Below are 546,577 nucleotides of genomic sequence, written 5' to 3'. Positions count from 1 at the left end.
CCTCTAGTCATGGTCTCACTTAACCTCAGTGGAAAGGTTCTTCTTGCACTTACTCCATCTATTCATTGGGTCATTTTTTTTATCTGCCGCATCATATGATGAGGACAATCATGGTCTTTTCTTGACCATGATTGTTCTTAGCAAATTTTTTCTACTGAAGTGGTTTGCCATTGCCTTCTTCTGGGCAGTGTTTTTACAAGACAGGTGACTCCAGCCATTATCAATACTCTTCAGAGATTGTTTGCCTGACGTCAGGGTCGCATAGCCAGGACTTGTGATATGCACCGGCTGCTCATACGACCATCCACCACCTGTTCCCGTGGTCTCACGTGACCCTGATCGGGGGATAAGCAGATGCTACACCTTCCCCAAGGGTGACCTGCAGGCTAGCGGAGGGGAGGAGCACCTTACACCTCCTTTGGTAGAGACGTATTGCCACCCTGCCACCCAGCCCTATCTATACTCCTCATAATTGCGTATACTTCTGTCAAATCTCTCATCAATCTTCTACATTCTAAGGAATAAAATCCTAACCTATTCAACCTTTCCCTACAATTCAGATCTTCGATTCTCAGCAACGTCCTCATAAATTTTGTCTCCACTCTTACAATCTTCCTTATATCTTTCCTGTGGGTAGCTGGCCAAAACTGCACACAATACTCTAAATGAGGCCTCACTAATGCCTTATGTAATTTCAACATAACATCCCAACTCCTGTACTCAACACATCAATTTATGCATCCCAATGTGCCAAAAGCTTTTTTTATGACCATCTCTTCCTGTGCGCCACTTTCAACAAATTATGGATTTGTCTTCCCAGATCCCTCTTTTCTACCACACTCCTCAGTGCCCGACTGCTCACCATGTAAGACCTACCCTGGTTGATCCTCTCAAAGTGCAACACCTCACACTTGTCTGCATTAAATTCCATCTGCCATTTTTCCAGCTGCTCCAGTTCCTGCTGCAAGCCATGATAGTCTTCCTCCTTTTAGGTTCTGCCAAAGGGTCTCAGCCCGAAACATCGACTGTACTTTTTTTCCATAAATGCTGCCTGGCTTGCTGAGTTTCTCCAGTATTTTGTGTGTGTTGTCTTAAATATCTCTGCTCGGGTCCCTGCAGTTTCTGCACTTGCCTCCCACAGAGTCCAAGGGAACAAATTGTCAGCCCCTGGGGACTTACCTACTCTAATTTGCCTCAATAACAAACACCCCCTTCTCTGTAATCTGTATAGAGTCCATGACATTATAGATATGAGGCAAAATAGCAGTAGACTCTGTATTCATCTCCCAAGTAAATACAGGTGCAAAAAATATCCAGTTAAGATCTGCCCCCATCTCTTTTGTCTCCACACATAGATTTTGTCCCTTGCTATCCTTTTGCTCTTAATACTGTATATCTGCAAAATCCCTTTGAATTCTCCTTCACTTTGTTTGTGAGAGCAACCTCATGCGTTCTTGTGTTCTCTTGAATTTCTTATACTCCATAATTACCCTATTTGTTCCTACCTGCCTATACATGCTATGCATCTCCTTTTTTTTCTTAACCAGGGCAATATCTTTCGAAAACCAAGGTTACCTAAACCTGTTATCCTTGCCTTTTATTCTGACAGGCACATACAAACTCTGTACTCTCAAATTTTCACTCTGGAAGGCTTCCCACTTACCAAGTACACCTTTGCCAGAAAGCAGCCTGTCCCAATCCACACTTGCCAGATTCTTTCTGACACCATCAAAATTGGCCTTCCAGTTTAGAATCTCAACCTGAGGACCAGACCTATCCTTTTTCAGAATTACCTTGAAACTAATATCATTATGATCACGAGATGTGAAGAGTTTCCCTACACAAGCTTCTGCCACCTGCCCTGTCTCATGCTCTAATAGGAGATCTGGTATCACATTCTGTCTAGTTTCAACTTCTATGTACTGATTAAGGAAACTTTGCTGAACACATTTGACAAACTCTATCCCATCCAGCACTTTTACAGTATGGGAGTCCCAGTCAATACGTGGAAAGTTAAAGTCACCTACTATCACAACCTTGTTTCTTGCAGCAGTCTGTGAACTCCCTACAAATTTGTTCCTCTAAATCCCATGGACTGTTGGGTGGTTTATAACATAATCCCATTAACATGGTCATACTTTTCTTATTCCTCTCTTCTACCCATAAAGCCTCACTGGATGAGTTATACAGTCTGTCCTGAGTGAGCACTGCCATGACATTTTCCCTGACCAGTAATTTCTCTGTCACGTCTAAAGCAACAGAACCCCGGAATATTGAGCTGCCAGTCCTACCCTTCCTGCAACCAAGTCTCACCAATGGCTCCCATGTCATAATTCCATGCACTGATCCATGCCCTGAGCTCATCCACCTTTCCTACAATACACCGTGCATTGAAATATACGCAGAACATTAGTCCCATTGTGCTTGACCTTTCGATTCCTGACTTTGTACGTAGGCTTACGTACCTTTGTACTTTTCCTCACAAGCACTCCACTATCTATTCTGGCTCTCTGGTTCCCATCCCCCTGCAACTCTCATTTGAACACCACCACCCCCCTCCCCCTCCCCTCCCCCTCCCCCCCACCCCACCCCGTGCAGCTCCACCCAGTATACCTTCCCGCGAGGATATCAGACCCCTCCAGTTCAGATGCAAACTGTCTCTTCTGTACAGGTCCCAGCTTCCCTGGAAGAGAGCCCAATAATCCAGAAATCTTATGCCCTCCCTCCTACACCAACTCCTTAGCCATGTGTTAAAGTGTATGATCTTCCTATTTCTGGCCTCACTAGCAAGTGGAGCAGATAGCAATCCTGAGATCACAAAATCCTGGAGGTCCTGTCCTTTAACTTAGCACCTACCTCCTTGTCATTGGTACCAACAAGGACCATGACCTCTGGCTGCTCACCCTCCCACTTAAGTCAAAACGATTTCTCTCATCCAATGTCACCCAGTTGTTGTATCCATGTTTGGATGATAACAGAGAATAGAATTAAGTTCAGACATGGCTTCACAAACCATATGACTATAAGATATAGGAGAAGAATTAGGCCATTTGGCCCATCAAGTTGGCTCTACCATTTCATCATGGCTGATCTAATTTTCCTCTCAGCCCCAATCTCCTGCCTTCTCCCCGTATCCCTTCATGCTCTGACCATACAAGAAACTATCAACTCTGCCTTAAGTATACATAAAGACTTGGCCTCCACAACTGTCCATGGTAATGAATTCCACAGATTCACCACCCTCTGGCTAAAGAAATTCTTCCTCATCTCTGTTCTAAAAGGACACCCCTCTATTCTGAGGCTGCATCCTCTGGTCTTAGACACTCCCATCATAGGAAACATCCTCTCCACATCCACTCTATCAAGGCCTTTCACTAGTTCATAGGTTTCAATGAGGTCACCCCTCATTCTTCTGAATTCCAGCAAATAAAGACCCAGAGCCATCAAACACTCTTCATATAACAAGCCGTTCTATTCTGGAATCATTTTTGTGAACCTCCTTTGAACCCTCTCCAGTTTCAGCACATCCTTTCTAAGATAAGGGGCCCAAAACTGCTCACAATACTCCAAGTGAGTCCTCACCAGTGCCTTATAAAGTCTTAACATTACATCCTTATTTTTATATTCTAGTCCTCTTGAAATGAATGCTAACATCGCATTTGCCTTCCTCAAAAAAACTCAAACTGAATACCTCTGGATGAATTCAGCAATGCAGTCAAGATCAGTGCTATTGTCATTTCAGCAAGGTAATAATGAAAAAGACTATGCAAAGGGATCCTGTGCCCAGTAACAAGATGTTCGGCCTGTTGTTACATCGATATGGCGATTATTACATACATGTCATTACCTGGGACACTGAACTAGTTCAAGCCTATTGTAATTGTCAATTGTCATAGGGTTATTGGATCTGTTCAGGGGTCTCTATGTAAGGTGTCCCAGTTACCACACAAAGCACTCAGTAGCACAAGCAGCATCTGCAGGAAAAGAAAAGAAGTTCCATTTTGAGATCAAAGATCTGTTGTCTGATGAAGGACATTTTACCTGAGAAACAAACACTGTTTCAACTTCTACTGATGCTGCCTGGCCCACTGAGTGCTTCTAGCATTTTCTGTTTCCATATCAGTTTTCTAGCAGCTGCAGTTTTTGGATTCCCAATTTTTACTCCATTGTTTCCATAGATCAGTAAGATGACCATGAAACAGAAGGCTTCTAGTAATGTAAATGGAGCTAGAGGTCAGACATGGGCTTTTCTCCAGACCAGTCATTATAGAACTTCTGCCCACAACCATTGCTTAAGCCACATGTATACATAAAAAAAAATGGGTTGAAATTAGTTATTTGCCATTTGAAGGGGCCTGTTAAAGCTCCAAAGAGTACACAGAAAGGTCTGGATCAGGCTGGATTTGATTTCAAATGGAATGTTTTTTATCGGATGGGTATTAAAACAGTACAGGTGGAGAGAAGAGGACCTTTGCAATTATTGAAACTCAAAGTATATTTGGTGTGGGTGGGAGACATGAACTTTGGATGGACTTTGAAAAGTTAGGAGAAGATTGGACAGCAAGGCTTCTGCAAGAAAGGAACAGTCCCTCGGCTGCTTTGTTTTTGTTCCCTCAACATGCAAATTTTTAATTGTAACTGTGATTAGTTTTAAATTATGTCTGATAATCAGCTCATTTAGATGCTCCTTTGCATGCTCTTGGTTAAATCTTCTTATTACGTCTTGTCTCCCAACGCAGACACCCTCCAGATGTTTTTGTTGCATGCACACTTCATTAGTTTGTAGAGAGTTTCTGGATCCCAGGGAGCTGGGATTTTTTTAAACTGCTGCTGGAATCCTGAGATTAGTAGAACAATGAACATTTACATTTGTCCTAACATCCCCTGTGGGGAACGTTCCCTCTACTTTGTTTTTACAACTGCGTGACCAACCATTGGTCTGAACAGGAAACTTTTACATGGCCTGAAAACTGCATGGCACTTCAAATTTTCAAACGTTAAGAAAATTCCAGCTGCACAGCAACAAAGCCTACGTGTACAGGAACATTTCAGTTACTGTGCGGCTGCACAGCCACACAGGTTAGAGGAATCAGTGCCTGTGGGCATCAAAAATGCTGATGGGTGGTGATTTGCTGGGATTCTCTGGCACAGGGAGTGGTGGAGGTGATATTACAAGTCTTGCAGTGGAGGGGTTGTCTGTTTTGAAAGATTGCGGGGCTGAGGACTCTGGGGGTCTGGCACAGGGGAGGAGTCCCATCAGTCACATTGAATGATGGGGTAAGCTTGAAGGATCAGGCATTGACTCTTGCACCTACGCTATTTGCTTGTGTTATGTCTTATTGATGGAGTTGCTGTTGTAACGTAAGGAATGTGGGGCCAATCTGTGCACAGCAACCTCCAATTTCCAGACTGACAGTGACAGTCCTTGAGTCACATAATATGGAATTAGACCCGTCAGTCTATCAGATCCATGCTGATCATCAAATGCTCTCTATGCTAATCCCACTTCCCAGAACTTGGACCGTAGACTTCTCTGTCTTTGTGATTTAATTCTGATACATCTAATGCTGTAAGAGTCTCTGTCCCCACCACCCACTCAGGAACTGGGTTCCAGATTCCAACCACCATCCATGTGAAAAAGGTATTTTTCGGAGCTACACATGCAAAACACGGGAGGAACTCAGCATGTCAGGCAGTATCTACAGAGTGAAATACGCAGTTGACATTTCGGGCCGAGAACCTTCACCAGGATGGGGCAGAAGCCAGAATAAGAGGGTGGGGGAGGGGAAGGAGTACAAGTTGGCAGGTGATAGGTGAAACCAGGTGAAGGGAAAGTTGGGTAGGTGGGGGTGGAGGGGGGATGAAGTAAGAAGCTGGGTGGTGATAGGTGGAAGATGTAAAGAGCTAAAGGAGGAATCTGATAGGAGAGGACAGTGGGCCATGGAAGAAAGGGAAGGAGGGAGGGCATCAGAGGGAGGTGATGGGCAGGTGAGGAGAAGAGTAGGGGTAAGAGGATAAACAGCATGATGAATGAAAAAGGAGATGAGGAGGAGGGAAGATAAATCACCATAAGTTAGAGAAATCTAGGTTTCTGCTATCAGGTTGGAAGCTTCCCAGGTGGAATATGAGGTGTTGCTCCTCAAACCGGTCCTTTTTGTGGTAGTAGGGGAGGCCATGAACTGACGTGTCAGGATAGGTACAGGAAGTTGAATTGAAATGGGTGGCCACTGGTCAATCGCGCCTTTTGTGGTGGATAGATCAAACGTGCTCAACAAAGTGGACCCTCAGTTTATGTCGGGTCACATCGATGTAGAGGAGGCAGAACCGGGACCTCCAGATACAGCAGATGACCCCGGACAGACTTGCAGGTGAAGTGTCGCCTCACCTGGAAGGACTGTTTGGGATCCTGAAATGTGGTGAGGGAGGAGGTGTCAGGGCAGGTGCTTGCAGGGTAAGTGTTAGGAGAGAAATCATTGGGGAGGGATGAGTGAACAAAGGAATCACATAGAGAGCAATCCCTATGGAAAGCAAAGAGTGTGCTTAGTAGTCAGATCTCATTGTAGATGACAGAAGTTACGGAGAATGATGTACTGGATATCGAGGCTCATGGGGTTGTAGACAAGGACAAGGGGAACCATACCTCTGTTATGGTGGTGGGAGGATCTGGTAAGGGTCGATGTGTGGAAAATGAAGGAGATGCGGTTTGGACAGCATCAATGGTGGTGGATGGGAAGCCCTTTTCTTTGAAAAAGGAGGACCTCTCAAATGTTCTGGAATAGAAAGCCTAATCCAAACCCTAAGCTTCTTCAGAGCGATATCTACACCATCTAGTTTTAGATGTTTCTTCCATGAGGAAGATTCCTACCATCCAACCTAAATAGTCCTTACGTAATTTTGTACAGCTCTATCAGGCCCTCCACCCATACCCTCTGCTCCAAAGAAAACAGGCCCTGTTGTACAATCTCTTCTCACAAATGAAACACTCCATCCAAGGCAACATTCCAGTGAATTTCCTCTGTACTTACTCTGTTAATCTCAGTAGCAGGAACCAAGGATAAATATTAACCATGAATAGGTCTTCAAAGCAATTGCATGACATCTACAACACTGACCTGACAAAGCAGGCCAGACCTCTGAAGGATACCGCCTCTGACAATGCACCACTTGCTCAATCTCAATACTGCACTGGACATTATTGGTGGGTTATTCTCTCCCTGGCTTCTGGTGGCAGCCATTTTGCAGCAGACCAGGCTCTTCTAGAATTACAGTACCTCCCTGCCCACCCTCTCTGTCGCCCTTCCTGCAGTCCCAACTGTTGGGTCAAACTTACTATTCCCCCTCTTGTGCTGTTCTTATCCAATCTGATGTATTTCCCTCACACCCTTGGGAAGTCCATTGAATTCTTTGTATATGAAAGGCACCGCATAAATACATGTTGTTGTTGCAGTAAGTTTCAGGATTTAGGTAGCTGCATGAAGTGATGTAACAAAGTCCATATAAAGATTTTGATGACTGCTTGCTCTCTAATTTCTTTACAATTGTTTGATATTCATTCCTCCTTCCCTCAACTTCTGCTGGCCCTCCCCCCCCCTTCTCTTTCCTTCACCCATTGCTTCCTCCTTCCATCTTCTTTTTTCCTTCCTTTCTCCTGTCCATCCCACTCCCCTTCTCCTTCCTGACCTCTGTTCAAACCCACCTCCTCCCCTTCCCCTTCCTCCTTTTCCATCCTGACCCCTGTTCAAACCCACTTCTTCCCTCCTGATTCTTCCACTCCCCATGCCCTTCCCTTTCCTCTCTGACTACCCTACTTCCTACATTCCCTTCCCCTCTGATCCCACCTTCCCTGACTCTCCTATCTCGCTGCTCCTCCACCCCATTCCCCCTTCCACTCCTACACTACAGCTCCCACTTCTCCCTGACCACCTTCCACTTCTGTCTACCATGTTTCCCCTTCCCCTGATCTCCCTTGGATCCCCCTTTCCCCCTCTCCACTTCTGATCTCACTTACTGCTCCCCTTCACCTTCTGTCCCCCACTTCTCCCCATGTTCCCCTTTCCCGACCCTTCTATCTCCCCATCCCTCCCCTCCTGCCCTCTCCCCATTCCCACTCCCCTTCTCTTCTTTTTTCTCACTCCCCTTCCCTAACGATCTTTGCTGCTATTTCAAAAAACCTTTCTTTAGACTTCTTTTTCCTAGCCCTGATGAAGTATGCTGTATCTGAAACATTACTGCTTCTCCCTCAATTTTTTTGCTTGTAGTTCTTTACATTTTCGTTTATTATTTTAAAGCTTCAGTTAGTACTTTAGTGCTTTCAGCTTTCCCAGTAACATAAAGGCTACTTTGCATTAACTCTGTTGCATTAACAGACCATCTGAAATAATTGATGAGCTGATAGGTGGCTATATGGTAGCTGTGGTGGGAAGGCTACTTCCTTTTGTTGGAGCATATACTGCTGGGTCTAGGAATAACTTTCAAAGAGAAATGTTTCCCAATGATGAATGTAGAGCTAGCCTGACTTTGGGAAGATGCTCAATTCTGATTTGGTTTCAAAAAACATCTTTTTTAGCTGCTTTGATCTATTAAATAAGTTTCACTCTTAGGTCCTTGTCAATTGAATGAGTGGAGTGCACATCTTGGGAGACAGGGAAAGCCGTTATGTTTGTGCAACACCCTGGGAAAGGTTTCACTGCTAACGTAATGGTCTTTCTGTAGAAGCACTGTTAATGTAATGTTTTTTTCTGTAGCAGCAGTGTTTGGTTTATGGCTAGAGATAGTGGGGGCTTTGGAATGTGTGCTGTCCAATGAAGGGAGTGTTTTTTCTTGTTGTGTGCCTGAGACCGAGGAGATCTGGGTCTTTTGTTCGGTGGAAGATGAAAAGAGAAGATGCCAGAAAGGAGAGGTCGTAGACACTAGAAAGGGGAGGAATTGGACTGGGACCGGGAGTCGACAAAGCCCGGGGAAATCGATGGAGGACCTGACATCCCCTCTGTACCTACTTCCAAGCACCTTAAAACTGCGCCCTCTCGTGCTAGCCATTTCGGCCCTGGGGAAAAGCCTCTGACTATCCACACGATCAGTGCTTCTCATCATCTTATACACCTCTATCAGGTCACCTCTCATCCTCCAACACTCCAAGGAGAAAAGGCCAAGTTCACTCAACCTATTCTCATAAGGCACACTCTCCAATCCAGGCAACATCCTTGTAAATTTTCTCTGCACTCTCTCTATAGTATCCACATCCTTCCTGTAGTGAGGTAACCAGAACTGAACACAGTACTCCAAGTGGGGTCTAACTAAGGTCTTGTATAGCTGTAACATTACCTCACGGCTCTTGAACTCAATCCCATGGTTGATGAAGGCCAACACACCATACGCCTTCTTAACAACACTGTCAACCCGCACAGCAGCTTGAGTGTCCTCTCTGATCCTCCACACTGCCAAAGTCTTATCATTAATACTATATTCTGCCATCATATTTGACCTACCAAAATGAACCACCTCACACTTATCTGGGTTGAACTCCATCTGCCACTTCTCAGCCCAGTTTTGCATCCTATCAATGTCCCGCTGTAACCTCTGACAGCCCTCCACACTATCCACAACACCTCCAACCTTTGTGTCATCAACAAACTCACTAACACACCCCTTTAATTCTTCATCCAGGTCATTTATAAATATCATGAAGAGAAGGTGTCCCAGAACAGATTCCTGTGGAACACCACTGGTCACCGACCTCCATGCAGAATATGACCTGTCTACAACCTCCCTGTCTTCTGTGGGCAAGCCAACTCTGATTCTACAAAGCAAGGTCTCCTTGGATCCCATGCCACATTACTTTCTGAATGAGCCTTGTATGGAAACCATATCAACTACCTTCCTGAAATCCATACACACTACATCCACTGCTCTACCTTTATCAATCTGTTTAGTCAAGTCCTCAAAGAATTCAATCAGGTGCATATGGCATGATCTTCCCTTGACAAAGCTATAGTGACTATCCCTAATCACATTATGTCTCTCCCAAAGCTCATAAATCCTGCCTCTCAGGATCTTCTCCAACAACTTGTCCACCACTGAAGTAAGACTCACTGGTCTATAAGTTCCTGGGCTATCTCTACTCCTTTTCTTAAACAAGGAAACAACGTTTGCAACCTTCCAATCCTCTGGTACTTCTCCCATCCCTATTGATGATGCAAAGCTCATCGTCAGAGGCTCAGTGATCTCCTCCCTCGCCTCCCACAATAGCCTGGGGTATATCCCGTCGAATCCCGGTGACTTATCTAACTTAATACCTTTCAAAAGCTCCAGTGCATCTTCTTTCTTAATGTCTATACACACATACATTTCAGTCCGCTGCAAGTCAACCCCACAATTGCCAAGGTCCTTTTCACTGGTGAATACTGAAGCAAAGTATTCATTAAGTACATCCACTACCTCCTCCAACTCCATGCACACATTTCCAGTATTGCTCCTGATTGGTCTTATTCTCAAACAGCTCATTCCCCTGTTCTTCACATACTTGTAGAATGCCCTGGGGTTTTCTTTAATCCTGCTTGCCAAGGCCATCTCATGACCCCTTCTAGCTCTCCTAATTTCATTCTTAAGCTCCTTCCTGCCATCCTTGTAATTTTCTAGGGCTCTAACAGTACCTAGTTTCTTGACCCTTTCATAAGCTTTTCTTTTCTTAACTAGATTTTCCGCATCCTTTGTACACCATAGTTCTTTTACCCTACCATCGTTTCTCTGCCTCAATGGAATGTACCTATGCAGAACACCATGCAAATGTTCCCGAAACATTTGCCACATTCCTGCCGTGCATTTCCCTGAGAACATCTGCTCCCAATTTATGTTCCCAAGTTCCTGCCAAATAGCATCATATTTCCCCCACCTCAATTAAAAGTTTTCCCAAATTGTCTGCTCCCATCTCTCTCCAGCACTGTCATTAAGAAGATCTAGAGTTGTGATCACTACCTCCAAAATGCTCCTCCAGAGAGATCTGACACCTGACCAGGTTCATTTCCCAATACCAGATCAAGTACAGCCTCTCCTCTAGTTGGCTTAACTATCTATTGCTTCAGGAAACCTTCCTGAACACATCTAACAAACTCCACCTCATCTAAACCCCTTGCTCTAAGGAGATGCCAATCAATATTAGGAAAGTTATAATCACACATCAAAACAACCCAATTATTATTGTACCATTCCAGAATCTGCTCCTCAATGTCTCTGTTACTACTGGGGTGGGGTGGGGGGTGTCTATAAAAACACAGTACAGCTATTGTTGCCTTCCTGTTTCTTACTTCCACTCACAATGACTCAGTAGACAATCTCTCCATGACTTCCTCCTCTTCTGCAGCCATGACACTATCCCTGATTAGCAATGCCACACCCCACCTTGTTTGCCTCCCTCCCTGTCCTTTTTGAAACAGCTAAAGCCTGGCACACTCAGCAGCTATTCCTGCCACTGAGATATCTAAGTCTCTGTAACAGTCACAACATTATAGTTCCAAGTATTGATCCATGCTCTAAGTTCATCCACCTTGTTTATGATACTCCTTGCATTAAAATAGACACATCTCAAACCATCAGGCTGAATGCATCTTTGCTCTAACATCTGCCTATTCTTCCTCACAAACTCCCTACAAGCTGTCTCTACTTGTGTGCCAATCGTCCCATCCTCTGCCTCTTCACTTCGGTTCCCACCCCCCTGAAAATCTAGTTTAAACCCTCTCCAATATAATTGGCAAACCTCCCTCCCAGGATGTTGGTTCCCCTCCAGTTCAATCCCACTTGTACATGTCACCCCTTCCCCAGAAAAGGTTCCAATGATCCAAGAACTTGGATCCATGAATGCCTACATTCTAGAGGAGGAGCATTCCACTGCCATATCTGCCATCCTGCCTACACTGTACTATGGACGACCATGACCAAATCTTCTAACCTGTGTCTTTGGTCTCAGCCTCTTCTCATCAAAGCCTGACGCTCCTACTCTCAACACTGGCCTACTCCCAACAATGGGGCGTTATATAAGATGCCAATTAAAAAATCTGCCATGTATTTCAAATTGCAACCTGGTATAATCCTATACACAGACAAATTCCTGAAGTGTTTCCTAATTGAATCCATTCCATGGGTAATAATTTGTTCTTAGGCTTTTATCTGTCACTGGGATTGTTTCAAAATTGTCTCTAAATTGCTGTTTCATTAATACTGACAGCTGCAATCAAGTTAAATAGCTGTTGCTTTTCTTCTGAGCCACATTAACCTTTTCACTGCTGTTTCCATCAGCCCTGTTCTAGATTAGCTTTATTTGTCATACGCGCATTGAAACTTAGTGAATTGTGTTGTTTGCGTCAGCGAGTGTTGCTGTGCCTCTGGCGCCAACATAGCATTCCCACTACTAACCCTAACCTATAGGTCTTTGGAATACATGAAGATATCAGAACACCGGAGGAAACCCACACAGTCACGGGGAGAACATTTAAGCTGCTTACAGTCAGCAGTGGGACTTGAACCCCGTTTGTTGGCACTAAATACACTAGCCACTAGGCTACTGTGTGCTGCTCACTCATTTTTTTCTTCACCAAATTGAATGACGTGGCCAGTTGTGCACACCTGCACTCTGGTGTCAGGTCAGAAGTGTCATCTTAAGCATTCAGTTTTTAGGTAGTATTGACCTGGGAGAACTTTACTATCCAATGCAAAGACATGGCCTATTAAAACAATGAGCAGAGGTTTGCTTTAATCAGCTTCAAATTTGAACTGTGATTGCTCTGTAAATTACTTTATGAAATGCATACCAAATTCTATAACAAATTTCAGCAGGTGACCGTTCCCCCAATTAAATACTTTTCCATAGGGTCTACTCCTATCCCTGTTCAAGTCTATGGTAAATGTAAGGGAGTTGCGGTCAGTGTCTCTAAAGTGTTCAGCCACTGAGAGCTGTCACCTGACCAGATTCATTGCCTAGTACTAGATCCAGAATAGCCTCTCTCCTAGACAGCCTGCCCACATTATGTCAGGAATCCTTTCCTGGACATGCGTAACAAATTCTGCCCCATCTAAACCTTTTGCATTAAGGAGGTGCCAATCAATATTTAAGGAAGTTGAAGTCACCCACTGCACCAACCCTATTACTTTTGCACCTTAGCAAAATCTGCCTCCCAATCTGTTCCTTGGCAGCTGTTGCTATTGGGAGCTTACAGAACTCTCCCAATACAGTGATTGCTTTCTCACTGTTTCTGACTTCTGCATCACTGACTCAACAGACAATCTCTCCATGACAGTCTTCCTTTCTGCAGCTGTGATACTATCCATGATTAGCAATGCTACTCCCCCACCTCTTACCTCCCTCCCTGTCCCTTTTGAAACATATAAAACTTCTGAACATCCACAACCATTCCTGCCTTTGTGACATTTAAGTCTCTGTAATGCCCACATTATTGTAGTTCCATGTACTGACCTGTGCTCCTCAGCACATCACCCTTTTTCCTGATACTTGCATTAAAATAGACACATTTCAACCAATCCAACTGACTGTAATTATACCCCATCACCTGCCTATCCATTCTCACACTTTCTCTACACATTGCATCCACTTGTATACCAACTGCCCTATCACTTTGGTTCCCATATTCCTTCCAAGATAGTTTAAACAGCTCTAGCAAACCTGTTTGCATGGATATCGGTCCTCCTTGGGTTCAGGTGTAATTCATCCCTTTTGTGCAGGTCACAACTTTCCCAAAAGAGATCCCAATGATCCAGAAAGCTGAAACCCTGCACCTTTTCTTAGCCACACATTCATCTGCCAATCATCCTATTCATACCTCCATTGGCATGTGGCACAGGCAGCAATCCAGAGATTATGACCCTTGAGATCCTGGATTTCATCTTTCTACCTAACTCCCTATATTCTCTCTTCAGGACTTCATCCCTTTCCCACCTATGTTGTTGGCTCCAATTTGTACTGTGCCATGACTTCTGGCTGCTCAACCACCCCCTTAAGAATGTTTTGGACTTAATCAGAGTCTGTTTATTCATTTCCATAGATGCTGCCTGACCTGCTGAGTTCCTCCAGCATTTTGTGCGCATTGCTCTAGATTTCCAGCATCTGAAGTATCTCTTGTATTTACGAGACAACACTGACCCTGGCACCTGGGAGGCATCATACCATCAGGAAGTCTCTCTCCTCTACCGAATCCCCTTTCTGTTCCAATAACTGTTAAATCGTCTATCACCTCCACTCTCCTCTTCTTCCCCCTTCCCTTCCAAGACAGAGCCAGACTCAGTGCTAGAGACCAGTTTGCTGAGGCTTTCCACTGACAGCCATCCAGCTACCTGGCTCCTGCAACTTAGATAGAAGCTACAGGGAGGTAGTCACGCCTATCAGCTCCTCATTCACCTGAGTGAGTTGTCGGTCATCCAGCAGCTCCAGTTCCCTGACTCTGTCTGTAAGGAGCTGCACCCAGATGCACTTCTCGCAGATATGGCAGCTTGGGAGATGGGAAGCCTGCCAGATCTCCCATATATTGCAAGAGGAGCACTGCACAGGCCTGGGGTCCATTCCTTCTATAACTAGGTACTAATAAAGAGAAACTTACAGAATCCTCAACCTAACCTCTGCCTCTGCTCACCAAACCCTCCTAATTCAAAGCCTCTGTCCCCCACTCAAACTCTGTTCTGCTACAATAACAACCACTCTGCTTAAACATTTTTATTGGCCCTTGTCAAGTGCCTAATAACCCAATCTCCCCCTTAAGAATAGTCTAATATTATGGTCAATTGATATCAAGATTTGAAAGAGGTCCACCAGGATCTGCTTAAAAGTATGTCCTCTCGTATTAGCCATTGCTGCCCCAGTAAAAAACTGCTGGCTGTCTACCCTTCATCTCTTGTACACCTCTATCAAATCACTTCTCATCCTCCTTCACTGCTAAGAGAAAAGCCCCAGCTTGTTCAACCTATCCTCATAGGACAAGTTCCCTAATCCAGGAAACGTCCTGGTAAATCTCCTCTGTGCCCTCTTTAAAGCGTCCACGTCTTTCCTATGATGAGGTGACCAGAACTGAACACACTACTCCAAGTGTGGTCATATTTCCACACAGTATATTATATAATGCAACTGCTATATACAAACATCCACAGCAGAGTAATTTTTTTAATTGTCCCATTGAGGCCTACAGATTTAATCGCTGCAGAGAATTTCTTACTCTTGTGGGACAACATTCCTGACCGGTGGGGGTGGGGTGGGGTGGTCACTCTGCTTGACAGGTGAGACTTGTGGTTGTGAAACAATCTCAGCTTCTGGGGCCTCCTCTATGGTGATTGTAGGAGTTTATTCTGGGACCACAGTAAGTGGTTCTGACAGCTCTGGGCACCTTTTCCCTTTCTTGAAGATTTTCTTTGCATGTCGAACAGTGCATGGCAAGCTGCTTGATCTGCTGATCTGTCTCAGGCCACCCAAGCATCTAGCCAATGCTTTCATTTTGACCACACCTAAATGGCTGGTGTGTAGCTCCTCTAACACTTTAGCTCTCAGCTTGGATGGTACAAAAATTTACAATTCCAACCTAAGGCGACTGCCGTCAAGGGCAGGTTCATCGCAGTGCTGGTAAAAATTGGGGAACTGGGACTTCTGCAGCATATTCCAACCATTTTGGGCAGTAATGTGGACCTGAGACAGTGCAGGATCTTTTCTGGTTTCTTTTTGTATCATCACTGCTGTAACAGAGAAACTTGCGTTAGGGAGAAAATGTCAAGAGGAATCAGAATCAGATTTACTATCACTGGTATGTGACGTGAAATTTGTTAACTAAACATTAAGTGTCCTATTTTGTAAATTTTTCAGGTATTTCCTTTTCTAAGGGTAAATGGGACAACCCATCAGCATTTCCATGATTAGTTGTTCTCTTGAATTTGATCTTGTATTTGTGTCCTTCAAGAAACAGAGCCCATCTCTGCATTTGTGCTGCTGTTCATGGAACACCGTCTGTGGATTGAAAATGGAGACTAGTGGCTGATGATCAGTAATGGGGGTAACTCTCTCCCATACAAGTACCAGTTGAAATGGTTTACACCTCAAACCAGACTCAAGGCCTCTCTGTCAATCTGTGTGAAACTTTGCTGGAGTCCACTTTGCTGAAGTGTTTCCCTCCAGAAAGGTTTGCAAAGATATCTTCTATCCTGGGCAGAGGGTATTGATCTACTTTCAGTACTGGGTTGTTGGTGACATTAAAATCACCACAGATCCTTATAGCCTAATTTTTCTTGGCTATTGGGACCAGTGGCATTGCCCATGGGCTCCACTTGACCTTGGAAAGAATTCCTTCAGCCTCCATGTGATCTAGCTTACTGGCTACTTTATCACAGATATCACTATTTTACGCTTGATATATTTGAGTTTTCCAATACTATCACTGAAGGTTGCTGTGGCATCATCCAGTACCCTTTTTAATTCACTTTCAATTGACTATTGCAGTGCTACACCTACCCATATACTTCCTCCCTCATTCAGAGCCCCAAATAGTCCTTCCAGGTGAGGCAACACCTCATCTGTGAATTTGCTAGGGTTGTCTATAGAGTATGATACCCCACCGCAACCTACTCTACATGAGTGAGACCAGTCGTAAATTGGGAGGCCGCTTTGCCAAGCACCTCCACACCATCTGCCACAAGTGGGACTTTCTGGTGGCCAAACATTTTAATTCCAATTCCCATTCCTGTTCTGACATATCAGTCCATGGCCTCCTCTTGTGCCATGATGAGGCCACCCTGATGGTGGAGGAGCAACACCTCATATTCTGTCCGGGTAGCCTCCAACCTGACGGCATGAATATCAATTTGTCCTTCCAGTAAAAAAAATTCCATCCCCCACCCATTCCTCACTCTAACCTTTTACTTCTCACCTGCCTATTACTTTCCCTGAGACCTCTCCTCCTTCCCTTTCTCCTATGGTCCACTCTCCTCTCCTATAAGATTCCTTCTTTTCCAGCCCTCCACCTTTCCTACTCACCTAGCTTTACCTATCAACTTCCAGATAACCTCTTTCCCCTCCCCTCACCCCCCCACCTTTTATTCTGACATCTTCCCCCTTCCTTCTCAGTCCTGAAGAAGGGTCTCAGCCCAAAACATTGACTATCTATTCACTTCCATAGATATTACCTGACCTGTTGAGTTCCTCCAGCATTTTGTGTGTTGCTTTGGATTTCCAGCATCTGCAGACTTTCTCATGCTTCTGACTATTGCAAGAGATGTGGCATGCAAATTGTGGAAGGATCGCCAATCAAGTTGTAGCTGTCTCAACCAATCACAGCCCACAACACTAGCCCTCTTGTGTTTACCACATACAAGCCCAATGTGCCTTGTCGGTTGTTGTATTCCACTGTTACAAATGTCATTCTCACAGGAGTTATCGTTTCTCCAGTATAAGTTCTTAGTTGATTATCTGCAGCTTTAGTTCAGAATCTTCGAAACACCATTCGAACTCATTTTGTGGAATAATTGAAACAGCCAAGCCAGTGTCCAATTCCATTTTAAATAATTTGCCATTCACTTCTGGTGAAAGCTATATTGCTTGTCTCTTAATAGTTTTCACAATGTAAATCTCAAGGCTACTCTGTCCTGTGTCACCCTGATCACTATCAGATTTTTCGGCAGCAGCATGTTGACTAGTGCTCTTTTTGAAACTTCACCTTGACTTTTTAATCTTGCGTACAGTCCATATATTTTTGTCTGCCTGCCTTGGTTTTTTGTATGTGTCCAACTTTGTTGCTTTTTCTGGAAGCTAGTCTTCAAACCTACATTGATCTGGTGTATGTGAACCCCTGCCACAATGGTAACACTATTTGTTCAGCCAGGTTGGTTTTTGTTTGAGCATGAACAAAATTGCAACATCTAGTTTCATTCCTGACTGCAACTCAATTTGTCTCTCTGCTGTTTCCATTGATACAGTGATCTCAATCGCTCTTTTAAAGGAGTTGTGCTTCATTTAGGAGCCATTTTGAATGCTTTCTTGTAAGATTCCACAAACTAAATAATCTCTCAGTGCATCATTAAGCGCATCACTGAACTGATAATGCTCAGACAATCTCTTCAATTCAGCCACATACGCTGAAATTGACTTTTCCACTTTTTGATTCCACTTACAAAGCCTAAAGTGTTCTGCAATCAACAATGATTTCAGTTCCAAATATTTCTGCATTACTTTTGCAATATCAGCAAAACTCATTTTGGTTGGAGCAGTTAAAAGTCTCAGCAAAGTGTATGCTTTCCCATCTATTACACACAGCAACACTGCACTCAGTTTTCACTGGCTTCAAAATACAGCTCATTTTGCTCACCATACAATATCCAGTGGTCTCTTGTGCAAGTCAATGTGCATCTTTTCACTGTAGCCAGCCATTTCATTTATGATTATCACTTGGTACTCACTGTTTATGAATGAACCTGTGAATTCATCCATTTTCTCTCTTTAAAAAAAACTTAATTGTGTCTGTCCCTTCTGAAGAACACATGCTGCAATTATTATTTTTTTAACATAAACTCTAACATCTCACTGCACTTCCATAGGTAGGTAGTCATCTCAGGCGCATTTCAAATCTTATTTGTTACCACTGTTGTCTTATAGCTCCAAAGCATAAAACTAATTGAAAGAAACAAGTGTGTACTCTTCATTTTTACTGTTAGTAAGGTGCACACATATAATGTGATGCTGTAATGACTTTTGCTATTTTTGTACTTTGTACATATAACCCATAATGAATTATATAAACAAAGGATGTTTTATCAAATAACATATTTACAATATTACTGGAATATTCAATACACAACTATACACCTTAGCCACCCTATCAACTTGCATGTCAACTTTGAAGGAACTATAGACATGGACCCCAAGATCCCCCGTTCCTCCACACTGCTAAGAATCCTGCCATTAACCTTGTTTTCTGTCTTCAAGTTCGATCTTCCAAAGAGTATCACTTCACACTTTTCCAGATTGAACTCCACCTACCACTTCCCAGCCCAGCTTCCTATCGATATCCTGTTATAACTCATGACAACATTCTTCATTGTCCAAAACACCACAGATCTTCCATCTGCAAACTTAATAACCCACCTTCCGTTTGCTCATCCAAGTCATTTATAAAAATCACAAAGAGCAGGGGTCCCAGAATAGATCCTACAGAACAGCACTAGTCACTGATCTTTAGGCAGAAAATGGTCCATTTATTACCACCCTCTGCCTTCTGTAGGCAAGCCAGTTCTGAATCCACACAGCCAAGTTTCCTAGATCCCATGTGTCCTGACTTTCTGAATGAGCCTCCCATGGGAACAATGTCAAATGCCTTACCAAAGTCCCACATGCACCACATCCACTGCTCTACCTTCATCAATTTGTTTTGTCACTTCCTCAAAAGTCAATCAAACTTGAGGTATGATATACACCATTCACTTGAGGTGAATGGTGAGATAGCAACACCTACTATCCTGACACTCAATTGACCCATTTAGCCTGACTCTGCTCCCATGTTTTAAGATTTCATCTCATTTGCTTTCTGAGAGTCTACTCAAACCAATGTGTTTGAAAACCTCGCTAAATTCACCTGGGTTAAATTGACAACATTGTGCTAGATCAGAATTGTTAACGAAATTGTTAAAGAAATTTGGCCTGTCCCCTAAAACCCTCACTAATTTTTATAGATGCACCGTAGAAAGCATTCTTCTAGGGTGCATCACAACCTGGTATGGAAGTTGTCCTGTCCAAGACTGAAAGAAGCTGCAGAAGATCATGAACACGGCGCAGCACATCACACAAACCAATCTCCCGTCCTTGGACTCACTTTACACTGCACGCTGTCAGAGTAGTGCTGCCAGGATAATCAAGGACACGACCCACCCAGCCAACACACTTTTTGTTCCTCTTCCCTCCGGGAGAAGGCTCAGGAGCTTGAAGACTCGTACGGCCAGATTTGGGAACAGCTTCTTTCCAACTGTGATAAGACTGCTGAATGGACTCTGACCCAGATCTGAGCCGTACCCTCCAAATATCCGGACCTGCCTCTCGGTTTTTTTGCACTACCTTACTTCCCATCTTCCTATTTTCTATTTATGATTTATAATTTAAATTTTTAATATTTACTATCGATTTGTAATTCAGGGAGCGGGAAGCACAGAATCAAATATCGCTGTGATGATTGTACGTTCTAGTATCAATTATTTGGCGACAATAAAGTATAAAGTATAACTGTGCACTTAAAATGGTTGTAATAAAAATAGTTTCAATACAGCAGTTGCTGCTACGCATGTTGAGTTTGAAACTTGTTTACATAGGCTAACTGCCAGAGACAACGAGTAAAGGCAAAAAAAGAAAGCAGAGCAGCAGAAAAGTCAGGGCTCTCATTATTCAGTTAAGTGTTTCAAACATTGAGGTTCATTGCTAATGTTAATCCTTTTAAGAGGACAGTTTTTTTAAAAACAAATCTGCAAAAAAAAAGCCAAAAAGCCTAAAAGCCTATGACAAACTTAAGGTTAATGGTGCCAAATCAAGTGACTGATTTGTGACAAAGGTTCAAAATTTAATTCCCAAGCAGATACAGCATTTTTGGGGAACCATTTATCCTGGTAAGGACACTATCCTGCAGCTTTCCCCCCTCTTTCCTTGGATCACAAGGATCGATTCTGGTACTCTGGTGGAATGACCTACCTTCCCTTAAAATGAATATTCCATATTTAATATCTACATTCTAAGCCCCATTACTTGTATCTTCAGGGGTCCTTTTATATTATTCAGTTTTTGGGATGCAAGCAACATTGGCAAGGCTGGCATTGCCCATCTCTAAGTTATCAGGGAAAGGGCTGCTAAGTACCTCAGATAGTTACACAGAACAAAAGAAACTGTGAATTATTATACATCAGTACATTCCTGCTTGGCTACAGTGCAATACTAATCCGTATATCCATCTGCATATTTTACAAGATAAGGATTATATTACTTAACCATCTTATCTTGAGATCATCCCAAGATACCTTGTTCTTGGTGCCAAATGCCAGTGTTCAGTAAAGTCACAATCCCAGTTTGTGCTGTCTCAGCTTTGAGGATGGGCCCCACTTTGACAATCTGTGAAGCTGGAGTAATGAAACAAGGTCTCATAATATCTCCACTTGCACATTGCTGCCTCTGCCCAGCCACCTCTAACTAAAGTCATACCTGTTTTGTATCTCAGTTGTGTGTGATCAGTGTTCTTTTTTACTTGGTGGAGGAATGCGAGGGAGTTAGATATGGCCCTTGTGGCTACAGGGGTCAGGGGGTATGAGGGAAGACTGGGGCGGGGTTCTGAGTTGGATGATCAGCCATGATCATAATAAATGGCGGTGCAGGCTCAAAGGGCCGAATGGCCTACTCCTGCACCTATTTTCTATGTTTCTATGTTTCTATTAATTAACCAGTCTCCACTACCTCTGCAATCTTGGTGGACAGGCCTGTGCTCCTGGCAGCCTTGTTCAAATTCAAGTTTAATTATCATTATACATGAATAGAACCAAACAAAACAGACTGTTTCATCTGTAAATGCTTTACATCTCCTCAACAGTAACTTAACCTTCTATTCCCTTTACACTGACTACTGCTGTGACCTCGCAGAGCTTGAGGAGGTCATTGTGGACTTGAGGAAGGCGCAGACGAACATCCTCCTCTGTGAGTACATGGCTCTTCCATAGAGAGAGTTAAGTGCACCAAGTTCCTGGGAGTTCTCATCACAGATGACTTCACCTGGTCCCTTAATTTCTCCTTCCAGAACAAGGTGGCACAGCAGCACTTCCACTTCCTAAGAAGATTGCAGCAAGCAAAGCTTCTCCCCATCTTAGAAAGCTAATGGCATGCTGGCCTTCATAACAAGGGGAATTGAGTATAAGAGCAAAGAGGTCCTTCTGCAGCTGTACAGGGCCCTGGTGAGACCACACCTGGAGTACTGTGTGCAGTTTTGGTCTCCAAACTTGAGGAAGGACATTCTTGCTATTGAGGGAGTGCAGCATAGGTTCACAAGGTTAATTCCCGGGATGGCGGGACTGTCATATGTCGAAAGATTGGAGCGACTGGGCTTGTATACTCTGGAATTTAGAAGGCTGAGAGGGGATCTTATTGAAACATATAAGATTATTAAGGGATTGGACACGCTGCAGGCAGGAAGCATGTTCCCGCTGATGGGTGAGTCCAGAACCAGAGGCCACAGTTTAAGAATTAGGGGTAGGCCATTTAGAACGAAGTTGAGGAAAAACTTTTTCACCTAGAGAGTGGTGGATATATGGAATGCTCTGCCCCAGAAGGCTGTGGAGGCCAGGTCTCTGGATGCTTTCAAAAAAGAGATAGATAGAGCTCTTAAAGATAGCGGGATCAAAGGTTATGGGGATAGGGCAGGAACTGGATACTGATAGTGGATGATCTGCCATGATTACAGTGAATAGTGGTGCCTGCTCGAAGGGCCGAATGGCCTACTCCTGCACCTATTGTCTATTGCCTACTGTCTTAACTCCGTTTTTACAGGAGCAGCATTGAGAGTGTCCTGACAAGTTGCATCTCCATCTGGTATGGGAGCAGTCGAGCATCGGACCGTAAATCTCAACAAAGGACCATGAGAACAGCTGAGGGGGTCATAAGGGTCTCCACACCATCCACTGGTGACATTTATCAGGAGCGTTGCCAACACAGGGCCCTTAGTATTATCAAGGATCCCACCCATCCATCCAGCATCCTCTTTAACTTTCCACCATCAGGCAGGAGACTACAACCCACAAAAACAAGAATGGTCAGGATGAGAAGCAGGCTCTTTGCCCAGGCCTTTTGGCTTCTGAACTTCCTGTCGCATCATATTTGAAGTGTCACTGGTTAACCTGTTCCATATCTTACAATATTTAATACTAACGCACTTCAGTTTGTTATCTGTAGATTTTATCCTTACCTTCGTAAGTTAACATGTGCTATGTGTACTACCCAGGTTCAGAGGAACATTGCCTCGTTTCTATATACATTATGCGGTTATATAGATGTATGTAGTTAGGTGACAATAAACTTGACTTGAGGTGGGATTTACTTGTGTTTTTCTGGTGTGACGAGAATACACATAATTAAGATGTAGCTGTCCTGTGCTGGCACCAGTGGGATCAGCAGTTGGTCTGCCACCTGTCTTCAGGAGAGAGAGAGAGATAAGGAAAACAATGGAGCAGCATTTGGAGATGTGTAATGAAGGGACGGGAGAGAGAGTAACAGAAAGAGAGCTGTCAAGATCGGCTCCCCCTTTGAACCCTGAACTGTTTGAAGTGATGGACAGGCGATACCCCAGCAGGGGGATAAAAAGGGACAGGTTCGCTAAGGCAGGACACACACGACACCCGAGGTAACGAGACCCTGGAAGCGGTGCGTCTCTCACAAGTCGGTGGGAAGTTTTGGACGGCTGGTCGCGGGATCAAGCCATAGACGTACAGGGTGGAAAGGTACGAGCGGCGGGAACCTGGTGTGTGTCCACCCTTGCCTGGGTGCCGGGTTCACCGCAGAGAAACGATCGTATCTGGAAACGGAGGGGTCACGGTCGGTGACCTCAGATGACAGCACAAAGGACTCGCCCGAAAGCTGACTGCAAAGGTCTGTGTGTGGAAGCTGTTTGAATATTCATTCGTTTTGCTCTCTCTCTCCTTCCCCCCCCCCCCCCCCACACTGTCCATCTCCCACGGCAGCGATTACTGCAAACTGAACTGAACTAAATTGAACTGAACCTTGCGTCACTTTGAAACTGGTCATTTATCCCTAGACAACGATAGAGCTTGATTGATCCTGTTATCTTAATTCTGTGTACATGTATGTTTATCATTGCTGAACTGTTGCATTTATTATCCTTTTGATTAGAGTACTGTGTTGCTTGTTTCTTTAATAAAACTTTCTTAGTTCTAGTAATCCAGACTCCAACTGAGTGATCCATTTCTGCTGGTTTGGCAACCCAGTTACGGGGTACGTAACACTGGTCTCTTGAAACTTGGACCATTGAGCATCATTACTGGGTCCAGTGTTTGTGATCGGTGGCACGAAAGCTCACACCGTCCTCACTCAATTACCATGATCTTCCTGACAGGGGATGGAGGAGCATTAACACCATGGAAAAGCTGGGTCATTGGTACTAGAGAACAGGAAGTTGTTGAAATGGCAGTGGGTACTGATTTTGAATGAGCTGTAGAAATGAAAGGTCATCCTATACAAGTAGGAAGTCTGGACTTTCTCTCTCTCTGAGATGATTTGAAGTGCAGTGAGGCTTTATAATTTGTTTAAAACAAAACAAGTAATTTAATAGTTAAAAAGTGGTTACAATTACCCACTTCAAAAGTGAAATGAAGACAAGTAATTTTGTAGATTACAGCTACACCTCATCTGAAAATAGTTCTGAATATTCAAATATTAGTAGATGGTTCACAGTGCTCCGAGATAAAACCCACAATATAATTCCATTAGGGGGAGACAGCTATGGATATACAAACATGAATATAGATTAAACAAGTGTCATAACTGTGTGAAGTGGCTGCAATGTCTCTAGCTACATGATATGATACAGGAAATTGCCACTTAACATATCTTCCCTGATCTCATCCTGCAAGTTTCAATGAGAGCCAATTACCAATCTATTTTGTTATTGTCTTCCCCTATGTAGTTACAATGGTGCAGAAACTGAGTATTGAATTTACAAATATTTAATCAAGTATAAATGTGCAAGTGTTTATTAGAGTTTTCAGTTTCCAAAGCATCTCTTAAGTGGCTTTCTGCTGTGAACCACAAGCATATGATTTTTAATAGCATCTGTTTGATTACATCTGGGTAGTTACATGTAAATAGGTTTTTTTTGAAAACCTGGTTCTTGTATTAACTGCCGTTAAACCCTCTTACTCTCAGGTGCTCCAAGGCTAACAATCCCTAACACATTCCCTTGTTGACTATCTAGACAGAAATCTGTTCTAAGGAGGCTGAGGTCTAAAGAGGTTCTAATTACAGTTTTTTTCCCCCTCAGTCAATTAATCACACTAGTCAAAACAGTAACCACATTCTCAAAAGTCAACACAACCCACAAATTACTAACATGTTTTGCAAAGCTCATTCTCACTGCAAAATGCAGCAAGCCAATCAAAATCAATAAATACTTACAATAAAAGTGAATATTTCAATTAAAACAGTAGCACACAGCATTACATCAGTAACACCTTCGCAATCACTGGCCAATCACTGACCATCCTTCTCACCGAGGGACAACATGAACAGTCAAGTTTATTGTCATTTAACTATATACATGTGCTTGTAACATATACGAGGGGTGATTGATAAATTTATGGCCTAAGGTCGAAGGAGTCAATTTTAGAAAGCCGAGCACATTTATTTTTCAACGTAGTCCCCTCCTACATTTACACACTTAGTCCAGCGGTCGTGGAGCATACGGATCTTGGACCTCCAGAGAGTGTCCACAGCAGGGGTGATTGATAAATTTGTGGCCTAAGATAGAAGGAGATGAGTTATACAGCTCTCGTTACATGCACGTGTGGTTCAACTCCTTGAGTGATTATGCAGAAAGTTTGAAGTTAATAACTCATCTCTCTCTACCTTCGGCCACGAACTTATCTTTCGCCCCTGCTGTGGGCACTTTCTGGAGGTCCAGGATCCGTATGCTCCACGACCGCTGGACTAAGTGTGTAAATGTAGGAGGGGACTATGTTGAAAAATAAATGTGTTAGGTTTTCTGAAATTGACTCCTTCTACATTAGGCCACAAACCTATCAATCACCCCTCATATATCCATAAAATGTACATAGAAACAAGACAATGATTCTTCGAACCAGGGTGTAAAGCACATAACACACAAGAATTTATGAAGGTAAGGATAAAACTTGCAGCTGAATCACACATAAATAACAAACTAAAGTGCATTAATATTAAATATTGTAAGGTATGGAACAGATTAACCAGTGACACTTCGAATACGATGCGACAGGGAGTTCAGAGGCCAAATGACCTGGGGGAAGAAACTGTTTCTCATCCTGACCATTCTTGTTTTCATGCATTGTAGTCTCCTACCAGATGGTAGAAAGTTAGAGAAGATACTGGATGGATGGGTGGGAGTCTTGATAATACCAAGGGCCCTGTGTATGCAGCACTCCTGATAACTGTCCCCGATGGACGGTAGGGAGACCTCTATGATCCTCTCAGCTGTTCTCACAGTCCTTTGTAGGACTTTTGGTCTGATGCTCGGCTGCTCCCATACCAGACGGAGATGCAGTTTGTCTGGACGCTCTCAATGGTGCTCCTGTAAAACACATTTAAGATGGGGGGGAGGGTGGGGGAAGCCTTGCTTGCCTCAATCTTTTTAGGAAGTGGAGGCACTACTGTGCCTTCTTGTGCAGGGAGGTGATATTCAGGGAGCAGGTGAGGTCATCCGTGATGTGAACTCCCAGGAACTTGGCGCACTTATCTCTCTCTACGGAGGAGCCATGTATCCGCAGAGGGGGATGGTTCGTCTGAGCTGCCCTGAAGTCCACCATGATTTCCTTTGTCTTCTCCACATTCAGGGTTAGCTTGTTCTTCTCAGACCAATCCACCAGTTGCTCTATTTCCTCTCTGTATTCCGTCTTATCAGCATTGTTGATGAGACTAACCACTGTTGTGTCCTCTGCAAACTTGATGACACGGTTTGAGCTGGATCCTGTGACTCAGTCATGGGTCAGCAGCATGAACAGCAGCGGGATGAACACACAGCCCTGGGGAGCGACAGTGCTCAGTGTAATGGGACCAGAGACATCGCTGCCCACATCAGCCTTCCTGGTCAGTCAGTCCATGTGGGCAGCACTGACTAGTGTAGTCAGTCATACACCATGATTCTTGTTACTCACTGCATATAATAACGTTCAGTCTATTATTGTAAACATAATGATTACAACTCTGATCATAACTAAGAACATTGAAGGACCAACAGAATACAATACAAGAATGAAAACACACTCACAGTTTTCACTGAACTCTCAGCAGTTTACTATCTGTTGGCAAAGGCAAAATTGCTCACACTTTTAGGGAAAAACACACACATCTGATAACAGATACAGTATAATGTTGGCCACCTATGATCTATTCTGTCCTCACATTGGGCCAAATGCTTTCATCAACATCACATTGCCATACATCAGGGGAAATACTTAATCCAGCCCTGGCAGTCTGACACGGTGATTAACCGACAACCCTCAGTCATGGTGTTTGATCAGAAGGATGCTTGTCATAGACCTTTCCTCTCCAGGAGGGTAAGGTCTCAATAGGTTTGAGGATCATGGAGTATGGTGGAAGGAGTACTGTGGATGAGTCCAACACCAGTCTGTCACTGCAGATGAGTGGTGAAGGACACATATGATTATATAGTGCGGGCCATTGATCCTGGCATCCTGTTCCTCCTTGGACACCAGGTTGTCTATAAAGCCAAATTAAGGAATGTGACAAGGTGTGGGTTGTTATATGGCCCAGCCATTGGGATGTCTGCCAGATCTCCACTGGCTGCACATGGGAATGTTTGAACCTCCCTGAAATGGCACCGGGATCGTCGCCCTTGACCTACAATATTCCTCCCTTGCCTCTTTGTCTTAGACATATTGAAGCCACTTTCATCAACATACAGTAGATGAATTTATGTAGGATTGCATTGGACAGCCATTCCATTACCCTCGGTAATCAATTTTCACAAAGTGAATCATGCAGGACTGTATGAAAAGAATAAAATATTTCTTTATAAAACCTACATGTACAATGTTGACAACTTACCCGTACATGCAGGTACCTCGGTTCTTAACGCTGTCACTGTTTCTATTAAAAGGCACTCTGTAGATCTGTTTCATTTCAATGTGGTGACATTTTAACACCATATCAATTTTTCAATACACTGATTGAATATTTGAGAAGATGGTACAGTTTACAATTACAGCTGTCTGGATTTCACACAAGCATACCGCATTGTTCGCTAGCAGCATCTGAACAATTGCTGCCTCTTGTCCAGCAGTGAACACCTTGGCTTGTCCATCAGCTGAAGGTCTTCTTGCCATTCTATGAAAAGACAAGTACTGCACCTCTAATTCCACTGAGTACATTTACTGTAGCACACTATTTGCAAAGTGAAAACTGTACTGTTTTATACATGGTGTCAAACTCAGTTAAATAACATACAGGTGTAAATTTGTTATGTGATGTCTTACCGATTCTTATTCCTGAATATCTGAATCATTGATGCTGCATGTGAACATGGCACACGAGGCTGGCCTAAGGGTGTAGCCTACTGCATGGCCAGGCCATGATTTAGGATATAGTCAACAATAGTTGCTCGTATGTCTAGAGACCTCTGTTCTTCACAGTTCTCTCCCATCAGTTCTTTCAGTGTGCATCTAAACTCTTTCCCCACCCCTGTCCTTGTCGGGTTTGTGGATATCCTCTCCTTTCATTTTCCATGTTCAAATAAAGCTGCTACTTCTAGTGATGTTTAATGGCAGTTGGCAGACCAACACAAGGTGCATTACCACCACCTACTGAGCACCTTTGAAGCACAAATACTTCTCTTCCAGAAATCCTCCACCACCGTCCCTTTCACATTTCTGAAACTACAACCTCGCATAACACTACGAGCATTAAAATTCCCTGACCATTAACTAACAAGCTTCTAGCATTCCATCGTAGGATTTAAAAGAAAAACAAAGGAGGAAAAAAAGGGAAATATTTACAACACACATCAAAGTTGCTGGTGAACGCAGCAGGCCAGGCAGCATCTCTAGGAAGAGGTACAGTCGACGTTTCAGGCCGAGACCCTTCGTCAGGTCTAACTGAAGGAGGAGTTAGTAAGAAATTTGAAAGTGGGAGGGAGAGGGGGAGATCCAAAATGATAGGAGAAGGCAGGAGGGGGAGGGATGGAGCCAAGAGCTGGACAGGTGATTGGCAAAGGGGATATGAGAGGATCATGGGACAGGAGGTCTGGGAAGAAAGGCAAGGGGGAGGGGAACCCAGAGGATGGGCAAGGGGTATAGTCAGAGGGACAGAGGGAGAGAGAGGAAGAATGTGCGTATATAAATAAATAACAGATGGGGTACAAGGGGGAGGTGGAGCATTAGCAGAAGTTTGAGAAGTCGGTGTTCATGCCATCAGGTTGGAGGCTACCCAGACGGAATATAAGGTGTTGTTCCTCCAACCTGAGTGTGGCTTCATCTTTACAGTAGAGGAGGCCGTGGATAGACATGTCAGAATGGGAATGGGACGTGGAATTAAAATGTGTGGCCACTGGGAGATCCTGCTTTCTCTGGCGGACAGAGGGTAGGTGTTCAGCGAAATGATCTCCCAGTCTGCGTCGGGTCTCGCCAATATATAGAAGGCCACATCGGGAGCACCGGACGCAGTATATCACCCCAGCCGACTCACACCATCGTACCCCATCCGTTATTGATTTATATACACACATTCTTTTTCTCTCTCCCTCTGTCCGTCTGACTACACCCCTTGCCCATCCTCTGGGTTTCTTCCCCCCCCTCCCCCTTTTCTTTCTCCCCGGACGTCCTGTCCCATGATCCTCTCATATCCCCTTTGCCAATCACCTGTCCAGCTCTTTGCTCCATCCCTCCCCCTCCTGTCTTCTCCTATCATTTCGGATCTCCCCCTCCCCCTCACACTTTCAAATCTCTTACTAACTCTTCCTTCAGTTAGTCCTGACGAAGGGTCTCGGCCTGAAACGTCAACTGCACCTCTTCCTAGAGATGCTGCTTGGCCTGCTGCGTTCACCAGCAACTTTGATGTGTGTTGCTTGAATTTCCACCCTCTGCAGAATTCCTTGTACTTGCATTTTTAAATATTTACAGCTCTTCTTTAATTATTAGCTAACAAACATCTAGCCATTCCACTATAAGAAAATGAAAAACATAGAAAACCTACAGCACAATACAGGCCCTTCGGCCCACAATGCTGTGCCGAACATGTACTTACCTTAGAAATTACCCAGGGTTACCCATAGCCCTCTATTTTTCTAAGCTCCATGTACCTATCCAGGAGTCTCTTAAGAGACCCTATCGTATCCACCTCCACCACCGTCACTGCCAGCCCATTCCACGCACTCACCACACTCTGCGTAAAAACTTACCCCTGACATCTCCTCTGTACTTACTTCCAAGCACCTTAAAACTGTGCCCTCTCATGTAGGCCATTATCAAAAAGGAAAAAGAAATAACATTAACAACCTTTCTTTGATGCCTGAATATGAATTACCCCTCCTTGTAAAGAAAGCATCATTTATAACTCCTAGAGTTAAGTCTTTTATCTCTACATGTTTTTCTGCAGCTTTTAATTTTTTCTGTCCTATTTTAGTTTGTGCTGTGCAATTTACCTTATCTGCCATGAAAGTGACAAATTTATCAACGATCAACAAATACTTTGTTTATAAAATCATGCACTTTAAATACTGATTAATCTGTATTCTGAATATCAATAGGCCCCATTGACACAGTCTTCTACACCATCTTTTACCCCGGGGAAACAATTTGCTAGATGGTTTAATTTAGGTTATACAAATTATATGGTTCAAGATGTTTTTTATATGGTTCAAGATGTTTCCAGTGCCAGAAGTTTGGTCATCTAGGGACACTCCTGTGATTACTCCCAAAAGCCACCGTTCAATATAATTCCTTGGTATTAATTTCCTACTTCCCACAGCTTGTAACTCCAAATCTTTCTCACATTGCTTAATTATCTTTACAAAACACTAAGAGCACCCCATCTCTTAAAGGTTTTGTACCCAGAATCTCCCAATATTTTTTTAAATCCCTAGTTAATCTAATTAGATTGATATCAGAAACAAGTCCACATTCAAAACTCAGCAATACCTCAAACTCTTCATCCCTTCTTTTATTTAAATCCTGTCTACTGCCTTCAACCAACACCACATTCCTGCCTGAGGCTATGTCCACACTAGACCGGATAAATCCGTAACCGAAGCTGTTTCTCTTCGTTTTGACCCTCCATCCACACTGAAACAGCATTTTCCTCCCCCGAAAACAGAACTTTTCTAAAACACTCTCCAGAGTGTTCAAATCTGAAAAACGCCGGTTGGGTGTTGTAGTGTGTACGGGGTAACCTGAGGTTTTAAAAAACCTGTCATCCTTTTCATTGGTGAAGAGACTGTGGCTGTAGGAAATGCTTCCAGGGTGACCCCTCTGTGGGAGTGGGGAAGATGTTGGTGGGGCCACCCGGGGGTCTGTGTGTCCGTATGTGTAGCTATTGTAGTGGCTGTGAGGCTGGTATTGTGGCAGTGAAAAGTACTTGGAGGGGGGGGCCATCATATTCCTCATCATTGCAAATCCCTGTGCAACAGAGTTAGTTAGTTTTTCAATGTTTGTTGTCAGCCGGGTCATACAGTCTGTGAACTCCCTGTCAGTCGCCTCCATATGATCCAGTATTTGTTTTTTCAGTTTTAAGTCCTCCTGCATGAGAGTCAACAGCTGTCCGTCATTTGGCAATTTCCTTTTTAAGTTTTTCTAGTCTGTAACTGAACAAACACGCACCAAGTATACCATTTCCTCTTCGCTTGTTTTCTGTAGATGTGTCCTGTGCATGCCCAGTAGGAGGAGATTCGCCCAAATACCCGTTTTAATGTGGATGGAGGTATTTTCAAAAGTGCCTGGTGTGGACGCCTATCGTTTTTACGCGAAACCGGCGTTTTCAAAATTATCCGATCTAGTGTCGACATAGCCTGAGAGTAACTCACAACAGCAAGCTCAGTCCTTTGCTCTACTGACTCTTACAATAAATAAAGCTACAACTACTTTTACTGTATGTGTGTGAGTATGTGCTGATTGTTGTATCAACAGATTTTCATTGACTGCTTAATTTCTTGCAAAATGGAGCCACTTTGAGTCAATGATTTGGGATTGATTGCTGTCAGCTGGGGCCATTTGATTGTGCTTTGTTTGACCTGACATTTCCAATTGATTTTGTGTCTTCTGATGACTGTTGTGTCTAGGGTTTATTAGCAATTGAGACTAGTATACACGCAGTGAGAATTGGTTGACTGTTGTGCTGAGGTGATTGCTGTTTTGCTCATATGGAGTTTGGAATTGACCACAGGCACTGCTGGCTTGGCAGTTGATCGAAGTGTCTAGGAAACTGAAGAAAACATAAGCACAGCAGCAAAAGGTCCCAAACTAAGGATCCTCTTCCTAGCTCTTAAGGCTACTAAAGCAATGAATGGCATGGTGCTTTTTTTTTCCTTTCAACTTCACACTACTGCATGTATCAACAATGACTGTTAACATTTTTGTATGATTTCTTCCTTTCTATTATGTTCAGGAAAGTTTTCTAAATCAATATATAGAGGGACCAACTAGAGGGGATGCAATATTGGATATCCTGTTAGGAAACGAGTTAGGACAAGTGACAGAAGTCTGTGTAGGGGAGCACTTTGGTTCCAGTCATCATAACACCATTAGTTTCAACTTGATCATGGACAAGGATAGATCTGGTCCTAGGGTTGAGGTTCTGAACTGGAAGAAGGCCAAATTTGAAGAAATGAGAAAGGATCTAAAAAGCGTGGATTGGGACAGGTTGTTCTCTGGCAAGGATGTGATCGGTAGGTCGGAAGCCTTCAAAGGAGAAATTCTGAGAGTGCAGACTTTGTATGTTCCTGTCAGGATTAAAGGTAAAGTGAATAGGAATAAGGAACCTTGGTTCTCAAGGGATATTGCAATTCTGATAAAGAAGAAGAGGGAGTTGTATGACATGTATAGGAAGCAGGGAGTAAATAAGGTGCTTGAGGAGTATAAGAAGTGCAAGAAAATACTTAAGAAAGAAATCAGGAGGGCTAAAGGAAGACATGAGGTTGCCTTGGCAGTCAAAGTGAAGGATAATCCAAAGAGCTTTTACAGGTATATTAAGAGCAAAAGGATTGTAAGGGATAAAATTGGTCCTCTTGAAGATCAGAGTGGTTGGCTATGTGCGGAACCAAAGGAAATGGGGGAAATCTTAAATAGGTTTTTTGCATCTGTATTTACTAAGGAAACTGGCATGAAGTCTATGGAATTAAGGGAAACAAGTAGTGAGATCATGGAAACTTCAGATCGAAAAGGAGGAGGTCCTTGCCGTCTTGAGGAAAATTAAAGTGGATAAATCCCCACGACCTGACAGGTTGTTCCCTCGGACCTTGAAGGAGACTAGTGTTGAAATTGCAGGGGCCCTGACAGAAATATTTAAAATGTCGCTGTCTACGGGTGAGGTGCCGGAGGATTGGAGAGCGGCTCATGTTGTTCCGTTGTTTAAAAAAGGATCGAAAAGTAATCCGGGAAATTATAGGCCAGTAAGTTTAACGTCGGTAGTAGGTAAGTTATTGGAGGGAGTACTAAGAGACAGAATCTACAAGCATTTGGATAGACAGGGACTTACTAGGGAGAGGCAACATGGTTTTGTGCGTGGTAGGTCATGTTTGACCAATCTATTGGAGTTTTTCGAGGAGGTTACCAGGAAAGTGGATGAAGGGAAGGCAGTGGATATTGTCTACATGGACTTCAGTAAGGCCTTTGACAAAGTCCCGCATGGGAGGTTAGTTAGGAAAATTCAGTCGCTAGGTATACATGGAGAGCTGGTAAATTGGATTAGACATTGGCTCAATGGAAGAAGCCAAAGAGTGGTAGTAGAGAATTGCTTCTCCGAGTGGAGGCCTGTGACTAGTGGTGTGCCACAGGGATCAGTGCTGGGTCCATTGTTATTTGTCATCTATATCAATGATCTGGATGATAATGTGGTAAATTGGATCAGCAAATTTGCTGATGATACAAAGATTGAAGGTGTAGTAGACAGTGAGGAAGGTTTTTAGAGCCTGCAGAGGGACTTGGACCAGCTGGAAAAATGGGCTGAAAAATAGCAGATGGGGTTTAATACAGACAAGTGTGAGGTATTGCATGTTGGAAGGACCAACCAAGGTAGAACATACAGGGTTAATGGTAAGGCACTGAGGAGTGCAGTGGAACAGAGGGATCTGGGAATACAGATACAAAATTCCCTAAGAGTGGCGTCACAGGTAGATAGGGTCGTAAAGAGAGCTTTTGGTACATTGGCCTTTATTAATCAAAGTATTGAGTATAAGAGCTGGAATGTTATGATGAGGTTGTATAAGGCATTGGTGAGGCCGAATCTGGAGTATTGTGTTCAGTTTTGGTCACCAAATTACAGGAAGGATATAAATAAGGTTGAAAGAGTGCAGAGAAGGTTTACAAGGATGTTGCCAGGACTTGAGAAACTCAGTTACAGAGAAAGGTTGAATAGGTTAGGACTTTATTCCCTGGAGTGTAGAAGAATGAGGGGAGATTTGATAGAGGTATATAAAATTATGATGGGTATAGATAGAGTGAATGCAAGCAGGCTTTTTCCACTGAGGCAAGGGGAGAAAAAAACCAGAGGACATGGGTTAAGGGTGAGGGGGGGAAAGTTTAAAGGGAACATTGGGGGGGGGCTTCACACAGAGAATGGTGGGAGTATGGAATGAGTTGCCAGAGGAGGTGGTAAATGCAGGTTCTTTTTTAACATTTAAGAATAAATTGGACAGATACATGGATGGGAGGTTTATGGAGGGACATGGTCCATGTGCAGGTCAGTGGGACTAGGCAGAAAATGGTTCGGCACAGCCAAGAAGGGCCAAAAGGCCTGTTTCTGTGCTGTAGTTTCTATGGTTCTATGGTTCTAACAGTCTGTTTTTGAAATAAAAAATGCCCCTGTGTGAACCTATGTCCACATTGTCCCTTGTTCCTAACATTCTACCTACAAGAGTATAACAGTGATATCAATGCAATATTGTTCTAGGTGTTAGGCAACATCCTGTTCACGAACATCTTACCCAAAACATTTCACCCTCAGATTCCAGCCACCCTATTGTGGTTATACTTCAAGACATGGTCCAACCCTGCTGGGTCCATGTTGTTTATAGTGTCAGTGTTGAAGGTGGTGGTTATATTACTTATGGTATTTTGTCACCTGCCCTGCTGGCTCACTGCAGCATACCCTTCCGTCCAGTTGCAGTCTCACTTCACTTTTTAATGTTTCAATAAGTCTTCTCGTCGCTGAAACTCCCACCAGTTATCCAGGTAGCATTCTGCTGGATGTAGGGTATCATTGTCCCGCATTTCTTGAGCATTTGGCTTTAACTAAGATGTGCACACCTCTAGGGTGCTTCTAGTGAATTCCAATCATTTCTCCTAACATGCCAAAGTTCTGCAGTCACAACTCTGAGGGCAGCTCAGTCAGAAACTAGCCTTCCCTTCAGGGTATGCTTCATGTTCCTTGTCGGATAGCTGCGCATATCCATAGTGAGTTTGGAGAGTTCTTCATTCCCTCTGCAGCCTCCAACTTGGTCTAGGCATCCATTCCCAGTAAGTTGGTCCCTTCTATCTATCACACCTATCATCAATTGCTGGGGGTAATACCCTGTGGAAGCTAGAAACCATGGTTCTTATTGTTAATGTGTAAGCAGTACTTGTGGAATTGTTTTGTACTGTTTTGCTGATGCTGCCCTTCACAGAACGGTTCGTCCTTTCAGCAATCCCAGGTGATTACAGACAACATGCAGTATGAAATCTCTGCCAAGCATACGTTTTCCTTCCCAGGGTGAGCCCTGGTCTGATTCTATACTCCTTGGGAGCCCCCATCTGGTAGAACTGGGTTTTTTCTGTAAGATGTTTGGGGACAGGAAATTTCCACACCCTTGCAAAATGCTGGATTATTACAATGACTCCAATCCAACTAATGATTGAAAAAATTATTTTGGCAAAAAATGGTTTGCACTACTAAAATAAAATTCCTAGTTCTATTTCTAGGAGACCATTGGTGACACTAAATTGCCGTTAATATTACAAAAGGGAAGTCAGCTCAACATCAAGTTTATTGCTGTCATAGGCATATTCATAGGGTATAAATACCATAATTTATTTTTTGCTGCAGCATCATAGTACTTTTAAAAATTGACATGTTAATAAACCTATGTGTGCAAAACAACAAAATAAACACACTAGTATAAAAATAAGGGGAGGAAAATATAGACTGAAATAGTGTTAAGGTTTTAAGGCAGGTTCAAAAAATAATTGCAGTGGGGAGAAGCTGTTAAACCTTCAGGTACAGACACAAAATGCTGGAGGAACTCAGCAGGTCAGGCAGAATAAACAGTCAATGTTTTGGGCTGAGATCCTTCATCAGGACTGGAAAGGAAGGGGGAAGATGCCACAATGAAGTAGGGGGAGGGAAGGAGTACAAGTGGGGAGGTGAGGCTGTGAGAGGGAGGGTGAGTGGGAGGGTGGGGTGTGGAGTAAGAAATTGGGAGGTAATAGGTGGAAAAGGTAAAGGGCTGAAGAGGGAATTTAATAGGATGGTGGACCATGGACCAGCATGGAGTGTTGGGCAGGTGAAGAGAAGGGGCGAGAGGAAACTAGATTGGGTTATGAAAAAAAAGGGGGAGAGGGGAGAAATCACCACATTAGAGAAATGAGAGGCTACCCAGATGGAATTAGGTATTGCTCCAACATGAGTGTGGCCTCCTTGTGGCAATAGAGAACATGGACAGACATGTCGGAATGGGAATGGGAAGACAAATTGAAATGAGTGGCCACAGGGAAATCCTGCCTTTTGTAGCGGATGGAGCAAAGTTGCTCGATATAGCAGTCCCCCAATCCACGTCGAGTCTTACAGAGACAACACTGGGAGCACTGGATACAGTAGGTGACCCCAACAGACTCATAGGTTAAGTGTCACCTCAACTGGAAGAACCGGTTGGGACCCTGAATAGTGGTGATGGAGGAGGTGTAGGGGCAGATGTAGCACTTGTCCCACTTAAAGGGATAAGTATCAGGAGCAAGATCAGTGCTGAGGGACGAGTGAATCAGGGAGTCATTCAGAGAGCTATCCCTACAGAAAGCAGAGTGGGAGGGGGGATGAAAATATGTGCTTAGTGGTAGGATCCCTTTACTGATGCCCAAGTTACAGAGAATGATGTGCTGGGTACGGAGGCTCATGGGGTGGTGGGTAAGGACAAGAAAACTTTATCACTGTCATGGTGGTGGGACGATGTGGTGAAGGCAGATGTACAGGAAATGAAAGAGATGCAGGTGAGAACAGCATCACTGGTAGTGGAAGGGAAACCCTGTTCTTTGAAAAAGGAGGACATCTCAAATGTTCTAGAATAGAAAGCCTCTTCCTGAGAACAGATGAGGTGTGAAAGCTTTGTGAGTTGTAGATTTTCAGGCTCCTGTATCTCCTGCCTGATGACAGCAACAGGAAGAAAGCATGACCCAGATGATGGGGATCCTGGTCAATTTCATGGTTGTGTGAAGGGAGGGGAGAATTGTTGCACCAGAGAATATCTCCTTCTTTCATAGTAGGTCTTTGTGCACTTTCCTCACCAGTCCAGACAGTAATCTTTACCTGAAGGAAGGTCCATGTTGTTGACAAGATTAATTCCAGGACTCTCATTTCACCTAAGAGAAAACAAGAGTATCTATTATTATCAGTCTTACAAAGACTTAAAATCATCCATGCTTGATCAATTTCTCCCTGCTTAATCATACCAGATGGTGAAATGATACACAGCAAGTGTTACCATCTCCATTTGCCACAATCTCCCCCTTGCAAACCAGAGAATTTCTTTCCCTCCTACAGTAGGAGCATTTTCTTCAGTGCCTGTTTCCTCCTCTGGGTTCTGGGATACATTTGATAATCCTGGTCATCGGGATCCTTGGGGTGACAGTCTGTTCAGATTGTACAAGGCTTAGGATAGCACAGTCAACCACCCACGTAAGGTGTGAATTGGTGTCAATAAACAAATCTGTTGTTTCAAAAGTGCATTCATTTTCTCGATCAGCCCCGGTGCTTGAGTTAATAGGGTATCTGATACGCCTTTTCTGGCAGCTCAGTCCTGAGAAATGAGACCCATTATCTGACTAGATTGTTTGTTGGTCCCCATAATGACAGATTAACCTCTGCAGCCCCTTCAGTGTATGGCCATGATCAGTTTTCATACAGGGAATTGCAACTAAAACACCTGAATAGGTGTCAACCATAGTGAGCAAGTATTTAAATCATTGCTGCTGTGGCAGGGGCCCAGTGTAATCAATCTGCTATAGCTGAGTGGGACCAGCCCCCCTTTAATGTGGGCAGTCGGCTTGTCGAGGAGTGCTCTCCTTTTAACCTGCTGACAAATATCACACACAGTAACAAACCCTTTAGTCATGTGTACAGGTGATCGTATAACTTCCTGTTTATCCCATTCAGTAGTATCATGCATGCCCTGTCTATAATCTCCTCCCACCACCGAAGGCTCTGGTCGCTTCCACCCTGCAAACCTTATACAGGTTTGTGGGCAACCCACCTCCCCAGCCATCGGTCCTTGATCTTGACTGACCCACCTAAACCTTCAGACCCCCTTCCACCCCACCTTTCCCAAATCCCTGCCCCTAAACCTGATCATCAACTTTTCAAATGTATGGGGTCATTGTAGTTTGAAATGAATGTACATCACAGACACATACTTGATGTTTACAAGAAAGAGCACCATTAGAATTTTTAGAAGTCCAAATTTTAGTGCAAGGTGGTCATGGTGCGGCTGAACAGTGGTGAGCAGATTGGTGCCAAATAGCTGTAGCTGTTCATGTACCTGGTGGTGTGGGACTTCAGACTTCTGTACCTTCTGTCTAATGGCAGCTGTGAGAAAATGACACGGACAAGATGGTGGGGATCTTTGCTGATGGGTGCTGCCACCTTGAAGCAACACTTCCAGTAGATGCTACTGATGGTGGAGAGAAATGAGAACGTGATGTATTAGGCAGGGTCCAGTACTCTGTGCTGCTGAGATCGCCAGTGGTTTCCGGTTTTGTTTCATCAGGAGCGGTATCAGCTTGACTGGGGTGAGAAATGGATGTACTTAATGTTGCCTAGTAATCTGAGCTCAGCTGGGCTGGCAGGTTTGCTCGGTCTGGGTAGAGGGAGCTTCACCCTCTCCTCACTCCATTCTCTACCTCCCCAGCAGATTGTGTATCATCGTCATCATATGTGCCATGTCATATGACATGGGTGATCATGGTCTATCCGTGACCATGATTGTTCTTGGCAAATTTTTCTACAGAAGTGATTTGCCACTGCCTTCTTCTGGGCAGTGTCTTTACAGACGGGTGACCCCAGCCGTTACCAATGCTCTTCAGAGATTGTCTGCCTGGTGTCAGTGGCCGCATAACCAGGACTTGTGATACTCACTGACTGCTTATACGACCGTCCACCACCTGCTCCCATGGCTACACCAAGGGTGACCTGCAGGCTGGTAGAGGGAAGGAGCACCTTTCACCTCCTTTGGTATCTCCACCCCAGCACCCAGATCAAATCATCACACAGTGCAGTGAGGTAGAACAAGGTGGAACAATAACAATGCAGAATAAAGTGTAATGGCTACAGAGAAAGTGCAGGTAAACAATAAAGTGCAAGATCATAATGAGGGAGGTTATGAGGTCAAGAGTCCGTCTTATCATATTTGGGAACCATTTATTAGTCCTATAACAGCAGGGGTAGAAAGTGCTCTTCGGTCTAATTGATCCATGCTGACCATGATGTCTCTCCAAGGTAGTCCTAATTGTCCATTTCCTTATAAACCTTTGCTAACCATGTACATGTTCACATGTCTGTCAAAAGTTGTTATTGTGGCTGCCTCAACCACTTTGACAGCTCGTTCTCTGTCAAGTATCAGCCTCTCAGTGAAAAGTGTTGCCCTCAACTAATTCCAATGAGGTGCATGCTGGCAGAGTAGAAAGCGAGTGCTACTTGTCAACCAGCCCATGCTAACTCAGCCTTGGGATGTCTTGATGCAACAGAACAACAGCAGTATTCCATTCCGTCCTGTACTGGGAGTGCTTGGGAGACGGCAGGGTCAGAAACACTACCCCATCCCATTTCCCTCACCAGTCTCAGGCCTCAGAGTTTAACTCATTGTGAGGCAAGGTTTTACCTTAATTAACTGATTCCATAAATTGTAATCATCTTTATGTGCCTCACAGCCACCACCTGGTCAAGAGCTTATCCTGAAATAAGCACGATGTGAACGTGTGTGTAGACCTAATTACCTGATTAGGTTTAAACAGATCAATACTGAGCCAGAGTTTGCACGGAGCCCGAAGGTCACTGGTATTCATAAAGGTAACTGATTTTGTAGTTGGAGAAGTCAGAGAAAAGTCACTTCCCGTAACCTTTAATGCCCTGACTAACCAAGAAGCTATCAACCTCCACTTTAAATTTACTCATTTGGCCTCTACAGTCGTGCATGACAATGAATTCCAGATTCACCAACCTCTGGCTAAAGAAATTCCTCCTCATCTCTGTTCTAAATGGCCATCCATCTATACAAATAGAGGGTGCAATAGTTCAATCTAAAACTAGTGTATTACAACTAAACAATGGAGACTAGAATGGAATGAGGGAGGATTTGGCAAGTGTAGACTGGAAACACTGGTGGGACGGTTGAGGAACAGGGGAAGACTTTCAAAGAGATTTTTCTCAGTGCTCAACAAAAGTATATTCCAGTTAAAAGCAAGGACAGTAAGGGTGGGGAGAGCCAGCCATGGATAACTGAGGAGATAAAGGAAGGCATCAAACTAAAAGCTCATGCATACAAAGTCACTAAGACAAGTGGGAAATTGGAAGATTGGGAAAACTTTAAAAAGCAACAAAGAACCACTCAGCAAGCAATAAAGAAAGGGAAAATAGATTATAAAGATAAACTAGCACAACGTATAGAAATGGATGGTAAAATTTTTTATAATTATATAAAACAGAAAAGGGTGGCTAAAGGGAACGTAGGTTCCTTGGAGGATAAGAAGGGGAATTGATATTAAGTAATGAGGAAATGGCAGAGGCTTTGAATGACTATTTTGTGTCAGTTTTCACAGTGGAGAACACGCCTAACATGCCAAAGAGAGATGTTATGGATGCAATGGGAGGTGAGGACCTCAATACAATAGCTATCACTAAAGACGTAGTGCTGAGCAAACTTGTGGGCCTTAAGATAGACAAGTCTCCTGGTCCTGATGGAATGCATCCCAGGGTACTGAAAGAAATGCCAGAAGTTAGAGTAGAGGCTTTGCTGATAATTTACCAAACTTCTCTGGACTCTGGGCAGGTCCCGGCAGATTGGAAGACAGTGAATGTCACGCCACTGTTCAAAAGAGGATGTAGGCAAAAAGCAGGTAACTATGGGCCAATTAGATTAACATCTGTTGTTAGGAAAATGCTTGAGGCTATCATTAAAGAAGAAATAGGCATCTGGAAAGAAATGGATCCATCAGCCAGACACAGCATGGATTCAGCAAAGGCAGGTCCTGTTTAACAAACTTACTGAGAGTTCTTTGAGGATATAATGAGCACAGTGGATAGAGGGGAACAGATGGACATCATTTACTTGGATTTCCAGAAGGCGTTCGATAAAGTGCCAAATAAAAGACTTATCCATAAGACAAGGATGCATAGGGTTGGTGGTGATGTATTAGCATGGATAGAGGACTGGTTAACTAATAGAAAGCAGGGAGTTGGGATACACGGGTGTTACTCTGGTTGGCAATCAGTGGTGAGCCGTGTGCCACAGGGGTCATTGCTGGGCCTGCAACTGTTCACGATATACATTAACAATCTAGAAGAGAGGACCGTGTATAGTGTATCTAAGTTTACTGATGACACTAAATTGAGTGGAAAAGCAAATTGTGCAGAGGATACAGAGAGTAATGGAATATCTGATTATTATTTAAGTGGTAAAAAATTGCAGCATACTGCTGTGATGAAGGACTTGGGAGTGCTTGTGCATGAATCACAAAAGGTTGGTTTGCAGGTGCAGCAGGCGATCAAGGCGGCAAATGGAATGTTGGCCTTCATTGCTGGAAGGTTTGAATTTAAGATCAGGGAGGTTATGCTGCAACTGTGCAGGGTACTGGTGAGGCCACATCTGGAGTACTGCGTGCAGTTCTGGTCTCCTTACTTGAGGAAGAATATTCTGGCTTCGGGGGTGGTGCAGGAGAGGTTCACCAGATTGATTTCAGAGATGAGAGGGGTTTGATTATGAGAAGAGACCGAGTCACCTGTGACTATCCTCACTGGAATTCAGAAGGATGAGAGGAGATCTTATAGAAACATAAAATTATGAAAGGGAGGGATAGGATAGAGGCTGGAAAATTGTTTCCACTGGTACGGGAGACTAGAACTAGGGGACATAGCCTCAAGATTCAGAGGAGTAAATTTAGGACAGATGAGGAGGAACTGCCTGTCCCAAAGAGTGGTGAATCTGTGGAATTCTCTGCCCAATGAAACAGTGGAGGCTACCTCAGTAAATATATTTAAGACAAGTTTGGATAGATTTTTGCATAATGGGGGAATTAAGGGTCTTGGGGAAAAGGCAGGTAGGTGGAGATGAGTCTATGGTCAGATCAGCCAAGATCTTATTGAATGGTGGAGCAGGCTTGACAGGCCAGATGGCCGACTACTGCTCCTACTTCTTATGTTCTTTTTCTGAGGCTGTGGCTTTCTCACTATAGGAACCATTCTCTCTACATACCCTCTAACTAAACCTTCCAATATTCAACAGGTTTCAATGAGATCCACCTTTATTCTAAGCTCCAGTGAGTCCAGGCCCAGAGCCATCAAACACTCCTCATTTATACTTTTCATTCTATATTCCACTGTATTGCTGCCACAATACAATAAGTTTCATGACTTATGCCAGTGATACTAAACCTGATTCTGATTCAGATCCAGGTCATCAGAGGGCAAATCCAACATCTTTTCCATCATACAGAAACACCACTGCAGCTCTTTGACATTTTCCTACTGAATCCCAACCTCAGGATGGGAGACTAACTCCTGGGAATCCTGGATGATTGTTTCCCTCTGTTCCTTTCAAGCTGGTATGTCAAAATTGGAGTAAGATTAATGATAACCTGAGCAAATCCTTACAGTGGTGATGGAATACAAATTCAAGGATGTTTCTTGATGTTCATTCCAAACTTCCATCATAAAGAATTAACACTAATATTCTCAACATCAGTTGTTTCAAGTTATTGCTTCAAATTATAATCAGAGTCATTCAATTCCTTCATTAAAGACTTAAGTTTCTCTTGCAAATTCAGCCACTTAATCATGTAAATGCATTCTCAAATTATCCCTTTCAATGATGTTTACTTGTTGGTGAATATGTATAATCAAATTCCTGTACCAATCTGCACTCTGCTGATGGAAGTGAGACAACAGTCTATTCCTGATGAAGCAAGTCAACTGTCACATAGGGATTCTAGTAATATTATTTTCCCCCACTTAGAGCACTGCTCTTCTAGGAAACTTGACTTGCTTTCACATAGTGATTCAATTACATTATAAATAGCAGCAGGAACACTGAGTATGCACTTCCATTCAATAAGATCATAGCTGAACTTTTATCTTGGTGTAACTTCTCTTTTCTAACTTCATATCCCTTAATATTTAAAAAAGTCTGAAAATTACTCAGCATGGAAACAGACTCTTTGACCTAATTTATCTATGCCAACTGTGTTGTCCAACAAGCTAGTCCAATTGCTCCCTAAGCCTCCCCTATCTATGTCATAAACACAAAATAATCTACAGATACAGGGGTCAAAGCACTACTCACAACAAGCTGGAGGAACTCAGCAGGTCAGGCAGCATCCATGGTATTGCACAGATGCTGCCCAACCTGCTGCGTTCCTCCAGCATGTTGTGAGTGTCTCTATTGATGTACCTACCTGGATATCTTTTAAATTGTGCTAACATGCCCACCTAAACTGTCACAGTGTGCACTAGCAGAACTGGACCCCAGTGCAGAGGAATGACAGACTCTCTCTGTCATAGTGGTCCTGGCACCAGCTCAGCCCAGGAGCAGCATTTGGCAAGCTCACAACTCAACCCAAGAGCAACATTTGGCAAACTCACAACTCAACCCAAGAGCAGAGGAAAACCAGAATCCCAACAGAGCTTCAAAGGAACAACTGAATAACACCACAAAACAAATCATTCTCTACAACACAGTAACTTGAGACCCCTTTAAGTTATCATAGGATGTGTCAATCACATTAAATTGACAAGATTAATCAAAAGCACAAGGGTTTAATGGCTCTAGTTAAGATAATGGTTAGTAAATACAGGTGCTCGAGAAACTTAGATCAATGTTCTGTGGCAAGTCGCAGGGCCTGCGACAAAACTACTATTTCTGACAGCTCATTCCAAATATGTATCACCCTTTACATGAAGCAGCTGCCCCTGATGTCCACTTTAAATCTCTGACCCCTGACTTTAAACCTATGCCCTTTCATTTTAGCACCCCCCTGAATGGGGAGAAAGATTGTGCTTTCACCCTATCTACGCCCAATTTCTGATGAATAAACTGAGCTTCCATACACTTGAGCTGAATTTGAAATGCTGACTGCCCTCTGGGTGAAAATATCTCTTCACCCCAGTTCTGTGTAAGCATACACACACATCTACCGCCTCAGTTCACACCATCTCTAACACATTCCTACCTTCTTATATCTTGCTTTCAGTGTGGTCACAGTATTTAAACACATTGAGCTTGACATGTCTTTCTATCCTTTCCCTGTGGGTTTTGGCTTTGTGCTTGCTGCCCCCATGTTTTATTTGTCTTTGAGGTGGCCAAGTGCAAGGCCAGTGTATGTGAGGAGCTCTGGTCTGGTGGAGTGAGGGATGTGTAGTATTTGATAAAAAAGTTGATTGATTTCTTGTGAAGAAGCTGCTCTTTTTATTGGTTTTTCCTAAAATCTGGACTGCTCCCTCTGCAACAGCACTTGAAGTACATTGAGATGGGGGGGGGGGGTGCGGTATCATAGGAAAAGAGGACCAGGGAGTATTTGACACTGCCTTAGAAAATGAGTGAATATACACAAAGTGAAGCAAGAACCAATACAGGAGACTAGGGCTACGTCCACACTACGCCGGATAATTTTGAAAACGCCGGTTTTGAGTAAAAACAACAGGCGTACACACTAAGTATTTTCCAAAATATCTCTGTCCACACTAACACGGATATTTGGACGAATCTCCTCTACTGGGCACGCACAGGACACACAGAAAACAAGCGAAGAGAAAACGGCAACACACATCAAAGTTGCTGGTGAACGCAGCAGGCCAAGCAGCATCTGTAGGAAGAGGTGAGTCGACGTTTCAGGCCGAGACCCTTCGTCAGGACTAACTGAAGGAAGAGTTAGTAAGAGATTTGGAAGTGGGAGTGGGAGGGGGAGATCCAAAATGATAGGAGAAGACAGGAGGGGGAGGGATGGAGATAAGAGCTGGACAGGTGATTGGCAAAGGGGATATGAGAGGATCATGGGACAGGAGGTCCGGGAAGAAAGAAAAGGGGGGGGGACCCAGAGGCTGGGCAAGGGGTATAGTCAGAGGGACAGAGGGAGAAAAAGGAGAGAGAGAGAAAGAATGTGTGTATATAAATAAATAACAGATGGGGTACGAGGGGGAGGTGGGGCATTAGCGGAAGTTAGAGAAGTCAATGCTCATGCCACCAGGTTGGAGGTTACCCAGACGGAATATAAGGTGTTGTTCCTCCAACCTGAGTGTGGCTTCATATTTACAGTAGAGGAGGCCGTGGATAGACATGTCAGAATGGGAATGGGATGTGGAATTAAAATGTGTGGCCGCTGGGACATCCTGCTTTCACTGTCGGACAGAGCGTAGATGTTCAGCAAAGCGGTCTCCCAGTCTGCGTCGGGTCTCGCCAATATATAAAAGGCCACATCGGGAGCACTGGACGCAGTATATCACCCCAGCCGACTCACAGGTGAAGTGTTGCCTCACCTGGAAGGACTGTTTGGGGCCCTGAATGGTGGTAAGGGAGGAAGTGTAAGGGCATGTGTAGCACTTGTTCCGCTTACACAGATAAGTGCCAGGAGGGAGATCAGTGGGGAGGGGTGGGGGGGATGAATGGACAAGGGAGTTGCGTAGGGAGCGATCCCTGCGGAATGCAGGGGGGGGGGAGGGAAAGATGTGCTTAGTGGTGGGATCCCGTTGGAGGTGGCGGAAGTTATGGAGAATAATATGTTGGACCCGGAGGCTAGTGGGGTGGCAGGAGGATGGAGTGAGAGCAGATGTACGTGAAATGGGGGAGATGCGTTTAAGAGCAGAGTTGATAGTGGAGTAAGGGAAGCCCCTTTCTTTAAAAAAGGAAGACATCTCCCTCATCCTAGAATGAAAAGCCTCATCCTGAGAGCAGACGCGGCGGAGACGGAGGAATCGCGAGAAGGGGATGGCGTTTTTGCAAGAGACAGGGTGAGAAGAGGAATAGTCCAGATAGCTGTGAGAGTCAGTAGGCTTATAGTAGACATCAGTGGATAAGCTATCTCCAGAGACAGAGACAGAAAGATCTAGAAAGGGGAGGGAGGTGTCGGAAATGGACCAGGTAAACTTGAGGGCAGGGTGAAAGTTGGAGGCAAAGTTAATAAAGTCAATGAGCTCTGCATGCGTGCAGGAAGCAGCGCCAATGCAGTCGTCGATGTAGCGAAGGAAAAGTGGGGGACAGATACCAGAATAGGCACGGAACATAGATTGTTCCACAAAGCCAACAAAAAGGCAGGCATAGCTAGGACCCATACGGGTGAAAACGATATACTTAGTGCGTGTTTGTCCAGTTACAGAGTAGAAAAACTTAAAAAGAATTGCTCTTGGCTCTCATGCAGGAGGACTTAAAACTAAAAAAAAAACAAATACTGGAGTGTATGGAGGCAGCCGACAGGGAGTTCACGGACAGTATGACCCGGCTGACGACGAACATTGAAAAACTGACTAACTCTGTTGCATTAATAAAGCACCTTGTTAAATGTATAAAACATGTCTGCATCAGTGTTGTCTTGTATTTCCATACAATGTTACATTTGGCTGTTACACATCTATTGTCAGAGAGGTACTTGCATAAATAGGTAACCACCTTCATACAAGCAAGGACAGAAAACAGGGCAAAGTGAGTATACTTATTTATTCAGTAAACTATGGGTCAAAGTATTTGGTGAGTACATTTCTAACCCTTCTGGCTTCAGTCTCGTTGCCGTCTGTTCTGAAATTGTTAGGTTATGGGGGGGGGGGTTGCGTTCAAGAAAACAACGAAATGCTGCGCTGCGACCATCTGTTCTGGCACGTCATGACAGCGTTTTTAAATAGTCAAAAAAGCTCACTTTACAATTTAACTCTCACGCCGTTCACACCGACTGCGCGTTATAACAGCCGTCCGACAGTGCTTGCGTGGTACCAAGCAGAAGCAGAAAAAGCATTGTTGTTGTGGTGTTGTCATGACAGCGTCTGTAAATGTCTCCAGTTACCTGGTACACACTACAACGGATATTAGGCATTTTCAGATTTATTCACTCTGGAGACCGTTTCTGAAAATCTCCATTTTCGGGGGATGAAAACGCCGCTTTAGTGTGGACGGAAGGTCAAAACAAAGAGAAAAAGCTTCGTTTTCAAAATTATCCGGCATAGTGTGGACGTAGCCTCAGTCACCAGGAATGCAGTGTTGCAGACATCATCCTGATTGGGCATAGAGTCATTTGGAAGAATCTATTTATTTCCATTCAGTTCACTTAGAATGGGCATCTTTTAGCATAAACTCATTAACTCATAACTCATGAACTCATTTTAGCAAAAATCTCATGTTCACTAATGGACAAGGAGCCCACTTCCAAGAACTATAAGGAGTTGTGGATATTGAAGCTCTGCAGTGTTGAAATACTGTACTTGGTACAAGACTTTCTAAATCTGATATTCAGCCATTTAAACTTTCTAGATTGACTGTCTCATTGTTAATTGCTTTACACTTTGTGCATAACTCCAGTATTATGCGGTGCCTTTGGACAATGGGGTTGATAACTCTGCACACATTTTAGATAGCCTCGATCAGCCAACAGCTCCATGTCAGGTATGGAAATGTGGCAGGGAAGACAATTTTTCCTGCACAGTCAAGCATGAAGGATTTACGACTGCACCAATCAAAAGGCTGTCTCTTTGGGTGGTAATCAAAGGGACATCAACTTCCAGGGCTAGGATAGGATTCTTCATTCTAACATCAGATTCTTCATGGGGCAAGCATAAGTAAAACTTAAATCATATCATCATCGTACTCATCTTATCACCACACCTGCGAAGCTGCTGTGTTCGGGGAAAGATAACTTGAGGTCTTGGAAGTGAGAAGGGTGTTGTGATCACTTGAGGGTCAAGTATCCCAAAAGGGTATTGGAATTGTTTGGCCCTACATGACTGAAAAGCCCTCTTTCAATTTGAGGATTGTTGTTCGCTTGTTTAAGATGCATGAAAGGGGTTTTATTTGTGGGATGTGGATGTCACTGGCAAAGCCAGTATTTACTTGTTGGTCCTTAATTGTACTTTTAACTGAAGATGAGACCAACTATATTGGTGAGTCTAGGGTTATGTAGATCAGAATGGGTAAGAATAACAGATTTCCTTCCCTGCAAAGCAATAATGAACCATTGAAGGAAATAAAAGCACATTGTTGGAAACGCTCAGCAGACCAGGCATCATCTATGGGAGGAGAGGAAAAAAATAATGTTTCAGGTAGGGGGAGACTAAGGGTTGTCTTGGTGTTTCTAACACATACAGACCAGGCTCATTTAATCTCAGGTGTACATACACTGAGAAGCGAGAACATGAAATAGCATTTTGTCTCACCTGAAGGCTAAAGTGGAAATGAGGACCAGGAGCTTGAAGATGTTCCCCCTTTCCACCACTAACCCCTACATGAAAATTGTGATGGGTGGAAGTTGAGTAGAACATGGAACGAGTTGGAGCTGGGGACATTCTCTAGGAAAAGACGTGACTGTGGATGTGTCGTAGTCAACACCTCGTCAAAGATTAGAAGGGAAATGGAATCCACTGAGGGGGAACAACGTATTTGGTGAAAAAAATACTTTATTCAGACTCCTGTCAAAGTCCAAGCACTTACAATTTGCACAGTATACTTTTGTTCTGCGTCCTGGACCCAGGTCCCCTGGAGCGTTACTTGGTGGTTCTCCAGTTTTTCCAGGCTTTGGTAAGGACATAAATTCTGTTTATGAACTTGTACTCCTAGGTCCCTCTGTTCTACTCCTAAAGAGAAAATGGCAGCATCTGTGGAAAGAGTACAACGAATGTTTCAGGTCAAAAACCTTGCATGAGACCAGAAAACAAATTATACTAAGAGTAGAAGGTTGGGGAAAATCACAAACAAGGGAAAACCTGCAGATGCTGGAAGTCCAAGCAATGCACATCAAATGCTGGAGGAAGTCTGCAGGCGAAACGTTGACGGTACTCTTTTCCATAAATGCTGCCTGGCCTGCTGAGTTCCTCCAGCATTTTGTGTGTGAAGGATGGGGAAAACATTGGATGTCTGTGAAAGAGTGAAATAATGGTGAGTCATTGACTAGACACTGCAGCTCCTCGGTCTATGTAATGTGTTGCTAAAGGTGTGAAATCAAGGATAATTGGATAGTGTTGCTGGGATGTGCTGAGAATACCAGAATATACAAATGATAGAAAAGTGGGCGAGGACTGGCAGCACAATTGGCCAATCCTAGAGCCAACAAATGATACAGCACAGGTCCAGACTCTACAAACCAATGACCCCTACAAACCATGGCCCCTACTCTGTGTGGAAACATTTCCCCTAGGGTCCATTTTACATCTTTCCCCTCTCACCCCAAATCTATATTCCCTATTTTTGAACATCCTCACTCTGGGGAAAAGATGGTTACCATCCACCTTATCGATGACTCTCATAATTTTAAATAATTCTATAATGTTGCACCTTGTTCTCTTCCATTCTAAGGAATAAATATCTAGTCTGCCAACCTCTCCCCATAACTCAGTCTCTCTGGTCATGGCAACATCTTGAATCTTTTTTGCACTCTTTCCAGTTTGCTGTACCTTTCCTATAACAGGGTGACAGAAACTGTACTCCAAGTGTAGCCTCACCAATGAATCATACAGCTGTAACATGGTTCCATTTCCTATTCTCAATGCCTGCAATGAAAGCAAGTGTCCTAGGTACTTTATTCTCCACTCGGCAACCTGTGACGCTGATTTCAATGAAATATGCACTTGTACTCCTAGGTCCCTCTGTCCCATCACACTCTAGTTCCTTGTAATTCATACTAGAGTATAAGTCCTGTGCTGGTTTGACTTTCAAAACTGTATAATCTCACATTTATCTGTATTGAAATCCATTGGCCACTCCTCGGCCCACTTCTATAAATGCTCGAGATCCACTTATAATCTATGATAACCTTTTTTGCTATCAACAATATATCTTAATTTTGTGTGATCTGTAAACTTACTGATCATGCTTTTTCTAAAATACAAAATATATTCAAATTATTACGTCTCAGCAATACACTATTATACAATGTACATTACAATATAAACTACATTACAAAATATACAATACATTCCTAAAACACACAACAGTTTCAAATTAAAAATACATGTCCAAAATACACTCAAGCCCCTGAGGTGCCCACTGGTTCTGGAAAACCACCATTGTACCTGAGGCCATCGTGTATTCATTTTCCAGCGACAGCCAGGCATGGATGTAACCCCAAAAGAGGGGCAGATGGTCCAGGCAGTGAGCAGAACCCCTGACTCGTGAATGTCAAGCTTGGAGCAAATGGACCAGGAGATCTCAGGAATGGCCTATTTCCCTCCATGCCAGGTGACTGAAGATCAGGAGTGCTGGGACTAAAGTGGGGCCAGAACTTGAGAAGCCCTTCAGATATTCAAATAGGGGCTGCAACCTCTCGCACTCCATGTACACGTGGTACACTGTCTCCTTGCGGCAACAGGAATGACAGGTGGCTGGGAGTCAGTGAATCCGTTGCGCAGTACTGTTCTATACAACCCTTTTCCCAATGTAAAGAGAGAGAACATCTGCGCAGAGAGACTTTTAGCAGCAACCTCCCTCACTGCCAGATGGTAAACAGACCACCACGATGTGTCCGGACTGCAAAAGGGTAAGGAAGTGAAGCATGTACAGGTGCAGCCCGTTCAAGAGCAATTTCGGCACATCCACAAAATGACGTGGTAGGTATCTCTATGACGTTGTGTGGCTGTAGAAGCCGATTCGGAATCCATATATCTGGAGTTAGGGTGGATCTCCCTTAATGGAGACCGCATGTGCGTGACTTTGTTTAATGTGAGGAGCCTGACGCACACCTTGATAGATCGGGGTCAGGGTCCAGTGGCATGAAGGGCAAGACAACTGGGGACCTTCACTGCCACGTGATGTGTCACCATCTTCTGCCAGCTCCACCGCTGAGGTGTTGGTTGGATCGCTTTTTGTTTGAATCCACACCCCGCCCCCCCTAACCTTACCACCTACCGTCATGCGTGACCCTAGCAGGAGCGAAACTCCAGACAGCATAGCTCTTGGGATCTCAGGAACACACAGGCCCCTCCACCACGGCATGGTGACAATCCTCGGAGAAAGTAAAGGTTTTTGCAGCCGAGATAATTCCACACTCCAAGGTCCCCTCAAGCCCACTGCCGACTGCAATGGGATGGGTACCAGCCTCGCAACCAGAGCACTGCTCTCTGCTGTCGCAGGAGCACTCTGACTGGAGGAACCCATACCCCAGACTCGGCATAGCTCCTGATAAAAACTGGGCAGCTCCCGCAGAGTGGCACGGCTGACGTTCACTATTGGGATCCCCGTACTCCCCTGAAGGCAAGGCCCCCGGTGGAAAAAGCTGGGTTGCCAGCGCATGCCACCTCAGAGGGTGCACAGTGTACAGGTAAGAGAAAATCTGCAGATGCTGGAAATCCAAGCAACACACACAAAGTACTGGAGCAGCTCAGCAGGCCAGGCAGCATCTACGGAAAAAAGTACAGTTGACACTTCTGGCCGAAACCCTTCATTTTCACCCAAGGGTTTCAGCCCGAAACATAGACTGTACTTTTTTCCATTGATGCTGCCTGGCCTGCTGAGTTCCTCCAGCATCTTGTGTGTGTTGCTCAGTGTACAGGTGTGTCCCTGGGGCAGAGAGCCAAGTACACAATCACACCAACAACAGACCACCCTCCACGATAGTGATGCTCGGACCACAGCAGAGACCCAGTGTCTTCTGTCGTCCCAGAATAAGTCCACAAACTTCTTATGGGTCATAGAGACAAAGGCAGTGAGACCACAGTGATCGGCCGGTACTATGGCATAGAGGCCACCAGCTGGCTTATGACCAGCGCTTTTCCCCGCTTTGAAATTGCTCAAGGTAATCCTAGCCGGGCAAACACCTTGTCCAGTCCTTTGTTTAGTCCTGACCAGCGCTCTAGCTGGGCAGAGATTGATTCCCATCAGTTTGCCAGCCAGGTTTCCTCAGTGGAATTCGGGTAGACCTCCAGCTGGAGGAGGTGTGTGTAGGTACTCCACGGAATGGTCTTAGCTCTTTTGGCAGGGAGTCTGGTCAAGCCTTATTAGATTAGATTATGAGGACACTCAGTCCTCGTTTATTGTCATTTAGTAATGCATGCATTAAGAAATGATACAATATTCCTCCGGTGTGATATCACAGAAACACAGGACAGACCAAGACTGAAAAACTAACAAAAACCACATAATTATAACATATGGTTACAACAGTGCAAAGTAATATCATAATTTGATAAAGAGCAGACCATGTGCATGGTAAAAAATAGTCTCAAAGTCCCGATAGTCCCATCATCTCACGCAGACGGTAGAAGGAAGAAAAACTCTCCCTGCCATGAACCTCCAGCGTTGTAAACTTGCCAATGCAGCACCCAGGAAGCACCCGACCACAGCCGAATCTGAGTCCGTCCGAAAACTTCGAGCCTCCGACCAGCCCTCCGACACCGAGCACCACCTCTGCCGAGCGCTTCGACCCCAACCCCGGCCGCCAAGCACAGGCAAAGCCGAGGACTCGGGACCTTCCCCTCCGGAGATTCTCGATCGCACAGTAGCAGCAGCAACGAACCGGGCATTTCAGAAGTTTCTCCAGATGTTCCTCCGTGCTTCTCACGTCCGTCTCCATCAAATCAGGATTGTGCACGGCATCCTACTTAACAAATAACAGATATTCATTCCAGAGTGGCCGCTGCGAGCTGCGTTCACATCGCAATTATTTCTATAATTAAAGAACAACTGTGGCACACAGGCCTCCATCTTGAGAAATAACCTTCAACCTTCACCATCTAAGCTAATATTAAATGCACCTAATTAGTTCTCTCTGGATTCCATTGTCCAGAAACTTCCAGACCAGTCTATCACGCAGGACCTTATTAAAGATTTTGCTGAAATCGGAATGGCCGTCATCCATTGTCTCTTCCTTAAATACTTATCTGGTTACTAATTCAAAATTCTGGAAGGTTCATCAAGCAGTACTTTCCATGCACAAAGCCATATTGACTCCTAATCAGACTGTCTATGTAAATACCTGCGGATCTATCCTTCAGAATTCCCTCCAGTATCTTCCCCACCACTGATATCAGGCAGACTGTTCTGTGGTTCCCTGGTTGTAATGAAAACTTTTTTATAATTCATTCCGTGTTCTTTTCAATTATTCTAAGGATACTTGCATATGTATTTGCAAACCAAGGGACGCACTGCACACATGTTGAAGGCCACAAATAAACTCTTTATTAGAACGATAACAAATATAACACAGAAGTAAAAACAAGTGATTAACGAGGTAGTCGTACAGAAAGCAACATAATCCATTTAATAATCTGATCTCTGCATGTCAGAGGGAACCACAAATCCGACAACCTTTCACGCCAAGTCCCCTCTCTCTCTCTTGTTCCCTTGACGTACTCGTCCCTATCTCCAACACCGAACACTAGTCGTGACCCAGCCTGAGAGGATCTCTCCCCCAACTTGTACAAAGAACATGGCCTTTAAACTCATCAAGCTACCGTGTAACACAATTCTCACCCCAGTATTTTTCATCAGCTGCATCCTCGTATTCCTTATGACCTTTGGCCATATTTAGTTAAACAGAGAAAATAGGTCTGTAAGGAGAAAAACATTCTTCACCAGTATCTCATCTCAATGATCTGTATTCATGCACATCTCCAGGCCATCACGATACTCCAAACTGACACCTGGTAGTTTTAAGGAAGTAGAGAAGCTACAGAAGGACTTCGATAAATCAAGAGAATGGGCAAGGAAGTGGTAGATGGAATACTGTGTCGGGAAGTGTATGGTCATCCACTTTGGTAGATGAAATGAAAGGGTTGACTATTTTCTAAATGGAAAAAAAATACAAAAAAAATCTGAGGTGCAAAGGGACTTGGGAGTCCTTCTGAAGGATTCCCCTAAGGTTAATTTGCAGGCTGAGTCTGTGATACGGAAGGCATATGTAATGTTAACATTCATTTCAAGAGGACTAGAATATAAAAGCAATAGATCAGCCATGATGAAATGGCGGAGCAGACTCAATGGGCCAAATGGCTGAATTCCACTCCTACTCGTATGTCTTATGGTCAGTAATCTCAGGATTGCTTCCTGTGTCACGTGCTAACAAGCTCAAGAATAGCATGATCAGGCATATTAATGCGTGGCTGAGAGACTGGTGGAGGGGGCAGGGCTTCAGGTTCCTGGATCATTGGGGCCTCTTCTGGGGGAGGTACGACCTGTACAAAAAGGACAGGTTGCACCTGAACCCAAACGGGTCCAATATCCTAGCAGGCAGATTTAATAAAGCTGTTAGGGAGGGTTTAAGCTAATCTGGGAGCAAGGATGGGAACTGGAGCAATAGGGCTGAGGAAGGGGAAAACAGAAATACATCAAAGATAGCGTGCAACAGAGATGATAAAACGACAGGCAGGAGATCAGGTATAATCACAGCCAGTGGGATGAGTTACAGGGCAATAGAGGTGTGGTGCAGTTAAAACAGAAAGCAACCAATACTGGACTGAAAGTGTTGTAATTGAATGCATGCAGCATAAGAAGTAAAATGGACGATCTTGAAATTCAGCTGCAGATTGGCAAGTATATCATTGTGGCCATCTCTGAAACTTGGCTAAAGGATGGCTGCCATTGGGAGCCAAACGTCCAAGGATATACGGTGTATCAGAAAGATAGGTTAGTATGCAGAGGGATTGGTGTGGTCCTGTGTATAAGAAATAATAATAAATCATTAGAAAGGGATGACATAGGATTGGAAAGTGTAGAGTCTCTATGGGTTGAGTTAAGAAATGGCAAGGGTAAAAGGACCCTAATGGCAGTTGTATACAGACCTCCAAAAAGCAGCCGAGATGTGGATTAAAATTACAGCAGGAGATAGAAAAGGTGTGTCAGAAGGGCAATGTCATGATAATCGTTGGGGATTTTAACATGAAAGTGGATTGGGAAAACCAGGCCAGTACTGGACCTCAAGAGAGAGAATTTGTAGAATGTCTAAGGGATGGCTTTTTAAAACAGCTTGTTGTGGAGTCCACTAGGGGATTGGCTGTACTGGATTGGGTATTGTGTAATGATCCGGAGGTGATAAGAGAGCTTAAGGTTAAGGAACCTTTAGGGAACAGTGATCACAATATGATCGAGATCACTTTGAAGTTTGAGAAGGAGAAACTAAATTCCAATGTGTCAGTATTTCAGTGGAATAAAGGAAATTACAATGGCATGAGAGGGGAACTGGCCAAAGTTGACTGGAAAGGGACACCAACAGGAAGGACAGCAGAGCAGCAATGGCTGGAGTTTCTGTGAAAAATGAGGGAAGTGCAAGACAGATATATTCCAAATAAGAAGAAAGTTTTGAATGGAAGAAGGACACTACGGTGGCTGACAAATGAAGTCAGAGCCAAAGTAAAAGCAAAAGAGAGGGCATACAAGGAAGCCAAAGCTAGTGGGAAAATAGAGGGATTGGGGAGCAAAAGAGAGGGCATACAAGGAAGCCAAAGCTAGTGGGAAAATAGAGGGATTGGGGAGCTTTTAAAAATTTGCAGAAGGAAACCATGAAGGTCATTAGGAATGAAAAGATGAATTATGAAAGGAAGCTGGCAACTAATATCAAAGAAGATACTAAAAGTTTTTTTTAAGTATATAAAGGGTAAAAGAGAGTCGAGGGTAGATATAGGACCAATACAAAATGACGCTGAGATATTGTAATAAGAGATGCAGAGATGGCAGAGGAACTGAATGCGGAGTTTGCATCAGTCTTCACAGTGGAAGACATCTGCGGTATACCGGACATTCAAGAGTGTCAGGGAAGTGAAGTATGTGCAGTGAAAATTGCGACTGAAAGGTGCTCAGGAAACTTAATGCTCTGAGGGTGGATAAATCTCCTGGACCTGATGGAATGCACCCTCGGGTTCTGAAGGAAGCAGCTGGAGAGATGGTGGAGGTATTAACAATGATCTTTCAAGAATCGATAGATTCTGGTATTGTACCGGATGACTGGAAAATTGCAAGTGTTATTCCACTATTTCAGAAGGGTGGGAGGCAGCAGAAAGAAAACTATAGATCTGTTAGCCTGACATCAGTGGCTGGGAAGTTGTTGGAATTGATTGTTAGGGATGAGATTACGGAGTACCTGGAGGCACATGACAAGATAGGCCAAAGCCAGCATGGTTTCCTGAAAGGAAGATCCTGCCTGACTAACCTACTGCAATTTTTTGAGGAAATTACAAGCAGGGTAGACAAAGGTATTGTAGTAGCTGTGGTGTACTTGGATTTTCAGAAGGCCTTTGACAAAGTGCCACACATGAGGCTGCTTAGCAAGATAAGAGCCCATGGAATTACAGGGAAGTTACGAGCGTGGGTGGAGCATTGACTGGTCAGCAGAAAACAGAGAGTGGGAATAAAGGGATCTATTCTGGCTGGCTGCTGGTTACCAGTGGAGTTCCACAGGGGTCGGTGTTGGGACCGCTGCTTTTTACGATGTATGTCAATGATTTGGACTATTGGATTAATGGATTTGTGGCTAAATTTGCTGTTGAAACAAAGATAGGTGGAGGAGTGGGTAGTGTTGAGGAAACAGAGAGCCTGCAGAGAGACTTAGATAGTTTAGAGAAATGGGCAAAGAAGTGGCAAATGAAATAAAATGTTGGAAAGTGTATGGTGGAAGAAGTAAACAAGCAGACTATTACAAGTATTTAAATGGGGAGAGAATTCAAAATGCAGAGATGCAAAGGGACTTGGGAGTCCTTGTGCAAGGTACCCTAAATGTTAACCTCCAGGTTGAGTTGGTGGTCAGAAGGCAAATGCAATGTTGGCATTCATTTCTAGAGGTATAGAATATAGGAGCAGGGATGTGATGTTGAGGCTCTATAAGGCACTTGTGAGACCACACTTGGAGTATTGTGTGCAGTTTTGGGCTCCTTATTTTAGAAAGGATATACTGACATTGGAGAGGGTTCATAGAAGATTCACAAGAATGATTCCAGGAATGAAAGGGTTGCCCTATGAGAAATGTCTGGCAGCTCTTGGGCCTGGAGTTCAGGAGAATGAGGGGGGGGATCTCATAGAAACATTCCGAAGGTTAAAAGGCCTGAACAGATTAGATATGCAAAGTTATTTCCCATGATAGGGAAGTCTTGGACAAGAGGGCAGACTTCAGGATTGAAAGATGTCCATTTAGAACAGAGATACGGAAAAATTACTTTAGTCAGAAGTTAGTAAATCTGTGGAATTTTTTGCCGCAAGCAGCTGTGATGACTGGAAGAATTGGATCAGCTCATGATTGAATGGCGGAGCAGACTTGATGGGCCAAATGGCCTATTTCTGCTCGTATATCTTATGGTCTTATGGTCTTAAAACTTCCATTTTATTTTGGTATATACCAAGAAGGAATCACATTTAACTCTTTCCTTACACTGGCTTGTCTTTGCCACCCTTAAACAATGGAAAAACATTAGCCAACTACCAGTCTTTGTGAATCTCACCAATTTGTTGACTCTACAATTTGTTCTCTAGTCTCTCCCAAAGTCTGAGGATGCAATCAGTCAGGCCCTGGAGATTTATCTACCTTAATGCTTTTTGTGGCTGCAAATCCCTCCTCCCTAGTTACATTTATTTTCCTTCAAAACATCCCCACTAGTTCCCGTTATCTCTTGAGCAGCCATGATTTTCTCTTCAGAAAACACAGGAGAAATCACACCCATCAGCAGTTCAAGACACAGGCAGGTCTCTAAGGAGACCAACTCTCTTGCTAACCACCCTTTTACAACAGAAAGAAAAACAAATCATTTGTGAGGTATCAGTACAGAAAACAACATAATACTTATCATCCACTTAAGCTGATCTCTGCAATATCGGAGGGAACCATCGACCCAACAACCTTTCATGTTCAGGTTCAATGTCATTCAACCATACGCATGTATACAACTAAATGAAACATTGTTCTTCTGGAGCCAAGGTGCAAAACACAGCACATACAGTCACACACTGCACATACAGTCACAAAATAATATGAACCCAAGTCCCTGAGAGCAATGGCATGGCAAGTTCCCTGAAGGTTGCAAATCCCTCCTCCCTGTATTTTGTATTTTTCCAGTTAACTGTTTGATAAAGTTTAAAAATTGGTAAAAATACTTCCTTTATAATTTTTATGCAGGTGTATGATCTGTCATTTCTTGGTGACTGATAATTGTGTATGAGCAGTATTTACACAGCATTTGCTGCAATCAATGTTCCTCAGTTGGAACATCCTAACTTTCTTTTTTGGTGGAGCCTCAAATCATACTGACGCCAGACGTACATAATACTGATGCCAGACGTACATAATACTGACGCCAGACGTACATAGCTTATGAAAGGTGGCCTTCTCACCACTGAATCATGTGGCTGTTGGCAGGGTCAGCTGACGAGCCAAGTATATGAGCCCCAGTGAGAGGGTTACATATTTTTATTGTAACTTATTGTAATTTTGCTTTCAACTATACTGCTGCCACAAAATAAATGTCACAACATATCAGTGATAAACCTGGTCCTGATCCGTCCAGGGTCACTGGTGCATTCAGTCTACCCAGTGTTTCTCAAAACGGTGTTGCCATCATATCCCAAGATCCAGCCTTTAGTCCATGCATTGGTACCTATATGCTCTTGTCGTTTTTGCAATGCCACCAGCTCATTCCATCTCAGATTTTCATTGAGGAGTTAGCAATGGAAAGGGTGAACACCTTCAAGCTCCTGGTCCTCATTTCCATTTGATTCTCTGCAACTTACCTAAATGAGGGAGACAATAGCCTGCAAGTGAGACAAAATGCTAGTTCCTGTAACCCCTCCTCAGCATATACCCCTGACAAGCATCTCCAAGCTATTGAAGACAAGCTGGATGAACTTAAAGCTAGTCTCACCCACCAAGAGAGTTGAGGGACTTCTGGTAACTTGACCTCAAGACATGACTTACACTTGCTTCACCTGACCATGTCATACAACCTGATGGCCTCACAAATCACACTGTAGACTATAATGACATCCTCCAGCAAAGTAAGAGGTGCAGGGGTTTGCTTCCTGATCAACACGCCGTGGTGCCCAAATGTGACAGTCGTGATGAGTTCCTGCTCACCAGAACTGGAATATTTAATGATGAAGTACTGACCATTCTACTTGAGGTGGAAGTTCATTTCAGCTATCCTGACAGCAGTTTACACCCTACCTCAGGTTGTGGAATGTAGTCTACTCTATCTTGCAGGGGCAAGTCTCAAACATCCTCTTACCTCGTGCAGTGGTGACCCCACCACTGAAAATAAAGGTATTGTCTTGTGCACAGTCACAGACCTCATTTCCTTGGATCATCTTGCAGGAGGAGTATCCGCATTTACATGTGCAAACCCTTTCAAAATAATCGTGTGGGGAAGGAGGGGATAATTAAGGGGAGGTGGGCTATGGGGATAGAAAAGTTTTCAGTATGTCAAGAAAGAGGGGAAGCTTTAGTATCGGGGAACTCGTGAACCCATTCTACCCCTTTCAACTTTTCTGGAAGTGTGGGACACACACACCCCTTGTATCCGAGAGTAAAGGTGGTTGCACCCTACAGCAACTCAAACGTCTCAGTACGTTGTTGTCCACTTCAGATGATGGAGGTGGACAGCTCCACCCCAGATGTAGCAGACCTGGGAGGAATAGTGGAACCCGTCACAGACCTCCCCCACCCCTGGACGTGTCTGGATGTTTTCCTGACAACTCAGGACAGGCAGAACGAAAGTGGCCTGGCTGACCATAGTAGAGGCAGCACTTTCCCTGCATTTTCCAGTCCTGCTCAACTGGAGTAAGTCGAGTTCTGCCCCGTTGCTTTGGCTCCTCTGGAGGAGGTTAAGAGGAACTGGGGTGTGCACGACCTCACTGAGGACAATGAGGCTGGAGGGGCTCGAAGACTGACAACCCTAGAGGAGTCACAGCAGCGCTCTCTTCTCCTCTCCTGGAGACGATTGCCAACCTGGATAGAGCTATCGATGACAGTCTTGACTCTCCTCAAATGGGTCTCTGCCTGCCAAGTCATCTTCAATTTCACCTGATAGCACATGGCAGATCATAGCTATAATGACTTCAGCGGTCCAACAACTCTCTACTACTGGTACGGAACTCGATTCCATAGTCAGCCAAGCTGTGGGTACCCTGACGAAGTTGGAGGAGTCGGTTGGCTGCCTCTCATCCGCTGACTGGGTGGTCAAACAACCTCCTCATCATCCTGGTGAATAAGCATTTGTCAGCACAACTTGGGGAGCTCCTTTTCCAGAGTGCCATAGCCCAGACAAGAGCTTTGCTGACACGTGCTGTCTTCCACATATCCATTCTGTTTCACACATAGGTCTGCTTCCATCAGGAACAGTCATTTGAGAGCTAGGAGGCAGCTATGCATTATTTAAAAGTTCACTGTAATGGCATAGTCAGTGGGTGGACTTGTCTCTTTGTTTGCCTGTGTGGGTGCGAAGGTGAATCATTGTGTTTGGCCTGTTTACTAGTTGCCTCAGCAGATCTGCACAAACACTGGTGTCACTTGTTAGTAGCACAAGCTGTGACCCTATCCACCTGGGAACGAACCCTAACTTTTTGGGCATCTCTCTCACTGTGTCTTGGTCAGCCAGCTGTGGGAGGATTACCTTCACTCTCTCTGGCTCCTTCTGATCAGTAATGTGTTGCCGCTGTTTCATTCATTTCCTCAACATTTTAGGCTGGTTACAAAGATCCTTCATGCACTGGATCATTTTAACTCTACACGTTCCTGATTCACTGCAGTCTGTAATCACTCCACAAGGGAGTAATGTAGATCTCCCTGTCAGCAGGTTACTACACACTGGAGTTACAGATTATACTCCCTTTCCACGTGTCCATCTACCATCTGGTCCCTCATTTGCTCTCTTTTGTCCACTTCTCAGCCTCCATGTCTCCAGATAATATCAATAAGTTTGACTTGGCAATTTCTTTCTCCACATCATTTTCTGCAACTTATTTTGCCCTTGGATCTGCCTACTCATTCATTCCCATTCTGTCCATACTCTCACCTTTCTGATGTGCCTTTACTTTGATCAGGCAGCCACGTTGCTTGTTTCTGGGCCTCAAGTTCTGGGAACTCCTGACATAATCCTTGCACACTTCTGTCTCCATTACCTGACCAGGCCGGTATGGCCCTGTGGGTCTTGTTATAGAGTCATAGAGTCATAGAAAAGTATAGAAACAGGCCGTTTGGCCCATCTAGTCTGTGCCAAATGATTTAAACTGCCCACTCCCATCGACCTGCACCGAGACCATAGCCCCCTATACCCCTTCCATCCATGTACCTATCCAAACGTCCCTTAAACATTGAACTTGAGCTCATATGCACCACTTATGCTGGCAGCTCATTCCACACTCTCATGACCCTCTGAGTACAAAAGTTTCCCTTCATGCTCCTCTTAAGCTTTTCACCTTTCACCATTAACCTGTGACCTTTGGTTGTAGTCCCATCCAAATTCAGGTGAAAAATCCTACTTGCATTTACCCTATCTATAGTCCTTATAATTTCGATACTTCTATCAAATCTCCCTTCAATCTTCTACATTCCAAGGAATACAGTCCTAACCTATTCAATCTTTCCTTATAACTCAGGTCCTCCAGACCTGGCAATGTCTTTTTAAATTTTCTCTGTACTCTTTCAACCTTATTTACATCTTTCCCGTAGGTAGGTGACCAAAACTGCATACAATACTCCAAATTAGGCCTCACCAACGCCTCATACAACTTCAACATAACATCCCATCTCCTGTACTCAGTACATTGACTTATGAAGGTCAATGTGCCAAAAGCCTTCTTTACAACCCTATCTACCTGTGATGTTATTTTCAATGAATTATGGACCTGTATTCTCAGATCCCTTTGTTCTACCACACTCCTCAGTGCCCTACCGTTCACTGTGTAAGACCTACCCTGGTTGGTCCTACCAAAGTGCAACACCTCACACTTGTCCACATTAAATTCCATCTGCCATTTTTCCAGCTGGCCCAGATCCCGCTGCAAGGCTTGATAGTCTTCCCCGCTGTCCACTACACTACCAATCTTGATATCATCTGCAAATTTGCTGATCCAGTTAACCACATTATCATCCAGATTGTTGATATAGATAACAAACAGTAACGGACCCAGCATCGATCCCTGCGGCACTCCACTAGCAACAGACCTTCAGTCAGAGAGGCACCATCTACTATCACTCTCTGGTTTCTCCTGCAAAGCTAATGTCTAATCCAGTATACTACCTCATCTTGAATGTCAAGCAACTGAACCTTATTGACCAACCTCCCATGAGGGACCTTGTCAAATGCCTTGCTAAAGTCCATGTAGACAATATTCATTGCTTTGGATTCATCAACTTTCCTGGTAATTTCCTTGAAAAACTCTATAAGATTGGTTAGATATGACCTACCACACACAAAGCCATACTGACTATCCTTAATCAGTTATGTCTATTCAAATACTTATATATCCGGTCCCTTAGAATACCTCCTAATAACCTGGTCCTAACATATCGATGCAGTTATAAGGAAGGCAAGACAGTGGCCATCTTTCATTAGGAGTTTGAGGAGATTCAGTATTTCACCTAAAACACTTGACAACTTCTACAGATGTACCGTGGAGAACATTCTAACTGGCTGCATCACTGTCTGGTATGGGGGCAGGGGGTGGCTACTGCACAAGATCAAAGTAAACTGCAGAGAGTTATAAAATCAGTCAGCTCCATCTTGGGCACTAGCCTCCATAGTATCCAAGACATCTTCAAGGAGTGGTGCCTCAGAAGGGCAGCGTCCATTATTAAGGACCCCACCACCCAGGACATGCCCTTTTCTCATTGTTACCATCAGGTAGGAGATACAGAAGCCTGAAGACACACACTCAGCGATTCAGGAACAGCTTCTTCCCCTCTGCCATCCGATTCCTAAATGGACATTGAACCCATGAACAGTACCTCACTGCTTATTTTTTATTTCTGTTTTTACACTACGCATTTAATTTAACTATTTAATATATGTACTTACTGTAATTCACAGTTTTTTCCCTATATTATCAGGTATTGCATTGTAATGCTGCTGCTAAGTTAACAAATTTCGAGACATATGCTGGTGATATTAAACCTGATTCTGATACATCCGAACTGTTAAAATACCTTCCCACTGCTGATGTCAGGCTCACTGACATATAATTTCCTGGTTTGTTTTTAGAGTCTTTCTTAAACAGCATAATAGCATCTTCCAATTCCTCTGGCACCTCACCTGTCTCTGAGGATGACTTAAATATCTCTGCTAGGGTTCCTGCAATTTCTGCACTAGCCTCACACAGGATCCGAGAGAACACCTAGTCGAGCCTTGGAGATTTATCCACCCTGATTTGCTTCAAGACAGCAAGCACCTCTTCCTCTGTAACCTGGATAGGGTCCGTGACCTCACTGCTGCTTTGCCTCATTTCTATAGACTCTGTGTCCATCTACCGAGTAAATATGGATGCAAAAAGCCATTTAAAATCTTCCCCATCTCTTTTAACTCCATGCATAGATTATCATTCTGATCTTCTGGAGGACCAATTTTGTCTCTTGTAATCCTTTTGCTTTTAACATATCTGTAGGATTCTTTAGGGTGTGACTGTGAGTGAGGCAGGTAATGGGACCCAAGAGACAGTGCTGGAGAAGCCTCAGCCCTTGAGCTTGTCTAACAGGTCTGAGATTCTTGCTCCCTACGTGGATGAGAGTGGGGGTTGTAGGAAAGATGAGCAACCTAACTGTGGCACCATAGTTCAGGGAGCCATTCAAGAGTGGGGAGAGAAGAGAAATATAGTAGTAATTGGGGATAGTATAGTCAGGGGAATAGACAGAATTCTTTGTCATGAGGATAGAGTATCCTGAAGGCTGTGTTGCCTGCCTGGTGCCCAGGTTCAGGACAATAGGGTCTTTCAAGAGACTCCTGGATAGGTACATGGAGCTTAGAAAAATAGAGGGCTATGGGTAACCCTAGGTAATTTCTAGAGTAAGTACATGTTCGGCACAACATTGTGGGTCGAAGGGCCTGTATTGTGCTGTAGGTTTTCTATGTTCTATGTTTATATCTTATCTGACTTGCAGAGGAATTTGGAGTGGGAGGGGAAAGATCCAGTTGTCGTGGTCCATGTCGATACCAATGACATGGGTAGAACAAGGAAAGAGGTTCTGCAGAGGGAATTTGAGCAGCTAGGGACTAAATTAAAAAGCAGAACAAAAAGGTGGTAATCTCTGGATCACTACCTGAGCCATGTGTAAACTGGCATAGGGTCAAGAAGATTAGAGAGTTAAGTGTGTGGCTCAAGGATTGGTGTGGGAGAAGTGGGTTTGAATTCATGGGAAACTGACACCAGTATTGGGGAAGGAGGGAATTGTTCTGACAGGAGGAATTAGACCCCAATGGGGCTGTTATGGGCTAGCTACCCATAACAGCAGGCTCCGTCACCTTGTCAGGGCACAAGAGCCACCCTCACTTGGCTACGGAAAATTTAAAAAGAAGTATACCCCCAGAGTCTGCGAGAGCGGGGGTGCAAGAAGGCTCTCTGACTGACCTCCCGGTAACGAACCTAGGCATGGACACAACAACGAATCAAGAAAGTGGCAATACTCTTGAGAAACCAGCAGCTGAACATGTCCTTCAGACCTGTAGGTGTAGCTGAACTAAAGTAACATCAACTCGTGGTCTAAAAATTCATCAAGGACGGGAGAAATGCTTGAAGATCTCCAACCCAGGGCTCCGCATTGACCAGGTTCTGTTAAGAGGAAGGTCAAATCAGTATCGGTGGTAACCGTTGACCAAATTGTAGCCCTTTTCCTCCTGCAACCCATTTTGAGGCTCTGATGATGAGCTCCATTGCCATAGTGAAGGCCAATGGGGAGATGGTGCACCCCGTCATGATGCCTACTTCCAGTGGTTGCCACCCTGTGGTGAAGTCTGATGTTGTGAGACAGACTTGCAGATCCTGGAAGTAGTGTTTTACCAGATTTGTTGTTGTTGCAGGCACCTGAAAGAATTCAAAAGCAGTCCACAGTAGAGAATGAGGAACTGATCCATAGGCGTTGGCCAGGTCGGGAAACAAGACATGCAGATCCTTTCTTTTTTAATTAGCCATCTGGATTTGATGCTATATGACGCTGGTATGTTCAAGGCATCAGGAGAAGCCTGCTATGCCAGCCTTTTGGATTGACGTATCAATGAAATGATTTTGTTTCAGATACTTTGTAAGTCTTTGCGCCAACACGCTGAAAAAGATCTTGCCCTCTATGTTCAGAAGGTTTATTTGGCGAAATTGCTCGATAGTGGACGAATTCTTTTCTTTTGGGATCAGAACTCCCCCCGCTCTTCCCAGGCTTTGGGGATAATTTGCTTTTCCCATGCAACCCTCATGTTTTTCCAAAGGAATTTCAGAACATCCGGGGCGTTCTTGTGGACACAATACGGAACACCGATGGGGCCTGGCGCTGATGCCGACCTCGCCTTCTCCACTGCCTCTTTCACCTCACTCAGCTTGGGAGGCTGATGTTAAATTGATGTTGTGGGGGTGAGATTGGTGGGATGTCAGCTGGGACAAATATCGGTTCATCTTTTCGCTTATCAGTGTGGATGATTCTGAGATGTCTTTCAACCCCCTCTTTTGATACTTTCAAGTATCCTCTTTTCTCTTTTGTGAAAATGCCTTTCACATATTTAAAGGGACCTTTGTAGAAGTCTGTTCTTGCTTTTTCCTTCTTTTTGCGTTGTTTCCTTAAATTCTCTGCTCTGCGCAACTTCGAGAGCCTCTGTTTTAGGTCCTCTTGAAGGAGGTTGATGCCCTCCCTTTCTTCTGCTTTTGCTTTTTTCCACAACTTCCTCAGGCCTCTTCTTTCTTTAACAAGTCATTGGATTTCCTGGAGACGACGGGATTTGGGGGGAGGAGGCATATCTTTCCTGCTGACTTGTTCCTTCACTCCAAATTTCTCCTTTCTGTAGTTGTCCCCTGCACCAAGAGACTTCTGGAAAAGCTTCATCAAAACATCACATGGGCGAGGATGAATATCAAGCCCAGCAAGTGCAGAAGCATCTCCATTGTCAAAGGTCAAGTCAGGGATAAAAGATTTCATATTGACGGAACACCTGTCCCAACTGTTCCAGAAATGCCAGTGAAGAGCTTGGGCCGATGGTATGATGCTAATCTCAAGGACACTGAGCAGTTCAAACAACTCAAAAAGGATACCATCATGTACATAGCTCGCATCAACAGGACCTTGCTGCCAGGGAAACTCAAGCTGTGGTGCTTCCAGTTCAGCATACCCCCAAGACTCAAGTGGCCTTTAACAGTGTATGAAATCCCCATCAGCAAGGTTGAAAAGCTCGAAAGAATGATCAGCACACGTGTGAAACAGTGGCTTGGACTTCCACGATGCTTAAGTCCTGTTGGATTGTACAGGAACGGCAAATTGGAATTACCAGTTGCAAGTCTTGTGGGAGAATTCAAATGCGCCAAAGCGAGATTGGTCATGACCCTCACTGAATCTGAAGATACTGTTATTCGAACAGTGGCCCCCCGTGTGCTAAGTTTTGTCACCAGAACCACTTATGACCTCCTACCCACACCCCAGAACCTGAACCAGTGGTGGGGAGAAGACCCTGCTTGCTCTCTTTGTCAAGCACCTGGATCACTAAGGCACATTTTAACAGGATGCACCACGAGCTTCACCCAGGGGCGGTATACTTGGTGGCATAACCAAGTTCTCAGACAGCTGGCATCAACCTTGGAACAGAGGCGAATCACCACAAATGCTCTCCCACAAACATCGGCAGGAAATGTCCACATCACACGATTTGTACCAGCAGGCCAACCTCCAGAGCACCATATAACATCAAAAGATGTAAGCATTCTGCAGGTTGCTCGGGATTGGAAAATGGACGTGAACTTGGTGAAAGAGCTTGTGTTTCCCCTAGACATTGCGGCTACAACACTCTGGCCAGACATGGTCCTATGGTCCACAACAGCCAAGCAGGCATATGTTGTGGAATTGACAGTACCATGGGAAGACGGTGTCGAAGAAGCTTATGAGAGGAAAAAGACTAAGTACTCTGAACTGGCAACTGAAGCTGCCCAGAATGGCTGGAAGACCAAGATTTTCCCTGTAGAAGTGGGATGCAGGGGATTCGTTGCTACATCTACGACCAGTCTATTGAAGAAGATGGGGGTGAGGGGTCACTCCCTCCAACAAGCAGTCAAGTCCTTGTCAAATGCAGCAGAAGAAAGCAGCAATTGGATTTGGATTAAAAGGAAAGACAACAACTGGGCTGCAAGATGAAGACAGGAGGGTATGGAACTGAGGGGGGTGTATCTGGAACACCAGGTAGCACCGTTGACCCCTCTGGAGACATCGTGGGCTTATCAACGAAACGTCAAAGGAGGAGGATGCCCACCTGAAGAGCACTTCTATGTACTAATGAAGGAAACTTTCCTGAGCACATTTGACAAACTCTATCCCATCTAGTCATTTTACAGTATGGGAGTCCCAGTCAATATACTTTATACTTTATAATTTACTTTATTGTCGCCAACCATTTGATACTAGAGCATACAATCATCACAGTGATATTTGACTCTGCTCTTTGTGTTCCCTGGAGTACAAATCGATAGTAAATATTAAAAATTTAAATTATAAATCATAAATAGAAAATAGAAGCTGTTCCCAAATCTGGCCATATGAGTCTTTAAGCTCCTGAGCCTTCTCCCAGAGGGAAGAGGGACGAAAAGTGTGTTGGCTGGGTGGGTCGTGTCCTTGATTATCCTGGCAGCACTGCTCTGACAGCATGCGGTGTAAAGTGAGTCCAAGGACGGAAGATTGGTTTGTGTGATGTGCTGGGCTGTAAAGTTAAAAATTAAACACAAAATAATCTGCAGATGCTGGGGTCAAAGCAACACTCACAACACGCTGGAGGAACTCAGCAGGTCGGGCAGCATCCGTGGAAAAGATCAGTTGATGTTTCGGGCCGGAACCCTTCGTCAGGACTGAAGAGGGAAGGGGCAGAGGCCCTATAAAGAAGGTGGGGGGAGGGTGGGAAGGAGAAGGCTGGTAGGTTCCAGGTGAAAAACCAGTAAGGGGAAAGATAAAGGGGTGGGGGAGGGGAAGCAGGGAGGGGATAGGCAGGAAAGGTGAAGAAGGAATAGGGGAAAACACAATGGGTAGTAGAAGGAGGTGGGACCATGAGGGAGGTGATAGGCAGCTGGGGGAGGGGGCAGAGTGACATAGGGATAGGGGAAGGAATAGGGAGGGAATTACTGGAAATTGGAGAATTCTATATTCATACCAAGGGGCTGGAGACTACCTAGACGGTATATGAGGTGTTGCTCCTCCAACCTGAGTTCAGCCTCATTATGGCAGTAGAGGAGGCCATGTATGGACATATCTGAATGGGAGTGGGAAGCAGAGTTGAAGTGGGTGGCTACTGGGAGATCCTGTCTGTTGTGGCGGATGGAGCGGAGGTGCTCGACGAAGCGGTCCCCCAACCTGAAAGTTAAAAATTACCTACTCTAACATCATTATGTTTCCTGCAGCAGTCTGTGACCTCTCTACAACTTTGTTCCTCTAAATTCCATGAACTGTAGGGTGGTCTGTAACATAGCCACATTAATGTGGTCATACTTTTCTTATTCCTCATTTCCACCCATAAAGTCTCACTACACGAGCTCTCCAGTCTGTCCTGATGGAACACTGCTGTGACATTTTCCCTGACGAGTTAAGCCACCCCTGCTCCTTTAATCCCTCCCGCTCTGTCAAGTCTAGAACAATGGAATCTGGGAATATTGAACTGTCATTCCTGCCTCTCCTGCAACCAAGTCTCACTAATGGTTACAATGTCATAATTCCAGGTGTTAATCCATGCCCTGAGCTCATCCACCTTTCCAACGACATTTCTTGCATTGAAATACTTGCAGCTCAGGACACTAGTCACAACATGCTCAACTTTTTGGTTCCTGACTTTGTCTGAGGTCTTACCAACATCTGTCTCCACAACCTCTCCACTAACTGTTCTGACACTCTGGTTCCCGCCCCCCTGTAACTCTAGTTTAACCCCACCCCCCGTGCAGAACAGGTGCAAACCTTCTCTTCTGTACAGGTCCCACATTCACTGGGAGAGAGCCCAATGATCCAAAAATATGACGCCTTCCCTTCTACACCAACTCTTTGATCACGTTAGATTGTATGATCTTCCTATTTCTGGCCTCACTAGCACGAGTACAATCCTGAGACCACAGCCCTGGAGGTCTTGTTCTTTAACTGAGCACCTACCTCCCTGAACCCTGAATTTACTTTGCAGAACCTTGTCACCCGTCCTACCCACGTCATTGGTACCTACATGGACCATGACATTTGGCTGTTCACCCTCCCACTTAAGAATGTAATGATGCTGAGGACTTGATCCAAGATGTCCCGGACCCTAACACCTGGGAGGCAACATACCATCTGGGAATCTTGTTCTCACCCACAGAACCTCCTGTCCATTCCCCTATCACCACAGCTCGCCTCTTCTGCCCCCTTCCCTTCTGATTCACAGAGGCAGCCTCAGTGCCAGAGACCCGACCACTGTGACTTTCCTCTGTTATGTCATCTCCCCCAACAGTATCCAAAGTGATCTACCTGTTGTTGAGGGGGATGGTCACAGGGGTACTCTGCACTGGCTCCTTAACCCCTCTCCCCTTCCTGACTGTCACCCAGTCTCCCGTGTCCTGCATCTTGGGTGTAACTACCTCCCTATATTGTTGTCAGGTCTGTGTATTATAGGTATTACTATTGTTGTCAGGTCTGTGTATTTCATGGTCTGTCCATGTAATCTCTCCCTTCTCTGAGTCTGTTCCAGTGTCGGCCTTTGCTCAGTGTACCTGTCCCCAGTATAGTGCCCTCAATGATGGATGCAGCTTTCCTGTGACAAAGATTTATGTAGATGTGCTCAATAGTGGAGACTTCTACCCATATCCACTACTTCTTGTAGGATTTCTGATCAATAGCATTGAAGTTTCTATATCAGGCTGTGATGCAGCCAGTCAATATACTCTCCACCACATATCTATAGAGTTTGTCAAAGTTTTAAATGTCATGCCAAATCTTTGCAAACTCCTCAGGAAGTAGAGGCGCTGCTGAGCTTTCTTTGTAATTGCATTTGTGTGCTGGGCCCAGGACAGATCCTCTGAAATGATAACACTGAGGAATTTAAAATTGTTGGCCCTCTCCACCTCTGATCCTCTGATGTGTTCTGGCTCATGGACCACTGGTTTCCTCCTCCTGAAGTCAATAATCAGCCTCTTGGTCTTGTTGACATTGAGTGAGAGGTTGTTGTTCTGACACCACTCAGCCAGATTTTCAGTCTCCCTCCCATACAATGATTCATCACCACCTTTGATTCAGCCAATGACAGTGGTGTCATCAACAAACTTAGATACGGCATTGGAGCTGTGCTTAGCCTCACAGATGCAAGTGTAACCCTTAGGTTTGGCCAGCAGTGTAAGTCTGGGGAAGACAGTCTCTGGCCCTGCCAAACGCGTGAAGTCTGAGGTGCAAAACCTCCTGTTTATGTGGATGTTGTGTGATGTGTCACCCTGTTACAAATCAGTACCACGAAATCACAGCCAGTACACCATACGCAATTAAACGATTTAGCTTTATAATTCTCAATTTGACTAAAGGGTTGGTAAAGTAAAACAAAACGAAAAGGGCCCATTTTAATGAAACAGTCTAATGTGCACAAGTTGAAGCTCACGGTTTCCCTTCCACTGGTCCTCCATCGATTTCCCCGGGCTTCGTCGACTCCTGGCCCCACTCCAAGTCCACTCCTTCCTGCTGTCTACGACCTCTCCTATCTGGCATCTTCTCTCTCCATCTCCCGCCGAACAAAAGACCCAGATTGCCTCGGTGTCAGGCACAAAGCACGAAAACACCTTCCCCTTATTGGACGGCTCACATTCCAAAGCCCCCGTTATCTCCAGCCATAACCCAAACACTGCTGCTACAGAAAGACCATTACATTAGCAGTGAAACATTTCCCAGGGTGTTACACAAGTGTAAAGTGAGTAGAGAAGGGGGGCTAAGCACACAGCCTCGTGGTGCACCTGTACTGTTAGTGATTGTAGAGGAGATGTTGTTGCCTACCTGCACAGACTGTTGTCTCCCAAAGGGGAAATCAAGGATCCAGTTGCCGACGGAGGTACAGAGGCCCAGGCTTTGGAGCTTGTTGATTGGAACTGAAGATATGATTGTGTTGAACGCTGAACTGCAATCAATAAAAAGTAGCCTGATGTACTGTAGGTATTGCTGTTGGCCTGGTGATCCAAGGCAGAGTGGAGAACCGGTGACATTGCATCCACTATAGACCTATTGTGGTGATAGGCAAATTGCAATGGCTCCAGGTCCTTGCTAAGGCAGGAGTTAATTCTGGCCATGACCAACCTCTCAAAGCACTTCATCACAGTAGATGTGAGTGCAACTGGGTGATAGTCATTGAGGCAGCTCAACCTGCTCTTCTTGGACGCTGGTATGATTGTCACCCTCTGGGCCAAGGTGCAAAACACAGTACGAACAGTCTTACATAGCACAAAACACATACAGCATGTATAAGATAGCAGTAAACATACAATCATAAAAAAATATAACATTGCCCAAGTACCAGAGTCCATAGCTATTATTGGCAAGAACAAGCCTGGAAAAATCTGCAGACAAATGTAATCCAGCTTGTCTGTCACCGGCAAACACAGGAAGGCAGTACCAACGCCAGCATGGATGCTGTGCCACACCGCCTCTGGCATCACCTCTACTAAGCGGCTGCAACAGCTGATCCCGCGGCAAGAGGCTTAGTCCGCACTACAACTGAAGCCACATTGCTGGCCCGTCATTGGTCCCATCAACAAAGCAGTGAACCAGACTTGCAGCATTCCACATTACCAATGTCCAACAGGATCTTGCAATCAGAAGAAAAATGTTCAAGACAATCACTTACTGTTAGACTGCACTTCTCCTTCATGTACCAATTCCAACACTTCTCTATAGCAGGCAGCTACATGGTCCACACCAAGTCCAGCTCGTCCACTAATGAGCTGCCCACTGGTGGGGTATACCTTGAAGTTCTTGATACCCAGGAGTATCTTGTGATCATAAAAATATTTTTTTAAAAAACAGTAACATTTTTGGTTGGCCCCATAGAGGCTGCCTCTTTCACCTCAGATGGTTGAGGAAGTTTGGTATGGGCTCCCAAATCCTAAGGACTTTCTACAGGAGCACAACTGAGAGCATCCTGACTGGCTGCATCACTGCCTGGTATGGGAACTGTACCTCCCTTAATCGCAGGACTCTGCAGAGAGTGGTGTGGACAGCCCAGTGCATCTGTAGTTGTGAACTTCCCATGATTCAGGACATTTACAAGAACAGGTGTGTAAAAAGGTCCCATAGGATCATTGAGGACCCGAATCACCTCAACCACAATCTATTCCAGCTGCTAACATCTGGGAAACAGTACCACAGCATAAAAGCCAGGACCAACAGGCTCCGGGACAGCTTCTTCCACCAGGCCATCAGACTGATTAACTCACGCTGACTTGAGTGAACTCTATATTACATTGACTGTTCTATTTATTATAAATTATTATTAATTACTATGACTGCACATTGCACATTTAGAGCGAGATGTAATATAAAGATTTTTACTCCTCATGTATGTGAGGAAAGTAAGAAATAAAGCCAATTCAATTCATTTCAATTCTTACCAGAAGACCTTTCCAAACTAAAAAAAGTCATTTGCAGAAAAGTGGCTTTACACTTTGACTGAATATTAGTATTTGGGAGTTCAGATTTCCTTCTCCAGCTTGTACTTGGCCTTTTTGAACTCCCCTTTATCTCCACTCCAGAAGGTCTCTTCCTTCTCCAGACACAGCTGTCTAAGCTCTGCGCTGAACAAGGGTCCAGCATTTTGTTTTACCTATAATTTGTGTACCTGGTCAGAATCAATAATTGGGGTATATACCAATGAGTAAAAATTTGGCTGACCAACATCTATGCTCTAACTATATCTGTGTTAGTTTTATAGGAAAAATCTCCAGCCATTTAGTAAAAATATCCACAACAAAAATGTTGAACATCTTGGAAAATGTACTTCAACAAAAGTCTTGGGATGGTGTTTGCCATTAGCAGGGATAAAACCCCTGGCCTCACATGTCTGGAGAGAATCAGTAGACTATTACACCTGTACATGTCAGCAGGTGAAGGGAAAGCATCAGGCTGAGTGACAACATATATTGGATTGTTCGTGTGATCTGGCACTTAGCCGTCTCTGAGAGCGTACCACGAGGCTGTGAGCAAAGCCTGCAGCAAGGAGGCCGAGAAGCCTGGAGACGGGGCAGGAGCCCATGATCAAACTCCATCTCTTGCTGATCTCACTGATTAAAGTGCCGAGGAAGACTGAAATCATCGAGGTGAGTGTTCAGTGCCATCTACTAACTTCTCACTCACTGCTGCCGGAGGAAGGTGTCTGCATCTGCCAGCCTTTCTCTCCTTCTTGCTGTAAATATGGATACACTTTTCACACACACTTTCATACATTGCCCAGTAAAGCATTAAGGTCCTGCAAACTTACTTCACCTCAAGAAGTAGAAACTTTCAGTCAACTACATCCTAGTCCCTCTGCAGCAACAAATTAATTCAAGCATCTTCCAGCACAGGTTGACAAAGACCCTACAGCTCTTCATTCTCTCAGTCATCTCGTGCAATCAGTCCCAAATCAAGGAACCCAAGTTGCCACATGTCATACAGCATTTTAAATCTCTCAAATCATTCACACTTCAAACAAACAGTTCAGTAGATGGCTTGTTCTTCATGGATTAAGCTGTTTACAAAACAGAATACAATCACACAAGGTTTATGACTTTAAAACAAAGAGCTGCTGGAAGTTATTAATCATTCACAAGGAAATATTCAACATATTCCAGCATATTCACAACAACAAACTCTCCCAGCAATTTCCAGGATTTCTCACATTTCAGACTAACATATGATAGGACACGGATTAGAAGTCCTGTTTGTCGTACAGTTCTGCACACAGTGACCCATGTTACTACAACTGAAACAGATCTGGGAACTGTTCTGAGGTGTTTTCCCCTCACTTGACTACCTCTTAGATATGATGCAGGCATACTCCTGTGTTCTGATATCTCCCATCTCGCAATCTCTCGGTTGCTCTCAACCCGGACCTACATTTCTCTACGCCATGCCCTGTAGATTTCTTGGATGCGAAACATACTAGTTGCTTCTGAACTCTTACCTGATTTAAAATCTGACTCCTCCCTTTCCTTCTCTCATAATCTAACCATTCATCTTAACACCCACACTCCTGTATGTGTAATATTAGATGGATCTAAAGGTATACATGCTTTCCTGATATATGTTCAGTGCCGCCAGGCTGTGCCATTTCAACCCAGGTCCATTAACCTCCTTAAATGCTACCCACAATGGTCAGCATAAGTGGTGGGTTCTTTCCTTTCACTTGTTGCCATCTATTCAATCCCTCTATCACACTTGTGTAGTTTTTACTTTTATTGAGATACAGCATGGAACAGGCCTTTCTGGCCCTTTGAGCCATGCTGCCCAGCAACCCCCAAGTTAACCCTAGCCTAATCACGGGACAGTTTACAATGACCAATTAACCTACCAACCGGTACATCTTCGGACCATGGGAGGAAACTGGAGCACCTGGCAGAAACCCACTTGGTCACAGGGAGAACATACAAACTCCTTGCAGGCAGTGATGGGAATTGAACCCGGGTCATCTGCACTGTAAAGAGTTGTGCTCTTGTGTATGTACATAAATGAGGTAAGATTTTGATGGTGGAATGGGAGACAAGAGCCTGCAGATGCTGGAACCTGCAGCAACACTATCTGCTGGAGAAACTCAGCTGGTTGAGCAGCATCTGTGGCAGGAAATGAACTGATGTTTTGAATTAAAACCCTACATCAGGATCAACTGGTAATTCCTTTTCTCCAACAGATGCTGATTTCCTCCAGCAAGATTGTGTGTTGCTGGTGGAATGCAGTGGGTCAAACAGCACCTGAGGAGGGGAAAGGAAATGTTGACATTTCAGGTTCTGATGCAGGGTCTCGATTCAAATCATTGACAATTCCTGCCCCGCGTGTTGCTTGACCTGGAGTTCCTCCAGCAGATTTTCTGTTGCTCCATGTTGCTCTTGTATTTCCAAAACACTGCTGGATATTTTCATTTTGTCCATTGCGAGACCAGAACAAATGTATGCCTTGTGTAGATTCACAATGATATCCTGTGGGTCCTAAAAATCTCAATCTCTCTCTCTCTCTCATAATTATGTGGTTTTTGTCAGTTTTTCAGTCTTGGTCTGTCCTGCGTTTCTGTGATATCACACCAGAGGAATATTGTATCATTTCTTAATGCATGCATTACTAAATGAGAATAAAAGAGGACTGTGTGTCCTCATAATCTAAAAAAAGGGAAAAAAACCCTCTAAATCTTTCCTATTCATCTACCTGTTCAAATATATTCAATGTTGTTATTAAATCCTCCTCTACCACTTCCACTCACAACTCAATCTATATACCCAGTACCCTCTGAAAAAGTTGCCCCTCAGATCCCCTTTAAATCTTTCCTCTTATGTCCCTTAATTCTATTTTACCATCTGAGCCAATGTAATGTCACAATTTTGCTTGTCTTGTTCTCCCTGATTGATGTGGATTGTATTCTTGGTGTTTCTTGCCATAGCTCAAAGTTCAAAGTTCAAAGATTCAAAGTAAAATTTACTATCAGAGTACATACATGTCACCACATAGAACCCTGAGACCCATTTTCCTGCGGGCATACTCAGCAAATCTATAGAACAGCAACTGTAAACAGGATCAATGGAAGAGCAAGAGCATAGAAGACAACAAACTGTGCAAATGCAAATATAAATAAATAGCAATAAATAACGAGAGCATGAAGTAACAAGATAAAGAGTCCTTAAAGTGAGATTATTGGTTAAGTCAAAGTACATTTATTATTAAATAATGTATAAATTATACAACCTTGAGATTTGCCTGCTAACAGACAGCAGCAGAGCAAGAAACTTGAAAGGACACAATTAAAAAAAATAAAGACCAACCCCCAAAGTGCAGAGAAAGAGAAAAAAAAACAAATCATGCAAACAATAGAAGCAATCAACAACACCAGCATTCCAAACCAAATTGAGTCCTTAGATCCAAATCCTTGAAGTAGCTTGGAGCAGGCCCAAAGCCTTGGTATTTAGTTCATCATGTTAGCGGGGCAAATCACTGCAAAGTTCACAGACACGAAGCACAGCAGCTGGGGGCAGTTTCACAGCCTCAGTGTCGTGAAGAGAGGCGGTCCCAGACTATCTGGGCCAGTGTTTAAATTCCCCAAACAGCTGATCGTACTTTGCACTAGTACTCGGGCTCTGCCACGACAAATTGCTCCGGGCCTAGAACATGTTGCCCAGCGATTCACTTTGGGCCTAGATTTCACTGCCGAAGAAGCCGTTCTCGAACTCTCCAAATCGGTTCGGCTAACCTCACACCCGGGTTAATTGGATGGACATCAGAACTCCTCTGCCTCGGTTCCTCCTCTCTGAATTGTTCACTCCAACCAGCTCCAAGTGCATTGATCTTGCAGCGTTCTTGACACCTCAGCACAGCACATCTTTCTAATTCGCTTTGCCTTAGATCGCCTCTTCATTGTTTGTGATGATAGTTTACCACAATTTACTTCAAAAAAGTGTTATTTGTAATGTTTTTAATTGAATGTCTTTGCTTTCAAACTACCAGTAAGCTGAAAAAGGATCTAGTAAGCTGTCACATGCCTTTGGTAGTAAGTGTTCTTGAACCTGGTGGTGCGAGTCCTGAGGCACTTGTACTTTCTATCTGACGGCAGCAGCGAGGAAAGAGCATGGCCTGGGTGGTGAGGATCTTTGATGATTGATACTGCTTTTCTACAGCAACGTTTCATGTAGATGTGCTCAATGGTTGTAGGATTTTCCGTTCAAAGGCATTGGTGTTCCCATACCTGGCCAATCAATACACTTTCCACTACATATCTATAGAAGTTTGTCAAGGTTTTGGATGTCATGCCAAATATCCACAAACTTCTGAGGAAGTAGAGGCACTGCCGTTGCTTCTTTGCAAATTTATACGATGGGTCCAGGACAGGTCCTCTGAGATAGTGACATCCAGGAATTTAAAGTTACTGACCCTCTCCTCCTCTGATCCTCAGATGAGTACTGGCTCATGGGCCTCTGATTTCCTTTTCCTGAAGTCTACAATCAGTTCTTTGATCTTATTGACATTGAGTGAGAGTTTGTTGCTATTACATCACTCAGCCATGTTTTCAATCTCCCTCCCATATGCTGATTCATCACCATCTTTGATACGGCCCACAACAGTGGTGTTTTCAGCAAACTTGTACATAGTGTCGGAGCTGTACTTAGCCACACAGTCAAAGGTGTAAAGCGAGTAGAGCAGGGGGCTAAGCACACATCCCTGTGGTGCTCCCGTGCTGATGGAGATTGTGGGGGAGATGATTTTGCCAATCCGAACTGACTGGGGTCTGCTAGTGAGGAAATCTAGGATCTAATGGCACAAGGGTGTGTTGGGGCCCAGGTCTTGGAGTTTACTGATTAGTTTTGAGGGGACGATGGTACTAAATGTTGAGCTGTCATTGATAAAGAGCATTCTGATGTATGCAGCTTTACAGCTCAGACCCTTTTCTATGTCTGTTCCCCAATATCTTTCTCTGCTAAGCATACAACCCCCAGAATTAGTCTTCATTACAAACTGCAATTATCAAAAATGTTCTTACAGAGAGTAATGGATACAACCCAGTCCATTACAGGCAAAGCCCTCCCCACCACTGAGCGCGTTTACAAGGAGTAGCATCCATCATCAAAGACCCCCACCATCTAGACCATGCTCGCTTCTTGCTGCTGCCATGAGGAAGGAGGTACAGGAGCCTCAGGAATCACACCACCAGGTTCAGGAACAGTTATTACCCTTCAACCATCAGGCTCCTGAACCAGTGTGGATAACTTCAATCACCTCAACTCTGAACTGATTCCACAACCTACAGACTCACTTTCAAGGACTATACAACTCGTTTTCAGTATTATTTATTTATTTATTTAATCTGTTTGTTTGTTTGTTTGTTTGTTTTGTTTGCACAATTTGTCTTCTTTTGCACATTGGCTGTTGGTCAAGTTTTGTTTATGTGTAGTTTATCATCAATTCTATTGTATTTAATTTTCCTGTGAATGCCTGCAAGAAAATGAATCTCAGGGCAGTATATGGTGACATATACACACTTTGATAGTAAATTTACTTTGACTTTGACCCCTGCCACAGCAGCAATGATTTAAATACTTGCTCACTATGGTTGACACCTATTCAGGCATTTTAATTGCAATTCCCCATATGAAAACTGATCATGACCATACACTGAAGCGATTGCAAAGGTTAATCTGTCATTATGGGGAACCACAAACAATCCAGTCAGATAGTGGGCTTCATTTCTCAGGACTGAGCTGCCAGCAAAGGCATTCATTGGGTGTATCAGATACCCTATTAACCCAAGCATCAGGGCTAACTGAGAGAATAAATGGATTTTTAAAGCAACAAATTTGTCTGTTAACACCAACCCACACCCAACAGGGTGGCTGACTGTACTAAATCAAGGCTTGTACAACCTGAATAACAGACCTTTACCCCAAGGATCACTTATGGCCGGAACAAACAAGTGTACTACAGAACCCGAGGAAGAGGCAGACAGTGCTTCCCCCGTGGGTGGGAAAGGATAGGTGCACATTTCAAATTCTCCAGTTTGCAGGGGTGATATTTTAGCAAACAGAGAAGGCAACACAGAAACATAGAAAACCTACAGCACAATACAGGCCCTTTGGCCCACAAAGCTGTGCCGAACATGTCCTTACCTTAGAAATTATCTAGAATTACCTATTTTTACCTCTTTTTTTTACCTCTATTTTTCTAAGCTCCATGTACCTATCCAGGAGTCTCTTAAAAGACCTTATTGTATCTGCCTCCACCACCATTGCTGGCAGCCCATTCCACACACTCACCACTCTGCATAAAAAACTTACCCGACATCTCCTCTGTACCTACTTCCAAGCGCCTTAAAACTGTGCCCTCTTGTGTTAACCATTTCAGTCCTGGGGAAAAATCTTTGACTATCCACACGATCAATGCCCCTCATCATCTTATACACCTCTATCAGGTCACCTCTCATCCTCTGTCGCTCCAAGGAGAAAAGGCCGAGTTCACTCAACCTATTCTCATAAGGCATGCTCCCCAATTCAGGCAACATCCTTGTAAATCTCCTTTGCACCCTTTCTATGGTTTCCACATCTTTTCTGTAGTGAGGTGACCAGAACTGAGCACAGTACACCAAGTGGGGTCTGACCAGGGTCCTATATAGCTGAAACATTACTTCTCTGCTCCTAAACTCAATCCTGCTGGATATCAATCCAGCGGAAAGACCATCTGGTGTGTTTAAACAGGGAGAAATTAACAAAATGGGAGTGATTTTAAAATGCTGAAGAACTAATAATCACAGATGTTTTGCTTTCTTTTAGGTGATATGAGAGTGCTGGAACTATTCAGTGATAATAGGCCTTTCTTCAAACAGAGAGTACCATCTGGAGGTGTAGGAAGGACACACCTGCTACGGAAGAAGATGTTTTTCAATGCTTAATGTTTATGTTCAATTTGTATTTAATGTAGTTTTTTTTTTGATGCAGTGTTTGACCTGTCTTTTGGGTATGATGTTCTAATGAGGAATCAAGGGATGGAGTGTAAGGAAAGAGTTAAAGTTGATTCTTCCTTAGTACCTGCTAAATGGTCCGTGAGCCAGTAGGGTTGGTCGATACCATCTGAGGGGAATAATGCTCATTGTGATTTTTGGTAAGGTATACAGCTCTAGTGTTAGACAATATGTGATAGCATTGCACCAGTGGTAGCTTTATGTGTGCTATCATGCATTTTATAACACTACTCTAAAATAAGCATTTCTGAAAAGTAGCCAATATAAAGTACAACATACATATTCAACCTAGTAGTATTTTGTCATCAATGATCCCTCAACATTGAAATTTGTCACAATGATAGCTGAGTTCAAGCACTTTTCATCAAATGTTGCTATAAAATTCTACTTTGAAAACTATGTCATTGGTGGCACTCGCAGTACAGTGCCCAATTTCAGTAGAGTGAATCATTTCATTTTTAAAATATATTTGTCTATTGTTTATTTTGGAAAAGTCAATAAAAAACCCTTGGACACATATAATCACATGGATTTGTAGAGAATTTATTCAGGAATTCAAATAAGTAATTACTTTTTGTATATATTCCATATTAACATCAGTACAGCAGAAAATGTTACCCCAGCCCCCAAAAGCTTTTTACATGGCATGGAGCCTTTCAGAAATTTCACCTTATTACAAAAAATGCAGATTTGATCATACCCCCTGCTTCGGATGAAGATCTCCTACTTGGCCTTTCTGATGTACAGGTATTCTCACCAGCTTCATCAGTAATGCTTTCCTTGACTTTCCTTTTCAGAGTATCTCAGTCTCTCTTCATGGTGAAGAGGCTTCAGCATCTTTGGTGACAGTAGATTCTTGGGACTTCTCTTTCTCCAAGTTTTTTAGCAACATCTAAAATAGGGGCATAGTTTCTCACTTTGGCTGCTTCAAGTAATGTTTTCCAGGATTCATAGTCTCAAGGACTAACTAAATGGTCATCATCTTCTTTTGATGTTTTCCGGTGTATGATACACTGCTTCTTAATAGATTCTTTGTGCTTATGTCTCTCCATTCTGAAGCAAAGTGATTCAGCTACTCCAGATCTAAATCTACTCCACTCTTCTCTCTCCTCTCTTGTGCAGGACTATCCCACCACCACAGTACCTGAAACAGAAAAAAACCACATTAACATTGCTGGTGAAAAAAGCACCTGCTGCAAAGGTGATATAAATGTACGTATAAATGGTGATATACAAGATATAAATGTGAAACAGAACATGAAAACAGAAGTACATCTTATGTAATGTCACTGTGTTGTCACTGCCAGTAATAGATAACATTTGTAGAGATGCTAATTTTAACAACTTTTCTGAAAAACATATAGTCTGAGCTATATTCCCACCAATTTTCAAAGACAGGGCATCAATAATAAGGGAGGACCATCAGTTTGAAGTAGAACGCTTTATTCTGTGCTATGTACAGTTTTGAAAAGTGTGTTTTGTCATGGGGTTATAAATCGAGTGATAACACACAGAAAGCTACCACCGCTGCAATGCTATCACATATTTTCTAGCACGAGGGGTGTATACCTTACCAAAAATCACTACAAAAATTATTCCCCCCAGATGGTACCGGTGGCCCAAATTTGGGTGTCCTGGCTCACAGACTAAAACTGTGTAACACAAAATGGAAGTTTGTAACATAAAATGGTGTCAGTTTGGAATATGGTAATGGCCTGTTTTCTCTCTTACTGACCAATGTTGTCTCTATTTTGAACACACATTACTAAGATTAGATACTGAAGAATGTTTTCCAGTGATGGTATTGGGTTTGCTGATCGCAATGCTTTAAATTCAAATGACGCTCTTAAGTCCTATCTGATATAGATAACCACGGGTACTCTCACTAAAGGGAGGTTATATTGTTACTACCTGATTTTCAAAAATTAGTTCACTTCCCTGTTTACCCTCTACAGCAAGTTTCACTGCCAATAGCCACTAATTGAGCGGTGGGAATCTCCTCCCTACTAAGGAGGAGATACATCCAGCTAACAGAGTAGTTTAAATGCAGTTCTTTTATTTTTAGTGATACAGGTTTAAATTTAGATAAGATTATTAAAATACATTTACAACTCATAGATGATACTTTGAAGTTAGTAAAGTAATTATCCCCTCGTTGGTGTGTGTTTTGCATCCTTCGATGATATTGTTGTCTCTGTATGCCAAATGGCTCCGATCCAATGCTGTGCAAAGGAAAGCTATGTTTTACAAATATCTCTCTTCAAAGGCCTCTCTTTCCTGGGCTGACAGCTCACTATCCACAAACTATCCTTATCTGGATATTATCTTAACCCTTGCCTTGCTGCAACTTCCACAATAACGCCAAAGAATTTAAAGTTATTCACCCTTTCCACCTCCAGTCCCCTCATGAGAACTGGCTCATGGACCTCTAGCTTTTTCCTCTTGTATTCAATAATTAGCTCTTTGCGTTTGCTGATATCAAGAGATGTTGTTGTTGTGATACCACTCAGCCAAGTTTCCAATCTCCCTCCTATATGCTGATTCGCCACCACCTCTGATTTGGCCAAAGCAGCAGTAAACTTGAATTTGGCATTAGAGCTGTACTTAGCCACACAGTCATAGGTATAAAGCGAGTAGAGCAGGGGGCTAAGCACACAGACTTGTGGTGCTCATGGTGACTGTGGAGGAGGCGTTGTCAATCTGTACTGACTGGGGTTCCCAAGTGAGGAAACAAAGGATCTGGTGCACAGGGAGGTATCGAGGCCCAGGTCTTGGAGCTTAGTGATGAGTTTCAAGAGGATGATAGTATCGAGTGCTGAGCTGCAGTCCATAATCAGCTTCCTGATGCATGCATCTTCATTGTCCAGTTGTTCTAGAGCCGAGTGAAGAACCAATGAAATGGCACTTGCTGTTGACCTGCTGTGATGGTAGGCAAAATGGTGTGGATCCAGGTCACTCCTCCGGAAGGAATTGATACGCTTCATGACCAACCTCTCAAAGCACTTCATCACAGCGGATATAAGTACTACTGGATGATAGTCATTGGGGCAGGTTACTACCTTTTTCTTGGACACCGGTATAATTGATGACTGCTTGAAGCAGTTGGGTACCTCACACTGCCAAACTGAAGATGTCCAAAAACACTCCAGCCAGTTGATTAGCACTCGGCCAGGTACACCGTCTGGGCCGGATGCTTTCCATGGGTTCACTCTTCTGAAGAATGCTCTCAGACCCTGAAATCACCGAGTTATCGGGAACTGCGGGAGTTCGTGAGGTGCCTCCATATTCTCTAGGTCAAAGCAACCATTGAAGGCATCCTCATCTGGGAGTGAAACCTTCATGTCATTTATGCTCCTTAGTTTTGATGATGGCATTCAAGCCCTGCCGAGCACCGTCAAGCATCCTTCTGTGATTCACGTTTGGTCTGGAATTACCACTTTGCATACGAGATAGCTTTTCAGACGTCATACCTGGACCTCTTATAATTTCCTGGATCGCCAGTCCTGAATGCCACCAATCTAGCCCTCAGCAGATTGTGGATCTCTTGGTTCATCCTGGGCTTTGAAATGGGGAAGTCTCTGATGTAATCAATCTGCCATACCTGGGCTGGAACAGACCCCTTTTAATGTGGTAAGCCAGTCTTTTAGAGTCACTCCTTATCCATCACTCCACCAACATATACGTGTACTTATCTGGAGGGTGGAGCTTAGTCAAGATGGCGCTAAACAGCGACTCCTTTGCTTGCATCTTCGGAAACAGCTCTATTTCCATCTTTAATATCTCTATTTTTCCCTTTCAGGGTTCTTTTGAAGAGCCTGACCTGGAGTTACACACTGACTTTGGTTCTTTACGGGAATGGGACTTGCTCTCGGGGTGTCACGACTGGCCGTTATCCGACGTGCCAAGGGTGCGGCCTAAGAGTTCGGCTCCCCTTTGGAGGCCTAGGATCTCGGGCCTCTAGAGACCAGCAGATCGAAGGTCGGTGTCCCGAAAGCCCAGTATGTTGTGGGAGCTGGAAGATCTTAGGCTGTGTGCCCAGAGACCTGAGATCTTTGGGCACAGAGCTCGGAAAAAGCAACGCAATGGATTTTTAACATCGTAAACCAGTGAGTTGTTTGTTATGTGTCCCGTCTCGCTGTGAAACGGAGACACCTCTTTCTCCCTTATTAGGGAGAGAGAGAGCCTGTGGTATGTCGAATACTGGGTGAACACGCAGACTTTGGGGTACTGCAAGTCTTTGTCTTTGCTGTTGCTTTTGCTCACGCTTGAGTGCTCGGTGGCCGGTGCTGATGCTTTTTTTGTTGGTTGGGGGAGGGGGGATTGTTGCTCACTGCCACTTACGCATGGGAGGGAGGGGAGTTGGGGGGACTTTGGGGTTCTAACATTTAACTGTCATTCATTATTTGGAGGCACTCCCCTGTTTTCATGGATGGTTGTGAAGAAAAAGCATTTCAGGATGTATATTGTATACATTTCTCTGACATTAAATTGGACCTTTGAACCCTTTGAAACAATAAGCGGAATCCAAAACAAGAATCCATGAAGCCAATTTGACAGACACTAAGAAAGAATCCACTAACAACAAAGATTAGAAATTAAGAGACCCACAGTGTTTACTTTGTACAGACACTCTACAAGCTGCAAGCTCACAAAGAGTTAATGTCATTTTGAACTGTTCAGTCATTCACTGTTTTACAAAAGTTAACACAATACAGTAGTTAATATTGTATCCTGTTGCTCTGTTTTATGTTCCATTAGCTCTATTGCACCTTTCTTTATGTTTAATGTTCTGCACATACCTAGTTCAAAGTTCATGTTTATATATTTAGAAAATAGTTCTACTATTTGAATCAATTACTTAAGCTTTACTGATGGAGCATATAATTGCACATCGTCCATGTATAGAAGGTGTGTAATTCGTTTGCTTGTTTCTGATTTGATACCCTATTTTTGTCCAATTCAGTAAATTAGAGAGCGGTTTTAAAGCTAGACAAAAGCATTGTGGGATTAGAGAATCGCCCTGGAAAATGATCGGTTTATTTTGATAATGGTGGTGGTTGCTTTTGGGTTGTTAATAGACAGGGTGATTACAGTACGCCAGATGTTGTAGGAATTTCACAAGTATTGGGTGGAGTTTATAGATATTAAGAGCTTCTATTAACCATGAATACCGGACAAAATCAAATATTTTTTGGTAGTCAGTATAACATGAAAGATTTCTGCTTTTCCGCTGGGTTTGCTTTAGAACTATGGAATCTATTTTCAGTTGTTCTTTGCATCCTTTCATACCCTCACAGCATCCTTTCTACTCTTCTGAAAGTATATTGTGGTTATCTTAGTGAGTGATGATTCAGTGTGAGATAGAAACATAGAAACATAGAAAATAGGTGCAGGAGTAGGCCATTCGGCCCTTCGAGCCTGCACCGCCATTTATTATGATCATGGCTGATCATCCAACTCAGAACCCCGCCCCAGCCTTCCCTCCATACCCCCTGACCCCCGTAGCCACAAGGGCCATATCTAACTCCCTCTTAAATATAGCCAATGAACTGGCCTCAACTGTTTCCTGTGGCAGAGAATTCCACAGATTCACCACTCTCTGTGTGAAGAAGTTTTTCCTCATCTCGGTCCTAAAAGGCTTCCCCTCTATCCTCAAACTGTGACCCCTCGTTCTGGACTTCCCCAACATCGGGAACAATCTTCTTGCATCTAGCCTGTCCAATCCCTTTAGGATCTTATACGTTTCAATCAGATCCCCCCTCAATCTTCTAAATTCCAACGAGTACAAGCCTAGTTCATCCAGTCTTTCATCATATGAAAGTCCTGCCATCCCAGGAATCAATCTGGTGAACCTTCTTTGTACTCCCTCTATGGCAAGGATGTCTTTCCTCAGATTAGGGGACCAAAACTGCACACAATACTCCAGGTGTGGTCTCACCAAGGCCTTGTACAACTGCAGTAGTACCTCCCTGCTCCTGTACTCGAATCCTCTCGCTATAAATGCGTGATGTTACAATAGTTTATAACTTATTGTTTATTTACTTATTTATTTTCTCCTTTGCATTTGCACAGGCTGGTGTTTTTTCCACATTGTTTGTCCGTCCCGTTGGATATGGCCTTTCATTGATTCTGTTGTGTCTCTTGTATTTACTGACTACGCCCACAAGAAAATGAATCTTAGGGTTGTATATGGTGACATATATATACTTTGATAATAAATTTACTTTGCACTTTGTACTCTGTATCTGCCAATGATTCTTCTGCCACCCACATGGTCATCCCATTATCCAGAAGTCTGTGTATACTGTCTATGCAGCTGATCTGTTTTGTACTGCACTGGTACGGTGACTGCCGACAGTTCAGCTCGCTAGCTGGAACTACCCTCTCCCTGCAGCTGCAGAACTGTATCTGGGACTGGGTTCAGTGTGGGTTCAGCTTTCCACCCCTGGACACTGGCTTTCCAGTGACTGGAGCCATCCGTAATCCTAGTGTGGCATTTGTCTGCTTCAGGCAGCTGTTCGTATGGCATGTCCCACGTAAGAGGAGAGGGAACCACTGGGATAGGAAGTCCAGTGGTCTCTGTGCTTATCCACAGGTGGACTGGCCACGTGTTCATGATGGTGGAGCTCTCTGAGAATACCCACATCAAAATGGGGAGATAGAGTCTCATGGTAACCTGGTTTCCCTCTGTGCAGGTGTCTGTCCCATTAATGCCCATTAAGAGCTTGGCAATTGTTTTTCAAAAGGTGTGTAGCGTTCAGCCACAGCAGGCAGGGTGCAGGACCAGAATGCCAGGGGAGTGTTCACTCCATTTTGTTTCTGCCATGAGCTCCATACAGTGGTGTTCTGATGTACAGATACCTGTAGCTCAAAAGGCAGCCCGGATAAACGATGAGCCAGAGACAGGACCTGAACCACTGCTTCCTTAGCAGCATCGAATGCCTACTTTTGCTCTGGACCCCCTTCAAAAGTTGCCCTTTTCCGAATTACTTTGTATGGGGGTCATAGCAAGACAGTTAAGTGTGGTATCTACTGCCCTCTACTGGCTTTAGCTCTTCAAGTCTTCAGCAAAGCGAGGCTTCACTCAGAGAAAGCAAAGGAAAGAAAAGCTCACGTTTTTCCCTATTCTTCTTTATATCTGCTCAGCTAGGGGCAGTAGGGATGACAGGCGGGATAGCGAAATGCTCTTCTTGTGGGACGTGGGAAGGCAAGGAGACCTCCAGTGACCCTGACCACTACAGCTGAAAGAAGTGCATCCAGCTGCAGCTTCTAACAATCTGCATTAAGGAGTTGAGCTGGAACTGGATGAACTCCAGATCAGTCTGGAGGCTGAAAGGGTGATAGATCAGACATATAGAGAGGTAGTTACACCCAGGGTGCAGGGCACAGGAGACTGGGTGACAGTCAGGAAGGGGAAAGGGGTTAAGGAACCAGTGCAGAGTACCCCTGTGACCATCCCCCTCAACAACAGGTAGACCACTTCAACTCCCTATGCAGAACCTCGTCACTCGTCCAACCCATGCTATGGGTACTTACATGGACCACAACTTGTAATACAGTGTCACAGAGGTTATGAGTTATGGGTGAAAGGTGAAAAATTTAAGGGGAACATGAAGGGAAATTTCTTTACTCAGAGGGTCGTTACAATGTGGAATGAGCTGCCAACGCAAGTGATGCACACGAGCTGAATTTCAATGTTTAAGTGGAGTTTGGGTAGGTACATGGATAGCAGGGATACGGAGGGCTATGGTCCTGGTGCAGGTCGATGGGAGTAGGCAGTTTAATTGGTTCAGCATGGACTCGATGGGCCGAAGGTCCATTTCTGTGCTGTACTTGTTTATGACTCTATACTTTAATCTTCTGTTCTGTTTCCAAATTTTGCCAACTATGGCAATTGTTGCACTGAAGCAGATTTGTGGATTCACTAAATGGGACAGAAGACACCAACTAAAGGTAAGTGTTTTAACTATTTATTAATAAAACCAAGACAAACACTAAAACATTCACTAAAACATTCAAATTACACAGATACTTATCTAAGTGTGCACACAGGCCCTCTATCTGCAGCGCAGTTCCAATCTTTCCGTGGCACTGGTCACATGACGCACAGTCCATCGGTGATCCCTAGAGAGATCCCATATGTGTTACATTTATACTGCAGTACTTTGATGCTCGACAACAGTACTGAGGCACCAGAGGCAGTGAATGGAAGGGGTGCAGTGTTCTTCAAATGGGCCAGTCGACAACTAACGCAGTGGCGGTGGCTTTTGGCTGGCAGATAGTATTAACCCTTTACGTTGCAACCACTGACCCTGAACTCATTCTCACTACACTAGCGAAAGAGAAACATACCAGAAACTTACCTCAGTTTCCACCTCTTCTCACCAAAGCCTCAAGCTTTCCAGTCTACCTGTGCCCTCTCACGCAATGGCCATTCTGCTTGACTTTTCATTTCCTCACTTTTCATTTCCAAACATGTGACCTCCAGGGACTGAAGCTGGTGAATTGCTAACAGGAAACAAAGAAATGGTAGATATGTTAAATCCACTTTTTTGCATCAATCTTCACTATAAAAGACACTGCAGATATTCCTAAATCAATGTGTTAATTTCAATGAATATAGATTAACCTATAAAATTCCCAACCACTGAATATTAGTATTAGAGAAACAAACAGGGCTAAAGGCAGGTAAATACAGGAACCAATGACCTGCACCCCAGGATTTTAAGGGAAGTGTCTACAGAAATAGTAGATGCCTTTGCTAAAATTTAGCAAACCTCACTAAATTCAGGGAGGCTCTAGAAGACTGGAAAACTGTCATTGTGATTCCCTTGTTCAAAAAGGGAGGAAGATAGAAGGGGAATTATTGGCTAGCTAGTTTAACTTTCATTATTGGTTGGATGCTAGAGTCAATAATCAGAGGAACTAGCTGATCAGTTAGGAAAGGTGAATATAACCACACCTAGTCAATGAAAGGCAAGTCAAATTTGCTCAAATGTTTTGAGAGCCTGACAAAAATTTGAGAACAGGGTTTGCAGTTTAAGAATAGGGAGGTTTTATTTCAGTTGAACAAGATGTTGTTGAGGCCTCGTAAAAATATAGTAACTTTGCAGTCTATACAAAGGAGATTCATTAGGCTAATTTCTGGGATGAGAGACTTGGCCTACCAAAAGATGGAATACAGAACTAAACTGTCTACCTTGGAGTTCAGAAGAATGAGGGGTAGCCTCATTCAAACATAAGATTTTAAAGGGTTTTGACAGGGTGGGTTTTGACAGGGTATGTTTTGAGAGGTTTCCACTAGTGGGAGAATAATAAACAAAGGGATATAGTCATAGTCATAGTCATAGTCATACTTTATTGATCCCAGGGGAAATTAGTTTTCGTTACAGTTGCACCATAAATAATAAATAGTAACAAAACCATAAATAGTTAAATAGTAATATGTAAATTATGCCAGGAAATAAGTCCATGACCAGCCTATTGGCTCAGGGTGTCTGACCCTCCAAGGGAGGAGTTGTAAAGTTTGATGGCCACAGGCAGGAATGACTTCCTATGACGCTCTGTGTTGCATCTCGGTGGAATGAGTCTCTGGCTGAATGTACTCCTGTGCCCACCCAGTACATTATGTAGTGGATGGGAGACATTGTCCAAGATGGCATGCAACTTAGACAGCATGCTCTTTTCAGACACCACCATCAGAGAGACCAGTTCCATCCCCACAACATCACTGGCCTTACGAATGAGTTTGTTGATTCTGTTGGTGTCTGCTACCCTCAGCCTGCTGCCCCAGCACACAATAGCAAACATGATAGCACTGGCCACCACAGACTCGTAGAACATCCTCAGCATCGTCCGGCAGATGTTAAAGGACCTCAGTCTCCTCAGGAAATAGAGGAGTAATATAATTTCTGAATAAAGGAGATATTTCTTTTGAGGTGATGAATCTCTGGAATTCTCTGCGCCCAAGGGTGGTGGAGGCTGAATATACTTAAAATGACGATGGATGAATATTTGAAAGATTCAGAAATTGAGGGCTATGGGAAACAGGAGAGTTGAGGTCAGTGTAGGTCAGCTATGATCCTATGGAATGGTGGGGTAGGTTTAAGGGGATGAATGGCCTATTCCTGCTCATACTTTGTGATCTTCTTTTCATTTTGGTAGTAATTTTTGGGATTTCAGACATGAAAGGTGATGGGGAAATACCTGGAGTTGGGAAGAGCGTTGTATAAGACCAAGTGGCCAGATATGAGCAACACACATCAAAGTTGCTGGTGAACGCAGCAGGCCAGGCAGCATCTCTAGGAAGAGGTACAGTCGACGTTTCAGGCTGAGACCCTTTGTCAGGACTAACTGAAGGAAGACCTGGACTCCAGCGACAGCTGTGTTGCTTGAATTTCCAGCATCTGCAGAATTCCTGTTGTTGTCCAGATATGAGCTTGGATTGTATTTATTCAAGTACAGGGGTAATGTTATTTGCTGAGACATTTGTTTGGCCATTCTAATTGCCCCAGAGAAGGTGGCGCTGAGCTGCTTTCTTGAACCATTGCAGTTTTTGAGATGCTGTTAGGGGTTCCAGGACTGTGACCCAGAAACAGTGCATTCACATATTTATTATAGAGTCCACATGAGATTTTGCTATTGTTTTCTGTGTGCCTAGGTCAAGTTTTGTTTCTTTGGTTTATTGCGACCAAATAGTTTCTTAGACCATTTCAGAGAGCAGCAACCACTGTGCTGTGGGTCGGGGTCACATGTAGGACAGACCAGGTGAAGATGGCAGGTTTCCTTCCCTACTGGACATTACTGAACCAGGTGAGTCTTGACAATAATTGACAATGGTTTTTATGACCATCATTGGACAATTTATTTCCAGTATTCAAATTCATTATCATCTGCTCTGGTGGGGTTCAAACCCAAGTCAGCAGGTCATTGCCCTGGATATCCAGATGATTAATCTACTGTTAATACTACTGGGCCATTAACTCCCTGTCTCAATGGCCTTCCTCTGCTGTAGGAGTCTCATTCTGAGGCCAACATGAGCTCGATATACTTTGGCAGAATTCACTCAATGCCATCTTGCTGGATCCCGAAGCATTTTTACTAAATCTGCACAGGTTCCATCAAATGCTCCTTTCTAGACCTTTCATGATTTGAAATAGTTCTTCATCTTCTTTTGTTAAAGGCAACAGCTACAGTTTCTGTAGTCTTGCTACAGAACTGCTGAAGTCTCTTCTTTCTACCATTATTCTGCTGACTCTCTACGGCCTTCACATCTTTTGAAAAATCTAGGGCTAGGTGCCAGACATTATACTCCCAAACATACTGCGGTGGTGGTGGTTGTCCATCGTGTCTGATGATGACAGGAGACCTGTGCGGGAGAGTTTTTAAAGTCGAAAAGCTGTTGCTCTGGGGTAATTCCACTCTCTTGATCGCAAAAGTCCAGGTCCAGTCGTACGAACAAGCATCAAAAACTGGGGTCTTCCTTAGTTGCAGTGGATGATCATGACGTCTTCTGTGCCTTGTCATGTCCTTCACCCTCTATGGAGAGTTGCAGTACCACCGGCCTGGTCATTGGATCTCCCTGTAGATCTGATCCGCCCAGCCCGCTAGGGCCGACTTTGCATGATAAGACAGGCATGTCTCTATCTCACCAGGGTATGAGGCCCGCCAGCTACCCTCACCTGGTTTAGCCCGCCTGGCGAATCGGCGTACCAGCGTGTGGCTGCTGTCACGTGCAGACAGCTACTCGGAGCCACAGGTGAGAGATAAGTGTCCAGTGGGGACCAAAGGTGAGTGAGCTGCCCGGGAATGGACATAACAAGCCCCTTCACCAGAGGTGCTACCCCTCCGTGGAAATCCCATACATCTCAACTAAACCATTGTTCCATAAAAAGGTTTATCATGCTTTCAATCTCCCTCTGTTCTCCTCTGTAAAGTTCAAGTCCAAGATCCTGTATGCTTTCTTGCTCTGTCACAGTCAAATGGATCAACTGACATGGCTCAGGAAGTCATCTTTTGAAATGTGTTCTCCTCTGTTTTATGTCCACCCATTAACAGTGTCATTACAGAGAATTTAAGTGATGAACACCAGTCTGCTGCTTCAGATATTCTTCCTTACCTTTAGCCCCATCACCCCTACTGGGGCTTAGGCCATTGATAGCAACTCCCCAGAGTCCTCTGTCCTGGGCCAGTCTTTCATGTTATCCCAGCTGCAGCTCATCTTCGAAGATCCTTCCTCTCCAGGGATGAATGAGGTCATTAGAGCTTCTGTTGGCCTTTCAGTAGCACTGGGTTTTTACACGATGGGGTTGCTAGCCTTACGTCCAAACCCTCCTCCTTTCACAGCAGGGCTTGGGACCGTCTACGGCAGAGTTGTTGCTTCAGATATGCATGCTCCTAATGGAAACAGACCAGTGAGTGAAAAAGAATGGAAGCACAAATGCAGGAGACACAAAGAGTGCATGTCAGCAAGCTGTGAATAAAGTGGTTCAAGAATAACGGTAACTGTGCTTTGTAATGAAGGCTGGTTCTGGGAGGTAAATGATTAGTTATATAGATAAGAATAGAAGGATATGAGGAAAATAAGATTGGAAGGGATCCGACTTATGGCAGAGACAACAAGTTCCACAACCTGGATAGCAAGGCACACTGAGAGAAAACAAATTGCAGAGAGTGTGAAGGCAGCCTCCCCAGCCTAGGATGGGAGTGGACACAAATGGCTGGACTAGCGATCAAAAGCACAGTCTGGGAGGGGGTGGCAAAGGCATAAGGTCCTTGTAGCCATTCAAGTACAGACCACCTCAAACTCTCCCGTAGATTGGCATGGTAGCATAGTGGTCAGCAAAACTAGTTACAGTACCAGTGACCCGGGGTCAATTCCGCCGGTGCCTTTAAGGAGTTCGTACGTTCTCCCCGCATGGGTTTCCTCCAGGTGCTCTGATTTCCTCCCACAATCCAAAGACGTACCGGTTGGTAGGTTAATTGGGCATTGTAAATTGTCCTGTGATTAGGCTAGGATTAAATCAGGGGGATTGCTGGGAAGCACGGCTCAAAGGGCCGGAACGGCCAACACCACACTCTGCATCTCAATAAATAAATAAGTCACATAGATCAAAGGGAATGAGAGATTTATTGTCAGATTATTCTGACAGTTTTCTGCCATTGTATGCAATGTGAATTGCTGCCTGTAAACATGAAACAAAGTTACCTTGTTGGTGCTCCTTTCCCATAGAGTAACTACTGACAGCCATGTCTGATAGTTTCGGTTTTCAGAAATAGCAGGGGCAAAGATAAGGATGTGACTAAAGAGCTATGGACTAGCAGAGAAGGAAGCAACAAGCCCGTGAGCAACAAAGCTGCAGTTTAAAGACTATTTAACATTGAGAAGACAAATGTGTCCATGAAGAGTATGTGATCAAATTTCTGGAACGTTTTATTGCCATCTCTGCTTAGCCTTGTAGATAGCCAGTTAGGGATGCAGATACACATAGGGACATGAGAGGTAAGTAATAGGGGAAAGGATTTAAAGTGAAGGGCATTTTGGCTGCCCTACTTAATTAGATCCTCCTTAAAGTTTGGTACTCCCGCGACAGGTTTCTGTCCAGGGGCCAAGAGTAAGGTATGTTAGGGAGCATTCCAGAGTTAAGTGAATATAGAAGATGTTAATTCGGAGAAGAACCAGTCTTCAGTTCTTAATGTAAATTGCAAGCTGTAAATTAAAGTTAAAAGCACACCTTTGAAAATAAACAATACCGTCTGTGGAGCATAGGCTGGCCCACAGCACGGGCTGGCTGCTCCAGAGGTGCAATCTATAGCAATAGGGTTATATTAATTGGGCCTGTATCAAACCAGGAAACATGGCCAAGTTACTTTGCACCATTGTGACTTGAGTAAAGGAAACTTGCAGACCAGACTGATGTTATCACTCAGCACATCAAATAGCTGATCTATCAATAGTTTTGCGTGTCTGGGATCCCTCTCCCCAGAAGCTTTTAGAAAGATGTAAGACGATTCAGAGCATCTGTCACTGTAGATCTGTAATATTTTTGGATTTGTGAGGCTCTACCAAGAGGACCTCCAGAAGAATGCCTGCTTGATGTGCTGAATAAAGATTTCCACTGTATATCACCTGCTTCAGTGTCTCTCCAGTGACTTTGATCACAGTCACAATGGCTCAGAAGCCTAATGTTTGTCGGATAATAACTATTTCTGAACCTAGTGGTGTGGCACCTAAGGTTTCTGGTGGTAGTGAGAAGAGGACATGGCATGGATGGTGGGCATCTGCCACATTGCCCATTCTTCTAATCTGTTCAAGTCTTTCTGCAGACTCCCTGTTTCCTCAACACTACCTGCCTCTCTTCCCCATCTTTGTATCATCTGAAAACCTGTCCACAAAGCCATCAATTCTGTCATCTCGATTATTAACAAATAATGGGAAAAGCTGTGCATCCAACATTATTCCAAAACCACACCCTCCCCCCCGCCTCCCCGCCGTGGAACACCTCTAGTCACAGGCAGACAACCAGAAAAGGCCTCCTTTATTCCCACTCTTTGCCTTCTGCCAGTCAGCCAACCTTTAGTCAGATCAAGTGGCTAATATGATGCTCTTAATGGTTATGAATAAGCTGTTGGAGATTTGATACTGGTACAACCTCCTTGCCCGTGTTTCATTTAAACTGATCAAAGTCCACTGGCAAATGTCCTGACAGTTCCTCTGTCTCCTGCACAGTCTGTACCCAGATTTTAAGCTGATCACTTCTCCCACATCCACAACATGTCTAACCTTGTGCAGGCACCCATGCCTTGGGGAAGTGGAACCAGTGCTGCCCTGTTTAAACCAAACAGCAGACACCACTTCTGAGCCTTATCAAAGCCAATCATGAAGGCTCTTGTTCTTAAACACAAAAGGTAAACTTCTGCACTTGCCCGCCTGATGATCCCTTGGCCAATATTTTGCCCTTAACTGGGAGGAGTGGAAACTCCATCAGTCTCCACTGCTAGATTACCCCAGCCACAGGAGTTGTTTCTGTGTGCTTTAGGCTTGGTACTCTTTGCTCTGCACTAACACTGTTCCTCTTCCCTCACTCAGAGTTCAAAACATTATCTCTATCTGCAGCCCCTGCCATTGCATAGTCGCACCTCTTTGCCTCTGCAACTCGCATTGAAGAGTCAGAACGTACTCTAGATTCTGTTTGCTGCTCTTCATGTATCTAGAACACTGGTTTTAAATCCCCACACTGCTGAAACTCTTAACTTCTTCCTATTTACTGTTTCATATACAGTAAAATGACTAATATACAAGAACATAAGTAAGTGGGAGCAGGATGAGGCCATTCAACCCCTCAATTCCTTTCAAACTGACAATGGTTAACCTACCCCAGGCCACATCTCCTCCAAGCCTGCTTCCCATGGTGCTGAATTCCTCAATCTTTCATGTTTCTCCACCTCCCCTAAATACCCCCCAATGACCTATGTTCCACTACTCTGTGGAGTAGAGAATTCCAGACATTCACTACTCTCCACTCCTAAGCATCTCAGTTTTAAATGACCAACCCCTAATCTTTACAGCCATGAACCCCCCCCCCCATTGGAGACTCTGACTTGTGGAAACATCTCAATGTCCACCCTGACCTCCCCCAGGGTCCTTCCACAAATGGGGAAGTATTCAGCATTTTCCTTCTTTATTCCTGGTGTCCATCACGGGTGGGATTGATAGGTGGGGAGAAGGCATGATTTTAACTTGTTGTCTGAACTAGCACTGCACCAGGATCTTGCAATGAGGCACACTCATGACTTCATTTGGTCAAGTTTTGTGCTCTTACTACAGCAGTGTTGTCCATAATGTTAAGTCAGTCATGATATTAAATAATTAGTAATCCAGTTACGACTAATGGGATTTTGTCAGCAAGTTAGATTTAATTAAATGTTGACTAAATTGTGCAATCTGACAAGCATGTGATGTGCGCTGTAAATGTTAATCTTTCAGAGCTTGTTAGTAAAATAATAAGAAACACACACAAAATGCTGGTGGAACTCAGGACAGGCAGAAACTATGCAAATGAATAAACAGTCAACGTTTTGGGCCGAGACTCTTCTTCGGGACTGGAAAAGAAGGGGAAAGATGCCAGAATAAAAAAGGTGTGGGGGGTGGGGGGAAGCAGGATAGCTCGAAGGTGATAGGTGGGAAAGGAGAGGTGGCTGGAGAGGGAGAAATCTGATAGCAGAGGAGAGTGGACCATGGGAGAAAGGGAAGGAGGGGTATGGGGGGAGGTGATAAGCAGGTGAGGAGAAGAGTTAAGAGGCCAGAGCAGGGAATGGAAGAACAGGGAAGAATTCCACTTTCGGCAGATGGAGCAGAAGGTGCTCAACAAAGTGGTCCCCCAATTTTTGTTGGGTCTCACCAATGTAGAGGGGGCCGCATTGGGAGCACTAAATACAATAGATGAACCCAACAGGTTCACAGGTGAAGTATTGCCTCACCTGGAAGGACTGTTTAGGACCCTGAATGGAGATGAAGGAGGAGGTGAATGGCCAGGTGTAGCATTTCTGTCACTTGTAGGGATACGTGCCAGGAGGAAGCTTAGTAGGGAAGGATAAATGGACAAGGGAGTGATTCCTGCAGAAAGCAGGAAGTGGAGGGGAGGTATAAAGATGTGTTTGGAGGTAAGGTCCTGTTGAAGATGGCAGAAGTTGCAGAGAATAATGTGTTGGACGCAGAGTCTCACGGGCAGACATCCTACCCTGCAAAAACTCATTTCAGGGAGGCAGCACCATCAATTTGCAGGAGACTCCTGGAACTTCCGGCAGAGATGGAATGTCTGCAATAGAGTAGCTCCTTAGCAGCTAGCCAGCTAGTTTAAATAACGTTAGCTATGCTAATGAATGAATGACACCTGTTAAACTCACCTCAACATGTCTTTTACAGTCTTAACCCACCATGGGCAAAAGAAAAGTCACTGTTGCAAACAGTGCAGCGAGCAACACTGTCATTATTTTGACCCCTATTAGGCAGGGGTACACTTTAGGGTAGTCTGGGGTGACGTACGTTTTATATTTTCTTTTTTTGGAACACTCTGCCATGGTGCGCTCTCGCTCGCTCTCTCGCGCTCTCTCTCAAAAAAATCGATTTCCAGGATATTGTATATAATTTGCGGGCATCAGGGAGCCACTATCAATATGCGGGAGACTCCTGGAACTTCTGGGAGAGGTGGGATGTCTGCATGGGGTGATAGGTGAGAACAAAAGCAACTCTATGGTGAGATACAGGTGAGGACAGCATCAATAGTGGAGGAAGGGAAACCCCATTCTTTAAAGGAGGAGGACACCTCTGATGTCCTGGAAAGGAAAGGCACGCTGTGGGAACAGATGTGGTGGAGACAAAGCAACTGAGAAAAGGGAATAGCATTTTTACAGGAGACAGGGTGGGAAGAGGTATAGTTGAGATAACTGTGGGATTCAGTAGCTTTATAAGTGTTGTTGGTAGGCAGTTTGTCTCTAAATATGGAGACAGAGAGATCGAGAAAGGGGAGAGAGAGGTGTCATAAATGGACCAAGTGAATTTAAGGGCAGGGTGGAAGTTGGAGGCAAAGTTGATGAAATTGATAAGCTCAGCATGAGTGCAATGAACAGCACCAACGCAGTGGTCAATCTAGTGCAGGAAGAGCTTGGAAGTATTACCATGGAAGGCTTGGAACATGGACTGTTCTCTGCGGCACACTAATAGTCAGAGGTCTCCAGTCAGGGAGACAACCATCTCTATCACTCTCTTCTCCTGCTATGCCAATGCTGGATGTTGAATTAATACATTCTGAATGCCAAGAGACATCAGTCTCACCTGTTTTGGATGTCATCCATTGCCCCCTAGAGAACACAGACAGGATAGCCACCTGCCTGGTTTCATTCCCTAAGATTAAGTCCAGTACTTCCCCTTTTCCAGTGTACTGGTCCAAAAACCACTGCTGGTCGCACTTTGGAAATTCCACCCGCTCCCCACCCTGAGCCTTTTACCCTTGCATCCCTTTGTGATTTTTCTACTTATCTGCCCTTCTATCTCCTGTTGTATATTAACAGACCTGTAGTATACTCTTTTTCTTCCCTAAGCTCTACCCATTTGGCCTCATTTGAAGAACCTTCTAGGACAGGGGTTCCCAACCTTTTCTATGCCATGAACCAATACCATTAAGCAAGGGGTCTATGGATCCCAGGTTGGGAATCTGGAGTCTAGGATACTTCTCTCATTCCCACAGTAATTGATGTCGCAATGCTCTGTCCTCTTTCGCACCCCTCTGCACCCATTATGCCTGAGGATTCTATACCCTGAAATACTGAATTGCCAGTACTACCCTTTTAATCTTGTTTCTGTAATAGCAACAATATCATAATCCTATGTGCTGATCAGTACTCAAGTTCATCTCCTTTACCAGTCAAGCTCCTTGCATTAAAACAAAATACATTTTAGCCTTCCAAGTCTCACATATTTGCCCTGCCTGCTGGGCTAACTTAGTTTTCCTTCTATACTTGGCTACACTCCTTACCCTAGCATACATATATTCGGTGTTATTTCCCTGCTAAATTAGTTTAAAATCATTCCCAAAAGCACCAGCAAACCTCTCTGCGAAGAGGTTGAACCCAACAAGTCCACCTGTCCCTTAAAGGATCCTGTAACCTTATTTCCCAGCAAACAAAACAGAATAGTTTCTTTAGTTGCCTCCTGTTCCCTGAGGCACAAATATCAAAATGTCCTTTCATTTCCTCATTCCATCACTCACACATTCTCTCTCCTCCTTTTCATCTCTCCCTCTCCCATTTTTTTTTCTCTCTTGTGTGAAAAGGAATTCCCAAATTGCCACACCTGGTGCAATACCTTAAAACTCCTGTAACATTCACACACTTTAAATCAGTTTATAAAATGAGCTCTAAAGAATTAAGCAGACAAAATTGCTGTGGGTATATACAATCACATGCACTTGAAGGAGACTTTTAAAAATAAACTGTAAAAGAAGTGTTGGAAGTCAATGATTATTTTCTCCATTTTCAGCTTTTTCATCTCACAGCCTGTTGGAAAGGACCCATTCCACCAATGGTGGTGTAGTTTCTGGTACAGTACTCTGACTTCAGCCTGAATCTGTCTGGGGAGCAAACCAGCTCAGACTCCCAGAGCAAAGTCACTCAACTGTATTAAAAACTTTACTAAAACCTAAACAAACACCAAGAAGAATCGAAATACAGCATGGCACATAATGAAATTATTAAAGGACAGTCATATTGTAATATAGCCTCTGTATTCTGTACAGACATCACACTTATAACAATCTGACTGACAGAGCCTCTTGTTTCTACCATTTCCATCTGCCTGATGCAAGGAAGTTTGATGTCCAACTACTGGCAGAACAGAGATGCTGCCGCAGAGAAAGGTAAACGTTTGAGTTTATCAGCAGTCTAACATGTCAACAAGTGCTTCTCCTGGGACTATTGAATGCTGCTGAGGACAAAGCCATACTCAGTAAGTTTAAAGTTCAAAGTAAACATATTATCAAAATACATACGTCACCATAAATGGCCCTGAGATTCATTTTCTTGCAGGCATTGACAGGAAATACAAGAAACACAATAGAACTAATGAAAGACTGCACCCAACAGGGTGGGCAACACCGAGATGCAACACAGAGCGTCATAGGAAGTCATTCCTGCCTGTGGCCATCAAACTTTACAACTCTTCCCTTGGAGGGTCAGACACCCTGAGCCAATAGGCTGGTCCTGGACTTATTTCCTGGCATAATTTACATATTACTATTTAACTATTTATGGTGCAACTGCAACGAAAACCAATTTTCCCCCGGGATCAATAAAGTATGACTATGACTATGACTAACAATCAATATGCAAGAGGCAACCAACAGTGCAAATACAAAAAGAAAGACAAAAATAAGAAGTAATAATCATAAATAAATAAACAATAAATATTGAGACCATGAAATAAAGAGTCCTAGGTTGTGGGAACAGTTCAGTGATGGGGCGAGTGAAGTTGAGTTACGTTATCCCCACTGATGGTTGACGGGTAATAACTGCTCCTGAACCTGGTGGTGTGAGTCTTGAGGCTCCTGTACCTTCATCCCAATGGCAGCAGCAAGGAGAGAGCATGTCCTGGGTGGTGGGAGTCCCTGATGATGGATGCTGCTTTCTTGCAACAACGCTCCATGTAGATGTGCTCAATGGTGGGGATGGCTTTACCCGTAACGGACTGGGCCGTATCCACTACTTTTTGTCAGAGTCACGTTTAGTGGAGCCACCTTGTTGTTTAACATGATCACCTGTTACTTTTACAAAGCAGGAATGCAGAAAAACCTGTTTATGCAAAAACAAGTACTTCTGAATTTCGTTCTCAGCTTGTAGTCTGTTTGAAACGTTCAGCACTGACAGTGGATTGGTTCCCATGGTACATTGGGATGGGAAACCACTGTGGATTTTTTTGTTTGCATGAGTTGTGTTCCCACTAAATGAACCTGACCTACAGTCCATGGGTTGTGCTGCATCCTGAGGGGCCTGTATATTGGGTCAGCAGAAAATCAGCCTAAGCCACAAAGCCCGAGTTAAAGGGAGAGGCTGACCAGACTAGGTCTTTATTCCTTGGAATCTTTAGTTTTATTTATTGAGGTATAGCCTTTCCTGCACTTTGACCCACACTGCCAGCAACCTCCGATTTAACCCCAGGCTAATCGCGGGACAGTTTACAATGACCAGTTAACCTGTGAACCGGTAAGTGTTTGGACTGTGGGAGGAAATCGGAGCACCCGGAGGAAACTCACGCATTCCACGGGGAGGACATACAAACTCCCTGAAGAGGATGCTGGGATTGAACTTTGAACTCCGACGCCCTGAGCTGTAATAGCGTCGCACTAACTGCTACACTACCTGTACCGTGGCAAATGTAGGGGTGACACTATAGAAGAACTTAAAATTATCAGAGGCATAGATAAGGTGGATGGTAACAGTCTTTTCCCCGGGGTAGGTTCCAAAATCTGGGGGAATAGATTTAGGGTAAGAGGAGAAAGATTTAAAAGGGACCTGAGGGGCAACTTTTTCATGCAGTGTGGTGAATATATAGAATCAGCTCTCAGAAGAAGTGGTTGAGGTAGGTACAATAGCATCATTTAAGAAGCACTGAGATAGGTACATGGAGGGACAGGCCTTAGAGGACTACGGACTGAACACAAGAAGTTGGGACTAGCTGTGAGTCACCATGATTGAAATGAAGGGCCTGTATCCATGCTCTATTGCTCTATGTCTCACTCTTGCTCAAATCACTCACTGTTATAGTTGAAGGGAGGAGAAGGAAAGGTCTGGGGTTGGGGGAGGTTCAGAAATTTCAGGCCTCAGTGTGGGCAGAGGGCTAGGTATTAGTGTGCACTCCCAACCACTGTGGCTCCTGCACCAGAGGCGCCATGGTTACCCTCCCAGTGCCCAAGACAATGGATAAAAAAGGATTCAGCCAAGGTGCCCAAATGGAGCAAGCTAGTCATGTGACCCCTGCCTCTGACCTGTCTTGGGCCTCTGAGAGGTCACCCTTTAGTTGAAAGGCTTTCCTGAATGAGAGACACAATCCAGCTCCTGCCTGATATACAAAGATGAAGCAGTACGGTGTTTGAACCACCATCTCTCCATCCTGTCGTGCCAAACTTGGACACTGGGCCTCCACCAAGGCTGCTAGCACATGGACACATGCGACCTGTAGCAAGGGGTTCACCCCTTGACTCTGCCCTGCCATTTCATAAGATCTTAGTTAACCTCAGCTCCACATTCCCTCCTCCCTCTGCTAACTTCTCACCAAGAATCTAACTATAAAGAGATTCTGCAGATGCTGGAAATCTTGAGCAACACACACAAAATGCTGGAGGAACTCAGCATCAATGGAGGGGAATAAACAGTCAACCTTTTCGGCTGAGACCCGTCACTAGGACAGGAAAGGAAGAGGGCAGAAGCCAGAAGAAGGTGGGAGAGAGAGAGGCGAACGAGCTAGGAGGTGATCGGTGAGACAAGGTGAGGTCATATTTAACTACTCTGCTTTAATATTGACTGTAAGTGTGTAACGGAACAGAGGCCCGTAGGAATACAAGTACACAGTTCATTGAAAGCAGCATTACAGGAAGGTGTTTAACACATTGGCCTGTATCAGTCAGGGCATTGGGTATAGGAGTTGCAATTGTATAAGCTGCTGGTGAGGCCACACAGTTTTGGTCATCTGTTATAGGAAAGATGTGTTTAAAATGGAAAGCGTGCAGAAAAGATTTACAAGGACATTGTCAGTACTAGAAGGCCTGAGTTAAAGGGGGAAGTTCCTTAAAGTACAAGAATAAGGGACAACCTTATGTAAATGTTCAAAATTCAGAAGTATAAATAAGGAAAGGCTACCGAAAAGGTTTACCAGGATGTAGTAGTAGATTAAAGGATATGAGCTGTGAGGAAAGGTTGGACAAGCTTGTTCTGTTAACTCTGGAGTGTTCAAAGCTGAAGGAAGACCTGATAGAAGCTCATAAAATTGAGAGGCATAGATAGGGTAAGTAATCAGACTCTTTTTCCCAGGGTAGAAATGTCAAATACTACAGACGTGCATTTAAGGTGAGAAGGGAAAGTTTTAAGGAAATGTGGGGGGTGTGTTTTTCCTTACACAGAAAGTGGTAGGTGCCTGGTATGTCCTACCAGGAGTAGTAGAGGAATCAGATAGAAAAATGATATTTAAAAGACTGCTAGATAGACACATGAATACCCAGGGAATGAACAGCTATGGACCACGTACAAGCAGAAGAGATATAGTAAATTGGTAACTTGGTTTTTATTGTCACCTGGATCGATGTACAGTGAAAAACTTGTCTTGCATACTGTTCATACAGATTAGTTCATTACAACGTTACATTAAGGTAGTACAGTACAAGCAAAACAATAACAGAACGCAGAATAAAGTGTTACAGTACAGAGAAACTGTAGCACAGGCAGACAGGAGACGTAGGAGTCAAGAGAAGATCTGCAGATGCTGGAAACTCAAGCAACACACACAAAATGTTGGAGGAACTCAGCAGGCCAGGCAGCATCTAGGGAAAAGAGTAAACACTTGATGTTTCAGGCCAAGACCCTTCGGTAGGACTGGAGAAAAAAAGCTGAGGAGTAGATTTAAAAGGTAGAGGGAGGAGAGAGAGAAACACAAGGTGATCGGTGAAACCAGGAGGGGAAGGGATGAAGTAAAGAGCTGGTAAGTTGATTGGTGAAAGAGATAAAGGGCTGGAGAAGGGGGAGTCTGATAGGAGAGGACAGAAGGCCATGGAAGAAAGAAAAGGGGGGGAGGGGCACCAGAAGGAGGCAATGGGGAGGCAAGGAGATAAAGTGAGAGAGGGAAAAGGGAATGGGGAATGGTGAAGGTGGGGGGCATTACCGGAAGTTCAAGAAATCAATGTTCGTGCCATCAGGTTGGAGGCTACCCAGACGAGTTGAGGAGGCCACAGATTGACATATCAGAATGGGAATAGAAAGTGGAATTAAAATGGGTGGCCACTGGGAGATCCTGCTTGTTCTGGTGGACGGAGCATTGGTGCACGGTGAAGCAGTCTCCCGATCTATGCCGCATCTCACCGATATACAGGAGGCCACTCCGGGAGCACTGGACACAGTATAAAATCCCAACAGACTCACAGGTGAAGTGTCACCTCACCTGGAAGGACTGTTTGGGGCCCTGAGTGGCAGTGGGGGAGAGGGTGTAGGGGCAGGTGTAGCACTTGATCTACTTGCAAAGATAAGTGCCAGGCGGGAGATCACTGGGGACGGACGAATGGGAGTCGCATAGGGAGCGATCCCTGTGGAAAGCAGAAAGTGAGGAGGAGTCCTTCTTATTGTATTGAGGAGGCTGATTTTCCATGATTTGCTGAGCTGTATTCGCAACTCTCTGCAGTTTCTTACAGTCACTGGCAGAGCAGCTGCCATACCAAACCATGATGCATCTGGATTAGATGCTTTCTCTGGTGCATCAATAGAAGTTGTTGAGGGCCAAAGGAGACATGCCAAATTTCTTTATCCTCCTAAGGAGGAAGAAGCGTTGGTGAGCTTTCTTTGCTGTGGCGTCAACATGGTTGGAGTATAAGTGTTTAGAATAATCATGACAGCGGTATTGCTGCCTATCCATACTGATTGTGGTCTGTTGGACAGGAAGTCAAGGATCCAAAGGCAAAGGGCAGGGCTGAGTTTCAGGTTTAGGAGTATGGAGATGAGCTTGCTTGGAATTATACCATTGCAGGTGGAGCTGCTGTCAATAAACAATAATCTAACATGGGTGTTTTTATTATCCAAGTGCTTCAGAGATGAGTTTAGGGTCTTGGAGGTAACATCAACCATAGACCTATTTCAGCATTAGGCAAATTACAGTGGGTTGAGATTGTCTGGGAGCCTGGAGTTAATGTGTGCCACGATTAGCCTCTTGAAGCACTTCATGTTGGTAGATATCAAAGATTCTGTGTAGTAGCCATTAAGGCATAATGCCTCGTTTTTCTTAGGTACCGAGATAATAGTGGCCGTCTTAAAGCAAGTTAAAACATCTGTCACAGCCAAGGACTCTGCTGTGAGGTCTGTGCACCCGCGTAAGCGCTCTGCGGAACAGGTTGCGCAATCGCACGCATCAGTATGCAGATTCCAACGAATTAGTGTTTCATTCTGGTATCATTTAACTCCCTTCTTTCCATTCTAGCAAAGGCTTTAAATAAAGTGGACAAATCCTTAATTTACTTGGATTTCTTGCAGATTTGCAAACTGCTGCTGAGTGTACTATATCCACACACAGGTAACTCTCACTTTACGGCCGTTCGGGTTACAGAAATCTGCCCTCGCAGAATCTGAAAATCACTTCACTAAACTTTAATATACAGAATAAAAATCACTCTTACAAAATGTTAGGGAGAAAGAAAAGTAAATGAGAAAACGCGATTTGTTTTTCAACCTGCTTTCCTCAGTGTTGCAGACAATATGGCTTCATGTTCTGGGAAGTCGTAACACAGCCTGGATTCCTCGGAACATAACTGCCCCCGCCCTGGCCACAAGTTGGGAGCCACCTGTTCTGCGGGACAACCCACACTGGTCTCTGTTCAACCCCATTAAGCCCTACAGAGAGGCAGCACAGGGAATACGGTAACTGTCACAGAGCAAATTGCACACTCACGGGTCAATCAGGTTCCTTGTCATGTGCCCAGTACAATGAGCTACAATGAAAAACTTGCTTGTAGCAACATCACAGGCAAATAGCCCAACACAGCAAGAAACTGTAGATACAGCTCAGTCCATGACAAAGACCTACCTTCCGTGGACTCTGTCTATGTTTCTCGCTGCCTCTAGAAAGTAGCCAGCATAATAAAACGCCACTCTTACCACAGTCATTCTCTCTTCCCCATGTTGGGTATTTAAAATTTCAGTAATACTTGAGTAATATTGTAGGGTTCCTTAAGGTTGTTATACCCAGTGGTGGTAATGGGGACAAGCTCCCACTACCCATTAAATGCTCCCAATGGCGTGCACCTCAGATGGCCTCTGACGACCAAGTCCAGCTCCTGACCTTCATATGTGGCTTAGCTACTAAGTCCGGTGGAACCGCTTCTTATGACAGAAGGGGCAAGGCACGTTACTGGCATTTTAAAGCCAGTCGCTTCAGGCAGATGGGGTTTGTCAGCTGTGGTTGGCAGCTCATCTAGGAGAAGGAAAACTCTGATCTCAAACCTCTGCAGCCTTGCAGCTATACCCACTCATGGGGAAGGCTTTTTTTTTAGATTTTTTTAGACTATGAGGACACGCAGTCCTCTTTTATTGTTATTTAGTAACGTATGCATTAAGAAATGATACAATGTTTTTCCAGAATGATATCACAGAGACACATGACAAACCAAGACTGAAAAAACTGACAAAAACCACATAATTATCATATAAAGTTACAACAGTGCAAAGCAATACCGAGGTTGATAGCAAACCTCAAGAGAAAAATCTGAAGCTGGAGTCCCTCGGCAGTCTTACGTTGAGATCAATGCTGAATGGCAACTCCTGCAATGCTGCTGGTGTCAAACTGTATCGGTCTCTGCCGTTCATTTGAGCTCATCAGATGCGTTGGGGGGGGGGGAGGGGAGCTTGCTACATGGGCAACAGCTTGCTCCCCATATCATTCTGCCCAAGCTTGTGTATCTAGACAGCTAGCATGGTTGACTCTGACCGACAGAGGCCTTCACCCTCACCCATCGTAAATATATTGTTTGATTAAGCATTCTTGTTCATTTAAATAGTTCCAGGTAATATGTAAACATACGTCAATGCCATATATCCTCATACGACCATATTATATGTGCATGCCTCGCTTAAAATTAAAAATGAAACTTCGGTGCGCATTCCTGGCTCTGTGTTTCCTTTCAATTAGTTTTATGTTTTGGAGTTAGAACACATAACACTCTAGAGCATAGAAAGCATTGAAAACACACCCACCAGGCTCAAAGACAGCTTCTATAGTGTTGTTCTAAAATCACTGAACAGACCTCCTGTACAATAAAGATGAACCCTTGATCTCTCAATTTACTATATTCGGCATTCTGTTATATAGTTTTTCCTTTTTTCTATCTCATTTTGAAATGCTCTTTGGGTGACATGCAAAACAGTTTTCCACTGTAGGTGGGTACATGTGATGATAATAATAATAAATCAGTTAGGTCCAGACAACACCCAAAATTAAGTATTCAAGACAGTGAAGAGAAAAAAGTGCAATTTTTGCAAGTGAATTTCAACTTTGTAAAGGTATGACTCAGAATTCCTCAGTGCAGACACTAGATGCTAAAACTGAGTCTGCCTTCAGCATCACCATGACAACCTCGGGGTCCAGATTCTGTGACCAGCCAGCCGCTACACGTACACCGTACGATACAATTAGGTTAGACAGATAACACTGACATGCATAAAGAGGTTTGGCAGACTCAGTGTCTTGCTTTTTCATAAGTGAGCACGCACTGTACAGCCAGATCTGCGGACGACCTCAAGCAAAGCTCTCACCCTAAGTGACTCACGTAAGGCCAGCACCTCCTCCCCTGGGCAGCAACAGCAGTCCCGTAGCTCTTGTGCTATCGTTTAGGTGTGTCACTCTGTGCGGGCTGGCAGCAGGAACAAGTCAGTCTGGAAGCTTGCTCGCAGGAACAGGTTAGTACTGCATTCACATGGGAGGCGTCACGACCTGAGTCAGTGCGAGTCTCCGGGAGTTTGCAACCGGATCTACTTGAGAAAAAGTGTATGCTTTCTTAAAGATATCTTGCACAGATTGTGCTGTTCATATGGGAATGGCACATTCAGATTAACTTTTTGAACACGCCCGGGTGCGGGACAAACGTCACACAGTGTTGATTTCACACGCCTGTTTACTTTTTTTGTGAGGCTTTGCTGTGGCATATCTGAACCGGAGAGGCTGTCTCCACCTTGCTTCTAGTTCAAACGTTCTCAGGCGTCCTGTTAACCTCAAGAGCTGTGCGTCAAAACTGCAAGGTCAAGGTAGGTTCAAAGAATGTAAAGCCTTTTCCAAAAAAACCATCTGACCCCTGCAGAAGGAGGCCGATCGGCCTATTGTGCCCGAGTCAGCCCTTGGGTAGTTATACAAATGTTCTTGAGCAGTGGACGATCTACCGGGGGAACTCGGCGGGTCGAGCTACGTCTGTGGGGGTGCAAGGAGTTGTCGATAATTCGTGTGGAAGCCTGGCGTCAGGACAGTCTCTTGTGAATCCGGATACAGTAATGTTTCTTCAGCTAATGGGGCAAAGAACTGAAGTGACGTGACTGAACAGAGGTGCTCTGCAAAGTGCTCACTCAGCCTGCAGTTGGTTTCTCCACAGCAGAGGAGACCATATTGTGCGGACCGACTGCGGTCCACCAGTTTGGAAGAAGTGGGTGAAGTGTTTCGGCCCTGGGTGATGGGGAGAGAGGGGGTTGTTGTGGCTTGGCACAATATTTTGAGAGGGTGCTGGGATGTAGATGAGGATTGAAAAATGAACCAGTGAGTGGTGGAGGGAACAGTCCTTTTCAAGATTATGAAGGGGGTAGATTGGGAGATGTGTGCGGTGGTGATAATCAAATTGGAATTGATGGGAGATGATCTACTGAATGGAAAGGATAAGGGGAAACGTGCTCTGGATGGGGCGACAGGTGTGGGGAATGGGACTCTGAGCACTTTCAGCTATGGTGGGAAGGAAACCATGGCAGAGGGAAAAGGGTGATAATCAGAAGGTGGTGTCTTGATGCAACAGTGGAGGACAATGGATTGCAGCCCTTTTGCAGTAAGAAGGGTGGGAGGACATGTAGAGACAGCCGTAGGAGTTTGAGAGTTAACAATGGACATTGGCTGCTGAGATAGAGATGGAAAAGGAGAAATCAAGTAAGGGATGGGATCAGAGGTGGACCTGAGCAAAGTGAGAGCAGATGGAATTTGTGAGCATTCTCAGTCTGGAGTTGATGCCATCACTCCTCCAAGTCAGAGTTGTGGTTTCATGGCTCAACGAGCAGCTTTTTTTTTTGCATCAGATCTTGCTTTCTATTTGTATAATCAAAGCAATGTACCTTCTTCACTGTGCATTAGCCCTATCAGACCTGAGGCGTTTCTGGCAGGTTGGTCATATGAATGCTTACAAACCGTGATGACTGGCCATGTTGCCTTTTCCTGATGTTGTTCAGGGCTCCCTGGTGTTCAGTACTTCTGTGGGGACAGTAGAGCCACCATTGATGGGTGAGCAATTCCAAGAAATAGGAAAGCAACCAAGAGAGGTCAAAGCTGAAGGTAGGAAGCCAAGAAATTTAAAGGCAAATATTCCCAGAGCAGGAGAAAGATAAGAAAAACTGAACACTTGGGATTCTGAGAGCAAGGAAATTTGAACATAGGGATTCTGGGAAAGAGGAACCCAAGGCTGGTCACTCTAAGGCTTGGGACTCGGGTGGAGGAACTGTACATTTGAGGGATGGTTCATGTGGGGGAGGGATTGGAGGGAAGGATCTGAACTCCAAGTTTGAGGACACTGCATGGATGGGGGACTGAAATGGGGGCACTGAGGGTGACTGTCAGCAGTGTTCTGCCTGGCATTTCAAGCTTCTCTATCCAGGAAGGTATATGGGGTGTCAGGGAGGGGTAGCACCTCTGGTAGGGGAACATGTCGCATCCTTTTCAGGGCGGAAAGTCCACCTTTGGTCCCCACCTGGCACTCAGCTCTCACCTGTGGCTCCCCGTAGCTGTTTGCATGCGACAGCGGCCACACCCGGGCAACGGCTTCGACAAGCCGGCTAAACCAGGTGAGGGTAGCCGACGGGTCTCAAACCCTCGGTGAGATAGAGAGTTGTCTATCCCAGCATGTGAAGACAGACTCCGGCGAATTGAGCGGACGAGACCAATGGAAGGTCCAACGGTCAAGAAGGCGGTCTCTGCAAGCGTTGTGCAACGTGTAGAACACAACTGAATACAGAAGGCGTCCTGGTCATCCACTGCACCTAGTCCCATCTCCAGCCGTCTAGACGCTGTCTTGCCACTGGACCCAGATGGGAATTGGGAAGAGAGAGTGAGGCTGACGCTGCACAACCCTCCCTCGCTTAAATCCAAATCATGCGCTAGTCTCGACACCATCATTATGGTGTCGAGGTCCTCATCGACGTCAGCGATGGACGAACAACAACAATCCAGGAAGGACACCATATGAACTTAACCTCCTTCCCTCCCTTTTCCTTGAGAATACATTAGGGTTAGGATTAGCTCTGTAAGCTGCTCCCTGCTCTTCATCTTAGCTGTGAGTACAGATTAATTTCTGCAGCAATGGAGTGCCAGAAACTTGACTTCAATAATTAACAGTGGACTCCACTGCTCCTGTTTAACAACAGGACACCAATTCTCTGACTACCGGATTGTTTCACACTAATATCCCCTTCACTGTCAGTTTTATCGAAGGATTAAGTGTAACTGTGTCCAATCAAATCTCCAAACTATTTTCTTCAAGAACTATGCTGTTGATGTTTCCTTCCAAATCCTTTCCCAGACGGTAACTAAATTACAGCCATTTCAGCTGCTGCTGATTAGTTGAATGATAATTAACTAGGGGAGCCGCCAGAAATGTCAAGAAACAGCCCAGTGATATTGCTTGACAAATAAATACTCCCATGGTGGACGGTGGACTGTGGAATCTCAGGTTGGTAAAGATTAGTGGTAAGCCAGGAAAAATTTTAGCAACTAATAAAGAATGACTAAGAAAACAGAGGATGAAAATCAGTTTTGAGAATGACAAAGAATAACCAGACAATAGGATCTCTTACATGTATTTAAAAATGAAAAACATTGCTAGAGCAAAGGTCACTTCTGTAGAGAAGATTACTGAGAATTAATAGTAGGAAACGGAATTGGCAGAGATTGTGGACAAACATCTTGTAACGGTCTTCATGTTAGAAAACCCTAAAAATATCCCAGTAACACTGGGGGATGAAAATATAGAGAAGAACTCAACATAACCACAACATAAAAAAAGTTTGCAAAGGGACATACTCTATATGTATAGGTTTGCATACAAGGGAGATATTGGCAGAAAGAGCCTCATGTGAGGAGATGAGAGGTTATCCACTTTAGTTGAATAGAAGAGTAGAATATTGTTCAAGTGGGGAAACTACAGAACAGTTTGCAGGGCTCTGAGAGTAGAACATAGAAGAGTACAGCATATGACGGGCCATTCCGCCTACAATGTTGTGCTGAACCGGCTAAAAAGCAAATCATAAACACCCAAACGCTAATCCCTCCTACCTACACCATGTCCATATCGCTCCATCTTCTTCACATAAATGTGCCTATCCAAACGTCTCTTAAAAGCGTCTCATGTATTTGCCTCTACCACCATACCAGGCAGTGTTTTCCAGTCCTCCACCACTCTCTGAGTAAAAAGCTTAACCCCCACACCCCCCTTGAACCTACCCTTCCTCACCTTCAAAACATGCCCTCTGGTATTAGACATGTCAACCCTGGGAAACAGATACTCTCTGTCCACTCTATCTATTCCTCTCATAATCTTATAAACTTCTATCAGATCTCCCCTCAGCCTCCGTCGTTCTAGAGAAAACAACCCAAGTTTATCCAGCCTCTCTTGTTACGGCATGCCCTCTAAACCAGGCAGCATCCTTGTAAACCTCTTCTGCACCCTCTCCAAAGCCTCAACATCCTTCCAATGGTGGGGCGACCAGAACTGTGTGCAATACTCCAGATGTGGCCTAACTGGAGTTTTATAAAGTTGCAACATAACCTCCTGACTTTTGAACTGAAACATACAGTTGAAGTCAGAAGTTTACATACACCTTAGCCAAATACATTTAAACTCAGTTTTTCACGATTCCTGACATTTAATCCTAGAAAACATTCCCTGTCTTAGGTCAGTTGGGACCACTACTTTATTTTAAGAATGTGAAATGTCAGAATAATAGTAGAGAGAATGATTTATTTCAACTTTTATTTCTTTCATCACTTTCCCAGTGGGTCAGAAGTTTACATACACTTTGTTAGTATTTGGTAGCATTGTCTTTAAATTGTTTAACTTGGGTCAGATATTTTGGATAACCTTCCACAAGCTTCTCACAGTAAGTTGCTGGAATTTTGTTCCATTCCTCCAGACAGAACTGGTGTAACTGAGTCAGGTTTGTAGGCCTCCTTCTCGCACACACTTTTTCAGTTCTGCCCACAAATCTTCTATCGGATTGAGATCAGGGCTTTGTGATGGCCACTCCAATACCTTGACTTTGTTGTCCTTAAGCAATTTTGCCACAACTTTGGAGGTATGCTTGGGGTCATTGTCCATTTGGAAGACCCATTTGCGACCGAGCTTTAATTTCCTGGCTGCTGACTTGAGATGTTGCTTCAATATATCCACATAATTTTCCTTCCTCATGATGCCACCTATTTTGTGAAGTGCAGCAGTCCCTCCTGCAGCAAAGCACTCCCATGCTTCACGGTTGGGATGGTGTTCTTCAGCTTACAAGCCTCACCCTTTTTCCTCCAAACATAACGATGGTCATTATGGCCAAACAGTTCAATTTTTGTTTCATCAGACCAGAGGACATTTCTCCAGAAAGTAAGACCTTTGTCCCCATGTGCACTTGCAAACTGTAGTCTGTCTTTTTTCAAAATGGTGCTTTTGGAGCAGTGGCTTCTTCCTTGCTGAGCAGCCTTTCAGGTTATGTCGATATAGGACTCATTTTACTGTGGATATAGATACTTGTCTACCTGTTTCCTCCAGCATCTTCACAAGGTCCTTTGCTGTTGTTCTGGGATTGATTTGCACTTTTTACGCCAAAGTACGTTCATCTCCAGGAGACAGAATGCGTCTACTTCCTGAGCGGTATGACGGCTTCGTGGTCCCATGGTGTTTATACTTGTGTACTGTTGTTTGTACAGATGAACGTGGTACCTTCAGGCATTTGGAAATTGCTCCCAAGAATGAACCAGACTTGACATCATTTTCTGACCTCAATCCGATAGAAAATTTGTGGGCAGAACTGAAAAAGCATGTGCGAGAAGGAGGCCTACAAACCTGACTCAGTTACACCAGTTCTGTCTGGAGGAATGGAAAATTCCAGCAGCTTACTGTGAGAAGCTTGTGGAAGGCTACCCAAAACGTTTGACCCAAGTTAAACAATTTAAAGGCAATGCTACCAAATACTAACAAAGTGTATGTAAACTTCTGAACCACTGAGAAAGTGATGAAAGAAATAAAAACTGAAATAAATCATTCTTTCTACTATTATTCTGACATATGACATTCTTAAAATATGATCCTAACTGACCTAAGACAGGGAATGTTTTCTAGGATTAAATGTCAGGAATCGTGAAAAACTGAGTTTAAATGTATTTGGCTAAGGTGTATGTAAACTTCTGACTTCAACTGTGCATGGAAATGAAGCATATGCAGGTAGCAGTTTGGAAGGCAAATGGAAAGTTATCCTTTAATGCAAAGAGATAGGAGCATAAATTCATGGAGTCTTGGCATAACCGGGCAGTTCAGGTAGCTCCCACATTAAAAAGTTGGGGCAGTTACATTCCTATCTGTTTTCAATATTCTGTAAGGCAAAAACATGTTATCTGTACATGGGTCGAGAATTGCAATTTGAGAAAAAACTGTAAAGATTTACTTTTTCTCTCACAGGTTCAGTGACAGTGAATTCATTCTGTATCTCAGTTTTGGGTGGTGATTTGTGAATTCTGCAAGGGCAAATAATCTGATCCCGAATAGCCGTAGCAGAGATGTCACATACTACGTGCAGTTTCAGTCAAGAAAGGAAAATATTTGTATTGAGGATGATGCAGAGCAGTTTGATTCAGTTGAGGTCTAGGATGAAGGGGCTAACATAAGTTAAACAAGCTGGGCCTATTCTAGGTGGATTTCAGTGGGATGACAGGTGATGGTATTTAAACATGTCCAAACCTCTGGGGACTTGACAAGGAAGATACCAAGAGGAGACCCCAAATATGCAGCAGCATCTGTGGAAACAAAAACAATTAAAATTTCAGAATTGGGCAAATAGGAAAACAACTTTGTTTTAAGTTTGCAAATTGGGCGAGAGAGAGAGAGAGAGTGATGGATGGGACAGAGGGAATATTTGAGACAGAGTAGCAGGGGCTGCAAGGGGGTGGAGGAGGGAGGGAGAGGGAGAGGGAAAAAGGCTCCAATGAAGTCACATGGCCAGAGCTATGGTTACAGTTCCAGTCTAAATGCAATGTTTTCATACCCTGGGCCTTACCTATTAAGGAAAGTGCCACACGTGCTTTTTGTTCCAAAACAGCCATATTACCCTATTCTGCTACCTTTATGGGTTTGTGGATGTACACTACAATGTCCCCCCATTTCTCCACACTCCATTTCTGCGTATTTATTGCGGATTCCCTTGCTTTCTTAATCCTCCCCAAATATATCAACTCAATATTCTCTGGATTAAATTCCATTTCCCGTCTTTCTGCCCTACTGACCAGACCATCTATATCCGTAGCTTTCCTCCTCATTGCCAAATACATAGACAATTTTTGTATCATCAGCAAACTTCTTTATCCTTCTCCCTATATGTAAAGTTTACATCGTTAATGTATATTACAAACAGCAAGGGACCCGCTACTGAGCATTGTAGGACCTTGCTGGTAGCTCCATTCCAGTCACAAAATAACTCCTTGCTTCCTGTGACTGTGCTGATTTTGGATCTGATTTTCCTCTCTCCCTTGGATCCCAGAGGATTTATTTATTTGTCCAGCTTGCCCTGTGGGACCTGGTCAAAAGCCTCATTGACTCCATCAAAAACGCTGCCTCATTAACCCTTCCTGTTACAATTTCAAGCATTCAATCGGCTTGGTCAGTAATGATTTCTTCCACAGGCCTGTGGACTCGAGAAACCTGGGATGGAAGCCAACTCGGTGGAGGGATGTTGCAGAGGCCGACTGCACTGGTTGGTAGCTGGGACCCAGATCCTTGGGCTGGCTTCAGTGATCATGACTGGTGTATGGCTAGGTCACTATCAAGGAGGCTTTGCATGGGATGGAACTGCTAACCAATTCAATGTCCACCCTCTGTGCATGGTGATTGGAATGGTCTTCCTCTATGGAGATGGTGAGTACCAGACTCTCTTTTTCTGCATGTTATGCATCAACTAGCCTTTGTTCAAAGCAGGGTTGTGCAGTTGATGAAATGTGCCCATCAGTCTGACAAGGATGACAGCGGCAATCACCTCTCTGCATCACAACACAACCTGGCTAATTTATCATTGAATGAAACAGTGAGATGTGATCTATAGTCTTGAACATTTATTAAAATTACTAAACTGCACAGACTTGCTGTGTGACCTAGGGCAGTAGTCTCCCCATCCAGAGCTCAGGATATATGGTTTGGTTTATTACTGTCACATGTACCATGATAACAGTATCATGCATACTGTTCACACAAACCAAATCAAACAGAGCATTGAGGTAGAACAAGGTAAAATGATAACAGAATGCAGAATAAAGTGTAACAGTTACAGAGAAGCTGCAGTGCAGGTAAACAGTAAGGTGCAAGGTCATTACAGGGTAGTCTGTGAGGTCGAGATACCAGAAGTTTTTTCAGAAAGAATAAAAAAGAGGTGAGAGTAGATATTGCACTGCTGGAAAATGACACTGGAGGGGTAGTAATGGGGACAAAGAAATGGTGGATGAACTAAATAAGTATTTTGTATCTGACTTCACTGTGGAAGACACTAGCAGTATGCTCGAAATTCAAGAGTGTTGGGGCAGAAGTGAGGATAGTTGCTATTACTGAGGAAAAGGTGCTTAGGAAACAGAAAGGTCTGAAGGTAGATAAGTCACCTTGTATAGATGGTGTACACCCCAGTGTTCTGAAAGAGGTGGCTGAAGGGATTGTGGAGGCATTAAAAATGATCTTTCAAGAGTCACTGGATCCTGGCATTGTTCCAGGAGACTGGAAAATTGCAAATGTCACTCTGCTCTTCAAGAAGTGGGGAAAGGCAGAAGAAAAGAAATTATGGCCAGTTAGTCTGATCTCAGTGGTTGGGAATACATTGGAGTCGATTGTTAAAGATGAGGTCTTTAAGGGAAATTCTTTCCTGACGAATCTGTAACAAGCAGAATAGACAAAGGAGAATCAATGAATGTTATGTACTTGGATTTTCAGAAAGCCTTTAACAAGCTGCCACAGACAAGGCTGCTTAACAAAATAAGAACCCATGGTATTACAGGAAAGGTACTAGCATGGATAAAGCAGTGGCTGATTGACAGGAGGCAGAGTGGGAGTTAAGGATGGCCTTTTCCGCTTGGCTGCCAGTGACTAGTGGTGTTCCACAGGGGTCTGCGATGGAACAGCTTCTTTTTACGTAAAATGTCAGTGATTTGGATGATGGAATTGATGGCTTTGTGACCAAGTTTGCAGACGATATGAAGATAGGTGGAGAGACAGTGGTGTTGGGGAAGCAGAGAGGCCACCTAGACAGGTTAAGACAGACTTAGACAGATTAGGAGAATGTGCAAAGAAGTGGCAGATGGAATACAGTGTGAGGAAGTGTATAGTCTGACATTTTGGTAGAAGGAACCAAGCTTAGACTGTTCTAAATGGGCAGAAAATTCAAAACCCAAGGTGCAAAGTGTCTTGGGAGTCCCTGTGCAGGATTCTCTAAAGGTTAACTTGCAGGTTGAGTCAGTGGTGAGGAAGGCAAATACAATATGCCATTTCGAGAGGACTAGAATATAAGAGCAAAGATGTAATGCTGAGGCTTTATAAGAGCACTGGTGAGGCCTCACTTGCAGCATTATGAGCAGTTTTGTGCCCCTTATCTAAGAAAAATTATGCTGATGTTGGAGAGGGTTCTGCCAAGGTTTATAAGAATTATTCTGTGATTGAAAGGGTTAGGATATCTGAGGAGCGGTTGATGGCTCTGGGTCTGTAGTCGTTGGAATTTAGAAGAATGTAGGGGGATCTCATTGAAACTGATTTAATGTAGAAAGGCCTAGATAAAGTAGATGGGGAGTGGGAGAGTTTCCTGTAGTGGGAGAGTCTAGGACCAGAGGGAGCAGCCTGAGATTCTACTTAGATTAGAGATGAGGAGGAATTTCTTTAACCAGAGGGTGGTGAATCTGTGGAATTCGCTGCCACAGGTGGCTGTGCAGGCCCAGTCATTAATGTATTTAGGGCGGAGGTTGATAGATTCTTGATAATTCAGGGCTTGAAAGGTTACGGGGAGATAGGAGGAAAATGGGATTGAGATGGAAAATGGATTAACCATGATGGAATGGCAGAGCAGACTCGATGGGCCAAATGGTCTAATTCTGTTCCTACATCTTGTACTCAGGGGCAATTCCGTAGTCTTTTATAGTCGGGTAGAAGCTGACCTTGAGCCTGGTGGCACATGCTTTCGGCCTTTTGTATCTTCTGTCCAGCGGAAGAGGGGAGAGGAAAGAATGTTCAATAGAGCAACACAGCAAGGAAACAAGCCCTTTGGTCTATTGAGTCTGCACTGACCATCAATCATGCAATTACACTAATCCTGCTTTGTACCCCCTGCATCCTCATCAACCCCCTCCAGAATCTACCTCTCACCTCGGGGCAAATTGAGAGGAGCCAATTAACCCACCAACCCGCACCTCTTTGGGATGTGCGAGGAAACTGGACCAGTCAGGGAGGACTCACCTGGTTACAGATGTAATGTGCAAACCCAAAACAGGCAGCACCCGAGGTCAGGATTGAACCTGGCTCACAGTAGCTGTGAGGCAGCATCACTCCCAGATGCACCACAGTGTCACCCTGGATACCTGCTGGGTTACTCTCCTTACATGTGTTCACTTTAACATCTGCTGAATATTTGTTAGATTTTACTTATTAAGTAATATTTGATTTTTTTTGATGTTCTCAAGAATCTCTGAAGAAGTCAAACATATTTTGGGAGAATAAGATGTGTGACATTCACTGTTACGAATATGAAGGTTGGGAGTCAAGGGTGCAGTGTCTAAGTAGATTTGGATTTGTTAGGGGTGGTGGACTGGGTGACTTGCACAGATGGAGATTAGAGAAGAAGGATGTAGACCAGGACTTGACACTGGACAACAATTTTTTTCAGAATTTTTTTTTGGTTATGATAGACCGCTTGAAGCTGAACATAAATATAACTTCAGGCTACTTTTATCACATAAGAATTTGGAGAAACAAGAAATTAACTTTGATTGAATATATTGAGTTTAATTGCTTAATGGTGCTGACGCTTTGCAGTAGTTTAACTAAGATAAAAATGTTTTGTTGATTTTCATTTGTACTCTGTGTCTGAGGCTTCTTGCTTAAGTGTCCAACAATAATCAGCCAGCATTGATGGATTCCAGTTGCCCTGATACTGTTTCTTCATGACCACAATGTCCTGGTGAAACCTTTTACCATGCTCGTCACTGACAGTGCTAAGATTTACAGGGAAAAAGTCTAAATGGGAATGCAGAAAATGAATCTCATGTTGCTCTTCATGGTTTTGTATGCTTGAAACATATTGTCAACCAGTTGCATGTAGTTTGGTGCTCTGTAGTTGCCAAAAAAATTTTCAACAATGTCCTTGAATGCCTTCCATGCAATTTTCTTTGGTCCCACTAGAAGTTCTTCGAATTGCCTGTCATTGGTCTGATTTGTGGACCAACAAAAATGCCTTCCTTAATCTTGGCATCAGTTATTCTGACTTGAATTATGAATTAAAATAACAATTAGAGGCAATTTAAAAAAAAGGTGCGTGATAGGAGAATTTCATGGTGATTTTCATGAACAGCAGCCAAGAATCCATAAGATACACAAAAGTATTCAGGAAGCAAAATCATTTTTCCCCAGTGTTATCACTGCTCTCAGTGATTCTGAATGGAGCAGGTTAACATCAGGAATCTTACCTGTTGCGTCCATACTTCCCTTTGAAATATTCCATTGTCCTATTGATTACCAGAAAATGAATGTAGACTAACCAGGCTGTTCGAAAGTGAACTTTACTGGAGGCCATATGTGTTGTTGGCTTGCTACTTGACCCTGGCGGATATTCTTATGGTGGTGGAGAATGGGCTGATCTGATTCAGATCCCAGGTAAGGTCATCAGATATCAATACTATATACACTCAGCAATCAAATCAAGAGCAAACAGGCAAGGTCAGTGGATAAGGTAGAGTCTGCAGAAAAAAATAGGAGATGGGAGTTAGGAGTTGATAGGGGACGGGGAATGGGGGTTATAGGGTAGGATCATTTGTCCTCTGGAGTTTTCTCAACAAAAGTTGCATTCTTTGAAAATTATGAAATATTTCTTTAAGAATTGTCACCACCATTGGGATGTTATGTTGAAGTTGTACAAGGCATTGGTGAGGCCTAATTTGGAGTATTGTGTGCGGTTATAAATGTGAGAAATGCAAGCAGGCTTTTCCCACTGAAGTTGGGTGAGGCTAGCACTAGAGGTCATGGGTTAAGAGTAAAAGGTGAAATGTTTAAGGGGAACATGAAGGGGAAACTTCTTCACTCAAAGGGTGGTGAGAGTGTGGAATGAGCTGCCAGAAAAGGCTTCAGCGCTTAAGAGACCTTTGGATAGGTACATGGATGGATTGGGTATGGAGGCCGCAGGTCAATGGAACTAGCCTGATTAATGGTTTCACATGATTAAATGGGCCAAATGGCCTGTTTTTGTGCTATAGTGTCCTATGACTCTATACCGTTTGATCCAATGGCCTTGGTTAGCTTGCTCCTCGAGCCGATGCAGTTGATCTTACTTGCTGAATACTAAAATTTATACCATATTCTGATCACATCTCCCTGAGTCATTTTCATAATATCACCTATTAACTCTGTTCTACCAAATGAGACAGAATCTCAAGTAGTCTTGTGTCTTGTGGATTGACAAAATGTATGCAGTCTATGAACAACACACATCAAAGTTGCTGGTGAACGCAGCAGGCCAGGCAGCATCTCTAGGAAGAGGTACAGTCAACATTTCAGACCGAGACCTCATCCTGACGAAGAGGATGAGGTCTCGGCCTGAAACGTCGACTGTACCTCTTCCTAGAGATGCTGCCTGGCCTGCTGCGTTCACCAGCAACTTTGATGTGTGTTGCTTGAATTTCCAGCATCTGCAGAATTCCTGTTGTTTGCAGTCTATGAACCCTTGTTCAAGATCAGTTTGCCATTTTGATTTGCCTAGTCTAACAGATTGCAATGCATAATGCTGCCTACATTATATTCAATTGGGCTAGTCTTCTTTATAAATTGATACTTTATTCAGCTGTCTTTAGTTTCTGTCTGTTTTTATGTTATTTCCATCCATATTAAACAATTTCCTTTCATTAATTTGACTGCCTATTCTTCCATGGGCCCTTGTTCAATGGCCAATGAGAACACCTTGTGTGAGCACTGATAACATTGGGGCTAGTGCCTCTTGTCATCAACATTTCTGGCTGTCACCATTGGTTTATGATTTCAGCATTTTGTAGGGTTGCAGCTTTCTAGCAGTTCCCAAGTGCTAGATTTAAAGATGCACCCCTTCTGTCTTAAGAATTACTAATGCCCACTAGCTCTATGCTCCAAAATTCCCTTGCCAAACTCCTTTGCTTCCTCATCTCTCCACACTCACTGAGATGCTCTGTCTTTGAACACGCTTTAGATAACCTGACCTCCAATTTCCCTTGTGCCTTTTTCCCCTGATAATATTTCTGTGAAGCATTTCAGTATTTTAAGAATGCAATTATTATAAATGGATGCAACTGTTACTGTGTGCCTACAAGCTCAGTGAGACCAAAGTCAGGCAATGAATCTGAGCCCATCAGTAGACTTTGTGAGTGCTTCACAGCAGGCTGAGACCTGAGACTAACTATCAGGTTAAATCTCTGCCACCATCACTGTCTACATTACAGTAGGAAGAGACACACATACTGTCTGCACCCTGGAGCTCAGCAATAAACCCAGGCAGGCCTTGTCTGTTGATGAGAAGTGTCTGCTAACCCAGCACAGGTCTGGTATTGCCTTGGGGCTGTTGCCTTTAATGAGGTTTCCATTCAATCTGGGAATGCTAAATGAGCTATTAGATGGCTTGGTCTGCTGACTGTGACGATATCCAGACGTGAGGAATAGGAAACCAGGTCAGTTTGTAGCCTTAAGCTAACTGAATTCAATTTTATTTGCTTGTAAAAAGGAAGACGGTTTGACGTACAATCAGTATAATTGTGCTTTTTCATTTATGTCTCAAGGATAAACATTAATCAATGGTACTCACTCAGTTTATGGCCTGTTGGGGTGGGGGGGGGAGCACGGGTGCACTTGATGGAACTATAGACTGAGAGCTTTCCCTTCTTTGATTGAAGCTGGGGCTGTCCTCTGAAACCATGTCTCAAAACAAACTACTGCCCTCCTTCACCAACTCCCGTCTCTAGTCGCAGACCATAGTGCAAAGTCCCAGAGTGAAAGCATCCCTGGGATCTCAGTCCCTGGTTGTTGGGATCAGGTGGGAGATTTTCTCTCCTCTGTGTAGCTGGCATAATTAATAAAAGCTACTTCTATATGTCATTACGTTAGAGAGAGAGAGAGAGAGAGAGAGAGAGAGAGACCCTGACCATGCCAGCTTTTAGAGATTCTAATTCCTCACCAAATTTCCCTGTAACCACAATTTTCCATCAATTCCCCACAGATTCTACCACTCACCTCTTCTCTTCTATTCCCCACTCTGGCCTCTTACCTCTTCTCCTCACCCGCCTATCACCTCCCCCTGATGACCCTCCTCCTTTCCTCTCCGACCAGATTCTTCCTTCTCCAGCCATTCCCACCGACCTGGCTTCATCTATCACCTTCTAGCTAGCTAGTTCTCCTTCCCTTCCCCTCCCAACCTTTTTTATTACGGCAACTTCCCCCTTCCTTTCCAGTCCTGAAAAAAAGGGTCTCAGCCTGAAACATTGACTGTTTATTTATAGAAACATAGAAAACCTACAGCACAATACAGGCCCTTCGGCCCACAATGCTGTGCCAAACATGTCCCTACCTTAGAAATTACTAGGGTTACCCATAGCCCTCTATTTTTCTAAGCTCCATGTACCGATCCAGGCGTATCTTAAAAGACCCTATCATATCCGCCTCCACCACTGTTGCCGGCAGCCCATTCCACGCACTCACCACTCTCTGCGTAAAAAAACTTACCCCTGACATCTCCTCTGTACTTACTTCCAAGCAACTTAAAACTGTGCCCTCTTGTGACAGCCATTTCAGCCCTGGGGAAAAGCCTCTGACTATCCACATGATCAATGCCTCTCATCATCTTATACACCTCTGTCAGGTCATCTCTCATCCTCCGTCACTCTAAGGAAAAAAGGCCAAGTTCACTCAACCTATTCTCATAAGGCATACTCCCCAATCCAGGCAACATCCTTCTAGATCTCCTCTGCATCCTTTCTATGGTTTCCACATCCTTCCTGTAGTGAGGTGACCAGAACTGAGCACAGTACTCAAGTGGGGTCTGACCAGGGTCCTATATAGTTGCAACATTACCTCTCAGCTCATTTCCATAGATGCTACCTAACCTGCTGGGTGCCCCCAGCATTTTGTGTGTGTTTTGCTCTGGATTTCCTGCATCTGCAGAATCCCTTGTGTTCACCCCAGATGTTGCTACTTTACCAAGAGTCTTGTGCCATACAGTTTAACTTGGACACAGTGGTGGAGAGAAGAGCCAGTGAGAAGAGAGTGTATCCACGTCCCCTTTGTTGGTGTTTGGCTATTGGTCATATTTGGGTCTCCCTTTGAGTTTCTCCTCGAACAAAAAACCATGAAAGTCACCATAGGTGCAAGCTTTACTCTGCAACACATCACACCCTCTGAACATCGCCACTAACCGAGTGTCTCTCTTGCAGCAATCCTGGTGTACAGAACACTCAGAAACGAGGGTAAAACCACACTGAAGCTGCTTCATGCATTCATCCATCTGATTGCACTAGTGGCCACCATTGTAGGTGAGTCTGTGGCGGCAGAGATCTGCAGTGGCATGCAATGGGAATGGGAGCGTGCCCCAAGAGTAGGGGCATGTGCCAATGAAAGGGTGAGGGAGGCAGGAATGAGTGAGGGTGACACAGGGGAAATGGAGAAAACCCACTGGGAAGGTAGAATGGTTTCTAAATTGCGTGACTTTTTTATAGATGCTGTAAAATGTTTTTGCTTTTAATTTTGTAGTCCCTCTGCCGGAATCATTAATGGGCCTGAATCAGACACTTCATATTAAAAGATACAAAGTACATTTATTATCAAAGTATGTATGCAGTATACAACTGTGAAATTCATCTTCCCACAGACAGCCACGAAACAAAGAGCCATGGAACCCATTCAAGAAAAGAGATCAACTCCCCCCACGCGCAAAAAAATATCGCGCAAGCTGCAACAAAAAAAGAGCCAAAAACACAGGCTATTAAACACAACATTTAAAGGCATAATTCAGTTCAGTGTTCGTTATCTGCAGGCTGCCCCGATTTAAAATCACCTAAACTAGCAGCAAAAAGAAGGAATGACCAGAAACTGGAGCACATCATAAATGTGAATTTGAGTCCACAATCCACAAACCACATCAATTAAGCTTTGCTCCGGCACCACCCTCCAACAGCAACAAGGAAGAGAGAGAGAGAGATCATTCGAATGCAAAGACCTCTCCTGGGAGCAGTGAGCGAGAAGGAAAGAGAGGCCATCACATGTAGACCTCCTCCGGCAACAGCAAGCGAAAGGCTTGTAGATGTCTTTGAAGGCTCGCTCGTCTCTGCACTGGCCTTGATGATTTTGGTTTTCCTCGGCACTTTAATCGGTGAGATCAGCGAGAAGTGGAGTTCGATCATGGGCTCCTGCCCGGTCTCCAGGCTTCTCGGCCTCCATGCTGCACGCTTTGCTCACAGCCTCGTGGAACCCTCTTGGAGACAACTAAGTGCCAGATCACCCGGTTGACCCAAAAACATACTGCCAGAATGTAGATAACAGGCTCCAACAGTAGCAGAATCACATCTGAAATAAAAAGAGGAGTTAAAAGAAGTGAAAGAAGTTGCTCTGTGATCCACCTTGAGGATGACGCCTTTGGTAGCCTTGTTTGCTGGCGCTATCTTCTTCCGGTGCCAAGTTATTGTGGGTCAGTGAAGGGATATGGTAGATATAGACAGTGTCAGGCAGCAGTTGGGCTCTGCTCAAGCACTCAGGGATGTCCGAGTTTTGGATTGGTGACCTGGCCTGGAGCTTTATTGGGAGAGGGTCAGTGGTTTGAAGGAGCTTGCCCTTGGTAGGGGTAACTGGGGTTGGTGACCAGGGCATCGGTTGTGGTTGTTCACTGCTGTAACACTGCAAGTGTTCTTTGTGTTTTCCCACTCCTAGGTGCAGTCGCTGTGTTTGATTTCCATGCAGCGAATAATATCCCCGACCTGTACAGCCTTCACAGCTGGTGTGGCCTCTCCATCATCATTCTCTTCTGCTTACAGGTAGGTCCATCATTGGACCACCCTGTCCTTTGGGGTGGTCACCCTTAGGTGCTCCAATGTGAGGAGGATCACCTTGACATCAAGAACCCCTCTTCCAGAAATGTTTGAGATTGAGGCTGAGAGGGAACTGTCTTAACTTGCATTGGTCGATTTGTTAGGGAATATGGCATTAAGGGATACGGACCCGGATGATCTTTGATGTCTTAAGCGGCATGTTAAATTGGTAGTGTGGCAAAAGTTTGATTTTAAAATGGATACATTGCTAGAAATGTCCATCTCGCACAAGACCTGTTCTTGCAAACTAAGCGCTGAAAATCCTGACTATGCATTTATGTGTGTAACTATGATAGCTTATAAGGATTTGTTTCTCTCATAAGAGGGAAGAAGCGCAGTGTCTATCATGTAGGGGCAATGCTTAAACATTGCACTAGGCAGAGCTTTAATACAGCTCAGAAGTCGGCATGTGAGCTTGTCAGTCACATGAGGTGGATGACTATCAGGAAGAGACTGATTATGGATATTGGCGATCCAATGGGTAAGCTTGATCATTTAGATTGCACCTCAATATTCTTACATGCTGAACTTGAAAGCAATTGTCATAGTTGGACATGGTGAGCTTTCAGGCACACACATGATTTAAGCCCAGATCTAAACATGAATACAGCTTGGTGCTGTACTCGGTGAAAAGCCAGGAAGAATAGTTTGAGATAAAGTCGTCTTCTTTTTCTTCTGAGGTTTTATGGCGGTTGGCAAACAGCTTTAAGGTGCATTACTGCCACCTTCTGAGCTGGAGTGTGGGTCAGGATATCTAAGTCCTATATATTTGCAGCAAATTCTATAAAAAAGACAAGTATTCTTGAGGAAAATCAACCATCCCCTCTCTTGATTATATCTTGGACACCTCACCAGTACATGCTCAACTGTTTCTTGTTGACTACAATCCTCACACCTTCCATTATTGTGTTTTTTTTTTCCATTTAAAACAATATACTATTTAACTCTGTGTGTCCAAACCTCAATCTCAATATTATCATCCCCTCCTTGATTGAGATAAGGTCATTGAGCAAATAGTGATGGAATTACTCCAGCATGTGGAAATTTTGACATGCTGTGGCACTGCAGTTCTGGATGTCGGTCAGGATGTGTGTTAACTGTAGGGTAAACATGGAGCATGGAACATAGAACAGTACAGCACAATGTTGTGCTGAACTAATTAATCAAATGACACATAATCTGCACGTGGTCCATATCCCTCCATTCTCTGCATATTTATGTATTTTATTTGCCTCTGTAATATCTGCCTCCACCAACATCCCTGGCTGCCTATTTTAAGCAGCCACCACTCTGTGTTTAAAAACTTGCCCCACACTTGTCCTTTGAGTGTTTACCCTCTCACCATCTTACCTCAAATGCATGCTCTCCAGTATTAGACATTTCGACTCTGGGGAAAATTATACAAGCTGTCTTCTCAACCTATGCCATATATCATTTTATAAACTTTATATCAGGTCTCCTTGCCTCTCTTCTGCCTGAGAGAAAATGGCTCTAGTTTGTCCAACCTCTCCTTACAACTCATGCCCTCTAATCTTGGCTGCATCCTGGTAACCCTCTCCAAAGCCTCCACATCCTTCCTGTATTGGGACAACAAGAATTGAATCCAATACTCTGGATGCAACCTAACCAGAATTTTATAAAGCTGCAACGTAACGTCCTGACTCATGAATTCAGTGCATCAACCGCCAATGGCATGTTTTAAACTCTATCAGCTTGTGTGGATACTTTCAGGGCGCTGGAGATTTGAACCTCAATATTCCTTTGTTCAGGTTGAATTGGATTGTGGAGGTTGAGCAGGGTGTGTATGGAACTAGTAGGGCAACATCCCTCCTCAGGCTATTGCATGCTAGTGCACAGTTTACCAGTGTTCTCATGGCTAGCAGCCACAGAGGGCTGTGAAGAGGTACCAGGCCACCACAGTTATTTATTTATCAATTTATTGAGATACAGCACATAATGGGCCCTGGCACTGCTCAGCAATCCCAAATTTAAACTTTGCCTAATCACGGGACAATTTACAATGACCAATTAATCTTCCTAGTACGTCTTTGGACTGTGGGAGGAAACCAGAGCTCCTGGAGAAAACCCACACATTCCATGGGAAGGATGTACAGACTCCGAACAGATGACATGGGAATTGGACTCCAAACTCTGCCCCATGTTATCCACTGCACTAGCAATTCACCCCATGGAGTGAAGTCAGTGCAGAAGGACTTACAAATGTGGATACAATCATATAGGGATTGAAGATTATTTATTTCATTTGTAGGATGTTGGTGTAACTGGAAGGCTGTGCTGCATCTATTACAATAATTTCCATGGGGTGGGCAATCCAGGTGATGTTGTGCACACAGGAGAGGTTAGGCTATTACGCACCAGGGAGATTTGCCACTGGGTTTTCCAGGGAAACTGTGTCTTTAAAGCTGGTACCAAACAAGCAGGCTTGGAAAGCCATTCAACTAACTGGCACCTCCCCAGGCCCTTGTCCTTGCACAGCAACAATCTCTCTATAGCCACCCTTCGTGATTCCCCAAGTCCACCTTTGCTGCTGGTTGCAATATTGCTCAATAATTAGTCTATATCTGTGGTATGTGGCAGGTAATATTCAAATGTGCCAGATAGTGACTTGTTCCAATAAATGACAAACTAACCACCTACCCTGACATTCAGTGTGAGTACTTTCAGCAAGGCTTCACACCATCAGTGTCTTGGGGGACTTCACTGAATAGAAACTGAGTCGGACCAGTGACATATACTTACCCACCTCTGCAAGAGTGGGTCAGAGGTAGGGTATTGTCCAGTGAGTGATTCGCTCTAGAATACCCAACCTCTGACCCACCACTTGCCTGGATGAGTGCAGCTCCAACAGCTGTCAAGAAATTCTATTATCCAGAACAAGGGAACATGCTTGATCAACACCCCGTCAACCTCCCTAACCTTTCATTCCCTTCACCGCTGCTGCAGTGTGGCTGTATTGTGTACCATGTACAAAATGCATTGCAGTTCCTTGTACAGCCTGTTCCAATAACACCTTCCAAACCCATCACCAGGTAAGGCAAGGGCAGCAAGTGCATGTACAGGCTCCTGTTGTTGTCATATACTATCCTGATCCAGATCAGATCATTGTTCCTGTATCATCTCTGTGTCTAAATCCCGGAACTCCCAGCACCTTCACCAGGCTCAAGTGGTTTCAGGAGGCATCTCACCTCCAATTTCTCAAGGGCAATAAGGCCTGACGTTGTTATCATTAAATAATTTTAAAAAACAGAAAATTCAGCAAATGCAAGAAAGTATGGAGATTCATGTACAAATAATATGTTCTGGAAGACAAGCAGATAGTTGTGAGAATACAGAGAATTTTAAAGCAATCAGATTAAGACAACAGAAATCACTTCTATTTCTTCAGTGACTGACTCTGATAGAGTTCTGACGAGTTATTATGACAAGTCAGTGTTAGGTTAAAATATAAAATATCTTTCACTGACTCTTCTTTTGCAGTGGGTTATGGGACTGGCCTTCTTCCTGTTTCCTGGCGTGACCTACTCACTGCGGACTATCTACTACCCCTTCCACGTGTACTTTGGCCTGGCACTTTTTATTCTGTCTATTGGCACTTGCCTGATCGGGATCACAGAGAAGCTGTTCTTTTCTGTCAGGTAAGAGTCAGTGGGACTCGTGTTAGTTAAATAAGGTAGGAGTCACAGGTTCAGCTTAGCTCAATGTTGCAATCACCTCAGGGCCAACAGTTCCAGAGAAGAGATATTTAACTGAGTTCCACAGTACTGGTGAATGCAAGGTTTTCCACAGCATCACCCCAGGGGAGTTGCTTCTCTGAACCAGCTACAAGCAATCAGAACCCAACTACAAGGGGGAGGGTCTCCCATTCCCCCATCTTGTCCTTGTGACCACTGGCCAGGGTGGGGCTACCCCTACTCCCCAACCCAAGGAGGAGCAAACCCTTCAGTAAGGCAGATTAAATGAAGAAAATGTAAAGTTCCTCACTTGTACAGAATATACATTTTGATTTAATTTAAAATATGACCTGGATCTCATATGATTGGCTCCATCTACCTGTATTGTGGCTTCAGCTGACTGTGAATGGAGCTCCAGCGACTGGACAATTACCCACTTATACACTCAGGTTTAACGATTCTCAGAGTCACGCAGTGTGTTTGATCAATGCATTTGTTGCAGCTGTACTTTCAGAGAAATACACCCCTTGTTTTCTTATGGTGAACCTGGAGCTCCAACTTGTGTTGGTGAGGAGGGGAGTGAGTGGTGAGGGGAAAGTGATTGTCCTCACTGCCGATATTGTATCAGACAATGCCACGGTGAGCTCTGTATGCACGTGCCCAATTTTCCACTGGGTGTGACCTCACCTAGAAATGGACTGCCAGCATGATCTAACCCAGATTAACCCATTCATACATGAAATTTGTGTGACTCTCTCTTCACTCATTGTTTCACTGGGATATCCATAGGATAGTTCTGGCCAACAGTACACCAATACACCAACCATCCCTACCCTAAGAATTTCCATTGTTGTGAAGGTTTCTTCATTTTCTCTGCCAGTTTCTCATTTGTGGAGTTGTTGGTGCTGAGATGGAGAGTTTAGACACTGGGTAATTATAACTCTGCTTGCCTTCCAATTATCCATGAGAAAGAGAACAATGTATGATGCAGGGACATTGGAGTGGGGTGATCTGGGGGAAGAAGCCTTGGGTTGAAGCAACCAGAGTAAAAAGCTCTCTACCAGACAGTATCATAGAAACATACAGGCCCACTAGCTGCTGAACCAGTGGCAAAATGTAAGCACCCAATCTATACTGATCCTGGTTTTGTTCCTACGAACCAGTTTTTCATGATTAAGGATCAAAATTTAATTGTTTCCCTTGCAGAGACACATACTCTAAGTTTGACCCCCAAGGAATCCTGGCGAACACCCTGGGGCTGGTGCTGGTTTGCTTCGGGTTTCTGGTCACTTACATACTGACCCGCAACGAGTGGAAACGTTCAGCGAGCCCCGAGGAAGAGGCCCTGTCCCTGCACTTCAAAACCCTGACTGAGGAAGGAAGTCCCGACCCAGTGCCGAGCCAGTGAAGGTCAATGATCAAATTGAGAGCGTGGAGTTAAAAAGTCATAACAATGTGGTGTTGCTGTGTGAATGAGTGTGTGCACATGTATGAAAGCAACAGAAAAATGCAGCAAGTCCGTTAACATCTGTGTTGTTTGTTGGTTCATGATGTCCACACTTGACTTTCTTCCTAAATGCCAAGTTGTCCATTTTCTGTACAGCCAGGTTGCAGTTTGGGTCACTGAATGGGGCAGTGATACTCTGCATCTCCTTTCTGGCCACATGCACAACTTCCTGCTTGAGTCATTTGTCCACCCTGCTGCCAGTCTTCAATTAGCTCTCTGTGGGCACGTGTTGTGCCACCTTCAATGCCACCGAGTTGGAAGTGGCGGACAAGCCTGGGTTGCAGCAACACTGGCACACCAGTGTTGTAAGGGAGGGGCTGGAGGAGGTGTCCTTGATTTCAGGCTTGTGGAACGGTGTGAAGCTGAAGTGAAGGAGCCCTGTCATCCTAGCACCAGCCACAGCGACATATTCACCCTGGTGCCCAGGGAGATGGTTGACTTCGACCGTGGTTCCAAAGAAACTATCCAGCATTCTGCTTGGGGTCTCCTGAGACAATAGACAATAGGTGCAGGAGTAGGCCATTCGGCCCTTCGAGCCAGCACCACCATTTACTGTGATCATGGCTGATCATCCACAATCAGTATCCAGTTCCTGCCTTATCCTCATAACCTTTGATTCCACTATCTTTAAGAGCTCTATCCATCTCTTTTTTGAAAGATCCAGAGACTTGGCCTCCACAGCCTTCTGGGGCAGAGCATTCCATATATCCACCACTCTCTGGGTGAAAAAGTTTTTCCTCAACTCCGTTCTAAATGGCCTACCCCTTATTCTTAAACTGTGGCCTCTGGTTCTGGACTCACCCATCAGCGGGAACGTGCTTCCTGCCTCCAGCGTGTCCAATCCCTTAATAATCTTATATGTTTCAATAAGATCCCCTCTCAGCCTTCTAAATTGCAGAGTATACAAGCCCAGTCGCTCCAATCTTTCGACATATGACAGTCCCGCCATCCCGGGAATTAACCTTGTGAACCTAAGCTGCACTCCCTCAATAGCAAGAATGTCCTTCCTCAAATTTGGAGACTAAAACTGCACACAGTACTCCAGGTGTGGTCTCACCAGGGCCCTGTACAGCTGCAGAAGGACCTCTTTGCTCTTATACTCAATTCCCCTTGTTATGAAGGCCAGCATGCCATTAGCTTTCTTCACTGCCTGCTGTACTTGCATGCTTGCTTTCAGTGACAGACGTACAAGAACACCTAGATGTCGTTGTACTTCCCCTTTTCCTAACTTGACTCCATTTAGATAATAATCTGCCTTCCTGTTCTTACCACCAAAGTGGATAACCTCACATTTATCCACATTAAACTGCATCTGCCCACTCACCCAGCCTGAGGTGGTGAAGGTTACCACATTGATTTAAGACTGCTGCAAGTGACACACTCTTGTCGAGAGACATTATCACTTGTCAATTTTTTTTCTGCACAGTTTGCTGAGGGATTGGTGAGGAATCATGCTCTGTTCCTGGGCAGCCCCTGGCTTGCAGCTCAATGAAACACACACACAGCCTGACATATAAACAGAGACCTCATTGATCCCAGGAGACTCTCCCTCCAATTAATCCTAGGTCATTAACTTAGAAAATGATGTGGGACCAGTTCTCATGCAGATGATGCCAACCTCAAGCCAGTTCTCTAATAACGCCCCCTCTCTACACTACTATCCTTTCTCTTCCCCCTCCATTTTTCTTGCACCCCTTCCCTCTCTTCCCCACCTCTTTTCCCCACCTCTTTTCCCCTACCTCTCTTTTTACCACTTCATCTATTTTTCCCCTTCCTCAACCCCTCCGTCTATCGCCTCCTCCACCTCCTTCCCAGACTACCTGTGCCTGCCCTCTGCTGCCCTGCAAGACGGATGCCTATTATGAGGCCAGTCACATTGTTCAGTGAGCCAGCCCTGAGGCAGGCAGGAGAGTTAAATGGCACCGGATGCAGGAAGATCTGTTGGTGTCTTCTCGCCTGTGGACTCAACTTTATTCAAAGAAAATCAGCACAAAGACAAATAATATGGAGCAATACGTAATGTGTGCTTGGAATATGTGTACCAAATCAATGGTTCAATTTAATAGCAGAAAATGTATATAGTATACAACCTGGAATCCTTGCTCTTCGCAGACATCGACAAAACAGAGAGAAAGAAATAAAAACAAAGACTGTATGACAGAAACATAAGATCCTCAAAGCCCCCTCCCCCTCCCAAGCACAAGCAGCAGCAAAAGCATTAACTCTCCCCCCACTTGCTCCGGCAAAAGCATCACCCCTCACAACCCCACCAAGCAGTAAAGCCCCCAGTAGCCATGAGTCCATCAAAAACCACTGTCCATCCCAGCACTTCGACGTCTCAACAGGCCCGCTCCCTCACGAGAGTGGGAGAGAGAGGTATCACTCCTGCAATAGACGAGAGGGGAGACCAACAGCTTGCTGTCTCCATGTTACAGTCTGCAATTTCAAAGCTACAATCTAACTTTTTTTTAAAAAAGGAAAGCATTTTATTTTTCCATGGAAAAAGACTAACAGGACAGGAACCCACAATTGTTGGAAGTTCAAAAATTTGTTTTATTTAACAAGGAGCCAAACCAATGACTAGAGATCAATATGCTTCACATAGGTACATGTTCTTCAACTATGATTTCCTCTGTTTATGCCTCTTCTTCCTCCCATTGAAAGGTTCATACCTCTTCGGCTAATGAATTGTCACCCTCGAGCTGCAATTCTCCCCATCTGTGGATAAAGTTGTACTCTTCCCAAAGGTTTAGGTTGTGTGATGGCAGCATCAGCTGAACTAGGAGGAGGATCCTGGCTAGTGGATGGAATATCAGCTTCGTCTGAAGGCTGGGCAGATTCTTCCTCCTGATGTCCTTCAATTTCTAACAAAACATCTGAACTAAGCCCTTCTTGGTCTGCTCCTTCAATAAACACTTCATCACCATCATCACCACCTCCAGATTCAACTGTGCTGGACAGACTGCTCGTGGATGTTGCACCAATCTACGTTTATAACTTATTTTGATTTCCATATTACACTGGACAACAAAGATTTTGCTTCCTGAATACCTTTAGGTGTATCTTATGAACTTTGGGCTACTGATCATGAAAATCACCATGAGATTTCCCTATCATGCACCATTTTTTTTAAAAAGCTTATGTTTATTATTTCAATTCATAATTCAAGTCAATCAAAATGTTGCCTGCAATGTAAGCTGGAAAATTTCCTATCTTGTTCAGGCGTGGGCATGCTTAGGCAGCGCAACTGCTGCATGGCAGGACAGGTTTTAGTAATAATTATTGGGTTCATAGAAAATAGGTGCCGGAGTAGGCCATTCAGCCCTTCGAGCCTGCACCACCATTCAGTATGATCATGGCTGATCATCCAACTCAGAACCCTATACCAGCCTTCCCTCCATACCCCCTGATCCCTGTAGCCACAAGGGCCATATCTAACTCCCTCTTAAATATAGCCAATGAACTGGCCTCAACTGTTTCCTGTGGCAGAGAATTCCAAAGATTCACCACTCTCTGTGTGGAGAAGTTTTTCCTCATCTTGGTCCTAAAAGGCTTCCCCTTTATCCTCAAACTGTGACCCCTCGTTGTGGACTTCCCCAACATCGGGCACAATCATCCTGCATCTAGTCTGTCCAATCCCTTTAGGATTTTATACGTTTCAATAAGGTCCCCCCTCAATCTTCTAAATTCCGACGAGTATAAGCCTAGTTCATCCAGTCTTTCATCATATGAAAGTCCTGCCATCCCAGGAATCAATCTGGTGAACCTTCTTTGTACCCCCCTCTATGGTAAGGATGTCTTTCCTCAGATTAGGGGACCAAAACTGCACACAATACTCCAGGTGTGGTCTCACCAAGGCCTTGTACTACTGCAGTAGTACCTCCCTGCTCCTGTACTCGAATCCTCTTGCTCAGGACTGTAAAGATGGAATTTGCTGTCACCAGGCACAAAAATTTCTGTGAAGGATTTTGATATTTGAGACAGATGCTTCCCAGAATAACTGATGCCAAGATTAAGCAAAGCATTTTTGTTGGTCCACAAATCAAACAGGCAATTTGAAGAATTTCTAGTGGGACTGGAGAAAATCACATGGAAGGCATTCAAGGAAGCTGTTGAAATTTTTCTCGGCATCTACAGAGCACCAAACTACATGCAGCTGGTTGAAAGCATGCTTCAAGCATATAAAACCATGAAATGCAACATGTCACTAAAGATTCATTTTCTGCATTCCCACTTAGACTTCTTTCCTGCAAGTCTTGGTGCTGTTAGTGACGAGCATGGTGAAAGGTTTCACCAGGATATTGCGGTCATGGAGAAAAGATACCAGGGCAACAAAATATTTTTAACTTAGTTGAACTATTGCAAAGCATCAGCACCTTTATGCAATTAAACACATTATATTCAATAAAAGTTAATTTGTTGTTTCTCCAAATTCCTACATGATACAAGTAGTCTGAAATTATATTTGTGTTCATTGTCAAGCAGTCTATCATAAACAAAAAACAATTCTGAGGAAGCAACACTTTTGAAAAAAAATTGTTGTCCAGTGTTATTTGGTACACATATTCCAAACACTTATGTGTTGCTTTATATCATTTTTGTTGGTGCTAATTTTCTTTAGAGGGCCAAATTTGCCCAACTCTGTGCCCCTGTAAATGGGAATCCACATTCTAGCTGCCCCTTTGCTATCACAACATCTGGGTAAAGTGGTCAGTGGTGTGAATCTGGTTCTGATCCCACATGTACGTCCATGAATTTTGGATCCTTTGGGCTTGTGTGAGAGATATTATTGAACACCTTCTTTTGCTGATCTTTGAAAATACTGAAGACATTCCCATGATCCTGATCTTGTGTTACATATTCCTAGTGATTTTTTTTTAACAATGATTCCTGCCATTGAGTATTCCGTTTGCACTACTGACCATCAGATAAATCCATTCCATTTCAGTCTTACCAAGGTAAATGACTTGAAATGAATAATTGTGAAATTATATAGCACAGAAACAGGCTCGATATCCGTGCCGACCAAGGTGTCTGTTTGAGCTGTTGAATATTCTCCAGCTCCAATGTTTTTTAATTTTTAAATGCCCTTTTATTTTTCTCCTGGGAAATTTAAGGACTTCAGGCAGTCCTGGAGAAGTGAAGGCCTAGGTCCATAAGACCATAAGACAAAGGAGCAAGTTGACTATTCGGCTCATCGAGTCTGCTCCGCCATTTTATCATGAGCTGATCCATTCTCCCATTTAGTCCCACTCCCCCGCCATCTCACCATAACCTTTGATGCCCTGGCTACTCAGATACCTATCAATCTCTGCCTTAAATACACCCAATGACTTGGAATTGAGGAAACCATCTGCTTGAAAAACAGGAATTATTTTCCGTATTTTCTGTTGCTCCCTTTTGCACATCTCCAAGAGCGGGGCAAGTGGTTCAAAAGTGAAAGCAGGGCTCATGGAATTGCTCATCAGGGCAGGCAGCGACTGTGGAGAGAGGAACGGTTTTAGGTTCAGGAAGACAAGGCCGGAGTCTGCTTTCTCCACAGGGAGACCAAAGAGCTCAACAGGAGATCCATAAATCCCATCCACTGGGAGTGTGGAGGACCGTCCTCAGGGCACCCTAACCGCACTTCACCGACAAGCTGATGCAAATCATGTTCCAAAAAGAGACGGTCCATGTAGCGACGTCAATAACCCACCTGAAACACATACCAAGGAGTCTTAACACATGCGCAAGTCGAGGGGCGCGATGAAATCCCACAGTGTAATGAAGGTGAAGTGTGACTCTAGCGCTGTACAGCCCTGTTTTTGACATCCCAACAAAATTGCATCCGCTCCTCTGCAATTATCCCCACATCGCCATGTTAATTTAAAATGGGATTATTTTAATTTAATAGGATTTAATTTAGTTTATTTAATTTAAAGGGATTTGGTGGGCAGTGTGGAGGGAGCTTTACACTGCTGCTGGTCTTGCTCTGAACGTGGTTAATGGGTTGGTATTTAACCCAACCTGGATTAACACCACCCAGACAATGCTGGAGGAAGTCAGAGTGCCATGTGGCATCTATGGAGGGAAATAAACAGTCAAGACTTCAGACTCCTAATGAAGAGGCTTGGCCTAAAATATCACCTGTTTATTCCCCTCCATAGATGCTACCTGACCTGCTGAGTTAGCATTTTGTGTGTATTGCTCAAGATTTCCAGCATCTGCTGAATCTCTTGTGTCTCTGGATTTGCTCCTGTAGCATTTGCAGGTACTGCGTGAAGGGAGATTTACTGTACAGCAGCTGTGGAGAAAACAAGACTGCTTCAAGCACAGATCCACTAATAAAGGGCCTGGGATTGAAAGGCCAAATCCCTCACCATCTTCACAGACATTGCTTGACCAGTTGACTGACTACTGTATTTTCTAGGCTAAGTTACATGCCATTTCTGACTGTCCTGTTTGTGCAGTTTTTAAAAAAGTGTTGATACTTTTGTGAGGTTCCAGGTTTTAGAAGCAGAGGATACACATCAGCAATGAGAGGGTTTCAACAGTTTGCCTGTAATTCATAGAACTCGCTCACTGGGTTCAGCTCTGGTAATATAGCCAAGTGATTTTGCAGGCAGTATGTCTACTTTTGTCTTAAATGTCTAATACCAGGAAGGAGCAGTGCAGGTTTCAGCAGGCTGCAAAAAAATTGGATTCTTAGTATTTGTTTATCTTTCCATGTACAGTTTTAGCTGCAGATGTATGTCTATTGGTTTAGAACTTGTGTACTTTGTTCCATGTAATATTATTATCGTCTTAAGTAAATGTTGCAACACAAAAGAATCTGTGTGCTGCGTGTTTCCTCCTGAGATCTGGTTAAAGCCTTTTGTTTGGACTTCTTACAGCCCAGGGGAGCTGCCTCCTGTTGTGCCATCACTGTCAGTAGCCATTAAAACATGGGACCTGGTGCAACCAGGCCTCTGCACGGAAGTTTCTGATTGAGTACCATTAGTATTCTTGGACACCCTGTTTACAGTTCCACCTGAGACCTCGCTTGAAACTCTGCCAAAGTCACGTTGGACGAGTGGGAGAGATTTTATTATCACCGACATATGTTGTGAAAATTGATGTTTTGTGGCAGCAGTACAGTGCAGGACATAAATATTACTATCAGCTACAAAATCAATAAATAATGCAAAAGATGAATAATGAGATCATCTTCATGGCTTTATGGACTATTCAGAAACCTGTTGGTGGAGTGGAAGAGGTTGTTCCTAAGACATTGACTGTGGGTCTTCAGGCTCCTGTACCTACTCCCTCATGGTAGATATACACTCATTGGCCACTTCATTGCGTACATCTGTACACCTGCACATTGATGCAAATATCTAATCAGCCAATCATGTGGCAGCAACTCAATGCATAAAAGCATGCCGACATGGTCAAGAGTTTCAGTTGTTGTTCAGACCAAGCATCAGAATGGGGAAGCAATGTGGAATGATTGTTGGTGCCAGGCAGGGTGGTTTGAGTATCTCAGAAACTGCTGTCCTCCTGGGATTTTCACATAGAGTTTACAGAGATTGGTGTGATAAGAAAAAAAATAACATCCAGTGAGCGTCAGTTCTGTGTGCAAAAATGCCTTGTTAATCAGAGAGATCAGAGGAGAATGACCAGACTGGTTCAAGCTGATAGGAAGGTGACTAACTCAAATAACCGCACGTTACCGTAGTGGTGAGCAGAAGAGTATCTCTGACCACACAACACATCAAACCTTGAAGTGGATGAGTTACCACAGCCCAAGACCACAGGCATACACTCACTGGCCACTTTACAGGAGGTACCTAATAAAATGGCCACTGAGTGTAAATTACATAAATAAATAGTACCATAAAAGGAAGAATAGGGTAGTGTTCATAGGCTCATGGGATATTCCAAAACCTCATGACAAACAGCATTAAACTGTTTGAGATTTACTATGTGTGGGTCTTCGGGCTCCTGCACCTCCTCCCCAGACATAGCAATGAGAAGAGGATATGTTCCAGATGATCTCAGAATGGGTAACACACACCAGTACTCATCAAGGGATCATAAGTGGAAAGGATGAACAGTTTTATGGCCTTGGGTGTCGACACCGAGATGCAACAGGACTTGGGAGTCCTCGTACAGGATACCCTTAAGGTTAACCTCCAGGTTGAGTCGGTGGTGAAGAAGGCGAATACAATGTTGGCATTCATTTCTAGAGGTATAGAGTATAGGAGCAGGGATGTGATGTTGTGGCTCTATAAGGCGCTGGTGAGACCTCACTTGGAGTATTGTGTGCAGTTTTAGTCTCCTTATTTAAGAAAGGATGTGCTGACGTTGGAGAGGGTACAGAGAAGATTCACTAGAATGATTCCGGGAATGAGAGGGTTAACATATGAGGAACGTTTGTCCACTCTTGGACTGTATTCCTTGGAGTTTAGGAGAATGAGGGGGGATCTCATAGAAACATTTCGAATGTTGAAAGGCATGGACAGAGTGGATGTGGCAAAGTTGTTTCCCATGATGGGGGAGTCTAGTACGAGAGGGCATGACTTGACAGGCGCCCATTCAGAACAGAAATGCAAAGCAATTTTTTTAGTCAGAGGGTGTTGAATCTATGGAATGTGTTGCCACGTGCAGCAGTGGAGGCCAAGTCATTGGGTGTATTTAAGGCAGAGATTGATAGTTATCTGAGTAGCCAGGGCATCAAAGGTTATGGTGAGAAGGCGGGGGAGTGGGACTAAATGGGAGAATGGATCAGCTCATGATAAAATGGTGGAGCAGACTTGATGGACCGAATGGCCGACTTCTGCTCCTTTGTCTTATGGTCTTAACATCTCGGAGGATCTATCCTGGACACAACATATTGATGCAATTACAAAGAAGGAGCAACAGCGGCTATATTTCATTAGAAGTTTGAGGACATTTGGTATGTCTCCAAAGACACTGGCAAATTTCAACAGATGTACCGTGGAGAGCATTCTAACTGGCTGCATCACCGTCTGGTATGGAGGGGGGGGGTCACTACACAGGATCAAAATAAGCTGTGGAGAGTTATAAACTGAGCCAGTTCCATCATTGGCACTAGCCTCCAGGGCATCATCAAGGAGCGATGCATCAAAAAGCCGGCATCCATCATTAAGGATTCCCATCACCCAGGACATGCTCTGTTCTCATCAGGTAGGAGGTACAGAAGCCTGAAGACACACACTCAGTGATTCAGGAACAGCTTCTTCCCCTCTGCCACCTGATTTCTGAATGGATATTGAACCCATGAACACTTCTTCACTACATTCCTTCTCTCCTTTTGAACTACATATTTAATTTAACTTTATACAGTGGCATGCAAAAGTTTGGACACCCCTGGTCAAAATTTCTGCTACTGTGAATAGCTAAGCGAGTAGAAGATGAACTGATTTCCAAAAGGCATAAAGTTAAAGGTGACACATTTCTTTAATATTTTAAGCAAGAAAACTTTTTTATTTCCATCTTTTACATTTTCAAAATAACAAAAAAGGGAGAGGGCCCGAAGCAAAAGTTTGTGCACCCTGCATGGTCAGTACTTAGTAACTCCCCCTTTGACAAGTATCACAGCTTGTAAACACTTTTGTAGCCAGCTAAGAGTCTTTCAATTCTTGTTTGGGGGATTTTCGCCCATTCTTCCCTGTGTTGGGCACGTGGCCAAGTGGTTAAGGCATTCGTCTAGTGATCTCAAGGTTGCTGGTTTGAGCCTTAGCTGTGGCAGCATGTTTGTGTCCTTGAGCAAGGCACTTAATCACACATTGCTCTAATGTCTGTGCGAGGAGTGGCGCCCCACACAGACTTCCAATCTGTGCCTTGTACGGCATGAAAATGCCTGACGCAGGCCTCTCATGGCCTGAGTCGACATTCTCCCGCTTCCTTGCAAAAGGCTTCTGGGAGATTCTTGGGATGTCTTGCATGCACTGCTCTTTTGAGGTCTATCCACAGATTCTCAATGACTATGAGGACCATGGCAAACCCTTCAGCTTGCACCTCCTGAGGCAACCCATTGTGGATTTTGAGATGTGTTTAGGTTCATTATCCTGTTGTAGAAGCCACCCTCTTTTCATCTTTCAACACACATCAAAGTTGCTGGTGAACGCAGCAGGCCAGGCAGCATCTCTAGGAAGAGGTACAGTCGACGTTTCAGGCCGAGACCCTTCGTCAGGACGAACTGAAGGAAGAGCTAGTAAGAGATTTGAAAGTTGGAGGGGGAGGGGGAGATCCAAAATGATAGGAGAAGACCCCCACCGCTTTATCCTCACCATGGATGTCCAGTCCCCACACACCTCCATCCCCCATCAGGAAAGTCTCAAAGCTCAACGCCTCTCCCTGGACTCCAGACCCAATCAGCTCCCCTCTACCACCACTCTGCTCCGTCTAGCGGAATTGTTCTCTTTTCATCTTTGACTTTTTTACAGATGGTGTGATGTTTGCTTCCAGAATTTGCTGGTATTTAATTGAATTCATTCTTCCTGCTACCAGTAAATGTTCCCCATGCCACTGGCTGCAACACAAGCCCAAAGCATGATCGATCCACCCCTGTGCTTAACAGTTGGAGAGGTGTTCTTTTCATGAAATTCTGCACCCTTTTTTCTCCAAACATACCTTTGCTCATTGCGGTCAAAAAGTTCTACTTTAACTTCATCAGTCCACAGGACTTGTTTCCAAAATGCATCAGGCTTGTTTAGATGTGCCTTTGCAAACCTCTGACACTGAATTTTGTGGTGAGGATGCAGGAAAGGTTTTCTTCTGATGACTCTTCCATGAATGTCATATTTGTGCAGGTGTTGCTGCACAGTAGAACAGTGCACCACCACTCCAGAGTCTGCTAAATCAGGTCAGTTCAAGAGCATAATAGCAGTGGGAAAGAAGCTGTTGTTGGAGGCTTGAGGTTGGGTCTTCAGGCTCCTCTACTTCCTGTCTGATGGCAGAGATGAGAAGAGGGCATTGTGGGCCTGGTTGTAAGCCTGCATTACAGGGAATCCAGTGGTTAAAGGGGAGTGTTCAAATTGCCAACCACTCCGAGACCTATCCTGGTTTTTGCCAAGCTGCTGTTGGAATGGCTGTATCAACATGCTAATCAATGCTTCTGATTTAGGGGATCCCAGACCTTCACATCACACAAGTGTAGTCCACCTGCCCATTAAAAACTGCTCACCACGTCATTTTTGTTTCAGTCTGAGCTCTCTCTGGATGAGCTATTTCTAATTTCCCAGATGCATTCGTTAATCACCTTATCTTGTCCCCTTGTTACAGATTCCACTGCAAGCAGAAACACCCTGGTTTACATTTTTCAATGTGGAGCTTTTATCTATGAAAGGAATTTAATCAGAAAACCCATATGCTAGAAGCAAGTGTGAGGTGTTGTGGAATATAGAACAGTACCACAGAGTATGGGCCCAGCCTACTCCATAATAAATCTAAGCTATCCCTCTTACACAGCCTATGATCCTCCATTTTCTTACATCCATGTACCTCAGAGTCTCCTAAATGTCCCTAGAGTGTATCGGCCTCTACTAGCATTCCCAGCAGTGCTTTCCAGGCACTTACACAGAGAGTGGTAAGAAAAAACTTACCTTTGACATATCCCCTAAACTTTCCCACACTCATCTTAAATAAATATTCTCTGGTACTGACCAATGCCACCCCTGGGAAAAAGGTGATAGCTGTTCGCTCTATTTATGCCTCTCATGAGCTTACACGAGAGGACTCTCTGATCTACAGGCTGTTCCCAGGGACACACAAGGAGAGGAGCATCAAGTGCTGCTGGCAGATCATAAACTTGGAGAAAGACACACCTTGGTCTGACCGAAACCTGTTCATCTGAGAGCACATCGAAATGTCCGTGGAGGAATGCCACTGACTAGCACATTCTGGGCTGCAGGAGGGACACAGCCACCCCAAGAATTTGGTGGGGAAGGACCACAGCGTAGAGTTCTTCTGCTACTAGAGAGACAGGAGCTGGGATGGAGGAGGAAGCTCCTCAATTACTGTAGTAATATTCTACTCCAGGGAGTTAGTCATAGTCACAGTCATACTTTATTGATCCCGGGGGAAATTGGTTTTCATTACAGTTGCACCATAAATAATTAAATAGTAATAAACCATAAATAGTTAAATAGTAATATGTAAATTATGCCAGTAAATTATGAAATAAGTCCAGGACCAGCCTATCGGCTCAGGGTGTCTGACCCTCCAAGGGAGGAGTTGTAAAGTTTGATGGCCACAGGCAGGAATGACTTCCTATGACGCTCTGTGCTGCATCTCGGTGGAATGAGTCTCTGGCTGAATGTACTCCTGTGCCCACCCAGTACATTATGTAGTGGATGGGAGACATTGTCCAAGATGGCATGCAACTTGGACAGCATCCTCTTTTCAGACACCACCATCAGAGAGTCCAGTTCCATCCCCACAACATCACTGGCCTTACAAATGAGTTTATTGATTCTGTTGGTGTCTGCTACCCTCAGCCTGCTGCCCCAGCACACAACAGCAAACATGATCGCACCGGCCACCACAGACTCGTAGAACATCCTCAGCATTGTCCGACAGATGTTAAAGGACGTCAGTCTCCTCAGGAAATAGAGACGGCTCTGACCCTTCTTGTAGACAGCCTCAGTGTTCTTTGACCAGTCCAGTTTATTGTCAATTCGTATCCCCAGGTATCTGTAATCCTCCACCATGTCCACACTGACCCCCTGGATGGAAACAGGGGTCACCGGTACCTTAGCTCTCCTCAGGTCTACCACCAGCCCCTTAGTCTTTTTCACATTAAGCTACATGAGCAGATGCAGGGATATTGATGATGGATAGGAAGGTAATAGAACAGCACTGAAAGCATTGCCTTTAGATACAATGAATGAAAAGGTATTGCACAGTTTATTCTTGTCAATATTTTTTACACACTTTTATCAAGTCACCTCTCCTTTAAAAAGGAAAAGGCTTAGTTTGCTTGACCTTCTCTCATAAGGCATGATCTCTAATCCAGGCAGCATCCTGGTAAATCTCCTTTGCTTCCATATCCTTCCTCTAATGAGGTGGACAGAACTGAACACAATGCTCTTAAGTGCAGTCTAACCAGAGGTTAATATAGCTGCACATTAGCTCAAATCTCTTGAATTAAAACTCTTGACAAGCGAAGGCAAGCACACCACACAGTTTCTTCAGCATCCCATCCATCAACTTGCACAGCAACTTTGTGGGATCTATCAACTTGGACCCAAGATCCCTCTGTACCTCCACACAGCTAATAACCCTGCCATTCACCCTGTATTCTGTCTTCAAGTTAAACCTTCCAAAGTGAATCTCTTCACACTTTTCCAGATTGAACTCCATCTGCCACTTCTCAGCCCAGCTCTGCATCCTGTCAATGTCCCCTTGTAACCTATAACAACCTTCCACACTATCCACAACACCACCAATCTTAGTGTCATCTGCAGACTTACTAACCCACACTTCCATTTCCTCATCCAAGTCATTAATAAACAGCACACCCTCAGGTGTGTTGATTTTAGCACAAACAATGCATTTCACTGTATGCTGTATGTGACAAATAAAGGTGTCCAGATCAGATCCCTGTGGAACATCACTAGTCACTGTCCTCCAGGCAAAATATGCCCCATCTGCTACTGTGGGCAAACCAATTCCAAATTCTCACAGCCAAGTTTCCTTGGATCCCATACCTCATAACTTTCTTGATGATCCTAATATGGGGAACTTTGTCAATCACCTTTTTAAAAATACATATAAACTACATGCACTGCTCTACCTTCATCAATTTGTTTCATCACATCTTCAAATAACTCAATCAGTATTGTGAGGCATGATCTACCCCTCACAAAGCCATGCTGATTATTCCTTATCAGACTATGCTTCTCCAAATGCTTATAAATCCTGTTTCTAAGAGTCCTCTCCAGTAGTTCACCCACCACTGATTTAAGACTCACTGGTCTATAATTCCCAGGATTATCCCTATTACCTATCATGAACAAAGGAACAACATTAGCACCCTCCAGTCCTCTGTTAGTATTCCTGTGGCCAGGGAATATCATCAATATCATCAATGGCCCAACAACCTCTTCCCTTGATTCCCTTAGTAACCTGGGGACTTATCTATCCTAATGTTTTTCAAAAGCTCCAAGACTGTCTCTTTCTCAACCTTGACATGCTCCAGCATATTAGCCTGTTCTACGCTGACCTCACATTTGTCAAACTTCCCATTCCAGGTGAACACTAAAGAAAAGTATTCATTAGGGACCTCCGCTACTTCTTCCACCTCCAAACACATTTTTCCCTTTATCCCTGAGATATCCTACCTGAATGTTCATCCTCCTGTTCTTCACGTATGTGTAGAATCCCTTAGGGTTTTACTTAATCCTACTCATTAAGCCTTCTTAAGTACCCTTCTAGCTCTCCTAAGTCCCTTCTCAAGCTCCCTTCTGGCTACCTTATAACTCTCTATGGCCCTATCTGATCCACACTTCCTAATGCTTCTTTCTTCACCTTGACTAGATGTTCCACTTTGCTTGTGAACTATGACGGTCCCTTCACTGTCTCAGTGAGACAAGCCTATCTGGAATCTCATGCGAGTGCTCTCTAAACAACCTCCACATTTCTGCTGTGGATCTCTCTGAGACCATTCTTCCCAAGATTCTGCCTAATATCATTGTAATTAGCACTCACTCAATCAAATACATCCCCATTTCATCTGTTCCTATCTTTGCCCATGGCTATGCTTAATATCAGGGAGTTGTGGTCACCATCTCCAAAGTGCTCCGAGAGGTCTGTCACCTGACTAGGTTTGTTACCTAGTACTAGATTTAGTATGGCCTCTCTTCTAGTTGGCCTGTCAACATATTCTGACGGGAATCCTTCCTGGACACACCTAATGAATTCTGCTCCATCTAAATCTCTTGCACTGAAGATGCCAATCAATATTAGTGAAGTTGAAGTCACCCATAACAACTCTGTTATATTTGCAACTTTCCAAAATCTATTCTTCCAGAAACTAAAAAAACCTCACCACTGACTACACAACCTCAGAGAATCTGAAGACATCCCAGAAATAACCTTGCATTTATATTGTACCTTTTCCTGCCATGACCAATGGGCAGCTTGTGAAGTGTGAAAGAAAACCGGAAAATGCTTCACATAGCAGTTCAGGAAGCATCTGCAGAGAGTTAAAAGGGTTTCATTAAAAGGGTTGTGATGGAAGGTAGCAGCTCCCATATGGCAGTGCCCTCTCAGATATTCACAGGAAGGAAACAAGCGTCACCTGAGGTCAGCATATCGGCATTGATGGGAACAGATCATTTCACCTCCATTGCTTCATTACATGTCCAGATGGGTTATTCTTTCTTTAATATTGGCAATTGCATGACAGATCTGGGGCTCGCTTCATTGAAGTAAACAAAAGCTCTGGTTAAATCATCTCAGGCACGTCAGTGTTTAGACCTGGGTTCCATGGTGACCAATTGGTTTCTCATGCTGTTTACTTGAACATACACAGTAGAATTTCCCGGTTCAGACTGTGCAGTCTGTGTGTGAAGGGAATGTATTTTTCAGAGAATGATGTCTATTTCTCTCCAGATTGGGAGCAGAAGCCTCAGACAGTGCAGATAATTCAACAACAGGTAAGGGAGAGAGTGGGCCTGAGCTGTAACCAGAATATTTGTATCCTAGCAATATAGAGTAATGCTCAAGAGAAAGTGTCACTTAAATGGGATTGTTTAATATAGCTGATAGGGAGGGTTTAAACTAAGTTGGCAAGGGGAAGGAAACCAAGGTGTTAGGGTCGAGGAAGAGGAAAATAGAAATAAGTCAAAAATACTGTGCAGCAAAGATCGCAAGAAGGACAGGCCGGTGAATATACAGGATGATTTGCTGCAAAATAGAAATATAGCAAAATCGGCAACAGATACTGATCTAAATGTACTGTACTTAAATGCACGCAGCATTAGAAATAAAGTGGATGACCTTGCTGCACAGCTACAGGTTAAAAGATATGACATTGTGGCCATCACCGAGTCATGGCTAAATGATGGATGTGATTGGGAGCTGAATGTCCAAGGATACACAGTGTATAGGGAAGATAGGAAGATAGGTAAAGGGGGTGGCGTGGCCCTGATAGTAAGTAATGATATCAAATCAGTAGAAAGAAGGGACATAGGATCAGAAGAGGTAGAATCCTTATGGGTAGAATTAAGAAATGGCAAGAGTAAAAAGACACTCATAGCAGTTATATACAGGCCTCCAGACAGCAGCCGGGATGTGGACTACAAGTTGCAGCTGGAAATAGAAAAAGCGTGTCAGAAGGACAATGTCAAGATAATTATGGGAGATTTTAATATGAAAGTGGATTGGGAAAGTCAGGAAGGTAATGGATCTCAGGAGAGGGAGTTTGTAGAATGCCTACAGGATGGCTTTTTGGAGCAGCTTGTCCAGAAGCCCACCAGGGGACCGGCTGTTTTGGATTGGGTGCTGTGTAACGAACCTGAGGCGATTAGGGAGCTGGAGGTAATGGAACCCCTTGGAAGTAGTGATCATAATATGATTGAGTTCAGTTTCAAATTTGAAAAGGAGAAGCTGGTATCAGGTGTATCGATATTTCAGTGGAACAGGGGAAATTACAGTGGTATGAGAGAGGAACTGGTCCAAGTCGATTGGAAAAGTGAGCTAAATGGAGGGACAGCAGAGCAGAATTGGATGAAATTCCTACAAGAAATAAGGAAAATGCAGGAAAAATATATTCCAAGAAAAAAGAAAATCATGAATGGAAAAATGGCACAAATGTGGCTAACGAGAGAGGTTAAGGCAAAAATAAAAGCAAAAGAAACGGCGTACAAGGAAGCAAAAATTAGTGGGAAAAATGAGGACTGGAAGACCTTTAAAAACTTACAGAAGGAAACTAAGAAAGTCATTAGGAAAGAAAAGATGAATTATGAAAGGAAGTTGGCAATTAACATAAAAAAGGATACTAAGAGTTTTTTTAAATATATGAAGAGTAAAAGAGTGACAAGGGTAGATATGGGACCAATTGAAAATGATGCTGGAGTAATTATAATGGATAACAAAGAGATGGCGGAGGAACTGAATGAGTATTTTGCATCAGTCTTCACAGTGGAAGGTGTGAGCAATATACCTGATAGCCAGAGGTATCAGGGAATAGAATTAGGTACAGTCAAGATAACTAGAGAGAAAATGCTTGGGAAGCTAAGTGGACTAAGAACAGATAAGTCTCCCGGTCCGGATGAGGTGCACCCAAGGGTTCTGAAGGAGGTGGCTTTGGAGATTGTGGAAGCATTGGAAATGATCTTCCAGGAATCAATAGACTCTGGCATGGTTCCGGAAGACTGGAAGGTCGCAAATGTAGTTCCGCTATTTAAGAAAGGAAGGAGGCAGCAAAAAGAAAATTACAGACCTATTAGTCTGACATCGGTAGTTGGAAAAATATTGGAGTCAATCCTCAAGGACGAGGTTATGAAATACCTCGAGGTGCATGACAAGATAGGCCGAAGCCAGCATGGTTTCATGAAGGGAAGATCCTGCCTCACCAACCTATTGGAATTTTTTGAGGTAATCTCGAATAAGATTGACAAGGGAGAGGCTGTGAATGTTGTGTATTTAGATTTTCAAACGGCCTTCGATAAGGTGCTGCTTAATAAGATGAGAGCCCATGGAATTATAGGAAAGATATTGAAATGGGTGGAGCATTGGCTGATAGGCAGAAAGCAAAGGGTGGGAATAAAGGGATCCTATTCTGATTGGTTGCCGGTTACTAGTGGTGTTCCGCAGGGCTCGGTGTTGGGGCGGCTTCTTTTTACAATGTACATCGATGATTTGGATTATGGATTAAATGGTTTTGTGGCTAAGTTTGCAGACGACACCAAGATAGGTGGAGAAGCAGGAAATGTTGAAGAAACGGAAAGGTTGCAGAGAGACTTGGTCAGTTTAGGAGAGTGGGCAAAGAAATGGCAGATGAGATACAACGTTGACAAATGTACAGTTGTACATTTTGGAAGAAGAAATAATCGGGCACATTATTACTTAGATGGGGAGAAAATTCAAAAATCGGAAGTGCAAAGGGACTTGGGGGTCCTCGAGCAGGATACCCTAAAGGTTAACCACCAAGTTGGATTGGCGGTAAGGAAAGCGAATGCTATGTTGGCATTCATTTCAAGAGGAATAGTGTATAAGAGTAAGGAGGTGTTGATGAGGCTTTATGGGGCATTAGTGAGACCTCATCTGGAATACCGTGTGCAGTTTTGGGCCCCCTATCTTAGAAAGGATGTACTGATGTTGGAGAGAGTTCAGAGAAAATTTACGAGGATAATTCCTGGAATACAGGGGCTAACATATTAGGAGCGTTTGTCGGCTCTTGGACTGTATTCATTAGAGTATAGAAGAATGAGAGGGGATCTCATAGAAACATTTCGAATGTTGAAAGGGTTGGACAGAGTAGATGTGGGAAGGTTGTTTCCCTTGGTGGGTGAGTCCAGGACAAGAGGCCATAGTCTTAGAATTAGAGGGTACCCAGTTAAAACAGAGATAAGGAGAAATTTTTTTAGCCAGAGGGTCGTGGATTTGTGGAATTCGTTGCCACATACAGTTGTGGAGGCCTGATCATTGAGGGTGTTTAAGGAGGAGATTGACAGGTATCTAATTAGTCAGGGTATCAAGGGATATGGGGAAAAAGCCGGAAATTGGAACTAGATGGGTGAATAGTTTAGCTCATGGGGGAGCTGCGGAGCAGATTCAATGGGCCGAATGGCCTACTTCTGCTCCTTTGTCTTGTGATCTTGTGATCTTGCGATCTTGTGAAATGTGAATAATTCTACTTTAGAGCACTTGGAAATTTTACACAAATTTCAGAATTCACTAAGTGTTAGTTGGTAATATCTTGCAGGAGTAAATAGTATCACCAGAACCTCATGACAGCATGATCACAGCTGGTTCACAAGGCTGTGAGTTCAATTCCCACTTTTGGAACATGATCAAAATCTGGACTGTCCCAGCAGTGCAGTGTTGATGGAGTATGGGAGCGTGGGAAGGAGGAAGAGAGAGGGAGATGGGGGGGGGGTGGTGGTTGTGGTGGAGCAAGAGAGAAAGAGAGAGAGAGATAGATAGCTAGATAGAGAGAGAGACTGCAAGTGCAGAACAGACAGAGCAGACGATAGAGAGAGGGGCAGAGTGAAAGTGAGAAGAACATGAGCTGGGACAAAAAGAGAGGTGTGACAGTGAGCAGTTGACAAAGAGAGAGGGGGAAACTGAAACTAATTGTCCTGGATAGTCGGATGATGGGAAAGCTCCTCAATAAATATTTATTCTCTGTGGAGAAAGATGTGAAGGATTCACAACTTGAGATAGTTAATGGGGAGCTCTTCTCTTGCAGCTCCATTTTGTTCTTTAAGTTTTTTGAAGAAGTAACCAAGAAACTCAATGAAGGCAGAGTAGTAGATGTGGTCTATCTATCTGGACTTCAGTAAGGCCTTTGATAAGGTTCTGTAAGGAATCTTATCAACACACAAAATGCTGAAGGATCTCAACAGGCTAGGTAGCATCTATGGAAAAGAGTACAGTCAATGTTTCGGCCTGAAACGTCGACTGTACTTTTTTCCATAGATGCTGCCTGGCCTGCCGGGTTCCTCCAGCATTTTGTGTGTGTTGCTTGGATTTCCAGCACCTGCAAATTTTCTCTTGTTTGTAATCTTATCAAAGTTAGATTGCCTGGGGGTCACAGGTTCAGCTTAGCTCAATATTCCAATCACCCGAGGGCCAACACTTTCAGAGGGGAGAAATTTAACCTGAGTTCCACAGTACTAATAAGTTGCAATCAGTCATAGGGATAAAAATTGCTAGATTCTGCAGGAAGTGGTATCAGGATAAGTAGAAAAATAATAGGATTGTCAGAGTCATTACAGATTTATGAAAGGAAATTATATTTAACAATTCTGCCTGATGTTCTAGGTTTGTGCTTGCTAAATAGATCAAGCAGAACCAGTGTATATGGGATATTATGTTTTGAAGGCCTTTGATAAGATTCCATAAAAGGTTTTTAAATCAATCAGAGCTTCTGTTATTTTGTGTAGTATACGAGTGTGGGTTGAAAATTAGTTAATGGCTGGAATTACCAATTAGTTTCGGAGATGTGAGGTTAGGAGTAGGGTACAGATTCTCTGAGGTCCTAGATGATTACAATCTATTTCAATGATTAGAAGAGAGGGTAAGTAAAAAAGATCCCGATTTGCTGGTGATACAAAGTCGGGTGCCGTTGCCAGTTCTGAGGAAGATGCGGAGAGATTCTAGAGGATATGGACTGATTGAGAATGGCTGCAAACATGCAGATGGAATGTAATGTGAAAAAAAATAGCGTTATCTACTTTGACAGGAAACAAAAAAAAAACGGGGGTATTTTTAAGTGTAAGAGATTGTTGGTGTTGGTGTTCAGAGGGACCTGGGTGTCTTGCACATAAATAACTGAAATTTGTCACAATATAGGCAACTCCTACCTTATGGCCAATTGGGTGACTGAGATCTGCCCTTACAGAATTCACGAATTCGGTGCAGTTTTGGTCACCAAATTACAGGAAGGATATAAATAAGGTTGAAAGAATGCAGAGAAGGTTTACAAGGATGTTGCCGGGACTTGAGAAACTGAGTTACAGAGAAAGGTTGAATAGGTTAGAACTTTATTCCCTGGAGCGTAGAAGAATGAGGGGAGATTTGATAGAGGTATATAAAATTATGATGGGTATAGATAGAGTGAATGCAAGCAGGCTTTTTCCACTGAGGCAAGGGGAGAAAAAAAACCAGAGGACATGGGTTTAGGGTGAGGGGGGAGAAGTTTAAAGGGAACATTAGGGGGGGCTTCTTCACACAGAGAGTGGTGGGAGTGTGGAGTGAGCTGCCAGATGAAGTGGTAAATGCGGGCTCACTTTTAACATTTAAGAAAAACCTGGACAGATACATGGATGGGAGGTGTATAGAGGGATATGGTCCACGTGCAGGTCAGTGGGACTAGGCAGAAAAATGGTTCGGCACAGCCAAGAAGGGCCAAAAGGCCTGTTTCTGTGCTGTAATGTTCTACGGTTCTATGGTTCTAAATCACAATCCAAAAGTTTGAGGGATGCAATAACATTTGTTCTTACAGAATTTATGTGGGGGGAAAAAAGTAAATAAGTAGACACATAGTTTTTTCAACTTGTGTTTCTTCACACATGTTCAGATGGCGTGGCTTTATATAATGGAAAACACAATATCATCCAGTTTCTAGGAGCACAGCCCTCCTGTAATGTAAGGTTGCCTGTGTGCAGTAACAGTAAACAATTAGAAAAGACAATTGCACATTGGCTTTTATTGCAAGAGGATTTGAGTAAAGAGCAGGGGTCTTAACAGGAGTGTTTATTTTGAGAACCAGTCAACGACTGTGTACAGATTGAGACTCCATACCACTGTTCCCTCGAAGCTGCGCAGTAGCTGAAATACTCCCATGCAATAGCCTTTATTATTGCACAGCTAGAATAGTTTTAAATGTAATGTTCATATTAAAATACAGTACAGTTTTCAGGCTGTGTAAAAATTTCTGCTTAGAGCAATGGTTGGTCTGTGCAGTCATAAAAAAACTAGAGGGAACGTTGCTCCTTACCAGGGAAAGGACGTGGTTGTACCAGTGCAAACACAGCAAAGGGTTATAAGCTTAATTCTTCGGATGGCAAAAATTCTCTTTCTTATTATCTTTTTTTATGTTTTACTGTTTGCCATATGAGGAGAGATTATATAGGCTAGGCCTGTACACTTGAATGCAAGACAGAGAGGTAATGTTGCAGCTATATAGGACCCTGGTCAGACCACACTGGAGTACTGTGCTCATTTCTGGTCACCTCACTACAGGAAGGATGTGGAAACCATAGAAAGGGTGCAAAGGAGATTTACAAGGATGTTGCCTGGATTGGGGAGCATGCCTTATGAGAATAGGTTGAGTGAACTCGGCCTTTTCTCCTTGGAGCGACGGAGGATGAGAGGTGACCTGATAGAGGTGTATAAGATGATGAGAGGCATTAATCGTGTGGATAGTCAGAGGCTTTTTCCTAGGACTGGAAATGGCTAGAGCGAGAGGGCACAGTTTTAAGGGAGTAGGTACAGAGGAGATGTCAGGGGTAAGTTTTTTACGTAGAGAGTGGTGAGAGTGTGGAATGGGCTGCCGGTGGCGGTGGTGGAGGTGGATACGATAGGGTCTTTTAAGAGACTCCTGGATGTCTACATGGAGCTTAGAAATATAGAGGGCTATGGGTAAAGTCTAGATAGTTCTAAGGTAGGGACATGTTCGGCACAGCTTTGTGGGCGGAAGGGTCTGTATTGTGCTGTAGGTTTTCTATGTTTCTATATTTCTATAATAGATTTTTGGATATTAAAATAATTGAGGGGTTTTAGTGCAGGAAAATGGGTTGTGGAAGAGATCATCTGTGATCCCAGTGAATAACAGCATGAACGGAGGGGCTGAATGGCATTCTTCTTTGGTTCTGTCTTCACTAAGGAGGACATAAATAATCTTCCGGAAATAGTAGGGGACAGAGGGTCCAGTGAGATGGAGGAACTGAGGGAAATACATGTTAGTAGGGAAGTGGTGTTAGGTAAATTGAAGGGATTAAAGGCAGATAAATCCCCGGGGCCAAATGGTCTGCATCCCAGAGTGCTTAACGAAGTAGCCCAAGAAATAGTGGATGCATTAGTGATAATTTTTCAAAACTCGTTAGATTCTGGACTAGTTCCTGAGGATTGGAGGGTGGCTGATATAACCCCACTTTTTAAAAAAGGAGGGAGAGAGAAACCGGGGAATTATAGACCGGTTAGCCTAACGTCGGTGGTGGGGAAAATGCTAGAGTCAGTTTTCAAAGATGTGATAACAGTACATTTGGAAAGCGGTGAAATCATCGGACAAAGTCAGCATGGATTTGTGAAAGGAAAATCATGTCTGACGAATCTCATAGAATTTTTTGAGGATGTAACTAGTAGAGTGGATAGGGGAGAACCAGTGGATCTGGCATATTTGGATTTTCAAAAGGCTTTTGACAAGGTCCCACACAGGAGATTAGTGTGCAAACTTAAAGCACACGGTATTGGGGGTAAGATATTGATGTGGATAGAGAATTGGTTGGCAGACAGGAAGCAAAGAGTGGGAATAAACGGGACCTTTTCAGAATGGCAGGCGGTGACTAGTGGGGTACCGCAAGGCTCAGTGCTGGGACCCCAGTTGTTTACAATATATATTAATGACTTGGATGAGGGAATTAAATGCAGCATCTCCAAGTTTGCGGATGACACGAAGCTGGGTGGCAGTGTTAGCTGTGAAGAGGATGCTAAGAGGATGCAGGGTGACTTGGATAGGTTAGGTGAGTGGGCAAATTCATGGCAGGTGCAACTTAATGTGGATAAATGTGAGGTTATCCACTTTGGTGGCAAAAACAGGAAAACGGATTATTATCTGAATAGTGGCCAATTAGGAAAAGGGGAGGTGCAACGAGACCTGGGTGTCATTATACACCAGTCATTGAAAGTGGGCATGCAGGTACAGCAGGCGGTGAAAAAGGCGAATGGTATGCTGGCATTCATAGCAAGAGGATTCGAGTACAGGAGCAGGGAGGTACTACTGCAGTTGTACAAGGCCTTGGTGAGACCACACCTGGAGTATTGTGTACAGTTTTGGTCCTCTAATGTGAGGAAAGACATCCTTGCCATAGAGGGAGTACAAAGAAGGTTCACCAGATTGATTCCTGGGATGGCAGGACTTTCATATGATGAAAGACTGGATGAACTAGGCTTATACTCGTTGGAATTTAGAAGATTGAGGGGGGATCTTATCGAAATGTATAAAATCCTAAAGGGATTGGACAGGCTAGATGCAGGAAGATTGTTCCCGATGTTGGGGAAGTCCAGAACGAGGGGTCACAGTTTGAGGATAAAGGGGAAGCCTTTTAGGACCGAGATGAGGAAAAACTTCTTCACACAGAGAGTGGTGAATCTGTGGAATTCTCTGCCACAGGAAACAGTTGAGGCCAGTTCATTGGCTATATTTAAGAGGGAGTTAGATATGGCCCTTGTGGCTAAAGGGATCAGGGGGTACGGAGGGAAGGCTGGTACAGGGTTCTGAGTTGGATGATCAGCCATGATCATACTGAATGGTGGTGCAGGCTCGAAGGGCCGAATGGCCTGCTCCTGCACCTATTTTCTATGTTTCTATGTTTCTGCTTCTATTTCTTACATGATCAAAAGTTCATAAATGTTATTCCTAGTGCTGTTAACCTTCAAATTCAAATTTATTGTCATTTTACAGGGTATGAATGCCATGGAAGTTAGCTTTTTTATTGCAGCAGCACAGTACAAGTTAACATCAACTTAAATTACCGTAATTTACACAAAAATATATAACAACATGAGTGCTAATTCAGAAAAAGGAAAATAAATTGTGATGAGAGACCTAGGGGAGGATGGTTTGGCCCCAAGTGCCGGAGTATCCGAGGTTAGAATTGAGACAAGAACCGAAACTAAATGAAGACAGGGTTCAAATCTAGAGGCTAGATGAGAATCCAAAGTGGAGCTGATGCTTGACCACTGACCCTCCATTCAGGTGCTCTTTAAATATTAAAATTCTGGCACTAAAACATGGCTGCCAATTAGTGGGGCGGACCTGAATCTTTAAAGGGGTCTCACCAGCTATCCACATTCTGGAGAGTCAGAGCGTCTAAACCCCGGAAACTGGCGCAGTTGGGTGCATGTCGTAACTGGACCCCTCCCCTACAGCCAACTCATGACAGCCCTGGCTGCTCGGAGAGATTATGATGGTTGACACAAATTAACCATATAACCATTTAACAATTACAGCACGGAAACAGGCCATCTCGGCCCTTCTAGTCCTTGCCGAACCCTTACTCTCACCTAGTCCCACCAACCTGCACTCAGCCCATAACCCTCCATTCCCTTCCTGTCCATATATCTATCCAATTTAACTTTAAACGACTACATCAAACCTGCCTCAACCACTTCTGCTGGAAGCTCGTTCCACACAGCCACCACTCTCTGAGTAAAGAAGTTCCCCCTCATGTTACCCCTAAACTTTTGTCTTTTAACTCTCGACTCATGTCCTCTTGTTTGAATCTTCCCCATTCTCAATGGAAAAAGCCTATCCATGTCAACTCTATCAATCCCCCTCATAATTGTAAATACCTCCATCAAGTCCCCTCTCAACCTTCTACACTCCAAAGAATAAAGACCTAACTTGTTCAACCTTTCTCTGTAACTTAGGAGATGAAACCCAGGCAACATTTTAGTAAACCTCCTTTGTACTCTCTCAATTTTATTGACATCTTTCCTATAATTCGGTGACCAGAACTATACACAATTGCGTCCCACGATCTGACACAATGTCCACTGGAAAACCATGGATCCTGAAGAAATGGCGCAGGACAATTTCTGCCATCTCCACCACAGAAGGTAGTCTGTCCAAGGTGATGAATTTGCAGGCCTTCAAAAAACGATCCACAATGACCAAGATGACGGTCTTCCCCTTGGAAAGCGGAAGTCCCATGACAAAGTCCATGGAGATGTGCGCCCCATGTCTGTCTGGAACAGGCAGAGGGTGGCGGAGCCCTTGAAGTTGGGCGTGCGGCTCCTTGTTCCGGATGCACCTGGCATGCCAGCATGTATTGACAGACCTCCCTTGCTATTCCAGGGCTACCAATATCTTCTCTTAATAAACTTGAGGGTCCTGGCAATCCCTGGGTGAGTGATCATTCTTGATGCATGTCCGCTCTAGAGTACCTGGGACCTGATGCAGCTTGGGACAAACAGCTGACCTGGAGGGCCATTCTGAGGAATCTCCCCTTGTGCCTGGGCCTTGTGAACAAATGTGTCAATTTCCCAATGAATGGCGCTATCACCTTGGCTTGGGGCAAATGATGGCAGGCTGCTCCTCTCATTCGGGTTCATCGAACTGATGAGACTGGTTTCTGGTTTCTGGTTTTTTGACCCTGGTCGATAGGTCAAGATGTAATTGAAATGGTTAAAGAAAAGAGACCACCTAGCCTCCTGAATATAAGCCAGGTTCTTGTGGTCTGTCCATATGATAGAAGGGTTCTTGGCCCCCTTGAGCCAGTAACGCCATTCCTCCAGAGCCAATTTGACCACGAGCAGTTCTCTATTCCCAAAGTTGCAGGCATGGGCTGGCTCAACTCCTGCAGCGATACGTTGAGCTGACAGGACGTCCCCACATACAGGAGATTTCCAGCTGCCCCAAACTCCACAAAAGCGTTCACCTCTCATCTGTTCATACCCCAGGAGATCTCCGTCTTCAGCGTGACACCAAAATTGTTGAGGTTGGGAGTAGTGGCTGCTCCCATCACAGGCCTCCCGCCACCAGATGGTCTTAACAGTTCTCTGGCCGGCTGCAGCTTTGGACATTCTGTCTGCAGGTGACCTGCTTCCCTGCAGTAACAGCAGAAACCTTGACTCCAATGCCAGAACCTCTCAGTGGCGGAGAGTCTTGTGCAATCGGTTTGCATGAGCTTGACAGGACCCTGTGCAGGAGATGGCCTGGTCATTGTTCAAGATCGGGGAGTAGAACTGCGATGCATTGAAGCTGGGCTCGGGCTAGCCCTCTTCGACCTCTTGAGGTTGTCCCACTTTTGCTCCACTAAACAATTATTGAAGTAGTCAATCAGAGCCTCTAAGTCTCTAACCTGCTCTTCCAAGGCAAGGGCATTCTTTAGTTCATCTCGCAGTCCATGAGGTACAGAGTGGCCAAGGCCTCCGTGTTCCAGCTGCTCTCTTGGGCCAAAGTCCAAACTCAATAGTGTAGTTGGCTGCAGATGGATCACCCTGACACACCTCCATCAGGTGGTTCGAGCGTCAGCGTGCTCCAACAGGATGATGGAACACCCTCCTCGTGGCGGCCATGAACTCCTCCAAATTCCTCCCAATGCGCAGTGGCCCAGGCAGGGCTCTCTCAGTCAGGAGAGAGATCATGAAGGCCACCTTTCCGCACTCCAGAGGAACCAGGTTGGCTGGAGTTTGAACATTGAGCGAGGAAGCTCGGGGCACCACCAAATCTCTCTGGGCTCTGCAGACTGACTGACAGCCTCATGCAAGCGACTTTGGCTTCCTCCCTGCGATAGTTGGCACATGGTGACCATGGGGTCGTGTATCTCCAAGCTCGGTCTTGAAATTTTCTTGCAGTAGCTGATGAAGGGCTCCGATACCTCGCTGGATTCATGTTAGGCTCAATCGTACTGTGAAGACAGACCTAGACCAGGATGCTCTAGGACCTAAATGCTGGAGTATCTGAGACAAGAACTGAGTCACGAATCAAGGCTGAATGAAAACAGGGTTCAAAACTAGATGCAAGATGGGAATCCAAAAGTAGAGCTGATGATTGAGCACCGAAACTCTGTTCAGGTGCTCTTTAAATATTAAAGTTCTGGCACCAAGTCATGGCTGCCAATTAGTGGGGTGGACCTGAATCTTTAAAGGGGCTGTGTCAGCTATCCATATTCCGGAGAGTCTGAGCATCTAAACCCCAGAAGCTGGTGCAGTTGAGTGTGTATCATAACAGTGGTGGGGAAGGAGATGAGTGCAGCTCCAACAGATCTCTGGAAGGTCTCTTGTTAGACCCGGATAGACTGGACACAGAGTGAATGTTTCCAATAGTGGGAAAATCTAGGACCAGAGACTGCAGACTCAAAATAAAAGGACATCTCTTTAGAACAACCATTAAGAGGAAATTCTTTCGCCAAACGGATATAAATCTATGGAATTCATTGCCACAGACAGCTGTAGAGACCAAGTCAGTGGGTATATTGAAAGCAAACGATGACAGGTTCTTCATTAGTAAAGGTGTTGAATGTTATGGGAAGAAGGCAGGAAAGTGGGAGCGAGAGGGAAAAATAAATCAGCCACAATTAAATGGCAGAGCAGTCTTGATGGGCTGAATGGCCTAATTCTGCTGCTAAGTCTTATGGTCTTACCACCCTTGACAAGGCAGCTTACTTGATTGTTGCCTTATCAACCAATGCAGGCATTCCATTCCCTCCTCCAGCACCATCTACAAAATGCACTGTTGTTACCCAGACAGTAGCTCCCAAACCCGGCACCTCTCTCACTGAGAAGGACAGGAACACCAACTGCTGTAGGTTCTCTCCCAGCTCTGCCTTGGAAACATGTTACCAGTTATTAACACATTTATTTAATTAGAGATATAGTGCAGACCAGGCCCTTCCTGCCTTTCGAGCCACAACTCCCAGCAACTTCCTGTTGAACTCCAAACTCCCTGGCCTAGTAATGGGATGATTTACAATTTACAATTTACAGTTACGTGATAACTGGAATATCTTTGGACTGTGGGAGGAAACTGGAGTACCCAGAGAAATTCCATGCATTTCATGGGGAGGAGATACTGTGCAGACTACTTACAGACAGAACTGGAATTGAACTGCAAACTCTGACACCTCGAGCTATAACGGCATCATGCTAACCACATAGCTACCGTGGTGCCCATGTTGAGTCCAAATCCTGGAACTCACAATGGATGGACAATAAATGGTGGGGTGGGCAAATCTTTTGCACATTCATGGTGAGGTACAAGTACAGTATCACAGGAACGTACATTACAACACACAGAATATAAATTATACATACTTATACTATACTGTGAAAAAAGATGGTGCAAAAACAAGGAAAATAATGAATTCTAAATAATTTAAATGGCTTCCATCATTTGTACTCCATTTCATTGTTTGTATTAGTCACTCAGAGAAATGTAATAATTAATAATTACTGCCGTTGGAGATTATATGAATCAAATGACATTCACCACATTCTTCTCCTAACACTGACTCGTTATCCCCCTCAAGTGGAGGAATGAAAGTTGCAGCAGAATTATCAAATAATTCATAACAAAAGCTCGAATCCTCCATGGTCTGTGAAAAACATAACATTCAGCTTGATTTAAACTCCTTCAACAAATGAGCTCTATAGAAAATAAAATCATTTACCAAACAGCAATCAATTCACCGTCAGAGGGTGAAGAAATACTGGGGGGGGGGGGGGGGGGGTAACAAGGTGATGAATTGCCAGTCCAGGTGGTGTGTGAGTGCTCAGAGAGTGTTCTAGCACACTCCACTCCAACTGGACCTCTCGGATGACCAACATGGCACAAGCGGAGGCTTTCCAAGCTGTTAGAATGGTGATATGTGTCCTGCTGAGGGATGATCTTCTGCCACAGTCTTGGGCCTGGACTGCTCACTTCGTTGAGATCAAGGTCACCTTGCCTGTGAGTTTCTTCATCACTGGGTCATTCTAAGCAACTGCAGCAGATCCCTGCTTCTCTGTTACTGCAGTGAACAGCACATGGGGGATGGGGAAGTTGGAAGTTCTCTCCACCCCAAAGATGACTTTATCTGCTCAGTTCTACTGAAGAACGCAGGCCACCTGTGCTAATGGGATCTGCCATTGGCATTGACTTTGCCATGGACTACAGGCACATGACCACAAAGCTCTGCTCAATGACCCCAAGTGTAATTTGCTGCTGAAGCTCTGTCTCCTAGTGACTGGCACCTATCAGAAGGGGCCCTGGGAGCTTTCCTTGCTTCTGCCCCTCTCATAGCCTTGTGAACTGATGTTCAATGTTTAAGTTCAAGTTCAAGTTTATTGTCATTCAACCGTATTCATGTATACCACCAAACGAAACAATGTTCCTCCAGGCCAAGGTAATATTACCAAAAATAAACAAACAAATAATATATATTTCTGAAGATTGACATTTAACAAGGTGCATTTATGACACCAGTTAAAAAGCAAATAGTAGCAACATTGAAAGTTCTAAGTTCAAAGTAAATTTATTATCAAAGTACATATATGACACCATATACAACCCTGAAATTTATTTCCTTGTGGGGATACACAATAAATCTATAGAATAATAACTATAACATAATCAATGAAAGACCACCCAATTTGGGCATTCGGAGTACAGAGGACAACAGAGTATGCAAATACAAAATGAAAGAAAGCATAATAATAAATAGATAAGCAATAAATATTGACAACATAAGATGAAGAGTCCTTGAAAGTGAGTTCATAGTTTGTGGGATTTTCCATTCAAGGGTATTGGTGTTTCCACACCAGGCTATGATGCAGCCAGTCAATATACTCTCCAATACACATCTATAGAAGTTTGTCAGAGTTTTAGATGCCATGCCAAATCTTTGCAAGCTCCTAAGGAAGTAGAGCCACTAATGTGCTTTCTTTGTAATTGCTCTTACATGCTGGGCCCAGGAAAGATCCTCCAAAATAATAACACTGAGGAATTTAAAGAGGCTGACCCTCTCCACCTCTGATCCTCTGATGAGGACTGGCTCATGGACCTCCAGTTTCCTCTTCCTGAAGTCAATAAGCAGCTCCTTGGTCTTGTTGACATTGAGTGAGAGGTTGTTGTTGTAGCATCACTCAGCCAGATTTTCAATCTCCCTCCGGTATGCTGATTCATCACCACCTTTGATTCAGCCAACAGCAGTGGTGTCGTCAGCAAACTTAAACATGGCATTACAGCTGGGCTTAGCCTCACATTCATAAGTATAAAGTGAGTAGAGCAGGGGGATAAGCACACAGCCTTATGGTGCATCTGTACTGATGGAAATTGTGGAGGAGATATTGTTGCCAATCTGAACTGACTGGGGTCTACAAGCGAGGATCTGATTGCACAAGGAGGTATTGAAGTCGAGGTCTTGGTGCTTATTGATTAATTTTGAGACGATGATAGCATTGAACGCTGAGCTGTTCTCAATAAAGTGCACCCTGGTAAAATGCATCTTTGCTGTCCAGATATTCCAGGGTTGAGTAAAGAGACAATCAGATGGCATCTGCTGTGGACCTGTTGCTCCAGTTGTATAATACTACTGGTGCTTTATATGTGATTTCTGTTGCAAAGAATTTTGTGGAATTCATTGCTACAGGCAACCGTGGAGACCAAGTCTTTATGTATATTTAAGCCAGAGTTTGATAGGTTTTTGATTGGTCAGGGCATGAAGGGATACGAGAAGAAGGCAGGAGATGGGAGCTGAGAGGAAAATTGGATCAGCCATGATGAAATGGCGGAGCAGACTCGATGGGCCGAATGGCCTAATTCTGCTCCTATATCTTATGGTGATGATACCTGGGTGTTGGCAGGAAGTTCAGGAGTCTCACGGCCTGGGGGAAGAAACTATTTTCCATCCTAACAGTTCTTGTCCTAATGTGGCGGTACCTTCTACCTGATTCTACCTAGGGGGCAAAAAGATTGTTGAGCGGATAGGAAGGATCATTGACAATGCTGAGCACCCTGCATATGCAACGCTCCTGATAAGCCTCTCATATGAGGCTTATCGGAAGAGAGACCACAATGATTCCCTCAGCAGTCCTTTGAAAGGTCTTGTGGTCAGATACCTTGCAATTTCCATACCAGTCTGTTCGGACTTTGGGGTCGATCCCACAGCTGGCCACTAGAAGCCCTCAGTGAGCTTTTGGTTTCTAAACATTCTTACCTTGCTGTGTTACTTGTGTGGTAATTCACTGCACCCGTACCTAGTTAAGCCGTGTGAATTGTGCAGTTCTTTGCTCATTCTTTGAGCTAACGCTTGATATGTATGTCTGTTTTGTAATACAGTGCTGTATTCCTTTTGAGAGTATTTTTTTTTGCCCTTGCCTTGCTATTTTGCATTTTGGACCTGTTTTACTTTAGAACTTTGAATTTGATCTGTTGTGTTTTTTGGAATTGCTTGCTTGTTCCTTTTTGACTCCTGTTTTTACTATATTGAACCACTGCCTGGACTTTGGATTTGGATTATTGCCTTTGTTTTGGAATTGTACTGGAAAGGCAAAATATCATATAACCATATAACAATTACAGTACAGAAACAGGCCATCTCGGCCCTTCTAGTCTGTGCTGAACGCTTACTCTCACCTAGTCCCACCGACCTGCACTCAGCCCATAACCCTCCATTCCTTTCCTGTCCATATATCCAGTAAAGTACTTGTCTGAATATCCATTCTGGCTTCCTGTGCGATCTCTGCACCTGGATTTATTTCTCACTCAGCCCCTTGGGTACATTGCTGGAGTTCTGGACTGCCACACTGCAGACCCAGATTCAAGCCCAGGTGGGCCTAATAGTAAGACTAAGCCAAAATGATGAACCCAGCAGAGACAAGCCCACCCAACTCACTGCCTGATGCTGACTGCCCCTTGGCTGTGATGACTAGTCTTGGGGCTACCATGGATCAACATGACCAGGTCTTAGCAAAACATGAGTAGACACTGGGGCAATTTTCAGTTCCCTGAAGGTTCTCTCAGCACACCAGCAACCTCTGCTGCCAGAACACAAGTCCTCCCTCAACCACCTGAGCCTGAGCCTTATCATCCTCCATCTGATTCTGAGGCGCCAGTGAAGCTAGGGGCACACTCTTCTCTCAGGCAGAGTGAGACCACAGGATGAGAGAGCACTGCAGCAGGCCAGGTGACTTCAGGTCTACATTGTTGTGAAAACGTCCATGCCCATCCGGCATGGGGAGAACTGTGACAGTGGTCTCTTCTACCACTGAGTCTTCAGTCATTGGAGTCCTTTCCGCATCCATTTCCTGGGGAGAACGATGGCACTCTCTCAGGCACTAGTGGACTCTAGGGCTGTTGGCAACTTCATGGATATCTCTCTCCAAGTTCCCCTGTCCTTACTAGATTCTCCACTCATGGTGACTGCTTTGGATGGTCAACCATTGGGCAATGGCAGTGTCAGCCATGTTACTGATCCTTTGTGCCTTCACATCAAGAAGCACCAGGAGAGGATGCAGTTTTATTTAATTCACTCTCCCAAGCTTTCTGTAGTCTCAGGATTCCACTGTCTAGTCCATCATAACTCTCACATTGATTGGGCTACTGGTTCCATGCTTGAGTAGTCCCACATGCCATGCGACCTGCATCTTCTTAGGTTCATTCCCAAGTCCCTTCTGAGTCTCATAACCCTCTGGAGCTATCACAAGTCCCTTGCAGGTATCTTGACCTGAAGGAAGTATCCAGCAAGAAGTGAGTCATGTCACTGCCCCCTCAATGCCCTTGCGACTGTGTTATAGATCTACTCCCTGGTACGTGTTCTCCTTGGGGAGGGTGAGCATTCTCCCTCTCCAGTCCTGAGTATGCTGCCATATATGCTTATATTAAGGGCACCCTGACTTCAGGTTTCATCCACCTGTCCGTGTCCCCTGCTGGTGCAGGATTCTTTTTGGGGGAGAAGAAAGGATGGTGGCTCGCATTCTTGTATTGATTACTAGGGCCTCAACAAGGTGATAGTCAAGAATTGTTATACTCTACCTCTGATGTCCATGGCTTTTGACCATCTTCACAAAGCTGGACTTCAGGAATGCTTCCCACCTGGTCCATACCTGGAAGGGTGATGAGTGGAAAACCACATTCAACACCACCACAGGCCACTACCAATACCAGGTCATGTCTTTTGGCCTTATCAATGCTCCAGCTGTGTTTCAAGAGCTCATCAATGATGTCCTCCATGACGTGCTCAACCAGTTCATCTTTATCTACATTCTGGTATTTTCTAAGTCTCCCTATGAGCACATCCATCCTGTTCACCAGGTACCTCAGCATCTCCTGAAAAACTGCCTTTATGTTAAACTAGAGAAGTGAGTTTCATGTCCAAGAGGTCTCCTTTCTGAGATTTATAATCAACAGAAGCAAGATTTCAGATGGGCTGTAAGTAAACCCGAGCTATCTGAGACTGGCCCCAACCCAACTCTGTCAAACAGGTCTAACACTTCTTCGGTTTCGCCAACTTCTACAGGAGGTTTGTCTACAACTTCAGCACCTTCTCTCTGCTCCAGACAAGGGGGAAGGTCACCTGCTTTTTTTTTTGACTCCTGAGGCTGTAAAAAGCTTTTCAGAAACTCGAGCAACAGTTTACTTCAGCCCCTGTCCAGGTACTGTCTGATCAGTCTCTTCCGTCCATTGTGGAAGTTGATGCCTCAGACGTAGGGACATAGACACTATGCTGTCTCAGAGCTGTTGACACCATGCTTCACCCATCCAGTTTCCTCTTGCACCTTCTAACTCCCATGGAAAGGAATTATGATGCTGGTTGTTGTTCTCGTACCATTCTACCTCCTCTATATGCTGTCACATCTTTGTTGTTGATGGAGCCAACCACTTATGTCGTGCGCCAGCAACGTGAACAGTAGCGGGCTGAGCACGCAGTCCTGGGGAGTGGCGGTGCTCAGCATGATGGAGTGTGAATACTCTTGAGCTTATTCCAGAGCAAACTGTCCAATCTTCCTGCCACCTCAAACCATAAGGAGATTGGGAAGCCATATGTCAACTGATAAACAACAGGGTCCCAGACAACTGAAGTTCTGCATCTTGATGCAACATCAGTCACAAGCTCACAGCCTAATCATCTAAGAAGAGGAGAGCATTACAGAGCACCTCTGAAGTAGCATGATTTTTATCACCTTCAAGAAAGCTGACAGGTATGACTCCAGTAATTATGGAGGGATCTGGCTGCTCAGGAAATAGCTGAAGATCTGTTCTCTGAATGACAGCGTGGCTTCTGTCCATCTGGAACTAGATCTAGCAGTGCACTGGTAGGTCAGCAGTGGGCTGAGTATGCTGTCCTGTGGGGTGCCAGTGCTCAGCATGATAGAGCTAGAGATGTTTCTGCCAACACGGACTGACTGTGGTCTTTCTGTGAAGAAGTCCCAAGATCCAATTACAGAGAGTGATGTTGAGACCCAATGAGGACAGCTTACCCACCAGCTTCTGAGGGATGATTGTATTACACAGCGAGCTGAAGGCAATATGCAGCATCGTGATGTATGAGGCACCATTTTCCAAGTGGAACAGGATGGAAGCAGCGTGCAGTGTGGTCACAAGAGCCTACTGGGGAATAAATTTATAAATTTGAAACGGACATCAGGACTTGTGCAAGAACATAGTGTCATATTTAAAATTATTGTTGTGTAAGTGCTGCACTATGAACATCTAGTTGTCCAAGGACACCAGTGTGTTGTCATTTTTTGTATTTCTATTTTAGATGAAGTGATTAAAGTGAGAAGGGAGGGATTTAATAGAAATCTGAGGGGTAACATTTTCACCCAGAGTGCTGTCAGAGGAAATGTTTGAGGGAGGTACATTAACAACATTAAAAAAATGCACTTGGAAAGGTGCATGGACAGGAAAGGTTGGGAGGGATAGGGGCCAAATGTAGGCAAATAGGACTAGGTTAGATGAGCACTGTGGTCAGTATGGTCCAGGGAGGGTCTGAAGGACCTATTTCAATGCTGTGTGACTCCAGGACTCCAATGAGAATGGTGTTATGCTGGGCAGGAATAATATATTCCTGCACTGGGAATGGTATCGCTCTGGCAGGGAATGTTGTAATCCTAGTCTGGGGATTGATAGAGATGTTGCATCACTGGGTTTGGGGTCCCATCACTGACTAACCACCGTGGTACACAACTGGTCGGGCATCCAGTCAAAAAACAACCCTCCACTATCACTCTATATCTCCTGCTATGATGACAATTTTGGCTCTAATTTGTCAACTTTCCTTGGATTCCATGGGCTTAAACGTTTCACACCAGTTTCCACGTGGAATGCTGACAAGGGCCTTAATAGTAGACAACTGCAAACAGACTGCTCATCAATATATTTGTTACCTGTTTGAAATATTCAATCAAATTAGTCAGACAAGATCCCCCTTAACAAAAAGGACACAAAAGAGACTGCAGAGGGAGGGGAGGGATACATGGTGAGGGGTGCGAGTTTGAGGAGAGTTATAAATGTGAGGGGTAAGTGATGGAAGTGATGTGTCATGTAGAGTGCGAGGTGAGGAGTCTGAGGGGATGGGTGATGTAGGCTTGCATGTTTAGGCGTGTGGGGATTGATGACTGTGTGAAGTAAGGGTGTTTGAGGAGTGAGGTGAGTGTGGGGGTGGGGGGGGAATTTGAGGTGAGGCGAGATGAGGGAGTGGAATTTGAGATGGATTTGAGTGAGGAGAGGAGTTTGATGTGAGGAGTTTGAAGAGGAGACTTTGAAGTGAAGCTTTTGAGGAGAGGAGTTTAAGGTGAGGGGTGTATCCTGCCCTCAGTGTACTTTGGGACATGTGTTGTACAGGTGAATGCACAGCAAATTTTCTCCAGGGTAGAAAGATTTCCCAAGGTCCTGTTTTAATAGATGATTCCAGAGGTGAGCAGGTCAGTGAATTTTCTCACCTGATCTGGGCCATTTTTGCAGCTTTTGGTGGAGGAAGCTGTCATGTGGGTGTTGTCTTCTGCAGCAGGAACAGCTCGGGTCTGCTCTGGAGACTTGTGTCCACATCCTGCTCCGGTCCAACCTGGATGTAGAGGGCTTGTCTTCCTCGACCTTGGCCTTTTGTGACTACTTCCTTCGTGTGATTCCAGTCTCTCTGCTGTCCTGCAGGTACCCCAACATCCAGCGACTATAATCCAGCAGCTCCCTGCACCCCAGCAGCCTCAGATCCCACTAGACAGGAATGGACACATGAAGGAAGGTAAGGTGGTCTCCAGCACTTGTGGCTCCAACATCAGTAGGTGGGAGCTGGCTCCATGAAGCTGTAGGTCTGAGTCTAACTCTAGGGATCATGAGGAATTGCTGAGTGATGAATCTTAGTGGGAACGACAATGTTGGCCAGCTGCCAGGTTGCACATTAATCTCTGACGCTGCTTGATGGATGCACTAGGAGAAGTTACTTCTGGCTCACAATCACAGCTGGATGCAATGCTTTTTTCATTTTGTTTGCTGATGTGGCTCTTTAGACCCAGCCCGTAGATTTCCCTGACGCAAATGGGCTTGGATCAGCAGGACTGAGCTGTCATGGGTTCATTTGTCGCCCGTCACGTTGCCCTTGGGATTAAAAGTGGCGGGCTGGAAACACTCAGTGGGTCAGACAGCGTGTGTGGAGGTTCAACATTCCAAAACCCTGAGTCAGAACTGGTTCTTGTGGAAGATCATCGAGTGGAAATGTGAAATCTGCTCCCCTCTCTACAGATGCTGCCTGACACATTTTCCAAGTCCCCTCTTCATCACTCACTCTGTTGCCTCTCTGATGTTCCTACACAATACTTCCACTCCAGTGTTTCTCTGCCTGAGATAAGAGGACCTTTACCCGGTATCATTCCTATGTAGCCCCTGCCCTGGGAGTATGTGATGGGACAGTGTAGAGAGAACTTAACTCTGTCTAACCTTACTGCCTTTGCTCAGGAATATGTGACAGGAGAGTATAGGGGGAACAGTTTACCCGTGCTGGCTCTAACCTGCATTCCTTAAGGTTGTTATAGCCAGGGGAGGTAGTGGGGAATAAGCTCACACCACCTATTAAACGCTCCCAGTGACATGCATCTCAAATTGCCTCTGACAACCAAGGCCAGTGCCTTGCCTTCACGTGTGGTTTAGATACTAAGCCCGATGGAACTGTTTCTACTGACAGGAGAAAGGGCAAAGACGGGTTACTGGCGCCTTAAGATCAGTCGCTTCAGGCAGATGGGGCTTGTCAGCCGTGGTTGGCTGCTTATGTAGGAGAAGGAAAACTCTGCTCTCAAACCTCCGCTGCCTTGTGACTGTATCCACTCATAGGGAGGGCTTCAGGAGTAAACGCCAAGGGAAAATCTGAATTGGAGTCCCTTCGGCAGTCCGACGTTGAGTTCCACGCTGGTGCCAAATTGTATCGGTCTCTGTCGTTTCACTTGGATTCGTCAGCTGTGTGGAGGGGATGAGCCCGCTGCAGGGGCAGCTTCTTGCTCTCCATATCGTACTGCCCAGGCTTCCGTATCACATAGACAGCCACAATGCAATATCCACACTTGACCCCAACCAATGGAAGGCCTCACCCCTAACTGTGTAGAGTGAGCCTTATTCTCTACCTAATCCGTGATGTCTCAGGCCTCGAGAGGCATCAGTGAGGAGGCTGCACAGTGGTTAGGTAGGTATGGTAAAAATCCTTCACTTTTCTCCGTTTTATTTGGTGGCTTAGAGATCAGGCTGGATCATAAGCCCCTCCTGCAGACTGGGGAGATAAGAGAAACTTCCTGTCTCCCTGGTGATGGCGCCTGTGCGACGTGTGTCCAACTGCAGCTCCTGACCGACTGCATCCAACGGCTGGAGCTGCAGCTGGACTCACTCAGGGCCACCGGTGATACTGAGAGTATCAGAGACAGGAGCTTTAGTGAGGCGGTCACACAGAAGGTGCAGGCCGCTGACAGCTGGATGACCACTAACAGAACCAGTGAGAGTGGACAGGGTGTGCAAAGGTAGTACTGCTGCTGCAAAACAACACATCAAAATTTCACATCAACGACAGTGTGTCAATGATAAGAAATAAATCTGGTTCTGATTCCCCCGTGGCCGTTCCCCTCAGTAATAAGTACCTTGTTTCGGGTACATTCGGACAGGGAGGTTTATCATCGGAGAGCAGCAGCCAGCACTGTGGCAGCACAACCGTCTCTGAGGGCAGAAAGGAGAGATGCAGAGTGACAGGAGACCCAACAGTTCGGGGGACAGACAATAGTTCCTGTGGTTGTGACTGAGACCGTGATGGTATGTTGCCTCCCTACTGTCAGGGTCAAGGAGATCTGCAGAATGTTCTCAAGGGGGAGGGGGAGCAGTCAGAGGTGATTGCACACATTGTCATTGATGACAAAGGTAGAAAAAGGGATGTGGTCCTGCTGAGTGAATATAGCAAGACGTCAAGGGCTGGCATCTACTGTGTGGATTAGTCACGGTGCCACATGCTAGTGAGGGCAGGAATGGGATAGTGCAATTGGATGTGTGACTGAGGAGCTGATGCAGAATGCAGAGATTCAGGCTCTTGGACCACTGGGAGCATCAATGACATGTACAAGTGGGACAGGTTGCACCTGAACTGGAGGGGGACCAGTGTCCTGGCCTGAAGCTACTCAGGAGGATTTAAACTATCCTAACAGGAGGGAACACTCAAAAGTAGTTGTGTAGCAGATGAGAAAGGTGAGGCAAATATAGAAATCAAATTAAGTAAGTCAAGTAGCTAGGACAGGCAGCAGTGAGCGTGGAAAGTGTGGCAGACTAAACTGCATTTATTTTAATGTGAGAACTATGACAGATAAAGCAGAGGAGCTCAGTGTATGGATTGCTACATGGGGCTGGGTTATTATAGCTAGAACAGAAACATGACTGAGGGATGGGCAGGTCTGGCATCTCAGTGGTCCAGGATACAGATGCTACAGGAGTAACAAAGGAGAAGGCAGGGATGCAGAGGAGGTTGCATTTTTAATCAGAGAGATCATTACAGCAGTACTCCCATAGGATATCCCAGGAGCTACATCCACATATGGGCTGAACCTAGAAAGAAGACGTGATCACTTTGATAGGATTGTCCTGTAGGCCCACAAGTAGTCAGCAGGAATTAGAGCAGCAAATATGTAGGAATACTAGGGTTATAATTGTCGTTGATATATACTTCCTTAAAATTGTCTGGGGCTGACACAGTGCTAAAAGATGGGATAGAATTTGTTAAGTGTCTCCAAGATATTTTTCTCAAGTAATAGGTAACACTTGACCTTAGAGTCATGGGTAGAGTCCCAAAGAATGGAAACAGGTCCTTTAGTCTAAATGGTCCAGGACAACCAAGATGCTCCAACCAGGCTAGTCCCATTTACCAACAGTTGACCCATAGCCGTCTATTGCGTAATGAGGCCAGGCAAAGTGAACGTGGTGACACATGTAGACAAAGTGGTGAAGAAAGCATGTGGTATACTTACCTTCATTGGATGGAGCATTAAATGCACGAGTTGGGATGTCCTTCTGTACTTGCTGTTGGTTTAACAGCTCCTGGAATATTCTAGCACCATGCAGTAGGAGGGATGTGAATAAGCAGAAATCTTGCTGGGAATGGAGGGCTTGAATTATAAGAAGAGACTGGAAAGGCTGAGGATGTTTTCCCCAGACTGAAGGAGGCTGATAAGATGGATGGTCACAGTCTTCTTTCCAGGGTAGAGAAGTCTAAACCTAGAGGAGATAGATTTAATATGAGATGGGAAAAGAGTTAAAGTGGATCTAAGGGGTACATTTTTCACACTGAGGGTGGTGGGTATATGGAATGAGCAGCCAGAGGTGGTACCTTTACGTTTGACAGGTTCTTGAATTGGAAAATGAAAATTTCAGAGTGATATGGGTCAAGTACAGGCAAATGGGATTAGTTCAGGAAAGGATGAACAGCCTGATTATGTGCTGCATGTATTCATGGCAGTACAGTGGGAGTTTTACTCTGCATTTAACCAATGATCTCCCAGTTTGGATATGCGTGGTAGGGCACCAACCAATAAGGTGGTCAAATAACTTTGACATATACATGCGTACAAATTACTAAAATCAGCAGGATCTGGTACACGGAATAATTTTGGGAAAATAATGAAATGAATATGATGCGGTTAAGGGAGTTTTTAAAGACTAAATACAAGATACTCATGAGAAGTGATCCTTGAGGTGAGACCCAGTCGGTTCTTTCAGCTTGGATCTGCTCATATCCCTGATGTCTGGTTCACTCGGTGGGAGTGCCTGTAATCCTGATGGTCACTGCATTTCCTTCCTCAGAGCTGGTGGAGTTGATGATGATACAGAACGCACAGATGCACCAGGTGATCATGAACAACATCACCATGGCAGCACTCTCCAGCTTCGGGTACAACACGCAGTCGCAGTCTGCCAAGCAGGTCAGAGGTCACTCACTTTCAAACCCCGCCCCCCACCACCACCACTAACTTGCCTGTAACCTACCTGTGAGCCATGGCTTAGCGTTGGCACTGCAGTCAGGGTCTGAAGATGATGGTTTGGAATTCCATCCCTGAGGCATCGGGCATCTGCGAAGTACTGTGCTGTTGGAGGTGTCACCATCAGAGCGAGTTGCTAATGTTGAAGTTTCGTTCACATTTTCAGTGGGGGACCAGAGATCTCATGTCATGGCCTGATCAATATGCATTTCTCAAAACGCATCACGTAAAGCAGATGTCAGTCGCTGCTCAGTTATCCCACTGTATTGGGCTTGGCAGGTGACAGTTAATCAAATGTGGCATTAACCAAAAGTCAGCCAGGGTGTCCCCTCAGTGTTTCCCTGGAGTCAGTCTGTGTGCTCCCTCAGAAGTATTCATTAATGGAGCTTTCACTCTGTCCAATCTGATGCTTTCATTTGAAAGATCAGACTTACAGCCTAAAGCACTTCCTTTCACAGCTGTACACTGCCAAATGCTCATGTTGCTAAGGTACAAGAGACTGCAGATGCTGGAAGCTGGAGCAATACTCAATCTTCTGAAGGAACTCGGCTGGTTGAATGCAAGATTTTGACCTGAAGTATTAACAATTTCTTTCTTCTCTCAGCTGCCGCTCAACCCACTGAGTTCCTGCAGCAGATTGTAGAAAAAGGGTCAATTTTTCAGGTATGAGACCCCTCATTGGGACAATGGAAGAAAGAAAATAAGTTAGTTTTCAGTTGCAGAGGAAATGTGGAGAGATGAGTAGTAGGGAATATGTCTGATGGCTGTGACCAGCTGAGTTACAGTGACAGAGTAGCAGTGAGAAGCACACAATGTTTCTTTATCTGTGTCGGGTGTTGTTAGCAACTGGGTGGTGGGATGTGTCCAGCAGGCCTGACCCTTCTTGCAGAACAGGAAAAACTGAGTCAAGATAACAACAGGCAGAACTGGCCACTTCTAATGCAGACAGAGAGAAGAGTGAGGTACCTAAAGTTGGAGAATTTAATATTGCGTCCAGAATGGTACAACGTGCCCAGATGGAAGAAAATGTGATGTTTTTCAGGCTTGCATTGGGTCTCATTGTAACAGTGTCGGCCGCAGACTGAATGGTCACACTGGGAGTGGAATAGGGAATTAAAGCAGCAGGTAACGGGAAGCTCAGGTCCTGCAGGTTGAGGGTAGGTGTTCAGCAAAGTGCTCGCTCTATCTGCATTTGGCACTCAAAAGAGTCTGATTGAATCTTCCCTCAAAGTTCAAAGTAAATTTATTAACAAGGTATAACAAGTATATGTCACCATATACTACGCTGAGATTCATTTTCTTGCAGGCATTCATGGTGGAACAAAGAAATACAATAGCATTATTGAAAACCTACACACAAAGACAGACAGACAATTCGTCACCAACGACTTTGATTCAGCCAACAACAATGGTGTCGTCAGCAAGCTTGTATATGATGTTGGAGCTTGTCTTAGCCACACAGTCACAGGTGTAAAGCGAGTAGAGCAGGGGGCTAAGCACATGGCCCTGTGGTGCTCCTGTGCTGATGGTGATTGCGTGGGAGATGTTGCTGCCAATCCGAACTGACTGGGGTCTGCAAGTGAGAAAATCGAGGATATCGAGGCCAAGGTCTTGGATCTTATTGATAAGTTCTGAGAGGGTGACAGTGTTGAATGCCAAGTTGTAGTCAGTGAACTCACGGGAGACTGGGAGGGAGGCGAGAGGCAAGATTAGGGGTGTACATGCTGTATGCTTAACAGAAAGATATCAGATCTCAGAAAACTATTTGTGCACTGTCTTTTATGTGTTGCATTTAGAATCCTGTATCAATCAGAATGGAACAGAGTGAGCCGGACACAGTTTACCACCATCACTATGAGCTCTGGCAGTGCCCTTCGTATCCCTCTTGGCCAACGCTGCCGCCTCAGATGTACCACACGAGGAGACTACAGCAGGAGAACTGGGAGCCAGCAGTACGGCACATCAGCAGGGACGGACCTTTGAATCCCCAGAGAGAGTTGTAAGTATTCACAGACTTCTCACTCACTGATGTCATCACCGAACATGCTGTAATCTCCTATTCCTGCCAGCGATGACATCAGTATCCTAGACCCAGTAATTCTTATTTCTTCCTCTAGCCTTTCTCCCCATAGAGGCTTGTTAGAGGTTCTATTATCTGTGGAATGCTGATAATCTTCCAAGGGCCTCTGACCAAGTGCAAGTTAATGTATGGTGCTTTGCAGGGCATTGGAATTCTTTAGCCCTTAATCGTGGATTTGTTAACTAATTCGCACTGTAACCTCTCATCCCAAATCCTAGATCTATCTTTGTGGAAACCTCAAGCCTCCCAATCTGGGGAGGAGAGGTTCCACTAGGGTTCCTCTGTCACAAAGTCAGAAGTGGGTACGTTCACCATGATCGCCAATGTTCAGTTCTATTTTCCACTCCTCCACTAACGAGGCAGCCCATGCCTACAGGCACTAAGGTCTTTGAGCAAAGGAAATATTACTAAGTGTGCACAAGATTCTGACAAGGTTTAAGTCAGGGAGACAAAGAAAGCCTGACTGCACAAAGATAAGGGGATACAGATGTAACTATTTTAGCAAAACTTGGAGGAAGATAAGGAAGAACCTCTCAAAGGCAGTGAGTGTTTAGAATCCAGTGTTTGATGTCCAAAAGTTTGGTGCCATTAGAAACTTTCAATGTTAGCAGAAGAATTTGGATCGGGACTTAAGGGTGAGAAACTTAGGGCTGGAGTAATAAATTAGTTTAACTCTGCCATGAACAGTTCCAAGCCCGGCTGCAAAAGGATGAGGGTTGGGTATGGGACTGACAATGCCATTCCATTTAAAAAAAAACAGTGCTGCATTAACACCAACAGAAGCACTAAAGTCCTCATCCCAGGGAGAGGAAGGATGCACCAAGAAGATGGGCTATACCTGGGATAATTTGAATGACTGGCCCAGAACAGATGACTCTGTTGAGCTACTGTTGGCAGCCTATGCCCCAGTAAGGGTGGTGGGGGCTAGGTTAGTAGGTAATAGACTAGATTAGGGTCAGGGTTAAGGTTAGGTCTAATGAGATTTCTCTTTAGAGAGATGTAAGGGACGATGGGTGGAATGCCCTCTTTCTATGCCATGGTGACTCCACAAGTTTCATTGAATAGAGACTATGGGTTTAAAAGTGCAGACATCTGGTGTGTGAACAGAATAGAGCTGAACCACTGGGCAGCAGGTCGAGCAACCTGCAATTCTGCAAACCCCAGTCAGGTCAGAAGGTGAGTTTGCTAAAAGTGTTTCATGTTTAACCAGACTTGTTGGATTGTTGTCTTCTAGTCAATCTGTTCCCCCACCACCCCCACCAAGTGCCACAGGGACAGTGGGAGCAGACGTCCTTCCAGCCTCAGGTAAGCAGGAATTGCCTCACACTCCGACATAATGTCCCATAGACTGCCCTTTCCTCTGTACTCCTCCTGGATCTGTGGAGGAAGTCAGCACTGAGGTGGCCTTTACTTTAGCCAAAGCTCCCCCTTAACAAGGACCTGTGGGTATCACAGTAGTGCAGAGGTGGAACCACAGTCTCTCAGATCCAGTGACCTGGGTTCAATCCGGAGCTGTGGAGTTAACACGCTCTCCCTGTGACCGTGTGGATTTCCTTTGAGCGCTCCGGTTTCCTCCCGCATCTCAAAGTTGTGCAGATTGGTTGAATAATTGGTTGCTGTAAGTTACACTCGGTGTGTGGCGAGTGGTAGAACCCGCGAAAAGGGGAATTGATGGAAATTTAAATGGAGTAGGGTAAATGGCTGGTTAATGGGCATTGCTAACTCTGTGGGCCGATGGGCCTATTTCCATACTATATCTCACTGAATGTCCAACTCTAGAACCCCTCTCAATGGAGTGGCCCTCAAATCCCCGGAATTCACACTGCCCTGCCCAAGAATACTTCACTAGGGCTGCAAAGTCCCAGGAAGATCACAGATGCAGGCACACCAACACCACCAGCTATGGCCTGTACAGAGGACATAACGGAGAGAAAAGCATTGTAAAATGGATGACTGTCTCCAGAGAAAAAAGTGCAGTGACTGGGGCAATGCTAGACATGCAATGACACCATTATAAATGGAGCCTGCAGAGAGATGGGGTGTATGGATAGTACAATAAGGTGTGAAAAACAAAGAAATGTAAAGTTTTCTCAAGAGGAGGAAAGACAGAAGGCATGTCAGTACAAAAGGTGCATGCAGACGAGATTTCCATAAGATACATGAGAGTAGGGTCAAGAGATGAACATATGGAAAATGACACTCACTCCTATCACACCTTCACATAGAACAGTGCAGGAACAGGTCCTGTAGCCTGTGATCTTTGTGCCAGCCATGGTGCTAACTTTAAGCTAATCCCCTCTGCCTGCATATGGTCTCTATCCCTCCAGTGCATACATATACATGTCTCTGTCTTAATGCCTCATAAGTGTTGCTATTGTACCTGCCAATGTTCCCTCTAATTTGTAATAACCAGTGTGCGCAAATATCTTGCGCTGCATTATTTTTTTGCCCAGTGACAACATGTCTGCACAGAATAATTTGTTCAATAGAACCTGTACAAATAAGCCAGTTCTAAAATTTGCTGACAAATCATCGCAAACTCCACATTGTCAACACCGTCCGTATCAGAAACCGGAAAAGGAAATGTGATTGTGTACAATCGTGAAATATACTTAATATGCTGATGAGGTAGAGGGTGACAACCTTTTGTGCGCAGTTTCAATTCCTTTGTTTGCTGGTAGCAAAAAATGTGTTATTATGGAAACAATGTAAATTTGTAAACATCAGTCATAGATAATGAGGCATTGGCCTGTGTTAGATTCAACAGTAAAGTTTACAATTGTATTTGATATAGCTTAATAGTGGCAAACGCTTTAGGACTGGATGTCAGATTTGACATACACTCAGTGGCTGCTTTATTAAGTACACGTGTACACCTGCTTGTTAATGCAAATATCTAATCAGTCAATCATGTGGCAGCAACTCAATGCATGAAAGCTTGCAGACATGGTTAAAAGATCAGCTATCAGAATGGGGAAGGAATGTGATCTAAGTGACTTTGACAGTGGTATGATTGTTGGTGCCAGACAGGGTAGTTGGAGTATCTCAGAAATTGATGATCTCCTGGGATCTTCACACACAACAGTCTTGAGAGTTTACAAGAACGGTGCGAAATGTGAAGAACAAAAAAAAACCATACAGACGCCTTGTTAATGAGAGAGGTCAGAGGAGAATGGCCAGACTGGAAGGCAACAGTAACTCAGATAACCACGTGTTACAACAGTGGTGTGCAGAAGAGCATCTCTGAATGCAGAACACATCGAATCTTGAAGTGGACGGGCTCCAGCAGTAGAAGACTCAGTGGCCACTTTATTAGGTAGCAGGGGGTAAAAAATATATATATTTTACGTAGTGTGTGGATCTGGAACACAGTGCCTGTACATGTAGTGAGGATAGGTTCCATTGTGATCTTCAAAAAAGAATTAGATAAATATATGATGATGGAATGAGCTCTTTTTGGTTGTGACTATTTTATGAAGCTTGCTGCAGAATTCATTTAATGGCTTGATGAGAATCAGGAAGGCGTTATCCAGAGTGTCAGTTTAGATTGTGGAGCTGGAGCTGAGCTCTGGAAAGTAACTAGATCTTGTTTATTTAAATTAAGAGTTGTTACCTGTAAGTGTAGTTACCAGATAATTTCCCATTGTATGTTCATAATTGATAGGATAATGTATTATCCTGAAAGACTCTTCATATGAAGAGCGTTTGATAGCTCTGGGCCTGTACTCACTGGAATTCAGAAGAATGAGGGGGGATTACACGGGAACCTATCGAGCGTTGAAAGGCCTCAATACAGTGGATGTGAAGAGGATGTTTCCTATGGTGTGGGAGTCTAGTACCAGAGGACACAGCCTCGGAATTGAGGGATGTCAATTTAGAATGGAAATAAGGAGGAATTTCTTTAGCCAGAGAGTGGTGAATCTGTGGAATTCTTTGCCACAGGCAGCTGTGGAGGCCAAGTCTTTACGTATATTTAAGGCAGAGGTTGATAGATTCTTGATTGGTCAGGGCATGAAGAGATACGGGGAGAAGGCAGGAGATTGGGGTTGAGAGGAAAAATTAGATCAGCCATGATGAAATGGTAGAGATGACTTGATGAGCCAAATTACCTCATTCTGCTCCTATATCTAATGGTCTTGTATGTTGGTGGTAACTGCTGTGGTTTTGTTACTGTTTTGTAAATATTGCAGAGTGGTACACTGGGTCTCTATGTACTTTAAACAAACTAGTTGTGCTTCTGATATGTCTTTTGATACATTTTTGTACATCAACCACTGCCACTAGTTGGATGTTACCTGCAATGATTAAGGACGTTTGGTTAGAAGCTCTGCCCTGTTGAATAACAATATAGAAGAACCTCTAGGTACACTTTGAGTGATTTTCCCCCAAATACACAGCTTCCTGATTTCCACGACCCTGCGTGTGAAGGGGGCCTACACACCCCACTTCTCATATAAAACCCTTTTGGAGATTTACCTTTAAACCAAGGTCTTGGCCATTTCGACCAAAGAAACATGTTACGCTCTGACAGTTCTTTTGTTTGCAAAAGCTCGAGTGAAAAATGGTTCATGTTAAAGGCGTGATATAAATGTGATTATTGTGAATCTACAGGAATGATGAGACAATTAGTGGAGTGTATCTCCAATTAAGTTCATCCAAATTTTCCCAAAGTAAAAGCAAAAGGCCACACTTACATTGCACTGTACATACTCTCTGAATGCGCTTTCCGGCCAGTTTGTGGGCCCCATGGTCATCGCTTCGACTGACATTAACTGATACCCCTGTTCTTTGCTCTGCAGAGTATTACGACATGGCTGACGGCCAGATATGACAGGCCCCTTCAGCTCCACGAGGTTCCTTTCACTGACCACACATCTAGCTCAACAACTGAAGAAACGCAAGGACCTGGGAGACGAATCGCTGTTAACGTCCCAATAAATAGGCACTTGGTCAAAGATGGGCACTTTGGCTTAAGACCTTTCGTTTCTTGGTCCCACCTACCTTCTTGATATGCTACCATTTGATGTACTTTCACTGTAGCTCAGAAAATAAATCAGAGAACATTCGCAGACCGAAATGGTATTTCATTTAGAGCTGCTAACAGCGGTGAAGGATTCCCGCTGCACCTGGGCTTGGAACAGCTTTGAGACAGCTGTCCACCACTGATGGAGTGTCTGGGAGAGAGGGGGGGCTGGAATAAGCAGAGGAGCAGTAAGGGAGTTGGTGCAGAGTGCAGCTGGAGAGTGGAATGGGGATGGGGATCAGAATGGATGAGGAGGTGGGGGAGGAGAAGAGCTGAGTGTGTAGAGAGAGCAGAATATGTAGTGTGGGGGAAGGAAAGAGGTCAGAGTATATGGGGGGTGGGGAGAAGTCAGAGTGTGTGAGGTGGCAAGGGGTCAGAGTAGGTGGGGATGGGAAAGGTCAGGGTGCATGGAGAGGGGTCAGGGGTCAGCAGTGTGGCCAGGTCAGAGTGAGCTAAGACAGGGAGGCTTATGTATGCTCTGGGCAGAGAGGAATTGAGAGAGAAGTGGTTGGTGTCAGGAGAACTCGCTCTCTTCCCCGCCGCAAATCGCTGATGTGCACTGGCAGCTGAGAGAAGTGAAGATCTGAGAGCCAGGGTAAGAAGATACCGGGAAACAGCACGAGTGACACAGATTACACACTGCAGCCTGACTACACAGAACGATGGCAGACACCCCACTTCCATGCATGTCATTCATCACTAATAGCCACACATGTTTCTCAGGTTGAGGGGTTGAAGTGGAGGACACTGCTCAATGACTGGAAACGATGTTTCCTCACCCAGTCACAGTCTCCATATTCCTCCACTCCGTCCATCTTGCCAACTCTGTGTGAAAGAACAATGTTTGTCACTGAACCAGATCTGTCCAAACACCAGAGGGTGACCTCAGGTTTAACTCCTTCACTCAAGCACCCAGTGGCACAGGCAGGGCTCTGGTGTACTGTCCGTGAGCCAAGCCACTTTGCTCTGTCAGTACTGGCTGCTGGCAGCACTTTGAAGCTTCCACCTTAGGCCATTGCCTCTGGTGTTTCGGATTGTGACCATTGGCAGGGCTGCTGAGCTCTGACTATAAGGAGCTGTGCACTCTACCACTCGAAGAGCAAGGATACCCAAGATGTGTAAGTAGCACACACACACACACACACACACACACACACACACACACACACACACACACTCTCTCTCTCTTTCTTTCTCTCTGTCTCTGTCTCTCTTAAACACGCACACTTCCATGCAAGCATACTGGCAGAACACAAAGAGTGAGAATAAAGGGACCCTTCTAAATTGGCTGCCAGTGACTAGTGGCGTTCCACAGGTGTCAGTACTGAGACTGGAGAAGATAGGTGGAGGGGCAGGTAGTGTTGAGGAAGCAGGGAGGCTGAAGGAGGAACGCACGGCTTAGGATAATGGGCAAGTAAGTGGCAGATGGAGTATAGCGTCAGGAAGTGTACGGTCATGCAATCTGGTAGAAGGAACAAAAGCATAGACTATTTTCCAACCGGGCAGAAAATTCAAAAACCTGAGGTGCAAGGGGATTTGTAAGTCCTTGTGCAGGAATCCCTTAAAGGTTAATTTGCAGGTTGAGTCAGTGGTGAGGCAGGCAAATGTGATGTTAGCATTCATTTCGAGAGGACTAGAATACAAAAGCAAGGGTGTAATACTGAGGCTTTTAAGGCACTGGTGAGGCCTCACAGGGAGGGCTGTGAGCTGTTTTGGGCCCCTTATCTAAGAAAGGATGTGCTGACTTTGGAGAGGGTACAGAGGAGGTTCACGAGAATGATTCCGGGAATGGAAAGGTTAATGTATGAGGAGTGCTTGATACAGTATGAAAAATGGCCATTTGGTCCAACCCATCTATGCTAACTAGTAGTCACTCTTCTGTCACCCACTTCCCCAGCATTTGGTGCCTAAGCAATTCAAGTGTTTGTTTCGACACTTCTTAAATGCTGTCAGTAACCCAGCTTCAATCACTCTCTTGACCAGTGCATTCCAAGTACGTACCACTCTCTGGGTGAAGGTGATGCCCCTTATAACTCCTCTGAATCTCTTCATCCCTTCCCTAAACTAATGTCCTCCAGCTTAATCTACCTTTGATCAGTTATTTTCAGTCTACCATACATTTTAACCCTCAAAATTTTATGTACCTCAATTATTTCCTCTCCTAACCTCCCCTACATGAAGGAGAAAAGATCTAGCTTTTCTAGTCTCTTCTCACAGTTGAACTGCTCCCTGCCTGGCAACATCCTGGAGAATCTCCCCCTACACCCTCTCTGGAGCTATCATAACCTTCCTATAGCTTGGTGAGAAATGCATACACTGCTCCAGACAGGGTCCAATCAAGGTTTTATAAAGTTGGAGCATAATTTCCCTACTTCTTTATTCAGTGTTCCAACTAACAAAGCCTAGTGTCCCGTATACCACCTTAAAGATGTTCTCTATCTGTTCTGCCACCGTCAAGTATCTATTGACTTGTACAAGGATCCCTCTGTTCCTTAATGCTCCCTGAGACCCTTCCATTCATAGTCTATGTTCTAGCATCATTAGTACTCCCAAAATGCATCAACTTGCAAATTTCTGGATTAAATTCCATCAATTATTAATAAGTCCATTACTCTCAGCACTGTAAAACTACCTTCCACACTTTGAACAACTCTGCCAATTTTCATGTCCTTGCAAACTTGCCTCCGACAACCACATCCAAGTTATTCATATATATTACAAACAACACGGGTCCTGACACTAATCCTTGTGGGACATAGTCATAGGCATCCAGTAGTAAAAGCAACCCACAAACATCACCTTCTGTCTCCTATTGCCAAGCCATTTTGGATCCAGATCGCCAAAATGCCCTGGATTTTCTGACCCCCTACCCTTTTGAATCAATCTTCCCTGTAGGGGGAATCCATCTTGCCAAATCACTTCTATTGCTCTGCCCTCATCGATACAATTTAGTACCTCTTCAAAGATTTCAGTCAAGTTAGTCAGACAGAATCTGCCATGTAGGCTGTTACTGCTTAATCCCTGCCCTTCCATATGATCATTAATCCTCTCACGCACTGATGTCAGGTTGATGAGGTGAAGTGGGTTGAATAAAGACAAAATTAACTTCTGGCAGGTTTAGAGAACTGAAACTAGGAGTGTGGGGTGGTTAAACAAAAGTAACACACACAAAATGCTGAAGGAACTCAGCAGGCCAGGCTCATCTATGGAAAAGAGTAAACAGTCGATGTTTTGGGCCAAGACCCTTCATCAGGATGGGAAAAAAGATGAGAAGTTAGAGCAAGCAGGTGGGAGGAGGGGAGGAAGTACTAGGTGATAGGTGAAACTGGGAGAGGGGGAAGGGTAAAGTAAAGAGCTGGGAAGTTGACTGGTGAAAGAGATAAAGGGCTGGAGAAGGGGGAATCTGATAGCAGAGGATAGAAGGCCATAGAAGAAAGAAAAGGAGGGAGGAGCACCAGAGAGAGGTGATGGGCAGAGGCCCTATAAAGAAGGTGGGGGGAGGGTGGGAAGGAGAAGGCTGGTAGGTTCCAGGTGAAAAACCAGTAAGGGGAAAGATAGGGAAGCATGGAGGGGATAGGCAGGAAAGGTGAAGAAGGAATAGGGGAAAGCACAATGGATAGTAGAAGGAGGCGGAACCATGACAGAGGTGATAGGCAGCTTGAGGAGGGGGCAGATGAAACTGGGATGGGGGAAAGGAGGGGGAGGGAACTCTGCCCCCTCCTCCAGCTGCCTATCACCTCTCTCATGGTACCTGTCAGAGTGTCCTGATAGTCAAGGTACAGATCATTTTATCACATCTGTTCATTGAGCAAAACAACATTAAGTGTTACAGTTGCAGAGAAGGTGCAGTGCAGGCAGATGATAAGATGTAAGGCCGTAATGAGGTAGATTGTGAGGTCAAGGGTCCATCTTATTGTACAATAGGTCCATTCAATAGTTCTATAACAGTAAGATGGAAGCTGTCCATGAACCTAATAGTGTGTGCTTTCAGGCTTTTCAATCTTCTGCCCAGTGGGTGGGGGATAGAACAGAGAATGTCCAGAGGGGTCTTTGATAATATTGACTGTGATAGAGAGAGTTGATATAGAGGAGACTGATGTGCTGAGCTGTGTCCAAAACTCTCTGCAGTTGCCACACCAAGCAATGATGCATCTATGTACAATGCTTTCTACAAGGCATTGATAAAAATTGGCGAGGGTCAATGGGGAAATGCTGAATTTCTTGAGGAAGTGTCCTGAGGAAGTAGAGGTGCAGGTGTGCTTTTGTGGCCGTGGTGTCTATATGGTTGGACCAGGACAGACTACTAATGTTCACTGCTAGGAACCTGAAGCTCTCAACTACCTTGATCTCAGTATCTTCAGTATACCACCCCCCTTTCTGAAGTTCATGACCAGCTGTTTATTTTGTTGACGGAGAGGGAGAGGGGAGAGGTTGTCGAACCTTTTAGAATTTTTTTTATCCTTCAACTTTGGAAAGAAATGAAGATTTTCTTTAGCTTTATTTGTCACATGTACACCAAAATAGCGAAACATGTGGTGAAATGCATTGTTTGCGCCAATGACCAACACATTCTTAGGATTATGCTGGGGCAGCTCGCAAATGTCACCACACGAAACCGTGTCAACATAGCATGCTGACTATTTACTTACATACATCATGGAGAGAACGTACAAACTTCTGAACAAGGCCGTCAATAAGGTCCCCCATGGTAAACTGGTCTGGAAAGTTAGGTCCCGTGGCATTCAGGAGAGCTGGTTAGGTGGATCCAAGATTGGCTTGGAGGAAGGAAGCAGAGAGTGGTGGTCTAAGGTTGCTTATGGAATGGATGTCGATGACTAGTGGTGTGGCCGAAGTGGTTAGTATTGGGATTCTCGTAATTTGTTATTTATATAGAAGATGGCGGCGCGACGCAGTGCGCACGGCCACTCCGGTGAATGATATCTGTAATCTGTCAAGTAGGGGACCATGCACAATCCTGATTTGATGGAGACAGACGTGAGAGCACAGAGGAACATCTGGAAAACTTCTGAAATGCCCGTTTCGCTGCCGCTGCTACTGTGTGGTAACCGGAATCTCCGGAGCTGAAGGCCCCAAAATCCTCGGCTTTGCACGTTTCAGCAGCCGGGGAGAGGTTGAATGCGCTTGGGAGGGTGTATCGGAGAGGCTGCTCTGAAGCTCGGAGTTTTCGGACGGGTGGACTCAGTGTCGGCTGGGGTCGGCTGCTTCCAAGGCATCGACAAGTTGACAGTGCCTGGAGGTTAATGGCAGGGAGTTTCTCCCTTTTGCCGCCTGCTATTGGGGACTTGGGACTTTGAGACTTTTTTTTACTGTGCCCATGGTCTGTTCTTCATCAAATTATGGTATTGCTTTGCACTGCTGTAACTATATGTTATAATTATGTGGTCTCGTCAGTGTTAGTCTTTGGTCTGTCCTGTTTTCTATGATATCACTCCGGAGAAACATTGTATCATTTCTTAGTGCATGTACGCATTTCTAAATGACAATAAAAGAGGACTGAGTGTTCTCATAATCTAAAAAAAAATCTAAATATAAGTGATTTGGATGTGAATGCACAAGGCTTGATCAGTAAGTTTGTGGGATACACAAAATTAGGAGATTTTGTTGATACTGAAGAGGTTATCGTAAGATCTTGATCATTTAGGGAAGTAGGCTAAGGAGTGACCAATGGATTGCAATACAAATAAGACTGAGATTGTTCATTTCGGGAAGTCAAACCACAGTAGGACCGAAACTATGAGTGCTGGGACATAGAATGGAACCAAGGGACCTAAGAGTACAAGTGCATAGTTCATTGAAAGTAGCAGCCCAGGCAGGTAGGCTGCTGAAAAAGCCATTTTGCATGCTGGCCTTCATCAGTCAGAGCACTGGGTATACGAACTGGCACGTTATGTTGCAGCTGTAGAAGTCAGTGGTGAGGCCGCACTTGAAGTACTATGTACAGTTTTGGTCATCTTGTTATAGAAAAGATGTGGTTAACTGGAAAGAATGCAGAAAAGATTTATTGGGATATTGCCCGAGTTATAGGGAGAGGTTGCTAGGCTAGATCTTTATTCCTTGGAATGTAGGAGAATGAGCGGCAACCTTATAGAAATATTTAAAATTATGAGAGGCATCGATAAGGTGGATAGTAACAATCTTTTCCCCAGAGTAGGGGGAGAACAAAAATAGGGAACATAGATTTAGGGTGAGAGGGGAAAGATTTAAAAGGGACTCGAGGGGCAACTTTTTCATGTAGAGGGTACTGAGTATATCGAACGAGCTGCCAGAGGAAGTGGTTGTGGCAACATTTATGAAGCACTTAGATAGGAACGTGGACAGATATGGGCTGAATGCAGGAAATTGGGTCTAGATGGGTGAGTACCATGGTTGGCAGGGACCCATACTCAATCTATGACTCTGTAACGAGTACTAAGTGAATCATTTTCAAATCTTAACTCTTTGCTAAAGTAATATGTTAGTGAAGAGCAGACAAGCTCTTTCTGGTGTCCAGTCTAACCATTTTTCTATTTCACTAAATCGGGTTATCTGCTTGCTAGAACACTGGTGCTTGTGGCAGCTTGGTGTGCACAATGTCCCCTGCATTTCTTCTCAATCATAATGTGCTTTTCAATGTCTAATAAATGTGATACAAGTGTAAGTGTTTCTTTCCTTCTGTGTCTCTGAAAATAATTGTACACTGACAAACTATGGAGACCAGGTTCAGATTATTATTACTGACGTGTCGTGAAATGTGTGTTGTTTTGCGGCAGCAGTACAGTGCAGGCATATAAAATTACTATAAGTTACAATAAAAATAAACAAATAGTGCAAAAAGAGAGCAAAATAGTGAATTAGTGTTTGTGGATTCATGGTCCATTCAAAAATCTGATGACAGAGGGGAAGAAATTGTTCCTAAGGCATTGAGTGCAAGTCTTCAAGCTCCTGTACTTCCTCACTGATAGTAGTATAAGGGGTTTCTTCTCTTATGTTACTGCGAAGGCTAACAAAATGGCTTCTTTGTTATCTTATAATTAAAATGGCTTTTCTGTAATAATAACTGCGATGTAAGGAGTTCTGTCTCTCTCGCTGCTTGTTTGGGTTATATTACTGATAAGAGCATTGTATTCACTTGTTAACCAATTGGGATAGACGTTATTCTTTCTTGTGTGTCTGTAAGCTATTGTTTTCGCGGGCTTTGGAGCAGAAGGCAATGGGGACAGAGAGAGGAGATGCGATACTGTAAGCTGGGCGGTGGGACAGACCCCGAGCGGGAGTCCAAGGCCCAGGGTGTTCGGCAAGGAGAGGAGACGACGACAGACTAGTGTGGAGCATCTGGTCGACCACCGTGGTTGGTCCCAGGCAGTTGGAGGGGATCGAATGATGGAAAGAAGACTCCGTTAATTGAGCTCCAACTGTTGTGCATGAAGTGGTTGAACTTTGATAAGCTTGGCGCCTTTTATTTTCCTTTTATATTTTATTTCTATTAATTACATAGTTACAGTAAGATCTATAAAGTGGAATAATTTAATCACATATGGTGTATTGTCTATTATTTGGCGGGGTTGAGTACATCACGCAACATCCACCCAAACTTGATTACCCAGTCTGGCGGGGCCGAAGGCTGCTCCCCCTAGATGAAAGCGAGCTGAGCGAGCCTGAGGCTTACCAGGGGGCTACAGTAGTAATTGTTACATTTTGTAAAAGTTAAAATAAGAAATATGTAAAAAAAATAGATAAATAGAGCAAAAGTAGTATGGTGAAGGGGAAGAAGCTATTTCTTTCTTGCCCAGGATTTAGCTCTGAACCACTGTTGCTGCAATTGTTGAGTATATCTCTCTCATTGCGAAATCTTGTTGTGCACAAATGCACTGCAAGATTAACCCACTGAACCTCGTTGATTCATGACGGACTATAAAACTCAGTGGGAAATTCCCAAGTGACCTGCTTGCTGTTTCTTCTCTCGAACTCAAAGAGAATAGGTTAACCTGCTAGACCAACAGGGTGATTATAACTGGTCTTATCAGGTCTTAAAGTTACTTATTAGTTTGCCTCCTGCGTTCTTCAGATTTACTTATTATAAATCTGAAGAATGCAGGAAGCAAAATCAAAGGTTGTTTTTCAGATAAGAAGATGCTTGTTCAGCTGCAAACCCTGTCTCACCACTGGGTAACTCATCTTCTTCCACACCATCAACCATAAACATTATCAGCTTCGGTGAGCTTCTATGAAGTTGAATATGAAGCTCACAGTTTATCTGTTGGAGGGAGTATCTAACTCATCCCATTCCCTGCTCCTTCCCATTATTCGGGCAGGAAACTGGCAAATGTTCCATCAGATGTGGGTTCATGGCTCAGAATCATTCAAGAGCTAATTGAGGGAGGGGTGCATTGGAAACTGCCACCACCATCTCACCCAACCTGTGGCAGTTTGGTTCAGTGCACCAGACACACAAAATCTGTGTTCCTACCATCAACTGTGTTCTGGCTGCTTCATTGTCCATGGAGGAACCTTCAGGAGTAGCCAGTGCCAGGTGAAGCACAGTCTTGGGAAGCCTGCTGAGAGTACACAAGCCTCAATCTTCACCTTTGGATGATGAACTGGAGGAGAGGGAAAGGAATAAAGAAAGAACAAAATCATTTCTGGAAGCTTCATTTGTCCATTTCCTCAAATGACCTCCTTCCTCTTGAGCATTTTGAGCAGTGTCATTCTACACGTAAGATCAAGCAAGCATATGCAGCTTGTGCTTTCTCAGAAGGTGGACACAAGAGACCTGCAGATGCTGGAATCTTGAGCAAAATACAATTGGCTGGAGAAACTCAACGGCTTGATCAGCAGCTACAGAGGGGAAATAAATTGTCAATGTTTTTGGTTGAAATCAACAATTCCTTTTCCCCACAGATGCTGCTCAACCTGCTGAGTTCCTCCAGCAGATTGTATGTTGTCCTCAGAATGTGACTGTTTTTAACCTCTGAAGAACTGAAAGCAGTGCCCCATATGTTCCTCAGAGGCCAATACATGCACATTCCGACATGGGAAAGAGATTATTTGAGGAAATCGACAAATATTAGGGGTGATCCAACTGGCCTCAGAGTCTCCTCCATAGGTTCAAGAAACTCTTTTCTTGCAATAGTGGCCAAATCAGAGTCCAAATCCTTGTCCGTACCCTCAGACAATATTAGTTTCCATATCATAAGACCATGAGACCATAAGACATAGGAGCAGAATTAGGCCACTTGGCCCATCGAATCTGCTCTACCATTCAATCATGGCTGATCCTTTTCCCCCCTTCTCAGCCCCACACCCCCCGGCCTTCTCCATGTAATCTTTGATGCTGTGTCCAATCAAGAACCTATCAAGCTCTGTATTAAATACATCCAACAAGCTGGCCTCCACAGCTGCCCGTGGCAACAAATTCCACAAATTCACCACCCTCTGGCTAAAGAAATTTCTCTACATCTCTGTTTTAAATGGACACCCTTCTATCCTGAGGCTGTGTCCTCTTGTCCCCACCATGGGAAGCATCCTTTCCACATCTACCATGTCTAGGCCTTTCAACATTCAAAAGGTTTCAATGAGATCCCCCCCGCCATCCTTCTGAATTCCAGCAAGTACAGACCCAAAGTTATCAGACGTTCCTTGTATGATAACCCTTTCATTCCTGGAATCATCCTTGTGAACCTCCTCTGAACTCTCTCCAATGCCAGCACATCTTTTCTTAGATGAGGAGCCCAAAACTGTTCGCAATACTCAAGGTGAGGCCTCACCAGTGCCTTATAAAGCCTCAGCATCACATCCCTGCCCTTGTATTCTAGACCTCTTGAAATGAATGCTAACATTGCATTTGCCTTCCTCAGCACCAACTCTACACACAAGTTAACCTTTAGGTTGTTCTGCACAAAGACACCCAAGTCCCTTTGCACCTCAGATTTTTGGATTTTCTCCCCATTTAGAAAATAGTCTGCCCATTTATGTCTTCTACCAAAGAGCATGACAGTGCATTTTCCAACATTGTATTTCATTTGCCACTTTCTTGCCCATTCTACTGATCTGTCTAAGTCCTTCTGCAGCCTCCCTGTTTCCTCAACACTACCTGCTCCTGCACCAATCTTTGTATCATCTGCAAACTTGGCAACAAAGCCATCGGTTCCATGATCCAAATCATTGATATACAGCATCAAAAGAATCGGTCCCAACACCGACACCTGCGGAAAACCGCTAGTACTGGCAGCCAACCAGAAAAGGATCCTTTTATTCCCACTCACTGCTTCCAACCAATCAGCCAATGCTCTAACCATGCTAGTAACTTTCCTGTAGTACCATGGCCACTTAACTTGGTAAGCAGCCTCATGTGTGCCACCTTGCCAAAGGCCTTCTGAAAATCTAAATATACAACACCTATTGTATCCCCTTTCTCTATTCTACTTGTAATTTCCTCAAAGAATTCCAAAAAAGGTTCATCAGGCAAGATTTTCCCTTAAGGAAACCCTGCTGACTTTTTCCTATCTTGTCCTATGTCAACAAGTACTCCATCACCTCATCCTTAACAATTGACTCTAACATCTTCCCAACCACTGAGATCAGGCTAACTGGTCTATAATTTCCTTTCTGCTGCCTTCCCCCTTTCTTAAAGTGTGGAGTGACATTTGTAATTTTCCAGTCCTCTGGCACCATGCCAGGGTCCAATGATTTTTGAAAGGTCATTCCTAATGCCTCCACAATCTCTACTGCTACCTCCTTCAGAACCCTCGGGTGCAGTTCATCTGGTCTGAGTGACATGTGTACCTTTAGGTCTTTCAGCTTTTTGAGCACCTTCTCTCTTGTAACAGTAACTGCACCCACTTCTCTTCCTTCACACACTACAACATCAGGCATACTGCTAGTTTCTTCCACAGTGAAGACTGATATAATATACTCATTTGGTTCATCTGCCATCTCCTTGTCCCCCATTATTATTTCCCTGGCCTCATTTTCTGGTGGTCCTATATCTACTCTCATCTCTCGTATTTTTTACACACTTGAAAAAGCTTTTACTATCCACTTTGATATTGTTTGCTAGCTTGCTTTTATATTTCATCTTTTCCCTCCTATTGACTCTTTCAGCTGCTCTCTGTAGGTTTTTAAAGTATCATCGATTCGTCTCCATACCCCTGATCCTCAGGCATCCTTGGCTGTCCCAGCATAACACTTCCGTGAACTGGAAGGAAGGGAGGATCATTACTTGGTCCAGTCATGGCAAGAGGGTATGTTTTCGACATGGTGTTCTAGCGCCCAGACTCCCCCAAGACCAACGACTGACAATGGGGCAGACTTCGGTTTGGGTTACCTTGAAGCTTTCTGGAGACCTAAGCTTATCTTCAAGGACAGGCAAGCTGGTCTCACAAGCCGTCCTCGGAGAAAGGTTCAGAAAAGATTGCAACATCTAATCCTGTCAAAATCCCTTCTGTCTACAATGATTTGGAAGAGGTCCTTAGTAAGGGAATGGCCTCGACTCTTCCACCGCACCAACCCTACGAGTGTGCTACAGATCGACTGCCTAGTACTTGTCCCTCGTGGGGTCGACTGTATGTGTTCTCAGGTCCAGAAAGAAGTGCTATGGAGGAGTACAAAAAGAGGCCCTTGTCATGGGATTCATTCATCCCTCCACCTCACCAGCTATCACTGGTTTCTTCTTCGTACAGAAAAAGGACTGGAGCCTGCGGGCATGCATTGATTGTAGAGGGTTGAATTGCATAACAGCCAAGAATTGCTACCTGCTTCCGCTCCTGAACACTGCCTTCGAGATTATCCAAGGGGCAAGAGTATTCAGGAAGCTGAAACTTGTGGAGTATGTACAATCTGGTTCACATAAAGGAGGGTGATGAGTAGAAGACTGCATTCAACACACCGGAGTACCTGGTCATGCCCTTCGGCCTCGCAAATGCTCCAGCAGTTTTCCAGGCCTTTATAAATGACATATTCTGGGATGCTCTCCATAAGTACGCCTTCGTCTGCTTGGATGACATCCTAATCTTCTTGAAGACCATGGAGGAGCACACCGCTCATGTCAGGATATTTTAAAGAGCCTTCATGGACTTTATGTCAAGCTGGAGAAGTCCGAATTTCATGTGACCGCGATTTCATTTAGGATTTTATCATCTCTAATGGCGATCGGGCTCTCAGCCATGACCAGACATCCCACCCTGCAAAAACTCATTTCAGAGAGGTAGCACCATCAATTTGCGGGAGACTCCCGGAACTTCCGGGAGAGGTGGGATGTCTGCAATAGAGTAGCTCCTGAGCAGCCAGCCAGCTAGTTTAAATAACGTTAGCTATGCTAATGAACGAATGACACCTGTTAAACTCACCTCAATATGTCTTTTACAGTCTTAACCCACCATGGGCAATAGAAAAGTCACTGTTGCAAACAGTGCAGCGAGCAACACTGTCATTATTTTGACCCCTATTAGGCAGGGGTACACTTTAGGGTAGTCTGGGGTGACGTATGTTTTATATTTTCTTGTTTTGGAACACTCTGCCATGGCGCTCTCTCTCTCTCTCTCTCGTGTGCGTGCGCTCTCTCTCTCGTGGTCGCTCTTGTGCTCGCTCTCTCTCTCTCTCTCTCTTGCTCTCGCGCGCTCTCTCGCTCTCAAAAAAATTGGTTTCCGGGACATTGTATATAATTTGCGGGCATCAGGGAGCCACTATTAATATGTGGAAGACTCCCGGAACTTCCGGGAGAGGTGGGATGTCTGCATGACTACTATTACCATCTTTCCAAGCGGCCAGGGACATCAGGAATTGGCTGTAGGGGAAGGAGTCCTGTTACGATACACAACAGCAGCACCAGTTTCTGGGGTTTAGACACTCTAACTCTCCGGAATATGGATAGCTGGTGTGGCCCCTTTAAGGATTCAGGATCATCTCACTAATTGGAAGCCATGCTTTGGCACCAGGATTCAATATTTAAGGAACACCTGGCATTGGTTCAGTGCTCAATCATCTGTCCTACTTTGATTATTGTCTAGTGTCTAGTTTAGTATTCTGTTCTCTTTTCTGTCTCGCATTGTGTCTCGATTCCAGTCTTGGGTACTTTAGCATTTGAGTCCAACTGTCCTTGCCTGGGTCTCTCATCATCGTGTCAGTGCCATGGTTCTCAGAGTGTTAGAGAGGCCTTCAACAGACTCACACAAAATGCTGGGAGGAAATCAGCAGGCCAGGCAGCATCTATGGAAAAGAGTAAACAGTTGACGTTTCGAGCCGAGATCCTTCATCAGGACTGGAGAAAAATTATAAGAACTCAGAGCTATGAATGGTTCCTGTGGCAGCCTTTGGAATCTGCTCTGAGTTAACAGTTTGGTATAGATATAGGTATAGAAACAAACTTAGAATATTTGGACCATTGAGTTTGATCCACCATTCAATCATAGGTGTTTTTTTTTTCAAACTTAATTTCCTGCCTTCTCTCTGTAATTAATAACAAACAAAATTTTATAATCTCTGTCTTAAATGCACCCTATGATTTGGCCTCTACTGCTCTCTGCGGCAATAAATTCTACAAATTCACCAGGCTCTAGCTGAAGTAATTCCTCCTTATCTCACTTTTAAAGGGATGTCCCTTTATTCTGAGACTGTGTCCTTGTTTCCAAAGTTCTCCTACTAATGGAAACATCCTCTCCACATCCACTTTGTCCAGGACTTTCAGAATCCAATAGGTTTCAATGAGATCCCCCTTCAACCTTCTGAACTCCATCAAGTACAGGCTCAAATACATCAAACATCTCTCATATGTTAAGTCTTTCATTCCCAACATCATTCTTGTGAACCTCCTCTGGACTCTCTCCAGGCAGAGCATACCTTTCCTTAGATATGCGACCCAAAAGTGCTCACAATACTTCAAATGTATCTAGTTCTCTCGAAATGAATGATAACATCACAACATTGCTTTTTTGACGTGCCTTTTCCATCTCAGGTTGTAATTTGTAGCTCACATCCTGGCTACTGTTCAGAGGCCTGTGTATAACTCCCATTAGGGTCTTCTTACCAGTGCAGTTTCTTTACCCACAAAAATTCTACATTAAAATGGAGAGTGACATAGTTAATTCAGAAACAAAGGTTCTGAACTTAAAGAGGGGTAACTTTGAAGGTATGAGACGTGAATTAGCTAAGATAGACTGGCAAATGACACTTAAAGGATTGACGGTGGATATGCAATGGCAAGCATTTAAAGGTTGCATGGATGAACTACAACAATTGTTCATCCTAGTTTGGCAAAAGAATAAATCAAGGAAGGTAGTGCACCCGTGGCTGACAAGAGAAATTAGGGATAGTATCAATTCCAAAGAAGAAGCATACAAATTAGCTAGAGAAAGTGGCTCACCTGAGGACTGGGAGAAATTCAGAGTTCAGCAGAGGAGAACAAAGGGCTTAATTAGGAAAGGGAAAAAAAGATTATGAGAGAAAACTGGCAGGAAACATAAAAATGGACTGTAAAAGCTTTTATAGATATGTAAAAAGGAAAAGACTGGTAAAGACAAATGTAGGTCCCCTGCAGACAGAAACAGGTGAATTGATTATGGGGAGCAAGGACATGGCAGACCAATTGAATAATTACTTTGGTTCTGTCTTCACTAAGGAGGACATAAATAATCTTCCGGAAATAGTAGGGGACAGAGGGTCCGGTGAGATGGAGGAACTGAGCGAAATACATGTTAGTAGGGAAGTGGTGTTAGGTAAATTGAAGGGATTGAAGGCAGATAAATCCCCAGGGCCAGATGGTCTGCATCCCACGGTGCTTAAGGAAGTAGCCCAAGAAATAGTGGATGCATTAGTGATAATTTTTCAAAACTCATTAGATTCTGGACTAGTTCCTGAGGATTGGAGGGTGGCTAATGTAACTCCACTTTTTAAAAAAGGAGGGAGAGAGAAACCGGGGAATTATAGACCGGTTAGCCTAACGTCAGTGGTGGGGAAACTGCTGGAGTCAGTTATCAAGGATGTGATAACAGCACATTTGGAAAGTGGTGAAATCATCAGACAAAGTCAGCATGGATTTGTGAAAGGAAGATCATGTCTGATGAATCTCATAGAATTTGTTGAGGATGTAACTAGTAGAGTGGATAGGGGAGAACCAGTGGATGTGGTATATTTGGATTTTCAGAAGGCTTTTGACAAGGTCCCACACAGGAGATTAGTGTGCAAACTTAAAGCACATGGTATTGGGGGTAAGGTATTGGTGTGGGTGGAGAGTTGGTTAGCAGACAGGAAGCAAAGAGTGGGAATAAACGGGACCTTTTCAGAATGGCAGGCGGTGACTAGTGGGGTACCGCAAGGCTCAGTGCTGGGACCCCAGTTGTTTACAATATATATTAATGACTTGGATGAGGGAATTAAATGCAGCATCTCCAAGTTTGCGGATGACACGAAGCTGGGTGGCAGTGTTAGCTGTGAGGAGGATGCTAAGAGGATGCAGGGTGACTTGGATAGGTTGGGTGAGTGGGCAAATTCATGGCAGATGCAATTTAATGTGGATAAATGTGAAGTTATCCACTTTGGTGGCAAAAATAGGAAAACAGATTATTATCTGAATGGTGGCCGATTAGGAAAAGGGGAGGTGCAACGAGACCTGGGTGTCATTATACACCAGTCATTGAAAGTGGTCATGCAGGTACAGCAGGCGGTGAAAAAGGCGAATGGTATGCTGGCATTTATAGCGAGAGGATTCGAGTACAGGAGCAGGGAGGTACTACTGCAGTTGTACAAGGCCTTGGTGAGACCACACCTGGAGTATTGTGTGCAGTTTTGGTCCCCTAATCTGAGGAAAGACATCCTTGCCATAGAGGGAGTACAAAGAAGGTTCACCAGATTGATTCCTGGGATGGCAGGACTTTCATATGAAGAAAGACTGGATGAACTGGGCTTGTACTCGTTGGAATTTAGAAGATTGAGGGGGGATCTGATTGAAACATATAAGATCCTAAAGGGATTGGACAGGCTAGATGCAGGAAGATTGTTCCCGATGTTGGGGAAGTCCAGAACGAGGGGTCACAGTTTGAGGATAGAGGGGAAGCCTTTTAGGACCGAGATTAGGAAAAACTTCTTCACACAGAGAGTGGTGAATCTGTGGAATTCTCTGCCACAGGAAACAGTTGAGGCCAGTTCATTGGCTATATTTAAGAGGGAGTTAGATATGGCCCTTGTGGCCACGGGGGTCAGGGGGTATGGAGGGAAGGCTGGGGCGGGGTTCTGAGTTGGATGATCAGCCATGATCATAATAAATGGCGGTGCAGGCTTGAAGGGCCGAATGGCCTACTCCTGCACCTATTTTCTATGTTTCTATGTTTCTATCTTCCAATCCTATGTCACCTTTTTCTAAGGATTTGATTTCATTTTTTATCAATGGAGCCGTCTCACCCACTCTCCCAACCTGCCTGTCCTGTCAATGCAAGGTGTATCCTTGGATGTTAAGCTCCCAATTATGATCTTCTTTCAGCCACGACTCAGTGATGCCCACAACGTTGCATCTGCCAATCTCTAACTGTGCTACAAGATCATCTACCTTATTTCGTGAACTGTGTACATTCAAATATAACACCTTCAGTCCTGTATTCATCACCCTCTTTGATTTTGGCCACCTGTTACGCTTAAACTCATTCCACTAACTTCAATTTTACCTGATCATCTGCCTGTCCTTCCTCACAGTCTCACTACACACTGTATCTGCTTGTATACCAACAGCCCCTTCCTCAGCTCAATTATTCCAGTTCTCATTCACCTGCGAAATTAGTTTAAGCCCACCCAAACAGCTCTAGCAAACCTGTCTGCAAGGACATTGGTCCCCCTCGGGTTCAGGTGTCACCTGCCCTTTTTGTACAGGTCATACCTTCCCCAGAAGAGATCCTAATGATCCAGAAAGCTGAAACCCTGCCCCCTGCACCAATTTCTCAGCCATGCATTCATCTTATCATATCATCCTATTCTTGGCCTCACTGGCACGTGGCACAGGCAGCAATCTGGAGATTGCTACCCTGAAGGTCCTGCTTTTCAGCTTTCTGCCTAACTCCCTATAATCTCTCTTCAGGCTCTCCCATTTCCTACCTATATCGTTGGTACCAATATATACCACGACTTCCGGCTGTTCACCCTCCCCCTTTAGAATGTCGTGGACCTGATCAGAGATATCCCTGGCCCTGGCACCTGGGAGACAAAGTACCATCTGGGTGTCTCTTACACGTCCACAGAATCTCCTCTAACTATGGAATCCCCTGTCACTGCTACACTCCTCTTCTCCCCTCTTCCCTTCTGAGCCACAGTGCCAGACACCCGGTCACTGCAGCTTTCCCCTGGTAGGTTGTTTCACTCCCAACAGGATCCAAAGCTGAATACTTGTTATTGAGGGGAATGGCCACAGGGGTACTAAGCACTGGCTGCCTATTCCCTTTCCCTCTCCTGACAGTCACCCAGGTACCAGCCTCCTGCAACTTAGTGGTAACTACTGCACCTCCCTGTACCTCCTGTCTATCACCTCCTCATTCTCCCGTATGAAGCAGAGGTCACGAAGCTGCAACTCCAGTTCTTAACGCGGTCTCTATGGAACAGCAACTTGGTACACTTTGTGCAGATGTAATTATCAGGGAGACTGGATGTCTCCTAAGTTTCCCACATCTCACACAAAAAACATACCACTTCCTCCAAACCCATTTGCAGTGCATTAGCTATGTACTGACAGAAAATATATTACTAGAAACATACTTACTTAGAACCCCTACCTGTGCTTGCTGAGCCTGCTGAGCTAAAGCCTGTCCACTCTAAAACTGCCCCACTCACATAGTGGCTGCCCTGCTTACACCTCCTTTATTTTTTATTGGCCCCATGATGAATGCAGCCTGCGAGAAAAGCCCAGAAGCACCTGAGCCCTTTTTAAACCTTATGCTGCGTCACTAATGAGCGACCGCCTTATAGCCCACTGAAGAAGAGCTGAAAAGCACCCAAGCTCTTTTTAAACCTTGTGCTTTATTAGACAAAAATCATATCCACCAGTATTGGACGGTCTCCATCCTTCCTGCCACCTTCATTGTTATCTCTGATTTCTGTAAGCATGTGAGATATTCATGCATACATTCCACTGAAGACTTCTGGTTAAGATGCTGCTACCGAACACGTGCAACAGCTCTCAGGTAGTGAAAAAGGTAAGAAATCTGACTAAAAACATCACTAAAAATACCTTTTCTGAGGTAAATTGTGTTAAATTATTGCCGCAAACAATGAAGGGGGAAGTAATGGTGGAGTTCAGGGGATGAGCTGATATGGTGTGTTGCAGAATCATTGCAGACAAAGTTCTGATGCCCCAGGAGTGAGGTTGGATCACTCTGGGCACCGAAAGGAGGAGTTGAAGCCCAGGCAGAAAAGTTCCAATGCTCATTCAACTGGCCCGGGTGCAAGATTAGATCGCTCTGGGCACCAATCTGACTTAAAGAGCTTGAGAGCGGCTTCCAACTGGACGACAGAATGTGGGCCTGAAGTGAGTCACTGGGCAGTGTGGTCTAGGCCTGAAGCCTTTTGCAGCAGCAGTGCCTGGGTCCTAGCGTGAGGTACAATGCACTGTTAAGACAATTCAAACGCCGGCCCAGATCGAAGGAGAGAGCAGATTTTGCTTGCTCTCCGTGATCTTCACTCCTCTTTCCAGCATGTGGAGCGTTTCGCTGTTCCATTGCTGAGTCAATTTAAATGCCGGCCCAGATAGACTGAAAAGACAGGCTGTCAGTTTGGACGAGAGTCAATTTCACTTGCTGTCTACAATGCTCATCTCCATGGACCTGAGGCTATGAAGACTGCCCCAGCTGCTGTGCTTCGTGCCTGCTAATATGATGAACTGATAAGCAAGGCTTTGGGCCTACTCCAGGATTCAGATTTGAAGACTCATTTTCGGTTTGGAATATCGTTGTTCAATTCAATTGTTTGTGTGACTTGTATTTTTTTTCTTTCTCTTGTGCACCTAGTGTTGATTTTTATTTTTATTCTTTTTTTCTTTAATTGGGTTCTTTCGGGTTTCTTGCTTTGTGGCCACCTGTGATCAAGCAAATCTCAAGGTTGTATAACTTATACATTCTTTGATAATAAATGTACTTGAATCTTGAATCTTGACATTCCTGGCCCTCTCAGGTGAAGGTCTGTCTATTTGATATTTGACCATATCCTACAAACATGTTTAGTTTTGGAAATATTTTGAAAGGCTGGTGACTGGATTTCAATCCAGAAATGGTTTGTGTGTCTGACACAAAAAGTTCTCACCACAACATACCATTCCACTTACTTCTGCATCATCAGCAAACTCAGAAACTTCACATTTCATCCCCTCGTCCAGTATAAACGTAGAAATCAAAAACTGATCCCCCGGATACCCCAACAGATGCTCCAGCTGGAATAGGACCCATTTATTCCAATTCTCAGTTTTCTATGTGACAGCCAATGCTCAGTTTGTACTAACACACTTCCTGTGATACTTCTCTGTGGATTGTCACCTTGTCGCAGTGGAGAAGCTTGTGTGGTCCTGTGATCCTGAGAGCAATACTGTTTGGAGCTATGCTCCTGGTAGGGTCACACATGGCGGTAAGGTCGAGGGTGAGGTCCCTGACAAAGAACAATCCAACCAAGGCCTCGACGGTGGAACAGGCGGACGAAGTTACTTTGAACTCAATGGCTGTGAAGGCAGATGAAGGCTGCAACAAATCCATCAGCTCCAGTCATCGTGGTTTCCATGCCATGGAATCAGTTGGTTGATTTGTGAAGTATCGTGTGCTTCTTGGAGTGCAACATCAAGTACATGTTAAACAAATACACTCACAGGCATCTTTGCTCTGTGGGTCACTTCTTCAGAAGGAAGACCGTTATCCTCGACCTCGAGGGATAGCCACGACGATGACGACTATACTTGGGCTCTTAATTTATGCACCAGCCCCTCATATGTGGTACCTTGTCAAATGCCCCTTGGAAAAGTAAACATACCCATGTACAGATTCCTCTGGCTATGCCCATGGCATCATTATTCAGCCTACAGCGGAGATGATGTTAGTGTCAACATAACTGTTATATCTCAGTAGTCACCAGCAGTGAAGTGAGTGTCATGAGTTAATCACATATCCTATCCATAGATCCATTTAAGGATGTTAGCCAATTTAATCCAAAACAAAATAACATTAATAAAATGCAGCGATGAAAGAATTTCAGTCAAGGACCTTAAATTTGATGCTGCCTGCACTGATAGATGACACAGATAAGGGAGTAGATGAGTTTCGGGAAATAAGTCACATCTTGTGCTAAATATACTTACTGACCCCCACCCCTTGTCCAGTTCAGGTCCTCCCAGTAGAGGGCAGCTGTTGATCCTAGGGGATCATGGGTTCGCTCCTCTGGTGGACTGTGTCCTCTCCAGGGTGCAAGCCTGGTGGGAAGATTTGAAGAACCAGCTGTTGCCCATGCAGTGGGTTCCCTCTCTCCACGTCACTGATGTAGTCCAAGGGAAAGGCAAGCACGATACAGCTTGGCACCAGTGTTGTCGCAGAGGCTGCCAGGGTGAAGTTGTAAACAACATCAAACTCCTTAGGGACCCCGGCTCCGGAATTCTTCCTTGGGGTGGACTCCTGAAGTCTTTCCCATGGGTGGGTACGGCTGCAAGGCAGCGGAGGTTTAAAATCAGAGTTTCCCTTCTCCTGGGCGGGCTGCCATCCAAGGCTGAGGAGCCCCACCTGCCCAGAGCAACTGGTTTTGAGGCGCCTTTGCTCCTCTCTTGTCAGTAGAAACAGTTCCGCCAGGCCTAGTAATTAAGCCACACGTGAAGGCCAACAGTTGGACTTGGTTGTCAGAGGCTGTTTGAGACACACACCATTTGGAGTACTTTATAAGTAGAGGGATCTTATCCCCACTACCACTAGCGTTGCCAGCTTTCTCACTCCCAAATAAGGGACAAAAGTAGCAGTCAAATATGGGACACTTGTGTTTACCTCGAGACTACCATGACCATGAAGCCTTGCGCGGGCACCTGTGTGTGCATACGTGACGTATGCACGCATGTATGTGCCGATTTTTTTTTACAAATCGGCTTTGGCTTAATCTTCCCGATTCTGTTAAGTGAAACTACTGTACATACATTATTTCTACTTTATATATGTAGCCTGGGGAAAAGTACACACTCAGGACAACAAATACTTTTTTCGGGTTTTAATTCCTTTATCTGTTTTAGATGTTTAAGTGCCAGAAGAGGGTCGCGAAACAAAACGAACGAATGTACAACCAGTTCTTGCCATTACAATCTCAGTTTAACTTTCGATCCACACCCTTGTGTATGAACAGAATTGCATATGCAGTATAAAAATACCAGAACTGATACGGTACAAACACGGTAGTGGCATTTCTGAAGGAACACAATACCAACAACGTACGGGATGTCCTGGCTAATACGGGACAGTTGGCAACCCTAACTACCACCCCTGGCTATGACAACCTTAGGAACCAGGGCCTCCAAATGAGATCAATATTGTTTCAGCCATTTCAGGGCATGACCTCAAGAAGTGAAGCTGTTCCTGGAGCCAGTGAGTTTGTACCAGGTCCCACCTGAGGGAACGGAGGGGAGCAAAGTCAGAATGAATGAATAAATTGACCTTATTTCTTACATCCTTCACATACATGAGGAGTAAAAAATCTTTATGTTACGTCTCCATCTAAATGTGCCATGTGCAATCATAGTAATTTATAATAATTTATAATAAATAGAACTGTCAATGTACTATAGAGTACACTCAAATCAGTGTGCCTTTTTCACCACACAGCTGGTGTGTACAGACCACGTGAGGTCCTCGGTGATGTGGATGCTGAGGAACTTGAAGTTGTTTACCCTCTCAACTCCAGATCCATTGATGTCAATAGGGGCTAGCCCGTCTCCATTCCTGCTGTAGTCCACAACCAGCTCCTTTGTTTTTGTGACATTGAGGGAGAGATTGTTTTCTTGACACCACTGTCAGAGCGATGACTTCTTCCCTGTAGGCCGCCTCCTTATTGTTTGAGATAAGGCCAATCATTGTGGTGTCGTCGGCAAAGTTAATTAGCAGATTGGAGCTGTGGGTGGTGATACAGTCATGGGTATACAGGGAGTAAAGGAAGGGACTCAGTACGCAGCCCTGAGGGGCTCCTGTATTGAGAGTCAGAGGGTTAGAGGTGAAAAGGCCCACTCTTACAACCTGCCGGCGATCTGACAGGAAGTCCAGGATCCAGCTGCACAAGGCAGGGTCAAGGCCAAGGTCTCGAAGCTTCTTGTTGAGCCTGGATGGAACTATGGTGTTAAATGCTGAGCTGTAATCCAAGAACATGGCCATGTGGCCAAGCGGTTAAGGCATTGGACTAGTAACCTGAAGGTCGTGAGTTCGAGCCCCAGCCGAGGGAACGCGTTGTGTCCTTGAGCAAGGCACTTAATCACACATTGCTCTGTGACGACACTGGTGCCAAGCTGTATGGTACCTAATGCCCTTCCCTTGGACAACATCGGTGTCGTGGAGAGGGGAGACTTGCAGCATGGGCAACTGCTGGTCTTCCATACAACCTTGCCCAGGCCTGCGCCCTGGAGAGTGAAGACTTTCCAGGTGCAGATCCATGGTCTCGCAAGACTAACGGATGCCTTATATAAATCCAAGGACAGCATTCTCACATAAATCTTGAATCTTGACTCAATGTTGTCCCTGTATTGTTGTTTCGCAGCCTTGATAGCTTTGCGCAGATCATAGCTGCTTTTTTGAGCTCCAGCTGATTACCAGCGATGTAAGCTTTATGTTGCACTGTAAGTGCTGCTCGCATGGAAATATTGATTCCAGGTTTCTGGTTCAGGAAGATCCTGACCAACTTCTGGGGACAACATCATCGATGCACTTCCAGATGAAGCACGTGACTCCATCAGTGAATGGGAGACATCCTCATCATGGAAGACATTCCAGTCGACGTCATCAAAGCAGTCCTGCAGCATGGAGGCCGACTGGTCGGACTAACAGTGGATGGTTTTAACTATGGCCGACTCTTGTTTCAGCTTCTGCCTGCACATCGGCAAAAGCAGGATTGAAGAGTGGTCTGATTTTCCAAAGGCTGGGCAAAGGAGAGCTTTGGAAGTGTTGCAAAACTGGCTCCTGAGTTCCTTCAAGCTTGTTGATGTTTACTGGGCTTCCTACACAACCTGTGATGAAATATCACCTCCTGAGGGATTATTTTGGCATTTCCCTTTCAAAAGAGGATAGAATCTTAAGAGAGGAAGGTTTGGAGTCAGCTTAAGTAATGGCTGAACTGGAGATGCCTCATACAATATAACTGATTTATTCAGTGTAGATAATACTTGTATGTAAAGTAATAAGCAACATCACTAATCACTTGAAGCAAAGTAAATGCCTCAGTCCATTAACCATCTGCCCACTCAGCTTGATGTTAATGTTTTCATAGTCCCACTTTTGAAACAGCTCTCTGGTCAAAATTGATCTTCAGTCACACCATCAATACAGAGCACTGACTGTTCCGCTGACTGGTCATGCCACCAACATCATAACCTTGATTGCATTTCAAAATGTACATCAGTGGCTGTAAAGCAGTTTGACACAAAACAAGGTCAGATACAATAACAGCTTCGAAAAGATAGTTGGACAGGTGCATAGATTGGAAACGTTTAGAGGGTTATCAGTCAAGTATTGGCAAATAGGACTAGCTTGGATGGAGCAGCTTGGCTGGTATAGACCATTTGGGCTGAAGGGCCTGTTTCTGTGCTATATAACTCTAAGGTTATGAAAGACACTGTATAAACCTGTTTTTCCATTTCCACCACATATGAAAAGATGCTTTAAAGGATTTCACAGCACAGTTCTATACTCTCAATTGTGGGAAGAAGGTGAAATAATTGATGACTCTAACCTTGGTTAGAAAAGGGAGAACTCAATATTGTACCTTTACAGACTCAGAGAGACATCGCTGCCTCTCAGCCAGTGGGGTTTCTCTGAAATCAGTCCTGATTCACGAACCCTCTGGATGTATATGAATCTTCTTCAGCCACTGTTGAGTTCCTGTGTCTGCTCCAGAATGTAATAGTTCTTCTGAAATGTCCTCACTCCTTTGATTTCACGCTCCAACTCCAACTGGAGTCAAAAATTAGAATCACCTACACATCCATTGAGCATCACTTTTGTGCTTCATACAAATGCTCTAAATTAGGGGAAGTTTAAAAGGAGGAGGAAGGTTAGGAATAGGATGTGGAATTTCCTGCCTTGGTAAGACCAGTGGGTAGGATTGCAACCAGTTCAGTCCTGGACCAGAGCCAAATTGTGTGGGCCTGTGTTGGGGTGGGACCTCCTGCTACACAGAACAACCCACTGAATCACCGATGGCATTGTAAATACATGCCCATCCATCACAGAGCCTGATGCCATTACCTGACCTCTTATATGTTTGTCCATCAGGGTCTGAACATCAGGGAGTGCACTTCTGCAAAGATCCCCCAATAACTATTATTGTTCAGCTTTCTAAGTCACTGCATTTAAAGGACACTTGCCTCTAGGACTGTGACTGGCTTTAAGTATCTCACAACAAGTGAGGTGCTGAAGCAGAACCACAAGCCGCTGTTATTTGAGGAGAACCATCACAGAACCAAGATGAGAACTTGAGGTGTAGTAACCTGGACCTTTGGGCGGAGTGAAGGTGGTATGAGAAGGTGAGTGACAGCTGGGAAATAGTCATCATAGGGAGTTTTAGCTTTATCTTCTGTCTTAGAAGTTTGATAATGATCCCACACCCTGACAAAACTCTCTGCAGTTTTTTGCAGTCACATTCAGAGCAATTCCCATACCAAGCCATTATGCATCCGGACAGAATGCTTCCTATGATGCATCAAAAGTGGAAAGAATCAATGGGGACATGCTGAATTTCTTTAGCCTCCTGAGGAAGTAGAGGGTTTGGTGATCTTCGCAAACACAACATTAATGTGGTTGGACCAGGACAGGCTATTGATAATGTCCACTCCTAGGAACTTGAAACTCAACCCTCTCAACCTCAACACCACTGATGCAGACAGGAGCGAGTGCACCATCTCCCTTTCTGAAGTCAATAACTAACTCTTTTGTTTTAATGGCATTGAGGGAAAGGTTGTTGTCATGACAACATGTCAGTGAGATCTCCATCTCTTTCCGTACTCTTGACTCATTGTTATTTGAGATACAGTCCACAACAGTGCAAACTTGTAAATGGAGTTAGAGAAGAAACAGGGTTGCCTGAATAAATGAACATTTTTCAATACAGCAATGATTTTTCTCTTGAGCAATGTCATAGAACATAGGCCCTTCAGCGCATACATGAGGAATTCTGCAGATGCTGGAAATTCAAGCAACACACATTAAAGTTGCTGGTGAACGCAGCAGGCCAGGCAGCATCTCTAGGAAGAGGTACAGTCGACGTTTCAGGCCGAGACCCTTTGTCAGGACTAACTGAAGGAAGAGCTAGTGAGAGATTTGAAAGTGGGAGGGGGAGGGGGAGATCCAAAATGATAGGAGAAGACAGGAGGGGGAGGGATGGAGCCAAGAGCTGGGCAGGTGATTGGCAAAAGGGATATGAGAGGATCATGGGACAGGAGGCCCAGGGAGAAAGAAAAGGTGGGGGAGGGGGAAGCCCAGGGGATGGGCAAGGGGTATAGTCAGAGGGACAGAGGGAGAAAAAGGAGAGTGAGAGAAAGAATGTGTGTATATAAATAAATAACAGATGGGGTACAAGGGGGAGGTGGGGCATTAGCGGAAGTTAGAGAAGTCAATGTCCATGCTATCAGGTTGGAGGCTACCCAGACGGAATATAAGGTGTTGTTCCTCCAACCCAACTGTGGCTCATCTTTACAGTAGAGGAGGCCGTGGACAGACACGCCAGAATGGGAAGGGGACGTGGAACCAAAATGTGCGGCCACTGGGAGATCCTGCTTCAACGCATGACCTTTTCACCTACACCAAGGTCAATCTAACACTTTCCTCCCACATTGCCCTCCATTTTTCTATCATCCATTTGCCTATCTAAGAGTCTCTTAAATGTCCCTAATGTGTCTGCCTCTACCACCACCCCTGGTAGCGCATCCTACACATCCACCCACCACTCTCTGTGTAAAAAACCTATCTCCCTTATACTTTCCTCCAATCACCTTAAAATGATTCTCTCTCATATTAGCCATTTCAATCCTGGGCAAAAAAAGGTGTTGCTGTTCACTCTATCAGCGCCTCTAATCATCATGTACACCTCTGTTAAGTCACCTCTCATTCAAAGAGAAATTCCTGATGATAGCAGCAAGTTTGGAGTCCTGCTCTATAGATCAGCAATTACTGTACTTAATTAACCGATCGCTTCTCTCCTTCCAGGATCCATGCATGAGGGGTTTTCAGATATTTCCTCTAGACAATCCCACCTACTGCTCCAAGGGAAAGAAGTCTCTGCAAATGCAGCTTGAGCCTTAGTGATTGGATATGCCTGCACACTAACAGTGACTACCTTCTGTACAAGGGCTCCCTTTGTCAATCCCTATCACTGTACTGAAGCTGTGCTTCCACAGAGCTGATTCAACTCAGCAGTAAATGTCCCTACACAACCTTTAAACGAAACTGTGGACAGGACTTTAAACGAATGGAACCTGATATGAAGGAATCTAGAGGAAATAATAATCAAAATGAAAACAGCATGATGATAAGGAATGAGATGAAGTGCAGTTTCGATGTTTAATACAAAGGTATTTCAAAAAGGTAATAAAAGTCATCGCAAATACAATGACGCAATAGCAATAAATAGTTGATAAAAATACCACAGGACTCATGAAAAGCAAAGATGTGATTAAAGAAGATACTGTAAGGGCAAGATCAGTTTGTGGACTATTTAAGAAGTGTCTGCAGAAGTTCATAGCACATGAATCAAATTAGTGAATCCAATGTAAAAGGCCAATAAAGGGGTCATCTGATGAGTCACAACCTTGATAGTCCATACACACACACACACACAAAGTCAGAAGGTCTGTGGAAAAGGACAGTGGAAAAGGGAAGAGTAAATATGGTTCGATGGCCCTGAGCTAGAACTTGTACCACAATGAGAAGGTCATTAATGAGATGTTAGATCATGGAATTGTACAGCACAGAGACAAGCCCTTCAGCTCACAATGTCCACAATGACCTTTTTGCCCAAATTCGATTTGTATCCTTCTGTGCCTCGTCTATATTAATACCTGTCTAAGGGTCTCTTAAAGATCACAACTCTATCTGAATCCACCATCTCGTCTGGCAGTACGTTCTAAATTGCGATCTTTCTCTATGTAAAAAAATTACCCCTCAGATGCCGTTTAAATCTCCTTCCTCTCACCTTAAATCTATGCCCACTTTGGATTTGGTATACTTACTGCAGGAAAAAGATTTTGAACATTACCACATCCATACCAATCATAGTCTTACGTACTTCTATGAGATCACCCTCAGTCTCCTTCGCTCCTGGGAAAACAAGCCTAGCTAATCCAGTGCCTCCCCAATCAACTAGAATCCTCTAAACCAAGTAATAATTCTGGTAAACCTCCTCTGCACTCTCTCTAATGCAATCACAGCCTTCCTCTAGAGTAGCAACCAGAACTGTATTCAATACTCCAAGTGCGTTGCTCAGATGACTGTGTCGTAGTGGAGCTCATCAAAGAACACAACTGGGCAGTAGATTGGAGAAGGACTTGTAGAGAAGATTGTAAGGGTAAGATTACATGTTTATAAGAATTTCATGGGGAGATGATCAAATTTCAGAGAGAGAGCTGGAGGAGGGATGCCAGTGAAAGGGAAAAGGACTGGGAATTTTGTCTGATAGAGGATCAGTGGTAATACACACAAGGTGCTGAAGGAACTCAGCAGGCCAGACAGCATCTATGGAAAACAGTAAACAGTGGATATTTTAGGCTGAGACACTTCATCAGGACAGGAAAAAAGAGATTTGAAGTCAGAATAAGAAGGTGGGGGGAGGAGAAGAAGAGGTACAAGGTAGTAGGTGATAGGTGAAACTGGGATAAGGGAAGGCATGAAGTAAAGAGCTGGGTTGGTAAAAGAGATAAAGGGCTGGAGAAGGGGGAATCTGATGGGAGAGGACAGAAGGCCACGGAAGAAAGGGAAGGGAGAGGAGCACCAGAGGGAGGTGATGGGCAGGCAAGGAGAGAAGGTGAGAGAGGGAAATGAGAATGGGGGATAGTGAGGGAGAGGGGTTGGGGAAGCATTACCAGAAGTTCGAGAAATCGAAGTTCGTGCCATCAGGTTGGTGACTAGCCAAACAGAATATAAGATGTTGCTCCTCCAACCTGAGTATGTCCTCATCACAGCAGTTGAAGAGGCTATGGACTGACACAGGGTCAATGGTGATGTGATGGCGCAGTATGGATGGGGTAGTGGCTGGGAAGACGATTGAGATGGTGTTGTGATCAGGGTCAGATAATGAGACAAACAGGATTTGCTTTTGGAATGAAGGTTGGGGAGGTGATTAATAAACATGATTTGTAATAAATCTGAGATAAGTGAGTGGGGCCTCAGCAAACCCAGAACAGAGTCACAAACACGATAAAGCCTGTCGATGCTATAAATTCAAATGAGTGGGGAAGGAAAAGATGTGTTTAGTGGCAAGATCCCTTTGGAGAGGCGTAGTTTGTGGAGAATAATGTGTTGAATGCGGAGGCTGATGGGGTGGTAGGTACGAACAAGAGGAGCTCTATCACTATTATGGTGGCAGGAAGATGGGGTGGGCGTGAATGTATGGGAAATGGAGGAGATATGGGTGAGGGCAGCGTCAATAATAGAGGGAGGGAACCCCTATTCTTTAAAGAAGCATGTCTAATTTCCTGGAAAAGAAAGGCACGCTGTGGGAACAGATGTGGTGGAGGCAAAGGAACTGAGAAAAGGGAATAGCATTTTTACAGGAGACAGGGTGAGAGAGGGATAGTCGAGATAACCATGGAAATTAGTAGGTTTATAAAAGATGTTGGTTAACAGTTTGTCTACAGAGATGGAGACAGAGATCAAGAAAGGGGAAGAAGACATCAGATAAGGACCAAGTGAATTTGAGGGCAGGGTGGAAGTTGGAGGCAAAGTTGATAAAATTGGCAAGCTCAGCATGGGTGCATGAAGCAGAACCAAGGCAGTTGTCAATGTAGCAGAGGAAGAGTTGGGGAGTATAACCAGGGAAGGCTTGTAAAAATGCTATTCTCCTCACCTCTGCTTTCTGCAGGGATGGATCCCTCTGTGATACCCTTGTCCATTTATCCCTCCCCACTAATCTCCCTCCAGGCACTTACCCCTGCAAGCAGCCCAAGTGCGACACTTCCCCATTCACCTCCTCCTTCACCTCCATTCAGGGCCCCAAACAGTCCTTCCAGTGAGGCAACACTTCACCTGTGAGTCTGCTGGAGTTGTCTATTAAGTCCGGTGCTCCTAATGCAGCATCTTCTACATTAGTGAGACCTGCTGTAAATTGGGGGACCACTTCATTGAGCACCTCCACACCATCCATCATAAGCAGGACTTCCCGCTGGCCAAACATTATAATTTAGATTCCTATTCCTGTTTCAACGTGTTGATCCATGGTCTCCTCTTGTGCCAAATTGAGACCAAACTTAGGGTGGAGGAGCAAACACCTTATATTCCGTCTGGGTATCCTCCAACCTGACGGCATGAACATCAATTTCTCCTTCTGGTGAACAAAGTCCCCACACCCTCTATTCCCCACTCTGATCTTTCACTTCTTCTTACATAGAAAAACATAGAAAACATAGAAAATAGGTGCAGGAGTAGGCCATTCGGCCCTTCGAGCCTGCACCGCCATTTATTATGATCATGGCCGATCATCCAACTCAGAACCCCGCCACAGCCTTCCCTCTATACCCCCTGATCCCCGTAGCCACAAGGGCCATATCTAACTCCCTCTTAAATATAGCCAATGTACTGGCATCAACTGCTTCCTGTGGCAGAGAATTCCATAGATTCACCACTCTCTGAGTGAAGAAGTTTTTCCTAATCTCGGTCCTAAAAGGCTTCCCCTTTATCCTCAAACTGTGACCCCTTGTTCTGGACTTCCCCAACATCGGGAACAATCTTCCTGCATCTAGCCTGTCCAATCCCTTTAGGATTTTATACGTTTCAATCAGATCCCCCCTCAATCTTCTAAATTCCAACGAGTACAAGCCCAGTTCATCCAGTCTTTCTTCATATGAAAGTCCTGCCATCCCAGGAATCAATCTGGTGAACCTTCTTTGTACTCCCTCTATGGCAAGGATGTCTTTCCTCAGATTAGGGTACCAAAGCTGCACACAATACTCCAGGTGTGGTCTCACCAAGGCCTTGTACAACTGCAGTAGTACCTCCCTGCTCCTGTACTCGAATCCTCTCGCTATAAATGCCTATTACTTCCCCCTGGGCCCCCTCCTCCTTCCCTTTCTCCTATGGTCCACTCTCCTCTCCTATCGGATTCTTTCTTTTCCAGCCCTTGACCCTTCCCACCCACCTGGCTTCACCTATCACTTTCCACCTTTCCCCTTCCCCTACCTTTTTATTCTGGCATCCTTCCCCTTCCTTCTCAGTCCTGATGAAGGGCCTCAGCCCTAAACGCTGATTGTTCACTCTTTTCCATAGATGCTGCCTGACATGCTGAGTTCCTCCAGCATTTTGCGTGTCTGTTTCATAGAACAGAGTCTGTTATTTCAAAGATTGACATGTGATGGTCCTCCTCAAATCTGGTCACCCCCAGGAGTTCAGCAGGTACCTGAAGCATTGGAGGATACCACCAACATATTGTGATTATTGAATGTATTGAAGGGGAAAGTTTTACAGATATGTCAAAGAGTTGGGGAGAGTTGGTGGTAACTCTGCAAGGCCCTCAAAACCCATTGGCAGCATAGGTCAGTCAACATATCCTCTTCACGTCACGATCTCCAACAGTAAGGCTCTCCTCAGGTTCAACCAGTTCTAGCGGGTGGACCTCAATGTTCACTGGACTGACACTGGACCCCTGACACAGGTGCACTCCTCCAAGCTCCCATACAACAAGGGGTTTCCAGGAGGACAAAAGGAAGCTCCAAAACTTACTAAAAAAATGTAAGCAACACACACAAAATGTTGGAGGAACTCAGCAAGTCAGGCTACATCTATGGAGAGAAATAATCAAGACCCATCATCAGGGTCCATAGATACTGCCTGATTTGCTGAGTCCCCCGACATTTTGTGTACAATACTCGAGATTTCCAGCATCTGCACAATCTCTTGTATTTAAAAAGTGTAACTTCTTCACCAACATATATGATAATTCAATCTACCAAGATCATTGCAAAACCTTCACTAAAATCCACCACTGTTTCATGAGATACAGTATACTGTGCCCTAGAGTACATCCAGGGAGTGTGTCTACTGCTCCTGCACAAAGTTACTCTTCATATTCCAGTGATCTCATTCTTCATGAATGGGGGCCACCCTACCCTCTCACCCTTTCTGTGCATCCTTCCGAAATGTCTAATACCCCCAAGTATACAGTTCCCAGCCTTGGTCAGCACGCAATCATGTTTCTGCAATGGCTTACAGATCATAATAATTAATTTTAATCTGTGACAACTCATCTGCTTTGTTAAGAATCCTGCATGCATTTAAATAAAGAACCTTTAATTTTATCTTATCATTTTTCCTTACTCAGGTATTATTGCAAAAATTATGGAGTATAAACAAAAGTGGGACAGCATCTGGAGTATAGTGTTTATATTTAGTCTTTGTGCTTAAGGAAAAGTGCAGTTGAATTGGAGGTTTATTGGTTTGGGATGAAGGGGTTAATATATGAAAAGAGCTTGAGCAGATTGGGCGGATATTCAGTAGAGTTTAAAAGAAAGGGAAATGATCTTATTAACAATTCAATGGATGATTCCTGGTGGGAGAGCCTGGAACAGGGGTGGGGGGGGGGCGTGGAAATTTCAGAGTAAGTGATCACTATTTCAGACAGAGATGAGGAGTAATTTATGTTCTCAGTGGACCGCACATTTCTGGAAGAAGAATTACAGATATGTCAAGGGACCCGGAGAGGAAGTGGAACAATGTCAAAGCTAAGGTTGCTTCAGCTTATTGAGTGGTGGAGCAAGCTTGAATGGGCTGGTTGGCCCATTGATATTCAAAGTACCTGTGAGATCCTCCAAATCTACTGGTGGTTTAGGTAAACCAACAAATCCTATCCATGCTGAGATCCCCCACAATGCTCTATCACACTGCTCACTTGATCGATACTGGACACTTGACACAATTGATTTTCATTGGTGCCAACTTATCTGCCTTGTTAAGAGCACTGCATATTTTCAGATAAAGAGCCTTTAACATTATCTTACCATTTTTGCTTACTCAGACATTATTACAAGGAGTATAAATGTAGGACAGTTTTGATGAAACATTTCCTGGAGTACTGTACACTCTTAATCTCTATATTTAAGGAAATTTGTGTTTGCATTGGAAGAATTTCAGTGTTGTGACTTGATTGCTTTCTTCTCACTGTTACCAATCAGGTAGGAGGTACAGGAGCCTGAAGGCACACACTCAGCGATTCAGGAACAGCTTCTTCCCCTCTGCCATATGATTCCTAAATGGAAATTGAACCCATGAACACTACCTCACTTTATTAAATATTATTTCTGTTCAGCATTATTTTTGATCTAACTATTTAATATACATATGAATGTCCAAGGTTAAACATTGTATCGGAGGGATAGGAAGGTAGGCAGAGGGGGAGACATGGCTCTGCTGTTAAAAAATGGCATCAAATCAGTAGAAAGATGTAACATAGGAATGGAAGATGTTGAATCCTTGTGGGTTGAGTTAAGAAACTGCAAGGGTAAAAGGACATTGATGGCAGTTATATACAGGCCTCCCAACAGTAGCTAGGATGTGGACCACAGATTACAATGGGAAATAGAAAAGGTGAGTCAAAAAGGCAATGTTATGATAGTCATGGGAGATTTCAACATGCAGGTCAATTAGGAAAATCAGGTTGGAAATGGATCTTAAGGGGGTGAGTGTTTTGAATGTCGATGAGATGGCTTTTTAGAGCAGTTTGTCATTGAGCCTACTAGGGGACAGCTATATTGGATTGGCTGTTATGTAATGAACCGGAGGTGATTAAGGAGCTTAAGGTAAAAGAACCCTTAGGAGACAGTGATCACAATATGATTGAGTTCAACTTGAAATTTGATGGGGAGGAAAGTAAAGTCTGGCATAGCAGTATTTCAGTGGAGTGAGGAACTTACAGTGGATTGAGAGAGGAGTTGGCCAAAGTAAAATGGAAGGAGATGCTGGCAGGGATGATAGCAAAGCAGCAATGGCTGAGTTTCTGGGGAAAATGAAGAAGGTGCAGGACATGTGTATTCCAAAAATGAAGAAATACTCAAATGGCAAAATAGTACAACTGTGGCCGATAGGGGAAGTCAAAGCTAATGTAAAAGCAAAAGAGAGGGCATACAACAAAGCAAAATTAGTGGGAAGACAGAGGATTGGAAAACTTTTAAACTCCTACAGAGAGCAACTAAAAGTATTAGATGAAATATGAAAGAAAACCAGCAAAGAATATCAAAGTGGATAGTAAAAGCTTTTTCAAGTATGTAAAAAATAGAGAGATGAGAGTGGATATAGGACCGCTAGAAAATGAGGCCAGAGAAATAATAGCAGGGGCCAAGGACATGGCAGATGAACTAAATGAGTATTTTGCATCCATTCTTTAAAAATTACTCACCAGTTAGCCTGACCTCAGTGGTTGGGAAGATGTTGGATCAATTGTTAAGGATGAGGTTATGGTGTACTTCTTGACATGCAGATCACCAAGTACTCCAGATACCTGGGGATACGAATTGACAATAAACTGGACTGGTCAAAGAACACTGAGGCTGTCTACAAGAAGGGTCAGAGCCACCTCTATTTCCTGAGGAGACTGAGGTCCTTTAACATCTGCCGGACGATGCTGAGGATGTTCTACGAGTCTGTGGTGGCCAGTGCGATCATGTTTGCTGTTGTGTGCTGGGGCAGCAGGCTGAGGGTAGCAGACACCAACAGAATCAAACAAACTCATTCGTAAGGCCAGTGATGTTGTGGGGATGGAGCTGGACTCTCTGATGGTGGTGTCTGAAAAGAGGATGCTGTCCAAGTTGCATGCCATCTTGGACAATGTCTCCCATCCACTACATAATGTACTGGTTGGGCACAGGAGTACATTCAGCCAGAGACTCATTCCACCGAGATGCAACACAGAGCGTCATAGGAAGTCATTCCTGCCTGTGGCCATCAAACTTTACAACTCCTCCCTTGGAGGGTCAGACACCCTGAGCCAATAGGCTGGTCCTGGACTTATTTCCTGGCATAATTTACATATTACTATTTAACTATTTATAGTTTTATTACTATTTAATTATTTATGGTGCAACTGTAACGAAAACCAATTTCCCCCGGGATCAATAAAGTATGACCATGACTATGACTATGACACAGGACAAATTCAGCATGGTTTCCTTCAGGGAAAATCCTGCCTGATGAACCTGTTGGAATTCTTTGAGGAAATTACAAGTAGGATAGATAAAGGGGATGCAGTGGATGTTGTATATTTGGTCTTTTAGAAGGTCTTTGAGAAAGTGCCACACATGAGGTCGCTTACCAAGTTACTGGCATGGTTAGAGCATTGGGTGATTGGTAGGAGGCAGTGAGTGGGGATAAAAGGATCCTTTTCTGGTTGGCTGCCAGTGACTAGTGGTGTTCTGCAGGGGTTGGTGTTGGGACCGCTTCTTTTGATGTTGTATGCCATTGATTTAGAAGATGGAATAGATGGCTTTGTTAACAAGTTTGCAGATGATATATGAAGATTGGTGGAGGGGCAGCTAGCATTGAGGAAACAGTTAGGCTGCTGAAAGACAGATTAGGAGAATGGGCAAGAAAGTGGAAAATGAAATACAATGTTGGAAAATGCATGGGCATGCACTTTGGTAGTAGAAATAAATGTGCAGACTATTTTCTAAATGGGGAGAAAATCCAAAAATCTGAGTTGCAATGGGACTTGTGAGTTGTTGTGTAGAACACCCTAAAGATTAATTTGCAGGTTGAGTTGGTGGTGAAGAAGTCAAATGCAATGTTAGCATTCATTTCAAGAGGTCTAAAATACAAAAGCAGGAATGTGATGCTGAGCTTTATAAGGCACTGGTGAGACCTCACCTTGAGTATTGTGAACAGTTTTGGCTCCTCATCTAAGAAAAGATGTGCTGGCATTGGAGAGCGTTCAGAGGAGGTTCACAAGGATGATTCTGGGAATGAAATGGTTATCATACGAGGCAGCTGTGGAGGCCAGGTTTTTGGGTGTATTTAAGGCAGAACTTAATAGGTTCTTGATTGGACACTGCATCAAAGGTTACAGGAGAAAGCCAGGGACTGTGGCTGAGGTGAAAAAAGGATCAGCATGATTGAATGGCAGAGCTTAATCGATAGGCCAAATAGCCTAATTCTACTCCTATGTCTTATGGTCACAATGACATTGTTTACCTAGAGTAATACAGCACAGCCCTTTTTGCTTTGGCCTAACTAATCTATGCCAACCATGACATCCTCCCTTCTAGTTCTAGTTGCCTGGGTCAAGCCAATAACCCTCCAAGCCCCTCCCCTCCTTGTACCTATTCAAATGCTTCTTAAATATTGCATTTGTACCAACTTTGACCTCTTCTTCTGGCAGCTCATTGACTCTGTGTAAAACAGAGTACTGTAAAATCAATGAACTTCAATGTTTTGAATCTGACAAATGGTTTATAAAGCAACACACACAAAATGCTGGAGGAACTCAGCAGGCCTGGCAGCATCTATGGAAAAGAGTAAACAGTCAACATTTCAGGTCGAGACCCTTCAACAGGACGGGAAAGGAAGGGGAGAAGTCAGAGTAAAAAGGTTGAGGAAGGGGAGGAAGAAGTTCAAGGTCACAGGTGATAGGTGAAACCAGGAGAGGGGGAAGGGTGAAGTAAAGAGCTGGAAAGTTGATTGGTCAAAGAGATAAATGGTTGGAGAAGGGGAATCTGCTAGAAGAGAAATGAAGACCATGGAAGAAAGAGAAGGAGGAGGAGCACCAGAGGGAGGTGATGGCAAGTAAGAAGATAAGGTGAGAGAGGGAAACAACAATAGGGGAATGGTGAAGGAGGGCAATTACTGGAAGTTTGAAAAATCGATGTTCATGCCATCATGTTGGAGGCTACCCAGACGAATATAAGGTGTTTCTCCACCAATCTGAGTGTGGCCTCATTGTGGCAGTAGAGGAAGCCATGGACTGACATCTCCGAATGGTAATTGGAAGTGGAATTGAAATGGGTGGCCACTGGGAGATCCTGTTTTTTCTGGTAGGTGATCACCGAACAGCCTTCCAATTGTAAACCAAATGGTTTACAGTAGAAGCATGCTGTACCTGGCACAAGATCTCTGAATCTTCAAACATCTTTGCTGGAACAAAGTGATTCACACAGATGGTCTAAAGGCATCTATCGACAGAGAACCCAGACACCCAAAATTAGTGTTGTGGGGCTGACTCTCTGGCAACACAAATATCCCATTTATTAATAAACAGAGTAGTTCCTTAAGGTTGTTATAGCCAGGGGTAGTAATGGAGACAAGCTTCCACTACCTGTTAAATGCTATGGGTGGACATATCAGAATAGGAATGGAAAGTGGAATTAAAATGGGTGGCCACTCCTCCACTGTCAGGACAAGGCCACTCCCCCCCACTTTTTTCTTTCTTCCATGGCCTTCTGTCTCTTTCACCAATCAACTTCCCAGCTCTTTGCTTCATCCCCCCCCCCACCTCCTTTCATCTCTCTGACACAGTGGTGTCAAGAAAACAATCTCTCTCTCAATGTCACAAAAACAAAGGAGCTGGTTGTGGATTACAGGAGGAATGGAGACGGGCTAACCCCTATTGACATCAATGGATCTGGGGTTGAGTGGGTAAACAGCTTCAAGTTCCTCAGCATCCACATCACTGAGGACCTCACGTGGTCTGTACATACTGGCTGTGCGGTGAAAAAGGCACAACAGCGCCTCTTTCACCTCAGACGGTTGAGGACATTTGGTATGGGTCCCTAAATCCTAAGAACTTTCTGCAGGGGCACAACTGAGAGCATCCTGACTGGCTGCATCACTGCCTGGTATGGGAACTGTACCTCCCTTAATCGCAGGACTCTGCAGAGAATGGTGCGGACAGCCCAGTGCATCTGTAGTTGTGAACTTCCCATGATTCAGGACATTTACAAGGACAGGTATGTAAAAAGAGCCCGTAGGATCATTGGGGACCCAAGTCATCCCAACCACAATCTATTCCAGCTGCTACCATCTGGGAAACGGTACCACAGCATAAAAGCCAGGACCAACAGGCTCCGGGACAGCTTCTTCCACCAGGCCATCAGACTGATTAACTCACGCTGATTTGAGTGTATTCTATGTTACATTGACTGTTCCATTTATTATAAATTATTATAAATTACTATAATTGCACTTTGCACATTTAGATGGAGACATAATGTAAAGATTTTTATTCCTCATGTATGTGAAGGATGTAAAAAATAAACTCAATTCAATTCAATTCAAATCTGAGAGGTTTTACCATGACTTAATGATTCCTTATGTATTCTCTAGGTGTAAACAATCACAAATACAGATACAGGAACTGCTGTGAAAATTTACCAAACCAGTTCCAGGCTTGGTAGATTTTCTATATGGGGGAGGGGGTCGGAGATTAAGCAGACCAGACTCTGTTCTTGGGACCCTGAAGATGTCACAGGAAATATGCTCTTTTCAGATGCTGATATAAAGAAAGAACTTCTACCACCAACTTCAGCTCCCAGAGTGTATGAAATCTTAAATTGGTGTTTCCCACACCTGACATTTCACAGCCAGTATAAGTATGGACAAAGTCATGGTATACAGAGATATGTCAGAACATTATACTTTCCCTCCATTGACTCTGGCTGCACTTCCTACTGCCTGGGGAAAACAACCGATACAATCACGGACTCCCTCCAACCCCAACGCCACAACCCTCTCCACTCTCTTTTCTCCCCTTTCCCATCGGACAGAAGATGGAAAAACGCAAATGACTGTATTGCCAGGCTCAATAGCAGCTTCTGTCCCACCATTATCAGATTCCTGAATGGACCTCTCATACGTTGAAGGTGAATTCTTGATCTCCCACCTTACCTGTACTGCATTTTCTTTATAGCAACTGCACAATATTCTGCATTCTGATTTATTTTTACTTCTATTATATAATTATGCATGGTTTGATCTGTCTGGAATGCACACAAGCAAAAGTTTTCCACTGTACCTTGGTAGGTGTGACAAGAATTAATCAATTCCATTTCCAGTTCCAGTAATCATAATGGGAATAGTCCTGTGACCCAGCTTGATACCTGTTATATGTGAGAATAACTTCCATTCCCCAAAGATCCTGTCCACAACCCTACTCCCAGCCTTAGGTCCATTTCTGGGACCCTTCATTCCCAACAATAGTCCTTGCAGTTCCAGGATCCAGGACTAGACCCTGGAGTGGCTTTAATCCTGGCTCCACTCCTGTGAATGTCTCAGTTCCTGGTCTCAACCTCAGGGACCCCCCAACTTTAACACTTCCAACTGCAGGAAGGACAGAAGTCAGAACACCTTTCATCACATAGGTCTACCAGCCACAGATGCCCAGGTGCCCATTCACAGCTGATTCTTCTTAACTCCATTTATCTACTTTGCTCATATCCCCTTCCTTTGAATGTCAACCTTCGAATGTCAGTGTCTGGAGACTCAAGTGGAGGTATAGATCGCGACCATGATGTGTGTGAGAATGGGCTTCTCGATGTGTCCTGCTCCATTCGCAACTCGCCGTCTCCCTTTGCTATATGGCATTCCAACTCAGTAATCTGTCCTCTTCATGTGGCCCTATTGCCCAAATTAATGCTCCAACTGTAAGTTCATGCCCCAGATCATGAGTGGCAGAAGCCACTGGAAGAACTACTGGACTTTAACACAGTCATTCACTGAGTTTACACTGTATGTTGTTGCCTTGTGAGGCACAGATTCTAACATTTCCAATAGAATGAGAAAATGGACCCTGAAAGCTTACCCTTTCGACCTTAATCTGACCTCTCTCACTGGGAAACATCTAGCCTAACACAGCCAGAGAAGTTGTGGGAATGGAACTGTTCACAGATCTTCTGCCCCTTTTTATCTAAATAATTGGCCTGTTGTAATCCTCAGATCCTGAGTGGTAAGCACACTTTCTGAAATGCTTGCAAGAATTTCAGCCAAAAATGCTTTGCAAGGGATTTTAATCTGTGGGCAAAGGTTTGTAACTTTTATTGGCATGGTACAAGAGATAACCAAATAATAAGCACAGACACAAGTTTTACAACACTTGTTTATGGTGCCTCGAAATCACACTGAGAGGTAACACGTGTATTCAATGGCGTTATTTGTTGTACTTTATCCAAAAAAAACTTAGTGTTCAATGCAACTGATAAGTTAGACTTAATAACAGTAGCTTTAATATAACAGTTGCTTGATAGACTTTAACTGAGAGATATTTAACTAGATAAATAGTTAAAATAAACTCATTTACACATGTCTTCAATGAAGAGACTTTCAAAGTGCTTCAAAGAAGCACATCTAGAGGTCAACACTGAGATAAAGAGCAGAGAGCAACAGCTTGATCAAAGCAACACACATCAAAGTTGCTGGTGAACACAGCAGGCCAGGCAGCATCTCTAGGAAGAGGTACAGTCAACGTTTTGGGCTGAGACCCTTCATCAGGACTGACTGAAGAGTCTCAGCCCAAAACGTCGACTGTACCTCTTCCTAGAGATGCTGCCTGACCTGCTGTGTTCACCAGTAACTTTGATGTGTGTTGCTTGAATTTCCAGCATCTGCAGAATTCCTTGTGTTTACACTTGATCAAAGCAATGGGTTGAAGGAGGTCATTAAGGAAGGGGAGGGAAAATGGAGAGACACGAGGTTTAGGCAACTGATTTAGATCCACAGTGAAGGGTGAACTGTGTATGGATGGCATGAGGTAAGATCATGGTTGCAGAGCTCTGGATGAAGGTCAAAATGACTATTGTCTATGAGTCTATCATGGCCTGTGCTGAGCAAACATGAACACCAAGCCTAATTCCAAAACTAGTAAGGGTCCTGTAGTTTATAACTCCTCAGCTATGCATCCTTCTACTGATTAAATGTGATGAGGGTTATCTGCCTCTCCCACCCTTTTCAAGGCAGCAGGTTCCGGAACCCTTCCTGTTTTCTCTATTCAGCCCCCATCTCCATTAACATTTCTCTCCATCTTTTCCGTTTTTTGTCAGAGGAACTTTCCTGGCAATTTGAATGTAGATAAGAAAAATACACACAGTGGCCACTTTATCAGGTATACCAGTACACCTGTTTTTAATGCAAGTATCTAATCAGCCAATCATGTGGCAGCAACTCAATGCATGAAGGCATTGTAGACATGGTCAAGAGGTTCAGTTGTTGTTCAGACCAAACATCAAAATGGGGAAGAAATAGGTTCTAACTGAGTTTGACCATGAAATGATTGTTGGTCCAGATGGGGCGGTTTGAGTATCTAGTGAACTGCTGATCTCCTGGGAACTTCATGCACAACAGTCTCTAAATTTTACAGAGAATAGCGTGAGAAACAAAACGAAACATTCAGTGAGTGACAGTTCTGTGTGTGAAAACAGCTTGTTAATGAGAGAGGTCAGAGAAAAATAGCCAGATTGGTTCAAGCTGACAGGAAGGCAACAGTAACTCAAATAGCCAAGTGTTACCAGTGGTGTGCAGAAGATCATCTCTGAACATACATCAGGTCGAACCTTGAAGTGGATGGGCTCGAGCAGCAGAAGACCATGAATGTAACTCACTGGCCACTTTACGAGGACAGGAGGTACTTAATACAGAAGCCACTAAATATTCCCACTAATGGCGTGTGGATGAGTTAAAATCCCAAAACTTGTAGCAGTCAAAATTAGCGGCAGATACAAAAAGATTGAAATAACTGTGTGGTCTATGTCATGAAGATGGAAAGACCTGCCATCTTCAGTCTGCAATGTTGTGAAGAACTAAATAAGCACAGGAAAATCTAAAGCAATGTGCAGACTGAGGAGTAAAATCAACCCATTCCAAAAGCAACCAGAACATCTCGAGCACTTTGCATATCACAGCACCAGCCCAAGTAAAACTATTGATCCACTCATCATATAATGTAGATGACATTAAGAGAGAACTCTGAAATGATCAAAAGAGATAATAGCCAAAGTCACTAAACTCCACTGCATTGACAGAGGCTCATGGTTGATGGCAGTCATTGGAATCACACTCATGGGCCAGACCGATTCTCAATTCTCAATTCCAACTCAGTAAGACATCACACCAGCATTGGGCTCTACCAAAGTTGTCAGAAAACTTGATAGAAAGAGTGATAAGGAATGTTCATTGTTGAGAATATTTCATACACAATTTGGATAATATGACCTCAGGTGGTCCTGGAGTAGGTCAGGATGTATTTTGACAGATTACAGTAAGGACCTAAACAGGATTCAGAAGTGCATTGAGCATAATAGTAGGGGCCAGGTGTGTGCAGGAGGTGACAACATCCAAAACCATAGGACAAGGGAACAGAATTAGGCCAATCGGCACACCAAGTCTGCTCCTCCATTCCATCATGGCTGATTTATTATCCCTCTCAACCCCATTCTCCTGCCTTCCTCCCATAACTGAGACTGTCATCTATCTGCGATGACAAAGAAGCAGAAAGGCTGGGTTTCAGCTGAACGCTGACAAATGCATCATAATGGGAGAACTTGGTGTCTGCAAGCAACGGTGCCGATCAAAGGTAGTCAACTTTTAACTGAGACCAGAGAATAATACAAAAGTTTGCCAAAAGTCATGTTACATAGTACACGCAGCATAACAAAGTTGGACTAATTTAATGAAAAAAATTGTTTGCTCAACATTGTAAAGTTACACAGCACATAAACTTAGTAATAAACTATCAATCATTAACATAAAATTAAACTATCAGTTAGCTATTCACAGGAATAAAATTTACAGTCAATCAATAGTTCGCAAATAAGTGCATGCATGCACGTGGTGGTGTCTATGTACATTGTTATAAGATGATAAGACATAGGAGCAGAATTAGGCCATTTTCAGTTTGCTCCAATATTTCATCATGGCTAATCCAATTTTCCTCTCAACCCCAATCTCCTGCCTTCTCCCTTTCATGTCCTGATGAATCAAGAGTCTATCAACCTCTGCCTTAAATATACATAAAGATCTGGCCTCCGCAGTTGCCTGTAGCAAAGAATTCCACAGATTCACCACCCTCTGGCTAAAGAAATTCCTCCTCATCTCCGTTCTAAAAGGACACTCCTCTATTTGAGGCTGTGTCCTCTGGTCTTAGACTTTCCCACCACAGGAGACATCCTTTCCACATCCACTCTATCAAGGCCTTTCACCATTCAGTAGGTTTCAATTAGGTCACCCCTCATTCTTCCAAATTCCAGTGAATATAGGCTCAGAGTCATCAAACGCTCTTTAATATTTCCCTTGATACACCAATTGAAACGTATCCTCTCCGAAACGCCAGCCCATTCCTTTACTGGTTCCCTCCGTAGTTTTGTCCCTTTTCTTCCCTGTTTAATCACCCGCTGATGTACTCTCCGAACATTTTCCTGTCCCTCACAGCCTCACTTGAAATGTCCGTCTTCTCCACAGTTGTAACAGAAAATACCCATCACCTCTCTCGTCAAGGGACCCTTCTCAGCAGCATTCCTCTTTGTCCTAAGTCCTACAGGTGGGTCAGGTTTCACATTCAGCTGAGACATGAGCAGACATCCATCGAGTGAGCTCAGCATGAAGGATTTCCACCTCACTCCTCGAAAGCTGTATCTCTGTGGCATCAGATGTCTCTCTAGCAGCAACGGTTACAGCTGGAGACACTACCTGACTTTTGGAAATGTTCCACTTCTCAATCATGTTTTCCTCCTCTCTAACTTCTCTGAGTAACTCAGTAAAAGATGGAGCAGGGTGTATCTTGTGGGTCATTCAAATATGTAGTGCAATCACATCATGTGACAGCACGCCCTTCACAACTTGTTCCACCCTCAGGCAATTTCCCTCAGACGGTTAGATGCCCCTTTTGTGACACAAGTGATGCAGTGGTTTCTCCAGCCTGAAAAGGTAGGCAGACAGCTTCTCTCCTTCCTCCTGGAATGTGTGACTAATTCTCCATCATCAGATTGGCTGTGGTTTCGGCCGTGCCAAAGGCATCTTCCAGAGCTTGACAGTAATTAGCTGACGTGACTAATGGGTTCTCTGCCTTGAGGAACCAAACTACGTCAGCCGTCAGACCCTTTAAGCTCTCTCCCAGTCTCTGTTTTTAATCATATTATCTGAGCACTGCCATTCATCCAGTACCTGAGATGTCTGGTCAGCCCAAGCCCCATATTCCTCTTCCCCATCGGGTGTCTTGCACCTATATCAGCGAACCCCTCCTTTATCCCCTCATGTATAGATGGGGCCTTTGATGCATGGCGAGAATTAGGGATACGCAGCATTGGAGACTTATACATACAAGGGATTTTTGCGTCATTTCGGCAGCTCCAGGACAAATTCCGATTGCAAAAGAGACATTTTTTCAGGTATCTCCAGCTAAGACACTATATAAGATCACATCTTTCTGGTTTTGAGATGGCAAAACCTGATAAAATAGATAATCATTTAAGATCATGCTTAGGGACAGAACACATAATCGCCTATCTGTATGATGCCATACAAAACAAGTGTCATACAACAATGGATAATATTAAAAAAGAGTGGGAAAAGGAGTTGGGTACAGAGATAGAGGAGGTTATATGGAATGAGGCTTTGGGGTATGTTAACTCCTGTTCCATCAATGCCAGGCATTGTTTAATACAATTTAAGATCCTACATAGACTACATTACTCAAAAGTAAGGATTCATAAAATATTCCCAGAGGTGTCCCCAATGTGTGAGAAAGGCAAGTCCTCGGAGGCAAATTTATTACATAGTTATGTTTTATGTCCTAGGACACAAGAGCAAATATTGGAAGCAAATATTTGAGGTCCTGTTGGAGGTACTAAACGTTCAGATAACACCAGACCCCATTTTAATAATTTTTGGAACTTCTGCGAGGTCAGATAAATTCCAGGCTACCCAGCAACAACTCCTGATCTATGGCATACTTAGTGGAAAGAAACTCATACTGATATTCTGGAAAAAGGAGGAAACTCCATCACTCAGACAATGGCTGGCTGCATTAATGGATACTCTGCATCTAGAGAGGGTAAGATATGTTATCAAGGACAGACTCCAGGGATTTGAAAAAAACCTAGCAACCATTGCTGTTGTATTTAGAAGAGACCGACAGCTGAACTAAGTGTGGGGGGGCCAGTAGGACCTAAACAGCACATACGGGAGGGGCGAGGGGAGGGGAGGGCTGGGAAGGGGAAAGGAGACGGGGTGGTAGGGTTTCCTTTGCTTTTTGCTTGTTTACTATACATACATTCATTTGACTTTCATTATGTTGTGATAAAAAAGAAAAGAAAAAGAAGCATTGTACTTTAGGACATCGTTGGTTGTGGTTAAGCTGATGTTGCTTCACAATAAAAACATTTGAAACATAAAAAAGATAAAGCAAAGAGCTGACAACCTAAAATGACTGCAAATCAAATCAACTTCTGCAGGTAATACATTTGCCTCCCTTCCAGCCAAAGGTTCATGATGAGGGATTATTCATATCACTTTCTGTAACCTCACTTTGTACAATATAGCAACAGAATTTGCAAAGTTCTGTCTGATCACATTATTGACCTAACCATCTCAATTCCAGATAGTAGATATTTGGGGGAATCTTAAACTTCCATGAATCAGACATTGACAGGGCAGATATACCCAGGTGGCCACATGATATCAGAGCCTGAGCTCCAGCCCTGAATTCCATGTCCAGCTTCATGACATCTTACAAAGATGGAGTCAGCGAATAACGCTACCACAGGTGGTCAAATCTATTGCTTCAGCCCATCCACTAAAGTCAGAGAGCAGCTGATTTTATTTCCTTTGCAACCTATGAATGTTCAAAAAATTCATGGATAGGAAGGTTTTCATAGAAGTTTACAACTGAGTCCAACCTGTTTCTACAATTGCTTGTCTTTCAGTGGAAGTTAGCTCTGGCCACATCTTTTTATATCTCATCAGACCAGCAAATCCTGTAGTTACCAATAGAACAGGAACAGCACAGAAATAGGTCATTTTCCCATTGTGTCCACATAGTCTGCCTGCCAGAACAACTTGGTTGAGTTATCTGGGAGCTGTTGACCATAAAGACCATGAGGCATAGGAGGCCATTCTGCCATCAAAACTCCACCATATCGCTTCCTTTGTCTGAATGCAGTGACTCCCACTTCCTGTACATTACCATTCTATTCTTGTATCCAAGACTAATTCATGAAGCTCCCTTCTCCACAGCCGTGTGGGAGTATTTTCACTGGAAGGACCACAGTAGCCCAAGAAAGCTGCCTACTGTTACCTTCTCAAGGGCAATGAGGGATGTCCTCATGAGGTATGTTGGCATGGCCTTCCCTAAGATGTCAAGATACCAAAGCATAAACACAAGAGATTCTGCAGATGCTGGAAACCTAGAGCAACACACACAAAATGCTGGAGGAACTCAGCAGGTCAGGCAGCATCTATGGAAATGGGCAAACAGTCGATTTTTCAGGCCATGAACCTTCATTGGGGCTGGAAAGGAAGGGGGAATACGCCAGAATAAAAAAGTGGGGGAGGGATGGAGTACAAGTTAGAAGGTTATAGGTGAAGCCAGGTGGGTGGGGGAAGGAGGATGAAGTAAGAAGTGATAGGTGCAAAGGACCGGAGAAGGAGGAATCTGATAGGAAGAGAATGGATCATAGGAGAAAGGGAAAAAGGAGGGGCACCGGAGGAGGTGATGTTAGAGGGTGGCCAGATGGGGAATTGAAGGGGAGGGAAGGGGAAGGAAAAGAAAAGAATTGCCAGAAGTTGGAGAAATCAATGATCATGCCATCAGGTTGGGGGCTACCTAGACGGAATAAGAGGTGTTGCTTCACCAACCTGAGAATAACCTCATCATGGCAGAAGAGGAGTCCATGGACTGACACATCGGAACGGGAATGGGGATTGAAATTAAAATGGTTGGCCACTGGGAAATCCTGCTTTTTGCAAATGGAGCAAAGGTGCTTCACAAAACAGTACAGTACCCCAATCTACATCAGGTCTCACCAATGTAGAGCAGGCCGCATTGGGAGCAATGTTCCCTCGAAAGTCTGTGCGCGCACACATCTTTTGCTACTTGCACACAAAGGAATTTAAACTGTGCACAAAGGTTGTCACTCTCTACCTCATCAGCATGTTTCACGAACATACATAATCACATTTTCTTTTCCGGTTTCTGACACAGACAGTGTTGGCAACATGCAGTTTGCAATGATTTTTCTGCAGATATTAGAACTGGCTTATTTACATGTATTTACGTGTTGGGCACGGGGCCAAGTGATTAAGGCGTTCGTCTAGTTATCTCAGGGTCGCTAGTTTGAGCCTCAGCTGTGGCAGCGTGTTTGTGCCCTTGAGCAAGGCACTTAATCACACATTACTCTAGTCTGTGCAAGGAGTGGCGCCCCACACAGACTTCCAATATGCACCTTGTAAGGCATGAAAGTACCCGACGTAGGCCTTTCATGGTCTGAGTCGACGTTCCCCCCTTCCCTCCCCCTTATTTATACTGTTTTTATTAAAGACATTATTGATTCATTAAGTCAAATTCCAAAGAAGCAAAGGGCGTGAAGTGCAGGAGAACTGCGAGTTCATTTAAAGCAGAATAGCTTAATAACCATTTCAAACAACTTTAATAACATGAAAAGATTGATGTTATTTCATGCTGTCATATAGTATATGAGAAATAGGACTTATTGACGTGGATTAATTTATTTCTTTTAAACAATGAACAAGAAGCTGGACTTGGTGGTTTATTATCTTTAGAATAGCTTCAAGTTTACTTCTACTTAAAACTCAGTTCGCAAAAGTTGTTGTCACTGGGCAAAAACTTGCACAGCACATGATTTTTGTGCACAGTGGTCATTACAAATTAGAGGGAACATTCTGTAGCACTTGATACAGTAGATGACCCCAATAGATTTGCATGTGAAATGTTGCCTCACCTGGGGTACTGTTTGAGGCCGTGAATGGAGGAGAGGGAGGAGGTGAATGGGCAAGTGTAGCACTTCCCGTTCTCATTTTGAATGTTTATTTTCCCCCACAGATTCTGCCTGAGTTGCTGATCTCCTCCAGCATTTTCTGCGTGTTGCACGGGATATTTTGCGCCAGTGAGCACATAGCATCTTGTGATACATCTCATCCAGTGTGATGCACAACTCCCCTGCTTTAGCTAATCTTGGGTGCATTCTCTGCAAAGGCACTTGGACAAAGTTTAAGAAAATTTGACACTGTAGTCAAGGAAACCATTACAAAACACACTTGTGGCCCAATTGCTGGTGAGTTCCACATCAGCTTGTACCATCTGGTTCTGACCTCTGGTACCAGCTCGTCCACTGCCTCACTTCTCATCCATATGCACTATGTGATGTTCATCTCTAGGCAAACTGTCTACCTCCAAGGACGGTTGTGACAATAAGCCCAGGTGCTGGGAAGTGCTGCGGTGGCATGCTAGCACAGTTTGTAGATCTGCTGGCTCTCAACAGCAGAGACCCGGGTTCAATCCTGTCTGTGTGGAGCCGCGTGTACATAATCCCTGTAAACATATGTAATTTCTCATGTGATCTAGCTTTCTTGCACATCCCATAGACATGCATAGACATTTAGTAGGTTAATTGACCACTATAAATTGCCCCTATTGTGCAGCTGAGGGTTAGAATCTGGAAAATAAAACGGGATAGTGTAGAATTGGCATGAATGGGTACCTGATGGTTAGTATGGATTTGATGGGCTGAAGGTCTTGTTTCCAAACTTCATGACTCTGGAAGGATGCTGGACATTTGCAAGTATCAATCTTGAAGTTGTGACTTCAGGATGTGAGCCTGTCGTACGTTTGGCTGGAGTTCGTATCTACAAGGTTTCCTGGAGGTGAAGCAAAGCAGAATGCTGATAATCTCTGGTCCAAACTCAGGGAAATGGGATTAATTTGGGTAGGCATCTTGGTTGGTATGGGTGAGTTGGGCTGAAAGGCCTGTTTTCATGCTGCACAACTCAACAGTTCAATGACTCTAACTCAGCAAGTCAAGTAGAATCAAATTAAAAATAACTAATAAACAGCAAGGACACAAATCATTGGTGAAATGACAGTGTGACAAAAGAGGGTTACAAAAAGTACACATAGACTAAGATGTTAACTGTCCTGTGCTGGCACCAGTGGGATCAGCAGTTGATCTGCCACCTGTCTTCAGGAGAAAGAGAGATAAATAAGACAATGGAGCAGCATTTGGAAATGTTAATGAAGAGACAAGAGAGTTTAACGGAAGGAGACACCGGTCTGGGTATAGTCAAGATCGGCTCCGTTTGAACCCTGAACTGTTTGAAGTGTAATGGACAGGCGATACCCCAGCAGGGGGTTAAAAAGGGACAGATTTGCTAAGGCAGGACACACACGACACCACGAGGTAATGAGACCCTGGAAGCGGTGCGCCTCCCACAAGTCGGTGGGAGTTTTTGGAGGGCTGGTCGCAGGACCAAGCCATAGACGCACAGGGTGGAAAGGTACGATCGGCGGGAATCTGGTGTGTGTCCGCCCTTGCCTGGGTGCCAGGTTCACCGCTGAAGAACGATCGTGTTTGAAATGGAGGGGTCACAGTCGGTGACCTCAGAAGACATTACAAAGGGCTTGCCTGAAAGCTGACTGCAAAGAATATCGAAGGTCTGTGTGGAAGCCGTTTTGAATATTCATTCGCTTTCGCTCTCTCTCTCCTTCCCCCCGCTGTCCACCAGCACGACGGTGATTACTGTGAACCGAACTGAACTCAATTGAACTGAATTTTGTGTCACTTTGAAACTGGTCATTTACCCCTAGACAACGATAGAGCTTGTTTGATCCTATTATCCTAGTTCTGTGTACATGTGTGTTTATCATTGCTGAACTGTTGTAGTTATTATCCTTTTGATTAGAGTACTGTGTTGCTTGTTTCTTTAATAAAACTTTCTTAGTTCTAGTAATCCAGACTCCAACTGAGTGATCCATTTCTGCTGGTTTGGCAACCCAGTTACGGGGTACGTAACAACAGATACTAATCATAATGTTGGCTGTTTTGAATGATTAAGTTGTTAGAGAGACACTGAAGCTGGTGATAGAAGATCTTTATTTCAAGATTCAAGATCCAAGATTCAAAAAACTTTATTGTCATTCTAACCGTACATCAACTCTGCAGGACAGAATGAGACAGCGTTTCCCAGGAGCAGTGCAATCAGAACATAACAAACGCAACACTAAATAATAAACATAACAATAAATAGTAAAACACAACAGCCACATGTCGGTTAACATCAAGTTATAAGTGTCCAGTGCAAGTTAAAAGTGTCCAAAGCAGAGTCAGGTGGAGCAGCTATTTAGCAGTCTGACTGCCTGTGGGAGGAAGCTGTTTAGTAGCCTTGTGGTTTTAGTTTTGATGCTCCTGTAACGTTTGCCTGATGGCAGAAGAACAAACAGTTCATGGAGAGGGTGTGAGGGGTCTTTAATGATGTACCGTGTCTTCTGGAGGCATCAACTCTGAAAGAGGTCTTGGACCAAAGGTAGGGAGACCCCAATAACCTTCTTTAACACAATAACCCTTTAACACAGCAGAATGTAGTTCTCCTCAAGGACTGGCCTTCTTTGTCACATACCTGTCACTTCCTCAATAGATCCACCACCTGGCTTGTAAACAAGAGGGAGGAAGGATGGAAGGAGTGGGAGTTCGCCTGCAAGGTAACCCCATTGGTGTGGGAAATGATGGCAGAGTGTGTGTGGAAGCTCAAGGAACAAAAAGTTCGAAGTTGCTGGTGAGGACTGGAGGAATACAATCAACACTACTGCCAGCAGTAAAGCAAAAATTACACTTGAGCTCCTTGCCTGGATCGTCTCTGTCTACTCTACATAGCAGCAGCAGGGGTTAGATGGTAAGGCTGCCACTGCCTAAAGCTGGCTTTCCCTCATCCTTAGTCTTTGCTTTTCTTGTCCCAGCTGTAGAATCGTTCAACCCAAAATGTCAGGATTTGGGAAGATTTGCAAGCCCAGTGCATTGTACTGATGATGTCATTGTTGCCTCAGCAACAAATTGTAGAGTGTGTCAAGAAACAGAAGGACTGGGTTCTTGTGGAAAGAATGAATTATGAGTAGGTTAATGGAATACTTGATGAAGACTGTGGGTAAAAGATCCTTTTGGAACATGGGAGTGTTTAATATTACTGATAGTGTGTCCTTTATAATGTGAATGCAACCTTCAGGTTCAGCCAGCAGCTTACTCTAAGGGGAGACAGCCTCCAGCCTGGCCAAACTTGAGAAATCTTATCTGGGTGGATACTGCGCGATGTGTCCCCTGTTACAAATCAGTACCATGAAATAGCAAACAATATGCAATTACATAATAGAGCTTTATAATTCTTAATTTAACTATAGGGTTAGTAAAGAAACAAAAAAAGAAAAGAGGCCCATTCTCATGAGACAGTCTAAAGCGCAACGTTGGAGCCCACGGTTTTCCCGCCTGTTTGTTCTCCATTGATTTCCCCCCCGGTTGTCGACTCCCGACCCCATTCCAACTCCACTCCGTCCTGCAAACAACGACTTCCCCGTTCTGGCATCTTCTCTCTCCATCTTCTGCTGAACAAAAACCTGCAAAACCTTCTTTCGAGAAAGAAAAACATGCCTCCCATTGAATGGCGCACATTCCAAAGCCCCCACTATCTCTAGTCATAACCCAAACACTGCTGCTACAAAGAAACCATTACATCAGCAGTGAAACATTGCAGAGCATTACATAAACATTCTAAATTGCAGTTCCTAGCACGCTTTCATTTATATCACATGTGCCTTCAGCTTCAAGTACAAACTAGTCTTCAGCTTTCTTGTAGAATTCCTCACCTTAGAGTAAATTCAAAGGATTCAAAGTACATTTATTATCAAAATATGTGTGCAGTTTACAGCTCTGAGATTCTAAGGCTACGTCCACACCACGCTGGAAAATTTTGAAAACAAAGCTTTTTCTCTTCGTTTTGACCTTCCGTCCACACTGAAACGGCGTTTTCATCTCCCGAAAATGGAAATTTTCGAAAACACTCTAGAGTGTGTAAATTTGAAAATGATTGTTTTGCGTTGTAGTGCGGACAGGGTAAACGGAGAGACTTAAAAACGTTGTCATGACAACACCACAACAACAATGCTTTTTCTGCTTCTGCTTGGGACTGCGCGAGCACTGCCGGACTGCTGTTCTTGGTTCTCGATCCTCCAAAATATTCCGCATGGAATTTAAACTGGACGTGGCTTTCAAGCTGGTCCTCTCGGTTTCTCTGCTTGCATCCTCTGTTCTTCTGCCCGTACCCTCCGGTCTCCCAGTCTGCAGTGGTCGTACCCTCGATCTCCTGTACCCCGGGGTCTCCAAGCCGGCACTGTCACTGACTGACCACCGCTGTTATAACGTGCAGTCAGTGTGAACGGCGTGAGAGTTAAATTGTAAAGTGAGCTTTTTTGACTAGATCCCCTAAATTGATTTGATTGAATCTATCTTTAAAAATATTAATGTCAGAAATACTGCGCAGGTCTGGCGGCAGAAGATTCCACTCTCTTGGTTCTTGATCCTCTAAAATATTCTGCATGGAATTTAAACTGGAGGTGACGGAGGGTGGGTTTAAGAAGGAGATTTTTGAAGAAGAAAAGCTGCCTTAAAATTAATTGGGTTTGGTTGTGTGACTGTGTAGGATTAAGATTATTCCATGCTTTAATTGTGCGGGGGGAAAATGAATTGCTGTACACATCTGACGTGGCACTTAGTATTTCAAATTGAGTTGAGTGCCCTCTTCTGCTCCTAATAGGTTTGGGTTTGATGTGGGATTGGTAGTCTATGTCGAGTTGACCATTTAACATTTTGTAATTGTTGATATTGTTGATCTTGGGTAGAGGACAGCTTCATGCGTGTGTTGTTTACTTTATTGTCTATGTTAATAGCTTGTTTGGAATTAAACATCTCCACTGCTTTGCTGACTTTGTAGTCGTTTGTAACTCGCAGAAACAGCTCGACTTCATTGTCTGTCTAAACGAAGAAGTCCGGTCTGCTTTCTCCAGCAGAGGTTTTCTTTGTACTCCTCGAAGACATTTTTGAAAACTTTCTTTCGCCGTTGTTGTAGGTAATCTAGTTTTTGACAAATGGAAATAGCACAACGCCGCCGCGGAAACGTAAATATTATACCGTTTCCTTTTGTTTTCTGTAGATGTGTCTGCACATGCACAGTAGAAGAAGGTTTGCCCAAATATCTGTTTTGGTGTGGACCGAGATATTTTGAAAAACGCCTAGCGTGGACGCCTGTCGTTTTTACTCGAAACAGGCGTTTTCAAAATTATCCAGTCTAGTGTGGACATAGCCTTAGTTACCCAAAACTAGCAACAGAAAAAGGAACTAACAGAACACACATCATGATGTGAACTACAGTCCAATCCACAAACCGTGTCGATTAAACCTGTCACAGTCTCAACCGTTAATTCCCCATTTTCTCCAATTCCCTTTGATGACGACACACCTGGTTTTCATCAAGACCTGCAGCATAATAGTCATACTCATAGTCATACTTTATTGATCCTGGGGGAAATTGGTTTTTGTTACAGTTGCACCATAAATAATAAATAGTAATAGAACCATAAATAGTTAAATAGTAATATGTAAATTATGCCAGTAAATTATGAAATAAGTCCAGGACCCGCCTATTGGCTCAGGGTGTCTGACCCTCCAAGGGAGGAGTTGTAAAGTTTGATGGCCACAGGCAGAAATGACTTCCTATGACGCTCTGTGCTGCATCTCGGTGGAATGAGTCTCTGGCTGAATGTACTCCTGTGCCCACCCAGTACATTATGTAGTGGATGGGAGACATTGACCAAGATGGCATGCAAATTAGACAGTATCCTCTTTTCAGGCACCACCGTGAGAGAGTCCAGTTCCATCCCCACAACATCACTGGCCTTACAAATAAGTTTGTTGATTCTGTTGGTGTCTGCTACGCTCATCCTGCTGCCCCAGCACACAACAGCAAACATGATAGCACTGGCCACCACAGACTCGTAGAACATCCTCAGCATCGTCCGGCAGATGTTAAAGGACCTCAGTCTCCTCAGGAAATAGAGACTGCTCTGACCCTTCTTGTAGACAGCCTCAGTGTTCTTTGACCAGTCCAGTTTACTGTCAATTCGTATCCCCAGGTATTTGTAATCCTCCACCATATCCACACTGACCCCCTGGATGGAAACAGGGGTCACCGGTACCTTAGCTCTCCTCAGGTCTACCACCAGCTCCTTAGTCTTTTTCACATTAAGCTGCAGATAATTCTGCTCACACCATGTGACAAAGTTTCCTACGGTAGCCCTGTACTCAGCCTCCTCTCCCTTGCTGATGCATCCAACTATGGCAGAGTCATCAGAAAACTTCTGAAGATGACAAGACTCTGTGCAGTAGTTGAAGTCCGAGGTGTAAATGGTGAAGAGAAAGGGAGACAAGACAGTCCCCTGTGGAGCCCCAGTGCTGCTGATCACTCTGTCGGACACACAGTGTTGCAAGCACACGTACTGTGGTCTGCCAGTCAGGTAATCAAGAATCCATGACACCAGGGAAGAACCCCAGCCTTCCACCCACTAGTCGCCAGATCTTTGGTTTTGCCAGTGTGATAATTAACGCTTCTCGGCCGCTTAGGATTGTGTGTCCTTGGCTTGTAATTCACTTTGCATCTCTCCGTAACTTTGGTAAGTTTTGCTGCAGTACTGAGATTTATCTGTCTCTCCATGTCAAGATCAGTTTTCTAAGTTCTACTCCAGTTCCGAGGTTGACCTGTGAAGCCGAGTCTCTGCATGTCAAGATAAATTCTGCCTGTCTCCTGCCTTCCTCCTCTCCCTCCTGTTTGCCGTTGAACACTCACGCCTGTGTCTGCATCCTAACTAAATCTCCATGCCTGTGTCCTGCACTTGGGTTCGCCTCACTCGTTGCAACAAAAGCAACGCACATCAAAGTTGCTGGTGAACGCAGCAGGCCAGGCAGCATCTCTAGGAAGAGGTGCAGTCGACGTTTCGGGCCGAGGCCCTTCGTCAGGACTAACTGAAGGAAGAGCTAGTAAGAGATTTGAAAGTGGGAGGGGGAGGGGGAGATACAAAATGATAGGAGAAGACAGGAGGGGGAGGGATGGAGCCAAGAGCTGGACAGGTGATTGGCAAAGGGGATATGAGAGGATCATTCTCCCTGGACCTCCTGTCCTATGATCCTCTCATATCCCTTTTGCCAATCACCTGTCCAGCTCTTGGCTCCATCCCTCCCCCTCCTGTCTTCTCCTATCATTTCGGATCTCCCCCTCCCCCTCCCACTTTCAAATCTCTTACTAGCTCTTCCTTCAGTTAGTCCTGACGAAGGGTCTCGGCCCGAAACGTCGACTGCACCTCTTCCTAGAGATGCTGCCTGGCCTGCTGCGTTCACCAGCAACTTTGATGTGTGTTGCTTGAATCTCCAGCATCTGCAGAATTCCTCATGTTTGCGTTGTAACAAAACCTTGCTCCGACACCCTCCTCTGATAGCATTGAGAGAGATAAAGATGATTCAAATGCTATGACCTTCCTCCGGGAGAGAAAGACTGTCACATGAGGCACTTTCTCCAGCAGCAGTGGGATGGTGCTGAGCACTTACTCCCCTTTCATACTTGCCTCAATGTATTAGGGGAATATGAGGGAAAACGTCTTCATTCAGAGGGTGGTGAGAATGTGGAGCATGCAAGCCCAATTTCAACATTTAAGAGAGGTTCAGATAGGTACTTTGAGGGCTATGGTCCCAGTGCAGGGGTAGGCATTTTAAATGGTTCAGCATGGACTAGATGGGCCAAGGAATCTGTTTCTGTGCCGTAGTTTTCTAAGACTCTGTTAGCATGAATCAATGTACAGTAATGTAAAACTGCAGGCTCCTCAAAGGATGACGAAAGAGATCGTGAGCTCATGTGACACTGAGAAAGGACAAGAAGGGGGGAGGGGTAGTGGAGAAAGAAAGAGAGAGAGAGAATGAGAGGGGGGTAGAGGGGGAGAGAGAGAGAGAGAGAGAAAGAGAGAGGGGGAGGGGAGAGAGAGGGAGAGGGACAGAGTGAGAGACAGAGAGGGAGAGGGAGAGAGGGGGCAGGGGGAGAGCCAGAGAGAGGGAGAGGGAGACAGAGAGAGAGTGAGCGAGACAGATTGAGAGACAGAGAGGGAGAGGGAGAGAGAGGGGGAGAGAGCAGGGGAGAGGGGGAGGGAGGGAGAAAGAGAAGGAGACAGAGAGAGAGAGAGACAGAGGGACAAAGAGAGAGAGGCAGAGAGGGAAAGGGAGAGAGAGAGGGAGAGGGAGAGAGGGGGGAGGGGGAAAGAGGAAGGAGGGAGACAGAGAGAGGGGGAGACAGAGAGAGAGGGGGGGGAGGGGAGGGGAAAGAGGGAAAGGGAGAGAGGGGGAGGGGGAAAGAGAGAGAGGGGGAGACAGAGAGAGGAGAGGGGGAGGAGAAAGAGGGAGAGGGGGAGAGGGGAAGGGGAAAGAGGGAGAGGGAGAGGGGGAGAGGGAGGGAGACAGAGAGAGAGAGAGAGAGAGAGAGAGAGAGAGAGAGAGAGAGAGGAAAGAGAAGTGTAAGATTTCTTCCGCAACCATTCAGAGGTAAGATTCAGCGTTTGTAATAAGAAGCCACCCTCCACACAGCAGCAGGAAATAGGCTGGCAGGTGTTGAGAAGGAAAACATTTGCTTGGGTTTTTGCAGCTAATCATTTAGGGAGGTACTTAGATACAGAGCTTGGCAGCTCTGAGTACCGAGAAGGGTGTTTATTGTCTTGAACTGTCCTATCAGTGGCAGCTGTAAATTAATGTGTAACCAACAACACAGAGGTGGGAAGACTGGTCAGGACACAGTGTTATTTATAGAGGCTGGTGCAGGAGAGATTCCTGACAGGCATCACAGCAGGCGAACCACCATGCCGTTGTTTCTTACATTGTTCGCCCTCCTCAGCAGCACTTGTGCCCTAGATACCATTTACCTGCCTGGCAACTACAGCATAAATGAAAAAGGGTCCATGTCATTTGTGTCCGATTATAACAGCACAGCAGAGATTATCTTCTTCGACAGTGTTTCAGCCAGCTGGAATTACAACACCAACCTGACCAATTACAACCAACAGAAGCAGGTACTGTCATTTAGCTCTTTCTATTCAGCTCTATCAGCTGCTACGTATATAAGGGCACCTATGCTGCCTGACCCGCTGAGTGTTTCCAGTATTTTCTGCTTTTAATCAAATCCTATTCCATAACTTGGGGTTAAGGTTGCTACTTTTCAAGACCAGAGTGTTGTGCTGAACCTCAGCCTCAGGTTGAACACAAAAGAACCTGAGATTTGCAGGGTGTTTTTATGGTCAAACGGGTAATCGACTTTTAGAATAAGTTACCAGCGCTGTGTAAATATGTGCAAGGGAAAATCCAGTGTGCCAGGGGTTAAAGTGAATGAAGGAACTACATTCGAACTTTTGTTTTGCAGGCACTGCATTCTCTCTATTTCCAGCGTTTTGCTCGCCCCACCTTTCCTTCACCCTTATACTCATAACTCTGCTGTCAATGATCAAGTCCAAGATTTTGAAATCCCACTCCAAACCTCCCTATCCCACTCCTCCCTTCCCAGAAGCTCTTTTGAACGTCCTGCAGTGCAGCGCAGAGTAGTGAGAATCAGGAATGCATGATCATTCCCAGTGGCTAAGGTGAATATTGTAGATGCACATCTTCCAAACTACTGTACAGCTTTAACGTGTCCACAGACCTAATAGCCATTATAAAGGTGAGGTTGCAGAGGCAGAATAAAAACAGGGATGAGTTGAGGAGGGAGTATAAATACTACCATAACCAACAGGTGCATTATAACTTTTGCATAATTCCACGCAAATATTACATCAACTGTCTGAATAACTCCTTAGATAGGCTGGGTGCCAAATTCTGTTTAATAATGCCACTGTGAAGTCTTCATATTTAAAAAAATGGACATCTTGTTAAAGCTCATGAGAGGAGCCAGTGGTTCGATGTCCCTGACTTGTAGACCAACTGTCAGAAAGCTCATGTGTACAAAGAAGCCTGTTGAGAAACAAGCAGTAGGTTTAGTTGACCAAATAAACACAGCTTTCTGCCACCATATGTTTAATAAATATATAATTAATGTGTATTGTACAACCATAAGATATTAATAGAAACACGTTGAGTTTCACCCTGTCCTCACACTTCGTACTCTCAAAGTCCTTTCTTTCTTTTCTTTATTAATCTTTTTATTGATTTAAGAGGAACATAAATACAAACAAGAGGAGAATTATCTCAAATATATATATATCAATAACAATACAAACCGAGATTGAGATGGACATTATCAAAATCATACATAGTGTTAAGCTAGTATATAGTATGTAACAAAAAAGAAAACAGCAATTCTCCTCTTATCAGTTCATAAAGATGAAAGAAAAACTTTGGATTTTAAATGAAGAAAAAAAAAACCCACTACACTAAACAAAAAAAAGGAAACAAAAAAAAAGGGACTGGGCATTCCATTCTGTGGATACGACCAAAAAAAAAGAAAAACTTTCTGATCAAATCTAAAACTTCAAGAAAAAAAAATTGAAAGTGTAATAAATCAAACTAAATGAAATTAATCTATAAATGGTTATTGAACTCATGAATGATATCTAATGATAAAATTAAACATACTTGGGAATTGGAATTTCAAGAGTCATTTTCAGATAATCAATGGAGTAAAATTTTTTATTTGGTTAATAACTCATCTATTTGTGCCCATCATTCCTTGATACAGTTCAAAGTAGTGCATTGGGCCCATATGTCAAAGGATAAACTAGCGCGAATTTTCTCCAATATTAATCCTATTTGTGACAGATGTAATACTGAGCTGACCACTTTAACTCATATGTATTGGTCTTGTATAAAGTAACTTTTGGAGAGATGTTTTTAAAATGCTATCAAAAGTCTTGGATTTGGATCTACAACCTAATTTGCTTACGGCAATTTTTGGGATTATCTCATCGGAAGCAGGAAACATTCTTGCTTCCGCTCAACGTATGATAGCCTTTTCGACTTTATTGGCTAGGAGAGCCATTTTATTGAAGTGGAAGGATTCCAATCCGCCTACGGTCTTTTATTGGCTCTCCTCCATTATGTCCTGTTTAAGTTTAGAGAAAATAAGAACTCGGGCATTTGATACATCCTTTAAATTTGAGCAAAGCTGGCGACCTCGTATTCTTAAAGTTCTAGTCTCATTGTGAAAGGACTCCTTATTTATTCACTTTCAATATTTTTGAGTATTGTTGAATATGTCTGAATGTCAGAGGCAGGAACATTCTTAATTTTTGCTGGGTTTGACACCCTGGAGATCTCGGATTAGCCAGCTGCAAATAAGTTTTGTCATCTTGTGCTCTCCCTCTTTGATGGGTCTCACCATTAGGGATTGGCAGGTCTTTGGAGAACAAGTTCTTCAGAACACATCCACAAAAGGTAGGTGTGTTTTTCCATACTGGTTAGTGGTGAGCATGGGAGGACATGAAGTTTTATTTGACCACCTCCAGGAAATAAAATAAATCCCAGTATTGCTAGGTTAGTAGTCTTAGCATAAACCACCTGGACGCTACTACCCACTGTTCCCGTCAGTATATGCCTCCAAGGAAATGTGAATTAAACATTTTTACTGAGGTTGATTGCTATTGAAGTGTCAATAGATCTTGGCCAGCAGTCTTGTGAGTCAATGATATACATCCTTTGACCAGCCCCAGGTAAATGTTCTGCAGGAGTTATTTAGTAGTGACAAAGTTGCTGAGAATAAAGCACAGAAAAAGAAAAGGTGGCACTTTAAGGGCCATACAGCCACAGTCTGATCAGGCACATAGATATTCAGAAACAGCACAGAACAGTATAGGAAACCAAAAATGTGATAACTCAATAAGAAGCAGGTGCTGACACTAGTAATAAAAATCTGGGATATCTCTCAATGTGCTCCTGCCGTAGTTCGATTGATGTCAATGTTTCTGATCATTAGAATATTCACATTCAAATTTCCCCTGAGCAACCAGGCTTTGGCAGTGAGTCTGATCAGAGTAGAAAGCAGCAAACGAAAGAGGAGGCTTTGTAAGATGATGAGTTACTGAATGCAACTGTACGTCATGATCTTTCCAACTGTCTCAGCTCAGTCTGAGATGCTGGAAATTAATAAATCAAGTTCAAATGAACAGACTGAGCTAAACTGGTGGGCTTTAATTCCATTCTTACTGCAGTCAAGGAGCAGGAAATTGGATGGGATGTGAGAAGGGCAACATCCCCATATTCTGCTGTTCTGTTTTAACCAACACCATCTCCCACTTACCAGTGATCTCGCACCCTGGTAATCACTGGCTCCTTTTTTCTCAACAGATGAAATTTACAGAGCTGAGCTCCACCTTCCATGGTCAGAGTGACAACCAACACAATGGGCCAAATGGCCAGGAATCAGTGTTGAAGCAAAGGGTTCCAATGCAACACTACTTCAATGAGAGAGTGCAGGGATAAATGAGCTGGCTGCAATGTTTTATGGCTATAAGTTTTACTAAATGGTGCATTTTTGTTTCACTCACAGACAACCTTTGAAAACTGGTTGGTGTTGCTGTTGAGAAATTAGACCATTAGACGTAGGAGCAGAATTAGGCCATCTGGCCCATCGAGTCTGCTCCACCATTCAATCATACTGATCCTTTTTTGCCCTCCCCAACCCCAGTTCCCAGCCTTCTCCCCGGATTCTTTGATGCCATGTCCAAATCAAGAACCTATCAATCTCTGCCTTACATACACAGCTTCACATGGCCATAAATTCCTCCACAGCTTCACATGGTCATAAATGCCTCCACAGCTGCACATGGCCATAAATTCCACAAACTCACCACCCTTTGGCTAAAGAAATTTCTCCGCATCTCTGTTTTAAATGGACGCCCCTCTATCCAGAGGCTGTGTCCTCTTGTCCTAGAATCCCCCATCATGGGAAACATCCTTTCTACGTCTACTCTGTCTAGACCTTTCAACATTAAAAAGGTTTCGATGAGATCCCCCTCATCCTTCTAAATTCCACCAACTACAGGCCCAAAGCCATCAAACGTTCCTCATATGATAACCCTTACATTCCCGAAATCATCCTTGTGAACCTCCTCTGAACCCTCTCCAATGCCAGCATATTTTTTCTTAGAGGAGGAGCCCAAAACTGCTCACAATACTCAAGGTGAGGCCTCACCAGTGCCTTACAACTCCTCAGCATCACTTCCCTGCTCTTGAATTCTAGTCCTCTTGAAATGAATTCTAAAATTGCATTTGCCTTCCTCACCACCGACTCAACCTGCAATTAATCATTAGGGTATTCTGCACAAGGACTCCCAAGTCCCTTTGCATCTCAGATTTTTGGATTTTCTTCCCATTTAAAAAATAATCTGCACATTTATTTCTACTACCAAAGTGCATAACCATGCATTTTTCAACATTATATCAGTCTCCCTGTAATTTAAAACATATATAAGTAGTAAAAGCAGGGAAGTTCAAAGTTCAAAGTAAATTTCATTATCAGAGTACATATATGTCACTGTATACAACCCTGAGATTCATTTTCCTGCGGGCACACTCAGCAAGTCTACAGAATAGTAACTGTAACAGGATCAGTGAAAGATCAACCAGAGTGCAGAAGACAACAAACTGTGCAAATGCAAATATAAATAAATAGCAATAAATAAAGAGAACATGAAATAACTAGATAAAGAATCCTTCAAGTAAAATTATAGGTTGTGGGACCAGAAATAGAATGAGTGTTGTTATCCCCTTTTGTTTAGGAGCCTGATGGCTGAGGGGTAGTAACTGTTCTTGAACCTGGTGGTGTGGGTCCTGAGGCTCCTGTACCTTCCTGATGGCAGCAGTGGGATAAGACCATGGCCTGGGTGGTGAGGATCTTTGATGATGGATGCTGCTTTTCTACGTCAGTGTTTCATGTAGATGTCAGGAGGGTTTTACCCGTGAAGTACCAGGCTGAATCCATTACCTTTTATAAGATTTCCCGCTCAAAGGCTTTGGTGTTCCCGTACCAGACCATGATGCAGCCAGTTGATACACTCTCCACTACACATCTAGTTTTTGATGACATGCTGAACCTCTGCAGACTCCTGAGGAAGTAGAGGCACTGTCATGCTTTCTTCACAATAACATTTATATGATGGGTCCAGGGCAGGTCCTCTGAGATAGTGATACCCAGGAATTTAAAGTTACTGACCCTCTCCTCCTCTGATCCTCAGATGAGTACTGGCTCATGGACCTCTGGTTTCCCTCTTCTGAAGTCTACAATCAGCTCCTTGGTCTTGCTGATATGAGTGAGAGGTTGTTGTTACTCCACCACTCAGCCAAGTTTTCAATCTCCCTCCTGTACACTGATTCATCACCTCCTTTGATACGGCCCACAACGGCAGCATTATCCACAAACTTGTATAAGGTGTTGGAGCTATACTTAGACACACAGTCATAGGTGTAAAGCATGTAGGACAGGGGGCTAAGTACACACACCTGTGGTGCTCCTGTGCTGATGGAGATTGTGGAGGAGATGTTTTTGACTGGCTGGGGTCTGCAAAAGCTAATGCATTGTCATAGTAAATGTTCCAATGAGCAATGAGGTGGCATTGTGCAAAGGGCCTCATGTAGGAAAGCTGACCGATCTACCGTGGAACAGATCGGGTGTGACTGAAAGCCTCCTCTTCATGAGCTCTGCTTATGTAGGAGGCAGTGAAGAGAGTTAAGTGGTACCTGTGTACAAGACTTCATGACCACAGGTACTGGGAAGCTCGTTGGCTTTCCTGTGATGGCTGCAGTGCTTTCTCACCAATACTTTGATGCTGCTTCTGGCAGCAGTCTGTGGCTCTAGTTCCACACCTCCACTGAAGGTGGGACAGGCAGTGCCAGGTGCACACCTGAGCTTTGGCAGACAGCTTAGGGGCCAAAGGAGAGGCAGTGGAGGAGGTCCACACCTGCATCGACCAGCGGCAAGCCTCCTGTACCCCCAAGTTAGAACATGGTACATGGAACAGGCCATTCGGCCCACAATGTTGTGCTAAACTAATTAAATAACCAAATGGCCAACTAAACTGCACTGATCAAACAACACATTTCGTGACATATGTCAGTGATAATAAACCCAATTCTGATTCTGATCTCCTTCAGTGTACACAATGTCCATATCCTTCCATTTTCTGTACATTCACGTGCCTACGTCAGAGCCTCTTGAATGCCTTTATCATCTTTGCCTCTACCCCAGCACACAACCTGAAATCCTTATTCTTCACAGGCATCCACGAAACAGAGAGAGAACAAAACACAAGGAATGAATGACAGAAAGCACCAGAACCCCCAACGCCCCCTCCCCCTCCCACGCACCAGCAGCAGCAAAAGCATCGACTGTGCCCCCTCCCCCACCTCCTCCAGCAAAAGCATCAACACCCCCACCCCCACCACCACCACCACCCACCTTGCAAGTAATAGCAAGCCCCAGAGACCATGATCTAGAGTCCATCAGAAACTACTATCAGCCTCTCACACTAAATGCTCTCTGGTATTAGACATTTTAATCCTTAGAAACAAAAAAGATACCAGCAGTCTGCTCCATCCATACTTGTGATTATTTTATAAACTTCTATCAGGTCTCCCTTCAGCCTCTGTTGCTCCAGGAGAAAGCAACCCAATTGTGTCCAACCTCTGCCATTATAGCTTTTGCCCTTTAACCCAGGCAGCATCCTGATAAACCTCTTCTGCGCTCTCTTCAAAGCCTCAACATCCTTCCTATAATAAGGTGAACAGAACTGTATGCAATACTCCAGATGTGGCCTAACTAGAGTTTATGAAGCTGTAACATAACTTCCTGACTTTAGAACTCAGTGCCTCAACTAATCAAGGCAAGCATGCCATCCTATCAACCTGTGTATCCACTTTCAGGGAGCTGGATGTATTACTGGATGATTGCAGACCTGTTTGATAGGATTAGTATCATATCAATATAGCAACCTAATAATCTACACCTCACAGATTGTTATTGCCAGGGGTGGTAATGGGGACAAGCTCCCACTACCTATTAAATGCTCCCAGTGGTGTGTGCCTCAAATAGCCTCTGACAACCAAGTCCAGCTCCTGACTTTCACATGTGACTTAGCTACTAAGTCCAGCAGAACTGTTTCTACTGACAGGAGAAGGGGCAAAGGTGGGTTACTGACATTTTCAAACTAGTTGCTTCAGTCAGAAGGGGCTCATCAGCTGTGGTTGGCAGCTAATCTAGGAGAAGGAAAACTCTGATCTCAATCCTCCTCTGACTTGCGGCTATGCCCACTCATGGAGAAGGCTTTGGGAGTAAACCCCAAGGGAAAAATCCAAAGCTGGAGTTCTTAAGGCAGTCCTACGTTGAATTCAACGTTGACTGGCAACTCCTGCGACGCTGCCGGTACCAAACTGTATCAGACTCTGCTGTTCCTTTGGATTCATCAGATGTGTGGAGAGGGGGAGCTCGCTACATGGGCGACAGCTTGTTCTCCATATCGTACTGCCCAGGCTTGTGTATCTAGACAGCTGGGACCCAACATCCATAGTTGACCCTGACCAACGGACGCCTCAAAGAATCTACATCTACCATGCAGACATGATACTACTCTACTGTACTATCAGGTAGAGTGAGCAGCACTAATAGTAGTATAAGATATTTTTGTTAAAGATAGAAGCTGGAGTTTGCTCTAAGCTTTCTTCAACCTTGAATGTGAACACTGAGTAGTTTGTTTCATTAGGTATTTGCATCACAGGAGATGGGAATGTGAGGCGTACACAGTGCCGTCAGGGGCCACTGCCTGTGGAGAACATGCAAGCACTTTGACGAAGATATCCAATTACTCCCCATCTGTCAGCTCTTTCATCAGATGCTGTGATTGTTTACAGCATACATTTTGAACTTCAGCATACTGTGAAGTTTACTTTAAATTGGAGCAATAAACGAGAGCTGATTTTACTGCTAGCATTGGGGTCTTACAGGTATTGAAAAATTGAGGAAAGTTACTGTCAAGAATCATTGGATGCTTTTCACCCAGACTGTTGTATTAAACTTTATGGCTGCTGACAGCAACTGCCTGCAAGGGTGATGACTACTGCTGGGAATAAGAACATGAGACCATAAGACATAGGAGCAGAATTAGACCATTCATCCCATTGAGTTAGATCTGCCATTCCATCATGGCTGATCTATTTTCTTTCTCAACCCCATTCATAGGACTCATGACAGCCAGAGTATAGCAGCAGAAAAAGAGAAGGGGCACTGGTGGTGTGTGTGTGTGTGTGTGTATAGGCGACATACATGTGTGCCTGCATGCGCAGGCCTGGGGGCATGTGTGTGTGTCTTTGTGTCTGTTTGTGCAGACATCCCACCTCTCCCGGAAGTTCTGGGAGTCTCCCGCATATTAATAGTGGCTCCCTGATGCCCGCAAATTATATACAATATCACGTAAATCAATTTTTTTGAGAGTGAGAGAGCGCGCAAGAGCAAGAGAGAGAGAGAGAGAGCAGAGAGAAAGCAAGAGAGAGCGCGAGAGCAACCACGAGAGAGAGCGAGCCAGAGAGAAAGCAAGCGAGAGAGCTTCAGAGCATGCGAGCGACCACGAGAGAGAGCGAGCGAGAGTGCGCCATGGCAGAGTGTTCCAAGAAAAGAAAATATAAAACGTACGTCACCCCAGACTACCCTAAAGTGTACCCCTGCCTAATAGGGGTCAAAATAATGACAGTGTTGCTCGCTGCACTGTTTGCAACAGTGACTTTTCTATTGCCCATGGTGGGTTAAAATGTAAAAGACGTGTTGAGGTGAGATTAACAGGTGTCATTCGTTCATTAGCATAGCTAACGTTATTTAAACTAGCTGGCTAGCTGCCAAGGAGCTACTCTATTGCAGACATCCCACCTCTCCCGGAAGTCTCCCGCAAATTGATGGTGCTACCTCCCTGAAGTGAGTTTTTGCAGGGTGGGATGTCTGGTTTGTGTGTTTGGTCACACTTCTTCTCCCCACCCACCCACCCACCTACCCACGTACCTCACTATGGTCATGGATCAAATCCAAAGTCAAGAAATGCCCCATGAATTGAGGAGATGTGAGCTCATCACCCTGCAGAGATCACTGGCCTTGCCTCAGCTGAGTATTCATGCAACACACACTGTGGGACTCAGCAGTGATGAGCAGAGTTGTCAGAGCATTAACTATTCATGTACAGACATCCCACCTCTCCCAGAACTTCCGGGAGTCTCCCGCATATTAGTAGTGGCTCCCTGATGCCCGCAAATTATGTACAATGTCACGGAAATCAATTTTTTTGAGAGCGAGCGAGTGAAAAGCAAGAGAGAGGGCGAGAGTGAGAGCGAAGGCAAGCAAGCGCGCGAGCGAGAAAGCGAGAGAGAACGCGCAAGAGAGAGCGCTTGAGAGCGTGCGAGCGACCACGAGAGAGAGAGAGAGAGAGCAAGAGCGCGCCATGGCAGAGTGTTCCAAAAAATATATAAAACGTACGTCACTCCAGATTACACTAAAGTGTACCCCTGCCTAATAGGGGTCAAAATAATGACAGTGTTGCTCGCTGCACTGTTTGCAACAGTGACTTTTCTATTGCCCATGGTGGGTTAAGACTGTAAAAGACGTGTTGAGGTGAGATTAACAGGTGTCATTCGTTCATTAGCATAGCTAACGTTATTTAAACTAGCTGGCTAGCTGCTAAGGAGCTACTCTATTGCAGACATCCCACCTCTCCCAGAAGTCTCCCGCAAATTGATGGTGCTACCTCCCTGAAATGAGTTTTTGCAGGGTGGGATGTCTGGAAATGTAGTCAATACATCACTGTCCCATTGAGAGGGTTTTCAGTACACGTCTCTTTGCTGACCATTCCAGAGGCCTGTGCCATGGAGTTAAGGGCAAAGGTCATATCTGCCAGCAAGGCAGATTGAGCATGAGGTGAATAATGCGAGGTGAATAATGCAAGGAGAATACATCAAGATGAATCTCATCAAAACATGTCTTGTCCAAACTTGCCATGGTCAGAATCTCAACAGAAAGAGATCCTTACAATGTTAAAATATAAACAAAAACTCAAACCGTGCTTAACTAACAAGACACAAATGGTTCCGGTTTCTGGGCTGCAGAATGCAGTCAATGGTCCTGTCTGCACCCTGCTCCAGAGATATACAACAGCCTGCACAATCTAAAAGGTAAACAAAAGCTTTCAGTAATAAAGCTTTTAGAAGCACTTAGCTGGAGTGATGCTATCAACGTTTGTAAATTGATGATAGGAATTAACTTTAAAAAAGCAATGCTCTTAAGCAAAACAGTACATATTGTTTCATTACTTTTATATCAGAACATCACCTCATGAATTTGCTCTCTTTATGCACTATTTATTTATTTTGTATAAATTTCCTATTGTAACATAGCATTTTTATGTATTGCACTGTACTGCTGCTGCAAAACAACAAATTTCATGACTTATGTCAGTGATAATAAACCTGATGATTTTGATTCTGATAATTAACATGCAGTAGATCAAGTTTACCCATATTTCTGGTATTTTAGTATCTATGAATAAAACTTTATTCTTTGTTAAGACTTCTGTGTTAATTAGCACATCTTCAATGTCATGTGGTCTTCACTCCTATATCCACTAGTCCCACCATTACCCTCACTCCCACTTAGACTCAGAATCATTCAACACCACTGCTCACAGCTAGCTCTTGACTGCTGAACTAAGGAGGTCACTCTTGCTTCCTGTTTAAGAAATGAAGACTCTTCTCCTCCCATCAGGCCACTGGAGCAGGCAGCAGACACATTGGCGCTTGCCAACGGTGTTGTCATCATTGTTGTTATGTGCCGTGTTGAATGACGTGGGCAGTCATAGTTTTTCCATGACCATGATTCTTCTTGGCAAATTTTTCTACAAAAGTGGATTGCTGTTGCCTTCTTCTGGGCAGTGTTTTTACAAGAAAGGTCACCCCAGTCATTATCACTACTCTTCAGAGATCGTCTGCCTGGCGTCAGTGGTCTTGTGATATGCACCAGCTGCTCATACGACATCCACCACCTGCTCCCATGGCTTCACGTGACCCTGATCGGGAGGCTAAGCAGGTACTACACCTTGCTCGAGGGTGACCTGCAGGCTAGAGGAAGGAAGCAGCACCTTACACCTCCTTTGGTAGAGATGTACCTCCACCCCACCACCCAAGTAGGCAGTGTAGGCTTCCCAAAATACATGTACTCATGTGGCTATTAGTGTTTTCCTTCCCTACTCTGAGCTATTTCTTAACAGGAAATATGCCTGTTCACTCAGTGAAATTACACTGAGTGCGCTAATTCCACTCTTCCTTCGAGTTGGGGGAGGGGCTCAGAGAAGAGAGCAGCTGGTCTCCCACTCTCGTGAGGGAGCGGGCCTGTTGAGACATTGAAGTGCTGGGATGGACAGTGGTTTTTGGTGGACTCATGGTTGCTGGGGGCTTTACTGCTTGGTGGGGTTGTGAGGGGTGATGCTTTTGCCGGAGCAAGTGGGGGGAGAGTTAATGCTTTTGCTGCTGCTTGTGCTTGGGAGGGGGAGGGGGGCTTTGAGAATCTTATGTTTCTGTCATACAGTCTTTTTTTGTTTCGCGCATGTCTGTGGAGAAAAGGAATTTCAGGTTGTATGCTGTATAGATTCTCTGAAATTAAAGTGAACCTTTGAACCACTGAACCATCTGCCTGTCCCCCCCCCGCCCCACCTGGATCCACCTATCACCTGCCAACTCCTGCTCCACCTCTTTATGTTGGGCATCTCCCCTCTATCTTTCAGTCCAACAAAGGCTCTTGACCCAAAACAGCATCTGCAGTCTCCTGTGTGCCAGTTCACTGAAGGGGCTAATGGGAACATGAGGAGAATAAGAAATGGGATTAACATTGGAGTTGTGTAAATGGGTCAGTCTGGATTCAATGGGCCACAGTGCCTATTCCATGTTGCATTCTCTATGAGACTATGAGCATCATACTGCCCGAACAAAGGCCTGGCAGCCCACTGAGTCCAAGCCAGAAAACACCCCTTGACATTTGATTTCAGTTTATTCCCCATCCTCCTGGAGGGAGGTGAATCGCAAATGAAGGATATTTGGGGATTTCTGTCGCCTGCAGTGGGGGTGGGGGTTGGTTTCTGTCAGCTGGGCACTGCTCAGCAATATGTGTGACATAGGCCTACTGTCAGACAGCTTCCTCTTTGGTCTGCTTGTAAGGAAGCCCTCTCATTCATAGGTGTTCTCCTCAATAGGCAAGGTGGTGGGGTGCTAATGTGCAACAACCCAGATGTTGGACTCAACACAGGTTTTCTAGGAATGACATTCACAAAGTGATTTCACCGGGACTGGCTACTTCTCTGAACTGCAAGATAATTCACTATCTGACCACTCAGAAATCCCAACCGTTCAGCATCTGGCTCACCAGGTGACTCAGCTAGTCAGAAATCCCAGGGCTCCAATCCCAGTGCTCCTGAGTAACAAAATGGTAGAATGCAAGCTGTGAACGCAGAGGGGAAGAAGCTGTTCCTGAGTCGCTGAGTGAGTCCCTTCAGGCTGTTGTGCCTCCTTCCAGATGGTATTAGTGAAAAGAGGACATGTCCTGGGTGATGGGGCAGGGTCCTTTCTGAGGTACTGCTTCTTGAAGATGTCCTGGATAGCACGGAGGCCAGTGCCCATGATGGAGCTGACTAAGTTTACAACTCTCTGCAGCTTACTTCAATTCTGTGCAGTAACTCACCCCCATGTGAGATGGTTAGAATACTGTCCACAGTGCATCTGTAGAAATTTGCGAATGTTTTTGGTGACAAAATCTCCTCAAACTCCTAATGAAATATTATCATTGTCTTGCCTTCTTTATGGCTGCATGGATATGTTAGGTCGAGGTTAGGTCATCAGAGATCTTGACACCCAGGAGTGAAACGTAGCTGAATTTCTCCAGATGTTTCACCTCACAGAGAGTTCAATTGCCAATGTCTTGTCATAACCACGTCATTATGAGCTGACGTCTTAGAAAGAGTGCCAGAGTAATGGAGCAAAATATTCAATTTAACCTCTAGTTTAACATATCAGCTAGACTGACTATCACTGGTAGTCATTGAGAGCTTAAGCCGGGGGTTCCTAACCCTTTTTATGACATGGACCAATACCATTAAGCACAGGGTCTATGGACCTCAGGCTGGGAACCAATAGCTTAAGCATTTGTCATTGCCACATCTTTTGGCTACTTTCTGAATTTGAGTTATTACCTTCATCAAATTCAGAGCAGCCCCTGTCTCGTCTATGTCTTATTGATCAATGTTTTACAAGGGTCTCTGCCAGCGCAACTTCATGTAAGCTCCTTTAGTTGCCACCAATGTTAAAACCAATTACCTTAATGATACTACCAGTGGCCAGTGGTAAAAGAGCAGGTGACCTCAGGTAATTACCAGTAGGGTGCTGACTGGAGGAGAGGAGAAAGGCCCTCTCAAGAGGAGACTGCACTAAAAATAGGCGCTATTTAAAGGAACTACTGTATTCTGCTACCTGCAAGGAGAAAGTAAGTAAGGGAAGTGGTCAGCAGTGCCTGTGCTACACCAGAATCAGAATCAGGTTTATTATCACTGACTTTGATGAGATGAAAGACATAAAAATGACTATAAATTACAAAACTAAATAAATAGTGCAGAAAAAGAAATAATAAGATAGTGTTCATGAGTTCATAGATGGTTCGGAAATCTGATGGTGGAGGGAAAGAAGCTGTTCATAAAGCATTGAGTGTGTCTCTTCAGGCTCCTGTATCTCCTTGATGGTAGCAATGAGAAAAGGGAAAGTCCTGGAGGGTAAGATTCCTCAATGATTAATGCTGCCTCCTTGAAATATCATCTCTTGAAGAGGCCCTCAGTAGTGGAAGGGCTGTTCCTGTGATAGTAGACTAGATTCTGATGAATCTGGCTGAGCCTACAACCCTCTGCAGCCTCTTGCAATCCTATGCATTCGGAGACTTCATACCAGGTTGTGACGCAACCAGTCAGAATCCTCTCAACTAAACATCTATAGATTTTGCTAGAGTCCTTGGTTACGTACCAAATCCCCTCAAATTCCTAACCAAGTAAAAACCCTGATACACCTTCTTCATGATTGTATCAATGTGTTGGACCCAGGATGGATCCTCCAATTTGTTGATGCCAAGTTACTTGAAGTTGCTCATTCCTTCAACCACTGACCTTTTAATGAGGACTGGTGTGTGCTCTCCCAACTTCTGGTATTTTTTTAAGGCCATGTAAAGAGGTGCTCAAGTCACATATGAATTAAAGGGCTACGTGACCTGTTAGGTCTTTGCAACATCCCAACGGCCTGATACAAGCCTGTTTAACTGTGATAGCTTCTTAAACTAACTACAAAATTCTAAAACCTTTACAGAATGTTATTAATCAAAATCTCTGACTGGGTGATTGGGTCTGTAAGCATAAGCACCTAACCATCAAGTTTGAACTGCCTACTGAACTGGACCATTCACCTTGTAATGAGATTGCCATAAACAGAATGAAAGGCCCAGTGAGACTTCTGACTACACAGTGACTGTGCAGATGAACATTTTGTGTCAAGTACACAATACCTTCAGTACTCCTCCCACATAAGCTTCAAGGAAATACTGTATTTCTTCAGGCAAGGCATTTTTAATGAACATTTCACTGAGATTTCATTTTCTGCCTGTGGCCAGTTGCAATACCCTACACTATTGAGCAATTAATTAGCCAGGCTTCAATTTTTCCCTCTCCACACAGAATACACATAGAATATGTACACCACAGAGAGTGTGTCAGTGTGTCACGCTCAGAACACACACAGGCAGAAGACTAGAGGCCATCATGCTCACAACACACAGTCCTTAGTGTGTCATCTCATAAAGTCCAGTCCAGGTTGTGTTACACTCAGAACCTGCAGACTGTAGTTTGTCAATTTACTAAGGCCTGTCACACATTGAACATAGCAGCTACAGAGTGTCCCAGTCAAAATGGACTGGCTGGAGTGAGCCCCGCACAGCGGAAAGGGAGCTACACACAGTCTGGATTAGCTCAGACATAGGCTAATGAACAGACTGAGTTGAACCCACAGACTGGAGCAGCTGCCGTTTCCAGGGAGCAGGCTACGTCTCCATCCGAGGATTTGAAGGTTGAGGGATTTGGAAGTTCTGTCCCGAATCCTGACCAATTCCTTATTCAACTGAGCTAAAACTGTTGTCTGTGGGATCTGACTATGTATTCTTCTTATGTCAGTATTACTTCATAATATAAGCTTCTCATATTATGATTGCACTGCAAGAATGCAAACAAGAAGTTAGACCAAAGGAAGTCTTTACCTTTTGAAGACCTCTGCTCATTTCTCTATTTGGTTCAGTCTAGTTTACATAAATGCCAATAAAAGCCTGTTGGACAATGAGGCAGCAGGATGCTGAGCCTTTCCCAAATTCACTGGTTAATGTCTTCACTGACAATCGATCATAATAGACCCTCCCAACAAACTGCTCAGTATATGCTTGGGTGTGTGTGTAATCAGTTGTTATTTATTATTAGCCGTTTACCTGAAATAATCTGCATTACTTTGCTCAGAAATATTCATGCATTTTGCAGTTTTTTATACTTCTTAGTTTGCAGTCTCATTCTCTAAATGCTACCTTTAACCAATCAATTAGATTATCTCTATGATTTATCCCCACAGCAGCTCTGAGCCCACCCTATCAGCAATATTCCATTTGTCCTGTCTATCCTGCTGAATCTTAAAGTAATTTTCTTTCTTTCTTAGTTCCAAAGAAAGGGTTTTAACCTGAAATATTAACTCTACGTCTTTCTCTAGAGATGCCTTCCGTCCTGTTACCAGCATTTTCCTCATTTCCAACAGTAGAATGTTAACATTACTAATTAAACAAATGATCTTGTTCCACAGATCGAGGGCTCCTTGAAAGAGCAGGAATTCGTGGAAGCCTGGGCCAAGAAAGCAAAGGAGTTTGATGGTGTTAAAGACAATTTCAAAAATAAGATGCTGACAAGGCTCCTCGACCAGATTCGCATCCTAGGCGCTGCTAATCTCTCACCAGATGACAGGAAGGAGGTATGTAGTTTATACTGGCAGAGCAGCACTCCAGCACTGTACTTGAATGTACACAGTATACAGCATTTGAGTGCAGTTAGAGGTTGACAGGTATGACGTGTGAGCATCACTGAGATGTGGCTGAAAGAAGATCATAGTTGGGAGCTTAACATCCAAGAATACACACTGCATTGAAATGACAGGCAGGTAGGCAGAGTAGGTGGCGTGGCTCTGTTGGTTAAGACCGAAATAAAATCCTTAGAAAGAGGTGACATAGGTTTGGAAGATGCAAAATCCTTGTGGGTAGAGCTAAGAAACTTAAGGGTAAGAAAACCCTGATGGGAGTTACTTACAGACCTCCAAAGAGTAGCCAGGATGTGGGATATAAGTTACAATGGGAGATAGAAAAGGCACGTAATAAGAGCAATGATTCGATGGTCAGGAGGGATTTCAATATGCGGGTAGATTGGAAAAATCAGGTTGTTGCTGGATCCCAAGAGACAGAATTGGTAGAATGCCAATGAGATGGCTTTTCAGAGGAGCTTGTGGTAGAGCCCACTAGGGGAAGGGTAATTCTGGATTGGGTGTTGTGTAATGAACCTGATTTTATTAGGGAGCTTAAAGTAAAGGAACCCTTAGGAGACGGTGATCATTAATATGATAGAATTCACCCTATAGTTTAAGAAGGAGAAGATAAAAGTCAGATGTATCAGTATGACAGTGGAGTAAAGGGAATTACAGAGGCATAAGAGATAAGCTGGTCAAAGTTGTTTGGAAGGGGACACTAGCAGAGATGACGGCAGAAAAGCAATGGCTAGAATTTCTGGGAGCAATTCAGAAGACGCAGGATCAGTACATCCCAAAGATGAAGAAGTATTCTAAAGGCAGGATCAGTAAGACGAAAGAGCTGATTGTGGACTTCAGGAAGGGTAAGTCAAAGGAACATATACCAATCCTCATAGAAGGATCAGAAGTGGAGAGAGTGAGCAGTTTCAAGTTCCTGGGTGTCAAGATCTCTGAGGATCTAACCTGGTCCCAACGTATCGATGTAGTTATAAAGAAGGCAAGACAGCAACTATACTTCATTAGGAGTTTGAAGAGATTTGGCATGTCAAGAAATACACTCAAAAACTTCTATAGTTGTACCGTGGAGAACATTCTGACAGACTGCATCACTGTCTGGTGTGGAGGAGCTACTGCACAGGACTGAAAGGAGCTGCAGAGGGTTGTAAATCTAGTCAGCTCCATCTTGGGCACTAGCCTACAAAGTACCCAGGACATCTTCAGGGAACGGTGTCTCAGAAAGGCAGCGTCCATTATTAAGGACATCCAGCCCCCTATTCAATATATGTAATTGATTTACTTGTTTATTTATTATTATTTTTTATTTCATTTATTATTATTATTATTATTTTTAATTTCATTTATTTTTTTTCTCTGCTATATTATGTATTTCATTGAACTGCTGCTGCTAAGTTAACAAATTTCACGCCACATGCCTGTGATAATAAACCTGATTCTGATTCTGATTCTGATATTGGGCCTCTGGAAAATGATGATGGAGAGGTAGTAATGGGGGACAAGGAAATAGCCAATGAACTTAATAAATATCTTGTGTCAGTCTGCACTGTGGAAGACACCAACAGTATGTCAGAAATTCAAGAGTGTCAGGGTCAGAAGTGAGTGTAGTTGCTATTACTAAGGAGATGGTGCTTAGGAAGTTGAAAGGTCTGAAGGTAGATAAGTCACCTCTACCAGATGGACTACATCTCAGGACTCTGAAATAGATAGCTGAAGAGATTATGGAGGCATTAGTAATAATCTTTCAAGAATCACTAGATGTTGAAATGGTTCCAGAGGACTGGAAAACTGCAAATTTCACTCCACTCTTTAAGAAGGGAGGGAGGCAGAAGAAAGGAAATTATAAGTCAGTTGGCCTGACTTCAGAGGTTGGGAAGGTGTTAGAGTCCATTATTAAGGGTGAGGTTTCAGGGTACTTCGAGGCATGTGATAAAGTAAAGGGAATCACAAAACAATTATTCCGGGAATGAAAGGGTTAATGTATGAGGACCATTCGGTGGCTCTAGGCCTGTACTCACTGGAGTTTAGAAGAATTAAAGTAAGGGGAAATCTTGCCTGACAAATCTGTTGGAATTCTTTGAGAGGAAATAACAGGCAAGATGGACACAGGAGAGTCAATGGATATTGTGTACTTGGATTTTCAGAAACCCTCTGACAAGGTGCTGCACATGAGACTGTTTAACAAGATAAGAGCCCATGGTATTACAGGAAAGGTACTAGCATGGATGGAGTATTGGCTAATTGGTAGGAGGTAAAGAGTGGGAATAAAGGGAACCTTTTCTGATTGACTGTGAGTGACTCATGGTGTTCCGCAGGGGTTGCTATTGGGGCTGCTTCTTTTCACGTTATATGTCAATGACTTGGTTTACAGAGTTGATGGCTTTGTAGCCAGGTTTGCAGATGATATGAAGGTAGATGGAGGGGTAGGTAATGTTGAGGAAGCAGGGATTCTACAGAAGTACAGTGCCTTTAGTCCTGACTCATCTCCCTTTTCAATTTTACCCTCATGTTATACTTCATCTTATCCCACTAACTGTAATTTTGCCCTATCATAGAGTCACTGAGTCATAGAGTCATAGAAAAGTACAGCACAGAAATAGGCCCTTCAGCCCATCTAGTCCAAGCCAAAACCATTTAAACTGCCTACTCCCATTGACCGGCACCGGGATCATAGCCCTCTATACTCCTATCATCCACATACTCATCCAAACTTCTCTTAAACATTGAAATCAAGCTCGCATGCACCAATTGTGCTGGCAGCTCGTTCCACACTCTCATGAACCTGTGAGTGAAGAAGTTTCCCCTCGTGTTCCCCTTAAACTTTTCACCTTTCACCCTTAGCCTATGACCTCTAATTGTAGTCCCACCTAACCTCAGTGGAAAAAGCCTGCTTACATTCACCCTATCTATACCCCTCATAATTTTGTATACCTCTATCAAATCTCCTCTTAGTCTTCTACGTTCCAAAGAATATAGTCCTAACCTATTCAGTTTTACCTTATAACTCAGGTCCTCCAGTTCCGGCAACATCCTGTAAATTTTCTCTGTGCTCTTGCATCCTTGTTTACATCTTTCCTGTAAGTTGGTGACCAAACCTGCACACAATACTCCAAATTAAGCCTCACCAACATCTCATAGAGCTTCATCTGCTTGCCCTTCCTGATGGTTTAGCTGCACATTGCTCCTGCCCATCCTCAGCCCTATCATTCTGGTTCCCATCCCCCTGTCAACTTTGTTTAAACCCTCCCCAACAGCTCTAACAAACCTGCCCGCAAGGATATTGGTTCCCCTTGGGTTCAGGTGTAACCCATCCTCTTTGCACAGGTCATACAATCCCCGGAAGAGATCCCGATGATCCAGAGGTCTGGAACCCTGCCCCCCTGCACCACTCCCTCAGCCACCATCATCCTATTCCTGCCCTGCCTAGCATGAGGCACTTGGAATAGCCCAGAGATTGTTACCTTGGAGTTCCTGTTTTTCAGCTTCTTCCCTAACTCCTGATATTCACTGCACAGGACCTCTTCCCTTTTCTATCTATGTCATTGGTGTCAATGAGCACCATGACCTCTGGCTGCTCACCCTCCTTCTTAAGAATCTTCTACAGCCACTCTGAGACATCCTGGACCCTGGCACCTGGAAGGCAACACACCATGCTGGCATCACTTTCATGGTCACAGAATCTCCGGTCTGTCTCCTTAACTATTGAGTCTCCTATCACTTTCACTCTGCCTGACTTTACCCTTCCCTGCTGAGCTGCAGAGCTGCAGAGCTGGCCACAGTGCCACTGGCCTGGCTGCTGCTGCTGTGCCCTGATAGGTCACTCCCCCTCCCCACCCAGCAGTATCCAAAGGGGTATACTTGTTGCTGAGGGGAATGGCCACAGGGGAGCCCTCCACTGACTGCTCACTCCCCTTACCTCTCCTGCTGGTCACCCAACTATCTGAAGTCTGCATTCTGGATGTGACCACCTCAGTAACAGACTCATCTACGTAGTTTTCAGTCTCCCAGACGGTTCCAAGTGCATCCAGTTCCAGTTCCAGTTCCTTGACCTTGTCAGTCAGGAGCTGAAGATGGGTGCACTTCTTACAGAGGTAATTATCAGGGAGACTGTTAGGTACCCTGAAATCCCACATCTCACAGGAAAAGTATTCCACTGCCTGCACTTGTTATGCCTCTAACGCTTCAAACTTAAATTCTAGCCTGTGCCTGTTCTTGCCTAAACCTGTCGAGCCAAAGCCTGACCACTCTAATGCTGATCCAATCGCACAATGACTGCTCTGCTTAAATCTCACTTCTTTTTATTGGCCCTTGCTAATTAACCACAGTTAGCATTAACCCAAGCAACCTCCTGCTCCACAGACAAGTCCCAACAGACCCCATTTGCTTTTTAAAACTGGCATGTAAAGTCCATAATGAACTGTCTCCAACTCACTTTGCGAACTCCCACTCCACTGACAAGTCCCAACAGGCCCAGCTCACTTTTTAAAACTAGCATGTAAAGTCCATAAGCAACTGTCTCCAACATAGAATACTAGTTTACTTGTGATCGGGGTTCCTGCCACCCTAACGCTTACATCAATGACCACACTGGTGCCTTAGCCTGGTTGGTGGGGGACATCATGAAGATCCCACCTGTCATACTTGCATCATATGACCTGCTTGATTATTTCCAGCAATCTAGAGTACACCACTGAATATTATGTCTGTACTGACTCTGATGTCAATCTAACTATGTCCCATCTGCCTGCTTTGGTCCATATCTCTCTAATCCCTGCTTTTTCACACATCTCTGTAAATGCCTTTTAAATGTTGCTATCAGATCTGCTTCTGATATCTCCTCAGAAAGCATGTTCCAGGCCCCCGGCAGTCTCTGTGTTACAATATCTTGTCTCACAAATCTCCTTTAAACTCTCCACCTCTCACTTTAAACTTATGCCTCTAGAATTTGATATTTCCTCCCTGGGAGAAAGACTCTGATTGACTACCCTAACTATGCCACTCAGAATCTTATATACTTTTCTCATTATATAGCTTCCTATATTTAGATAAAAATTAGTTATACCAGCAACTGTACTGTACCACTGTTACAAGGATTTACCCTTTTAGTAAGAATGATCAGAGAGGCACAGAGAGAATCTGTATTTTCTGACAAGTAACCTTTATTGGCTCAACTAAGAAGCACATGGGTTCACAAACTAACGACCTGTGTGCACAACCACTAGGATTTCCTGACCCTCCGTAAACAGTAAATGAAGAGAAAAGGTATTATCCCGGAAAGAAGTCTACTCTGGCCAAGCGCTCCTCGTGGACCCACTCCAATCTCCATGTGTCCGCGATGGTTGGTCTCTGGAGAGTAACCATTCCTTTGCATTTGAAGCTCCTAACTCTTATAATGTTCCTCATCAGTTCAAATGATGCATCTCCATCCCAATGGCTCAAGGTCAACTGACCTACCTGGGCCATCCTCTCATTGGCTCTGGTCCAGGGCTACTACCAGTATTGTTCTATGGTCTCTGCCCTTAGCCTCATGCCCTTGTTCTTTTCAACTCTAGCCAGTTCAAGCCAGTCAAACCAGATGACCCAGACACTGAGCTTCCTCCTGCAAGCCTGCCACTTTACATAATAGATAGCTACTTGTTTGAGAATGGTCTCAGGTTTAGCAGGTCGTTAGCTGAAACTCCTTGTGTCCACATTCAATTCATCAAAGAGTTCACAAAATGGGTGGCTGCAAGGATAGTCTCACAAAATGGCCACCTCAATTCCTGGTCACCGATTTTCATTCTTCCTGGCCAACACCATAGTAGGATAGACATTCAATATTTTAGTTTTCTGCTCTATTTCCTTATCGTTATAATAAGGAAACTAGTGCACAGATGATATTACAGGAAACAAAAGCATAACGTTTACATTTCACTTCTTTCTGCATTACAGACGTTTTGTTGTTGCTAACAAACTGTCTCTGGTTTCAGTTCAACACCATCCTGAGTGAAATGGACAATATATACTCTACAGCTAAGGTGTGCCCACCTGGTGAGGAGGATCACAACAAATGTTGGAGTCTCGAGCCAGGTAAGTAAGATGGGGGATCTGTAACTTAAGAGGTCACAATGCCGCAGAGGGAACAGCATTATTCAGTCTTTCCAAACCAAGAAGTACTATAACCAGGGCAACGGAGACCAAAAGTAGAACCCACTCCATACACTTTGTGTAGAGAGGCCATTGCTGTTGGCATTGGTTTATTATTGTCACATATACCAAGATATCAAAAAGCTTTGTATGGATGTCATTTAGACAGTTCATTCCATATGTAAGTAAAGCAAGGTAGCACAAAAAAAAATAACATGGATTGTGGGATGCAGGCTGAGTCTTCCGAGGCCACTGGCTCACCTTCCTCATCTTGGGATGCCATGCTTAACATGAAGACTGTTAGAAAATTGGCCACAAGCCTCCCTAAACCTTCAATGCCAAGGAGCAGAAAATTTCAGTGAAACCTGGAAGCTGTCACGTCTCTTGATATCAGCTATTAGATAATTTGGAGCACTTGAGAAGCCATTATTCTTTTGATGAGGGACACTGAGTGGAGCCTGTAGGAGGAAGCAAAGGTTTTATTTCACACCCAGGGCTTGCATCGTCCCTAATAGTTCAGAGAAGATTTGGCTGCTCAGAAAGAACATAGAAAAGAAAGCAGAGAATATTCAAAGCATGAAGCTATTTTGACTATTTCACTGCTCCTCTAATGGTGGACATCTGCTCTCTCCACCAATTCCATCATTGCAGTTATGTTTATCCCTTCAGATCTAAGATTTTAGCTCCAAGCCTCTACTCAGCTTTCTGAAACTTCACCTCTTTAATCCCTTTCCCCAGGCACTATTTCAGGCTCACCCACTCTCACTCTATTTCTCCTCACCAGAACCAGAATCAGGTTCAATGTCTCTGACATAAGTCATGAAATTTGTTGTTTTTTAGCAGCAGTACAGGACAGACACAACAAATTACTACAGGTTACAATAAAAATAAATAATTAAATAGTGCAAAAAGAGGAACAGCAAGTAGTGTCCATGGTTTATACATGATTCAGAGCTATGATGGCAGAGTGGAAGAAGGAGCTGTTCCTAAAATGTGGAGTGTGGGTCTGGTAGTAGTGAGATGAGGGCCTGCCCTTGATAGTGACGATTCCTCGTGATGGATATTGCCTTCCTGAGGCACTGCCATTTGAAGGTATCTTTGATGAATGGAGAGGCTTGCACCTGTGCTGGAGTTGACTGAATCGACGGTCCTCTGCAGACTCTTACATTGGAACCTCCATACGGGACAGTGATGTAACCGGTCAGAATGCTCTCACAGTACATCTGTAGAAATTAGCTAGATCCTTTGGTGACATACCAAATCTCCTCAATCTCCTCAATCTCCTAATGAAGTATAGCCACCGTAGTTCCTTCATCATAATTGCATCAACGAAGCCCAGGTTTTTGAAGCTTGTTGATTAATACTGAGGGAATGATGGTGTTAAACACTGAGCTGTAATTGTTAAACAGCAGCCTGAATTACTGATATCCAGGTGGTCTAAAGCCAGTGGAGAGCCAGTAAGATTGCATCCACTGTAGACCTGTTTTGGTGATAGGCAAATTGCAGCGGGTACAGGTCCTTGCTCAGGCAGGGATAACTTCAGGCCATCACCAGCATCTCAAAGCACTTCTCCTTATTAAGTGTTTTAAACTGCAAAGAAAATTACATAAATTGATGTAGTTGCAAATGACCTGATAACAAAGTCTACTGCATGATTAATACTGGAAATGGAAAGGGTCCTCCTCCAAGTATAGAATTCAGGCGCATTACTGAAGCAAATTTCAGAGAGTTCAGCATCTAACTCCTGTCGTAATTGAACAAGACAGAGAATCTTCTCTTTCCATCTCCCATCCCATACACATTCCCAGAGTGTCTGATGGGACAGCACAGAGGGTGCTTTATCTTGTATCTAACCAGCATTACACCTGTCACTGGAATGATAATGGGACAATGTAGAGACATTTTATTCCTTGCCTGTCCTGTATTATATCTGCCATATAAAGCTTCTACATGAACAGAGCTTTATTCTCTTTAAGACACAGTGATTCCCTGTATTAGCAGATGTTTAGTTATACACTGCAAGCATTGTTCACCTTGAGGTGCCTGTCTCCAACGACTATCTTTCCTGATTACCTCTGGCTGATAATTGTAGTGCAGTCATTAACTTGCTAAAGCAAAATAAAAACAAGCTGCTGGAGGAACTATGGATGCACAGGGATCATCAATGTTAAGTCCCTGCATCAGAGCTGAGAATGTGACATTGAGATGGCCAGTATAAAAAGATGAGAGGGTGGCGTGAGGAAGACCTAGACAGTGATTGATCTGGTATGTCTACTTTTGGTCTAAGTTGCCCAGGTTATGGTGCTTCCTGATTTGGAACTTACTGGACAAATATTTGGAAATCTATGGGGCTGAAGTTCAGAATGGTGATATTTCTACCAGCTCTATAGAATTTAAATACAGTGAAGTAAATAATTTAAATAAAAGAACAAGTCTCAGCTGAGGTCGCCATGAAACAATTGATTGTTATAATTCATTTATGTTCCAACTGGAAAGAATTCTGGCATCCATGTTCAGTCTGGACTTTACAACAGCCCAAACCCACAGAAATGTGATTGATTACACTGGACAACAATTTTTTCAAAAGTGTTGCTTATATGGTAATGATAGACTGCTTGAAGCTGAACGCAAAAATAATTTCAGACTACTTGTACCGCATAGGAATTAGGAGAAACAAGAAATTAACTTTTATTGAATATAGAAACATACAAACATAGAAAATAGGTGCAGGAGTAGGCCATTCGGCCCTTCGAGCCTGCACTGCCATTCAAGATGATCATGGCTGATCATCCAACTCAGAACCCTGCACCTGCCTTCTCTCCATACCCCTAATCCCTTTAGCCACAAGGGCCATATCTAACTCCTCTTAAATATAGCCAATGAACTGGCCTCAACTGTTTCCTGTTGTAGAGAATTCCACAGATTCACCACCCTCTGTGTGAAGAAATTTTTCCTCATCTTGGTCCTAAAAGGCTTCCCCTTTATCCTTAAACTGTGACCCCTCGTTTTGGACTTCCCCAACATCAGGAACAACCTTCTTGCATTTAGCCTGTCCAATCCCTTTAGGATTTTATACGTTTCAATAAGATCCCCCCTCAATCTTCTAAATTCCAGCGAGTATAAGCCTAGTCGATCCAGTCTTTCATCATATGAAAGTCCTGCCATCCCAGGAATCAATCTGGTGAACCTCCTTTGTACTCCCTCTATGGCAAGGATGTCTTTCCTCAGATTAGGGGACCAAAACTGCACATAATACTCCAGGTGTGGTCTCACCAAGGCCTTGTACAACTGCAGTAGTACCTCCCTGCTCCTGTACTCGAATCCTCTTGCTATGAATGCCAGCATACCATTCGCCTTTTTCACTGCCTGCTGTACCTGCATGCCCACTTTCAATGACTGGTGTATAATGACACCCAGGTCTCGTTGCACCTCCCCTTTTCCTAATCAGCCACCATTCAGATAATAATCTGTTTTCCTGTTTTTGCCACCAAAGTGGATAACCTCACATTTATCCACATTAAATTGCATCTGCCATAAATTTGCCCACTCACCTAACCTATCCAAGTCACCCTGCATCCTCTTAGCATCCTCCTCACAGCTAACACTGCCGCCTAGCTTTGTGTCATCCGCAAACTTGGAGATGCTACATTTAATTCCCTCGTCTAAGTCTTTAATATATATTGTAAACAACTGAGGTCCCAGCACTGAGCCTTGCGGTACCCCACTAGTCACTGCCTGCCATTCTGAAAAGGTCCCATTTATTCCCACTCTTTGCTTCCTGTCTGCCAAGCAATTCTCTATCCACATCAATACCATACCCCCAGTAAATATAATGTGTTTACTTGCACAACAGTGCTGACACTTTGCAATAGTTTAACTGGGCTAAAACTGTTCTGTTGATGATTTTCATTCGTACTCTGTGTCTGAGGCTTCTTGCTTAAGTGTCCAACAATAATCAGCCAGCATTGATGGATTCCAGTTGCCCTGATACCGGTTCTCCATGACCGCAATGTCCTGGTGAATTCTTTCACCATGCGTATCACTGACAGTGCCAAGATTTGCAGAGAAGAAGTCCAAATGGGAATGCAGAAAATGAATCTTTAGTGATATGTTTCACTCCATGGTTTTGTATGCTTGAAGCATGTTGTCAGCCAGCTGCATGTAGTTTGGTGTTCTGTAGTTGCCAAGAAAATTTTCAACAACATCTTTGAATACTTTCCATACGATTATCTCCAGTCCCACTGGAAGGTCTTTGAATTACTTGTCATTGATGACCTGTTTGATTTGTGGACCAACAAAAATGACTTCCTTAATCTGGCATCAGTTATTCTGACCTGAATTATGAATTGAAGTAACAAATATAGGCTAATTTGTAAAAAAAAATAGTGCGTGAGAGGGAAATTTCATAGTGATTTTCATGATCAGCAGTCCAAAATCCGTAAGATGCACCCAAAAGTATTCAGGAAGCAAAATCTTTGTTGTCCAGTGTTATGAAATGACTAAATGGATACATCAGAACACAATGAGATTAGCTTCGGAAGGATCCCCCAGCAGCAACATAGACATAGACAGACCTGTACGTTGTAAACACACATACAATTTGATCAACACTGCAAGACCCTCACAAACGTGGAACGTGGTTATGTTGTGAGAAATATCACGCAGACTCGACAAGGAACACAGGGTCAGAGAATTCACTAGTACCCCATAGTAAACATGAAAAGTGTCAGAGATATTCAGCAGGTCAGGCAGCATCAATGGATAGGGAAAGTGATTTTAAGTTTTGATTTCAGTAAGCCACTCAGATCAGGCCTTCATCTGAACATAGACCAAAGATTTGAATTTGAGGGGTGAGGTGAGAGTTACTGCCCTTGACGTTAAGGCAATGTTAGGTCAAGTGTGGCATCAACATGCATGATAAGCCTAAAGACTAAGGTAATCAGTGGACAGCACTCCAATGGATGGAGTTAATTCTCACACAGAAGGTGGTTAAAGTTGATGGACATCAATCGCCCAGCCCTAGGCATTCCTCACCGCAGTGTCAGGCAGAGCCATCTTCAACAGCTTCATTGATGACCTTTGTCTCATCATACAGTCAGCTGGAGATGATTGCACAAAGTTCAATTCCATTCGCAAGACAGTGATAAAGTTCAACCATGGACTGATAGGTGATCAGGAGCATCCATATTGTACAATGATGGGCAAAGATCATCTTCAGCAAAAGAGAGTTTAACCACCCTCCTTCGAATTTCAATAGCATTACTTTTGCCGAGTCACCCACTGTCAACATGCTGGGGTTCCCATTGACCAGAAAGTCAACTGGACCAGCTACATAAATACAAACGTGTGATCCAAACATGTCAGAGCCTGTGTATCCTGCAGTGAGTGACTCACCTCCTGACACTCCAATGCCATCTACAAGGCAGGACTCTAGAGGGTCATTGAATATTCTCTGCTTAAGGGAATATGTTCAGGTCCAACAACACTCAAGGAACTTTAAACAGGACAGAGCAACCATCTTCTCTGACACCAACTGAACCCATATGCCTGAGGCACTGTGGCAGCATTCCCACCTGGCAACAAATTCACTGCAGATATCTGGTAAAGTGTTGCTTGTCATTGTTTTGAAATCATAAACTAAGTACAGAGGTGTGGTTAAACCATATATATGTTGTGACTGTGTTAACTGTCTGGAGACACCCCTCTGCTGACTGCCCCTGTGGTTCTTCCCACAGGTTCCTGAATAAAGGTGAATTCGCCTTGCCCCTCCCCCTCAGTCCGGGGGCAGACACTCACCGTGGAGGTCGTATTGTACAGCAAATAAAATTGAAGCACCTTCAATAACTCCATAAGACTGAGATTTGGTAAAATACTGAAAGGCTTTTTTTCGCTGTACAATACGACCTCCATGGTGAGTGTCTGCCCCCGGACTGAGGGGGAGGGGCAAAGGGAAATACCTTTATACAGGAATCTGTGGGAGGAGCCACAGGGGCAGCCAGCAGAGGGGCGTGTCCAGACAGGTAACCCAGTTACAACATATATATGGTTTACCACACGAGGAGATGTTAGTGGTAAGTTTTTTACGCAGAGAGCGGTGAGTGCGTGGAATGAGCTGCCGGTGACGGTGGTGGAGGCAGATACGACAGGGTCTTTTAAGAGACTCCTGGATAGGTACATGGAGCTTAGCAAAATAGAGGGCTGTGGGTAACTCTGGGTAATTTCTAAAGTAAATACATGTTCAGCACAGCATTGTGGGCTGTAGGGTCTGTATTGTGCTGTAGGTTTTCTATGTTTCTATGTAAACTGCCTGACCACGTCAGAAGAAGACATGATGAATGTTGAGGTCTGTCGGACAGTTGTCCTCCTGTGAGTACATTTAGTGTTTGTGTTATAACCATACATGTGCTTCTACCCTCTGTCTCTCGTGTTACAGAGCTGACCGATATAATGGCAACATCCCGGAGTTACAAGAAGCTGCTGTATGCATGGGAGGGCTGGCACAACTCTGCAGGGATTCCACTGAGAAAGCACTATAAGAAATTTGTTCAAATGAGCAACAGCGCCTCTAGAATGGATGGTGAGTAGATTAGTCCCCTCCACATGGGCAGATCTGGGCAGGCTCCACCACCAAACCCCACAAAATTGTCAGTGTTAACGGTAACAGTACAAAACAATGTAGGGGAATAAGTCCCGCTTGTTTCCTCAATACAAAAGCTCAGTATCAGCTTTTCCAGCAAGTCCTTGATAATTGTGTCACCCTTTTAATTTGAAGGTGCAGACCTTCCTCAGGTCCTCTTCCATAGGAAAGGTGCAATGGGGCTAAGTTAGGGATGACCACAGTCTGGTCTGAAGGGGGTGATTTGTGGAGCTTGGTCCAGAAGCAGGGGGATAATTTATGCAGTTTATTCTGAAGTTGCCTGCCTCAGATGAGAGCTGTGATTTCCATTTAATGGTTGCGGGCTAGGTCTCCGAGTCCTTGGGAATACCAGATGGTTGGGCGTTGTGGGAAGGGGCAAAGCCAACAGGAAAAATCCCAATCCCCAAATTTCAGGAACAGGAAGATTAGACCTCCATTCCCACGGTGCCTCCCATTCACCCTCTCCTTGTGTAATAATCTCCCATCACTCTGCACTCCACCAATTCACATCCCAGTGTTACTCCTCACTATACATCATTCCTTTTTACTCCATGTATCCCAGCTCCAGCTCCCTATCTCTTCCTACTACCTATTAATCATCCTTATATGTCTCCCAGTTTTCATACCAAATCCTCATCCAGTCATCCCATCATCCCTGTCTCCAGCCCATACAACCGACTACAGTCATTCCACTCTGTCCTCTACCCAATCAAGGCACCCTCCCATCCTCATTCCTGAAACCTCCACTCTATTTTCCAATCAAATCACCCAAACAATCCCAAGCCCATCAAACCACATTTCAATCCTGACAGGATCTTTCTGGCCTCTTAAAAATAAAGTACTATTGCAATTTATCCATCCACAATCACAAATAACCATTTCCTCAACCTTTCCCTACCCCTGTCCACCTCTGCTCCATGCCCAGCCACCAGATCTACAACCAGCCTCACTACCTGACTTCACTTGCCCAACATTTGACCTCCATGTAATTTCTCCATCTACCAGTCAGATCAACTACAGCTTCCCCATTACCTTGGATGGCCTGGTTCTCTCAGCCAGGACACTCTCTTTGCTCTGACCATAGGCTCTGCTCCTTTAAGTCCAATAGTCAAAATGTTGGACAAATGGTCCAAACAGAGATAATCATCCTGAATTCCATTCTTAAAGTTCTTCATCATTCTGTCCATCCTCCTTTAAGTTCTCCCCTGTTCCTGGGAGCAAACATTTGGTGGCCCACCCAATATCAATTTCTTTGGCGCAATGGCAGTTTTTGTTTTCATCTGATTATACTCCTGCAAAACTTCTTTGGACTTTTAAGTATGTTGCATTTCTTCTGTGAATAGAAAGTGTTTTTATTTAGTGGTATGAGTCTATAACTTGTAGCACTGCAGCAATAGTTACCTGGCTTTGTTTACAGGTTTTAACGACACTGGAGAGTACTGGAGATCCTGGTATGAGTCGCCAACATTCGCTGATGATCTCGAAAAGATCTACAATGATCTCAAACCACTTTACCTTAATCTTCATGCTTTTGTGAGGAGGAAGTTATATCAGCAATATGGACCCAAATATATAAATCTGAAAGGACCCATCCCTGCACATCTATTCGGTAATTACTGTCTGCAAGGAAGACTCATTCTTTATATTTAAAACTATTAAAATTAATTTGAGGTGGACTTTGTTATTTGTTCTGGTTTTGTGTTAGTTGCAAACTGATGACTAGTCCTTTAGTCAGCTGCACACTTGGACAACCCTGCCAGACAGTCCAAGTCCCCAGGAATTATACTTAACATCGTAGACACCACTGCAAGTAGCCAGTGAGGAAGGTACCTAGCTCTAAGACTGAAGCTCCAATCCAGAGGCCAGAGCACAAAGGTTCAGCTGACATTCAGCAGTTCTGAGGGTGTGATACATTGCCAGAGTTACCATTATTTAGATATAGCAAGTGCAGATGGGTCAGAAAAACCACACAGCAAAATTTCACAGAAAGGCAGAGGAATTACCCTTGGCCCCCTGAGAATATTATTCTAAAATCCAATATTACCGACAGCTTTCACAAACGTTATCAAATTATTGACATAGGACAGAAATTTGATTTTCTATACTACATCAGTGATGCCACTTCAAAAGTATTTTGGGATATCCTGAGAGTTATACAATAGGCACCATGTAAATGCACACCTTTCTTTAGATTCCTCTACTTTGTCACACTTCTTCCTCTTTGATCCTCTGACTTGTTGCCTCTGCTTTTGGGGGTTAAATTGACCTTGCTTCTACACAGGACCTTGTAGCCATTTTACCTCAGCGTAGGGTGCTATATAAATGCACGTCTTTGTTACTGCAGACAGAGTATTCCATTCTTGATCTGAGATTTCTCCTCCATTTAGGTAATATGTGGGCCCAGCAATGGAACAACATCTACAACCTTATGCTCCCATTCCCAAACAAACCCAACATTGATGTTACTGATATGATGGTTAAGAAGGTGAGTTGATTGATTTGTCTTTTCCCACGGGGTACTGCGCCAATTGAACACCAGCTGTTCCACAAAAAAACTTATTCAGACAAAAAGGAGAAAGTGCTCATTTTCGACAGAGATAATGAGGAACAGATGCTGATAAAACAGTTTGGGATCCTGACAAATTTTCCTACATAAGTGCATTAGGAAAACATGAGAAAGTGTTAAGTTAAGACAGACATTGATGAAGACCAGAACAGATTAGCCAGTAATATCCATCTTTTTTATCAAACATTCTATTTGTTCATTTGTAATACACTATGAGTAATATTTCCCTGTTATATATAGGCAGATATTGAAAGCTTCTATCTCTAATTAAACCATCAGTCAGTATGTGGCAGAACATAAAACCTATTTGTTAGTGATATCCTCATATCTTTAATTGACCTAAGGTATTGTATCTGTATATTCATAAGGTATAAAGCTTCTCATTTCATCTAGATACATATGACAATAATAAATCAATACCAATGCTAGCTAAACAGCTTGGTTAAAAACATATATTTTTAAATTAATAAATTAGATACCTTATAATGTATCTAAGATAAACCACTTGGTGCTATAGTTATACTGTATATATCATTCTTAATACTTTCATATATACCTTACATATACTTTGTAAGTGTCCCATTTTCTATAATGAATAACATTACAACATCAACCATGCTCCTGAACTACCTTGCTAGTTGTAAATTACTTTTGGACATCTTGATAGACATGGTGAAGCATTATATAAACATATCTTCCCTCCTTTGTATTTTAAGTGCAATAGCCTTGTACCAACAGAATCAGAATCAGAATCAGGTTTAATATCACCAGCATATGTCGTTAAACTTGTTAACTTTGCGGCAGCAGTAAAAAGCAATATACAATAATAGTGAGAAAAAACTGTGAATTACATTAAGTGTATAGAAAATATATAAACAAAATAGTTAAACTAAATAGTGCAAAAACAGAAATAAAAGAGTAGTGAGGTAGTGTTCATGGGTTCAATGTCCATTTAGGAATCAGATGGCAGAGGGGAAGAGGCTGTTCCTGAATCGCTGAGTGTGTGCCTTCAGGCTTCTGTACCTCCTACCTGATGGTGACAATGAGAAGAGGGCATGACCTGGGTACTGGGGGTCCTTAACGATGGGGCTGCTTTTCTGAGGCACTGCTCCTTGAAGATGTCTTGGATACTACGGAGGCTAATACCCATGATGGAGCTGACTAATTTAACAACTCTCTCCAGTTTATTTCAATCCTCCGCAGTGCCTTCCCTGTCACCCCTCCCCCATACCAGGCAGTGATGCAGCTATTTAGAATGCTCTCCACAGTACATCTATGGAAATTTGAGAGTGTATTTGTTGACATACCAAATCTCCTCAAACTCCTAATGAAATATAGCCACTGTCTTGCCTTCTTTATAACTGCATCCATATGTTGGGACCAGGTTAGATCCTCAGGGACAACAGTTAACATACCATTCTTAAGATCTGACCATCAGCTGCCAATCTTTGGGATGTGTGAGGAAACCGGAGCACCTGGAGGTAACACTCACTGTCCCTGGCAGAACGTGCTAACTCCATGCAGACAGCAGGGGAGGTCAGAATTGAACCTGGACCTCTGCTACTGTGAGGTTGTGGCTCCACAAGCTGCACTATTGTGCTTTACTAATGAAGGAATCCCTGGTAAATGTTCCCAAAAGAAATGAGGGGGCAATCTTAACCAAAGGATAACAGAACTATTCAATGGATAAACTGAATACTGGAAAATGTTTGTGGGAATCGATCCTTACGACATGAAGGTTGAACAAGCACAAAGCAGCCCAACACTCAAATAAAAGGGGTGGTTCAGAGGTCAATAATTAGTGTTGTTGCCTCACAGCTAGGGTGGACTAAATTTATTCAAAGGTTCAAAGGTTTCAAAGGTACAATTTAATGTCAGAGAAATGTATACAATATATATCCTGAAGTGCTTTTTCTTCACAACCATCCATGAAAACAGAGAAGTGCCCCTAAAGAATGAATGACAGTTAAATGTTAGAACCCCGAAGTCCTCCCCAGCTCCCCTTCCCACGCGTAAGCAGCAGCAAGCAACAATCCCCCCCTCCCCCCACTGACAAAAGAAACCATCGGCACCCACCATCGAGCACTCAAGCATGAGCAAGGCAACAATAAAGACACAGACTTGCAGTACCCCAAAGATTACTTGTTCACCCGGTATTCGACATACCACAGGCTCTCTCTCTCTCCCCAATAAGGGAAAAAGAGGTGTCTCCGTTTCACAGCAAGAGGGGAGACATAACAAACAACTCACTGGTTTACGATGTTAAAAGTCCGTTGCGTCACTTTTTCCGAGCTCTGCACCCAAAGATCTCCCACGACACACCAGTCTTCTGCTCGGACACCGGACTCCGATCCACCCCTCCACGGCCAGTTGTGAAACCCCGAGAGCAGGTTCGATTCCCGCAAAGAACCATAGTCAGCATGTAACCCCAGGTCAGGGTCTTCTAAAGAACCCTGAAAGGGAAAAATAGAGATATTAAAGATAGAAATAGAGCTGTGTCCGAAGATGCAAGTAAAGGATTCGCTGTTTAGCGCCATCTTAACTCCACCTTCTAGCTTTTGGTTGTGACTGTGCAGAGTTTGTACCTCCAGATGCTCCATTTTCCTCCCACATCCCAGAGACCTGCCAATAGATTAATCCTCTGCTATGAATTACTTCTTAGTGCAGGTTATTGCCAAAAGTGATCAAAGGTGAATTAATAGGCATGTATGTTCAAAGGTTCAAAGGTTCATTTTTATTATCAAAGTATGTCTACAGTATACAACTCTGAGATTTGTCTTCTCGAGGTAGCCATAAAATACAGAACAATTGAAAGAAAGACACCAAAAACTTGTAACTCTCCCCAACCCCTCCCTCACACAAAAGCTAACAGATGACCTACATGGAGAAACAACAAGAACCTCAAACCACAAGCCCCAAGCCTGCCAATCGGCAACAAGAAAGAATGGGCGAGAGCATGCCAAAAACCCAACATAGAACTGAAATAGGCCAATCCATAAATCTCAGAATTACGATAACATCTCCGAGAGCATCAGGACCCACCAGCCCCTCCGAGGGCAGCAACTCAAAACAGCGGCCCCTCTGAAAATCGCTCGCTCTCCTCTGCATTTGCCTTAACGTTTCAACCTTCCTCGACGTTTTAATTGGAAAGAAATGTAGACAACCATAGCCCCTCATCTCATTCCAGCTTCTCCTCATGGTAGCTCGTGCTCGCATTTCTCGTTTGGAGTTTTCTCAGGGACATCAGACTGCTAGCTCACTCGATCGAACTATAAACTGTAAGCCCTAGGCACCAACAGTTTCAAAAACAAAATTAAGATAAAAGGATAAGTAGAAGATGTAGCAAAACTGAAATGACTGACTATCTGGAAGATGTTGCCCAAGGAACTGTTGTTCGCTGGTGCCATCTTGGTGGGGTACAGGAAAATAAGGAGAGAGAGAATGGGAAATAGTGGGATTGTTACCCTAGGAGTCATCCTGGTCCTAATGTCACCATCTGAGTTCTAATAAGATTATAAGATATATGTGCAGAATTTGGCCATTTGGCCCATCGAGTCTGCTCTGCCATTTCGTCATTTCCCTCTCAGCCCCAATCTCCTGCCTTCTCCCTGTAACCCTTCATGCCTTGACCAATAAAAACCTATCAACCTATAATAAGCAGGTATTATCACAATGTACTAAAGCGTGAGTTGATAAATTCACAAGGTAATCAAGAAATGGTGAAAGAGGAGCTAAAGAATTAATAACTTTAAATAGCAACAAATGCAGTGGGGAATTGAAAGCCAATCAGCGAAGCAAGAGGCAACACTGAATTGGTATGTAATAGATCAGCAGGAACACTGATAGTCCAGGCAGTTAACGGAATGCTGGGCACACAGGCAGCATGGAGCACATCGAATAAATAGTAAACAGCACAACAGCGGGAGCCAGAGGATAAATATTTCCACAAGCTTTCTGTAGGTACAATCAGAAATAAATTATTACAACAATAGCGTGAATTTGAAAATTCAGTCTCATGAAATGGCAAGGTGCCAGAGATTTATTATATTCACGAAGTGCCAGGAACAAGTGATTAATAATTCCACACAGGGAACGTAGCAGCCCCTCTCTGCCCCACCACTCAGTTTCACTGGCATCATTTGAAATTGCTATTTCAATTGCTTAAACAAAACGACGATTTCATACAAAGATTCAGCTTGTGGTGGGGTCAGAGGAAATTGGAGTCAAGGTGGAAGATCACAGATCACAGGGCAGGACCAAAGGGAGGGGACAGATATTGTGAAGTTCCTGTTTGCTTGTAACTGTTCTGAGTGTAGATGGCTCACTGGTAACGTGTGATATTTCGCAGAACTGGAACGCCACCCACATGTTCAGAGTCTCTGAGGAATTCTTCACGTCCTTGGGGCTGATCAAAATGCCACAGGAATTTTGGGATTCCTCAATGCTTGAAAAACCTGATGATGGCAGGGAAGTTGTGTGCCATGCATCTGCCTGGGATTTCTATAACCGCAAGGACTTCAGGTTGGTACTCTGCTCAATTGACATGAAGCCATTCAGAAGCAATATGAATGGAATATGGGATTACTCAAAGAGTAAAGACCATTTGCATGCTATATGGTCCTGTGATACAATGTTAATGGATGCCAGGAGTGACTCAGTGATAGAACTCTTAAGAGTGTGGAATCCAGGCCACACTGTTGTGGTGGAGTGGACTTCACAAGAAGTATTGTATTGTCCTTTAAATGAGACATTAAAACATATCTGTATTTCCAGAGGCAAAAAAAAATCACATAGCACCATATGTGAAGGAGGGAAGTGATCTCTTACACAGCATCCTGGCTGATAGTCGTCACTTAGCCAAAATGACCGAAACATAACTCATGGTTATTTGTATATGGGATCTCAGTGTGGACAACTACACTGCCACTTTTCCTACATTACAACAGGAATTAGGCTTCCATTAACTGCCCAAGTCACTTTGGGAAATGCTAAGGTTGTGATAAGCTCTGTTATTTGTGTGTCTTTCTCTTACCCTTTGCTCTGTTCTGGGATTGATTGGAATCCAGGTGTAAGGTCCTGAAACCTACTGCAGTATGAATGATAATATCCCCTCTCCTCATTCTCCAGAATCAAGCAGTGCACGACAGTCACCATGGAGCAGCTGTTCACAGTTCACCATGAGATGGGGCACGTAGAGTACTACCTTCAGTATAAGGACCAACCAGTCACCTTCAGGCGTGGAGCCAACCCTGGCTTCCATGAAGCAGTCGGGGATGTTTTGGCACTCTCAGTCTCTACGCCCAATCATTTGCACAAGATTGGACTACTGGACAATGTCACCAATGACAATGGTAAGAAGGTTCACAGAGTCAGGAACTCAGGAAGAAACTCTTTGGCCCTGCTCATTCTGGGAGCTCCAGTTTCCTCCTACAGTCCAAACACGTACCGGGTAAATTGGTCATTGTAAATTGTCCCGTGATTAGGTTTGGGTTACTTGGGTTTCTTAAGGGTTGCTGGGGTGGCGTGGTTCAAAGGACCAGACGGGCCTACTCCACACTGTATTGTGAAATAAATAAGGTCACTCCCCAGTCTCCTTCACCCCAAGGAATAAAGTTCCAGTCTGCTCAATCTCTTTCAGGCTAAATAGAATCCTTCCTATGATAGGGTAACCAAAACTGTACACAATAGCCCAAATGTAGCTGCAATGTAATGTCCAAACCAGTACAATTTGTTCAAGAACCGAATGTTTGAAGGGAAGTTCTTGAACTTGGTGGTGTGGGACCTTCTGCAAGAAGGTAGGTCTGCTGCCTTGCCAATAGTAATCCCGTGCATAGTCTGCAGCAATATTTACTTTACTTTGTAATGGAAGACAGAGGGTGATGATGAGGCATTTGTAAATGAAAGTCTGAAACCAATAGTTTCCCACAAAGATTAGTTTCAGAGCCCGCATTGTTTGTTATATCGATTTAGACATGAATAAAAGATGTATTAGTAAGTTTGTGAGTGACACTAAAATGGGGACAGTGTTGGTAGCAAAATCTAGAGTTGCAGAACAATATTAATCAGCTGGTAAATTGGGTAGAGCTGTAGCAGATGGAATTTAATCCCAAAAAGTACATGTTTGGGTGTCTAATAAGAGTAGGATATATACCATGAATGTTAGGTCCTGGAGACTATTGAGGAACAAAGGACCCGTGTGTACAAGGCCATAGATCCCTAAGGTGGCAGCCCAGCTGGACAAGGTAATGAGGAAAGCAAGTGAGAAGCTAGCTTCATTAACTAGAGCATAAAATATAAGTACTGGGAGGTTTTTGTAAAATTGTAGTGCATAAAATTTTGGCTAGGCCATAGCTAAGGTATTTTGCATGGTTCTGGTCACTACACTATAAGAGGACATGAATGAAGGGTCTTGGCTCAAAATGTTGACTGTTTATTCCACCCCATATATGCTGCCTGGCCTGCTAAGTTCCTCCAGTATTTTTGTGTGTGTAGCTCAAGACTTCCTGCATCTGCAGAACTTCTTGTGTCTATGAAAGCACAGGAGTGGGTGCAGAGGATATTTACAAAGATGTTGCCTGGGATAAAACACTTCAGTTAGGAGAGATTGGACAAACTTGGTTTGTCTTCCTTGAGCAGTGAAGGTTGAAAATTTGCTCAGAGTGGAGTCACCTAAAAACAGAGGTCATTGGGTTAAAGTGAGAAGTGACAGGTTTAAGGAGAACAGAGGAATGCTTTTTTGCAGTCTTGAGCGTACTGCCTGAGAGGGTGGTGGAGATTGTTACAACATTGAAAATGTAGCTGGATGAGTGCTTAAATCACCAACACACAGAAACTGGGGATCAAGTGCCAGTAAGTAGATAGATGGAAGGTCAGCAGGGGCACTGTCAACCAAAGTCCTTGTTTCTGTGCTGCGTGACTCTGTGACTCTACTGTCTATAACAACAATGCAGTGTGTTCTTCTCATTCATTCCCTGTTGCCATTAACAGTGACCACAACTTCTAAGCTGCAATTCTGTGTTGTATTTCCTCATATCATACAATCTCCCAGTGAAGGAATGAAGCTATCCTCATCTCAAAAGATTCCCTGAAAATGGCAACACAAGTAGATAGTGTGTATGGTATGGTAGAGTGGATGTATGGCATGCCTGCCTTCAGTTGTCAGGACATTAAGTATTAGAATCAGGAAGTCATGTTGCAATTGTATAAAACTAAAGTGAGGCTGCACATGGAGCATTGTGTGCAGGTCTGCCCACACCCCTCTCCATCGCAGGAAGAGTATGGAGGCTTTGCAGAAGGTACGGAAGGGGTTTACCAGGATGCTGCCTGAATTAGAGGGTACAAGCTAGAAGGAGAGATAGGACAGACTTGGGTTGTTTTCTTTGGAAAGACAGCAGCTGAGGGGAGATCTGATTTAAGTTCATAAAATTAGGAGAGGTGGACAGCCAGAATGTTTTTCCCAGGGTAGAAATGTCAAATACTAAAGTGCATAGCTTTGAGGTGAAGCGGGGAAGAGTTCAATGGAAAGCTGCAGGGCAATTTTTTTTATATAGGGAATGACAGGTATTTGGAACAGGCTGCTTGGATTAGTAGTGGGAACAGATATGACAGTGGAGCTTAAGAAGTTTATAGACAAGCACATGAACATGTAGGGAATGGAGTGTTGTCGATTATAGAAACATAGAAAATAGGTGCAGGAGTAGGCCATTCGGCCCTTCGAGCCTGCACCACTATTCAGTATGCTCATGGCTGATCATCCAACTCAGAACCCTGTACCTGCCTTCTCTCCATACCCCCGATCCCTTTAGCCACAAGGGCCATATCTAACTCCCTCTTAAATATAGCCAATGAACTGGCCTCAACTGTTTCCTGTGGCAGAGAATTCCACAGATTCACCACTCTCTGTGTGAAGAAGTTTTTCCTAATCTCGGTCCTAAAAGGCTTCGCCTTTATCCTCAAACTGTGACCCCTCGTTCTGGACTTCCCCAACATCGGGAACAATCTTCCTGCATCTAGCCTGTCCAATTCCTTTAGGATTTTATACGTTTCAATCAGATCCCCCCTCAATCTTCTAAATTCCAACGAGTATAAGCCTAGTTCATCCAATCTTTCATCATATGAAAGTCCTGCCATCCCAGGAATCAATCTGGTGAACCTTCTTTGTACTCCCTCTATGGCAAGGATGTCTTTCCTCAGATCAGGGGACCAAAACTGCACACAATACTCCAGGTGTGGTCTCACCAAGGCCTTGTACAACTGCAGTAGTACCTCCCTGCTCCTGTACTCGAATCCTCTCGCTATAAATGCCAGCATACCATTCGCCTTTTTCACTGCCTGCTGTACCTGCATGCCCACTTTCAATGACTGGTGTATAATGACACCCAGGTCTCGTTGCACCTCCCCTTTTCCTAATCGGCCACCATTCAGATAATAATCTGTTTTCTTGTTTTTGCCACCAAAGTGGATAACCTCACATTTATCCACATTAAATTGCATCTGCCATAAATTTGCCCACTCACCTAACCTATCCAAGTCACCCTGCATCCTCTTAGCGTCCTCCTCACAGCTAACACTGCCGCCCAGCTTCGTGTCATCCGCAAACTTGGAGATGCTACATTTAATTCCCTCGTCTAAGTCATTAATATATATTTAAACAACTGGGGTCCCAGCACTGAGCCTGGCGGTACCCCACTAGTCCCTGCCTGCCACTCTGAAAAGGTCCCATTTATTCCCACTCTTTGTTTCCTGTCTGAAATTATTTCTTTTAAGAGAGGCCGGACAAGCAAAAGACCCAATCACTAACCTCTCACCCACACCATTAAGTACAGGCAGAAAGGATTTAGTCTAATATAGCTTAGTGTTTGGTGCAGTCATTGACCAAAGGGACCGTTCCTGCACTGTACTGTTCTATGTTCTGTGTTATAGCTTCCCCTGTGCTGGGGAGCCCAGTGCACTTAATAGCCATTTAGATGAGATAATTTAGGAGGATTTAAGCCAAGAAATAAAAATGCTTAGCTTTAATTTTGTTCAATCCAATCTTTCAATTGCTTGACAGAGACTGACATTAACTACCTCCTGAAAATGGCCTTGGAAAAAATCGCCTTCCTCCCATTTGGATACCTAATCGATCAGTGGCGTTGGAAAGTGTTCAGTGGACAGATTTCCCCAGACAACTACAATAGTGAATGGTGGAAACTGAGGTAAGAGAGAGTGTGGTCCATGGTGAGAGATCAACATAAACTGAGACCAGCCTTGGGTTTGCATCAGGATTTAGCTTGTGTCTCCACTTGTGTCTTCCAGAACAAAGTACCAAGGCATCTGCCCCCCAATTCTAAGGAATGAAACAAACTTTGACCCTGGTGCCAAGTACCACATCCCTGCAAATACACCTTACATCAGGTAAATGTCCAAAGAATAGGTTTCACAGAGAGCTCCTTCAGTCATCTGCTTCACAGATACATCGGAACGAAGGACACACAATTGCTTTGGGTCTCCTGGTCATTTATATTGTTTCTTTCTGCAGCTCTTCTATTAACTGAAGGATCTGTTCAGTGCCCAAGCCAACCATCTAAAATCTATTACCAGAGGACTTGCCTTTAGGATGAGAGAGAGAGTAAGTTGAAAGGAGGCGTGTGGGGCAAGTTTTGCTACACAGAGACTGGCGGGTGCCTGGGTGATGGAAGCAAACACAGTACAGGCATTCACAGGCTATCAGATTGCACATAAATGTGAGGGAAATGGGAGCACATGGACATTGTGCAGGCAGAGCAGATTCATTTAGTAGGACAGTTGATTAGTTCAGCACAATATTCTTGAGCGAATGCAAGATTTTAAAAGCAAGCGGGCCTGTCAGGATTTTCTGCAGAGCTTGAGTAAGAGTGGAATTTTTTAAAAATGAGTGGGGCCTGTTAGGACTATCGGCAGAGCCTGAAATCACTTGGGTTATTAGGCACTTGTCAATGGCCACTAAAAAGAAGTTAGGTTTAAGTGGATCAGCCATAATGTGAATGGGCCAATGTTAGAGTGGAAAGCCGTGGCTTTGGCTCAAGAGGCTTCAGCAAAAAGAGATGGAGACAGAGGTAAGCTTCTGGTGAGTTTCTTTCTTTCTTATTGCACAGTTAGAGCTGTGGGAATGACAGTCAGGACAGTGGAGGACTCCTCTTGTGGGGTGTGGTAAGACAGGGAGACCTCCAGTATCACTGATGACTATCACTGCAAGAAGTGCATCAAGCTGTAGCTTCTGACAGACCACGTTAGGGAACTAGAGCTGGAGCAGATAAACTCTGGATCATTTAGGAAGCTGAGGAATTGATTGGCAGAAGATACAGGGAGGTAATTACACCTAAGGTGCAGGACACAGGTCACTGGGTGACCGTCAGGAGAGAGAAAAGGGATAGACAGCCGGTGCAGGATATTCCTATGGCTGTTCCCCTCATTAACTATTATTTTGGATAGTACTGGGGGGGGGGGGGGGGGATGGCGACATGACCTAGCAGAGGAAAGCCACAGCAGTCAGGTCTCTGGCACTGAGTCTGGCTCTTTGATACAGAAGGGAAGGGGGAGGGGTGGGGCAAGCATTAGTGGTAGAATATATCATTTGTTAAGGGAACAGACAGGAGGTTCTGTGGATGAGAACGACATTCCCAACTGAAATCTCATCGCCCCCTGGGCGCCAGGGTCAGGAACATTGCAGATCAAGTCCATAGCAATCCCAAGGGGGAGAGTGAGCAGCCAGAGGTCTTGGTCCCCACTGGTACCAATGACATGGGCGGGAAGGGTGATGAGGTCCTGCAAAGTGAGTTCAGGGAATTAGGTGCTGAATTATAAGGCAGGACATCCAGGGCAGTGATCTCAGGAGGGAAGGTTTCAGATTTTTGTGCTCTCTGTCAGGGAAGGTGGGTCCTATACCTGATATCTGGTAACAAATGACATCTAATGGCCACAATGCCATTAGTTTCAAAGTAAATATGCAAAAAGATAGGTCCATGGGTTGAGATTCTAAATTAGAGTAAGGCCAGTTTTGATGGCATCAGAAATGATCAGGCAAATGTGGATTGGGACAGGCTGTTTTCTGGCAAAAGTGTACTTGGTAAGTGGGAGCCCTTCAAAAGTGAAATTTTGAGAGCTCAAAGCCTGTGTGTGCCTGTCACAATAAAGTGTAGGGAATCTTAGCTTTCAAGAGATATTGAGGCACTGGTTAAGAGAAAAAAGGAGGTGCATAGCAGGTATGGGCAGGTAGGAACAAATGGGGTGCTTCTGGAGTATAAGAAATGCAAGAGAACACTAAAGAATGAAATCAGGAATGCTTAAAGAAGGCATGAGGTTGCTGAGGCAGACAAGGTGAAGGAGAATCCAAAGGATTGCAAGGGACAAAATTGGTCCTCTGGAAGATCAGAATGGGAATCCTTATGTGGAGCCAAAAGAGATGGTAGAGATCTTAAATAGTTTTTTTGCATCTGTATTTACTCAGGAGGCAGACACAGAACCTATAGAAGTGAGGAAAAGCGGAATTAATTTCATGGACACTGTACAAATTACAGAGGAGGAGGTGTTTGCTGTCTTAAGGCAAACTAGGGTGGATAAGTTCCCAAGACCTGACAAGGTGTTCCTTTGGATCATACAGGAGGCAAGTGCAGAAATTGCTGGAGCCCTAGCAGAGATATTTCAAACAACCTTAGCAACAGGTGAGGTACCGGAGGATTCGAGGATAGCTAACGTTGTTCTGTTGTTAAAGAAAGGCTCTAAAACTGAACCAGGAGATTATAGGCCAGTGAGTTTGACATCATTTGTGGGAAAGTTACTGGAAGATATTCCAAGGGACCAGATATATACAGTAAGTATTTGGATAGATATGGACTGATTAAGGATGGTGAGTATGGCTTTGTGTGTGGTAGGTCACGCCTAACCAATCTTATAGAGGCTTTCGAGGAAGTTACCAGGAAAATGGATGAAGGCAAGGCAATGGATGTTGTCTACATGGACTTTACAAATGCCTTTGACAAGGTACCGCAGGGGAGGTGGTCAAGAAGGTTCAGTCACTCGTATTCAAGATGAGGTAGTAAATTGAATTAGACATTGGTTTTGTGGGAGAAGCCAGAGAGTCAGATGGCTCCCTCTCTGACTGGAAGCTGGTGACTAGTGGTGTGATGCAGGGATCGATGCTGGGTTCTTTGTTGTTTGTCATCTATATCAATGATCTGGATGGTAATGTGATCAACTTGATCAGCAAATTTGTGGATGACACCATGATTTTAGGGTGTAGTGGATAGTGAAGAAGGCTAAAAATGGGATGAAAAATGTCAGATGGAACTTAATGCAGACAAGTGTGAGGTGTTGCACTTGAGTAGAACCAACCAGTGTAGGTCTTACACAGTGAGTGTTCAGGCACTGAGAAGTGTGGTAGAACAAAGGGATCTGGGAATACAGGTCCATAATTCATTGAAAGTGGTGTCACAGGTAGATAGGGTCATAAAAAAAAGCTTTTGACTTATTGGCCTTCATAAATCAAAGTACTGAATACAGGAGATGAGATGTTATGTTGAAGTTGCATAAAAAGTTGGTGAGGCCTAATTTGGAGTATTGTGTGCAGTTTTGGTCACCTACCTACAGGAAAGATGTGAACAAGGTTGAAATTCTAAGAATTCTTCTAAGAAAGTGTACAGAGAAAATTTGCAAACATGTTGCCAGGTCTGGAGGACCTGAGGTATAAGGAAAGATTGAATAAGTTAGGACTGTATTCCTTAGAACGTAGAAGACTGAGCTGAGATTTTTTAGAAGTATACAAAATTATGAGGGGTACAGATAGGGTTAATGCAAGCAGGCTTTGGTTGGGTGGGACTACAACCAGAGATCATGAGGTAAAGGTAAAAGGTGAAAAGTTTAAAGGGAACATTAGGGGAAACTTCTTCAGAGTGTTGTGAGAGTGTGGAATGAGCTGCCAGCAGAAGTGGTGCATGCAAGCTTGATTTCAACGCTTAAGCGAAGTTTGTAAAGGTGCATGGATGGTAGAAATATTGAGGGCTATGGTCCTAGTGCAGGATGATGGGAGTCAGCAGTTTAAGTGATCTTGGCATTGACTAGATGGGCTGAAGGGCCTGTTGTTGTGCTGTATTTCTCTATGACTCTATATAAATGGGATGGTTTGCACCTGAACTGGAGGGAGACCAATACCCTTGTGGTAAGATTTGCTAGTGTTACTCCGGTGGGTTTAAACTAGAGTTTCAGGGGACTGGTTTGATCGCAACATTTATGAGAAGTTTGGATAGGTACATTGATGGCAGGGGTATGGAGAACTATGGTCCAGGTGTGGGTCAATGGGACTAGGCAGAATAACAGTTCATTGTGGACTAGATGGGCTGAAGGGCCTGCTTCCGTGCTGTAGTGCTTTATAACTCTATGTCTATTGTGAGCCAAAGGGTCTGCCCCTGTGCTGGACCGTTCTATATTCTACTTCCCTTTGTCCAAAGTGACTCTGGACTCACAAGCCACAAACGGAGGCTATCATGTGTACAGTGCCCTATCCAGTTGTGAAATCTTCTCTACACACCTCTTTCTTTCTCATTACTGATCGACAGCAGCTCCCTGTATTCCACTTCAAAGCAACTTTACCTCACATTTTTCGATTCCATAGTTCCTTATGTTGTGGAACATAGCCATAAAGCCTATCAAGTCTATATCATCTCACAGAATAATAACATCAGGCTCCTTCCTTTCCCAATTTACCCTGTAAACTGTTGTTTTCACATTCCCACCAACTCCTCCCAGATTCTGACACTGAACTATATACACTAAGGGCAATTTACCATGGACAATTAAACCCACCAACACTTCCGTCTTTGGGATATACGTCAATATACGGTCAGTGGTCACTTCACCAGGTACAGGAGTGGAACCCAGTGTGGCCTTCTTCTGCTGTAGCCTGATCACTTCAAGGTTTGCTGTGTTGTGCATTCAGGGATGCTGTTCTGCACACCACTGTTGTAATATGTGGCTGCTTGTGTTACTGTCACCTTCCTGTCAGCTTCAACCAGTTTGGCCATTTTCCTTTGACCTCTCTCTTTAATGAGGCAATTTTGCCTGCAGAACTGCCACTCACTGGATGTTTTTTTTTTGTTTTTTGTACCATTCTCTGTAAACTCTAGAGACTGTTGTGTGTGAAAATCCCAGGAGATCAGCAGTTTCTGAGATACTCAAACAACCCCTTCTGGCACCAAAAATTATTCCATAGTCAAACTCACTTAGATCACATTTCTTCCCCATTCTGATGTTTGCCCTGAACAACAACTGAACCTGTTGACCATGTCTGTATGTTTTTATGCATTGAGTTGCTACCACATGATTGGCTGATTAGATATTTGCATTAATGAGCAGGTGAACAGGTGTACCTAATAAAGTGGCCACTGAGTGTATCTAAAAGACTTGGATAAGAATGACTGTGGACTAATAAGTAAGTTTGTAGACCACACAGAGATTGATGGAGTTGTAGAAAGTAAGGTTGGTTGCCTGAGGATACAGGGGGTCATAGATCATATGGAAAGTTGGGTGGATAGCGACAGATAGAATTGAATGCAAACAAGTGTGAGGTAATACGTGTTGAGTCAATTAATCATGGCCAGACATGCACAGTAAACAGCAGAGGTACAGTGGGAGCTTCACGGGCAAGCTCTTGCTCACTGAAAGTGGCTGCACAAGTGGATACTGAAGTATAAAAGGCTTTTAGCTTGATTGCCTTCACAGCCAGGGTGTTGAGTATAAGAGTTGGGACATCATGTACAAGACATTAAGTAGGCCACACGTGGAATATTGTGCGCAGTTCAGAGTTAATGCCTGGCCTGCACAATTTCTCCTTGTAACTAAAACCTCCCAATTCAGGAATGGGGTTTTAGTTACAAGGAGGGAATGTACAGGCTACAATTGTTCTAGTTAAGGATGGGTAATAAATGCTGGCTTGTAAATGAATCAATAGCAAGGCTGAAGGGTGACATTATGGAGATTTGCAAAATTATGAGGGAGATAGACGAGGTAGATAGTCACAGCTTTTTCCAAGGATAAAGGAATCTAAAACTAGACAATATGGGTGAAAGAGGAAGTACTTAAAGAAGATCTGAAGGGCGTTTTTTTCATACAGAGTATAGTGTGTATCTGGAACAAACTGTCAAAGGAGGTGGAAGAGATAGGTACAATCAAATTGTTTAAAAATTATTTGACCAGCACATGGGTTGGAAAGGAGTAGAGGGACAGAGGCTAAATGAAGGAAAACGGGATTTACATAGACAGCTCAAAGATCCTTTGAAAGGTCTTCAAACTGAAACAATAACCATGCTTCTCTTTCTACAGATGCCAGCTGACCTACTGAATGTTTTTAACATTTTCAATTTTTATTTCAGATACCTAGCATCTGAAGTTTTTGGTTTTAATTTACAATTAACTGTAACATGCTCCCTAACAAAAAGTCCACAAACATTCAATGTAGCCCAAGCATAGAATATTTATGGGGCAACAGAGGACAGTACATGCCAAACAATTTGGACATAAACATAACTCATCAGATCCCAGAGTGAGGATGAGAAGCATGAGAAGACATTTGGGCTACTTTAGTCAGCCAGGAAGGATACATTGTTCCTTGGAGGGTACATAGAACAGATTCTCTAGAACAAACCCAGGAATCGTTGAGAAGCAGAGCAGTTTAAAAGCTCACCACCACCTTCTCAAGGGTAATTAAGGATGGGTAATAAATGCTGACTTGTAAATGAATAACTAATAGGAATTAGTTCATGTTGCCTTTAGTTCAGGAAACTGATGGACTCTCTAATGGAAGGAATATAATTGGCTGATGTGGAAACCAGCAGTGGAGATTTAATTGTGGAAACAGCCCCACTGCCCACAGTGTGAAGTCAGCTACATTTACTGAAACTAAGGGGAAACATGGAACTATCTGAAATTAAAGATGTGAATAATTTCACAATTAAATTGTTAAGGCTGGGATTTTTATTAGGTGATCATATCAATGAATACGGAACAAAGCAGTTCACCAGAGGTTGGTACAGATCAGTCACAATCTAAGTGGATGGAAGAGGGATTTGAAGGATTTCCTTTTCTTATTCTCCAGAAGAAACAATTTACTCTCATCTTTACAGGTACTTTGTGAGTTTTATTCTACAGTTCCAGTTCCACAAAGCACTGTGCAAAGCCAGTAACCACAGGGGACCTCTGCATAAATGTGACATCTACCAGTCAAAACCAGCTGGGAAGTTACTCAGGTGGGATCTTCATCTTTATCCTTTGGTGTAAAATAATGGTTCAAAAATCTTCTTGAAATGTGCACTATGCAATTAAATGTAATATTGGACTCAAGAGGCTTTTCCTTATGTGTACCACACAACCATTGAGTCAATCTGAGACCTCTGAGTACTCCCAGTTACATTTATCGTGATTCAACACACAATTAACAGTAATGATATGAAAGTCTTCTGCACATGAGGGAGGGTTGAATGGGAGAGATGAGGTCTGCCACAGAGTTAGTTAAAAGATCTTTCCCCAGATGGAAGATTTGGAAGATCACCAAATCTACACTATGGCTATGCTCTTCCCATCCTGTCTTCTGTAAAAAAATTCTATTCCCTTTCTATTCTATTCCTTCGTCTCCGCTTCATCTGTTCCCAGGATGCGACTTTCCTTTCCAGGATATCAGAGAAGTCTTCCTTCTTTGAAGAATGTTGTTTCCTTTCCTCCACCATTGTTGCTGCCCTCAGCCGCACCTCCTCCATTTCCCAGACATTCACCCCATCTTCCCACCGCCTTTACAGTGCTGGAGTTCCTCTTGTCCTCAGCTACCACACCATGAGCCTTCACATCCAATGCATCATTCGCTGCAACTTCTTCCATCTTCAACGGGATCCTACCACCAAACACATTTTAACTCCCTCCACCCCACCCCCCACAACTCTCCACTTTCCACAGGGATTGCTCCCTCCCTGATTCCCTTGACCATTCGACCCTCCCCACTAAACTCCCTCTTGGCACATGCTCCTGCAAGCGAGAGAAATGCTACGCCTGCCTATTCACCTACTCTCTTACCTATTGGGGTTGTTGGTGCTCTCAAAGCAGCCTCCTCTACATTGGTGAGACCTGGCGTAAATTTGGGGACCGCTTTGTCGAGCACCTCTGCTCCACCCGGCAAGAGTGGAATTTCCCAGTGGCCAACCATTTTAATTCCTGTCCCCATTCCCATTCCCATTCCAAGTTGTTGGTCCATGACCTCCTCTTGTGTCACAATGAGGCCACTCTCAGGGTGGAGGAGAAACTCCTCATATTCCCTCTAGGTAGCTTCCAACTTGACAGCATGAATATTGATTTATCCTTCTGATAATGTTTTCCTTCCTCATTCCCACTTCTTCCATTCCCCATTCTTGCTTCTTACCTTTGCTCCTCACTTGCCTATCACCTACCCCCTCACCTGCCTATCACCTACCTCTGGTGCTCATCCTTCTTTCCTTTCTTCCATGGTCCACTGTCCTCTCCAATCAGATTCCTTCTTCTCCAGCTCTTTACCAGTCTCACCCACCTGGCTTCACCTATCACCTTCTAGCTAATCCTCCTTCTGCTTCCGCCACCTTATTATTCTGGCATCTTCCCCCTTTCCTTCCAGTCCTGAAGAAGGATCTCAGAAACATCAACTGTTTATTCATTTCCGTGGATGCTGCCTGGCCTGCTGAGTTCCTGCAGCATTTTGTGTGTCTTGCTGATTGCTCCCACTCACCCCTTTTGTGGCTCTCACTCCTCATTCTCCCTCACATGAATGTGATGATCTACAACCTACTCAAACTCACCTTTAACCCTCACCTTATCTATTTCCCCCAATATCCCCACTTAACTCCCCAAGCATTTCTCTTCCAATTATGCTCCTACCCTTATCATGTCCCCTAATTTTCCTCATCTGCTCCCTAACTAACCTCCTGATCTCTCTCCTTCCTCGCCACACCAGCTCCCCACCCCCATCCCTGATCATCTTGCTAAGTGCCCTCCCTAGTGATCTCCTCAATGGGCACTGTGGTAAATTTATGTAACATATGAAAATAAATCATGATACAGAATGTAATGACATCGTTCTTTGTATGGATGAAGCAAGCACCATGTGTTGCGGTGCTTTGGTATTAGAACAAGAAGGGTTATATGCCCTTAATTTAGAACTTTGTATCCAGGTGCCATTTTGTGGTTAGAACTTACCAGCAGACTAGTGAATGCAAAATACACCCCAATAGACAATAGACAATAGGTGCAGGAGTAGGCCATTCGGCCCTTCGAGCCAGCACCGCCATTCACTGTGATCATGGCTGATCATCCACAATCAGTATCCAGTTCCTGCCTTATCCCCATAACCTTTGATTCCACTATCTTTAAGAGCTCTAACCATCTCTTTCTTGAAAGCATCCAGAGACTTGGCCTCCACAGCCTTCTGGGGCAGAGCATTCCATATATCCACCACTCTCTGGGTGAAAAAGTTTTTCCTCAACTCCGTTCTAAATGGCCTACCCCTAATTCTTAAACTGTGGCCTCTGGTTCTGGACTCACCCATCAGCAGGAACATGCTTCTTGCCTGCAGTGAGTCCAATCCCTTAATAATCTTATACGTTTCAATAAGATCCCTTCTCAGCCTTCTAAATTCCAGAGTATACAAGCCCAGTCGCTCCAATCTTTCGACATATGACAGCCCCGCCATCCCAGGAATTAACCTTGTGAACCTACGCTGCACTCCCTCAATAGCAAGAATGTCCTTCCTCAAATTTGGAGACCAAAACTGCACACAGTACTCCAGGTGTGGTCTCACCAGGGCCCTGTACAGCTGCAGAAAACACCTTGTACTACTAATTCTGGATCTCCAAGACCTGCAGTTTTTGACATAACACCACATATTTACACACAAGACCCTGAACCACTCAAATTCCTGGTGCACAGGGAGCATTGGAAAGTCACATGAGACCACAAAAAACCAGTGGCTCAAGGGATCACCTCCCTAGATGCTGCCTCCCAGGTATGGCATGCTCCGGGATGGCCTTTGCCTGCTAAAAGATTTCCTTGGATGACCCTCTCCCAGACATGGGACAGGGTCTCCCTGAATCTCCCCACATTGTTAATTCAGAAACAAAGGTTCTGAACTTAAAGAGGGGTAACTTTGAAGATATGAGACGTGAATTAGCTAAGATAGACTGGCAAATGACACTTAAAGGATTGACGGTGGATATGCAATGGCAAGCATTTAAAGGTTGCATGGATGAACTACAACAATTGTTCATCCCAGTTTGGCAAAAGAATAAATCAAGGAAGGTAGTGCACCCGTGGCTGACAAGAGAAATTAGGGATAGTATCAATTCCAAAGAAGCAGCATACAAATTAGCCAGAGAAAGTGGCTCACCTGAGGACTGGGAGAAATTCAGAGTTCAGCAGAGGAGGACAAAGGGCTTAATTAGGAAGGGGAAAAAAGATTATGAGAGAAAACTGGCAGGGAACATAAAAACTGACTGTAAAAGCTTTTATAGGTATGTAAAAAGGAAAAGACTGGTAAAGACAAATGTAGGTCCCCTACAGACAGAAACAGGTGAATTGATTATGGGGAGCAAGGACATGGCAGACCAATTGAATAATTACTTTGGTTCTGTCTTCACTAAGGAGGACATAAATAATCTTCTGGAAATAGTAGGGGACAGAGGGTCCAGTGAGATGGAGGAACTGAGTGAAATACTTGTTAGTAGGGAAGTGGTGTTAGGTAAATTGAAGGGATTAAAGGCAGATAAATCCCCAGGGCCAGATGGTCTGCATCCCAGAGTGCTTAAGGAAGTAGCCCAAGAAATAGTGGATGCAATAGTGATAATTTTTCAAAACTCGTTAGATTCTGGACTAGTTCCTGAGGATTGGAGGGTGGCTAATGTAACTCCACTTTATAAAAAAGGAGGGAGAGAGAAACCGGGGAATTATAGACCGGTTAGCCTAACGTCGGTGGTGGGGAAACTGCTGGAGTCAGTTATCAAAGATAACAGCACATTTGGAAAGCGGTGAAATCATCGGACAAAGTCAGCATGGATTTGTGAAAGGAAAATCATGTCTGACGAATCTCATAGAATTTGTTGAGGATGTAACTAGTAGAGTGGATAGGGGAGAACCAGTGGATCTGGCATATTTGGATTTTCAAAAGGCTTTTGACAAGGTCCCACACAGGAGATTAGTGTGCAAACTTAAAGCACACGGTATTGGGGGTAAGGTATTGATGTGGATAGAGAATTGGTTAGCAGACAGGAAGCAAAGAGTGGAAATAAACGGAACCTTTTCAGAATGGCAGGCAGTGACTAGTGGGGTACCGCAAGGCTCAGTGCTGGGACCCCAGTTGTTTAAATATATATTAATGACTTAGACGAGGGAATTAAATGTAGCATCTCCAAGTTTGCGGATGACATGAAGCTGGGCGGCAGTGTTAGCTGTGAGGAGGATGCTAAGAGGATGCAGGGTGACTTGGATAGGTTAGGTGAGTGGGCAAATTTATGGCAGATACAATTTAATGTGGATAAATGTGAAGTTATCCACTTTGGTGGCAAAAACAGGAAAACAGATTATTATCTGAATGGTGGCCGATTAGGAAAAGGGGAGGTGCAACGAGACCTGGGTGTCATTATACACCAGTCATTGAAAGTGGGCATGCAGGTACAGCAGGCAGTGAAAAAGGCGAATGGTATGCTGGCATTCATAGCAAGAGGATTCGAGTACAGGAGCAGGGAGGTACTACTGCAGTTGTACAAGGCCTTGGTGAGACCGCATCTGGAGTATTGTGTGCAGTTTTGGTCCCCTAATCTGAGGAAAGACATCCGTGCCAGAGAGGAAGTACAAAGAAGGTTCACCAGATTGATTCCTGGGATGGCAGGACTTTCGTATGAAGAAAGACTGGATGAACTGGGCTTGTACTCGTTGGAATTTAGAAGATTGAGGGGGGATCTGATTGAAACGTATAAAATCCTAAAGGGATTGGACAGGCTAGATGCAGGAAGATTGTTCCCGATGTTGGGGAAGTCCAGAACAAGGGGTCACAGTTTGAGGATAAAGGGGAAGCCTTTTAGGACCGAGATGAGGAAAAACTTCATCACACAGAGAGTGGTGAATCTGTGGAATTCTCTGCCGCAGGAAACAGTTGAGGCCAGTTCATTGGCTATATTTAAGAGGGAGTTAGATATGGCCCTTGTGGCTACGGGGATCAGGGGGTACGGAGGGAAGGCTGGGGCGGTGTTCTGAGTTGGATGATCAGCCATGATCGTAATAAATGGCGGTGCAGGCTCGAAGGGCTGAATGGCCTACTCCTGCACCTATTTTCTATGTTTCTATATGTATTTCCCAATCCGGTTAGATTATTTTGCCCCCACATCACTTATCCTTCAGCCACCACTCTGTGCTGAGCTCCTCGGCAGTTTGGGAAAATGAAGAGAAAAGGCAGTTGGCCCTTTAGTAGGCAATATATGACCAACAATGGCGAACCAAACCCCTTAAAACTGTTTGAACAGGTAGAATTTTTTTTCAAATGCAGAAATCAGCATTGAATTATCATGCCCAATGTGGCATGAGGCCCACTGGGAAGCAACTATCCAGCCATCCTGACAACTCAACTTCAGCAATGTGATGTGGGCCACAGATTAGTAACCAGTAATGCCAGTACCACTCTTCTAGTGTCAGCTGAACAATAACCAGAAAAGTATTTCAGAGAAATAATGAAGTAGTTTCAATCAGTTTGGAAAACACAAGTGAAGAGTATGATCCCTGAACCTACAATACTGTGCAAAGAGTCAAAGGCACATATATATATAGCTAGGGTGCCTAAGACTTTTGCACAGTACTGTATTTGTCAATGTGGAGCAGAGAGCGAATTTGTAAATCTGACAGGAGCAAGGGATGTTGGGAATGGTGAGGGTGCAGTGCTGTGGGAGGGGTGTGGGACAGGTGGCAGAGAAGGAGTGCCAGGGTAGGGAGTAGTGCAGGTACAGACACACCCAGCCCTGAGATACAGGCAAGGTCAGTTGATTCCAAACAATTGGTTTATTGATCATTACAGAATGTCTCTCTGGTGCTTCCCACTCCCTCTCCTCTCCCTTCCCCTTTTCCCAACCATGAATCCCCTCTCTCTGCCCCCACAAGACTTTTGCACAGATTGTACATTGGTTTGAACAAGCCAGAAGTATCTCTTACAACCTTCCAAACCTTAACCTAAATAACAGAAGACGTAAGCCCATGATTGTTTGCCCAACCCCCTATAAGTAAAACTTAACTGCATCTCGCTGTCTCTGTTTCAGTGACGCACTGAAGGATGGCTCTTTGAGACATTGGGAGGATGTTCTTCGTGATTTTACAGGCAATGATAAACTAAATGCCTCTGCCCTGCTTGAGTATTTCCAACCTGTCACTGATTGGCTGGTGAAGCAAAACAATAAAAGCAAGGAGGAGTTGGGGTGGTCTGACTTACACTGGCAGCCTCCGATCCCTGAGGGATACCCAGATGGTATCGGTAAGTACCAACTGAAATGGAAGTGGGCACCAGATACAGTGAACTCTATGACAGTTATAGCAGCCAATCATCTTGTTTCAATCAGGTTTAACAATTTTATCAGCCAGGCCTTATTTTCTGATTTATTCCATTTCTATAGAAACTCGATTGCAGAAAGACATTGTTGAAAAGAATCAGCTGGCATGCTGACTGTTTACTAGATGTCAATCAGTGGTATATGGCAGTCATTGCAGGCAGGATTTGTAGAACCATTTCTTAGAATGACTCTGCCTAGTCAATGGTATTATGTACTTTCTATGATATAGCAGTTAGATAGTTTGAGACACGACTTTTGACGGCTTGGGAAGAACAGCTGAATCTATACTCCTGGAGTCATAGATCTCCACTGCAGGAATTGGTAAATGGTGGTTCATTGCCCAGATTAATCAACAACTGTGTTATCTGTTGGAACACATGATAACTAGTTTGGTTTTAGACAAGCAAGAAGACTCTTTTCCTCCAGCAGTTCCATGCTGTACTAAATGTATTAGTTTGCCTCCTCCCTACTTTAGAACACTGGCAACATTGGAGAGGACTAATTGGTTGTAAAACACTCCAGGATGTCCTGGGCATGCCAGCTGCTATATATAAATGCAATGGTTTCCATAAGGTTTGAAAGTGCCAGAGCCCTCTCAACCCAGGTGTTAAATGAGCAGGTATATCACAGCAACACACAAAATGCTGGAGGAATACACCAGGTCAGGCAGCATCGAGAAAGGAATGGACAGTCAGTGTTTCAGGTCAAGATCCTTCATCAGGACTGAAAGAAAGAAGGGACATAGCTAGTATAAAAAGGTGGAGGGAAGGGAGAAGAGCTGGTAGGTGATAGGTGGATCCAGGTGAGAAGGGGTGATAGTAGATGAGGGAGGGGAGAGTGGGGAACCATATGAGAACTGGAAGGTAATTGGTGGAGGTGACAAAGGATTGAAGTTGATAGGATCTGAATGGAAGGAAGGCAGAGCATGGAAAAAAGGGGAGGGTGGTGGGGAGGCTTATCAAAGCAACACACTCAAAATACTGGAGGAACTCAGAAAGTTAGATAGCATCTGTTAAGGGGAATAAGCAGTCAACATTTTGGGCTGAGACCCTTTATCAGGACTGGAAAGGAAGGGAGCCAAAGCCTGAATCAGAAAGTGGAGGGGTGGGGGAGGATTACAAGTTGGCAGGTGATTGATCTTGGAATGAAATGTTGACTGTTTATTTCCCTCCTTGGATGTTGTCTGACTTGCTGAGTTCATCCAGTATTTTCTGTGTGTTGCTCAAGATTTCCATCATCTGCAGAATCTGTTGTGTCTCAGGTTCATCACAGATCATTTTAAAGAATCAACAGTGGAAATAATGCCCATTAGAAAATAACTCCCAGACAGCGTGACAGTAAATTTGAGCCCCATGCGTTTGCTGACTGCAGTCTCCCACAATCCCTGCGTTGTAACTTAGTCATTATAGTTCAGCCCCAACATCACAAATCAAAATCAAATCAAATCAAGTTTAATTATCATTCAACCGCACATGGATACAGTTGAAAAAGGCAGTGTTCCTCTGGGGCCAAGGTGCAAGATATGCACAGCACATCCAAAATAGCGAGCCAAAAAAAACATAGTCACGCAAGAAGACACATATATAGTCTAAGACTCTGAGTGACGTGCCCCATAAATTGATCGTACAGTTCCTGGCAATTCAGCCTGTCATTCTGCCGATCGAACACTAGAGCGTCAATGGGAGAGGCCAGTCCCCAACCGAGCACGGACGCATGCTACACCACCTCCAACGTGTTCTCACCTGGACTGCAGCAGCAGGCAATCCCACTGCTTGAGGCCTAAACTGAGGCTATGCAGCTCCTACGCCACCTGTCTCACCACCAAACAAGGGAAATAGGCCTGAAGCATCTAACATTATCAGTGTACAACATAGTTGAAGACCACACTCTGAGGAGCCAGGTCTGATGGCAAATGGGATGATTTTAGCACTTAGTAGGAACAATAATCAGTGAAAATCAGCTTACCCTGCCCTTCATACAGAATGACTTTCTTTACCCTTGAAAGCAGCATAATAATCCTACCAACTTTAGGATGGCTGAAGGCATGTCTCAACCAATGAAGTGATGAAAATTTAAAAAAAAACAAAGATTCCGGAAATCCGAAATAATAACAGTAAATGCCAGAAACATTCAGCAGGTCAGGCAGCATCTTTGGAGAGAGAAACAGTTAAAGTTTCAGTTTCAAAATACTTCTCTGATGAATTGTCCCAGACCTGAAACACAGCAAAGAAGGTGCATGGTCTGTTAGCATCATGAACTTGAGATAAATGGATGCCTGAGCTGCTGGGTACTGCTGGGAAAGATGCCTACAGTTCCTCCAACTTCAAGACAGCACACACTGGGTTCACATTTCCTTCCTCAGCCTGTCACTGTCCCTAGTGATCAAATGCAAATCCAAGGCATCACTAGGAATGGCCATATTGTGGATGGCACGGTCTGCCAGTGGCAAACAGTGCAACTGTGGCAGCAATTTAACATGACCTTCCCAGCTTAGATACCACCTTCTTTGCTGTCCCAGTAACGCCCTCTAGCTGCAAGCCCTTTGACTTTCTTGCAGTTCTCCCATTTTCCATCCCCACTCGCCCACCCTCCCCTTAACTTCTTATATGCTAAGCTCTTGAAATCCCTCCACCCCCTCCCCATAGAACACTCTACAAAACATTCCTCATGATCAACACACAAAAAATGCTGGAGGAACTCAGCAGATCAAGCAGCATCCATGGAGGGAAATAAACAGTAGACCTTTCAGACTGAGATGCTTCATCAGGACCGACATGACCATGGCTGTTGGCTCCTAGGTGGCAGATTTTGTCTGATTTTCCTCCCAACCTTGGGTTGCTTTATTATGCTAACTAATTTTGTAAATACATCTTGTTGTTGCTTTTGTCATAACATGATTTATTTCATTTCTGGTTTCTGACAGATAAAATCACTGATGAAAATCAGGCAAATGCTTTTATTGATGAGTACAACACTGAAGCAGAGAAGGTGTGGTACGAGAGCAGCGAGGCCTCATGGACATATAACACCAACATCACTGAGCACAACAACAAGATCATGGTATGTTCAACCCCCATGCCTGTTCTCATTGCCCACTCAACAGTGCCTTAAATTTACAGATCACTTTAGTTTGCTGTTTGAGTCCACCAGGTGTGGGGTGGAAGACAAAATTTAATTGCTTTAGATAATCTGGCAGGTCCTGCCAAATAAATTATAGGCATCATTGATAATAAACCACATTGGAAACGATCTACTGATTCACAATAGACTATCCTGGACTCATTCTTGCCATTGTCCAATAGCTAGACTTTCACTAAACAACCCCTGTCAACACACAATAGACTACGTCAGGGATCCTGGAACAAGTTTGTTGCTAATCTAAAGCAAATTATGGCAATGGACAATAGATCATGTAAATCACATGGAAATTAATTCAAATAGCATCACTGAAGTTTCAAAGATAATGCTAATATAGTTCCATGAATGGGAAATAGCCAAATGCACCACGTGATCTTATGTTGATGTGTTTTAAGAAGCCCCCTGATGAAATGGAGGGAGAGGTGCATGGGGGGGAAGTGTCACCAGATCCTAGTTACAAGTGTGCATGAGGGAATACGCATGTGTCAGAAAATGCACAAATATTTGTCCGAATGCAACTGTGTGTCTCCATGGAGACTGCGCATGCCAGTAAATGTGCATATTGATGGCTGAAGTGCATGTTCTTGACAGCGGTGTACACGTGTGAATGAAATGTGTGTGTGTGTGTATATGCACGTCTGTGTGTGTTCATATGCGTGACTGTATGTGCGCATATGGTGTGTCTGTATGTGCATGCGCGTGTGCACACATCTGTGTGTGTGTGTGTGTGTGTGTGTGTGTGTGTGTGTGCGCGCTTGCATACAAGTACCTGTGTTTCTCCAGACGTCACAGAATGAAAACATCAAAAACATTTTTTTCCCCATCAGTTGGAGAAGAGCCTAATCCTGTCCAATCATACAAGAAAGTACGGGGAGAAAGCTCGTCAGTTTGATTACACAGATTTCCAAAACGAAGAAACCAAACGAATTCTGAAGAAAATGAGTGACATTAAGGAAGCAGCTCTGCCTGAAGCAGAAGTGAAGGAGGTCAGTGTCGTATTACTGCAGTAAGGTCTCCATTGTTATGCAAATACCTTCCTCTTTGGCATAGCTATGATATTGAAATAGATTTGTTTCCACTCCTGCTCTGCGGCTTCAGAGTTGACTAATGAGGCCCAGTGAGGCCCACAAACCTGCCACAGGAGGAGCTTGATGGAGCAAATTGGTAAAGTGGTACATTGGTTTATTATTGTCACATGCATAATTGCATGGTGTCCTTACAGATCATTTCATCACATCAGTATATTAAAGGAGTACAAAGGAAAACAATAAAACAAAGCAGAACAAAGCATTGCAATTACAGAGAAAATGCAGTCCAGGCAAACAATAAGGTGCAAGGCCATGACGAGGTAGATTGTGAGGTCACAGGTCCATCTTAACATACGTAAGGGCTATTCAATAGTCTTATGACAGCACAATAGAAGCTGTTCTTGAGCCTCGTGGTACATGCTTACAGGCTTTTGCATCTTCTGCCCATCAGAAGAGGGGAGAAGAGAAAATGTCAGGGATGGGTGCGGTTTTTCACTGCGTTGTCTGCTGTACCAAGGCAACAAGAAATGTAAACGGAGACTGTAGAGGGGAGGCTGGTTTCCACAATGTGCTGAGCTGTATCCACAACTCTCTACAGTTTCTTGCGGTAATTTTCAGAGCATTTGCCGTACATGGAGACATAGAATCAGAGAAAAGTACAGCAGAGAAACATTTGCTCATGTTCTCCTTAAACTTTTTACTATTCACCCTTAACCCATGACCTCTGGTTGTAGTTCCACCCAAACTCAGTGGAAAAAGCCTGCTTGCAATGACCCTATCTATACCCTTCATAATTTTGTACACCTCCATCAAACCTCCCCTCAATATTCTACCAAACTACAATGCATCTGAATAGAATGCTTTCTACAGTGCATCTTTAAAAATTGGTGAGGTTTGAAGAAGACGTGCCAAATTTCTTTAGTCTCCTGAGGAAGTAGAGGCATTGGTGAGCGTTTTGGGCTATGGCATCTGAGTTGTTGGATCAGGACAGGGCATTGATGATGCTTACACCAAGGAACTTGAAGCTCTCAACCTTCTTGACCTCAGCATAATCGACACAGACAGGAGTGTATGCACAACCCCATTTCCCAAAGCAAATGACCATCTCTTTTGTTTTGCTGACATTGAGATTGTTGTCATGACACCATGTCAATAAACTCTCTGTCTCCTTCCTATAATCTGACGTCGTTATTTGAGATTTGGCCCACTACGACGGCATCATCTGCAAACTTGCGGATGGAGTTAAAGCAGAATTTGGCCACTCAGTTGTCAGTGTACAAGGAGTAAAATAGGAGGCTCAGGACACAACCTTGTGGGATTCCATTGCTGACTGAACATTGTCTGCCATAAATGGTGGCAGAAATATTGCTGCCTTTCCTTATTGACTGTGGTCTGTTGATCAGGAAGTTAATGATCCAGATTCAAAGGGTAGACACTGAGTCCCAGGTCTAGGAATTTGGAGGTGAGTCTGCTTGGAATTATAGTATTGAAGGGGAAGCTGCAATTAATAAATAGTAGTTTGACATAGATATCTTTAGAATCCAAATGCTCCTGAGATGAGTGTAGGGCCAGGCAGATGGCATCCACTGTGGACCTTTACAGCAGTAGGCTAATTACAGTGGGTTGAGGTTGTCTGGGAGGCTGGAAATGGCGTTTGCTATGACCAGCCTCTCAAAGCACTGGTAGATGGCAAATGAGTGGGAGGGGAAGTGTTTCATCTGCCTTTTACAGTAGGCTCTCATTGGAGCTGGCTAAGTCCAATTCAGACCTCAGTCCTAGGAATGTTGCCCGGGGAGGGGATACTGAAATTGGCTTGCTGGAGATTTGGATCTTGCAATGGTGGAACTTCTCCAGTGCTTTAAGACAGGGGTCCCCAACCTTTTTCGCACTGCAGACCGGTTTCATATTGACAATATTCTTGTGGACCGGCTGACTGGGGGGGGAGGTGGTGGTAGGGTTGCCAATGGACAAGAGTAGCGGTCAAATACGTTGGGTTTACCCCGATAAAGACTACAATGACCATGAAGCCTTGCGCATGTGTGTACGATTTTTTTCTACAAATCCTTTTTGGCGATTCTGTTCAGCGGGGGCGGGTTGTTAATCATGACCGGAATATCGGTGATAAGTGGCTAATACACTCAATTTCCTTTCTAAGAGGGTTTCTCTAACAAATTTAATATTAAACACACAGCACATATTTTCCTCGCATGGATATAGTGATAAGTCAATTATCGGGGAGGACAGGGGAGCTTGAAGTAAGTGTTGAACGAACTTCCAGTAGAAGTGGTAGAGGCAGGTTCGATATTATCATTTAAAGAAAAATTGGATAGGTATATGGACAGGAAAGGCATGGAGGGTTATGGGCTGAGTGCAGGTCGGTGGGACTAGGTGAGAGTAGCGTTCGGCACTGACTAGAAGGGCAGAGATGGCCTGTTTCTGTGCTGTATTTATTTTTATACACACATTCTTTCTCTCACTCTCCTTTTTCTCCCTCTGTCCCCCTGACTATACCCCTTGCCCATCCTCTGGGTTCCCGCCGCCTTGTCTTTCTTCCCGGACCTCTTGTCCCATGATCCTCTCATATCCCCCTTGCCAATCACCTGTCCAGTTCTTGGCTCCATCCCTCCCCCTCCTGTCTTCTCCTATCATTTTGGATCTCCCCCTCCCCCTCCCACTTTCAAATCTCTCACTCACTCTTCCTTCAGTTAGTCCTGACGAAGGGTCTCGGCCCGAAACGTCGACTGTACCTCTTCCTAGAGATGCTGCCTGGCCTGCTGCGTTCACCAGCAACTTTGATGTGTGTTGCAACACACCAATATCGCTGAATCAGTGGGAGCCCTGGGCTTGTTTCCCTGCAACAAGACGGTCCCATCGAAGGGTGACGGGAGACAGCGATAGTCGAACGGGGTTCCTTATGTCCAGTCTCTTCCACAATTTAGTTTTCGTTGCATTCATTGCAGAGATGTTGGAAATGGAAGCAACGTTTTCAGTGCTTTTGTGGCTACCTCAGGATTTTTAGCCTTGACTTTGATCCAGAATGCCAGCAGAGATATTATGTCAAACATACTTTCCAGCCCGCCGTCATTTGCAAGCTTGAGGAGTTGATCTCCTTCCCGCGCTGAAACGGATGACACGTAGGTAATGACCTCGCATGCATAATGGCTCAACAGTGGCCGTGACAGGGAATGAGTGAGGAAATGTCCAACTGACTCCTATCACCAAATCATATCGCTTCCTCGTGACCCGGTTGCGCATGCTTTGCAGCCCGGTGGTTGGGGACCGCTGCTTTAAGATGCTGCTATGACTCTGAGTGCTTCAGTGAATGAACCGACAATGACTTGGGAGCTTAACTTGCATCACCTGTGTACCACAGCTTGATGAATGAGGATGGAAACAATGAGGTAGGAGCTTCCAGCTGTTGAGATGGGATATGAGCTGCATAGAAAGATAGAAACATAGAAAATAGGTGCAGGAGTAGGCCATTCGGCCCTTCGAGCCTGCACCGCCATTTATTATGATCATGGCTGATCATCCAACCCAGCCTTCCCTCCATACCCCCTGACCCCCGTAGCCACAAGGGCCATATCTAACTCCCTCTTAAATATAGCCAATGAACTGGCGTCAACTGTTTCCTGCGGCAGAGAATCCCACAGATTCACCACTCTCTGTGTGAAGAAGTTTTTCCTCATCTCGGTCCTAAAAGGCTTCCCCTTTATCCTCAAACTGTGACCCCTTGTTCTGGACTTCCCCAACATCGGGAACAATCTTCCTGCATCTAGCCTGTCCAATCCCTTTAGGATTTTATATGTTTCAATCAGATCCCCCCTCAATCTTCTAAATTCCAACGAGTACAAGCCCAGTTCATCCAGTCTTTCTTCATATGAAAGTCCTGCCATCCCACGAATCAATCTGGTGAAATCTTCTTTGTACTCCCTCTATGGCAAGGATGTCTTTCCTCAGATTAGGGGACCAAAACTGCACACAATACTCCAGGTGTGGTCTCACCAAGGCCTTGTACAACTGCAGTAGTACCTCCCTGCTCCTGTACTCGAATCCTCTTGCTATGAATGCCAGCATACCATTCGCCTTTTTCACCACCTGCAGTACCTGCATGCCCACGTTCAATTGGTGTATAATGACACCCAGGTCTCATTGCACCTCCCCCATTCCTAATCGGCCACCATTCAGATAATAATCTGTTTTCCTGTTTTTCCCACCAAAGTGGATAACCTCACATTTATCCACATTAAATTGCATCTGCCATGAATTTGCCCACTCACCTAACCTATCCAAGTCACCTGCATCCTCTTAGCATCCTCCTCACAGCTAACACTGCCGCCCAGCTTCGTGTCATCCTCAAACTTGGAGATGCTGCATTTAATTCCCTCATCTAAGTCATTAATATATATTGTAAACAACTGGGGTCCCAACACTGAGCCTTGCGGTACCCCACTAGTCACTGCCTGCCATTCTGAAAAGGTTCCGTTTATTCCCACTCTTTGCTTCCTGTCTGCCAACCAATTCTCTATCCACATCGATACCTTACCCCCAATACCATGTGCTTTAAGTTTGCACACTAATCTCCTGTGTGGGACCTTGTCAAAAGCCTTTTGAAAATCCAAATATGCCACATCCACTGGTTCTCCCCTATCAACTCTACTAGTTAGGTCCTCAAAAAATTCTATGAGATTCGTCAGACATGATTTTCCTTTCACAAATCCATGCTGACTTTGTCCGATGATTTCACTGCTTTCCAAATGTACTGTTATCACATCTTTGATAACTGACTCTAGCATTTTCCCCACCACCGATGTTAGGCTAACCGGTCTATAGTTCTCTGGTTTCTCTCTCCCTCCTTTTTTAAAAAGCGGGGTTACATTAGCCACCCTCCAATCCTCAGGAACTAATCCAGAATCTAAAGAGTTTTGAAAAATTATCACTAATGCATCCACTATTTCTTGGGCTACTTCGTTAAGCACTCTGGGATGCAGGCCATCTGGCCCTGGGGATTTATCTGCCTTTAATCCCTTCAATTTACCTAACACCACTTCCCTACTAACATGTATTTCCCTTAGTTCCTCCATCTCACTAGACCCTCTGTCCCCTACTATTTCCAGAAGATTATTTATGTCCTCCTTAGTGAAGACAGAACCAAAGTAATTATTCAATTGGTCTGCCATGTCCTTGCTCCCCATAATCAATTCATCTGTTTCTGTTGGTAGAGGACCTACATTTGTCTTAACCAATCTTTTTCTTTTCACATATCTATAAAAGCTTTTACAGTCAGTTTTTATGTTCCCTGCCAGCTTTCTCTCATAATCTTTTTTCCCTTTCCTAATTAAGCCCTTTGTCCTCCTCTGCTGGACTCTGAATTTCTCCCAGTCCTCAGGTGAGCCACTTTTTCTGGCTAATTTGTATGCTTCTTCTTTGGAATTGATACTATCCCTAATTTCCCTAGTCAGCCACGGGTGCACTACCTTCCCTGATTTATTCTCTTGCCAAACTGGGATGAACAATTGTTGTAGTTCATCCATGCAATCTTTAAATGCTTGCCATTGCATATCCACCGTCAACCCTTTAAGTATCATTTGCCAGTCTATCTTAGCTAATTCACGTCTCATACCTTCGAAGTTACCCTTCTTTAAGTTCAGAACCTTGGTTTCTGAATTAATTATGTCACTCTCCATCTTAATGAAGAATTCCACCATATTATGGTCACTCTTACCCAAGGGGCCTCTCACAACAAGATTGCTAATTAACCCTTCCTCATTGCTCAATACCCAGTCTAGAATAGCCTGCTCTCTAGTTGGTTCCTCGACATGTTGGTTCAAAAAACCATCCCACATACATTCCAAGAAATCCTCTTCCTCAGCACCCTTATCAATTTGGTTCACCTAATCTATATGTAGATTGAAGTCACCAATTATAACTGCTGTTCCTTTATTGTACACATTTCTAATTTCCTGTTTAATGCCATCCCCAACCTCAGTACTACTGTTAGGTGGCCTGTACACAACTCCCACCAGCGTTTTCTGCCCCTTAATGCTATGCAGCTCTACCCATATCGATTCCACATCCTCCCGGCTAATGTTCTTCCTTTCTATTGCATTAGTCTCCTCTCTAACTAGCAATGCTACCCCACCTCCTTTTCTTTCATGTCTATCCTTCCTGAATATTGAATATCCCTGAATGTTGAGCTCCCATCCCTGGTCACCCTGGAGCCATGTCTCTGTAATCCCAACTATATCATATCCATTAATAACAATCTGCACTTTCAATTCATCCACCTTGTTACGAATGCTCCTTGCATTGACACACAAAGCCTTCAGGCTTGCTTTTACAACACTCCTAGCCCTTATACAATTATGTTGAAAAGTGGCCCTTTTTGATTTTTGCCCTGGATTTGCCAGCCTGCCACTTTTACTTTTCACCTTACTACTTTTTGCTTCTACCCTCATTTTACACCCCTCTGTCTCTCGGCACTGGTTCCCATCCCCCTGTTGTGAACTAACCTCCTCTCTCCCAGTCTCTTTAATTTGATTCCCACCCCCCAACCATTCTAGTTTAAAGTCACCTCAGTAGCCCTCACAAATCTCCCCGCCAGGATATTGGTTCCCCGTAGGATTCAAGTGTAACCCGTTCTTTTTGTACAGGTCACACCTGCGCCAAAAGAGGTCCCAATGATCCAAAAACTTGAATCCCTGCCCCCTGCTCCAATCCCTCAGCCACGCATTTATCCTCCACCTCATGGCTGATCTGTCTGTAAACTCAGCTCCATCTACCTGCCTTTTCCCCATAACCCTTAATTCCCCTACTATGTAAAAATCTGTCTAACTGTATCTTAAATATATTTAGTGAGGAAGCCTCAACTGCTTCCCTGGGCAGAGAATTCCACAGATTCACCACTCTCTGAGAAAAACAATTTCTCCTCATCTCCGTCCTAAATCTTCTCCCCTGAATCTTGAGGCAATGTCCCTTAGTTCTAGTCTCACCTACCAATGGAAACAACTTTCCTACTTCTATCTTACCTATCCCTTTCAAAATTTTGTATGTTTCTATAAGATCCCCTCTCATTCTTCTGAATTCCAGAAAGTATAGTCCCAGGCAACTCAATCTCTCCTCATAGGTTAACCCCTTCATCTCTGGAATCAACCTGGTGAACCTCCTCTGCACTGCCTCCGGAGCCAGTATATCCTTCCTCAAGTATGGAGACCGGAACTGCACACAGTTCTGCAGGCGCAGCCTCACCAGTACCCTGTGTAGTTGCAGCATGATCTCCCTGCTCTTGAATTCAATCCCTCTAGCAATGAAGGCCAACATTCCGTTTGCCTTCTTAATAACCTGTTGTACCTGCAAGCCAACTTTTTGTGATTCATGAACAAGCCCTCCCAAGTCCCTCTGCACAACAGCATGCGGCAATCTTTCACCATTTAAATAATAATCTGCTCTTCTATTATTCCTTCCAAAGTGGATGATCTCGCATTTACCAACATTGTATTCCATCTGTCAGACCTTGACCCACTCAATTAACCTACCTATATCCCTCTGCAGACTCTCAGGACCAGCAGACTTATCTACCTTCAGGCCCTCTAATTTCCTCATATCTATCTCTTTAGTGACAGTGATTTTATTGAGGTCCTCACTTCCCATTTCATCCATAACATCCTTCTTTGGCATTTAAAACGTGTCCTCCACCATGAAGACCAACACAAAATAGTCATTCAATGCCTCAGCCATTTCCTTATCACCCAATATCAGTTTCTCCTTCTCGTCTTCCAAGGGACCTACGTTGACTTTAGCCACCTCCTTCTGCTTTATATATTTATAAAAACTTTTGCTCTCTGTTTTTATATTTTGTGCTAATTTACTTTCATACTCTATCTTCCCTTTCCTTATTTCTTGTTTAGTTGTTCTTTGTTGCTTTTTAAAGTTTTCCCAATCCTCCAGTCTCCCACTACTCTTTACGACTTTGTACACGTGAGCTTTTAATTTGATACTATCTTTTATTTCCTCAGTTATCCAAGGCTGGCTCTCCCCACACTTACTGTCCTTACTTTTGACTGGAATATACTTTTGTTGAGCACTCTGAAAAATCTCTTTGAAAGTATTCCACTGTTCCTCAACTGTCCTACCAAATAGCCTGTGCTCCCAATCCACATTAGCCAGCTCCTCCCTCATCCCATTGTAATCTTCCTTGTTCAAGCATAATACACTAGTTTTAGATCTAACTATTTCATCCTCCATCTGTATGCAAAATTCAATCATACTCTGATCACTCTTTCCAAGAGGATCCCTGACTACAAGATCGTTAATCTTACCTGTCTCATTGCACAGGACTAGATCTAAGACAGCATTTTCCCTTGTAGGTTCACTAACGTACTGCTCAAGAAAGCCATCACGGATGCATTCTACAAAGTCCTCCTCAAGACTTCCTTGACCAACCTGATTCACCCAATCTCTGTGGAAGTTAAAATCCCCCATGACAACTGCCGTTCCGTTCTTACAAGCCTCAGTAATTTCTTGGTTAGTTGCCTCTGCCACTGCAATATTTTTATTAGGTGGCCTATAGACAACTCCCACCAGTGATTTTTTTTCCCTTTACTATTCTTAATCTCTACCCAGATGGACTCAACATTCTGCTCCGTAGATCTTACATCGTCTCTCACAATCGCTCTGATCTCATCCTTAATTAAGAGCGCCACCCCACCTCCTTTGCCTTCCTGCCTATCTTTCCGTATTACCTGATACCCTTGGATACTTAATTCCCAGTTATTCCACCTTGCAACCAGATTTCTGTAATGGCCACTAAATCATGTGCTTTGGTACTGATCTGTGCCACAAGTTCACTCACCTTGTTTCAAATACTACGGGCATTTAGATAAAGTGCCCTTATACTCATTGTCCTCCGAGGACCAGACCTATTCTTCTCCATAATTATCTTGAAACTAATGGAATTATGATCACTAGATCCAAAGTGTTTTCCTATACTTACTTCTGTTACCTGCCCTGTCTCATTCCCTGGGAAGATCCAGTATGCACTTTCTGTAGTTGAGACCTCTACATATGGACTAAGGAAACTTCCCTGAACTCATTTGTCAAACCCCATCCCATTCAGTCCTTTTACAATATTGAAGTCCCAGTCAAAATGTGAAAAGCGAAGAACACCTACTTTCACAGCTTTCTACTTCCTGCAACTCTCCACTACCTCTCTACAAATTTGCCCCTCTAAATCTTACTGACTCCCAAATCTATAATATGGTCCCATTAACGTGGTCATCCCTTTCTTATTCTTCAGTTCAGTCAGTGACCACTCAGGTACGACAGCCACAGATGGCCAAGTGTGGGTTTAACAGAATGAGAGAAATAGAAGTACTTGGGAGAGACAGAAACCTCTCTCACTATGGACCTCCAAGTGGTGGAGTTTGAACCACGACAATCCAGGGGATTATTACTGGTGCAGTATCAGCATCCCCCCGTATGCAAATGAGACCACTGGGGCTGGGTGGCAGAGCTCTCAGAGAAGAGGTTTGGGATCAGACTGTGTGGAAGCAAATGCCTGTTGACTGATCAACGCCGATGGAAAGGCAGTGAAGGGTTGTCAGAGGATGGCCGAGGAAGGATGTGTGATTTCAGGGAACTGAGCATTTGACTGGGAGGCATTGTGATAGCGAGGACTAGAGTGAAGGGAAGGCATTGTAGAGTATGAGATGGTGGTGCTTCTCCAACGCAGATGCAACTGCAGCAGAATATCAGGATTAGGGATGATGGTAGAGGGAAAAGCTAGGAAAATCCCAGTGTCCAGGTGAAAGTGAATTGGAGATGGAGGTGAGGGTCTTCATAGAGCAATGAATTTAACTCCAGAAACGCACATTAATTCACCAATCTGATCCGTTAGGAAGCTAGGTAGATCATGGAGAATATGATTAACCATGAGTATTAAGTAAGGGCATTCCTTCATGTGTCCTAATAGTTACTGCTGTCGTAGATTTGTGGTTCTTTAAGGTTGTGATAGCCAGGGGTGGTAGTGGGCATAAGCCACCACTGCCTATTAAATGCTCCCAATGGTGTGTGTTACAAATAGCCTCTGACAACCAAGTCCAGCTCCTGACCTTCACGTGTGGCTTAGCTACTAAGCCCGGCAGAACTACTCTTACTGACAGGAAAAGGCGAAAAGGCGAGTTACCGGCACCTTAAAACCAATCGCTTCGGTCAGATGGGCTCGTCAGCCGTGGTTGGCACCTCATCTAGAAGAAGGGAAACTCTGCTCTCAAACCTCCGCTGCCTTGCGGTTATACCCACTCATGGGGAAGGCTTTAGGAGTAAACCCCAAGGGAAAAGTCCAGAGCTAGTGTCCCTCAGCCGGTCGTACACTGTGTTCAATACTGACTGCAACTCCTGCGATGCTGCTGGTACCAAACTGTATCAGACCTTGATGTTCCTTTGGATTCATCAGATGTGTGGAGAGGGGGAGCTCGCTACATGAGCGACAGCTTGTTCTCCATATCGTACTGCCCAGGCTTGTGTATCTAGACAGCTGGGACCCAACATCCATGGTCGACTCTGACTGACAGAGGCCTTAGTCAGTCAGGTAGATGTAATCAATGCTACACCAAGTTTAGCAGCAGTACACAGTGTTACAGATCTCATCATTTACAAACTACTCTAACGTGGAAAGAAGTAATTAAGAAATAATTAAGTGCATAGCTGCGGAAGCAGTTTTAAGTATGGCCCATGGAAAACTTATTGTGCACCTCTTAGACGTTACTTTGAGTGGACATGGCACTCTGACCATGTGAATTGCATTGATTAGTTACCTATTGGGCATCTTTTCTCCTGAGAATAAAGCACCTCCCGATAAGGTTACTGGTAGATGGGAAGGTTACAGTTGAAGTGCCAGAGGGGTCAGATTACCCAGTACTAGCAGCAAACTGGAGGACCTGAGAAGCCATATCAATATACAGTGAATGGGGTCTGGGAAACAGGAGGATTTAAGGAAGACAATCACTGCTTGTGTCACGTTATCTTCAGTGTAAATTACAAATCGTTCCCTTGTAATGTTCAGTTAATTAACTACTTGTAACATAAATTATCTGACTATGCTGCCAAGCCTTTACTGTATTCACAGAAAATATAAGTCCCTTACAGTATGCACTAAGAGTTGATAACTGCACCCTGCTGTGTTCACTGAAACTGTCCATTGTAGTGTGTGTTTCTGAGTCTGAATTGCCCATTATACTGCACTGTACCGATCCCAAAGTAAACGTTTAGAATGAGTTATCAATGCTGTAGACTGCTTCACTACATTAAAGAATGCACGGTATATAAATAGGTTTGTAGCTGTGCTGGTGGTGGCCGTGGTGACCCTGTGTGATGATCAGCAAACTGGTAAAATCGTCAGAATCAGAATCAGGTTTAATATCACTGGCATATGTAGTGAAATTTGTTAACTTTGCAACAGCAGTACAATGCAATACATAATAATAGGGAAAAAGTCTGTGAATTACAATAAGTATATATACATATAATAGTTAAATTGAACATTGAGAACCTGAAATGAAGGGATGGTGAGGGGTTAACCTGCAAAATGTCGATTTCTGCTTTCTCTTGGGGGATGGAGGAGAAGTCACCATCAGAAGATGTGGAATAGAGAAAAATCTACGAGACATGAAGAATAAGGGAGGAATCATCAGATGAGCGTGGAGAAGGTGACTAGGAATGGGTGCTGTATTATGTTAATAGAGGTGGACTATAACAGAGATAGCATGTAGAGTGTCAGAATTTTGGAGGGGGAAGGTGATGTCATGGAGTGAGGGTTCAGAGTGAGAAGGGTCAGTGTCAGGGGTTATGGAGTGAGGCTTCATGGTGTGAGTGGTCAGGTGTGAGGTGTTAGTGTGAGGGAGTCACTGTGTGAATGGGAGAGGTCAACACAGGTGCTATCATGGTTGGGAGAGACTGGTGTTTAGGGAAGGTTTGGGCAGCTAGGTGGGGTCAGGATGCCAAGGCATTTCAGTCAGTAAGTGCCGGCAGCCTGATATAGAAGGAGAGCATTCACTTCATATTGTATCAAAAAAACAGGCAGGTGGGCAGAGGGTGTTGGCTCTGCTGGTAAAAATGAAATCCTTAGAAAGAGGTGTCATAGGATCAGAAGATATAGAGTCATTTTGGGTAGTTTAAGAAGCTGCAGGGTTACGAGGACCCTAGTGGGAGTTACATACAGGCCTCAGAACAGTAGCCAGGATGTGCGCTACAAATTACAACCTGAGATAGAAAAGGCATGTCAAGAAGGGCAACGTTATGATATCATGGGAGATTTCAATATGCAGGTTGATTGGGAAAATCAGGTTGGTGCTGGATCCCAAGAGTGATAATTTGTAGAAGCCACGTGAGATCACTTTTTAGAGCAGCTTGTGGTTGAGCCCACTATGGAAAAGGGAATTCTGGATTAGGTGTTGTGTAGTGAACTAGGTTTGATTAGGGAGTTTAAGGTGAAGGAACCCTTAGGAAGCAGTTATCATAATATGATAGAATTCACTCTGCAGTTTGAGAGGGAGAAGATAAAGTCAGATATATTAGTATTGCAGTAGAGTAAAGGGAATTACAGAGGCATGAGAGAGGAGCTGGCCAAAGGTTCAAAGGTTTCAAAGGTATATTTAATGTCAGAGAAATGTATACAATATACATCCTGAAATGCTTTTTCTTCGCAACCATCCACGAAAACAGAGGAGTGCCCCCAAAGAATGAATGACAGTTAAATGTTAGAACCCCAAAGTCCCCCCCAGCTCCCCTTCCTCCCACCGGCAAAAGAAAGCATCAGCACCCGTCACTCAGCAACCATCACTGAGCACTCAAGTGTGAGCAAAGCAGCAGCAAAGACACAGACTTGCAGTACCCCAACGACTACACGTTCACCCGGTATTCGACATACCACAGGCTCTCTCTCTCTCCTAACAAGGGAGAAAGCGATGTCTCCGTTTCGCAGTGAGAGGGGAGACATAACAAACAACTCGCTGGTTTACGATGTTAAAAGTCTATTGCATCGCTTTTTCCGAGTTTTGTGCTCAAAGATCCCAGGTCTCTCGGCACACAGCCAAAAATCTTCCAGCTCCCACAACACACTGGTCCGAGACACCGACCTTTGATCTGCTGGTCTCCAGAGCCCCGAGATCCTAGGCCTCAAAAGGGGAGCTGAACTCTTAGGCCACGCCCTTGGAATGTCGGATAACGGCCAGTCGTGACACCCCGAGAGCAAGTCCCATTCCCGCAAAGAACCAAAGTCAGCGTGTAACTCCAGGTCAGGGTCCTCAAAAGAACCCTGAAAGGGAAAATAGAGATATTAACGATGGAAATAGAGCTGTTTCCAAAAATGCAAGCAAAGGAGTCGCCGTTTACCTCTATCTTAACTAAGCTCAAGTTGATTTGAAAGAGTCACTAGCAGAGACGACAGCTGGAGACTCTGGAGGCAATTTGAAAGGTGCAGGATAGATACATCCCAAAGATGAAGAAGTATTCTAAAGGGAGGATGAGGCAACTATGGCTGACAGGAGAAGTCAAAGACAGCAGAAAAGCAAAAGAAAGGGCATACAGCATTACAAAAATTAGTGGGGAACTGAAGGATTGGGAAGCTTTTAAAAACCAGCAGAAGGCAACTAAAAAAGCCATAAGGAGAGAAAAGATGAAATATGAATTTTTTTTTCAGATATACAGTACAAAGAGTAAAAGAGAAGTGTGCGTGTTTATCGGACTGCTAGAAAATGAAGCAACACACACAAAATGCTGGGGGATCTCAGAAGACTGGGTAGCATCTATGGAAAAGAGTACAGTCAACATTTTGGGCCGAGACCTTCAGCAGGACTGGAGAGAAAATGATGAGGAGTAAATTTAAAAGGTGGGGAGGGTGGAGGGAGAAACATAAGGTGACAGGTGAAACTGGGAGCAGGATCCCCTTCTGTGATCTCTGCGACCCTCCGACTTTCAACCGTGTGCTTTTTCTTGACTTCATCTCGCCTCCTCCTGGAGGCTGTAAACAGAGTCAGCCAACGAGCCAAGTTGGTATATGGGCCCAGTGAGGAGGCTACATCTGTGGGGGCTATTGTCAAATGATTCACTGCATGCTGTGTGACTGCTGTTAAGAATTGATTAAGCAGTTTGTTTGTTTAAACCTGTGTTCAAACTAGTGTTGGGGAAAGAGACAAAGGTACTTTATTACGGATGCCACAGAGATTAAGGTTTGGTGTGATTCAGAGAGATTATCCACAAATAAAGCTTTTATTTTGAGTGGGGTGGATGTCTGATTTCCCAATGAACAGGTATTCAGAGTGCTAAATCCTATAAAGGTTTTGGGGAAGGTTATGCTGATTGAATGGCGTTTTGACCAATTGGCTGGTAAGGATGTCATGTTAGTCCAGACCAGCAGTGACATGACTGAAGTCGTGCTGCCTGATAGGTTGGGAGACCCTGGAGAGGCAGGGGCATGGACAGTCTGTATCTTTAGAGAAGGGGGCATGTAGCTGAGGGTGAAGACTTTAAAGACAAGTTGTTCTCGTTTCTGCAAAGTGAGGGAAAAGAGTTGTCTGATGTGAAAGGTCTAATGGGTCCTTCAGTGGCTGATTTAAATTCTGAGCCGGTTTTGACCATTATATCACTGGTTGATAAATGCAGAAGTGTACCTGCGGAGAGCCAAAGTTATCGTAGGGTGGGAGTGCTCTCTGAGGTCAAGCCCACACCCGATGGGGAAGAGGAATATGGGGCTTGGGCTGACCAGACATCTCAGATACTGGATGAATGGCAGTGCTCAGATAATATGATTAAAAACAGAGACTGGGAGAGAGCTTAAAGGGTCTGACGGCTGACGTAGTTTGGTTCCTCAAGGCAGAGAACCCATTAGTCACGTCAGCTAATTACTGTCAAGCTCTGGAAGATGCCTTTGGCACGGCCGAAACCACAGCCGATCTGATGATGGAGAATTAGTCACACATTCCAGGAGGAAGGAGAGAAGCTTGTCTGCCTACCTTTTCAGGCTGGAGAAACCACTGCATCACTTGTGTCACAAAAGGGGCATCCAACCGTCTGAGGGAAATTGCCTGAGGGTGGAACAAGTTGTGAAGGGCGTGCTGTCACACGATGTGATTGCACTACATATTTGAATGACCCACAAGATACACCCTGCTCCATCTTTTACTGATTACTCAGAGAAGTTAGAGAAGAGGGAAACATGATTGAGAAGTGGAACATTTCCAAAAGTCAGGTAGTGTCTCCAGCTGTAGCTGCTGCTGCTAAAGAGACCTCTGATGCCACAGAGATACAGCTTTCAAGGAGTGAGGTGGAAATCCTTCATGCTGAGCTCATTCGATGGATGTCTGCTCATGTCTCAGCTGAATGTGAAATCTGACCCACCTGTAGGACTTAGGACAAAGAGAAATGCTGCTGAGAAGGGTCCCTTGACGAGAGAGGTGATGGGTATTTTCTGTTACAACTGTGGAGAAGACGGACATGTCAAGTGAGACTGTGAGGGACAGGAAAATGTTCGGAGAGCACATTAACGGGTGATTAAACAGGGAAGAAAAGGGACAAAACTACGGAGGGACCCAGTAAAGGAATGGGCTGGTGTTTCGGAGAGGATACGTTTCAATTGGTGTATCAAGGGAAACAGTAAAGTGCAAAACCCTATTCCTGAAGGTTTAGTGGGACCAAGCTCTGATGTATCCATATGGATTAAAGGTGTTTATACTAGAGTCATACTTGACACAGGTTCTCAAGTTACTTTGCTTTATCGATCCTCTTACAACCGGCATTTGAACATTTACCATTGGCACCACTCAGTGCCATTGAGATTCAGGGACTTCGTACTGATGAGTACCCAGACGATGGTTATTTGTCCTTGAAACAAGCACAGGTGTTGTAGTAGCTGAGACTATTGACACGCCCATGTTGGTCTGCTCAGAACTGGTCAAAAAGGATGGATCTTCCGTTCTTGTGGGAACAAATGTGCAGTTTTGGTCTCCAAATTTGAGGAAGGACATTCTTGCTATTGAGGGAGTGCAGCGTAGGTTCACAAGGTTAATTCCCGGGATGGCGGGACTGTCATATGTCAAAAGATTGGAGCGACTGGGCTTGTATACTCTGGAATTTAGAAGGCTGAGAGGGGATCTTATTGAAACATATAAGATTATTAAGGGATTGGACACGCTGGAGGCAGGAAGCATGTTCCTGCTGATGGGTGAGTCCAGAACCAGAGGCCACAGTTTAAGAATAAGGGGTAGGCCATTTAGAACGGAGTTGAGGAAAAACTTTTTCACCTAGAGAGTGGTGAATAAATGGAAATCTCTGCCCCAAAAGGCTGTGGAGGCCAAGTCTCTGGGTGCTTTCAAGAAAGAGATGGATAGAGCTCTTAAAGATAGCGGAATCAAAGGTTATGGGGATAAGGCAGGAACTGGATACTGATTGTGGATGATCAGCCATGATCACAGTGAATGGCAGTGCTGGCTTGAAGGGCCGAATGGCCTACTCCTGCACCTATTGTCTATTGTGTATTGTCCAATACTTCCGTTGTGAGAAGGCTTGTGGGAGCATGCAAGGAGAGGAATGGGGAGAGAGCTATTTGAAACCTTGTCTGTTCACCCTGTGTTCAGAGCTGCTTTTGAGAAGGTGCAAGTTGCTCCTAAGCAGGATGATGAGCAGAAACGAGGAACTATATGGTACACCAGTCTAAACCTGTCATGTTGTGTCCTGGAGGAGTAGCTAGAGTGACAGGAACCCCAAATTTTGCTGGAATGCCCAACATCTTGGCCATCCAGGTGGATGCTCCTGATGATCAGGAAGAAGAGTCACATTTACCTGAAACAGTACTGCTGATGAGACCTAAACAGCAGAAAGCTTCAGCTGTCTATGCAAACAGGATGAGAGTGATTGTCAGGAACACCTCAGGAATAGAGGTTACCCTCACACGTGTGGTGCCAATCGCCCCTCTTCTTCCTGTGATGGTAGTGTCTAGATTTCCTGGGGAAACAGGAGAGAAGATGTTGGAACGCAAAGCTGCTTTTTCTACTGACGAGTCTGATATTGGTTGCTCCAAAAGTACTTGCCACACTATTAGAGGGACCGAACATGTCCCTTTCCGAGAGAGGCCTCACCAGTTAGCACCAGCCCAGGTTGAAGATGTTCAGCAGCACCTGCTTAAACTGAAGGAAGTTATGTTCAGTCATGGAGCAGGGGGATCTGAGCCGTCGGACGACACAAGTGATAGACAAGGGGAGGCACCCTCTAGTAGACAGGAGGGGTCACAAGGAGTGGTTGAAGCTGAAGATGAGATAAGGAGATCTCAGAGAGTCAGGGCTGGCAGAGGATGCACCTGGGAAACAGTGTGTTATGTCCATTCCCATGGGGAGATATGTTACTTCCATATACATAAAGACTTGGCCTCCACAGCTGCCTGTGGCAAAGAATTTCATAGATTCACCACTCTCTGGCTAAAGAAACTCTTCCTCATCATCCTCATTCTAAAAGGATGCCCCTCTATTCTGAGGCTGTATCCTCTGGTCTTGGACTCCCCCACAATAGGAAACATCCTCTCCACATCCAACTCTATCAAGGCCTTTCACCATTCCATAGGTTTCAATGAGGTCACCTCCCCCCACCCCCATTCTTCTGAATTCCATTGAATGGAGCCCCAGAACCATCAAACACTCTTCATATGACAAGCTATTCTATCCTGGAATCATTTTCATGTTTTATTTTGAGGGAACACATACCAATCCTCACAGATGGATCAGAAGTAAAGAGAGGGAGCAATTTCAAGTTCCTGGGTATCAATATCTCTGAGGACCTAACCTGGACGTAACATTTTTATGCAGGTATAAAGAAGGCAAGACAGTGGCTATATTTCATTAGGAGTTTAAAGAGATTTAGTTTGTCACCTAAAACACTCAAAAACTTCTACAAATGTACTGTGGAGAGCATTGTGACTGGCTGCATCACTGTCTGGTATGGGGGGGGGTGGGCTACTGCACAAGATTGAAATAAGTTACAGAAACTTGTAAAATCTTATAAAATTAGTCAACTCCATCATGGGCACCAGCCTTCACAGTATCCAGGACATCTTCAGGGAGCGGTGCCTCAGAAAGGCAACGTCCATTACTAAGAACCCCACCACCCAGGGCATGCCCTTTTCTCACCGTTACCATCAGGTAGGAGATACAGAAGCCTGAAGACACACACTCAATGATTCAGGAACAGCTTCTTTCCCTCTGCCATCTGATTCCTAAATGGACATTGAACCTGTGAACACTACCTCACTAATTTTTATTTCTGTTATTTTGCACTGCTTATTTTAACTTCACTATTTAATAGACATATATTTAATGTAACTCCATTTTTTCTCTATTATCATGTATTGCATTGTACCGCTGCCGTAAAGTTAACAAATTTCACAACCTATGCCGGTGATATTAAACCTGATTCTGATTTTCCAGTGACTTTATTTTTTCTTTCCAGTACAAAAATGTCTTGTCTGATTTGGAGACCGCCTACAGTGTTGCTAAAGTATGCAGGAAGAATGGGACCTGTTACCCTCTGGAACCCGGTAAGTTACAGCCTGCAGTGGGATAGTTTCACCAACTTTCTCACACATTAACTAAACACAGTCCAAGTACTAGAGAAATTTCAATCCTGTAGTGCAGAGCATTCCAGTTATAGAGATTGAATGTGCAATATCATTCCACATCTACACAGTGAGTTTGCAACATTATTGCAGATATACAGAGTGAGTGTGCAACACCATTCCAGTTGTACAGATGAATGTGAGTGTGCAACACTATTTTTACAGCTTAGAGTGAATGTCTGGCACTATTCTTGTACAGAGTGAGTGTGCTACACTGTGGTAAGTTAAGGATGGGTTTGCTTGATAGAAAGTACATCAGCAGGGCTGCATTTGGACAACAGTACACCAGACAAACAAGAAAGCATGCATGCTGAGTGAGCTCACAGGAGGAAATCACAGAGGAAGGGCATGCATAGATCAAGAGCTGAAGTAGCACATGCCCAGGGATTGCACACACCAGGGAGTGCACAAGAGTTGTACAGAACAAGGGAGGATGCTCACAGTAGAAGTGTGCTTGTTGGATGCGCGCACGTGCACACACACACACCAATCTCCCCTGGGCTTTCAACATTTGGGAAGGAAAAGCAAAAGGAGGTAGAGTTGCTAACATCATTACAGTAGTTAGAAAAGGTCTTAGCTTGGCAGACCAGGATGTGGAAGTAGAATTAGCTGGGTAGTGATTGAAAACACAGCAGGGGCAGAAAATGTTAATGGGGGTGATTATAGGCCTTCATGTAGTAGTTGTGATGTAAAAGATAGTATTGAGCAGTAAACCAGAGCTGCATGTAACAAGGATAATACAGAAATCATGGGGGACTCCAACTGGCGTTGAAACTGAGTTCATCAAATTAGACTAAAGGAGAAATTCCTGGAATGTACATGAAGTGGATTTCTAGATCAGTCTGTGGAGGAACTGTCAAGGAAGCAGGTTATTTTTGATGTAGTATAGGGTCCATGAAAAAGTGAACATTAATACTCTTCATGCAAAGGTGCCTATTAGAAAAGAATGGCCATATATGATGAAATTTTTTGTTAAGTTTTATTGGTTTAGTCAGAGTAATCCAATCAGATATAAGAAGCAGGTTGGCTATGGTAGATTGGGGAAGTCCACTGAAGGGTCTAACTGTGGGCAGGCAATGGGTAGTATTTAAATACATAATACAAAATTGAAAATACAAGAAAGGTGATTCAACCATTGGCAACAAGAGATGTTAGAGGTATTTTAACATCTAAGCAGAAGATCTTTAAAGGTTTTCCAAAACAAAACAATAAACTTGAAAATTGGAAGTGATTGTTAATTCAACAGGAAATTGATGAGAAAGGGGAAATGGAAACTGACAAGAATCCTAGAACGAGGTTATAATGAGTATGTAAATGGATATGAACAACCAAGGGCAAATGGAGGTCCTCTAGACAGAGTAGAAACACTTTATTTTGAAGAATAAAGAAATGGCAAAGGAATAATTTTTCCTTGTCTTCATGGAAATATATAAAAAATTTCCTAGAACACTGGAGAACCAAGGGTCCAGTGCAAATAAGAGAGAGAGAAAAAGTTTTCAGTAAAAGATGAGAGGCATTGATCATGTGGATAGTCAGAGGCTTTTTCCCAGGGCTGGAATGGCTAGCACGAGAGGGCACAGTTTTAAGGTGCTTGGAAGAAGGTACAGAGGAGATGTCAGGGGTAGGTTTTTTACGCAGAGAGTGGTGAGTGCATGGAATGGACTGCCAGCAACGGTGGTGGAGGTGGATACGATAGGGTCTTTTAAGAGACTCCTGGATAGGTAGATGGAGCTCAGAAAAATAGAGGGCTATTGATAACCCTAGGTAATTTCTAAAGTAAGGACATGTACAGCACAGCATTGTGGGCCAAAGGGCCTGTATTGTGCTGTAGGGTTTCTATGTTTCTATGAAACAGCAGTAGGTGCTGAGCTGCTCCTGATGGTCACACTCTTTTGTCATCCACAGATCTGACAGATATCATGGCCAACTCAGATGACTACAATGAGCTGCTGTTTGCCTGGAAAGGATGGAGAGATGCTTCAGGAAAGAAAATGAGGGACAACTTCAAGAGATATGTGAAACTAAGCAACAAGGCAGCAACACTTAATGGTGAGGCCCCGAGGGGTTTTAGTTACTTTAGTTCCTTTGTCAAGACAGACTTTAATGATTAGGCAAGGAGGCTAATATTTTAATTTGAAATGTGTTTATCTATCTGACTTTGCCTTCTGCCCATAAATGTAGTGCAACACAGATCATGTAAACTGCTAAAGTTTGTTCTATCATCTTATGTTTGGATCTGATTAATCACGATTATATCAAACTCTCCAAGGACAGGTATAGCACAGATCTGACATATAGGTTCTGCAGGGACTGGGTTTCTCTTCCTGGACAAGGAGGATAATACTTTAATTTGAAATGTGCAAATAAAATTATTTTTAAAACAACGTTAAGGCAAAAAATATACAAAATAGTGGCTGGGGGTATCCCAAATAGACAGGTTGTACACAGAGTAGAGCTCCATCTACACTATCCCATCACACACTCACAGATAAGGGACAATTCTTGTATAAGTCCCTCTACATTTTCCTGTTACACACTCCCAGAGCAGGGGCAGCAAAGTTCAAAAAAAAATTCATTATCAAGGTACATATATGTCACCCATATCTATATACTACTAAAACTCTCATGCTCTGTCTGTCTGTCTGTTTGTGACCTTCAACTAGCACAAACAGTGCATTACAGCGGCACTTTTTTTGCCTAAATTGAATTAAAATGCGCTAACTTACAGAATGCAGGCAAAGCTCAGGGTTATATATTTGTATAAAATTGCTCATTCCCCAAAAATCAACAGGCTGCCTTTCACCCGAGACCTGATCGACCATCATGGAGATCGGGGCGCCACAGCCCGACGAATGCGCACGGCCAGCCTCAGCCACGCCTCACGATGCTCACAGCAGCCACACCAACCGCAGCAAAAGGGCAGGGTTATCACATCCATTTAGGAGAGCACCAACCACATCATCAAGAAACAACAGCATCTTGGAGGCTTTGGTGTTACTGCTTCCTATCTTCTATCAAGCATTAGGGTAAAAATATATGGATAGCCTAATGTCACGTGGAAAGAGAAGGGGGACATTATGGTCAAGAGATGACACCAAACATCGTCGGGAAGCGGCAAGGGGAGGGAGAGAACAACAATCGGATGAGGCCAGGGCCGCACAACTTCAGGATCAAAGAGTCAGGACAAAAAAGATGAGAGAAACGAGACAGAGGAGGACAGGCATGCACGTCTCCAAAATGACAACAATAGGCACAGGCGGAGGAGAGAACAGGAATCGGATCAGGCCAGGGCTGCACAACTCCAGGATCAGAGAGAAAGAACAAATGGTAGAAGAGATGAAGAGATGAAGGATGAAAGGGCTGCGTGTCTCCAGAATGACAAAAACAGGCAGAGAAGGAGGAGGAGAGAGGAAAAGACAGAGGTGCCTGGTGGCAGGACAACGCGTTCACGATTCAAAATACCCCTCAAAGTCAATGAGGATGCCCTTTGTAACATCGATAAAAACACCAATACTGCAAATTTACTCCAAAATGCGAAGCTTATTGTCTGGGATGAGTGCCCCATGATTAGGAGGGAGAGCTTTGAAGCCGTGGACCGCATTCTTCATGATGTATGCGGCAAGAATGAGGCCTTCGGGGGTACTTTAACCATTTGCTGTGGTGACTTCCGTCAGCTTCTAGCAGTTGTGAAACGCGGAAATGATGCTGATGTGTAGAATTCATGCATTAAAATATCATACTTATGGAGAAGCTTCATCAGGTTTCAATTGAAGAGAAACATGCGACTGAGTGAGGGAGAAGGACGATATTCTCAGTTCTTATTGGATGTTGGAGAAGACAAGATTGAGAAAAATAATAACAATGAAATCAAATTACCTGAAGATATGATTCTGCCAGCATCGACTATGGAAGAATGCATTGATTTCATCTACCCGATATTTGACAATCCTGCAGAACTCCTCTCCAGGAATTCGATCTTGGTTCCTCTTAATGAAATGATGCGAAAAATAAACTTCACATGCATTAGACACTTCCCTGGAATCATGAAAGGATACTGCTTCTTCAATGCCGTAAGTGAAGGAGCTAATGCCACTCATTTTCCTACTGAATTCCTTGATTCGGTCAAACTCTCTGGATTGCCACCACATAAACTGGAATTGAAGAGGGAATCTCCCATCATTTCAATGAGGAACTTGGATCCACCAAGGCTTTGCCATGGAACGCGAATGATGGTGGAAGAACTGCACGGCAATCTCATCGTAGCAAAGATGAACATTGGTGCATTCAAAAATGACATTGTCATGATCCCAAGAATTACTCTCAGTTTATCAGAAGGGGAAGATGTCCCTCTTCAGCGGAGCCAGTTCCCGATACAGTCATGCTTTGCTGTGACTATACATAAGGTACAAGGCCAAACCATGGAGAATGTGCTGATTTATCTGGAGAAACCGGTATTCCAGCATGGTCAGCTGTATGTGGCTTTAAGCCGGGGAAAAAGAAATGAAAACGTTTGAGTATTCTTGAAGGGTGGCAGATCAACCAGAAATGTTGTCATCAAAAATGTCCTTCGTTAAACAAGGAGGAGCTATATTTGTCTTGCTACATGTCTTTCTTCTTTAATACACTGAGTTTTTCTTCTTTAATTTCCAAAGCACATCACATCGCACTGCACTACCTTTCTCCCAAAGGGTGCCCCAACGGCTCACCCGGTTGTCTAGTACAGCCATAAACTTCATTTTCTTGTGGGAAATCACAGTAAATACAAGAAACACAATCAAATCAATGAAAGACCACACCCAAAAGGACTGAGGCTCCTGCACATTCTTCCTGATGGCAGCGGCAAGAAGGGAGCATGACCAGGCTGGTGCTTTCCTGTGACAGCGCTCTGTGTAGATGTGCTCAATGGTGGGGAGGGCTTTGCCTGTGATCTGGGTTGTATCCACTACTTTTTGTAGGCTTTTCTGTACAAGGGCATTGGTGTTTCCATACCAGGCTACGATGCACCAGTCAATATACACTCCACGACATAGTTATAGAAGTTCATTGAAGTTCTTGATGTCATGCCAAATCTTTACAAACATCTAGGAAAGTAGAGACATTGCTGTGCTTTCTTCGTAATGGCACTTATGTGCTAGACACAGGACAGATCCTTCAAACTGATAACACCAAGAAATTTAGAGTTTCCAACTGTCTCCACCTCTAATCCCCTGATGAGAACTGGCTCATGGACCTCCAGAAATCAATAATTATCTCCTTGGTCTTGCTGATATTGAGTGATGCCATCGATTTCTAATAAATCCATCCTCTAGTATTGTGAAATTACCATAAGACATTGGAGCAGAATTCAGCTATTCGGTTCATCGAATCTGCTCTGCCATTCCATCATGGCTGATTTACTATCCCTCTCAACTCCATTTTCCTGCTTTTTCCCTGTATCCATTCATGCCCTGATTAATTAAGAACCTATTACCCTCCACCTTAAATATGCCTAATGACTTGGTCTCCAAAGTCACCTGTGGCAATGAATTCCACAGATTCACCGCCCTCTGGCAAAAGAGATTTTTCCTCATGTCCATTCTAAATGGATATCCCTCTATTCTGGGGCGGTACCCTCTGGACCTAGACTCTCCCACTATCGGAAACAATTATGCACCAATGTAAGTCGATGCTTTAAGTCCAATCCTAGTATGGAGCTGGCAGAAAAATTTATTGCCTTTGCAAAACCCACCATGCCATCCCATCCACGCATCGTTCAGAGTGCCCCATTTCTATGAGCTGATTTATAGTGTGTTTTACTGAGTGATATGGTCGTGATTTTGTTTTTCGTTCTGTTCTTTTTTTACCAGGCTATGCTGACACAGGGGAACAATGGAGGTCCGTTTATGAATCCAAGAACTTTGAACAAGATTTGGAGAAAATTTACAAAGAGCTGCAACCCTTGTACCAAAACCTACATGCCTATGTCAGAAGAGCATTATACAAGAAATATGGAGACAAGTACATTAACCTGAAGGGCCCAATCCCAGCCCACCTCTTGGGTAAGATCGGTTTTTGCATTATGTAGTAATTACTTTGAATCCTCAGTATCGTTGGGGTGTATAATGAGGGCAATTCAAAGCAGGTTTCGTTGTTCATCCAGAGTCCTGGAAGGACTCCCATGCGTGCTTCATCTTAACCCTACCCAAGTGAGTCAGTATTGAATTTTAATTAGCATTGCTCCTGTGCTGCCAGTGGGTTGGACCTCCGAACAGAGTGGTTGAGACACCATAAGACCACAAAACATAGGAGCAGAATTAGGCCATTCGGCCCATCAATTCTGCTCCGCCATTCCATCATGGCTGATCCCAGATCGCACTCAACCCCATATACCTGCCTTCTCGCCATATCCTTTGATGCCCTGACCGATCAGGAAATGATCAACATCCACCTTAAATATACACACATACTTGGCTTCCACAGCTGTCTGTGGCAGAACATTATACAGATTTACTACTCTCTGACTAAAAGAAATTCCTCCTCATCTCTGTTCTAAAGGGTCACCCCTTAATTTTGAGGCTGTTCCCTCTAGTTCTGGATACCCCCACCAGAGGAAACATCCTCTCCACATCCACCCTTTCTAGTCCTTTCAACATTTGGTAGCTTTCAATGAGATCTACCCCCCCCACCCCCACACGCATTTTTCTAAATTCCAGTGAGTACAGGCCCAAAGCTGCCAAACGCTCCTCATATGTTAACCCCTTCATTCTCAGAATCATCCTTGTGAACCTCCTCTGGACTCTCTCCAATGACAACACATCCTTTCTAAGATACAGGGCCCAAAACTGTTGACAATACTCCAAGTGCGGCCTGACTAGTGCCTGAGAAAGCCTCAGCATTATCTCCTTGCTTTTATATTCTATTCCCCTTGAAATAAATGTCAACAGTGCGTTTCCCTTCTTTACCACAGACTCAATCTGTAAATTAACCTTCTGGGAGTCTTGAACAAGGACTCCTAAGTCCTTCTGCACCTCTGGCGTTTGAACCTTCTCCCCATTTAGATAACAGTCTGTACTATTGTTCCTTTTACCAAAATGCATTATCATACATTTCCCAACACTGTTTCCTGCTCATTCTTCCAATTTGTCTAAATCCTGATGTAATCGCATTGCTTCCTCAGCACTACCCACCCCTCTACCTACCCTTGTATCATCTGCAACGTTGCCACAAAGCCATCAATTCCATTATCCAAATCATTGACAAACAATGTGAAAAGCAACGGTCCCAATACTGACCCCTGAGGAACACCGCTAGCTACTGGCAGCCAACCAGAAAAGACCCCCTTTATTCCCACTTGTTGCCTCCTGTCTGTCAGCCATTCTGCTATCTATGCCAGTAACTTTCCTGTAACGCCATAGAATTGTATCTTGTTAAGCAGACTCATGTGTGGCACCTTATGAAATGCCTTCTGAAAACCCAAGTAAATGACATCCACTGCTTCTCCTTAGTCCACCCTGCTTGTTATGTCCTCAAAGAGTTCTTACTAGATTTGGCAGACAAGATTTCCCTTTACAGAAACCATGCTGACTTTGACTTATTTTATCGTTAGTCTCCAAGTACCCCATCTGCAATCTTCCAGTCCTCCGAGATCATGCCAGAATTAAGTGATTCTTGAAAGATCATGACCAAAGCATCCATTATCTCTTCAGCAACCTCTCTCAGGACTCTGGGATGTAGTCCAGGTGACTTATCCACCTTTGAGTTTGCTGAGCACTTTTTCCTTTGTAATAACAATAGATATAGGTATAGAAATGCTCTGAAATCATGCGAAACATATCCGGGTGCAGACTGCTACAGTGATCACGTACCAATAATCATCGTGATGTACCTGAGACTCAGTAAGCTTAAAAGACCAAGAGTAGAGCCAAAGCTGAATTTGGGACTTTTGAGAAAAAAACAGTGACATCAAAAATGAATTCCAAATAACAGTGAAGAACAAATTCGAGGCTCTACAAAACATCACTATTATAGAACAGCAATGGGAAAACCTCAGAGACAGCATAACACAAGCAGCACAAGAGGTGATTCCCAAACAACAGAAAAAAGCTAAAAAGAAATGGATGACAGAAGAAATTCTGAATCTTAAGGAACAAGGAAGAAAATGTAAGGAAAATGAAAAAGCCTACGTATCCTTGCATGCACAGATAACAACCAAGTGCAAGGACGCAAAAGAAAAGTGGCTTAAGGACAAATGTGAGTTAATAGAACAATTGCAGAAGACCAACAACAGCAAACGTATGCATGACGGGATCAAAGAGGTCACAAATCGGAGGAAAAGCGGGGCAACAACAGGACGTATAAAAGCAAAAGACGGCTCTACAATTATGGAAAAAGGAAAAATAAGGCAAAGATGGTCAGAATACATCAAAGACCTATACGACGACAAAGACCAAGAGGACAACTTTGATATTGGCAACAACAACAAGGGCCCAGCAATACTGAAAGAAGAAGTGGAACATGCTATGAAGAAAATGCGAAAGGGGAAATCATCAGGACCAGATAACATTCCGGTTGAACTGTATGAAGCGCTAGAAGATTTTGGTGTAGAGAAATTAACAATCTTATTGAATAGAACATGCAACAGTGGCAAAGTACCAGAAGATCTTTTAAAGACAGTATTCATTGCACCACCAAAGAAACCAGGTGCAACAGAGTGTGGACAACACAGAACAATTAGTTTAATGAGCCACCTCACAAAAATTCTACTTAGAATCATCATGCTCAGAATAAGAAACAAAATTAAACCAGAGATCAGTGAAGAACAGTGCAGCTTTGTCGAGGGCAAGGGAGAATCAAACGCCACTTATATTCTCGGGAGTATTATCGAAAGGTCAACAGAAGTACAACAAGACCTATACTTCTGTTTCATTGACTACACAAAAGCCTTTGACACAGTGAAACACCAAGTCATCATGAAAACGCTTAAAGGTATTAATATCGACAGAAAAGATCTAAGAATAATCAGGAATCTCTACTGGCAACAAAGTGCAGCAATACGGATAGACAACGAGATTGGTGACTATCAGCCAATAAAGCGAGGAGTCAGACAGGGTTGTGTTCTATCACCAGACCCGTTCTCCCTGTACAGCGAAAGCATCATGAGAACTATACAAGACCCACCTGGAATAAGTATAGGAGGATACAATATCAACGACCTCCGTTATGCAGATGATACAGTACTGATAGCAAACAGTGAAGTAAATTTACAGAAACTAGTATCTACCATCAACACAGAGAGCAAAAGACTTGGCCTAACCTTAAACAAAAGAAAACTGAAATAATGGTAATATCAAAGAAACCTGATATCCCAAACTGTTGGATCATATTGGGAAATGAAATCCTGAAACAAGTTCATTACTTCAAGTACCTTGGACCATGGGTAACATCTGATGACAAATGCGAAACAGACATAAAAGCAAGAATAGCAATGGCAAGAATAGCATTTACAGAAATGAGAAACATCCTAAAGAACAAAAAAATAGCAATTGACATCTGCCTTAGAGCTCTCAGCTGCTACATTCTTCCGATATTGATGTATGGCTGTGAGTCATGGACCATCACAAATGCAATGGAGAAAAGAATCAATGCAGCAGAGATGTGGCTCCTCAGAAGAATGCTATGCATATCATATACGGACAGGATAACCAATGAAGAAGTTCTACAGAGAAGAAAAACAAAACGTACATTACTTAAAAAAAATCAGAAAACAACAATCAAAATTCTTCGGACATATTATATGGAGAGAGACATTAGAACATTTAGTTAGAACTGGAAAGCTGGAAGGAAAAAGAAGCAGAGGCAGGCAGAGAATGAAAATGACAGATGGAATAACATCATGGTTAGAAACAGGGGAGGCAAAAACTACAATTCAGAGGGTCAGGGACCATGATGGATGGAGGAACATGATCACCCAAGCCGAACGGCAAGCACCTGAATGGATGAATAACAATGGCACTCACTCCTCTCCCTGACACTCACAGACCCCTGGCACACTGCTAGTGTCTTCTACAGTGAAGATAGATGCAAAGTACGTATTCAGTCCATCTGCCATTTCTTTGTTCCCCATTACTACCTCATCTGCATCATTTTCCAGTGGTCTAATATCAACTCTAACCTCCTTTTTTTACTCTTTATATAACTGAAAAAAACTTTTGGTATCCTACTTTATATTATTGACTAGTCTGCCCTCAAATCTCAGATGGAGACGAGAGGGCATACAGGAGTGAGATATGCCAACTAGTGGAGTGGTGCCGCAGCAACAACCTGGCACTCAACGTCAGTAAGACGAAAGAGCTGATTGTGGACTTCAGGAAGGGTAAGATGAAGGAACACATACCAATCCTCATAGAGGGATCAGAAGTGGAGAGAGTGAGCACTGGGTGTCATGATCTCTGAGGACCTATCCTGGTCCCAACATATTGATGCAGTTATAAAGAAGGCAAGACAGTGACTATACTTCATTAGGAATTTGAAGAGATTTGGCATGTCAACAAATACACTCAAAAACTTCTATAGATGTACCGTGGAGAGCATTCTGACAAGCTGCTTCACTGTCTGGAATGGGGGGCTACTGCGAGAGCGTTATAAATCTAGTCAGCTCCATCTTGGGTACCAGTCTACAACGTACCCAGGACATCTTCAAGGAGCAGTGTCTCAGAAAGGCAGCGTCCATTATTAAGGACATCCAGCACCCAGGGAATGCCCTTTTCTCACTGTTACCATCAGGTAGGAGGTACAGAAGCCTGAAGGCACACACTCAGTGATTCAGGAACAGCTTCTTCCCCTCTGCCATCCGATTCCTAAATGGACATTGAACCCTTGGACACTACCTCAATTTTTGAATATATATTATTTCTGGTTTTTTTGCATGATTTTTAATCTATTCAATATACATATACTGCAATTGATTTACTAATTTTTTCCCCCTCTTCTTCTAGATTATGTATTGCATTGAACTGCTGATGCCAAGTTAACAAATTTCACGTCACATGCCGGTGATAATAAACCTGATTCCGTATTTCATCTTTTCCCTTCTTATAGCTTTTTTAGTTGCCTTTGGTTGGATGTTAAAAACTTCCCAATTGTCCAACTTCCCACTCACTTTTGCTACCTTATATGTCATTTCCTTGGCTTTTATGCAGTCCTTAACTTCCCTTGTTTGTCATGGTTTCCTACTGCTGCAATATGAGAACTTCTTCCTCCATGGGACATATCTATCCTGCACCTTGTGAACTATTCCCAGAAACTTCAGCCACCTCTGCTCTGCCATCATCCCCACCAGTATTCTCCTCTAATCCACCTGGGCAAGCTCCTCTCTCATGCCTCTGTAATTCACTTTATTTCATTGCGATACTGATACATGTGACTTATGCTTCTCCCTCTCAAATTACAGTATGAATTTAATCATATTATGATCACTGCCTCCTAAAGATTCCTTTACATTAAGCTTCCTAATAAGACCTGTTTTATTACACAACACCCAATCTAAGATAGCCTTTCCTCGAGTGAGCTCAAGCACAAGCTGCTCTAAAAAGCCATCTCGTAGGAATTCAACAAATTTCTTCTCTTGCAATCTGACACCAACCTGATTTTCCTAATCTCCTTGCGTATTGAAGTCCCCCCATTACAATTGTGTCATTACACTTATTACATGCCTTTTCCAGCTCCCTTTACAATCTCAACCCCACATCTTGGCTACTATTTGGAGGCCTAAGTATGATTCCCATAATGGTTTTTCTACCCTTGTAGTTTCTTAACTCCACCCACAAAGATTCAACATTCTCTGACCCTCTGTCACCTCTTTCTATCTATGTAATTCCATCTCTTACCAACAGAGCCATACCACCGCCTATGCCTTCCTGCCTGTCCTTTCAATACAAAGTATATCCTTTGATGTTAAGCTCCCAACTATGATCTTCTTTCAGCCACAACTCAGTGATGCCCACAACATCATACCGACCAATCTCTAATTGTGCCGTGAGTTCATCCACCTTATTCTGAATGCTACGCGCATTTAAATACAACACCTTCAGTCCTGCATTCCTCGCCCTTTTGAATTTTGCCTCTGTGGTACAATTTAACTCTTTGCTCTGTCTGCATTTGTACCCAATCATTGGCTTGTCCTTCCTTACGTTCATGTTACACCCATCATCTACTTGTAAACCTGCTGGCTCATCCTCAGCTCTATCATCCTGATTCCCCATCACCCTGCCGTATTAGTTTAAACAATTCCCTGCAGCTCTTGTCAACCTGCCCGCAGTTGCAGGATAGATAGGACATACCTTCAAGGATACAGGAGGTGGCTGAGAGTGTTCATTGTGAGCTAGGTAGTGAAGATTTGGGGTTTGAAATGAAAAGAGAGATCCCCATTGGAAAATACAACCATCCCACCAACTATCCACCTCCTCTCAATCAGTTAGAGATGCCACCAACTCCACCCCCTCGGCTCCAAATGGAGGCCTCAGTCCAACTTCCCTCATCCAATCTTCTACCGATTCAAATGCCCCTGGTCCCCATCCCACTACTCTGACTAATGAAAGATCCTTCCCAATACTGCCCCCACTGCACCATCTGAGCACCCCCAGACCCTATTCCCACCCACTGACAGCTCAGAAAAGCCTCCACGCTAATCCCCTCCCCCACCCCCAGTGTACCCCTGACACCCAAACAAACAGAAACTGCCAACTCCACTCCCACCCCCATCAACTGGAGTTCCCATTCTGCCTCCCTACAAGGAAAGCCTCCCAACTCCATTCATCCTCCCCTGGCAATGACCTAATGCCACCACACCACCTCTTTGGTGTGGTGCTCTTTGAACCCACAACCTCTCCACCTACCCCGATCACCCTTCCCTTCCATCCTTTCTGGTCATCCTAAAAATGGCAGTCCTGGTGAAGAAGGGAGCTCAGCTGGTGTACATCCTGCTGGTAACACAAGACTCAATTCTTGTGCCTGTTGAGGTTCCTGCCGGTGCTCCCAAGGACACAACACGCTTCAAAGCCACACCGCAAACAACAACCAAAATTTAGGCCACAGTGCCCAGAGAGAAGTTGGGGTGGCAAGGGTGGCCAGCTTAGGTTTGTGGCCATTGGACGGAGATTCAGTTATTGTATACCACAGGTCAAGCACTGCGGAATCAGAATCACAATCTGATTTAGTATCACCAGCAAATGTCATGAAATTTCTTAACTTTGCAGCAGCGGTACAAAGCAATACATGATAAAAATAGAAAAAGTGAATTACAGTAAATATATATGTATATTAAATTGCTAACTTAAAATAAGTAGTGTAAAAACAGAAATAAAAATGTAGTGAGATAGTGTTCATAGGTTCAATGTCCATTTAGGAATCAGATGGCAGAGGGGAAGAAGTTGTTCCTGAATCGCTGAGCGTGTGCCTTCAGGCTTCTGTACCTCCGTCCTGATGGTAACAGTGAGAAAAGGGCATGTCCTAGGTGCTGGGGGTCCTTAATAATGGACGCTGCCTTTCTGAGGCACTGCTCCCTGAAGATGTTTTGGGTACTACAGAGGCTAGTGCCCAAGATGGAGCTGACTAAATTTACAACTCTCTCCAGCTTATTTTGATCCTGTGCAGTGCCCCCCCCCCCATACCAGGCAGTGATGCAGCCTGTCAGAATGCTCTCCACGGTATATCTATAGAAGTTGTCGAGTATGTTAGGTGACAAAACCAAACTCCTCAAATTCCTAATGAAATATAGCCACTGTCTTGCCTTCTCTATAGCTGCATCAATATGGGACCAGGTTAGACCCTCAGAGATCTTGACACCCAGCAGCTTGAAATTGCTCACTCTCTCCACTTCTGATCCCTCTATGAGGAATGGTATGTGTTCCTTCATCTTACCCTTCCTGAAGTCCACAATCAGCTCTTTCGTCTTACTGACATTGAGTGCCAGGTTGTTGCTGTGACACCACTCAACCATCTGGTGTATCTCATTCCTGTATGCCCTCTCGCCCTCTGTAGTCTGGTCAGAAAAACAGAGGAATGATGTGATTGCACAGGAGAGATTGGGGAGGGAATTCACTGGGCTTACAAGGACTGTGTTCTGATAGACCAGGGTTGTTTTCTGTGGAACAGATCAAGCTGAGGGGCAAACTAATTGAGGTGCATGAGGGATATAATTTAGGAGCAGCTTGGTAGTGTAACACTATTACACCACCAGCAAACCCAGGTTCAATTCCCGTCGTTGTCTGTAAGGAGTTTGTACATTCTCCCTGTGACCGTGTGTGTTTCCTCCAGGTGCTCCAGTTTCCTCCCACAGTCCAAAAATGTACCGGTTCCTAGATTACTCGATCACATGGGTGTAATTGGGCAGTGCAGACACATTGGACTAGACTTGCTTGTTATTGTGCTGTATCTCTAAATAAAAAAATGAAACTTAAAAAATACTGCAGGCAAAAGGGATATACGCAGATGGGAATAAAGGTCAAGATGGATGTACTGGACTGAAGGGTCTATTTGTGCTGTAAAACTCAAGGACTCTGATTCTATTCAGAATAAATATTACAGATAAATTTCCTGTGTAGGTGGGGTCAAAACCCATGCTGGGATGTGTACCTGAAAAGCAGCAGCCTGCAGGGATGACATCCAGTCTGTGCTGGAAGGTAGTCTTCAGAGGAGTAGTTTGTTTTCAGTCAGCCCAGACATGATAGGCTGAAGGTCACCCTCGTAACTTCTCTATCACTCTGTGAAAGGTAAAAGGTGCTGGAACTATTCAACAATGCAGGCCAACCTTCTGAAGATGTCTAACATTCCCTGCTTTGTTTCAGTTTCCCAAAGTCCAGTTTAATTAAATACATAACACAGTCTTTACTGGTGGATTGTCTGCTGAAGGGGCCCTAGGGGGTACTTTTGACTGCTTTACTGCCAGTTGGTTTAATAGTTTAAACTGGTTGGCACAACGGTTTGCAGCACCAGTGGCATGGGTTCGATTCCAGCTGCTGCCTGTAAGGCGTTTGTACGATCTCCCCGTGACTGCTTGGGTTTCCTCCGGGGGCCCCAGTTTCCTCCCACAGGCCAAAGACGTACCAGTTGGTTGGTTAATTGGTCACTGTAAATTGTCCTGTGATTAGGCTAGGGTTAAATTAGAGGATGCTGGGTCGCCCAGCTCAGAAGTCCAGAACGGCCTGCTCCGTGCTGGATCTCAATACATTACAGCCATAGGGCAATGGAGCACAGCTTCAGGACTATACTGAGAAAAGAAATGAGGATTACAGCTCATGAGAAAGACCTGCAGCAGCCAACTCTCAACTCCCTGGCAAGCGTTCGCTATGCCAGTACCTCCGTGACAGGGCAGGAGGCAACGCTGGCTCCATGACGGTGACTGCCAACGTTCTATGCTGATAAACAGATATCTTGAACGGATGCATGGTGAGACTTTCTGGGTACTATTTGTGATTAATGTAATCTCCCTGCACCATTAGGTAACATGTGGGCCCAGTCATGGAGTAATATCTACAAGCTGCTAACGCCCTATCCCAGTGCCAGCCATGTTGATGCCACGCCTGCAATGATTGAGAAGGTTGGTCTGATTCGGGTGTTTCACTCTGCCTGCTGGAGGGAGTGCGTTGCTGTCTGTAATATGTGATCACAATAAAGCAACAAACTGACTGCAGTATGACCCTTGGGTGCCAGTGATCACTATCCACCTACTCTGAGACACCTGCACAGTAAGATCCCAACCTAAAAATGCACAGTGAGATCCCAATCCAACATGGAGTAAGATCGTCTCCAACTTCAGCACCGACAGATCAGGAGCCAACCACTGCATAGTCTTAACCCAATTCTATGTCTGTACAGTGCAATGCCAAGTCACTGCACACAGTGCGATCCCATTCCATCCCAGCCCAACCCAGCACAGTAAGATCACAGTCTCGCAATGACAAAGTAAGATCCCAAATCAGCCCACACACACTGAGCTCATAAAACAAGCCCCAGAGTATACATGCACAGTGTGAACCCAATCCAACGCCTTCACAGAGAGGTACCAACCGAATCAAATAGTCCTGAACCATACACTGACCAGCAAGGGCGCTCTCTAAACTATGCACTGTAAAATCCCAAATGGAAACCTGCACAGCGGGATTCCAATCAAATCCTACAGGAAGACCCCAATCCAAACTCTGCACCTTGAAGCCCCTTTCCAACTCAGCACAGTAAGATCCCAATCCAGCCAATGCACAAAGTATAATCTGAACTCGGTTCTTGCGGCTGAGCTGGCCATCTAAATACAGAGAGAGGTCCCGAACCAATCTCTGTGCAGAAGATCAAACCCAGTCCCTATGCAGAGAGATCCCACACAACCCCTGTGCAGAGGGATCCCACGCAGTCCCTATACAGGGAGATCCACATCCAATCCATTCATAGAGGTGGTATCCAACACACATTCAGTGAAACCCTGACCCATCCTCAGCACAGTCACTGTGAAGTTCAATCCCTGTACAGTGAGAAACTCACAGTGCAGTATCAATTCAAACACTGCATAGTAGGATCCCAACCAAGCTAGCATTCTGAGTTTGCATACAATGCAACGTCTGTATGGTGAGGTCTCAACTGGATCCATGCTCAGTTAGATCCCAATCACTCTCTGAGATCCAAATCCACTCACAGACTGGCCAATTGCAAACCATCGCATGAGACGAAGTCCCAAAGCAGTTACTGCATGCTGAAATCCCGACCCAATCACATGGCAAGATCTTAATACAATCTATGCATGGAAAGATCCCATTTGTAATTCTGGCCATTCCATTACAGGAAGATCATAGGGGTTTTGGAGAGGGTGCAGAAGAGGTTGGATTTTCAGAAGCCCTTTGACAAGGTGCCACACATGAGGCTGCTTAGCAAGTTCCAAGCCCATGCTGTTGCAGGAAAAATACACTAAAAAAATGCTGAAGGAACTCAGTGAGTCAGGCAGCATCTATGGAGGGGTATAAACAGTCGATGTTTTGGGCCGAGACCCTTCACCAGGACTGGAAACAAGGGGGCCAAAGCCAGAATTAGAAGGTGGGAGGGAGGGGAAGGAGTACAAGCTGGCAGGTGATAGGTGAAACCAGGTGAGGGGGAAGGTGGATTGGGGTTGGGGTGAAGTAAGAAGATAGGAGGTGATAGGTGGAAGGGGCAGAGGGCTGAAGAAGAAGGAATATGATATGGGAGGACAATGGGCAATGGAAGAAAGGAAAGGAGGTGGGGAATCAGAGGGAGGTGATGGGCAGGTGATAAGTGCCAGCAGGGACATTAGTGGGGACAAATGCTACTCCACACAGGTCCTTTCCTTTCCAGTCCTGATGAAGGGTCTCGGTCCAAAATGTCAACAGTATATTCCCCTCCAAAGATGCTGCATGTCTTGCCGAGTTCCTCCTGCACTTTGTGTCCATTGCTCAGATTTCTGGCATCTGCAAAATCTCTTGTGTTCACCAGAATGCTGTAAGGAGAGATTGGACAGACTGGGGTTGTTTTTTTTCTCTGGAGGTACAGAGGCTGAGGGGAGACTTGTTAGAAGTTTATAGGATAATAAGAGGTATAGATGTGGTAGACAGCCTTATTCCCAGGGACAAAGTGCCTATTCCTCTGAGGTGAGAGGGTTTAAATTCAAAGGAGATGGGTGGGGCAAGTTTTTTTAACACAGAGTGTGCTGAGTGCACAGCCAGGTCTGATGTGATGTAGGCATTTTAGATGCTCTTAGATAGGACCCTAAATGTATAGAGAATAGAAGGATATGAACCATGCGCAGACAGAAGGAATTAGGTGGTCCTGACGAAGGGTCTCGGCCCGAAACGTCGACTGTACCTCTTCCTATAGATGCTGCCTGGCCTGCTGTGTTCACCAGCAACTTTGATGTGTATTGCAGGAATTAGGTGTCATTGGCTTAATTAGTTTGGCACAACATTGTGGGCCTGCTCTATGTGCTACAGTTGTATGTTCTTGGTTTTATGTTTGATGCAGCTTAGACTGTCACCTAACACTGCCTGTACTTTGGGCTGTTTACAAAGGGCCTGGAAGCAGGACATCGTACATCCAGTAATCCTATGAGTCGGCATCCAGCAAGCTGATGGGAAGGCACCACTGACCTGATCACCTTTAACACCTTATTCTTTCTTGAACAGAAATGGACTCCTTTAAAGATGTTTGAGGAATCAGACAATTTCTTCAGATCACTTGGCCTCAAACCGATGCCAAACGAGTTCTGGAATAAGTCGATGATTGAGAAGCCAAAGGACCGAGAGGTTGTGTGCCACGCCTCTGCCTGGGACTTCTACAACCGCAAGGACTTCCGGTCAGTGTCAGACAAGGAGCAGGAATAGTGGTGCACAATGCGCAGTCACGTTAGTCAGTCCACACGCTGGGCGACTTGCAATGTGGGAATGATGAACCAGGCCCACCAAGCCAAAAACATGCGCACTAGAAAGCCCGCGCAAAAAGAGACAGCCTTCCTCGCATAGGAGGCCCAGTTGACTCATTGCATGATCAATCAGCCCCATGCACATTTGCCACATTCGCACACTTGATCGGATATGGTTTATCCCTCCTCCCGGTAGATGGGAACCACAGAGGAAGGGATTTAGTGAGGAAAACTGAGAAAAATTGTTCCAGTCAACTGGCTGACACACCTTTGTAGAAAGCCGGGTGGGGGGGTGGTGGTGTGGTAGCTTCCCTCTCTGTGTCTTCCAGGTTAGCTGATGTTGAGGGCACTGGGCTGTAAATCTCCTCTTCTCTTGATGAAGGGTCCATTGGTTCATCTGCTGGAACGCTTCTGTAGCTTCCCATGGTCCCCTGCCAGTTTGCTGGTGATATAATCCAAATGTTATCCATCTGCCAGCTTGACCGTGATACTGCCAGATGGCAGCCAGTAATCAGTTTTCTTCCTGCGAGATGCACATGTAGAATTCATCTCTGGCCAAAGCTTTTTCAGCCTGGTATGCAGACCATATCTTTGTTTCATGGCCTCTTGCCTGCTGCAAGGCTGCCCCTGAATGGCCAGCTGTAGGAGATCCAGTCGGGTGCAGAAAGTGCACTCAACATTAATCCAGTTAGCAAAGTTCATTTGGTGTAACCAGATAATGGAAAAGGAAATGACTTGATTTCATCATTAAGCCACCCCACCTTTGTTTGGAAAAGCCTCATTTAACCAGTTGTACTGCTTGCTGTGTGATATGGAGCCATTGTCAGGAGCCTGATACCATTCTTCTCGACAAACTCCTTACGTTCTGCATTTATGAGGGCTGGGCCATAGTCAGATGTGATCGTTTCTGAAATACCAAATGTGGTGAAGACCAGCTGTAGCTTAATGATGATAGTTGAGGAGGAGCATGACAAGTTAGTGGGTAACACCTGTATCCACTTCCAATGGGCATCCACGAGAACCAGGAACATGTGACCCCAGCATGGTTCAAAATAACCAATGTGGATGTGCTTCCACAGGGAATCAGGCCAAGCCCATTGGATAACGGGTGCTTTTGACAATGCTTTTTACATCTGCTGACATATCAAGCAGGTATATATCATGGTCTCAATATCGGTGTCCATTTAAGTTCTTCACATAGAGCTTCTTGCCAGTGACTTCATTCTCACCACATGGGCATCAGGCAGATCGCTGCATGCTTGCGGTCTTAAAGGGGCGAGGGGGCATCTACTACACAACTGCAGCCATCCTGTACACTCAGTTCATGTTGGCGATTTGTGAATGGTTGAAATTCAGCTGGAGGGAGGGGGAGCCAGCTGACTTTTAGTGTTCGTTTCATCTGTGACAGCAGAGGATCCTGGGCGGTCTACTGCCTAATGAGGTGACTTTTAATAAGTGCTTTTTCCAGGCTTTGTAACAAATGGACAACTTTGAATGGTGGAGTGGTGGACATGGCGTCCTCACTACCAATCTGCTTAAAGCGTCTGCCACCACATGTTCTTTTCTGGGAGTATACTTCATCGAGTAAGAGCAGGCAGACAAGATCAATGCCCATAATTGCATTCTGGGTAATGACATCTGTCGAATACCACGCATCCCCACCATTAAGCCGAGCAAAGGCTTATGATCTGCATGGATTTCGAGCAGACCCCAAAAAGGTACAAATGGAAGGACTTGATGCCAGACATAATGGCTAGAAATTCTCGGACAAGTTGCAAATAATTTGTCTCTGCCGGAGACATTGCCCTTGAAGCAAAAGCAATAGGCATCTCTGTTGCACAAGGCATTAGATGTAGGAATACAGCCTTTACCTCATATGGTGAGGTATCACATTTCATCACTATAGGTTTTCCTGGATCATAATGCGCTAACACTGATGAAGAATAAAGTTGTTTTTTACCTGTGCCAATGCCTTCTGATGGATCCTAGACCATACCCAGCATTGGTCCTTCTGGAATAATCAGTATTAGGGCTTTAGCACTGCAACCGATTGAAATTGACGACTAGTCATAGAAAGCCACAGCACTGAGACAGGCCCTTTGGCTCATCCAGCCTGTGATGAACTATTTAAACTTCTTAGTCCCATTGACCTGCAGCCAGACCATACCCCTCCATCCCCCCCACCCATGTACTTATCCAAATTTCTCTTAAATCTTGCAATCAACCTCACATCCACCACTTGCCCTGGCAGCTCATTCCACACTGTCACTACCCTCGAAGTGAAGAAGTTTCCCCTCATGTTCCCCTTAAATATTTCACCTTTCACCCTTAACCCATGACCTCTAGTTGTAGTCCCACCCAACCTCAGTGGAAAAAGCCTGCTTGCATTTACCCTATCAATACCCCTCATAATCTTGTATACCTCCATCAAATCTCCCCTCAATCTTCTATGTTCTAGGGAATTAATCCTGACTTATTCAACCTTTCCTTATAATTCAGGTCCTCCAGTCCTGGCAACATCCTTGTAAATTTTCTCTGTACTCTTGCAATCTTACTTACATCTTTACTGTAGGTAGGTGACCAAAACTGCACACAGCACTCCAAATTAGGCCTCACCAACAACTTGTACAATTTCAACCTCCGAACATCTCAACTCCTGTACTCAATAAATGTACACAAAGTGCTGGAGAAACTCAGCAGGCCAGGCAGTATCTGTGGAAGAGTACAGTCGACATTTCGGGCCGAGACCATTCGGCAGGACCCTTCCTATACTTAATACGTTCATTTATTAAGGCCAAGGTGCCAAAGGCTTTCTTTATGACCCTATCTACCTGTGACGCCACTTTCAATGAATTATGCACCTGTATTCCCAGATCCCTTTGTTCTATCACACTCCTCAGTGCCCTACCATTCACTGTGTAAGTTCCACCCTGGTTGGTCCAACCGACATGCAACATGTCACACTTGTCTGCATTAAATTCCATCTGCCAGTTTTCAGCCCATTTTCCAGCTGGCCCAGATCCAGCTGCAGGCTTTGATAGTCTTCCTCACTGCCCACTACACTCCCAATCTTGATGTCATCCGCAAATTTGCTGATCTAGTTAACCACATTAGATTGCAAACAACAACAGACCCAGCACTAATCCCTGTAGCATTCCACTAGCCAGAGGTCCCCAGTCAGAGAATCCTAGTAATGAGAATAACTGTGCCATGTTTTAGGGACGTGGAACCTCTCTTAAGGCATTGATTTTGTGGTCCTGAAGATGGAGACCCATTTTGTCGACTTTGAAGCCTAGCTAATCAACTGAGTCGGCCAGAAAGCAGCCACATGTATCAATACAGGCTTCTAGTCTGTTGATTACCTCAGTGTCCAGAGAATGTTTAAACACAGTGACCTAACTGTAGGCATGCTTTCAGTCTAGTGTTCAGTACTGTTGGCCTCTGGACAGGATTTCATGCAACCCTTGGTAGTATCACAAAGGTGGGGGCATTGAGAGCAAGGGTGGACCCAAATGCAAGACACATCTTGTGAGGTTAATTAAATTTAGTTTATTGTTTGAAACCAGGAGAGCAAGGCAGGAGCAGGAATAGCGAACAGGACAAGGACTCAGGACTACGACTAGGCTGGGACCAAGGGTCTGGGCTTGGACTCGGACTCGGAATCGGCTCCCAGAACTAGAGAAGACATGAAGAGGCTAGGGTATGGACACCGAGCCAGAGACTGGGCAAGGACCCAGTACCTGGGTCTTGCCTCTGGCTCGAACCCCAAAACTAGGCAAGGACATGACATGGGCTAGGGAGAGGAGGAACATAGGAACACAGAGCCTCGGTCTCAGGAGAGCAGGTACATGTAACCATGGACACATATATAGAACACAAGGCCGGGACCCCTCCTTGGGAACAGGACATAGGGCTGGGACTCACACATAGAACAGAGAGCCGGGACCCCTCCTTGGGTACAGGACATAGGGCCGGGACTCATGACCCTCTGCGGGGCAATGGCAAGATGGCCTGACTTACCCCATGGAGGCAAGGACAAGACAAGACAAACACCAAAGAACAACACAGTTCCTATCTAGCTCCAGCGATAGAACTAGACCGAGGTGCAGGCGAGGGCTACAGACGAGGACTAGAGGCGAGAGAGGCAGAGAAGGGATTCAGACAGCGGGGTAGGACAGGAATGACAGACCGCCAGGGACAGGACTTGACTAGGTACTCAGATGCCGCCAGGGACAGGACTTGACTTAGTACTTGGATGCTGCCAGGGCCAGGACTTGATTGGGTACTCGGATGCCGCCAGGGCCAGGACTTGGACTTGGACGTGGTACTTGGATGCCGCCGGAGCCAGGACTTGGACGTGGTACCTGGATGCCGCCGGAGCCAGGATGTGGTACTTGGATGCCGCCGGAGCCAGGACTTGGACGTGGTACTTGGATGCCACCGGAGCCAGGACGTGGTGCTTGGAACCTCCGGGTGGTGGCGAGCTCTAGACTCGGCCCAGGAACAGTAGACAGCGGCTCCTGATTCTCTCCGGCTGGTTAACTGACGGACCCACCGTGATGAGGAAACTTTGCAGGCTCGCTTTGGCGAGGTAACTAGACAGGGTTGCTCCGGTGAGGAGAGGTGAATTACCAGCACTCGCTTCGGGCGGAGACTAGGCTTGCTCCGGCCAGATGACATCGGCACACCGTACCTTTGATGACTTTGCAGACACTCCTGCGCCGAACGGCTGAAAGCTGGAGGCTATAAACTACCAGTTCAGCCGACGTTAATTGCCTCTAATCACCAAAGCCAAGGGACGCAGGAAAACAGGGAATCAACAGTCCGGATCGTAACATAAACAAGGTAAATTTAAAGGGACCCCGATCCGGACCATGACAGGTAGAGGATATGCATTGTTTCGTCATGGAGTTTGCGATCAATTTGTAGTGAACTGACCCATCAGACTTGAGTACGGTTACGAGCAGAGCAACCCACTCTGAGTACTGCAGTGGCTCTATCGTAAGACCTTAAGATATAGGAGCAAATTAGGACATTTGGCCCATCGAGTCTGCTCCACCATTTCATCATGGCTGATCCAATTTTCCTCTCAGCCCCAATCTCTGGCTGTCTTCCCATAACCCTTCATGCCCTGACCAATCAAGAATCTGCCTTAAATATACATGAAGACTTGGCAATGGATTCCACAGATTCACCACTCTCTGGCTGAAGAAATTCCTCCTCATCTCTGCTCTAAAAGGTCACCCCTCTATTCTGAGTCTGTGTCCTCTGGTGTTAGACTCTCCTGGCATAGGAAACATCCTCTCCACATCCACTCTATCAAGGCCTTTCACCATTCAACTGGTTTCAATTAGGTCACCCCTCATCCTTCTGAATTCTAGTGAATACAGGCTCAGAGACATCAAATGCTCTTCATATGACAAGCCAATCAATACAGGAAACATTTTTGTGAACCTCTTTTGAACCCTCTCCAATTTCAGCACATCCTTTCTTACAATACTCCACGTGAAGTTAGAGAATTGGGAAGCTTTTAAAAGCCAACAGAAGGCAACTAAAAGAGTCATTTCTCACAGCTGACAATACTCCAAGTGAGGCCTCACCAGTGCTTTACAAATTCTCAACATTATATCATTGTTTTTATATTCTTGTCCAATTGAAATGAATGCAAACATTACATTTGCCTTCCTCACCACAGAATCAACCTACAAATTAACTTTAGGGAATCCTGCACAGGGACTCCCAAGTCCATTTGTGTCTCAATTTTTTTTGTATTTTCCCTCTATTTAGAAAACAGTCTACTCTTTCATTTCTTCTACCAAAGTGCATGACCATACACTTCCCAGCACTATACTCCATTTGCAACTTCTTTGCCAATTCTCCTGATCTGTCTAAGTCCTTCTGTAGCCTCTCTACTTCCTCAACACTACTTACCCCTCCAGCAATCTTTGTATCATCTGAAAGCTTGGCAACAAAGCCATCAATTCCATCATCTAAATCATTTATATACAGCATAAAAAGAAGTGGTCCCAACACCAACCCCTGCGGAACGCCTCTAGTCACTGGCAGCCAACCGGAAAAGGATCCTTTTATTCCCACTCGCTGCCTCCTACCAATCAGCTAATGCTCTAACTACCTTAGTAACTTTCGTGTAATACCACAGGCTCTTACCTTGATAAGCAGCCTCATATGTGGCACCTTGTCAAAGGCCTTCTGAAAGTCCAGATATACAACATCCACTGCATCTCCTTTATCTATCCTACTTGTAATCTCCTCAAAGAATTCCGACGGGTGCATCAGGGAGGATTCCCTGAAGGAAAACATGGTGACTTAGATTTTGTCTTCCTTTTGTGTTGCAACTCATCCTGTTGACTGCCATTTTGCCCTCTCCTTGCTTGGAATCTCACTATGCATTGCCTTTGTTTATAAATCAGCTACCTTATCCTCTACACTATCACTCCTGTTCCCAGCCTTCTGCCAAATTAGTTCAAACCCTTGCGAACAACTCTAGCCAACCTGCCTGCAAGAATATAGAACCCCCTCAGGTTCAGGTGTAACCCATTTGTTTTGCACAGATCATACCTTCCCCAGAAGAGATCCCAAAGATCCATAAATTTGAACCCCTGCCCCCTTCAACTGTTCCTCAGCCACACATCCACCTGCCAAATCATCGTATTCTTACCCTCATTGGCACTTGGCATAGGCATCAATGCAGAGATTACTATATTGGAGGTCCTGTTTCTCAGCTTTCTACCTAGCTCCTTAAAATCTTTCTTCAGGACTTCCTCACCTTGTCCACCTATGTCATTGGTGCCAATATGTACCAAGATTTCTGGCTACTCACTCTCGCCCTTGAGAATGCCATGGACCTGACCTGAGACTACCCTGATCCTGACACCAGGAGACAGCATCCCATCTGGATGTCTCTATAGCACCCACAGAGCTTCATCTCTGTTCCTCTGACAATGGAATCTCCAATCCCCACTGCAGTCGTCTTCACCTCTCTGCTCTCCTGAGTCTGTGCCAGAGACCTGGTCACTGTGGCTTCCCCGCCACCCCCCAGCAGGTTATACCCCTCAATAGTATCTGAAGTTATACACTTATTATTGAGGGGAATGGCCACAGGTGTACTCTGCACTGGCTGTGCATTTCTCCTCCTTCTCCTGTCAGTCACCCAGTTACCTGTCTCCTGCAACCTCAGGGTGACTACCTCCCTGAAGCTCCTGTCTATCACCCCCTTATTCTCCTGTTTCTCCCATATGAGTTGAAGGTCATCGAGCTGCAGCTCCAGTTCCTTATTACGTTCTCTCAGGAGCTGCAGCTTGGCGCACCTGGTGCAGACGTGTTTAGCTTGGAGACTAGATATCTCCCAGACTTCCCACGTCCCACACTACACTGCCCCAGGAGCCATTCTCACTGAACTACTGTGCCCTAACAGATGAAGAATGAACAAATAAGAACAGAGAGAATAACTTACAAGATACTTAACCTCACCCAAGCCTGATGAGCCAAAGCCACTCTAAAGACTGGCACACTCACAATAATGTCTGCTCTGCTTGTACTTGAGTTACTTTTATTGGCTCCTTCTAATGAATCCTTCTTGCTGGTTGGTCGCTCTTCAACTCATAGAAACTGCTGCAAAGCTCTGCCTTTTAATTCTTGAACGTGGACCTGATTGAAAGGTACCTCTTCTTACACACCCCCTGACGCTGATTCACCAACTCAGGGAAAACTGTCGCAAAGCTCTGCCTTTTAAAAGTTGAACGCAGACCCGACTGAAAGATGGCTCTTTTTACGCACCGCCTCCTGCTAATTGGTCGCTCCTCAGCTCAGAGAAACTGCTGCAATGCTCTGCCTTTTAAATCTTGAACTTGGACCTGACTGAAAGGTAGCTTTTTTATGCACCACCTGACATTGATTGCCCAACTCAGAGAAAACTCTCTGTAGTCAGTTTTGTTCTTCTTCTACCTTTGGGCCCACCACATACAGTACTGGGTGGGCTTTCTAAAACATCAACTGGCAGTTCCCCTTAAACTTGAACTTAGTTTCTAGACCACAGTATTGTCCTGAAGCATCAGCTGGGAAAACCCACAGTTGCTTTTGCAATTAAGAATCCAATGCAGGGATTCACCCAATACAGTGGACGCAGGATAGCACCGATGGCATCTTTTTCAACAAATTAGGCTGTTGACCATCCCTGACTGCACGCGTTAGTAAAACAGGTCCCACTAGTGAACCATGCACATCCACACTTTCTCCAGTGTAGCTACAGAACACAGAGTTTGGCCATCATAATTTTGGAATCTGGTGTAAGGATAATTCGCTTAGCAAGATGCGGTTGATCCCCATGTCAAGCTCAGATTTCATGGGCTGGTGGTCCACTGTGAGTGTAACCAAGTAAGAGACTGGTTTTGGTGGGCCATGTCATGGGTTTGGAAACTCTTCACTCTGGCCACCCCCTTGTTCAGAGTTGATTGAATTCTGCCGGTTTCTCATGGTGCATTGCTCAGTGAAGGACGCCTTCTCGAGGTGCCTGACCTGACTGAACTTGCAGACTGTCTTTTGATGTTTGCAATCAGACCATTGGGCATTACTTTCCCCACAGTGATGGCATCTCTGTGGAGACTTGCATGACCTCTGTGCAGACTGTAGGCTGCGGGTCGGTATCCGCTGGCAAGCACTGACGCTTTCGGAAGGGCGCTGAATCTGTGTAAGACCTCTCTTGACTGCCTCCCGGTGGCAGGCTGTGGAGCATGCCTTGTCGCAGGACAAATCATGCTTTTCAGACGGGAAGCTCTACTGTGTCCTCGCATCATGGACTCCAACTATTAGCGCTTGGATAAGCATCACATCTTTGAATATACTCAGTGGATATCTTTGTACTTGCATTCCTGCGCCACTAGGGCCAGTCTTGTGATGAAATTATCTACGTTCTTATCAGGGGTCTGTCGCAGCTGTGACAACCTGAAGCATGCTGTAAAAATATTGTCCTGCATCCCCAGACGTTGCCCAAGGCCTCAAATGCATCTGTCAGTTCAGATTCATTCTGTAGGTGGAGAGCATTAAAATATTTCTGCCCGAGTTCTCCCAAGTGCATGCAGTGCAGCTTGAGTTTCATTGTCTCCTCCAGCTTTGCTGCTGGTGTTAAAAAATGGTTGGAGCTCAAAGTAGTCCAGGAAGGTCATCTTCCATTGCAGTCAGGTTCCAGGGGTGCAGCCCAAAATGGATTGGGCATTTGGAGTAGAGGGTCCAGTCTTGTTTTGATCCTCCTTGCCCAATGTTATGTCTGCACGTCGCAAGAATAACAATGGAGTTGTATAATTAAATGTTTTTACTGAGTCATGTTAGTAACAGTGTGGAATGATGAACCGGACCCGCCGAGACAAAAAACATGCACACTCAAAAGCCTGTGTAAATAGAGAGTGCCTTCCACGTGTTCCGTGCGTGATCAAGTTGCCATGTTATCATGATCAATCCAATACAGTTCATGGAGTCTAGAAAAAATACCAGAAGCACTCAGCAAGTCAGGCTACATCTGTGGAGAGAGAAACAGTTAACATTGTAGATCAGAGATTCTGTGTCAGAACTGAAATCAAAGCAAAAGATCTTGGTCAGCAGCTGGGAAAGTGGAGGAGGGGATGTCTCATAAAACTTTGGTGATACTGGGAAATAAGTTGCGAACAAGGTTATCTGCTGGGTGAGTGAATGAGAGCAGATAGAGAGTGAGAAGGTAGACAAGAGCATATGGGAGTTGCAAAACGCAGAACAGGAGGACAAATCCAGCATGTCGGGCCACTTCCAGAGAAAAAATAAAGTATTTTTTAAAATGGTCAGCCGATATTATGTATGGATGATTGATAAAACTAAAAAGTCAAGTTACCTGAAGTCATGGACTTCAAATTTAAGTTCGGAGGCTGGAATGTGATCACAGGGAAGATGGGGTTCTGTTCCTTAATACAGCACTGAGCCACACTGTAACCATACAGGTGGTGAAAGACTGCAGAGTGAGAGTGAGATGGGGAATTAAAGTGGCAGGTGACAGTAAGCTCAGGGTCATTCCTGCAGATTGAACACAAGTGCTCTGTAAAGCAGCACCCCCCCCCCCCCCAATCAGAGTTTGGTTACATTATGAGAGGGAATGCAGTACACCAGACTGGAAGTGAATCAGTGCTTCACCTTGGGTCCCTGGATGGGGGAAGAACAGAGAAGAAACCCAGATGTCTGCAGTGTGAAGAGATGGAAAATGAGGTGCTATTCCTCGAGCATTTCACTTAAGTGGAGTCACTATGTCAGATTTCAACAAGTTCCAGTGAACAAATAATCTGTTTCCACCTGATGGTTAAAAGGTAAGTACGGATTTGGGCAAGACACAGGAATATCCCCTATGGAGGTGTTATGCAGAGAGACATGTTGGTGAGAGGATGCCTCCTGTGCTTCATTATAATTTCCCAATAAGTTAAATGCTCAAAAGATGCTAAAACACCCTTTCAATTCTTCTTGTCAATACTTGTTGATCCTTTTTCCAGAATTAAACAGTGCACTGTGGTGAACATGAATGATCTGGTGACTGTGCATCATGAAATGGGACACGTCCAATACTTCATTCAGTACAAAGACCAGCACATCTTGTTTCGTGACGGTGCTAACCCTGGGTTCCATGAGGCCATCGGTGATGTAATGGCTCTGTCAGTATCCACACCGAAACACCTTCAAAGCATTGGGCTGCTCGACAAGGTGGAGAACAACAGAGGTAAACCAAAGGTTCTTACTCCATGATGTCTCTGAGGTCATGGGAGCTGGTGGCTTGCTGGCATCTGGCTAAGCTGTGTATCATTGAAAGCACAGAAAATATACCACACAGAAGGATGCCTTCACCCCATGGTGAACATGCTACCTGTAACCGTAATCCACCTTCCTGTACTGCGTCCTGAGTCCTACAATCACAGATACACATCCAACTGCAGGTTAAATGTGATGTGGGTGTTCTCCACATCCTCTCCAATACAATCCCTACTCTCATGTAATGTAGAGACCAGAACTCTACATGGTACCTGAGTCATAATCTAACTTGTGTTGTAATCAGTAACTGCTTACAGCACACGTTGGATTATGGCCTAATAGTCCTATTCATGCACCAGTGCAATAGCCCTGCTCTCAAACATTACCAATTATCTAATAAAGCAAATAGGCATCCTACATAACTTTTCACACAACTTCTTCACATGGAGGATCTGTGGATGAGCCCTTCACCGGACCCCAAACAGTCCTTCAACGTGAGGCAACACTTCACGTGTGAATCTGTTGGAGTTGTCTATTGTATCCGATGCTCCGGATGTGGCCTCCTCAACATTGGTGAGACCTGATGTACAAATGTTTGTAGATTTGGGGACCATTGTGTCAAGTACCTCCACCCCATCCATAAAAATCAGGACTTCCTGATGGCCAACTATTTTAATTCCAGTCCTCATTGCCATTCTGATGTGTTGGTCTATGTCCTCCTCTTCTGCCATAATGAGGCCACTTGCAGGTTGGAGGAGCAACACCATCATTAACCTGATGACATGAATATCAACTTCTGCAACTTCAGTAATTACTCCCCCCCCCCCCCGCTTTTCTCTTCCCCGTCTGTTTTCCCTCTCAGCCTTTTCCTCCTCACCTGCCCATCACCTCCTTCCGGTTCCCCTCCTCCTTCCCTTTCTCCCATGGTCCACTCTCCTCTCCTATAGGATTCCTTCTTCTTCAGCCTCTGCCACCTATCCCCTCCCAGCTTCCTCATTTCATTCTCCCTCTCACCTTCCCCCTCACCTGGTTTCAGCTGTCACCTGCCAGCTTGTACTCCTTCCTCTCCCCCCACCTTCTTATTCTGCCTTCTGCCCCCCTCCTCTCCAGTCCTGATAAAGGGTCTCAACCCAAGACGTTGACTGTTTATTCCCCTCTATGGATGGTCCCCGACCTGCTAAGTTCCTTCAACATTTTGTGCGTGTTGTCCAAGATTTCCAGCATCTGCAGAATCTCTTGTATTTAATATCTCCTGAACAATTTGTTGGGGAAACACTAGACCTCTCTGCCTGCCCTCTCCTGATCTGCGCACTGACTGGATCTACTGAAAAACACAATCCAGTCAGCCTCACAGAACACACAGAATGTACACAGAAGCTGCACTCCTCCATCCGAGATGAGACAGTTCGCCTCCTTCAGCTTCAACTTGCTCACAGAGCAGAAACCAGAATAATTTATTTAATTCTTCAAATATGTTGGTGTTGCCTCTCCAAAGTCCCTCACTCACTGAAGTCTACAATCCACTTCAAATACTAGAGGGATAGAAAGTTTGAAGGAGGTGTGTAGGGAAGGACTTGAAAGAGGATGGTAGGTGCCTGGAACAGGCTGCCAGGGCTGGCAGGGGAAGCAAGTACTCCCATTGCCGCCCTGGAAGCCTGTCGTGGCATTTAAGGGGCTGTTAGATAGACACAGGAATAGGCAGGGAATGGAGGGATATGGATCATGTGTGTAGGGAGGTAGATTAATTCATGGGTTGAAAGGCCTGTTCCTGAGCCTATGTCCATTGTCTCTGTGCTCAGTGGACACTCCTGACCTCACTAAAACATGCTGTGCTTTAGCAGAAGCAACCAATTTATAGAACCAAATTCCTCAGGTTCTAGTCCATTTAACAGTAACTCCAGTCCTTCGGTTCCAGATAGAATCAGGTTTAATGTCACCGGCATAAGTCATGAGAGCTTGACAGCTTTCTGTTAACTTATCACTGCTAGTTTACAAATGAAAATGATGATTGCGAGATGAAGAAAACCTAACGGTAAATTACATGAAGAGCGACATGGGATGAAAGCGGCCTTTTACTCACCAAGCTGCACACTCAGTGAGTGCCGAAGTCAGTCAGTACTACAGAGAGAGGGCATTACGTTCAGTGGGTAGAGTGCTCAATGAATGCTGCACTCATTTTGCATCAACTGATTTTCTAAACAGGTGGCTTAAGGTGGGCTGAACGGCCTTCCTATTTGCACCATCCTGGGTTGTTTGACATTCATTATCAGCAGCAGGTAGCTGCTCTCTGCTTACACCAGAACTTAGTAGAACTTTTACTGCTAACGTAACTATTATGGAATATAACGACTGGAGCTTTCTCTCCACAGAAAGTGATATTAACTACCTGATGAGCATGGCCTTGAGGAAAATTGCTTTTCTCCCATTTGGCTACCTGATTGACCAGTGGCGATGGAAGGTTTTTGATGGGCGGATCCCTGAATCTGACTACAACCAAGAATGGTGGAATCTGAGGTACAGTATAGTGACTGTCATTCTGTGATTGTGCATGTCACAAGTATAACTCTTGGGTGTCATATTATCAAAGGTCCTGTGAGTATCTAAGCACTTCACGTACACTGGCCCCCCATTACTGCCAGAAAACATGTACAGATTGTGAAACAAGATTCTTTTCCAGAAATCCAATTTGACTGCCCAATCCTAATGCTGTGTACATACATCTATTGATGCTTCTGGACACATCTTCAGTGATGTTCCTGGACTCATCGGGTGTTTCGGGTCTTTCAACATCATACAACCTCCTCCAGGTGACCCAGCCGGGGCTGATCAGACCCCAGCTTGTGTCCAGATGGCTAGTTACTTATGACTCCATGGCTCCCCTCTTTTGAGCCACAGCCATCTTGAGGCCCTCTCTGCCACATCGGTGGTACTGCGGATGGCTCTCCTCTTCCTCTCTCCCTCGATGCCCAAGATGCTGAAGGCTCTAACTAAAGAACAGGCTATGAATCCCCTACAACCAATCTCCAGTGGGAGACACCTCACTCTCCATCCAGCCTGCTGATAGTTGCTGACCAGTCCTGCATACTTGGAGAACTTCCTTTCAAAGGCCTCCTCCAAGCTATCTTCCCATGGGACTGTCAGCTCCAGCAGCACCACTTGCTTAGTCGACTCAGACAATAGATTCTAACATTTTCCTTCAGTTTAAATGATCTGAAATTCTCTAACAATTATTGCCTTTAAATCCCATTAATTTCTCCTATACTATTTTCCCACTAATTCATTACAGATCTTCTGTTCTTCACTATTACTGAAAGGTTTGTAACATCAGACACAATATTTTCTTTAATTTCTCCTCTATTTCATTATCCCACAATATATTTTCTCCTCTCACTGGGGAACCCACATTAACTTTTACTAATACTTTCCTTTATACATTTCAATGGAAGCTTTATTATGGTTCTATGCTATTTTCTATCTTACTCTTATAAATAATTTTCCTTTTCCTTACCAATTTCCTGCCCATCCTGTGCTAAGTTCAGAAATGCTCCCAAATTCCAGGCTTACTGCTCTTTTTGGCAATGTTACAGGTCTTTTACTTCTTTCTTTATCTTCCTGATAGGTTGTTGTGGATTAAAGAGATGTACACTTAGTAGAAAGTTTATTAGGTACACCTGTATGCCCGTTCATTAATGCAAATATCTAATCAGCCAATCATGTGGCAGCAACTCAGTGCACAAAAACATGCAGACATGGTCAAGAGGTTCAGTTGTTGTTCAGACCAAACATCAGAATGAGGAAGAAATGTGATCTAAGTGAATTTGACCGATGGGGTGATTTGAGTATCTTAGACACTCCTAGGATTTTCCTGTACAACAGTCTCTAGAGTTTACAGGGAATGGTGCAAAAAAAAAACCAGAGAGAAAGCACCTTTCCCACATAGTGTTTAATGCAGAGGAGTTCTTCAGCTTGAGAGACACCAGGAAGTGGTAGAGCTGATGCCCTGAGATTACATGGAGTCAAGGAAGATGCTGTGACTGTAGGGCTATACTCTCTACCATTTACCCCTCTAGTGCTTCTGACCTATGGGAACAACTGGACTCACGCAGAGAGAATGATGGAAGAATGTGGGGCCGGGGTGGTCTAACTCACCTTATGATCTGTGAGCTGATCATTTTCATCTCTATACTACGAATTACAACAACACTTAATTTTTCACTTTCTCCCATTGGGGTTACTAAGATTCCAGAATGTATCAAGTGCAAGACTTTTTATGGCAGCATTTCCTGACCCATGGCCTCCCAATCACGAAGAACCAGAAAAACAGGTTGATGGGAATACCATGATCTCCATTTCCTCTCCATATCACATACTCATCATCAATATTGGGTCTGAGTTCTGGAATTCACCATCTGACAACCTTCACCACACAGACATCAGAAGTTCAAGAGTAAAGGGCCTCCTTCTTTAGAATAATTAGTAATAAGCAATCATTGCTAGTGAGGCCATGGTGGATCCTTTTGTGAATGATTACCAGTCAAATCCTAACAAGATGTTCATATGTTATTGGCTGCACTCAGTATGCTTCCCCCCTAGATCCTGAGGAGAATGTTTTTTTTAAAGCTTGAGGATAGATGCAAAACTTGGGTCTGTTTTGTGCCCCTCTTACCTTGTACATCTTATCCACAGGTTAAAATATCAAGGTGTGTGTCCTCCTGTTCCTCGCAAAGAGGAAGATTTTGATCCTGGTGCAAAATTCCACGTTCCTTCAGCTGTCCCATACATCAGGTATGTCCGGACACAGATATTTCTCCAGCTCTAATTGTGTCAATGTATCTGATGGTCTGTTTAACACAAAGATCTCGAGTTTTCAAATCTTCAGAGTTATCCGAGAGACACCAGAACATAAAAAATGATCTCCTTCACCCAGCAATCCAGGGAGAAAATCAACATGATATTAATAATGTTGTTTTCTTTCTTCAGCAATCAATTATAAAGTTAACAGAGGTGAGAAAAATACAGTTTCACAGCCTGGAGGTGGGTTGGGGGTGGGGGGGGGTGGAGGTAGAAGGTCACCAAATGGAAATTGCAAAAATTTGTCCACTCAAAGACATTGACCATTTGTCATATCATCAGAATAACATCATAAATGTTTCAGTCAGAAGAATATTGAGACATGGTCTGATTAAATGATCTGGAGCTCAGATATAGTGTGTGAGGTGAGAATTTGGCCAATTCAGGAAAAATTCTTGAGAAAAGGGCTCACAGTGTAGGAGATCACAAACTAGCACATTGACAAAACACAGAAAGACAAGCATTTAAGTGTCTTTGGTTCATAAAATCTAATGAGCAGCATGCTACAAACACTGGGCCTTGACTTGTTACAATTTCTACAAATGACTTGGATGAAGGCAGCAAAGGTATGGTTGCTAATATACTGATGACACAATGAAAGGTAGGAAAACAAGAACTGAAGAGGGCATAAGAAGGCAAGGATATGTGGGAGCCTGGAAGAGTGAGCGAGGACTTTTGCCTGATAAGAATTAAATCATGAAGTGGATGTGCAGATTTATGTGGAGAGGATGTATTCTCTTAAAATAAGTGGCCGCCCATTGAAGAGAAAGATGCAACAACTTTATTTTTTCTCAGAGTGTCATAAGCCTTTGGAATCTCTTTCTCAAAAGCATTGGAAGCAGAATCTTGAATTTTTTTTGCAGCAGAGGCAGGTACTGTATATTCTTGACGAATAAGAGGATCAAAGGTTATGGCAATGAAGAGTTTACAGTCAGATTGGACATGATCTTATTAAGCAATAGAGCAGGCTTGAGGGTTCCAGTGTTGACCACAGTTTGTGTGTTTGACTGTACCTGTTATGACTAATGTTAGCTTCAGACACTAACTGTTCCAGTTTTGTTTGTTGATAAATGCTGGTTCTATGGCTTACAATTTAAAAGGTAAATAAGAGCCCTATCTTTACCGGATTAAAATGTTCAAAAATTAAATTTGATATCAAACAAAAATGTCAATTAATTGAATACATAAAGTAGGAGAGATCAGACCCTATTACTGTTACCTGTGACACACACTCATTATGTAGACCAGTAGTTGGTCCTGTTGATGTATTGTACTTGCAATTTGTGCAATTATTTACAACACAGTAACAGACCCTTCCAGCCAACGAGCCCGCACCACCTCATTCACCTGGCACTCAACGTCAGTAAGACGAAAGAGCTGATTCTGGACTTCAGGAAGGGTAAGACTAAGGAACACATACCAATCCTCATAGAGGGATCAGAAGTAGAGACAGTAAATAGTTTCAAGTTCCTGGGTGTCAAGATCTCTGAGGATCTAACCTGGTCCCAATTATGTCAATGTAGTTATAAAGAAGGCAAGACAGTGATTATACTTTATTAGGAGTTTGAAGAGATGGTATGTCAACAAATACACTCAAAAACTTCTATAAATGTACCGTGGAGAACATTCTGACAGGCTGCATCACTGTCTGGTATGGAGGGGCTACTGCACAGGACAGAAAGAAGCTGCAGAAAGTTGTAAATCTAGTCAGCTCCATCTTGGGCACTAGCCTACAAAGTACCCAGGACATCTTCAGGGAGTGGTGTCTCAGAAAGGCAGCGTCCATTATTAAAAACCCCCAGCACCCAGGACATGCCCTTTTCTCACTGTTACCATCAGGTAGGAGGTACAGAAGCCTGAAGGCACACACTCAGCAATTCAGGAACAACTTCTTCCCCTCTGCCATCCGATTCCTAAATGGACATTGAACCCGTGAACACTATCTCACTACATTTTTATTTCTGTTTTTACACTACTTATTTTAAGATAGCAATTTAATATACATATATATTTACTGTAATTCACTTTTTCTATTTTTATCATGTATTGCTTTGTACCGCTGCTGCAAAGTTAAGAAATTTCATGACATTTGCTGGTGATACTAAATCAGATTGTGATTCTGATTCCGCAGTGCTTGACCTGTGGTATACAATAACTGAATCTCCGTCCAATGGCCACAAACCTAAGCTGGCCACCCTTGCCACCCCAACTTCTCTCTGGGCACTGTGGCCTAAATTTTGGTTGTTGTTTGCGGTGTGGCTTTGAAGCGTGTTGTGTCCTTGGGAGCACCGGCAGGAACCTCAACAGGCACAAGAATTGAGTCTTGTGTTACCAGCAGGATGTACACCAGCTGAGCTCCCTTCTTCACCAGGACTGCCATTTTTAGGATGACCAGAAAGGATGGAAGGGAAGGGTGATCGGGGTAGGTGGAGAGGTTGTGGGTTCAAAGAGCACCACACCAAAGAGGTGGTGTGGTGGCATTAGGTCATTGCCAGGGGAGGATGAATGGAGTTGGGAGGCTTTCCTTGTAGGGAGGCAGAATGGGAACTCCAGTTGATGGGGGTGGGAGTGGAGTTGGCAGTTTCTGTTTGTTTGGGTGTCAGGGGTACACTGGGGGTGGGGGAGGGGATTAGTGTGGAGGCTTTTCTGAGCTGTCAGTGGGTGGGAATAGGGTCTGGGGGTGCTCAGATGGTGCAGTGGGGGCAGTATTGGGAAGGATCTTTCATTAGTCAGAGTAGTGGGATGGGGACCAGGGGCATTTGAATCGGTAGAAGATTGGATGAGGGAAGTTGGACTGAGGCCTCCATTTGGAGCCGAGGGGGTGGAGTTGGTGGCATCTCTAACTGATTGAGAGGAGGTGGATAGTTGGTGGGATGGTTGTATTTTCCAATGGGGATCTCTCTTTTCATTTCAAACCCCAAATCTTCACTACCTAGCTCACAATGAACACTCTCAGCCACCTCCTGTATCCTTGAAGGTATGTCCTATCTATCCTGCAACTGCGGGCAGGTTGACAAGAGCTGCAGGGAATTGTTTAAACTAATACGGCAGGGTGATGGGGAATCAGGATGATAGAGCTGAGGATGAGCCAGCAGGTTTACAAGTAGATGATGGGTGTAACATGAACGTAAGGAAGGACAAGCCAATGATTGGGTACAAATGCAGACAGAGCAAAGAGTTAAATTGTACCACAGAGGCAAAATTCAAAAGGGCGAGGAATGCAGGACTGAAGGTGTTGTATTTAAATGCGCGTAGCATTCAGAATAAGGTGGATGAACTCACGGCACAATTAGAGATTGGTCGGTATGATGTTGTGGGCATCACTGAGTTGTGGCTGAAAGAAGATCATAGTTGGGAGATTAACATCAAAGGATATACTTTGTATTGAAAGGACAGGCAAGAAGGCATAGGCGGTGGTATGGCTCTGTTGGTAAGAGATGGAATTACATAGATAGAAAGAGGTGACAGAGGGTCAGAGAATGTTGAATCTTTGTGGGTGGAGTTAAGAAACTACAAGGGTAGAAAAACCATTATGGGAATCATACTTAGGCCTCCAAATAGTAGCCAAGATGTGGGGTTGAGATTGTAAAGGGAGCTGGAAAAGGCATGTAATAAGTGTAATGACAAAATTGCAATGCGGGACTTCAATACGCAAGGAGATTAGGAAAATCAGGTTGGTGTCAGCTTGCAAGAGAGGGAATTTGTTGAATGCCTACGAGATGGCTTTTTAGAGCAGCTTGTGCTTGAGCTCACTCGAGGAAAGGCTATCTTAGATTGGGTGTTGTGTAATAAAACAGAACTTATTAGGAAGCTTAATGTAAAGGAATCTTTAGGAGGCAGTGATCATAATATGATTAAATTCATACTGTAATTTGAGAGGGAGAAGCATAAGTCACGTGTATCAGTATCGCAATGAAATAAAGTGAATTACAGAGGCATGAGAGAGGAGCTTGCCCAGGTGGATTAGAGGAGAATACTGGTGGGGATGACGGCAGAGCAGAGGTGGCTGAAGTTTCTGGGAATAGTTCACAAGGTGCAGGATAGATATGTCCCATGGAGGAAGAAGTTCTCATATTGCAGCGGTAGGAAACCATGACTGACAAGGGAAGTTAAGGACTGCATAAAAGCCAAGGAAATGACATATAAGGTAGCAAAAGTGAGTGGGAAGTTGGACAATTGGGAAGTTTTTAACATCCAACCAAAGGCAACTAAAAAAGCTATAAGAAGGGAAAAGATGAAATACGGAATCAGGTTTATTATCACCGGCATGTGACGTGAAATTTGTTAACTTAGCATCAGCAGTTCAATGCAATACATAATCTAGAAGAAGAGGGGGAAAAAATAAGTAAATCAATTGCAGTATATGTATATTGAATAGATTAAAAATCATGCAAAAAAACCAGAAATAATATATATTCAAAAATTGAGGTAGTGTCCAAGGGTTCAATGTCCATTTAGGAATCGGATGGCAGAGGGGAAGAAGCTGTTCCTGAATCGCTGAGTGTGTGCCTTCAGGCTTCTGTACCTCCTACCTGATGGTAACAGTGAGAAAAGGGCATGCCCTGGGTGCTGGATGTCCTTAATAATGGATGCTGCCTTTCTGAGATACCGCTCCCTGAAGATGTCCTGGGTACTTTGTAGGCTGGTACCCAAGATGGAGCTGACTAAATTTATAACGCTCTCGCAGTAGCCCCCCATTCCAGACAGTGAAGCAGCTTGTCAGAATGCTCTCCACGGTACATCTATAGAAGTTTTTGAGTGTATTTGTTGACATGCCAAATCTCTTCAAATTCCTAATGAAGTATAGTCACTGTCTTGCCTTCTTTATAACTGCATCAATATGTTGGGACCAGGATAGGTCCTCAGAGATCATGACACCCAGTGCTCACTCTCTCCACTTCTGATCCCTCTATGAGGATTGGTATGTGTTCCTTCATCTTACCCTTCCTGAAGTCCACAATCAGCTCTTTCGTCTTACTGACGTTGAGTGCCAGGTTGTTGCTGCGGCACCACTCCACTAGTTGGCATATCTCACTCCTGTATGCCCTCTTGTCACCACCTAAGATTTGAGGGCAGACTAGTCAATAATATAAAGTAGGATACCAAAAGTTTTTTTCAGTTATATAAAGAGTAAAAAAAGGAGGTTAGAGTTGATATTAGACCACTGGAAAATGATGCAGATGAGGTAGTAATGGGGAACAAAGAAATGGCAGATGGACTGAATACGTACTTTGCATCTATCTTCACTGTAGAAGACACTAGCAGTGTGCCAGGGGTCTGTGAGTGTCAGGGAGAGGAGTGAGTGCCATTGTTATTCATCCATTCAGGTGCTTGCCGTTCGGCTTGGGTGATCATGTCCCTCCATCCATCATGGTCCCTGACCCTCTGAATTGTAGTTTTTGCCTCCCCTGTTTCTAACCATGATGTTATTCCATCTGTCATTTTCATTCTCTGCCTGCCTCTGCTTCTTTTTCCTTCCAGCTTTCCAGTTCTAACTAAATGTTCTAATGTCTCTCTCCATATAATATGTCCGAAGAATTTTGATTGTTGTTTTCTGATTTTTTTTAAGTAATGTACGTTTTGTTTTTCTTCTCTGTAGAACTTCTTTATTGGTTATCCTGTCCATATATGATATGCATAGCATTCTTCTGAGGAGCCACATCTCTGCTGCATTGATTCTTTTCTCCATTGCATTTGTGATGGTCCATGACTCACAGCCATACATCAATATCGGAAGAATGTAGCAGCTGAGAGTTCTAAGGCAGATGTCAATTGCTATTTTCTTGTTCTTTAGGATGTTTCTCATTTCTGTAAATGCTATTCTTGCCATTGCTATTCTTGCTTTTATGTCTGTTTCGCATTTGTCATCAGATGTTACCCATGGTCCAAGGTACTTGAAGTTGTGAACTTGTTTCAGGATTTCATTTCCCAATATGATCCAACAGTTTGGGATATCAGGTTTCTTTGATATTACCATTATTTCAGTTTTCTTTTTGTTTAAGGTTAGGCCAAGTCTTTTGCTCTCTGTGTTGATGGTAGATACTAGTTTCTGTAAATTTACTTCACTGTTTGCTATCAGTACTGTATCATCTGCATAACGGAGGTCGTTGATATTGTATCCTCCTATACTTATTCCAGGTGGGTCTTGTATAGTTCTCATGATGTTTTCACTGTACAGGGAGAACGGGTCTGGTGATAGAACACAACCCTGTCTGACTCCTCGCTTTATTGGCTTCCTCCCCTCTGCCATCCGATTCCTAAATGGACATTGAATCCTTGGACACTACCTCACTTTTTTTAATATACAGTATTTCTATTTTTTCACGTATTTTAAAATCTATTTAATACACATATACTGCAATTGGTTTACTTGTTTATTTATTATTATTTTTATTTTTATTTTATTTATTATTTTTTCTCTTCTAGATTATGTATTGCATTGAACTGCTGCTGCTAAGTTAACAAATTTCACGTCACATGCCGGTGATAATAAACCTGATTCTGATTACACCCATATAACCAATTAACATCATTGGAACACGGTCACGAGAGAACATATAAACTCCTTGTAGGCAGCGATGGAATTGAATTGAGTCACTGGTGCGGTAATTGTGTTATGCTACTATGCTGTCTCAATGATTATTGATAATAATCATTGGATTAGTGTCTGATCCAACTGCAAAGTGGGAGATAAGGTCCACAAGAGCTACTTGTTGAACCAATGGCCCAAAGATTGCAAGATGAAAGACCACATCTGCTCCTGCTTCTCCTGCATTGGTGAAGCAGATGGATAGACCTGATGAAGAGCCTTGGCTCAAAACGTCAACTGTTTATTCTTCTCCATGGATGCTGAGTTCCTTCAGCATTTTGTGTGTGTTACTCAGGATTTCCAGCATCAGCAGAATCTCTTGTGTTTATGGTTGGGTGCTGATTAAAGAGACACAGGCAGAACCAATGAACGTGCTGCTTATCCGCATTCCTCACCTTTGATACCCCGAAGATGTAGATTGCCTCCATAGAAACATAGAAAGCCTACAGCACAATACATGCCCTTTGGCCCACAATGCTGTCCCGAACATGACCTTACCTTAGAAATTACCTAGGGTTACCCATAGCCCTCTATTTTTCTGAGCTCCATGTACCTGTTCAGCAGTCACTTAAAAGACTCTATTGTATCTGCCTCCACCAGCAGCCCATTCCAAAAACTCACCACTCTCTGCGTAAAAAAACTTACCCCTGACATCTCCTCTGTACCTACTTCCAAGCACCTTCAAACTGTGCCCTCTTGTGGCAACCATTTCAGCCCTGGGGAAAAAGCCTCTGACTATCCACACGATCAATGCCTCTCATCATCTTATTCACCTCTATCAGGTCACCTCTCATCCTCCGTCGCTCCAAGGAGAAAAGGCCGAGTTCACTCAACCTATTCTCATGAAGCATGCTCCCCAATCCAGGCAACATCCTTGTAAATCTCCTCTGCACCCTTTCTATGGTTTCCACATCCTTCCTGTAGTGAGGTGACCAGAACTGAGCACAGTACTCCAAGTGGGGTCTGACCAGGGTCCTAGATAGTTGCAAGATTACCCCTTGGCTCTTAAACTCAATCCCATGATTGATGAAGGCCAATGCATCGTATGCCTTCTTAACCACAGAGTCAACCTGCGCAGCAGCCTAATTGAGTCACCCAGATAAAACCAACATTCTTTGTGAACCGCAGGTGGTGACCAGAATCAGAAATAGGAATCCGGTGTGAGGGGCAGGAAGGAGATCCAAATGATTTCACAGGAATTAAATTGAATTCTATGCAATAACCTACTGAAATGATTCTGTTCAGCAGAATAACGACAACATTACTGATCTTCATGAACATGTTCAGCTATCCAATACCCCTGAAATCTTCTTGCCTCATTTTTTCTCAGGTACTTTGTAAGCTATATCATCCAGTTCCAGTTCCACGAGAGTCTTTGTAAAGTTGCTAATCATACGGGGCCTCTCCACAAATGTGACATCTACCGATCAAAAGAAGCTGGACAACGCATTGGGTAAGGACAGTGTAAAAGGACCATCATGGTCTACATCTAGAATTATGCTACATTGTGTAGCTCTTCAGTGAAACACGTCAATACCAATAATAGGGCTGCAACATTTGAGGTTGCAGTCTAGAAGTCCAGAGGACTTACCTATATGGAATTTAAATTGAATTGAGATTTGGTGATGATAATCAGAAATGGATTGCCTTTAAACCTATGATAATAACATTTAAGAAGCATTTAGACAAAAGACATGAAGAGGCTGGGAATGAAGGATATAGACCATGTGCAGCCAGATGAGTAGTTTAAATTGGCATTAAGATCAGCACAGACATCTTGGGCCAAAGGGCCTCAGTTCTGTACAGTTCCATACTGAACTCGACGTTCCATCTAACTGACTGAAGCTCTTTGACAAGGGTGGGGTTGCATTTATATAACACTCGACCATCTTCCCCCACCATGTGAAATCCAGCTGCTCTCTGAAATGGTCTATCAAGCCAATACTACCTTCTCAAGGGCACTTGGGTATAAGCATTGTCCCTGTTATAGAGATCCCGATCTCAGAAACTAAATAAAGCAAACGAAAGTTACACATTAGCTCAAAATTAACATTCACATGCAGAGGTGCCACAGGGCAGAAAACAGAAAATCACTTTATTCAAGCCCTGCTTTCCTCTGCCAAGGCTTACAAGGCTCCATTGGCATGTCTTGGGAAACTTCCCACTGCTGTAATGCACAGTCAGCTCGGCTTGCACTCATCAAGACCTCACAACACCACCAACAGTCAGACCAGGGATTCAGTCAGATAGTCCCTGACCTTACACATTTCCATCTCCTTTCAACAGGGCCATCATGGTCTCACTGGAAGAGACCACTGGCTATCCACTGGGAAAATTTCTTGGATCCCTGAAATAAGGGATTTCAGCTGCTCACAAGATATTCCAGTTCAGGATAATCTAGGAACCTTTTGCTTTATAGTCAATAAAGGGTTCCTAGATTGTAGCTTTCCAAGTGTGACAGTGGACAATTGTGTACAGAACTGGAGGAGATAGCAGAATGAACACTTTGCTTCAATTATTCACTTTGGAAAAGGACCTTGGCGATTGTAGGGATGACTTACAGCGGACTGAAAAGCTTGAGCATATAAATATTAAGAAAGAGGATGTGCTGGAGCTTTTGGAAAGCATCAAGTTGGATAAGTCACCGGGACCTGACGATATGTACCCCAGGCTACTGTGGGAGGCGAGCGAGGAGATTGCTGAGCCTCTGGTGATGATTTTTGCATCATCAATGGAGACGCGAGAGGTTCCGGAGGATTGGAGGGTTGTGGATGTTGTTCCCTTATTCAAGAAATGGAGTAGAGGTAGCCCAGGAAACGATAGACCAGTGAGTCTTACTTCAGTGGTTGGTAAGTTGATGAAAAAGATCCTGAGAGGCAGGATTTATAAACATTTGGAGAGACAATGATATGATTAAGAATAGTCAGCATGGCTTTGTGAAAGGCAGGTCGAGCCTTATGAGCCTGATTGAATTTTTGAGGATGTAGGTAGAGCAGTAGGTATAGTGTATATGGATTTCAGCCAGGCATTTGATAAGGTACCCCATGCAAGGCTTATTGAGAAAGTAAGGAGGCATGGGATCTAATGAGACATCACTTTGTGGATCCAGAACTGGCTTGCCCACAGAAGACAAAGAGTGGTTGTAGATGGGTCATGTTCTGCATGGAGGTCGGTGACCAGTAGTGTGCCTCAGGGATCTGTTCTGGGATCCCTACTCTTCATGATTTTTATAAATGACCTGGATGAGGAAGTGGAGGGATGGGTTAGCAAATTTGCTGATGACTGTGGCAGATGGAGTTCAACCCACATAAGTGTGAGGTGGTTCATTTTGGTAGGTCAAATATGATGACAGAATATAGTATTAATGTTAGTGGCAGTGTGGAGGATCAGAGGGTTCTTGGGGTCCGAGTCCATAGGACACTCAAAGCTGCTACGCAGGTTGACTCTGTGGTTAAGAAACCATACGGTGTATTGGCCTTCATCAGTCGTGGGATTGAGTTTAGGAGCCAAGAGGTAATGTTGCAGCTATATAGGACCCTGGTCAGACCCCACTTGGAGTACTGTGTTCAGTTCTGTTCGCCTCACTACAGGAAGGATGTGGAAACTATAGAAAGGGTGCAGAGGAGATTTACAAGGATGTTGCCTGGATTGGGGAGCATGCCTTATGAGAAAAGGTTAAGTGAACTCAGCCTTTTCTCCTTTGAGCGACGGAGGATGAGAAGTGACCTGAAAGAGGTGTATAAGATGATGAGAGGCATTGATCATGTGGATAGTCAGAGGCTTTTTCCCAGAGCTGAAATGGCTAGCACGAGAGGGCACAGTTTTAAGGTGCTTGGAAATAGATACAGGGGAGATGTCAGGGGTAAGTTTTTTACACAAAGAGTGCTGAGTGCGTGGAATGGGCTGCCGGCAACAGTGGTGGAGGTGGATACGATAGGGTCTTTTAAGAGACTTCTGGATAGGTACATGGAGCTCAGAAAAATAGAGGGCTATGGGTAACCCTAGTAATTTCTAAGGTAAGGACATGTTTGGCAGGAGTCTAAGGGCCCATATTGTGCTGTAGGTTTTCTATATTTCTAAGTCATTTAACCTTGCAAAGCCATGACCAACAGTAGAGTACAAATCCCTGCAGTGTAATAGAGCCAGTCGTATTTTGGGTGGAACTCTCTGATTTACCTTCTCTCCTCAAAACTCTGCTATCTGTGACTCAGGACCAGATCTGGTGTCTGACTCCTCTGTGTCTCCACCTCAGGGATGCCATGAAGCTAGGAAGCAGCAAACCATGGTACGAGGCCATGAAAATGATCACTGGGGGCACACGCATGTCAGCTGCTTCCCTGCTGAAGTACTTTGAGCCGTTGGTCGAATGGCTCAAAACTGAAAACACGAACAACGGTGAGGTATTGGGATGGCCCGACTCTGACTGGAGGCCAGGTTAGTAATGTTAAAAAAGTAAAAAATACTTCCGAAGAGGGTGTCCCTTAAATCTAGATCTCAGGACCTCAGGGTGATCACACAAGGCAATGCAGAAATCCAGGAGTCATCTCACACTCCTCACACGCTAAACAACTGCCTGACCATCAACCCCCACTCACCCACGCGATCAATCCATATTCACCAACCAACCCCTACTATACTCTCTGTTACGTATGCGCGGAGCAAGAATGACAATGGAGTAGTATTGTTTAACTTGTTTACTTGTAATGTTAGTAACAGTACACGCCGGGCAGCTTACAGTGTGGAAGTGACGAAACGGGCCTGCCGAGACAAAAAACGTGCACGCTAGAAAGCCTGCGCCAAAAAGAGAAAGCCCTCCTTGCATAGGAGGCCCAATCGATTCATTGTGCTATCAAATGGCCGCATCCACACTCACCACATTCTCACAATCAGTATGATATGGTGCACTCTCTTTGCCTACCTACAAGGCCCCTCACCTAGCAACTAAACAACCCTCTCACCTGCCACCCAAACAACCCCTTACATACCACACCTAATATACTTTCCCTCCATGCCTCCAACATCTCACTATTTTTGGCTCTCTTTTAGCACTAGTGATTTATTTTTTTTTTATATACTGTATAGTGGCCACTTTATTATATATCTCCGGTACCTCATAAAGTGGCCAGTGAGTATATGTTCATGGTCTTCTGCTGCTGTAGCCCATCCACTTCAAGGTTCGACATGTTGTGCATTCAGAGATGCTCTTCTGCACACCACAGTTGTAACATGTGGTTATTTGAGTTACTGTCACCTTCCTGTCAGTTTGAACCAGTCTGACCATCCTTCTCTGACCTCTCTCATTAACAAGGCATTTTCACCCACAGAACTACGTCTCACTGGATGTGTTTTTTGTTTCTCACACCATTCACTGTAAACTCTAGAGACTGTTGTGTGTGATAATCCCAGGAGATCATCAGTTTCTGAGACACTCAAACCACCCCGTCTGGCACCAACAATCATTCTGGGGTCAAAGTCACAGAGATCACATTTCTCCCCCATTCTGATATTTGGTCTGAACAACAACTGAACCTCTTGACTATGTCTGCGTGCTTTTATGCATTGAGCTGCTGCCATGTGATTGGCTGATTAGATACAGTACTGTGCAAAATTCTAGCTATATATATATATATATATATATATATATATATGTGTGTGTGCGTGTCTAAGACTTTTGCTCAGTACTCTATTTGCATTAACGATCAGGTATACAGGTGTACCAAATAAAGTGGCCACTGAGTGTGTATTCCTTATTGTAATTTATCATCTTTTTTATGTATTGCACTGTACTGTTGCCACAAAGAAAACCAAATTTCATGATATATGTGAGTGATGATAATCCTGATTCTGATATGGGTCTCTGTTGTTGACTGAGAGTGGAAGGGGGCAGGGAGACAGGAATCACGGTTGGGAAAGGGAAAGTGAGAGACCCATTATCAATAAACCAATTGTTTGGAATCAAACAACCTTGTCTGGTGTTTCAGGGTTGGGTGTGTCTGCACCTGCACCAGCCCCTGCCCCCGGCACTCCTCTGCCACCTGTCCCACACCCCTCCCACAGTGCTCCACCCTCACCATTCCCAATGTCCTTTGCTCCTGCCAAATTTTCAAAGTCGCTTTCCACTCCACATTGACAAATACAGTACTGTGCAAGAGTCCTAGGCACCCTAGCTAAATATATTTGGGTAAGTATAGTCAAAATCATCATTACTGTACCTACTCAAGCTGAATCACTCTACATACACCTGCCATAATACCTTCAGATTCAGTTTCAGTTCATTTATTTATCACGTGTACATTATAACACACAGTGAAATGCATCTTTTGTGTTAACAAACAACAAAATCTAAGGGTATGCTAGGCACAGCCCGCAAGTGTCACCACACGTTCCAGCACCAACATAGCATGTCCACCATGTCCGGCAGAACCATACAGAACACAAGGAAACAGAGTACAAGACAACAGCAGCCCTATTCCTCCCTCCCACAAACCCACACACATGGACAGCCTCCAGCCTCCAGTTTCCAGGCTTCAACCTCAGGACTTCTGATCAGCCTTTGGGTTCCAGTCTTTGGTATCAACCCCCAGACTAACCAATGACAGGCTCCCAAACCCCAGATGAGCTCCAGGTTTGAACACGGGGCAGACTGCCAGACCAGCCCTCATGCCTGCCACTCGCATGACATTCGAACATGGGGTGAAGGCCTAGACGGTGGATGTCCTTCATCAACCAATACACATCATAATTTAACTAATGGAGTATATACTGCATCCAGTCACCAATGCTTTCTATGAAACATTTATTACTTTTATTATTATTAGCTTCAAAAATGCATGGGAATATTTAAATAAAGTCAGACTTTCATAAGCCAGGTCATACTTAACCCGACAAGCCCTTGTATATAAAACGTACACAGCTAGTCCTGTAGTTTGTGGCTTTAACTAAGTGTTCTAATCTATTGAAAAACAAATTGTTCATCTACCTGTAACATTCATTTATTGCCATTTGATTATCTGCCAACGTCTGTCTCCAACTGCATATAAGATCAATATATTCACAGCTCACCCTTATCTGCTTAACTGATTGAATAATGGCTTTTTATTTCTATATCAATGAATTTTGCATAATGTTTAATCCATAGCCATCCCAAAATTTTACTGTGATAAGATAGATTCCAGGAAGGATCAATCACCTTCTCCATGCCACTCTGTTGGTGAAAAAAAAGAGACTACTCTGAGTCTCTGTGAAATGGTTACTGCCTACTCAATGTAATGTGTGGCACGTGGCCAAGTGGTTAGGGCATTGGGCTCATGATCTGAAGGTCGTGGGTTCGAGTCTCGGCCAAGGCAGCATGTTGTGTCTTTGAGCAAGGCACTTAACCACACATCGCTCCAGTCCACCCAGCTGAAAATGGGTACCGGCAAATGCTGGGGGTTAACCTCGCAATAGACTGCCGTCCTATCCAGGGGGAGTCTTTTACTCTCAGTCGCTTCACGCCACAGAAACCGGCATAAGGGCCGCAAGGCTCAGGACAGACTTTGACTTTGACTCAATGCAATAGGTCCTGGGCCAATAGACTGGCTCTTCAAGGGATCTCTGGATAACTGTCTAGGTACAAAAAAGGCATTAAAGCCTAATAGATTGCTCCCCTTTATTTCAAAGCAGCTGCAATAAAAACAGGTGGGAGATTGGTTCCAATTGTACAGCACGGGCACTGGCCCTGGCATGTTTGGTGACAGCATTTAGTCTGACCATTACCTTGGAAGGATTAAATTGACTTTGGAATTGTGGAGTGTGGATTTTTGGAATTTGGAGAATTGCATAAATCAGGCTAATACCTCATTCAGAATGGAATATTAAGGAATGGACTAACCAATGGGGCTAAAATGATGAATCAGTATTGCAGATACAGAGGGCATAGAGAAATCATAGAGTGTAAAGTTAGATTCGACCATGGTAGCGTAGGGGTTAGCACAATGCTTGAGGCATTCCGAAGTTCGGAGTTCAATTCCATCATCCTCTGTCAGGAGACTCCATACGTCCTGTGGGTTTTTCTTAGTCGTCCAGTTTCCTCTCACAGGTTAGTAGGTTAATTGGTCCATAAGACCATAAGATATAGGAGCAGAATTAGGCTATTTGGCCCATTGAGTCTGCTCCGCCATTTCATCACAGCTGATAAAATTTTCCCTCCCACCTCCAGTCTCCTGTCTTCCCCGTATCCCTTCATTGCCCTGACCAGTCAAGAACCTATCAACCTCTGCCTTAAATATACATAAAGACCTGGCCTCCACAGTTGCCTGTGGCAATGAATTCCACAGATTCACCACCCTCTGGCTAAAGAAATTCATCCTCATCTCTGTTCTAAAAGGACACCCCTCTATTGTGAGGCTGTGTCCTCTGGTCTTAGACTCTCCCACAATAGGAAGTATCCTCCCCACATCCACTCTATCAAGGCCTTTCACCATTCGATAGGTTTCAATGAGTGCACCCCTCATTCTACTGAATTCCAGCGAATACAGGCCCGGAGCCATCAAACACTCTTCAAAAGACAAGCCGTTTAATCCTGGAATCATTTTCGCTAACTTCCTTTGAACCCTCTCCAGTTGCAGCACATCCTTTCTAAGATAAGGGGCCCAAAACTGCTCACAATACTCCAAGTGAGGCCTCACCAGTGCTTTATAAAGCCTCAACATTACATCCCTGCTTTTATATTCTAGCACAAGGACTCTCAAATCCCTTTGCACCTCAAATTTTTGTATTTTCTCTCCATTAGACAATAATCAACCCTTTCATTTCTTCTACCAAAGTGCATGACCATATAGCCAAAGACCATAGAGCACAAACCAGAGAGCTTAGGCCAGAGACCATAGTCCACAGACTATAGAGCACAGACCAAAGACTATATAGTGCTGACACTGTATTCCACTTCTTTGCCGATTCTCCTAATCTGTCTAAGTCCTTCTGTAACCTCCCTATTTCCTGAGAACTACCTGCCCCTCCACCTATCTTCATATTGTCAGCAAACTTTGCAACAAAGCCATCAATTTCATCATCCAAATCACTGACATACAATGTAAAAATAACACAGACCCCTGCAGAATACCACTAATCTCTGGCAGCCATCCAGAAAAGGCTCTCTTTATTCCCACTCTTTGCCTCCTGCCAATCAGCCACAGCTTTATCCATGCTAGAATCTTTCCTGTAATACCATGGTCATTGTAAATTGTCCCGTGATTAGGTTAGCGTTAAATCAGGGTTGTTGGGGGTTGCTGGGCCTACTCCGCACTGCATATCTAAATAAAAAAAAATAAACAAATGGGCTATTCAGGATTGAAATCAAGAAGCATAAATGAAAATCCCAAACCTTCTCTGTGAACAGCATGCCAACATAGAGTGTGGGGAGCAGGGATGTTTAGCTGGGGTTTTGAAAGCTTTGTAGTATTTTGAGCTGAGCAACCCAAGGTCCATGCAGGAAGGCTGCGAGATTTGCCCTGATCACTTGTATGGAGCAGAGCAGGCTGCATGTCTCCGAAATTTACCTCCTCACAACAGGGATTAACTTTCACTCCTTTCTTTTCAGTTGCTGGCTCCACTGTACCTCCAAGTCCAACAGCAACAGCTTCCACTGCAGAAGAGAGTTCTGTGTATTTCCTGGGATTGAGTTTAGACCCAAGCCAGGCAAAGGCAGGGCAGTGGATCTTGTTTACACTGGCCTTGGTTCTGGCCATAGCTGTCATAGGCCTTTCCATAAAAATGTTTAAAAGAAAGTGAAGTCCTAACAAATCATTGTCTGACTGCCAAATGGATCGAAAGGAAATCTTGTCAGGGCAGAACTTTTTCACTACACAAAACAAAAAACAATCAGTGTTCAATTTGTTAATCTGGTCTCAGAATGGTTAATCAGTCACTTGTACACCCTCTAGCAGTGATTAGGATGTGGAATAATCGTGCAAATGGTCCCCTTATGTTTGTAATTCACTGTAATTCTTGAATGTAAATCCCAGCAATTTCTGGTTACATTGTTGAGATTCCATTATGTATGTTGGAAATGCAACCGTGCTGAATTGCAATGAAACCGAGGCCACATGTATAAAGCTCCAATGAGTAAGTTTCAGCAGAGAAAATGCAACAGTAAACAGACACAATGGAAATGTAACTGCATCTTACAATGGTGTAAGTTCAGGCAAATCCAACTGTAATGGAAGTGTTTTCTGATTGGGTATTTAACCAAAAATAGGGCTGACATATTCCAGCAATGAAAGCTGTATTTTCCACTCAAAGCCCTGAGCCCCCACTCTTTATTGAATTCCCTGGCACATTAGGAGCAGGCAGTGTCCTCTCGAGCATGAGACCTGAACCCATTCAAGCTTTGCGAGGCAGAGGTGGTCCCACAGCACACCAGGTCTGGTGAGAGTTTGCCAAGCAATTGGATTGTCAAATTTTGAGAAGAATGTAAGATCTTTCAAACAATTGCAAGGAGAAGCCATTAAATGAGGATTCCTAGAGTGGGAAGTGAATGCAGTGGGATGCTATCGAAGTTCACTGACATACTCATTGCACCTCAACAAAAAAATTACTTCATTTACTGTTGATTATTTTAAAGCGGGTAACATGAACAGCACTGTGCCAGCTTCTATCTTACTTCCATAAGACATTAAGATCGTCTCTAAATATTTTAAACTCCATTTCTCTTCTAAAATGATGAACTGTTGAAGAAGTGCTAATGTCATCCTTGCAATGGCTCAGCCAATGTGTCCTGTGTGCTGAAGAGCTGCAGTAAGTGTTCAGCTGCCAAGATTTGCTTGGCAGCTTGTATGGAGTTGATTGAGCTCAACAAGGATGAGAATTGAAAGTTTACAATTAGCCAGAGAGGTGAAACTCAGTCAGTCAGAACTCCTGATTGCCACTTAGAGATATCCAATGGATGTGGAACAATGAGATGGACAGGTTAGGCTACGTTGCCCAGCTGACTGGGTAGTCCATCAATGCTCGCCATCAAGCCTTGGGTGAAGGACAACAAAGTTACCAGAATGCAACCAGTGCTCGTCAAGAAACAAACCCAACAACTTCAAAGAATAAAAATGGTGAGAAAAATATATCAAGATTCCACCCAAGAAAAATCTGGAGATACTTATTGAAAAATATCCTGCTGTGTTCTAGAAAAATCTTGTTTCTTTCGCGTATTTGCATGCATTCATTGCATGATTTACATGATTTATGTACAAGTTCCAATCCATGTTCTGTGGCAATTCATATACTAAGTGAGTGAAGGACCTGATGTAACTAACAGCATGCACAATATATTTAGCTGTTTTGAACTGTATTCTGTTCTTTTTACCTTATTCACTGTAGTGTCATTATCACAACCTATGGAATCCTTTGCCTTTCCATCACACTGTATCGGTATTGGATTTGATTTATTAATGTCATATGCACCAAGATATGGTGAAAAGCTTGTCTTGCATACTTTTTTATACAGATTAAATCATTACACAGTACATTGAGCTAGATCAAGGTAAAACAATAACAATGCATAAAGTGTAAAAGCTACAGAGAAGGTTCCGTACAGTTAAACGGTGCAAGATCATAACAAAATGGATTGTGAGCCCAAGAGTCCGTCTTATTGTACAAGAGGCCTGTTCAAAAATCTGATAACAATCGTGAGCCTGGTGATACGTGCTTTCAGGTTTTTTAATCTTCAGCCTGATGAGAGAGAGGGTAAGAGAGAATGTCTACGGTGGGTCGGGTCTTTGCTGGCTGCTAAACTGGGGCAGTGAGAAGAATAGACAGACGTGGTGGTGTAGGACCTCCGGCTTCTATACCTCCTGCCCAATGGTAGCTTCAAGCAGTTGACCCAGACGGTGGGGGTTTGATGATAGTGGATTTAGCTTTTTTAAGAGGAGTCTCATATAGATGCCTGCCACTAATGCTGGGGAGGGATGTGCCCGTGATGTATTGGGCTGAGTTCAGTACTCTCTGGAACTTCTTACATTCCTGCACAATTGAACTGCCATACCAAATCATGATGCAACCAATCAAAAACACTTTCAACAGTACATCAATGTTCAGAGAACAAGGAAAATGTAATTACCCAGAAGATCAGGGTTGTCCAGGTGACACACATATGCTGTTGAAACCTTCTCAGAGAGGGTGACAAATGTTAAGCACAACTGACCTGGCTGCAAGAATGTAACTGAGGGAGGTGAATGTGATCAGCAGAGAGGAACAATGTTGGAACTGAGACGTAGAATACAGCTATTGCTGGAAAACTGAAATAAAAAGTGAATGTTGGACTGATGGTGTTTGAATATGCTTTTAAAAATGCCAGAATTAGAGATGGGCAGATAGATCAGAGAGTTGTGTACCCGAAGCGAATTCTGGAGACATGGAAGGCGGGCCATGGATTGGAAAACAAGTACAAGAACTTGAAAATACACCTACTGCTTATCCTGGACCAGGTTTCAGTCACTGGACACAGAGGTGACTGCTGGGCCCAGAGTGGGCTTGGACACCAGCCAAGTGCCGAAGGTGGGACACCCAGGGGGCCCTAGAATCATCAAGGCTGGAGGCAGCAGAAGCATGGCAAAAAGTCACTCTTCTCTAATAGGAACCACTCAAGGTGCAGGAGAGGAAAGAGCCAGAGATATAATTGCAACATCTGAACAGCATTTGGACAAGTTCTTAGAAAGGAAAGATATAGAGGATTACAGGCCCAATGCGGGCACCATTTCATTACAGTCTCTTCCAAGTGAAATCCGTTTCCTGGTTTGTGTTTCTTTTCTCTTAAATTGAAGCCAGCGGGGTGTACAAGAGCAAGCACAAACTTTGCCAGCTGATTGGAAAATTGAGCTGAAGGTCTTTGCAGATTCACAAAAGTATACATCATGTAAAGTGACCACTCTCACAGAGGATGAGCTTTTCAGTCTAATCCTACTATCCAGGTCTGGATGCAGAAGAGCAGTTCATCCAATATTATTCTTAAATATGATGAGTGTTTCTGCCACAATACAGTGAGCTTCGTACCCTTGTGAAATGAGAAAAAAACTTATCTCCTGGGAAATCAGTCCATCAAGTACTTTGAATAGTCACGCTGTTCAGGAATAATAGTCAGAGTCTCAGCTGTCTCCTCTCTAAACACTGCAAATTACATTTTATCCAGAGTTACACACACAAAATGCTGGAGGAATTCAGCAAGTCAGGCAGCATATATGAAGATGAATGAACAGTCGACGTTTCAGGCCGAGACCCTTCTTCTGGACTGGAAAAGAAGGGAGAAGATGCTAGAATAAGAAGGTGAATATAAAGACATTTATTAAGGATAGTAAGCACACATAGTTACTTCTAGACTCTGACTCACTCCTTCACTGGTCTCTTGCCTTTCATATAATATTAAAACAACCTAGAGTTTCCTTGACTCTATCCTCCAGTATCTTTCATGGACACAAGAGATTCTGCAGATGCTAGAAACCTTAAGCAACACACCCAAAATGCTGGAGGATCTCTGCATGTCAGGCAGAATCTATGGAAGGGACTAAACCGTCAATATTATGGGCCGGGACCTTTCATCGGGTTCTTGGTTTTCTTAACTTCCTTCATGTTTCTGTACTTCAGCAGGCTTTCTGCAGTATTGAGTTTGATGAAATGAGCTTCCTTTTTGTGTTATCCTCATTTATATGCTCTTCAACATCCAATGGATACAAATTTGGGAGTGCTTTTCTTTATTATGTGGGACATGTCCGGTCTGAACCTTCCTTATCTTGTCCTTCAATGTACCCCACTGATCTCACACTGAGAAACCAATTTTACCCACATTTATCGACGCCTTATTTTTCTTTGACCTTTCCTATTGTACTAGATCAACCTAAATTAGGATCACTGTTCGTGGAAATATCCTCTGATTATATTTCTTCATTGCCTGGGGTTATTAGCTCAAACTAGGCATAATATCTTGACCCTGGAAAAGTAATTTAAAAGGATTCTAATGAATGGATTTGAAGAAATCTTCATCCTCAGTATTTAGTGTTTTATATTATTCATGTGTCAGCTTACTTGAAATTCCTTACAAATCTTTACTGTTAATTTTGTGCTTAATTCTGTTGATTATTTTTGGGGTCTAGTATACATTCCAATGTGACTGCTCATTTCATATTCCTGAGTTCTCATCTCCCTGCCAAGTTGCTTCAACCTCCCCACTGGCATGCCAGCAAATCTCTGAGGAAGAAGAATTGTCTCAGTTTTGTTAAGGCGCAATCCATCTGTCTATTGGTACTAATCTGGAGATTACCATCTTTAAGCTCTTTTCAAACATTTCTTTCATAGCTCCTAGAGGTGAATGCAGACAGAATAAAATGGGAGCTTACTGGTGGGGAGAGGCCTGTTCCCCCACTCTGACTCTATGAATCTCCACAATCTGCCAACAAGGCACTGTTCCCCTCTCTACCTCTGCTTAACCCTAATTATTGAATCTCCCAATTGTTAAACTTGTCTTGACTTCCCTGCATTCTCTGTTGTAGAGTTGGGCCAATCTTGGGCTTTGGGCTTTGCTCTAATTGCATTTCCTGGAGGAGCTATTCTCTTACCAGTATTCAGAGAAAACACATTTTAGAGGTTTAAAACTCCAGTCAGCATCATTAGTGTGTTTTTCTTGTCTGACAACTATACCCATCGCCTCTCAGTCTACACGTGGAATAGTCGTAAAGTCACACAGCATAGAAATAGGACCTTTAGCTCATCGAGTCTGTGGTGACTATCAGACACCCACTTACGTGAATCCAAACAGCACCTGAGGTCAGGGGTGAACCTGGGAAACTGCACCCCAGTGTATCCCAAAATATCTGACACCATGAAATAGAACTTCATTCCTTCAATCCAAATTCTTCAGTCCCAATGACTGAAATGAATTAAGAAACAAGCACAAGATCTCATTCCAACACCCCTGAACCAAGCACTAGAATCAGATACATTATCTCATCTTCTAAGCAATAGACCATGAAAATGTCTATAGGTCCAACCTCAGTACCAATCATGATCAAACCAACAGATCTATAGATCTTGTCAGAGGAAGAGAGTCAATGGTTCACGTTGTAGATCTTTGGACGGAACTGAAAAGGAGACATAAGAGCTTGTAAAGCTACAGCAAGACTGGTAGACGGGGTTGCCTCTGATAAGTAAAACCAAGGCGGCCAAGGGGATAAATTTTGTAAACAAGGTTATCTAGTCAATGTGCTGGAGATGCATGCTAAGGAAAGAGATGTGATAGTGGATGCAGGTGCTGGAAGATAAGAAGAGAAAGAGACGTCACGGAAGGTGAACAAGGCAAGGGGAACAGGGCAAAAATCCCTTTGGAGAGCAGGAAGAGCTTCATCATTTTGAATTTCATTTTCATGCCACTTTTACATCCTACTCATGTTCAAGACAGACCCCCTATTTCAAGCTTTGTTGCAGAAACAGAATACCAAACAAACATAGGAAAAGATTCAAAGGAGTTCAGAAAATGCATAGCATGCCCACAGACACTTGGGGTCTCTGGGCCAGGGCCAGTTGAAAAGGAAAATGAGTGTTTGAGACAGCACTGGGAAGCTCAAGCACATAACATCAGGAGCACACAGAAACCCAGTGCAAATGGTGAAAGGAGCACACCACCTCCCAAATAACCCGCATACCCAACTTTTCTGTGGTAGAGTCTCCAGTCTCACAGTCACCTCAAAAATCACATAACTGGACTGGAAGTGAGTTGTCTTGATCTACAGGGGCTGCTTACTCAGACCCCAGACCATATTTCTCCATTCCACTTTACCCTACACATTCTTAATTGTCTTTACTTCAGTTTAGCATTCTAATTTAAAACCTAAGATTCATAGTTTTCTGATGAATATAAAATTCTACCAGGTTGTCATCACCCCAAAGCATTCTTCATTACCAGATCATGAATTGATCCTGCCACATTACACAGATCTAAAGAAGCCAATGTGGATACAGATTGTGCCATCATTAAAATGGACTGCTCTGCCTTCCGACAACACCTCTCAAACTCCAACTTCTACCATCAAGAAGGACAAAGGTAGCAGAAATGTGGGAAAACCACCACCAGAATGATTCTCTTCAAATCAAGCACTGTCCTAATCAGGAAATGATCTCAGTGTCCAATTTATTAGGTACACCGGCACATCTGCAGGTTAATGCAAATATCTAATGAGCCAATCATGTGGCAGCAACTCAATGCATAAAAGCATGCAGACATGGTTAAGAGGATCAGTTGTTGTTGGAATAAAGGGAATCAGAGAGGCATGAGAGAGGAGCTTGCCCAGATGGATTGGAAAGATACTGGCAGCGATGAAGACAGAGCGGAGATGGCTGAAGTTTCTGGAATAGCCCACAAGGTGCAGAATAGACATGGCCCACAGAAGAAGAAGTTCTCAAATGGCGGGGTTCAGCAACCATGGCTGACAAGGGAAGTTAAAGACTGCATAAGGCCAAGGAAAGGGCATATATTGCATCAAAAGTGAGTGGGAAGTTGGCTGATTGGAAAGCTTTTAAAATCCAACAAAAGGCAACTAAAAAAGCTATAAGAAGAGAAAAAATGAAATATGAAGGCAAACGAGTCACTAACATAAAACAGGATATGAAAAGTTTTTTCAGTTATATAAATAGTAAAAGGGAGGTGGGAGTTGATATTGGACCACGGGAAAATGATGCTGGTGAGGTAGTAATAGAGAACAAAGAAATGGCAGATGAACTTAATGGGTACTTTGCATCTGTCTTCACTGTGGAAGACACTAGCCGAGTGCCAGAGATCCGTGAATGTCAGTGCCATCACAAAGGAAAAAGTGCTAGGCAAACACAAAGGTCTTAAGGTGGATAAGTCACCTGGACCAGATGGACTACATCCCAGAGTCCTGAGAGAGGTTACTGAAGATGCATTCACCATGATCTTTCAAGAATCATTTGATTCAAGCATGGTCCTGGAGGACTGGAAGATTTCAAATGTCACTCCAATCTTTAAGAAGGGAGGAAGGCAAAAGAAAGGGAATTATAGGCCAGATAACTTAATAAGGCACTAGTCAGGCCTCATTTGGAGTACAGTCAACGTTTTGGGCCCCATATTTCAGAAAGTGTGTTGTCATTGGAGAGAGTCCAGAGGGGGTTCACGAGGATGATCTTGGGAATGAAGGGGTTAACATATGAAGTGGGTTTGACAGCTTTGGGCCTGTATTCACTGGAATTTAGAAGAATGCAGGGGGATCTCAGTGAAACCTACTGAATGTTGATAGGACTAGATAGGGTGGATGCAGAGAGGATATTTCCTATGGGGGGACTATCCAGAACTACTGGGCACAGTCTCAAAATTGAGGGGCGACCTTTTAGAACAGAAGTAAGGAGGAACTATTATAGCCAGAGAGTAGTGAATCTGTGGAATGCTCTGCCACAGACTGCGGTGGAGGCCAAGTCCGTGGGTATACTGAAGGCAGAAGTTAATAGGTTCCTGATCGGTCAGGGCATCAAAGGATATGGCGAGAAGGCAGGTGTATGGGGTTGAGTAGGATCCAGGACCAGCCATGATGGAATGGTGGAGCAGTCTCGATGGGCTGAATGGCCTAATTCTGCTCCCATGTCTTATGGTCTTGTGGTCTTATTAGCATAATAGCAACAGTTTAAGGAGGCAGCCCCTCACTACCTTCTCAAAGGCAAAAGTTCAAATTTAAAAATAAATTTGTTATTAAAGTATGCATATATTACCATATAAGACATACCTTGAGGTTATTTTCTTGCAGATATTTACAGGAAAGTAAAGAACTACGATTGAATTTATGAAAAACTCAACGTAATTGTCATTAATATGGTGGCACGCTCAGGCACAACGGCCACTCTGGGTCCAATCAAGGATGTATTTGTTCATCTTGTACATCTTTTTTATGATCATAAGTTGCTGCTGAATACTAAGAACATCAATTACTGTGGGACTATCCCATCAGTGAGTTGCTTAGTAGCGATGGAACTGGACTTACTGCATACTCATAGGCATCTGTTAGTCTCGTGAGACCATGGATTTGTGCCTTGGAAGGTTTCCAGGGCACAGGCCTGGGCAAGGTTGTATGGAAGACCAGCAGTTGCCCATACTGCAAGTCTCCCCTCTCCATGCTACCGATGTTGTCCAAGGGAAGGGCACTAGGACCCATACAGCTTGGCACCGGTGTCGTCGCAGAGCAATATATGGTTAGGTGCCTTGCTCAAGGACACAACACGCTGCCTCAACTGAGGCTCGAACTAGCAACCTTCAGATCACTAGACTGACACCTTAACCACTTGGCCACACGCCAACACATTGCATACTGCTGTTGTGTTATCACTTGGACTTGTTGTGTACCGTCGGGTGGTGTGCAGTCCAAAGATAAGGTGCAAGTGATTATCTCGGATGCTTTTATTATGATCACAAGACCCTACTGGACACCTTAGTGTAGAATACTGCAAGTCTGGTTCACTGGTTTGTTAGCGAGACCAACGCCGGGGAAGCTGAGTTCTCTTGGTTGGGGTGAGTGCTAAGTCCAAGCTGCAGGCTCACCTGTTGCAACGGACCAGGGCAGGAGATGTCAAGGTGGTATGGGAGAGCCTTTGTGGGGCGCACTGGGATACGTACTGGGCTGAGGACTAGCCCTTCCCATCAGTGCGGCTCTCCATTGTTCACTCAGTGTGCTCTCCAGGGGTCGTTTGGTGGAAGAACAAGCTGGACCATGACTACTTACCAACAATCTAGTCATACCATACAGGGATTGGGCTATATAATTTTTTTTCTCTTTTTGACTGCATGTTTTTCTGAAATTATAACTATTACGTGCTATTGTGCTACTTAAGTACTATGTGCAGTGTGTTGTGTGTTTGGCACCTTGACCCCAGAGGAACACTGTTTCATTTGGCTATATAGATGATGGTTGAATGATAATTAAAATTGAATTTAAAATTAAACAATGGCTAGCAAACAACCAATGTGCGAAATTGTGTAAATCAAAAAAAAATTGCGAACATGAGTTGTAAAGTCCTCAAAAGTGAATCTGTAGGTCACAGAATCACTTCAGAGATGCGATGGGACATAATCCACACCAGTTCAGATGTCTGATGGTTATAGTGCAATAACTGTTCCTGAACCTGGTAGTGTGGGACCTGAGGTTTCTGTATCTCCTGCCTGATGGTAGCAGTGAGAAGAGAGCATGGTCTGGATGGTCAGTGTCTTTGATATAGGACCAATACAAAATTATTGTAAAGAGAGATGTAGAGATGGCAGAGGAACTGAATGCATATTTTGCATCAGTCTTCACAGTGGAAGACATCTGCAGTATACCGGACATTCAAGAGTGTCAGGGAAGTGAAGTATGTGCAGTGAAAATTACGACTGAGAAGGTGCTCAGGAAGCTTAATGGTCTGAGGGTGGATAAATCTCCTGGACCTGATGGAATGCACCCTTGGGTTCTGAAGGAAGTAGCTGGAGAGATTACGAAGGCATTAACAATGATCTTTCAAAAATTGATAGATTCTGGCATTGTACTGGATGACTGGAAAATTGCAAATGTTACTCCACGACTTAAGAAGGGTGGGAGGCAGCAGAAAAGAAACTATAGACCTGTTAGCCTGATATCAGTGGTTGGGAAGTTGTTGGAATCAATTGTTAGGGATGAGATTACGGAGTACCTGGAGGCACATGACAAGATAGGCCAAGGCCAGCATGGTTTCCTGAAAGGAAAATCCTGCCTGACAAACCTACTGCAATTACAAGCAAGGTAGACAAAAGAGATGCAGTAGACTTGGTGTACTTGGATTTTCGGAAGGCCTTTGTCAAGGTGCCACAGATGAGGTTGGTTAGCAAGATAAGATCCCATGAAATTGCAGGGGAGTTACTAGCATGGGTGGAGCATTGGCTGATCGGCAGAAAACAGAGAGTGGGAATAAGGGATCCTATTCTGGCTGGCTGCCGGTTACCAGTGGAGTTCCACAGGGGTCGGTGTTGAGACCACTGCTTTTTACGATGCATGTCAATGATCTGGACTATGGTATTAATGGATTTGTGGCTAAATTTGCTGATGATACAAAAATAGGTGGAGGAGTGGGTAGTGTTGAGGAAACAGAGGGCCTTCAGAGAGACTTAGATAGTTTAGGGGGATGGGCAAAGAAGTGGCAAGTGAAATACAATGTTGGAAAGTGTATGGTCATGCACTTTGGTGGAAGAAATAAACAGGCAGACTATTATTTAGATGGGGAGAGAATTCAAAATGCAAAGATGCAAAGGGCCTTGGGAGTCCTTGTGCAAGATACAAGGTGGTCAGAAGGCAAATGCAATGTTGGCATTCATTTCTAGAGGTATAGAATATAAGAGCAGGGATGTGATGTTGAGGCTCTATAAAGCACTCGTGAGACCACACTTGGAGTGTTGTGTGCAGTTTTGGACTCCTTATTTTAGAAAGGATATACTGACATTGGAGAGAGTTCAGAGATTTACAAGAACGATTCCAGGAATGAAAGGGTTACCATATGAAGAATGTCTGGCAGCTCTTGGGCTGTGTTCCCTGGAGTTCAGGAGAATGAGGGGGGATCTCGCAGAAGCATTCTGAATGTTAAAAGGCCTGAATAGATTAGATATGGCAAAGTTATTTCCCATGGTAGGGGAGTCCAGGACAAGAGGGCACGACTTCAGGATTGAAGGACGTCCATTTAGAACAGAGATGTGGAGAAATCACTTTAGTCAGAGGGTGCTAAATCTGTGGAACTTGTTGCCATGAGCGGCTGTGGAGGCCAAGTCATTGGGTACATTTAGGGTAGAGATAGATAGGTTCTTGATTAGCCAGGGCATCAAAGGGTATGGGGAGAAGGCAGGGGAGTGGGGATGACTGGAAGAATTGGATCAGCCCATGATTGAATGGCGGAGCAGACTCGATGGGCCGAATGGCCTATTCTGCTCCTATAACTTATGGTCTTACGGTCTTATGATGAATACTGCTTTCTTGTGGTAGCGCTCCATGTAAGTGTGCTCATTGGGAGGATATTTATAAAGTCCATCTTTATAAATTTTATGTGTCTTTATAAAGTCCGTGACAACCATGGCGCACTCATTCATCCTCTAATGACTCTTAGAACATGGTCTAGTCTACCAACTCGAAGCAATTAGAGATCCTAAAGAAATGTGCCATTAACAGAGATGCCGGAATGCAATCAATTGAATTTTTTTTAAAATCTGTGGTTTCAATGGTAAGCATTTCACTGTACCGCAATGATGATGTAGACTACTGTAATTGGGAGAAACGTACATAATTCACAACCACCGCCATTGAGTTGGGGATTCACTTTAAGAGACCGGTCTGGCGTGTTGATGTTATCACGTAGAAAGTTTTAGCACGCTTTTGGTGCTCAATAAGATGTGTTATGGGTTTCATTAAACATAAAATGCCTCACTTCATTTTATTTTCGAAAGCATACAATAATCCATGTGAAGTTGTCTACAAAGTGCTTGCACACCATAAGTTTGTGAAATGCGAAATCAAAATTCACCCCTTTCCCTTTTCAAGGACAGACTTTATGATCCACCGCGATGTTTGAGGACTGAGATACACAATGAGTCACAAATCTTCACCACCCACCTTGTCCTGGCAGTGCTCTCCCAGGCTCTTCATTCCATTAAAGAATATGCAGCCCTGTGCAGAATGTTCAGGACTGTCCACACAGTTTTAAGTTCAGTGGATTCCAGCTAACTGGGCCATCAATTAATCAGGGCAGCTATCTATTTGAGACAACTCTTAAAAATCAAAATCTAATTGAAAAAATAGCCGGATTTCCTTCATTTATTTGGGACACTGTGCTGCTTAATTGGGGCAGGAGACTATTGCCATGGTTTTGGCGTTAAACATAGAAACATAGAAAATAGGTGCAGGAGTAGGCCATTCGGCCCTTCAAGCCTGCACCGCCATTTATTATGATCATGGCTGATCATCCAACTCAGAACACCGCCCCAGCCTTCCCTCCATACCCCCTGACCCCCGTAGCCACAAGGGCCATATCTAACTCCCTCTTAAATATAGCCAATGAACTGGCCTCAACTGTTTCCTGTGGCAGAGAATTCCACAGATTCACCACTCTCTGTGTGAAGAAGTTTTTCCTAATCTCGGTCCTAAAAGGCTTCCCCTCTATCCTCAAACTGTGACCCCTCGTTCTGGACTTCCCCAACATCGGGAACAATCTTCCTGCATCTAGCCTGTCCAATCCCTTTAGGATCTTATACGTTTCAATCAGATCCCCCCTCAATCTTCTAAATTCCAACGAGTACAAACCCAGTTCATCCATTCTTTCTTCATATGAAAGTCCTGCCATCCCAGGAATCAATCTGGTGAACCTTCTCTGTACTCCCTCTATGGCAAGGATGTCTTTCCTCAGATTAGGGGACCAAAACTGCACACAATACTCCAGGTGCGGTCTCACCAAGGCCTTGTACAACTGCAGTAGTACCTCCCTGCTCCTGTACTCAAATCCTCTCGCTATAAATGCCAGCATACCATTCGCCTTTTTCACCGCCTGCTGTACCTGCATGCCCACTTTCAATGACTGGTGTATAATGACACGCAGGTCACGTTGCACCTCCCCTTTTCCTAATCGGCCACCATTCAGATAATAATCTGTTTTCCTATTTTTGCCACCAAAGTGGATAACTTCACATTTATCCACATTAAATTGCATCTGCCATGAATTTGCCCACTCACCCAACCTACCCAAGTCACCCTGCATCCTCTTAGCATCCTCCTCACAGCTAACACTGCCACCCAGCTTCGTGTCATCCGCAAACTTGGAGATGCTGCATTTAATTCCCTCATCCAAGTCATTAATATATATTGTAAACAACTGGGGTCCCAGCACTGAGCCTTGCGGTACCCCACTAGTCACCGCCTGCCATTCTGAAAAGGTCCCGTTTATTCCCACTCTTTGCTTCCTGTCTGCTAACCAACTCTCCACCCACACCAATACCTTACCCCCAATACCGTGTGCTTTAAGTTTGCACACTAATCTCCTGTGTGGGACCTTGTCAAAAGCCTTTTGAAAATCCAAATATACCACATCCACTGGTTCTCCCCTATCCACTTTACTAGTTACATCCTCAAAAAATTCTATGAGATTCGTCAGACATGATTTTCCTTTCACAAAACCATGCTGACTTTGTCCGATCATTTCACCACTTTCCAAATGTGCTGTTATCACATCCTTGATAACTGACTCCAGCAGTTTCCCCGCCACCGACGTTAGGCTAACCGGTCTATAATTCCCCGGTTTCTCTCTCCCTCCTTTTTTAAAAAGTGGAGTTACATTAGCCACCCTCCAATCCTCAGGAACTAGTCCAGAATCTAACGAGTTTTGAAAAATTATCACTAATGCATCCACTATTTCTTGGGCTACTTCCTTAAGCACCGTGGGATGCAGACCATCTGGCCCTGGGGATTTATCTGCCTTTAATCCCTTCAATTTACCCAACACCACTTCCCTACTAACATGTATTTCCCTCAGTCCCTCCATCTCACTGGACCCTCTGTCCCCTACTATTTCTGGAAGATTATTTATGTCCTCCTTAGTGAAGACAGAACCAAAGTAATTATTCAATTGGTCTGCCATGTCCTTGCTCCCCATAATCAATTCGCCTGTTTCTGTCTGTAGGGGACCTACATTTGTCTTTACCAGTCTTTTCCTTTTTACATATCTATAAAAGCTTTTACAGTCAGTTTTTATGTTGCCTGCCAGTTTTCTCTCATAATCTTTTTTCCCCTTCCTAATTAAGCCCTTTGTCCTCCTCTGCTGAACTCTGAATTTCTCCCAGTCCTCAGGTGAGCCACTTTCTCTGGCTAATTTGTATGCTTCTTCTTTGGAATTGATACTATCCCTAATTTCTCTTGTCAGCCACGGGTGCACTACCTTCCTTGATTTATTCTTTTGCCAAACAGGGATGAACATTTGTTGCAGTTCATCCATGCAACCTTTAAATGCTTGCCATTGCATATCCACCGTCAATCCTTTAAGTGTCATTTGCCAGTCTATCTTAGCTAATTCACGTCTCATACCTTCAAAGTTACCCCTCTTTAAGTTCAGAACCTTTGTTTCTGAATTAACTATGTCACTCTCCATCTTAATGAAGAACTCCACCATATTATGGTCACTCTTACCCAAGGGGCCTCTCACGACAAGATTGCTAATTAACCCTTCCTCATTGCTCAAAACCCAGTCCAGAATAGCCTGCTCTCTAGTCGGTTCCTCGACATGTTGGTTCAAAAAACCATCCCGCATACATTCCAAGAAATCCTCTTCCTCAGTACCAATTTGGTTCACCCAATCTACATGTAGATTGAAGTCACCCATTATAACTGCTGTTCCTTTATTGCACACATTTCTAATTTCCTGTTTAATACCATCTCCGACCTCACTACTACTGTTAGGAGGCCTGTACACAACTCCCACCAGCGTCTTCTGCCCCTTAGTATTACGCAGCTCTACCCATATCAATTCCACATCTTCCCGGTTTATGTCCTTCCTTTCTATTGCGTTAATCTCTTCTTTGACCAGCAATGCCACCCCACCTCCCCTTCCTTCATGTCTATCCCTCCTGAATATTGAATATCCCTGAACGTTGAGCTCCCATCCCTGGTCACCCTGGAGCCATGTCTCTGTGATCCCAACTATATCATAATCATTAATAACAATCTGCACTTTCAATTCATCCACCTTATTACGAATGCTCCTCGCATTGACACACAAAGCCTTCAGGCGCTCTTTTACAACTCTCTTAGCCCTTATACAATTATGCTGAAAAGTGGCCCTTTTTAATGCTTGCCCTGGATTTGTCAGCCTGCCACTTTTACTTTTCTCCAGCATTTCCTACTTCAGCTATGACCATCTATGTGAAATTTGTTGGCTAAAAAGTACTTGCACTTCCTAAATATGTGAAGGGGGCTAACAAAATCTATCCTGTTCCCTTCTTTTAAAGTGCAGTCTGTATGATCCACTGTGATGTTTGAGTGCTGAGTTAGGCAGTTAGTCATAAATCTTCACCACCCAGCTTGTCCAAGAAGTGCTGTCTCAGATCTTTCATTCCACCAAAGAATATAGTGTTCTGTTCAGAACTGTTCTAATGACATTGTACTCAATAAACCAGAAAAGCTGGCAATTTAATAGCAAGGAACAGGATGAGTTGTGCTAGAACTAAGTCAATTAGTAAGAATGCAATTTGAGATCTATATACCATTCTGGTCACCACATTACAGGGAAGACGTGATTGCACTGGAGAGGATGCATAGGAGATTTACCAGGATGCCACTAGAATTGTAGCCATGAGAAAAGTTTGGACAAGCAGGAGTTGTTTTCTTTCAGACAGAGGAGCCTAAGGGGAGATTTAATTGAGGTGTGTAAAATTAGGGTGGCAGGATGGAAATATGTCTCTACTAAAGGAGGTGTAAGGTGCTCCTTCCCTCCGCTAGCCTGCAGGTCACCCTTGGGCAAGGTGTAGTACCTGCTTAGCCTCCCGATCAGGATCATGTGAAGCCATGGGAGCAGGTGGTGGATGGTCGTATGAGCAGCCGGTCCATATCACAAGTCCTGGTTAAGTTACCACTGACACCAGGCAGACAATCTCTGAAGAGCATTGATAATGGCTGGGGCCACCAGTCTTGTAAACACACTGCCAAGAAGAAGGCAATGGCAAACCACTTCTGTAGAAAAATTAGCCAAGAACAATCATGGTCAAGACCATGACCACCCATATCATACAACACAGCATATTATGAATGAATGAAATGTGTAAAATTATGAGGATCCTACATTTAAAAGGAAGAGCCTACTTCCAATCATAAAGTCGGGAATATAGATTTTAAGTAATTAGTAGGGTGATGAGGCCTGAAATTCATTGCTTGAGAGGATGGTCGAGGCAGAGATTCTCATCACATTTAAAGTGGAGGGGTGTATACTCAAGCTATTCACAGGGTATAGATCCATTGCTGGAGGATAACCAGTTTTATTTCAGCTGGCACAGACCCAGTTTTGAAGGAACTCCTTCAACACGAGTTCATTCTGATTTTATGACCTTAGGGGTTCCCTGGATCTGCTATAATTTCACTGGAAGCTGCAGCATATCCAGGAGGTTCCCAACTAATGGATCCGCTGTGGTGCCTCCTCTCCAAGCCAAAGAGCTGCAGGAAATGTATTCAATTGAAATGAAAATCACAGTCAGTCAGTTAACCTCTATATACATTTGTAATCTGGGCCTTTGTTTGGACATGGTGATGTGACATATTCTATTTTCCACTCCCATCATTCTCTTTGTTTTCCACTCGTGGCAGCGATCAGAGGGGTTTCTGTGGTGCTGATTCCCAAAGATTTCAGTGGAACCAGGCAGACCGGCCAGACTACATAACCTGCACATCCATTCACTGCCTTCCCCCTTGTGTCATTCCAACCTCTACTGCAGTGCACAGCGTTTGGTACCCATGTTGGTTTATGATTGTCACATGTACTGAGATACAGTGAAAAACTTTTGTTTGCATAACATCAAAAGAGATCATGCTGTGCAAAAATATTGAGGTAATAAAAAGAAGCAGAATGCAGAATGTGAGGCCCTCCATTAGTCAGGGTTGACCATAGATGTTGCATAACAGCTGTCTACGTGATATACAAGCCAGTACGCAAGAGAGGGCAGTACGATATGGAGAGCAAGCTGTTGCCCATGTAACAAGCTCCCCCTCTCCATGGAACTGATGAACCCAAAGGAATGGCAGAGACCCACACAGTTTGGCACCAGCAGCATCACAGGAGTTGCCAGTCAGCATTGAATTCAATGTAGGACTGCCTGAGGGATGCCTGCTCTGGAATTTTCACTTGGGGTTTGCTCCCGAAACCTTCCCCATGAGTGGGTATAGCCGCAAGGTAGCGGAGGTTTGAGATCAGAGTTTTCCTTCTCCTAGATGATTTGCTAACCACGGCTGACGAACCTCATCTGTCAAAACTGACAGGTTTTAAGGTGCTAGTGACCCACCTTTGCCCCTTCCCGTCAGTAGAAATGGTTTCACCGGGTTAGTAGCTAAGCCGCACGTGAAGGCCAGAAGATGGACCTGGTTGTCAGAGGCTATTTGCAATGCATGCCATTGGGAGTATTTAATAGGTAGGGGGAGATTTTTCCCGCTGCCACCCCCCGGCTATAACAACCTTAGGGAACCATGCAGAACAGAGTGTTACAGTTGCAGAGAAAGTGCAGTGCAGGTAGACAAATAAAGTGCAAGGGCCACAACAATGTAGATTGGGAGATCAAGAATTCATTTTTAGCATAGGAAATGTCAGCTCAAGAGTCTGATGACAGTGGGATAGAAGCTGTCCTTGAGTTTAATGGGAGGTGCTTTCAAGCTTTTGTATCTTCTGTCCAATGGGAAATGGGAGGAGAGAGAATGACCAGGGTGGGAAGTTTCCTTAGTTATGTTGACTGCTTTTCTGAGGCAGTGCAATGTATAGGCAGAATTAATAGGGGAGGGGAGAGGCTGGTCTGTGTGTCAGACTGATCTGTGTCTACAACTCTCTGCAATTTCCTCTGCTCTTTGGTAAAACAGTTACCATACCAAGCTCTGGTGCATCTGAACAGGATGCTTTCTATGATGCAACTGTAAAAATTCATAAGGTCATCAAGGTCATGTCGAATTTTTTAGCTTTCTGAGGAAGCAGAGGCACTGGTGTTCTTTCTTGATCAGGAAAGAGCCAGCAAAAAGTCTTCTGGATAGCCATTTAGAAAAACATGCAAGGACTGAGCCTCCCCACCGCAGTCACTCTGACCACTTACATGAGGTTGCAGTTGTCATGGAGACTATTGGTGGAGCAAGAATTGCAAAACCCTTCTGCTCAACTTAGAGCAGGTCTGATCCCTGGGCTGAGGGACTCATAGCTTCCAATGGACAGACTTCCCTCTGAAGGAGCGGGATAAGGTTCAGGCTGTTTAGATTATTTGAAATGAACTAAATTAATTTAAATGTATTCTTAATTTCAACATTTTTCATTATTCTGTACTTTCTTGTGTTTTAACTGTTTTTAAGTATTTTGAATTTTCTTCTCTTAAATGTTTATTTTTAATAATTATGGAATATCTGTGAATGTCACAAGTCTTTTATCAAGAACTTGTTGTCTTCAGGGGCTGATCATGCTGGATCTGCTTCAAGAATCACACGTTTCAGTGTGCGTGTGTAAGGGGCATTGAATGTGGGTGTCATTGAGCTGGTCTGGGCTCCCCGATAATTGATGACCAGTGAGCACCCATTAGTGTTTCTCACCTCCACCATTCCCTCCCTCAGAGAATTCCACAATCCCTCCACATTTCCTCTTAATCTCCCTGTCAGTTGTTGGTAATACCTGCACTTTTGGACCCGTGGGAGTACTGTATCTCCTACCTCTATACCAATCCTGTCAAAACATATCCGCAATTTTGAAACCCAAGACTCTCTAGCTTCTGGAAAAAGGTGCCAAAGTCTGTCCTACCTTGATGGGGCCAAATGCCTTGTGTACATGTAGCCAGCCTGTTACGGAGTGAAGGGAACCCACCCTCCAATTTACACCCAGTCACCCAGGTCTCTTAATGATATAAGTAACAAGAAAACAATCTTGATCTGTCTGAAGCTGAGGTGAATTGCTGATGGAATATTTTTATCTTGCTAGTATTTGGATTAAAGTCCTCTGACAAACATAGGTTTAACAGGTCCTAAAGGACAAAAATTGGGTTGGATGTTATTAGCCAGCTGGGAATGAATAAAACAGCAGAGAATATCAAATATGCACAACTTAATTCATCTCTATTCCTGCAGGTTGATGTATTTGGTCATTTTATTGTTGGAGTGTTAATCCAAAACCCGGCTGTCAGTGACATCATCAAGCACGTAAGACCTGTACAGAGGGTCAATAACAGAAGATTCTGCACATAAGTGCGCATGCGCCGGTCGTGCATGCAGCCTGGTACAGCCGTTCCGATCTATTCTTACTTTCTTCTTCTTACTTTTTAACTTACGTTATTTTTTGTATTTTTTTCTCACGGTAACACGTCGAAGCTGCACCCTCTCTAACATGCTGGTAGAGAGAGTTTTATTTGGGTTTTCTTTAGCACTGGAAATGGTTACATCCCGACACGCGGGACAGAAGCAAGGTCACATTGTGTATTCCTGGGACCAGCTAATGCCGACCGGTTTAGCGAGCAGAGCGGCGGACACCCCTGCTGAAATCTGGAGGAAAACATACAGAGGATGCAGAGGGGGATCACAAAGTCGAGGAAAGAGGACCGGGTCGAGACAACAGAGACTTATGGAGAAGAGGAGTTCGGTGGGTAATACCGTTCCGGCTGACCGGAAGTGCACTGAGAGCGGTAAGCGTAAAGGAGTTGGGTGCTTACTGTTCTGGCTAACAACAGATGGTGCAATCCGGGGTATATTACGATCGAGGAACGTGTTTGCAGACTGGATATTGAACTTTTTACTGTTGGACTTCGGCCACATTCCACCGTGATACAACACTTGGCGGCACGGGAGGTCGTTCCTGCCTGTGGCCATCGAACGTGCAGCTCCTCCCATGGAGGGTCAGACACCCTGAGCCAATAGACTGGTCCTGGACTAATTTTCCATCTGGCATAGTTTGCATTTTGTTGTTTGATTGTTTGTGGTTTCTGTATTGCTATATTTATGCTCTATTCTTGGTTGATTCGGCTGTAACGAAACCAAATTTCCTCGGGATTAATAAAGAAAAGTATATCTATCTATCTATCTATATGCGCACACACACACACACACACACACACACACACACACACACACAGTTACGCACACATTCTCATGCATAAATACCAACATTCACACACCCACAGATGTCCCTACACACTCACTGACAGTGTCGTGCACATAGTAGACACACATGCAAAACACAGTGCTTGTACACAACTCTTACTCAGACCTGCGCATACACTACCAAGGACACTATCCAGTTAGCTGAGTCCTGTGAGGGGTCCACCTTCCTTTAGGCCATGCTCTGAACATCCCGAACCAGGTCCATTTGCCTCTTCTGATTGCCCAACCAACGACTGAGCCCATGGAATAAGATCAAGCAAGACCAGAGTGAGTTCCAGTTTGCTTCACATCTTCATATCCACTGCTTCATTGTCATTTCTAGTAGTCCAGACCATCGCAGAGTGTGAACATGCCCCTGGCCTGTCAGTTATGCCCTTGTTATCAGGCACTTACTTACTCATACAGCATGGAAGCAGAGGCTCCAGATGTGTTCCGTTCTTCTTAGGCTCAGACATGTTCTTCTTGACTCCTGAATGCGTGTATGTTAAGGATGGTTGCTGTAATGTGGTGTCAATGCTGTTTTCTAACATGTAATCTCTTTGCTGAAGAAAACAGAAATGTTTCAGGAAGTGGAAAAGAACCTGAGGAGCAGTGAAGTCTCTTGTGAGAAGCAAAAGATAGAATAGTAAGTATCTTGTTTAGTTTCCTGTGAATGTCAATGAAATGAATTTCCAACACCTTGTAGATATCTGGTGGCCAAGCATCCTACCACAGATGATGCATTTCTTGTAGGACAAAAATGAGTGAGATGGCTTTTGGCACCATCATGCAAAAGGGTGCTGAATCACAACAGTTTGAATGTATGGTTAAGGCGGCAGCATGTTCCAAAGACATTTTGGACGAGGACATGACTCAAACAATAATAGGGTAGGCAACCAATCACTTCATCAGAGGGGGAGGTTTTAAGAAGTACCTCAAAGAAGATAGGAGAGCTTGGTGGGTGAAAGGGTTTCAGAATAGTGTTCCAAGGCCTGCAGTCTTGGCAGCTGAAAACACAGGCCTTAGTCTTGGAGTGACTAAAGGTCAGAATTAGAGGAGAGTAAAAATTTCAGAATGCAGAATATTTGTGGGAGATCGCAGAATATTTGTGGGAGATCACAGAATACAGAATGGAAAATGTTAAACTAAGAAGGTATCATCATCATCATTATATGCCATGTTTTATGACATGGGCGATCGTGGTCTTCCATCTGTCTTTCATCTGAGAAGTTCTAAGAAGCTTTTCAAAACTTTTGCCTGTCCATCCCTTGATGTAACACATGAATGTCATATGCTGTCAACCACGACTTTTTCTTCCATTAGTTTTTCACGTCACTGCAAAATGTTTGAGCTTCTCTTTCCTCAATACATGTCCCAGAAATTCCAGCTGCTGTTTCCTGGTTCCTTTTTATTTTGGCTTTTCGCAACACTTACTCATCTGTTATTCTGTCCTTCCACGATATTTTCAACATTCTTCTCAAAAGCCACATCTCTGCAGCTATCATTTTGCTTTGATATTGTCCAACATTCGCTTCCATTTGTTAGTGTGGAATGAATGTAGCACCACAACACTCTGAGTTTCATACCCATAGAAATTATGTTATTCTTTAGTTTCTTGCTCAAGCACTCGAACGTGTATTTAACAACCCTAATCACAAACAAGAGAAAATCTGCAGATGCTGGAAATCCGAGCAACACCCACAAAGGGTTTCGGCCCGAAACGTCAACTGTACTCTTTTCCATAGATGCTGCCTTGCCTGTTGAGTTCCTCCAGCTTTTTGTGTTTAGCAACCCCAGTCCTTCTAATTTCAACATTAACCCCACCATCAGAGGAAGTTTGGATAGGTACATGGATAGTAGGGATATGGAGGGTTATGGTCCTTGTGCAGATCGATGGGAGTAGGCAGTTTAAATGGTTTTGACATGGGCTAGATGGGCCAAAGGGCCTGTTTCTGTGCTGTACTTCTCTATGACTATGACCTTCTATCAGATGTTATCATGCTCCCTAAGTAATTGAACTTCCACATTTTGTTTAAGTGTCTTGTTACCCACTTTCAGTTCATATTTCTGCATTTCTTCTTTGTTACAATCATAAGACCGTAAGACCATACGACATAGGAGCAGAATTAGGCCATCTGACCCATCGAGTCTGCTCTGCCATTCAATCATGCCTGATCCTTCTTTTCTACCTCCTCCTCAACCCCAAATCCCGGCTTTCTCCCCGTAACCTTTGACGCCATGTCCAGTCAAGAACCTATCAATCTCTGCCTTAAATACACCCAACGACCTGACCTCCACAGCTGCATGTGGCAACAAATTCCACAAATTCACCACCCTTTGTCATACGTTCGGTCTTCTTGCAGTTGATACAGATACAGTGGATTGTGATGTATAATTAGTTTAGGTGGAAATAATGAGCTTCAGTGGAAAGAAAAGAAGATGAGGATAGACTCTAGCTCCATCAGCACGTCAAAGGTCCACCGGTGCATTACAGTAAAGCAAAGCATGAGTGGTAAAAAATCAAAAACATGCAGCAAGAGAAATGCAATTATCACGGGAGATTTTAATCTGCATTATTGATTGAATTATTCAAACTGATAAGAGCGCCATTTAAGAATATGTGGAGTGCACAAGGAATTCTTTCTTAGAACAATCCATTGTGGAATTCACTTGGGGGACAGGCAGTTTTAGATTTGATCACTTGTAGTAAGGGAGAATTGATGAACGATTTTGTAGTTAAACATCTTCTATGGAGTAGAAAGCAGAGAATAGAAAAATCCAGGTACATTGTGTAAACAAATACTCCAGGATCTAAACTGTCCTCAATTTAATAATGATAGTTACAACAAGAATGGAAGTTGTATGGATTGGACTAGCTAAACAGACAAAATGAAAGGATGAGAAGAGGCAGCTAGTTCATAATACCTAGCAGAAATTTATCTCAATAAGAAAGAGGAAGTCACTGAGAAAGATAAACCCATATTGGTCCTCATTTTAAAAATGCAAACACGAGGAATTCTGCAGAGGCTGGAAATTCAAGCAACACACATCAAAGTTTCTGGTGAACGCAGCAGGCCAGGCAGCATCTCTAGGAAGAGGTACAGTCGACGTTTCAGGCCGAGACCCTTCGTCAGGACTAACTGAAGGAAGAGTGAGTATGAGACTTGAAAGTGGGAGGGGGAGAGGGGAGATCCAAAATGATAGGAGAAGACAGGAGGGGGAGGGATGGAGCCAAGAGCTGGACAGGTGATTGGCAAAAGGGATATGAGAGGATCATGGGACAGGAGGCCGAGGGAGAAAGAAAAGGGGGAGGGGGGAAGCCCAGAGGATGGGCAAGGGGTATAGTGAGAGGGACAGAGGGAGAAAAAGGAGAGAGAGGAAAAGAATGTGTGTATATAAATAAATAATGGATGGGGTACAAGGGGGAGGTGGGGCATTAGCAGAAGTTTGAGAAGTCAATGAAAAAGGCCGTGCCTCCTCTACTGTAAAGATGAAACCACACTCAGGTTGGAGGAACAACACCTTATATTCCGTCTGGGTAGCCTCCAACCTGATGGCATGAACATTGACTTCTGAAACTTCTGCTAGTGCTCCACCTCCTCCTCGTACCCCAAAGTTATTTATTTATATACACACATTCTTTTTCTCTCTCTCCTTTTTCTCCCTCTGTCCCTCTGACTATACCCCTTGCCCATCCTCTGGGTTCCCTCCCCCCCTTTTCCTCTTTTCTTTCTCCCTGGGTCTCCTGTCCCATGATCCTCTCATATCCCCTTTGCCAATCACCTTTCCAGCTCTTGGCTCCATCCCTCCCCCTCCTGTCTTCTCCTATCATTTTGGATCTCCCCTCCCCCTCCCACTTTCAAATCTCTTACTCACTCTTCCTTCAGTTAGTCCTGACAAAGGGTCTCGGCCCGAAACGTCGACTGTACCTCTTCCTAGAGATGCTGCCTGGCCTGCTGCGTTCACCAGCAACTTTGATGTGTGTTGCTTGGTCCTCATTTATTTACTATCTATATTATTACTTGATTGAGTGTTTTGAGAAGATGATGGTAAAGACTGATGAGGGTAGGGAAAGGGATGTTGTATACATGGACTTTTCTAAATATTTGACAAGCACTTTCATTGTGATTAAAGAACATGGAATCCATGGAAACTCAGTAGATTGGATTCAAAATCTTCATCAGGGATGATACTTGGGCATGTCTGGTCCGGTGGTATTTAAATCCCCATTGTCTGTCCTTCCTGATCGGTTAGTCCTCATGCAATCAGGTTTCCACTGTTCCACCTTGCTTGCTATCGAATTCCAGTTCTTACTTACAGCAAGACCTTCATCTTTGTTAAAATTCTTTTCCTCTAGTTTTATTTCAATACTTCCTTCACCAGGTGGTCCCAAAAGCCATTGGCGCAGCACAGTAGTTTAGTGCCGTCGAAGTCAATCTTATGACCGTTGTGAATGCAATATTCTGCTACCGCCAATTTCTCCAAGTAACTCAAACAGTGCTCCTTGACACAGGTTTCCGCCATGCATCCCATCTGGCTGATATACACTGCTCTGCATTCACAAGAATACCTGTACCTGGCTGGAAGCTTGAGAAGAGTTTATTCGTCATATATGCCAGGAAAACACTAGATCCTTTTTTTTTTACAATACATGTACTCGTGCATGTGACATTAAACTTGACATTGACTTTATTTGGACTGGAGGTCTGTGGCCAGTGGTGTTCCACAAGGATCAGAGCTGGAACCTCTGTTGTTTGATATATGTAAATGACTCAGATGAAAACATGGATTGGTTGATTTGTAAGTTTGCAATGACACAAACATTTTTAGATAGTGATGAATGTTGCTAGAGGATTTAGTAGGATATAGACCAGTTAGAAATGTGGACAGATATCTTTCCAAATTTTTTCCAAGAGAGGGCAGGACCAGAACATATGAGTCAAAGAGGCCACCTCAGAGTGACATCTGTCACAAATAGGATTTATATGGGAGTAAAAATGAGTCAGCAGTTTTGCATTTCGATTTACAACCCCATCCTATTACGGCAATTGTTGGTTTGCCAATGATGGAAAACAGCTCTTTATCTTCTTCAGCCTGTCATTTGATTGCATTTGTTACATTAATGGCCAGAAGGTCCATTTTATTGAATTGGAAAGAGACCAATCCTCCTACTACATTTCAATGGTTTTCCCAAACTATATCATGTTTAAATTTAGAAAAAATCAGAAGTGTCATTTTTGATCCTTCGGTTAAATTTGAAGAGACTTGGAAGCCATTTATTCAACATTTTCATATGATGTAGTTTGACCTTTCCAAATCCTTTTTATTAACTTAGAATATATGAATAGAGGAGTGGAGTTTACGACATTGATGAATGTATTCAATCTAATATGGTTTTTTTTCGGGGGTTTTTCTTTGTGATATATGTGATATATTTTTTTTTCTCTTCATGATTAATTATCTCAAGAGTTTGGAAGTTTATTACACTTGTACTACTTGTAGTTTCTCTTGTGTATGTTTATTATCAATAATGTAATTCCAATCTCTTTGTATCACTATGGTTATTATGTTTATGAACTTGAAAACTAATAAAAAGATTAAAAAAAAAATGTGGACAGAGAAATAGCAGATGGAGTTTAATCAAGCAGGGGTAAGGTGTTGCACTTTGGGAAGTCAAATGTTAGAAGAAATTATACAGTAAATGGCAGGACATATGGAGATATTGATCTACTGAGGAACCTTGTGGTGCAAGTCCTTAGCTTCCTGAATGTGGTAAACAAAAATAGACAGGGAGTAAAGAAAGTCAGCATGTTGAGTATAAAAGTTGGGAAGTCATGTTGTGGCTCTATAAAATTTGGTAATCCACTTTGGAGTATTGTGTACAGTTCTGGTCACACATAGCAGAAAAGACGTGGGGGCTTTGGAGACGGTGCAGAAGAGATTCACCGGAATATTGCCTAGATTGGCTGTGAGGTGAGGTTGGACAGACTTTGATTGATTACGCTGGAGCATTGGAGGGGTAACATGAAAGAAGTACATAAAATTATGAGAGCATAGATAGGGTAGATTAATATTTTTCCCAAATACTAGAGGGCTTAGCTTTATGATGAGGGGAGGAAGCTTAAAGAATATTTACAAGGCTTTTATTTTTGCACAGAGAGTGGACAATAGAGTCTCCCTGGAACATGCTGCCAGGGAAAATAGTAGAAGCAGATATGATAACAACATTTGAGAGGCATTTAGACAGGTACATGAGTAGGCGGGGAATGGAAGGATGCATACCATGAGGAGTCAGATGGGATTAGTTTGGATTGGTATCATGGTTCTCACAGACGTCGCAGGCCGAAGAACCTGTTCCTGTGCTACGTTCTCTGTTCTATGAGGGGGACTGAGTGTAATGTTTCTATGTTTGCATGAAAATAGGTGGTGAGGCATGCTGCAATGAGAATACTTGAGTTCTGTGCAATTTTGATGGGCAAAAGCTGGGCTAACAGAGTTCAATATAGAGAAATATGAGGTTTGGTAGGGGAAATCAAAGGGTAGACAATGAGAGAGACTGCAAAGGGACTGCATGAATCACAAGAAATTAGCAGGCAGGTACAACAAGCAATAAAGAGGGCAAAAGTGGGGAGGAGATAATGATAACGCCAGAAGGCAACTTCTTCAAGTTTATCTGCAAAACAGTTTAAAATGTTATCTTTAATGTCTCTTCTTTCCTTTTCAAGGTGGCTGGGGTTCTGTTGGAGTCTGTGATCTATAGCTGCACTCAAACTACGGTTCTTCATGGCAGTGGGTTCCCACCCTTGGAGCCCACTGAGTGGTCTAGCGTTTTCAATATCTCCAGGAGCGGCCTGGAAGGTGTGCTCCTTTGGGGTGTGGCTCTGCAACCCTGTGGATGACTCAATTCCTCGCCGGTGTCACTGACTGAAGTGTCTCAGGAGATCAGAACATCGAGACAGTGGGTGCAGCTGTCAAAGGCTTCTGCACTCAAGCAATCTCTTTCTCTCTCTCTCTCTCTATCGATCGATGGTGAGAGAGAGTTTGCTGCTGATTCTCAAGTCAGAAAAACTTGAAACAAAGCGACGCCGCAGACTGTTACAGAGAACCAGTGAGCTGTTGGTCTCCCTCTTGCTGTGGCAGGAGTGATACCTCTCTCTCCCTCATCAGTGAGAGGAGGAGGAGGAGGAGGAGGAGGAGGAGGAGGAGGAGGAGAGAGAGAGAGAGAGAGAGAGAGAGAGAGAGAGAGAGAGAGAGAGAGGGAGGGAGAGGGAGAAGAGAGAGAGAGAGAGAGAGAGAGAGAGAGAGAGAGAGAGAGAGAGAGAGAGAGAGAGAGAGAGAGAGAGAGAGAGAGAGAGAGAGAGAGAGAGAGAGAGAGAGAGAGAGAGAGAGAGAGAGAGAGAGAGAGAGAGAGAGAGAGAGAGCGCGCGCGCGCGCTTGTGGGATGTTGAACTGTTGGAATGAACAGCAGTTTTTTTGATGGACTTTAGATCATGGTCTCTTTGGGGGCTTTGCTTTTGCTTTCATGGTAGATAGGGGCTTTTGCTTTCTGCTGGAACAAGTGGGGGAAGGATTGATGCCTTGCTGCTTCTTGTACGTGGGTGGTGGGAGTGGGACTTCAGGGTTCTAATGTTTTTGTGTCATTCATTCTTTGGGGTTTTTTTTTCTGTTTCGTGGACATCTGTGAAGAGTAAGAATTTCAGGTTGTATATTGTATACATTCTCTGATATTAAATAGAACTACTGAACCATTAAAAAGGCATTTATGTTTTGTTGCTGGATACTGGAATTTAAAATCTGAGAAGAATTTCTACTCAGGCTATATCCTGCAAGGTTGTATATTGTTTCAGATTCTATACTTAAAAGTCAGTGTTCAAGTTGTCAAGTCTGATGTTTGAATGTTTAATCTGGCAACTGTTGTTTTAAATCTATTTTGAATATGCAGCATAGATCTATACTAATTAATATTAACAAAAATCTAACCAAGATCTAAAGTTAACTCAGATCCGTTCTAACATGTTAATAGATTATAATATTAATTAGCTAACAGTAACTAACAGGGCAACCTTTGCAATCTTGGCTGACAGCATTTCAGACTTTGGAAATGTGGAATACTGGCAATTCTCGGAACCCTGCATAGCCAGGGGCATCCCTATAATTAAAAAGGGGCAGTTTGCCAGCTCATAATCAGGAATAATTTCTGTCATCTGAATTTTTGATAATATGACAGCAGTCGAGTCTCAAGGGTGCCAGACAAAACAGTTTCAATATGTAGTAACTGATTCTCACCTAATTCTGAGCTAATACTCAGCTAATTCCTAGGATGAAAAGATTGTACTAACATGAATAACTAAGAAATTTACTGAGTAAATTTCTTCGTTGTTCATGTTGGAATAATCTTTCACTCACCATAAAATACCCAGTCTCTGACGCTTCTTGGTATTAATTAATACAACTGGTTCAGTTGAACTTTAAGTTGTTGGTGATCCTCCATAGGATGCTGATGTTGCAGCATGTGCCAACAGTAATACCAATTAATATTGAGAGAAGGTCAGTAAATTCTCTCTTATCGGTTGGCACTTTGGTGGTGTGAGCACTACTTGCCAGCTTTCAGCCTCTACCTGAGCCTTGCTACATGATGGGATGGACTGTTTCATTTGCTGAGGAGCTGGGAATGGAACTGAACACTGTGCAGCCATCAGTGAACATCCCACTCCTGACCTGCTGTTGGAAGGAAGGTCACTGATAAACAGCTGACGATGGCTCGGACTGGGACATTGCCTTGAGGGACTCATTGGCTACCTTCATCAGCACCAGTTAATGATAATGAAGCAATACTGAAAATCTCCAGAGCAACTTTTGTATCACTGAACACATTGAGTTTATTGCTCATATCAAGCCAAAACAAAAGTTAGAACTTGACGATTGCAGATTTCTGCTGTGGTTGTACAGTCACTGGATCTCATCTGCTGTACCAGATCCAGACGGCAAACATTATGTTCAACATCAAGTTTCAATCAAAGTGAACACTTAGCTGAGGTCAGTGAAAATATTGCTTAAGATTAACAAATATCATGGAGTCCTACTCACACACACACGCACAGACTCTCACACACTCGCACAGACACACACACACTCGCAGACACACACACTCGCACAGACACACACACACTCGCACAGACACACACACTCGCACAGACACATACACTCGCACAGACACACACACACAAACTGTGCAGACTTCCATTAGTGTAGCTCCTTGGTTTCGTGAGGAGCTATCTGTTTTCCTCTTTGTCTGAGTAAAGTGAAGGTGGTTTTAAGTCCGAATTCAGTCCATCAGATTCACTCGCATTGTCTGTGCCTTCGGTGTCAATCGGTTGATATTTATAAGATCTTGATGTGGCAAAGAAGATGAGTGAAATCAGTCCCATGAGTGCGGCAAACACGAAGAACTCCACTGCCTGTTTCCAGGAGAGAAAGGAGGAAACCTTTATTAGTGAAATCAAGAATCTGGGCCAGGCATCTTGCCCAGGATACCAACTTGTTGAGCCCCATCTGTCTACCAAGTTTCATGACTTTGTGATGTTGGTGGAAACCAGAGCTCCCATAAGAAATCTATCAGTCATCCTGCTTTAGAGTAAGGGGGCCTAGAAATTCAGATGTGCAGCAGTTTTCTTAACTCATGACACTGAGGTGTGCAGTCTGCTTCCTGGGACATGCACTGAGACTACTGCCATCAACTCAGATGAAGAGGCCCCATAATCTGCACATCTTCTAGGGACTGGAGCTCCCCCTGACCAGACAATGAACATTCACTAACCCAAGAAGTGCTGGCAGGGTCTCTAGATGATATGTCTCAGGCAAAGGAATTAAGGTGAAACGTTTCTACGTGGATCAGAGATAAGAGGGGCAAAAAGGCGAGTTTGTTAAAAATAAACAAAATAAGCATAAATGAGTCTTTACTGATTGGAAAACCTACTGAGTAGTGCACCACAGAGATTGGAGCTCACCTTTTTACAATTAATGTAAAAGCCAAAGAAATGGTTGCTAAATTTACTGATAACACACAAGTAGTTCGGAAAATATATTGTAAAGATGACACCAGGTAGGTCAAGTATGTGAGACAAAAGCTGGTAATAAAGTACAGTGTGGGAAAAATGTAAAATCACCCATTCTGGCAAGAAAAGAATAATAAAGTGTGTATCAAAAGAGGCATTGAGTATCTCCAGATATGTACATCACATTTAGCAGTAAGATGAAAAGAAATTTCTTCTCCCAGAAGTGAATGAATCTGTGGAATTCTCTACTATAGAAAGCTGTGGAGGATAGAACACTGAATATACTTAAGAAGGAGAAAGGTAGACTTCTAGATACAAAAGGGTATGGGGAAAGAGAGTGGGGATATAGTATTGAGATATAGAGAGCTAGGCCTGGTCATATGGAAAGGTGGTTTGCTCGAGGGTCAAATACCTGGTCTTATTTCAATTTCATAGGTTATGTTTTGTGAAGCATTTTGTATCTCGGGTGAGCCTGGAGCACATACCTGGTTCTTTATTATTGTACTCTCTGCAATTATCACAACGATGAGATTTCCCACACCTTGGATAGCAAACCAGGCTGCTGTCGTCACGGACCTCATGGAGGACGGTGCCTGCAACACAACCCAACAAGTCACCTGTAAATTATCCCATTGAATTATGCCTGTGGGAGAGGGTACCTTCCAGCCTCTGGAATTGGCTCTGCCTCATAATCATGTCACAGTGATCTGCCCCCAGCACCTCTGCCTCAAATCCCTTAATACCCCCATCTGTAACCTCAGTTGTGAAATCACCTGTTGACCAACATCCCCACCAAAGGGGAAAAGACTCCTATAACACTTTATAGGAGTGTTGTTTCCTTCTGTTTAGTATAGAACCTGCTGATCATTATAAGTACATGAATTGAGAAAAGCCATGATACAGACGCTCCTTCCTTCTCACAGAATTGCATCACTCACTGTTCTGTTGTCAGTTTTCACTTTTAAAACTTTCCCATGTGCCTTCTACTGCAGAGTCCTGCAGTGGGTAACCATTTTGCTGCAGTTTAAATCAATGCTGGTTACTTTGTGCCTCCCAACCATTGAGCACAGCTCCATGAAATGGCGTCACAGGAAAGCAGCATCCATCATCGGGAACCCCACCACCCAGCCCATGCTCTCTTCTTGCTGCTGCCATCGGGAAGGTGGTACAGGAGCCTCAGGACTCACACCACCAGGTTCAAGAACAGTTACCATCCTGCAACCATCAGCCTCTTGAACTAAGGGGATAACTGATTTCACTTGCCCATCCATTGTGATGTTCCCACAACCAATGATCTCACTTTAAGGACTCTTTATCTCATGTTCTCATCACTTATTGCTATTTATTTATATTTGCATTTTCACAGTTTGTTGTCTTCTGCACTCTGGTTGATCTTTCAATAATCCTGTTATAGTCTCTACCCTATAGATTTGCTGAGTATGCTCACAAGAAAATGAATCTCAGAGTCTATATGGTGACATATATGTACTTTGATAATAAAGTTTACTTTGAACTTTGAATAACCAGAATAAATCTGAATTGGGATAAAGAAACTGAAAACAAAATTGGGCCCTGCATAAATATAAAACTTATCTGCCAATCAGAAACTGGCCATTTGAACTGCATTTCTATCACTCCCAATTTAAAACATAAACTTGCAGACTTCATTACCCTCCAGGCTTCAGTATCGGTAGCAATGGCAGCAAAGGAGCTCAGTGAGAAATTTCCCTTGTTCCTTAAACATGAACTCACTCACTCATCGCCACAGATCGGGTCTGTTGATGATTTGAGTGGAAACAAGTGTTCAGAACTGGGTCCAAGTGGCAGCTGAGCCTCTTTTCATGTTCAGTAGCAGTAGCTGAAGATGAATTCTAGCCCCATGTCTCCACTAAATGACATTGTAATAGCCCCTGCTTAGGTTGTGTATCAATGTATACAATATGGTGAAGCATTCTATCAACTGGTCTAAAGCAGCATTGATGGAGTGTCTACAATGCACTTTACAGACTTCCACACGTTCGAACTATTACTCAAAGGAGGACTGCAAGATTCCTGGATCTCACCCCTTGAACTTCTCCAAGGCACTGCAAGCATTGAAAAAAATACCGTGCTTGGATGGTTTTGATATAGCTCTGCTCCTGTGTCCTGTTTGTAACCAGAACAGCTCATAAATCAAAATGCACCACCACCCAGCGATATACTTAAATAAAAACTTTGGCTACCCCAGGGTAATATGGGTTAAACCAGACCATTAATCGAAACCATTCAGATTCGCCATGAACCAAGTTTGCACAAGGCAGAAAATTGTATATTGCAGCCCCACCACATCTAACAGATCCTTCCTGCCTGTCTCCCAAATGTTCATTGTACATAAATTGGATATTCATAACCTGGAGAGGATCTGTCGAGTACTCAATCCCCACCTCCCAAAATTTAGGATAAAATAATAAAATGGATGTGTCAAAAAAAAAATCAGGAGCTTTCCTTGAGGTCAAACGTGAAATAAACAAATCTTTTTGTTTATCTGTTTTCCCCTCAAAGAAAGAGTTCAAAAAATGAGGTGCGCCAAAACTATTTTGAGACCCTTCTTGCCTGTAGCCAGTCAATGTTATCTGTAGTCCCCAGATTTGAATGAATTGACTTTATTTCTTACATCCTTCACATACATGAGGAGTAAAAATCTTTACGTTACATCTCCATCTAAATGTGCAATGTGCAATCATAGTAATTAATAATAATTTATAATAAATAGAACAGTCAATGTAACATAGAGTACACTCAAATCAGTGTGGGTTAATCAGTCTGATGGCTTGGTGGAGGAAGCTGTCCTGGAGCCTGTTGGTCCTGGCTTTTATGCTGCGGTACCACTTCCTGGATGGCAGCAGCCGGAATAGATTGTGCTTGGGGTGACTCGGGTCCCTAATGATCCTACGGGCCCTTTTTACACACCTGTCTTTGTAAATGTCCTGAATCATGGGAAGTTCACAACTACAGATGTGCTGGGCTGTCCGCACCACCCTCTGCAGAGTCCTGTGATTAAGGGGGGTACAGTTCCCATACCAGCAGTGAAGCAGCCAGTCAGGATGCTCTCAATTGTGCCCCTGTAGAAAGTTCTTAGGATTTGGGGGCCCATATCAAATTGTGAATGAAATACAACCAGCATGACATGGGGTGTTCTATGCTTATAATGCAGGCTAGGGTTACACAACCTGAAAGGCCAACCTCAGATTAACTGTGACTAATCAAACAAGGTTAAAAGCTGAACAATTCATCCTATGCAGATATGTAGGTGAAATTCCAAAAACTGCAACTTTTTCCAAAGAGCTTTTAACCCAGAACTAAAATACCAAGGAGATGCTCAAAGGGAGGGTACTGGCTGGACTTGGCGCCTGGTTGATGTGCCTGATAATGAAGACACCATCTGATCGATGTGAGTAACTTTAGGAGGCCCAATAACTCTGTGAGTTAAAGCTTTTTACCTGAGTATAAGCCAAGTGCAGACCAGGCACCACAAACAGTATCTCAGATATTGCGAGTACCAGGTACTGAGGAATCTGCCACATCACCGAGACCATCTTTGGCCAACTGTCAATGAGCAACTGCATGGTGACCTGACAAAAAGAAAAATCATTACTTGTAGTATTTATTTATTAAGAGATACAGCACAGTAATAGGTCCTTCTGGCCCAATGAGCCCTCACTGCCCAATTGCACCCATGTGACCAATTAACCTAATTATCCATATGTTTTTGGCCTGTGGGAGGAAACTGGAGCACCCGGAGGAAACCCATGTGGTCACGGGGAGATCATACAAACTTCTCACAGACAGTGGTGGGAATTGAACCCGGGGCCATAATAGTATTATACAGACTGCTACGCTACCATCCCCTCCCAAAGTACATAAGTATATGAAAGGAAGATGGTCAGGTGAAAGCCGTCAGCAGCCTAGAACATAGAACATAGAAGAGTACATCCTAGGACAGGCCTTTCAGCCCATAAAGTTGTCCCAAACTAATTAAACAAACGACTCCAAATTAATCTAATCCCTCTTTCCCACACATTGATCATATCCGTCCCTTCTCTGCATAATCGTGTGCCTATCAAAGTTCAAGTTCATAGTTCATTTATTTTCAGAGTATGTATAATTTATACAACCTTGAGGTACATCTCCTCACAGGCGCCACAAAACAAAGAAACACAGTAGAACCCATTAAAAAAAGACAGTCAAACGCCCAATGTGCAGAAAAAAAACAAATCATGCAAACAATAAAAGTAAACAAATAGCATTCAGAACTGAAGTTCACAAAAGTATGTCCACAGACATGAAGTTAACAGCCGATCCAGTAGCCCGTTAGTTGCAGGCCACAGCTTTAGTTCAGCGCAGAGATGAGTAAACCTCGCAGAGCAGTGAGCTGAACTGGCCTATTGCTCACCTCCGGTCTCAACACCCTGACCTTTTCAGTCTGGCCCGGCGCTTAAATCATCCATACCTCAGGTTGTTCCCTGCTCTCAGGCCTGGGTCCTGTTGCTTTGGTACGCTCTCGGGCCCAGACCCAGGCCTGTCTACCCCATACCCAACCTTTCCAATTCAACCCAGTGCTTAAATCGATCAAAGCCCTGGTCTTTCCCTGCTCTCGGGCCCAGGCTCCATATCAACTCTGCCTCACCCCCACTTGCCTTGTCTCTAAGAGTCTTTTAAATGCCCCTTTGTTGTCTGCCTCTGCCATCACCCCAAGCAGTGCATTCCAGATCCCCACAACTCTGTGACTCATGCATCTCCTTTATACTCTCACCTTAAATACATACCCTATTGTTTTAGACTTTTCAATTGTAGCTAAAAGATATTGACTGTCTACTCTATCTACGCCTCACATAACTTGATCTGTAGAGAACAGCAACAGGGGTATAGAAACAAAGCTTCAGTACTAGACTACACATGTTCTAAAAGTAAAACAGTCCCACAAAGGCTGTGGACAATTTAATGGTCAATAGGAGGAGGGTGGTCCAAAAATATCCCCATCCCCAACAAGAGTGAACTTAGTGTGTGTGTGCTCTGGAGACAAGGTTGAAAAATTCACTATCATGTTCACTCAGGAGTGCTCACCTCAGCCTCCTCCCAAGATCCTCACTGTCAGATGTCAGTTTCCAGTCAATTTGATTCGCCCCACGGCAAGAAAGAGTTGAGAGCACTGGATACAGCAAAGGTTTTTGGCCAGACATCAGCCCAGCTATTAGAATGAAGATCTGTACTCCAGAACTAGATGCACCTCTACCCAAGCTGTTCCTGTACAGTAACATCACCAGTGGATGCCCAGAAATATGGAAAATTACCCAGGTAAGGCTACAAAATGCAGGACAAATCCAATCTAATTACTCTCCAATCTGGCTCCTCTCATTCAGCAGCAAAGTGATGGAAAGTGTCATCACTGGCTCTGTCAAATAAAGGGAAGAAACTCCAACAGCTGCCAATTGATTACCTACTTGTGCTTTGCCAACACCACACAGTCTAAACATCCTCAAAGTCTCTGTACAAACATGAACCAAAGAGCTGAATTCTACAGGAAAGTTTGGAGTGACTGCATTTGTTAGAGAGTGACGTGTGGATGACCTAGTCAGACTGATGTCAATGGCCATCAAAAGGAAAGTATTCCAGAGTTTGAGGTCATACCTCGCACAAAGGAAGATGGCTGTGGCTGTTGCCATTCAACCAGCACACCCCCAGAAGAACAAGCAGAAGGTCCTTATGCAATTAGTTTCATTATCTAAATCAAGCACGTTCAGGAGTGGGAGTGTTCACAAATGATTGCACAGTGTTCAATTCTGTTCAGAGCTCCACAGGAAATGAAGCAGCCCATACCTCTGTGGAGCAAAGCCTTGATAACCTTCAGCCAAAGAGCTCGTAGGTGGCAAGCAATATTCATATCTCATACGTTCCAGGCAACAACCATCTCCAACAAAAGAAGATACAACCACCTACCATTAAAGTTCAAAGGGATTACCATCTCAGTTCACCAACATCATTGTTATGAGTTCATCATTGACCGGAAACATAACTAGATCGGGGAAGTGGTTTACACCCTACAAGGAGCCAATCAACCTTTATGGTATCAAAAACAAGTTCTCCCAGGAGTTACCAACAATGGTCACACTTAACCAAGTTTCCCCACAATGCTTTGAAGGGAGTTTTGTGCAGGGAGTGATACCACCTGTACTGAATGGGATTCGATTGGATTGGCTTGTTAATACCTCATGGATAGAGATACAGTTAAAAGCTTTGTTTTGCATGTCATTTGGACAGATCATGCACAATAAAATTATATCAAAAAGAAAGGCAGAATGTAGAATATAATGCTGCAGTTACAAAGAAAGTGCAGTGCAGGTAGACAAGTAAAGGGCAAGGGCCACAACAAGGTTGATCTGGAGATGAAGAGTTCAAGGTTTCATTCTACTCTATTTGCCAGACCCTTGTTCACTCACTTAGTCTATCTATATATCTCTACAGACTCTCAGCATCCTCTGACAATGTTGGTAAATGTGAGGTCAGCCATTTCGGAAGGAAACTAGAAAATCAGATTATTATTTAAATGGTGAAAGATTGCAGCATGCTGTTGTGCAGAGCGATTTGGGTTAGTTTGTGCATTAATCACAAGAAGTTAGTTTGCAGGTTATCAAGATGGCAAATGGAATGTTAGCCTCCATTACTGGAGGTGCTGAATTTAAGAGCAGGGAGTTAAGCTGCAACTATACAGGTGAGGTCACACCTGGAGTACCGAGTGCACTTCTGGTCTCCTTACTTGAGGAAAGATATACTGGCTTTAGAGGAACTGCAGGGGAGGTTCACCAGGTTGATTTTGGAGATGAAGGTGTCAACCTATGAGGAGAGATTCAATTCAGAAGAATGAGAGGGGATCTTATCAGAATATATAAAATTATGAAAGGGATAGAAAGATAGAGCCTGGAAAATTGTTTCCACTGGTAAGTGAGACTAGAACTAGGGAACGTAGCCTCAAGATTTGGGAGATTATATTTAGGATGGAGATGAGGAGAAACTGCTTTTCCCAGTGAGTAATGAATCTGGAATTTTTGCTTAAGGAAGCAGTAGAAACTACCTCATTAAATATATATGAGACACGATTAGATAGATTTTTGCACAGCGGGGGTTAAGGGTTAAGGGGGAAAGACAGGTAGGTGGAGTTGAGTCAGCTGAACCAGATCAACCATGATCTTATTGAATGACGGAGCAGGCTTGACGGGCCAGATGGCCGACTCCTTTCCTATTTCTTATTCCTTCTTTCATCTTTTGGCATATAAGAAGGTCGTTCAAGCATCTGATTACTAGCAATGCTACTAAAATGCTAGCAAGTATTAGTACCTTTTACCCAATAGAAGAGAAGACAAAAGAGTTGGAACATGAACATGAAACTTGAGGCATTTAAGGAGAATTGAAGATACAGTAAATTAAAGATGACATTGTCAAATATACCATGAGGAAGCTATGCATATCATTCCCTTAACTATACTTACATTCGCTGTGTTGTTTGCTTGATGGAGAACAATTGTATAAACTCCACCTTCCCTCAGCGCCACCTCTCCCCCGACAGGCAAAAAGCTGAGCCCAGCCTCCTGTGACAGCCCTAAAGAGCACCTGAGGTAAACGAAAAGCACACAGGACATGGTTGGGGCAAAGGCTAAGATTAAAAGTGACCTAAATGATGACATTAAAATGCACACGGTCCAGAATTAGCATCATTTGACAAGGAAATAGTCTTCTATTTTTGTGAGTGATTGTGTTTTGAATGTGTAAAAGTCTCTCAGTATGAATATGCGTGGGTTTGATACTTGCTTATCTTGACACACTGAATCCATACCACTCCCAGGGAAGCAATCCCATCAGTCCCACTATCTTATCTCCCTATAACCCTGCACTTTATACTCTCTCACATGCTCTTCAACATACTTTGGAGTCTTTTACTGCTTACCTGCACTAAGGGGCAATTTACAGTTACCAGCTAAACTGCTGTCATGACTTTGGGATGTGGGAGGAAACTGGAGGTGGTGGGGGCAGGGAGGGGGTGCCCAGAGAATTTCTGAAAGAGCCTGCAAACTCCACACAATAGCTAGGATCAGGATTACACCTGGGTGTGCGGAGCTGCAAGTCACAGTGCATGTGAGTTTCTAGATTGTCTGATCAAGGAGGTATGCAGGAATCGGGAATGTTTAATCCTTGAGAATACTCCAATTGCTAAGAATCAAGATTTGGCAAAGTTTGAGAGTGAGGATCTTGGCACCTTTAATTCATCTCACAGAACGTAGGTGTAACTGAGAAGTCCAGGATTTCATGTCATCTATATTGTAAGTAGAGGTTATTCCACCACACTGCAATATGACTTGTCGATGGAAAGACTCAGAGTCAAGTGGTGAGTCACGCACACTTCTATACGTTTTTAAGATCTAACTAGAGAAACATCAGACAGGAACAGGACATCATTCAAAGCAAGAAGGGGCAAATTAACTAAATGAACCATAACTGGGCGAGGGCATAGGAGATAAACCCGGTTCAATGCTCAAACTATATGGCAAGAAGGGAAGATTATCCCAACATTCCCAAAAACATATGATCAAACACAATTACAAAAGGCATAGGAAAATGAACAAAGAAATCTCCAAATATAAAGAATGGAGAACTATGGGAGCATTGTAGGATATGAAAGCTGGAGCCACCAGCGGTGGGAAAAGCGCCTTCACAAGAGGACAGGGACATATTTAAGCAGAAGACATTCACAGTTCAATCAGAATAGAAAATAAGAATGAAAATTCATGCCATCAATCTCACCTGCTTAGTTGCACAAATGTGTAGTTTGATACGACAGATGGCATTACAGCGAAATCTTCAACAGTATCTGGTTTGCACATCAATCTCACAGTTCTGTTGTGGCTCATTGATGCTGTTCCCAGCAGGAGCAAGATCCTATAGAAGATGGATTGTAATTATAGCAGCGCCTCATAAAATAGGTCAGTCCTGCAGATCTAACCAGTGGTTGGCTAATGAGCTGCATGGCCTAATGGGCCTAACTCCAGCAGACAACCATCTTGGATCCTTACCATACAATTCCAGTGAACAACTGGTGCCAATCAAGTCCCCAGAAATTATCTGTCTGTCAGGGTATAACAATTTTAAGCTACATCAAAGCCCAAAAGTCCCATGAATAGCAATGATGGAAGTGGGTATTTGGTGAGTAAGGACCCAGCAAATATTCTGTGGAGCCAGGAGACCTCCAGGCAGTTGGGATGACTGGAATAATTGGATCAGCCACGATCGAATGGCAGAGCAGACTCGAAGGGCCGAAAGGCCTACTTCTGCTTCTGTATCTTATGGTCTTATGGTCTTAAAATGTAGCTTGAGTTTAACAAATTTCGAAAGGCCTTCTAACGGGCTATGACTGGGTGTACAGCTCAAGATCCTGATGTGCGAATTGAAGCTTCGCATTTTTTTCCAGGCTTCACAATTCCAAGCAGTTTTCAAAGTCAGAAATGGATACCATGTAACACACCAGTGTATGCAGGGGTCTTTTGCTATGTGACTGGCAGGATGTTAACACCTCCAGGTGCAGCAAACATACCGAACAAGTGCTAAGTTATCCAAAATCTTCATATTGTTGTCAGGAATCTGTAGGGATATAAATAATCACAAACATTTCTGCAATACTGAAGCCAAAATTCTACAATTAATCATCTACACCTGTGTAATTTTGTAACATAGAACAGTACCGCCCTTTGGCCCACAATATTATGCTGACCTTTTAACCTGCACTAAGATCAATCTAATCCCCCCCCCATTGCCCTCCATTTTTTCTATCATCTATATGTCCATCTAAGAGTTTCTTAAATGCCCCTAATGTATCTTCCTTTACCACCACTTCTGGCAGGGCATTCCATGCAATCACTACTCTCTCTGTAAAAAAATTTATCTTTGGCACATCCCTATACTTTCCTCCAGACATCTTAAAATTACCATGTCCCCTCATATTAGCCATTTCCACCCTGGGAATAAAATAAGTCTCTGGCTATCCACTTGAACTATTCCCCTTATCATCCTGTATTCTTTTATTAAGTCACCTCCCATCCATCTTCACTCCAGAGAGAAAAGCCCTAGCTTATTCAACTTATCCTCATGAAATATGCTCTCTAATCCAGACAGCATCCTGGTACATCTTTGCCCATTATACTCAAAGATTGTTAGTAATGGAAATGGGATACTGTCCAGTTCAATTACAGAGGCACCTTTAAATATCTCACAATCGGGTGCAACATAATTTAGATGCAAAAAGAATCTCTGTTGACACTGGACCATGATACACTCCCAAAGGAGGAGCTGAGCTATGGTCAGATACTGAGTAACAGTCAGTCAACATAATCCCATCAAACATACCTTAATAGGGTCTTGCACAGGATGAATTACATTTTAAATCTCCCTCTACATCATGTCTCCCAAGTCTGTGCCAGTATCTCTTTTGGATAAAACAAGTTGCCAGTCAGAGGTACAAGTAATGCCCATGTGTGGTTGAATTGAATGGCCTGTCCTCAAAGCCTCACCAGTCCCACAAGTCCATATGACATAGAAGCAGAATTAAGCCAATCCTTAATTCAGACCATCAAGTCTGCTCTGTCATTCCATCATGGCCGATTTATTATCCCTCTCAACCCCATTCTCCGGCCTTCTTGCCATAACCTCTGATGCCCTGACCAATCAAGAACCACTGCTTTAAATATACTCAATGACTTGGCCTGCACAGCCATTCATGGCAATGAATTGCGCTGATTCACTCCCATCTGGCTAAAGAAATTCCTCCTCATGTCCATTCCAATTGAATGTCCCTCTATTCTGAGGCTGTTCCTTCTGGCCCTTGACTCCTCCCACTGTAGGAAACATCCTCTCCACATCCACTCTATCTAGGTCTTTCATATTCAATAGGTTTCACACACAAGATCACACAAGACAAAGGAGCAGAAGTAGGCCATTCGGCCCATCAAGTCTGCTCCGCCACTCCACCATGAGCTAAACTATTCTCCCATCTAGTTCCAATTTCCAGCTTTTTCCCCATATCCCTTGATACCCTGACTAATTAGATACCTATCAATCTTCTCCTTAAACACCCTCAATGATCGGGCCTCCATAGCTGTATGTGGCAACAAATTCCATAAATCCACAACCCTCTGGCTAAAAAAATTTTTCTTCATCTCTATTTTAAATGGGTACCCTCTAATTCTAAGACTGTGGCCCCTTTTTGAGGTTTGAAAGAGATCGCCCCCCCCCCACCATTCTTCTGAACTCCAGCAAGTACAGGGCCAGAGCAATCAATTTATACTTTAACCCTTTCATTCCCAGAATGATTTTCATGAACCTCCTCTGGACCCTCTCCAATGCCAGTACATTTTTTCTTAGACAAGGGGCTCAATTCTGCTCACAATACTCCAAGTGTGGTCTGATCAATGCCTTATAAAGCCTCAGCCCACATTTATACCACTGGAGCCTTGCATAATAAGAAAACCTGAGTTCCCTTTTGGGATTAGTCTTTAAGCTTATGCAGTGTATAGAATGACTAAGCTAGAAACCAATACCTAATCTATCATTTGTACAAATCCTTTTTTTTTTGTCATTCTATCTTTGCCCATTCATCCCGCTCACCTGTTCAACAGTTAATTCCCTAGTTTTGAGATCTTGCATGATGAAGAGGGTACTTCTGGCCCCTAGGCCCATTGTGAAGTTGATGCTTTCTGACAACGGAGGCACTAAGCAGTGCATAGGAGCGATGTGCAGTGGGTAAGGATCGATGGGCACAGGATAGTGGGGAGATAGCTGGAACAAACAATTATTTAAATCAGTTATTTGCAGTTTGCTTTTTGTGTTTATCGTAGCCTGGCCCATACAGTGTTGGTACATATTAAGGTGAAGGACCACAGAAAATGTGGCAGAACTTTACAGAGAAGAACGCTGAGTGTTCTCCTCACAATGAGGGTTATTCTGAGGTGGTCATACTTCTCTGTCTCTGAGTGTCTTGAGAATAGGACACCTGACGACATTTCAGAGACAAGCAGAGTTGCCTAGGAATTCCACAACACTCTGAGGAACGTACTGCTCAGCCCTCAGACACATATCCAAGGGTGAAGTTGATATATCTCTGCTCTTCTCAAAGTCCATCATCAGCACACCCTTGTGTTGAGGAAGCATCAGAGATCAGAATATTGGAAGTACATGTGATTCTCTCCAGAAGTTGTCCAGGTGGGGCAGGTTATCCACCCTGATGGAAATCGGATAAGCATCTGGCTCTTGAACCAGAGAGGATAACCTCACTTGCCCCATCACTGAACTGTTCCCACAACCTATGGACTCACATTCAAGGACTCTTCATCTCATGTTCTCGATATTGATTGCTTATTTGTTTATTTATTTATTTATTTATTTTGTATTTGCACAGTTTGTTGCCTTTTGCACACTGATTGTCCACCCTGTTAGTGAGGTCTTCCACTGATTCTATTATGGCAATTGGATTTATTGAGTATGCCCACAAAAGATGAATCTCACAGTTGTATATGGTGATATATACACATGTTGATAATAAATTTACTTTGAACTTTACTAAACATGCCATCAGGAAAGAGTTATTGCATCTCAGTGAGGCAGCTAACCTCAACTCTCCAGAGGAACATCAACCTTCTATTCTGCCTCAATGACTACCCAGGGAAATCCAGGTGTTGAGACCGGTGGCTTTCCAAAGGGCTTTGCATTGATGGTGACTGTTTCCACAGCCCCCCCCCCCCACCCCGACACTCACTCTGCAGATCAACATTGTAGAACAGCCACTGGAGACACATTTGTATGGATTATGAAACAAAGATGACAGGAAGCTCAAAACAATGGATCAGAGTTCAACATAAAGCCCAACTCTTCATGGCTTTGGATCTAGCTGCCAAAACATTCCAAAATCCAGCTAAATACTAACTTCATACAATAAATTAGTTTTTCTAACCCCTATCCAAGAGCTGACCTTCAGCAGATCAGTGTTGGGGCCAAAGAAAGGAACTTCAGTCCCCCAACACACAACCCTTCACCATCCCCAACCCGCTCCATGTCATTCTGAGCCTGATCCAGGGAATGTAACCATAATTTTGAGTAAATACAATGCGTGTAGAAAATTGTCCTCTGCACTCTGTCCCAAATGCACAATGTAGTTCTCTATGAGCTCTTCAGAAATTAAGTTCAATGGAAATTAATTTCAGAGACAAACTCAACGTGCATGTTTCCACATTGTGCACACAACAAAAAATGGATTTCTATTTCTGTGTGTTTTCAAATCTGCCCAAAACCACAGTGCGTTCCTCCTTTACATTTCATCTGCAACATTTCTTGTCTACAATGGTTCATGCAATCGCTTTCAAACTGAGCAAGGTGAGTCATTTTATAAAGAGATTATGGGGTGATTGAATAGCAATTCTTAAAACTGTGAGAAGTTTTGATATAGGAACATCCAAAAATCAGCGGTATAAACATAAAATAGCTACCAACAATTTTACTCATGTTGGAGAAACTTGTCTCACACAGAGTGATACATTTGCTAATAGATGAGATGATCAGTGGAGATGGATTTTAGAGAAGCTGCACAAAGACAAGGTGAGGAAGGAGTGGAATATGATGGTTGGGTGAGAGGAATTAGGTTGTATAGAGCATAGCATGATTCCCATCAACTCCATTCCCAACATCCTATCAGGCCGTCCTTTCCAAATCACAGTCAGTACATATGGTTCCTTGTAAATTATCTCAAGTGATTGTACAGGAAGCTACAATGTAAATCATTCTTACCATGTGTTGATCCATCACAAAATGATTTTCCAAAAAATCAACGTTAAGTTTACAAAACGCTCCATTATAAATTTTCAGATTTGTCACACCGTCTGGCTGAGGTAGAACCTGCCACTTCTGTGAAAGAAATCCAAAGATCAGAATTTCTCAAAAAGGTTAAAGTCTCTCCTCTCTGCTGAGAGATGCCTCTGCAGCTCACCGCCATCCTTCCCAACCCCATCCCCATCTTTCCCATCCCCATCCCCATATTTCCCATCCAAACCAAAAAATTCAGAAGTGAAAGTTAGAAGCTGAGCAGTAGCTTCCTGCTTCCTTGCCTCACCTGAATTTGCAACTGGACAATCCCAGCGATCAAGAATGCAACAACAGCTCCAAACAGACCAATAGACATCCTTGCAACTGGGCTGTAAAATGACAGCAAACCAGAGAGGGTTAAAAACCAGAAGCAGAGAGGGGTAAACAGGATAAACAAAGGAAACAGAGTGAATGAGAGAGAAGGAGAAAGAGAGAGACAGAGAAAAGAGAAAGGGAAAGATAGAGAGAGAGAGAGAGAGAGAGAGAGAGAACTGGGCAGCAGAAATAAAGAGATGATTATTAGTCCCAGTGAGAAAGAGAGAGACATAGCTGAACAGCGAAATAGAGAGAGAAAACTAGTCATGGAAAGAGAAATAAATGATGGAACTTCAGAGAAAGAAAGCAAAAGACTGAAATACTAGAAGCAAGAGAAATAGGGAATTTTTAGAAGAGTGGAAGAAAGAAGCATAAAAATCGGAGAGAGGAGTGAAGGAGAAAAATAAGTATCAGAACCAGAGGGAATGAAGGGGGGGGGGGGGGGGAGAAGGGGAGAAAGAGAGAAAGAGAGAGAGAGAGAGAGAGAAGTAAATATCTGAATCAAAGAAAGAAAGACAGGAAGAGAGAAAATAAGTATTAGGACCAGGTAGAAAAGAAAAGTGAGAGAAAGAGGGAGAGAGAGAGAAAGTTCAGAAGTAGAGTAAGAGATAGTGGGAAGATAGAACATCAAGGTCTTAGGAAGGGTAGAGAGAATGTTTCAGCAGGACTGTTAACTTAGTGAATGGTGGGAGTGGTTTTCGCACATCCCATATCTCATACATTCAAATATTAATGTCAGTTTCAAATAGATTGAATGTGCCTTCCCCCATGATGGCCACACCATAGAATTTTCTGTATATTGTTGAAATCCCATCCTAGCCAAAGGACATGAAAATGAGGAAGGAATTCATAGCTATTAGCCTTTCATCAACATGAGGGATAGTCTAGATGTGATGAGTCATAAGTAGACTATGGGAGGTGGGTGGAGGGAGGGGGAGTGGAGAGGTGGAGAAAGGATGCGGTGTGACCAGTTCTCCAGAGGGGAAGGACCAACACCCTGTTAGATTCACAAATTCATAGAATTATACAATACAGAAACAAGCCGTTTGACCCAATCTAGCCATGCTGACCAAGGTGCCTATCATCCTATCAAAGATGTGTTTGGTCCATATCCCTCTAAGCCTTTCCTATTCATGAACCTGTCCAAATATCTTTCAAACATTATTATTGTACCTGCCTTAATCATTTCCCCTGACAGCTTGTTCCATGTACCCACCATCTTCTATGTGGAGAAACTTGCTCCTCAGACACCTTTTAAACCTTTCCCCTCTCGCCTTAAATCTGATCCCTCTAATTTTAGACTTCCTTACCGTGGGACAAAGATTGTGACCATTCACCTTATCCACGCCCCTCATAATTTTTTTAACCTCTATCATTTCACCCCTCAGACTCCTTTGCTCGAGAGAAAACAGTCCCCAACCTGTCCAATCTCTCCTTATGACTCAAAGGCTCCAGTCCTGGCAACATCCATGCAAACCTTTCCTGTACCCTCTCTAGTTTAATCACATCTTTCTTGTGGTCATGCAGTCAGAATTGAATGCAATACTCCAAGTGGGATCTAACAGCTTTAACATGATGCTGCTAATCAATGAAGGCAAGCTTGTCACCACCCTGTCTACCTGTGTTGCTACTTTCAAGGGAGTATGTGCTTGTACCCCCAAGATTCTCCGATCAGCAACACTCCTCAGGGCCCGAGCACTCACTGTATCTTGCCCTGCTTCAATTTCCCAAAATCTAACACTTCACACTTGTCTGGCTTAGATTCCATAATCTATTTCTTGGCCCACTTTTCCAGTTGATCCTGATTCTGTTGTAACCATAGGAAACATCTTTCACTTTCACTTTCCATTACACCACCAATTTTGGTGTCATCTGAGAACTTAGTGATCATACCTCGAACATTCTCATCCAAACAACAGGAAACCCAGTAGGCACGGCACCAGTTCCATTCTTGAATACCCAGATGGGCCAGATATTTGTACCAGACAATGCAAGTGAGGTACAAAGAAGGCCCTGGTTTCTGCCATCATACTCCAGATCACTGCCATCATTGTCCAGGACTCCAGTACTGGAAAGAGCTGAGTACCACACACCCTTCCAAGCTGATGAACATGCATGTCAAGATCTGAACATGCACGTCAAGATCAGAAAGCCTGAACGTGGTGTCTACCGGCATAGGAAAGCCAAGTTCCAAATGTCATGCATTTGCGCAGAATCAGAAGCTCCCATTTTCCAAGGTGGAGATGGTAGTCAGTCAGTCTCCACATTCATGGACCCAACCATCATTTAGCTCAACTGGCTGGAAGTTCATGACAATGCAAGTGAGGTACAAAGAAGGCCCTGGTTTCTGCCATCATACTCCAGATCACTGCCATCATTGTCCAGGACTCCAGTTCTGGAAGGAGCTGAGCACCACGCACCCTTCCAAGTTGCTCTGTGGAAGATTGCTAGGTCACGTTATGCCTCCCCTTGGAGCAGCAGCAAGGCACCATAGAGAAGGATGAATCTCCTGCCCTCCCTGCATTGGCAGTCAATGATACCCTTACAGCCATCAGTCTGCTAACCAACTTCTCTCACTCGCAGCAAGATAATGCCATCTAAAGCCAATTATATTGCCCAGAATATCTAGGGGTGATCCTTCATATTACAACACCACAGTTGCTGGGGAACATGGTGCTGAAGGAAAACAGCCAAAGGCACTAATGTTTTACAACATAGAACAATAAACCACAGTACAGGCCCTTCAGCCCACAAGATTGTAACAACCCTTTTAACGTACTCCAATATAACACTAACCCTTCCCTCCCACATAGCCCTCCATTTTCTTTCATCTATGTGCCTATCTAAGAGTCTCTTAAATGTTTCTAATGTATCTGCCTTCACCACCTCTAACAACGTGTTCAAATACTCACACCTCTGTGTAAAAAATGTATCCCTGATATCCCACCTATATTTTCCTCCAATCACCTTAAAATTATTCCCTCTCATATTAGGTATTTTCACTGAAAAAAAAAGTGCTGGCTCTCCACTTGATCTATGCCTCTTATTGTCTTATATACCTCTATCAAGTTACCTCACACCACCCTTTGCTCCAAAGAGGAAACCCCTAGCTTGCTCAATCAATCCTCATAAGACACGCTCTCTAATCCAGACAGCATCCTGGTGAATCTCCTCTGCACCCTCTCTAAAGATTCCATATCCTTCCTTCAATGAGACACTGGTGAGGCCTAATTTAGAGTATTGTCTGCAGTTCTGGTCACCTACCTACAGGAAAAATGTAAATAATGTTTAAGAGTATAGAGAAAATTTACAAGGACGTTGCTGGGTCTAAAGGACTTAAGTTACCAGGAAAGATTGAATAGGTTAGGACTGTATTCCTTGGAACACAGAAGACTGAGAGGATAATTGATAGAGGTATACAAAATTATGAGGGATATAGATGGGTAAATACAAGCAGGCTTTTTCCACTGAGATTGGGTGGGACTACAACCAGAGGTCATGGGTTAAGGGTGAAAGGGGAACATGAGGGGAAACTTCTTCACTCAGAGTGTCATGAGAGCGTGGGACAAGCTGCCAGCGTAAGTGGTGCATGTGAGCTCCATTTCAACATTTAAGTAAAGTTGGGATGGGTACATGGATGGTAGGGGTATGAAGGGCTATGGACCCAGTGCTGTTTGATGGGAGTAGGTAGTTTAACTAGTTTGGCATAGACTAGATGGGCCAAGGGCCTGTTTCTGTGCTGCATTTTCCTATGACTCTATGACTAGCCAGAACTGAACACAAGACTCCAAGTGTGGTCTAACCAGGGTTTTATAGGGCTGCAACATTACCCTGCAGTTCTTGAACTCTGTCCCCTGACTAATGAAGAACAACACACCAAAAGTGCGACAAGTTTGAGGGATCTATGGGTGTGATCCCATAACCGCTCAGTTCCTCCACACGGCTAAGAATCCTGCCGGTAATCCTGCATTCTGCTTTCACATTCGACCTTCCAAAGTGAATCACTCCACACTTTTCCAGGTTGTACTCCGCTTCTCAGCTCAGCTCATCACTGACGGTCAGTGATGTCTCCAGCATTGTTTGGATGGTTTATACCTATTTTCAGCAATCTGAGCATTTATTGTCAATTCCTAATTGTCCCTCAGAAGGTGAAAAGTGTTCATTCATCTGAAATTGTTCGGAGGACAAAGTGGCGAGAGGAGGTGGTCCTAACATTCACAGGTTGAGAGGAACATGGTGTTGGAGAATCAGCTGCCCATTCAGAGCTGGGCATCGGATTCGTGATAGTGGCTGAAAAAGAATGGCCTATCGCCTGGGGGTAGGGGTCTGGTAACTCAGGAGGAATAATCCATGGATTGAGGCATGGGAGAAAGTGGGGAGAGAGTGGTGGGGTGAGATGGCTGGAGAGGGTGGAACCAGTAATCCACATTCTATTGTTCTAGGAAACTGTTTTGAACGCAATTTATTAACATTGTCACACCAGTTAGAATGAGTCGCTCCCTCAATATCTCATTTACAGACAAAACCTTACAAACAAAACCCCAATGATGGAGAGATTCATCCTTAGAACACATTATAGGAACCGTGAAACCAGTGACGAGGGATTACAGGAAGAGTGTGTGCCTCATCTAACTGAGTTTCCAAAAGAAGCCTAAGAATCAGGAGAGATGGAAGCTACACATTCAGAAGGGATGATCATTCCTTGAGAGAGTCCCTTCGGCTGTGAGAACAGTACTGCATCAGATCAATTCCGAGAATGTGACGAGTGTGCATGCGGCCGATTGATTGATCGCACGGTGAATTGAATGGGTCTCCTACATGTCAGATGGTGATCTATTTTGGGCGCAAGCTTTCAAGTGCGCATGCATTTCGTCTTGGCGGACTTGGTTCAGCATTCCCACACTGTAAGTTGCCCAGTGTGTACTGTTACTAACAGTAAAAACATTTAATTATACAACTCCATTGTTATTCTTGCGACGTGCAGACATAACATTGGGCAAGGAGGATCAAAACAAGACTGGACCCTCTACTCCAAATGCCCAATCCATTTTGGGCTGCACCCCTGGAACCTGACTGCAATGGAAGATGACCTTCCTGGACTACTTTGAGCTCCAACCATTTTTTAACACCAGCAGCAAAGCTGGAGGAGACAATGAAACTCAAGCTGCACTGCATGCACTTGGGAGAACTCGGGCAGAAATATTTTAATGCTCTCCACCTACAGAATGAATCTGAACTGACAGATGCATTTGAGGCCTTGGGCAACGTCTGGGGATGCAGGACAATATTCTTACAGCATGCTTCAGGTTGTCACAGCTACGACAGACCCCTGATAAGAACGTAGATAATTTCATCACAAGACTGGCCCTAGTGGCGCAGGAATGCAAGTACAAAGATATCCACTGAGTATATTCAAAGATGTGATGCTTATCCAAGCGCTAATAGTTGGAGTCCATGATGCGAGGACACAGTAGAGCTTCCTGTCTGAAAAGCATGATTTGTCCTGCGACAAGGCATGCTCCACAGCCTGCCACCGGGAGGCAGTCAAGAGAGGTCTTACACAGATTCAGCGCCCTTCCGAAAGCGTCAGTGCTTGCCAGCGGATACCGACCCGCAGCCTACAGTCTGCACAGAGGTCATGCAAGTCTCCACAGAGATGCCATCACTGTGGGGAAAGTCATGCCCAATGGTCTGATTGCAAACATCAAAAGACAGTCTGCAAGTTCAGTCAGGTCAGGCACCTCGAGAAGGCGTCCTTCACTGAGCAATGCACCATGAGAAACCGGCAGAATTCAATCAACTCTGAACAAGGGGATGGCCAGAGTGAAGAGTTTCCAAACCCATGACATGGCCCACCAAAACCAGTCTCTTACTTGGTTACACTCACAGTGGACCACCAGCCCATGAAATCTGAGCTTGACATGGGGATCAACTGCATCTTGCTAAGCTAATTATCCTTACACCAGATTCCAAAATTATGATGGCCAAACTCTGTGTTCTGTAGCTACACTGGAGAAAGTGTGGATGTGCATGGTGTCTTTATGCCAGAAGTGGTTCACCAAGTGAACTTATTTCACTTATCCATGAATGTGATCAGGGGAGGTAAAGAGCCAAATTTAAGACTACAAGTCATAGGAGCAAAATTAAGCCATTTGGTTCCTCCAAATACTCCTCTATTTCATCATGGCTGATCCATTTCCCTCTCAACCATTCTCCTCCCTGCTCCACATAACCTTTTACGCCTTGACTAATCAAGAGCCTATCAACCTCCGCCTTAAATACATCCAATGACCTGGACTCCACAGCCGCCTGTGCATCAAATTCCACAGACTCACCCCCTCTGGTTAAAGAAATTTCTCCTCATCTGTGTTCTGAGTGGACATCCCTTTATTTTGAGGCTGTGCCCTCTGGTCCTAGATTCACCACCAAAGGAAACATCTTCTTCACATCCACTCTATCTGGGCTTTTCAACATTCCATAGATTTCAATGAGATCCCTCCCCCCATTCTTCTAAATTCCAGTGAGTACAGGCCCAGAGTCTTCAATTGCTGCTCATATGATAAGCATTTGAATCCTGGAATCATTCTTGTGAACCTCCTCTCAAACCTCTCCAATGTCAGCACATCCTTTCTTAAATAAGGAGCCCAAAACTGCTTACAATACTCCAAGTAAGGCCTCGCCAGCGCTTTATAAAATCTCAGCATTACATCCTTGCTTTTATATTCTAGTCCTCTCGAAATGAACACTAACATTGCATTTGCCTTCCTCACCACAGACTCAATCTGTAAATTAATCTTTAGGGAATCCTGCACAAGGACTCCTAAGTCCCTTTGCACCTCAGACTTTGGAATTTTCTCCCTGATTAGAAACTAGTCTATGCTTTTTTTCCTTCTACCAAAGTGCATGATCATACACTTCCTGACACTGTATTCCATCTGCCACTTCTTTACCCGTTCTCTGAATTTGTTCAAGTCCTTCTGCAGCCTCTATGCTTCCTGAACATTACCTGTCCCTCCACCTACCTTCATATCGCTGCAAACTTGGCCACAAAGCCATCAATTCCATTATCTAAGTCACTGACATAGAACATAAAAAGAAGCAGTCCCAACACAGGCCCCTGTGGAACACCACTAGTCACCGGCAGGCAACACAAGAAGTTCCCTTTAATTCCACCTTTGCCTCCACCCAATCAGCCAGTACTCTATCCATGCCAGTATCTTTCCTGTAGTACCCTGGGTTCTTCTCTTGTTTCGCAGCCTCATGTGTGGCATCTTGTCAGAGGCCTTCTGAAAATCCAAGTACACAACATCCATTAATTCTCCTTTGTCTATCCTGCTTATTACTTCCTCAAGGAATTCTAACAGATTCGTCAGGCAAGATTTTCACTTAGAAAATGATGCTGACTTTGGTCTATTTTTTCATGTGCCTCCAAGTACCCTGAAACCTCATCCTTAATAAAGGACTCCAACACTTTCCCAACCACTGAAGTCAGGCCAACTGGCCTATAATTACATTTTTTCTGCTTTCCTCCCTTCTTGAAGAGTGGAGTGACAGTTGCCATTTCCCAGTCCTCCAGAACAATGCCAGAATCTGTTGGTTCTTGAAAGATCATCACTAATGCCTCCACAATCTCTTCAGTTACCTCTTTCCAAACTCTGGGATGTAGTCTATCAGGTCCAGGTGGCTTATCTACCTTTAGACCTTTCAATTTCCCAAGCACCTTCTCCTTAGTAAGCGCAATGACACTCATTTCTGTCCCTTGACACTCTCGAACTTCCGGCATACTACTAGTGTCTTCCACAGTAAAGACTGATGCAAAATAGTTATTCAGTTCATCTCTCATTTCCTTGTCTCCATTACTATCTCGCCAGTGTCATTTTCCAGTGGTCCAATATCTACTCTCACCTCTCTTTTACTATTCATATATCTGAAAAACACTTTTGGTTTTTTTTACCTTTTTGGCTAACTTACCTTTATATTTCATCTTCCATCCCCTATGGTTTATTTTTAGTTTCCTTCTGTTGGTGTTTAAAAAATTCCAAATCCCCTAACTACCCACTACTTTTTGGTCTACTACTATACACTACCTCTGCTTGTAAACCAACATCCCTCTCCTCAGCCCTATCACTGCAGTTCACATCAACTTGCCAAATTAGTTCAAACCCTCCCCAACACCTCCAGCAAACCTGCCCACAAGGATTTTGGTTCCTTCAGGTTCAGGTGTAGCCTATCCCTTTTGTACAGGTCACACCTTCCCCATAAGAGGTCCCAATGATCGAGAAATCTGAACCCCTGCCCCCTGCACCAGCTCCTCACTCATTTGTCTGTACCATCATCCTATTTTTGCCCTTCATTGAACAGAAATAGGTTTAGAAAGCGCTGTCCTGCATCAACCATGTTGGGGGAAGCAGCATTGAATTCTCTTGTACAAGAGCACCAGCATGGTCCGGCAGCTAAGTTCCAGTTTAAGGAGAACTGCCAGCCTATGTTTTACAAGGCCCATCCAGTGCCATATGCGGTGGGCTCAGAGGTAGAAGAACCTGATCAACTGCAGAGAGCAGATCTCCTCAGTTGGCAAATTTGTGGCAAGTAGTGTCAGGCCATGAATGTTTGGTACCAGAGATAAAGTCTACATGTGAATCTCACAGGAAGAAAACTGGCTACTGGCTGTGTCCGGCTTGTTACGGTCAAGTAGGTGAGCTTGAGCTGACAGACTGACGAATTGCGAGGTGACATTTGGGTTATATTGCTAGCGAACTGGCGGGAGACACTGGGAAGCTACAGCAGTTCCCTCTGCTGATGAAGCCAGCGTCCCAGCAGATGAACCAATGGACTCTACATCAAGAGAAGAGGAAACTTACAGCCCAGTGCCCTCAACATTAGCTAACCAGGAAAGCACAGAGGGAAGCTACCACACTACCCCCGCAGCATTCTACAAAGGTATGCCGGTCAGCTGATGGTACCAAGCAGGGATATACATTTCACCATTTTTCACCGTTTACTCACTTACTCCCTTCCTCTGCGGTTCTCATCGACAGGGGGCAGGGATGTGTCAAATCATACTGATTGTGAGAATGTGGTGAGTGTGGATGCGGCCATTTGATAGCACAATGAATCGATTGGGCCTCCTATGCAAGGAGGGCTTTCTCTTTTTGGTGCAGGCTTTCTAGCGTGCACGTTTTTTGTCTCAGCAGGCCCAGTTCGTCAGTTCCACACTGTAAGCTGTCCGGCGTGTACTGTTACTAACATTACAAGTAAAAACGTTAAACAATACTACTCCATTGTCATTCTTGCACCGCGCATATGTAACAAGAAGGGTGAAGTATAGACCAATGGTTCTTACTGAAATTGTAAGCTTATCTTCTCAAACAGAGGATAGATGACTCCTTCAAACAATGGCAACAGCAACAGCACAAAGAGTACGTTCAGGGTCTAGAACAGAGTAGAAACATGGAGGTAAAGGGTGCAAAGTAAATCAGAATAACCCCTGCAGACTGTGGGAACGTTGAAGCTCCAGGGCTGGGTGATGAAGCCCATGTTCTTCTCTTGCCAACCAAGCCTTTACCTCAGCTCACTGTGACTCTGGGGATCAGGTCACTTTCCCACTCACTTCTGGGTTCACATCCCTCCCCCAATGAGAGGTTCACACCTCTCCCTCCCCCCTTTGATTGGTTGACATCCCCTCCCTTTGAGTCTGCTGTTCACCCTTTCAGGCCGTGAGTTTCAGATTCCCACCACACTTTTTTTAAGCAAAATTTCTCCTCCTCCCACTGTTACATCTACTAATTACTTTAAATCTCTGCCCCCTTTTTTTTTGCTTTGTGCTAAGAAAACAGTAAATGGGACAGCCCTGTTTAGGCTCTTCACAACTTTATACATCTCATTTCAATTTGTTTGCCAAAGCCTCCTCTATTCCTGAGAAAACAGCTCCAGCGTATTCAATTTTTCCATGAAGCGAACATTTTATAGAATGGGCAATGTTCTCATTAACCTGGAGGAAAAAGCTATAGATGTTGGAAATCTGAAGAGAAGTTATTGGCCTGAAATAATTACCTGGTTTTCTCTGCACAGATGCTACCTGAGCTACTGAGCGCTTCCAACAATGTATGTCTTCAGTTAGCTCATATCTGCCTTAGATATGGGCCAAACAGGTAAATCAGCCAAGCTTGGATAGGAATCATTGATTAGTTGCACTGAAGAGCCTGTTTCTGTGCGGTACGACTTTATCTCCATTATGCTCTCTGAATTGCAGTTTCATCTTTCCCATGATGTGAATAAAACTGTCTACAATAAATGAGCTCTGGCCTTAGAAGCATTGTACACTGTCTCAGCAAAACCTCACAGTTCTTATGCTCTGGTTAATAAAAGAAAGGATCCTATATGCTTTTTAAACCATGTAATTATCTGTTCTGCTACTTCTAAGTATCCATGAATGTACTCTCAAAGGTCTCTCTCTTCCTCGACATCATTCACTTATTGTACAATCCCTACCTTACCAAATGCATTACTTCATCTACCTCTGCATTAAGTTCCATTTTCCACTTCTCTGCCCAACCAACCAGACTATCTAAGTCTTCAGAACTGGAATCGGAAGAGGTTTATTATTATAATTATCATTATTATAGCCAATCATTTTCAATTCCAATTGCAAATCTTCCTGCAGATGAGAGCTCACCTTCTCTATGTCAACCACACTGCCAGTATTTGTATTACATGGAGACATAGAGAAGTACAGCACAGAAACAGGCCCTTCAGCCCATCCAGTCCATGCTGAACCATTTAAACTGCCTACTCCCATCGACTTGCATGTCCCTATGGAACATAGCCCTCTATAACCCTAACATCCTTGTATCTATTCAAACTTTTCTTAAATGTTGAAATCAAGCTTGCATGCACCACTTGCGCTGACAGCTCATTCCACACTCTCACCACCCTCTGAGTGAAGAAGTTTCCCCTCATGTTCCCCTTAAACTTTTCACCTTTCACCCTTAACCCATGGCCTGTAGTGGTAGTCCCACCCAACCTCAATGGAAAAAGCCTGCTTGCATTTACCCTATCTATACCCCTCATAATTATGTATATCTCTATCAAATCTCCTCTCAATCTTCTACATTCCAAGAAATAAAGTCATAACCTATTCAATCTTTCCTTATAACTCAGTTTCTCCAGTCTTGGTAACATCCTTATAAATTTTCTCTGTATTCATTCAACCTTATTTACATCTTTCCTGGGGGTGGTTAACCAAAACTGGACACCATACTCTAAAATTAGACCTTACCAATGTCCTATGCAACTTCAACATAGCATTCCTTCTTCTGTACTTAAAACCTTGATTTATGAAGTTGATCCCTTTGTTCTACTGCACTCCTCAGCACCCCATCGTTCTCTGTGTAAGGCCTACCCTGGTTGGTCCTATCTAAGTGCAAAACCTCGCACTTTCTGCATTAAATTCCATCTGCCACTTTTCAGCCCATTTTTCCAACTTCTCTAGATCCCACCGATAGTCTTCCTCACTGTCCACTACACTCCCAGTCTTGGTATCATCTGCAAATTTGCTGATCTAGTTAACCACGTTATTATCCAGATTGTTGATATAGATGACAAACAACAAAGGACCCAGCACCGATCCCTGCGGCACTCCACTAGTCACAGACCTTCAGTCAGAGTGGCAACTATCTACTACCACTCTCTGGCTTCTCCCACAAAGCAAGTGTCTAATCCAGTTTACTACGTCATCTTGAATGCCAAGCAACTGAACCTTATTGACTAACTTCCCATGAATGACCTTATCAAGTGCCTTGCTAAAGTCCATGTCGATGACTTCCACTGCCTTGCTTTCATCCACTTTCCTGGTAACATCCTCAAAAAACTCTATGAGATTAGTAAGACACGACCTACCACAAACAAAGCCATGTTGACTGTCCCTAATCAATCCCTGTCTATCCAAATACCTTCCAACAAGTTTCCCACAACTGATGTCAGACTCACTGGCCTACAATTTCCTGGTTTATGTTTAGAGCCTTTCTTAAACAGCAGAACAACATTAGCTAACCCCTAGTCTTCTGATAGCTCACCTGTCACTAAGGAGATTTAAATATCTCTGCTAGGGCCCCTGCAATTTCTGCACTTGCCACCCACAAGGTCCAAGAGAACACCTTGTCAGGCCCTGGGGATTTATCCACCCTGATTTGTCTCAAGACAGCAAACCAGGAAGTTGATGCCGCTTTGGCTCATTTCTGTAGACTCTGTGTCCATCTCCTGAGTAAATACAGATGCTAAAAATTCATTTAAGATCTCCCCCATCTCTTTGGGCTCCACACATAGATTATCATTCTGATCTTCCAGAGGACCAATTTTGACCCTTGCAATCCTTTTGCTCTCATCTGTGGGATCCTTTAGGATTCTCCTTCATCTTGTCTGCTAGGGCAACCTCATGCTTTCTTTTAGCCCTCCTGATTTCTTCCTTAAGTGTTCATTTGCATTTCTTATACTCCATAAGCACCTCATTTGTTCCTACCTGCCTATACCTGCTATGCACCTCCTTTTTTTCTTAATCAGGGTCTCAATATCTCTTGAAAACCAAGGTTCCCTAAACCTGTTGTCTTTACCTGTTATCCTGAATGGCACATACAAGCTTTATACTCTCAAAATTTCACTTTTGACGGCATCCCACTTGCCAAGTACACCTTTACCAGAAAATAACCTGTCCCAATCTACATTAGCCAGATCCTCTCTGATCCCACCAAAATTGGCCTTTCTCCAGCCCTTCACTTCACTTCACCTGTGAGTCGACTGGGGTGATATACTGCGTCCGGTGCTCCCGATGTGGCCTTTTATATATTGGCGAGACCCGACGCAGACTGGGAAACCGCTTTGCTGAACATCTACGCTCTGTCCGCCAGAGAAAGCAGGATCTCCCAGTGGCCACACATTTTAATTCCACATCCCATTCCCATTCTGACATGTCTATCCACGGCCTCCTCTACTGTAAAGATGAAGCCACACTCAGGTTGGAGGAACAACACCTTATATTCCGTCTGGGTAGCCTCCAACCTGATGGCATGAACATCGACTTCTCTAACTTCCGCTAAGGCCCCACCTCCCCCTCATACCCCATCTGTTACTTATTTTTATGCACACATTCTTTCTCTCACTCTCCTTTTTCTCCCTCTGTCCCTCTGAATATACCCCTTGCCCATCCTCTGGGTTCCCCCCCCTTTTCCTCTTTTCTTTCTCCCTGGGTCTCCTGTCCCATGATCCTCTTATATCCCCTTTGCCAATCACCTGTCCAGCTCTTGGCTCCATCCCTCCCCCTCCTGTCTTCTCCTATCATTTTGGATCTCCCCTCCCCCTCCCACTTTCAAATCCCTTACTCACTCTTCCTTCAGTTAGTCCTGACGAAGGGTCTTGGCCTGAAACGTCGACTGCACCTCTTCCTACAGATGCTGCTTGGCCTGCTGCGTTCACCAGCAACTTTGATGTGTGTTGCTTTCTCCAGCCCTTCTGTCACTTGCCCTGTCTCATTCCTTAATAGCAGATCCAGTATCACACACTCCCTCATTAGGACTTCTATGTACTGATGAAGGAAACTTTCCTGAAAACATTTGAAAAGCTCTATCCCATCTAGCCCTTTTTCAGTATGGGAGTCCCAGTCACTATGGGGAAAGTTAAAATCACCTGCTATAACAATCTTATATTTCTTGCAGAATTCTGCAAGCTCACTACAAATTTGTTCCTCTAAATCCCTCGGACTGTTGGGTGGTCTGTAATATAGCCCCATTAACGTGGTCATACCTTTCCTATTTCTCAGTTTCACCCATAATGCCTCACTAAACAAGTTCTCCGATCTGTCCTGACTGAGCACTGCTGTGACATTTTCCCTGACTAGTAAAGCCACCCTTCCTCCTTTAATCCCTCCCACTGTCATGTCTAAAGCAAAAGAACCTCGGAATATCGAGTTGCCAGTCCTGCCTCTCCTGCAAGCAAGCTTCACTGATGGCTACAATGCCATAATCCCAGATGTTGATCCGTGCCCCAAGCTCATCTGCTTTTCCTACAATATTTCTTGCATTGAAATATATGCAGCTCAGGACACTAGTTGCAGCATGCTTAACCTTTTGATTCCTGACTTTGCCTGATGTCTTGCCAACATCTGTCTCCACAACCTCTCCTCTAACTGTTCTGACACTCTGGTTCCCATCTCCCTGCAACCCTAGTTTAAACCAGATTGATTCCTGGGATGGCAGGACTTTCATATGAAGAAAGACTGGATGAACTGGGCTTGTACTCGTTGGAATTTAGAAGATTGAGGGGGGATCTGATTGAAACGTATAAGATCCTAAAGGGATTGGACAGGCTAGATGCAGGAAGATTGTTCCCGATGTTGGGGAAGTCCAGAATGAGGGGTCACAGTTTGAGGATAGAGGGGAAGCCTTTTAGGACCGAGATGAGGAAAAACTTCTTCACACAGAGAGTGGTGAATCTGTGGAATTCTCTGCCACAGGAAACAGTTGAGGCCAGTTCATTGGCTATATTTAAGAGGGAGTTAGATATGGCCCTTGTGGCTACGGGGGTCAGGGGGTATGGAGGGAAGGCTGGGCGGTGTTCTGAGTTGGATGATCAGCCATGATCATAATAAATGGCGGTGCAGGCTCGAAGGGCCGAATGGCCTACTCCTGCACCTATTTTCTATGTTTCTATGTTTCTATGTAAACCCCACCGTGCAGCGTTAACAAACCTTTCTGCCAGGTTATTAGTTTCCCCCTCCAGTTCAGGTGCAAACCATCCCTCCTGTATAGGTCCCACCTTCCCTGGAAGAGAGCCCAATGATCCAAAAATCCAATGTCCTCCCTCCTACACCAATTCCTTGATGAAATGTTTAAGTCTGTATCAATAATATCTACAACTAGTAGCAAGAGATTAAGCATTGAGCCCTGTGACTTCCCACTGGTAGAAACCTTCCAGTTACAAAAGTTTCCACCAAGATTGGTCCTTTACTTCAAGCTGCTGAACTAACCTTGGATCCAATTTTCCAATCTCCCTTGAATCCCATGAATTTTTTTTGATTAGCCAGCCACAGGGGATGTTGTCAAAAAACTTTCTGAAGTCCATGTAGGCAAAGTGCCACGTGAGACTTCTTCACAAGCTACGAGCCCATGGTATTAAAGGAAAGATTCTAGTATGGATAAAGCAGTGGCTGATTGGCAGGAGGTAAAGAGTGGGAATGAAGGGAGCCTTTTCTGGTTGGCTGCTGGTAACTAGTGGTGTTCCCCGGGGTCTGTGTTGGGACCGATTCTTTCTACGTTATATGTCAATGATTTGGATGACAGAATTGATGGCTTTATTGCAAAGTTTTCAGACAATACAAAGATAGGTGGAGGGGAAGGTAGTTTTGAGGAAGAAGAGAGTCTACAGAAGGACTTGGACAGATTAGGAGAGTGGGCAAAGAAGTGGCAGATAGAATACAATGTTGAGATGTGTATGGTCATCCACTTTGGTAGAAGAAATGAAAGGGTTAACTATTTTCTATATGGAGAGAAAATTCAAAAATCTGAGGTACAAAGGGACTTGGGAGTCCTTGTGCAGGTTTCTCTAAAGGCTAATTTGTAGGTTGAGTCTGTGGTGAAAAAGACAAATGCACTAGAACATAAAAGCAAGGATGTAATGTTGAGACTTAAGAAAGCATTGGTGAGGCCTCACTTGGAGTATTGTGAGCAGGTTTGGGCTGTTTATCTTAGAAAGGATGTGCTGAAACTGCAGAGTGTTCAAAGGAGGTTCACGAAAATGATTCCAGTATTGAATGACTTGTCAGATGAAGAGTGTTTGATAGCTCTGGGCCTGTATTCACTACAATTCAGAAGAATGAGGGTGACCTCATTGAAACTTGCTGAATGGTGGAAGGCCTTGACAGAGTGGATGTGAAGAGGATGTTTCCTATGCTGAGAGAGTCTAAGACCAGAGGATGCAGCCTCAGAATAGAAGGGTGCCCTTTTAGAACTGAGATGAGGATGAATTTCTTTAGCCAGAGATCAGTGAATCTGTGGAATTCTTTGCCACAGGCAGCTTGGAGGCCAAATCTTTATGTATACTTAAGGCAGAGCTTGATAGATTCTTGACTGGTCAGGGCATGAAGGGATATGGGGGGGGGGGGGAGGCAGGAGACTGGGTGTGAGAGGAAAACTGGATCAGCCATGATGAAATTGCAGAGCAGACTCGATGGCCTAAATCTGCTTCTATATTTTATGATCTTATGGTCTTATTCTGATGCTTCAGGGGCTTTTTGTAGTCCTAAGTTCTTATTGTCTTCCTTTTCCTACCTTATCATACCCCCTTTTGGCCTTATGGATCAGGGGCTCCAGATTTGGCTGTCCCTCCCTGTATCTTTGTGGAAATACTCAGCTTGTGCTCCTCGAATCTCCTCATATGCCTGCCACTGAGCTACTTCAGTTCAATTTTAAATACTTTCTTAAATGCTTGCCCTATCCCTGCTTAACCCTACTTCATCCTCTGCCACTTTCCCGAACTATATTAAATTAAACTGATTTATGAACATCATCTCAGCTGCCCAACTTCATTCTCGAAAACTGAATCCCCAAACCCACCTTCCTCTTGTCAACCTTGCTCTAAACTGGCATATAAACTTCACTGCAGTTTAAGAATTCTATGTCATCTATACCTTTTATACCACTGATTACATCCCAGTTAGATTTGGGTAATTAAATATCCCACTTTCACTACACTGGTCACTTCCCATATATCACAAATTTCCCTCCTCTCTCTGCGACTTCTCTCAACTCTCTGGAAGTCTCCAATGTACTTCAGAAATGCCATTCTCTTTTCAACTCATAAAACCTCCTGTGGTATTTCCTTCTAATCTATCAAAAAGCTGTCATTTATTGAACTAACATTGAGAACACTCCTCCCTTTATTATCTAGTACTCCACCATTTCATCCTGAAAAGCTCTTCAGCCTGAATGTTAAACAGCCAGCCCGTCCCCTTTTTAAATCATACTTTAGTGAAAGCTATAGATATAGTTAGTGAATGAGCTAAATACACTGAAAATAAAAGAGAAATATAAATCAAGATGGAGAGGCGTGAATCAGTTGTAAGAAGGAGAGGGTATAAGACCCATAGACCTGGGGAGAGGGATAAAATCCCAAAGAAGTAAGTGAACTCTAGAGCCACAGAGTGGGGCATGGACCCCAAAATCATGGTCTGACTAAACCATAGTCAGAGGGCAAATGGCATGATGTCCAGATTAATAGATGTGAATCAGGAAACTCAGAGTCACAAGAAGGAAGTCTGACTCTGCTTCACATCATCTGCCTTATGTACTTTCCCCTTTTGTCTGTTGTCCACCTACAAAATTCTTCTAAGAGCCCCCACCCTTTCAGTTCTGCCTGCACATTTCCGAAGCTTTCTTCAGGTCCCTAATAAACTCCTCAACATCCCTGAAGTTCATGTTTCACTCTGACCCTCCAGGGGTGAATGACACTCGACCTCTGACTCAAGAGTTCATGCCGCTCTCTCTTAAGCTCCGGAGCTCATGCCCATTGCCTGCTAATGTGAGGCTCTGCGTCTCTTGTCCTCTTGGATTCATGCCCTCACGCTATTTGTGTGTTAGACCTTTGATAACGCAATCTAAATCTGATCTATACAGCCCACTAAACTGCACCCCCCCCACAGCATCCAGGCAATGTCCTGGGATGCATTAGGTCAGCACTCTGTCAGAGCATTTAAAGCATTGTCCCCGTGCTTTCAATCAACTTACACCCTTGGCCCTGTCACCACTGAGAGATCTAAGGTGGCCATACCTGTAATTGGTCAGGTTTCAGTTCGAGCGAACCCACGTTGCGATTCATCTCCTGGGCCTGAAGGGTCCACCGTGAGCCCTGCTGCTCATAGAGGGCCCAGTACATTGGCAGCAAGAGGAATAACGCCAACAAGTTGTACAGGCGCTTCGCATCGCTGATTATCTTTTTCTGAAACACAATAAATTTGAGCAACAAACGTAATATCAGTATCTCATTTCAACCAAATTACCATGTTTTGGAATTGGGGCATTGCCTCCCTTTCTCCCTCAAAACCTGACTACCACCTCCCCATTAGAAAATGTTAAAAATAATTGCTTCAACCGATACAAAGTCAAAATCGGGTTTATCGTTATGTGCACAAGTACATATATGCACAGGTGTAATGAAAGATTTAGCTACAACAGCATCACAGGTGCATAGTATCATATAAATAGCATGCATAAGAAAAACATAAATTATACCATATTTTTATGAGGAAATGCAATTAGAACAAGATGTAATTTATTTCCATGGGGTATTACAAATCAGTTCAATCCAGGAGAAACAGAAATGCTGAAAATGGGAGTGGGTACAGGTATGCCCTCTTCTTATTATTGCCATCAGGAAGAAGGTACAGAGCCTGAAGAACCACACTCAGCATTTGGAGAACAACATCAGATTTCTGAACAGTCTATGAACAACATCAGATTTCTGAACAGTCTATGAACCTATCAACACCCCCTCACTGTTTTGTTCAATTTATTTACTTTGTATGTATTCGTATATATAATTTTTTAATATATTGCTCTGTACTGCTGCCGCAAAACAAATTTCACAACATATGTCAGTGATATTAAATGTGATTATGATTCTGATTTTGATTATGTGTTTCAGCCCTTTGACGCCAACAATACTGACGATCCAAATTCAGGACCCTGAACCTACTTTCTCCCCTTTTCCTAAGAACTGAGCCGTATGGCCCACTGAGTCTGCTTCACCATTCCATCATGGCTGGTTTATTATGCCTCTCAACCCCATTCTCCTGCCTTCAGTAAGTCATTGCTACTCCTGTCCTCAAATCCTTTCATTATGAAAGCCAATGGCCCGCTGCACCGACATGTTTACTTTCTTCAACCAGATTGTGCATTTAGATTGTGCCCTTTGTTGTCTCATCATGTCCTAAATCCACAGAAACTCAGGAGCCAATTCAGTAAGTTCCCTTTAACAGCCATGTGGTAATGTCTAGACCTTCGGTAGTACTGTTATTTGCAGGATAAACATAGGCTGTGACTCCAGGAGATTCACCCTGATGTCCATTCAGCCCATCTGCCCTGGGATCCTTGGCAAGAGGACAGGCAGGATTTTGGTTTAATGTCTTAACCCACAAATGGTCCCTGATGGACATACTGAATTGTCGTCTGTGTCCTGGAGCCTATGAAATTCAGAGTTTATGAGCAATACTTTGTGGCACCTATCCTCCATCAATCCCTTTGGGAAACTGAAAAGTTGAGAAGTGTTATCACCAAATACATCTGCAAGATTGACTGGGATTGACTTTCACTCAGTACCCACTTTCAGGCAGGGTGTGAGGCATTCAGCAACACAAGGAGCCCAACTCTTCAGCACAAAGGGAACATTCAGGACAGAAAGTTAATACAAATAGAAGTAACGGACAATTAATAGCAAGGTGTTCACTGGGTGATACTGCACCAGACCTGCACCCCTCTGCCTCTTCAGTCTCTCCCATCAGCCTCTGCACCCCCAGCAGAATTTAAAAGATGTTTGCAAAAGATAGAGATCCCCAGGAGAGCAGGAACCTGTCCCAAATAGCTCTACCAATGCTTATCTGAGCCAGGAGTGTAAAGAACTATCATTCAATGCAGCTGGTGACACACACTGACTTTACACCAAGTTCCCTACAGTACCATTCATGGCAACAGTGTAAATACCTCCCAGTGCTGCCTTCACAATATATATTGCTGGTATTCTAGAGGGCATTACTGTACACAAAGTTACCTACCTCATAGCTTGGGTCAGCCCAGTCCAACCAATGGTCTTTAGCTTTCTCCTTCCTCTTATTCATCAACCATTTGATCTTGTTTTTGAGAGCACTCTGTATAACCCAAACAGCACATGGTTAGTCCATTGAGTAGTCAGGTATAATTCGTCCAATCTAAAGACAGCTAATAGATAGGTGCTCATCCCACTGTACACCCATTGTACAGCATGTGATTCACAGCATGCTTATTGAAGGTGGTCTTGAGCTCATCAAGGACATTGGATCAACTGGATCAACAATGTGTGTAAAATATAGATTAGAGCTCACTCCACATCACCTACATAAGACCTTAAAGTTCACAGTCGGAGAGGGTTAGTTACACAGTATAACTCCGTCTTCTGTCACTATTAGTGCATGCATTATGGGTTAGACAAGCTTATCTTACACTCCCCTTGTGCCAGTTCACCAGAGGTCCCAGACAGAGTAAAGTTTCTTTGATATTTCCCTTTCAAACACTCACAGTGTTAGTTTAAATCTGTTTAAATATGGAACAGTATTGCCCATTCTTACATTCCGAGTACAAGGTAAACACGTTTCACTTACACAAACTTCCTTTCAGACAATTTTTGAAATCAAGGATGTGGAGTTGACACTGAAAAATGGCACTGAGGTCAATGATCAGTCATGATGTCATTTCATGCTGATCAGGCAAAAGAGGGGCTGAATGGCCTACTCCTGCTTCTGTTTCTCATGTTTTTATCATTATTTGAATAATCCTGCTTCACAAGCTATATAGAGCTGTTTCCACACTACCCATTCAAACACACACCATGCACAACTTCAGCACAGCAAAGACAAAATGAAGCTCTAACGTTGACTATATGTTTATGATACCATATGATTAAAACACCATTGAAGCAAATTCTTCAAGGGCTTAGTACAGAGGAAAGCTCCTTCAATGCTGCCTAAACAATCACTCAGCTACAAATGATAGAGCATAAGGCTTCCCATATACTGTACACTGAGAAATCCAGTTAGATACAGAGTAAAGCTCCTTGTATGCTGACTACTCAATCGCTCCCAGCGCAAGCTCAGGACAGATTAGATAGAGAGTAGCACTGCTTCTATATGGTTCTTATAAATATTATATAAATATGACTAGTAAGAGATCATCACTAGTCAGATACCAAGTAAAACACCTTCAAAACTATTATTTAAAGTACACTTTTCATTCAGTTACTGACAATGAAAGGTCATTACCGGTTAAAAAGAGAATAAAGTTCCATTGAAAGTGTCCATCAATCATTCCCAGTAGAAATTCATCAATGACTACCACCCAGAGGCTCTGACTACGGTCCAGAGGATCTGACATAAACCACCGTGAGGTGCTTAGAGAGGCTGGACATGGCACGCATCAACTTCAACTTTCCAGACAACCTCAAATCACTGCAATTCACCTACTGCTGAAATAGGACCATGGCAGACACTAGCTGCCTGTCCCTACACTCATCTCTGGAGCATCTGGACAGCAAAGTCATGCATGTTTTACTATTGTTTATTGATTACAGTTCTACTTTCAATACTATAGTTCCAGGCAAATTCATCACCAAACTCCAGACCCTGAGACTGGGAGTTAATGCCTCCCACTGCAACTGGATCCTTAACTTCCTGACCAACAGATCACAATCAATAAGGAGAGGCAGCAACACCTCCGCCACAATAATTCTAAACACTGGTGCTTCACAAGGTTGTGTCCATAACAGCCTACCCTGTTCCCTGTACACTCATGACACACGAGTCAGAGTACAGGAAGGAGAAAGAGAGTTTGGTAACATGGGGTCATGATGACAACCATCAAGTCAGCAAAACAAAAAAGCAGGTCATTGACTTCAGAAAGAGAGTGGTGTATAAGCTCATTTCTACATCAACAATACTGAGGTTGAGACGGTTGAAAGCTTCAAGTTCCAAGATGTGGACATACTAATAGTACAACCACATTGATAACACAGCCAAGAAAGCTCACCAACGACTCTACTTCCTCAGGAATCTCAAGAAATTTGGCATGTCCATGCCAATACTTATCAATTTTTTTCAATGAACCATAGAAAGCATCCTGTCTGAATGCATAACAAGCAACACATATAAAAGTTGCTGGTGAATGCAGCAGGCCAGGCAGCATCTCTAGGAAGAGGTACAGTCGACGTTTCAGGCCAAGACCCTTCGTCAGGACTAACTGAAAGAAGAGCTAGTAAGGGATTTGAAAGTAGGAGGGGGAGGGGGAGATCCGAATTGATAGGAGAAGACAGGAGGGGGAGGGATGGAGCCAAGAGCTGGACAGTTGATTGGCAAAAGGGATATGAGAGGATCATGGGACAGGAGGCCCAGGGAGACAGAAAAGTGGAAGGGGGGAAGCCCAGAGGATGGGCAAGGGGTATAGTGAGAGGGACAGAGGGAGAAAAAGGAGAGAGAGAGAGAAAGAATGTGTGTATATAAATAAATCAATAACGGATGGGGTACGAGGGGGAGGTGGGGCCTTAGCGGAAGTTAGAGAAGTCGATGTTCATGCCATCAGGTTGGAGGCTACCCAGACGGAATACAAGGTGTTGTTCCTCCAACCTGAGTGTGGCTTCATCTTTACAGTAGAGGAGGCTGTGGATAGACATGTCAGAATGGGAATGGGATGTGGAATTAAAATGTGTGGCCACCGGGAGATCCTGTTTTCTCTGGAGGACAGAGCATAGGTGTTCAGCGGAACGATCTCCCAGTCAGCGTCGGGTCTCGCCAATATATAGAAGGCCACATCGGGAGCACCAGACGCAGTATATCACCCTAGCCGACTCACAGGTGAAGTGTCGCCTCACCTGGAAGGACTGTCTGGGCCCCGGAATGGTGGTAAGGGAGGAAGTGTAAGGGCATGTGTAGCACTTGTTCCGCTTACAAGGATAAGTGCCAGGAGGGAGATCAGTGGGGAGGGATGGGGGGACGAATGGACAAGGGAGTCGTGTAGGGAGCGATCCCTGTGGAATGCAGAGGGGGGGGGGAGGGAAAGATGTGCTTAGTGGTGGGATCCCGTTGGAGGTGGCGGAAGTTACGGAGAATAATATGCTGAAGCAATTTCACAACACATGCCAGTGATGAGAAACCTGATTCTGATTCTGATTGTAATATACACTGGCTTGTCATGTGCCTTCGTTAGAGGTACTGATCGTTTAGGTTGCCGATATAGGACCAGATCAGCAAGCTGGTGCCCAATGACAGAACTTGTTCTCTCTTTATTTAGGACTCAGGTACACAGAGAGTTGAAGAAAATTTTAACCCTACGAATCTAGGCCAGGACTGATCTAAGGTTCCTAAAATAGAACATCGATATGAAACACACTGCACATTTACATTACCAAAGCATTTCAGAAATTTACTAACAATGAATGGACTGTTTTTAAACCTGTTGAATTTGCTCCCTGTTCCACTGGTCAGGAAGCTGTGTGTAGGTGCACAGTGTATCACTTACTCTTGAGGCAGAGGCCACTTTGCAGAACATGTTTCCAGTTGGTGGGTAGATCTTGTAACTGAAAGTGCCCAGTCCAAAAACCACTGGAAAACAGGACAGTTTGCATCAAAGAGGATTCATTCTCTGTTACTTAGTATGATTACAGAACACTTTATTTCTCCCTCTCCACTTCCCACTGACACAGTAGTCAATGCTGCCGCTTACATCTCCCAAGAAGCCACAGTACCTTGTCCCATGCTAACGTTGGTCCTGTTTCCTGACAGTCGTTATTTAATAACATCATTATATAATGGTAGCTTCACACTGAACGGAACTTGACCACTAAGGCCCAATTCAGCCCTGGATTAGATGTGAAACCTCACACCACTACATGGCCCTCTTATTTCCATATAGATTTAACAGGAAGCTGAAGGGTGACTTTTTCCAGACAAATGGTGGTCAGATATGGATCAAGCCACCCGAAAGAGTGGTTGAGGCACGTACATTAACAACTTTTAAAATACAATTAGACAGGTATGTGTATAAATAGGAAAGGCTTCAAAGGTTATGGGCCAATTGCCAGAAAATGGGAGCGTGGATGGCATGGGCCAGTTGGGCTGAAGGGCCTGTTTCCATGGTGTATAGTTCTATTACTCTATGTCTAGGTGATTCATCTCCTCCTCTGTAACAGCTTCCTCTCACTTACTTTCATCACTTTTCATCTTTATTCAAAATTGCTCTTGAACTTCATCTGACAGTAAGATTTTCATTATGCTTTCCAACTTTCCTTCTTGCCTCTGAGTCTATTTCCCCTCCCCCTTCCACTTTCAAATCTCTTACTAGCTCTTATTTCAGTTAGTCCTGACGAAGGGTCTCGGCCTGAAACGTCGACTGTACCTCTTCCTAGAGATGCTGCCTGGCCTGCTGCGTTCACCAGCAACTTTGAGGTGGTAGTGGGGAGTTGTTTTTGAGATTGAAGGCCTGTAACCAATAGTGCTAGTGCTGGATCCACCGTTATTTGCCATTTGGATGACAACGTAGGTGACGTGATCAGCACTGCTTGCGAAAGACAACAATATAGTCGACAGTAACAGAAGTTGTCTAACATTACAACAGGATCTAGATAAACTGGGAAAATGGACTATGAAATGGCAAGTGGAATTTGACTCAGTTAAGTGCAAAGTGGTGTATTTTGGGAAGTTAAACCAAGCCAGGACAGACACAGTGCATAGCAGGGCCCTAGAGAGTGTTGATGTACAGAGGGACCAAAAGATACAGGTACACGGTTCCCTAAAAGTGATGACACATGTAGACAGGGTGGTGAAGAAGGTGTATGACACTCTAGCCTTCATTGGGCAGGGAAATAAATGCAAGAATACAACAGATACAGCTGTACATGACATTGGAGTTTTGTGTGCAGTTCTGGTCATCATACAATGGAACTGTTATGATTAAGCTGGAGGGGGCACTGTAAGGATTCACACTGATGCTACCAGGACTGTAGGACTTGAGTTATAAGGAGAGATTGAATAGCCTGGATTGTTTTTCCTGGAGTGAAAGAGGCTGAGAGGTGACCTTATAGAGGTTTATAAGTCATAGTGTAGATGAGGTGGATGGTCACAGTCAATCCCTGGGGTAGTGGGAGTCTAAAACTGTTTTTGAGGAGAAATATTTAAAGGGGACCTGAGGGGCAACTTTTCCACACAGAGGGTAATGGGTATACAGTATAAAACTGCTAGAGAAAGTGGTGACAGGTACAATTACTGCATCTAAAAGACATTTGGCAAGTTGAAATGAATAGAAAAAGTTTAGAGGGATATGGGACAAACACAGGCAAATAGGACTAGCTATAGCAAAGACACTGGTGTCACAACCAAGGACTCTGTTGTGATGTCTCTGCACCCGTGCAGGCAGGCTGCAGAACAGATTCGGCAATTGAGCTCGAGAGTATGCAGATTCCAGCTAACTAGTGTTTAATTATGGTGATATTTAACTCCCTTCTTTTCATTCTAGTCTTGTCAAGACTTGACCAAAAGCACAGCAACATTTACGCTGTATAGATTGAAACTGTAAAGAGGCAGTATTTAGTACTTAGTTATTACTTCCAGCCACAGTGCTGGCATTTAACTTTCAGTTTGAGAGTTTTAGTTAACGGCCCTGTTGGACTAGCAGTTATCGTTTTTCTTTTTCTTTAAACTCTGCAACAGTTCTCATTAAAGTCAGTGAACTGTTAACCCGCTTCAGTGTCTCTCTCTTCACACTTGGACCATATCTGAATGTTTTGACAGTTGGTTAGCATGGATATGTTGGGCTGAAGGGTCTGTTTCTATGCTGTAGTACTATGATTCTGTGTCATGAGGGCAGGTCCAAGTACTGCATTGCTGCCAGCTTAGACATCTTCATCTGCTGGAAACCGGAGCATCTCTGCCCTCACCTTCACTCCACACCACTCCCCATATCGCAGAGTGTGGACTCTCCAACCCTGCGTGCAGCTCACTTAGAGCAGACACTCTTAATGTGAAAGGCAAATAAAAAGCAGAATGCAACAGGGGTGCTCTTCCTCTTTGAGTCTTGAGTCTTGGCCCATAACACAAGATTGGGATTATAAGAATTAAGAGCTGCAAGTGATGGGAATTTACAAATAGGATAAGAAAGCTTGAGAGAACCAAGAGGCCAATCAGCAGCTTGTTAATCCTTCATTTCAATCAAGAAAGCTGAAGAGGAAGAGTTGAGGAGCCAGATTCAATATTGAGGGAGAGTCAGACAGCTGAACAGTTTACTTGATGCTTTGCCAAGAATCAGGAAATAAATCTAAATAATCAGTTCTTCTTTTAGTATTTTGTTCTAACAAAGGTGGCACAATTGTAGAGCTGCTACTCCAGAACTCCAGTGACCTGGGTTTAATCCTGACTTCTGGTGCTGTCTGTGTGGGGTTTGCATGTTACTCTGTAATTCAGTGTGCCAGATCTCTCCCCACACACACCCCCAACATCGTAAAGATGTTACAAGTTAGCAGGTTAATTGGCCAGGGTATGTTACTCCTAGGGGAGGTGGGTAGTGTGTTTGTTGTGAGTGTGCGGTGAGCAGATTACAGGGAGAATTTGTGTGGGGATGGATTGGCCTATGGACTAGTATAGCCTCAATGGGCTGATTGGCTGTCTTTTGTGTTGCAAGAAAATATGGAAGCATTGACAGACCTGCCTCACCTGCTCTACACTGTGCCCACTGAAAATAGATCCAGCTTACCTAAAGCCACTAATAGAGCTATCGCAGAAACTCCAAATGCAAGGGGGTAGCAGTCTGCATTGAAACAATGGACATCCTCTGTAAGTGGAGAGAAAGAATAATTCATTATGACAGTAACTATTATCACTTCCACCACAGTCCAGAGTACATGTAAACCAAAATATCCATCTCTCAGTCATCAATGAACTGTAGTTAGACAAAGAGACCACAGAGCAGGCAGTAATAGACGAATGTGGAATACAGACTGAGATAAGACATTGCTGTGGATTTGGCAAACTGACATAAGATATTAATGCACACAAATACCAATACCCAGTGGTTAGACAAGGTGACATATAGGTTAAATAGTGGAGAACTAGCACCAGATAACCAGACTAACAGGAGCAAAAATGGACCATTTGTAGCTTTGAGCTTGCTCCATGATTCATGGCTGATCTTATTCTGAATTGATCTTGATACTTCCTGTATTGATCCCCATATCCCTTCATTCCTTATATTCCTAGAAACCTGAGGATCTCTATTTTGAATACACTAAAATAATAGGCATACAGTTATCTGTAATAAAAAATTCCAAAGATTTATGACTTTTAGAGCAAAGAAATATGTCCTCATCCTAGTCATCACTGATTGGTTCCTTTTCTGAGACCATATCCCTGTAAGTGTGAGTGTATATTGAAGAACTGAGTGTATAAGGTGGCATGAGCATCTACCAGGCAGAGCTGTTTACTGTAGTTTGAGAATGAGTGTTTTCGGTAAAGAATATCTTGTTCACTCCACTTTAGTCTGAGTGGTGGAACTTGCAAAGAAACCCACGGAAAACACATGGCTAAAGGCTAATTTATACTTGTGCGTTAAATGTACGCCATAGGTATGGCGTAGCCGCGAACCCTACGCAGTATCTACGCTGAACCCTACGCCGTAGTCTAACGCGCAGCTCTCCCAGAATGTAACTACGCGTCGTGGCGATGCAGACCGCAACAACTGTGATTGGTCCGCTTGGTAGCATCGCATGTCCTCCTACGCTGCAATAGCTTGCCATTGGGCGACTGAAGGGCAGGGAAAGAACTCTGGCTGCAGTGCTTTCCATAAAGCTTTACAGACCTCCGAAATTATGGAGGACCCTGTGCTTGACGCCAGTTTGTAGCTAGCTGCTACAGCCTGTTGACTTCCACCTGAAGCTAAAATTCTAATGATGATTGCCAGTCTCTGAGTATACTGTGCGTACACTGATGCGATATTAATGGTTGAAGACGATGAACCAATTTGTCAAATCTACCTGCCGACATCCCAAAATATTTGAAATGCATTTCCTCGTCCATGTCTCTCAGTGGCCGGACAAGCACAGAAAATTCACCCTCCTTCAGTTTCAGTCGCCATTGCTTGAAGTTTGAGTTTCTTCATGTTGAGTTTCAACACGAAGAAACTCAACACAGTGGCATAGAAACCCCACCAACTAGCGTCTTGGTGGTGAATTGCAGCACAACGCAGACACACCAACGCACAAGTATAAATGCTCACAATAGTGTAGCCTGCTTGCGTAGGCTAAGACACAAGCTAGTACGCACAAGTATAAATCAGGATGAGACGCTTCTGCTGTGTGAGTGACAGGAACCAGAGATCTAACGTCACTGAGTGGGATGCCAAAAATGGTAAGAAATGGGTGTGTGCGAAACCTCCGGAAGCTTGAGCAAAGAAAACAGCTTCAGCCTTGCGCCCAGCGCATGGACCATGTAAGGTTGTCCTTTAAAATGAATTGCAAAATTGATGTCACCCAGAAGAGCTGAGAACAAAGTAAAATAATGGCCTATGAGAAGAAGTAACGTAGCTGCCTGTGATAGGGTTGGGAACAAATTAGACATTGTAAAGTCCACAAACTATTACTCAGGTATTAGGTTAGGACGTACTGCCAAAGTCAAGTTGAGTTTACTGTCATCTGCACAAGTACGTATATGCACAGGTGCAATGAAAAACTTACTTACAGCAGCATCACAGGTACAGTGTATCAGATAACGTTCACAAGAAAAACATAAATTTATCATGTTATGCAAAATTATGCAGGAAAGAACATAACTAGAACAAGAACAATCAAGGTCCATTGTAGCACAAAGTGGCCATAGTGTTGCTGTGCTGAGGGAGTGACTAGGGTTTTGCAGGTTGGTTCAAGAACGAATGGTTGAAGGGAAGCAATTGTTCTTGAAGTTGATGGTGTGGGGCTTCTGTACCTCCTGCCCAATGGTAGCTGCAAGAAGATGGTCCAGGTGGTGAGGATCTTTGATGCAGACCCAGAGAGATTGTTTCACATTCAATCCAAAATTGTCAGGAGAATTCAAGTGAAATGAGTGAACATAAAGGGCCCAAAACTTGAGGGAAAAACAAGAAAGCCACCAGCAGGAAGTTGGAGCCTAGGAATATCTTGGGGGATGAATCAAGATGCAGACCAGGAACAAGCATACTCTGTGTGCAATGGTGATGTGGTCTTTTTAAAGGCTAAGCAACATTTACACTGTTTGTATTCAAAGCGAAACCAACAGGTATATAGGATATGACGGATAAACAGGAATAGGGTACTAGGATGGCCAAAGATGGGAGGATAAAGTATAGTTAGGGTATGTGTGTGTGTGCGTGTGTGATTGGGTGAAGGGATTTAGAATGTAAGTCTATTGCACACTCCGGAGCAGAAGGTGGCGGTAATGCACCATTAAGCTGGGTGCCAACCGCTGTAAAGCAAGACATAGACAGACAGAACCAACAGGTCCGGTGAGTGCTAAAGACAAAATTCTGTGGCAGGAGGCCTTGTTGTGGGCGATAGGATAAAACTAACATTTGCACTATCTCCCTCTCAGGAAGTGCAATTGTTATGCATATGTTCGGGAGATACACTGGGCACTGCAGAAGCGATGAGCTGCTGGATATCTATCAAAGATGGTTGGATATGGATACGAGCATGAGAATTGTCACTGGAATTGCAGCACTGTGCTTTGAAAAGCCTAATTGTGTTGGGTAATAAAGACTCCAAATGAAATTCACATTGTGCAGAGTACTTGGAAGGGAACAACCTATCCCCATCAAGCAGTTACTGGCAACCAAGGGCTACAGGCTAAAGCTCCAATGAGGTAGTTATAGGAAATGAGTCAATAGAGTAGCAGCCAGAGAGATGTCAAGTATATCAACTAGCTCTTGAAAGACACTCTGCTACCTAAGGAGAGGAGAGAAGAGAGAGGAGAGAGAGGGGGAGAGAGAGAGATGCTGGGAATGACACAGTAAAATATGCACACTGGAGGGAGGTCACATAATTGACACTTGGTAAGCATGAATGTGACTAAGTAAAATGATACCAACACAGCTCTGTGAGCTGGCCTTGAGCACAGAACAAACAGATAAGGATGCTCTGGAACAGACATCCTCTGAAAGTGACAGTCTGAAGAATTACAAAATCACCAATCAACACCCTTAATTACTAAAGAACTGATGATTGAGGTCATTGTGGAACAGCGTCAACAAGAATTTGAAGGGGTTAAAGAAACAGGTATGGATAAGAAGTGGACTACTTATATTTGTTTTCCTAGCTATAAAGAACAAAACAAGAACAGAGACATAGGCCTCTTGTTCAAGAAACAACCTTCCACCATCACCCTCTCTTCTTACCATCAAGCCAATTATGAGTACAGTTAGCTAGTTCTCCCAGGATCATTGTGATCTAACCTTCCATTCTTGCCTGAGAAAATCTGCAGATGCCAGAAATCCAGAGCAACACAAACAAAATGCTGGAAGAACTCAGCAGGTCAGACAGCGTTTATGAAAAAGAATAAATAGTCGACGTTTCGGGCCAAGACCCTTTGTGAGTCCTGATGAAGGGTCATGGCCCGAAACGTTGACTGTTTACTTTTTTCATTAGATGCTGCCTAGCCTACTGAGTTCCTCCAGCATTTTGTGTGTGTTCCATTCTAGCCTACGATGCAAGACCTTGTATGCATGGACACTGTCCTGCATGGGAGGACTTGTCCATATAGACAACACCACCACCCTGCCTTCATCTATCCTCTTGGTTACCTCTCAAAAATCTCTTGCAGATTTGTCAGACATAATTTCCCACATACAAAGTCAGGCTCACCAAACTGTAGCTACCTGGTTTGCCTCGAGTAAAAAGTTAACTGATAGTGTATTTTCTGCAGACTCCTTCACTCGCAGTTAGAAGCCCTCCAATAGCTATGCTGCAGATCTTGGGTGCAAAAAACGTAGGAGCACCAGGCACTTCAGACTCAGAGGCCAGGAGAAAGCAAAAGGATGATTGGCAGACATGATAGAAATAAACAGATGGTCAGGAGGGTAGATGAGGTGGTGCTTTTGGATGATCGGGCACTGGTGAGGTGATACAGAGGGAGGACAGAATGGACCATGCAGTTGATGTAGGACTGGCCCTCATGCCGTGGTCTCACCTGTTGCAGCAGCCCAAGACAGGAGATGCCAGAGGCAGTATGGGAGAGAGGAGAGGCCTCTGTGGGTGCACTGGCACTCAGGCTCCCATTGGTGCTGCCCTCTCATGTTCACTCGGTGGATGACAAGCTGGTTTGCGTTCGTCTGCGGCTACACTAGCGAGTGATGAGGAACTGCTGCGTGCTTGTTCTTGCGGAAACATGGCTCCAGGATAATATCCCATACAGCATCAATCTACAAGCCATGACACTCAGGGGCTACATTAATTTTGTATGATTTTCTGCTATCATGGTTATATCTGCTATGTGTCGTGTGCAGTGTATGACTGTTGGTACTGTATTTTGCACCTTGGCCCCAGAGCAACGCTGCTTTGTTTGCCTGTATTCATGGGTATTCATGCATGGTTGAATGACAATTAAACTTGAGCTTGAACTTAAACTTCAGAGAGAATAGAGCCAGATAAACCAATTTCTGGATGCCTGACCAACACAAAATTGCCAACAAGGCCTTCTGCCATCCTTCTATTTTACCCCTTTATATATCCTAGTAGATACTAGCTCAAAAATTTAATAGATATAACCTAAATACAATTTCCTCGACATAAATCCATATTGTGGCAGCAAAAATTATGTTGTGCTTCTGCAACTGTCCTCTTCTCAGGTCGCTATTAACATAAACCCAACATTATACTATAATTCACGCTTCCCTACCTCTCAGAATCGGTATGGCAATACCAGAGATTAAAGATGCCAAATTTATCAAAAAGTAATAAAATGAGAAGTACATCCGGTATCGTTTCTCCTACAAAGAAAAAACAAAGCCAGTTAGTAACAACACACACTCCTTTCCACACTCCCTCACACACTCTCTCATGCAAGCCTTCACACATTCACTTGTACATTTCTTCTTTTTAGAGTCTACGATGAATTTACACGAAGCAACCAGTTAAATGGAAATAGTTCACTGGCTTGAGACATCCTGAGGTCAGGAGTGGCAGTAAATATTCACAAGAGCCTATAAATATGTTTGCGCAAGGTCAAAAGTGCCATTAGGAAGAAAGCACGGCAGCATGCAGTCTTTCATTGATTCTATTGTGTTACTTGTATTTACAATGATTGCCTGCAAGAAAATGAATCTCAGGGTTGTATATGGTGTCACATATGTGCTTTGATAATAAACTTACTTTGAAATTTTGAAAATAACTGCTGCAAATTTGAGATCTGAATTAAACCACTTCTATGTCCCTGTTTCCTTATAACATAAAGGAGGCCATTTCAGCCACTGGGTTCGATGCTGGTTCAAAAAGACAATCCTATTCCCTACTTATTTTCCACAAAACCTATTTTCCTACATTCCTATCACCTCCTCCCTCCCCCCACCCCAGATGTTACCACTCACCTGCACACCAGGGGCAACTCACACGCGGCAACTCACACGCTGCATACCTCACTGCCAGTTGCTACTATCGGATGTATTTTAAGCAAAGTACTTGTGCTTGACAGCTATGATGTTCCATTTCATGGAAATGGCATCACAGTAGACCAATGGGCAAACTTTGTCATAACCAAGATCTTTAGCCACACTGATGCATAAAACCATGGACACTCTCCACTAACACTGAAGGCTCAAGAATACTGAAACCCCGTTGCAATAAACTCCATAGAAGCCAGACTGTTCTCAGCCCGCTCTGCATATGACTCACCCTTCTCTGCACCCTGAAACATCTCTTACCCAAAACTGCCCGCTGTGTCTGCTTTGTCCCACAGTGAATTAGAAAACGACATTAAAAGGTACGGCAGCAAGTAAGCAATGAATAACACTGAAAGAGCCAATGCACAGTTTATACTAAATATTAAAACCTTCAAGGCACAAACAAAAACAACAGGAAAGATTGTCTGGCCATTTAACAAAAGTAAAAGGCAACAAAGAGAGTCATAAACTATGGATTAAAAAAGACTCAGAACTTTGTAGAGCACCAAACAAATTGACAAGGAAAGGAAAAGCAGAAAACAGGAGTAACTGAATGAGAAACATAAAAACTGTCTGCAAAAGTCTCTATGGGGGATGCAAAATGGGAAAGATTGGCAGTAGTTAATCTGTTTGTTGACAGACTGAAATGGGCGGAATTATATTAGAGAATGAGGACCAGTGGTAGAAATTACAGCAATACTCTGCTTCAGTCTATGCTGAAGACACGGAAAAGAAATAGAAAGCAATGAGTCCAGAGTGCATGGGGTGCTGCAAGAAATTAGCATCACGGAAGAAAAGGTTTCTGAGAAAGTAATGGGACTGAAAGCCAATAATCCCTAAAAACTGATGACCTGCATCCCAAGGTTTTGAAGAGGTGGCTATAGAGATAGTGAACACACTGAATGCCAGATTCCAAAGATCCATAGATTCTAGATAAAATAGAAGGTAGCAAATCCATTATCTAACAAAGGTGGGGAGAGGGTGAATGAGGAAAAACAGACTTGTAAGAATAATAGAATTTATTTGTGTGGAGAACAGCAATTTCAAAAGTAATCATGGGACTGGGCAGAATCAATACAGAAATGGATTTCATGGTTGACAAACATGTTGGATGCTTTTGTTGAGGTGTTAACTCGTAAAAGAAGTGGTGTACTTGACTTTTAGAAAACATTTCAAATAGGTGCCACACCTATTCAATAAAATTGGTGCACATGATATTGAGGGTTATGTGCTGCTGTGAAATGAGGATGTGTAAAGAAGCAGAGAACAGAGAGGGGGAGCATAAAGTGAAGCACTGTGGAGATCAGTGCTATGGCACTTTGAGAAGGTGCAGAGAAATTGGGTGAATAGACAAGGACATGGCAAATGGAATATGGAAAAATAAGCAGTCACCCACTTAGCTAGGGAAAAAAAACAAATGGAGACTTTTTAAATGTTAGAAGTACAAAAAGTGTTGATATTCAGAGCAATCTGGGTATCCTTGCACAAGAATTGTAGGGAGTTATGTACTGGTTACAGCAAGAACTCAGAGAACAATGGAATACAGAGATTTAGCACAAGAAGATTTGAGTGGCAGAAATATCTTGCTACAATATTGCTAATGAGATTGCTTCTAAAATGATTTCCCTTCTGTGATGAAAGTCTGACTTGAGGAAGGATGGAAGAGGCTTTGAGTAGGGTGTAGCAACAGCAGAGCCTCCACCCTTGTTTCACTGCTGTAAATTTTATCTATTTCAAGGTCATTATTCTGTTAATTAGCTACAATTTACTAACCTCAATAATGTGAATGGAAAGTTCAGGGGATATTACAAATACCATTTTCTCAAATTTCTCAGGAACTGCATTATGCATTGTGAAGGACAGATAGTTCTGCGATAACACTATAGTTACATTCCTGAAAAATCTCATGGTATAAAATGTTGTGTTATAACATCTTCTTGTAAAATCTGTATATGATTTATGTTTAATTTATGTTTTTGTATATGCTGTGTATCTGACAGCATGTGCCTGTTATACTGAGCAAGTAGGTTTTGCATTACACTTTTGCAACATATACTTGTGTATTTGACAGTAAACATAACTTTGACTTTGACTTTGGAGCAGATTTGAGGGCCAAAATAGCCTGCTTCTACACGTCAGGTTCTTATGAGAGATTGCTTACTGTTTTACTCCAGAGGAGGCTCACGGGAATGATCCCAGCAATGAAAGGGTTAACATATGAGGGACATTTGGCTCTAGGCCTGTAATTGCTGAGGTTTGAAGTCAGGGTCGGGGGGGGTGGTGTGAAATCTGATTGAAACCTATCAAATTTTGAAAGGCCTAGATAGAGTGGACATAGGGAGGATGTTTCCTACAGTGGGTGAGTCTAGGTCAAGAGGGCACGGACTCAAAATAGAAGGACGTCCCTTTAGAACAAAGATGAGGAGGAATTTCTTTAGCCAGAGGGTGGTGAATCTGAGGAATTCGTTGCCACATACAGCTGTGGAGGCCAAGTTATTGGGTATATTTAAAATGGAGGCTGATAGGTTTTTTGATTGGTAATGATGTCAAAGGTTATGGGGAGAAGGCAGGAGAATGGGATTGACAGGGATAATAAATTAGCAATGATGGAATGGCAGAGCAAATTTCTTGGGCCAAATGGCCTAATTAGACCATAAGATCATAATATATAGGAGCAGAATTAGGCCATTTGACCCATCAAGTCTGCTCCGCCATTTCAACATGGCTGATCCAATTTTCCTCTCAGCCCCAATCTCCTGCCTTCCCCCGTATCCCTTCATGCCCTGATCAATCAAAATCTATCAACCTCTTCCTTAAATATACATAAAGACCTGGCCTCCACAGCTGCCCGTGGCAAAAGACTCCACGGATTCACCACTCTCTGGCTAAAGAAACTCATCCTCATCTCCTTTCTAAAAGGACGCTCCTCCATCCTGAGGCTGTGTCATCTGGTCTTAGACTCGCCCACCACAGGAAACATCCTCTCCACTTCCACTCTATTGAGGCTTTTCACTATTCAATAGGTCACCCCTCTTTCTTCAGAAATCTAGTGAATACAGACCCAGAATCATCGTGTGCTCTTCATATGACAAGCCATTCAATCCTGGAATTATTTTTGTGAACCTCCTTTGAACCCTCTCCTGTTTCAGCACTTCCTTTCTAAGATAAGAGGCTCAAATTGGCTAACAATATTCCAAATGAGGTCTCACCAGTGCTTTATAAAGTATCAACATTACATCCTTGCTTTTATATTTCAGTCCTCTTGAAACGAATGCTAACATCACATTTGCCTTCCTCACCACGGACTCAACCTGCAAATTAACCTTTAGTGAATCCTGCACAAGGACTCCCAAGTCCCTTTGCACCTCAGTTTTTTGTATTTTCTCACCATTTAGAAAATAGTCAACCCTTTCATTTCTTCTACCAAAGTGCATGGCCATACACTTCCCCACTCTGTATTCCATCTGCCTTTTCTTTGCCCAGTCATGACCCCTGACACCTGGAACTTCCACGTACTTCTAAAGTCTTCCACAGTGAAGACTAATGCAAAATACTTATTCAGTTTGTTCGCCATTTCGTTGTCCCCCATTACTACCTCTCCAGCATCGTTTTCCAGGGGTCCAATATCTACTATCGCCTCCCTTTTACACTTTATGTATCTGAAGAAACTCACCACTCTTTCATACTGTTGGCTAGCTTACTTTCGTATTCCATCTTTACCTTCTTAATGACTTTTTTAGTTACCTTCTGTTGCTTTTTAAAAGCTTCCCAATCCTCTAACTTCCAACTAATTTTTGCTCTATTATATGCCCTCTCTTTGGCTTTTATGTTGGCATTGACTCCTCTTGTTAGCCACGGTTGTGTCATCTTTCCTTGAGTATGCTTCTTCCTCTTTGGGATGTATATATCCTGTGCCTTCCGAATTCCTTCCAGAAATTCCAACCATTGCTGCTCTGCCATCATCCCTGCCAGTATTCTTGTCCAATCAATTCTGGCCAGCTCCTCCCTCATGGCTCTGTAATTCCCTTTACTCCACCGTAATACACATAGCTTCTCCTTTAGCTTCTCCTTAAATTTCAGGGTGAATTCGATCATTTTAGGCTCACTTTCCCCTAAGGGTTCTTTTACCTTAAACTCTCTAATCAATTCTGGTTCATTGCACAACACCCATTCCAGAATTGCTGATTGTCCAGTGTTCCTATGCCTGATGGTCTTATGGTCTTCAGCAGTCACTGATGTTATCAAGATGCAAGACTCTCCAGTAGGTGGAAGCGTGCTTATCAAATGCTTTTGGAAATCCATATACACTACATCTACCACATTTCCCTGATCAGCCCTCTTCTTCAGTTCTTTAAAAACCTCTATCATGTTGGTTTCTCAAACATTGCTTTTAACCAGTCCATGCTGCCTTTCTCTAATCAATACTTCTCAAGATCCTGCCCCTTATCATTCCTAGAAATATCCACTATCATTGTTAAACTGCATCTTTGTGTTCATACATTTATCTTTATTATGAATAATAGTGTTTTCTGCTCCTCAGGTATCTTCCCTGAACTGTGGAGCCATAGCCTCTGCAAATTCCTCCTGCCCTAACAAACTTCTTCCAATTCTCTGATCTCCCCCACAACCTTCTTGCATCAATCACAGCCTGGGAGGCAGAACCTCAGACAACTGACATGCATTATGTACCCTGCAAGGAAAAGCTATTCCTGGATGTAGCCTATTCACCAGTGTCTGGGACTCCAGGCTGAGTGATGCTGAGCTAGGGTCCGATATGTACAACTGTGCAAACGTGTGCCTTTGAACTTCTACTCAAGTCCTTGGGATGCCCCATAAGACTTCTCACATTCATTGTCTGTTAAGTCTACCACAATTCTATTTAAAGAGTTGACTATTCTCCCAGTTCCACAACCAATATTTCTCCCTCAGTCAAAGATTTGGTTCATGCTTGTAGGATGTTACAAATCTCTGTCCCTCTTGCCCATCTCATGTACTGAAATGCCTTGTACATATCAATACACACTTCCTCCCGATCCATCCAAAAGGCAAAGGGGAGAGAAGCAAGTGGCCAGCTATGGAAATGGGCCACTGAGGAATTATTTAGACATACCCTCTCTATGAGATTACACTCGTCCAGAATTTCTTGAGGTGATGTCCACCTCAACCAAAAACAGGTCCAACTGGCCCTGAAGGTATTAATGTGCCTATGTCACTGAACTAACAAGCTGCTGCACCTATCTACAGTGATTACAGATTATGGAACATAATTGTCATTACGTGGGTCACATTGGAAACAAATGGGAAAGCCTGTTTAAATCTGTGTTTTGAAGATAACTGCAGACTGTTCTGTTACAACATGACATTTTATAACATGAGATTTTTCAGGAACGTAGCTATCATGTTATAGCAGAACCATCTGTCCTTCAAAATGCACTGTGCAGCTCCTGAGAGATTTGGAAAAATAGTGTATTTGTAATATTCCACTGAATTTTCTCACATTATTGAGGTTAGTAAATTGTAGCTAATTCACAGAATAATGACCTTGAAATAGATAGAACTTACAGCAGTGAAACAAGGGTGGAGGCTCTGCTGTCGCTATACCCCACTCAAAGCCTCTTCCATCGTTCCTCAGGTCAGCCTTTCTTCAAGTCTCCTTAAGTTCCTTCACGTGGCGGCAGGCCATCCCAAACTCTAGGTCATTATTCTGTGAATTAGCTACAATTTACTAACTTCAATAACCACGCAGTCAGTCTGTCCTCACCTCTTTTGCACCAATCTGATCAGCACCAAAAGGTGACATGTTGGATCGGTTGCAGCCAGATCCCAAGGTGATGAGGAAGAATCCAATATAGGAACCCACACTGCAAACAGAGAGAGAGTCCAGTCAATGCAAGTAGTCTAAGATGTTGGGGTGGATGGGAGAAACAAGGGCAGGGCTCGGCTTAACGTGGATAGAATAAGGTAAAAGGAAAATCCTCTCCAATCAATCACCCCAATGGAGAGGGCAGACCCAGGCTCTGGCCATTCTTACCCAGACAGAACTTCGAAACAGAAGCATCTTTCCCCATTAGATGGCAGGAGCAGGAAGGGGACAGGAGTCTGAGGTCTGCAGATAATAATACCATGATTGAGAAGGGCAAGGCTGGTGAGCCTAGTGACTGCCATCAGCTGATCTCCTGGCTCCCAATACGAACAAGATGATTGCCAGTCACGACTGGGCTTCATTACGAAGGGAGAAGGAAGACTGTTTTCAAGGGTTTTGTGAATGAAGGATCCTGGCCAAACACACAATAGGTTCACTCCAGTCCAGGTATCACAGCTTTGGTCCATCGCTTGGTTGTATGTACCATGGGCCATGTTTAAATGGGATATACTGTAAGTAGCTCCACAAAACACTTGAGTGGCGCATTCCTTCCTGCCACATCCAGTCAGCTACCTGGGCAACTGCCCCACTGAGACAAAAACAATGGGCAGGAGCTAATGTATGAAGAATTGATTCTTGGCTACGTGACCTAATGCAAAGGATGGTCACTCAAGTCCATGGAGTTTCATAGGCCCATTATTAATTTCAAGGTCCAGAAGAGAATTTTGTGGACAGTCTTAACCTCAGTTAGTTACCCATTGCCATGGTGAAGATTCTGCAGCTATTTTGAGACTCTGGTCTCAGTTACAATCTGAGCTATAGGGCACCAAATGGATAAGTTCCCTCATTTGACACAGGCCAGACCAACAGACTAGGTGGGAGAGTTAGGTGCGGGGGCTTGATTTATGTGGGTGGGGGTGTGATCACTATCACCCTGGAGGAAGTAAGCCAGGCTATTTTTGTGAATCCTGGAGATTCACTTTGTACATCCAGGGCCCAAACCAAGTTGTACAGGAACCGGAGGTGGCACGTCCAAGTTGTAGAAAAATTGGTGCTTTCCCTCTGCATTGGTGTTAGGGTGTCTGTAAATGGGTATTCATGGCAGGACATGTAAGTAAAAAACTGCACCCTGAGCGGTCCTGTCAAGATTTCAGCAACCACTGTCATATGACCCCACCAGTTGCTGGCAAGACAGAAGTGAATAAGAGAAATTGGGTATCCTCCTCTCATTGGAAGCCTAGAGCCATAGCCACAGCTATGTGACTAGAGGAGTGCTGTGCTCTAGGCAGCCTGGATCTGCAATGAACAATTATAGACTTAAAAGCATTGTGTAAGCTATCATGTGCTGTGGAAATTGGTTAAATATAACTATAAAGTGTCTTGTTTTCTAAGCTGCAACAGAGCAGCCCAACAGAATTCTATTGGGTTATCCACATTGTACTCAAGTAAATAAAAGTATGATTGAGAAACAAGTGCAAGTTGTCAAGATCCAGTTAATCAGGGGTAACAAGGTGAACAGGGTAAGAATAAAACTGAGTGGGGATTAAAGAAATCAGTGAAATAATGCTACTGATCATTTTGAGAGGTCCCAGACACATTACAGATGGACCCCACCAGCCACACCCACACTCATCCAGGACAGGTTCATGACTCACTCTGACTTTCCATTTAGTACTGGAGTGGCAGTAGTTGACAAAATAATGCTACCACACAGGAACAATATGGTGGCGATCAGAATACACCTGGAATTCAAGTTGGAGAAGACAAGGGTTAGGGACAATGTCACACAATCGACTTCTTGTTGGTCTCCTACCTTTACCCACCATTACCTAAATGGCCAAAGCCCCACTTATCCAATGCACAGGCACCGGAATTTATTGGCACAGGAGGAGACCATTTCATACATTGTAAGTGCATCAGTTCCTTGATATAGCTGTTTAATTAATCCCCAGCTCTGCACCCATAACACTTTTCATGTTGATATAGTACAGGTCGACCTTCACTAATCCGGCACCATTGGGACCTGAGGAGTGCTGGATTAGTGAAAATGCCAAATTACAGAAGGATCACGTTAAGCATAATCAGTGCCAGATTATCGAAGGAACCGGATTACAGGTAGTCGGATTAGTGAAGGTCGACCCGTATGTCTAATTGCTTTGTGAAATTTATTTTAGAATCTATTCCCTTTGTCTATAAAATTAGCTGTATGAATTGTCTCTCCCTTTCTTACATCTCATTAAATTTATCTAATTAATTAAAATGCATATCCACTGTTCACCTCCTGTCAGTGGAAATCGTTTTTCTTCTCAAAACCCATAATAACTTTGAACAGTTCAATTGCAATCTCTCTTTAACCTTCTCTGCCCTGTAATCAGAACAATTGCAACTTCTCTTAGGTCCTCCTTCCTGGTATGACACGTTGCTGTTGATAACCACAGTTGCCCATGGGTGAGACCGAAGTTTTGGAAAGAGTGCAGGGGTGAAACGAGGTCAGGTACTCCACAAAATGACAGTGATTTATTGGAGAAGGCTAAGGGAGAAGGGACACTGCTCCTTAGGGAGATGTGAGTTTAAGTGTGAACTGGCTGAGGATTTTGAAGTCTGACAGAAATATATCATCCTAGTTGTCAGCTTGTTCTAGTTAAATGGGTAACAGAGGATGAGGAATTGTGTTGTATTTCATACAACATTAGCATTCATTTCAAGAGGACTAGAACATAAAAGAAAGGATGCTGGGTCTTTATATGGCATTGGTCAGACTGCACAGTGAGCAGTTTTGGGCCCCTTATCTAAGAAAGGATGCCCTGACATTGGAGAGAGTACAGAGGAGGTTCATGAGTATGATTCCGGGAATGAAAGGGTTATCATATGAGGAGCATTTCATGACTCTGGGTCTCTACTCGCTAGAGTATAGAAGAATAAGGAATAAGGGAGGGAGGGATTCCCATTAGAATATATCGAATATTGAAGGGCCTATAGAGAGTGGATGTGGAGAGGAAGTCTCCTATCGTGGGGGAATCTAGGAACAGAGGGCACAGCCTCAGAATAAAGGGGCGTCCGTTTAAAATGGAGATGAGGAGAATTTCCTTAGCCAGACGGTAGTGAATCTGTGGAATTTGATGCCACAGGCGGCTGTGGAGGCCAGGTCATTTGATGTATTTAAGGCGGAGGTTGATAGGTTCTTGATTAGTCAGGGCGTGAAAGGTTACGGAGAGAAGGCTGGAGAATGGGGTTGAGAGAGATAATGGATCAACATGATGAAATGGCGGAGCAGACTCGATAGGCCGAATAGCCTAATTCTGCTCCTATTGTATGTCTTATGGTCCTATCTATATGCTGTAAAGACCCAAACAAAGTTCAATGTCCAATTCTAGTTTCCCACAGATCAATGCCGCAAGTTGCTGATCTGTGCAGTAGAGTACTGATTCCTTTCAAGAATAGTCAGCACTTGTTTCTGACTGGGTTCAACAGCTTCTGCAAAAGATTAGATTGCAAGAGCTCAGGGCCAGAGTAATTCCCTCCTTTCTATTATCTCCAAGGGACTGTAGGGGAATTTTGTAGTTCTTTTATCCAGGAGATGACATCATTTTGAGTGGGTGACTGGACAGCACACTTACCGATGTGCAATGTACTACAATGCCTTTGGACAAGTTTGTGGGTCCGAATGTCTCTATCTTTCTACCAATGTTGCTATGTTTATATCCCCCATTATCATCCTGGTGAATCAATCCTCCACAATTCCACTGGACTGTATGTGCTTTCTATTAAGAGATTCAACAGTAGGATCAGTTTCCAAGAGATAAATCTGGTTCCAATGACAATTTGATATTATTCCAACAATGGCCAATCAGCAGGGTTATGAAAGTTAAATTTGTTTCAAATGCTCCTACCCATCTGTCTGATACTTGCAGGAATTTGACCCAAGTACGTATCTACAGAAGCAGCAGTAATAGCTCGTCAGTAAGTGGAGCAGGAAGCAGAGGCTGGATTATTGGATCAAATACTTCTCAGGTGTCCCAGCATACCTGGTGTGTAACAGGAGCATTAACTAATGAGCTGCTCCTCTCTCAGGAGTGTTATTTAATCCTCGGACAAGAGAAACAGCAACCAGATAACATGTTGGAAAGCAACTTAAACATCCAATTTATCCTTTTTCAGAAACCTATTAACACCTGACAGAGTGCCTCACAAGTGGCCCTGGGCTCAGTCTCTCCAATGAACCACGTTGAAGGCACGAGTTCAAAGAGCTACATTTGGCTCCAGTGAGCTGGAGATTATGGTAATGGTGACCATGCAGCAGAGTTGTGAAGGTTAAATCTGCTCCAAAGGCTGTTGTCCTTTTGCCTAAACCTAGTCCCCATTCAGCTGGGCTGTTGCTAGACTGCATCTATTCCTTAATGCCATGCTCTTGATCCAACAACAGCACATCAACTTTCAGTTGACCCACAACTTTAAGGGCCGTAGAGTCCTACAGCACAGGAATATGCCATTCAGCCCATCACACCCATACTGATCAATGGATGCTCATCAGTTTAATCTATCATCCATCCCTTCGTGATTCAAGTATTCATCTAGACACCTCTTAAATGCTGTCACCACCTTCTCTGGTAGTGTGTTAAGTCCCACTAAGCCTGATCCCTTACCCTAAATCTATTTTTTAAAATTTATTTATTGAGATACACCACTCTACAGTCACCACCCATCAACTCACCAATTTAATCCTAGCCTAACCACGGATGATTTACAATGACCAATTAATCTCCTACCGGTACGTCTCTGAACTGTGGGAGGACACCAGAGCACCTGGAGGAAACCCACGCAGGAGAACATACAAACTCCTTGCAGGCAGTGGCGGGAGTTGAACCCGGGTGACTGGTGCTGTAAAGTGTTGTGCTAACCACTATGCTACCATGCTGTCCATGTTCTAATATCTAATCTTATCCACCTCTGATATGGAGAAACGTTTCATGCTGTCTACCCTTTCTATAGCGCTCATAATTTTATGTAGCTCAATGATGTTCTCTCCCTACCTCCTCTGTTCTAAGAAGAACAGACTCAACTTTTTTTTTATCTCCTCATAATTGAAATCTATACCATTCAGTCATTTAAACTCTTGCATCTCTGGTAAATCTCCAAGAGACGTAGGCCCCAAATCCTCAGCTTTGTGTATCGCTTGTTGCTGGGACCAGGATTGAAACGCTCGGCAGAGATGGTGCTTGGTGCATCGGTGTCGGGAGGTGGTCGGAGGCTCAGAGTTTTTCGGACGGATTCGGGTCGGACTGTGGTCGGATGCTTCCGGGATGCTGCATCGGCAAGTTGGCGGCACTGGGGATTTACCGTCTGCGTGAGATGATGGTACTTTCGAGAGATTCTGAAACTTTTACTGTGCCATGGTCTGTTCTTATCAAATTATGGTATTGCTTTGCACTGTTGTAACTATATGTTATAATTATGTGGTTTTTGTCAGTTTTTCAGTCGGTTTATCATGTGTTTTCATGATATCATTCTGGAAAAACATTTTTATCATTTCTTAATGCATGCATTACTAAATGATAATAAAAGGGGACTGCGTGTCCTCATAATCATAAATTACCTCTTGAGCTTCTAAAGCTGGATTGTCTCATACCTGTATCGACCAAAGCAGAAGTCCGAAAGGAATGCTCCCAAGATGGTGAAGGATACGGAGAAGAAGATGAAAACATGGTAGAAAGATGTGGCTTTACTGTCGGTCAACAGCAGCGCATCAGTGAAGTACAGCACCAGGATAGCTCAAACAAGATACAAAAGTGTTATTGTGAAAATCTACCTATTGAGATACATCGATACATTCACAGAGACTCATTACAAAGCTGTCTTGACCAAATTAACTGAGTGGTTTATATTGATTAACTATTTCCCTTCCACTGTAATTCAATGGTAGGAAAATTACGCCCCCCCCCCGCACCACCACCACCGAGTCAGAAAGATGTGAGTTCAATTCCCAGTCCCAGGACCTGGGAATTCAATGGATGAAAGTCATGTGCCTAATCTTTCTGATCCTGGGATATTTAATGATTAACTTGATATTTATTTATTTAGAGATACGGCACAGATTAGGCCCTTCCTGCTGCACTGCCCAACAACTGCCAACAAACCTGATTTAGCCCTAAATTAATCACGGGACAATTTACAATGACCAAATTACCTACCCCATACTTCTTTGGACTGTGGGAGGAAAGCAAAGGGCCCAGAGAAAACCCCCACACTCCATGAGGAGGACGTACAGAGACTTCTTACAGAGCACACTGGGATTGAACTGTGAACTCCAATGCCCCGAACTGTAATAACGTCGCACTGACCACTACTCTACCGTGGCACTCAGGATAACTAATTGTACCTCAAGATCTTCAGTGACGAATATTCTGACCCAAAGTGTTCAGTGAGTGAATCAATGACCCATGATGTTTAGGGAAAGCTTTTTCAGTGAAAGAACTTCTCAGACCAAGACAATTAGTAAAGCACTTTACCACTACAGAGTGTTCAGGGGCCCCTCATAATTAATAATTTCTCCTATCCCAGTCATTCGTTCTTCTCCCCTCTCCTGTCAGGCAGAAGATACAAAGCTGCAGAGCAATGCCACCAAATGTAAGGACAGCTTCTACCCCACTGTTATTGGGCTCCTGAATGGACCTCTCAGACATGAAAAGATGAAATTGTGATCTTCCAGTCCACCTCGGCATGGCCCTTGCAATTTATTTGTCTACCTGCACTGAACTTTGTCTGTAGCTGCTGCACTATACTCTGCATTCTGTTTCCTTTTACTGCTTTGATGCATTTATGTATGGCATGATCTGCCTGGATGGCATGCAAAACAAACACTTTTCACTCTATCTAAGTACAGGTGACAATAATAAACCAATAGTAACCAATTTCTTTGCTGGCTGGTGGTGTAGTGGCATCAGCACTGCACTGAGAGGTGAATGCCCCCAAGTTTGGATTTGGCCAGCTCCTTGCACGTTATCCATCCGTGCAAGGTTGAGCATCGAGCTAGCAACTTGGCCTCTTAAGAATAGGCAAAAGCTAAGGAAATGGCAAAAAAAAATGCCACCCGATGCGCCACAAGGTACAGAAAAGGAACAACAACCAACTTCTTAAGCTGCAAGAGCCATCCATCTCCATAATAGTCTGCCAGGTCTTGAGGGGCAACCTTTGATCCCTGCGTCTATTAGGAAGGGCTCTTGACTACAGGACATTTATAGACATTTGCCCTTACCTCTCAGACCAAAGTAAGCAAGCTTTTCAAAGAATTCGGTGATCAAAATGAAGATTGCAGCCAAGGACAAGTCAAAGACTTTCTGGAAATGAAGAACCCATCAGTACATTTCAGCAATCAGCAAAGTTTGTGGCACCAAATGTCACCTGTCAACCTTTTCCCTCCCATAGTTGCTGAATGGTGCAGATTATTATCAAGTGCTCCCTGCCAACCAACAGGAATCAGCCTCGGCAAAAAGCATCATCAAGTGTGTAAGATCATAATTCCATTTAGCTCACAGTTCAGAGAAAGGTTTGAGTTTGGAATCACCTTTTGTAATTGTCTGAAGGAGGTTAATTTCTTGCACTGGAGAAGCAGGTGGAAACCACCAACAATTTACTGGAGTTTTCGACGAGGTTACCAGGAAAGTGGATGAAGGGAAGGCAGTGGATATTGTCTACATGGACTTCAGTAAGGCCTTTGACAAGGTTCTGCATGGGAGGTGAGTTAGGAAAATTCAGTCGCTAGGTATTCATGGAGAGGTGGTAAATTGGATTAGACATTGGCTCAATGGTAGAAGCCAAAGAGTGGTAGTAGAGAATTGCTTCTCTGAGTGGAGGCCTGTGACTAGTGGTGTGCCACAGGGATCAGTGCTGGGTCCATTGTTATTTGTCATCTATATCAATGATCTGGATGATAATGTGGTAAATTGGATCAGCAAATTTGCTGATGATACAAAGATTGGAGGTGTAGTAGACAGTGAGGAAGGTTTTCAGAGCCTGCAGAGGGACTTAGACCAGCTGGAAAAATGGGCTGAAAAATGGCAGATGGAGTTTAATACAGACAAGTGCGAGGTATTGCACGTTGGAAGGACAAACCAAGGTAGAACATACAGGGTTAATGATAAGGCACTGAGGAGTGCAGTAGAACAGAGGGATCTGGGAATACAGATACAAAATTCCCTAAAAGTGGCGTCACAGGTAGATAGGGTCGTAAAGAGAGCTATTGGTACATTGGCCTTTATTAATCAAAGTATTGAGTATAAGAGCTGGAATGTTATGATAAGGTTGTATAAGGCATTGGTGAGGCCGAATCTGGAGTATTGTGTTCAGTTTTGGTCACCAAATTACAGGAAGGATATAAATAAGGTTGAAAGAGTACAGAGAAGGTTTACAAGGATGTTGCCGGGACTTGAGAAACTCAGTTACAGAGAAAGGTTGAATAGGTTAGGACTTTATTCCCTGGAGCGTAGAAGAATGAGCGGAGATTTGATAGAGGTATATAAAATTATGATGGGTATAGATAGAGTGAATGCAAGCAGGCTTTTTCCACTGAGGCAAGGGGAGAAAAAAACCAGAGGACATGGGCTAAGGGTGAGGGAGGAAAAGTTTAAAGGGAACATTAGGGGGGGCTTCTTCACACAGAGAGTGGTGGGAGTATGGAATGAGCTGCCAGATGAGGTGGTAAATGCGGGTTCTTTTTTAACATTTAAGAATAAATTGGACAGATACATGGATGGGAGGTGTATGGAGGGATATGGTCCGTGTGCAGGTCAGTGGGACTAGGCAGAAAATGGTTCGGCACAGCCAAGAAGGGCCAAAAAGGCTGTTTCTGTGCTGTAGTTTTTCTATGGTTTCTATGGTTTCTATCTGGGAGTTTTGCAGCTGCAATTACTGATTCCAGCTTTTTGCAGTGAAAATTCACAAACAAGTTCATGGTACAGTAAATGCCTATTAACTTCTTCTGTGGAGAAGTGTTACACAAGACAAATGAGTAATCTAGCTCACTAACAATGCATCATGGTCCAAACTACAGCCAGCTCCAGCTCACCAACAACTAATACCACCCAGAGTACAAAAGCCATCCTCCCAGCAGGCATCCCTACCTGCAAGCCCAGCAGCAACCCACACCCAGTCACAGAAAAAAACCCTGACCCAGCAAACATTCCCCATACACCACAACTCCCACTCATCACTCATGTTCCTCACAAGATTACAAAATGTATATTCCACAATGATTGAGCAGTCTGCCCCACACCTGCCCCCTAGCTTGGCACGAACACACTCACCAGCAGTCTCCTCCAGGCTTGTCCATTCACTTGAGGAAGCTGTGGTTTTGAAGCTGGAACAAGGAACAGAAAGACAATAGTGCATTTGATGAGTGAGGGAGCACTGTCTTCACTGAATCAATGGAAGCGCAGGAAACCAAAGGCAAGTTGTGAGTTGTTCTAAATCACCAAATTTTTTTTCTTTTTTTTTCCAAACATTTTTATTGTATATATAGGAAAAATAACTAGTACATCGAAGTAACAACACTTACAATGCCTCAAAAAAAAACATCATCTTAAAGATTGAAAACAAAATTTTGTGATAACAAAAAAAAAACCTACTGAGCAGAAAAGTGAGAGAAAAAAAAGAACCCATTAGGTGTACAATCCCGGAGCCATGCGTCTTACAAAAAGCTTCTAAAAATAAACATCAAACCGTCAGCAAGAAAAGAAAATATACTAAAAAAATTTACAATTAGATCATGGAAAAATTATATTAGTTAACTCAAATGATAATAATGAGCAAATGAGCCCCATCTTTTCTCAAAATCAAATAAAGGTTCAAAGGTTCGACTTCTAATTTTCTCCAAACTAAGACATAGCATCACTTGAGAGAAGCATTGTGACAACGTGGGAGCTGATGTATCCTTCCACTTCAACAAAATGGCCCTCCTAGCTATCAATGTAACAAATGTAATAACATGTTGGTCAGACACAGAAATACCATGAATATTTTGAGGAACTATTCCAAAAAGCACAGTTAATTTATTAGGTTGCTAATTAATTTTAAGTGCTTTAGAAATTGTTGAAAAAACCGACTTCCAGAACTGTTCCAATATAGAACAAGACCAAAACATATGTGTCAGCGTAGCTATCTTAGTTTTACATCTATCACAATGACTATCAACATTAGGAAAGATTTTAGAAAGTCTCTCCTTTGTCAAATGATAACGATGTACAATTTTAAATTGAATCAACGAATGGCTAGCACAAATTGAAGAAGAATTAACCAACTTCAATATTCGCATCCAATCCTCTGTCATAAAAGTCAAATTAAGTTCCTTTTCCCAATCCTGTTTGATCTTAGACAAAGGACGCTTATCCCATTGTAATAGTAAATTATAAATTCTTCCAATAGAACCCTTAATCAAAGGATTCATACTCATAATAGTATCTAACAGGTCAGCCTCCAATATGTAAGGGAAATTACTTAAATATTTTTGTAAAAAATATCTAACTTGAAGGTATTGCAGAAAGTGTGAGTATGAAAGAGAATATTTATCAATTAATTGTTCAAAGGACATCAATCTATCTTCTTTAAATAAATCCAAAAAAGAATTAATACCTTTATTTTTCCAAAGTAAAAAAATTGGATCACTCAAAGAAGGCTTAAAAAAGTAATTTCGGTAAATTAAACTACAAAGTTTAAATTTTTTAAGATTAAAAAAATTGCGGAACTGGAGCCAAATTTGTAAAGAATACTTAATCACAGGATATAGATTTAAATTAACAACTTTACCTAATTGCATAGGTAAAGGAGCCCCCAATAACGAGGTTAAATAAAACTGTTTTACAACTTTTAGTTCCAGGTCTTCCCAAATTGGCCGATCACTCTTATCAACCCAGTATAACCAAGAAGACATATATCGCAAATTAACAGCCCAATAATACATTCTAAAATTAGGCAAAGCAAGACCTCCATCCTTTTTCAATTTCTGTAAATGACATTTACTAATTCTTGGTCTTTTATTATTCCAAATGAAAGACAAAATAATAGAATCAATCCGATCAAAAAACTTCCTAGTCAAAAAAACAGGAATATTCTGAAATAAATATAAAAATTTCAGTAGAATCATCATTTTAACTATATGAATACGACCAACAAGTGAAAATGTAAGTGGACTCCATCTACTAAATAAATACTTCACAGAGTCTACTAAGGGAACAAAATTAGCTTTATAAAGATCCTTATATGTTTTAGTAATTATAATACCTAAATATCTAAAAGAGTCTGAAACTTTAAAAGGAGTATTATCATATATAGAAACAGAATCATTTAAAGGAAACAATTCACTTTTACTAAAATTAATTTTATATCCTGAAAAACCTCCGAATTCATTAAATGATTTTAGCAGGGCATGAATGGATTCGTCAGGGTTAGATATATAAACCAATAAATCATCAGCATAAAGAGAGACCTTATGTATGGTCTCATTCACAAAGATCCCATGGATATTTTTAGCCTCACAAACAGCAATAGCAAGGGGTTCTAATATTAAATTAAACAACAAAGGACTTAATGGACAGCTTTGCCTTGTCCCCCGTGAAAGCTGAAAAAAAGGAGACCTACAATTGTTAGTAACAACAGTAGCAATAGAGGCTTTATATATCATTTTAATCCAATTATTAAAATTAACACCAAAGCCAAATTTCTCTAAAACATTGAATAAATATTTCCATTCGACTCGGTCGAACGCTTTTTCAGCATCCAAAGATACAACACATTGTGCAATTTTAGAAGAGGATGAATATATAATGTTAAGTAGTCTCCGAACATTTGAAAAGGAATAGCGACCCTTTATAAAGCCTGTTCGATCTTTACAAATAATTTTACCCAAAATATTCTCCAACCGATTGGCCATTATCTTTGACAAAATCTTAGCGTCAACATTCAGTAATGAAATAGGTCTGTATGAAGCACAGTCAGTAGGATCTTTATCTTTTTTAAAGAGTTAAAGAAATAGAGGCCTCATAAAAAGTAGAGAGTAAGTCACCTTTCACAAAAGAATCCTTAAACATTTCCAACATATACAGAGAGGGCAACTTTCCAAATTTTTTATAAAATTCTACGGGATAGCCATCAAGTCCTGGGGACTTACCAGATTGCATTGAAAAAATAGCTTTATGAATTTCGGCTTCAGTCATTTGAGCATCGAGAATCTTTTGATCCTCAGCCGAGATTTTAGGAAAAACAATCTTTCGTAAAAAAGCATTCATTTTAGAGGAATCTAACGGACATTGAGATTTATATAGCTCAGCATAAAAGTCTTGAAAGATCTTATTAATTTCCTCATATTCCTGAGCTAAGGTACCATCTTTCCTATGAATTTTCATGATTTGCCTTTTGGCTGCAGCCATTTTTAATTGAGATGCAAGCAGTTTATTATTTTTACCTCCAGACATATAAAATTGGCTCTTTAACTTAAGCAAATAACCTTCAATAGGATGAGTTAATAACAGGTTATATTGTGATTGAAGTTCCACCCTTTGTTTAAATAAATCAGTATTGGGGGAAATTGCATAAATATTATCTCAATCTTTAATTTGTCTTGAAATTCTATCTAATTCTACTTTAGTTTGTTTTTTAAGTTTAGCTGAATAAGAAATAATCTGACCACGTAAAAATGCTTTAAATGTATCCCATATAACTAATTTAGACATACCCCCTATGTCATTAAAAAGAAAAAATTCTTTTATCTGGGTTTCAATAAAAGTGACAAAGTCAGAGTTTTGCAATAATGTCTGAGACATGCGCCAAGGTGGGCAGGCAAGAGTGACATCATCAAATTCAAAAGACAAACTCAGAGGCACATGATCAGGTATAGCAATAGCGTCATATTCACAAGTTTTAACACTAGGCAAGAAGCGAGGATCGATTATAATATAATCGATCCTCGAATATTTTTTATAAACATGTGAGAAGAAAGAATATTCTCTATCGTTGGGATGAAGATACCTCCACAAATCAATCAAACCAAAATCAATCAAAAAGGAATTAATAAATGACGCGGATCGATTTGGAAGTCACTGATTGGTTGAGCTCTTATCAATCATAGGATTTAAACAACAATTAAAATTCCTACCCATTATGAGCATATATATTCATTTAAGTAAGGCAGTAAAGCAAATACCTTTTTCAAAAAAGGATCATCTAAGTTAGGACCATACAAATTAACCAAAACAACTTTTCTGTTACAGATTGTTCCTTTAACAATTAAAAATCTACCATTAGAATCTGATTCAATATCCTCTTGAATAAATATATTAGGTTTAATGAAAATAGACACACCTTTTGATTTACTCTGAGAAGTAGAGTGGAATTGCAAACTATTCCACCAACTAAATAATCTATTTTGATCTCCTGCCCTGATATGTGTCTCTTGAGCAAAAATTATATCAGGTTGGAATCGGTTAATAATTTTAAAAGTCTTCTTTCGTTTAATAGGAAGATTCCAACCACGTACATTCCAACTTATTATATTAATCCGTTTGAACAGCACACTATAATTTCATTCTACTTTATACATGCACAAAGCACATACCAATGCAGGATGATCAAAGATGGCGGCGATGAAGAATACAACCAAATAAAAAACACGCATGCTCCGGAACCACCCAATGGGAAAAAACTAACTCTAAGCCCACCCACCCACACCCAGAAACCCGAAAAAGGCAGGCGATCTACGATAGAATTCAAAGCTGCTGACTGCTCTGTCTGTGTTTTCTTTCCCTCCCTCCAGTTAGTAAAAAAGTAGAGTGACCTTGTGAAAAAGACAATAAAGGCAGAGATACTTAAACCATAAATCTTTCCAAAGGAAAACCAATAATATGCAATAAAGAACAACTCCCCGTGTTCTTTAATTAGTCTCTCGATGAAATATACAAGTGACCTTCATAAATCTTCTTCCCAAAATGCGAATAATATACAAATAGCCAAACAGCCTTTCAGATGGATCATCCAACAGCGGTGTCGATGACAGCGGCAGGCAAAGCCTGAACAAAATCCAGTGCAGCTTTTGGATCAAAAAAGGTACGAGGAGGAGAATTAGGAGGGAAAATTTTAACTCTTGTTGGATACCTCAAAGATGGGAAAAGATTCTTATCATATGCTTGTTTCATTACCAGGGCAAATCTTGATCTTTTTTCCATTATCTCTCTTGGATAATATCCGTAGAAGCAGAGCTCAGATTCCATAAATCTAAAAAGTCTCTGTTTTCTTGCTTGTCATATTATTTGATCTTTAATTTTAAAGTGATGAAGGCAAACCAGAACAGATCTTGGTTTACTAGAGTCCTTCGATTTTGAGATAAACGCCCTGTGTGCCCTTTCTATAGCAGGTGGCTTTGATAGAATGGTAGGAAATAAAGTGTGGAAAAGCTTACCAAAGTAAGCCATTAGATCTCCACCTTCAGCTCCTTCCTGCAGCCCAACAATTCTTATATTCCTTAGTCAAGACCTAGTTTCCAGGTCTATAATCTTATTTTGATATCTTTCCAAACGAGTTGTAGCTTCAGACAACTTTTGCTTAGTTATCTTCAATTCCTCTTCATGTGAAATAACTTGAGTTTCCAGGTCTTTAAGTTTTCCCAGAAACGACTTCATTTCATTACTATTCTTTTCCAGTTGGTCTTTAATTGATCCATTCTGATCCTTAATTGAATTCAGTGTCCGATCGATATCTTCAGCCCACCATGGCATTTCATCAGATCTTTCCTTTTGCACCTTTCCTTTCCCATTACCTTTATCACTAGGTTCAGGTAAATTCTTCCCACTTCTTGTAGACATAGACATATTGATCCCCCTCAAGAATCAACAAGTAAAAATTTTAAACTCAAAGCTTAAACTAGGGGGAAAGAAAGAAAACTAAGAGCAGCAGAAAAATACTGCTGCTCCATTGGCAGACGGGGGTGGTCCTTCACCACCAAATATTTCTTTGGGAATTTCCAGATTGCTTCTGTGCAAGAATTAACTCAGATGTGAGATTTGATCGACTGATCTAGGCAATCATCCAGTGGGATAGCGGATGAAAAAGGAGGCAGCCTTTCAATAATAAACCTTCAATTACTGTATGAAGGAAGTTTTTTACAAGTTCAAAATTCTTGTTTGTGGTTAGTGGTGTAGGTATTGTTTCACAACTTATCTAAAAAGTTTTTTTTTGCAAGTAACCTTACTTTTCTTTAACTAGTTATTTTTTTTAACTATTTGATTTCCAACATTGTCATCAACGATTTGATTTGATAATCATGTTTAACTATATGGAGAAACACTTTCTTTATCTTTGCTTTTGTATAATTAAAATGGCGATTTGTTTTCCTTTTTGCATAATTTCCTTTATTCTTTTTGTGTATGCCATGTTCTTAGGTTTCTTCTTCCCATAATCCCTTTTTTTTGGAAGCAACATTTTTAATTACTTTTATTTGTAATTGACTAATCATACGTACTGGTATTAACTTTTCGATGATTTTAAGTTCCCTGGCCCTCACCGCTTTATTTTCACCATGGATGTCCAGTCCTTATATACTTCCATCCCCCATCAGGAAGGTCTCAAAGCTCTACGCTTCTTTTTGGATTCCAGACCTAATCAGTTCCCCTCTACCACCACTCTGCTCCGTCTAGCGGAATTAGTCCTTACTCTTAATAATTTCTCCTTTGGCTCCTCCCACTTCCTCCAAACTAAAGGTGTAGCTATGGGCACCCGTATGGGTCCTAGCTATGCCTGCCTTTTTGTTGGGTTTGTGGAACAATCTATGTTCCGTGCCTATTCTGGTATCTGTCCCCCACTTTTCCTTCGCTACATCGACGACTGCATTGGCGCTGCTTCCTGCACGCATGCAGAACTCGTTGACTTTATTAACTTTGCCTCCAACTTTCACCCTGCCCTCAAGTTTACCTGGTCCATTTCCGACACTTCCCTCCCCTTTCTAGATCTTTCTGTCTCTGTCTCTGGAGACAGCTTATCCACTGATGTCTACTATAAGCCTACTGACTCTCACAGCTATCTGGACTATTCCCCTTCTCACCCTGTCTCTTGCAAAAACGCCATCCCCTTCTCGCAATTCCTCCGTCTCCGCCGCATCTGCTCTCAGGATGAGGCTTTTCATTCTAGGACGAGGGAGATGTCTTCATTTTTTAAAGAAAGGGGCTTCCCTTCCTCCACTATCAACTCTGCTCTTAAACACATCTCCCCCATTTCACGTACATCTGCTCTCACTCCATCCTCCCGCCACCCCACTAGGAATAGGGTTCCCCTGGTCCTCACCTACCACCCCACCAGCCTCCGCGTCCAACATATTATTCTCCGTAACTTCCGTCACCTCCAACGGGATCCCACCACTAAGCACATCTTTCCCTCCCCACCTCTCTCTGCATTCCACAGGGATCGCTCCCTACACAACTCCCTTGTCCATTCGTCCCCTCCATCCCTCCCCACTGCTCTCCCTCCTGGCACTTATCCATGTAAGCGGAACAAGTGCTACACATGCCCTTACACTTCCTCCCTTACCACCATTCAGGGCCCCAAACAGTCCTTCCAGGTGAGGCAACACTTCACCTGTGAGTCAACTGTGGTGATATACTGCGTCCGGTGCTCCCGATGTGGCCTTTTATATATTGGCGAGACCCGACGCAGACTGGGAGACCGCTTTGCTGAACATCTACGCTCTGTCCGCCAGAGAAAGCAGGATCTCCCAGTGGCCACACATTTTAATTCCACATCCCATTCCCATTCTGACATGTCTATCCACGGCCTCCTCTACTGTAAAGATGAAGCCACACTCAGGTTGGCCACACTCAGGTTGGAGGAACAGCACCTTATATTCCGTCTGGGTAGCCTCCAGCCTGATGGCATGAACATCGACTTCTCTAACTTCCGCTAGGCCCCACCTCCCCCTCGTACCCCATCTGTTACTTATGCACACATTCTTTCTCTCACTCTCCTTTTTCTCTCTGTCCCTCTGAATATACCCCTTGCCCATCCTCTGGGTCCCCCCCCCCCCTGTCTTTCTTCCCGGACCTCCTGTCCCATGATCCTCTCGTATCCCCTTTTGCCAATCACCTGTCTAGCTCTTGGCTCCATCCCTCCCCCTCCTGTCTTCTCCTATCATTTTGGATCTCCCCCTCCCCCTCCAACTTTCAAATCCCTTACTCACTCTTCCTTCAGTTAGTCCTGATGAAGGGTCTTGGCCTGAAACGTCGACTGCACCTCTTCCTAGAGATGCTGCCTGGCCTGCTGCGTTCACCAGCAACTTTGATGTGTGTTGTTTGAATTTCCAGCATCTGCAGAATTCCTGTTGTACTGGTATTAACTTTTTTTTTCTCATGTATTTTAGAAATCACAATATGTAGATTATTATAGTACAGTGTTTAATTTTTTTTATATCAGATTTCGGGGGGGTCTTCTTATAACATATATTTTTGGAATTGCCTCCTGCAGAAATGGGGTTAGACTTAGTGTTAGTTAGTTCTTTCTTCAGCCTCCTCTGGCTTAGTTCGGGGTTCTCAGGGGGAGTTTCTTTTTTATTTTTTACTTATTTTTTCTATTGGGCTGATTTAGTACTACAAAGATGTCTGTAGTGTCGAGATTTCAGATTCCTCTCTGACCATTTATCCCTCTTCCGATCTCATGAGTTTACGTTATAGTTAACCTCTTACACACCAAAGGGTTAACATTAAATTATGGCTCACATTATTAATTTTGTCTCTTGGAATACAAATGGTCTAAACCATCCAATAAAACGGAAAAAGATTTTCAAAGTATTCCAAAGACTGAATGCTCACATTATCTTTGCACAAGAAACTCATGTAAGGAAAGAGGACAACCAACACTTCTTTAAGTTTTGGAAAGATTAACAATACCACTTGAACTTCCAAGCCAAAGTCAAAGGCGTTTCAATTTTTATAGATCCTTCAATTACATTTATTTATCAAGACATTATCTCAGATCCTAGTAGTAGATTCTTGTTAAATACTGGGTTACTTTTCAATAAAAAGGTTGCTATGGTTAATGTTTATGCTCCAAGTGTGGATTATCCTGAATTTTTTAAGCACCTATTCACTTCCTTTCCTAACTTAAACGAGTATATGTTGATAATGGGCGGTGATTTTAATTTATGTTTAAATCCCATGTTGGATAGATAGTCCGGCTCTACCGAATAAGTCAGCTACTCTTATCAACTCTTTTATGACTGATTCTGGGATTTCAGAAATTTGGAGATTTCTACACCTAAAGGACAAAGAATTCTCATTCTTTTCACATGTTTATCATTCTTATTCTCGAATTGACTATTTTTTTATTGACTCTCAATTAATCCCATCTGTAATTGATTGTAATCGCCATTTCAGATCATGCTCCAATGAAACTTTCTATTAAGTTAATGGATACTTCTTCTACTAATAGACAATGGCGATTTAATTCTAATTTGCTTCAAGACTTGGACTTTGTTAAGTTTATGAAGGGACAGACTGATTTCCTCTTTTTAACTAATATTACGGAAGAAACTTCCAACGGAACAGTATGGGATGCTTTTAAAGTTTATATCCACGGACAGATTATTTCCTATTCGGTTGGTTTGAAAAAATGTACTAAGAATGAACTACTCTTGTTGGTTGATAAAATTAAAGAAATTGATTAAAAAAATATGCTATTGCTCCTAGCAAGGAGCTTTATAAACAGAGAGTTGAACTTTACTATTAACATCCTCGATCAAAAATCAATTAATGAAAACTAGAAGTGAGTTTTATATTCATAGTGATAAATTGGGTAAATTATTAGCTAATCAATTGAAATCTACTTCGGTTAAACGTCAAATTACTAAGATTCGTAAATACGATGATACTTTGACAGTTGAACATGACGAGATAAACAAAACCTTTCAAGAATTTTATACCTCTTTATACCATTCTGATTTTCCTCATGATTTTAACATCATGAATGATTTTTCAAGTAAATTGAATTTTCTGAAATTATCACCCGAGGACTGCTTATCATTAGAAGCTCCTATTACAGAGGAAGGAATAACGGCTGTAATCTCATCAATGAATTCTGGTAAAGCACCTGGTCTGGGTGTTTTAACAGTAGAATCCTTTAAGCCTTTATTCTCTGTTCTCTCTCCTTGGCTGTCTAGAATATTTAAAGAAGCAATCAGTTTAGCTAAATTACCACAATTGTTTTATGAAGCTTCTATTTCTTTAATTCTTAAAAAGAATAAAGATCCTACTGATTATGCATCATATAGACCGATATCTCTTTTGAATGTAGATTCAAAAATTTTTTCAAAAATTTTAGCAACTAGGTTAGAGAAGGTATTACCTCGAATTATATCTGTGGACCAAACAGGATTTATTAAAAACCGTTATTCATCTTTTAATATTAGGAGGTTAATGAATATTGTTTATACCCCCTCATTTAACACTCCGGAATGTATTATTTAATTAGATGCTGAGAAAGCCTTTGATAGAGTTGAATGGCTTTATTTATTTAGTGTGTTCGAGAAATTTAATTTTAGTCCAATATTTATATCCTGGATTAAATTGATGCAGTATATCATAACCCTGTAGCTTCGGTTTGTACTAATAATCAAAGATCTCCCTTTTTTCGTCTATCTCGCAGTACTAGGCAAGGATGCCCTCTTAGTCCTTTATTATTTAACATTTCCCTTGAACCTTTAGCAATTGCTATCCGTGACTCGCCCAACATTTTTGGTATTACCCGCGGAAATGAAATACATAAATTATCACTATTTGCAGATGACTTGTTATTATATCTCTAATCCGGAGAAATCAACTCCTGTTATTTTGTCTTTGTTGGCTCAATTTAGTAATTTTTCTGGTTATAAATTAAACCTTAATAAGAGTGAATTATTTCCCCTAAATAAGCAGGTTCCTATTTATGGATATTTACCATTTAAATTGGTTACTGACTCTTTTATATATTTAGGGATTATAATCACGAAAAAGCATAAAGATTTATTTAAAGCTAATTTTTGTACCTTTAATTGATCAGATTAAACTTTTGTTTACTAAATGGTCATCAATGTCTTTGTTACTGATCGGTCGGATCAATGCTATCAAGATGATTATTTTGCCTAAATTTTTATATGTATTTCAATCGGTTCCAATTTTTATTCCAAAATCTTTTTTTGATAATGTTGATTCCAAAATTTCTTTATATATATGGCAGAACAAAAACCCTAGGCTAGGTAAAAGGCACTTACAGAAATCTAAAAAAGAGGGGGGTTAGCACTCCCGAATTTTGGATTTTATTATTGGGCAATTAATATTCGATACTTAAAATTTTGGTTACGAGACTTGGATGCAATTTCAAGTCCACATTGGGTAAATCTTGAATGTAATTCATTACAAGGGTTTTCATTGCATTCTGTTTTAGGGACTTCGCTTCCTCTCGCTCTTTCTAAATTGTATAAACAAATGAATAATCCAATAGTTAAGCATACTTTACGTATATGGTTTCAATTTTGAAAATTTTTTGGGTAAAACCAATTTACTTGAGCAAGTCCTATTATATCTAATTTCTTTTTTCAACCTTCCACTATGGATCAAGCTTATTTAGATTGGAGAATCAAAGGTATAGTACGATTTCATGATTTATTTTTGGATAATTGTTTTATGTCCTTTGATCAACTATCTAATAAATATAATTTACCTAGATCTCACTTTTTTAGATATCTACAGGTTAGAAACTTTTTAATTACTGTTTCTCCTAATTTTCCACACTTATATCCAATGGATATCTTGGAAAAAATTTTAGATTTAAATCTTTCTCAGAAAGGTGTTGTAGCAATTATTTATAATACAATTATGAATTTATGTCCTGATGTATCTAATAAAATTAAAACTGATTGGGAAAAAGAACTTAAGATTACTGTACCAATTGAAAAATGGGAAAAAATTCTTCAGTAGTTAATTCATCTTCTATATGTGCTAAACATGCATTGATACAGTTTAAAGTAGTGCACAGGGCTCATATGTCCAAAGATAAATTATCTTATTATTACTCTTATATAAATCCTATATGTGATAGATGTCACTCCGAGATAGCTTCTTTAACTCACATGTTTTGGTCATGTCCTTTGTTGATAAAATATTGGAAAGATATTTTTGATATTATTTCAATGGTTTTGAATATAGACTTACAACCTCACCCAATTACTGCTATTTTTGGGTTACCAATGATAGAATCAAATCATTTAACCTCTTCAGCTCATCAGATGATTGCATTTCTTACTTTAATGGCTAGAAGATCCAATTTGCTGAATTGGAAAGAGATTAATCCTCCTACCATATTTCATTGGTTTTCACAAGCTATGTTGTGTTTAAATTTGGAAAAAATTAGAAATGTTGTTTATGACCCTTCCATTAAATTCTAAAAGACTTGGAGGCCATTTATTCAGCATTTTCATATGATGTAATTTGACCATTTCCAAACTTAATTTACTTCTCGGTAGTGTTGGTTGAGAGGAACGGAGTCGTCAACACTAAGGTTTTCTTTTCTCCCATTCTTTACGATGTTAAAACAGCCCAGGTCTTTTTTTTTAGTTTAGTTGATTAATTCTGTTTAGATTAATATATTTTGGGGGGGGGTTATTATTTTTTTTTCTTTTTTCATGTTTTTTAGACATTTTTCTTTGTTTTATATTATTCACTTGTATCCTATATGATTGGGAGTTTTATCATTTAAGTATTATCTGGCTTTGTGATCACTCATGTTAATTATAACAATGTATTCCCGATAACTTTGTACTACTACCACGTTATGTTTATATTTTTATGAAACTAATAAAAAGATTGAAAAAGAAAAAAAAGAAACAGAAAGACAATAGTGCATTTGATGGGTGAGGGAGCACTGTCTTCACTGAATCAATGGAAACGCGGGAAACCAAAGGCAAGTTGCGAGTTGTTTTAAATCACCAAATACTTCTTTGGGAATATCCAGATTGTTTCTGTGCAAGAATTAACTCAGATGTGAAGAGATTTGATCGATTGATCTTGGCAATCATCCAGTGGGATAGCGGATGAAAAAGGAGGCAGCCTTTCATCCAACACCGGAATAAATTACAAGAGTAAGCCAGGAGATGGAAAGGATAGTGAGCATTGCAACAGCACCTTCACAGTCTCAGGAGATGATCTGATCCAAAAATAATCTACAACCAATGAAATACTTTTCAACACACTGTTGTAGGAAACATGGTTTCCTGTTAATGCACAGCATGATCCCACAAGTTGCACTAAATGTTAATGCTGGTATGAATAAAAACTTATCTGGGACATCTGAAATATGTCTTCATTTAACAAAGCAATATAGAAAGGAACAGAAAACATCATGGATTAGAAATGTGGGGCAAATTTCTTACTACCCCTCGATCATGAGGCTCTTAAACCAAATGGGATAACTTCACTCATCTTCACTTGCCCCATCATTGAAATGTTCCCAAAACCAATGGACTCACTTTCAAGGACTCTTCATCTCATGTTCTCAATATTTATTGCTTATTTATTATTATTATTATTATTATTATTATTATTATTATTATTTCCTCTTTTGATATTTGCACAGTTTGTTATCTTCTGCATTCTGGTTCAACACCCAAGTTGGTGTGGTCTTTCATTGATTCTGTTGTGGTTATTATTCTATAGATTTATTGAGTACGCCCACAAGAAACTGAATATCAGGGTTGTGTATGGCGATGTATATGCACTTTGATAATAACATTTACTTTGAACTTTCAAATGCTTATTTCCTCAATTTCCTAGTTATGCAGCACAGAACCAGACCGTTTGGCACATCTCATCCATACCAACCAAGGTCCCTTCGAGAGCTAGCCCCATTTGCCTGCATTTAGCACATACACCTCTAACATTTTCCACCCATGAACCTTTCCAAATGTCTTTTAAATGCTATTAACATACCCAGCTTCATCACTTCCTCTAGCAGCTCATTCTACGCACCCACTGACCTCTGCATGAAAAAAGTTGTCCATTGGGTCCCCTTTAAATCTGGCCCCTCTGACCTTAAATCTATAATATAGAGTGCTTAGTGACATGGTGTCATGACAACAAAACAAAAGATCTGGTTATTGATTTCAGGAAGGGGGACAGTGCGCATGCTCCTGTTTACATAAAAGTGTTGAGGTTAAGAGGATTGAGAGCTTCAAGTTCCTAGGAATGAACATCTCCAAAAGCCTGTCCTGCTCCAACCATGTTGATGTCGCCTCTAAGAAAGTTCACCAACAGGCTAAAGACATTTGGCATGCCCCTTGCCAATTTTTATCAAAGCACCACAAAAAGCATTCTATCTGGATGCTTAACAGCTCAGTACAGCAACTGCTCTGCACGTGACGGTAAGAAACTGCACCTTATTGTTTACCTGCCCTGTACTTCCTCTGTAGCTGTTACACTTTATTCTGTTTTGTTGTTGTTTTGCCTTGTCACTACCTTCATGCACTGTGTAATCATTGGATCTGTATGAACAGAATGCAAGACAAGTTTTTCACCTCAGTACATGGGGTAATAATAAACCAGTTCCAATTCCAAGGTGCAGAAGGGTAATTAACTGCACACTCCTCACAACACTGGGCACTTGGGATATCTGTGATCAAGAGGGACAGGGTTAATAAAGAAGGCGTGTCCAAAAAGATTCCAAATGGCCTTGAAATAAATCAACTCCTATCAAAAGAAAGTTGTTGGCAATACTGAAAATACTCAGCAGGTACTGGAATTGGTTTATTATTATCACATGTACTTATCACATGTGAAAAGTTTTGTCTTGCATACTATTCATACTGATCAAATCAATACACAGTGTATTGAGTTAAAATAAGGTAAAACTATAAAAATGCAGAATAAAATGCTACTGAAAAAGTGCAGTGCAAGAAATCAATGAAGTGCAAGATCTTAACAGAGTAGATTATGGAGCCAAGAATCTATCTTATCATACAAGAGGTCCATCCAAGAGTCTGATAACAGTGAGAAGAAGCTATCCTGGAACCTGGTAGTGTGTGCTTACAGGGTATTGTATCTTCTGTCCAATGGGAGAAGGGAGAAGAGGGACTGTTTGGAGTGAGTGAGGTCTTTGATTATGCCGGCTGCTTTGCTGAGGTAGCAAGAAGGATAGCCAGAGCCCATAGAGGTGAAACTGGTCCCTGTGATGCGCTGAGCTGTGTCCACAACTCTCTGCAGCTTCTTGTGGTCATGCGCAGAGCAGTTACCAAACCAAGCTGTTATACGTCCAGACAGAATGCTTTCCATGGTGCATCGATAAAAATTGGTAAGAGTCGAAGGGGACATGCCAAATTTATTTAGCTTCCTGAAGAAATAGATGCATTGGTGAACTTTCTTGTCAACATCCTCAGAGAGGAATATCCCTGATCTCTGTGGTGTTTTGAACACCTGTTTATAAAGGTGCACTGTAACTGTATGGAGGGGGTCAGTCCCATCTACTGCCTCAGTTGCTGGAGCTGTGGAACTAGTTCTACCTCACAAGGTAGCAATAGATTGGATCCACGTGTTTTAATTGTTCTCGGTTAACTTCCTGTGGGGAAACAAGTGCCATTCTTATTACTCAGTGACACTAAAACTAGCATAGACAGTCAGAATCCGACACCCCTCCCACATTCCAGAGAACCTTTAACCTGTTCTGGGCTGGTCTTGGTATCCTGCTGGTCCAGTAGTAGCTCTATCTAATGTTGTCAGCTCACGATGAGAAGAACTGAACAGCAGTAGACTGTAGGCAGGTAGCAGGGCAACAGGGGACAAGACCAGAATAGCGGAGTCAATGGCCTCCTTGTGGGGCCCAAAGGGGGACCCACAAGGAAACAAAAGCTGTGAATTTCCAAGGCTTGATCCTATTCCTGGCAGAGTTACTCTGGCAGTGAACTCCCCATGATTCTCTGATTCAGGCCTGGAATAATAAGATACACGGGGGGACAGAATGACTTAAGGAAGGAGTCCACGATCTTTGGGCATGGGTCCTTATTACGTGCTCGCTAATGATTCAGTTGCCACCTTAAAGCCTTGCCACCAGACAGGGCAGGGTAACGGCTCCTCCAGCTCTTGCTAAGCCTGTTACTCCATTTGTGACTCTCTTTCCTTCACCAACATTAACAATTTCCATTTCCCTGACCCGTTCCACTCCGCCAACAGCCAACTCCACCTGTTATCACATTAAACATTTTCTTTTGAGTCCACTCATTACTCCCTATAAAAGTTGTGACCTGAAAGCCCCTGTTGGTTCATACGTTATGAAGAAAATTACTTGACCTAACACTACTTAGATCAGCTCCCTTAACTCTTGTTTTGGTACCTTGATGACTATAATGTGGCTGTGTTCTTATTTTACCCTAAGATGGAAAATGTTGATTTTGCTGCCAAGTCCCACCCTCCCTTCACCATCATGTGATCCACCTCTCATCCTTCCATGTCTTTCCTTCATTTCTCTTCACCTCCAGAACTAAGATAGGAATCTTGACATCAGATTCTGTCTGACCAGCTTCAATGAACAATGGGTCAATCTCCACAATTGTGGCAGTTCAGAAGCATCTTCCGCACTCATCATTTTTCTCTTCTGTGCTGGTCCATTCTTTGGTCACCTTCAACACCTCCTCCCTACCTATAATAGCTCTTTACTTTACCTTACTTTGTCGCCAAACAAATTGATACTAGAGCGTACAATCATCACAGCGATATTTGATTCTGCGCTTCGCACTCCCTGGATTACAAATCGATAGTAAATATTAAAAATTTAAATTATAATTCATAAGTAGAAAATAGAAAAGGGAAAGTAAGGTACAGCAAAAAAAAAAAAACGAGAGGCAGGTCCGGATATTTGAAGGGTACGGCCCAGATCCGGGTCAGGATCCGTTCAGCAGTCTTATCACAGTTGGAAAGAAGCTGTTCCCAAATCTGGCCGTATGAGTCTTCAAGCTCCTGAGCCTTCTCCCTGAGGGAAGAGGGATGAAAAGTGTGTTGGCTGGGTGGGTCGTGTCCTTTATTATCCCAGCAGCACTGCTCCAACAGCGTGCGGTGTAAAGTGAGTCCAAGGACGGAAGATTGGTTTGTGTGATGTGCTTTGCTGTGTTCACGATCTTCTGCAGCTTCTTCTGGTCTTGGACAGGACAACTTCCATACCAGGTTGTGATGCACCCTAGAAGAATGCTTTCTACGGTGCATCTATAAAAATTAGTGAGGATTTTAGGGGACAGGCCAAGTTTCTTTAGCTTTCTCAGGAAGTAAATGTGCTGGTGGGCCAATGCAATTGCAAGAGCAGCAATACCAGTCCTTGTATCTCCATCCTTCCCAGGAACACTAAGCTGATTTACTAGGGCTTCTTTAATTTAGTCTTCTCTATTCACAAAATACACTCAAGATATGGATGAAGGGACAAAATGTAGCATTTGCATATTTGCAAAGAGCTGGAGATGAGAGTTGGGTGAGCTTTCAGGATGATGCAAAGAGAGTCCAATGTATGTAATTTGGACAAGTTGGGTGAGTGGGCAAACGTATGGCAGATGCAGTTTAATGTGGATAACTGTGAGGTTAAAAAACAGATAATCCAATTGTTGATAAATTGAGTAAAGGAAAAGGGCAACAAGACAAGGGTGTCTATGTACACCAGTTACTGAGAGCAATTGTTCAGGTTCAGTGAACTAAGAAGGTAAATGGTATGTTAGCCTTCATTGCAAGAGGATTTGAGAACAAAAACAGGGATTTATTGCAGTGACATACAAGACATTAGTGAGACACAAATTAGAACCCTTGTTTGCTGTTTTGGTCTCCTTTTATGAGGAAGGATGTATTCGCCATGAAGAGAGTACAACAAAGGTTACTACACTGGATCGTGGGGTGGCAAGATTGAAGCACAAGGGAAGATTAGATCAATTATGACTATATTCACAGGAGCTTAGAGATTTACAATCCCATGGAAACCTGAAAAATTCTAACAAGTCTGGATGGAATGGATACAGGGAGTTTGTTCCTAGTGGCCGGAGAGTATAGGACTGAGATACTAGACAAATATTTAGAACCAAGACCCAGAGGTTGGTGGACTACTGGAGTTCTCTACTATAGAGAGCAGTGGAGGCCATCAGGAATTATATTCCAGAAGTGGCTACATTTCTTAATACTAAAACAATTAAGAAATATGGGGAACAGATGGGTACAATCTACTGAAATGAATGACCACTCAGAATCATGCTGACTGGTAGAGAATGACCGAAGAGCAGATTGGTATATTCCTACTATTTTCCATCCTTCTATGTTTCTGCATTCACAATGTGATTTCCCCTAAAATGAGCAGACCAAATGAAGATTGGATGATTAATTCTCAAAACACCCCCTTCAGCCCAGTTTTCTGTAACTCGCCATTTTCATTCTATATTTCATTACCACTGCTTTTCCAATGAAACTTAATATAAATTTAAATGATAGCACCTCTGCATCTGACTATGCATACTACAGCTTTCTAGACTGAGCAATATTCACCACATTTACACCACTTCTTGACCCATTTTTTATATTATCATTTCCTTTCTCCGTTGTCTCTTCAGTCATTTAATAATTCCTTCTCTCTATTTGATCATAGACCTCTCTTTTCTTCTCTGCCCTTCTCCCCTTGCCTATTTCTCTGCATCTTAAAAATGCTTTTCTGCTTGCTTTTTCTAGCTCTAATGGGAGGTTATAGATCCAAAACACAACTCTTTTTCTCCCCCCACTGGTACAACTAGGCTGCAGGGCATTTCATGCAGGCATTCAGAAATCAAATTTATGGAAATTATAATCTGCATTTCCCTCACCTAGCAATAATCATGAAACAACTGTGGAAAATTCTTAGTAGTTAGTCTATTAATAAGATACCTCAACAACCTATTTTAACACTAAGCAGAGATATGTTTTCAACTAAAAGAGACTGAAATTCAATTTAAAATGAGTGATAACCTCATAGACAGGAAAGATACTGGGTCATTATCTAGCCTGGGCTGAATTAAATGTTAGATAACAGACATGATCAATCACAGTGCTCCTGAGTGAGAAGAGAGTGAAGTTGGTTCAATTTTCTGTTCCTGCTCACCACTTAATTCTCTTTGCTAGGATTAGGTTCTGTTTCAAAGATTAGGATCACTTCAGTGACAAGTGAACAGAGGGTACAGTGTGGTCACAGACATGACTTCTGGATCTCCACACTGATCTAGTACCAGTATTTGATCTGTATCCATCACACCGTAAACCCAGGAGGTTGGGGTACTCTCAGCCTGATTTGTAGACCAGAAGAGACATAAGAACGCTTGGACTGAAAAAGGCCATTCAACCAATTGGCAACAATGATCACCAGTTCCATTTATAGACAATAGACAATAGGTGAAGGAGTAGGCCATTTGGCCCTTCGAGCCAGCACCGCCATTTACTGTGATCATGGCTGATCATCCACAATCAGTATCCAGTTCCTGCCTTATCCCCATAACCTTTGATTCCGCTATCTTTAAGAGCTCTATCCATCTCTTTCTTGAAAGCATCCAGAGACTTGGCCTCCACAGCCTTCTGGGGCAGAGCATTCCATACATCCACCACTCTCTGGGTGAAACAGATTTTCCTCAACTCCGTTCTAAGTGGCCTACCCCTTATTCTTAAACTGCGGCCTCTGGTTCTGGACTCACCCATCAGCGGGAACATGCTTCCTGCCTCCAGCGTGTCCAATCCCTTAATAATCTTGCCCTTAATAATCTTATATGTTTCAATAAGATCCCCTCTCAGCCTTCTAAATTCCAGAGTATACAAGCCCATTCGCTCCAATCTTTCGACATATGACAGTCCCGCCATCCCGGGAATTAACCTTGTGAACCTACGCTGCACTCCCTCAATAGCAAGACTGTCCTTCCTTAAATTTGGAGACCAAAACTGCACACAGTACTCCAGGTGTGGTCTCATCAGGGCCCTGTACAGCTGCAGAAGGACCTCTTTGCTCTTATACTCAGTTCCCCTTGTTATGAAGGCCAGCGTGCCATTAGCTTTCTTCACTGCCTGCTGTACTTGCGTGCTTGCTTTCAGTGACTGATGTACAAGAACACCTAGATCTCGTTGTACTTCCCCTTTTCCTAACTTGAATCCATTTAGATAATAATCTGCCTTCCTGTTCTTACCACCAAAGTGGATAACCTCACATATATCCACATTAAACTGCATCCGCCATGCATCTGCCCACTTACCCAGCCTGTCCAAGTCACCCTGCATTCTCATAACATCCTCCTCACATTTCACACTGCCACCCAGCTTTGTGTCATCGACAAATTTGCTAATGTTACTTTTAATTCCCTCATCTAAATCATTAATATATATTGTAAACAGCTGCGGTCCCAGCACTGAACCCTGCGGTACCCAACTGGTCACCGCCTGCCATTCTGAAAGGGACCCGTTAATCGCTACTCTTTGTTTTCTGTCAGCCAGCCAATTTTCAATCCATGTCAGTACTCTGCCCCCAATACCATGTGCCCTAATTTTGCCCACTAATCTCCTATGTGGGACTTAATCAAAGGCTTTCTGAAAGTCCAGGTACACTACACCCACTGGCTCTCCCTTGTCCATTTTTATAGTTACATCCTCAAAAAATTCCAGAAGATTAGTCAAGCACGATTTCCCCTTTGTAAATCCATGCTGACTCGGACCGATCCTGTTACTGCTATCCAGATGTGTCGTAATTTCATCTTTTATAATTGACTCCAGCATCTTTCCCACCACCGACGGCAGGCTAACCGGTCTATAATTCCCTATTTTCTCTCTTCCTCCCTTCTTGAAGAGAGGGACAACATTAGCCACCCTCCAATCCTCAGGAACTGATCCTGAATCTATAGAACATTGGAAAATTATTACCAATGCGTCCACGATTTCTAAAGCCACCTCCTTAAGCGCCCTGGGATGCAGACCATCAGGTCCCGGGGACTTATCAGCCTTCAGACCCAACAGTCTATCCAACACTATTTCCTGCTTAATATAAATTTCCTTCAGTTCATCCATTACCCTAGGTCCTTTGGCCACTATTATATCTGGGAGATTGTTTGTGTCTTCCCTAATGAAGACAGATCCAAAGTACCTGTTCAACTCATCTGCCATTTCCTTCTTCCCCATAATAAATACACCCGTTTCTGTCTTCAAGGGCCCAATTTTGGTCTTAACTATTTCTTTCCTTCTCACATAACTAAAGAAGCTTTTACTATCCTCCTTTATATTCTTGGCTAGTTTACCTTCGTACCTCATTTTTTCTGTGCGTATTGCCTTTTTAGTTACCTTCTGTTGCTCTTTAAAAGTTTCCCAATCCTCCGGCTTCCCACTCGTCTTTGCTATGTTATACTTCTCTTTTATTTTTATACTGTCCATTACTTCCCTTGTCAGTCACGGCCTCCCCTTACTCCCCTTCGGATCTTTCTTCCTCTTTGGAATGAACTGATCCTGCACCTTCCGCATTATTCCCAGAAACACTTGCCATTGCTGTTCCACAGTCATCCCTGCTAGGGTATTGTTCCATTGAACTTTGGCCAGCTCCTCCCTCATAGCACCATAGTTCCCTTTGTTCAACTGTAATACTGACACTTCCAAGTTTCCCTTCTCCCTCTCAAATTGTAGATTAAAACTTACCATATTATGGTCACTACCTCTTAATGGCTCCTTTCCCTCGAGGTCCCTGATCAAATCCGGTTCATTGCACTACACTAAATCTAGAATTGCCTTCTCTCTGGTAGGCTCCAGTACAAGCTGTTGTAAGAATCCATCTCGGAGGGACTCCACAAACTCCCTTTCTTGGGGTCCAGTACCAACCTGATTCCTCCAGTCTACCTGCATGTTGAAATCCCCCATAACAACTGTAGCATTACCTTTGCGACATGCCAATTTTAACTCTTGATTCAACTTACACCCTACATCCAGACTACTGTTTGGGGGCCTGTAGATAACTCCCATTAGGGTCTTCCTACCCTTAGAATTTCTCAGTTCTATCCATACTGATTACGTCTCCTGATTCTATGTCCCCCCTCGCAAGGGACTGAATATCATTCTTCACCAACAGAGCCACCCCACCCCACTGCCCATCAGTCTGTCCTTTCGATAGGCCAGATCAGAGAGGTTGGGTACAGGCTGAATCAAGGCAGTAGAGCCCATGCCCAGGAGTGAGGAATGAGTCAATGTTTGGCCGATTTAAGTCCCAGGCCAGATTGAAAAGGTCAGGGTGTTGAAGCCAGAGGCAAGGGATGGGCCAGTGTTCAGTTTGCTGCTTGAGGAGGTTTACTCATCTCTGCACTGAACTGAGGCTGTGGCCTGCAACTAATAGGCTCCTGGACCGGCTTGCAGTGGTGACTGGCTTCCGGGCTGTGGACTCATTTTGTGAACTAAAGTTCTGAATGTTATTTGCTTACTTTTATTGTTTGCACAACTTCTTGTTTTTTTTGCACATTCAGTGTTTGACGTTTTTTTTAACTGGGTTCTATTGGGTTTCTTTGTTTTTTGGATGCCTGTAAAGAGACGAATCTCAAGGTTGTATGTAGTATACATACATTGATAAAAAATGTACTTTCACCTTTTGACTATCTGCAGGTACATATCTGTGAGTGACTCAATACCAAACTGTGTCTGTATCTCAAGATCAAACAAGAGAAAATCTGCAGATGCTGGAAATCCAAGCAGCAAACCCAAAATGCTGGAGGAACTCAGCTGGTCAGGCAGCATCTACGGAAAAGAGTAAACAGTTGATGTTCTGGGCCAAGACCCTTCTTCAGGACTGTTTACTCTTTTCCATAGATGCTGTCTGGCCTGCTGAGTTCCTCCAGCATTTTGTGTGTTGCCTATATTTTACAACACTAAGTTCTCCAGTGGAAAGATCATTCAACTTGAACATTTCTGTCTCCACATGCCCTACCTGACCTGCTGTTCCAAATGGCTCTGCTCTTATTTCAGATATCCAGCAGGGCTTGCTTTCTCTTTACAAATGCAGGTAACCCTTGTTTTGGATGCTAATATTTCAATGCCACAGAATCTATCCACCGTCTCTGACCTCCGTTTCTCCCTCACTTTAGTTTTCCAGACTCTGATAGTTCATCTTAATTACAGCTAGCCATTACACGTGTGCAGTGGTGCATTAATCTACTGATCTCAGCATTTGGCCTCAGGTACAAAACCCCCTTCCATTAGGGTTAATCCAGTTACCGATCACTGCTGTCTCCAAGTACTGACTATTCCAATAAAATGAATGTAACTGAGGTGGTGCCTCAAAGGCGGCATGCATCACTAAGGAGCCTCACCATCCAGGGACATGCTCTCTTCTCAGTACTACAATCAGGGAGGAGGTACAGGAGCCTGAAGACTCACACTCAAAGACTGAGAAACAGCTTTTTCCTCTCCGACATCAGATTTCTGAATGGTTCATGAACCCCTGAACACTACTGCAGTATTCCTTTTTTACACTCCTTGTTTATTTTATACATAATAGTGATTTTATGTATTTGCACTATACTGCTGCCATGAAACAGCATGTTTCACATCATAGATATAAACATGATATAAGTCTGTGACAATAGATCTGGCTCTAATTCTGATGGTGGCCAATTCAATAAGAAAAACCGTGCAGTTAAACACACAAGATCAGCACACCATTAATTCTCCTGTGCCTCTTTATGGCATCCTCAGAAAACATTTGATTCTTACCTCAGGGATTAGATTTGCAATTATGTACCTTTCTACAGTATTCCTCAGTAACAAGATAAATGTTTTAGCGTTCTTTTCAAAGCTAATAGAGATTGTGACATTAGAGCACAGTGTGAATAGTTGGTGCAAAGCCCATCCTTCTCTCCAGCCTGAAGTTGATCTTTCCATTCTCGGCACAAAGGATGGCGAATCTCTGGAGTTCCCCAGAGGTTGGATCACTGGAGATGCTTAAGAAGAAAGGAGACAAATTCTTGAAAAATCAGGGAATTAAAGGCTATGGGGAATTGGCACAGCAGATCAGTTGAGGCTTTGGGGAAGATCTGTAAATATCATATTGAATGGTTGCATGTGATAACATGTCTGTACTCTGATCATAAATGTTACTTTGAACTTTGGCAAGTTTGATGGGCCAAGTGGCCTACTCCTGTTCCCATTTTCTTGTAAGTAGAGAACACAGATACAATGGATTACTGTTTCAGAAGAAAGACATTCATTACTTTGTTGCCAATTTCCACCTGCTCTCACCTTCCTATGGTCAATCTCTTACTCTTTCTTCCTTTGCTGAATCTTTCCCTCTCCATCTTAGGAGATAGGCCAGCAACTAACATTAATTACAAACTTACTGACTAACAACTATTTCCACTTTCCTTCAACTCATCCTACCTCTTTTCTATTCCATTCTCCCAGTCCCAATATGCTGTCGTATTTGCTCCAGAGAGGAGATACTCCATACAGTGGACACTGAACTGCCCTCTTCCTTCCTAAACCATAGCTTCCACTCTACTATTGTTTACAAAGTCCTTGGCTTCATCTCATCTACTTCCCATGGCTCTGCTCTCCTCTTCAGGACAGAACATGGATGGAGCTCCCCTGGTCCTCACATGCCATCCCACTGGTCTCTGAATTCAACAGATCATTCTCCACATTTTCCACCTCCTTCAAAGAGATTCCACCATCAGACATATCTTCTTCTCTCCTCCGCCTTCAACATTTTGCAAGGACCATTCCCTTTGAAAACTCCCCGGTCCAGTTTTCTCCAATCCCTCCAACAACTCCCTTTGTTACAACTGTGAGCAATCAATACACTCAGAAACTTCTATAGTTGTACCATGGAGAGCATTCTGACAGACTACATCACTGTCTGGTACGGCAGGGTGCTACTGTGCAGGACCGAAAGAAGCTGCAGAGGGTTGTAAATCTAGTCAGCTCCATCTTGGGTACTAGCCTACAAAGTACCCAGGACATCTTTAGGGAGCGGTGCCTCAGAAAGGCAGCGTCCATTATTAAGGACCTCCAGCACCCAGGGCATGCCCTTTTCTCATTGTTACCATCAGGTAGGAGGTACAGAAGCCTGAAGACACACACTCAGCGATTCAGGAACAGCTTCTTCCCCTCCGCCATCCGATTCCTAAATGGCCTTTGAAACTTTGGACACTACCCCATTTGTTTTAATATACAGTATTTCTGTTTTTGCATATTTTTAAAAATCTATTCAATATAAGTAATTGACTTGTTTATTTATTCTTATGTCTTATTTTATTTATTATTATTTTTTTCTCTCTTTCTCTGCTATATTATGTATTGCATTGAACTGCTGCTGCTCAGTTAACAAATTTCACATCATGTGCCAGTGATAATAAACCTGATTCTGATTCTGATCCTGATTCTGATTTGTCCTTTCATCTCTTTCTTCCCATTAGCCAGGGAACCAGTCTTTTCGGGCTAAGCAGTGATTCACTTGCACCTCTTCTAATCTAATGTACTTAATTCACAGAACATAGAACAGTACAATTCAGCCCATAATGTCTATGCCGGCCACATTGCCAAACGGATCCCATCGACTTGAAAGTAATCTATATCCCTCCACCCCTGCCTGTTCACATGCCGGTCTAAATCCCTCTTTAACGTTGCTATCCTACCTGCTTCCACCACCTCACGAGTCATGTGCTCCAGTCACCTACCACACACTATCTAAAAAAATCTTGTCAGCCTCCTTTAAACTTCTTCCACTCACCTTAAAAGTGAAGCTTTCTAGTATTTGACAAATCAAATACTACGAAATTGAATCTCGGGGTAGTATATGGTGATATGTACATACTTTGATAATAAATTTACTTTGAACTTTGATGTCCACCCTGGGAAAATACTCTATCTACTCTACCTATGCCTTGCAAAAATTTCACATACTCTCGAGCTACCCTTCAACTCTGACACTCCAGCGAAAACAATAGTTTGTCAAACCTCTCCTTAAAGCTAATGTACTCCAAACCAGATAATATATTGTTGAACCTCTCTTGCACCTTCTCCAAAGTTTCCACATCCCTCCAGTGACCAGAACAACCAAACAATACTCCTAATACATCCTCACCAAATTTTTATACAGCTGCAACATGACTTTGACTTTTAAAGTCAATGCCCCAACTGACAAAGGCAAAATCTTCTTTCTTTACCACCCTATCCACTTGTGTTACCACTTTCAGAGAGCTATAGCTTGCATCCCAAAATCCCTCTACAGTACATTAATGCTCCAAAGGCTCCTGCTGTTTACTGTGCACATTCCTTTACCTTTTGGTCTCTCAAAATGCAACACTTCACACTTGTCTGGATTAAAGTCCATCTGCCATTTCTCTGCCCATATTTCCAACTGATCCAAGTCCTGCTGTATTCTTTGACAACCTTCCTCACTATCCACAACTCTGTATATTTTTGTATCATCTGCAAACTCATTAATCAGGCAACCTATATTTTCCTTTAAATAATTTATGCATATTGTATATATCAAACAAAGGTCCCAGCACTGACCCCATGGAGCACCACTCGTCACAGTCCTCCAGTTAGAATAACACTGTTCCATCGCTTCCCTCCATCCCCAATGGTCAAGCCAAGTTTGAATCTAATCTACCAAGCCACCAAGGACTCCATGTGCCTCAGTCTTCTACCAAGTCACCATGGACCCATGTGCCTCAATTTTTTACCAAGTTTCCAAGGATCCCATGTGTCTCAATATTCTACCAAGTCACCATGGACTCCATGTGCCTCAATCTTCTGGATCAGTCTACTATAAGGAATAAACAAGAGAAAATCTGCAGATGCTGGAAATCCAGAGCAACACACACAATATGCTGGAGGAACTCAGCAAGCCAGGCAGCATCTATGAAGTAAACAGTCAATGTTTCGGGCCAAGACTCTTCTTCACCTAACTATGTGTGGTAGGTCCTGAGAAGGATCTTGGCCCAAAGCATCGACTGATTACTCTTTTCCATAAATGCTGCCTGATCTGTTGAGTTCCCACAGCACTTTCTGTGTGTACTATAAGGAACCCTGTTTTGTGCTACACTAATGACCATGAAGTCTACTTCCTACTACAATACTCTCAATCATCTTCACCACTTTCTCAAAAAAGATATCACCAGGTCTGCACAAAACCACACTGACCATCCCTTATATGTCTATTCATTCTCAAATCTGAGTAATCCTACCTTCAAGATACTTCTCCAACTTGGTTGATTTAGAGCCTCATCGCCCAGCAACCACCAATTTAACTGTAGCCAAATCCCAAGATAATTTACAATGACCGACTAACCTACCAACTGGTACATCTTCAGACTGTGTGAGGAAGCCAGAGCACCCGGAGGAAATCCATGCATTCCACAGGGAGGACGTACAGACTCCTTACAGATATTGGATGATATTGGAATTGAATTCTGCAGTCTAACGCCATGAGCTGTAATAGCATTGCGCTAACCACTACGCTACTGTGGCGCCCAATAGTTTCCCCGCTGATGATGCAGGGATCACCATCCCTATTGCCCTTTTGAAAGAAGGCACCTTGTCCAGTGGACGGGAAAAACTGATGGAAGGAAAAGTTACGTTTAACAGTGTATGACATTCATGAGTTACATCAAGAGATGGATAAGCAAAAGCTCTGAAGAGCTTATTAGAGCTACACAGATTAGAGACAGATGGAAGGGCACACAAACAGGCCCTTCCATCTTCCTCTTACATGAGTTACAATCCACAGAGGTAAAATTTCACTTACACTCACAGACAAGTATCTAAGTTAAACAAAATAAATTTGTTCAAGGAAACAGAGAAAATAAAAATTCAAACATAAGTATATATTATTTTTCACTAATGGTATGTTGACTCCACCTTTAGCTTCCAAAAATAGGCTGCTTAAGTTCATGGCTTCCAGACTTCTCCTCCAACACCAATACATCTAATTTTAAACTCTCAACAGTACTTATGAAAACATCTGTCTTACCATACCCCTCCCTTTCTTCTGCAATCTCTTCCAGCCCCATAACCCTCTGATTCTGCCATCTATTCCTCCACCTCTCTCCTTGTGTGCATTGCAGATTGTAATCAACAGCATTGTAACAGGGAAATTTCTTGTGCCCAAATTGTAAACTCTGGGATCCATCCACAGCTCACAGCCTCACTCTTCTTCTCATAAGACACACGTTAAAGCTTACTCTTTAACAAGCCCAAATATCTCCTTTGCGTTTTTAACAAGGTTTGTTTGTTAGCAGTGAAACAACTAAATAGCTTTTAACATATTAGAGCCACATGTTCAATTATGAATATAAGCAACTAGCTAATTAGATTTTTAATGTCTCCTTTAAAGAAAGGTGGATATTAAATATTTTCCTGTGTACAGACACACCCACATACTCACACAGAGCCATACGCAAGCTACACAAACCACACGTACAGAAACACACACACACACACACACACACACACACACACACACAGTATATAATACCAGCACTGAGAATATAGACTGCACAGACACATTTATCAAGTGCTCAACCATCCTTTGGGCTGATAAAATCTTGGGATCCACGATAAGGCAGGAAGTATTTTCCTGCAGTGTTTGCCAAACCCTCTAATATTCATATATAGTACTCATATTCCAACATGATACAAAGTGTATACCTCAGTGAACTAATTGTGCTTCTGAAAACATCCTTTGAATGAGTACACATACCTGTACATCACCTCAATAAAGTCTAATTCACAATTCTTGAATGCAGGCCAACCAAAATAAATTTTTAAAATCCCAACAGAATGAGAATCCTGGCAACAACTTGAGAAAAAAAGTTGTTTTATTCACACACACACACAAATATAGCCCAGCTATAATTGGACTGCATGTTAATAGTCTTATACGCTGTTCACAACACCACCTATCTCTGCATCATCTGCGTGTGCTGTCTGTGAAAAGAGTTAATATTCAGGATAGAGAGAGAACATAAATCAGTTTTCATTTGCAGAGAATAGTTAGGATACAGGGTATAATTTTGATAGGGTGCGGCCAGGGTTGCCATGGTGAGAAGCTCTTGATGGCGGATTAATGGAGGACCCACAACAAAAGGAATGTGAATGAGATAAAGTGCAGAGCTGTCAGACATGCTGAGCAGGTCAAGCCACAGTAACCGAGAGAGAGAAAGATGGATGATGCACAGCCAAACTAGCCAGGAACACCCAGAAAGGGAAGGGTGAGAGATGGACCACATGAGGACAAGAGCAGTGTGTAAAATGGCAGCAAGAAAGTGACGGCATTTTCGAGTTCTGTAGGGAAGCAGCACCAATGCAGTCACCAATCTACAGGAAAAAGCATTGTGGGGGTGGGCCAGAGTAGGGCTGAAAAAAAGATTGTTCTGTGTATCCCACAAAAAATCCGGCACAACCTGTAATAGATACAGAGTAGGTTCAGTCTGGAGTCACAGATCAACGAGCAGAGTGAATTGCTAGCTGGATTCAGGACAGGAAGCCAAGTTGGGAGCAAAGTCTGGCAGTGCACAAGGATGGGAAATGGTGTTGCACAAGAATTGGTGCTGGGACTTCCTTTGTTCATTCTTTGGAGTGTGGAATCAAAACATAATTTCTAAATTTTCCCACGATACCCAGTGAGCCAAGATTGAGAAATACATCAATAAACACAACAAATAGGGAAATAATTGGCTATTGAACTTCAAGACAGATGGTTAGAGGCAGTACATTTTGGTAGGAAAAACAGAGTGGTCATATATTACTTGAAAGGCATGTCTAGGTGAGTTAGAGGAGCGGAAACATCTTGGAATACAGATACACCAGGTCCAATTTCTAGGCATTAGTATTTTGAAACTGTTGGCTGAGGTGGCTGCAGGCTTCAGGGTATAAGGAGAAGTCTGACTCTGCAGTCTGTAACATGCAACAGGTCGGAATCAATTGAAATTCTACCTGGCTCCACGTTGTCAGTTCCTTCTGAATGGTGATCATCCAAGTTCTCGTACTCAGTCATGGGTGTATCAGCAGGCTGTAGCAGGACCTGAATGAGAAGGAAAATGGTTACAGGTTCCACTAAAATGTACAGTTGAATATACAAACATATAAGTACATGTAGACTTTCACAAAATGAAAATTAAAAAAAATACAGATGCTCAAAATATGAAATGGGAGATAACTTTAAGAAGGATGTCGATGGAAAAGTGAAGTAGATAATAGGAAAGGGAACCAGTGACTCCCCTTCTTACTGCACTTTCCCATGCAACTGGAGCGTGTAGCACCTGTCCTTATACCTTGTCCCTTGCACTTCTTCCAATCTCATCTCCCTTTCAGGCAAATGGGGCCAGTGTGGATGGGCAAAAGGATCAGTATGGGTAATGGGGCCCAAAGAGCCTGTTTCCATGCTAACTGATCTATGATGAATGTACAGTGTGTGTAGTCTTGAAACATTAACAGTGGCACGCCCAACAGATGCTGCCTGACCTACTGAGTATTCCTAATGTTTTCTGTTTTTGTTTCATTACAAATACTCTCACACACGCACAAATATAGCCCAGCTATATTTAGACTGCACGTTTATAGTCTTATACACTGTTCACAACACCACCTATCTCTGCATCATCTGCAAAGTTACTAACACAGCTGGCTATATTTTCATCTTGATCACTTATATATATCGCAAACAGTACAGATCACTGTGGAACACCACTAGTCACAAACCTCCAACCAGGGTAAGTCCTATTGACCATTACACTTTGTCTTCTATGGGCACGTCAATTCTGAATCCAAAAACTCACGTCACCAAGGATCCCATGCATCTTTGTCTTCTGAATGAGCCCTCTATGAGGGACTTTGTCAAAGATCTTACCAAAATCTGCATAGACAACATCCACAACTCAACTGTGCCACATGACAGTGAGTATAGGAATAGAGTGAGGTGGAGGATAAACGCCTGGCTGAGGGATTCGAGCAGGGGGCAGGGATTCAGATTTCTGGATCACTGGGACCTCTTTTGGGGCAGGTGTGACCTGTACAAAAAAGATGGGTTGCACTTGAATCTGAGGGGGACCAATATCCTGGCAGGAAGGTTTGCTAAAGCTTTTGGGGAGAGTTTAAACTAGAACTGAACTGAAGAGATGGAGGAAAGGGTTGTTAACTCACAAATAGAGAAAGCTTGGAGACTGTGCGAGAGGGAGGACAGGCAGGTGATAGAGAAGGGTATTGGGAAATGAACCTGGTCAGATGTCAGGTCTCTCAGTGGGAGAGCATTTTGGAGATAGTGATCACAATTCTATCTCCTCTACCATAGCATTGGAGAAGGATAGGAACAGACAAGTTAGGAAAGCGTTTAATTGGAGTAAGGGGAAATATGAAGATATCAGGCAGGAACTTGGAAGCATAAATTGGGAGAAGATGTTCTCATGGAAATGTACAGCAGAAATATGGCAAATGTTCAGGGGATATTTGAGTGGCGTTCTGCATAGGCACTTTCCAATGAGACAGGGAAAGGATGGTAGGGTACAGGAAATGTGGTGCACAAAGGCTGTTGAAAATCTAGTCAAGAAGAAAAGAAAAGCTTACAAAAGGTTCAAAAAACTATGTGATGATAGAGATCTAGAAAATTATACGGCTAGTATGAAGGAGCTTAAGAATGAAATTAGGAGAGCCAGAAGGGGCCATGAGAGAGCCTTGGCAGACAGGATTAAAGAAACTCCCAAGGCATTCAACAAGTATGTGAAGAGCAAGAAGATAAGACATGAGAGAATAGGATCAATCAAGTGTGACAGTGGAAAAGTGTGTATGGAACCGGAGGAGATAGCAGAGGTACTTAATGAATGCTTTGCTTCTGTATTCACTACGGAAAAGGATCGTGGTGACAGTAGGGATGACTTACAATGGAGTGAAAAGCTTGATCATGTATATATTAAGAAAGAGGATGTGCTGGAGCTTTTGGAGAGCGTCAAATTGGATAAGTCAATGGAACCAGACGAGATGTACCCCAGGCTACTGTGGGAGGCGAGGGAGGAGATTACTGAGCCTCTGACGATGATCTTTGCATCGTCAATGGAGACGGGAGAGGTTCAGGAGGATTGGAGGGTTGTGGATGTTGTTCCCTTATTCAAGAAAGGGAGTAGAGATAGCCCAGGAAATTATAGACCAGTGAGTCTTCTTCAGTGGTTAGTAAGTTGATGAAAAAGATCCTGAGAGGCAGGATTTATGAACATTTGGAGAGGCAATGATATGATTAGGAATAGTTAAAATGGCTTTGTCAAAGGCACGTCGTGCCTAACAAGCCTGATTGAATTTTTTGAGGATGTGACTAAACACATTGATGAAGGTAGAGCAGTAGATGTAGTGTATATGGATTTCAGCAAGGCATTTGATGAGGTACCCCATACAAGACTTATTGAGAAAGTAAGGAGGCATGGGATCCAAGGGGACCTTGCTTTGTTGATCCAGAATTGGCTTGCCCACAGGAGGCAAAGAGTGGTTGTGGATGGGTCATATTCTGCGTGGAGGTCGGTGACCAGTGGTGTGCCTCAGGGATCTGTTCTGGGACCCCTATTCTTTGTGATTTTTATAAATGACCTGAATGAGAAAGTGGAGGAATGAGTTAGTAAGTTTGCTGATGACACAAGTGTTGTGGGTGTTGTGGATCGTGTGAAGGACTGTCAGAGGTTACAATGGGACATCGATAGGATGCAAAACTGGGCTGAGAAGTGGCAGATGGAGTTCAACCCAGATAAGTGTGAAGTGGTTCATTTTGGTAGGTCAGATACGATGGCAGAATATAGTATTAATGGTAAGACTCTTGGCAGTGTGGAGGATCACAGGGACCTTGGGGTCCGAGTCCATAGGGCACTCAAAGCTGCTGTACAGGTTGACTCTATGGTTGAGAAGGCATACGGTGTATTGGCCTTCATCAACTGTGGGATTGAGTTTAAGAGCCGAGAGGTAATGTTGCAGCTATATAGGACCCTGTTCTGACACCACTTAGAGTACTGTGCTCAGTTCTGGTAACCTCACTACAGGAAGGATGTGGAAGCTAGAGAAAGGGTGCAGAGGAGATTTACAAGGAGGTTGCCTGCATTGGGGAGCATGCCTTACAAGAATAGGTTGAATGAACTTGGCCTTTTCTCCTTGGAGCAGCGGAGAATGAGAGGTGACCTGATAGAGGTGTATAAGATGATGAGAGGCATTGATCGTGTGGATAGTCAGGGGCTTTTTCCCAGGGCTGAAATGGCTAACACGAGAAGTCACAGTTTTAAGGTGCTTGGAAGTGGGTACAGAGGAGATGTCAGGGGTAAGTCTTTTACGCAGAGAGTGGTGAGTGCGTGGAATAGGCTGCCAGTGACGGTGGTGGAGGTGGATACTATAGGGTCTTTTAAGAGACTCCTGGATAGGTACATGGAGCTCAGAAAAATAGAGGGCTATGGGTAACCCGAGGTAATTTCTAAAGTAAGTACATGTTCAGCACAGCATTGTGGGCCGAAGGGCCTGTATTGTTCTGTAGGTTTTCTATGTTCTATGTTCTATCAACCTTCATCAATTATCTTCATCACCTTCTTTCCCTAGTTATTCCGTTTCTCTTGATGTATATGTCGACTGTCTTAGGATTCTCTTTCATCCTACTTGTGAAGGATATTTCACGGCCTCTCCTGGCTCTCCTCACTCCATTCTTGAACAGAGGGACCCACAGCTGAAACAGCTGCTGCAAATTCAGTCGAACACTCCCGTGCGTGGCACCAGGACCTCAAGACCATCAATCGATTTTATTCTTTCAAGGGAGAACAACTATCCTTAGTGGACCATTTGCTGTATTCTGTACTCAAGTCAGTAATGCAAGGATCTATTGGATGATGTGTAGAATCTTTTGCACATCTGCTCTATTGTGACATAACAACTACTTTACCCCTTGCCCTTTGTCCTGTGAATGCTCGGGTTGGCTCAGATTAACAAAATGTTCATTCCTATACAATCACTAGCACAGCACAAACCACCATTAAACAATTATCAAAGTACACACAGTTAATAGTATGGAAAAATATCCTTTGGATTTTGCCTTAATAAAAAAGCACATTATAATACAATTTTAATGTTTGTATCAAAATGCATCATTCATGATCTCTTGGCCTGTGTATCAATCCCTGTGTCCTTACATATTGACATATAAACAGAAGATTTGGGAACACTCAGCTGGTCAGGCGGCATCTGTGGTAAAAGAAACAGAGTTAATGTTTCAGGCTGAAGACACAAGACTGTGTAGATCATGGAGCATGTCCTTCAGTGAAAAACCATTCTCCACTTCATACAGTGGAGTCTAACACTGAAACAGAAACTGGGTGTTAGTATGGAGTTTAGACACCAGTCCCATATGGTATCTGGGTAAATTTGGAAACCTTGAGTATCTTCTTCCAACTGCTCCAGTCCCATGGATCTAGATGCATCTGTGTATCAAGATTGATCAGAGTCCTGGAGACACCAGAGACTGAGGAGGCTGGAATCTGGAGCAACATATAAGATGCTGAGGAACTCAATGGGTCAGGCATTATCTATGGTGGGAAGTGGACCATTGATGTTTTGGGTCAAGACCGTAGATGGCACCTGACCTGGTGAGTTCCTCCAACATCTTGTGTATGCGTGTCATTCAGACACTGTTCAACCCATGCACAACCACCAGCCTAATGGTCAACCATGTCAATCTTCAGGGGGCCCTGTCTTTCTGTGTCAGCTGGAAAGCAGACAGATTCATTGTTAACAACCTGGATGGTCCCTGACTCTCAGTCAAACTGGCTTCACTTTCTATTCACCATTATTTTTGCAACTAACATACACAACAGATGAATCTGTTCTTACTTTATTGCCCTCTGATTTTCCTCATTGTTGCTTCTTTCCTGGGGTGTGAGCAACCCAGCATCTTGGAGGAAAGGTTAGTATCAGAACATCAAGACACCGTGGTCAAAATCAACATCCTTCAGAAGGTATAAACCATTCAGTAGTAATATTATGATGGCTGCTATGGTGACGTACAAGGAACATCAAAGAAAGGCAAAACTCCGGAAGCATTAGTCTGCACTTAATTCCAGAAAGGAACTAGTCTTAGCTCACATTCACACCCACACCTACAGGCTTTCTACTGGATCAAGGGCTTGTTAAATGTCTATTACTACTGTCAGATGCTGCAGCTGTGCTTCAGGTGGCTTCAGTTTTAATGCCACCGGCCCGCATACAATGAATTAAGAGGAAAAGGGATGGGTGCAGCAAAAACAGGCAATTCAGAAACAACAGATTTTGCAACAGGAAGGCAGTAGATTGAGACAGAGAGATTCATGATGTTGGCAGAGAAAGGATTATGATGGCTTGCTTATCTTGCTCATTGAACTGAAATATGCAGGGTTTGGGATACCTTGATTCTGAAGCCGATGTGAGAAAGAGTGAGCAAATTCATGTTCTTTCTACGGATTAATTGTATTCATAGAAACATAGAAACACAGAAAACCTACAGCACAATACAGGCCCTTCGGCCCACAATGCTGTGCCAAACATTTCCTTACTTTAGAAATTACCTAGGGTTACCCATAGCCCTCTATTTTTCTAAGCTCCATCTACCTATCCAGGAGTCTCTAAAAAGACCCTATCGTATCTGCCTCCACCACCATTGCTGGCAGCCCATTCCACACACTCACCACCATCTGCGTAAAAAACTTACCCCTGACATCTCCACTGTACCTACTTCCAAGCACCTTAAACCTGTGCCCTCTTGTGATAGCCATTTCAGCCCTGGGAAAAAGCCTCTGACTGTCCACACGATCAATGCCTCTCATCATCTTATACACCTCTATCAGGTCACCTCTTATCCTCCGTCGCTCCAAGGAGAAAAAGCCAAGTTCATTCAACCTATTCTCATAAGGCATGCTCCCCAATCCAGGCAACATCCTTGTAAATCTCCTCTGCACCCTTATCTGGGTTGAACTCCATCTGCCACTTCTCAGCCCAGTTTTACATCCTATCAATGTCCCGTTGTAACCTCTGACAGCCCTCCACACTATCCACAACACCCACAACCTTTGTGTCATCAGCAAATTTACTAACCCATTCCTCCACTTCCTCATCCAGGTCATTTATATAAATCACGAAGAGTAAGGGTCCCAGAACAGATCCGTGAGGCACTCCACTGGTGACCGACCTCCACGCAGAATATGACCCATCTACAACCACTATTTGCCTTCTGTGGGCAAGCCAATTCTAGATCAACAAAGCAAGGTCCCCTTGGATCCCATACCTCCTTACTTTCTCAATAAGTCTTGCATGGGGTACCTTATCAAATGACTTGCTGAAATCCATGTACACTACATCTACTGCTCTACCTTCATCACGTGTTTAGTCACATCCTCAAAAAATTCAATCAGGCTCGTAAGGCTCGACCTGCCTTTAACAAAGCCATGCTGACTATTCCTAATCATATCATTGCCTCTCCAAATGTTCATAAATCTTGCCTCTCAGGATCTTTTCCATCAACTTACTAACCACTGAAGTAAGATTCACTGATCTGTAATTTCCTGGGCTATCTCTACTCCCTTTCTTGAATAAGGGAACAACATCTACAACCCTCCAATCCTTCAGAACCTCCCCCATCCCCATTCATGATGCAAAGATCATTGCCAGAGGCTCAGCAATTTCTTCCCTCGCCTCCCACAGTAGCCTGGGGTACATCTCGTCCAGTCCTGGAGACTTACCCAACTTGATGCTTTCCAAAAGCTCCAGCACATTCTCTTTCTTAATGTCCATATGCTCAAGCTTTTCAATCCACTGTAAGTCATCCCTACAATCGCCAAGATCCTTTTCCATAGTGAATACTGAAGCAAGGTATTCATTAAGTACCTCTGCTATCTCCTCCAGTTCCATACACACTTTTCCACTGTCACACTTGATTGGTCCTATTCTCTCATGTTTTATCCTCGCTCTTGCTCTTCACATACTTGTAGAATGCCTTGGGGTTTTCTTTAATCCTGTCTGCCAAGGCCTTCTCATGGCCCTTTCTGGCTCTCCTAATTTTCTTTCTTAAACTCCTTCCAGCTTGCCTTATAATCTGCTAGATCTCTATCATTACCTAGTTTTTTGAACCTTTCGTAAGCTTTTCTTTTCTTCTTGACTAGATTTTCTACAGCCTTTGTACACCACTGTTCCTGTACCCTACCACCCTTTCCATCTCATTGGAACGTACCTATGCAGAGCACCATGCAAATATCCCCTGAACATTTGCCACATTTCTGCTGTACATTTCCCTGAGAACATCTGTTCCCAATTTATGCTTCCAAGTTCCTGCCTGATAGCTTCATATTTCCACTTACTCCAATTAAACGCTTTCCTAACTTGTCTGTTCCTATCCTTCTCCAATGCTATGGTAAAGGAGATAGAATTGTGATCACTTCCTGTGTGAAGTTTGCACCATGGAATTTCAAGAAGAGTTTTGGTGCTATGGTACATTCTTTCTTGAACCTAGACTGCACTGAGATTTGGTTTAAGTGAACCGTGAGGATGATATCCCTCTAGTGTTTTAAGGTGCCTATAATGGTAGTCCATGCCCTGGAAATGCAGGTGGGCAAGGATCACCACCACCTGGTAAAAGTTCAAAGTTCACAGTAAATTTATCATCAGAGTACACACATGTAACCATGTACAACACTGAGATTCATTTTCTTGTGGGCATACTCAACAAATCTACAGAATAATAACCATAACAGAATCATTGAAAAACCACCCAACTCGGGTTTTCAACCAGAGTGCAGAAGACAACAAACTGTACAAATACAAAAGAAGAAATAATAATAATAAATAAATAAGCAATAAATATTGAGAACATGGGATGAAGAATCCTTGAAAGTGAATCCATTGGTTGTGGAATACACATCAAAGTTGCTGGTGAACACAGCAGGCCAGGCAACATCTCTAGGAAGAGGTACAGTCGACGTTTCAGGCCGAGACCCTTTGTCAGGACTAACTGAAAGAAGAGCTAGTAAGAGATTTGAAACAACACACATCAAAGTTGCTGGTGAACGCAGCAGGCCAAGCAGCATCTGTAGGAAGAGGTGCAGTCGACGTTTCAGGCCGAGACCCTTCGAGGGGGAGGTGGGGCATTAGCAGAAGTTAGAGAAGTCAATGTTCATGCCACCTTCCCCTCGTAACCCATCTGTTATTTATTTTTATACACACATTCTTTCTCTCACTCTCCTTTTTCTCCCTCTGTCCCTCTCACTATACTCCTTGCCCATCCTCTGGGTTTCCCCCCTCCCCCTTTTCCTTCTCCCTAGGCCTCCTGTCCCATGATCCTCTCGTATCCCTTTTGCCTATCACCTGTCCAGCTCTTGACTCCATCCCTCCCCCTCCTGTCTTCTCCTATCATTTTGGATCTCCCCCTCCCCCTCCCACTTTCAAATCTCTTACTAACTCTTCCTTCAGTTAGTCCTGACGGAGGGTCTCGGCCCAAAACGTCGACTGTACCTCTTCCTAGAGATGCTGCCTGGCCTGCTGCGTTCACCAGCAACTTTGATATGTGTTGCTTGAATTTCCAGCATCTGCAGAATTCCTGTTGTTTCTATTGGCTGTGGGATCATTTCAATGATGGGCAAGTGAAGTTGAGTGAAAATCAGTCCTGCCGAAGGGTTTCAGCCCGAAAAGTCGACTGTACACTTTTCTATAGATGCTGAATTCCTCCAGCATTTTGAGTGTGCTGCTTGGACTTCCAGCATCTGCAGATTTTTGCTTATCCTTGGTTCATCTTGACTGGTCCTTGACCTCAGTGTCATTTTCCTGCACTAACCCTAGATCCCACAACATCCCCAAATCTATGGCTCACTGTTTTGAATGCACTCACAAACTGAACCTTATTGCTCTCCTGGATAGAGAACTCCAAAGATTTACCACTGGGTGAAGATGTTTCTTCCCATCTCTGTCCAGAATAACCGATAGCACCTTGAGGAAACCCATGCGGTCATGGACAGAATGTACAAACTCCTTACAGCTTCTGGTACTGTAAAGCATTGCGCTAACCACTAACCACTATGCTACCATGCCGCCCCCCCCCCCCAAAATGATCTTCAGGCATTACATACTGTAGTTCATGAATGCTCTGATATAACTGACATATGAAGAATGGTCATATGTATAAAAAATCAACTGAATGCAAAGAACAGTGACAGCAAAATATAAGTTTATTTGGTCACAGTATGTGTAAAAGTGTTAAATTGCAGAATTGAACTGTATGGTCTAGATTTCTGATCAAAGTTGTTTATAGCAAACTGGTTCGACTTCATTTCATCTAATTTACGGTTCAGATGTAAACACACCTCTTGATTAGAAACATGAAAGGATACACCTATTTACCACACCTATTTTTTTTCAATCCTACAATTAAGGATTTCAATGACATATATTGAAGGTATTCATCTAGCAGTTTTTCTAGGAGTAGCCAAGCACCATTAGGAGAACAATTTAATAAAAAGTGACATAGTATCAGGTACTTAGTGATCGAGAGCCGCGGTTTACACTGATCCACCAATGCAATTATAACACACTCTCAGACTATATGGAAATCCATGATTAAGTTATTGCTATAACCTGTACTCATACAGTCCCTTCCATGATCTTCAGACATAAAAAACACTTCCTAGCTAAGTAAGTACCTTCAGAAGTGTAATCACAGTTGTAATTTAGGCAAATAGATACAAGTCTGCCCTCACAAGATCCCTCAGTCAGCAATCGCATAAATGGTCACCAATTTTTATGTGTGATCAAAGGATAAGTAGCCCCCCATTCCTCTTTAAAGAGTGTCTATGTGTGATTGGCATATTAAATTGCTACTATCTTAAAACCTTCAGTCATATCCTCCTTCCATCTTCCAGCCTCATGAAAATACAAGCCAGATTTATGTAATCTGTGACGTGAATCCACTGCAGGGGTATTTCACAAGGAGACTTAAACTTAAAATTAGAGTTGATCATTCAGGAGTGTAATCAGGAAGCATTTTCCACAAAAAGAACAGCAATAATCTGGAAGGTAGTCCACCAGATCACCATGGGAATATGCGAGATGGAAGTAGGAGCAGGCTCTCTGACTGACCAGGTTCTCCTCCATTCAATAGCATCTGCAATCCAATGTCATAAACCTACCAACCGCAGATATAAATATTATCAATAAATAAGCATCCATGACCCTCTAATAAGGAATTCCAAAGATTCGTAACCACCTAATTACAGAAATGTCTCCTCAACTCATTTCGAGTTGGTCAACCCCTTATCCTCAGTTTATTCCCTGTTTCTTGGCTCTCCAACAAGTGGAAAAAGCCTCTTAGCATCTGCCTATTGGGATTTTATTTATTTCAAGACTGGCTCTCCTTTTTCTAAACTCAAGTGAAAATAAGTCCAAATCCATCAGCATCAGATAACCCCCCCATATCCTTGGTTCCAATGATAGACAATATCCATGGAACAGTGTACCAGTGAGAAACAGAATGCAGGGAACCCAAACCCTTTTTGAGGGGTGGTACCTGTAAAATTGGCCTCCAGTGAAATACATTGCCTTAGAGACCCAAACTACAAAAAGGAGCAATGCCCACAAAACCAGACTCCAATGTCTAACAGCAAACATAGAACTAGATGAGAGCTAACAACCAGAACATAGACATCGACCTGAGACAGTACCATGGAATATGAACCCCAGTGAGCCATGGTGTTCATCCAACTGACCTCAGTGAAAGGTATTGAATGCAGAACCTGATCCCCAAGAAGGGTTAATCCTGAACCCAGGAAGAGAGCTTTTAAAAAGTTAAAAGTTAAAGTAAATATACTACCCATAGCAATGGTGGAAGAAGATTGATTAGTATTTCTCAATTAATTATATCCTTGAAATTTTTTTTCCTGGTGAAGATGGGTAAATTGCAATGAAGAAAAACTAACTGGGGATTTCTATCTAAGAGGTGGTACAATTGTGAGCTGAAGGGCTCCTGCTATTTTGTAGTATTCTACGAATTCAAATCCTATTATTTTGTTAAAGACATTCAATCTCTGAGGCAAGAAGCAGCAACTTGGATGGTGCCTACTGCCTCCTCATATACACACCAACGGACCAGCAGCAAGCAGACAGAAACTGGCAGCTCAGAAATTTAACTTTGATAAATATACTTAATTACTTACATTGACTTCAAACTTAGAAAGCTAGAAATACTGGTCCATCCGTGTTCCTTCACTATTTGCTCTAAACCAGTTTTGATTCTTCTTCCAGTTTCACAGCACAGGCAGGTCATACTTTCTACATCCAATCAGGTTTAGAAATAAAACTGGGCAGGGAACAGCTGCACATACAGGTAGCTGCACCGTCCCACTCTACATAAATCTCAGTAGTCAGTAATCAGTAATCATATATGGAAGACAACCCGCCCACATAACATAATCTGTCAAAGAGTGGGAACACCAATATCTGACATAAGTAGACATAGTCAAAAGATTGGGGGTTTTCATTTCAAACTGAGGCATGTAGGAACTTCTTTTTTAAATACCTCAAAGATTATTCAGCAGATTTAAAGAGGAAACAAATATTTTTGTAAAAAAGTGAGGAATTCAAGGATCTGTGGAACTAGCATATTAGAGGAGTTGAAAGTTGAGAAAGATCAACCATGATGATATTGAATGGTAGGGGAGGTTTGTGAGGCCAACTGACCTAATGCCACTTCTATTATTTTAACGTTTTTATGTTCCCCACCCTGACATGTCCCACTTCACTCCACACACCCACCAGCCATCTGTCCCTCAAGGTCCCAGCTCACCAAATGCACAGCCACACCAAGTCCCTGTGCATCTTAACTCACCCTACAGACACCAACCTGTAGGGTCCAAGGAGCGGTGAAAGGCAACGTCCATCACTAAGTACCCCCACCACCCAGACATGCCTTGTTCTCATTGGAAAGGAGGTAAGAAACCTGAAGACACACACTCAATGATTCAGGAAAGCTTTTTCCCTCTGCCATATGATTCCTAAATGGACATTGAACCCATGAACACTATCTCACTACTTTTCTTAATATACAGTATACTACTTCTGTTTTGCACTATCTTAATCTATTTAATATACACATATATATTTACTGTAATTGATTTACTTATTTATTTTTTACTTTCTATATGATCATATATCACATTGTACTGCTGCTGCTAAGTTAACACATTTCACAACACATGCCAATGATAATAAATCTGATTCTGATTCTAATTCTCAACTTGTCCTGGACTATTGCAGCTCACCTCACACACAGCAGCCATCACTGGTTTGCCCTAGTTAACCCCTAAACCACCAGCAGTCACTCATTGCAGTCATAGTTTTACAGCACACAAACAGGCCCTTCCATCTTCCATATCCATGTCAACCTTTTATTACCCAACCACATGAATCCCTCATACCAGCACTTGGTCCATAGCCTTCTATATCTTGGTGAACAAACCTGTGGGATTATTGACTTTCCTTGGCATTCAGATCTCAGCCACAACACTGAACTCCTCATGTGTGAAGCCAACTTTTGATTAACACTTCTACTTGAGGTGATTTACTATCAGTGTCTTTTCCCTCATCAGCACAATGATAAGGACTGAGAATAAGGGGCCAACTTTGCTCTTGTAACAATCCAGTCCCTGGACTATGAAACTCCAGAAAACGTGGCAGAGGCATGAAACACCACAACTCCACTCAGTCACACATCAGCCATCGTATTGGTATTGGTATTAGTATATTATTGTCACATGCGCCAAGATACAGTGAAAAGCTTGTCTTGCATACTGTTCATACAGATCAGATCATTACACAGTGAATTGAGCTGGAATACGGTAAAACAATAACAATGCAGAATAAAGTGTAAAAGCTACAGAAAAAGTGCAGTGCAGGTAAATGATAAACTGCAAGATCATAACAAGGTAGATTATGAGGATAAGAGTCCATTTATTGTACAAGAGGTCCATCCGACAGTCTGAAGCTGTCCTTGAGCTTGGTGGTACGGTGGATTTCATTTAATTGCACCATCGGTTAATCAGAGCAGCCACTTATTTGGGACAGCTCTTAAAGAACTAATTGAGAAAATAGCCGAGATTCCATTTGTTTATTTGGAACACAATGCTACTTATTTGAGACAGGAGACTGTTGCCGAACAGTTTCTAATTAGCGTCAGTCATGTGCACCTGTGTGGCCGTTAGACACTACACCGTGCTTCAAGTGAACAGTTTTTAAATAGCGTCAGCTGCATGTGTTTGTGTTCAAGAAGTAGTGATTTTTGTCACCGATAGTTGGCAAGAAATAAACAGTAAGACAATTCAAATCTATTTTGCTCACTATGGTTTCAAGCTTCCGGACTTGGAGACGCCAGAAATGGCTGGAAGTGAAAATGAAACAATTCCATTACTTCAACAAGTTCGGACCTATGAAGAACTTGAAGGTATTGACAATCAACTTGAAAGTTACAATGAAACTGAAGATTTGGAGGATGCAATAATCGAAAGCATTGTATGAAAGCAGCCATTATCTCCACTAGGTATCTACACTGATTTTATTCATTTACAGTCAATCAAAAGAACAAAGCTGCATACACTGGATTAATTCCTCCATCAATAACTATTAAGAACAAATACACGGTTTTATAATACTGTATTAGTATTGATACTGTTCTAATTTGTTCTGTATTTTATTTAAATATATAATTTCTTACTCAGTTTAATGGTAGTTTGCCTTTTTTATAACTTTTACTATTTTCATGAAACTTTGGTTAATTGGGGCAGCCACTTAATTGGGCCAAAATGTACTCGTCCCAATGTGTTCCAATTAACCAGAATCCACTATGTATGCTTTCAGTCCTTTGTATTTTCTGTCCAGTGAGAGAGGGGAGAAAAGAGAGTGTTTGGAGTGGGTGAGGTCTTTGATTATGGTGGCTGCTTTACTGAGGCAGCAAGAAGTGTAGACAGAGTCAATAGAGGGAAGGCCAGTTCCTGTGATGTGCTGAGCTGTATCCACAACTCTGCAGTTTCTTGTGAGCACATGCACAACAGTTGCTATACCAAACTGTTATGCATCCAGACGGAATGCTTTCTATGGTTCAGTAGTAACATAACATTCTTGTCTCTGAGTCAGGCCATGGAATTTCACCACAGTAACAAGCACATAACTTTGGCACCAACTGGCAGTGTTGCCATGTGGATGGTGTGGTAACAGAAGGTTTGATCTGCCTTCTCAAATAGATTTAATGAATCCATCTGATCCTATGCAATCCCATAGGATGAAAACAATCTCTGCATCCTGGCTGTTACTTAATGCTCATACGCCAACCATCAGTAATTTGATGATTACTTCATGCTGGTATGTATCCATGTGGAGATGATGCTGATGACTAAACTTCAAGAACTTTTAATTCTCTTGGGAAGTCTTGAGTATATTATACTGTTAGCGAGTAGAGAGATCTATAACTAGAAGATATAAAGATGGGAATCATTGCTATAATCAAGGGCCAGTCTTCAACTACTTCAATTGAATAGATTTATACCTACATGCAGTCTGAAATCATAAAGTACAGCAAAGACCACTCTGTATGTGGAAGAGCAGCAGTACTGTTACATAATAGACAGCCATTTGACCCTGTATTTCTGCAACAATTGGTTTCCCAATGTGCACGTGTATAGTATATAGATATACACCTCTTTTATAGCAAGCCTACAATTCTTTTCCTACATTGCTCACAACAATGACCTAGAGATTGATCAGTAACTTCTGGAGACAAGGATAACCTTGGGGAGTTGGCAACCCTACAAGTGAAATAATCTTGCTCTTCTTCAGCATTCACTCAGAACTGAAGATGGCTTATTTGTTTTCACCATGCCTTTGTGGGTTCTGACTGGCTAATAAATCCGGTAAAGGATCTGCATACTCTTTTACAGGACGCTGAAGGGAGGTCGCTTGGTAGTTACTGGTGTTGTGTATTCCTTCTGCTCCTTACATCAGTTTTCTGCATGCTTCCAATGCATGGACTCCAGGTTCTCAATCTTTTCCCAAATGCTCTTCTACATTCATGGGCCAGAGACTCCCACCAGTTATTGGAGAAACTGCAACTTTCTTAAGGAGGCTTTAAGCACATCCTTGAACCATTTCCTCCAGCTGCACCCTGATAATCCCTTCTCATGACAGATCTCAGAATAGCATCTATTTCAGGAGTCTGATATCAGGCATCTGAATGCGGCAGCCTGAGTGTAATTAGGGCCACAATGGTGGAACGTTGGCCTGGCAGGAGACACTGATATTGGTTTGGATGTCCCTCCTGTAAGCTTTGAGAATTTTGCAGAGGCAGCATTAGAGATATGATTCCACAATATTAGGTGTCTACTATTGGTAGTCCAGGTCCCAGCAGACCATGAGCTTTGTGCCAGCTCTCAAATATTAAAATAGTGGACAGAAGCTGACACACAAATGTAACAAATTCTCAGCCTTTAATTTCTCATTCATGTTCTGATAAATACCTCCCAATTATTGTTGGATCACTCAGTCATAAAGTGTTCTGATCTGCTCCACTTTAGCAAAAACGGGTCAAAAATATTGGTAAAAGCAATATAGATCTGTGGTCAGATAGCAATAGTTATCTGAGATGGGCCTTCTGTTTCTATGTATTTTGTGATTTAATGATTAGCGTTCAGACACCAGGTTATTTGTTACTTGCGCACCTTGGATTAGGGAAGCAGTACATGCCTGCCCTCTGGAGGACTACATGAGTAAATGCACAGGAATAAATGTCACACATCAGGAAAGTGGATGTAAGTTATATGTTGTTTCCAGCTAAAAAAAAAGCTAGATGAAGATGAAGAAGCAGAGTTGGAATGTCATAGTCTCACTAATTTCACATCAGTAGAGAAAGGATACTTGGGAAATTAGTAGGAGTAATTATTTGAATAGGGAAGGATATGGTGTTATAAATTTATCAAAAGCAAATTTATTTTTATTCACTTTCCAAATCTAGGCATAGTTGGAGAGGCCAGCACTCACTAGTCAGCTGTCAAGAGAAAACACAGTGATATAGGAGATTTCCCAGTAGCAGGAATAGGCTGGATGGAACAGAGGGAACTAGAAATTCCGTCACGCAGCTCCCAAACAAAGGTGCAATGTTGCACCCATTTCTGAGATTCCGAGCATCCACTGGGAAATTTAACATCCAAATTTGCACTAGGACTCTTTTTCCCTGCTGAAAAACTCCCAGAAATGATGTCAACAATTGCGTAATGCTCCAAATTCACCTCCAGTATATTTTTCAAGCCCAGAGGTCTGAAAAATGGCAGTTTTTATTGGCTCTCGAAATTGCCAGCTTTTAAAAATTGGCATTGTCCTGAAATAATGGGCCACCTATTTTTTTTATCTTTAATAAGATGTGGACTACCCTGACCTCAAGTACAGCATCTACTTCTACTTACAATGACCCAGAAGGAATCTCAGGAGAGGCAGTATCATTAGTCTCACCACACACCACCCCCCATCTCCCTGTACCCCTGCAGCTATTCTCTCTCACGTGCCCAACAACAGCCCTTTCAATTTTTTTATTAAAGTTAATAAAATAACACAGTAGCCAGCTAATTCACCAGCATATAGTGTTTGGAAGTAAACCAAATCCATGTGGTCATAGAAAAAAGGTGCAAACTCCATGTAGAGTGTGCCCAAGGTCACATAAAGAAGCATAAGAGAGTAACACAAAGTATTTCACCACTCTGCCACCCTCTCATGTGACTGGATTGCTTTTCCCATAGAAGTCAAGTTTAGGGTCACTGTTTGCTTCTTAGTTTGGTATGATCTTCATCACACCTCACTTCACTGCTTCACTGATGCATTAGGGAGGTCACCAAGGTCAATAAGAGAAGGTCATTGTTTTCCCTCGACTCCTGACCAATACAGTGGCTTCCCAGGAGAGGCGAGAAACTCAGGATGAATAAATCTGAGAAACTCCTCTTCAGTGCAGACTGGGCACATAAATGTGCCAGTATTGCAGGCTTCCCCAAAGCACTGGTGCTCACAAACTGCAATCATGTAGTATTACTTCTTGAAGAGACTTCCCTGACACACCCTTGTAGGTAATGTTCTTCACCAGTCTTCCAAAGTCCCTCTTACTCCTGTATAGCACATCAGTCACCTCTATCCCCCACCCACGCACCACACCAATTATTCAAGCAACCATTCATTAAGTAGTAATCCTCCCCAGTAGCCCGAAGAGTACATCTTGTACATCTCTGACCAATTTGGCTATCAAGTCTCAGTTACTTAGCTACACACTGGCAGCAAGGAGACTTGGAACAGATACAAGGCAGCATTAAAACAGGGAAACTCAATAACATTGTGTGAACCTTGCTGTTGAAGATTGCTAAATTAATGCTAAATTATTAACTCTGATTACTGCCATTGTCTATAAGGAGTTTGTCCATTCTCCTCGTGACCATGTGGGTTTCCTCCAGGTGCTCCACTTTTCTCCCACAGTCCAAAGACATACCGGTTGGTAGGTTAATTGGTCATTGTAAATTGTCCCATGACTAGGCTAGGATTAAATTGGGGAATTGCTGGATAGCGTGGCTTGAATGCCCAAGAGGGCCTATTCTGCACGTAGCTCAATAAATAAATAAATTCTCTCTCCATAACTGTTGCCTACCATGCTGGTTTTGTGTCAGGTTTCAAGCATCTGCAGCATTTTGCTTTGAAGGTGTTACCAGATATTCATATAGTCCTTCTATGGGTATGGATATCCATCCAACTCTAATCCTAGGAATGTACATCTCGCACAATCTCTCATCCTACACAGTCAGGGAAGCTCACCAATGCCTCTACCTTCTGAGGAGGCTGAAGAGAGCTAGACATGCACATCTATACTTATGTCCCTTGACTTCTGACTAATCCTGACCAAGCAGAGGTGAGCAACTCAAGGTGCACAGCAGAGAGCATCCTAACAAGCTGCATTACACCACGGTACAGAAACTGCACTACGATGGACAGGAAGGCTCTACAATGGGTAGTCGAAACTTCCCAACATTGGCACCAGCCTACCCACCATCAAGGATACATATACGGAAAGGTGTCGGGAAAAGGCCAATAACATCATGAAGGATCCCACCCACCCACCCTGGTCATGGACTGTTTGTCCCACTCCTATCAGACAGGAGGCTACATAGCATCCACACCACGACCACCAGACTCAGAAACTGTTACTATCCCCAAGCAGTAAGGCTGCTCAACCCGCACCCCCCCCACCATGCTCCCCGCCACCACTACTTTATCATTTCCTGTCAGGGTCACCTTATGTACGGACACTCCTGTGCCCACTGTCACTTTATGGACATACAATCAATTTAGGTATATAAGCTATCTTATGTATTTATATTTATTGTGTTCTTTATCTTCTTATGTTTTTCTTTGTATTGCATCAGATATAGGGTAACAATTATTTTGTTCTTCCTTACACTTGTGTTTTGGACATGACATTAAACAATCTTGAATCTTAATACAAACTTGAGAACCATGAATCATTCAAAGCATCTGGTTAATATTCTTTATTTAATCAAGCAAATGAGAAATCAAAACACAAAATCTTCATGCACTGTAAATGACCTACATATATCAAACTTACTCACATACCAGGGACTCCTTCAGGTGCAATACCCCAAGAACTCTAGTACATTGCTTCATAGACATGCTTAATTAGAATAGACAGAAGTGAATCTCACATACAACTATATTCTGTAAAACGCTGTTAGGCTGTACACTCATGTTATGATGAATTTAGTTACAACCATTTGTTATCCATCTTGTTGCTTATTCCACTGTGGACTTTCCAAATACGAAACTTTATTAGCTTCTTAAGTATTGGAACCCTAACTCATCCCAGAATGTTTGTAACACAAATCAATTCACATGGCTGTGCCCTCCATTCCTATGATATTTTGGTAATAAGGTAAAGTCTTCTACATAATAGCTCTAAATTTCATATAGTCATATCTACTGTGAAACCATTCTTTAACATGGAGTTATATATTTATATTAATAAAAGATTAATATAACAAATTCCCATGTGCTTGTGCTCATCGTGCAAAATGCAAAGACAACACAGGCATCTGACCTAACCCTTCCTATTTAATAACTGAAACCAGAGTCCAATTGAAATGAAAGTTAGGGCTCCAGTTGTATACCTAGACTAATCAGTGTATATGTATAAATATAATTCCACACAGATATTGACACTGACCATTTTGTTTGAACAGGTGAAGGGATAAATATTTGCTTCATATTCCTGTCTTAAAAGCAAACAAAATAATAATTGCAACATTTCATACATTTGATGAAAATAAATATTATCATCAAAATGAAGTAAGAGCTCAGGATTGTTTGCATTGCAAAGATGGACTCAGGATCAGTGAAACTTCGATGGGTCCTCGGTGGGAGGCCAATCTTCAGCTTAATCCCAGCCACCATCTGGCCTTGCTTCCAACAGAAATAGGTCCCAGTATCACTCAACTGAAAGTCACGGAAAACCAGGTGATTGCCATGGTCAATGTACAACCTCATGCTATGGTTTACACCCATCATGTACTCCTGCCTGTAGAGCTGTCGTTGTCCCTTGTCCCAGGCCACTGCTTGTTCTGCTCTGGCTCCTGGACAGGCAAGAATCAAGGGTTGAGCTATGAAATGCATGTGCACCTGCACTGGGACTTTAGGAACTTTCTTATTCTTGTCATTGGTGTAACCGAACAGGTCAAAGATGAACGTCTGTCCTTCAACGAAGTTGGGAGGTTTTGGACACTGCGTGAAGCAGCTCCGCACCATAATCTCAGCTTTTCTCTTCTTCAGGATGTGGTGGTACCTAGGGGGAACAGCAGCAGAGCCACAGGAGACCACGTCAGGTATGGTCTTCTTGTACCTGAAATAGAGGTAATGGCTATGGAAGTAACACAAGCCAATGCGCCGTTGTTCTCCTCTCACCCCACACCGATCACACACGGTCCAGTCCCAATACAACGTAAAAATCTTGTAGGTCTTAGTCTCCACATCCATTTGAGGCTTCTTCTTCTGCTCCTGGAAGGTTATCTGCGCATTGCTGTAACTTTGCACATCAACATCATAACCGTAGAAGTAATCGCCCTTCACAGAACCACACATATAATGCCCAGAATCTTCAGGCTGGGCATTGAAAACTACCAGGCTAAACATTAAGATACTGAACCGTGAACTTATTGGTGATCCAAAACGTAATTGTGAAGTATCTAAAATCTTCATTCCATTGAAGTCACTCAGAACCTTTGTGTGTCCCTTGCCCAGTTTTTTCTGATAGTACCAGACAACCGAGGTCACCTCCTTAGGCTTACAGAGGCATGGCAGTTCAAAGGTCATATCAGCCAGATAAGCAGCGTTCTGGAACATTAAGAAGGCAGGGCAAGACTGGATCTTGAATATATCTTCTTCCTCTTCTATTACAAACTCACTAGCATAAGCAGACAGTGCCCACAGAACGGGAATAAATGAAAAAATAGTGTGTGGGAGCAACATTTTGTGAGAGACTGGCCAAATCTTTCTACGGTCTCAAAGGGAAGCAGGTGACGACCAACATAAAACTGTTAAGTTCTAGAAGGAATACCTTAAAGTTCCAGAACACCACCATTATGACTTAAAGAATATGCTTTGCCATTAGGAATTCCAGAGCTAGCTTGGTAGTCAGATGCAAGTGCTTATTGACACAAGAATTGTGAACCACAGAGGTGAATTGGACAGGTGTGTAAACCTGCTCAATATGCCAGTTTAATTCAGCTTCCTTCCAATAACTCATCAATGTGAGCCATTTCTTTCAGAGAAACATACTGCTCTTTATTGGCCAAACAAGAGACTGCAGACTCCAGTCCTTGAACATTCTTTCTCTCCACTCTTCCATTGGCAGAAGATACAAAAGCTTGAAAGGTCATACCAACAGGCTCAAGGACAGCTTCTATCCCACTATCATAAGATTATTAAATTGTTCCCTAGTACAATAAGATGGACTCTTGACCTTACAATCTACCTCATTATGATTTTGCACCTTATTGTTTACATGCACTGCACTTCCTCTGAGTTATTACACTTGATTCTGCATTGTTATTACTTCAACTTGCTCTACCTCAATGCATGGTGTAATGAATTGATCCATATAATCAGTATGCAAGACAAATTTTTCACTGTGTTTTGGTACGTGACAATTTCTGGATAATAAAAGCTTCAAGGGAAATTAGCCATGAACTTTATTAATTTTTTTTATATTTCCTGCCTATTTTCCTCACCCATATTCTCATCTCCCATTCAGAGCTTGGATAGCTTTCTCATTATCCTGACCTTCTACTCCATATTCAACCGGTGATGTTCCACGATTTCTGTCACATTCAATGATATGCCACTACCAAAGGCTTCATCCCTTCCTTTCCCCTTTCTGCGGTCCAAATGAATGGACTATTTCCTTCACAAATACCTGATTTTCTCTTCCATGTCCACAGGCTCACAAGACTTTTCCATGCAACTGCAGAAAATTCAAACTATCCTCTGCCCTTCCCTTCATCCATGAGCCCAAACAATCCTTGCATGAAAATGGACTTTGACTGATGAAACTAGAGATCCTTGATTATAAAGTTCATAAGAAGAAAAATAAAGCAAAAAAAGAGGGATTTGTGACAAATGTGGGCAATTTAATGTTGCAGAATGCCTGGAAGAACACAGAAAGTATTGGGCTGCAAGTAAAAGGGAAATTAGGAAAACAATTAGAAAGCAGGAGAAAATGGAGGCAGGTAAAATTAAAGAAGATTCAAGGATATGTTAATGGCAAGTTTTTACACAGAAAGTAGTGGGTACCTGGAATGCATTGACTGGGGTGGTGGTAAAGGCAGATACATTAGGGACTTGTAAGAGATGTTTGGATAGGCACATGAACGTGAGGAAAATGGAGGGATATGGACATTGTGTAGGCAGAAGGGATGAGTTTAGCTGGCCATTTGATTATTAATTTATCTGGTTCAGCACAACATCGTAGGATGAAGGTCCTGTTCTATGTTTTACGTTTCATGATGTTTTATAAATACAAAAGGTATAAGAGCAGGGAGAGTAGGGCTGATTTAGGACTTGGAGAAAAACGTAATCTATGTGTGGAAAAAGATTACGTGGGCAGAGTGTTAAATAGATGTCTTTACAAAGGAAAAGAACGATACTGATGTTGAAGTCAACAACGAAACATGCACAAGTCAAGGAAGTAGGTGTTGAATCAGATAAACATGGCAAAATATGAATAAGTTAGAAGATTTAGCATCTTTTCAAATGGATAAATCACCAGGCTCAGATGATTTATATTTACAGCCCACTAGGGTGATATCAACTGCAGACTTGTAGATGGAGCTACAGCGAAACCTGTCCACACAATCATAAATGAATAGGGAGTTGGGACTGAGGACGCAGCCTTGTGAAACACCGTTGCTAGCAATGTCAATGTTTATCACCCATTCCTAATTGCCCCTGAGAAGATGGTTTTGGGTTACTTTTTTAAGCCAAAGTGCTGTCAGGAAGGGAGTTGAAGGATTTACACACAGTGATGAGGAAGGACCTGTGATATATTTCAAAGTCAAGATGATTTACAATTTTGGGAGAATCTGCATCCATTCACCTGCTCCCCGGGTCCATCTTGGGGTGAGGTCACAATACCTGCTGCTGGAGTAGTCTGAGAAAAGTAACAGTGTTGTATTTTGTAGGTACCACACAGTACAACCAACCTGTGTTAGTAGTAGAGAAAATGGATGCTTTAGATGGTTTTACATGGTTGACATTTCTCACCGAGATGGATTGGTGAATTAAAAGATTTTCAAGCTAAGCCTTCAGTTGTTAATCTGTTAAAAACTAAAATGCTCAAATCCTATTAATAGAATATAGTTTTGCTATAATAAATATTATTAATACCTGGGCATCATTCATTTGGACACCTGCACTATAATTTTGGTGCTTCTCTTCTGTTATCCTGGCTTTGGTCTATATTCATTAATCTGGAAGATCAGTTAGGGGAAACTAGGGAAAGGATTGATCACCTAACATTGTGGACCACAATGCTCCAATTCATCACTTATATTAATTCTATAATTCCATTTTAGCTGCAACCAATTTCACTGCTTGCATCCTCTATGAAGCCCCAATACTACCTCCACCCTCTCATTCAAATAAAAGGAGCATTCATTTCTGAAAGAGATACTAATTTACATTCCAAAAAGATTTTGTATGCACATTATGGGTGAGCAAATATCTAAAGTTTGGTGTCATACTTAATAGTGTAATAAAGAAAATAATTTTCAATAAATAGCAAACACTTGAGGAAGAGAAAATGCTAGAGGCAACACATCTCAATACTCACAAAATTAAAGTCATTCATTCCAAACTGAATAATGACGAAAAAACTGATTCAGTATTTACTCAGTGGCATTGAATGTGATTTTCTTAAATGAAGATACTGTGTTAACAGGCACAATCTTCAATCTTCCTCAAAAAATGGGTCAGGTCCGTAGGTGGCAGCAGAAAGCTGTGATTCAAGTCCTCTGCCAGAAACTTGAGCCCAAAAGTTCAAACTCCAGAATGAAGGAATACATGCAACCCATCATTACTAGGGGTGGGGGGAGCATGCATTCCCAGAAACCCACCCTTAATGCATTTAATTCAATGCAATATCTCATCATCTGCACATGCAGCAAGAAATACAAACTGAATATAACAAAATATTGACACAAATTATGTGAGTGAATTTTTATTCTATATCTCAGAATAGCCAGAGGCTTTTTCCCCAGGGCTGAAATGGCTAACATGAGGGGGCATAGTTTCAAGGTGCTTGGAAGTAGGTACACGGGGGATATCAGGGGTAAGTTTTTCACACAGAAAGTGGTGGGAGCATGGAATGCATTGCCAGCGAAGGTGGTAGAGGCGGATACGATAGTGCCCTCTTGTCCTGGACTCCCCTACCATGGGAAATAACTTTGCTACATCTAATCTATTTAGGCCTTTTAATATTCAGAATGTTTCTATGAGAATCCCCTTCATTCTCCTGAACTCCAGGGAATACAGTCCAAGAGCTGCCAGATGTTCCTTATATGTCCAAAGCTGCACATAATACTCCAAGTGTGGGCTCACGAATGCCTTATAGAGCCTCAACATCACATCCCTGCTCTTATATTCTATACCTCTAGAAATGAATGCCAATATTGTATTCGCCTGCTTTACCACCGACTCAACCTGGAGGTTAACCTTCAGGGTATCCTGCACAAGGACTCCAAAATCCCTTTGCATCTCTACATTTTGAATTCTCTCCCCATCTAAATAATAGCCTGCCCATTTATTTCTTCCAACAAAATGCATGACCATATACTTTCCAACATTGGATTTCATTTGCCACTTCTTTGCCCATTCCCCTAAACTATCTAAATCTCTCTGCAAGCTCCCTGTTTCCTCAACACTACCCACTCCTTCACCTATATTTGCATCATCAGCAAATTTAACCACAAATCCATTAATCCCAAAGTCCAAATCATTGACATACATCGTAAAAAGCAGCGGTCCCAACACCGACCCCTGTGGAACACCACTGGTAACTGGCAGCCAGCCAGAATAGGATCCCTTTATTCCCACTCTCTGTTTTCTGCCGATCAGCCAATGCTCCACCTATACTAGTAACTCCCCTGTAATTCCATGGGCTCTTATCTTGCTAAGCAGCCTCATGTTTGGCACCTTGTCAAAGGCCTTCGGAAAATCCAAGTACACCACATCTACTACATCTCCTTTGTCTACCCTGCTTGTAATTTCCACAAAAAATTGCAGTAGGTTAATCAGGCAGGATTTTCCTTTCAGGAAACCATGTTGGCTTTGGCCTATCTTGTCATGTGCCTCCAGGTACTCCGTAATCTCATCCTTAACAATCAATTTCAACAACTTCCCAACCACTGATGTCAGGCTAACAGGTCTATAGTTTCCTTTCTGCTGCCTCCCACCCTTCTTAGATAGCGGAGTAACATTTGCAATTTTCCAGTCATCCAGTACAATGCCAGAATCTATCGATTCTTGAAAGATCATTGTTAATGCTGCAATCTCTCCAGCTACTTCCTTCAGAACCCAAGGGTGCATTGCATCAGGCCAGGAGATTTATCCACCCTCAGACCATTAAGCTTCCTGAGCACCTTCTCAGTCATAATTTTCACTGCACATACTTCACTTCCCTGACACTCCTGAATGTTCGGTGTACTGCAGATGTCTTCCACTGTGAAGACTGATGCAAAATATGCATTCAGTTCCTCTGCCATCTCTGCGTCTCTCATTACAATATCTCCAGTGTCATTTTCTATTGGTCCTATATCTACCCTCAACTCTCTTTTACCCTTTATATACTTAAAACAGCTTTTAGTATCATCTTTGGTATTAATTGCCAGCTTCCTTTCATAATTCATCTTTTCCTTCCTAATAACCTTCTTAGTTTCCTTCTGCAAGTTTTTATAAGCTTCCTAATCCTCTATCTTCTCACTGGCTCTGACTTCACTTGTCAGCCATGGTAGTGTCCTTCCATTTGAAAATTTCTTCTTATTTGGAATATATCTGTCTTGCACTTTGTCATTTTTTGCAGAAACTCCAGCCATTGCTGCTCTGCTGTCCTTCCTGTTAGTGTCTCTTTCCAGTCCACCTTCGCCAGTTCTCCTCTCATGACATTGTAATTTCAAGTCAAGTCACTTTTTATTGTCATTTCGACCATAACTGCTGGTACAGTACACAGTAAAAACAAGACATTTTTCAGGACCATGGTGCTACATGAAACAATACAAAAACTACACTGAACTATGTAAAACAACACAAAACTAGACTAGACTACAGACCTACCCAGGACTGCATAAAGTGCACAAAACAGTTGCAGGCATTACAATAAATAATAAACAAGACAATAGGCACAGCAGAGGGCAGTAGGTTGGTGTCCTTTATTCCACTGGAATTTAGTTTCTCCTTCTCAAATTTCTTTTTTTTTAATTTTATTTTTATTTGGATAAGGAATTCACAAATATCATGTACTTTTTTCACACATATAACCTTTTCCATTTTTTTATATGTATAAAACTACAATTATTTGTACAACTGCTCTTCTCATCAACACAGTAATATTGCTAACATAAGCACCCCTAGTCTAAATGTTTGTTTTTTTTTTGTTTTCTTTTGGAAAATAGAGAATTAACACAGGTAAAGGGAAAGATTTGGGAAAGGGATAAAAAAAATGAAAAAATCCTTCTCAAATTTCAAAGTGAACTCGATCATATTGTGATCACTGTTCCCTCAAGGTTCCTTAACCTAAAGCTCTCGATCATTGCACAACACCCAATCCAGCACAGCCGATCTCGTGGGCTAAACAACAAGCTAAAAAGCTATCCCTCAGACCAGGGGTGGCCAACCTTTTACATTCCATGCGTCAATATTTTCACTCATGAGTTCAGATGCTCCATACAACTCTTGTACCCCCATTCAATTCTTGTAAAAATATGTTAGTATAGAACTCGTGTGTGAAAAAATTGACGCATGGAACATAAAAGGTTGGCCACCCTTCCCTTAGGCATTCTACAAATTCTCTCTCTTGAGGTCCCAATCCACTTTCATGTTAAAATCCCCAATGATTACCATGACATTGCCCTTCTGACATGCCTTTTCTATCTCCTGCTGTAATTTGTAATTCACATCTCGGCTGCTGTTTGGAGCCTGTATACAACTGCCATTAGGGTCCTTTTACCCTTGCCATTTCTTAACTCAACACATAGAGATTTTATACCTTCAAATCATATGTCATCCCTTTCTAATGATTTAATATTATTTCTCATACACAGGACCACACCACCCCCCGCTGCCTACTAACCTATCTTTCTGACACACCATATATCCTAGGACAATCAGCTCCCAATGGCAGCCATCCTTTAGCCAAGTTTCAGAGATGGCCACAATGATATACTCGCCAATCTGTAGCTGAATTTCAAGATCGTCCATTTTATTTCTTATGCCGCATGCATTCAAATTCAACACTTTCAGTCCAGTATTGGTTGCTTTCTGTTTTAACTGCACCACACCTCTATTGCCCTGTAACTCATCCCACTGGCTGTGATTATACCTGATCTCCTGCCTGTCCTTTTATCATCTCTGTTGCATGCTATCTTTGATGTATTTCTGTTTTCCCCTTCCTCAGCCCTATTGCTCCAGTTCCCATCCTTGCTCCCAGATTAGCTTAAACCCTCCCAAACAGCTTTATTAAATCTGCCTGCTAGGATATTGGACCTGTTTGGGTTCAGGTGCAACCTGTCCTTTTTGTACAGGTCATACCTCCCCCAGAAGAGGCCCCAATGATCCAGGAACCTGAAGCCCTGCCCCCTCCACCAGTCTCTCAGCCACGCATTAATATGCCTGATCATGCTATTCTTGAGCTTGTTAGCACGTGACACAGGCAGCAATCCTGAGATTACTACCCTGGAGGTCCTGCTTTTCAGCTTCTTACCCAACTCCCTGAATTCTCTCTTCAGGACCTCCTCCCCTTTTCTACCTATGTCATTGTGTACCAAGACTTCTGGCTCTCCCTTCAGAATACTCTGCACCCGATCCGAGACATCCCGTACCCTTGCACCTGGGAGGCAACACACCATGCGGGTATCTCTATCAGACTGACAGAACCTGTCTGTTCCCCTCACCATGGAATCCCCTATGACTACCGCATTCCTCATCTTCTTCCCTCCCTCTGCACACGGAACCAGGCTCAGTGCCAGAGACCCGATCACCATGGTCATCCTCTATCAGATCATCTCCCTCAACCGCATCCAAAATGAGATAACGATTACTGAGGGGGATGGCCATCGGGGTGCTCTCTTCTGTCTGAGCTCTTCCCATCCCTTCCCTGACAGTCACCCACTTGCCTAACTCCTGCAGCCTTGGGGTGACAAACTTCCTGTAGCTCCTGTTTATCTCCTGCTCACTTTCCCTAATAAGCTGTAGGTCATCAAGCCACAGCTCCAGATCCCTAACACGGTCTCTCAGGAGCCGCATCTCGGTGCACCTGGCGCAGATGTGGCCATCAGGGAGGCTGGAAGAATCCCAGGATTCCCACATCTGACACCCAGAGCAAAGTACCAACCCTACAGACATGCTCCCTATGCCTCTGAAAAAAAAATGCAAGTTCTATACCTGATCATCTTATACCTGATAGAGGTGTATAAGATGATGAGAGGCATTGATCGTGTGGATAGTCAGAGGCTTTTTCCCAGGGCTGAAATGGCTAACACGAGAGGGCACAGTTTTAAGGTGCTTGGAAGTAGGTACAGAGATGTCAGAGGTAGGTTTTTTATGCAGAGAGTGGTGAGTATGTGGAATGGGCCGCCGGCAACGGTGGTGGAGGCGGATATGATAGAGACTTTTAAGAGATTCCTGGATAGGTACATGGAGCTTAGAAAAATAGAGGGCTATGCGTAACCCTGGGTAATTTCTAAAGTAAGTACATGTTTGGCACAGCATTGTGGGCTGAAGGGCCTGTATTGTGCTGTAGGTTTTCTATGTTCTATGTTTTGGAAGCACTTCGTGAGCTCTGCAAAGGTGAATTTCCATTCCCTAAACTACTATAAAGTGAGCACCCCCAGTATTGATGCTATACAGAGATCCATCTTCTTCGGCCAGTGAAAACATCCCATGATGTTATTTGATGAAGAACAATGTTGTTTTCCCCAAGACTGTACCAAATATTTATCCAAGCCAATACAAAAAATGTGATTGGATAATTTATTTCATTGCTTTGTGTAAACTAACTGATGAACTTTGCACAGCAATAGTTTTACTTCAAAGTGCATTGTTGGCTATAAAGTGTATTGCGATGATGCCTTGTGCAGTAATCACTAAAGGTCAACTTGCAGGTTGATTTGGTGCTAAGGAAGACAAATGCAATGTTAGTGTTAATTTTGAGAGGACTAGAATATAAAAGCAAGGATATAATGCTGAGGCCTTATAAGGCACTGGTCAGACTGCACTTGGAGTATTGTGAGCAGTTATGGGCCCCTTATTTAAGAAAAGATGTGCTGGCATTGGAGAGGGTCCAGAGGTAGTTCACAAGAATTATTCCAGGATTTAAAGTGTTAATGTATGAGGAGAGTTTGATGGCTCTGGGCCTGTACCTGCTAGAATTTAGAAAAATAATGTGGATCTTATTGAAACCTACCGAATATTGAAAGGCCGATATGGAGCGAATGTGGAGAGGATGTTTCCTATAGTGAGGGAGTCTAGGACCAGAGGGCACAACCTCAGCATAGAGAGATATCCATTTAGAACAGAGTGAGAAGCAATTTCTTCAGCCAGAGGGTGGTGAATCTGTGGAATTCATTGCCACAGACAGTTGTGGAGACCGAGACATTGAGTACATTTAAAGTGGAGGTTGATTGGTTCTTGATTAGTCAAAGCATCAAATGTTAAGAAAAGAATGGGGTTGAGAGAGATAACAAATCAACCATGATGGAATAGCAGAGCAGTCTTAATGGGCCGAATATCCTAATTCTGCTCCTACACCTTATGGTCATATGATTAAAAGGATGATTAGTCTCCAGTAATCAGTCACACATGAATATTATGCCAGGATCCAGGATGTCACCGACCGATTGCAGGGAATCCTCAAGAGTGAAGGTGAACATCCAGCAGTGGTGGTGCATGTCAGCACAAATGACGTGGGGAAGAAGAGGAAAGACATTCTACAGCGTGACTTCAGAGAACTCGGAAGAAGGCTGAAAAGCAGGACTTCCAGGGTGGTTATCTCCGGTTTGCTTCCAAGTTCCCCGTGCTGGAGTGGTCAAGGACAGGGAGATAATGGATCTGAATGTGTGGCTGAGGAACTGGTGCAGGAAGCTAGGATTTACATTCTTCAAACCATTGGGGTATGTTTCGGGGTAAGGATGAATTGTACAAAAGGGCACCAGCATTCTGGCAGGCCTCTGCAACACGGGTGTGTTTAAGCTAAGTAGTGGGGGGGGGGGGGGGGGAGTGGACGAACTGGAAATATAAGGATGGAGATAAAGGGAAAGTGAGAATAAGAAAAGTTAAGAATGACAGCAGAATCAACAGAACAGAAAGCTCAAGAAGGGATCGTACAGTATGGCCAAGTGAAATAGGAATTGATATGGGAGATGAGGGGAGTAATGAATTAAAAGTATTGTATATGAATGCACAGAGTATAAGAAATAAAGTGGATGAGCTTGAGGTACAGTTGGAAATTGGTAAGCATGATGTTGTGGGAATAACAGAGACATGGCTTCAAATGGACAGGGCCTAGGAAATGAATATTCAAGGGTACACATCCTATCGAAAGGACAGACTGATGGGCAGAGGGGGTGGGGTAGCTCTGTTGGTGAGGAATGATATTCAGTCCCTTGCGAGGGGGGACATAGAATCAGGAGACGTAGAGTCAGTATGAATAGAACAGAGAAATTCTAAGGGTAGAAAGACCCTAATGGGAGTTATCTACAGGCCCCCAAACAGTAGTCTGGATGTAGGGTGTAAGTTGAATCAAGAGTTAAAATTGGCATGTCGCAAAGGTAATGCTACAGTTGTTATGGAGGACTTCAACATGCAGGTAGACTGGAGGAATCAGGTTGGTACTGGACCCCAAGAAAGGGAGTTTGTGGAGTCCCTCCGAGGTGGATTCTTAGAACAGCTTGTACTGGAGCTTACCAGAGAGAACGCAATTCTAGATTTAGTGTTGTGCAATGAACCGGATTTGATCAGGGACCTCAAGGTAAAGGAGCCATTAGGAGGTAGTGACCATAATATGATAAGTTTTAATCTACAATTTGAGAGGGACAAGGGAAACTCGGAAGTGTCAGTATTACAGTTGAACAAAGGGAACTATGGTGCTATGAGGGAGGAGCTGGCCAAAGTTCAATGGAACAATACCCTAGCAGGGATGACAGTGGAACAGCAATGGCAAGTGTTTCTGGCAATAATGCAGAAGGTGCAGGATCAGTTCATTCCAAAGAGGAAGAAAGATCCTAAGGGGAGTAAGGGGAGGCCGTGGCTGACAAGGGAAGTAATGGACAGTGTAAAAATAAAAGCGAAGTATAACATAGCAAAGACAAGTGGGAAGCCGGAGGATTGGGTAACTTTTAAAGAGCAACAGAAGGTAACCAAGAAGGCAATACATGGAGAAAAAAATGAGGTACGAAGGTAAACTAGCCAAGAATATAAAGGAGGATAGTAAAAGCTTCTTTAGGTATGTGAAAAGGAAAAAAAATAGTTAAGACCAAAATTGGGCCTTTGAAGACAGAAACGGGTGAATTTATTATGGGGAACAAGGAAATGGCAGACGAGTTGAACAGGTACTTTGGATCTGTCTTCACTCGGGAAGACACAATCTCCCAGATGTAATAGTGGCCAAAGGACCTAGGGTAATGGATGAACTGAAGGAAATTTATATTAGGCAGGAAATAGTGTTGGATAGACTGTTGGGTCTGAAGGCTGATAAGTCCCCGGGACCTGATGGTCTGCATCCCAGGGTACTTAAGGAGGTGGCTTTAGAAATCATGGACGCATTGGTAATCATTTTCCAATGTTCTGTAGATTCAGGATCAGTTCCTGTGGATTGGAGGGTGGCTAATGTTGTCCCTCTCTTCAAGGAGGGAGGAAGAGAGAAAACAGGGAATTATAGACCAGTTAGCCTGACATCGGTGGTGGGAAAGATGCTGGAGTCAATTACAAAAGATGAAATTACAACACATCTGGATAGTAGTAACAGGATTGCTCCGAGTCAGCATGGATTTACGAAGGGGAAATCGTGCTTGACTAATCTTCTGGAATTTTTTGAGGATGTAACTACGAAAATGGACAAGGGAGAGCCAGTGGATGTAGTGTACCTGGACTTTCAGAAAGCCTTTGATAAAGTCCCACATAGGAGATTACTGGGCAAAATTAGGGCACATGGTATTGGGGGCAGAGTACTGACCTGGACTGAAAATTGGCTGGCTGACAGAAAACAAAGAGTAGCGATTAACGGGTCCCTTTCGGAATGGCAGGTGGTGACCAGTTGGGTACCGCAGGGTTCAGTGCTGGGACCGCAGCTGTTTACAATATATATTAATGATTTAGATGAGGAAATTAAAAGTAACATTCGAAAATTTGCCGATGACAGAAAGCTGAATGGCAGTGTGAAATGTGAGGAGGATGCTATGAGAATGCAGGGTGACTTGGACAGGCTGGGTGAGTGGGCAGATGCAGTTTAATGTGGATAAATGTGAGGTTATCCACTTTGGTGGTAAGAACAGGAAGGCAGATTATTATCTAAATGGAGTCAAGTTTGGAAAAGGGGAAGCACAACAAGATCTGGGTGTTCTTGTACATCAATCACTGAAAGCAAGCATGCAGGTACAGCAGGCAGTGAAGAAAGCTAATGGCATGCTGGCCTTCATAACAAGGGGAATTGAGTATAAGAGCAAAGAGGTCCTCCTGCAGCTGTACAGGGCCCTGGTGAGACCACACCTGGAGTACTGTGTGCAGTTTTAGTCTCCAAATTTGAGGAAGGACATTCTTGCTATTGAGGGAGGGCAGCGTAGGTTCACAAGGTTAATTCCCAGGATGGCGGGATCGTCATATGTCAAAAGATTGGGGCGACCGGGCTTGTATACTCTGGAATTTAGAAGGCTGAGAGGGGATCTTATTGAAACATATAAGATTATTAAGGGATTGGACACGCTGGAGGCAGGAAGCATGTTCCCGCTGATGGGTGAGTCCAGAACCAGAGGCTACAGTTTAAGAATTAGGGGTAGGTCAGTTAGAACAGAGTTGAGTTCACCCAGAGAGTGGTGGATATATGGAATGCTCTGCCCCAGGAAGCTGTGGAGGCCAAGTCTCTGGATGCTTTCAAAAAAGAGATGGATAGAGCTCTTAAAGATAGCGGAATCAAAGGTTATGGGGATAAGGCAGGAACTGGATACTGATTGTGGATGATCAGTCATGATCACAGTGAATGGCAGTGCTGGCTCGAAGGGCCAAATGGCCTACTCTTGCACCTATTGTCTATTACCTGGAACTTCTAATAATCATGGTTTTCAGAAATTCAACAATTTGAACTGGCATTACTTACTGCATAAAAATAATGCACTGGAACACAAATAAAACAACAGATCTGGAATTGGAAATAAGAACAATAATGCTGAAAGAACTCAGTTATGCAACATCTGTGGAAAGGGAAAGCAAACAATGTTTTGATTCAGGGAATTTTCCTCCGTATGGGGAGAGCGGAGGGTATCAGTATTCAAATCAGAGTTGGGAGAAAGAGAGGCATAAGACAAAAGAAAGCTGAGACAGATCAGATGGTAAGCAACATGATTACTATTAGTGAGGTATTTATTTATTTATTGAGATACAGCATGGAATAGGCCCTTCTAGCCCTTTTTGAGCTGTGCCGCCCAGCAATCCTCCAATTTAACCCTAGCCTAATCACAAGACAATTTACAATGACCAGTTATCCTACATCTTTGGACTGTGGGAGGAAATTGCAACACCCAGAGGAAAGACAGGAAGAAGGTACAAACTCCTTACAGGTAGCAGTAGGAATCTATTTATTTTTATTTATTTATTGAGACAAGGCCTTTCCGGCCCTTCGAGTCACACTGCCCAATCCTAGCCTAATTACCGGACAATTTACAATGACCATTAACCTACCAACCGGTACGTTATTGGACTGTGGGAGGAAACCGGAGCACCCAGAGGAAACCCACATGGCCGTAGGGAGGACATACAAACTCCTTACAGGCAGCCGCAGGAATTGAACCCAGGTCATCTGTACTGTAAAGAGTTGTGCACTACACTACCATGCAAACCGTTGTAAAGTATCAAGATAAGAAAAGGGTATAGTGTGATACGACAGAACAGCTTACATGAAATTTTTAAAAAACAATGGTCAATCCAGGTTGCTAAGTACCTATATGCAAGTAAAGATATTCTTCAAGTTTACATTGGGCCTCACTTTTCAGTGGAGGAGGCTACAGACAGAGGGTCAGAGCAAGAATGGGACTGAAAATTAAAATGGCATGTAATGGGAAGCCCATGGTCACGCCTGTGGACTGCGTGTAGGTGCTTCACAGAGTGGCCACCCAATCTGCATTTGGTTCGCCAGTGTAGAGACCACATTCTGAACCCTGAAAGCTGTAGACTAGATTGGAAGAAGTGCAGGTTCTTTTCAGAACTGCTTCACCTGGTACGGTTGTTTGAGTCCCTGGATGGTGAGAAGGGAAGAGGAGAATAGACAACTCTTCTAGTTGCATGAGAAGGTGCAATGGAATGTGGAGCGGTTAGCAGGGATGGAAGAGCAGACCAAGGCGTTAAGGGTAATCTGTCCCTGTGAAATGTAAAGAAGGGAGGAGAGACAAAGATGTAACTAGTAGTGGAGTCAAGTTAAATTGGGTAGAAATTGCAAAAGATAATACATGTGTAGATTGAAAGGCAAGTATCAGGGGAACTCTATTTTACTTCTGTCCCAAGGACAGGGGAGAGATACATCCACAATAGCATAAAGGGAAGCCACGTTTCAGGCAGGAGAACATTAAAGCACCACCAGAGCAGGATTCTTAACATTGGAACAAATTCAACTGAAACAAAGAAACTGAAAGAAAGGAATGGCAACCTTACAAGAGAAAGGATGAGAGTATAGTCAAGGTTGCTGTGGGTGTCTGTGAGCCTATAAAAGATGTTAGTGACTACTCTACCTCCTAAGTTGGAGGCAGAGCACTCCAGAAAGGGAGTGTAAAAAATGGACCATGTAAATGTGAGACCAGGGTGGAAGCTAGCAGCAAAAATGATGGCACTTTCTAGTTCTTTGTGGATGCAGAATGTGGCACCAGTGCACAATAGATATGGCTGGAAGTTAAATATTAACCCTTCATACCTGGGAATTACCTTCAAATCCAGCTAATAATGTGCTAAAAGTCTCCTCCAGTGGTAAGAATCCCAAAGAAGTGAGCAGGCCAGCCTTGAAAAAGTCCCTAGTTACCTGTACACACAGATCCAAATGATCCCTTATTTCAGCATCCACTGACAAGACAGAAACCACAGAATGGCTACAGTCAGGAAAAATAAATTGCAATACCACTGCTTCACTTGAATTCAATTGACTATTTCTTACATCCTTCACATACATGAGGAGTAAAAATCTTTAAGTAACATCTCTAAAGTGTACAATGTGCAATCATAGTATTTAGAGGGAGAATTAACTTTTCATATAGGAATTGATCAGATAAAAGAGGGGCAACTAACTTTCAGCATCAAAGACTTTTTTTAAACCACTTTCTCTTTTCATTCCTCCAAGAGGACTATATACATGTTCTGGTTTGGAGGCTTGTGTGTCTCAATGATCCAGACAACTATGCTGGCTGGAGTCAGGACCTCATGCTTTGGCTCTTGGTTGGGTCACCCATGACAAACAGGCCAAAGAGTACAGGCCAGGATAAGCATGGTCCACTGGTCCTCCAGGTTTGGGGAGTTCAGCTCAGGACTAACAATGCTGACTAGTCAAACCAACTTATAGAAACAGCAATGAAGAATTCTTCTACATCTACATGCAAATATTTCTGAGTCTCCACCCAGGACTTGCATGACTGACAGTAGTGAAAGCTAAGAGGATGCTACTGGCACGATGAAGGAAGTCCTGAACAGCACCAAAGTGGAGGACTTCCATCTAGTCTAGCTCATTGCTAATCTAGTCTACAACGCCAGCGGCAGGACAAGACAGTAAGTTAGTTCTCTTTTCATTTCCTGAAGTTAAAGTGGCCCACTGAATTACTAGAGGGATTATATCTAAAGCTTCAGCATTTACAATTTTAATGAAATTCACACAAAAAGAATGTCAAGAAAGTAGTTTTTTGTTTTTGTACATTCCAAAACAGAAAATTTGATTACATAAATAGCTAACTTAAAACTGTTGATGTTCAAAGTGAAGATCCAATAACCATTACGAGGCTGATAAGTTTGTTGATATTAGCACATTAGCAAATTACATGTCCCTGATTCTGACATAAGGAACAAATATTCAATATCAGACCATGTCCGCCCCCCCCCCACCAACCCTCCTGAAGACCATTTTATCAGAGATGGCAAAAGCATCCATACATTTTCCATTTCATAGTCATACTTTATTGATCCCGGGGGAAATTGGTTTTCGTTACAGTTACACAATAATTAAATAGTAATAAAACTATAAATAGTTAAATAGAAATATGTAAATTATGCCAGGAAATAAGTCCAGGACCAGCCTATTGGCTCAGGGTGTCTGACCCTCCAAGGAAGGAGTTGTAAAGTTTGATGGCCACAGGCAGGAATGACTTCCTATGACACTCTGTGTTGCATCTCAGTGAAATGAGTCTCTGGCTAAATGTACTCCTGTGCTCAACCAGTACATTATGCAGTGGATGGGAGACATTGTCCAAGATGGCATGCAACTTGGACAGCATCCTCTTTTCAGACACCACCATCAGAGAGTCCAGTTCCATCCCCACAACATCACTGGCCTTACGAATGAGTTTGTTGATTCTGTTGGTGTCTGCTACCCCCAGCCTGCTGCCCCAGCACACAACAGCAAACATGATCGCACTGGCCACCACAGACTCGTAGAACATCCTCAGCATCGTCCGGCAGATGTTAAAGGACCTCAGCCTCCTCAGGAAATAGAGACTGCTCTGACCCTTCGTGTAGACAGCCTAAGTGTTCTTTGACCAGTCCAGTTTATTATCAATTCGTATCCCCAGGTATTTGTAATCCTCCACCATGTCCACCCTGACCACCTGGATGGAAACAGGGGTTGCCAGTGCCTTAGCTCTCCTCAGGTCTACCACCAGCTCCTTAGTCGTTTTCACATTAAGCTGCAGATAATTCTGCTCACACCATGTGACAAAGTTTCCTACCGTAGCCCTGTACTCAGCCTCATCTCCCTTGCTGATGCATCCAACTATGGCAGTCATCAGAAAACTTCTGAAGATGACAAGACTCTGTGCAGTAGTTGAAGTCCGAGGTGTAAATGGTGAAGAGAAAGGGAGACAAGACAGTCCCCTGTGGAGCCCCAGTGCTACTGATCACTCTGTCAGACACACAGTGTTGCAAGCACACATACTGTGGTCTGCCAGTCAGGTAATCAAGAATCCATGACACCAGAAAAGCATCCACCTGCATCGCTGTCAGCTTCTCCCCCAGCAGAGCAGGGTGGATGGTGTTGAGTGCACTGGAGAAGTCAAAAAAACATGACCTTCACAGTGCTCGCTGGCTTGTCCAAGTGGGCGTAGACACGGTTCAGCAGGTAGACGATGGCATTGTCAACTCCTAGTTGGGGGTGGTAGGCGAACTGGAGGGGATCTAAGTGTGGCCTGACCATAGGCCGGAGCAGCTCCAGAACAAGTCTCTCCAGGGTCTTCATGATGTGGGAGGTCAATGCCACCAGTCTGTAGTCATTGAGGCCGCTGGGGCGCGGCGTCTTCGGCACAGGGATGAGGCAGGACGTCTTCCACAGCACAGGAACCCTCCGGAGCCTCAGGTTCAGGTTGAAGACATGGCGAAGTACTCCACATAGCTGAGGGGCACAGGCTTTGAGCACCCTGGTGCTGACACCATCCGGTCCTGCAGCCTTGCTCGGGTTGAGACGTTTCAGCGGTCTTCTCACCTGTTCAGCTGTGAAGCCCACTGTGGTGGTTTCGTGTGGGGAAGGGGTATAGCCATGAGAGCAGGGTGGGAGACTGTGAGGAGGGGTAGGAGGGGAGAGTGGAATATGTGTTGGTTGGGGGCCGACAACAGATGGCTCATGTTTGGGGTGGGCAGGGGCCACAATGTCAAATCTGTTAAAGAACAGGTTAAGTTCGTTAGCCCTGTCCACACTGCCTTCAGCTCCTCTGTTGCTAGTTTGCTGAAACCCAGTGATGGTCCTCATCCCACTCCAGACCTCTCGTGTTGTTTTGCTGGAGTTTCCACTCAAGCTTCCTCCTGTACCTGTCTTTAGCCTCCCTGATCCTGGCTTTCAGGTCCCTCTGTATTGCCCTCAGCTCCTCCCTATTTCCATCTCTAAACACCCTCTTTTTAGCGTTCAGGATGTCCTTCATGTCCTTTGTTACCCATGGCTTGTTATTTGAATAACAAAGGACAGTTCTTGTCGGAACATTGCAGTCCACACAGAAGTTGATGTAATCAGTGATGCATTCTGTGAGCCCATCGATATACTCTCCATGTGGCTCACAGAGTGCCTGCCAGTCTGTCACCTCAAAACAACCCTGGAGCGCCTCATAAGCCTCTTCCGACCATTTCCTCACTGTCCTCGAGGTTGCAGGTTTACTCTTCACCAGAGGCACGTAGCAGGGTTTTAGATGCACCAGGTTGTGATCTGACCTTCCCAGTGGGGGGAGGGGAGAGGAGCTGTATGCATCCTTAACGTTAGGAGGTTGTCTCACAGAAAGCGGATGTACATGACCCTTCGGAGCTAGGATTATCTATTTACACCCTCAGCTGAGCAGCCCTAGTAAAGAACTTCCAGATTAATAACACAGCCAAATGTTCCAGACATCTGCAAAAAACAGTAGTAGATGTTGACACCAAGTGATCCATTGAAACCCATGGGATAAATCAGATGTGGAAACAGTGGGTGACAGGGCTTGCAGGGGGAGTAGAAACTAGGCCCAGGAAAGGAAATAGTGGTAGATACCAAATGTTGAAATTGGGGCCAGGGCAAGAACAGGAATTCAGAGCTTTTGTTAGAGCTTAATTTCCCAAAAAGTGTACTTAACAAGTGGTCCTCTGTATAGAATTCCACCAGCAGCTTTGACCAACTGATAAACAAAATGCTTAAGAAACTAAATTGAAGAGAACTGGAGCCCTGGAAAATCCCCCTTCCCCCCTTTGAGTGATGGGTGGGAATTCTGGAAATCACTAATATCCTTAAAATCAATTTATTTTTCCCAGTCCCAGCAGACAGTATTCTAGGAATAGTAATACAATAGCCAGAAAGCAGACTGTATTTCTGCAAAGTAATCAACCCAACCCCAAGAAAACAAGTAACAGCCAAAACATGACATGCTAACCATTTAATGTTACAGTCCTTGCAGCATGTAGCAAATATTACAGCAAACACACTTTTCCTGCTATGTGCCATGGCTGGTTTATAGAGATAGTATTAAAAATAAAAACAGTTTAATTATAGCTATCATAGAAAGTTTAGCTACTATTTACATTGCAACCAGTAATAAAACATAATACGGTACCAGTAAAAATAAAAGTACTTCAAAAATACAACTGAGCTGGAAGTACCTGAAAAATAGATGAGCTCATTTTTCCCCCCAATTCATCATCTGCTTCCAACTAACTTTCTAACCAACACCAATGATTCAAAAAGTGATTTAGTTCAACCCAACAAATTATAAGTATACTGAAATAAAGAGCACAGTCAAGATACTGTAATGGGCAACTATGAAACTAATATTAACACAGACAGATTATGGCTATTCTATTTTTCTGTTTCAAATGTATACATTCCAGATGGGACTAAGTTGCTTTGAATTAACAAATCAAAAATACCATACATTTTTGAAATTTACTCTGAGCTGTGGATGCTCATTCTATTACATTCAAAATCAAGGTCAATAAATTAGAAACACTCAAGAAATCAAGGCATATGTAGATACAGCAAGAAAGTAGAGCCGCTGTTAAGCGTGCTTATGATCTTATTGATACATATAACAAGCCAAAAGGGTCACACTGCCTACATTTGCTGCTGTTTGTTTTTTTTTTTAAACTATTGGTTTTTAGACTGGCGCTCCCATTTTGAAAAAAAAAAATTCAGATGCTCTATTGTCAGAAATGCAGGGGAATTCCCAAATTTGAAAGGGAATAGAATAGTCCAGAGTTACAAAGACTGGACTAGTTAAATCTGTATGCTTTTATTAACCGTTGGAGCATTCTCCTATTTATTGCCTCCTCAGGAGCACACTCCTCTTTTACAGTTTCCTCAGGATTCATCTCTATCTCACTTCCCTGCTGCAAAACTTCACCCAGGTTCTGCTCTAGCAGTTGAAACAGCCTTAGGCCCTTCTCCCTCTCTTTGCTGTTCAGGAAATCCACATTCAGGCCAAACCGTCGAGTTTGAGAGAGATGCAGCAGGATCCAATAAATCGCTTTTGTGTCTTCAGGTTGGAACTGATCGCAAAGTATGACCAAGAATTCACCAAGCAGTCCAAATCCTATTTCAGCATGGAAGATATTTCCCAAGAGCTGGGCACCCAAGGTGAGAAGGAAGGCATACTTCTCTGGTTCAGTACAATAATATCTTCTCCAGTCACGGCTAAACTCTGCTGCTGTCCTAGGTTGGGAATCTGCATGCTATAATTTGTGAAGAGTTAGCATGATATTGTCTTCACTCAAAAGCAACACAAGTTATAAGACAACACACACACAAAATGCTGGAGGAACTCAACAGGTCATGCAGCATCTATGGAAATGAATTGGAGAATTACTTTCTTCCTGGGAGAAGACTCAAGCACCCCTCCCACAGCAGAATATGGGGAAGCCACCCCATTGGTAACCATAGGAGCATAACTACATTGGGCCTGTTCAATTGCAAGTAACTTTAGTAATGCACTACATTTTCTGTTTACAGCATTACTGTCATACACCAGCCCACTCCTCCTAAATACTTCCATCAATATCAATATTTATCCAAATAAAAGCTAGGCTTGTGTTTGTTTGTTTTTTTTTCTAATAAAGATATTCCAAGGGAGATTGAGAAGAGATTGTTTGCAGACAAGAAAATATGCTGAAGGCAGCAGGCATGAGTCTCAGAAAGTATGTGTCCTTTGGGTGTCTTCTTGGGCTTTGCCCAATGTCCAGCAATGTTTAACTGCTTGTAGATGGAACGTCAGGGATATTGGGAATGGTTGGTGGCAGACATTGATTGTGTGGATAGTCAGAGGCTTTTTCCCCAGGGCTGAAATGGCTGCCACAAGAGGGCACAGGTTTAAGGTGCTTGGGAGTAGATACAGAGGAGATGTCAGGGGTAAGAGTTGTTTTTTTTTAAAATAAAAAAATAAAAAAAATAGAAAAATAAAAAAATAAAAAAATAAAAAAAATCGCAAAGAGTGGTGAGTGTGTGGAACGGGCTGCCGGCGATGGTGGTGGAGGTGGATACGATAGGGTCTTTTAAGAGACTCCTGGATAGGTACATGGAGCTCAGAAAAATAGAGGGCTATGGGTAACCTTAGTAATTTCTAAGGTAGGGACATGTTTGGCACAACTTTGTGGGTCGAAGGGCCTGTATTGTGCTGTAGGTTTTCTACGTTTCTATGTAGATACAAGAATTGCCCCCAAAGGTTTGACCCAAGGGTGTAAAGAATGAAGTAATGAACAAAGGAAAAATGAGAAAGGGAAATGGTATGAAAGGAGTATCAATTTGAATATATTGTCACAAGGGCAGTGAAGTACAGGTATAATGTAAGACTTTATTTATCACTAAATAACTTGCTTGAAGCAGCATCACAAGCACAGAAGATGCAAGTAAAACTAATAGAAATTAGAAAGAAACTAGTCTGAAATGAATTAAATGCAAACACAGAAAAGCAGAAATTGACATGTAACAACATAGGCAAAAATTGATTTTTTTTCCACCTTGTTAAAGTATAACAGAGTAAAACTGGGTGGAAGTTAACAATGTAAAGAAAAAAAGTCTAATTGCATTTAAATTAAAAGCTTCAAAAGATGATAACAATTTTCTGGAATTTTGAACCTCAAATTTCCCTTGCACTATCTTGTGAAGAAGATCATAATGATCAGGTCAGAGATTTAAAAAAAAAAAAAATGGCTAAAACTTGATACAGCTTTGAACAGAGAAAGGGAAGAAAAATGTTCAAGACATTTAGAAAGGGCATAACACTCCTTAAAATGTACTTATCTACAACACCGCTGCATAAGAAGCCCTGCATGTGAAGTGGCAAGACAGAAAACAGGAAGAAATTCCTCAGAGAGCTTTTATTCAGTATTATATAGTATTTGTAGAAATAGTCATTTTGCCCCAAAAGGTACATGCCATTATTAATGTTCCATATCAGTCTCCTCTCACGTGTGCCAACATTACTACATACTGCATTTAGCACCAACTACAGATTAACCTCTGTGCACATACCCTTCAATGTCCCTGTCTAACCTCCATTTAAAAAAGTTTCAGTTGATGCCCCAGTCTCAACCACTTCATGAGGAAGAGTCCTTTAAACTTCCAGTATCCTCTACAAGAAGGATTGTTTTATACTGGACTTTCCCCACTGGAAAAAACAGCTTACTCTTATCTACCTTTTCAAATCCTTCAATAATTATCATGATCATGCTTTGCAGATTTCTAAGGATGAACAGAAGATACCAATGACCCCACACTTGAGAATCTCCTTACTCTGAGTATTGAATACTGACCTTGGATAACTCCACCTCAACACTGCTCTTTTCCTTCGTAGCACACGTATTCCAGGGTTGATTCCTTGCTCCCAACTTGTCTTGCAATTCCAAAGGCTTCAAATGCGAAGCTTGCACAATATCCCTGTGGAATACAAAGTAGTAAGACAGGATTTACTCACTGCCTTTCTTCACATTTCCATTTCTTCCAACTTCTAATTTTTCTATTGTGAACAAAATTGAAGATATTTTTACAGATGTGCCATAGAAAGTATCATATCTGGATACATTTCAGCTTGGTATGGCAACTGCTCTGCCCAAGACTGCAAGAATCTACAGAGAACCGTGGACACAGCAGATTACAGAAACCAGCCTCCCCTCCATGAACTTTGCCCACACTGCTCACTGCCTTGGTAAAGCAACCAACATAATTAAAGACCCCACCCACCCAGGACATTCTCTCTCTTCCCCATATTCATCATGCAGATGACACAAAAGCCTGAAACCATGTACCACCCTACTGTTTTAAGGCTATTAAATGGTCCTCTAGTGTGATATGATGAACTACTGATCTCACAGTCCATCTCGTTATGGCCTTGAACCTTATTGTCTACCTGTAATGCACTTTCTCTGCAACTGTAACACTTTAATCTGCATTCTATTATTGTTTTCCCTCAATGCACCGTGATGGAATTATTTGCATAGATGACATGCAAAATAAAGCTATACTTCAGTACAGATGACAATAATAAAACAATATTAACAGGTTTTTAAAAGGAAAGGTGGTCACAAAATAAAATAGGAATATAGGTAGAAAATCTCTAGTACTGCATTCAGTGCTCTAATAATTTCCATGGTTCAGTATGTGTTGAATCTGTAGGACAGATCTATACCAATTAATTCAAACCAAGATCTAAACTAAGAACTGAGCTCTGCACTAATCTGTAGTTAATTAACCAACCAGTGCAACTTTAGGGAACTGAGTCTGCGTTTCTGATTCACAGGAAATATGGATTATTGACAATTCCCAAAACCCTTACAGTATACGACATCAGTACATTTCTGTGGTCCAGATTTTCTGAGGTCTGTCACCAGTCAGGTTCCAAGAGTACCAGATAAAACAGTTTCAACCTGTATTACCTTTCTCTTTGTATCCCATGCACTGTATTCCACACCATATTTAAAATGGATTATAAAGTTTTTAAAAATCAAGGGGATTCAATAAACAATTATTTCAAATTAACATACTAGAACCAGCTTCAGGTTGGTAGCAATGAGATTAGTATGGAGAGATTTTTCTGGCACAGGAGAGGCACAAAGAATTCTAATGTGAGGGTAGAATAAAACGTGTGTAGTTATGTATAATACCTGACATGACTAAGTACTGCATGGGCTTTTAAAAAAACTAAACAAAAGTTTCAACTTCTCAAAACCACTAGGTGACAGGCTTCAACCATCTGATGCCAGCGCCATCTGCATCAAGGTTGTTCTGTAGAGCTGCACAAAGGAACCTTAGAATGAGAGTTTTCCAATTACTAGGTCAACACTTTCTTCAAAAGTAATTGCATGTTAATGATACACATTAATTAATTGGCAAATAGGCAGCAAGTCTAAGGAAAGAAGGGTTATTCCACAAGCTGTGAATCCCCAGAACACGCTGATTTATGCCAATCTGCTATTTATTTCACAAAAACAGCATTGTGCCTTTAGCTCAGTTAGTTTTACAAACATGTTAGATTTGCATATTAATTTAAACTCATAACAGAAAGCAGAGCTTATGCATAATGGTGCAAGAACTCTTAATAATGTGATGTGAATAACTTTGCCCATGTGAACAAGTTAAACTGGCATCACATTACTGAAGTCTGAAAATTTCAGAAATCTTTAAGAAAAATTTCAAACTTTACATTTTATTTCTCTATTTTTATTGCCGTCAGTCCAACCTTCTGTTTTCTTTCTCTGTATTTGATCTGACTCCAGATTACCCTGTTCCCTTGTATTGTTTCCTGTCTTGGTTCTTCAGTCCCGTAGTTCTTGAGTTGTACATATTTTTGTCCTTCTTTACATTAACAGCTTTACTGTTACCAGGTATGGTATATTTGAACTGAAACTGCATCAAAAGGTCTAACTAGATGTGGCACTAGAAGCCTCGGTGTAGCAAGATGTAGCCCACATTTAGTAGCTGGATTGTCCATTTTCAACTCCACATATAACACTCTCCAGTTCCCTATCACCACGACTGTTGCTCTGAAACAGTCTTGCTACTGAAGTTATGCTTTAATAGTGCTATCCTGAACCAGACTCCAGTCACTGCTAGTTGTGAAATGAACCAGTCCCTGAGCAATGAGATTGTTGCACTAGACTAGCTTCCTAGAAAGACTTAAATAAACAGAGTTCAAAATTCAAAGTAAATTTATTATCAAAGTACATATGTCACCATATACAACCCTGAATTTAATTTTCTTGTGAGCAATCACAGTAAATACAAAAAACAGAATCAATGAAAGACTGCACCCAACAACCAATGTGCAAAAAAATTACCAGACTGTAAATACAAAAAGAGGAAATAAATAAATAAGAGACACAAGATGAAGAGTCCTAGAAAGTGAGTCTATTGATTGTGGGAACAGCTCAATGATGGGGCAAGTGAAGTATCCCCTCTGGCGCAAAAGCCTAAATGTTGAGGGGTAATAACGATTCCTGAACCTGGTGGTGCAAGTCCTGAGGCTTTTGTACCTTCTCCCTGATGGCAGCAGTGAGAGAGAGAGAGAGCTTGGCCTGAATGGTGAGGGTCATTGCTCATGGATGCTGCTTTCCTGCAACAGCACTCAACATAGATATGCTCAACAGTAGGGAGGACTTTACTTGTAATGGACAGGGCTGTATTCTACTTTTTGAAGGATTTTCCATTCAAGGGCATTGGTGTTTCCATACCAGGCCATGAAGCAGCCAGTCAATATACTCTCCACCACATAACTATAGAGGTTTGCCAAAAACTTTAGCTCATATTCCGAATCTTTGCAAGTGTCTAAGAAAACAGAGGTACTGCCGTGCTTCCTTCATAAAAGCACTTGCGTGCTGGACCCAGGACAGATCCTCTGAAGTGATAATGCCGAGGAATGTAAAGTTGCTGACCCTCTCCACCTCTGATACCCTAATGAGGACTGTTTCATGGACCTCCAATTTCCTCCTCCTGTAGTCAATAACCAGCTCCTTGGTCTTGCTGACATTGGGTAAAAGGTTGGTCTTGTGGCACCACTCAGCCAGAGTGTGCTGAGACCGTTGATGCTGTAGGTGATATGTTGAAGATAATTAAGCAGATATTTCTTCAAACAAACCTGATTGAAGTCCCTGGCAATGATTTGAATAGCATTAAGGTAGACTGTTTCTTGTTTGCAAATCGCAGCACTCTACATCATGTGCTTGCTTAACATCAACCTTTGGCGGTATGTAAACTTGGATCAGGATCACGAAGGAGAACCTTCTTCACAAGCAGAACGGTCAACACTTAAACATCAGATGTTCCAGGTTGGGGATACAAGACTGCTACATCCATGCACCACAAGGAGTTTATCATGAAACACAGACCCCCACCTTTTGCCTTCTGAACTAGCAGTCTGATCCATCCAACTGTATGTCAAGATGCCCTCAGGTATTAACAATGTATACAGCATGTCCAGGTTGAGCTATGTCTCCATGAAATACAAAATGCAGTAATTCCTCATTTCCCTCCGATAAAGCAATCTTGTCCTTGGGTCCTCAATCAACTGTACATTTGCTGACAAGATACTAAGTAACATAGAAGCATAGAAAACCTACAGCACAATACAGGCCCTTCAGCCCACAATGCTCTGCTGAACATGTCCTTACCTTAGAAATTACCTAGGGTTACCTATAGCCTTCAATTTTTCTAAGCTCCATGTATCTATCCAGGAGTCTCTTAAAAGACCCTATCAGATCCACCTCCACCACCGTCACCGGCAGCTGATTCCACGCACTCACCACTCTCTGCGTAAAAAACTTACCCCTGACATCTCCTCCGTACCTATTTCCAAGCACCTTCAAACTGTGCCCTCTCGTGCTAGCCATTTCAACCCTGGGAAAAAAAGCCTCTGAATATCCACTCGCTCAATGCCTCTCATCATCTTGTACACCTCTATCACATCACCTCTCATCCAATGCCAGTCCAAGGAGAAAAGGTCGAGTTCACTCAACCTATTCTCATAAGGCATGCTCCCCAATCCAGACAACATCCTTGTAAATCTCCTCTGCACCCCCTCTATGCTTTCCACATCCTTCCTGTAGTAAGGTGACCAGAACTGAGCACAGTACTCCAACTGGGGCTGACCAGGGTCCTATATAGCTGCAACATTATCTCTCGGCTCTTAAACTCAATCCCACGATTCAATCAGAATCAGAAGGCCGATGCACCATATGCCTTCTTAACCACAGAGTCAACCTGCGCAGCAGCCTTGAATGTCCTATGGACTCTGACCCCAAGATCCCTCTGATCCTCCACACTGCCAAGAGTCTTACCATTGATTCTGCCATCATATTTGACCTACCAAAATGAACCACCTCACACTTATCTGGGTTGAACTCCATCTACCACTTCTCAGCCCAGTTTTGCATCCTATCAATGTCCCGCTGTAACCTCTGACAGCCCTCTACACTATCCACAACACTTCCAACATTTGTGTCATCAGCAAATTTAGTAACCCATCCCTCCACTTCCTCATGCAGGTCATTTATAAAAATCACGAAGAGTAGGGATCCCAGAACAGATCCTTGAGGCACACCACTGGTCACCGACCTCCAAGCAGAATATGACTCGTCTACAACCACTCTTTGCCTTCTGTGGGCAAGCCAATTCTGGATCCACTAAACAATGTCCCCTTGGATCCCATGCCTCCTTACTTTCTCAATAAGTCTTGCATGGGGAACCTTATCAAATGCCTTGCTGAAATCCATATACACTACATCTACTGCTCTACCTTCATCAATGTGTTAAGTCACACCCTCAAAAAATTCAATCAGGCACATAAGGCACTACCTGCCTTTGACAAAGCCATGCTGTCTATTCCTAATCATATTATGCCTCTCCAAATGTTTATAAATTCTGCCTCTCAGGATCTTCTCCATCAACGTACCAACCACTGAAGTAAGACTCACTGGTCTATAATTTCCTGGGCTATCTTTACTCCCTTTCTTGAATAAGGAACAACATCTGCAACCCTCCAATCCTCTGGGACCTCTCCTATTCCCATTGATGATGCAAAGATCATCGCCAGAGACTCAGCAATCTCTTCCCTCGCCTCCCACAGGAGCCCGGCCCCAGTAACTTATCCAACTTGATGCTTTCCAAAAGCTCCAGCACATCCTCTTCCTTAATATCTACATGCTCAAGCTTTTCAGACCGCTGTAAGTCATCCCTACAATCACCAAGATCCTTTTCCGTAGTGAATGATGAAGCAAAGTATTCATTAGGTACCTCTGCTATCTCCTCCGGTTCCATACACACGTTTCCACTGTCACACTTGATTGGTCCTAGTCTTTCACATCTTATCCTCTTGCTCTTCACATACTTGTAGAATGCCTTGGGGGTTTTCCTTAATCCTGTCCACTAAGGCCTTCTCATGGCCCCTTCTGGCTCTCCTAATTTCATTCTTAAGCTCCTTCCTGCGAGCCTTATAATCTTCTAGATCTCTATCATTACCTAGTTTGTTGAACCTTTCGTAAGCTTTTCTTTTCTTCTTGACTAGATTTACAACAGCTTTCGTACACCACGGTTCCTGTACCTTACCATCCTTTCCCTGTCTCATTGGAACATACCTATGCAGAACTCCAAGCAAATATCCCCTGAACATTTGCCACATTTCAGCCGTACATTTCCCTGAGAACATCTGTTTCCAATTTATGCTTCCAAGTTCCTGCCTGATGGCTTTATATTTGGCTTTATATTTTCCCTTACTCCAATTAAATGCTTTCCTAACTTGTCTGTTCCTATCCCTCTCCAATGCTATGGTAAAGCAAATAGAATTGTGATCACCATCTCCAAAATGCTCTCCCACTGAGAAATCTGACACCAGACACCAATACCAGATCAAGTACAGCCTCTCCTCTTGTAAGCTTATCTACATACTGTGTCAAGAAGCCTTCCTGAACACACCTAACAAATCCACCCCATCTAAACCTCTTGCTCTAAATTAAAACCTCCCACAACAACCCTGTTATTATTACACCTTTCCAGAATCTGTCTCCCTATCTGCTCCTTGATGTCCTGGTTTCTATTGGGTGGTCTATAAAAAACACCCAGTAGAGTTATTGACCCCTTCCTGTTCCTAACTTCCACCCACAGAGACTCCGTAGACAATCCCTCCATGACTTCCTCCTTTTCTGCAGTCGTGACACTATCTCTGATCAGCAGTGCCGCTTCTCCATCTCTTTTGCCTCCCTCCCTGTCCTTTATGAAACATCTGAAGCCTGGCACTCAAAGTGACCATTCCTGCCCCTGAGCCATCCAAGTCTTTGTAATGGCCACAACATCATCGCCAGAGTAGAGGAACATCAAGTAGAGGAAGTTTCATTCCCCGGCATTTCAGTCTGGCTTGGAGTCCTCCCCTCCTTCCTCTCTTTCAGCTGTGGTGATGTACTTTTGGCCACTTAAAGGTGCCATACATACATACATACTTGAGAGTTAAGTCCACTGGGTCCTTTGGAAAATTGTGCCTCTAACTTCTCTATCAAGACATCCAGAAGCACTTTTTAGCTAAATAAGTGTTTTTAAAAGTGCAGCTGCCATTGTAATGGAGAAAACAAAAAAGTTAATTTTAGCATGTAGAAAAGACCATAAGACATAGTAGCAGAATTAGGCCATTTGGCTCATCGAATCTACTCTGCCATTCAATCATAGCTGATTTATCTATCCTCTAACCCAACCTCTTTCCTTCTCCCCATAACATTTAATGCCCTTATTCATCAAGCAGCTACCAACCTCCACTTTAAATATACCCAATGACTTGGCCTCCACAGCCGTCTGTGGTAATGAATTCCACAGATTCACCATCCTCTGCGTAAAGATGTCCCTTCTCATCTTTGTTTTAAAGGTATGTCCTTGTATTCTGAGGCTGTGCCCTCTGGTCCTAGACTCTCCCACTATTGGAAACATTCTCTCCACATCCACTCTTTCAATATTCAGTAGATTTCAATGACATCCTCATTCATTCTCCAAAATTCCAGCAAGTACAAGCCCAGAGCCAAACAGTCCTCATACATTAACCCTTCCAGTCCTGGGGTGAAAAACAGGGAAGGTAGAGAGAGGGAATATTTGAGAGGGCAGAAGGAAGCAAATAATTTGTGTACAAAAACAGCAGTGTGTCAATGATCAAATAATTCGCTACAGAAACATTTAAGTAGAAATAATTGTAATGCAGAGTACCAGTAATACACCTTGTTACTTTTTGAACCAATGCCATATGATCTTTTAATTCCAAGTGAAAGAGAAAGCTAATGTCTTTTCTGAAAGATTACATCACTAACAATACAGATTCCCCAGTACAGCCATGCAGCTTCAATTTGTTCAATTTTCACCCCCTTCCCAAGAAACAATTTGCATTTATTATCTACCTTAAACAGAAGTTCCAAATAACTTCCAAAAAATAAGTTCAGAAATTATTTTGCTGCATTTTATTGATATCAAACCCTAGCTAGCTGAACCAACCTCAATATGATCAGACTACCTGTGGCTGCATCTCATCAAATCTGCAAGAAAAATATCATAGGTCATTGGGCTCAAGTTCGGTTAGACCATCTCTTAAATGACGCACAAAGTAGATTGGGATGTGATCAGGTTGACTGCTACAAATCGCCTCAGAGTGTAGCCAACACAAAAATTAGCTCAATTTCTTGATCTGCCTGCAAAATATGCCAGAACTGCTATGTCCCAAATCAACTAGCCAAAGCAGAACAGAGTCTATGAACAGAAAATAAGACAGTGAATTTGTGAAATAAGAAAGACAGCATCAGAAATGATTAAGCATAATTAGCTGTTGTCTGGTAGATTTTTAATAAATGAATTTTCATGAAAATATGTGGCAAGTTAATGCAGAATAAGAAATGACTGTAAATCAGGGGTTCCCAATCCAGGCTCCACAGACCCCTTGCTCAAAGATGGCATAAAAAAAGGTTGGGAACACCTGCTGCAAATAATTTCCAAAGTAATTTAAGAACTGCAATCTAGTTGTTTACGCTAAGTGCCAGCAATAGGGAACAAAAGCCAGGTCTTATTTTTTCCTGAAGAAACTGATCAGTTCAATGTAAGATCTGATCTGATCTGATCTGATCTGGAATGGAATGTAAAAATACAGGAAATTTCACATCCTTTCACACAACCTAAGCCAGACAGGACCCAAATGATGTGTGGGTTGGGTATATATTTAAAAAATATAATAATCCTTGGCCTTAGATTGGCTGTGCTCAGATTAGATACTTTAACTGGACTTAATTTCATATCAGAGGTATCCAAACGCCACTTATTAAAAATCCCATAAATTCTGATTTTCACTAGTGAGATTCCCAGAAAGGCTTTAATGGGTATCCCTATGCAACACCTCATTCAGTTAATGTCAGCATGCATTCTTTGAGTGATATACCATCAGTTCTCATGACTGCTTGCATGAGCATGAGCCTAGCGGCAGTGACCTGGGCAGCAATGTACAAAAAAGTATACACCACAAGACAACCAGCAGGCTTCCAGTGACAAAGGAGTGTGAGTATTTAATCAACAGATGGTGCAATAATAACTGGAAGCCTGCTCCCAGGAGAAAGAGTGGGCCGTCAGGGTCCAGACAGCCTGGTGAAGAACAGTACTTGTGGGAGACATGTTACCTGTACAAGGAATCACAGAGGCACTGAATGCCCTTTACAAAAGGTAGTCATTTCCCAGTGTATTAGCACTCACAATATCTGACTGCAGATTTTGACAATAGTTTTCAACATTAACTTTATCGTTACCTAAATTCTTCATATGTTTCCACTTTCTGCTGAACTGCTTTAAGCTTGGCATCATTTTCTCGCTGGTTTTTCTCATCAATGGCCACAGCCATCTGCAATTCCTGTTCCATAGCCTGAAAATCAATGGTCTCACTTTCTTCCATTTCTACCTACTGGAAAACAGGAGGAGAATTACATGTTAAAATAGAGGTAGTGCATCACTTGTTGAGCATTAAAGCTGTTGTTGATCAAAGCAGAAAACTGTGCTAGTGCTGTAATTAATATCTATCATAAAATCTGGTAATGGCTCCAACTCGGGCGACAACCAATCCTCTGCAACATTGGACATCACTATTCCAAGCTGGATGAATGACCTACCGCACCATTTAGTAGAAAGCTATTGTGTGGAAACAGGTTCACAGGTTCGATGAATGGGAACAGAAGACACTCGCTACCTGTAAATTAACTATTTATTTACATGACAAGGCAGACACTAAACATTAAGTAAACCCTTCAAATTACAGCCAGTTACAAACACTTATCTAAAGTACGCATTCAGGCTCCACTCCCACCGCAGCAAACTTTCACTGTTCCCACACCAGTTGCGACCCAGAATGTTAGCAAGCCCCTGAAGTAAAAGACCAGTTGCTTTCAGCGTACTAGATTTATACCCTACCGGCATCATTACGTCATCAGCCAGTGCTGTGGCACCAAACTGCAGCCAAAGGAAGGAATCAGGATCAGGTTTAATAGCACTGGCATATGTCATGGATTATGCTGTCTTGCGACAGCAATACATAACGAAAACTATAAAATGCAATAAGAAATATGTAAAAAATTAAATTAGTGCAAAAGAGCAAACAAGTAGTGAGGTAGTAGTCATGGGTTCAGAAATCAGATGGCAGAGGGGAAGAAGCTGCTCCTGATTTGTTGAGTGTGTGCCTTCAGACTCCTGTATCTTCTCCTTGATGGTAGCAATGAGAAGAGGCATGTCCTGGGTGATGGGGGTACTTAATGATGGACGACGCCTTCTTGAGGCACCACCTTTTGAAGGCATCCTCAATGCTGGGGCAGCTTCTGCCCATGACAGAGCCAGATGAGTTTACAATTTTCTGCAGCTTTTTCCAATCATGCAATTTTCCCACCATACCAGACAGTGATGAATGCTCTCCACAGTACATATGTAGAAATTTGCAAAAGCCTTTGGTGACATACCAAGTCTCCTCAAAGCCCTAGCGAAATATAGCAGAGTCCTGCCTTCTTTTCGATATGAGTGCAACTGGGCGAGAGTCACTGAGGTAGCTCACCCTGCTCTTAGGCCTCAAGACCATAAGATATAGGCTATTTGGTCCATCGAGTCTGCTCTGCCATTTCATCATGGCCAATCCAATTTTCCTCACAGCCCCAATTTCCTGGCTTCTCCCTGTATCCCTTCACACCCTGACCAATCAAGAATCTATCAACCTCTGCTTACCTCTTCTTGGGTATTGGTATGATTGTCACTCTTATGAAGCAGATGGGAACCTCCAACTGCAGCAATGCGAGATTGAAGGCAACTTGGAACACTCCTGCCAACTGGCTGGCACAGATTTTTAGTGCCCCATCAAGTATAGACACCATCCGAGCCTGACGCCTTGTGAGAGTTTACCCTTTTGAAAGATACTCTGACATTGGCCCCTGAGCCAGAGATCACAGGGTCACCAGATACTACAGGGATTCACACAGATGTAATATTATTCTCCCTTTCAAAGTGTGCATAAAAGACGTGAGCTCATCTGAGAGTGAAGCATCACAGCCATTCTGATTATAGGTTATGGTTGTAGGAACTTCAGGATGTATTTTGTATACATTTCTCTGATAGTCAATGAATCTATTGAACTAATGGCCTGCAAACCCTGACAGAGCTGGCATACATCTGATTCAGTCTCTAACTTCAATTGGGATTGTTTCCTTACTCTTAAAATAGCTTTCTGTAGGCTGCAGCTGAACTCTTTGTATAGTTCTAGATCACCGATCTTGAATGCCACACATCTATCCCTCAGCAGACTACAAACCTCCTGGTTCATCCACGCTTTTTGTTCAGGGATGCCCGCTATGTTCTCGAAGGTACACCCTCATCCACACAGATCCTGATGAAGTTGGTGACAACTGTGGTGTATTCCATAGAAACCATAGAAACTACAGCACAGAAACAGGCCCTTTGACCCTTCTTGTCTGTGCCGAACCATTTTCTGCCTAGTCCCACTGACCTGCACACGGACCATGTCCCTCCATACACCTCCCATCCATGAATCTGTCCAATTTATTCTTAAATGTTAAAAAAGAACCTGCATTTACCACCTCATCTGGCAGCTCATTCCATACTCCCACCACTCTCTGTGTGAAGAAGCCCCCCCCTAATGTTCCCTTTAAACTTCTCCCCCCTCACCCTAAACCCATGTCCTCTGTTTTTTTCTCCCCTTGCCTCAGTGGAAAAAGCCTGCTTGCATTCACTCTATCTATACCCATAATTTTATATACCTCTATCAAATCTCCCCTCATTCTTCTACGCTCCAGGGAATAAAGTCCCAACCTATTCAACCTTTCTCTGTAACTGAGTTTCTCAAGTCCCGGCAACATCCTTGTAAACCTTCTCTGCACTCATTCAATCTTATTAATATCCTTCCTGTAATTTGGTGACCAAAACTGAACACAATACTCCAGATTCAGCCTCACCAATGCCTTATACAACCTCATCATAACATTCCAGCTCTTATACTCAATACTTTGATTAATAAAGGCCAATGTACCAAAAGCTCTCTTTACGACCCTATCTGCCTGTGACGCCACTTTTAGGGAATTTTGTATCTGTATTCCCAGATCCCTCTGTTCCACTGCACTCCTCAGTGCCTTACCATTAACCCTGTATGTTCTACCTTGGTTTGTCCTTCCAACGTGCAATACCTCACACTTGTCAGTATTAAACTCCATCTGCCATTTTTTAGTCTATTTTTCCAGCTGGTCCAAGTCCCTCTGCAGGCTCTGAAAACCTTCCTCACTGTCTACTACACCTCCAATCTTTGCATCATCAGCAAACTTGCTGATCCAATTTACCACATTATCATCCAGATCATTGATATAGATGATAAATAACAATGGACCCAGCACTGATCCCTGTGGCACACCACTAGTCACAGGCCTCCACTCAGAGAAGCAATTCTCTACCACCACTCTCTGGCTTCTTCCATCGAGCCAATGTCTAATCCAATTTACCACCTCTCCATGTATACCCAGCGACTGAATTTTCCTAACTAACCTCCCATGCGGGACCTTGTCAAAGGCCTTACTGAAGACAATATCCACTGCCTTCCCTTCATCCACTTTCCTGGTAACCTCCTCAAAAAATTCCAATAGATTGGTCAAACATGACCTACCACGCACAAAGCCATGTTGACTCTCCCTAATAAGTCCCAGTCTATCCAAATGCTTGTAGATTCTGTCTCTTAGTACTCCCTCCAATAACTTACCTACTACCGACGTTAAACTTACTGGCCTATAATTTCCCGGATTACTTTTTGATCCTTTCTTAAACAACGGAACAACATGAGCCACTCTCCAATCCTCCAGCACCTCACCTGTAGGCAGCGACATTTTAAATATTTCAGCCAGGGCCCCTGCAATTTCAACACTAGTCTCCTTCAAGGCCCGAGGGAACACCCTGTCAGGTCCCGGGGATTTATCCACTTTAATTTTCCTCAAGACAGCAAGGACCTCCTCCTTTTCGATCTGTACAGTTTCCATGATCTCACTACTTGTTTCCCTTAATTCCATAGACTTCATGCCAGTTTCCTTAGTAAACACAGACGCAAAAGACCTATTTAAGATCTCCCCCATTTCCTTTGGTTCCGCACATAGCCGACCACTCTGATCTTCAAGAGGACCAATTTTATCCCTTACAATCCTTTTGCTCTTAATATACCTGTAAAAGCTCTTTGGATTATTCTTCACTTTGACTGCCAAGGCAACCTCATGTCTTCTTTTAGCCCTCCTGATTTCTTTCTTAAATATTTTGTTGCACTTCTTATACTCCTCAAGCACCTTATTTACTCCCTGCTTCCTATACACGTCATACAACTCCCTCTTCTTCTTTATCATCAGAGTTGCAATATCCCTTGAGAACCAAGGTTCCTTATTCCTATTCACCTTGCCTTTAATCCTGACAGGAACATAGAAACTCTGCACTCTCAAAATTTCCCCTTTGAAGGCTTCCCACCTACCGATCACATTCATGCCAGAGAACAACCTGTCCCAATTTTTAGATCCTTTCTCATTTCTTCAAATTTGGCCGCCTTCTAGTTAAGAACCTCAACCCTAGGACCAGATCTATCCTTGTCCATGATCAAGTTGAAACTAATGGTGTTATGATCACTGGAACCAAAGTGCTCCCCTACACAGACTTCTGTCACTTGTCCTAACTCGTTTCCTAACAGGAGATCCAATATTGCATCCCCTCTAGTTGGTCCCTCTATATATTGATTTAGAAAACTTTCCTGAACACATTTTACAAACTCTAAACCATCTAGACCCCTAACAGTATGGGAGACCCAATCAATATATGGAAAATTAAAATCCCCTACCACCACAACTTTATGTTTCCTGCAGTTGCCTGCTATCTCTCTGCAGATTTGCACTTCCAATTCTCTTTGACTATTGGGTGGTCTGTAATACAATCCCACTAATGTGGCCATACCATTCCTGTTTCTCAGCTCCACCCATAAGGACTCAGTAGGAAAACCCTCTAATCTGTCCTGCCTGAGCACTGCTGTAATATTTTCCCTAACAAGCAATGCCACTCCCCCACCTTTCATTCCTCTGCCTCGATCACATCTGAAACATCGGAACCCTGGAATATTAAGCTGCCAGTCCTGCCCCTCCTGTAGCCAAGTTTCACTAATTGCTACAACGTCATAATTCCACGTGTCAATCCACGCCCTCAACTCATCCGCCTTCCCCACAATACTCCGAGCATTGAAATATATACACCTCAGAAGATTTTTACCACCACTCACAACCTTTCTATTAGCGGATTTGCTTGAACTTTTAACATCATTTATTTCCACCCCAGCCACACTGTCAGCTCTGGTACTATGGTTCCCATCCCCCTGCAAATCTAGTTTAAAGCCCCCCCAATAGCATTAACAAACCTCCCTGACAGGATACTGGTTCCCCCTGTAGTTCAAGTGTAACCCTTCTCTCTTGTACAGGTCCCACCTGCCCCAGAAGAGGTCCCAATTATCCTGAAATCTGAAACCCTGCTCCCTACACCAGTTCCTCAGCCACTTGTTCATCCTCCAGAGCATCCTATTCCTACCCTCACTGGTACATAGCACAGGTAGCAATCCTGAGATTACCACCCTCGAGGTCCTGCTTTTCAACTTCCTACCAAGCTCTCTATACTCACTCTCCAGGACCTCCTCACTCTTCCTTGCTATGTTATTGGTACCGATGTGCACCACGACATCTGGCTGGTCACCCTCATGCAATCGATCAGAGACATCCTTGACCCTGGCACCTGGGAGGCAACAAACCATCCTGGATTCTCTGTCACGACCACAGAAGCTCCTATCTGCACCTGTAACTATCGAGTCCCCTATCACTAAAGCTCTCCTGTTTTCCCCCCCTCCCTTCGGCACTGCAGAGCCAGACCCAGTGCCAGAGATCCGGCTACTGCAGCTAGTCCCAGGTAAGTCATCCCCCCCAACAGTATCCAATGCGGTATACTTGTTGTTGAGGGGAATGGCTACAGGGGAACCCTGCTCTGCCTGCCCTTTCCCCTTCCCTTGCCTGACAGTAACCCAATTTCCTGTCCTCTGCTCCTTTGGCGTAACTACCTCCCTGTAGCTACGATCTATAATCTCCTCATTCTCCCGAATGATCCGCAGGTCATCCAGCAGGTCATTCATTCAGATTTGAAACGAATCCCTGAATATTGCCCAGTCCACTGACTCAAACCAATCCTGTAAGTGCTCTCTGCCTCCCTTGGTCTTAATCACAGTCTTTAGTTTCTGCCCGTATGCTGGGTACAGCCAAGTGATCAGACTTCCCAAAGTGTGGGCGTGGGATGACACAATAAGCGTTCTTGATGGTGGTATAACAGTGGTCAACTGTGTTGGCTCCTCTGGTTCCACAAGTGGTAGTTGTTCAAAGACTTCTTCAAGCTGGCCTGGTTGAAATCCCACACTGTATCACTGCTGACCATGGTACTCAGTTCCTCCAGGACCTGCCTGACATTGACCTGAGGTGGAATATACACCACTACACAATGATGGTACAAAGCCAGCCCAGCACATTACATTCATTAGCCTGCATTGTCTGCAATTCTAGTCATCACATTATAGAAAGGATGTATTAGAACGGACAGAACGTAGCAGTTACTCACCAGAATGTTGCCTGGGTTGGAGAGAAATTGGATAGGTTGGGCTTGTTTTCTCAGGAGAAACTGAAGCTGAAGGGTGACCTTACAGAGGTATATTTTCAAGAGCTAAGGAACAAGGTGACATTGGATGCAGACCATTACTTCCTACAAAGTAAAATTCAACATCGTGAACACCAGAAAATCTGCAGATGCTGGACAACATGAATTTACATTTTTTTTTGTTTCTATATTATGTATTTCATTGTACTCCTACCACAAAGTTAACAAATATCATGACATATGCCAGTGACATTAAACCAGATTCTGATATGAGAGACATAGTAGAAGGTTAAAGTTTTTCTCCCATTGTAGGAATATCAAAACCAAGACAGCATAGGATTATGGCAAGAGGAAAAGAGTTCTGAGGTAGTGTTCTCACACAAGGAGTGGTTGATAATGTGGAAAGCACTGCCAGAGGAGGAATCAGATAGATTCACTATTTTTGAGCGGCATTTTGACCAACAAATAAACCAACAATCTTCTGGAGGAACTCAGTGTGTCCAGCAGTATCTGAGAGAGGAAAGGAAATGTCGAGGTTTTGGGTCAAAACCCAGCATCAAAACTTGAAATATCAACAACTTCGTCCATAGAAAATGAATCATATGGTAGTATCTGGTGACATAGGTATTTTGATTAAAAAAAAATTACTTTGAACCCTCCAGATACTGCCTGACGCGTTGAGTTCCTCCACAAGCAACACAAGAAGCCCCGTTTGGGTAGTCAACTGCTCTCCTCTTCAACCATGGGCTCACCCAGACTTGCTAGACCCAAAGCATGGACTGTCCGAACCCTACACAGATACTACCTAACCCGCTGGATTTCTCTAGAACTTTTGTGAGTTCATCCACCTGAAGCCTCGAGGACCCACCACATAAACGAGACACGTGTCTAATGCGGGTACATAGGATTAACTGAGATAGGCAAAAAGGATCAGTATGAACATGGCAAGCCGAGAGTTGGTTTCTGCGCTGTACGAGCCTAACCAGAGCCGTTCCCCGAGTACTGACCTACTCGGCCCGGTTCCGGTGTGCCGAACCCGACCCCCGCTCCCGCTCCGACCGTTGCAACCTAGCTAGCTCGTTAGGTCCCGCTCCTTTCTGCCAACTGTAGCAGCCGTTGCCATGGGACCAGGCCACGCCCCCTTACTGACTCGCCTCTGTCGCAACATTGACAATGGGCCTGCAGCCTTGCAACGGAGCGCAGGTAGCTGCCATCACGCCGTGCCGGGCCGGGCTAGGCTGGGCTACCGGAGAGGAGCGGGTTTGCATTGGGCAGGTCTCTGGGCTCGGACCGGGGGACCGAAGCTGAGGCCTTTGCAGGTGGCTTGGCGGTTGACTGAAGTTGACAGCCGCCGCTGACGGCACTCAGGAAGTGGAGGGCAAGTAAGGCTGCATCTCTACGCTGTGAGCCGCCGAGCCATTCCTCTATTTATCTATGCCGCTCGAAGCCTTTAGCGCGGCCATGTCTCCCACTGGGACAGGAAGCTGCCCAGCCACTTGGAATAAATAGCGAGGAACCAAGTCATTCTGCCCATCCAGCCCTTCTGGTATCTGCTTCCACACAGTGGCTCCTCATATAATAGCCGCCTCCCCTTCCCAAGCACCTGAACACACCTCCTCCTGCCTCTGTACTACCTCCCACATATTAACCCCTTCGGGTGCGACAGTTCTCTCCTGAATTCCCCACTGGATTGAATTGACTCTTGCATTTAACCACTGACTAGTTTTGAATTATTCCATATGGAAACATCTAACCTCTGTTGTGAAGAATGGAAGCAGAATACTCATCTGTTTGTTTTAATATAAAAAGCATTACCGTCTATTTCAGCTTTTGTAAATAGTTCCCGGGCTTTGGGCTCTGCAATTTTTTTTTCACTACCTCCAACATGTATTTGTCATTTTAATCAAGGGAAAATGAAAACTGGAGTGTCTGTTTATTTATAAAAGGGAGAGCAGATCCATAAGTCTGGTCTAACAAGAATTCTAGATCAACTGGGTATAATTTTCTGGCTTGGCATTTTAATTTTCTGGAGATACAACAATTAATTATACATTCTGTAGTTTTTGTTAACTTGTACAAGTTCCTAGAAATATAATGCACCCTGTACATTTTGTTTTCTGTTCTTGTACGCCATTTAAATTATTTCCAAGATGTAATTGGCCTTCTTATTCCTCCTGCCAAAATGGCATGCACTTATCTAAACGGAAATTGATTTTCTAGTTGGGCACCCATTTTGCAAGTTTATTTATTACGATATCTCCTATTTCCATTTTGGATTATAAGCATTCATAGTATTTTCTTTTTTGTATTAATTTGTTGTATTTTGTCAAAGTCCTCTTTACACTACTGCCAGCACCACCACCACCACGACCACAAATTTGAAATCTTTCGCCAAGAAGTTCATCTGTATTATTTTTGCAAATGCAGTCTCAGCACTGACCTTTTTTTAACCCCTTTATACTCCTTAGCTGGTTTGCACGCAGTTTGATGTCTGTTTTGATGTCATTTTCATTCCCTGCCTTTTGCTATTCTATATATAAGTACAACATTCATTGAAGTATCCCGTGTATTCTTTGTGTACTTAAGGTAACAGTATAGTTGACCATGCCTTTTCATATTAATCAGCATTAACTTTAATAATATTCTTGTTTCCAGGTGTTTTTTTTCTGTTGCATCCTTAATCAGTAAATATTCCAATACCTTTCCAGCCAGTAAGATATGACAATGCTCTCAAATTTATGCAAGGCCTTTCAAAATTTTTGCTGCGAAGATTGCATGGAAGATGATAGTCTTACGCAACAATCAAATCATAGATTACACCACAGAGGGAATGATAGTAAAAAAGAAGTCCGTTTCACGAACAGTTCCTTTGACAGGAAGAATCTGCACTTGAGAAAAGAGAAAGCAAGGAAAGGGCAGACAAAAGAAACAGATAATTCAAAGGTTAAGAAGGCCACAAGACACCAAGCAGGAAAGCTGCCTCCAGTACGCCGAGGCAGACAGCACAGTAAAGAAAACCTGAATGTTAAAAAGGCCACTGCAAGCAGACAGCACAGCAAGGAGAGTGTAAATAGTAGAGGGAACAGTTCACAACGCAGGGGCCAAGGAAACCAATCACCCAGCGGAGGGAGCACTCAGAGCAAAAGATATTCTGAAGACAACAGAGCGAGTCGACAGCCCAGTGAAGAGAGTCTGAAAGTCAGAAAAAATACGGCAGCTAAGAGAGGTAAAATCAGCAGACAGCATAACAGAGAAGAGTTGCATGACAGAAGAGGCTCAGCAGCACACAAAGGAAATAGAAGCAATCCATCTAACAACAAGAAGCTGAGGGATCAAAAAAACACAGCAGCGTCCAGAAAGAGTGCAAGCAGACAACATAGCAAAGAAAAGATAAATAGCAAGAAAATGACTTCTGGGCACACAAGGAAAGCAAGCAGATAGCACAGTATAAAGTGAAAAAGAGAAAAATGGTCATTGCAGTAGAGAGAGTCTTTGACCAGGTGGCATGGCAGAGAGAGACTTGAGAAGGAAAGATGCAGTAGCCAGGGAGAATGCAATCACCCAAGTAAACAGTGGTTGTGGGGAAAAGGGCACTACACCAAGAGGGCAGCCCCACAAAGGGAAATTAAACAAGTTTGCAAAGGGAGACTAAGCAGAAGCCTGGTTCAGAGCAATCAGATGAGAGGAAGCAAGTGAAGTGCACAGACAGAACCACAGAGACTTAAAACAAAACTACTGGAGCATTGAATCTGCAAGGAAAACACATTTGCAGAAAGACAAAAATATAAATGACAAAATAATATCTGTGAGTTAAAATAATAAATTAATAGCCATGATTTTTTGTGTGTTTTCTGAAATTTTTAGATCTTTTTGTTGAGATGTTCGCTCATGGTTGTACATCTCTCCCACATTGATAATTCAATAAGTTCTGAGGAAAGCATACATTGTTTACACAAATGGCAACAGTATAATGCTGACTAGGGAGACCAACTGGACACCTGTGCAGAACAAACCTGCAATTGATTAAAACCACTCTACAAAATTAACTGATGTTCAATCTCACGTTTATATATTTTGATTGTGCAAACCCAGAATGAAAAGAATAACGAATGAGGTAAATTAAACAGCAGTGCTTAAACTGTAGAATTTGATTTTTAGATGTGTGAATAATCATGCCATCACGATTAAGCAATGTATAACAGAGCTTTCATAGTAAAGTTAACTTTTCTCTGCCTTTCTGAGTATGAAAGTAGACCTGCAGCTGACAGAACAGGAAAACCAAAGTCACTTACAGACATGTAAGTGCGAGTAAAAGGACAGTCTGGTGTGATATGGAATCACAAAAAAAGATGCATACACTGCAATAGAGGTACAAACTGGGGACTTTTCCCCTCTCTCTACAAAAGAAGTAGATGCTGCAACAGCCATGGTCAAAGTAAAAGTAGTTGAAATACTTGGGTGGCTAACCACTGTTCAAGAGGTGGTATTTGCTAGTACTGAGATGTCAGGATGGATAGAATGCATCCTAGGTTACTGAGGAAAGTCAGGGTGGAAATAGCAGAGCCATGGGCTATATAAATTTCTGGCCTTTCAATGAAGAGATGGTGGCATGTGACTAGATAACAGCAAATTGTAACTTTATTCTGAAAAGGATGATAAGAATAAACTTATCAACAATATTGGTGGTGTGGAATCTACTTCAAGTATTAAAATTAATCCTGTGGATTAATAAATGAAAGCTAGCGCATTATTTTAAAATGGCATTTAACGGATTTGAGTAAATTTTTTGGTGAGTTAAGAGAGGATCGATGAAGTGATTGTGGTTGACCTGGGTATGCTGAAACATTTGATAAGATACTATCAGTGATAACATGGATGCAAAGTTTAAACAGGGTTGTGAATTGTTTTTCTGTAGAAAAGTGGCATGCCTCAGATTGGTGTTGGGGACAACTGCTTTTGTACAACTGTTTTAACAGTTTGAACTTTGTCCGGTGGTTAGTGGACAGGATTGTTGCGATAGTTTGTAAAATAATTTAGACTGCAGATACAGGCAAATAAAATACAGTATAATGCAAGGATGCATAACATACTGAAGATTTGGTAAAAAGAATGGTAGGGAAAATAACTTGAAAGGTACGTTTCTGAAGAGTTACTGATCACAATGATCTGTCTATGTCTGCACAGATGTTTGAAAATAGCTGCAAAGGATAAAAAGACTGTTTTATAAATACAGACAGTGTCAAAAGTAAAGGAGTTTTGTAAACACTGATTTACTGTCTAGGAACACACAAAAAATTTTCTTCTCCCTCAGTACAAAGTATCTTTAAATGGAAAGAATAAAGAATCAGGTTTTCTCCTCAAAGGAGTGAAAATTAAATGGGAATTTCACGAAGTGTTCAAAAGTCATGAAACGTTTAAAGTGTATAAAGAGGAAGGATTGGCAGAGAACCAAAGATAACTGAAGGAAAAAATGTGCTAGGTTATTGGGAAGTAGCCAAGGAATGGGACCAATTGGATTGTTTTCACAATGTGCTCTAACAATTCCATTATTTCCTACAACTTTCTTTAAACAATAATGAAAAGCATGAGTTTGAAAAAGAACTTGAAGTCAGTGTTTTTCACTTCCTTCGGACCTTCCTAAGTGCTTCATGGC

General features: G+C 43.5%; 5 protein-coding genes and 1 long non-coding RNA gene across 15 annotated transcripts; 3 read left to right on the top strand and 3 right to left on the bottom strand.

The window, feature by feature from the left end:
• Positions 1-80,893: 80,893 nt before the first annotated feature.
• LOC140191778 (uncharacterized) lies at positions 80,894-107,617 on the bottom strand. 3 transcript variants are annotated; one of them, XR_011883919.1, is made up of 4 exons: positions 107,414-107,617; positions 92,481-92,758; positions 88,726-88,870; positions 80,894-81,506 (listed from the first exon to the last, which is right to left on the bottom strand). It is a non-coding gene; the product is annotated as an uncharacterized lncRNA (long non-coding RNA). The 3 variants fall into 3 exon arrangements; XR_011883917.1 differs by having other exon boundaries at positions 107,428-107,617; XR_011883918.1 differs by lacking the exon at positions 80,894-81,506 and adding an exon at positions 85,893-88,486 and having other exon boundaries at positions 107,428-107,617.
• Positions 107,485-136,427, top strand: cyb561 (cytochrome b561). 3 transcript variants are annotated; one of them, XM_072249509.1, is made up of 7 exons: positions 107,767-107,902; positions 114,774-115,005; positions 122,772-122,870; positions 124,261-124,364; positions 127,917-128,074; positions 129,317-129,520; positions 135,859-136,427. In XM_072249509.1, the coding sequence occupies exons 2-6, from the start codon at positions 114,798-114,800 to the stop codon at positions 129,516-129,518; spliced, it is 771 nt and encodes a 256-aa protein (XP_072105610.1). In that variant the 5' UTR covers positions 107,767-107,902; positions 114,774-114,797; the 3' UTR covers positions 129,519-129,520; positions 135,859-136,427. The 3 variants fall into 3 exon arrangements, with proteins under 3 accessions (XP_072105609.1, XP_072105610.1, XP_072105608.1); XM_072249508.1 differs by lacking the exon at positions 107,767-107,902 and adding an exon at positions 107,485-107,557 and having other exon boundaries at positions 129,317-136,427; XM_072249507.1 differs by lacking the exon at positions 107,767-107,902 and adding an exon at positions 107,965-108,291 and having other exon boundaries at positions 129,317-136,427.
• Positions 136,428-145,120: 8,693 nt separating this feature from the next.
• Positions 145,121-177,640, top strand: LOC140191777 (proline-rich protein 29-like). Its single transcript, XM_072249510.1, has 6 exons — positions 145,121-145,261; positions 166,129-166,219; positions 170,293-170,411; positions 172,265-172,467; positions 173,783-173,853; positions 177,348-177,640. Exons 1-6 carry the CDS (start codon positions 145,181-145,183, stop codon positions 177,377-177,379), a joined length of 597 nt encoding a protein of 198 aa, XP_072105611.1. The 5' UTR covers positions 145,121-145,180; the 3' UTR covers positions 177,380-177,640.
• A 55,971-nt stretch (positions 177,641-233,611) lies between these two features.
• Positions 233,612-388,536, top strand: ace (angiotensin I converting enzyme (peptidyl-dipeptidase A) 1). Of its 4 annotated transcripts, XM_072249001.1 has the most exons (27): positions 233,612-234,067; positions 249,921-250,085; positions 256,115-256,214; positions 262,705-262,848; positions 264,326-264,517; positions 265,296-265,393; positions 269,823-269,995; positions 270,602-270,825; positions 274,527-274,671; positions 274,772-274,870; positions 281,608-281,730; positions 287,794-288,005; positions 291,005-291,141; positions 292,047-292,205; positions 310,737-310,824; positions 312,808-312,951; positions 316,749-316,940; positions 326,379-326,476; positions 329,058-329,227; positions 339,817-340,040; positions 342,439-342,583; positions 344,756-344,854; positions 352,840-352,962; positions 355,762-355,943; positions 380,641-380,898; positions 381,922-381,998; positions 388,078-388,536. In XM_072249001.1, the coding sequence occupies exons 1-26, from the start codon at positions 233,750-233,752 to the stop codon at positions 381,966-381,968; spliced, it is 4,059 nt and encodes a 1,352-aa protein (XP_072105102.1). In that variant the 5' UTR covers positions 233,612-233,749; the 3' UTR covers positions 381,969-381,998; positions 388,078-388,536. The 4 variants fall into 4 exon arrangements, with proteins under 4 accessions (XP_072105102.1, XP_072105103.1, XP_072105105.1 ...); XM_072249003.1 differs by lacking the exon at positions 380,641-380,898 and having other exon boundaries at positions 233,617-234,067; positions 388,078-388,535; XM_072249002.1 differs by lacking the exons at positions 380,641-380,898; positions 381,922-381,998; positions 388,078-388,536 and adding an exon at positions 361,087-363,799.
• Positions 388,537-390,289: 1,753 nt separating this feature from the next.
• LOC140191719 (solute carrier family 15 member 1-like) lies at positions 390,290-542,483 on the bottom strand. Of its 3 annotated transcripts, none has more exons than XM_072249394.1 (25): positions 541,932-542,483; positions 540,889-541,029; positions 534,492-534,643; positions 525,501-525,624; positions 482,925-483,012; positions 453,246-453,298; positions 451,199-451,280; positions 449,573-449,714; positions 445,602-445,688; positions 443,845-443,944; positions 437,324-437,414; positions 432,180-432,257; positions 428,955-429,037; positions 425,468-425,560; positions 423,469-423,636; positions 414,998-415,086; positions 405,587-405,668; positions 405,265-405,381; positions 403,093-403,263; positions 401,027-401,073; positions 400,240-400,374; positions 398,931-399,051; positions 394,887-395,018; positions 391,893-392,000; positions 390,290-390,810 (listed from the first exon to the last, which is right to left on the bottom strand). In XM_072249394.1, exons 3-25 carry the CDS (start codon positions 534,632-534,634, stop codon positions 390,625-390,627), a joined length of 2,520 nt encoding a protein of 839 aa, XP_072105495.1. In that variant the 5' UTR covers positions 534,635-534,643; positions 540,889-541,029; positions 541,932-542,483; the 3' UTR covers positions 390,290-390,624. The 3 variants fall into 3 exon arrangements, with proteins under 3 accessions (XP_072105495.1, XP_072105496.1, XP_072105497.1); XM_072249395.1 differs by having other exon boundaries at positions 540,889-540,990; XM_072249396.1 differs by lacking the exon at positions 540,889-541,029.
• On the bottom strand, positions 502,308-503,555 carry LOC140191825 (Ig-like V-type domain-containing protein FAM187A). Its single transcript, XM_072249616.1, has one exon. The coding sequence runs from the start codon at positions 503,553-503,555 to the stop codon at positions 502,308-502,310; it is 1,248 nt and encodes a 415-aa protein (XP_072105717.1).
• Positions 542,484-546,577: the final 4,094 nt, after the last annotated feature.

The sequence above is a fragment of the Mobula birostris genome, chromosome X (genome assembly GCF_030028105.1).
Source record: "Mobula birostris isolate sMobBir1 chromosome X, sMobBir1.hap1, whole genome shotgun sequence".
Taxonomy (NCBI): Eukaryota; Metazoa; Chordata; class Chondrichthyes; order Myliobatiformes; family Myliobatidae; genus Mobula; species Mobula birostris.
Note: the sequence above shows the minus strand (reverse complement) of the source record. Positions and strands in the feature narration are given on the sequence as shown.

Coding starts and splice junctions, on each gene's coding strand:
- cyb561 (XM_072249508.1), top strand. CDS start 114,798: ATGGAAGCCAACTCGGTGGAGGGATGTTGCAGAGGCCGACTGCACTGG. Junction 124,365..127,916: donor TCATTCTCTTCTGCTTACAG/GTAGGTCCATCA, acceptor CTTCTTTTGCAG/TGGGTTATGGGACTGGCCTT. Junction 128,075..129,316: donor AAGCTGTTCTTTTCTGTCAG/GTAAGAGTCAGT, acceptor TTTCCCTTGCAG/AGACACATACTCTAAGTTTG.
- LOC140191777 (XM_072249510.1), top strand. CDS start 145,181: ATGTATTTTTCAGAGAATGATGTCTATTTCTCTCCAGATTGGGAGCAG. Junction 172,468..173,782: donor TTGAATCCCCAGAGAGAGTT/GTAAGTATTCAC, acceptor GTTGTCTTCTAG/TCAATCTGTTCCCCCACCAC. Junction 173,854..177,347: donor AGACGTCCTTCCAGCCTCAG/GTAAGCAGGAAT, acceptor TTTGCTCTGCAG/AGTATTACGACATGGCTGAC.
- ace (XM_072249001.1), top strand. CDS start 233,750: ATGTGTAACCAACAACACAGAGGTGGGAAGACTGGTCAGGACACAGTG. Junction 256,215..262,704: donor ATGTTGGAGTCTCGAGCCAG/GTAAGTAAGATG, acceptor CTCGTGTTACAG/AGCTGACCGATATAATGGCA. Junction 288,006..291,004: donor GGGATACCCAGATGGTATCG/GTAAGTACCAAC, acceptor GGTTTCTGACAG/ATAAAATCACTGATGAAAAT.
- LOC140191825 (XM_072249616.1), bottom strand. CDS start 503,555: ATGTTGCTCCCACACACTATTTTTTCATTTATTCCCGTTCTGTGGGCA.
- LOC140191719 (XM_072249394.1), bottom strand. CDS start 534,634: ATGGAAGAAAGTGAGACCATTGATTTTCAGGCTATGGAACAGGAATTG. Junction 483,013..525,500: donor TTGAGGTGGAGTTATCCAAG/GTCAGTATTCAA, acceptor CTTCTCATTCAG/GTCCTGCTACAGCCTGCTGA. Junction 449,715..451,198: donor TGCTTACTTTGGTCTGAGAG/GTAAGGGCAAAT, acceptor ATCTTGTTTGAG/CTATCCTGGTGCTGTACTTC.